Source organism: Gymnogyps californianus, chromosome 3 (assembly GCF_018139145.2).
Source record: "Gymnogyps californianus isolate 813 chromosome 3, ASM1813914v2, whole genome shotgun sequence".
NCBI classification, from domain to species: Eukaryota; Metazoa; Chordata; class Aves; order Accipitriformes; family Cathartidae; genus Gymnogyps; species Gymnogyps californianus.
Window position 1 is genome coordinate 72,311,624 of NC_059473.1, and position 530,054 is coordinate 72,841,677.

The 530,054-nt window shown below is 41.4% G+C and overlaps 5 protein-coding genes across 5 annotated transcripts; 1 reads left to right on the top strand and 4 right to left on the bottom strand.

Moving 5' to 3' along the window:
- Positions 1 to 563: 563 nt before the first annotated feature.
- On the top strand, positions 564 to 121,906 carry CEP85L (centrosomal protein 85 like). The gene is made up of 13 exons (XM_050895032.1): positions 564 to 612; positions 18,181 to 18,342; positions 50,857 to 51,623; positions 89,946 to 90,067; positions 103,625 to 103,742; positions 105,763 to 105,939; positions 110,534 to 110,686; positions 110,966 to 111,120; positions 112,741 to 112,858; positions 113,180 to 113,230; positions 118,890 to 118,997; positions 119,384 to 119,597; positions 120,981 to 121,906. Exons 1-13 carry the CDS (start codon positions 564 to 566, stop codon positions 121,142 to 121,144), a joined length of 2,358 nt encoding a protein of 785 aa, XP_050750989.1. The 3' UTR covers positions 121,145 to 121,906.
- On the bottom strand, positions 61,995 to 71,436 carry PLN (phospholamban). The gene is made up of 3 exons (XM_050895033.1): positions 71,357 to 71,436; positions 66,741 to 66,775; positions 61,995 to 64,087 (listed from the first exon to the last, which is right to left on the bottom strand). Exon 3 carries the CDS (start codon positions 63,962 to 63,964, stop codon positions 63,806 to 63,808), a length of 159 nt encoding a protein of 52 aa, XP_050750990.1. The 5' UTR covers positions 63,965 to 64,087; positions 66,741 to 66,775; positions 71,357 to 71,436; the 3' UTR covers positions 61,995 to 63,805.
- Positions 121,907 to 176,362: 54,456 nt separating the features above from the next.
- Positions 176,363 to 431,872, bottom strand: SLC35F1 (solute carrier family 35 member F1). Its single transcript, XM_050894071.1, has 8 exons — positions 431,670 to 431,872; positions 288,276 to 288,451; positions 232,337 to 232,464; positions 218,163 to 218,322; positions 212,681 to 212,837; positions 207,755 to 207,807; positions 202,375 to 202,529; positions 176,363 to 180,508 (listed from the first exon to the last, which is right to left on the bottom strand). Exons 1-8 carry the CDS (start codon positions 431,870 to 431,872, stop codon positions 180,284 to 180,286), a joined length of 1,257 nt encoding a protein of 418 aa, XP_050750028.1. The 3' UTR covers positions 176,363 to 180,283.
- A 61,477-nt stretch (positions 431,873 to 493,349) lies between these two features.
- On the bottom strand, positions 493,350 to 510,723 carry NUS1 (NUS1 dehydrodolichyl diphosphate synthase subunit). The gene is made up of 5 exons (XM_050894961.1): positions 510,192 to 510,723; positions 501,134 to 501,256; positions 498,527 to 498,679; positions 494,296 to 494,395; positions 493,350 to 493,582 (listed from the first exon to the last, which is right to left on the bottom strand). Exons 1-5 carry the CDS (start codon positions 510,592 to 510,594, stop codon positions 493,492 to 493,494), a joined length of 870 nt encoding a protein of 289 aa, XP_050750918.1. The 5' UTR covers positions 510,595 to 510,723; the 3' UTR covers positions 493,350 to 493,491.
- A 2,398-nt stretch (positions 510,724 to 513,121) lies between these two features.
- LOC127015168 (nephrocan-like) lies at positions 513,122 to 522,978 on the bottom strand. The gene is made up of 3 exons (XM_050894943.1): positions 522,793 to 522,978; positions 516,976 to 517,877; positions 513,122 to 513,725 (listed from the first exon to the last, which is right to left on the bottom strand). The coding sequence occupies exons 1-3, from the start codon at positions 522,976 to 522,978 to the stop codon at positions 513,278 to 513,280; spliced, it is 1,536 nt and encodes a 511-aa protein (XP_050750900.1). The 3' UTR covers positions 513,122 to 513,277.
- Between the last annotated feature and the right edge of the window lie 7,076 nt (positions 522,979 to 530,054).

Below are 530,054 nucleotides of genomic sequence, written 5' to 3' on the forward strand. Positions count from 1 at the left end.
TGCGGCCCCGGCGGGGCCCGAGCGGGGCGTGGGGGCACGGCCGGGGCGGCAGGGGCCGCGGCCTGCGGCCTGGGCCGGGCCGGGCCGGGCGGGGCGGACTCGCCCCTGGGCCCGGCGCTGCCTCGCCCCCCGCCCCGGCCCCCCGCGGCCGCTCGCCCCGCGCCCCCTCCCCGTGGGCCGGGTTATGTAAGCCGCTCGTCCCCGACCAGCAGCAGCAGCAGCATCTGCGCGGCTCCCGCCCCTATCTCCGCCCCGCTCCCAGCGCCGGAGAGGCAGGCGGCGGCGGCGGCGCAATAAAGCAAGTTTTGTCTCTTGCGAGGGGGTGGCGAGGTCCCACCGCCCTCAGCGGTCGCGGCCCGGCACCATGGCTGCGGCGCCCCTGGGGCAGGCAGCAGCCCCCGCCGCGGCGACAGCCCCCCGCTAACCTCCCTCGGCAGCGGGAGCGGCCGCCTCCGCCGGCCATCCGGGCCGCGGCCGTCCGCCGGGGCCGCCGGAGAGCGCGCAGCTCCGCGCCGCCGCTGCCGGAGAGCGGCGGCCCCCCCGGCCTGGCCCGGCGCGGCACCATGTGGGGCGGGCTGCACCCCCAGCTCGGCTTGCGCGGCTACAAGGCGGGTAAGGAGTCCCGCGGCCCCGCCGCCGCCTGCGCGTCCCGGCGGGGCGGGATGGGGTGGGGGGGAGGCGCAAGGGCCCCGCCGCGGTGGGGCAGCGGCGGTGGGGCGGGCGGGCGGCCGGGCCGCGCCGCTTCCCTACCCCGGCCCGGCTCGCTCTTAGGTCCCCACAGAAATGTCTGAGGAAGCAGCTTCCTCCCCGCCGCGGGCGGGAAGCGTTACGGCCCCCCCCGCCCGGCTCCGTGAGGGGGGACGTGGCGGTGGGGCCTCCCGGAGAGGGCGTCGGGCCGTCCGTCTGGGGGGCTCGGTGTTTACTTAGCTGGACCTTGCAGCGAATGATGAAAGTTGAGCTTAACCTACATAATCCGTTTCCTTGTTTTGGGTTTCCCGCCCCCCCCCGTTTTGTTAGTGTACCCTTAGGCAGAAGCTGGAAGCGTGATTCCCTTTACGCTTTTCGTTTTAAGTTTAGATTGCAACAAATCGGTCGAGTCCTATTCCCCCCCCCCCCCCCCCTTTCTGTCTCTGGATGATTTAGAGCCTAGTTCCTGCAGGTTGGGAGGGATACGTTGAAAATTTACGCTTGGAGTTAGATTGTTACTGGGGAGACATCCTGTCTGTAAGCGACGGGCTAACTTTCCACCGTAAAGGCTGTCAAATCTGGCAGAGGAAAAAATGGTGGATTGATTGCAGAGCTGTACGAGCATTACTTCTGGGCAGGTAAGACTAGGTACCGACTCTTTTGGATGCCTTTTTCAGGATTTGAAAACATTACCAACTATATCACCTGCTTTACTCTGGCAGAGTTCCTGCAAATATTTTGTGATATTTTGACTTACTGAAGTGATTGATCACTGTGAAGGTCTGTGGTTTGGCTTTGCTGTTACAAGTGTTGGAATGATTTTTTTTTTCCTTCAGAAATTTGGATTCATGTTTTAATTTTGGGATTGCAAAATATGACTGCATAATGTGTATACAGTTAGTTGACATATTTAAATGGCAGGATTGTTTTGCTTTCGACTGACAGGGTTTTTCTTGCAAATACAAGAGCTGCTAAGACGTTCTCAGCAGCTGCCTGAATCTCTGCAAGTCATCTAATGTTCAGTCCCTATAATGTGAAAGAAGACATTGTTCCTTTTTTCTGTACTATTATTAATTTCTATGTATAACACGTTTGCCTTGTTGAAGTGTTGTGGTGGTTTGTTTTTTTTTTAATGCTTCCCGCAAAAGAATGGAGTTACATTATCTTTGTGCTACAGTTTGCAAAGATACTGGGTATTCTGAACACCAGGTGCAGAGATTTCAGTTAATTTGATGGAAACTGCAGGAATTTAGGGTGTTTCAGTTCTTGATTATTTGTGTTTGGGGCAGGAATATTAGAAGGTTATATCACAAGCGCGCACTGGTGCTAACCTCAGACCGTTACAAAGATTGTTGGTGTTCATTTTGCATTTGTTTCAGAAAACTTTGGATTGTGCCATTCATTACAGTGTCTTCCCTTTTTGTTTGGGGTCAAAGTGTTTTAGTACTGTGCTGAATTTGTCAGCCATTCTGATCAGTCAATTATTGGATGAATGTTTTACTTCTTGCTTGTTTGTCAGAATTGTCTTTAAGATTTGAGAACTAATTTTGTGTATTGCTTTTCTTTCCTCCCCCATCCCCTCCTTCCTTTAAATACTCAGGGTTAATATGAAGTTCAAAATGTACGTTTATGTCTAAGCAGTAGAAGTGTAAGGTAGCAAAACTTGTAGAAAAAAAATCTGTAATTTGAGATAAGATAGACTAACAGAAGGTGGTGGTTATTAGAAAGCGAGTAGATAAAGGTTTAACCTTGAGATATGATCCGTGCATTATAATTTCCAACGTAGTAGTCCCTTCATCAGTCTTACTTTGAAAGAGTCGAGAAGCTGTTTGGTGAGGTTCTTAATCCCTCTAAAGAAGAGGAAGTTAATTAGCTCCATGCAGGTATCTTAATGAAGCGATAATGGCTACTAAGATCCTGTGCTGTTATGTTATTGCCAGGTTAGATTTTTGGTTTTTTTGAGAAGGAAGCTGTCCATGGGAAAGGTATTTTGTCGCAGAACAGTAGTGTCCTACTAGGAAGCAGAAGTTTAAACATTTATTTTTCAAGCTGAAGGAATTTTTCTTTTGCCAAAATATGTTTAATTCTTTAATGGCAACTACTTGGTATGGATTCTGATTGTCTTTCAAATATTGATGTGGGAGCATAACAGTTAATGACTTGTTAATTCTTGTTAAGCTGTGTTTATTACTGAAAAGCATTCTATTTTTCTATTTTATTTATATTTTATATTTATATTTTTATTTCTGTTTTTCTATTTTATTTTTCTAGTTGTATTTTAGTTATTTATGGATATGGGTATTTAGAAGTCCTTTTTTTTTTTTAAATCTTACAATTCACTGACAAAGCTAGGTGCCTACTGAAGAGTGCTGTAACTATTTGCACAGGGGAATTATCAGATTTGAAGTAATAGATGCAAATTAATTCTGATTTTCTTAAAATGTAACAGGCAACGACACTTCTTGGGGAGTATTTAATTTGTGGCCTTCAGTTTTATTGCCTCATGTAATTTCCAAATTGGTTTTACTTTTCAGTTCAGTAGGAGTGCATTCTCTGGAAAAAAATGTGCCATCTTGTTTGCATGCTGCTGAGATTTTTTTTTTTAGGTAGGTGCTTCTTGTTTAACCAGTGGATTTAATGACCAAGTTTGCTGCCCATGCAAAATCAGTTCAGCTTCTTACAGTCTCAGTACCTGTCCTGAAAAATTAAATTGCTGTTTTTGGAATGTATATGATTGACTTACAGTCTTCAGTCTTCTTGCACACATTTAACTGTTTATGAAAACCTTGCAGCATAGCTTATACCTCTATAAAGACAGCAGTTACCCACTGTGCTGCAGGAATTTAAATAACTGCAATGAAGGACATACAGCATTTCAAGCCCTTTGCTTATTCATCTAGACCATCCTTTGAAATGCACAGTTGGTTAATAACTCTTTTAAGACTATGAAAGTGTTCATCTAGATGTGTTCTTCCTCTGGGGTGTGCAGTCATTCAGTTAGGCTATGTGTGTCCAACAGATGCCTGTGGAAAGTGAAACAAACACACTTTAAAATGAAATAACAAGTATTTATTACTTTCAGTAAATTGTACCACCTCTAGTCAAGCTTCTCTCCACTGTCCAGTATTACCAATAGTTGACCACTACTGAAATTTGGCTGGTAATAGCTGTTTAGGTGACAAAAGCAAGAAGTGGTGAAAACTAGAAGTAAGGTGCTCAAAAGGATGTGATTGTCGCTCCCTAAAAATAGTAGCCTGCATCCCTCTGCTCCTAGAGCCCTGGCAATGATGTGATCTATTTGTAAGACAAATCCCAGAAGTCACCCGTGTTCTCATACTTAACCCTTGTTGGCAGCGAGTGTGACACACGTGGGTCTGAAAGATTATTTAATGATGTCACAATCAAAGTGTCAGCAGCAATAAGGTCACAACACATTGTAAGGCCCTGTGCTGGTTTTGGTTGGCGTAGAGTTAATTTTTTTCATAGTAGCTAATACAGGGCTATGTTTTGGATTTGTGCTTGAAGCAGTGTTGATAATTCAGGGATGTTTTCGTTATTGCTGAGCAGTGCTTACACAGAGTCAAGGCCTTTTCTGCTCCTCACACCACCCCACCAGCAAGTAGGCTGGGGGTGCACAAGAAGTTGGGAGGGGACACAGCTGGGACAGCTGACCCCAGCTGACCAAAGGGATATTCCATACCATATAACGTCATGCTCAGCAATAAAAGCTGGAGGAAGAAGAAGGAAAGGGGGGACGTTCGGAGTGATGGCGTTTGTCTTCCCAAGTAACCGTTACGTGTGATGGAGCCCTGCTTTCCTGGAGATGGCTGAACACCTGCCTGCCGATGGGAAGTGGTGAATGAATTCCTTGTTTTGCTTTGCGTGTGTGCGTAGCTTTTGCTTTATCTCAACCCACGAGTTTTCTCACTTTTACCCTTCTGATTCTCTCCCCCCTCCCACCATGGGGGGAGTGAGCGAGTGGCTGTGTGGTGCTTAGTTGCTGGCTGGGGTTGAACCACGACAGGCCTGTGGGGCGCTCCCTCCTTGGGTTACCCGTGGACTTCACAGGCAGCTTCACAACACAGCCAGGGTGGGGCCGATGACACTCTTTTTCATCCTTTGGGGTGGAGGGGGGACAGAAATCCAGTGGTTTCGTTTCTGTAACAAGTTTTATTGGTCTGCTGTTGGAGGTCTGCAGCCGGGGATGTGACAGCTCTCGGGACATCTTGAGAGGGCAGGTTTATCTTTGCAGGCTAGGCAAGGCAATAAATGATGAGTTAGTGTTACCAAGGGTAGACTTCAAACTGTTGACCGGTTATGAGTGTATATATATTTGTTATGTATATGGTGTATTGTAAAGATCGATTACCTGGGCTTAAAAATGTAATGTTCCAGCTGCAAGACTGGCTTAGAATGGCCTTTGCTGTCTTTCACAGATTGCAATGACATGAAATGACATTCTGTGTTTGAGTGGCGGTGAACAGGAGTTATTTACTTCCCTTCAAAAACAATGCCTTTTTTTTCCTCCCTCCAGGCAACTCACTTTTATGGACATAGTATCCACTCTTTTAATGTGTACAAAACATAAGTGTCTTAACTGCTTAGCAAGAAAAGTGATAGATGTAAGGGTGTATTATATTGTTGGTCTTAGGGGTTAGCAATTGTTCTAATCTCTTGTATGTTAAACATTTACTGACTGAATATAGACTTGTGGTTTCAGTAATTCTGTGCTTTTAAAACTTTTTAATTAAAGGAAGTAGTAATCAGTTTAATGATTTTGAGAAGAATGATTTGATTTTAAACAGTTGCACAGAGTAAGTATATAGTAAAAAACAGCCTGAGCCATCATGTCTGCACTAGGGGATGGTGATGAAGGAAGTGCTAGTTAGGATAAGAGCACCTGTAGTTTCTCCAAAGAACGCCTAGGATTTATGTCCACCAAATATTGCTTGTTACAGTTGCAAATTATTTATGCTAAGATTTTAGCCAGGCAGTTAATACCTGTTAAAGAACCCATGCGTTTCAAAATGTGGAGAAGTTGCCAAATATAGTAACAATGCATGGTGGTAAGAATAGCTGAAAGCCTCCTAAATCGAATAGTTCTTGCATGACTTGAGGTTGTGGCCAGAGGTGATCATCTGCTGTTGTTGGAAGTAGAGCCTGTTTATTGTAGACAGGTTAGTTAAGGAAAAGAGGGATAGTATGACACTTGGTCAATATCAACTGCTCTGCCTTCTGTATGACTTGGATGCTTGTTTTTATTATATAACTTGACTGTGGTTTAATAGTTGGAGAGTTAAACTAATTGTCAGTTCCCATGCTGGTTGTTTTTTGGCTGAAAAAGTGCTGACTTGGTTGTAGTTGTCAGTAGTCTCTCAGATGCCCAAATATCTCTTGAAATTGTACACTGACAATAAAACAGTCTCATTGTGGTTGTGCTTAGCTTTAAAACATGTTCAGTGTATTTGCTATGTGATTCAAAAAGTGGCTTTCTTACTGACTTCTGTGGTGGGTTAACCTTGGCTGGCTGCCAAATGCCCACCCAGCTGCTTGCTTGTGCCCCCTCCTCAGCAAGACAGGAGAGAAAATAGGATGGAAAAGCTTGTGAGTTGAGATGAAGACAGGGAGATTGCTTACCGGTTACCATCACAGGCAAAAGAGGCTTGACCATGGGGTCAGGCCATGGCGGCTCCTCTGCACACTCCTTCCTCCTCATGCTGTTCCCCTGCTCCAGCCTGGTCTCCCTAGAGGCTGACAGGGAATCTCTGCTCAGGTGCCCAGAGCTACTGCTCCTCCTCCTCCTCCCCCCCTCCTCCTCTCACCTCTGGTCTCTCAGGGCTGTTTCTCACACTCTTTTTTCCCCCCTCACTCGTTGCTCACGGGCAGTGTTTTGCCCTTCCTTACACGCGCTTTCCCTGAGGTGCTGCCATCTTGGCTGAGGGGCTCAGCCGTGCCCTGCGGTGGGTGTGTTGGAGCTGGCCGTGTCCGGCACGGGGCAGCCCCGGCCTCTCCTCACAGAGGCGGCCCTGCAGCCCCACCCCAGCACCTGGGCACCTGCACCCAGTACAACTTCTGAAGAAGGAAGCCATAATGTTTTGAGTATTTGTTTTGGTAGACCTGGAATAATACTATATATAGCCCTGAAGTTTATTCCTGCCAACACTGGGGGAAGGTGTGGGAAGCTGTACTGAAGTATAATAAGGTTCTGGTTTCTGTCTTAGGCTCCCACATGGGAGTTTCTTGCTGTCTAGGGCAAGTTGAGGAGGTTCTAAACGTGGCACATGGGAGACTGCAGATCAGCTGCAGAGGCCCAGAGGTGGATGGCTGGAGAAGAGGAGGAGAACATGCAGCAGGGAATAACTTGTGTTAATATGCTTATAAGTGTGCTTAGGTTTGTGTTAGTCCTGACCTATCGTCCCTCATGTGCCCTGAAACTGCTGACCCCTGTGGAAGCGCCCCTGAAGACGCCAGCTTTCCCTGGGCACTGTTCTCTGCAGCATCCGGCTTGGTTGCCTGGGCTTGAACATCCTATCGATTGCACAGCTACGCTTAAGTGACCTATTTCTCCACAGCCAGCCATGCCGTAAGTGGCACTGCATCTTTCTCTCCTCGTTCCCCAGGGATCTTTGCTGTTTTTTGAGAATCGAATGGTCCCTCTGTAAAAGGAGGCATTAACACAAATAAAAGAAGGGCAAGTGTTGAGATTTTTTTTTTTTTTTTTTTTTTTATTTCTTTCAAGGTATGATAGTCCCTGAAATGTGGGAAGATGTGACAGGTAAACTCCTCCTTTTGTCTGAAGGGTTGTATGTGGGTGGATTGCAGGGCATGATTTCATTTTACAGCTAAGATAATCTAGTGGGTAGTTGCTCTTACCCTTCTGGGTGCCTCCGCTCGTGTATCCTTACTGCTTCCCATGTGCCCGGTCTAGCACTTGTTCAACCTTATGGCAAGCTAATTCAGGGAGCTGGACCAGGAGAATACTAAAGTTAAATACTGAAGAGGGGATTTACCGTTGCCTGACTCTGGTGTGAGACATTGCTGCAGGAAGCATCTATGCTGGTGTCAGGCGGGTGTGGAATACCTAGAGTCAAATGGGCCGGCTCTTCAATCAGCTGATGGATAGTGGGAAGATCTCCTAGCACAATCTTGCTTCACCACTGCTGATGACATCAGGAAGTACGTAGCTAATCCTCAGACTTACCATAAAGGCCAAGGAAGATTGAGAGGATCAGGAAAAAGTGACACTAATTCCACTGGACAGTGTAGCTTCCACCAATTAGTGGACTTGCATACAGGTTGAAATGGGTCCAGAATAATGGATAATGACTGGAGAGGTAGTAGGAGACTATCTCAGTCTTGCTGAGGAAGGGCAGTGCAAGTAGTGTCAAGGAAAAGTCATGCTGCCTCTTTATTGATTAAAATACCTGAAGTAGACTTTGGAAATGCAAGTAGAAAAGCAAATTATGCTTTTCAAACTTTCAACTTCCTAATATGTTAAGGGACCGGTGGTATAGTATTCAGACAAGAAACATTCTTGAATCGTCCTGGAGTCAGATCTGAGATTCCTTATAAGGTATCCTTATGTTTTTAATGTCTGCTTTACTCCTTTTGTAGCATAGTTTCCAGATGGTGTGGAAACCTGCAACTTTTTCAAATGTTTTAGAATAAATAAGACTTTTTTTCAAGTCTGTATTTCTTTAAAAGGTGGTATCTTCTCTCCTGAATGCCTACTCTACAGCAAAGCTATTTATGCCTTTTGGCAATTCTGAACCTTTGGAGATGTTCTTATAGTTGAGAATTAATGCTTTGTATAAACGTTCAGTGACTAGCACGGATTAAAGGCCTGATGGTTCTGTGAGTAATAAGAAAGCAAAGTGGGAGTATAGTGACCCAGCTAGAAGCACTAAAAGGCATTGAAAGTACCATTACGTAGAACTTTATCACTTTTGCTAGAGACTTTATGGAAAACAAAGCTAACAGTTGCGATCTTAACCTCTTTCTGTTCACTTTATCATCCGAAATATCAAACTGATTGAACAACGGCTTTTGTGTGGTTGGTAGAATTATTGTAATGTAAAGTTTGACAGCAAAAGTGATTGTAGTTGTGAAGATGGAAACACAAGAAGTACTAGTTTTGACTGGAAGCATCCTAGGTGGGGTTGATGGTGTACAGTGTGGAGGATTTTTTTTTTTTTTTAACTACCGTTCTTTCTTCTTAAATTCCAGAGTATTGTCCTTGCTTATATTGAATAGGTGTGAGTGGAAGCTGAGAAGCTGAACTTGGGGGAACGTTGTGCCTTGTGACATGAGCATTGGAAGTTTGTAAGGAAAGTCTCCTAATGACTTAAGTGAAGCCAGAATTTCATCCTTTTAACCCAAATGTAACAATGTGGGAACCCCCTTACATGATGTGCGTACTTCTGTTAGCATGCACTAAAACTATAGTCTGGAGGCTCGGTCTCTGGTACATTCATATTAAAGTAGATCCTGTTGCGTATATGATGCACATTAGACTACTTTGAAAAATGATGGAAAAAATTCTAGCATTGTTATACTTGAGCAAAATGTTTCAGTGAATTTTTTTTTCTTTTTGATCTCTTTCTTCACCATTTATTTTAGCATCAAGGATATCTTTAGATCTGATATCTGATTACAAGGAGAAGAGAAATTATGTTCTTTTTTGAAAAAAGTAAGAGTGCTAGACACCTTTATTTGATCCACTTTGGTAAGTGTGGGAACTGCTTAAAACCATTTAGTATTTTTTTTGACTCATTCTAGCAGCTGTGATTACTTCATTTTTCCCCATGCATAGAGGAGATTGAATTAACTCTTTAAACAGAAAGAGGGAGGACAAAGGTAATTCTGTAAGAAAAATGTTGGAATGACAAACAATTTGGAGAAAAACTTACCTGAACATGGTTTTGAATACCAATAAAGCTAAGCTGCAAGAAGGGCTGAAACGTAGATGATAATCTGTGATCATTAGCTTTTTTTTTTGATAGGAGAAGGATTCAGCTGATCACCTACAAGTGCACAGCTTTTTAACAGACTCTAGGAGCTGACTGCATATCCTGAGGGCTTGCTGCTAGAAGTTTATATTAACTTTAAGCAAAACTTAATGTGTTTATTTTCCTAGACGTTCCCCTCTTTATATTATAAGTGATAAACTTTCCAAGTTTAAAAGGTAGCCTTCTCCTCTGCAGTTACTATATGGAAGTGAATGGAAACTAAGAATATCATTTTGTGTTTCTATGGGGTGAATAGTGCATTGAGTCCAAAGACAAAGAGGCAAGCCAGCATAGCAGGCATGAGGTAATATATGTAGTCTGTGTGCCAAACGTGAAACAAGAAACATCTGCAGTTTGTATTTTGAAGTTCTGTTTTATGCAAATGCTCTATCTGGAAGCAGAAAACTCACAGGAGTGCCATCAACAGTTGGACTGAATTCCTGGTCTTGCTCCTGTCAGTGATGAAAGCGAACCTCTTTCTTTCCCGACAAGGGTAGGAATTTCATCACTGGGTTGGTATTAAGTAACTACAGCTAAATGTTGTCTGTATAAAAATTATAAAGTGTGTTACAAATTTGAGTTCTTGTTTTATATACTTTCTAGAATAGAAATCAGGGAGGCCGAGTCCATTATTACATACTGTGTCAGTCTAAGGATTTTGCTACCTTTTTAGCTAGCAGAATGCTGTGTTGAACACAGCTTTCTGCTAGTTGAACAGATTTTGTCCTCCACAGTGAAGCCAGCAGAGGTTCATGCCTATCTCGCTCCAGTTTAGAATCTGCCTTAACGTGCAATTTGGCGGTAGGGGTAAGCCTAGTTACTAGCTAGTTGCTGCTAGGTATCAGAAGTGTGCCTGCATGTTCCCACTCCCTCCTTGGCACTGTTTCTAGTCTGACCCCTTGGTGAGCCAGCTTAGGAAATCAAATTAGCAGATAACCTTTTTTGTAAGCTGGGACAGTTTGTTCCTGAACCACTTTCGGTGGGGTCTGAGTGGCAGGGCTTATGCTGGGGAAGCAAAAGTGAATATGTGGCTGGGAAAGGTGACCAGCCTTTGCGTAGCAGCTGACCACTAGATCCAATTAGCTCTAATGTCAAACAGCATTCTCAGCTCAAACCCATTTTAGCCAGCGGCATAAGCTAGCCAGCTGGAGTCTTTGATGGAAAGACAGAGCTGGGCACCTCTTACTTTCTATGGACTCTGGTGTGGGGGGGTTGATAGAGAGTGAGCTACCTGATTATGTCTTTAACTGCCATGGCAAGATTCTCTAAAGCTCATCTGTCAAATTGACATGTTTATTCCCCTTAGTTCCCGTTCTTTCTTCTAGCTTGCATTACTTCCCTGCATGAGAAACCTTGTAACTTGTTGTAAAGTGCTGTACACATTTGTAAAGTCATAAAAATTGTACCTTGTGCAAATTCCCACTGAAATGCTGTTTTGTATAGAAGACAAAGATTTTATAGCTATAATTATCTATGATAAGAGATTGTACATTTAGCCACTGGGGAGGAGAGGGAGGGAACAAAACTGGTTTAAGTTTTATTAAGGAATTCCAGAGGCAAAAGAAGCCGGAGGTTTGGCGACACAGTCTACTTAAAATTTAGCCCTCTTAAGAAATTGGAGCACAAGTTTATATTCCTTAAAATATGACCCCAGTCAGGTTCTTCTAACTGATACTGCCAGTCAAGTGCATGTTTACTTTGAGGACTGTATTTTGAGAATTTTTGTCTTTGGCTTTCTCTCTTTTACTTTCATTTTTCTCCTCTACTATTTTACTATGTTTTTCTCTCTCTAATAAGTGAATTGTTTTGCACATGAATAGTACAGAGGACAGGCATGGGCCTTTGTATGCCAGTCAGTATGTTATCAGGCTGTACAAGTAAAAATGCCAGTAAAAAGGTCTCTCTCTCAATATTCTTCTGCTTAAACTCTTGCATTCCTGTTTTTCTTTCCCTGCTTTCCTCTCTATCTGTACATTTTTATCTTTCTTCATACTTAGTATTGCCCTAATCAGTTTCCAACTGAGAAACTAGGAGAACTTAGTTAAATAGCTTGCAGGCTCTGTCAAGAAATCACACTGATAAAGGATATGAGTCCTCAGGATGAATCATACTTTAGCTATCTGACATTGTAAAGTGCTTTTGAGAAACTGAAATGTAAAAATTCAGTAGTTAGGGCTGTCATTTCATCCCACTTTGCCCTGCTCCTTTTTGCACTTAGATTAAGCTGTATCGTCCACCTGCTCTCAGCTGCATTCATGTGAGAAGAGGGACTAGGACCTTCTGGTACTTCAGTTCACGGCCAGCTGGTAGAGCCATGAGCTTCCACCACCTCCAGAGTGTTTGTGAAAAGGCTTCCTGAAACTGTCATCTGGCCACCTTCCCTGAAAGCATTAGAAACCCTCTCTTACCAGTGTACTGCTCATCTCAGAAGAGAAGCAGTTGCATAGTAGGCCTGGAACTTGTTTTGGACATTTGTATTAATAAAAGTTGCAATTTGTTTTGCAGAAGGATCATAGAGATGAAGTACACCTAGCAAATAATTGTCTAGGTGTCAGGGTTGGGATACCAGTTTTTTAACATTATTTTCAAGAGTATTTATTTGTCCATGTGAGTTTTATTTTTGCCTGTGTCTGCAAGGAACACTTACGTGCCTAGTTCTTTTTATTGTGTCAGGATATCAGATTGAATTAATCCAGTTTATCTTTTGCTTCACCTTTGATTGAAGGAGGCTGCTGTTGCACCATTCTGTCAGCTGATATACGTGTTAAAGTATGACATCTGCTCATGTCTACTTTTTGGAAAGGCTTTTTTTGCATTTTAAGTTCCCCTGCCCCCATTTCCTTTTCTCACTATTTGTTGTCTTTCCAGTAGCTGAAAAAAATAGAGTACTTATTGGCAAAGAATTGTTGTGCACGAAACATGTACCAAAGTGAGGGTTTTCGTTAATCTTTCAGCAGTAATGATCTTGCCGCTACGATGAGTAAACATAAATGTTTTCCAACTGAAGTAAGTTTATTCCTACAATACAGCAAACAGTTCACTGAGAGACCATTTGTGGGTTTGTTTGTAGACTCTTCCTTTTGAAGAGATGTGTGGTTACTTAGCCCTATGGGACGGGGAGAGAGTGCAAAAGAGAGGCGCTGAAACCTTGAAGGATTTGTTGGGGTAGGGGGAGAAGTTGCAACTAAGATAAGTTCAGCAATGTCAGAGGACTGTATGAATAGGTGTGGGGGAACTGGGTTGAAGGTGGCTTGACTTCTTTCAAAATACTATTGTATGATCTTCCAGCATAATTAGTAGGGTTTGGGGTAAAGTTGTTGATAGTGAGGGTGAACCGAATAACTTTGGCAGTGTGTTTGGGCAGAAGTGCTGACTCGCTTTCCTTGAAAGAGCTTCAGGCAGGCTTTGGTGCCATCGTGGTGTGAAATATTATTGTACAGCCTGGTCACATCCATGGTGACTAGAATGAGCTTAGCATAGTTGTCAGTTTTGATAGTACTGTAGTGAGATGTCCCCTTCAGAATCCTTTGACTGTATAAATTTACACTGGCTGTCACGGGTGATTCACTTCTGGTCACAATCTATGTCAAAGTCATGGTGTGGAATAGAAAAATCAGTATATTTCAGTTGGGATGTATCTGCTGTGAAACCCACTTAAGTCCTTTGCTGTTGCTTTCCATTCAGTGTCTAGGTAAAATAACAGTATTGTAGCTGTCACTTAAAATAATAGTTTTTACGTTCAAGCGTGTTAGAGGTATTTTAGGAACCAAATTTAAAGATGGTGGTGTCATTATTTTGTATATGTAGATCATGTGGGATCTGTGCATGCCACTGAAATTAGGAGTGGTAATGATCCAGAATTAACTAGGTACCTTCCTGCCAGCAGTAGCTGACACCACTCTGTAATACACAGAAGAAGATAGATGTTTTTGTGGAGTGAAATTTCAACAACTGTTCTCTTTTAGTAAATAATCTACTTCCTGCACTTTATATACTTAGTTGTTAACTGATCTGCTTTAAATGCCTGGGCTGGAAACACAGTAGTATGTCAATATATTTAACTGGCCAAATTCAAGGACGCAGTCAACTGTTTGTATAAACAAGGCTCCTTCTGAGATTTGTTTGGGATCTTGGATGTATTTTATTTGTCATGTTTGTTGTTGGAAATTATAGCCAGGTAGGATGACACTACTTTTCTTTCTCTTCTATTGAATCCTGTGAAAGGTAGGTTTTCCTGACCCAGTAAGGAATGATCACAGTCAGATGGTAATATACAATTTAGCAGCACAAATATCTATTAGAATTTTTGCTTGCTTTTCTTGCCCCACTCTGTATTTTGGGCAGATGGACACTAGCTGTTGATTGGCAGGCTTCAGATTAGAGCAGCAGGGTAAAGCAGGTGTGCTAGCTGAGCAGTGTGGGGACTCCTGTGTATCTTCTCCCCCTCTTACGCTTGGTTCTTTTAGTGTAGGCTGTTTGCTGCATGAAAGATCATATATTTATGGAGAGCTGTTGAAAAGGAGATGGGGAGTATAGAACAGGGTGGATAGCTATTAGTGATTCTTCAGGACTCGGCTCAGAAGGTCAATTTCAAATAGTGAAACTAATAAATGAATTTTTTAAATAATGGCTTGGACTACTGAGGTCTATAAGGTCTTATTTTATGGGTTACATTTCCTTATTGCAACTTGTGTAATTACCTTCCCTCAGCAATGGGGAGGGGGTCTGCTCTCTGGCACTTTGAATTGGGTACACATGACTTACTGTTGAGACTTCATTATTGAGTCTGTTTCTACTAGCTTGTTGCTTTTATTTGGCCATTTATGGGAGTGGCTTTAATTAGCTTTGAAAAGCTCTTTTTCATGTAGGCAGTTTATTTTTGTAATGGCCTTCTGTGGTGCAGAATCACCATTAGGTCAGCAAGGTAAAACAATGATGTGGATGTGCCATGAAAAAGTGTAGACTCCTGGAATATGTCATTAGCTATATTTAAAAAAAAATGCAGTACGTTTAACGTCAGGACTTCTGTGGGAGGCAAAGAGAAAGCGTTTCTTGAAGTGGTCATGTGCAGCCATGTTCTGTTGGCATGTCTAAAATAGGTTAAAAAGCACATACTGTTTACCTATTCAAGTTCTAAACCAGAGGCTGCTCCTGAACAGTAGAAGCCCAGTGAGTGAGAAAATGAGACTGTTCCAACCCATCCCAGCCCCCATCCATGCCTATGTGTACAGGATGGCTGTAAGGGAAAGGCATGATCCTAGTGGTGGCACTGTGGGCGCACTCCTGCTGCACACAGCCAGCTGCGCATTACGAGGGGTAGTGAGAGGGAGTGTCTGAGTGAAGAGACCCTTCTGGAGCCCAGAGCACCGTGCAGAGAGACTGGAGTATTTCCCTGGAGAGCCAGATGGGATCTGGCAGGCCTGTGCTGAGCCAAAGGTAATAAACTCATGTGCTGGCCTCATGCTGATCTGTGTGTAGCTATGGATGTGTAGCAGCACTTACCTCTTCAGGCCTACCAGCTCAAGAATCAGGCTTTGTGAGTTAACTTAGGAATGCTGAACTGCCCCTGGATGCAAAGGTGCTGCAGAAGGCGTTGCATTCATTTTGTGTTGTGCCAGCAAGTCCTCCTGGACCTGTGCTTCAGCACCACACTTAGGGCTTGGTGGGTCCCCAAGCTGTCTGTGTGTAGGTGTAAAATTGAGAATAGATTATAGTAGGGTGTTTTGTGATGCTTTTTATTGCCTCAACTTATAGTACCTATAGGGATCCTGATGGGGATGACTGACTGCCCCCTCTAGTATGTGAACCCTTTTTGCTGAGTCTAGTTGCACTGTATTGTTGCATCTTTTGGGATATATTGCAACAATATGTTTGGAACACGAGAGACTCTGATGAAATGTTAGGATAATCTTCTTTGCACGGAGGGCGCTTAAATGCTGGAACAGGCTGACCAGAGAGCTTGTGGAATCTGTGTCCCTGGAGGTGTTCAAGACTCAGCTGGATGGGGCCCTGAGCAGTCTGATCTAATTAGCCTTGCTTTGAGCTGGGGGTTAGAGTAGATGACCTCTGAATGTCCTTTCCTATCTAAGTTACTCTGGTTCTGTGGTATTTTTAGCTTTTATTCCTCAAAGTTACACCAAAATGAAAAGTATCTCTCCCTTTTGGGGGGCTGCGTATGGATGGTTACAGGTTCACATACTGAACACTTGTCTAACCAAGAGATCTAAAGAGTTTGACACTTAATGCTGTGTTGATTCAATTTGCAGTAGTGGTACCATTATCTGCTGCGTTTCTTTTAACGTTTGTTTAATGCCATAAAAGCTGAAGTGTCACCAAAGAGTTGTATTGTGGAGAACAGCATAATAAAGGGTAAATGAAACTAAATTTCTCTTCTATAAATGTATTTTAAATGTCTCCTAAATCAGAACTGGCTCTGACTTAATTAGCTGGGGCTCCCATAAGTCAACTTTACTCTTGCTGGAATAGCTAGATGCAGCTTGAGAACTATGAAGTGGAACTCTTGTGGAAAGTAGACCTATTTAGAGGGAGGGACGGAAAAATGATTGTTCCCAAAGCAGCCAGAGTGTTTAGTGAAAAATGTGCTGGATGGTAGGAGGGGAAGAAACGTCCCAGTTTCCCACTAGCTGTATGTGAAACTATCACGTTTCAGTACGTTAGATGCTGACACAGAGAGGATGGTATGAAGAATGACACCTGGAGTGGTATATGCTTAGGATCTTGGCTGGGACCTCCTTACAGGGTGCGACTGGTGAGCCACGAGCGATCGCGTTCATGTCTGGCTCCTCTGGTCTTCTGTTCTGCTGCCTTATCCTTGGACTTGAAAGCTACTCAATGGAATAATTAAGAGTTAAGAGACTTTTGGGGAGAAAAAGCAAAAAGTTTAAGGAAGAGAAGGAAATACGTTGCACAAGGTATGGCTAAAGTAGCATGAGAGGGAAGGAGAACTGAGTGATTCTGAAGACTGTGAGAAAACATAGGACAATGTGTTAAAGGGAAGAAGAGGCAGTAATCTCAAAGGAGAATGAAGTTGAGACAAATGAGATGTACAGGCATATCTAAGACCTCCAAGAACCTATTTACAGAAAGTAGACTGTCTTAGACGTCATGTTACAGTTAAATAATGCATCCAGTAAGGAAGCATGTACTGTATTCCTCAATTTACAAGTGGCTTAGCAAGCAGCTGTTATCACTCTGGCTAGTAGGTCTAGTGATTTGCCTGTTACATGGGGAGTATGTGTTTATTCTCATATATGTGGGGGTGGTTATATATACACACATATGTATTCATTTTTACATCCTTTTCTAAACTATTTAATTTAAAACAAGTACAGCTGGAAATAGCAATGATATGCAGATGTCACTGCAGAGGCAAATTGCTGTTACGACTTTGGATGGACACTGCTGAAAACGTTTAAATGACCTAAAAATAACCACATGTAGCATAAGAGACATTGTATGTGAACTGATACTTCTTCATGAGTCATTTCCTGCTGAAAGTGTTATGCAAAGCTAACTGCTAGAGGGGGTGTATGTATGTGATTATATATAAAATCAAGAGCAGGCTGTGCTTTTTTCCAAGGTTCTTTATGTGATTCTGCTGGTTTGGAGTGCAAACATGATGATCAGTATTCTGCCTATAGACAATGCTCAGATTTAGATCTTGGCTATTGGAAATTGTGATGGTCCTCTGGGTTGTACTCTGTGGTATATTTTCCCTTGAGACTGACTATAAAGTAGGCCACATATTCTCAAAAATTCTTTGAACAGAGAAACTGCTCTGAATTGTGCTTTAAATTTTAAGTATCTTAACGATTATTTAAATAAAAAAAAAACCAAAACAATCCACTAGATGGATAGATGTCTCACAAAGAGAGCTTGTGTGCAGCTACTATGTGCCTGCTTGAGTTGGTAGTCTATCTTTTGATAACTGAAAACTACTGATAACAGTGAAACATAATGAATTACTTTAGATATCAGTGTTAACGATTTCATTGCTGGCTTTATTTTATCACCTAGGTCATTTGGTTTATGCACAGTTGGAAATGACTGTGTTTCACTGCCAAATCTTCAGCTGGTTTCTGTCCTAAAATTTGTTCATCTCTCTGATCGTATTTAAACGCTTGCAATGCAAAATTCTGCTGTAAGTTGAGAATCAATTCGAGGATAGGAATCGTATGATAAATGCCTTGGTAAAGTTAGGGCAAGAACAGTTTAAGGGTCATGTTTTTAAATAGTAAAAATGTATTTACTGGAACTTTTTGGGAAGCTTCCACCTAGCAAACGGATTTAAAAAAAAAAACAAACCAAAAAACCCGAACAAAAAACCAACCCAAAACATTGGCACAGAGTCTGGCTCAAACCTGAACTATGAAACATAGGATTCAGTTTTCATCTTGACCGGTATTTTGTTTTTGACTTCTGTACTGTATCTGTAATGACAGACTTCTGGCTTCCTTCTTTATAGGCTCAGATTATTCCTCAGTGGGATGGTTACCTGGTACTGAATCCCTGTGGCAGTCCACAACCATTTCATCAAGCAGTCAAAGCAATCCTGTCAGAAGACACAGTATAGCTTCCGACAGCGGGGACACTGGGATTGGTACCTCCTGTTCTGATAGTGTGGAAGGTGAGTTGACACTGTTAAGTTTTGGATGTTTCTGAGAGGGAAACGATCCAAAATGTGTTAAAGGTATGTTTCCCAAAATAACGGTACTTTTCCAAAGCTGTTGAGCGCATGCAGTTCTTTGTTTTCCTGGCTGGACCAAGTAATTGTTTTGGTGAGGTTTAATTAATTTACTTCTGCATGAGTTGTGTGCATTAACTTGCATCTCTGCCACAAAGCTGGTACTTGTGTTAGATCTTTTGATAATTGCAGTTACAAGAAGTGCCAGATTTATAGAGAGAAGTAATATCCCATGCTACAGCACTTGATAAACAAGTGGTAAAAGCAGAAAAACTTTCAAGGGAGTTGATGAAAGGACAATGCTTTCTGGTATTTATTGTGTGTGTCAGCAAAGAAAGCTTACTCATTGAGGCTGGAAGGACAATGGGGCATGTTTTGTCATTTCTTTCTTCTGGTGGGAAATATGTTTACATTTTATTGCATGGCATTTGACACAGTCACAGATCTTTAAGGAGGTTGAACAGTATCTAAAGATTGTTAAAACTTTAGTTTGGACTAAATCATGATTACTCAAAGTTGATCTTATCAGGGAGGGGTTCAGCCTCTAAGGTAGCAGCATCTCCATAACATTGGCACCCTCCCTATGGAATGTGTCACTGGAATTAAGACTGGAAGAGAGAGACTAGGCAGTAATAAGACTTGAGATTTTCTTCTTGTACAGCCTTATTTCCCAGTAAGATTTTCAAGACTAAGGTAATGACAGTGGGACTGTGATATACTTTTCTCCAGCACCTTTCTATGCCTGGTAAATTTTTCAAAAGGGGTAGTTGAAATGAGGAAGAACAGGAAGAATTAGTAGAAATGAAGTAAGGAATGCTGAATCAGTGTAAGAGACAGAAGTCTCTATAGTGAGGCTGAGCATTCCTGAGGAGACATCAGAATGCCTCAGTTAAGTCTCAGGCCTCTTTGCACATGAGGAAATCCTTTCCACCCTTTTCCTGTCGCATTTGTCAGTCGGAAAGGAACTCCACAGGAGAGTCCTCATAGCTTGCTTTCTGCTTAATTTAATTTCTAAATCTTTATTGGCTTTGGCAAAATAAAGGTTTTACTCAAATACTCAAATTCTTGGGTGTAAAACTGAAATAGTAAATGGTTATTAATGCAGAAGCCTTATTGCTTTTTCTTTTTTTTAAGAGATGTAGGAGGAATAAAGCTCTCTCATGGTGTGTGTATATATATAGATTTACAATCAGACTCACCCAAGCGTTGCGCAATAGTATTTTAAGATGCAGCATCTGAATTAAAAACATGCTTTCCCCTCCCCCCCCTTTTGAGGGCTTCCCCATTTGAGGGGCGGGAGGAAGGAGAGGAAATGAAACAGCACCTCCTCATCAGATGTTCTCCTGGCTAAAGAGGAGAACAGAACAACTGTTCTTGGGGGCGGGGAGGGGGGAGAGGAGGGATGGCACACTGATACAATCACAAGTTTGATAGGCATTTGTTACCAGTTAACTAATAACTCTGTCCATTTGCATGCTTTTGATAGATCATTGTTACGAGCTGCTTTTGGGGTTTCTCAAAGTAAAATAGAGGGGAACAGTTGCAACAACAGCTAGTTCATGAAGTTTGTGCCTCTGGCAATGCTTGACAATGGTCAGTTCTACTGTATCCTTAATGTTGTTGATTTCCTGCCGCCTATGCAGTAGCATAAAAGAAAATGTTAAAGAAAAAAGGAGGGAAACCTAAATGTAAAATGAAAGTTAATGGAAGGAGCATATGACAGATTTGGAAATTGAATGCATATGTATATTTTTAGTGGAAAGTGCTGTTGCCTATGATACCTGGTTGTCTGCATCTCTCAAGCTGCCCCCTCCCCACATCCAGGAAAAGAAAAGAGTATCATTGTGATCTGTGGGACTGCCAGGCCAGACTGGTAATTGCAGGCTTGATGCTGGCCATCTGCTCTCAATGTGGTGCTTGGGAAGAAGCCCCTGGGGATTTTTCAGAGGGGAATTTTTTTCACAAGTCAGCAGATCATTACAATTTTTAACAGTGCTCAGAGAATGAAATGTGGCCTTGCTATTTCCTTTCTATTATGCCTACTAAAAATTAAAAACTTAATTTCAGAATTAACATTAACATCTGCTTTAATTCTGGAAGTTGCAGGTGAATTAATTTGTACAGATGTGTAGTTACTAGTAAATACGCTGGTGCAGGGAATGGAGCTCAGATGCATTTAAAATCTGTTTTTACTGGTTTTCCTGGCATCTTAAATGTTCCTTCAAATTCATCTTCTTACTCCTACTTCATTTCAGGAGCACTTGTTCTTTCTGAAAGTGCAGGGTTTAAAGAATAGTGCCGAGTAGCTCTTGTGTTTGGCTCAAACCTGTATGGTTTGGAGGGGAGATGGGTTTTGACAAAGACAAGAGGAGGAGAAGTCTTTTATGTTAAAATTTATTCAGTTGGCTGTCTGTATATTACGTTGTGCAAAGGTAGGAAAATTAGGAAATGAAATAACCAGTGGAGTTTCATTGTTGAAGTTGAGCAATGTTGATGTGCACTGGGGGAAGCTGAGGAGAGAAATTGAGAAACCATAAATGTGGGGATGTTAGTTTGGGTAGATTAGATCTCAAACTTTTAATTCAGAGTGCTCTTAATTTAAGGATAAAAAGGCATTTTATCTCTCTGTAAACTACAGTTAATGTGGTTGGGTTTTTGTTTGTTTCCTGTCAGTAAGTGATTCTGGATTCAGATCAGCTTTTGAGCGAGATAAAAATACTTACTGTATTTTGTATGGAGCAGGAGGAAAAGATTTTGATACGGTCTTTTCCAGGTTCTTTTCTTTTTAAACTTACCTCTACTTGGAAGTCAACTCTGTTGTTACTGTTTTCAACTTATCCTGTACAAGTCTGACTGAATAGTTTACTCATGGGCATTGATTGCAGCTAAGTCTTCAGAAAAATCTTGTATTCTGTTAAGAAATATGGTGGAAGTGAAATGTAGAGCCCTGTGAAACTGTTGAAAAGTTCCTGCATTTCTGGTAGAGTAGGAGGTTGTGTTCAGGATGAAGCGTGTGGAAGAAAAGGTTTTAGTTGGTGGCCAACAGCTGATCAACTGTCAGTGAAGACTATCTGAATGGGCTTGTTCTTTTTTCCTTCTCACTGGCAACTCTGAAATCGGCAGACGTAACACTTGTGGCTTATGCTTATAGGGACAAAAGATAGCTCCCAACATCAAACAGCCAACAGCTATGCTATGTGTAGATCCTTAGATTTAGGTTGTCTCTTGAACTTCAGACTTTGACCAAAAGATTGTTGTTACTATTTCAGAACTGAAGCTAAAAGAGGAAACACGGTTAAGGGGAGGTGGATGGCAGAAAAAAGCCTCTCTTGCAATGAAAAAGTGCAGGTATAAAGTTCTGAAAACTTTCAGTTACAGGATCTTGTGTCTTATCATTGTGCAACTCAGAAGTCTTTCAAATGGAAGCAGATTGTGGTAAACTTGTAAATTATGACTTCTCTAATTCTCTGTCTACATTAAATGCATGGTCTAGCTTAAAGTGCTTCTCTTACAATTTACAATGTCTATTAGGAAAAAGTCGTGGGATACTGTATGGAAATATGCAACACATTCATGAAGCACGATGCTTCCAGTTCTCCATCAGCAATAATAGCATTTATACTTAGAGTTTTTAATAACTGTTGTGACACCTGTGCCTGTCATCCCTCGGTCTCTGTATAACCATTCTTTCAGTGGCATTTATATAAGAAACATGAAGTCTATATTTTAAGCATTTTTGAGACTGTTTTAATTTGGGTTACCTAATTAGAGAATCAGGGTCTTATCAGAAATTAAATGGGCTGTACAGTCCAGCAGAACTCTTTCCCCTGTGCACATTCTGAGTTTTACCTTTTGGACAGGAGGGCTAAGAACTAGATATTGTGACAAGATACAGAGCCCATGGCTCTTGCAGGCCAAAACATTTTGTTCCATCAGATAAGCTTGCTGTGCAGTGGAAAATTCCTTATAAAGCAGATCTTTTTCCCTTACTATTAAATACAATTCTTGATTTTCCATTTCTGGTTGCAAATTAATAGGCATGAAAATTCATAGAATGTTGCTTTCCTGGAAGAGAGAGTTTGGATGCAGAGGATCAGAGTTACTACTTTTTTTTATTGGGGAGCTGATGTTCTGCTAGTTTAACTTTTTAAAAAAACTTCTTTTTTAACCCCAATTTAAAATGCTGTTCCATAGCTATATATAGAGGTTGCCTTTGGGAGATGATTTTTGTAAGTGGTGGTTCAGGGGATATTGTGGACTGGATGCAGCATGCTTGATGTATTGTCACTGCATTTTGTGTAGCTATGACTTCTCTGGAGCACTTAATTGGTAGAATAGGAACTTGGTTTAGTGTTATGAGACCCAGAGGAGTCTCTTGTCTCTTATTTTGAACTGAATATGTTACCTTTTTAATGGATTAAAAAAATCTAATTAGTTCAATTTAATTGTAGTGTTTCTTGGTGCGGCAGGGAACATGGTACAGCCAGCTCCAAAGTTATTTGATTTTGCTATTTCAAGCACTTTTCTTCCAGCAGGTCCCAAGCATGGTATCCTAATACTCGTTTTTTTCTTTTTGCTGAAGGAAAAAAAGAAAAGTTAATAAATACAGCTACTGAATATAGTGAAAGGCAGAACTGAATTTCAGGGGACAGAATCTAATTATGAGTATCTTGGGGGGGTGGTTCTTTAGTTTAGCGTGTTGCTAAAGATAATGGGATTGAGAATGCGTACAGGTCAAATACTAGTTTGTGCTATCAGTTTTGATGTCAGGAAGGTGCAATAGCACAAGGATCCTAGATCTTGAGAGCTGGCAGTGTACTTTGTGCTCATTGTGTACTGTGCTCTGTAATTTTGGAAGGTGATGGATTTTCAGAGAAGTCTCTGAACTTAATTGCGTTGAGGTTAATTTCTATGCCTTTGGATCCTGGCAAGTATTGGCATAAGTTTGGTGAAGTAGCTTGATTATTTGGAGGGTAGAAAGTAATTATGTTCAAGGCATTCTTCCTTGGTTTCCTTCCTCCCTGCTTGCCAAGTCTCAACGTTATGAAGCAGTGTCCTGCCCTCTGAGAGTCAGCCTTATTGTGCTACTTGGATATTATCTATCCTGACAATCAGAAATGTGCACTTCACTTAAGCCTGTATTAGACTCTGTTCCTTGTAGAAGAGGTACTGTCATCCCTTGCTAGAATGAAGTGTCTGTATATCTGAGGGGAATATAAATATTAATGCTCAGAGCTTGGCTGTTTATTTTCTGAGGTTTTTTTTGGTAGGATTTGAACAAAATTTAAACATGGGTTATTTCAGAATTCTAGTATCTATTTCCAGGATTTAATGGATAGGAAGAAATGATGCTAATAAATTTCCACTAAAATAAGATATGGAGAAGTTGCTTCAAATGACAGTAGCATACTCTGTGTATGAACCTGTGTACTCTGAATTTGAAATTGGCTTAAACTAAACTAAAGGCACTCACTAGTTCCACATGTGAATGTTCTGCAGAGAGAAATAGATGCTGCTTTAACTTCATACTTTACCTTCTTTTGTGATAGTTTCTCCGTAGAAACAAGCTCACAGTATGCACATGCTCAGTTTGCCTCACATAAAAAAATACTAGCAGGATTTTTCTCCAGCTAGTGGGAGCATTCTGCCCAATGAACTCGGTGAATTTTGCCTTCAACTAACATCAGTACTTGGTTTTTTAGAAAGATGACTTCTGTTTGTTCTAATCAGAAATAACTCAGTGAAAATAAATTGTGCTTACTTAGGATTTGGCAGCATACGCTTTGATACTGTGCAAAAAGTTATTTCTGTCATACATATTTTGGAAGCTACATCACTGAGTTATATCAGAATGAATGTGTTTAAGATGGTGTGGGGGGGGTTGTCCCCCGCTGGCAGGTGAGCCCCGCCACAGTCTCTCACTCGCCCTCCCCCATCCCTCTGGGGGAGAGGATCAGAAGAGCAAAAGCAAGGAAAAAAACCCAAACTTGTGGGTCAAGATAAAGGCAGTTTAATAAGTGAAAGAAAAAACCAAACACAAATGAAGTGATGCAAAAGCACCACCAGCAGACCAATGTCCAGCCAGTCTCCGAGCAACAAATACTTTGGAAAAAACTGCGCCCCAGTTTTGTTGCTGAGCATGGCATTATAGAGTATGGAATCCCTTTGGTATTTCAGGTCAGCTGTCCCAGCTATGTCCTTTCCCAACCTCTTCTGCACCCCCTCACTGGGGTGGCAGAGGCTTTGATGCTGTGAAAGCACTGTTCAGCAATAGCTAAGACACTGGTATGTTGTCAACACTGGTTTTGGTCACCAGTGTAAAACACAGCACCATAGGAGCTGCTGTGAAGAAGATTAACTCTGTCCCAGCCAAACCCAGTACAATTTCTGCCCCTTATTCGATATCATTTGCGTTGTGCTCAGGTGAAATCTTGGGGAGCTGTTTTTAATATATCCTGTAATCTGTATTTTTCGAGTGTGGTGGATATCTGGCATTCTGATGGGAAAACAAGGAGCATCATACAATGATCTTGTCTATATTTAGGTTAGTATCATGAGACCTGGGCATGCCAAGCATCACACATCTTTGCTGAGAGATTTCATGGAGGACTTTGCACTTTTCCTTGCTGCTGTTACATCAAAGAAAACTCTTTGGCCTGTGTTCATCAGCTCTGTAACTCGGGATCTCATGAAGCAAACAGGAGTGAGATCAGTTGCAGAGAACAACAAAAGAGAGGAATGTTTTGAGCCTTAAACTACCTTTGTATTAACGCTGGAAACATATTCTGTAACTACTCAATATTTAATGTACATATTCAATTAGCATTTGCAGCCTTATCTGAAAAAATCACAGGACTCCTTTTTAATCCTTTCCACTATAGACAAAGTAGTGCACTTAGTGATAGACTGTAGTGATTTGGAATGTAGGCAGTGAGTTGCTTATAGCCTCCTGCTGAGCAGGAAAAGACCTGTTGCTGCTGCCTGGAGTTCTAGCTCGGGACTTGACAGAGAAGACTGGTTGTATCCCCTGTAGAAAGGTTTGTAAATCCCTAGGTTTTAACAGTTTTACAACACTACCTATTTCTGGAGGGATTATGCTTTGCTCTTAGTCTTTGTTCAACAGACCTGTTTCTACCTTAATGTATGCACAGATAAAACTTTTTTTTTAATGTGAAGTCCAATTAGTGTGTTTAATGTCATCCTTTATTTTAGCTGTGATTTCAGTGTACTGATGATAAGGAATTTTTTGTAAAAAACCTTTGAAGTAGAATGTAAAAGCTCTCTGTCAGAGAACCTTTTTCAGGGCCTCGCTTGTGTTTCTGTGAGCTTCCGTGGTAAGTCAGATGACTTTTTACATTAGTTTTGGCAGTATAAAAGGCAGCAGTGAGAAAGAACAATGTGCAGAGAGACCTCTCTTACATGAAGCATAGTTACTCCATCTCACTTCCTTCTTCACTGACTTTCTTCAGGTTAGGGGAATTAAGTGTCTGTATGAGAAGTATGCAGCAAATGACAAGTCTGACTGGCTAGCCCAGGTTTTGGGTAGAATGAAACCGTTTGAATTGTGGGGACTGGTAAGGGGAAAAAAAGCCTGCAAGAATGCCTGCCTGTCTGCTCATGGGGGATTTGTTTGCATAATGTCACCTGAGTTGGTAACAGCTGGCCTGTTAATTTTCAGTCAGAAAAGGTGCAAGTTTATCGCTTTTGATATGTTAAATTCCTTGAATATGCAAGGCATATGCCTTATTCTTGGATAACTGTGACTATTTTGTTTTTAAAGCAATTATTATTGTCACTGTGCTTTTTTTATTTTCACCATCTTAAATGCTTCTTAATCAAATTTAGAAGGAAAATTGGTGTGGGTTTTTCCCAATGCAAACATGGTAAAAGAAATCTTTTTGAGTTTTTTCTTTTCTTCCTTTTTAAGGGCTGACAGATAAGATTCTGCTATGACAATGATTGCATTTGTGTCAGCTGCAGTCGTGGAAGTCTGCATTGTAGAAGTATAGTCAGCTACACAGAGGTCACTTCCTTGCCACTGAGAGGGAACAACCCCTCATTCTAGAAAGTGTCTTTTAAATGTGCACTTGGCAAATTCAGATGTATGAAAACTATGAATTGAGGTGATAATGGAGTTGATCCCTATTTTTTATGTTATATTGAGCTATCAACAGCTATCAGCAGTCTTTCGGTTAAAGAGTTTTTTTGCTTCCTTGCTGGTCCTTTGATTTTCTTAGGAATTGCATTAAAAAGTTATACACATATATTTATCATTCATTCAGACTGAAGAGATAACTAGGACATGTAATTTGAGATGAGCACAGGTTGGAATAAACCTAGAAAAACAAGGGCTATCTAGCTTAAAAGGATTTGTTAATCTATAAGAATAAACTTGATTTATTCTTTGTAATGAGTTCTTCCAGTTTTAGGTAATATTACAGTAATTAGAAGTTCTCCTAAATATTTTTTCTTTAAATGTAGATGCTAGTTTTTGTGAGTATTGTAGTCCTTAGAAAGTGTGGAGTAAACAATCTCATCTCCCTGCTGTATTGAAGAGGAAATTGCAGATGAAACTTGAGTCACCTATGTGCTGTGGTATTGAATACTTTCTCTGCTGTATGTTTTTGTGGTCCTTAGACACTTCTAAAGCTCCTGGAGCTGATGGTCATATTCTCACACCATCACATTGCATTCTCATGTTGCTTGTAAAGGTTGCCTCTCATTTATCTCCACAGTACCTAGAATCTATGACCCTTTTTCACAGCCTCATACTGAGTGCTACAATGTAATTTTACTGAAGTTTTGGAGACTTGAGGATTTGTGTTGTACTTTAGGTACACTTACTTACCTGTAATAGCTGATTTACCCCGGTTTACAATTCTTTTGTATTTTCAGCTAAAAATACAAATGTAAAAGTAGCATGTCATTAATTCATTGTAAATACAAGTATTTGAAGAAAATTGAACAATGACTGGGTGCTAAAGTGAATTCGTCGTTAACATTGGGTCTTAATGGAAGAAAAAAAGGCTTTCCAATGCAGCAGTGTATAAGCAAATTTCTTTGATAGCTCATAATTTTACTGTTCTTTATTCTTACCAGTAGCGAGGTTTTAGGGATGTGGTGAAAGAAGGTTCTTCACTCAAAAACCTACTTGTGTTTAAGAGGAATTGGTATGAAATGTATCAGGAGAGTGGAGGTGAGAACATCTCCCGTGTAGATACTCCTCCATTTGAAATTTAGCTTTATAGCTGTGTACAAAAGATAATATTGTAGATGCTATTTTAAAGTAACCTGGAAAAAGTCTATACATAGTCTGAAGAAAGTCTTGGTTGTACAAAACACAGGGACAAGTCTTTCTTGTCCAGTTTTTGCCAACACCATATGAACTATTTACTGCATTCATTTGGATGTGCCAGGCAGCACCAAGTGACCTGTTGTGAAGATGAGCAGTTGATATTTGGGTTGAGAGCTGCACTGAATTCGGAACTGGGCTGAAACAAACTTGTTGCTTAAGATTTGTTTTCTTGTGGCTCTGTTGTTAAGATCTAATATCAATAGTGTTGGTACTGCCAGGGGGAAAAAAAAAAAGTGGAGGCCCTGTGTTCCCTTCTGGCTGCAGTAAGGTCATTGAAATGTAGCCGTAAACAGCCTTTTGATTGCAGGGTGGGAGTTGGGACCCTTGTCCGTTTCTCCCTGTTTCATTTGAGAGAAACTCTTTTCACCTCTGTAACTTAATAAAAGAGCAAAAGGTATCATGCTACAGATAGGACATCTGAATATGCTGCGGTTTTAAGCCAACTGCTAAGAAAACCTTAGGATATGTTTCAACTTAAAAAGTACCTTTTTTTTTTTGCTTTGTGTCACGATGACTTGACAGTGATACTGAAAAAAGAATGTTTAAGCTTCAAAAGAATGGGTTTTAAAATGTGGGGGGTTTTAATATATGTTTATTTGTGTAATAAGTCTTGCCTGCTGCTCTTCGAACTCCTCAGTTTTCTGCCTGTGATGCTCTTTTTATTTCACTTAAAATTTGGCTTAAAGTTAGATCAGTTTTGTCTGGATATAGATCCTGAATTTGCTTTTGTCCAGAATGACATTTACGTACAAGGCAGAAGTTGAGCTTCATCCTGTGGATGGCAGAATATTGGCCCCTATGAGAGGAAACTTTTGTCTTGATTTGGCTTAGGTTCTGCGCCCCCCCCCCCCCCCCCCGTTGTTAGTGGTGGGGTTTTTTTATACAACCCCCAAGCAAAATCCACAGCTCTTTACTGTGAAATCCTCCAATGTTCCCCACCCCCACAGTGATAACAAGTCCTCTCGTGAAGTGACCACATGGAGGCTTTGTGAATATTTGCTGGTTTATTTTAGTACCCTCTATTGATAATAAACCTCTTAAAGTATGTTCTTGCCTCTTGACTACTTTGAAATTGTTGGAGGGAAAAAGCTTCCATTAAAGATGATTTTTTTCCACAGCAATTTTATGTTCTTGTATTGTAGTTATCCTGTGTAATTGGTTGAAAAGTTTATGCCTCATTCTGCTTATGAAAACAAATACAACTTATGTAATGAATAGCTTTTTAGTGAATATTCAAGCTTTTTCTGCAGAAAAACGCTTTGAGGGAACCCTGGTAGGAAATGTTAGTTGCCTAGATCTAAAGAGTAACTTCTGTGTATGTGTGTGTATTGTTTTAATAATGTCTATTAAACTAGCAAGATCAGGAAAAAAAAATTAAGGCATTTTATGTATATATGTAAGAATAAAATTATGTATGTTCTTAGAGGGAGAAGGATGATTGGCAAGAAAAAAATGCAATGTGTTTTATTCCCTCTACTGCAAAAACTTTCTCTCAGACAGCAGTCCTCTGTGCAGCTTTTTCTGAGTTTCTTCTAATAACAATGAAAACCAGAATGTTTTTCATAGAGATGTGTAGTGGGTTGACCCTGGCTGGATGCCAGGTGCCCACCAAAGCCGCTCTATCACTCCCCCTCCTCAGCTGGACAGGGGAGAGAAAGTAAAACGAAAGGCTCGTGGGTCGAGATAAGGACAGGGAGATCACTCACTAATTACCGTCACGGGCAAAACAGACTTGACTTGGGGAAAAATTAGTTTAATTTATTACTAGTCAAATCAGAGCAGGATAATGAGAAATAAAACCAAATCTTAAAAACACCTTCCCCCCACCCCTCCCTTCTTCCCAGGCTTAACTTTACTCCTGATTTTCTCTACCTCTTCCCCTGCCAAGCGGTGCAGGGGGACGGGGAATGGGGGTTTGGGTCAGTTCATCACATGTTGTTTCTGCCGCTCCTTCCTCCTCAGGGGGAGGACTCCTCACACTCTTCCCCTGCTCCAGCGTGGGGTCCCTCCCACGGGAGACAGTCCTCCACGAACTTCTCCAACGTGGGTCCTTCCCATGGGCTACAGTTCTTCATGAACTGCTCCAGCGTGGGTCCCATCCACAGGGTGCAGTCCTTCAGGAATGAACTGCTCCAGCGTGGGTCCCCTGCGGTGTCACAAGTCCTGCCAGCAAACCTGCTTCAGCGTGGGCTCCTCTCTCCATGGGTCCACGGGTCCGCAGGTCCTGCCAGGAGCCTGCTCCAGCACGGGCTTCCAACGGGGTCACAGTGTCCTTTGGGCATCCACCTGCTCTGGCGTGGGGTCCTCCAGGGGCTGCAGGTGGATATCTGCTCCACCGTGGACCTCCATGGGCTGCAGGGGGACAGCCTGCCTCACCATGGTCTTCACCATGGGCTGCAGGGGAATCTCTGCTCCGGTGCCTGGAGCACCTCCTCCCCCTCCTTCCTCACTGACCTTGGTGTCTGCAGAGTTGTTTCTCTCACATCTTCTCACTCCTCTCTCTCTGGCTGCAACTGTTACTCCCCTGTAACTTCTTTTCCCTTTCTTAAATCTGTTATCCCAGAGGCGCTACCACTGTTGCTGATGGGCTCGGCCTTGGCCAGCGGCGGGTCTGTCTTGGAACCCGCTGGCATTAACTTTATCGGACATAGGGGAAGCTTCTAGCAGCTTCTCACAGAAGCCACCCCTGTAGCCCCCCCACTACCAAAACCTTGCCACGCAAACCCAGTGCAAGATGGTATTTTAGTACATGGCTTGGTAAAGAGAATTGTAGATTGAGTTTGCATGGTTGTGGTTTTGTGGGGTGTTTTTTGTTTTTTGTTTTTTTAATCTCATGTTGAATCAATGTAGTTCTAAGAGAAATTAATTTGGTTTTGTAAACCAGGATGACAGTGTTATGATGGTGGAGGACTAGACCAAAGACTGTTAGTGGCCTGATTCTGTTGGACTAGTAGGAACCCAAGGGTTCTTGTAAAAGATATAGGAGTAACTTTTCTAATTTTAGGTTAATTTCTTCTTGTTTAGTGTATGTCTGGTATTCTTGTGGTGTTCAGGAATTGCGTCCTCTTCTGTGCACTGTTCTCTGTGCTGCTGTTCCTCCAGACACTTAATACTTGGAATAGAAAAAGTTACAACAGTAAAATATACTTTGTTAGTAATTTGTTACCTTTATGGATTACATAAATGTAAATTTGCATCTCCCTCCTTGTTAATTGTCTTTATAATATATTTCTTGTTCCTCAAGATGACTGGATGGATATTTATTTTATTTTTTTACTGTTGTGGCATTGAACAGAAAGTTTGTAAGGATGTTGCTAACAAATGCAATGGATTACAGAAGGCCTTTTCTTTCCCCATGAACTTACTGTCCTGGAAGAAATCACATTCCCGTTTTGAGATCACAGCATACTCTTTACAGTATGGCTCTGAAAAAGGGATGGAGGTGGAAAAAAATTTGCTTTCATCTTGCCTGATAATAATGTAGCTGTGACATGACAATCACCTCTTCAATGCCAGGTGTGTCATACATTTAATGCCTGTGACAAATTCTACCTGGGTGTAGGTTGGCTACTTGCAACTCACCTGATGCTTAATAATTTAAATGCCACAGTCTAGCTCATCTGAAAAGAAAATAGGAAGCAAATAGTTTGATTCAGACTTTTTTTTTTTTAAATGCAAAATTAATAAGGATTGTAGTCTCCTTGAGAAAGAATTTGCACTGGATATTTTCATGCTGTAGAATCATAGAGATGTGGTTTGGAAAAGACTACTGGAGGTCACTGTTTCCAGCTCTGTGCTCAGACCAGGACCATCACCAGCACAGACCAGGTCAGCCATGACTTTGGCTGATTCTTGAAAACCTTGACAGGTTCCTCAGCCTCTTTGGGTAACCTGTTCCAGTGCTGTAGGATGTTCTTGTGAAGAATTTTTCCCTAATGTCCAGCGTGAACCTACCAAGCCACAGTTTTTGATTGTTGGCCCTTATTTTGACTGCTACTACCAAGAAAAGTGTGACCAATAAATTTAACTATCTGCCATTTATGTATTTATGTTTTTGGGGAGGTGGGGTGGGTGGGTTGTGGGTTATGGTTTTTTCCTGGCCAAAACTGTGTACTGGCTCAGCATTATCTCCTGTAGCTTTTAGCAAGTCTAGCTATTATAAAACAGAGTTTAAATATATACATATATTTTTGATGTATCTTGCTTTGAAGAACAGTGCATGCGTCCCTGTGTTTGGGCTGCTCTTCTTAAGTATACACGATGATTTTATTCTTGATGTTGGTTAGTGAATCAAAAGACTGAACATCCTGTGCGTGTCACTTAAATTGTATGAACTATGATAAACTCTTAGTGGCACATCCTTTTCCATCAGGGGTTAGTCTGTCACTGTCAAAGGCTAAAATTATCTTGTATTTTCAAAAATAGAACGATCTTTCTAGGCTGATTTAAACAATGGCATTTTTTTGTATGAAGTAGCGGGAAGTTTTCAGTTTTCCCATTTATAAGTTTTAGTGTAGGAGCACGTAGAGATTCTGGACAGGATTACAGTTTATTGTTCTATCTTATATACAAATTCTGAAGAACAACATTTTTAACTGGGCGAGAGACGTTTTTGGAGTAAGTTTTTCCTTTAAGTGGTATGGTTAGAAGTACTCCTTTTTCTTCCTCACTGTCAGCCGTCTGTATGCAGGCATACTTTGCTGTTGACTGTGATGGCAAGGTTTTAATTCTAATCAGTTCAGCTTGAAAAGTGAATTAAAAATACATTCAGAGCGCATAGAAAGGGAGTTGAATTCACTGGGGCACCCATAATCATCAGTTGTGGTTCTCCTCACGTGTTAGAGAAATCTTAATAGCTAAAAGAAGTCTAGTTGAAAAAATTGTAGAGACTATTAAGAGTTCAAATGAGATGTGCTGGGTTTTTCTTTTTTTTTTTTTTTTTTTTTCTTTTTTTACTTTTGGCAGTAGTAAACTAAGAACTGGCAAGTTCATGGTGCAGGTATTTAGTAAAGGGAGCATGCAGATAAAAGATTTAGTATAGTATGATCTTTTTATTTAACTTTGTCTTTTAATGGGATTCTTAAAAGCAATAATTTTAAAATCAGCCTTTATTTATTACTGTGCCAAATGTGTGTGTAATGCACACTAGTGGTTTGTGTAGCTTATCTAAGTTTCATGAGCTAAAATTAACTTGAGTAGGTACTAAGCTGTGAATTGGGATGTTTAAATCTATATAACTTTAATGTATACGCAAGTCCTGTTGGTATAGAGTGTAGCTATTTTCCCTCTGGGAGGAGAACTAAAAAAAATTATCTTCAGAGTATAAAGATTCGCCCCCAAAATGTGGTTATTTTCATGCTTATGTGAATCTGATGTCCTAGATTGACGAAGGATCATTCTGGATTGGAACTGAATAGAAGGCCAGGCTATTTGCAGGTTTGATGGACATGGGGTCTTGGAAATCATGGCTTTTCTGTAAGTTTGTAAGTTACGCTGGAAAAGTTTGTTCTGTTGGGTGATACTGCTTGTGGAAGAAGAACTCTTTTGCCCTATCTAGACTAGGAGGAAAAAATACTCATGATAAAAAAAAATCCCTTGTGAAGAAAACAATAGCACTTTTTGTGGAGGTTGCTTAGATATCTGTTGTCTAATATAACTTCTAAAAAATCCTGAGTGAAGTGATTCATGGCTTCTGTAGAACTGGAAACGTGACACATGGTCTGAACTTGATCTTACGTTACTTTCTCTCTCCTTTCAACTCCCATCAGTGTCACCAGCTTCAGTATTCCTGGTCAGGTCTCATTACTGCCCCATCTTCTCTCTCCTAATGGGGTTGAGGGAGAAGAGGAGGAAAACAAATCTGACTTGAAGTAGTCCACAGGATAGGTATGCTTTCCACATTCAGACCTTTCCATGAAACCTCTCTCGCCTCTGCCAGGTATTCAAATGATCTTACTCCTTGATGCTGAGGAGACTATGGCAGAGGTCCTCAGTACAGGATGCTCAGCTGGATTAGCGTTACATACACAGCTGCTCCAGTTTGTTACTTTTGTATTCTTTCAGTGTCAGCTCTTTAAAAAAGAGGAAAGTGTGAAAGGTTGGTTCTGGCCAGACTTCCTGTTTTATGGTCTTTGTCGTAAATTCTGATGTTACTAATGGCTTAATTCTTGTAAAACTTGGGTCTTGAGAATCATCTTTTGGCTTAAAAAGAATAATATGTGATATAAATAAGAGAAGAAACAGATCTTGATTTATACTGATGGGATTTCTGCTTTTAGAAGATCTTTATGAGATGGTGCGGTAATACTTTTGCCCTTCTTTTCTTGCTGATTTTTTTTTTTCTCCTTGTTTTCCTTTGTAAAATGAGGTCTGGGAGAGTTGCATTGTTTTTCTACATGTTAAGTAAGTGATATGATCAAACTCTTGCAGGATACAAAGATGCAGTATATATGTAGACATAATGGATGAATAGCAAAAATAGCAGGTTTTGTGTTCACCTGTGAGTTTAACATTTTAATGGAAATTAAAATTTATTTAATCCTTAATGGAAATTGGGATGGAATATTTTGGAAGGAGATGAGGAATGTGAAAAATTCAGAAGCTCTTAAATAAGTACTTCTGAAGTTTTGGAATGAAATGGGAATTTGAGAGTAGGTAGGAATATTATGGATACATATGAATATTTACTTTAGTTAGTTCTGGCAGGTAGCATAGTCTAGTAGAATTAATAAAACATGTGACTTACTGCCAAGAGTTCATGTTTATATGGCTCTGGGAGTACTATACTCCCATGGGAGTAGTATACCCTTAATTTACTGTAAAAGTTGAAGAATATTAATTAGACTGTTGCTTACACGAGTGGGTATTATTCCAGCTGTTGGGAGGTAGGTGTGGGACTTGGAGAGCATGACATGTGTGATGGACTTCTGTGTTTCAGAAGTCATATACCAGACTTAGAGAAGCATGGATTTCCGCCCCCCCACCCCCCCCGAAACGTACTGATTTGTGAGGCTGGTTAAATCACTTAGTTTATCTTTTAAATGTGCTTATGTAGACAGTTCCATTAATATGCATTATATGAGAGTTTGTATGTGCATATATATGTACAACACAGTTACCATGCTTGTTTTTCTAACATCATTAATCTTTTTGGCCTGTAATAAGTGAGAATATAAATTAAAATCTAAAAATAAAGTGCAATACAGAAAGACAGGATAAAAAAATATTGGGGGTTTCTGTTAAGAAGCTGTTCTTGCATTCAGTGTTTGTAATTATGTTATTGATACAATTCTGTTTCCACTGCTCCATCATTTCAATATTGTAATTGTACCTAATCTGCCTACAAATGCTAGCCCAAGATGCGAAAGGGAATTTAGCAGTGGTTGATTATAAAAATATTTTATGGAATATGAAGCATGGTAGTTTTGATTTATCAAAAATCATTTGTGTCAACCTCTCTTCTAAAGCTGAAGTGCATTAATAACCTTCTACCACTTGAGTGGTGATGTGAAGATCTGTATGTAGCTTCTAAAATTGCTACCCTTTGCAGAGTTTCAGATTTCATCCTGGTAGCTTGGATGTGGGCTTAATGCCATTACAGTTTGCTATGTTAGGGATTTACTGGTACTATTAGGTAACACTGGAGAACAAATTAGATACTGCATTGCGCAAAATGGCTCTCTTGTGTTTCTCTGGGGTGAAAGATGACTTCAATTATTAACATCATTAGACAAACTTAATTTTTTTTTTTTTATTTAAATACTTGCTGTAAGTAGACAATTCAGACTCTCTGAGCTAGCGGTTATGGAACTGACTTTATTTCAGAGCCAGAGAGCAGGTCCTGGTAAGCTGTTTTCTCCGGTGCCAGCTTTTATGATCTACTTTGTTCCCTGCTTGTTTTGATTGATCAAAAAGTAAGATCTGAAATTGAGTCTAGCTTTTTAAGAGTTCTTTTTTTAATTTCTGGAACATGCTGTGCTAGTAATACCACAACTGAGGTGTTTCTTAATAGGTTGGAGAGTGAAGAAGAAACAGTTTTGTATTGTTTTGCGTGGGTCAAAGCACTGCTAGTGTGCTTGGATACCATAGTGATGAGTACTATAAATATCCAAATATATGAGCCAACAACTGGAAATAAATTTATAAACACTAAATTCTTTCCATTATCAAAGGCAGCAATTGAAACATTCTCTGCTCTCCCACCTCTGGCTCTGTACTCGTAACTGTGCATATCAGAAAACAAAATGGACATATAAACTCTCTGTCTTCTAATTTTCATGGGGTGCAGAGAGAAGTGATCACCAAAGTCTGAAGAAAAATGTAATTCTGATTGTTTGTGTTCAAGCTTGTTAGTTGTTTGTAAACAGTGAACCCCTCTTCTGTTTTAATATTGTCTAGGAGTTAGTACTCAGAAGACTGGGTAGCATCACAGGTAGCAGCACTTAAAATAACTCTGCAGTTCTTCTGTCATATGATATGCTTTGTGTAAACACGAAGGCTGTGCTCAGTACTGCTGGAGATTCAGAGGGTACTCAGGGAGGTGTGTTGGCATTGAATCAGCATCCCATTTAGGTGCTAGGTAAACCATGCTGTTGGGAATTGAGATGCTAAACTGATTTTTAGAATTATGGTGATCAAACCCCAAAACTTTACGAGGGAAGGATTGTGTGTGTGTGTCGTCTTTTTGTTTTGAATGCTTTAGCATGTTTTATCTTGAATGACTACAGCAATTATCTCAAATACGCAAGTTGGAGTTTGGTTACAGTTCTGTTCTCTACAGTGGATCAAGTCTTTTAATCTGAGCATTGTAGCAAGTGTTGTGTTTCATACCAGGGCGGATGGATTTGGTGGACCAAATGGTGCCTGACATATATATATAAGTTGGCAAAGGAACTTTTGGTCTTTTGGGATGAGAAACATTCTTTTAAAGCATTTATTGTAATTAATGACTTACATTTTCTTGCTCTTATGATTTAGTGGGATTTGTCACTTTCATTTAATTAGTGTGCTAATTCATAACATTTTCTAAATCATGGTAACGTCAGGGCACTAAACTCTATATTCTCTCTGGCATAGGCAGTGAGGGGAGAAACAATAACTTTTTTAGAAATTAATTGCTAGTGAAAGAATGGAGGAGTAATAAACTGCTGTTAATGTTTTTTGTTTGGTTGGTTTGGTTTGGTGGTTTTTTTTTGGGGGGGGTGTTGTTTTTTTTTTTTTTTTTTTTAAGAAATTATTTGCAAAGCTAAGTATTGTCATTAGGAAAAGCTGGGATAAAAGACTGTACTGGGCGTTATGCATTCTCTCCTAATTTGGTATCTGTTTGTTTAAGTGTGGGTTATAGTTAAAATCCGATCTTCCAGCCAGCCTTTTCAAAGGACGCAAATGGCCTTCAATTTTCAGAATGTTTCTAAAAAAAGTGATGTACAGGTTCGGATGAATAGTATATAGCTATCATTACTTTACAGACAGACTACTAGCAGGTAAAGAAACGATGGTAATGCTTACCATCTGCATATATATTCCAGGAAAACTTCAGAGTAATATTATTCAGATGGTAACATGCATGGGGTTTTTTGGTTTGTTTTTTTTTTTTCGTTTTTTTTTTTCTTTTTTTTCTCCAGCCTTTAAAATTATCTTTTGTGGCTTCTTTGATGGTGGACATATAAGGAAGTACAGTTCCCTTTTGGAGGGGAGGCTTGTTTTTTACAGTACAGATGTCCTCCTAAGAGTATGAGATTTAGTTCTAAATATAGCCTCTGAATTAACACTGCTAATTTTACCAATGTATTATTCACATTTGCTCAAACTATCAACTGTCCTCCAAAAAAAGCAAAATTAAGTCCTCAGAGTGTGTGTGGGGAAGGTGGAGGTCTTGGAGGGAGAGTTGTTTATGAGCATTACAGAAATGTGAATCCCTCTCCTTTGTTTTATGCTGCAGAGAAATTATGTATTAGAAATGGAACAACATTCAGTTATTATCAGTCTTAGTATCATGGCTTCACAGGTGTATCTGAAAAAAGAAAATATTAGAAGCCAGAGTCAAAATAGTGAAAGCCAGATGGTGCAGGAAAAAAGGTGCAGGAAAATAGAGGGTTTTCCACATCTGTTTATTATATTGTAGTCAGTTTTGTAGGATGGAATTCAGTAACTTTTCTGTAGCTTGCTGCTGTTGCTTTCAGAAATGTTTCTGTTAGTAATAGGAGTGTCAGATTCCTTTGGCAAGTATCAAGTTTTTAGTTTCTATAAGAAAATGCTGAGAATTCCAGGTGCGTCTTCTGCCTCTTTCCCCCCAGTTTATTCCTTCTTTTTGTTCTGCTTGAATTTGCAAAGTTTAAAATATGTGCATTATACAAGCGTAGCCAGTATTGCTCAGTGTAGACAGCAGCGGGTGGAAGCAGGTAAGGTTTGTGAAGTGACATCAGGCTAGTTGTTGTAACACTTTGCCTCCTATTCTTCATTTGAAGTGTAAAAAGTGACTACTTCTGTAGGATATAGAGCTATGCTCAAATCCAATTTAAGGTTGATCCTCTGTGACTTGAGCTGGGTTCCAGATCGTGACCTACTTGTGGAGTAAGACCTAAAGTGTCCAAGAAACTTTAACGGAAGGAGAGAGTCCTGTATAGTAAATGAAGGGTAGAGTAACACAGCTAAGAATTTAAAAGTTAGAAAACAGAGAGCTAGATTTAATTCTAAAATACTGTATTTTGCTCTTTTGTGTATGTATTTTATGGGTTTTTTAATGGGTGGGTTTTTGGTGTTGTGTTTTTTGGTGGTGGTTTTTTTTTTTTTTTAAATATCTTGCTTTTTCCCAAGTCTTGGTAAGTAATTACGTAGACCAAGACTGCTAGGTCCTCAGCAGACCCAGTCCAGTTGAATGTAAGCTACTGCTAACATATTATTCTGTTACCGTTTGGGCATCATCATCTGAAGGGCAGAGACTTCCCCAGTGAGCTAAATTACTCTTGAGGCAGCAGTTGAATTTTTGAGATTCCTGGGGGTGATTTCTGGCCCTTGGAAGGGATTACTGCTTGATGCAGGCGTTTCCAAAGTGTATTAAGTAAATTGCTTGTGGTACATTAACCACTTCAAGTGGTACGTAGCAATGGCAGTGCTGTGGCAAGCTGGCTGTGTTTGGTGACCTGGCCTGACCTTTGTCTGCAGCAGAAGGAAGGAGGAAGGGGATAGACAGAGACAGTCTTGCTATGAAGCAGAGTGAAAGCTCTCAAGCAGTGTCCTCCTGCCTCGCTGGACCCATGGCAGCCTCACTGCTGTGGCTGCTTACAGCACCTGCTTCTGCCTGTGAAAGGATTTCTTTTTCCGTCTGGGTGAAAGCTCATACACGTGTGCTCTTATTGTACAGAAGCCTGTGTGATACTTGGAAGGGTCACCCATTAAAGGGTTATCAAGTACTGGAACAGGCTGCCCAGGGAAGTGGTGGAGTCACCATCCCTGGGGATATTTAAGACGTGTAGACGTGGTGCTTAGGGGCATGGTTTAGTGGTAGACTTGGCAGTGTTAGGTTAATGGTTGGACTCTATCTTAAGAGTCTTTTCCAACCTAAATGATTTTATTCTATGACTATGAGTTTGGGCTGGGGCTCCCAAAGTGAGAATGCAGAGGTAAACTGGGAGGATGACTACTGTGTGTAAAGCTCAACGGGGGAAAATCAGTAGAGGAAATAGGGTTGGAGTATGAGACTGGGAGAGAAAATGGAGATGAAGGTACGTCTCCTCTTCCACACTTGCATAGCCTGGCGTAAAGCTGAAAGCTGCTGCTCCTGTTAAAGGAGCTATTCTTGGTGGGCTGTGAACCAAGGTAGGAGATCCACTGCTTAGTGGTGAGCAGAATGGGTACCAGATGAATCTAAATAAGATACTTTTAAGCTAAAGACCATCTTAGTAGGAGCAGGGATTAAACTTTCAGTAACGGATAATGATCTCAAAAACATAGCCAGGAACTCAGTCTCCTTGGAAGTTGAAAGTGGGATTTAACCTTCTAAAGTTACCTGACATTAAATTGTAGGCTCTGTTTCTGCCTGTACTTATGAATAAAATGTAAGAAGGGATTGATACACACCTTGGTCAACAACAAAGTTTTAACTGCATGGAATGATAGTGCTCTGTGGGAACCCTCAGGTTTTCCTCTGGTCCCTTGGGTTAGAGGAAATCTCTCCTCTTAACTCTCCTTGTGTGAGTCTCTCCTCACATGCACCTCCTTTTCCCTTCATGTCCTAGGTGACATGGTTTTGCTGCTGAAAGGCATCAGCCTAGCTAATTTGGCTGCTGGTGGAAATGGCACCTGGAGTAAGTTAGAGAGTTGGGATAATACAAATAAGTTTCCTTTGGAGCCTGAGAAAGTACAACGTCTGTCTGTCTTGGTATAGGAAAGTGGAGGGGTAGGTATGTTTCTGCTACTGGATGTTCTCTTACAGAGAACAAAAATACCTGGGATTTTACCCCTCTGGAGGGCAGGGGTGGATTTCTGTTCTGATGGGCCAAGTTACTCCAATTTTTTTGGAGTCATCCCTAGCTGGGGATGAAGAAGTAACACCAGCAAGAGGGAGTATTTGGTGGCTGTTGAAGTACATGGTATTTGTGACATGGGTGTCTTGCAGATTCAGAAAGGAAGGAGGACAGATATGTTGTGACATCCATAGGATTTTTTTTTTACCTTTAGCCATTACTTCTAATTAAGGTCCTAGGGGGATATTTGATTTCTGCATGTCTTCACTGTTAAGTGCTTGTTGTTGGAAAATGGAATTGGAAGCTGTAGATGGCCTTCATAAAAAGGCAAATGCAACTTAAGATCTAGACTTTTAAAAAAACAACCAATCAACCACAAAGGAAAAAAAAATCCCTGTGGCGGTATAAGTTTTCACTCATACTTTTATTTCAGCAAAATGAAGTTGCCTCATTACGTGACTGCTGTTCTGGAATATTGCTTTATCCTCTTATCGGGGGGGGGGAATAGAACCTGTTAATCTAAAAACCGTTCTACTTAGTTATATAACTATTTCTTAAAAATAGCTCCAGATTGCTGGAGAAGAAAGATAGTATGTATGGGGTACAAAATTTGTCTTTTGTTCAGTTTCTGCTCTTTTACATAGAGCAGAATCCACATTTTATACATAATATTTTTTACTATTTTGTGGTGGCCAGTTGCATGTTACTCACATGTGCTCATACAGCAGCTTATGTAGCACAGTTCTCTATCGGATACTGTATATGTATGGCAGTAATAATAGCACCAAAGCTGAATGCTGAAGAGCTGGTAAGCAGAGAGGTACACAAAGAGAAGGCATTGAGGATGAGGTATCTCTTTGTGTGTGTGGCAGTTTCTGCTGTGGAAGTTTAACTTCGAAAATGATTTTTCAGAGCATCCCTTATTATGTTGTGTTTCTAGAAATCACAATTATATTTGACTGTGGGTGTGTGATATCCTTGGGATAAGGAGGCAAAATACATAAATCAAAAGATTTATTGTATTCTGGTAAAATAAATTCATTCTTTTAAGACATACTTCTATCTTAACATGCTCAGTTTTCTCATCTAAAGAGATTTTATGTAAGTTAGGTTAGCCTTTGTAGATTAATTTTGCAGATGGCCATTGCAAGCTTGGATCAATAGCAGTTACAAATAACTTGTTTCCAGTGACTGATACGGAGTAAAAATTTGCTCTTGGGCTTACCTGCTGTTTACTTCAGCCTCTCTGATCAGATACAGTCTGGGAAATCTTTTCTGCTTCAATTAAATACCCCATAGTATTGTACTTGCCTCATGTGCTTTTAATGAATCTGTACTTTCACATTTCTGTAACATTGGCATCTGGAATAATTGAGTACTGTAAGGAAAACAGAATAGAGTCTTGCAGTAGTTGACTCTGCTGTAATTATTTTTCTCTGCTGAATAATCTTTTCCTGTCAAACATATTTCACCTGCTGCTTTTTGAACTGCGTGCTGCTTCGTTAAAGCTGTCCTTGTTGCACAGGACTGATACCTGACCATTTTGGAGTGGCAGCATCCCACCTCTATACAGTGCTACTCTTTTTTTACAGTCTCCTGTTAAATCATCTTCTGAATATGGGCTTCATGCTAATTTGACCCAGATCTGGCTCAAGAGTAGGAAGTTATTAAATTTGTTTGTCATGTTTGTCTTTTGGAGTTGTGGATTCCCCATCTGAAAATTATTAGCCTAGATATTGCTAGGCAAATTGTCACTTCACAGAAATATTAGTAGGCAGTACTATTTTGTATTAAATCTTAAAATATCAGCAGGATGGCTGTATTTGGTGTGTATGTGATATGTTGGGGGCTTAGGGGTTTTCTTCTCTTCTTTTTTTCTCTCTGCATGTATATACCTAGTGCCCGTTAAAGCCTCAGTTTTATCACAGCAAATCCCAGGAGTTTTACTGTACCACTCATGTTTGTATTTGTTTGTGGAGTTTGTATTTGTTTTCCCTATCAAAAACTGTTGCACTGGCTTGGTATAGTCTCCCTGAAGTCAACTGTTGCAAAGCACGAAGTGTTGTTAGAAGTTTTTTGTTAAGCTTTATTTGTTGAAATACGCTGTAAAGTTTTTATTATTTGAGACTTGTGATAATTGATATTGCCAAACAGCTAGTTTAAAGGAACATTTTTTTTTAAGCAGAATGTGGATCACTTGATATCTTCTTGCACAAAAAAAATCAGCTATATATTTCAGGGGGATGTGTATTAATTTTTAATGAGGGGTGGTTTGGATGACAGGTCGTTCTGCCAAATGTCTTTTAACTTCGGTTAAGGTTGAAAACTTTAACCTCAAACCTGACTGCAATGGAACATAGGAGAAAACTAACACTTTCTACTGAGCTTGTCTCTTTCCTGCGTAGTGGTTTTTAAACTGATAATGTATGATCTTCAAAAAAGCAAATGTATAATCTCCATTGTGTGCTTCATTTTGGCACTGATTCTGGTTTGATCACCCATGTGCAGTTCTGTGGGAAGATACTCAGATTGCCTCTTGTCATCTACCTTACGTGATGGAATTAGGAATTTTGGCTCTTGAAATGGCCACTGGAATACAGAGATTGATTTGTAGTGCTGAGGTGAGATCATATGAAGATGCTGTCCTTCCATGTGGTCCACTCTATCATTTAATTGCTTGTCCTTGTTGCTGGAATCTTAACAACTTCACTAATGTGGTTTTTGCCAAGTCTGCTATCTCGGAAGGTGTGGAAACCTGATGTTGGTGTACAGTGATGACTTCTCAAGTATGGGACAGCACTTTTTAAATAAATCAAAGCTGGAGAGTGTCTGCTGTGTCCTAATGAGAGTTGGTCAAAGGGCAGACTTCTGAAAGAGTATTTGAGTACCCTAACTACTGTAACTGAATACAGTTGAAGTAGTAACTTTTACAGGGTATGTTCCTTGTTAATACTGTTTTCTGGGGAAATAGGTAAATCTGAGTGAAGCAAGGCAACCTTTTATGTGGTAAGCTGAAAACAGGACTTAAATAGTGTGAAAATAGGGAAATACGAGTAATTTTCATTATGAGTAAATACTTTTCTTTTGCTCAATGAGAAGGTATACTTTTCTCTTGTTCACTGACAGTTTCTGTGTTAAGCTTTGTTAACCAAACTTTAGAACATACTTCTTTCCCACTCCCCCTTTTTTCATATTATTTGAAAGTTGAGAGTTATCCTCACTTCTTACACTAAGTAGGATTGTTGCTACCTTATCACCTCTCTGGCAAACAAGGGAGAAGGTGAGTTTGCCAGAGGGTTGTGGAAATGGGTGAGATTTCACAAGTGGAAAAAAGGAGAGTCATTAACTGTAGAGGAGGAGGATAATGAAGATGATACCAAATGGCCAGTTCATAAGTTAGATGGGGTATGTTAGGCAAGTGTCTGTTGAAGTGTTTTCATAGGTATGTAGTATTCCTTTTGTTTGTAAGGATGTCTGACAAGCTGTTTACCATTTGCTGGAACTCAATGTTGCCTCTGCATTTCCTTCCCTGGATAAGTGTCTATGCTACCCTGGTACTTCTGTGTACAGCTTTTACTCTTTTCAGCACTGCTTTCTGCTCTGTTTACTAAAAATCCTTTAAACTCCTTTTGTAGTGTTTTTTGATTTCTGTAGGTTGTAGGAGGCCTGTGAGGCTGACCTACCATTTATTCCTTCTTCCATCTCTCTACAGTAACATTGCTCAGGGGTAGTAGCTTTACCAGTATTTCATAACACATCTTACTCTGCGATGATGCTGTTTGAAGGGAAGTAATAAAAGCAACAAAATTGCTTCAGTTTTTGAAAATTCTGTCTCAGCTGCAACCTCTTAAGTTTGCATTTGTATTATTCAGGGTTGTACTGTTCATACTCTTTGTGAATTATGTAGATTTTAAATGACTTCAGCTTTTAAAACTAGCAAGTTTTTAGGTACAACTTGCATTCTTTTGGTATGCAACACAGTAGATTACAGCAAATTCTACAGGAATTAGTTTGAAATACAGTAGAACTGACTTGGAGTTTGCTATCCACTTCTTATGTAAAACAGTTCTGATCGATACTGCCAGTACAGTAACTGGTGATGGTGGAAGCCAGTGAACTTGCTTCTTTTTTCCAAATAACATTAATTGAACTTGCTTCTGAACACCACATGACTGTTTTTACTTTGAAGGCATAGATGTGACACAGGCAATTCAGTTTACTGGCAGGAAGTATTTTAGTATTTAATATTGTCTTATTTTAAATTAGTATTAAATTATATTTTGCCTCTAGTAAGTTTTTTGTTAGTTATTCTTTTGTTTTAGTTCCTTGGTGTTCAAACACAGCACTTTATAAACAAATAATGTTTAGGAATTGTATGAGGATTTTGGGCCCACTTTCTCATACAGAACTTGTTAAATGTCTGAACAGTTCTCTCCTGTGTCTGCAGCGCTTCCTTTTCTGGTACAGCTTTCTATGATGCGTGCTTGTATGTATTTATTCTTTGGAAGAGATTTATTTGCAGACATTTCCTCCATTCATTCACCTCCTATTTTGACATAGTAAACTTGAAGTAATATGAACAGGGCTTATAAAAAGAATGGTGAAGATTGTAGACAGTAAAAAAAAAAAAAAAACCACCCCAAAACAAACCAACCAAACCCAAACTGTTCCTGTGACTGCTACTGCACCCTGAAAAGGAATGCTTTTGCTTCCAGAGGCTGATGAGTCAGACTCTTCAGGGCTTTCTGCTAGGGCTGGCCTCCTGCCTGTCCATTTTGAAATTTCTCAGTTGGCTCACCTGATTATCTATGCTGCATTAAGGCTAGTCCAATTTGTAGGTAGGTAGGGGGGAACGCATGTGTAGCGTAAATACTGCTGTCATGGCGCATCATCCCACGGTTTTTGTTTTTTGACTGACTCCCAGGAGAGTTGGACATTTTTGTTGTTGAAAGCAGCTGTTTTGGAGAAGATTTCTGGGAGGCAGCCACATGCTTGCATGGTAGAGTGAAGACTCATGGCCTCTTCAGTAAGTCGTACGCTGGAATTGCTTGTGGCTTGTTGCTGGGGTCCATGCAGTTAAGAGTTACAGAACAGTTCAGAAAAGCATTCAGAAGAACTGACATCCTATTATGAATGTAACAACTTTTGTACGCTAACCTGTGGCCAGATTCAAGACTTTCAGTTTGTATAACAGAGGCTTCACTTCCCCCGTTTATCTTCTGCTCAGTTATTAAGAATAATTCAGTTTATTTTCTTGGATTGGGGTAATCTATGTCAATGTTTTGGGGGAGTGGGAGGGGAGGGCAGGAAGAGAAGGTCAGCTGTTCTTAATACTGGTGTTTTTCTCCATGGTCAGGGCTTTCTAATTATACCCTGGATAAAATATTGAAGTCCTTCACACAAGGAAGGTTCTCGGTTTTCAATGGCATTAGATATACATGCATCCCATAAACATATGCACCATATGCATTTTGGTTTTGATTAGTATTGGGTAACTGCATTAGCTGATTGCTCTGCTGTTGTTTGATACTATCTTATTGGGAGCAGTGAAGAAATTGTGACATACAAAAGTATATCTTGTAGATGGGGGTTTTTATAGCACTAGTTTCATTTTGCAGCTAAAGAAGTTGTTCAGGGTTACAGTGAACCTTCTCTGTCTCTTGTGCGTTACGACTGACTGTTGGGCAACAGATAAGGATTCGAAGTAGCTGAATGATGGTGGTGTGTATCTGGCCTGAGAAATGGCTTCAGAGATTTTCTTCTAGTTATGATAAACATAGTTGGCACTAGTGATTTAAAAAGCATAGTACAGGAAAATGTAAAGGAGTAGGAGGCGTTCATTAACTTTATATTGGAGGGTTTCTTTCTTCTCCCCCTTCTTCAGAAGAAAGTGTCTGCTGTGCTCTTGCCCTGTGATTAGGTTTTTATTAAGACCAAAATTGATTCTGTTACATTATTTTCTATGCCAGGTATGCAGTAATGAAATAGTTCAGAAGTGTAACACAAGATAGTAAGAAAGCCATAAGAAATGCTCTTCATTTTTTATTCCATCTGCTATTATGTGGTAGAAATCTTGTAGTGTGTTTTTAAAATATAACTTTTTCAATTCTCTTATTTATGTGGTTTGGGAAGTATTGGATTAGGTATTAAAATGTCATGCCTATTAGAAAAGTGCTCTAGGGAGCTTTGTGGTGGGCCCCAAAAAAAGTTATCAGGATAATTGAAAAGCAAAGTTTGACATATAATCTTGATGCTGTTCAAAGGAAAACCAGTAGCAACTAGCTGTATTTTTTTTTTTTCTCCTGTCTCTAAGTTTTCATTAATGAGGGCAGTCTTAAGCATTGAAAGACTCTGGAGACATATAAGCCATGCTTAAGAGTGTTTGTAATCTGCAAGCAAATGCTGGAAACGCAGGAAAGAGACAAGCTCAATGAAGTGAAAACTGAGTAATGCTGAGAAGAGAGCACTTTTAATTCTGAACTAGGCATTTGCTTACCCCTGACTGTATGGAAGGGAAAAATCTGCTGCTTGGATAAAGTAGTCTTTGGCAGGATTTGCCTGCTGAAGCTTATTCCCGTGACTGCAGAAGAAGTAATGTCTTTTAAGTTCCATGGTGCTTTCTGGATTCTCTCCTATTTTCAACGAAATTTCTGAATTTCATGCTTTTTGTGTTGTGAGGAGATGTTTCAGAATGCAGACTGGCACTCTTTCCAGCTGAGCCTGCAGTCAAGGCAGACTGAAGCAATATGCTCTAAGAAGAAGTGTGAATTTTCTCATATGTTTCAGTGAGCGTTAATGGGAAGACTAATTAGGACAACTTGAAGCCAAAATTGCTGTGTTTCACTTTGAGACAAATTATCAGAGACATTCATCAGCTGTAGTTGGATGTATGTGGCATTCCAAGTTTAAATCTACTTGAAGAGTTTAGAATCAGAAGTGAGGAAAAGAAGTTTAAATCTAACTCAGGGTTTAAATTTAGAGTAGAACAAGGAAAAATAAAAATGTGTCTCAGCTGAAACCAGGACAACCACATATGAATAACTCTGTACTGTAATAAAAACAGGTGAAGGAGATCGTATACTTCTAATTATTATTGGTTTTAATTCTAGTTTGAAGACTGTGTGTAGGTGACATTATGTCAGTATTTCAGACTGAAAATGCTATATTAAATACTACTATAATTTTTTTGGTATGGAACTGTATATAACTTTTACAGATAGGATTTCTTCTCTTACCTGTCTCTTGCAGATGTGACATTTCTACTCATAGAAGTCTGCATAGCCTAAAACATAGGTCCCCACAGTCAGTTCTTTTTGAATCCTAATATACTCTCATTTTCTTTTGGATATAAAAAAGCCTGTGGCTGCTTCCTTTGCAGGACTGACTTTGTGCTGTGTCAGATTTGGCTTCTGGTGAGGTACATTAAAAAAGTTAGTTTGCTTGAATGTTACAAAGGCAGCAGCCTCTGGCTAAGGAGTACCTGTATAAGAAGAGGTGCATTTCTTTCTACTGTGTGTTTTCCTCCCTACTCTCCCTAGGAGAGTACGAGGAGAGCAGGAGTCTCTCCCTGCTCTTCTGCTGCATGCTTCCAGAAAGCAGGACTCTAACCCTGTGCTTTCCATCTCATAATATATATGTTCGAGACTCCAGCTCCATCATGTCATATACCTCTTTCACCTTCTTGTCACCGCTTTGACGTCCTCAGCCAGAGATGACTGAGTGCCTTTATTTCTATTGCACAGCAGGGCTGGAAGTTGGCAGCCCCTGCTACACAGAGTAGCAAGATGTACCTGATCTGTAGTGGCTATCTATGCAAGCATCTACTGTGCTATGAGAGAAGACAGGAAGGCAGAGTCGAGAGAAGCTGATAGTGCACCTGGCACAGGGAGATTGGTTACATGTGGTGGGCATATCACAGTTTTGGGAACTTGTAGTGTTGCATATCACTGTCTCCGCTGCTGCAATAGCTGTGGGCACAAATGTGTTTGGTCAGAAGACCGTGATTCCTTCCACTTGAAATGGGTTGTGTGGCCTTCTGTCTTCCTCTTTAACATGTCTCACCTCTTGAGCAGTATCAAGACAGAGAAAACAGCAAAGGAAAATGTTTCTCTGCAGTATAGAATTTTTAAGGAAGAAGTGCAGGGAGGAGGGAAGGTCTTTCATCTTGCATGTAAAAAACAGTACCTCACATTTATTAGCAATATGATCTATCAGGTAATAAGCTGGTAGTATTCTACTCTCCATTTCACTTTCTCTAGTGTGAGTATCCTGTGCATATTTTATGGCCATCATCAGCACCCTATGAATAACTCTTAAACTGTTGGTCCATTTCAACCAGCTCTGACAGTTTTGTCAAGTCTTAAAGATAGCTATGTTCTGTAACTACTGTGAAAGTAGGCAGCTGGGTAGAGGCCAGAGACAATGTCGTGTGAGCTTACGCATTGAAACGGGAGGGTACATGGTGGGACAGTGACTCATTAGGAGGCAGGAAGGCTTCAGCAAGAATTTCCACCTTCTTAGGAGCTCTGGCTCCTTTTGGAGCTGAAAGACAAATATGTAATAAAGAGGTATCAATCAAGGAACTGTTCATTATTTTGTGGGCTATAATGCATTTTTCTCATGAGGAGTGTGGCTGTAGGGCTGTATTTTGTGTGGTGCTGCAGGTGCAAGGAGTGAGGAAGTCTGGTCCCAAATACGGAGGTGTATTCAAGTTGGGGGTAAGGATATCTTTATTTGGATACGTAGAAAAAGAAGTGCTGCCATTGTTAAAAGTTGTTGCACCACTGGAAGCTCTCTTCTTTTTCCTGTCTGTGGCATGGTATATTGAGTCAAATACATCATCTGAAAGTGTGCCCAATTAATGTGTTCTAGCTTTCACCCGATCACATTAACCTAGTGTAGCCATCAAACTGGGTATGCCAGTTGTACTTCCAGAGCAATTTTTTTTTTTCTTTGTCCCACTATGAACTCTTGTACCAGCTGACAAATCCCAAAGAAATAACTTCTCTCTGGGTTAGGATGTGAGAAATAAGAAGAGTGTATCTGTCTTGCTCTTGGCAAAAAGGACCCCAAAAGAATCTTTTAATTAGAGCAATTTTATTCTGTCTGTCCGCCATGAACATAACGAGCAATATGAGCTTGCTAAGGTGCAGCCATGTGACTTGGTGGGAGCTGATCCTCTGACGAGAGGATTAGGTGTTTATTTCTGTTTGTCCACAGCCTGTGATGCTAAGCACATGTCGCTGAGTGTGTGAGAGCTCTCAGCCAGTCCCCAGTAACCTCTCCTTTACCTCTCTCATCTTTGCTCTTCCGTCCCCTTCTGAATATCACCTCACTGATTTCTCTGTTCTTGATATTTCAGCTTGGGATAAATTTAATAAATTATGCTACACACAGTTTCTCTGTGGTATTGTATTTGGGTCTGTAAATAACACAAAACCTAAATGGAACATGAAATTTTTCAGAATCTTGTTTTTTAGCAAATCACCTGGGGAAGTGTTGTGGTTTAACCCCAGCCAGCAACTAAGCACCACACAGCTGCTCACTCACCCCCCACCCCCCTCGTGGGATGGGGGAGAGAATTGGAAGTGTAAAAGTGAGAAAACTTGTGGGTTGAGATAAAGACATTTTAATAATTGAAAATAAAATACTAATAATAACGATAAAAAATTGTAAGGAAAAAGAAAATAACAGAGAGAAATAAAAACCAAGAAAGACAAGTGATGCAAATGAAAACATTTGCTCGCCACCAACTGACCGATACCCAGCCAGTCCCCGAGCAGCGGCCCCCCGGCCAACCTTCCCCCTGGTGTTATCGCTGAGCGTGACATCATATGGTGTGGAATATCCCTTTGGTCAGTTGGGGTCAGCTGTCCCAGCTGTGTCCCCTCCCAACTTCTTGTGCACCCCCAGCCTACTCGCTGGTGGGGTGGTGTGAGAGGCAGAAAAGGCCTTGACTGTGTGTAAGCACTGCTCAGCAATAACTAAAACATCCCTGAATTATCAACACTGTTTCCAGCGCAAATCTAAAACATAGCCCCATATTAGCTACTATGAAGGAGATTTACTCTATCCCAGCCAAAACCAGCACAGGAAGCATGGTTTGAAATCAGTGAGATCCAAAAGGGCTGAATAGTTCTGTCCAAGAGGCCATCATTAAACTGGCTTGTCTCCAGCACTGTCATTTTACTAAGGGCATTTAGTGAATTGTTTTGCCTTTAGAAAAAGAGGAACCAGTCCTGGGGCTCCTGAATTGTGATACCTCTACTATTTGTAATACAGAAGCTACTTAATATTATGTGGGGTGGGGGAGAAATCCATCTTGCCACCTTAAAGCTGGGGAATGAATGCTGCCTTCTGCTCCCAGCCTGAGAACTGTATCTGGAGCTGCTGTTGCCACCGCTTAGTACAGTTCTCTTCTTGTAATGATGGCACCTGAGCAAAATAAATTTGAAAATCTCCCACTTTAATAGGTTTCCATTCTCATATTCTTGAATGGTTTAGAAGACACTGTTTTGTCAAGAAACCTGTTTCCTTCTATTTTTGCATTTCACCTTGAATTTGATGTTTTGTCCTCTGGGCACTGATGTTAATGAGTTCTGTATTGTACTTATTTACGTGATAAATTTCTCTTCCCAGATCATTCAACTTCAAGTGGTACATCCTCGTTTAAGCCCAGCCGATCACTGGTTTCTATTCCCACTGCCCATGTGATGCCGTCTAATGCCAGCTCTTCACTTTCCAAACACAGGGAAGCTTCCAAGTCTGATGGCTCAAAATGGAGTACAAGCTTTGTACGGTCAGGAGGAGGCAGAAATCAGGGTGCCCTGGACAATTCTCTTGACATGAAAGATGCAAGACCTGTAAGAAAATGGTCCTCCTTGTCTAAACTCAGCTCACCAAATACCTTCAGCCAAGATGGCAGTAGTCATTCAGTGGAGTCCAGGGCTAGTACAGATAAAGCTGCATCACCACAATTAAGGACAAATGGGCCAAGTTGTTTGCATGATAGCATGGAGTTGCTAAAAATTGATGACAAAGAAATGGGGAAAAAACGATGTTCTCTACTGGACTGCAAATACAAATTTGAAACGTGCAGCAAAGATGATTTTGTTTCAGATTCCTCAAGTAGGAGACATGCCTTAGACTTGACCTACAGTGCCTTACCTGAAAGCAAACCTACGGCAGCCAGTTGTGAAGCTTTCGGACAGAGATACGCAACTCTAGGACAACAGGCTGTGAGTGGAGCTCCCATACAGCCAGCAGTGAGGACTCAAATGTGGCTTAAAGAACAGTTACGTGCAAATCCCCTGGACTGCAGGACTGCTGAGGAGCCCTACTGCGTAGCTGCATGGCACGTGCAGCAGCTTGAAGATTTTAGAACAGGAGGTGAACAGCCTGTGCAGGTAAGGCTAAAGCTTGGTGTTTGCTGCCATCGTGTGGCATCATGTGTTATACCTGAGGTATAACATCAGGCAGTTTTTAATAAAGTAGGAAAGGGAACAGGTCCTCTTAACCAGGAGATGATGTTTTTAAACTTTGATTGAGGATGCTGCTGCTTGTTTCTCAGTATTACCCGAGTGCCAACAGGTTTTTTTTCTCGCATCTGCTTACACTTTACTCTGATTCATCGTGCCTGTCTGCACGAGACTAGCATCTCTTTTTCCGAAGCTGGACACAGTAAGAGGTTCATCAAATAACATTTTCAGTAGTTCTTAAGAGAGTCTTTGGTCACAGTGTCGTGGAGGAAATGTGAATGTATTTTGATCTGAACAGGTTTACAAAGAGGCTGCATTTATGCATTCAGCAAAATAAGAATGACTCCTGTGTACTGCAAGGATGAATATTCAGTATCGTTATGCCTAGCACTTAAACTGAATTCAGTTTGATATTACTGCTCACTTTTTAACTAATTAGAATCAAATAATAGTAGTCAACGATTCTGGATTATTTAAATAAAATAATATGTGGTTTTTATGTGTCATACCTGAAGTATTTTCATATAGAAAACATCAAGCATGTGGTTTTAAGAGACACATAACACTTTCTAACATCACAATTCAGAATCTTTGTTTCCATCTCCTCCCCTAATGGGAAAAGACAACTTGTGAAGGAAGGCAGTATTTAAAATCTAAATGTTCAGGTTTACCTGTGTAGGTAAACTTGGCTTGCCAAAAAAATCCCAAGCAGATTACAATATGTACATTTTCCTGGAAGGCATCTTAAGGTTAGGCTGGGATATTATCTGAGCAGAGAAAATCTAGCTGTGTGTGCAAATTACCTGCTTTTTCCAGCCTGAAGATGTATTAACTAATTTACAAAGAGTTGTGCTCAAATTTTATTGTTTCTTCCGTTGTATATGGAAGGAAAGACTGACAAATTTAGAGGTTCTCAAGATCCAATTTTGCTCTTAATGGTGATCTGTATTTGTATTTTTTTTTTTTTTAAAACTTAAAAAAACTAAAGCCAATTAATATGGCCAACTAATAGTAATCCTTAAGGGTGTCTAAAAACCTGACATTGTTCCAGGTAGGCACCCTTTACATTATCCTTAGTACTACAGAAACCCTTATCTTCCTCTAAGGTTTTTGAAGATTTCTATGTTGAGAAATTACCCAGGTAGAGAGCTGAGGCTGGTGGGGTCCTCTCGGAGCCAAACTGACAGAAACTGGCTCACTGCTGAGGCTGAGTTGGGGGCACTGCCAGCTGGGCTCCTGGCAGCTGGCAGCTACTGGTGGTGTCGAGGAGCACATGAGGGGTTTGGGAAGCAACAGCAGGGTACTGTGGAGGAGCTTAGGCCATCCATTCATTCAAGTCTTCCTGAACATCTGTGAGACATGTAGCTGGCTGTAGCCGTCAGCAGTGCTGTCTGGGACGTTTGCGTGCAGATTACTGTGCCTGGTGGTTCTCCTTTTGTATTTAAATACATATTCAGAGTAAGCTTTATTTACTTCTTTCCTTCATTTAGCTATATGTCTCTTCATCATCTTTTATGTACCTTTCACAACACTTTGTTTAGCGTGGATGTTTTAGAAACTTATTTTTGTTTGGGTCAAAACAACACCCAGCTTTTGTTTTTCACATCTCACAAGTGCTTTCTGACTCTGATTGTGATTAAATACAGTGTCTCCTTTTTGTATGAAGGCAAAGTTTCATGTCTGAAACAGATGGTTATTCAAAAACTTCCCTTCATGCAGGCATTGATGCCGAGCTGTGTTTCGAGGACAGAGCCAACAGGGGGAGCACAAGCATTAGTTATCTTCTTGGCTGAATTCATAAAATGGTGCTGCACATTTTCAGGTTTTTGAGATTGTAAGATTATAGCATGAAGTTTTGCCTAAAACTGTTTGTTTTTTCTTCTGTTATTTTTATATCTGTATCAGTATTGATATATATGTTATAGGATCCATCTAGCCCCTGGCTTAGGAAGCAATGATCCTATCTGGCTGTCTGGTTAGTCCTGGAAAACAGGGGGAATCTTTGAAGCTGTGACCTTTGCTCTGCTTACCCTGACTTCCCGCTTGATTGGGGGGGTGGGGGGCACAGGGAGTCTGACAGTAATTAAGGGCAAAAGGGGTGCAGAGGAGGTTCCTGGTGGACTTAGCAAGCACTTTCACTGGTATGATTTGGAGTTGTGTTGATGGGCCTTGAAATGCGATCTGTTACATTTCCTCAAGTGAGAAGATGTGGTTGTGAAATAGGACCCAGAGAAACAGAAAGTTAAAGCGTGTGCAAGAGCGGTGACCCTTTGGGCTCTAACAGGCATCCTCTGCTGGCCCTCCCTGCCTGCCCTGTCTTTCTGCCCAGAGGTTACAGCTGTAAGGAGGAGGGATGCCAGAAGAGATGAAGAAAGGAGAATGGTTCTTCCTGTCTTGACACATATTTTTTAAAGAAACCTCAGCATAATTGTGCTATGGGGTTTTTTTTCAAAGATCACCATATGTGCACCTGGGAACTGATATGCTATTATTTCTGAGAAACCAAGAAAACTTTAATCCTAAGTGGAATATATACCTAGGAAAGAGAGAGAGAGCAGAAAGCATAAGATTTTGCTAGAAGCAGCTGATGACTTATAAAATGGGAAAAAGCCACACCTCTATAGAAACGTCTTTATTTTTCTTTTCCTCTTAGTGAGGATTATTTTTGCTATCTTGCTTTTCATAAGTATGTATGCCGATGGAAATGCAATGGCTTTTACAGAACTGAAAAAATCACAGTTTATTGTCATTTTACTTTAAAACTACCATTGCCGTGACCAGAAAACAAAATGAACTTTGCTTTTAATTGACAATCTAGAGCAGCTTTGTGTATCTTTAAGGTAGGCTGGTGGAAGGAGAGACTGTAGAGGGCAACCGTCACTAATGAAGTAAGAATAGACTGCAACAATTTTCTGAGTTGATTTTGAGGACTGATGGTTCAGGAACAGCTGTTGGACTTCATAGTACAGTCTACAAATACATTTTTATGCCCTCACAGACTAGTGTAGACAGTTTACCCCACAAAACTCTGAATTAGAGTTTATTTTTATAAAATCAGACAAGCTTTGAATTTAATTTTACTATAAAGGATAATGTATTACAGCCCTTAAAAGCTGTTCTAAGGTTAATTACTCTCAAAATTAAGATTTTCTGCTTCCTTAATAGTCTGAATTTGACTGAACTCAGCATCTATGTGTTGGTTTTTTTGTTACACTTTGCTCCACAAATTAAAAAGTCTATAATGTGGCTTTTCCCTTCCAATTGTAAACCATGATTTTTAAAATAAAATATTTACTGTGTGTTATAAGGGAAGCTCAGAGTGTTGGGTAGAAGACCTATAGCTACATTGAGATTCTCTTTCAGGACATGGTCAGGTCAGGTTTGCAACTGCAGAAAAGATGCTGCGGATCAAGAGAGTGCCTCTTCAGAGAAGGTGCGTCGTTCAGCTGTGTACGTTTCGGAAATAAATCTCCAAGGAGGATCTACTCTATGGTTATTGTGTAACATCATGGAGTTGTATGTGAAAATTCTTTTCTCTAGCTAATGTGTACTATTTAATGTATGCTTTTTGAAGATAAATATTCTACGTGTTTCCAAGGAACAGATTTTAACAGTACTTCAATGAAAATAATTTCCATGCAGAATTTGTATTTTACCATACACTTAATTATTTTCAATGTACAGCTGACCTTTCAGCAGACATGACCATTGTAATACCTTGGGTTTTTTAACCCTCAGAGTAAGGAAATGGGTGATTAGGCCTGTGTTAAGGGAACAAATGCTTATAATAATGACAGCAGTTCCCATTTACTGGACTGGGAGGCCATACAAATCTGGATAAAAAGGCTGTATGTTTTCATGTAAAGGCATTTCTTAAAGCCTGATCCTATTATTTATCTTATTATCTGAGTGCATCTAGGTACATACTGTGTGCTAGTCCAGAAATTGGGTTTAAAATTAAAGCATGCCTTTAAAATTGTGGGAGATGATACAATAAGAAGGAAGGTTTCAGAAGGTAACATATCTACTTATTAGCTCTGTACAATGTTGTAGGCATCACAGGATGAATCTGTGTTTTTTCCAGTGTACGGGACATCTGTATGATTTCTTCATGGTGTGCTAACTTGTGTCAGAATATAGCAGAGGTAATAGATGGAAATTGCTTAAGTGCATCTTTTTACTTTAATGTATCTGGTTTAATGAGGAAAACACTGCCTTTTTCATACTATGTATGTAAAAGTTACTGGAAATTAAATTTTAATGCATTGAGAAATAGAGATACTACAACATTCTTCATTTCAAAGCAGAGAAGGAAGAAAGTAAACTGCATGCATACCTAAACATTGGTAAACAAAAGCTGTAAAACTTTAATTGAAAGAACAAGTTACAACGTTCTTCAAATAATATTGTTGCCACAGAAAACTTTATTCTTAAATGTCAACTCAAAGCTACTTTTTCTTATGATCCTGGCAGATCAGAAAACTAAAAAGGATTAATATCAACATTTTTCCTGGATCACATTTTGATGAAACCATACTTTTCAGCAAGATAAAACTTTTTAAAATGAAGAATTATCACCTTTAGTTAGTAGAGTGAACTCCTTCACTGTGAGCCACAATTCAGCTTTTATGTTCTGTTCCTTTTGCTGTGAAGTTGGTAGTCCAACAACTGGGATTCCGTTCGTTGTAGTGCATATGTGGGCTCAGTCTGGAGTAGGGCTCAGTCTAGAGTAAGCGCTAGCAGACGATGGGAAACCAAACTTGGACCATGCTTGATTGCAAAAAGAGACTTGGCATTGGTTAACTGATAACTTTGCCAATTTTATATGTCACATCAGGAAAATGCATGTTTCGGTTTCAGTAGCGTATTTCAACATTTGTTGAAGATTCTGTAGTTTTCATTGCTGGCTGAGAGGAGGCTGCTGGGGTTGTTTCTTGGGGTTGTTTCTACATGCTAATGGCAGCGTTTGTCATAGACTTCCTTTGTATGTAACTTTGGATCTGGAAGTATGTGATTGTTGGTGGCAGTAGACTCCTCTTTCTCCTCTTAGTAAAAAGCAATGTGCGATTTTCATTTTTTGTCAGGGCTAACTCATTTATTGAATTTTAGCTATTAAACTGTCACAGTGGTTTTCCTAAGATAGGGAAACTTTTGAATATACAGAAGAGCATATAGACAGTAAGGTTTGTACAGTCTCGAGCGGTGTATCAGTGAATAGCCATTTTGTTGGGAAAACCATTTTTATTCCTCTTTAGACTAGAGTGGGCTTCATATCCTTTTCTGTGGTTTTGGTGTGCTTCGAGCCATCTATGTCAAACATCAGCAGAAATCCTCCTAAATCATACATAACTACATAACTGTTAGAACATATATCCTTTGTATATAAATTTATAGATATTTTTAAAGAAGGAGGATAGTTCAAGATTATCAAAATAAGCGATAAAGTGCTTACACATGTAGCTGTGCAAAGTTTTCTGCTTTAAATGCAAACAGGCAGGAACTGATATTACTATATCAACATAAAAAAGCCATAGATACGTAGTTTGCAGAAGCTATTTTAAATGTTTATTGCACATATTTCAGAGCAGATGAGCGAAAAGCTTTCATTTTAACTACCCGTGCTGCCATAGCTAATGCTGCCTAAGCTTTGGAGCAGGTAGCATAGCATGCAACGTGGATGCTTATTAACGGTAGGACTCGCGTAAACTTTCTCTTTCTCTAGGCATACTGCCTTTTCCTGTGAAAAGTCTTTTTGTAGGTCCAATTTAGATGGGTCTGTTCCAGATAACTGAACCACTCCACAACAACAGTAATCATCTGGAAATCCTGAGTGTGAACATGAGTAGATCGGCTCTGTAATATACTCAGCACTTGTGCGAAGTGCTGGATCAACAGTATATGTGCCAAACCAGGGATGTGCTGTTGGCAATAGGAAGCTGGAAGCTGGGGCTTCCCCACCCAATGAGCAACATCTGCCTCTTTTGCATGTGTGCAAAAGACTGTTAACATGCATATGTATGGCATTAAGTCTACTGTACAATGCATATGTGTTGGTGCACTTTATTCCCACGAGAGATGCTAAGAGTAACCTGTGTGGCCCCAATGTAATCTATGAAATCTACTTCTGGCCACCTTCTTTCCCAGCATATCTCAGGTATGTAGAGCTACCTTCTGGGCAAATAATTCCAGCAGAAGAGAGCTCTTCTTGGACACTGTCCTTCCCAGGGACCTGTGGGGAAAGTACATCATCCTGTAAAGGGCCATAGAAGAAGGTCCTGTAAGAAGCTTGAGTTGCATGCTTAAAGTGAGGACAAGCTATGGACTGGATGATTGCACTGGCAGGTAACAAGTGGTATGTCAAATACGGTTTGAGGGCTCCCACGCTGCACACTTGACCGGTGCATAAGTGGTAAATCTGGCTTATTGAGGCTGTAGCACACTTCTTGTGTTTGTGCAGATGCACCTACTGCTCGTGTACATGTCAGTGTTAAGGGCTTCCTAGGCAGAGTTATGATAATCCTTATTAATGGTCATTCGTTTTTCAGTTGTTTTGACAGCTGCTTCTTTTGATACTGCTGGATAACACTAACGGCTTCTGGCTTTTAAGGTGTTGCTGTGAACCATAGGTGGTCAAAAAAGGTATAACTAATAATTATGTTTTCATATTTAAAATTAGCTTATCCCCATCTCAGCTGCTGCAAGCTGCTTTTCATGGATATTCTTGTTTCCATCTACAGCATCTGTGCTTTTGCTCTCCACAGGTAATTTGATACGTGCTGTCAACCCAATGTAGGTGTTTTGTTCTGCCTTCCTGCTGTATCTGTGTCATCTCCCATGAAGTACATGTTCTACGGAAATCCCATTTTAAAAATCTGATTTCTGCTGTCCGCTGTTGCAGAAATGATGTTCCTTGAAGGCTGCAGATCTTTTGTAGATCTTTAAATACAAGTCAGCTGTAGGAGTGAGAAAACTACAGTAACTGCTGACGCATACTTGGATTTCTTCATGTACTCAGCAAGGCTCTAGATGCTTTCTTTACTCAATGGCAGGTAGATAATTGTGCACAGCTTTTAGGATTGCTTTCTGATAAAATAGGTGTGTGAACACTTTCTCTAACTGTCAGATATTTCAGTCTCTGCAGTCTTTGCATATTCAGATAGGTTGAAGTGTCTACGTTATCATTGCAAGACCCGCAAAACAAGATTTGAGCAGGAAGCAGAGCCTCACAGAGGTTCACATCAGCTTCACAAGGATAAATGCGAGCACCAGAACCAAGACAATAAGCAGAAAATTGAGGAGCAGGTTGAGACCTCTGTTGTTAGAAAGATCCATAATGTGCATCAGTCTGCCCTCTTGTGCTTGCAGCAGACTCTTGATTGTAGCTTTGGGTTGCTCCTTCAGTAGTAAGCAATGTAGATTCACATGGATTTCATTGTGTCCTCGGCTGTCTACCTGTTTTTAGTTTCTGTCACTTAAGAAAAAAAAATGTTTGTTTACAATAACTAGATTCCCCCCCGCAAAGGCATGTGGATGCTCCTACAAGCCTTTTTTCCCAAATACCTTAAAAATAAAAAAAAAAAATTAAAGTTAATGATAGCTTTCATTTCACTACTGAAGAACTTCTGAAAAACTAATTAATGGAGAAAGGACTTGAATTTTATACAGTTTGGCTCTTTATTTTTTTAATGTGTATGGTACTTTTCAGGCCCATTTGATTTTCAAAAGAATGGCTGTTCTCAAGACTTACTCTGTTTCAGCAATAGACTGTTGAAAATTTACTTTTAAAAGATCTCTGTAGGTGCAAAAAAAAAAAAAAAGAGAAAGCTTTCTCATCTGGGCAAAACATATCTCTGTTAATAGGAGTATTTCCTACCCTTCTAGGGTTTGGCATTGTGCAGTGCAGTAGGTAGCGTTTTGCAGGCAGTGTGCAGTGTAGGATTCATTGCATCTTTGCAAATGCCTTATTAAGAATCTAGATTGGGCTGGCAGAGGATGCATCCTTAGTGCTTTTAATAGCACATACGCAATAGCTTATTTTAAGATAGTATTAATAACTTAGCAATTGTGTTTTATATGTAGAAATATATATAAATATGACAGAAACAAATAGGACCACTCAGCCCTAACAGTGAAATGTTGCCAAAACTTCCTTTTAATAACCAGCTAAGTTTTTAGGGAAGATCACAAGAGGGCAGTGTTTTATAGTTTTATATTTTATCAAAAAATGGAACTTTTGGCATTCTTTTATCTTAATATTTTTTTTTAACGGACTTATAAAGCAATCAGTTTGACTAAACTAACTGTTAGATATTACAATAAATATAGGGTCTTTTTAAAATAATTTAAATTGCCAGGGTTCTTACTGAGATGAGCATCAGTTTTTAAAGGAATCCTTATAAGTATGTTGTTCTGTTTTTAATCCTTGCAATGAACAAGAGGTGTTCACTCATCTCGTTCCATAACCAAAACAGATGTTTCCCCCCTCCCCCAGTTTTTAGCATCTAGGTCAAAGCTAAAAGGATTACATTTGTTATTAAATAAGAGATCTGTGGATCCTGTAGACCTTCACAAATATTTTCTAATTGTATTCTGACAGACACTATTAATAGCCATAAAAATACAAGTATCTGATCTGTAATCTATAGTATATTAGTATGCTTCCAGATGTGAACAAGAATACTCTCTAAATGAATGTGTTCATTACTTTGCTCTAATTTTGGCAGAGAGCATATAGGTAAAGTGAGTGTGTATGTCTGACATGAATATTGTTCTGTGTGTAGTTGTAGCAAAACTTACGTAGAAGTTCTTTATGCCAGAGGGGGAGAGGGAGGGGCAAATATTTTGTGCATGTTTTGTGAAAAATTTTGTTTAAGCTTATTTTACCTTATCTTTCCACTGAGTAGTTCAGTTCTGCTAGGAAGGGCAGTTGTTGCTAAATTGATGAAGAAAAGTTAATAAAGAAATGCAAGTACCTGCTGCCCTCTAAAGTGCCTTACTGACTAGTCTTGATCAGAGCAAAATTTCAATTCTGAAATGGGTCATGTCTTCACCTAGAGAAAAATGAGTAGATATATTAATTTTTGCTGAAGAGCTGGCTGAGGGGAGACATCTTTGAAACCAGCATATTCTTGTTGCTGGTTCAGCTCTTTCCCAGTGTAAAATTGCCATGGAGGTTTGTCATTTGTTGTTGTTTTTGGTTTGGTTTGGTTTGGTTTGGGGGAGGAAAAGTAATACTAGATTGTTGCCTGTTTAGCTGTCTTTATTCACTATCAGTGTGTAAGATGAACTTAGCAAAAAGAGTGGTGGAGTGGAACAGAGAATTGAAAACTTAATTCAAGCTACATGCTGTGTTTGGGATTTTTATTATGGCTCATAAAACTAGTGAACTCTTTGATTACACTTTCATAAAATTCATTAGGATTACTTATGTGCACTAGTTAGTGAGTGTAAATTAAGTATGTGTAAGTCATCTGGACATTGCAAAATAGGCAAGATTACTGTTGAAAACCAAAACAGAGTGAATAGAGGTATAAAGAATTAGAAAGCTGTGTGATGACTAGCTCTTTTTCACATAACTTTAATAAGTAGATGAAAGAATGGATGCTTATTTCTAAACGGAATTGTATTTAAGTATCTTATTTTATGCATTAATATATTTTCAAGCAGTCACTTTAATAAATAAAAATACAGATGTTAGTTTGAAAGCTCATATAAGTGTACAAATAAGATTGTACTATGTACAAAAGATTTTATTTTTTTAATCTCTGGGTTCAGTTGACATTTAGTGATATAGAAGATCGTAGCAGATTTTCTGATCAGCAGAATCCTAAGACACAAATGAACCATACAGTACATGCAATTTATCTGCATTGCTGTAAAATAACAGTAGGGCTTCCAGTTTATTTATACTTTGGTTTTGTTCTTGTTTATTTATGGTTTTTAAATAAATAATGGCTTTTCAGGTACATAAGAGGAAAGTGATGGATTTGTTTTTGGGGGGGGGGTATTTTTTTAGCAATGCTTTACTTTGACTTCTATAAATTACTGGCTTATGAAACCTATAATCCCAATGTGTCCTTAGAATGTATGTGTTGATACTTTACTCTTAACACCGTTTTTCTTCAGGAAGTTTTCAGTACTGTAAAACTGTTGCCTATTTCCAATTGCAGTCTCTTGAAACACCTCCAAAGCAAACTAAAACTGGAAACCCTATCCATCACAAAAATATAGATTTAAAAAGAGAAGAAAGTAATGTTAGATTTTTCTATTTCCTGCCCTCCCCCCCCCCCCCCCCCCCCCGAAGTGCACTGTGTTTGTGGCTTTTCTTGAGGAGAAGTATTAATAGGGAAAGTGCGCTTACTAAAAATCTCATGCATTTGTGAGAGTGGTCAGAATGCATGAAATGGAAACTGAGATTTACTTTGACAGTTCAAATCAGTAATATTCATATACTAACTTGCAAGTGGGGGTGTGCGTTGCCGATCTCATCAGTGCTTACCCTAATCCTTATACAGTAGCTAATTTCCTCTAGTGATTAACCTTATTTCAGAGGTCTGGTCTCAGCGTATCTATTTGCCAGATAAGAAGTGCATCACCACTGGACTTGCTTGCATTCCGTTGAATACAGAGTTTTTTTTTCCAAGATTTCTTCCCTTGCTGTTCAGCTGTTCATTGTCAACCTCTACTCATGGAATATTAAGTCTTAAAGGCAGAATACAGGATTAAAATAAACTTGATTTGAAAACTGTATAAAGTTTCTAGGAATTTAGCTTAATACCAGCAACACGTAGGAGGGTTGGAAATCTACTGCTCAGTCTTGTTACTGACAACTGCTGGAGTAGAAACTTCGTCTTTCATGTGTATAGACTGTAGTTTACATGTTTGAAAAGATATTTCTGCAATGCTTTCCCACCTATGCATAATTGTTTATGATTTATTTTCTTTTTTTATGTATCACTTATTTTAGGAAAATACTTGCTTGTTCTCTAACAGACATTTGCAGTTGAAGGTGGTGGTGTTACTTGTATTTCTATGATACACTTCAATCACAGCAGTAAGAGTGACCTAGACCTTTCTCTTTACCACATCAGATAAAAGCCACCTTGTGTGACATTGGCAAGTACCAAGTTTTCTGTAGTTTTAAACTAAGGCAATTATTACATAAATTACAGCAGGCCATAATAAACTTGTCTGAAGCCAAATATTAAGAACTCTGAGAATTATTTCTGAGTTGTGCCAATTGTCATGTCAGTTAAATGACTATAGAAAATTAAATCTTTGATACCAGTGTGGTAGTGTCAGTTTTTTCTGCAAAACATAGTGAAAAAACTTCCCAAATGTCACTTAGTTCTGTAAGGATGTATCTAGTGAAAAATACTGTAAATGAAGTTGCCTTTTTTTTTTTCCTAGTTAAAGGGGGGTGTGTGTGTGTGTGTGTATGTATATATATACACACACACACACACACAAGATCCCTTAAATAGAGAGAAAAGCGTAGGAAATAGTTTTTATTTCTGGGTTAGAAGAGATTTTTGGTTTATTCTCATATTCCCTTAAAAAAACCCACTAAAACAATTTGAATGCCTTCAGTTGATAATGCAGAGATGCAGCACCTTGAAGTAAGCAGAGCAGAAATTTTCCTAGGATGCATTGAGGGCTGTGTGCCTGTAGCTCTTCTTTGGGCAGACGCAGGCCAAATTTGGAACCCCTCCAAGGGCTTAAGGATTTTCAGAGAAATCTAAAAACAATCAGGCCCCCAAAAAGTGAAGTTGCTGCCTGTGTGATCTAGCTAAAACATTGAGGAACTTACCAACTCCATGAAGAGCCAGTACTTTACCCCATTCAGAAAAGGCATCTCTTGACCGAGACAGACAAATTAGGTCATGCACAGCTTTGTAACAACAGGCTCTAAACACTGTTCTGCACAGAAGAAGTGTGTTTTTAATACATGTAGCAGGTAGTAAGAGAATAGTGCGATGGTTGGCATACAGCTCTAGTCCAAGTGCTAGCCCCTCTCACAAGAGGATCCTTGCATTGGGAGTTGCGGGTGTAGGTCTCTCTTCCCTCTGGGGTCACTTTCCTAGCGGACAGTGCAGAGAAGTGCTGGAACTTCAGAGGAGCATCACAATGATACAGATCAGCAAGAGGCAAATTAAAATCAGGCAGAAATTCACAAAGAGCTCTTGGAGCCTTTGGCGTGCTTGTGGGTTGACCTCAATAGTTGAGGCTCTCCTCAGAGCAGAGCGGGTTATGTATTGAACCTTCTCCATGGCAACAAGAAAGCAGAGGGCACAAATCAGAGGTTTTAGGAGTGCAGGAAAGAAGAGAAGTTGTCAGGAACAGTGCAAAGTGCCTATTATCTTCTCTTTTTGTTTTAGACAGCCTTTGTGGAGCTGGGAAAGCAGGAAAGTGAAGAGTTAGAAACGCAGAAGTGTTTTGATGAGTGTAAATGGAGATCGTTTTAAAGTTCTAAAAAGCCTGAAGTAAATAGATTGCCTTTACAGTGTGTTTATTTTAAAACAGGATTTTTAAAATTTTGTTTTTCAAGTCTAGGTTTGTGCTGTATTGTGCTTGTCTTCCTGAAGGCTACCGAGTACATGCTTCTTAGCAGTGGTGAGGAATTGTAAAATGGAAATTGTGGATATGTGGGTTTTACCCAGATGATTGCTTTAGATCCTAATCTCTCTATCCTTTACAGTCTGTGAAAAGCCCATGGCTGATATCACTCCCACCCCCCACACTTTATTTGTTCAAGCACACATGAAAGCCTGATGATATGACTAGAGTCACAGACCTTTCAGCCAGGTATTTCAATCTGGGTATTACTGCTGGCTGTTACTGACCTGGGCAGATAATCTGATTTACCAGTACCTTATTCTGGAAGGGAGGAAAAGAAATCTTGTTGAAGCATTTCCATTCCAAGTAAAAATTCTTTATGGTGTGTAATTAAAAGCTAATGCATCACTGCTATAGGGAATTTTAGTAGTATATTTCTCAACAGACAAAATAGAGTAAGGACTAAATTTTTTTTCATACATGTAGGACAGCGTGTTACAAAATGTAGGTGCAAAGGCAGAGGACTGCTATAAGGATCAAAATAAATATAATTTCAAGTGTATTTCCCCCTTTTTAATGGCAGATGGAAGCACAGGGTGTCGGTTGTCTTAAAACTCCCAATAAGTAGTTGCAGTGTAAAACCCTCCTATACGAACCTTCTGTGGCAAGAGGCTGGCTTTGATATATACTTGCTTAGCTCATAGTGAGGTAGATTCTGTAGGTGCTATTGCAATGTGAAAACTTGGTTTTCAAGATGATGATGATATATGCATCTCTCAAACTTTGCTCCTACAGCTCTACTTGCTTGTAAATGTTTTATGAATTTATATCATGATCATATCTTTCACAGAAGGCCTCTCCTTGTCATCTCTTTTTTTGGGGGGGGGGGGGGGGGGGGCAGGGCGGCAATGAATGGAATTCCTATTTACTCATTTATGCCACATAAAGGAAAACCATTGCTTAGATACCTGCTGCCCAAATTACATGATGATTCTGACTGAATCAGAGATACTTTGTTGTCCATGAATTTGTCTTTAGATGTGGATAAAATGGAAAAACCTTAAAATGAAACAGAAGTGTCTTTCAGACTCTTTTAGTCCCTCCATGTTGGGCTGTAGAGTCAAATGGTACTGTATGAGCAGAATATGTGTGCTTCCAGTGCCAGTGGCAGTGCTGGTATTTAAAAAAGAGACTTTCAAAAGAAACCAGATTACACATGGATATTAAAATATCTTTAGAGGATTCCACGTGATGACATCTCCTCCTAAAATGGAACTGCAGATTTTGTTATGATGTTTTGAGCTATGGTTGATCTTAACTTTATTGTGAACAAAACACACACCAGGAACTTACTTTCATAGTGACTATAATTTTTCAGCTTTGTTTGACTTTATGCTGTACCTGTTTTCGTCTGTTTAAGCAGTTAAAGTGCTTGCCAAGTATATTCTGCTTAGCTCTTCGCTGGTCACTGTCTGCCCCAAGTGCAGTAAAAGCAAGGCATGCACAGGAATTCTCAAGTGATTTGGCTGAAGGCACGTTCGTTCTCCCAGCCCAGTACAGGCTGGGGTGCGTTAGGCTGTTTATCCCCTTCTAGACAGGGCACAGTAGATGAACCACTAATGGATATACGCTAGTACTGAAAAGTTTGTGTAACTAGCTTGTGTGACAGACACTGCACCGAGAACAGTATTTCCTGCGGATAACTTCATCACAACCTGTTATGTCATTTTTTTTTTAATGCAGGGTGTGTGCAACCTGTGGTCTTTGGGCTGTGTGTGACCTGCTACAGCAACATATCTGTCTTCTTCCTGGCTGCTGTTTTTCTTGAGGCCCTCAGAAGGACTGGAACAGCATGAGTTTTTACCTGTGTATATGCACAATAAGTCCATTTCTGTGTACTGCGTTAGATTTAACTGCACACATGCTAGCACCTGCATTGCTGTCTTGCTGCATATGTTTCACTTGCATGACTCGAGGGGCAAGGACCTGGGGCTTGGAAGTGCTTCCATAAAAAGTAATATTAGTTGGTTGGGCATCACAGATGCAAGGCCAACACACGTGAGGAGAGATGGCGAGATCTCTCTGGGAGGGGGAAAAGAATACTCTTCCCTTTGGAATGGGTGAGGAGTGTTGCGGAGGGAGCAGGCAATAGGTCAGAAGGCTCAGTCAAGCTGAGTTGGCATTAGCTGTTTGGACATACATGACCAGACAGGAGATACAAAAGGATCTTAAAAAAAGGAAGGTAGTGTAAGTTAAAATGTATACCTTTTACAGCTAGAAAATGGTGTAGAGAAGGGATGAGGAAAGGTCAAAATAGAGTAACTTGGTTTTCTTGATTTAAAAGCTCATATGGTTTTGGAAATTTTTGAAACACCTACATGTTTTACCTACTAAGCCTGTCTGTGGGAAGAAGTTTTCTCATAAGCAGAGGAAGCAAATTTCAACAAGTTTGTCTTCGCAAGTGCATGGCTTCAACTAATAAACACATACCTTGCTTGTTAATCCTCCATGGCTCTGTCACCCACCTAAAGTGTGCATAAAGAGAAACAGATTCAGTAACACAGCTGCATATGGGTGACTATCAAGGTCAAAATGCACAGCCAGAGAAATAATTACACTGAAATGAAGGCTGATCTTTGCCACAAATAGTAGCTGTTCTCTGCTGTTTAGTCCCCTGACTGTGTTTTAGGTCAATATTAAGAAGTATTATGCATGGACACACCACTTCTTGAAAGGAAAGTGCAGCAAAAGGGCAAACTATATTTGACTACTTTTTTTTTTTTTAAAGTCAAAAAGTGTTACTTGTGTGACGAGACAGAGTATTGCACAAGAGAAACTGCTGGCTGCATTGCTGTGCAGTTGTGTGTTTAATCCAGTGGTGTTAATGGATGTAAAAGGCTTGTCTTACGCACGATGCGAATCTGCAGGAAGAGGTCATGTGGCTGACCCTGTATGTTACTATGTAGGGGATCCCCGACACCTGGTGCCCTAGAATGAGTCACTGATCACAATTATTGCTTCCTTCTTCGCTGCCATGTGGCTGTTTTGCTGATTTGTATTAGGTTATTTTTATCTTTGTTCCTGGGTGTCCTTCACAATGAGAGGAGGTATGTGACCAAAGTGAAAACTGTGGGCCACACTCGTTCCTGGTGCAACTGCATTGACTCCGTTGAAGTCACACGGGATAAATTTGGCTCCTTTGGAAATGCCACAGCAATTTTAGACACAGCCTGTTTCCTGTCATATGTTTACTAAATGCAGCAGTGATATCAGTGGAATAGAAGAGGTTTGACGTATTTGATTTGTTGCTGTCCCATACGACCAAGTGAAGCCCTGAAAGGGCATTGTTAAAAAGTAATATTGCATAAGTCTGTTGCATAGATCTTTACAATGAGATGTCGCCAAAACCCAGTAATTCAGTTTCATCCATTGAAAATAAATGTCTTAATAACCATAAACATAGTGATGCAAAAAGTACCATCAAGTTATGTGATCCTTGGTCTAGTACGTGTTTAGATCTGTTACCAAAATTACCGGGCCTAAGAAATTCCTGTAGCTGTTTGTGTGAGCAGTACGATATTCCTCGGCAGGAAGAGGCATCCTCTGCATGTTCACAGGAGATTTAAAGATTTGTGTGTATAGTGCCAAAGCAAAGAAGAACCCTGCACACAGGACTGAATGCTGTGAGTTGAATTGAACCTGGAGCCCTTTGTCACCATTGTCTGTGGATTGTGTGGCCCCTAGAGGAGAAGACATTGCAGAGTTTTAAAGCTCTGCCTGTGCCCAGCAGCTGCAGTTGATGTGTAGGCATGCTTTTCATCTTCGCTGGCTGTCCTGTGTTAATGTATATATCTTATTCCAAGTTGTGTTGCTTTATTTTGAACCCTGCTGTAAAATACCTCCTCACTGGCAGTGTGGAGTCACTGCAGTTGAGACCTCCAAGTCTGAAAAATCTTTTTTTTTTTTTTTTTTTGTGTGTGAAGATGATGAAGGGTGAGAAGGGAGTGAAGAAGGAAGCAGTCAATACTGTGTCAATATCTTTCATGTGTTTGGGAGAGGACAGGGGAAGGCTTACACTTCAGATTCTTCTTTTTTTTTCCTCCCCCTTTTACTAATTCATCCCTCTTACAGTCTTCCTTTTGACTAGCTTTGATGTTCTCGGTGTTACAGAAGCAAGATTGCCAGTAAGAGCCTTTGCCTGTATTTCAAGTCCATGAGAATGTGAAAGGTGTAGATACCAAGAAATTACACTGATGAATAGTTGAACACACCAGGCTTGGCATTTTGGTTTTTGGAAGTTATCCACATACCTTGTGGATAACTGGGACTTTTATCTGTGTGCTGGTCTGTTAGAGTAGCCTGGGAGCTAATGCTTTGGGCTAGTTTTTAACTCTAGGTTAAATTCCCTGCAGCTGCTGCAGGACCATGCAGTGGGATCTTCGGCAGGTGCTTCAGCCTCCATACTCGTTGGTTCCCCTAATCAAAATAAGACATATAATAACCGTATACTTTTTCCCATCTGTTGGTATGATTTGCTGTTTACGTAGTAACTTTGTTTTAGGAAATGAACTCCTTCCTCCACTGCACGCACTGAATACCTAACACCTTGTTGTTTCAAGTTGAGTTTTAGGTTCTGGTGGTTCATATGTCACTACTTATTAATAGGAAATGGGATAAATGCAATTTGAACTGAAGTAAAAATTGAAGGTAGAAGTGGAAGGGGATGTTGCAAGTTGTGGTTTTAACCTTTTTAGCAGCTCGGGGGACAATGACATGGCATTGATTGAAAGAAGAATATAGCAGGTAAATTCAATTTCTGAGAAGTAACTTGATGCCAGGAAAGTCCTCTTAAGCCATGTATTAATCTCTAGAAAGCAAAAGCAATCTTCCAGTTTTAAAATGTCTTGTAATTTAGGGAACATAACATTACTTTCCTGTGGGATTTTTTGTTTCTCGAGCTGGGGTGCTTTTCTATTCCTAAATCAAATTCTTCTTAAAGCAAATAAAAAGCTGCTCTTGTAGCTGTGTAGGTGTATCCCATACATTTTTGTTTGCTGATGGTCTGAAAAAATCAGTGAAAATCACCTTTACACTATCTGATTACAAACTGATTTTAGTGAGTTCATATTGTACAATGAAGACACTATATTCCTAACCTCTTCAGAGGATGAGAAATAAATGCAACTTTTTAAAATAGGAATGTGGTATATACATAAATCTGAATCTCTCCAAATAGAAATAACATAGTTGTCTTGACAAATGAGTGGCAGAAAATTGTTATTTGCTGTAAGTTAAATGCAGTATTTCACATCTGATTTGTAACATTTATCGCCTGCTATGTAGCACATGCTTCTGTCATGACTGTCAGCTGTTGTTACTCAGGGTTTGCATGTCTGTGACATGGGATGTTATCAGTGTGAAATTTTTAGATTTAACTTAACAGCTGAGCCACATTGTCATCTACTTTAAATTACCTAACTGTGACAGGATAGAATTCAGATGAACGGGCATCCAACCTTCTGTAGCTATGGATGCATTCCAGTAAAGAGCTGCCTGCAGCAGTTAAGTTTCTATGTGTATGTTCAATCTGTGTGTGTATGCATAAACTCTGTTTTTAAAGGTGCGTGTATGCAGTGTTTGTGTTAGGAGAGAAAGATTCTCTGCATGGTAGAACAAACCCAAACTCCTCTCTTTACATAAAATGTATTTTCAAGTGACTTTAGCCTTGAAAAAAAATGTCTGTCTCTCAGAATCTTCTTGTTCATCGTAGGCATTGGTTTGAAGGCACTGGGAGGTCTGAAGTGCTCCTTTATGCCTAGTGAAAACAGCTTCTAGAGAACTTCATAACAGATTGTTTGCCTTAGGAGTAACAGGCTGTCCGGACACTTCCAGTACTTGTCTAGCCAAAACTGGCACAAGGCTGCTGAGCACAAAACCAAGCACCTGCATATATTTTTGCCTGACGCCTACCAGTCAGTAATAGGAAAAGGAATTCGGTGTGTCTGTTTGGTAACAGGGAAAACACACCTCACAAAATTAGGGTCTGTATTAAGTCCATCTTTTCTAAAACCAGAACCTTGAGTAGACATAAGTAGTAAGGCATGAATTGATGGAAGGGGGGAACATGATTGTAAGGAGGAGAAATTCCTTAGACACCTACATATTCATGAATCATATTCCTTTTAAAAATATTTTTATATCTAAATATTAAAATGTCCTTTATGTGACATGTTTCTGTTTGAGATGCACTCTTTTTTTTGTTTGCAGTCATTTTAAAGCTGGGGTTGTGTTTTGTTGTGCAGTGTGTACGCTCTTCCCTTAGTTGGAAGTAAATGGATTACTTTCTGCATTCGAAATTCAGTTCATGATATTATAAATCCTGGCTAAATTATTTATCTGTTATTAGAAGCATTCTAGGACAAGTTTGGCAGTTACAATGACCAGCAGGAGAAAATAAACCTTTAAAGGAATTCACAGCAAAAATGCTATATGAATTCTGTAGCTTGAACTGCAGTTTGAGTAACATGATATAATTTCAGTTCTAGTACTGCTTAAATTTTTAAATTAAGGGTACTTTTTCATCATACAGCAAAAAAAAAAGGTTTGTTCTCTCAATGTGTTAGATCAGAAAAATGCTTCTCTGAGTTAAATGGTGAAAGAGCTTTACCTTTGCTGGGCTGTGGATAGGCAGCTTTGGGGAAACAAAAGTGTCTCTACAAAACTTTAAGTGAATTACTCTCTTTGTGGATTTTGCATTAAAAAACAAAAAAACTAAATGTATTAAACTTAAAAGGAGAGACAAGGGTCTGAGGAAAGTGATGAAAGCTTCTCACCTTTTGGTGTAATGCTGCCTGTATAAATCATCTACCCAAGGACAGCTAGTGTCCCACTAGCATGTAGAAAAATCTCAGTTGCCTTTATTGTTGCTAAAATTTGTCCCCCACAGAATTATATTTTTGACTCAGAGCTGTAATGCCTACATGTCCATATTTTTGATAAACAATTATAACCAGCTGTTAATTTGAGTAGAGGAGTCTTTGTAGAAAACTACAGCTACAGCGCCTTGCTGTAAGAATTAAAAGCATAAAAGAAGAGAGGTTCCTTACCTCTGGTGTGACTGTTAGTGAAGCACAGAGGAGCCTGCTCAGGGCTGTGGGAAGCGTCTGTAGATCTCAGGCAACTTGTCCGAGTCTGTGACCAAGTTGTGGGAACAATTGAAGTAGGTTGAGGGGAAAAAATAACAAAACTTTCAGAGGCAGGACTCCCAGCGTCATTCAGCAGCTCACAAGTTGTGATTGGTCCCATTTCTGCCTTGTGACCCAGGCAGTCGCTCCTCTAAACTTGCTCACAGCAGTAATATATTAAACATGGGCAACATCTTTTCTCTTGTGAAGGGAACTGTGTGCCAGGGAGACTACCTGCGCAGCCACAGGATGAAGGAATCTGGGAAGCGGCACGTTTCAGTGGGGTAGCAAAGGGAGCTGCTTGCTTACACCCTGCCTCTTCTTAAACAAGAACTTAAATGGGAATTTGTTCAGGAGCTGTTTTGGATGTGTTACTTTGCTACAGCAATGTTTCTTCATCATAAAAAACCTGAATCTCTAGTGTGGGTGATCATATTTCATATGGATTTTTTAACTTGGAGTGATTTTTCTTTTGTACAAGGGGTTTCTTTAAACTACACTTTCGGTGTATATATAGTTTTGATAATTCTGTTACACAGCTGGTATTCAGTTTACAGTGTATGATGTGTGTTTTCCAATATCATCTTTCTTCTGACAATGCTTGAACTGAAGTAATTTTTCTGTATTTCAAGTCTCCTCCAACCTTTAAGTTAATTTGTGGGTTAGATGTTTTTTTTTTTTCCCAAATAAAATCTGGCATGTATACGTTCATCTCCGAAATTTATCATTCCTATATAATTTGAAGTATTTACCTTTCCTTTAAAACACACACCCACCCTTTTTCTCCCCCCTCCTCTTTTAGTGGCTGGAAACTGTCCAAGTGACTTTTGAGAACCTGTTCTGTTTGTTTGGATAGGAGTAGCAGCTGGATGCTACTTTGCAAGTTAACTTATGTATATTATCCTGTGTTGGGAAGTGACAAATGAGACCACAGTGCATATACGGAGTAGGTTTCGTGCATCTGGGAAGTGGAGGATTTACTGGATGTGAGAGGACTGAACTGTTGAGTGTGTGAGCATCCAGCATCAGGCTTCGTATGTGAATGCTACTGACAGCGTATGCCTCTTCCTGATTTGGAAATTGCAGGCAAAAATACAGAGGCTCAGCCTGACTTTGAACACTTACAGATCCAATTTTGACGATAATTGTTTAGCGTAGATTAGTGCTTGTCTTTAAGCAGGAAACCAGACATGTTGGGGTTTTTTTTTTTTTTAGTTTGTTTTTTTCATTCCCTATGAGCCATGCTGTGATACATGCTGCAAACCAGAGACAAAAAGACCTTGGAGGTGATGTACCACCTTGTTTCAAAATGAGCTCTGTTTTTGTTTTTGTAAATAAGGTTTAGCTCTTCTGCAAAATTGGTTATAACATAGTTGAAGTTAGCAACTCAGTTTTAATATAATAAATCTGCCTGCTTTCTGTCGCCCTTTAATATCAAACCTAGGAAATTTAGGGTCACATATTTCAGTTGAAAGTTAATTGAATATCTCCACAGTGAGGAGTGATAGTTCTTTGCCACTGCAAAGGGTTTCATAATTTACTTATAATGGCATTATTAACATTATAAATCTCTCACAGTCAAGCAAACTGTATTTGGCCTTTTAATGAGGGAAGTTTCATGTTTTTATTGCGTGCTGTCATCCAGCAAAAGTACTGCTATCATTGCATTGTTTGCTTTTTCTAAGATGTAATATGAAACTTGTACTATTGAAATTCACCTCTGTACTTTGTTATTAAAGTCCAACACCCAGCACTGCAGTAGCTGCAATGCCAGTTCCTCCCTTTTACCAAGTCACTGTAAAATGATCATATTATTTAGTTACTCTACCCCAAATTCTCAGCTTTTTCTGTTAGTGAATTGGACCTAGTCATCATTTTGGAGCTTTTTAGAAATGAGATGCCTTAAAAGAATGCTGGTTTTTTTCGTGAGCTGCTGACACAGTCATAGCTTGGTCTTCTTTTTAAAGAACGATACTTAAATGTGCAAGGTAAGGCATTAATAAAAATAGTAGCATCAGAAATATAATACATGCCTTCTGTAAATGTTTAACTTGGATAAGAAATTTTAACATTGAAAATACATTCATTAAATAACAATAACATGCACAAATTCAGACCACATGGATGTTGTAGATCTTGTATTGATGTTGTTTCTCTGACAACAAGCTTGTTTGGGTACCCTCTCTCCAACATTTTTCTCGTTCAGTTTAGTATCACTCCCTGGTGTAACTCATGGGGATTTTGGTGGGGTTCTGAGGCAGATGCCAAAGTGCTGCTCATGGGACATGTCAGTCTGACAGGTACAGACGGTATATATGAGCACATCGTTGTACTGTTTGGTTCACCCCTGGGTGAACGGGTCCAGACACTCACAGATATCACAAAGGAAAAGCTTTAAAAAAGGAATCTGTGTTGGAGGTTCTGGTCTGCTTTATTTTGTTCTGGGGAACAAAAATGTGCAGCTGTTGCTTGCTTGACCTTAAATGGAGATGGTCTGGGCTTTCTCCAGTGGGATTAGAAATCTGCCACCAGAGCATGTTTCTTCTCATAAATTTATTTAGAGATCCGGTTGATGTTTGGGATAATGTCCAAAAAGCGATGTGTTATACTTCAGCATACCAGCTCCTTTATTTAAATAATAATAATAGGACTTTTATTCACATTGGCAATAATTTCCTGGACTATTTTTACCTTTCATGTGCTAGTTTTTAAAATTCCAGCTGTAGACACTGGCCACCTGTATAATCTGTGTAAAGAGTTTGAGATGTCAGTATCTGGTCTGTTAATAATCCACAGCTCTTCATAGAAATGAACTGTAACCCAAGCCCAATTATTTATAATACACAAGTAGAGACATTCAGCAGTAAGTCTGAGTACTCAAGTTAGTGCATTATTTCATGGTGCTGCTGCAGTTTTCTCTCATACTGCAAGTGTACCTCTACGATATCACACTGCTAAGGTTCTTGTGTTGCATGCATTTGGTTTAAAAGTAACTAAAAGAGAAGGGAGAAGCGGGTGCTCCCACAGATGTGCACTGGTTTGTGTGTGTAGGTGGGACAGAACAGCAGATTATGGTGTTGAAGCTGAACACTAATGAGATCTTCCTTTTTGTAACCAGTATTTTTCTGGCCTGATTCTGAGATGCTTCCTGCAGCATGTGTAATTGCTTGTAGCCATCCAGGTATCAGCAAATGTGGCTTATGAGACACTTTTTGCTGATCTCTGCTAAGGGAAAGGACCCAGCTAATGTATCCTTCAGTTACATTTGTACTGCAGGTCTAATACAACCTAAAGGGAGATGGGAGTTTTTTCTTCCTTCTCAAAATACAGGAAAAGCAATATTTTCAGCTGATGTGAACAGCATTCCAGATTTACACCAGGTAAGGAGATAGCGTAATCAATTCCGAGATAGTAACTTTTTTTTATGCCTTTGAGTTTTCTTGCTTGAATTTGATAGATTTATGACCCGTATGTTTGTATGTTTTACCTGATGCCTCCTTTAATGCTTGTCACTCACATCTGGAATCTCAATGTTTTTTGGATGTATGTGGACGAAGTTGCCTTTCTGAGGCTGCAGATTTTCCTGCTTCTATAGTGAGACTTAGAGTCTCTGTTAGCATTATAGGAAACGGCTCTGCTGAGAAATCTAGGCTTTGCATCGTGTTTATTCTCCTCTGGGACAAGAAGTATTTACTTTTCCTAAGCATTGGACAGTCATTAAATTAGTTTGATCTTCACATTTTGTTCTTCATTATAAACAAGGTGAACTTTTGAAGGTGCAACTTGTGAAGCATACCATTGCAAAGTGATTAAAAAAACTGTACAAAATAAATTAATAGAAAACTGTACAACTTGGGCTGAAATGTTTCTCATTTTGGGAATGCTGAAGGCTCTGGCAGGACTAGTCATCTGATTTGTTACTAACCAAAGACATTTTCGGAAAGGTCAGCTTGAATGTTTTCATTTCAGTCGCTGTTACTGGTATGAACTTTTAACCATTAAAGTAGATCACAGGGCTCAGAAGTGTATAACGCCTGTTTATTGTCTTTGGTGCTTTGACCCAATGTTAGGAGAGAAGTAGGGGAACAAGAAATTTTGCCTGGCTCTTGCTCTTAAAACCCACAGTGGCCTTCCTCTTCCCATACCCCCACAGGGAGCACTTATTTCACTTGGAGGCAACACAGTTAGCACAGACTTGACCCGTGTAGCTTTTTTTATTTTGCAACAAAATATTGACAGCACAAAAAGCTGTGCTCTTTCAATACCTCATTGCTTTCATATCAATGAAGTGTACTTTTTTACTAGATTAATGAAGGTCAAATAATTGAATAGTAGCAGTTAATTGCAGTGGTGCAAAGTGTCTTCAAAATAGCAACGTGATACAGAATAGGAAGTTCGGTGATCTTCATTACAGTGGAAGGTTTTTTAATTTCTATGAAATGCCAGGGAGAACTGTATTTTGGTGTTTACTGGTGTCCTCAATTGGTTAAGCTGAACAATGTGCTTTAGGTGGTGTGCTGAGATCCTTATACCTAAGAAACTGTGTTGAGTGTCTTTGAGATAAACTGTTCTAGGAAGCACAGAGATTAGTTGTGTTATTTGACATGTTATGAGTGATGGATGAACAGCGGGACAAAGGCATATGAAGGAGAGATAAAGTTGGAAGACCATGTTCCAGTTGCCAAGTGGTGGTGCTGGATTATCTCCACTTAAACAGTAACTGCAGAATGGATGAGAAGTGATTGGGGTTTAGATTTAGCTGCTACCTATCTTCAGCTGAAGGTTGTCCTAACAGAAATGCATAAATATTGCCCAAATGATGAACGTGTTAGCAGCATTTAGAAGCTGAAGGATTCTCTCATGCAGAGTATTGCAGTGACCACCCTCATGTAGTGTGGAGGGGGAGCTTGTAGACCAGTGGCCTCAACATCTTGCCTCACTGGGATCTTCATTCAGATCAACATGGAGATCGTGTAGATCAGACACTAAAGAGTTTTCAGGCTAACTTTTAGTTGGTCCTGCTTTGAGATGTGCATATGGGAAATGTGAACCAGGAACACCTTTCTTTCTCTTGGTTGATGTTCCAGAATGGCATCTTTCTTTTTGTCGCTTATTTCTTCTGCCTGTTGCCCTGCCTTTTTTTTTCTTTTTTTTTTTTCCTTTCTTTCTTTCTTTCTTCTGTGAAGTGGCTATAAATAAGACTAGCACAGTTCCCATAGTGAATGTCAGCTATCTATCACTTCCTTTCTTTGTTACATGCAATTCATAGCTAAAACACTAAGGTAATTTTTTTTGCTTCATCAGAAATCACTGAAGTTTATTTAAATAGTAGGATGTCTTTTTCCTCTTCAGAAATGAAGTGCTGTTTCACAATTACATGTGCAGGAAAAAAATCCCTTATTTTAAAAATAAAATTTTGTTTCGCTCCTAGCACCCCAGAAAATTAAGATCCCAAACTATTGCTTGAGAATTTGAGGTACAAAACTTCGTATTTTTCTTTATTCTGTCGTAGAATGTGCCAAAATAAAAGTGTTGCTGTACTCCTCTGGTTCAGACCATCTCTGAGTAGCAAGAACAGATTTCCCACTCTTGCAAATATTTTCTGACTATGTATTTTGTTACAGGCAGTTGCTTCCTCATGGAAGTTCTGTTGTCACTCACTAGTGCATGGAAACTTTGTCATGTATAGTCTCACAGGTCCTTTTGGCCGTAGCTACCGGGCCACCAGAAGGAGAGCTTTTCTTCCTCCTTTTATGACTTTCTTCTTACAGAAGAAACTACTTGCTTTCCTCTTTTTGTGGTCTCTATTGAAAATTAATTGGTCCTGTGGTTTTGAAATATGGTCCTTTGTATCAGTTGGTTATATGAGTATTTGGTATAAAAATAGTATTGACATCTCTGTGAATTAGAAAATGAAAACAAAGGCAGTTCATTCTGAAACATGAACTTTGCCACCTTCTAGATGAGCCTCCTTCTGTGTTAAAACACAGTTGCTAAATTCATGTTATATTGGATTACTCAGTACTAGTTTTAAAAGAAGAGACTAAATGTATTTTTATAGTTTGGTTTTTTTCCTCGCAATAAACTGCAGCATTTACATTACATTTGAAACTTTTCAGACTGCAATAACTCCTGTGTAGATTAAGAAGTATACAGATGAAGGACATACTGTTTTACTTGATTAGTTTAATATATTAGCTACCGCTGTGAACAGAGTATGAGCATACTTGATGAGGAGAAGGGAAAGGAAAAAAGGGGACATTTCAGTGTAAAAAGGGTCTTCAAGTATACTTGTAGGGTTATTATAGCGGAAAAAAACACCTGCTTGAATATTCAGTATGACTTTTTCAGCGTGTAGGACTACAAAGGGAAATACGGAGGATCTCCTAAGTTCCCTACAGACCATCTGAGCTTCCTGGTGCTTCTTTCCACTTACGGAGGATTTTGCAGATTTCCGTTCATCTAAAATACCTTAGTAATGACAGTGCGGAAAGGTGAATTGAGAATTAGCAAGCCTTTTGAATTTAGCTAGTGGATAGAGTATAGCTTAATGGAAGTAGCAGTGGACTGGAATTTGGAAAATGATGATTTTGAATCTCATCTGCGTTACCAGATTTGTGCATGTTTGTTTCAATTTTTTTCAGAGACTGTAAGAAAGCTATTTTGAGCTTCAGTCACAGAGAAACTAGATAGAGGTGTACATACAGCTTTGAACTAGTTGTTATTGAACCAGCTTTTAGTTCTTTCCAAATGTTTGGTATTATTGATGCACTATTAGACAGTATACTAGGAGGGGTTGACTGCAGATGCCCCACTTCTAGCAAGAGTGGCTCATCACTACACTGGGAATCATTTTCCCCTCTCATTCTCTCAGTATTGGGCACAAAAGGGAGTCTCCAGCTGGAGCATCAGGAGACCTGCCTCTGTGTGTGACATTTTCTAGCATGATGAAAAATAGATTCAGATCCTGTCAAACAGAATATGCAGCTTCATCTCCACTTCGACTCCAAGGATGTTCTGGATGGATAAGACCTTGTTTTTCTTTTTAATTCAATCAAAAACTTCATTCAACACCTGTTGTTTTTTTTTCTTTAGGCAGGGATAGTCTCATTTTTGTCTGTTAAAACTAGTATTTTGCTTACAAAATGATTTCCACACTAGAGAATGTGCTGTGTTTTGGTGCTCTTTGGAGAGCCTTGGACAAGTTGTCTTTGCTGTTGTCTCAGTTTCCTTTCTGTAGAATGAGAATTATAAGGCTAGTTTCTTTTTAAGATACTTTGTGACCTACAAGTGACAAGTACTAATTGCTGGTATGGAAGTGATATTTATTTTTTACTGTGAACTTTTTCTACTATTTCTGCTTATATTAAGAAGGTGCTAGGGCTCCCCCCCAGTTTATCTCCTAAGGAAGGAAAACACCTTCACACACTGACACGGATGTTCAAATGCACCCTTACATCATACTGCTACTTTTGTTAGAGACAAGTGCCTTTCAAGTACCCCTCATAAACTCAAGTGGAAAAGGTTCATAATCTGGATTGAAGCCAAACAGTTTAAATATCTGTCACTTACTCCACACACAAATTGTGTGACTACGTTCCATGCTTGTGTGGTTCCCATTTTCAGATAGTCCAGTGTTAAACTGTCTGCATTTCTTCTGTTTGTCAGTGACACAGAAGTTTCAGGCCAGGATTTTCCAGTGTCTGACTTTAGACATTCCAGGACCTGATTTGTCAGAGGTGCAAAGCCTCTGTAATTCCCTTTGAAATTTAGAAAGTCACGCAGGTACATGGTGTCTTCCATGTGAGTTAAAAAAAGAAATTAAGGGTTTTTTTTTCAAAATTCTGGGGCAAGTGACTGAATAATTGTTGTTTACATAATGATATGTGATGTATGTGATGCTCTACAGGGATGGTGGTAGAATCCCTGCCTGAAGCAATGGAAATCTTTTCACAGTAGCTCCATGTGCTGTCCTGCTTGGTTTGCTGGGTGAAACACAGTTAGTTCCTTCAAGGGAGAATTCCTGCAGTGGGGGCAGAAAACATGAGTATGCCTCTGATTTTTCCATCTGCTGAAGTTTTACATTTATTGGTGACTACGTTGAAAATGAGTACTGTACTCATGTTGTGCAGAGCTCTGACATGCGTAGACCTTATTAACTCTGCCTGAGGCTGGTTTTGTTGAGAACTTGTTTTTGTCTTCCAGTCCCCAGTAAGGTGGCTTTACTAAATCCCCCACGTGCTGCTGTTCATAGAATATCCTTGTCTTTTTTCCTTGTCTTTTTTTAATCTGTGCCCATGGTAATGAGAGCTGGAGAAGAACAAAGGTGGGGGGATTTTGTTGGGGGGGGCAGTTCTTTGTTTCTGCTTACTATTTTGGTTTATCAGCCTAAAAGGGAGTTGAAAACAGTCTATTACCTAATCATTCCTTCCCCATGTGCTCTAAGTTGTAACTCGTACAGAAGTTGCATCTGCAAAACTTGAAATGCACAGGTTCCAGTAATTTGGCTAGACTCCATTCTTTTTGGAAGTGCCCATAAAGACCAGTTCTGGATTACCATTTTTAAATAAAGTGTGCTTTTGTGAGTTTGTGTGAATACTTGGGTTTGTTGTCATGTAAATATTTTGAACGTTTCTGCTTTATTTTTGTGGGAGTTTTTTCTTTTTTTTAACTTCAGTTAAGTCTGGTGAATATTACACTCATGGCTCATTTCTTTTGAAGTAACAAAAAGCTAAAACAAATGCAACGCAGAAGGAGAGAGGCTCAGTTTTCTGGTTCAGGGGCCAACACCCTTTGCAGAATGTAAAGATCTTCCATTTGAAAAATTGGGACCCTTGATAAAGAATTTGCAGAGCATCAGTTTTCCGCAAATGTGTACTCCTGCTTCATGTTACATTCAGAGTGACTTACTTCTCTTTCCATATGCTTGCATGTTTTCTTAAGAGAAACTGATGCTCTGTGCTTATTAGGTTCTTTTAAATTTTCTTCTCCAATTACTGCACAGCAAGTAGGTATTCTTTTTTTTTTTTTTCCTTTCTAATATTCACCCAAGTTGCACTCTCTTTTCATTATCCACTTGTTACAGAAGGGCTTCTGTCCATTTCTGTGCAAGACTGATGGCCAACTCTGCTCATCCTTGCAGAGTTTGTGCAGGCTGGCAAAAAATAGACGCCTTTTTGCTTGCTTTCTAGGTCACTTATTGCATCCACTCTTTTTTGGCCATGAGCAGGAGTAATAAGTAATGAATGAGCAATCAACACTAGCCCTTAGTAAACTGGTATTTGTAGATATTAGCAATGTGCATTTAACATAAAGGTTTTTATAAACGATCAGAACTTGGTTGAGGATGCCTGAGTGCAAATGACTGAGATATTTTACTTTTAGGGGTGCTTCCATTCGTGATTGATTTGCACCTTATCGTGTCTTCCAAACTATTTCTTTTTTCTAATCTATTTCTGTCTGTCTTGTACAGTTCATAGAATTTTGTAGTGAATAACATATGTCCTATATTTGTGCAGCACTTAAAACAATGGTCTTTTTGTGGGCTTTGAATAACTGTAGTCACTTTTTGGTCATGCTGCTTTCCAGGCCAGAATAGGAATCAAAAAAATCAATTTAACAGTGAAGCTTTCACGAAAAGCTTCAAGGAAAAAAAAAAAAGGTTGAAGTTGTTCTCCTTGTGGAAGCTCCCTTTCATCTCTAGATTTTTTTTTTTTTTTTTTTTTTTTTTTTAGTGAAGAACATTTGAATTTAAATGTAATGGGAAGATAAAATGAACACTTAATAAAACAAGTGCTTCTATACTTAGGAAAGACCCAGTTGTTATCAGTGGAAAATTCCAGGCACTGTTGCTTTTAACGTCATATTAAGTGGCACCTAGAAGTGTTTTGTGTTCATAACATTTGCCAGAATATAAATGGAAAGGATTTCTGACAAAAATAATATTGGTGTTGCATGGAGTATAAAGGAATGTTATAACAACACATAAAAGCAAGAGAAGTGTAATTGTTCATAGGAAGATAAGCAGAAGAGGGTATATAATCTAGCCTGCAGCTCTGGGAGTGCCAGTTTCACCCTTTAAGAACGTAGTAGCTTAAGGTGGCAGAGATGAGAAAGTCAGAGGACTGTTGAGTGGCTGTAGCCTCTTGTAATGAGACTGTCCTTGACTCATACAGTAACAACATGCATATGTAGGGATCTTGCAACGTCTTTTCAGAGTTAATATATTGACTTCTTAGTTTGTTGTTTGAGGCTTTTGCACAATACCATCGAGGATGCTAGAGGGAACGAAATCTTGCCAGTTAAGCGGTGGCCAGCATTCCGGTTCACTTCCCTTACTAATCCCCTGTTATATTCCTGTTTAATTCAGGAGCCCCTGCTGGATGCAGATTCTGAGCACATACAGATATTTCACACATACAGTCTCTGCCTGTAGGCTAGGACTGTGCTGCTGGTCCTGTGTGTGCTCTCATAATTCAGGTAACCAGCAAGGGCAGGACTGTTTCGAAAGATAAGAAAGTGCATCAGGTTTTTGTTTTTATTCTCTTATGCCACCTTCGTGTGGAAGTTCCTTTTCTTGAACTGATTGAATATCTAAACACCAGGTCTTGGCCAGTAACTTGACAGTGTCACAGCAACCGCGTAGTAGTATTTTTTTCAGAAGCTTAGAAAATACTCAGTCCACAAACTGATACTTTTGGAGGGTTTGGCACTGTCTGGAGTTGAGGTAATTCAGCTTGTGGTTGTGTGTTCATACTAATCCAGCACAAAGCTGTGCTACTGCAAGATGTGTTGTCTTGTATGCTGCTTTTCCACTTAACAGTGTGTGCCAGCGCTAGATTTCACATGGCCTTGTACAATGAATCTGATAGGAACCTGACCTGGATACAAATAACTTTCATGTGTATGGGATGGAGGGAGAGTGTAGGACTAGGGCTGTCAGGAGGGAGCTGAAAGGTATGGACGTTTGAAGTGGTGAGAAGGGGCAGGAGAACAAGTCCCCCTCCCTTCGATAGCAGTGTAAATTTATGCCATGTTTAAGTGACCGTGTGGTTGCTATCAAAACCCTGTAACTGTGCCATCAGTGGCAATTCTCTGCTTTTTGTAAATTTTTTTTTTCCTCTGTGGTGAATAGCATACCTGACCTTAGCATTTGTTTTCTCCCATCTCTTAGTAAATCCAAAACACAACACTATACCAGCTACTAGGAAGAAAATTAACTCTATCTCAGCCGAAACCAGGAGACCCAGCAACCATGTACTTGCTATACTTTGCTCTTAATTTATTTGTAAGCTGTTGTGGTAAGGGATCATGTCTTCCTCTCTTGCTGTGGTTACCAAACCTGACCTTGATAAAGTTCAGAAGCCTCAGCTGCAGTATAAACAATGCTGGGGAAGAAGTAAATGTACAAATAACAGTAACTTGTAGGACAGTCAAATTCCTCCCTGGCTTATGTGGGTCAAGTCCGTGAGGTCTCTAATAAGCGTGTAATGCCTTGTGTGCAATGGGCATTTCATTTGTGAAGGAGGCTTTGACAAACATTCTTGAAAAAAGTGTAATGGCTAGAGGGAGTGCTGCTTTTAGGAGGCATTTTAATGCTGTAACTATTTATTCTTTTCCTTTTTGAAAGCTTTCCACTTTCTAAAAGATATGCTGATAGTGGTGTTGTCTGTAAACAGTCAGCATTAGCATTTTAATTTTTTGTTGGAAAAGCTTTAAGAAGTCATACAACAGATGCAATAATGCAGTTCCATCTAACCGAAGAGAGGCACGTTGCCCCCCCCGCAGAACACAACAACTCATTATCGCAATTTTAAACACTTGCTGCCAAGAGGAGGAGGAGCGGGTTAGTGCAGTAGCAAAGGACTCCATGTGCTTGCTTTGTAAAGCCCTGTATGATATTGCAATGTCAAACTGAATGGGTCTGATTCTATAATGGCAAAAAAACCACATGAAAATAGCAGGGGGGCTGAGGGGTGGGAATTGTTCTTTTTTTTGTTGTATTGTTTAGCCAATTTTGAGACTCCAAATTACCAACACTAATTTAGACTGCTGCAAACTGGGATAACAATTAGTGCATCTGTCATGCTGGCTGCTTATTCTGTAGAAATCCTTTGTGTAGCATCCATGCAGTTCAGCTGTGGCTATATATTTTTAAGGTGAGCACTTTCTTAAATGAGTTTCGATCTTGTTTTTCAGTCTATGAGGCTGGACCCTAACTGTGATTCCCCTCTCAGCGCAGTGTAGTCAGTTCTGTCCTTAGTCACACATACTTGGTCCCAGCATAGTTTAACCCTAACACTGAGAAGTCCTGATGTGTCATCAGGTAAGGACTGGCTTGCCCTTTAGTTCCTAAACTTTATTCATTGTAGATCCTAAAATCTTAAAATCTGAATCTTCTTTCAGTTGTTTGTGAGATGGTTTTGCTATTTTTCTCCTCCTTTTTAGTTTGTTTGGGTTTTTTCGTTGATTCCCCCCCTCCTGATACTCTTATCCCAAATTGTCATATCTCAATTTTCATTCCGTCAACCTTGGTTTGTATGGACTCTCAGTCTAGGAAACAAAGTATTTGCTGGCTGATCTCATGTCTCGTCAGCCTTTGTGGTATTTAGCTCTTTGCTCATAAATCACTCTTTCCAAGCTTTTTAATCGTTACAGTTGCTCTTCTTTGAACACGTTCTACTATTTCAGTGACTTTCTGGTAGTAGGATGCCCAGAATCGAACATGTTCTTCCAGCAGCTGGGTTTATGCCAGAGCTATTTAAAGTCACTGTCTTATTCTTCCCCTCACCCCCTTTCTCTGTGACCTGATATATCATATGTGTATATATATATATATATAGGCAATCCAGACTTGCATTAAGCTGATTTTCAGACAGGTTAAGTTGTGAACTCTTATCACGTTTATTCTCCCTGTTAGTTGTGGTCCCTCTTATATTAATTACTTTGCAGGTTGCATGTCTGTATAAAGTATGTTTGGGAGTTTTTTCCAAGCCTTGTTGTTTGTTTTGGGTTTTGGGGGTTTTTTTTGTTTGTTTTTTTTTTTTTTTACACCACCCCCCCCCCCGCTGGATTTCACCACTTGCTGTTGGCAATGCTAACCTCTCTACGATACATCTGTATTTCTCAGTAACTCACAATTTGATGATGTTTCAATTTTGATTTTAATTACGTCCTCCTCCTCATTAAAAATTCCCCAAAGAACACCACGTGTACCATGGCTGAAATAAGGGTGCAAGGGCATGATTAGATGTTCTTTCCCCCATGACTGCTGGAGATTTGTGAAACTATAGCAAAGTGTGATACAGCCTAGATGTTGCTGCCAAGAATTGTAGTGATTATATCCTGCTGAGCAGAAACACTGTCTTCCCTAAATGGCAAAGATGGAGCAGAGTGGAGTGGTAAGTACAAGGTGGTGAAATACAGACACCCCAAGTCAGGATTTCTTGAATCAGTCCATAGCCTTGTTTTTACCCATCTGGGAATCTGTTATAATGCTTCTTTGTGGCTGTTCTTTCTAGTGTGTTTCAGCAAGGCACAGCCTCTTTCTATAGAAATGATTCCTTGCCTTGCTTTTAAAGTGATTTAAAATTAGGGGCTGATTCCATGGTTGCAGCCTCCTCTCGCTTTTCCTGCATGAGAGCCGCTAGCCTTGTGTTTTGCTGGCAAGAAGATGGCTGATCCTCTGGGATTGTCTGAATTAAGGGAGCTGTTGTGAGTTGAAACACTCGGCCTGATGTTAGGAAGAAATCTGGGTGGGGAGGAAGGGATGGGTAAATCCTTCTTTCCTTACCCAGGGCGGGGAGGAGTTCCAGAGCTCATCAGTGACCACTGCTCTGACTTTACAAATCTAATCCTTTTCCCATCACAGACGAGCAAAGCGTAAGAGGCATCTCTGTGATAATAGTGCATTTGGGCTTGCTGCTGCCACATCCACCTCTTCTTTCTCCCTCATTGCCCAGTGAGGTGGTAGGGCAAGTGCCGTGTCCCTGAGGCACAGCCCATGGGGACACTCATATTTGTTTCCTGCACTGTCAGTCAAGCAAAAGGAATCGTTTGTACTCTGCTGACATTGGTTGTGCCGATTCTTTGCCTTGGATTAGCTGTGGATGCAAGGAATTCTATTTCTCCTGAATAATGAATGCCTGTAAAATGCAGCGAGAGAAGAACAATACCTACAGAGGGGCGTTTATGATAGCGTAGGGCAGTGCAAGCAGTTGGCCAAAAGGGATCATTCACTTAGCATAACTTTTGGTGCTCTGCTAGCTGTTAGTAATGGGCTGTGAAAACTTTACAGTTGTAGTATAGACAGTGCTAAATTATTTAAACTGCAACTTTCAGGAAAAAAAACCCTTTAAAATCCATCGCTTTTTTTGAGATTAGCTATCATTTTGACATTTTTGGACGCCACCTTTACTTTGTGATACAGCATGTTACATGGAATGCTGTGCTACTCTGTGTGCTGAGACACTGAACCGCTTCAGGCGGAAACTACGAGCATGTTTGGAGAAGATAATTTTAATTAGCACAATTAAAACCCCAGCCATTATTGGCCTAAGTTATCCAAACATTGTTACCATCTAGTCCAGAGAAAAATTATTTTCCCACTGTTAAGAAACATGATGGAATCAGTCAGCAATGTGTGTTCCAGCAATAAATATTTGCATATAGGCTAGTACAGCAAAGATTCCCCCCGCCCCAGCAGCTAGTTGTGCCTCAGCAGTGACTTGAAGGCTTGCCAGGTCGTGAAAGTCAAGGCCAAGCCCTTGTCAAAAAACAAGCTAGTGAGGACCTTTGGACGCCACTGTGCAAAGGATACTGTTTTAACTGAACAGATGTTCTCAGTCCAAGGCTGATACTCTTGGAAGAGGTGCCAGGCGACAAAAATAGTTGTATTTTCTAGGGCAGATGGAAAAGAATGCTGTGTGTTTCAAGCTGGTATTTTGTTTTGTAGTTGTGGCGGATTCAAGTTGAGGACTTGGAGTTGTGGATGGCTTTCTGTATACGAGTCCTAAAAGTGTATGTTGCTCTCACTATTTGGTTTGGTGTCCTTAGGAGACAAAATACTCGAGTGTAAGTGGACCACCTGTGTGTTACCACACCATTCAAAGCAGCTAGAAAGCTGTTTGGAGTAGTCAACACCATGTGCTCATAAATGAGTCAAGTGTCTTGTTATTCTGGGCAGTGCTAAGAAGTATTTTTAGCATATTCTTTTTTTTTTTTTTTTAAATTGGCTGAAACATGGTATCAGAAACAGAAATATCTTTTGTTGTTTTCATCTGTTCAGAGTGACAAATTGAAGCACATTTATAATACAAACTAATGATTATTTGTTGTTATGTATGTATATACAGCATGCATATATACTCCATAAGATTAGATATATTCCAAAGCCAAAAGCATCTTGGTCAGTCAGCTAAGGAGGCCTTATATATTAGATTTTTTTTTAAAAAAACCCCGCTTTTGTTAGCATCTAATTGACTAAATATTACTCTGTTCCTAACTTGGCAAAACTCATTGCCTTGCTTTTCAGCAGCCTTAATATTTAATTGACTTCTTGTATAGTCACTTACTGTACCAAAGTTGAAGTGTTTCTTTCTAATTTTAGTGCAAACTATTAAGTTTGCAAAGGTGCTAGATTGAAGTAATGGGCTTGCTTTGAAGAATTTTGCTAGAGAAACCACTGGTGGCTTCCAAAAAGTTTTCAGTTAAGATAAGTTCATATTTAAAGAATTGTATTTAATCTCTTCATTTTTATGGTTCAGTCTTAAAGACAAAATTCACCTTGCTCAATAAATGGGTAGATTTGGCTTTATAAAGCCATATATTTCCTGTTTTATCATGTCATACTCTTGTGGGTTGTTTCTTTTGGGTAGAGATGGAATTTCTGTTTCTGAAAAGTAAGGATCTAATCCCAACTGCATTAAGGACTATTTCTTTCTCTTTTTTTGACTGTAGCGTAATGGTATTGACATGGATATAGAAAAGCATTCTTCAGCACTATAGTGGGAGGAGCAAAGGAAGAAATTTCATGACACAAAGTACAGTGATAGTTCCTAATGTGGTCACTTTACACTGCACAACATGGCATGTGTGACTAAGAGAGGCTTTCACTGAGATAGTTTTGTGCTGGTGCCTGTTAATTCAGCCAGTCATGTGGATAACTGTAATATAGAACAATATGTGACAAGCCTAAGGTATTCTGTAAGCACCAAAGATGACTTTGAAGTTACCTGGTCTGGACTGAACAACCCAGGCAAAATTAATTTTAGATTCATTGATCCTTAAAGACTCTGCACATGTATTACAGGAAGAATCATGACTTGTTATCTTTCCTAAGTTTTATTAGACTGCTGCCCAAACAAAAAAAAAAAAAAGCCAAGGTGATATCACGAATTTAGGAATTTTTTTAATGCTAATATTGATCACTGTGCATGAAAAATGAAGCAAGACAACGGTTAAATCAATCGCAAATGTTAACAAATGGGTGGTAGATCTTAATCCAGGCAGCGGTTAGCTTTGCCATTCCTTGCCTCCCAGTAGAGTACAGGGCCGTCTTTAACATAACTTCCTTGAACAAGCATAGGTTTCATGGACTGACTTACTAGAAATTGCAGATGTGACAAATTTTATTGCCACAAAACTTTCAAACCTAGAATATGCTTCAGTAAGCAGTTGTGTGCGACACTTTTTTTAGGCGCAACAATTGAGAGAATTTTCACATGTTTTCTGTGTTTTATATTGCTTGTGGGATGTAAATCGTGAATGAGCATGGGACAAGAAATATTAACCATAGTCATAAATCAGTGAACCATTTTAAGATAAAATTTGATTTTAATATTATTTCACATTTTACTTTTCCTCAAAAAGCACTGTTTATCCAGTCAATATGGCCTTTTCAATAAAGATACAATACTTGGTATTGTCCGGCAAGGAACATGGTCAACATTTTCAGTGTATCTTTGGCCAGAAATTGGCATGAAGTGTTTAATGTGTAGAATTGTTGATTTTTTTTTTTTTAAAGTAGTTCGTAACTAATTTTGCTATTGAAGCTATCCAGTTTGTTAAGCAAATGAAGTATTCCCTGAAGCAGATGAATTGGACTTGGGCGGGGAGAGGGGGGAGGGTGTGACAGTCTTGAAGGATTTTAGAACTAGTAAGTCTAGTCATCTTATATCTGGTTTTAAGTTATAAATTAAAAGAGGGAAAATGTGTTTCTGTCCATTTATCAATGGGCAAGGTAGAGATTGAACTGAACTAGACTGAATGGGAAAAAATACTTTTTCAACTTAAAGAAGAGACCACACCTGTCAGGATTTGGTTCCTGACTTCAGCACATCATGGTATGGGAATTTAGGCAATGAATTCTCTCCATTCAGTGTTATAATTCACAGTAAGGCTTTGACCAGAAGCATGGACTGCTTGACAATTGTTTACCTAATTTTAATTGTTGATGATATGTCTTGGTCTTAATACAGTTCATTGTAATTTCAAATGAAATTTAAAACATTTTAGAGCCATACAAGTAAAAATATCCTAAAATCTATTTAAACTTTTTTTTTAAAATTAGCCATATTTTCACTTTTTTTTCCTTCTGCTCTCTTCCAAAAACATAAAAAGGCAACATAGTCCAGGGTGCCTCCCAGATAATAAAAAGAGAAACCATTTTTTCAGTGATTAAAAAAACTGGTGGAAGATTAGATGATACTTCATGGCAGCTGATGCTGGGATCCCTCAGTCAGATTACAGAAGTTCTAACTTAAACCTTCCCTTATGTGAATTCCTGATACAAATATTTGTAATACTTATAATATTCTGAGTATAAAAATTTTCTTGATTAAACATCCCAGTTAGTTGTTTACTTTTCTTCCAAACCATGATGATGTTGGTTCATATTCAGTTCAACTGTCATCCTCAGTTTGTTGTCAGACACATAGCCTGGCTTTTGTGAAGATGAATGGAAAGCCTGAAACCTGTTACTTGTGAAACTTTTATTCTTGGTAATAGTTAAAATTTAACCAGAATTATATTCCCATGTTCTGTATTTTAAATGCACACACATCTAGGGGAATTTCTCTATATGCTAAAGTTACAGGTGGGAGTCGAACAAGTGAAAGGAATGGTAACTGTTATCTGCAGTTACCAGCAGGTCTAAAGCTGTCAAGCTATCTCGGTTGTAGTACTGTAAGAATTGCAGCAGGATATGAACATTTTGTGGTGTTTGTCTTAATTATGTACTTAAATTCTAAATGAGCTTTTCATCTCAAAATGCTTTCAGAGCTATGAATCTTTAGTAGAGAAATGATAAAATAAGTTTTGTGAGAGTGGACTGAAGTTTGTTTTAAGAAACCTGTTTATAAATCTGATTGTTTTATATAAAGCAAATCTGAATTAAACTGAAAAACAACTGTCAGGTTTCTGAAACAACAAACCACTTTGTAAATGCCCTAATATCTAGGATATTATTTAGCTTTACTGTTTTGGAGGCTTATTCTACAATTATTTTATGCAGGTTCCGACTGGAACATCTCGTCAAAGTTACCCAGCTACCAGCTATCAGGACTTCAGCAACTGGGAATCTCTAATGAAAATTAAAGAGGGGCTGCTAAGACAGAAAGAGATTGTGATCGATCGGTGAGTAACCTGCTCCTGCTGCATTGATTAGATTAGATGATGTAAAAGCTGTGATGTAGAAACTGACTTTCAGGAGAGCTGCTTACTCAGTAAAGTTGTTAGATTCCAGTCCAGCAAATATTTATGCACAAATATGTGGGAGCTAATCCTTGCTAGGAGAGAAGACTGGCTGCTGGCTAGAAGTCTTTTACAGAGTTGGAAGCTTAGTTAGAGGTTTAATGCCTCCGCAATGGAAAAGGGAGAGCGAGACCAACAGCCAGTTCTGCTGTCAGCTTCCCCATCTTAGCTTCGTACCAGTCTGGGGGTTTGTATCAGACACCTTTCTGCTTGTACAGGTCTTGGAAGTGACTTGCAAGATGAAAATTGGTAAACTGCATTGCCCTGATTTTCTTTTCCGTGACAAATACAGAAATGCAGTATATTTGAAGCTAGTTGATAAAGCTTTGAGAAATTGGCCTTTGCAGTAACATTCAGTGGTAAAATCCTATTCAAATGCTCATACAAATTTTTCAGATAGTAACATATTAAATCCAGGATCTGTATGTCAGTAAATACATCGCTTCTTATTAAAATTGCTATCAATCTGAAATGGGCCTTGGCAGCAACTCACTGCTGTTAAGTTTCTAGTATATCTGAAGTAATTTCTGGAGTTCTTGATGTCTGGATAACATGAAGCCTTAATGAGGAAAATGTGCTTTTAATAAAGGGCTTGAGCTTAATGAAGCTTACACTAAATTAGCAGATGTCATCAGGAGCTGCAGAGTTTGGATGTAGGACATTTAAGAAGGGCATTTTTATATTTCATATAATTATAATTTGGCTTAGTCTGTGCTTTAATAATAAACTCTTGGCTCGTGGCTGAAAGAGGCGTGGTTGTTCTGATCTTGAAGTAGTTGTGCCCTCTTACTGATACTTTGCTCCACAGCATGAGGAGAACTGTGTAAAGCAGGTGTGTGTTGATCACAGGAATGTCAGGCATCCACTATTAATGTTTTTATATTTCGTGTAGCAGTTCCTCTCTTTTAACGGGTGGAGATAGACAACTTAGTCATAATTTACTTTGGGACCAGGAGAATTACGCTTATGCAAGATCTGTTCCTTCCTCTGTTGCAACAGAGCAAGGAATTGTAGTGGTTTAAGGAGTTTGTCCCCTAGCAATCTGGCCAGTACCTCTGCTGGCATTGTAGTGATGAAAGTCGGCATCAGCTTCCCTGGTTTGACGTGGCATATTAGTGTGCGTTTACCTGCCTCTGCAGCAGGTAAATGGTACGCAGAGTTACAAACTGCAGCAGCTGAGGCATGGGCATACCATCCCACTCTGCCAGCTCTCCTACAGAGGTGGTGATCTCTCAAGGGGATAAGCAGTTAAAATGGAAACATCCTTAACTGTTGCTTAGATCTCCTCTGTCAGAACCTTTTGATCAGCTGCTCAAAGGCTGTCTAAATTACAGTGGTTTTTTTCAGGCTTGCTATATCAGTAGTAATGCTGTATAACCTGCAGCCCACCTCTTGGCCCAAGCTGTCAGCAGCATTTGTAAGTATGTTGCCCGTGATGGCTAGGGGCAGCCTTTGGTGCCTCTGCTGAGCATATCATCCTCTGCACTCCACATGAAGGCTTGTTATATGGTGGCAACTAAAAAGGCAGTTCATGTTATTCTTCTCACACTGGAAATGTGTTTACAGTCAAGGGTGAAGTTTCTGAAGTGACAGTTTGTAACCTAGTTGCCTGCTAATGTTACCTGATACTGTCCGTGTTGAGGAAGAAAAGCTATTTCTCGATATCCAATGGCAGTGTGCTGGTTCTTTTTTTGTACAAGTCATACTTTCCTGTGACTTTACGATAGTGAATACAGTTCTTTCTGGATTTCTGACCAGAAGTCGGTTGAGATGATTCCTTTTCATTCAGCTGAAAAGGCAAAATACACTCTGGGAGCTATTGAAGCGAGACAAAGACCATTTAGTGATGTTACAGTCATTTCCTTTAAGTAGACACTTGGTGTTACAGTTAGGCATGTTGTAAATTATAATAATGCAGTATAATAATACATCACAGAAAAGGCTCTTTTTTGAATATTGAGCCTCCATTTGGGCAAAATATTTGCCTTAAAAGTTGTTATTTTAAAATGAAATAAAATTATTTAAAATAGATGGTTTGTATTAATTAAAATTAGTACAAGGCGATGTTGCATATTTAGAAAGATTTTACAACTTTTTTTTTTTGAAGAGGTAGTGTTTTCTATGACAAATAAAAATATTTTTGGTTTCACTCATGGAGAAAATGGTACATAGCTGCTGTCCAAAATCCTAGAAATAGAACTCCATTATAAAGCACTGATGTTATATTTCTTACTAGATGGGGTATTAATAAGACATAAGTGTGAAAAATACTTTTCTTCAAGGCGCTAAGCGGCACTAATTGAAAATTTTATATTATCCATATTTAACACATGGGGACACAAGGCCTTGCACTGAGAGTCAACATGATGTTTGGGAGTAAACCTAAATCTTCCAGCTCCTGGTCTTCTTGAGCTTATTTTAAACTTCTCTTCAGAATTTGAATTTACTTGGGAATAGTGACCTAAAATGAATATATAAAGTTTGCTAAAGTGTGGTTAATTAGGATTCAAGATGGTGGTAGTTAAATTACAGAATTTATGCTTTCAGGAAGTGGAGGAGCGATTCTTTTGTTGACTGAGGTTTGGTAGTAGGTGTTTGCTGAGCAGGCCCTTTGTACCTGTGTTTCTCACGGAGTTTTAAAAGGTGTGGTCTCCTTAAGTCATGTCTCATGTTGAATTTACAAACTGGTAACTGGAGGATGCCAGCAAGACTTGTTCAATTCTGGGGCTACAGAAGCTTGGGAGAGATGGGTTAACCTCCTGCTGTCTGGAAGCTAGAGGAGCGGGGTAGCAGCTGGAGTGGTGCTCCAGAGCCTGCTGTTTGCTGCTGACAGGTACAAGGAACAGCTGAATGAAAAGCAGCACACCAGGAACACCCTTCTCTTGCCCTTGTCACCAGCCTCCCTTTCAACCACAGGGTCATTGCCCAGTTTTTTTAAGGTTAAACTGTTCTGTTGGGAATTGCAGTGGGGCCCCACTAATCCAGGAGGTGGAGGAGCTTAACATCACTTTGCGCCACACAGGTTGTTCTGCATAGCGGTGCTTAAATCTGTTGATAAGTAGAAAATGGAGGCTCTGTACTGGGCAGTATCCTTAGGTGGTTCTACCTTTTTTTAATAAAGGGAGGAGAGGCAGGAGAAGGAAAGAGAAACCTGCTGCCTGCTTCCCTTCTTTCCACACAATGATAAAAAGGCAACAAAAATCCAGCCCTTCTGGATTACGTTATTAAACTTCCTTGTTTTGCATTGGAAATCTAACAGTTTGGAATAGCTGCAAGCAAGTTTCAAATAGTTGTTAAAAATGATTCAAGGAATAATGCTTACAATGTAAATAATCATACTTGGATACTTTGGTGTGTCACTGGAAATTCAAAGCCGTGAATAGAATTTTTAAAAACCCAAACAGCCACTTGCATCTGTGAATAGAACAAGTGGCTTGATTTTTATTCTATACACTGTGTTAAACAGTGGATTTAGTAATAGATCAGTTAAAATTGATTTATGTAGTCTGTTCGGCATAACAAATGCATATTTTTAAGTATAAATGTACATAGTAGCATAAATGGGTGGGTTTAAAAGTGGTTTTGGTTTGCTTTTTAAAACTGCTCTAGGAGTCACTGCCAATTTAATGAATTAGAGCCTGAAAAAGGTTTTTGAGTCTGCTCTTAAAAAATGAGATGGAGACTGTACTTTGAGGAAGCAAAAAGGTGACATGAGGAGGGGAGCCTGGTGTGTGTGTGTGTGCACAGGATCACAATGGCACTTCTTAAAGGTGTGTGTCATGTTTTCTCCACATAAGAGCTATTGGTACAGGCTGTGAATAAGGACTTAAGGATCTTATCTGTGAGAGGAAATCTGCTGCTGTAACACTTATTACTAGAATGTCTGTCACCTACTGTACAAAATAATTGGATTATATCGTTGCCTTACTTCTTTGGTGGTTTAGTATGTAACACTACGTTATATGTAGCACCAGAGGGAGCCAACAGTGTTTGTATTGGTTTAGAAAATTATGGCATCACGTTTTAATTCTTTGTGTTGCTCCTTTGTTCAGTATGTTTACAACACTGAAATTACAGTGTTTGGTACAATTGCAAATGTCTCTTGAGACTGGCCAGCCGCTGTAGATGTCTCTAGTGTGGTCCTGGCACTGTTTGTTTGGCAGGGACTTCATATAGGGGGTATGTGAATAAATGCCAAATATCTGAACATATGACATAAGCTGCTGAGAGTAACACTGTGCATGCAGTGTTCTCTTCCAGACAGCTTAAGGGCATTTGAACAGATTTTTAAGGAAAGGTAGATGTAGAACTATAATTTTAGTGAATAGCTGTCATTCCTCAGAGCATAACAACATTTACATTCTTAAAACAGTTGCTAAATCATTAGCTTTCCATCCATAGCTGAATTATGCTTAGATGTTTTCATTGGGACAAGAGAATTAGATTTTCTTTGCCTTATGTCAAATTGTCCTGACTTCAGTAGTTGACATCAAACTGTATGTGCTCTGATAGTGCTCATGTTACTGTTAGTGTAAAGCTGTAATTCTCTTAATTTGGGATGGTCTGTTAAGATCTGCAGCATTAGCATATCCACTTGAGTGATAATTTGATGTCATTTGTGAGAAAGCTTTATGCCACCCCGTGTCTGAGTGCATGCATGTATAACTGGGAGTCTGGTGCACGGAGTAGGACTGTGAGGAACCTCCTCAGAGTGTCTTGCTGTCTAAAATATTCCTTGCTTGCAATAATAGCTTGAAAAAGATGCTTCCCCCCCCCCCCAATATCACCAATCACCCAGGTAACTTTGTGGTTGAGGCTTTTGTATCTTGGGCTGGTAAACTTTCAGGAAGATTTTGTTAGAGTAATTATTTTAGCAGTTTTAGAAGTTCACCTTTTCAGAGGTGAATACTAGTAATATCGATGAAATGGAATTTGTTAACATTAGTTTTCACATAATAGCCTAAATCTTGGCAATAATGAGAGGATATAGGGCTAGAAAGGACCTATCTAACCTATCTGCCAGGCCCTAAGGTGGACAAGCTGTAGTGGTGTCACTCCTGGTAGATGTCTATGCTATTGCTATCTTCAATAGCAGATGTTCTATAACCTTTCTGGGTTGGACAGTTTGGTGATTAATTAGCTGAAACATTAGAAAACTTTTCCTAATATGACTTAGTCTTTCCTCCTAGGTCATGTTTTCTAGACCTCTGGTAGCTTTTGTTATTCCTTGAGATCTCTCCACCTGATTAGTATGTCTTCCCTGAAGTGTCCAAACTGGCCAGTTGAGGCCTCCCTCTGGCTGAGCGCTTGTCTCTCTCGCAGGCTGTGCTTGTGTAGTGTTTGCTTTTTGCAGTACAATGTTGTGTAATTTTGGTCAGCTGCAATCCCAGATCCTTTTCTGTGGAACTGGTGCTGAGCCGTTTTCTATTCTGTAGATTTAAATATTTTTAGGAAGTTCTAGTATTTGGCAGAACTGAGAGCAGCAGGGGAGGTGCAAGGCTTGCTCTGTATTCGTCCTGTCAGGAGACTGCAGAAGTCAAAAACCTCCCACCGTGGGAAGGAGGGTGCAGTCCTCTGTCTGCGCAGACAGTCGTGTCTGTGTCCCCCTATGCCTCACATCCCCTTGACTAAGTAGCCCAGAGGGTTTGAGAAAGTAGACTACAGTTGCTGACTGTGCTCTTGCCTGCCTTGCTTCAGCACTAGTTAATCTCCTGTGGGTCAGGCTAGCATTTCAGACTTCTGTGCAATTCAGAAAACTCATTTAAAAAATAACAGTCTATCCAGAACAGAGATCACCACTTGACTCCCAGAGGTAGTGTTCCCATCTTCTCTTCAAGATGAGTTCTCCTGTGACTGGTGGAAAGGTAGTATTCACTTTGAACTGCAGGCTCTTAATTTCACCAAAACCCCCAGACTTTATTGCATAGGAAATTTGAGATCATCTTTTCTCATGAGCTTTGCTGATGTTGGGGTTCTTTGGCATTATCTTCCAAATTACGGAAAATGTATTCACATTGTTTTTAGGACTTTGTTTGCTACTGATCTTTATCCCTATCAGTACTCTGCACGTTTGGACTTGTGGTCCCAAGAGATCATGCCTTTAAAACAAAGGGATATAAAAACTAGTATCCAACTTCTTAAGCAACAAAACAAAGCAGCGTACCTCCAACTACAGTGTGGAATAAATTATATTTGTAATACAGAAGGATCCATATTATATTTTACTTTGCATCCCGATTCTGAGGAAATCTGCTCAGACATTTTCACCTAAAGCAACTCTTTCTCGTTAACTTACGACTTTTGAAGGTAAGCATCAATTGTCATTTGATTTGTTATGAAGTTACTAATGTCCCTTCCGTGGTGGAGGAAGGTCTGTTCTGAAGTCCTTGAAGTGTTGAAAGATACTGGACCTGTATCTTGACTTGTAGTGTGGGACTTAGATTTATGCTAATTGAAGTCTCTTAAAAGTTGAGGGGAGGAAGTGCTTCTCTGGCAGACATGGGTTTCTAAAGGCTCTTTCATGTTAGAGTGAGGGGTAAGATGGGTTTATGGAGAACAGATGAGTTGGTCCCAGGAAGAAAATATGGTTTCTTTCCAGATGAATGCATATATGAGTGTCTGTGTAAGTACATGTCCACAGTTCACTTGTCCTGTGTGAATATGAGAAAATGATGTGAATGTCAGTTATGTTGTACTGATGTTTTTGAGACATACAGAGAAACAATTTGTATATTAAGCAGTTTACTTATTAGTGCTTGTCTCTGAAGACAGTCCAAGCTTGTGCGTGTTGAGCTGAGTGCTGTTCTCTGCTATCTCACATCCTTTATGCTTGCTGACTTGAGCTTTCAAAGGGGATTGTTTGAGCTAAAGGATAGAACTACAAATGAATCAAAATCGAGATCTGTCTGTCCCGTCCGTCTGTCGTCCCCCCCCGATACTTTACTCTTATGGCTGTAACTTTCTTTTTTGCTCATTTAAATGGATCCAGTTAGTGTCAAGTGGCACCAATAGTTTTCCTCTGGATTCTACCCAGCTTCATAAGCAGTCACAGTCATCCAGGATGGGGGGAGCTTTGGCTGCCATTTCATGGGGCATAGCATGTTGTCTTCCCCATGTTTGTCTGCATAGAATAGTGACACAGGGAATATGTACCATCAGAAGCAGCCCCTTATGTCTGTGGGCAGAGACTGCAAATTTAGCAGACCCGTAACTGAAACGCACATGTGAAGCCTTTTTTGTTCATTCCCTAGCCTGCCTTTAAGTGTTTTCTGAGTCTGACCTTTAAATACAAATGTCCTAATGAGGTGATGCTCTTATCACTGAGGCCAGTATTTGGCCTGCCTTTCTCCCTTCACTGATGTGCAGAAGAACACTAACTCTCTTGATTGCACAGCAATGCCAGGGTGGGCCACAGCGGAGGTCCCTGTTCCAGCTGTGGCAGCTTGGCTGGGCGGTACCCACAGTGTGCCATGGAGGGGAAGGAGAGCCACAGCAGTGCTGCCTGAACTCTTGCCTCTCCTCCTCACCAGCTCTCCCTAGTCAGTCCCTCACCTTCAGCATCATCTCAGGGCCCCAGGTCCAGGGACCAGCCCCACAGTTTGCTCAGGGCCAGCATTGTTCATATTACCACAAGACTGTCCCTGTTTTTTTTACCCCACAGCTCCTTCAGCCCCAGTAACTTCTCACTCTACTCTGTCCCTTCCAGCCCCACAAGGGCCGGGGCTTCCTGGGGAGCATGAGGGGGTGGGCAGGGGGCCGTGATCCAGTGAGGTGCTGAGAGCTGATGTCCAGGGCACAGGAGAGATACCGACAGCCTCTCCCCAAATAGACGGGGCAGCACAGTGTTAATGCATTTTCTTCTTGTCATCTGCGTATGCCAACTGAAAGTGAGCTGCTTATTTACAGACCTGGCTTTAGGCAAGCTAGAAACAGTTATTTGATGTTAGGGCACACTAATGGTCATTACAAGAGAAAAGGATAGCTGGTGGGCTGTTTTGCTGTTTGCAAGGGCTTAAAAAGAGTGATTTTTTCCTTAGGTGCATAATTGGTTGAAAGTATTGTAGGATATACTTTTGTCCCCCATCCCCTTAGCATCAGAAAGATAGAAATTTGAGCCAGATTTAGTGAACCACCCTTCTTGTACGCTTGATGCTCAGAATTGACTTTCTCCCCAAACATAGTGGCATTCAGGATCAAGGGCTTTTGCTTTCTTCTACAGCAAAGGACATTGGCGGAGACCTGTCAGAATCATGCTGGCATATGTCACTTCATCAGTTTCAGTCCCTTGAGTGTGGGCTTTTAGCTTCCTGATGATTGATGTGCTTCAGTTTGATTTAAATTGTTGGGCTCAGCACAGGGGTTACTGTGTGGGAATGGAAGTATCTGTGGCAGGCAGGAAGTCAGATAAGGACAACTACTCTCCTTAAACGCCATAAAAATAATTACACAGAATCAACATCTTAGTCAGGTAGCCTAGTCTCTAGTGCCAGCGGTTCGTGTAGGGATAATAGTTGGTAATTCCAGGAAAGGCGAGAGAATGGTATGATCTGCAATGACAGGTTTTTAATTTTTCCTTCCTTACAAAGTATCATTGATCTGCAGTAGTGAAACACAACTGAAGCCTTGAAGTTTTGTTTACAAAAATAAAGAATGCTTGAGGAAATAGAAGAAAAGGGAACAAAAGATGTGCGCGTTTTACAAGACCTGGAAGTAAGCCAAAGTCATTACTTTGTGAAGATAGTAGGGTTTTCCGTAAATAATCTAGCTAGCATGTAAATAACTAACGTGGGAATTGGGACAAAAGAGGTGGTTATAGGGGACCATAGAGCATGTAGCCACCACTTGAGTCATGTATGTTGAACCTGTCACTTCAGCTGAGTTCCCTTGGAAAGAATATACCTGGGAGTAGCACAAGGAGGATTTGATCTCAGGATATTTATAAATTATGGCTGGAGGTTCAAAAAATGGGGTGAAAAGGCATAGTCCAGGGTATCAGTGAAATTTTTAGATGAAAAATAATAATGATTATAATAATAATTAAAACATAACAAGCAGGTTTCTTCTGAGAAAAAAAAGCCTTAAAATCATTATATCTGGAGAAAAATACAAGACAGTGTCTTCAGTGCAGAACTCTTCTGTGGGTAACTGCAATGGTCTTCTGTGTATCAGACAATCTTCTAGTTCAAAAGGAGTTTCAATTCTCTTTTTATCTGTTTGCTTCTGCATCACTACCCCCCATTCCTGGAGACTATATTACACCTTGAGGGACAGCTGGAAAGATTTGTGCCAGAAGTGTTTGTGAAAACAATGTTGTTAGTGTCGTGTTTGTATTAATCAATTGGATAGAAGAGTTAAAGTTCATACATCTTTTAATGACATTTTCTTCTGAAACAGCAATTTAAATAAGGAACACTTCTAAATGTCCCTCCCAAAAGGATGTCTTTCATTCCTGCCTTTTGTGACTTTTTAAAAAAAACAAACAAAAAACCAACAAACTTTTCTCCCCTCTGATTCTCTTTGGTTGATTGATGACTTTAGAGCAGGGTATTGCCTCCTTTTCTCTTCTCTTTAAGGCTGAGAGTAAGGGGAAGGGATGTGTCAAGACAGACACTTGAAGTGAAATAGAGTATTTTCCCTTTGGAATAAGGAGCTGAATGAAACCGTGTCAGAAGTCCCGTGACATTCACGTAATATGCCAATAACTCTTACTTTGCCATCAACATAGAATTGTAACACTCAGTCATGGGGAAAAAAAACCCAGGGAATTTGTGAAGGAGAGCAGTTTCCATGGTACCTAGGTACAGTATTTTCACTGAACCTGGTTGTGTGAGCTACAGTCTGGTTTCTGTAAACGTGAGTCTCAAGGGTGGGCTCCTGTCAGATTCCCTCATGCCTTGAGCTCAGGCCACAGCCTGCACCCACTTGTACGCAGATGGCTTCTGGAATCACAAAAGGCTGAGGAGCTCAATGTCTGGAGACTTCAGTCCTTTGTAAGACTGAGTAATTGGAAATTCCTGTGTTGAAAGTTACAGGAAAAGGAGTAGGTCAGAGTGATGCAGTGCAGCTGCGTAACTCCAGTGTCTATGGTGCAAAAAAAAAAAAAAAAAAGTTAATTTAATCTTTTTTTTTTTTTTTTTTTTTCCCAAACATCTTGAACCCTTGGGGAGACTCGATGGTGCTAGCACCTGATCAGAGAAAGGGAAGAGTGGAGCAGAGTTTGCCAACATTGGTCACAACGGTTAGAGAGGTTTGGTCTGCTCTAGTCTGGCCCTCTGCGAACTTGGAGGATATGCATGAGGTTATAATCATTGTATGTATAAACATACAAGGTGAGAGTAGCTTTGCTGTCTAGAAGGTAAAATCCCTCAGTTTCAAGATTATGTATATCTGGCTTTGGCCTAACCAGAGTGGCAGTTGCCATGTATCTGAGCAGAAACTTGAAAGCACCTAAATGCTGAAGGTTGGTTGGTTTGGTTTTTTTTTTGAAAGTGTTGGGATGATTGATTGGTAATAGGGAGGCTTCTGGGGACAGTGTTCCTCCCGTAATACGCAAGCTGTGTTTGTGAGAGCATTTGAACTTTCTACACTCCCTTTAAATAAAGCTCATGGCCTGTGGCTATGCAGCGGATTAATAGTAACAGCTGTGGGCTAACAGAGGATTAAAACTGTCTTAGCATATGAGAACATCAGTGATAAAATGCATCTGGTATGAAGTCTCCAAAGACTTATAGGATTCTATGTAAATAGTAAATATGTTTCCATGGTGTTTATCTTCTATTCTGCTTGTGACTGCTGGGCTGTTTTCAGAATTTTTGTTTCTGGGTGCTGTGAGGTTAATGATATTTTCAGAGAGGCAGTTATGCAAAGAAGTTGTGCAGGATCTACACAGCCTTAAAACATTTCTGCGGTGTGTTTTGTTGGCAAGGTTTTATAATGGTGGAGAGTTTCATGCTTTGCAGAGTGAAAAGAAGCAAGCTAGTTACACTCTGCTAGCACAGCTCTGTTTCATCACGGATTAATTTGTCTCACCTTTTTTCCTGCAGGGATTTGGTAGGGTAGGGAGAGGATTATGAAAGGAAATATGGTAATGTAGTTCAAACTACATTGGAAGTTCAAAAATATTTTAAAACATTTACTGCAGGCTGTAGTGTTTAGTTTAGGCTATTGAAGTCCTGCCTGTGAAGGAAGGCACTGCTAAGATACAATCAGCCACAAACAGAAAATCACGTAGTGCCTTCCAGGGGTAAGTGACAAATGGATAAATAATTTTAAAACACATGGGGCAAAGATATTTTAATAGATCTGTCTAGTAAGCAATAAGGTGATAAGAAATGAAAAATGACTTCTGTTTATAGGTTAAGACAACTCATACTAAATAATTTTGGTATCTGTGACCAAGCATGCACAGAAGTCATCAAGGCTTTATGTTTTCTCATATGATTATACTAGCTCTTGGGCTCATATAAGGTCTGTTACAAGTTAAGAGCATATTCTTTTACCTAGTCTTCAAATCTGCTTCTCCCAAAATCAGTTTGAAGCTTTTTGTTTGTAGTGCCATTGTACAGATGCCAACCAGAATTATACAAAGTCTTTCAGTGTTACGTACTCCTTTTATATTTGTACAAGCTTGTTCCATCTAGATAGTGGAATGGAAGAGGGAAGCCTCAAAATCACCTGTGATGATACAGAATATTTTAAGACTTGCTATGCAGTCACATAAATACATTCAGTTGCTCTGTTTTTATGAATTGCATTGAACGAATTGTTCTCAGGTACTACCAAATTACAACTTGTTTATACTGTGTATCCATTCATTGCTATTCTTTATAGGTATAAAAATAGGGAAACATAAAAAAGATGTTCTGTAGGCATGCATCATGTCTTCTGCAAAGTGTATAGCTTAAAAGTTTAACTTCTAATATATTAATTATTTTTGAAATATTAAATTCCTCTTGTAAACCAAATAATTGGGATGCAGTTGGCTGATGGCTAGCTAGGAGAATGCACGTGGCTAAAATATTCCCTTTAATTGGGTTTTCGTGTCTTATTTTTCCTCTTAAAATTTGCAGTTGGCATCTCTTCAACTAATACATCTTTTGTGTTAGTTTATAGATTGTATAATACATATTTTATATACTCATGCTAACACTTCTGAGATGCTCTTCCTAAACACAACCCTCCCCAAGTTTTAAAAAAGCAAACCAACTTTGATCTTTTCCTGTACTTCTGGAGGATTTGCTTTTCCAGTGTCTGCACAGGCAGGTCTTCTCCCTTGAAGTTAACCTGTGTTTGCCATTTATCTCCTCTTAAGATTGAGTTTAGTCATCTTGGTTCAGCATCATGGTTTCCACAAAAGCCAATCATACTGCATGCGTAGGGGTGAAGCTTTGAGAAACAATTTCATGCTTGCATGCAAATATATCCTAGTATGAAAAAGAAGGAAAAAGGGAAATGAAAGGAGTGTACAAAATTGGTTTTAAGTTTATTGAGAAGGTTGCTATGTGTGTTTCTGGTGGGTGCTGACAACTCCATTCTGGAGTCAGTTATTGAGGTGCCCATCACTCCATAGAGTACAGCAGACCTCACAGGGCTGTAATGTGGGCTGGGGCTGAGACCTGGCTCGTATTTGCCCTGCAGTCATGCTAGTTCAAATGCAGTCATGATTTAAACAGTGGTATAATTTGTGATATAATTATAAAGTGATATAATAGTGATACTGTTTCTGCTGTACACTGGCCAAGCGATTGGTGTAAGAGGTTAATTCTGGTTTAGTACGCAGTGCGGTATTTTACCCTAGGGGTAGGGTACATCTTATGTAAAGCAGTTGACTGAGAAAGTCTTGAGCAAAGCAAAAAGAAAGACCTTGCAGGAAAGCCATGGTGGCTATCTTATATAACGACTTTTTCTTCTTAAGTTCTTTCTGCTCCGCTTGATTTGTAAATCTCTTTAACCTGTGTCAAAAGTCAGCTCTGGCAAAGAGAGAGGGGCTGAGCAGGAGAAGTCAAAGTAAAATGAAGGTGCAAGTTTTGTTAGTTTTCATTCTGCTTTCTGTATACTTTTTCTTGCTTATGCTTCTGGCCCCAGGAGCAAATGACAACAGAAGCCTCCCTCAACCCCCACAAAATTGATAGAGTTTTCAAGTCGTATTTCTACAAGATTTGCTTATTATTGCCAATTGAGCATAGACCCTTTGGGGTATGCTTAAATGAAAGTTACATGGCAACTGTATTTTAATAGCTCATATCCTGATGAGATTCCACACCTAGTGGTAAACTAGACTCGTTGCAGTCTGGCTGTGGTGGGAAAAAGCCCACAGCTGATGTAGATCCAGGATAGTTGAATAGTATTATTACAGTATTCTTCAGTATAAGTCTTAAGATCTATGGTTTTTTAATCTCTGTTCCATTCCTTTTCTTTTCAAATAAAATCTGTGTATTACAGGCAAAAGCAGCAAATTAACAATTTACATCAGAAGATAAGGGAGAATGAATTACGAGCTCAACATGCAAGACTGAGCCATCTTGTGAACTGTGAAGAACCTTACCTGACTAATTTGCAGGTAGGATGGATATTATTCTTTCAGCAAAGCTTTCCATTGCCCAGTAATGGACACCTGAAAGTATGTTCACAATTTACTGCAGGCCAAAATGCAGAGCTTTTGTGATTATTGATGGCTGTGTAATTGTATAGCTGTAAATTGTGTAGAGGAGAATAGCCTCTAAGTGTTGTAGTTTACCTTATATTTGCAGAAATCTAAGTTACATTAACATTTTGTACATACTTGTTTTGAAATCTGATAAAAATGGGGTAAGAATGAGGGATTGTGACGCTGTAAGAATAAGAGTTTAACAGCGTGCATGTAGCACAGTTATACAGGGAGATACTAGGAGATAAAGTAGTTTGATAAGAGAGTATCTGAAAACAACGGATGGAAGGTTTTCTGAAGAGGAGAAGGAGGTACTGCCCAAAGGAGTGGTTAGATTATATCAGTAGACTAGATGGAAGAGATGTGAGAAGGTAGACTGGTGGAAGACCTTTGCACAAGACACCTGAAAAGGATATGGATTAGTACCCCTAGGGAACACTTAGTCTGAAAGGGAATGTGTGGTGGTATTTTAGGCATACCTGTCCTAATTTTTATCTAACTAGCACAAATATCAGAAAGTGTAAGGATGAGGTAGCATAGGCTAACCACGAAATGCAGATCAGTTTGAGGACTGTGGCTGCTACCCTGTTGTAGCACACAAATTCCATCTTCAGACCTTGGCATATCTAAAAGGCAATGCAGAAAGAGAATGTTAAAGGCAGATAGGCAGAGAAATAGCTTTTCTGTCCCCCTTTTATTACCTTATCTTTTTCTGTCGCAAACACTGCTCCAGGATCTCAGCTAGCATACTTCAGCATGACATTAATTATGTCCTTGGACATCAGGTGAGAATCTGGTTTGTGTGAGACAGGAGAGAAACTCAGGTGGAGCCTCGGTGTGAAGTTATGTATTCAGAAACTTTTTCAGACATCTAGGAACGTGGCTTTTGGTGCTTCCAGAAGTTCTTTTATAGGCTACTTTAAAATTCTGTCTAGATTAAGATTGGGGGGAGGGGGGGTATATTAATGCAGAAACTGAAGTTTTAGTGTACATATCTTAGTATACCATAATACACTTCAAATAAAGTAGCAGATGCATTCATCTTTCATAATTTAAAAAAGTTTATAATGTATTAGGATTTCTGCTTGATTTGTGTGCCTTCTATAAGGTGAACTTTGCAAATGCAAATCTCCCTTTAATGGAGGTTTTAATCTCTTTTAATGCTTTGCTGAAGGAATGTTACTAGTTAAAAATACTGTCTGTATAACTTCTTTAAAGATACCAATTTATGTTATTAAAAGAAGCTTGAAACTGAAAGTGTAATGGGAAGCATCTCCTTTTTCATCCCACATGCAGTTGATTTCCATTTTGTGCTTGTCTGTCTGTGGGCAGTGGAGGTAGAAGAGTAATATTGACCTGCATGAAATGGAAGGGGAGGAGGGTTTTGGTATACAGGACAGAAGGTAGGAGGCCTCCCTACAGATTGTAGCTGTAGTCTCAGGCTTGTCCCTGCACCATTCCGCACCTCAGGTGTGATAGCTCTGAGGTTTGACTAGTACTAATGTTCTACTTTAGAAGGATCTTGAGATTGGAGCATCTCTTACTTTAATATAGTCATAGCCATTTTATAGTGTTTTTCTTCCTAGGGGATGGTATGATAATGCAGTGGCAGTGATTTGTTTTGAAAACACTTTTTGTCTGGATTTTCAGGGGTTTCTTTTGGAAGAAAAGTCACACCTCTTCCATAAATCTGAGGGGGAAAGTGGCTCCACAATGTTCATTTGCATGTGTTGTGAATGTAAAGGTGTCCAGCTTCTTTATTTTTTTTGCTCCAGATTCCTGAAATATGTGCTGTTATTTTAATGTTTGAAAAATCAAACCCCACCCTTCCTGACAGTGGAAAAAAATGCAGGACTGTTTTCTGCTGTGCTGCTCAAGTATATGGTGGTCTGTGTGCGTTCATTTGTATGATTATTTTATTTCTTTTTGTAAGCAACCACAGTATGAGAGCACGCCACTGCAACCTCACGTTTCAGAAAGATCAACATCCCACCTTGAGGAGCTTGAGCGAAAGATTGCAGCAGCTGAGAATAAGGAATTACAACTCAGTGAATTTGTAAAACAAATTTCAAACAAATCTAGTGAGGAGAAAAAGAAGATGGAGGAGAAAGTAAGTGTCTTTCATGTTCTGAATTTCCTTTTGACACTGTTATAGCAGCATATATTTTGTTTGCTAGAAAGCAACTTAGTATGTGGGTTGCTGAGCTATTTTCAAAAGGTAGCTAAACTATCTGTGATAGAAAAATTGATAGATAGTGATTGTAGGTGTTGGCAATGGGTAAATCTGAACTTGTAGTGAATACATCCTAAAAAGCGATACTAGCTGAAATGGCAATCATGATGACGGTTTCAACCAGGTATCAGTTAAACATGCTTTGAAGAAAAGCTGCTCAGCTCTAAGAATTCATGTAGCTTGAAGTGTTTACTACAGTAAATAAAGTATCATTTAAAAACATAGAAAGAGTGTAAAAACGAAATCCCTATTTTTAGCATGGCTTGTAAATGCGGCCCTCATGCTTTGAGATGCACTTACCAGCCTGTATGTGCCTACTCAGCAGGAGTGATTCTCTTGAAGCTTTGCTAGGATGTGCGGAGTAGACTTCTGTCTGAGACAAGGAGGAGGCTTAGATGGCTGTGTTCTAGGAACTGTCTTGACAAGGCGTTTCTTTGGAGGCTGAAGCAATACCCAGGGGTAGTTTTGAATGTCCTGACAGCCTTCCTTTATTGGAAGCAGGAATGTGCTGTTGACCAAGTGGTTGCTAATTAATGTTTTAGGGTTACGTTGTCACTGTTTCCTTGTCTTCTCTGGTCACTGGGCCTTACTACTGGGCTTAGATTTATATTAATGCAGGTTCAAGGGGCAGGAGCAGTATGATACAGTGAAGTGGTAGGTGGGAAGACAAAGAAGAAAGCATAGTTCATCTCAAATTCTGCCTTACCATTTCCTATGAACCCTGCAGTATGCTTTTCGCTAAGGGTAACATTCAGGAAGGGCAGAAATTGTGTGCTGCTGCTTCCTCCTGTCTCAGCTTTTACTGCTTGTGTTCCTCACTGTGTAGGAACTGCTGCTGTAGGTGGTGGCAGTGGTGAGGACCTGTGCAGCAGTGCTTGTGTCAGTGGGATGGTTTTGTAGCTAGGAGCCTGATTCACTGCACAGTCCTGATTCACCCCTTAACACCCATCCATTCTGTGCACTGAACAAAAGGCTCTCAAGGAGAGAAGGGGCAGGGAGGGAGAGCATGTGTTTCTGTAATAAAATTAGTGCCCTTCTGTTTGAGGGAAGAGTGCGGATGGAGGAAGGAGCTGTACTGTGTTCCCACAGGGATGTGGCAGGCTGGGAACCCGAGCAGTAGGCTGGGTGCTGAGCCTGCGGACAGCTGTCTCTGGAGTTCCTCTGCTGTGCTCACAGGGAGATCAGCCCAGAGCCCAAAGGCTTGGTGTCCCAAGTCAGTGACTGATGTTAGGGGACAAAAATACAATTTCTGTACTGATAGAGGGATTTTTACCAATAGCTGTGCTAGGGTTATTTCTGAGTGAATGCCTGCCTCTTTGGAGAGGGTAAGTTTTTTCAGCCCAAAGCCAGGTTTGGCCAGGGAATGGGGAAAATGCTGTTAACATTCAGGTGAGCTTTGCTTCTAAGTGTATGCTGAAAGAACACATAGAAGTTCAGGTTAAGGTTGCTGGCATACATTTCTACTTCTCTGTCTGCCCCACTTTTGCAAATATTATTATCTTTTCCTACATTGGATTTTTTAACATACAATATTTAAATACAGCGTGCAGATGGTATGTTTTTGACAATAAGGGACAAGCTGTGACTGTTCGGTGTAGGTGGGAGGAAAGAAAACATAAGGAACACTCCCATTTCCTTGACCATCTTTTGTCAGTGGTGAGAAGTCTAGGAAGGTCTCCCTCATCACAATAAAAGGATGTATTGGAACTGGAACAGGTTCAGAGAAGGGCAACAAAGCAGATATCCATCAGAAAATCACAGGAGGAATGATTAAATCTTCACACTGGAAAAGAAGTGACTGAAAGGGAGTGTGATGGAGTCTGCAGAGCCACAAGCAGCCTGGAAGGGACAGAGGGCAGTCAGCTCCTCACTGCAGCTCCCATTGCAGGAGCAAGGGAACATCTAGCGAAGCTCTGGGAGCCAAGTACATGATCAGCAAAAGGAGCTGATTCCTCATGCCAGTTCTCTGTAGCACACCTGTATATGTCTCTCTGAAGGTTGTTGAGGATGCTAAGAGTATAGGTGGGCTCAAGGGAAAAAATGGGTGAGTTGATGGAAGTGCTGCTTTGTTCTAAATGCACAGAAATAACTGCCTCAGGAGAGCCCCTAAAGTGAAAGCAGCTGGAGGCTGGAAAAATGTGCTTTCCTTGTTCTTTTCCTACGGTAGACATCTGCTTATGGTGGCTGTTGGAGATGAGATATCAGGCTAGAAGGCCTCTTGTTCTGAAGTGCTGTGTCCCTTCTAATGTTAGGGTGGGTGTACTTGATGCTTTCCTTTTGAGAAACTGCAGGGCCAGAGATCAGAGGTGCTCTTTGTTCACTGCTGACATACCTGTCTTTGCCCCATGCAGACATACCAAGCAAGGGAGTATTTCTACCACCTTGTGAATAATTCTGGTGCCTGAAGAGAAGGATTTTTTTCCCCCTAAGCTCCATGTGTAGTCAAAGTAGGACTGAGGTGATTGAGAGCTCTTTAATTGGCACTGAAATTTCAGAAGCCTGAAAAAGCTTCCTTGTTGTGGCTGGCCAGTAGTTGTGGTAGCTCCTCACAGCTTCCTAGCTGAGGGAGCCTGTTAAGGTAGATACTGCAGTATTTTCCACCAGTGTCCATGTCACAAATGCCTAGGTTCTTCCTTTTTCTTATGCCAGGCATGAATGTGCCTCTTGGCATCTGCGGATTTTGCAGCCCTCACTTTAGTTCTGAGGCATTTCATCTGGAAATCGGACTGCAGGGCTGGAAATGCTTCAGTTCAGACACCTGTACCCTGCTGGCCGCTCATTCTCCCTCTGCTATGGGTAATTGTGAAGGACTCCTGTAAGGTACTGCTGATAGCTTGTAGTAGTGTTCTCCCCTATGATTTCTGTGGCCTTGCTTTTAATATTTAATTGCCAAGAGGCGAGAGCTTTCCTATTTTTTTCTGCCCCAACAAAGTCGTCAGCAGTGTGCGTATGGAGGAAATAAAAAAAAAAAACCCAAAACAAATCCAAAGCTTGTTTCCCCTCAGCAGAGTCAGCAAGAGTGAATGAATAAAAAAAACCCAAACCACTTTTTTTTTCATCTCAGGTGGCAGAAGGTTGAAAGAGTCCTTGGGGTGATGTTGGGGATTTAGAGGGGGTGGGAGGAATCCCAAGGCAAACACAGTAGCTATTAGAAGGAGAGAGGCTGCAGGAGAGGAAGTTCCCTATGGCATATATGCGTGACAAGAAGATTTGGAAACGGTGTAATCTTTGTCGCACAAGTACTGGAGTATTCTGACTGGTCAACTTGTCATCCTTAGTGGTATGTGAGACACAGAGTGAAGGGATTCACTTAGCTAACGGTCAGACTCCTGGCAATTCTTACTGTGCAATACTGGCTTACATGTGCGTATTTATATCACTGCCTTAAGGCTTGGCAGGGGGGAGGTATGTGGTTCTGAAGCACATATTATGGCAAAAGATCAAGGCTGAGTTGCAGCTTTGCCTTACTGAATGTGGAGTTTACTTGGGCTTTGTCTAATCAGAAAGATTTTAAAGCAGCGTGAAAGCTTTGTTCCGTTTTGAGGTCTTGATAAAATAAAAGATATAAAGATTTCCAGCCTTTTGGCAATCCTCAGTTTTGTGGCCCATATAGAAGGCTGTCTCTGGAAAAACTTTCCAGATATTACTGACTTAAGCTTTTCAGTAGGCTCTGTTACTGCGCTCTGACGTTGTGTCACGCATTCATTTCTCAGTGATATGGATGTCTGTAGCACTGAAATAAAAGTACGTTTAGCATTTACTCTAGTGACAAGTGTTTGTTATCTGTGAATTACTACACTGTAGTTCAAGCAGTAGACATACTGTTTTTCATTAAATTGGACTATGACTGGAAAATACTCTTTTTCTGCCTTCCTTCCTGCTTTTTTGACCTAGGTAATAAAGCAAAGTAAGTACCAGGAATGCAAGCAAAGATAACACAATATAAAAAAGCTTTTGCAGGCTTATGGACAATTAGGATGCCTGTAGAAAAGGTGTTTAAGAAAGCCACTATTCTGTTCTGATGTCCTCTGATGTAATTGTCAGACTGCATCAAAGTCAGGTTCTTGGCTCCAGTTCTTGTTGGGTTAAGTTCTTGGTCGCTGTGTTTTAAGTTGTTTTCCTAGGCCGGAGGAAGAGGACGGACTAAAATACTTCCTGATCATTTATTGCATATGAACATCTCCATTGGTGAAAAAATTAAGAATATTTTAACTGTTGAACTGTTCGTGTTTTCAGTTCACAAGGCACATGGAGTATTCTGGGCAGAGGTGAAGCAACTGTGGTTTGAGGTCACGTGTGGGTCTACGACTTGGAGCTGCTGGGAATAATCATTCTTTGGTTTTGTTTTCTGCACTAACCAATCCTTTCATGCAGCTGAGAGTACATTTCTTGAAGAGTGACCAGCCTCTGCTTCCAAAGCAGGTTTATTTTTCACTGTAATCATAAAACATGTACTCTTACTTTCTTCTAGCTTAAAACTAGAGACAGATATATTAATAGCCTGAAAAAGAAATGCCAGAAAGAGTCTGAGCAAAACAAAGAAAAACAAAGACGAATTGAAACCTTAGAAAAATATCTGGCTGACCTACCAACGCTGGATGATATAGAAGGGCAGACTAAACAGGTAAGGTAAAGGGAGTTTGTTTTACGCTCTAAAAATACAAGTAAGCTCCCTAATATCTGTTGTCAAATCTTTTACTGTTTCAGCATATATTTTTTTCCCCATCTGTTTAGGAAGAGAAATATTTCAGTGTTTTAGAAAGCACTGTAGCTATTAGGGATTCTCAAACTCAGATAAGTGAAATGGGCCTAAGATTATACAGAAGGTAACTGCAAGGCTGTGGCCTGCCGCAAGGCCTTCTGCTAATGTGGCATCGTGTCTGACTAATGTAACCTGTGTTAGCTGCAAATTCTAGAAGAGAAGAACAAGCAACTTCAAGAAACTATGGCTGAGTTAGAAAAGAAGCTTGGAGAGGCACGATCGCAGTGCAGAGAGAGAGAACTGCAACTGGTGTGTCAGAAGAAAAAAGAAAAAGAGCTGGTCACAACAGTACAGAGGTATGAACAGATGCTTGGGCTGTACCCTGAAACAGGTGTACCTTCCCACCTGATGTCAAGACCTAATGTTATTTGTGCTCTTAATCTATTACCGTGCTAATGATTTGTCATGGCATAAATATATTACTGTGCAGAATGACAGTGTAATGCAGTAGAAAATCCAACAAGATTTTTATTGGTGTCAAATGGCAAGTAATACCACCGAGAAGAGTCTGCCTAGGACACTCTTCACTATCTTTCTTTAAAGATGTGGGACACCGCTGCAATGGCATCATAGTCTGCTGCCAGACAGAGGATAGAATAAACATGTGTAGCAAAGGGGCATTGTATAGAAGCTGTCAGCACTCCTATTTGATAACTAATCCTGTCACGAGCTGTGGAAAAGCTCCCTGGGTATTGGCTGATGGGTTTATCAGGGAAGGGTCAAAGATTTAAATAAATTGTAGCTGTTTTTTACCTTTTCACTGAGGGTGGGGGTATTTATAGGGAGATTTAGCTGTAGCTAATCTGCTGTCATTGAACTTGCATAACTATGAAAAAACAAATGGGACAGATATCCATGAGAATATTCCAGATGAGACGTGGAGACATTGTTACGATGGTACATTTTAGATCAGGGGAGCTACTTAAAAACTTATTTCTAAAAAAAGGAGGAGGGGAAAGCAGAGGGGAATCACTTTCAGTAATTTATGTGGATGTTACTACAGTTCACTGTCCCTCCATTGGGCAAAGGTGCATGCCACAGGAGTCTGAAAGTGTTTCCATGATGAAAGGCAAGCTGGTTGGGACACCTTGCCAGCCAGATTGTTGACGCATTGTTTCCATCTTACCAATGAAAGGCCTTTTTCCTTCGTGCCCTCGTAATCTAGAGGGGGATCATTTTGTCTTTTCTGAAAGCCTACAAATAGTTGAGGTGGCCTCTGGTTTCTAAATTAGACAGCAAGATTAACACTAATAAAGTGTGTTTCCTTTCTGAGAGAAGGTGAGCAGGCAAAGGCTCTAGCTATGCCTAGGAGCTTGAGTTGAGCCTACAGAGGGTCTGAAGGTCATGCCCTCATGTGGGAGCAGCTGGCAGGAGTGGCTTTATGCTCCCCCTTACAAGTCACAGCAGGCATGAAGGATAGCCCACCAGTACTCGGTGCAACTCCGATTCTGGACTCTGCTTTGAGTTGTACGTGCCCCAGTGAGAGAGTCTGATTTTAAAGCTCCTGTAACTTTGAGAGGTTTGAAGACTCCTCTGATCTATGCTGGTGCTGGCTTTGCCTGCCGCAGTAGCACAGAGCAGCTGTGAACACCATAAAGCTTTTCTTTGTTCCTCTCTGCCCTCTCTCCCTACGCTGTACTGCTGGAGCTGCACCTTTTGGGAGATGCAGCACAGAATCGGAATAAAACCATTCCTGCATGAATCTGTTCTTGTCAGTGCCACAGTAACTTCAGTAGCTTAGGATTTTTGCATCATTCATCCACTGTTGGTTTGTTCATTCATAAGGCTGGATTCTGCTAGGTACGGTTTTACAGTTCTGGTTGGAAGATGGTGCAACTTTCTAATTTTTCACTAGAACACACAGGCCTTCTGGTTCCTGTCAGCGCACTTAATTTTTCTTTCATGTTGAATGGCAGTTTACAACAGAAAGTAGAAAAATGCCTGGAAGATGGTATTCGCCTTCCCATGTTGGACACAAAACAGCTTCAGAGTGAGAATGAATGTCTCAAAGAAAAGAATGAGAAAGCCAGTAAGGTTAGTCTGCAAATGATCTGTTGGTGGCATCTTTAACCTTGAGTCCTGCATTTCTTTATTTTTTTACTTTAGAAATAAATATCTCACTAAAGCATTACACATTTGTTGCTAATACAGATTTCTTTTCAATACCTGTTTGTTTCTGTTCAGTATGTTTATTTTGCATGAATTGCCTGTTCTATCAGAGTTAAACTCTCTATCTTGTCATTTACATTTTCAAAGATTCCATTTAAAACCTATGGCTACACACCTGTAAGCTGATTTTTAAAAAAGGATCTGAAGAGATTCAAGCCTTTTAAATTACACAATTTTATATTCTAGGTCATAGACAATCAACAAAATCAGATAGCTGGACTGATTTTAGACATGCAGGTAAGGAAGAGTGTATATTCTGTTGTTTATGAACTAAAAATGTACAGAGTAAAGATAACATTACTAAAGTTGAATTTCATCCTTTTATCCTCCCAAATAGGAGGCAAAGGTAGAAATGCCAAGAACTTAATCTTATGGCCTGTAGTTGACCTGTGTTCTCTTGCAGGCTCATAATGTATTCGTTATTGATGTTTGTATGGTTTAGCACTTTGCTGGTACCCATCATAAAGTGAAAAACTGTTGCTATGTAGCATCCTTATTCTGCTGGTCCAGCGGATGTCGTATCAGAACTGCCTGTTTCAAGTGTGAGGACTGCCTCTGTAAGTAACAGTGAAGGCTCCCATCCAACTTTGGGGTTCAGATGATCATCCAAAGTACAAAATGCGATACTGATTAGGAGCTTAACTGCTGAGATCCTTAGTAGACAGGTGCCTTTCTAAACCATACCACGTCACATTTCACATTGATTAAGCGAGTCCCTGTTCAACTGGTTTCTGACACGTCACTCACTTACATATCTTGCCTCTCTTGGCAGATCTTGGGCACCTAGCTTGGAGCCAAGGGTTTTTCAAGCCAGCAGAAGTTGTCAGCTAGGAGTCAGTTGCAGCTCTGTGGATCGGATTAACACATCAGGCTCCTGAGACTTGAAAGTTACTTAGTGACTAGTGTTTGTTGTGGAGAAAAGGAACCATTATACAGGTTATAGGGAAGAAGATATGACTTGCTCTAGAAAAAGCTGAGCATTTAAAAAAACAAACAAACATCTGTTTTCAGCAAATACTGAAGCCAAATTCAATAAACTCTAGTTTCTGCATTCTTCTTCTAGATTGGCATTTGTCTCCACAGTTTTTGCTTCCTTGCCCTCCAGAGAGACTGAAGTTAAAGGTTTGTCCCTTGAGAATGAAGAAGGTGCTTCTGCTTTGGCTCTGTGTACCTTAGGTTTGGAAGAACAACAAAATGGTAGTAAACAATCAGCTGAATGCCTGCTCCTTCCAAAGTGGAAGGGAGCATTATATGGAGCTAGAATCCAAATAATGAAGAGACACAAAACTGCTTCCATAACACTTGCTAAGACAACGTGCTTTCTTATTTCCACTTTGCATACTGGAGCCAAGTTTGCTTATTTGTAGCTGTTGAAAGTAAGTTGCCTTCCACCATTAAATTGCTTCCTTTCTCTACCATGCAGGTAAATAGCAGGCCTGATTTCTGTCAACAACTATATTTTTGCTTTCTTAAATTACAGTGTATTAAACACATCTGTAGAGAAGCGGTAGGGGAATTTAAGTTGCAACATAACATACGCCTGTTAATTGAAAACCAAAATCAATCATGTAAGCTTCTCTAGGTTTGAAGAAGACAAAATTTATCAAATTGAGATGTTTTCATGGAGCAGCCTGTTACATGCAAAAATTGTGACACAGGCAAATGTCGTTTCGGATATTTCATAATTGAAAAAAAAAGTTCAGATTGAACTCCATAACCTTTCTGAGATTCTCTGTCCCTCTTCATAGTTTAGTTAAGATTATTTACATATATACTATGTGTATATGTTGTGCTTATAAGAAATAGGCACAACTTGCCTAAATGTATTATCGCCAACCTAAATCTCTTCATATTTCCTAAACTTTCTGATCTTTTTCTCTGCATCACCTTTATCTTGAGACTAGTGATCTTTGTGCATGTTTATACAGACGGCTGTTTTGTGTGCTTAGTCTGAAGTGACTTTAGGGAGCTGAGACTGGGAAATGCTGAGTAGTTGTGGCAGTCTGTGAACAGAGTAGTGTTCTATTCTCCAGGACTTTCTCTTACTTTTCCTCTTTTGAGGTATTTTATATAAGGACAGAAAATAAGATTTGAAAATGGTGTTAGCCCTCAAATTACTTACAGACTACAGCAGCTTCTTTGTATCCTTGATTTCCCTGGCCTTCCACCTTTGTTCCCTGAGAAGCATTGAAAATTAGTTCATTAGAAACTGAAATCCCTTATCAGCACAGAGATACAATTTATCTTCAGCTCAGAAGATCTCATTTTATTCCCTGTCTTCTGTCATATTGTAAACTTATGCTTGAGAATGTATTTCTGTTCATTGTTTTTAACTTGGAAGCTGCGAACAAAGAAATTCTGTTTCAGACAGCAGTGTATGAAGCAGTACTAGTTCCTATTTGTTCATAATCGTGGTGGAATGATTTTGATCTTCCTTGTATGGTTTTGCTTGGTTGATTTGTTCTTCTGAGTGTGAGGGATTCAAATTCTGGTTGGTCTTGACAAGATGTCATGCTGCTTATATAGTACATCTTCAGAAAGAGAAAAATTATAGATGAGAGTGGTGTTTAAAAAAAATCTGTATTTACATGATTAATGTAGATATCACAAAACTAACGTTTTTTGGTACAAAAAAAGACAGTAAAAGTAAGTCAGATTGTAAGATGCCTGTGTTACCCAAAGTACATCTGTCAATCCTGTCAGTCACAATAAACCCAAACTGTGCCAAGCTGGGAGTAATGCCACCAAATTGTAACTTTGGAAAGCATATGGAAGAATTAAGAGTGAAGTGCAGAGGCCTCATAGCACTATGAGCAACTGGGAAATCATAGCACTGTGGGCTTAGCCAAGCTGGTAAGCACATGTGCTTTTTTTGAGCTTTAAGATTAGGGTAGCAGAGAATGATAGATGTTAGGTGTATCTTTTAGAAATAAACACTGATTTCCACTTCTAGTAGTTCCCATTAAACGGTGCAACTCATGAGCTGAACATGTGCGCATTATTTGGAATATTCTAGAAGTTGGTTTTGGAGTAATTTGCACGGTCATGTAAATTTAATGGCAGATGTAGTTCTGAAAATACACTGGGGGAGGTCATATTTCTGAACCTGTCCTCCCCACCACCTGCCCACCCTCAGGAAGGCTGCACAGTCAAACCTTTAATGTCTGGTGTTGGCACAAACATGAAACGTGTAAGCGGCAGTACTAATGTATGTGTTGTAACTGGGGCTCTGGGTGTCCCTGAACTTGCTCGTCATCAAAGACTATTAAAATTTGAAGATACTTGGAAGCTGGGAGGTTGTTTTGGGCACCTGCGTTGCCCTGTTCTCTTCCTTCCTAAGCATCTTCTGTTTGGCTGCTGCCGCAGACGGAGCTAGGGGGACCCTCAGTCTGACCCAATATGGCCATTTTTCTCAGTAGATAATATTTTTAAGAAACTACAGAAGACGATTCAACACCACTGCAGGTTCTGCTCATCTGCAGGCACGACAGAGGAAATGCCTGAAGCAGAGCTATTTCCTGCCCTCTCCCGGCCCAGGGTGTTTCCTTTGACGTGGGGCAGGGCCCTCTTTCTTCCTCCCCTTCCTCCCACTGGAGCGTGAAGCTGTGCTTTCTTGCACAGCTTATCTTTAGGATGCACGTTACTTCAGCACTTCCTTTTGAGGGGCATGGTGTGGGTGAACTGAGAAGCAGGTCAAGTGTGTGAAAATGGTTTTAAAAACAAGTAGTCATTTCTGGGTTCTGCCTGCTGATTCTTATTACTTACATGAAAATTAAGTGTGGGTTTTTTTAGTCCATATTAAGTGTGTAAATTTTAGCCCCATTGTTTTCCAGTTTTACAAAGGGTATGACAAAGTACTGGCTTTTCTCACTGCTTGTGCAGTGTTGAGCTGAACGCATTGGGAAATTTTGTCAAGGCTGCACACCTCCCGTGAGTGGCCAGGCCATTAAAAACTCTGCTCGGTGTCGGCCCTGCCTTGCCTCTCATTACTCCCTGCCTTCTCGTCAGCACTAATAATTCTTATAGCTGGCAAGTCAATTAAATGGCTTCTCGTCCACTCTGTAGGCCACATACATGGTAAAGGGCAGGCCTGTATATAGACATAGTCTCCTCTGTGCTACAATCCCCGAAACTGGTACCCTGAAAGTTCTGTTCTTCTGTCTTAGGAGCAACTCTCACAAGAGTAAATTTGGCTTATTTTCCAAAGCTAAATTGTCTCCCTAAGACCCCAAAACCAACATACCTTGACACAGTTTGCTGTGGTTCTAAGTGGGGAGCTTGGGGTTTTTTTTCTGTCTTTGAATAAGGTTGCAGAGTCGTAGTGCAGCAATTTAACCATATCTTTTTCTAGAGAGTGACTTTGATCTTTCTATGGCATTTTATTTAAGCTATCATATAGAATTCCCTGTGAGAGAGTTCTCTACTTTGGAAGAAGAATCTTTAGGATTGTTACTACAGAGATTCAAGAAAAACATTCTTCTGAGACAGTGTCTTTCCATAAATTGAGAGCCATTGGTTTGTGAAATGCTCCTTCTCCTCCCCCCATCATGGTCTCTGGTTCCACTCTGTAGAAGGTTACAATCAAAACTGTCAAGGCATGCACCGTTGGTAGCAGTGCTCCAGCTGTATTTTGAGCATGATGGGATCGGATTTGCATCTTATAATTGAAATTGGGCAACAAGTTTTACATATCAACGTGCTGAGCTAGGGATGGAGAGGACACTTTATATGCACTGTGCTAGCACAGCATTGGATTTGTGAGTAATACCATTAACGACAAAAGAGGATTTTTTTTTTCTTCATGAAAGCTGAAAAGATCTCTCTGTTTCAAAGCATCAGGAGTTTATATAATCACTGTTCATTGTTATTAGTATTCGGATAAGATGGTTTGAATATTCCTCTTTCTGAATTTTGCCAGATGACCTTGAAAGATGTATCTACAAATCTAAAAGCCAACTAGTGGAATAAATATCAGTGCTTTTAACAACAAAGATAGCTGTGGTCATGCTGAATTCACCCCAAAAAATCCACTTTGGAAATACCTCATGATTTCTCAGTTTCATCTCTGTCGGTGAAAACTGGGGAATTGACAGCAGCTGATTCCATGTTGCAGCAGTTGTTCATTTGTTGCTGCTTGTGACTGATGTGGAAGTCAGTCCTGGAAAGCTCCAATACTTAAGTACAACAGCATCCTAGAAATTTGCCGTTTACATTACTGAAAATAGTAATTATTGTATCTGTTAAAAATGACACTATAAACTACAAGTTACTCTTTTGCCTGCAGTTGTTGTTTTTTCAGCACAGTAGAGTTGTATAGACTGTTCTGTTTTATCTTGTGTGTGAATGGTTTTAGAGGTTGCTGCTCTGTATCGACTATGAAAGGCTTTCTTCTCAGCTGTATAGAAGGTGAGGTGAATTCTGTGTTATGAAAGGTTGTAGGAAGTCCTGCCGTAGTCTTCATGGAAAGTAGAGGCCAAAAAAAAATCTTCAGTTACAACTTGGAATTGCACAAATGAAGCTTAGTTGTCATCAATCAGCTGCTTATTTCAAGTGAAATTGTTTGGTTAGAGTAAACAATATTGCATGGTTATTTTAGACTTCATGCATTCCATATTGGAGTAAGGTTTTGCATACATACAGTCTTTTTGTTTCGAAACAGATACTGCTTATTGAAAGGGTTTCACTGATATTTGGCATAGCTGTGTTAGTGTGCAGAGAGCTGTTGGGGTCCAGCTGAATATTACCAGGTGGAACATGGTAGAAAATAAAAAATGAAGAATTAATACAAAAGCAATACATAACTGAAACTTTGAAATTTACTGAGGATGCATTTTTTGTCAGGCTAATATAAAGTATGAAAATTTAAAATCATTACCTTTGTTTTCATTCATTTTAGTCTATGCAAGAGAAGCTTTTGCAAGAAAAGCTGATAGTTCAGAAGATGACAAATGAGCTTGAAGAAAAAGAAAGGAATATAGAGCAGTTAAATAAAACTCTCTCTGAAGTAAGTAAAAACTCCAGTAACCCAACCCTTGACCACACCACTTGGGAAGAACCTTATAGAATGATTATGAGATCCCATGACAGGGCTTTATGAGCTTAATTACATACTTGACTGTGCTGGCTGCTGTGCAGACATGTAATAGATACCATCCCTACAAGAAGTGAGAACTTCAAGGGTGAAGGCTGCTAAGCAATGGTAACATGAAACAGACAGCCATGTAAAAGCTATCTATCTGCCATTCTTTGGAGGGGTACAGAAACATTGATTATATGTATGGAAATTAGTTATTTTTAATTACACTGTTTGTAGTTTGAAACAGGAAACTTTCTGCTACAGTGCATTCTACAGGCTAACTTTCCCCTTTTTCCCATTTACTTTTTACAAAGAACCAAAGACTGATGGAAGAGAATGCCTGCCTGAAGGAGCAGATGCGGCAGGTGGAGCAGTCCAGGCAGCCAGTGTCTGAGAAGATGCCTATAGCAGACCAGTTGTTCAAGGAAATGTCCCATTGCTTGTTTGACTTGAAAGCACTGTGCAGTATTCTTACCCAGAGAGCTCAGGGCAAGGAGCCTAACCTTTCCTTACTGCTGGGAATCAGATGTAAGTGACGTTGTCATTCCAATGCTTAATAGTGTTTTGACACAGAGGAATAACAGTTTAGCTAAGTGGTGCTTGAACTTGCCAGCTGGGCAGGCCAGTGTCCCCCTTGCTATGCAACTGGAACAGTTGTGTGTGAACTGTGCTCCTAGAGCTCTCTGGAAAAGCTGGGCTTTTAGTGCACCTGGGCTGCTAAATGTGTATGACTACACGGGTCCTTGCCAAGTCAGGAGAGCAGGTAGCTGGTTCTTCATATGGACCCAATCATGGATATGTTTCACCCCACTAGAAAAGAAAGGTATGTAGCCAGGTGTCCGTCCCTCCTGAGACACACTGCAGTCACCCTGAGGGTTAATGGATGTTTTTCTGCCAAATGTGTTCTACCCTATAAACTCATTATGAGGGAGGTGAGGTATAAGCAGGCCTGGTGTGGCTACATCACGTGGTTTTGTTTTAAAGCCCTTGGGGTCAAGCAGTAGGAATATACATCTGCTGTTTGAACATGTATATGTCTCGTTTGGGAGTGGGGGGTGGGAGTGTCTGTGTGTATTAGATAAGCCTAGTGTCAGGCAACTTCATCTCCAGTACTGTTAATGTCACATCTAGTCTTCAGCACTTACTAAGCTGTTAAACTTAACCAGGAAATGAGAAGCATGCCGTAAACCAGTCAGACAAAGCTTCAGCGTAGTGAGTTTGTGTTAGGTCTTTTCTTTTAACAAGCTTAATAAATAATTATTTTTTTTTTTTACCTGAATGTATCATATTCTGTTGTTTTCTGAATGTTAATTAGAATTAATCAGATAGACTGGTTGCTGAACTGGACCATCAGCAAGGTAGAAAGGTAAAAGTATAGTGTCGTGTGCAGCAAGAGCTACTACACGCCACACACTCATCTGCACTGTAACCCCCTGAAGTACTGGGGAGTGCAGCATATACCAGTCTCAAAGTCCGTGAGACCATCATCAGCCAGCAGGATGAATAGTGCAGCATATTTGTAGTAGGACTATCTCATCATCTTGCATGGCCTCATTTCCCAAGCCCTCCTATCCCTCTTTTCTGAGTGGCTAAAGAAACCTCCAAAACCTCTAGGAAATGGCTGTTCTACCCAGTTTTTTCCCTGCTGTTGGGATTCATCAGACTTTACCAAGTCTACATCTTGGTGCAAATAGAAAAGCCTGTCTTTCAGAGAAGCACTGATGGGCTCTGAATTGACTTTAGGTTCACATGGTACCACATTTTGTTGGCTCTTCGTCATACTACAGCGTGATTTGTCTTGATGTAATTAAATTACAGTGACCTACCCCTTATTTCAAAGGGGACTGACTAGTTGAAGTATTCACAGAGCACAGTTGCTAGAGCTTTAACCTTGGCTGTTGTTTTTTGTAGCGCTGAGCTGTTCAGCTGAAGAGAATGAAAATTACCACAGCACAGAAACCCTTTCGAAGAAGCTCTTGGACGTTTGTCAGTTACGAAAGGATATTGATGAATTAAGGACTATAATGTCAGACCGTTATGCTCAGGACATGGGGGACAATTGCATTACTCAATGACAACATTTCATCTAGTAGCAAATGACTTATTAAATGCTGCTGTGTCACAGGTCTTTGCATTTCTATTAAGGAGCCATATTGGAAGACTGCGAATAGCACCGCACGTGCATCTCTCTGAGGATTGTGCATATTTAGTCTCGGGAGTCTGATGGGGAGGGCAGAGTCATCATTTGAACAGAGTGGTACAAACTACAAGAAACCTTTTCTCCAAACTACTGAATGTAGGAACAAGCTGTGAAGAATGATTCAGTTGGATACTCTGTTTCCTTCATTGGGGCTCATTTTATTACTTCACCTAGTTTATGGAATCAGAGCATCAGAACAGCCATGCTGCTACTACTCTCAGTCCTTTCCTTCATCAAGGGTTTGTATGGCATTATCTGTGTTCTGAAATTAAAGCAAAGGGTCAAAGGACCTATAGCTGTATGTGGTGAAGTCACAGGCTTCTGCAACTGTGCTTCACTCTAGGAATTGCAATTGGAACAATCTTGGAGCACTACAAAAAGTAGTTGCTCTTCGAGTTGCCTAAAAAATTTGATATAGGAAAGATGTTATTTTTAGTAATGGATGTCTAGCTTGTTTACCCAGTGGCAGAAGAAAACCAAGTTTTAACTCCTTTATGCAAATTAAGTCCATAAAATATAGCGCTATGAAATTGTTTCAAGCACTCTCGCATTGCTGTAAGAAGTTTCAATAATATGAAGTCCGTGACAAACCCAGAGAAGCTGGAAGGCATGAAACTGCAGCATAGTACGTGGCTGTCAGCGGGGGACGGGGGGAAGGGGGAAGACTGTATTTTAGTGTTTGTACCATACTTATTTTTCCCTTAGGTCATCTCCGTTTTAAAATATGGCTGGTCTATATGCCATCCCTGAAGGCCTGGTGAGGTTGTGAACCACCTCAACCATTTTTTACCACAGCTACAAAACGGGTGTTTGGCACTTGGCAAAATCAGGGCTCAGAACAGAATGTTTCCACTTAGCAGTATTAAGTACTCGGTTATCTGAGGACTGCAAAATTTTCCACATTGTGTGGGAATTCTTGCTTTCTCCATTTATGTAGGAAGCAATTACATTAAAAAAATAAGATCGTGTTCCATAGTTTATTCAGTGAGTGTCACTTAGCAGTGCTGTTTCACTCTCGTGGGACAGATGACATATTAATGCTTCTAATTTCCTCGAACATTACTGCAAGTTAGCTGCACAGTTATGCATGGTGTAAAATCATATTTAACTGAAGGAAACAAAAACTTGCAAAGAGCAAAACCACTCTCAAATCACACTATTAAGAAAATATATGAGCATCAGTTACATATATGGTATTAAAGTTTCAGATGACTAAGGTGCAAGTCAGTCAGATGACCCATAGTGTGGATAACAGCAGAAATCTCTTAGAGAGCTTAGTGGTTAGAACCAAGTAAATTCTAGGGTAACATTTTTATGGCAAAAGTGTTAGTATCCTCAGTTTTCTGATTATATTTATGTTAATAGAAAAAAAAAAGGTATAGCAGTGTAGACTGGTTACCAGTTTTAACTTGGTGATGTTTTGCTTCCTGTTCGTTGTTAAACAGTTACTGTTAATGTTGTTTTTATAATTTAGTGATTTTTTTTTTTTTTTAGCTATATGGACTTATTTATTTGACAGTTTTTTCTATCCTGAACCCACACATGGACTAATTTGTGAAAAATAGCGTTGCTATTTATATTATTGCTACATGGTGTTTTCAGATAGATTAATCTGACTGGTTCAGCTCCTGTGAGCACTAAAAGAGTGTCTAGATGAAATCTCAAGTGAAATCGCCTAGTGTCTCTACTTAAAGGTAAAAAATGAGGCCATTTTATTGTAAATTTCATGTTCTTTCTGTAGGTTTGAAGGTGTACTTTTATACTGGTGCAAAGCTGAAAACAAGATCTTTGCACAAATGGGCTTGCACAGTTTCCTGTGCCTCTAACAGTATTGGCTTTTGTGACTAGGGCCTCGGCTCGTTCCTTTGGTGCAGTTCGTTGGTTTTGGCCCTGCAGTGAAGTAATAGTCTCCAGTTTATGGCATCTGTCTCGCTATCAACAATAGCATTTCAGATAATAAAATAGGTGTTTCCTCTCTCCCTAATACTTCTAAGTTGCACGTTATTATTTCCTCAGATGGAAACGTTGCACCTATAAAAAAATGACTAAGCAACACATTTTTCTAAATTTGGTGGAAATAACAAGGAGTTTAATAGCGCAATTGGAGAGGAGCAGGAGATTTTTTGAGTCACTTTGAACTATTAAGCTGGTCACTTGGCTGGTGTGCCTCCACTGTCCCTCCTGTTAAATGGTGATACTGTACTGCAGAGTTGAGATCAGTAATTTATATTTGCAAAGCACTTCAGGAGCTTTTAAGCTCTTCAAGTATTAGTTGAAAGTCCCTCAGGAAGGAGGTCCCATTTTATTTGTAATACTTTGATTGCAGTGCTGAAAACTTGCATTGTAATATTTTTATTACGGAACCTGTAATATTTATGTTGACTTAAAAGCACTTGATTTTAAAAAACCCTGAGTTTATCTGCCTCAGTCAAATTAAAGTAGGGAGGTAAATGATGGATGTATGAGCCAAAGATGCAGACTACCAATTGACTGTCTATAGTGATACAGTATTTTGCTTTGATTTCTTAAAATTTGGCCTGATATAGTAGTAGCAGTTACTATATATGCATCAGTTTACGGATGCCTCTAAATGGAATAAGCTTTGTCTAAGATATGCATGATTGTTTAATTGGTTAAAATGTAGTGTGTGTGGTCTCATTCAGCATATTTAATACAGAGTTGATTAATGAATGTTAACATTGGAATTGCTTAGATTTAGTCATGACAACTTTTTGCTGTAGCTATTAGACAATCTCAAGGGCTGAAAAACAACTGCTAATGAATGGATAGTGTACCGTTCTGGCTGTCAGCAAATTTGTACAGTAATTTTTTGTATCGTTTCAGATTGAATTTATACAATCCTTTAGAAGATACTTACAGTAACTACTGTATTAAGAATGTATTTTGAAAAAGACTTGGAAAGTAACTGTCTTCAGACAAGCTATAGATGATGCTATGTATTTACTATATAGAAGTAACGCAGCTCAGCTGTGTAAATGTGATTTAGGTTGCTAGCCTCAGCTGTGCAGCTTTGTAGTGTGATAGTTGTGTGAAATTGTGGAGATTGCTGTAACAACCCACTCGGGCTCTGGCATTCAAAACTGCTGGTGGCCGTGAAGTCGTTACAAGAGCTGAGATCTCGTCCTTTTCACTTCAAAAGGTTTCCTTCCTTCCTTTGCCCTCGCTGCTCGCCTTTTGTTTCAGACTTTTTTTTGGATGTTTTTCTTGCGGAGTAAGAGCACAAGGAAAGAAAGAAAGCAAACCCCTACCTCCACAACCTGCTGCCCTAGCACGGGCAGCAACGGCATGCTGCAGTCTCTCCACGTGGGCATAGTTTGCTCCAGTTTTCCTCATCCTTATCAATGATGTTACGCAGGTGGAGTTGGAGGTATAATTGGGCTCTTCTCATCGATGTGGTGATTCTGTCATGAGTGGGGAAAAGATCTTCTGAACTAATCTGCATTCTTAGACTGCAAACAAATCAATGGTTATTATCTAAAGGGATGATTTATTCCGGTAGCTCATTAGCAATATCAATTCCACAGCTGCATACCTTTGTGCCTTTTTTGCCTGAAGTAAGTGTATATTTCCCTTGAACTTTAGATAAGTTGTTAGGATGCTCATGACTGCACCTTCTTTTCCTCAAACCTGCCAATATTTTGTTTATCAGCTTTTGTAGTAAGAACTCTCGCATAATGTCTAGAAACAGAAGTACTTAAACTAGGTACTAGGTGTACACTTTGAATGTTAGGCTGGTCGTAGTATGCAGCTTTTTTGAATATGAAGCGTGAGCAGGAAACTCAAATCATAATGTGTTTATTTTGTGTATATTAATTACAGTATATTGTTAGTTCAGTGGGGAGGAGTGTCTGGAGCTATCTTTTAAAAGCACAGCTGACATATGTACTGGATCAGTCCCCGAAGGCTGGTAGTTTTGTAAATTGGGTTCAATTTTTGAACCGCTCAGAATACCTCATATGTAAATAGAGTTGTCATGACTTAATCACAATGTGTTCATTGTAAAAAAGTAAAGGAGCCACTGGCTGGCTCAGCTCTAGGCTTGTTGTTCTTGCCTCTTTTTTTGTAATTTTTTTTAAAGTAGGGTTTACAGCTAGAATTTTGAATGCCAAAGTTCTATTTATTAAATAATAATAAAAGTTTTCATTGTTAATGACTGGTATTTTTCCACTGGAATTTGTTTGTTGACGTTTGGGATTTGTATCCACAGAGCAAAAATAAATTTTGTTACAAAAGTGATTCCTTCATGGTTCTCATTTGTCCAATATCTGGCATGTGACAGAAGCGACCAAAGCTGGACTAAGGGCAGGAGACAAGAAAGGAATCGTGAAACATCTTCCCAGCATCCATCCCAGCTTCCCTTCAATGGTCTGTAGTTCTGCCAGAATACCAGCTGACTGAGCTCTCTTCCTGGCGTTAATTTTTTTTAAAAAATCAAGGCTTTGGTAGCAAAAATATTGTTTCAGTGTAGTGAAAGGATTTTAGAGCAGAGTTCCTTGTAAACTCCCTGATACTTTTTTAGGCAGGTGCTCCTGTTATCCATCTTGGATGCTGATTGACAAGATCACAGGTCGGACTTTTTAAAAGACTAAGTTGGCACAAAATAGTAGGCAGAAGTGTTATATAGCTAGTTTCAAAGTTGCTGAAAGATTCATCAGCTCTGGGACATGTGGTTGCCCCAAAGCTAGTCACACAGGGCAAAAAAGAAAATTGGATGGTGAAACAAAACCAGCAGTGGGTCTGGTACCAAGAAGAAAATCGGTGATCAGAAAAGACATGTGTTTTTAATTATTATTTTTCAGTTAGAAAGCACAAATGGATGGCTGGTCAGACTGAGCTGTAGTTAAGGCAGAAATCCCTGCTGCATGAAATACCACAGGTCAGTATAGTCCAACACAACCAAGCAACGTTGACTTCCCTTCCATGTCAAGTTAGTGCAGTCTGAGGAAAAGTCAAACGTTAAGGATTTTCATCAATGTAACAGGAGCTTTCACAAGTCCTGAGGGAAGTGGGGTCACCCAAAAATGGTTTCTTTTCTGACAGCTCCCTGTGAGACATCTTAGAGCCTGTTTGGAGCATCGAGTGCTGAATGAGCTTTGCGTGGTGTTCCCCTCTTCCCCCTTTATCCTGCATCGTGCAGGGCACAGAAGTTGACGCTACCTCTTCTTTTCAAAGGCACTGGGAAATTCACTTTAATTAGCTAATGCATTATATATGGTAGAGATCACTTGCTTTTCTCCAGCCTTGTGACTGAATGATGAATGATGGGCTTCTAACTGAATTAAAAACATTCTGTGCCCTGTGTAAATGTGTGTAAAGGGCTGCACAGATGCCAACTTTCCGTAAGATTTCTGAGGGTGACCTTTTGTGAACTGCTCGAAGTCAGGTTTAGGTTTCAAAGTATCATGATTAAAGCACTGCTAACAATAGTAGTGGTAGAAAATGTTCTGTTGCCTTTATGCCACAAACAAAATACAACTCCAAATGTGGATAAAAATGAAACCTTAAACAATAATGCTGCACGTAACACCGCAGCGTCTTGAATAAGGACAACTTGCAACAGCTAGATCCGCAGTAGATCACCTATATTATGTAAATTAAGCAATACTGCAGGATGTGCTAACGACACTGGATCATTTGTTTTGTAAATGAATGGGTTCGGTATACTAGGAGAATTACCAAGTGGCAAGGGAAAGCGTATACTATGAACAAAGATACTTAGTTACATTTTAGTATGTGCAGATTTCTCTTCCTATGTTGTGTGAGTTACTCCCCCTTTGGGGGTGGCTGCTGCTTTTCTCCTTCTTTTCTTGGTGTCGCAGGTCTGAATTTCATGGAGGTAAAGGCATGCTTCAAGTCATGGAGCTAAAGCCTGCTCAGCTTGTGGGGAACCTGATAGGTTCAGCTAATGCTTCGGGGCTCTTTGATGAGCAGTTTGGCAGCTCCCCCGAAGAATGCAACCCGTGGGTATTAATAGACCAGATAACTGATTTACTGGTCTGTGTACCTGTGAAAGCATTTGCCTGGAGGAAGGCAAAAGAAAACTGTTGTCAAGTTCTGGTTGAGAAAAATCCTATCTGTTGCTGAGAGAGTGAATTGTAACACTAAAGGTTGTGGTAAGAGTTTTCTGACTGAAAACTCCTCCTCGAGGGGGAACCCAATAGAATTTAGTATCAAAAAAGCTTGTCTCCCCTACATTAAAACCTGAGAATACAGGTAGTCCCTGACTGCCAGGGAGATGCCAAAAACCCCTCCCAGAACAAATGTGTTGTATTAAGCTTTGTGGTGGCCCCAGGTGCCAAACTGGCGGGTGTTTCAGAGCCCCGCTGCTGTCAGCCTGCGTCGGGGCGAGGGCCCAGCCATACCCTGGCCCAGCGCCGGGCTGGTTCCCCCCTGCCCCGGCTCCCAGGGCTGAGCTCTGCCTCGGGGGAGTCAGGAGCCGGCCCCTGGCCTCATGGACCCAAAACTGGTCACGGTGCTCCAGTGTGGCCTGAGCCAGAAGCCAGATTTTCCTGGTTTCTCAAGAAGCCGAGCTGCCCTGTCTGGCACCAGTGAGGTCCCACTCGTTAAGGATTTCAGTTAGCTGTGGCACAGGTGCTGCAGCCTGTTGCTTCAATCACAGAAAACATTAAACCTTACCCCTCCTATGTTAGCACATCGGGGAGGAGGCAGTGTGAAGCCAAATTAGCCTTGTACCTGTTCCCAGGACTGTTGTACTGAGCTGGCAGAGAAAAGTAGTTCAAAATGTCTGCATCTGTGACTGACCGCTTTCTCTGATGAGACAACAGTTCCTTATACTTATCAATTGTAATGATTTACTATTAGGGGAAAAAAATCTCTTTAATCACTACATTTGAATGGGTTAAAACATTTTTTTTTTTTTGCTATTGATTCCCTGATGACAAATTCATTGCCGATCTTTTTTTCATGGCTGGTATTTGTGATGCCTGTATTGTGGAGCAGGTGTATTACAGAAACCAGTTTTGCTGAGATCTTGAAGCTAATGCAGTAATTGAGCAAAGACTCATTACGCTCTCTGTAATCATATCCACTTTCATTAATTTACCAAATTGTTTTGCAGGACTCTGCAATCACTTTCAGAGTCTTTTTAAAGTTTGGTTTTGTATTTCTAACTTTAGGGATCAGGTGCGTTACATCTGGGCTTGGGGCTGGGGGAGGACAGGGAGGAAACACCTAGCTGTCTGCTTAGACGTGGCCATTCACAAGAGCAAGACAGCATGCCTTTCTAAAGGCAATTTGGATGACAGGACTTAATGGACTGATGCATTTTCTAACCTTCTGCTATTTTTGATCTCGTAATGGTTAAATCAGACGATGCCTAATTTATTGTCAGTTAACTCTGAGGGGAATCCAGCAACAGGGAGGGAGGGAGCTCTGATTGGAGTGAGTGATGATGCAAACTTGATGCGTCAAACAAAGATGATCCGTCTTCCCCCAATGCACAGACACTTGAGCTGTTCAAGAAGGTGGTCTTGTGTTGGTGCATTTGAGCCCGGTGTTTTAAGGTGGCCCAAAAGCAATGCCGGTGCCTGGGGCAAGCCCGGAGCTCTGGGGCAGCCATGCAGCAGGACAGGATGGGCCGCTGAAGACCCTCTGTCCCACTGCCAACAAATCCTAGCTGTGAGACAGCCTCTCGAGTCTGACACACCCTACTCATCCTTGAAAGCCCCCCTCGGGCACCACCCTGGTGGCCGTCACGCCTTGAGCACAACCACCCAAGTCTTCATTCAGTTCAGCCACTTGAAAGCTCCCACAGGATTTTCAAACCAAGCTTTTTCCTTTGCAAGCTCAGCTATGCCACGGCATGTTGATGGCCCTCACCCTCCTGTTAATCGAGGCAATTCCTTGTTGTCCTCTTTATGTCAGAGCCAGGGTGGCAGGACCTAGTTTCTGGACCCTTCTTTGGTCAGTAACTCTGTTATGATAAATATGATTTACTGGCAGGTTAAAGGCACAGAACGGCCACCTCCTGGAAAAATCATCCTTGAAGTCTAACAACAATGACCAGAAGATCATCAAACTTCAGTCATTTGCAGCCTAGCTTTTGCCCCCCTCATGGGAGCTCATCACTTTGGGGAGAGAAAATAAAGGTTACAGCTGGGAAGGAGCTGGTGCGGGTGTACACCCCCCTTGCAGGGAGCTCTGGTGAAGGAGAGAGTGCTGTGAAGGGATTTGATTGATGGTATAATCTGATCAGCCCCCAGACATGCTTCATTATACAAGCTGGTGACAATCAGATCATTAGTTACATTATCGCCTGCTGCCGTAGTGCCCGTGAAATAGCAAAGATAAGTATAGGATATTTTTAGTTTAAATTATGGTTCGAACATTTTAATTAAAAGCTGATTATAATCAATCTGTTTCTAACACCCTTTCCCTCACCCTCATTCATAAAAATTAATTACCGCCATGAAGAGCCAGTGAGTGAGTATATCCTGCTCCTGGCCAGTGGCAGCTTCAGAGCCCGGGTGGCCACGTGTGTGGATGTCGTGGTTTAACCCCAGGCAGCAGCCAAGCATGATGCAGCCACTCCCTCACCACATCCCCAATGGGATGGGGAGGAGAATCAGGAAAGAAGGTAAAACTCATGGGTTCAGACAAGAGCAGTTTAATAACCTAAGTAAAATGTAATACTAACAATAATAATAAAGAAATACAATAATAATAGTAATGAAAAGGAATATAACAAAAAAAAGAAGGGGGGGGAACTTAGTGATGCACAATGCAGTTGCTCACCACTTGCTGACCGATGCCCAAGCAGCGATCCGCCCCTCCCTGCCAACTCCCCCCAGTTTATATACTGGGCATGACGTTCTATGGTATGGAATACCCCTTTGGCTAGTTCGGGTCAGCTGCCCCGGCTATGCCCCCTCCCAGCTTCTTGCACACCTGCTTGCTGGCAGAGCATGGGAAACTGAAACATCCTTTAACTTAGGGTAAGCGCTACTTAGCAACAACTAAAACATCAGAGTGTTATCAACATTATTCTCACAGTAAATCCAAAACACAGCACTGTACCAGCTACTAAGAAGAGAATTAACTATCCCAGCTGAAACCAGGACAATGGAGCCAGCCCAAATGGTGTGCACAGGCACATCTAGTCCCACAGGGCAGGTTAACGACCTTCCTGGTGCTGGGTATGGCCCAGCATGGCGTGTGTTGCAAGTCATTTAAGCAAAAGTGATGGTCTGCTCAGACCCTGGTATCTCAGACATCCATTTGTGTCTTGGAGGTGAGAGGAGCTGAAAACACCTAGATTTTCACCAATTTAAAAAGAAAACTGTTTTCTCAAAGTGCTGGTATTTTCAAAAAGTCCAAAATCTTCCCCAAAGTGCTGCTGCAGTGGCTATGAAGGTCAGCACACAGACTACCCCAAATGGCTGAGAGAGCAGCTAACAGCGTGGGGATCCCAGGCAGCTTAAAACTAAGTATGTGCAGCCTGACTCCAAAATATATTGAGAATGTAAGAATAAATACAAAACTAATCCTTTTTTAAAAAAATTAACCCCAAGTCATTGGCTAAACTTTGCCTTGACCTTCTCAAGGCTCATCACTGATCCCAGCCTGTGTAAACAAAAGGAGACTTTGGCCTTAAAATACCTCATTTGGGAATTAAATTCTTTCTAGCAGCTCTGGAGTCCAAAGCAGAAATGCTTCCTTTGCCAAAGAGAAATCAGCGATTTTAACTGAGGGCTTTTCTTAATTGTCAAAAAAAAAAAGGGATGCTACTGTTATTTCCCCCTGGGAAGCGCACACGGTGTAGTGCATCCATCAGCAGGGCTGGAAAGCAGCTCCTGGTACGGGTTTGAAAGAAGGAAACGATTGCTGTCCTGCCAAAAGCAGCCTCGTGCCCTTGCTGCCATTTACAGATCCACGGGCTGGCATTTGGGCTATAGCGTGAAGGCATTTGAGAAGGTTATCTACTCCATCAGATTTCATTTTCTGTTTCAGGATGTTTGAAGCCAGTAGGGACCTTCGTCTGAAGCAGCTCTGATGCTGAGGGGTAAATACTCAACAGTAAGGTGGTTTCTCTCTACTTTTCAGGCTGCAGGAGGAAGGCACTAAACCCCCTGCTCATCCCACGAGTGCGCTGCTCCTGGCCCCGCTACGTGGGGGTCACTGTGCTGTGCTGGTTTGGGGAGAGCGAGGGGGACCCCGGGGAGCAGCGCTAACCTCCTGCCTGGGAAATAAGCCCTTCCCTTGTCGCTGGGGAACCTGGATTTGTTTCTCCAGAGACTGAGAGGGTGCAACCCCGTAACAGCTACTTCCCAGCAGGGCACCTTAATTAGGAGATTATAGACCATGGTAAAATGGGGGCAAAGCATCTTGCTGGAGGTCAGAGGCCACCACGAAGCTACTGAAGAAGAGTGAATTTCAGAGGAGGCATCCTGCCCATGACCTTCAGGAGTTTTGGAGGTATTTGAGCAAGCCAGCTAGCTGTGCCTAAAGGGATGTTTGACCGTGGGAGTGCAGGACAGTACTTCTGCTGCAAATCCTCCTCTTATCCAGGAGCCTCTCCAGGACCAGGTTGGTGTGGGATGAAGGCAGGAGGCACCCAGCGGTCTTAGTGTTTCCTGTGGCTCAGCTTAGGCATCTTTTTGCTCCATATAGCAGGAGGCACAAACCCTTCTGGTGGGTATCCAAGCTGGGATTGCAAATTCCCATGCCCAAAGCAAGGCAGTTAGGTATTGCTACACTCAGTGTGGACATATCTTTATGACTGAGTCCACTTGCTGGGTAATGGAAGAGTCAAAGCTGTCTGGGGTTGGGAATTAACAGCTGGTTTGAGTGTTGCAATTTTATGTACAGTTTTCTAAAGCCCCAGTAGATTTGTTTGTACAACACCGAATTGGTAACAAAACCCTCTACTATTTCCACAAATGAAACAAACTCACATTGTTTGTAACATACATTGCAAGTGGTGACTTTACAAAGCAAAAGAGTAAGTCAAAGACCTTGATCACGTAAAGTAAGAACATCTAGTTCAGGAAAGAAATTCAGGTCTTTTTTCTAAATAAGCAAAGAACTACACTGTTACAGGCTTACAGACAAATTAACCGACAATTGCAATAGGAGCCATAATTCATCAGTTTGTCCATGAGGATGATATAGGAGACAGTGCTGAAAGCCTTCCTAAAGTCAAGGTGATATCACCCATTGCTCTCCCCCTGTCCACCAAGCAAATCATTTTGTTGTAGAAGTCTATCAGGTTGGTCACGCATTATTTCCCCTTCATAAATCCACACTGACTCCTCCCAATCACTTTCTTGTCTTTAATATGTTCAGAAACTGTTTCCAGCATAACTTGCTCCATCACCTTCCCAGGGATCAAGGTGAGACTGACCAGCCTGTAGTTCCCTGCATCCCTCCTTCTTGCCCTTCTTGAAGATGCCAATGACATTTGCTTTCTCCCAGTCCTCAGGACCCTCTGCCACGACTGTCCAAAGATTATCGAGAGTGGCCTCGCAATGACATCAGGCAGCTCCCTCAACACTCATGGGTACATCCCATAGGGCCCAAGGATTTGTGCATGTCCAGCTTGTTCAAATGCCTAACCTGAGCCTCCTCTATGGCAGATAAATCTTTGTTGCTCCATGTTACAGTGAAGAGCTCCCAAACCTGGAAGATGAACTAATCTCTGCCAGGTACAGCTGCATTTACTGCTGCTGTTCACTTGTGTACACCTTCCATTCTCTCACAAGTAAGTCTTTCCCCAAGCTCTGAGGGTGGCAGACATTGCTCCAAAAATTTAGCTCACTCATTTAAATAAGTTAAAACTTCAATGCATTTTGCAGGTGATAATGCTAACATGATTTTTTCCATCTTTCAAACAACTTGACCCCCAAAAGTGAAGTAAAACACTCTGAAAGTTCACTGTTATTCAGAACTTAAGCATGTGTCAAGTAAAAAATCCACTGAATTCAACGAGCTGTGGAGGCTGGATGTGTCACCTCTGCACTTAGGACATATGCCTTTCCCTCCCCATTTTGCCAGCTGTCTGTTAGCTCTTCTGTGAGCTCCTCAATGCCGGAGCAAAGCCTTTCTGTACCTTTGCAGGAGATGCACCGTGTTGTGGGGATCTCCTGAAATGATTTGCAGCAACTACATTTCTCCAAGGAACTTTTTTCCTTCTTTTAAGAGACAGGAGTTGTGCTTAGCATATATGAGGCAACTTAACGAGAAAAACAAACCCCGGTGTCGTCTTCCATTGCTAAGCACCAATTCAATGTTGCTCACACTGAGAGCTGGCACTGCGGGGTGCTCACAGCACGCACTCCAGCCTGCTAGGTTGAATATACAGGAATAAGGTGAATTGTTGGTTCTCTACCTGTTGTGGTTTAACCCAAGGCAGCAGCTAAGCACCACGCAGCCGCTCCCTTGCTCCCCACCCCGCTCCCAGTGGGATGGGGAGGAGAATCGGGAACGAAGGTAGAACTCGTGGGTTGAGATAAGAACAGTTTAATAACTAAAGTAAAATATAATACTATCAATAATAATAATTAAATATAATAATAATAATAATAATAATAGTAATGAAAAGGAATATAACAAAAAAAAGAAAACAGAGGAGAAAAAAAAGGGAAAAAAACCGAACAGTGATGCACAATGCAATTGCTCACCACCCGCTGACTGATGCCAGAGCTGCGATCTGCCCCTCCCTGCCAACTCCCCCCAGTTTATATACTGGGCATGACGTTCTATGGTATGGAATACCCCTTTGGCTAGTTCAGGTCAGCTGCCCCGGCTATGCTCCCTCCCAGCTTCTTGTACACCTGCTTGCTGGCAGAGCATGGGAGACTGAAAAGTCCTTGGCTTAAGATAAGCACTACTTAGCAACAACTAAAACATCAGAGTGTTATCAACATCATTCTCACACTAAATCCAAACCACAGCACTGTACCAACTACTAAGAAGAAAATGAACTCTATCCCAGCTGAAACCGGGACACTACCCCAGCCTGGGGTAGAGTGATTAAGGAAGCAGTAAATCAAGTGCTCACTGCCACGCCATCTCACCATTGAGCACTTGTGGGCTCTTGCTAAAAAGAGCTGCATTACAGCGCTCGTCGTTGGGGCTTTCTTGCACTCAGAGAGGAAGAGTCCTTTACATCTGTAATTCTCACCGTTACGACTCAATTGCTGGTTATTAACATGTAAGCAAGGAGGCCAAATTCACAGTGGATCAGACACGGCAGATAACAAAGTCTGTGCTTTCCTGGAATTTATCCTCCCAGATTTCAGACACGAGAGCACATTTGATTGCTTGTCATGACCTTCTTACATGGGTCCTTTTGAAACATCACGTGATGGTTAGAAATCACACACACACAGAGCCCACTTTGCAGCTTGGTTCCTTACAGGACTTGCATTATTTGCATTTTGTTAGTGCTTAGCCTAACATTTCTCCCTGGTCATCTACAGTAGTCTGAGAGAAGTCCCTCACACTGTGTGGCAAGGAATGAGAAGTCTGGATGGACACGGAAACACAGAGCCAGGGGAGCACAGAGGATCTGGAGAGGTCCGTACAGGCTCCACGGCAGGAGAAAAGGGACGGGGAAAGGCCTTCACCCGGTGATAGATGGGTTGCACCAGAGGAGCGTGGCAAGCCGTCAAAGGTTAGGTCTGCCTTGGACATCTGGAGACAAACTGTTTGTGCGGCAATTCAGTCTCAACTCATTGAAATGGGGATAAAAGGAGGTTTCACAGACAGGCAGTCTGAAGCAGTAGTAGTGACATTTTCCGTGTCTTAGGTTTAGGGCTTCACACAGATGTCCAGAAAGAATTTCTAAAAATATCACAGCACCATAGTACTATTATTTATATGCACATTAATACAAAACACAACACGGTTTCTGTTTAATTAAAGCAAAAAAATCTATTACATAAACTGACCTTCTAATAAAAAGAAATTACTTAGCCCTGCACTTGCACGTTCTAAATCTGGCTTTTGAATGCTTTGAATTGTTTCAGTGTACAGAGTGAAGAATTTGTTTCTTCTTGATACACGCTAACCAAGAAGAGGTCAACCTTGCATCTGTGGCATGCCTGAAACATATTTCAGAGGCACCATGTCCTGGAAAACAGGCACAAAATGCCCAAATGTGGTGCTGCCTGTTCTGTTTGGGGTGTGCTGGACAGCTTTGGGCAAGTCGCTCCATCTCAGTGCCTGGGTGTATGTGTATGTCAAGTGGAGATTGCACAGGCTTCTTTGGAAAGCATCTTGACACCTCTGGATGAAAATTTCCACAAGAACTAAACAGGATCTCCACTAACCAGCATTCACACATAAGACTATGTATGTGAAATTAGATGCTAAAAAAATTAGCAGTTTTCAGTCTACCCACAAAACTGGGATACTATATCTGTCTTGAATCCCCTTCCACCCCATGGCAATCAGTAAACCAGGAAAACTGTCCTACTCCCAGAACTGAGATTAGTTGAGCTGCCCAAAACTAAATCCATTCCTCATACAATGGGGGGAAAAAACTCAGCCTTTAAAAAGTTTCCTAACTAGTACCCAAAGGGCCGAATTCAGCCAAAGAGTTATAATTTCATTTACATACAGCACGATTTCCCTGGATCCACAGGTACTACTGCAGGAAGACCTGAACTATTTTTCTTTCCTTCTTCTGTAGACCTAGCACAGAACGTAAGTTTTCTTTCATCATGTACCAGATCAACCTGTTAATCGTTGAATTCCCTGGGTTGGCTGGATTTCCCGCGTTCGGGTCTGCTGAACTGTGGTTTGGAGATTGTCACCCTGTGCTTGTGCCTTGCAGCGGAGTGTTGCTGCCTCCCGTGCTTGCAGAGGAATGGCCAAGAGAGCGGAAAAAGCTAGTGCATCGCTCAGGCATCTGGCTTTTTTGGGAAGCGGTCCCTTGGGAAGCGAGTGCCACGAGAGAGCATCATTCAACATCGCGGGGCTGCGTGGACCAGAGGTTTGCCTCCCGCCCGCCACAGGCAGCTGATGCCGCCTTCGCGGCTCTCCCTTTCGGTCCATCAGCCCCTGAATTTACAGAGCAGCAGCTCCCAGCACCCTGTCCTGGCTGGAACCCAGTGCTTTTCCTCCCCGTCCTGCAGTGCCGGTAGCCCCCTCCGGCACCTCCTGGTGCCAGTCGCCGCTAAGGCACAGACACGGGCGGTGAGCACCACCGCAGCAGTGGCTGCTGTTGCACACTGGCGTTACTCCATGATTTAATTCTCCTGATTGAAAGACCCCCGCTCATATGTTCAGCAGTCTGTCGGTGCTTCAGGCTGTGTATGTGCAATGTTAAATGGAAAATGAGCTAGAAGATATTATGAAAAACTTCAAAAGCTCAGGCACAGCTGTTTGATCCTTTGACAAACAGCGGACAGATCATGCTCTCTCATTTCCAACCAGGAGAAGGAACATCAGGATAACAGCAATAAAGTAGTTTCATAAGGAAGAGTCCTGGCCAAGCAAACAGAGATTTGCAGCACTGATGAGGACAAAACGTACAGAACAAAATGTACAGGATTAGTTTAGGTGGATAGATCGCGGGATCGTGACGATCACAAGCGGTGTATTTACAGTGCTCTTAATTTCCTTCAGATTAAAAAGAAAAAAAGCAGTTGACTTTGTCGCCTTGCTTCACACCTGAGTGCCAGCAGTGTGAGATCTTAGCCCCATTCCATGGAATCTTAACCCCTCTCCCTTGGGAGCAGAAGGCCTATCAGGAGGTCCTTCTACCTGCATATCTTACTCCATTTTAGGGACCAGTCTTTAGCTGTGGCAGATGAAGAATTCTCTCCCTGCTATAAGCGACATTTCCTACACTCCCCATGTAAATGGCTGCTGATGCACTTGAAGCAGCAAATGCTCCCACGCACCGGCGAGCCCTCACTGCACTGAAGCAGCATGCTCAATGGGTTTCTCCCCAGGTACGGGCAGGCGGCACTGTTCATCTTAGTCCAACAGCCTCAGTAAAAATATTCTTCAGCCGTGACTCAAAGATTTTCTATTACCACCTAGTAATGCTTTTCCCAAGTACTAACAACCCTCCTCTCACTCATCACCCTTGCAATACAAGGGAGCACAGCAAAGCCTGAGTGCACATCCAGTGTCTCACCTCCCGCAGATCCTCCATGGTTATACATCATGCCTGCACACCAGGCACTCGGTGTGAACATCAGCGTATTCACTGTCTTACCTCTACTGCCCTGCGGGAGCTAAGGGGAGAGGTGAAGGGATACTTGGCTCGGTTTGGCTTGAGCCAAAGAGTGGAAGGGAGCTGGGGGAGCTCTTGCTGCCCACACCTGGCACAGACAAACCGAAAGCAAGGGTCGAAGCAAATCCTGACTTAAATCCCTGTGCATCTTGCTCTCATGCACCTTCTTCTTGTCCCATCAATTGCTCTTCCACCCACTTGATGTTTTGCTAGCTAATGAATAACGTGTCTGGCCTTGCCCTAAGGCACATTCAACAGCACAACCCTTTCCAACTACAGTATGCAGAGGCAAAAGGTGGCACCGTCACGGTCCATTTTAGAAATATCCAAGTGTCTCTGGCTGAAAGCAACATAGGCTTCATTCATGTAATGGATTCTCCTTTACAGAGGGACAGCCTTGAGGAGCACAACTACAGAAAGGCTTGTTGGCTAATCTAGTGATGGACTGCATCTTCAGAATGGAGATTTTTATTTTTGAACGCTTTTGGTTCAGCATTCAGCGAAGGCACTCATCACTGGGCTGCCCAGTGAGGAGTCTGTCCTCACCACGGACTACACTTGTACCATTGCTTGTTAAAATGGTAAGGGCATGTGAATACTGACTGGGAAGAAGAAAACTTACTCTGCAAGTGAGATAGCAAGTTATTGCAAAAGAAAAACTGGAGAAATGACTATGAAATCTTTAAGACTCATGTTAATTTGTTAGTATGTAAGCGTCTGTAACTACCAAGATCATTATGAAGGGAAGAATGAAACAGGAAACTGTTGGTACCACCATTTGGATCAGTATTGCAAACAGTTTCTTTAAAGCAAAACAAACAAAAATTAGATGTTGGAGAAAACCGTCCAACAGCACAGCTAATAAAATACTGTATTGAATGCAAGAGGAAATAAAGTGAATTCAACTGAGGAATAAAGACTATCCACTCATGCCAAGAAAATCCTGTACAATGCAGCTCCCTCATTCAAAGTGCAGGCAGTATATGCCATCAAAGTCTTTCTAACAAGCAGATCCTATTCTTTCTCCAAAGGCAGAAAGGGAAAAGGCTAGAGAGGTTTCATCAAAAGCATCACTAACACAGAGATAACCCATTCAGTACATGTCAGGATTGCTCGTGCCTGGGTGCCTCACTACAGCTCAGGGAGAGCTTCAAAGCATAAGAGACCTTCCTGAGATGCCCCCTGTCATTCAGGGAGTCGTCACCTGTAAATGAGCACATTGTGGGAGAGGAAGGGAGATAAAGCAAAGGGAAAAGGAAACCAAAACACCCAACTCCAAGATAAACCTTGAAATTTAAAAGCCCAGATCGTGGATGTTATGAGTCTGGTGTTTTGAAAACCCTAAGAGACTAAGGCTAAATGTGTGAATGCGAGGATTCCCACAAGCAGTGTCTTTTTGAACACACAGCCCTCCTCTGACTGGGCAGAAAAAATCTTTGACCATTGGGCTGGCTGGAGGCGGCCACGAGCCTTTGGAGTAAGACCCTATTCCACTGCTCAGCGAAGTGTAATGAAGGAAGAACTTCAGAGCAGGAGCACAGTGAACCTGGGGCACCATCACCCAGGGGAGAGACCACAGCTCTCGCAGCTGGGATGCGGTAACTCTCACTGCGACCATCAGCCGTCATGCTGGCTCTCTCCAACTAGCCCGAATGTGAAAGTCCCTTTCTAAGATGACCTTTCTCTACTCATTGTGGTGCTTCCTATAAAAGATAGCTACAAAGAGCACTAAAGTGAACGGCAAGCAGTCTTCTTAAAAGGGACTTTCACACCAGGACATGTTTGAAAGCAGCGGTGATGCAACAAAGAGCTCCCTTGCCCTGCAGTTTTCCATCTCCCTCTCGCTCTCGGTGCGGATCTGTGCTGTCTGCCCAAGCTCTCGCCCTCTCACCGTGTTTCCCATCCTCATCTGAGCCAGGCCTCACGGAGGAAAGTGGAAATGCTCAGGATGGTTGCTAAACTAGCCTGGATACGACATGAGAAACCCAGACCAGTGCGTTCCCCACCGCACTATTTCCTGTGGTAGAAAGCTTTTTGGGAGGACTGGGGGGCTACGAGGAGCCCCCAGCCCCTCCTCGCCGGCTCCAAGCCTGTCACAGCCTGGGGCTGCTCTCCTTAACCCATGGAGAGGCTCTTCAGGTGCCTTTGCTTTCCTTAAAGAAAATTCACTATTCATGCACTGTGTTCCCTGTCTCCAATTACCTGCCGTGGCTCTCAGCAGTTATTCTAATGGCCGGTAGCAGTAAGTGTACTGCTATGTAAAAGAGGGACAAGGCTCAGCCTTTCTCGGCTCAGCTCCTGGCTTTATTCTCAAGCTCTGCTTCATACCATCAGCAGGGGTGACCCCTGAGCAGTGCAGGCGCGCTTGCAGCACAGCCCTGGGGAGCAGAGATGGATTTCTGGTCTCCTTTTAGTCGGCAGCACGGACATGGCTGTAGAGACATCTTTGGGAATAATAATAGTAATAAAAAAGATTCTTTCTGCAGCCTTCAAGCTTCATTTCTGCTCTGCAATTTTCCCTGAGTACTCAGCAAAACTGTTCGGATGCCTGGACTCTACAGTAAGAAAAAAGAGGGCTTGGATCACCATTTGTCTTGGATGAACATTTATCTTTATTAGTGATTTATCACCAGTCACTATTTAATCACCAACAACATTTACCCTAGCAATGGGCACATCAGCTACATTATTAATGTGGTAAGGAATTCGGTTCCTCCATTAGCTGTTCTGTTTCTCTTGCAAAGACAAGAAAAAAAGCGTTTAAAACCAGCCTTTGGTCCTAATTCATCTCCATAACAACAGCCGCAAACTTGTTTATCCTGACAGCAAACACGGGTGCAGCTGGCCAGCCTGCTCGGCCCTGCGCCGCTCCCAGGCTCCTGCTGGTGTCTGGCACCGGCCGGCGGAGAGGGAAGATGATACATAAATAAAGGCTCTGCATGATGACAGCACTCAAGGAAAACTGCCCCATTCCTTCTGGGAATTTCTCTTGGCTGGAGACCGGAGACACGAGAGGTTTACACATTTTACCAAAACTTAGGTTATCCTATAGAGGAGTATGGTCACATCTCAGTTCTCCATAAGGAAGTGCAGTAGCTTCTAGAGATCTTTGGCACCAACCACCATCCCTCCCACCCCCCGGCCCACCACCCTTTTTGCAGGGATGTTCAGAGACCCCTATTATTTAGCAGTACTGAAAAAATCCACATTTAATTGCAGTAGGCTATTTATAAACCCGCTCTTCCAAAGCAAAATGTGCAGGGAAGCAAACGAAAGGGGTCACCGCTTGTGCCTGGGAGAGTTCAACCTCCCTTCCATTAAACTTCTGAAGACAAAGATTTGGAAAGAAAGCCACACAGGCCTTGGGGGAACTTGGGAGGGCAGGAGCTGGGCATCCCACCTGGGGCTTGCGCAGCTTCCCCTCACGCTGCCCTGCTCCCCACTGCCCAGTTCCGTCTGTCCTGCCCATCCCTGGGCCGAAGGGCAGAGCCCATGTCCCTGTCACTCCTGACCTCACCACCGCTGCTCTCCAGGAGACACCGTACGCAGCTCTGGGAACACACTGCCTTTTTTTTTCCAGGAGGGATTGGGGAGAAGGGAACAGAAGCAGCTTCTCAGGAGTATGCATAGCACATACACGTTTGTATAGCGAGCACCGCTTCTCCCTCACTGAATTTTTGACCCCTCTGATGAGGCAGGGGATAAAGAAGGATGGTGAAGGGCAGAAAGGTGTTCTTCCCATGAGGCGGAGCACAGTGCTCTGCTCTCTCAGAAAAAAAAAAAAAAGAAATTCAACATTTGTGCAGGATGATGCAAATTTCTCTTTTAAAATATGCATGAAGCTTTAATCTTTTTCTTTCCCCTGACGTATCATTTGAATTCAGAGCAATGGAGGTGTCTATATCCTGACAGACACTCAGCCCATTTCATTCAAGGTATTCATAAAATATTTCACACACTAAGGATGGCTGTCACTACAAAGAGCAATTCCTACATAACCGTAGAAATTATTATGATAGCATTGACATTTATGTATTATTTCACAATATTCTTTTTTCTTGCCAGGGCAGAAGATGCTAAAAGAAAAAGAAGAGTAACATCAAACAGGAGTACAAATGACTTCACACTAAGTACCTAAACCTTCACCCTGTAAGTTACTGACAAAATATAATCTATTTGTTCTTCACATCCATGACGGACATTTCTGGTTTTAGTCACCACTTGAATAGTCCTGGAGGTAGAGATGGGGTTTGTGGTTGCCCATGTGCAGCAGCTGAGTGCAGAGAGGCAGCCGCCCTGATGCCGTCTCCCCTTCCGGACCTGGCAAACCTTGTCTCCTGGACCACACTCACAGCTCCTCCTGAGCTCATCTAATCACTGGTTTGCAAACTCACCAGAGGAACCAGAGTAATGATGGAGTCAAACCCACTTTGACTCCAGAGAAGTCAGAAGCCAAGTTTTCCAAGTCCTACGCAAGTGCCCTGGCACGTGCTTGTAGCTTGTTATGAGGGAAGAGGAAAGAGAGCAAAATGCATAAAGCCAAGCCCTTGCCTCCTTGCTATGGAGCTACTCTGAAGACAGTTTAATAGAGGTGCCCATTGTGAGGCCTTCAATCAGGCAACTGGTCGGATCTACTTCCGTGCCTAGGACAAGGTGAGCAGAAGACATCTGAGAAATCACGGCTTCAGATTAAGTTGGTTCATGGCACTCACTCCATCTATGGCCAGTGGAGAGAATTATGCCCCTAACATGAGGCTCTCCATCGCTCCTCATAGCTTCCAGGAACTCTTAAATTTCTCCATTACCTGGGCAGCATCCACATTTTTAAATCAGTGGAGAGAGGAGCTTTGAACTGGTAAGTGTATCTTGACAGGTCTAAGTCCAGCCCCTCTGGGCCCCACACCCCTGGTCAAAAAAGCCATCTAAACCCCATTAAATTTAAATCTGCTTGCCTCAGTGTAATTGAAATGCAAATCTCAGGAAAACATCTTGGCTAAACTAATGAGTTTCTCTTTCAATCATGCAACGATGCCATTCTTACAGAACAATTTGTTTGATACAAAGCACACAGGCTCTGGAGACCTCAAAATCTACCAGCACTTAAGCTTATGAATGATAAAATTGCCACATCAAAACATGAGAAATTAATTGCTACTAACAGCAGAACTTGTCTGATGTACTCGATTTAAATTGTACATCTTTCAGAATAACATGAATTGCTCATTTAATGGACTTTTACATGGGGCACAATTGTAGCAACACTTTAAGACCTCAAACATTTGCAAGAGCCTCAGAAAAAACACACCAGAGCTGAAACAATGTTTGGGACACCAGAGACTTGGTGAGATGGAGTAATTTTAAATGAACTTTTCAGTCTAAACAGAACCAGAAACAGCAAATTATTTTGTTTTTTAACTCATGATGCCAAAAAATTGAAGTGTCTGAATCGCTAAATATTGGCATTTCAAAGAGTTCACTGCAAACAAGAATAAAAAAATCTGGTATATGTAATACATTTACAAGTGTAATATGTTATGTATAAATATGTGTAAATACATGTATATGTACACACATATTGTGGTAATTATGCATGCACAATAATGTTTAATTAAAAAAAAGCAAACCAAACAACTTGTGACATGATTCAGAGATTCTTGGCAAAAAGTATAAAGAAAGATGCTTGAGTACCTATACAACAGCCATAGCCCATTTGGATGTTGGGTCATTCTGTATTATCTATGCGCTTATATCTAATAGCCTTTTTCTTGTTTTAAGGCCAGCACCTAAAATGCTCTTGAGTTTCTTCAATGCAAGTTCTTTGCACCTTATCTTATGAAGGACTGAACCACACTGATAGAAAAACTGACAACAAAGTCTCTAACCCAGTGTGGTTCATATCACTGCAGGCCTTGGAGTCCCCAGATAAGACTGCAGCTCCCCTCGGAAGTTGCTGTACACACCTAGCCAAGACAGCCCCCAAGGTGAAGAGCTAATAAACCAAAGAGACAAGATGATAGTAAACAACTGGGACGATGATGCAAGTATTCACCACATACAGGAAAGACAGAGGCTGAATTCCTTAGCTGTTGCTTAGTGCACACCTAGTGTGTTAACCACCGTGAAACTGTCTCCCCTGCCTAGCTGAAAAGAGTACTTGCGCTGACCGTCATTCAGGGCATTTCGTGAAGAGTACTGCCCAAATGGGAAATAATTTGCTGTCACACAGCGTTAGAGATGTAGGTGAAAAGGCACAACCCGTGCTGAGATTTGGAATGTTGCCTGGTGCCCATGAAAAGGACTTTGAAACTGAGGATGGAATCAGAAGAGGAAAAAACAACTGTTAAGTTATGCAGAAATCCTCAACTGAAAAATGCTAGGAACTACATTGTTCAATAACAGGCTATCAATTTTCAGTAAGGTATTAAAGCGCTCAAAACCACTGCAAATGTGTCCTGCAAGTGGGATGTCTACTTGATCTAATGCTCCACAGGCACTTCTTGTGAGGACAGGGATGGAGCAAACAGGCAACAGCAATCCCGACCTCCAGGAAGCAACCTGCCGCAGCCACAGAGAGCTTGTGGGTGGAACTGTTACAGTGCTAAAGAAATACTGAACGACACCAATGGAAATGCTGCCATAGACTTCCCAGCTAACACCACCTATGTTCGAAGAGAAACAGCACAGCTGTCAATCTCTGACTAACGAGATGTTCACATCTCACAGCAGAAGTATGGTGCCTTCTTCAAGTTCCACTTCAAAACTTCTGGGACTTTTTTTGACGTCTGAAAGGCAGGAAATAGATCAGGGCAAATTCACCTGTGGTGTAAGCCTATTTATTTCGCTCGATTTAGATTAGATATGAAATTGGTTCCTACTGGGATTTTAAATGATGATTAAATTTGAAATGTCACTATCAGGCTTCAGAAAAGTGAGAGTTCTGGCAGGCACATACGGCCCGTGGAAGTGGTGCTGAGCCACCTGGAGAGCAGCCATCCATCTTCCTGAAGGAAAATCATTAAATTCTGCGACCAGAAGCTTATCAAGTTACAGGACTTTTAACAGAGCAACCTTCTAGGTATCATACTTTGTCTCCCTGAGAGTGAGTGGCAGAAGTTGCCAAATTTCATTACGGCAGGGATAAGACAATTGGACCTTGTGTCCAACGAGCTGTAGCATCTGTACGATACCTATAACAACTGCTGCTCGAAGGAGCGCAGTAATTTCTCTCTTCAGTGCTGCAGCTGGCTGAGAAATTTGTGACACGGCTCCAGATGTTGGCAGACAGCTGTTCAGCAGCGCTCCAGGTGATATAAAATGTGCAGAGGTTCTTGTGGCTTGAACGTCTTCTGCTCTCATGTCAACCTTTGTCCAGTCTCAGCCAGGTGGCTCTTGCCGCCTCAGTGGTGTTCATCAGTGGCACAGGTGGGAAGGAAATACAGTTTTGACTTTATTTAGACAGTTGTTCAGCATGATCTGGACTGGAATAATCTTCTTTGCATTGTAAATGAGTCACTATTGGGGCGAGGAAAATACTAAGACCTAATGGCTGTCTCTCTGTACCCTCAACCTTGCCTGCAAACATGTTCTGCTTTAACAGCAAATTAAAACAATGATAATTTTAAAAAATTTGATAAAACTCCTACCTTTGCAGCCCTATTAAACCACTGCCCACCCTAAGCTTTTCTGGCAGGCAGTATTGGAAACTTGGTTTCAGCAACTCCTTTTCCAAAATCAAAATTAATGGCCGTTCTAGTGTCAGCAGACAGTTATGTTTCCCTCCCGCTGAAGATTAGAGGCACTTTGGTGTGAACACATTTCTCCCAGGTGATGGCATTGTGGATTTGCACTATGCTCCGTATTTCATTACAAGTGCCCAGTCTCACTTGCAGTGCAAAACAGGCGAGTGCTTAAGAGTGACCCACCTTGCCTTTTCTGTGAAGCTGAAGCGTGTGTTGCAGAGCAGCTTAACGTCCTGTGGATTCAGATCTAAGCTTACTCACAACTTGCTTGTGAGCGACAACAGAGATGTTTTTCTTTCCTGAATGCTATTTTAACCTTACTGAATGCTGATGAACAGCAGCTTGGGTGCTTCCTCTCCAAGTGCTGGGTTGCAGGTAATGAAATGTTTTGGAGGCACAACTGCCCCTAGAAGGCCCCCATTGCAAAATGAGTTGTCTGGGAAAGAGCATACAACGGGGAGATGGGAATCCTGGGGAGATGGCAGTAGAAGGAGAGACACTGCTGCAACAAAGTTTGGGTGAATAAGTTTTCAAAATGTATTTAGGGACTGACAAATGATAGGATCAATATTTGAACTAGAGGTTTTCAAAAAGTGCTTCGAAGTTGGTCCAGTGTTGGCCCTCATAAAAATGAGAGCTTTCTCTCCCATAGGAGAGAAGTTTGAGGTCAGTGCTTATTTCCTCTTGAAACAGTCCAGCACCGATGTCTGATACACTGAAGTAGTATTACTGCACTCTCTCAAAGAGAGTTACAAAAGTACATAAAAGCAGGGATAAATTTATATCTGGAGACATACGCAACTTTCCAAAGTGGCAAGGAGATCAGTGGAAGAGTTAAAATCAAAACCACAGACAAAAGGCAATACAATTCTATCTTATTTTGCTTAATTTAAAGGATTAGAATACAGACACTCACCCAAAGAGGAAATCTTGTTAAGAAAATAAGGTAGAAGGGGTAACTGCAAGAGTTAAATCTTTAGAGAGGCATTGAGACAATTTAGATTTGCCTCTTTGGGAGCACAGAGCAAATAATAAAAAATCACAAAATAATAGAAGAAAATCAGGAACATCGAAAGGAAATCAGCATGGCTATGTGCCAAGGTAAAAGATATTACTAAAAGCAAGAAAATATCCTTACAAACAAATAAAAAAAGCGTGGTGTCCTTCTAATGAGGATTGCAAACTCTGGCAGTACACAGGCCAAAAATGTGCAAGGAACAACTTGTAAAGTGTGTTAAAAAAAACCCACCAAAACTTTTTTGAAGTCATTAAAGTTAGCATCTAAAGGACATACAGATGATCCACATGTGATAGAATCGCCTAGAGAAACTAAACCATGGTCAAACACCTTAGTGAATCTCTTCATGTCTGCAATTATCATTAAGTAGCTTGAAAAAGTCCCAGTGCTAGACCTGTTCCCTCTTGTCCACCCCCCTTTTTTTAGAAGAAAACACAGAGGATCTCTCTCCAGATGCAAAATTGGCAGAAAGGTCTATGGAATAAGGGACAAAATGAAGGGGAGGTGAACAAGCAGCAAATGGACAGAACGAGCAGTAGTAAATGGCCAGGACCTAATTGCATTCGCTCTGGAGTTCTCAAGAAACTGAGATAAAATAGCTGAACTGCTGCCAGTGGGTGTGCACCCTCTCACCTGGCGTCAGAGGGAAGGGGAAGGTGGAAACGTGATGACAGTATTCCTAAGAGGTGCCAGGGAGGTCGGGCCACTGCAGACCAGGGATTCCCAACCGACGGGAAAAATGTTCAGTGCTGTAAAGAAGAGCACAGCTGAGCGCATGGGTCACTGCAGCAGTTTGGAGAAGACTCAGCCTGGATTTTGTAAAGGGAAGCTATGCTCATCTATTGTCACTCTTTCAAGAGAGTAACAGCCCAGACCTTCTTGTCCACATTCTTGTGCCAGCTCCCTGGTTTTCAAAGAGGCTTTCTCAAAGTCTCCAGAGCTTCTTAAGAGACCCTGGTGCCCCAGTGGTGAATGGAAATGGCCTCACACGGATTGACAGCTTGTTAGAGGATTGGAAACAGAGGGCCGAACTGAACAGATCATTTACAGAGTAGAGTGAGATCTCACACGAATCTGTGCTCCAGCTGATGCTATGCAACATATCCACACATGATCTGGTGAAAAAAAAAGCTAAAAAGTTTTTCTTCCAGTACTAATTTAATCAAGATATTAAAGGGGGTCGGGCAAAAGAAGAACTATAGAGGACTTTGTGATACTGAACAATTGTGTTATGAAACAGAAGATGAAGTGCAGCTTCCCACTAAAATCTCAGCTCAGTAGTAGTGACGAAGAGAAAAGAAAAAAGAAAAAAGAAAAGAAAAGAAAAGAAAAGAAAAGAAAAGAAAAGAAAAGAAAAGAAAAGAAAAGAAAAGAAAAGAAAAGAAAAGAAAAGAAGGAGAAGGAGAAGGAGAAGGAGAAGGAGAAGGAGAAGGAGAAGGAGAAGGAGAAGGAGTCATTTGGAACAAGATACAAACCCAAACATACAGCTGGGACCCTGGGTACATCTGTACCGAGTCCTGTAGGAAGTTCCCCTGTCTCAAAGATGGTAAAGGAAAAAAGGGTAAGTTTCTTAGGACAGTCAGATGTATGGAGCAGCTTTCAGATGAGGAATAGCTAAAGTCACTAAGACTCTTCAGTCTAACAAAAAAATACCCCCAAGCCCCACAAAACTGCTTTGTCTATAAAATTGCAAGTGTTGTAGAAGAAACAAGTAGGGATATTTCCCATCCTTTCCAACACAAGTAAATGGGGCATCAAGTGACACTAGTGAGTGTCAAGTTCAAAAACAAAACAAAGTGAAGAGGTTGATCCCCACACAGCATGGAGAAAAGATGATAAACTCCTTGTTGAATGACATTATGGATGCTAAAAAGCTTCTTTGGGCTCAAAAGAGCACCTGGAAAATTTGATTGAAGAAAAATCCATCACAACCTATTGTATACAAGTAACCACTCTGGCTCCAAGTTCCCCCATGGCATTTCTGCCTGTGGCTAAAAATGTGTTCTGGGAATTATTGCTCCTGGCTTACCTTGACCTTATCGTCTCTTCTAGGCATCTGCTGCTGAAGGCAGGAAACTTGGCTACGGGTGTCTTTGCTCTGGCCGAGAAAAGCCTTTCTTTTTCTCTGATTACTCTAGTCAACAGGAAACACAGTACAGACCTGTTCTAAGAAGAAAAATAGAGAAATGTGTAAGTGCAATTAAAGAAATCTTTTATCCAAGTGCAAGACAAAAGATCTCATTGCATCCGTGTATGAAACACCATGTAAGCAGTTTCTGTTTGCATTTTTAATCAGACCCATTTTCATCTTTCACTTTGGAGTCTCAAATCCATTACTAAATTTCAGATAGGATGCCAATCACTGGAACCAGGTACATGTGCTCTTTTTTTTCCAAAATGGGTCAGAAACAAGCACAAAGGAGGCTAGAAGATGAGGTGTATTAATTATTCCTTCCAGTGGCAACCTTATCCAGAAGATGTCACCAAAACACAAGTAGTGCTCAGAGTTCCTAGAACAAGGAATATAGATGGAAGGACTTAAGATGTAGAAGAACCACTGAAAAATCAAGAAGGATGTTGAAAGAACATCTCGAAATAAAAATTACTTTTTTTCAGGGAGAAGATTAAACCCTCATATCATCACAGCAAGAAGGTCAGTATATAGGTGAAATTATGTACAAACAGCAAGTGACGCAGACAAAATATCATGACGTTGTTTTGAGCGGAGACCGAACTCTTGTCAAAATTCTTTCCTTAAATTAAGAAAGCACATGCATAGCAACCAGGAACCTGATCCCTCTATTTTTCCACCACCACTGAGTCACTTTGCTATTTGTCTTCTCTGCTTTGTCCTTATTGATACCTTACTTCCACTGGGGACTTGCATATTAACAATCTGCTCCTATCTCAGCTTGTGTCTCTGTACTGTTAGGGAGTATATCCACACACATACTGAATCAATACCTAACTGCTGCATTACAGAGATCAGCTTCACATTTCAGAAGATCATGTTCACCAAGTCTTTTCCTTTTGCTCTTGCACTGTGAATTTTAAAGCACTGAAGATCATCTTTGTCTGACTGCAAACAAAAATTGAGCAAAGAAAGAACAAAGGGATCCATAACCCAAAGGAAAGCAAAATGCATCAAGTGCAGCAACTAAAAACATTAGTGCACACAAACTCAGAGCTACTCTGGTGGTACCTGTTGTGTGATAGCTGAGCCCAAGCCACAACAAAACCGAGGTGGTTAGTTAAGGTCAAATCAGTGCTTCTGAGAGTTTAGTCTAGCATGGCAGAAATGTTGCCACTGCTGCAGCCTCAAGCAGATCAGCAATCAGCAGCCGATATCTGACAGGTAAATATAATTTCACTTCTTTGTGACAGCTGAGCGCAGGTATGAGCCAGCATGGCTTGTGTTGACTAACACACTGTGGCTCGGAAGAGATGCTATTGCGGAACCAAGTTCAACATAAAGCGCACAGACCAGGACACCAGCCAGCAGAAATCGTCCTGAATCTTGAGCTTTGGGTTTAAGGGTTCTCTTGACCATCTCTGGTACCAGGAGATAAGCTCCATGCCATCACATTTATCCTTCTCTAAGAAGAAAACAAAACAAATCTACCTGGTAATGGTAAAATCCACAGATGCTTTAGGACTGACAACCTGTTGGGGTGTGTCACCATCTGAGTATCACTTTCCACAGACCTCCCTGATGAAGGTGTTCTAGGAGCAATAACGGTATGAATCACAGAGCTTTTAAACTCAATAGCCCTTTATTCAGATCTTGTTTGTACACATGACTGCCCAAACAGTTTACGCCATTTCGAGCATGAAGTTAAAAATAACATTTGCTCCAGTGGTATTTGCACTGTTATGGGAAAAGGTTTTGTAAAAGGTGCTCCTAGGAGATTGTGCATAATAGTTGCATAACATGAGAAATCATGTTCTTATAATGTCAATTGACAGGTTTAGCCTAATCTCTAGGAACCTTAGGCTGATGGAAAGTGTGTCCTTCTGATTCAGTATTAATCAGAACAATGGAATGAGGCCAGGTCTACAGTAAAAAGAAAAAAATGTTTCTGTTACCTTGAAATCTGAAGGTATTTCAGCGTGAAGTTCCAGTGTCCTGAAGCTAGCTGTGGTCTAGACAGATTTCGTTATATGCTTCTATATTTTATATATATATATACACACACAATTAGGAACAGTCCCTTTCCATAATTAGATTTTCAATCTACCCAATGCGATAAGCAAGTCTTCTGTAAAAAATAATATTACTTTAAAGTCTGGACATCTAGCACCTACTAAACAAGAAAGTTTTTCAGTTTCTAAAAATTCATAAAAAACAATTTAGCCAGTAATGAGGTGAAATGAGAACTCCTTTAAAAGCAGAATTTATTTGGGTTTCAAAAAATGAATAGCATGCTTCTTGGCTGAAGAAGTTCAAATTGCAGACAGAGTCCTTAAAAAATTCAATGCATGGAACCTAGCCTTGTTGCTTGTGTCTGAACAATCAAAGCACTGTTTTGTTTCAGATAAAGAGAAGCAGTTTCCTTGGCAATCTCTGAAAGTTAAAAAACACAGCAACAGCAAAAAAGGTTTAGCTGCTTAAAGTAGTAATAATAATGCTATTCTACTTCACTAGCATGTTGGATCCCAAGTCATGACTAACAGATGAAATCAGCATCTTAGACACCACGTAGTCCCAAGCTCCCCCACAGGGAAGAAACTCAGCAAGGAGAGAGGGTTAGGAAGTTAAAAGCAATCCCTGCAGAAGTCAGCTGGGCTATAAATGTAATTCTCCAGTGCTTGTGGTGAGGACCTGCCTGGTTCAGAGAGTCCTTTTCAGAAAGCTCTTCTGATTTGCCTCTCCCCATAGCAGGGGTTTGCTTTCTATTTTTCTGAGTGAGAATAAACAGAGGTGGAAGGAGTGGGGCAGGTTGTTGTTTTAGTGTAAGCTAGGACTGGTCATCAGGCCGAGTTACTGACAAAGATTCTTCTCTTTGTCACACATTAAGAAGACCATATAGCTTTGTATATGGGTAAGTTTACATCAAAATCTAATGCCTGATTAGACATAATTTGGGAGATCAGGCAATGTAAACAGGTATCCAGCCTTACTGGGTAGAACAAAATCAGAATTTCAGGCTCTGGGAAGCTCTGTTCACAGATCTACCAGGCAATAAATCATCGGAAATGCACAGGCTTTTTTATGACAGAAATCCTCGTCCATTCCATAAAACCATTTCTTGCTCTCTTTGTCATAGCCTGGAAGAGGATGCTTGCTAATAAACACAATTCTCATTAATGTGCTGCTGTTTGTGCAAAACCTTCCTGCTTTCACACAGACCTGGACAACCAGTGTGGTTAGGGAGTAAGATGTTGGGACCAACCGGAAGCAGCATGGTTATCAGCTGGGTAATCGACGAGATCTTTGCAATTTTCAAACTCAATAAGCTTTCAGTGTATACTTCTATGAGCAAAGATACTTACAGAGAAATGAAAACAAGTCAGGAGATGCTGAAATCCACTTTTTCCTCTTTTGTTATTTTGTGAGTAGATCCAGATCCTATTCTGTGTAGACACCACAGTTGGGCTTGCTGGTAGATCCCAAGAAGAGCATTTACCATCCGAACACACTTTTTTTGGGGAAAAAATTTTTCCAAATGCAACAGTGAGTAACCTGAGCTACTGTCAACTACATGCAATTGAAAAGTCACATTTTACTTCACATGCTGACCATTTAGTCTTCTGTATTTTCAGCCTGTGCTTAGCAGTATTCACAGGTTGTCATACATATTGCAATTAAAAAGAAGACATAGTTATGAGAAAACTACTAGTTCTTTACATCTACTTTTATCTTCTGTTCTGTGCTGTTGTCTATATTGGTAGAGAAAGCGACATTACATATTGCTCTTTTATCAGATTCCATCACACAGTACTTGCTGGTTTGGATTTCTTATATTCTAAGGAGCTACAGTCATGGAGTTTCTGTAGCTGGTGTACCCACAGTACTGATTACTTAAAAATGGGATGGAAAATGTAATTAAATAAGTATACCTGCAATTTAATTCAGAGCCCTCCTTCTTGAGGAGGTTACATTAAAGCTGACCTCAGTTTCCTCTGTGAATGTTTCACTGCAGGCAACAAAACAGAAGAGTTAGTTCAGAAGCTACACTACCGTGGTGATGGTGATCCACTGCCAAATTTGGCACTGGTGCCAGGGACAGAGATTCGAGCTGACACTAAGTTGTAAGGTCTTTTAAATTAACTTGGCATCAAACATCAAAAAGGTTTGTCATCACTTTCCTGTAATGCAAGTACAACAGCCTGGCAGACACAGTAAGGGCTGTGGTATTTTTCTCTCTCAGCCTGGTTTCTCAATGTTCATTTTTCAAACATACCTCCTTTATCTATGTTGCTCTGTTGGAGCTCTTGGAGGACGCAGAGATGGTTCCTGCCCAAAATACAGTGGGTACGAGGCTGGGTGAGCTTCCCCTCCTGGTCCTGGCTGTGCAATTGGCTTCCGTAGCTGAAACACTATACTAGTGATTAGAAATAGCAGACTTGAGGGTAATACGAGAAGAATCTGTGTTTTGCTGGTGAAGAACGTTGGCCAGGTCTGTGATGAGATGTGGCTCTGACAATCGCCACTCCGGCAGCAGTACTTCTAACTCCAAGCTTTTGTCGTTAGATCAGGAGTTCCTCAGGGGCAGGTAGGTATCTTCTGTTGAAGTTCAGAGGGGAAAAAAAATTCTGAACAGCACTGTAACTAATTAGAGGCTACTATTAGGGAAAATGGAAAAGAAGGTTAACTAGTTTCTGTGACCATTCAGATGCTTAAGGACTTGTTAATTAAGAGGCTGGATAACTCACAGGCTTAACCTGAAGTATATAGTTAAGTACATGACTGCATGAAAGCCTGTATTGTCAGCCACTCTGAGACACTGGGAACATCCTGGTATTTACAACTTTTTCTGGTACAGAATCCTGTCTACTAAAAACTAGTCTGAACCCTTAGTTTATTTTACAAGCAAGTCAATGAAGAAACTTAGATTTTAATAATTTTCTGTTAGCATGAATGTAGGATGGTTTTAAATAAATCACAGTAAGCAGGAACATACTAGACAACCTATACGCTTAGCCATCTCAACTTACACGTCTGTCTTGTTTTTTTTTTTTAAAAACCCCAACAAAGTAGAAATATGTAGGATCATTCCTTTTTATTTGGTAAATGACAGCATCATTTCATATTAAAAAAAAAAATCATGCTGATCGGCCACCCACACACTTTCTTGAAAGCTCTCCTAAATTGAATCAACATTTAGAAAGCACAGCAAGTACTGGCATTTAGGTAATATTGTAAAAACAGTCAAGCTGCGATAGCAAATATGTGTCCTTCCTTTGTACGTTAGCTTCCCTATGCACACACAATGTTATGAGATGCTGCTCAGCAATGCAAGAATATGATTTTCATGGGAATTTCACAATTAGAAATCACCTCTTCCTTTATGTCCATGAGCAATGCAGTTAAGCTCCCGCTCTCCGCAGCAGCAGCTATTCACAGAGCTGCTCCCTCATCCTGCCTCTGATTACATGGTTATGCTCCGAGCCTCGCATCTGCATCTCCCAATGCAAGAGGTTAGCCACAAGCTCCTGGCCATGATCGACTTCTTGGTCCTCCCACGCCTCAATTTGAACCGAATTGGATCCTGACATGCCTTGGGAACAGCTACAGCTATTGCTGCGCCATATCCCTACCTTATCCAAGGTTCATTGCTTTATCAGTGGTATGTATCCTCTGCTTCCAAGGAAAGACAAATTAAATAAGATAAAACTATTGTAAGATTTGCTTAACACCAAAACACACAGCTGCCATTTCATCCTTTTTCATATACAATGCAGCTGCATGAGAACAAGCTTGGGTTGGTTTTTTTGACTCAGTATTTCAGGGAAGAGTCACTGTGAACAGACAGTGGTGGTCTCCCATTCTGCTGCTCTGGCTCTGGCTATTATTTAAAGTTTATGTAGTGTTTACATTCTTCTACATTTATTTTGAATGTAGCTGTATTTTGAAACACATACACACACACAGACTCAAATTTTAGAACGATCTCTTTATTATAAAGAGGCTGGTCAGGTGCATTATTATCCTTTAAAAGAACACCAAGTCTTTAATGTTTACCCTCTTTATTGTCAGTCCCTCCTTAGCACCAGTCTGATCTTTTCCATTTGTTGGGATATTTGGGGGGGATTTGCCTTGAATTTTCAATAGAGCTGAAAGTTAGCAAGTTATCGTGATCTCGTTACTATTCCAGCTGAGCCCCTCCAAACCAGCATGGGTAACCCTCGCGAGATGCATTGCCCAGGAATGTGAGCTGGCTACCTGCTTCTGAAGCACCCCAAGGAGAGTGCAGTCTTCCCAGGAGGCCACCCCACAGCTGGCCCAAAACCCGAGCATTTTTGTAAATGGAAAACCTAACACATAAACCAGCATTAGCATACACAAGAAATATGTCAATCAACTTGAGTCTTCACCTACTTCCCATTTCAAAGCCGGGAAACATACATTAAAACAATGGACCTACTGCAATTGTTGGGGTTGTTGGCTTTCCACCGACGTCCTTGCAGGCCCCTCTGGAGCACATTGGCTCCTAAAGGAGGGCAACCAGCAGGCTTTTGAGTGTAGTGAACATTGCGTTCTAGGGCAGCAGAAGCTGAAAAAGTTTACAGTGTTCTCTTTCAGCTTGCATACTGCTGCTGTTGGTGTCAGAGTTGTGGGTGAGTGATCATCACAAGTCGTAATTCTGATTTCTTTGATCTGTATTGTCTGCCTGTGTAATCTTCACGGGCTACAAGAGACAGGCAAACGTGCTCTGCAAATGAGCAACTGTGACGCAACTTTTTTTTTTTTTATTCCTTCAGGGAATGCTGGGGCAAAGGGACCGGCATGGGGCAAGGTCTTTTTAGCCCCTCACACCACCGGGATGGAGGGGTAGCGCACCCTTGGCTGGCTGAGGCAGGAAGAAGACAAACCCGCCCGGTGCAGAGGCTGGGAGGAGAGTGCTTGGGACTGCAAGGCTTCCCAGGGTGCAGAAAGGGGCCTTTGCTCCGCACTCCCCAAGGGTGGCCGGCAGCTCTGGGTGAGGCCGTTCTTCCTCCTCGCCACCCAAAAAGGCACACGAAGGCTTACATGTCTTATAAACCACATCTTGTGAAAGTTAAGGAATGGCTGTGGCCACGGAGCATTCTCTCTTTAAATAGAGGTGATGATGCCTGCAGCAGGATGCTGGATCCTATCATCTGCACACAAGGCAACATCTACCCACTTATTAAGTGGCCCAACAGGTTTGATTTGCTTGGGCTAAGCAGGGACCATGCAATTCATTTCACTTGGAAGTGGAATTTAAAGCAGAGTTTAAAACTGCAGACCCAGAAAATTGATCTTAAAAAACCGCTCAACTCTGTGAAGAGCTCATAAACCTAAAATTAAAGCTTTAAAATAAATGCAAAAGCCATCATCTACTGCATTATGTTTCTCAGTTATACCAATTTAAAATTTTCACACTGAGATAATCTGAGTAGCCCAACTCTGTGTCAGTAATATCACCTACACTAACGCCCTGCAAGCACAGCAACAAACCCTCTCAGGTAGGAGGCCAGGTGCCAGCACCAGCTACTGAACTTGAAATCAATTTTTTCTCTCAAGTGTAATTTTAGTCTTGTACTCTATGAATATATCACTGTGTACAGGGACAGCTGTACACACATTTTACAGAGATAAGTAAGATGAAACCACTGACTTAATAAATCCGTTTTTTATAGATATACAGTACTTCTGTGCAGCTGTGTAACACAGAGCAGGACTGAAGCAAAGTAATGCAAAGCAGGAAGGAGTAAAGACAAGGAGATCTTTAAGATCCGTTACAGTTTCTTGCTCTGGAAAGAAAGCCCCATTTCTTTCCTGTGAGCTTTATTGTCTCAGTGAGGGATTGCTTTGAGGGTTTTCACCATTGTCGTCTCAAGGCGGTTGACTACAGGCTTTATTTCTCATTCTCCTCTCACCCATGCAAGCAAGCTGGTATTTGCATCCCCAGTTCTCCTTCTCCCATGTTACAAAGGTTTAGGTTTACCTGGTCTTTAAAGTGCCCCAAAATAAGCTGGACTTGGAATACCCTTTGCAGATTCCAAAAAAAGGAAAAAATACAGATGAACTACATTATCCTCTGAGTTAATAGATGTAATTAATTATTTACAGTACTGAATTATGGCATATAAATTCACTCACCAAATATTTACTTGGAATTGGAGGGGAAGAGAATAAGGAAGAAAAAAACATTTTCAGAATAAAGAGAGCTGACTGCAGAAGCCAGCAGTTAATACTCTGCTGGCAGCAGGCTGAGGTGTCTGCATTTATTCTAAAAACTAGCAAAACGTGAATAAGCAAGGTCTAATGTACCACTGAAGTAGTAGAAAATACCCTTTTGTAACCTTCTGCTTGTAGTCATATCATTAATAATATGAATACCTATTTTTTCACCCATATTAGACCACTTGAGCCTGACTCGAAATTCTTTAATGTCTGTCTTTCACCACAAGAGTTAGTTAATGGCTCCCTCTAACTCCAGGGTCGCACATCTCAGCACAGTTCAAGATCACGCTTTCAGCAGAGGTATCCCTCACAGGAGGCAGATCTGCTCGCCGCTGTGACCATTTGATGATTTTGGAACAAGCAGAGGCGTTGAGGCAGAAGTGCTGTGGTCGTCTTGCTCTAACAACGGCTTCGTTATCTGGCACGATGCCTGGCATCTTTTGATGCCTTGTTATCTTGTAAAAGCAGAACAGCTGCACACGTGGTACAGTTTTTCCAATGAACAAGTCACAAGACTCTCAGAGATATAACTGGCGAAAGGCTGTTGAAATGCTCTTAGAATTATGATGACAACTTATCAATGCTTGGAACAAAATCATCCTTTTACTGATTAATTCACAGGCTCTGGCAAGAGTGTTTGCTTGTGAAATCCCTTCTGCCTTTTTTTTTTTTCCTCCCTTATTTTCTATTGGTGATCTGTAAAAAGGGAATGTTAACGGCACAGCCATGGACTCTTCTGAATTTAGCTCCATTATCAGATAGCTTTCTTGGGAGACTAATAGATAAAAGCAAAACATGATTTTTCTCACCAAATAACAACTGCTTTGACATGCACAGTTTGAGAGATAGGCTGCCTGTGCATGTCATCATCTACAGACCTGTGATCTTTATACTACAGCTCTGTTGCCCACTGGGTAGCCAACTCTAAAATGTGGGCATCAGCCCACCTGTGACCATGCAGAAAAGGAAGCTCTTTAGGACTCTTCAGCTGAGTAGAGATTCCCTCGCATGAGAGCTGGTAATACAGAAGAGCTCCAGATGAAACTGCATCTGGCTTTTATCAGCAAGCAATAGTGAGAGCCTGTATTTCAACCAGTAGCCAGTAATTAAAGATCCCTTACTCAACTTACTCAACCTCAGGCAAAAATAAAGATCTGAACCCATGCTGCTTGTCAGCAGATATTCAGTTGATGGACTACAGCCTCTAAAAATTATGCTCTAAGAAAATAGAGATGATAAGCAGAGGAGACTCAATATTAGATAAATTTACACATGGAGAACTTTTCTATCTGACAGGCGGGAATCACACTCTCTGAGGACAAACAACTCCACATCTTTCCAAAATAAGCCGCAATACAGCTTCTTTCAAATAAAGGAATGACTCAGAGGGTGCCACTGTCACCACGTCTGGCTGCGAGTCCTTCAGAAGTCCCAGTGACACCCTCTCTCACTTTGAACACTGGATGACAAAAGCCAGAGCGATCTTCACACTTCAGGCTGCAGAACAGCAGGTGGTTTGCATTTGTATTTAATCCAAGTGGTACAACGGCAGGGTTTATATAACCTCGCACAGCTGATAATGACAAAGTCCCCTATGGTAAACCAAAAAAGCCCCAGAAGCCATCCCTCCCTGTCAAAACCCCATGATAGGGAGTCTGTGCAGAATAGCTCCTGCGCTAGAAAAGTCCTGTACCCTGAGACCTGGCCAGTGCCAAGGCTTGTTCTGTTTGCAAGCAAATCACTGAGAGAAGAGAAGGACACAATGACATGTTTCTGAGAAGGCAGATTAGAGACAGCACTAAATCAACATTTGCCTTGGCTGGAAGAGGAAGTGTGCCATAAAGACAAGTCTCCGAGTTTTGTCTGTGGCACTCCTACTTGTGTCCTGCAAGGGGAAGTCCCTCAGGCCAATACTATATGACGACACTATGGTTACCATTAGGTTACCAGAAGTTTCTTGTTTTCAGTAGTGCTTTTCTCTTCAGGTCCAGCTACAAGGCAGGGTGAGTGCTGGCAAGAGATCGTGGCATCTAGAGGGACTCTTATCTTCCTGAGGAAAGGAGCCCAGTACACATTTGTCAGCCTTTTGAAGTTACATTTCTAAATGGAGACAGGAAACATTTTGCACTGGGTGCACCAGGACAGGGGTGAACATTTCTCAGTGTTGAAACCTCTGCTTTACTCACTGCTCTGGTTACAACTTTTCATCTTTTACCCTATCTGAACCTGAAATCATCTACCGTCCCCGCTCACAGCAGACAGTTTATGCAACATCTTTCACAGTCTAGGCACTTAGTCCACAGAGAAAAAAACAGAGATGCTGGCATCCAGAGACAGCATACGCAGGTCATAAACCACAAAGCCCTCTGCTCTGTAACTGGTCACAAACTGGCTGTCATGTCCTGCATGTAATCTCTCTTGCTAAGCTCCCAATCCTTTTTGGTTTCCTCCCTTTTAGCAATTGACTTAATTTGTTATTTCAGTTACAAATACTGAACATTACATTTTAGTTTCTTTGCAGAAAACCCTGTGCTTACTGACCATTATTTATCATGGGTAAATTGTTTGCAGATGCCCAGTATTTGATTATGAAAGATTAAACAAACAGTATGGGAACAGCTTTAGGAATCCCAAATGCCAGTGCTAATGATGCATACAATCACGGCTTTATTATCAAAGAAAGCACATCAGTTTGAATTTTGAGTGCTGCACAGCCTCAATAGATTTTACATGTCACTAGCTTTCTGCTGGTGCCTCACAGTGGTTCAGGAAATAAGAGGGATACTTTTCTCCCCAGCAACACTTGCAAAAAATAATGTACTTGGTACTACTTCTCTTCCCTACTTAAAAATTCTCTGGTAATTACTAAATACTGGAAATATATTAGAAGTTTTTGAAAATTGCTACACCCCGCTAAAAAAATGTTGCTTGATGATACCATTCCCTAAATTTAAAGGGCTTCTTTGATTTCTAGATTCCCAGTAATCTTAAATAAAGCCAACACTTTTCTCCACATCTAAGCCAGGTCCCTAAAAGGCGAATAGCATTGTCACAAAAAAATTCTATCCATTCATAGATTAAAAAGCAAACAAGCAAACAACTCTCCCATCTCTAGGATGAGCGACAGTAATTTCTCCCCAGCTGGTTTGCTCATTATCTTCTCTGTCATCCACACCATATGGGAAGCTGAGCACAATCAGTGCTGCTTTTTGCTGAGTTATGCAGCAGGTGAGTCGCTTTGGAACGTGCTGACTCACTGCTCACCTTTCATTGGTTCCTTTGACATTTTGGCAAGGTGGATTTTATTGCAGTCCTCCAAAATAATACATATGGGGTGAAAGACTGAGTCGACAACTGTGGAAAGGGAGGTAGAGAAGTTGCACTTTCTTGACAGTGACAGAGCTTATAGGAAGATAAGCTATGCTGACTCAAATGGGGTCATTTATAGCTTTTTGTTTGTTTTGCTTTTTTTTTGGACCTTCCTCCTCCCAAATCTTCCTCATGCAGCCTTTGAAAAGGCTATGATAGAATGACACCACACTGGTAACAATTACAGAGTGTAAACAGATGTAGTGAGCTCTTTCATCTCAAAGCTGTTTCCAAGAAACTGAGGTACATATTGATTAAGATCATAAATTGCACACTCTCATTTGAACACTGACTGCACAGTCAAGAAAGCAAAGGAAGTACTTTATGTACTAAAGATCAATTTTGTTTGCTTGCACTGAACACTTTACCCCAAAAAACGTCTTGCCAGTATGAGTATGGTACTTAGGTTTTTAGTCCCACTAGATCAGCCATTGGCTTATTTCTAAAGAGAGATGGTCCGAAGAGTCTAAAATGAAGGGACTCAGGTGTGTAGCTGCAGAAGTAGCTCTACACATTGAAAAGATGCTCACTAGGTTCTAAGACGTTTTTCTTTTTGGCAATAATTAACGTCAAAGTGCAGGAGTTTTCCAACTTTGTAAAACTCAGACAAGAGTGATGTGGCATTACTAATATGGGAAGGCAAATATTGTAATAGCATATGAAATATGGTGAACATCATGCACATAATCTGAAAATCACAGCTCAGTGCTGACTTCTAATGAGGTTTTGCAATTGTGCCAGAAGAGGCTTCCCCAACAAGGGAGTGAAAATCTGAGCTGTATCACTTACTAATAAATACCACAACTGTTAGAGACAGCTTCTTCAAAATCTAATATTGTAATATATATTTTGACAGCAGTAATCTTGGGATAAACAACACTGAACATAATGTGATTAGCAGCTATAATTGCCATTTGATGTGAATGCAATAACCCTAACTCAAATCTAAATCAGAAAATGAGTAACTATGAAATTTTCAGCCAGTCAGCCCCAGAGATAAACAGAGAGTACCCATCTCTGTTGTGAAAACTGTCTGAGGCTCTTGAGACCGGCTCAGTTGAGCCCCAAGAAATACCACTTCCAATAAAGCCAATCTAAACACCTCGTATCAATTTAACTGTAAATTATAAAGGGTGCTTTTGTTAGCAGAATAGCAAAGAATTTTCCAAAGCCTCTGATTTTTTTATACTGCATAAGTTAGCATAGGAAGAACTGATTCTTGAGTAACAAATATGTTATTATTGCCAAACACCACTCTGGTGGGTTATTGACAGTGTGGTCTAATCAAAGAGATTTTCTTATCCTTTCTTTTCTTTCAATTTTTATTTTTGGTGTTTTTTCTTACATTGCTTTAAACACTCTAGGTAATGTGGCTTCTTCATCATGTTTTAGGAAACCATTCTAATTTGATAGGTAATAATTACAAATTTACCTGCAGGCTAAATGTTTTGATACTTAGTTTAATGCCAGTGATTTCAGAATATCTCCCCCCTCTGAGAGTCAAGCCTTTCAGACACTCAGGAAAACTCACAGCTATGGACAGATAGTGTTATTTTACCTACTTGTATAAAACCTTTTTTTTGCCCCAAACCAATCTTTCCACATTTCAGACATTCCTGACAGTCCCTCAAGACTTCTTACCCTTCCTGCAATTACTCAAATTTGCCAGAGCCAATTCTTTGGAAGTCAGAGATCAGAGCCTAGTCTTGGTGCAGCTGTACAGAAACTAGCCCTGGCTGAACTCTGCTTAATCACACAATGCAGCACACATCTGAGGAAGCTAAAAATCTTTCAGAAATTTTTTGTTTTGTTATTATTTTTTTATCAAGGTGAATTCTTCTCATGGAGAAGAACTTTTTTTCGCCTCCCCAGTTTTTCTCACAATCTGAAATTGAACAGCAAATTTTTACTCTCTGAAAAATGTAGTTGCTATTGTGGAGTGCAACTATATAAACCTCAAAACTGAAGAGTGTGTACTGGAAAAGAAGATAAAAGACAAACATAAGGAATGCACAAAAGGTTTCCAGTGGTCTTATATGCTTCATTATGCATGTAATATAAGATTGCAGGTAGCAGTTCAACCCTCAACTTAAGAGGTCCTGTGAGAGCATCAGCGAAAGACAGTTGATCAATTTTCCTGAATATGCACTGTAGAAAAGTGACACTAATGGCTATGACAAATTGTTATCTAAGGAGACTGTCAAAAACTCTAACTCAGGACCAAAGCCTTACAGAACCCTGCAATGTACTCTATACACATAGGATAAATTAATCTTTATTTAATAAAGTCAAGCAGACAGCTCCAGTAACACCTCATTCCTATGCATCAGTCACTGAACTTTTCAGCAAGCCACAAGTATCATTAATTAAAAGAAAATGAGCACAACCATTTAGCAAGAATTACTTTGAACAGTTCAGGTAACAGATGTGATGTCCTAGCTATTGCCACCGTTCCCAGAGCACACATCAGAGCCCTCTTGCTAACAGCGGTATGCATGTAGCTACAACTTCTGCCTTGTACGTTATGTTCAGCTCTTTGTCTTGCTTGCAAGGGCTCATTGTGCTGTGTTTTGGGGACCCCATTCCTCGTCATTGGGGACCTGTTGAAGTACAGTATGTGCAAACCGCAGCCAGAGGGGAATGCTGCATCCCAGACCTTACATCAGCGTGGGGTTAATGTATGGGTAGGGCATACCTGCAACCAAAGCACTTCTGACTCCCAGGTCAGGTGTAGCCTCCTTCCACCTTCCACCAGCTTCTTCCCTTCCATCTCTTTTTTCATAGCATGTATTTTTATTCTTACTTCTCTCCTCCTGTTGTTGTCTCTGCCCCTTCATAAACAGTTATGTGGTGTTTAAAGTTGTGGCGGTTTGACCCTGGCTGGATGCCAGGTGCCCACCAAAGCCGCTCTATCACTCCCCCTCCTCAACTGGACAGGGGGAGAAAATAAAACGAAAGGCTCGTAGGTCGAGATAAGGGCAGTTTAATAAAGCAAAAGCAAAGGTCGCGCGTGAAAGCAAAGGAAAACAAAAGATTTTATACTCTACTTCCCATCAGCAGGCCATGTTCGGCCGCTTCCTGGGAAGCAGGGCTTCAGTAGTGGTTGCTCCGGAAGACAAACGTAAATGAACAAATGCCCCCCACTTCCTCCTCCTCCCCCTAGCTTTTATACTGAGCAGACATCACATGGTATGGAATATCCCTTTGGTCAGTTTGGGTCAGCTGTCCTGGCTATGTCCCCTCCCAAGATCTTGCCCACCCCCAGCCTACTGGTGAGGGTGGGGGGCAATGTTGGAGAGACAGCCTTGATGCTGTGTGAGCACTGCTCAGCAGCAGCCAAAACACTGATGTGTTATCAACACCTTTCTAGCTACCAATACAGAGCACAGCACTATGAGGGCTGCTAGGGGGAAAATTAACTCCATCTCAGCCAGACCCAATACAAAAGTGTACATGTTTACCATGAGTCCATGTAGTGGGCTACTGCATATCCTTGCATGACTGAAGAGAAAGAGGGGAGATATATATACACATCCTCTTGTATAAAGAATATACTCCTTGCCTTATCCCATGAGAACCAAGATAAAAGTCAGATGCTAGACGTTGCATCGCATATAAATGCAAGAAGCCATATTTTCAAGAGCTCCTGTGTATGTCTGAGGTTCTCTTACATATTTAACGTTTAAATTCAGTTAGAAAAATCATTTTTGTTGACTCATATCTAAATGTCAATTGTCAGAAAGGCTCTAGCTACTTATTTCACTGAGAAATATTCTGCACCTAAGTATTTCAGTTTTCTATTGCATTTCTATTAAAAGCAGTCATATCTATAGGGCACTAAGGCGCTCATTCATGAACTTCTTAAGGAATAAATCCTCTGTTTGAGTAATTGCAAATGAAAAGTTAAATCCTGAAATTCAATTGCAGTCTGAGTTTTCACTGCAGGCCACAATGTTCTAATAACATCAGAAAAACTGAAAATCTACATAGCAATGTAATCTCCATGGAGAAAGGAAACTTCAGATTCAGCACAAGCGTTTCTCTCTTACAATTAAGCATATCTTGTTGGAATTTGTAATCCCCCATTGTAACCCTACGTTAACTATTTTGACAGAATGAGTAGTGTTTTCAAGCCATATAATTTTGACATCAAAACAAAAATATCCAACAACAAAAAAAAGAAAACAGATGAAAAGCCAGCATTTGATCCCATAGTGAAGAATGGTCCCATCACAGCTGCTGTGTGGTAATCAATTAGAAGTAAACACAGACAGACTCAGATTTAACCCTCACTTGCCTGCCATTAATCCACAGGTAGTTTGGAAATGTTTCAGGCTGAACAGCTAATGGACAGAAGTCTACAGAATGCTTTCATTAACCCACCACAGTGTCCTCAAACTACATGTTTTCCCAGTGTGAGGTAAGAAGATGAATAGATATTAAAGTAAGGGAAGTGAAAGCTGTTGTCAGTTCCTTTTGTAGCAGGAGCAGGAAAAGTGTTTTGGATGGAGAAACTGTGAGAAATTTATAATCTCAAATGCTGTTGTAGAAAATAGACAAACAATAACTGAACTATAGCAGCAGAACACATGGCAATTTCTCTGTGCTGGTTTTGGCCGGGATAGAGTTAATTTTCTTCATAGTAGCTAGTATGGGGCTATCTTTTGGATTCGTGCTGGAAACAGTGTTGATAATTCAGGGATGTTTTCGTTATTGCTGAGCAGTGCTTACACAGAGTCAAGGCCTTTTCTGCTCCTCACACCACCCCACCAGTGAGTAGGCTGGGGGTGCACAAGAAGTTGGGAGGGGACACAGATGGGACAGCTGACCCCAGCTGACCAAAGGGATATTCCATACCATATGATGTCATGCTCAGCATAGAAAGCTGGGGGAAGAAGAAGGAAGGGGGGGACGTTCTGAGTGATGGTATTTGTCTTCCCAAGTAACCGTTACGTGTGATGGAGCCCTGCTTTCCTGGAGATGGCTGAACACCTGCCTGCCGATGGGAAGTGGTGAATGAATTCCTTGTTTTGCTTTGCTTGCATGCACAGCTTTTTCTTCACCTATTAAACTGTCTTTATCTCAACCCACGAGTTGTCTCACTTTTACCCTTCCGATTTTCTCCCCCATCCTGCCAGGGGGGAGTGAGCGAGCGGCTGTGTGGTGCTTAGTTGCATGGCTGGGGTTAAACCACGACATTCTCTTTTTTCCACACCGCCCCTGCCCCCAAGCAGGTAGACCAAGCAGAAATAGTGAGTTCTGGGGAGAGAGGTAAACATAGAGAGATTACCTGGATTAATGACTTTTGTTTTAAAGTATTGGAGTCTAAAATAAAGAAGTTTTATTGCTGTTGGGATTAGAGTCCCATTCTTATATACAAGGACTCCAAAACCGGCAAAGATAATTGTAAGATATTTTTTCATTTGTAAGCCAAAACCCAGTCTAGTAGATAGGAGCAGAGAATGCTCTAAATTGATGAGATGAAGCAAAGGTGGAAGTGACTTGTGATGAAAGAGACCTTAACTGCCTATGCTTTTAATGTTTCATTCAATTTTTGGGCCTGTGTTAATAGCCAGAACTTCAGGTTTGCATTTTAGTACAAGACAAGGAGAAAAAAATCAGGCCTTAAAACTCATATAAACAAAATTCCTATAGATCTTGGAAGGTTTAGAACTAAGACACACAAGAATGAGGGCTTTAAACGGTCTTTTAATCACTGTTCTCCATATTTGCAGAACAATAATAAAAGTACTGGGGCTGAGGGAAAGACTGTATTGTCAACTTGCAAAAGGACAGCTTAAGAAAGTTGGGTTGGAGAGAGACCCAGTATACATCTTTTCTACCAAAAGCAGTGTTCAAATTATTTGATTACTCTGGAAAATAAGGTCAGAACCAGACTTATTTCATTGGAGGGAATGGGGAAGCAATGCTACACAGGACAGGACACCAGATAATGAACATCTCCCTCTTCCTCCACACATCAATGCCTATAGTATACATATCTCTTTGATGGCAAATACTTCACCTATTTGAAACAATATCAGCTTTGAAAGAGCCCAAAAGGCTCCTCCCAGGGAACCCACCCTCTGCTCAGCACTAAGACTATGGTCCTCTTCCCCAGGCAGACTCCTGAGGACTCAGCAGTGTTGAGAAACTACTTCATACACACAATCGCAGCTGACCTGCTGCCAAGGGATACTAATCACTTCATTTTCCAAATTAGCTATCTGCATAAAAACACAAGTGTCTCTCTGCTTTTATATTTCAGGAAAAAAAGTAGTTGCATTGCAAAATTATGAAATAGATGCTAGAATTATTTATGCTCAAGAAATAACTTCCAGCATTTTAAGTTTCTTGACTGTGGTGACTTGTTTCATGTTCATGTTGCCATCTTTAAATATTTTTTATAGGCCCTCGCAACAGGAGAAGTATAAGCCAGTCAGGCAAAAACCAAAGCAGAACTGAAAGCCTGTACATCTGGTTTATGTCCTGTCATATTAAATATTCATACAGCAGCAAAAGGCCAAATGACCAAAATAAACCATCATAATTGCAAAATTTAGCTCTACTTCACCATTCAGACTGTAGGTACAGAAATATTTCTAGCAGAAATACCAAGATTTGTCTGAATGTGTCTGCCTGTATGTGAGGGCACCAGAAGAAAATGAAGGGTTAAAACAATAGCATATAGCACTAGATAACCAAGTACCTGGGGGGACCGCAGTCAGACTCATAAACACAGAGGAATGTGTTGCCGTCAGGATGCAGTTCTTCTCATCTAGATGTAAACAAGACGATGGCAACAAGGCTACACCACATGTGCCATTCCCACCCCTGTCACCCAACCAGAAGTCAAGTTACAGCCAGAAAGATAATCAAAAAAAGGAAATAAAGGCAACGGGCAGCAACTGTGCCTAAGATTAACAGAAGACAAGATAAGCAAGGTTCAGAAGCGAAAGCTCTTCCTATGGTAACTGTTGAGTCTTCAGAGGCACATCAAGTCTCTCCAGAAATGAGTTTTCTCTCCTGAGAGATGTGTTGAGGACTTGGAAGCTGAAATCTTAGTTCTTGGTGTTGTTCACTACTGATCTTGGATGGCTTGTGAGTACCTGGGTCTGAATGAGTGCAATCCGTGAGACAGTGAGTGTGACTGGTGGCAGTTCTTTAAGGTATCACCTTCTCTTTCCGTAAGGTCTTTCTTACACAGACTTCTCTTACATTAATTTACTACAAGATTTCAGGTACTAGAAGATTGTTCTATTTGAAATGAAAGAAGTGACTAGCTTCCTTATACTAAGGAAACCTTTAAAAAGAACCCCAAAACAACATCTATGTGCCTGATGCCAGTTGAATACACAACGCTTCGGTGAGAAACAGTGAGGAGCCTCTGCTGCTGGAGACAGTTGTGCTAATTAGTTTTCTCCTTCCTTATCTGCAGCAGAAGCAAAAAAGAAGTGGAATTGATCTCTTAAGTGCTGTGCCCAAAGAACAACCTTTAAGGAGAAACTACTCTAATTAAACCAAGATGAGCAGCAGCATTTCTTCAGGACAAAACTGCACACCCATTGAGAGGAGCAGCAGCTTCAGGACTGCAGAGTTCACAGTAATTAAGAACAGAGATGAGCAGCTCCAGTGGGAATAGACTGAGCAAGGCTTAATCCACACTGTCACCCACAAAATGATGTCAGAGAGCCCAGCAGACAGTTTAGTCTGGACAGAGAAGGCTGATCTGAACTTGAGAGGAAGATTTGGGAGCCATTAGCATTCACCTGGCAGAAGGTATATGAACAAGTTTGCCCATGGATAAGACGTAGAAGGAAGACAGAAAGCAACCAAGGAATTAAATTCTCCAAGACTTAGAGGAGAGCTGGAGGGGGCACAGTTAAGAGCATTCAGAGGATAAGTTGTAAAGCTGAGAAGAGACAAACCAGAAGAATGACGAAGTTCTAGATCTCAGGGGAGCATGCAATTGCCAAAGAGACTTGCTGGATGATGTCAAGGTGATTGCCATTTAAGTGGGGAGAGAAAGTGCAGGATCAGAGATGTGTTCACAAAGATCTTCCCAAGGGCTGGGCAGGAGCCATCCTGAAGCTTCAGCAACATCTGGCAGCTGGGCAGAAGGCAAGGGGATTAGCTACTGCCCAGCCAGCATTTGCAGAACGCATCTCCAGAAAAGGTCAAAATTTGCAGCTGTCTGTTATCAAACAGCTTTCTGTAGAAGTTGTTCCATGTGTACAGATGCCTGAAGGCATCGTCAGGGGATGGAGATGGGAGGGTGGCATCCAAACCAAGGAAGCCCATTTAAAGAGAAACATCAGTTGACAGCTCAAGAGAGGAATATGTTTCAAGAATAATCTGTCTGTGCATATTTGCAGCAGTTCTCTTTTCTGCTTAAATGCAAAATCTATTAGTTTGCTCCTATTTTTAAATACAATACATAGAATACCACACATTCTTTGGAGAAACAGGTATAAATGTGGAAACCTCAGTAAGAGCAATTCAGCACTTATAGTGTTAGTTTTAAATATGACAGCATGTTTAAATTTTAAGACCTATGCCATATAAAACTGGGAAAAGGACAAATGTATTTCAAATACTTACTCCCTTTATCATTTTCATTTGTGTCCTTTAAGTGCTTTTAAAAGTGTAGGACTTCATATCCCAAGTACATTCCAAGCAGAGATGTAAATATACAGAAAAAAATGGATATTAAATCATGGCAGGTTAAATCATTAAATCATCCCAGTGGCAAGACCCAGAAACAAGACTCGGCTCCGCCATCACTCAGAATTAGCACTGATCACTTGCCTCAGTAAGAAGAAAGTATGGAGGCCAAATGGGCATGGTACAAGTGTCACCCACGAGATACATGGAGCAACAGTGTATATACAGCTCTGCTGTATACAAGCTCTTATATATAGCTCTGCAAACATAATAGAAGTATTCAGATCTAGTTATAAGTACCATGTTTCTCCATGTGACAAGTCCAAGTCTTAGACTTTATAAGAAACAAAGAAAATATTCTTTCTTTTGAAGCACTACTGGATAGCATAAGTATCCGCAGTATGCAAATGAGCATCACCTGCTACATCCTCAGCAGGCTGAAAATTATTTTTGCTTGTATCTAGGTAGTATAATACCAATAGTTGTATGTTAAATTGCTAAAGTGAAAATCACCTTTGCATATGCAAAGACCAGGTAACTGATTGCGTTCAGGTCACCAACTGTAAGTAAGTGAAAGGCCCCTACAGAAAGATTTGTTCTGTGGGGCTGTGGATAAATACCATTGCCTCAGAAGTATAGCAGCTCCCATGGAAGACGTACTTTCATCCCCAGCAGGTGCTATTGCAATCTGGGGACAGTTCTACGTAGACATCTTCCATTTGGGGATTACTCCTTCTGTACTCTTCAATGGATGGTGTGACCATCTGGTTCATTTGCTGTGCACCACACCTTTCATTTCATGGAAATCAGAATTTCCAAGCATTTTAGCTGTGTTATTTTTTCAAAATGCATTAGTGACAATTACAGATTGAAACAGTTCTTGGTTAGTGCTTACAAACTTCTGTTCAGTGTGCTCTCGTATGTCCTGCTTCACTTTTTTTCCTTTATTCTCTTTATCAAATCTGTGTATCAAAATGGACCCCTTAGGCTCTGCTATTAAAGACTCTGGCACATCACTAGGCCTAGGGAGGGGAAGAGCCCAGAGCTTTACTGCTTTATGAACCCACAGTTATAGAGCCAAAATCACACGAGAGGCCCACAGAGCCCCAACAGTTTTTCTCCCTTTATTTCTCTCCCCTCATCTTTTCTCCTTCCTGCAGAATGAGCAGTGAAAGAAGTGACACCTTTATTTTCTAGCTCTGTTGCAAGCCAAGTATGAGGCAAGCAGGAGAGGAAACATTGAACATCATAAGATCTGGGAGTTGCTTTTGTCCAGAAATGTTGATATAACAAGACTGAATTATTTTATAAGTCTTAAAATTCTTCCAAACAAAATATTTTGAAATAACCAACAGAAAGTGCCTGGCACTTCTCATTAGACTAAAGTGTCAGAAGCAAACTCCAGGCGCTCCTCTTACAGCGCCTCAAATACACTTACCAATTGCCATTCAGTTTGTGCAAAGAACAGTCAGAAGACAGCCAGTATCAACACTGTGAGATACAGAAAAACAAACTAGGGTGGGTTATTTTCCCTCTGCTCAGACATACTGACCATCTCTCATGTTCACAGAGATGACATCTCCCCAGAATACAAACATCGAACACAGCAACAATGTTCCCTTGTACATTGATACACGTTTTTAAATGTCAGTTTGGGATGGGGGCCATTGGTAGGAAAAAACCCTAAAAAGCAAGGCAACAAGAATACCTTGTCTGACAAGAAGGATAAAGTCCCTTTCTGCACTATTGTTCTTGTTTGAGGAATTTTTCTTCTATCTTGAATATCTGGGAAGGGTTGTTCGTTGGATTTGGCAGTGTTTTGTTTTAGGTACGCACACATCCAACATAAGCACCACAAGATACAGCTTCTAAGGAGGAGCCACCTACAAACGCAGCTCCTTTCTATTTCCACCGTGATTTCAGAGGGAGGTATGGGAGGTATGGAAATGTGAGCCCCCAGGCAAAGCGCTGCTGCGTGGGAAGGCAGGCAACACCAGAGTGCCATTAAAAGTCGATGGGAACAGCTAAGAGTAGAAGACCCTACTTTCTAGTGTTCGTGGAAGTCAACAGAAATGTCATTGTAGTGTGGAAGAGACCTGTTGCTTTATAAAATCAAGAGAAGTCAGAGATGGCTGCCTGCAGCAAAGTGCACATGCTCCTCTGGCAGGGGTGAGGGCAGAGCAGATTTCCCCCGCATCCACTGCTGATTGAGGGGAGAGGTAGAGCCTCAGATTTTGCAGCATTTGGGTAGCAGGCGGGGGGATGAACCCCTCTCCCACCTCTCTCCAGCCTCCTAAATATCCCCCCAGGCCATGGCCCCTCTGCCCCCAGCCTTTCTTTCCTTCACAGTTCTTGTTCCTTCTCTAACCCTTTTCCCAAGAGACTCCCTCTCTTCTCTGTGCCCATAATCACCACTTTCCTCTCTTCCCCACTGCCACGTCTTTACCTTTCACAACTGTGAGCCTTCTCCTTCACCATCACAGGGGGCTGCAGGAGTCTGGACCTGGCCTTGCAGACACCTTCTTGCCTGGAATGCTTACTGTGTGAGCGAGGTGCAGGACGGAATTTCATGTGACTGAAAGTCTCTTGGGTTGCCAAAGCCTTTTTTTTTGGCCTTTTTGTATCTGCATTTTGCTCATCAAATACTGATGTTGAAGAGGTCTCCTGGTGCCATGTGTGGGCAAAAAGCATGGCAAACTCATGAGGAAAATGCACAAGTAAAAATGGGGGTGCTATGGTATTTTTTTAATGAACATGTAGCCTATCCCTAATATTTCGTGATGCACACTCAGAGCAAAGTCCATCAGTATTCCCTTGTCATAATAAAATACCTGTGCTATAGCTGGCAGCGATGTTTCCCCTTCCACAGTAGTGGAGACAAGCCATTGCTAGTGCAGCTGCTGCAACTTTCTTTAGCTCAGCAGCTTAGAACAATAATTCCAGTTAAAGTAAACCTGTGGAAGGTGCCAGACCGCTGGCTCTGCTAAGCACAGCCCTATATCTAGCCACAAAATTTGAACTCAAGTAGCTGTAGCAACACAAGCTTTCTCATGCGGTCTTGAGCGTACATCCTTCCCTCCCACACCCAGAGGAAATAAAAAGAGCTCGGCTGGGTCTGTCTCTCTCATCCTCTCTCATGAATTGAGGTCTGCGGTAGAAGTGAAGATTTAGGTTCAGGGGCTGAGTATTCACAGTCCTGCTCCCAGCCTGTGATGACAAATGCCAGCTCAGCCACAGTTCATGTTTGCACCAAACGTAGCTCAAAGGAGTCATTTGTACAAGGAGAAAGAGAAGCTGTGAGCTATCATCACAGTTATACCTTGGATAAACCCTGCCCTTCCCCCCCCCCCCCTTTTCTTTTTTTTTTTAATGGAATTAAGCCTTTCCTTGGTGCAACCAGCTGTAGAGAGGCTAGAGAGGAAAACACGAGCTGCAGGAGAGAAGACTTGGGAAGAGGTAGCCAGTCTCTATGTATGTGAATGGATTGTCAATGCCATTTCTGTAAATAATTCAAGTAATTACAAGCTGGAGAGGCATTTTGCTTTTTATGTTTGTCTTTTCCATCAGGAAGGAATGACGTGGGTTATCGTCACTCGCTCAGACCAAATGTCACTTCACAGCCTGAAATAACATGACTTCTTTTGTTACTGACTTGTTAGAGCCAAGGACTTCAAGAATACCTGTAGCTCATCCTCCACCAGCCACCCCTCTTAATTTCAAAGTCAGAGACAGCTTTAACAAGCAAGTTTTCACCTTCACTGTAAGTCAAATGGCAGGCAAAAGCACGCTGTTTTTTCGAATCTCTTACGACTGTGGTTGCATACCATATTGGTGTAACATTGGCTGAATATCATATAGTAGAATTGGGGGGGGGGGGCATTTTAAATTTTTAAAAAATTTTTTTTAATATGTCCAGTTGCAATGGAGCAGGGCTGGAATCTGACATTCATACAGATACTGAAAAAAGCTCCTGTTCAAATATTCTGTGACCAGTTGCCCCCATGTTGAGGCCAGAAGCCCATTTGGCTGGACCACACAAGCAACAAAGCAGCAAGATGTTTTTCTGAGAGGTCAGCGAGCAGGCAGAGGACCCACACTACGGGGGCAGACTGGGAGGGAGAGGCAGGACAGCTAAGGGTCTTGAAGATGTGAATGAATTCATTTAGGTCAGGGATTCAGAAGGCAGTGTGACTAACTTAGAGCAAAAGGGCAGAGAAGATGAGCTTAGTAGTTGTCTTGGCCACGTGGAGATTGGTGGATGGTGAACTGGGAAAAAAGATTGTGAGACAAACTGGGTAACAGAGCACAGGTACTAGGGAGCTAGGTGCTACCCTCTTCTTTTCTTTCAATACATACCTGTTTCACTTTAAAACCCTGTTTCCTTTTGTTGTATGTTGTATTAAAGCTCAAGACTAAAACAAAGACTAAAATTTTGGGGTTTTCAAATACTTTGCTGGCCGGCGTGGCCCACTTGCACTGTAGCAGTACGCCCTGCTACAGGAGGCGGTGTGCTCCAAGGATGCAATGTCAAAGCAGGTCCTGCAGCGCTAATGTTCCTCATCAACTTGGTTATTAAATGATCTGCTGAATGGAGGCTGAAGCATGGAAGATCTGAACTGCAACAGTTTTAAATGAATAAAGTTGTCATCCTGTTTTGTGGGTACTCTTTTCTCTTTAATTAAAGTGTAGGCTCACAGAGGAAGTATGGGGACATAAAGACTTATGAAATCCACTCCAATGGCTGCATACATGTGTGACCTATTTAGCATCTGCAAATCTGTTTAATGCCAAGAACTACATTAGATAATTCAAGCCAAAGCTCACAGGGAGTCACATAATGAGACTCTTCAGATTGTTGTTGTGATTAGTCCACTCCCTTCCCCCTTCTCACTTAGGAAGTTCATTTAGGCAAGTAGTCGTTTTAAGAATATGCAAACACTGATTGCTAGTTTGCTATGGATCTGGCAAAAAGCCAGGCTTCTCTGATGCTGGCTACTATAGGCAGTGTGAAGTTAAATATGCACGACCTCACGTAACGTTGATCTGTGGGCTCGCAGGCGTTCTGCACCTGTAAAAATCCAAGCCTACCAACTATCAGAGTCACTATTGTGTATGCAAAGTGTCTCTAGTGTTGTAGTCGAATCACTTAGCATTTCAGTGCTCAATGATCATGTAAAGTCAGCACATGTTCATTATCTATCTCTGCTTTGGTAAGGTTTTGAATAAAAAAAGACCTTTATTTATCCATGGTAAATCCAATTCTTTGCACTTGACAAGCATGTACGTATTTCACGTGGGAAGGAGGGGAAGATTTTATACTGACAACTTTGCAGTTATGTTAAAATTAGATGAGTCCACTGCTATCAAGATGTCGGGAATAAAATGCAATAGTTAGTATAAATAATGTATTTGGCAGTAAGGAATTAATAATGCATTATTAAGATCAGGGTAGCACTAGGCAATTGCCTGAAGACGTTGTACATAATAAGGAGTCACAAAAAAGTCAACTATAGCTCAAGGTTATAAATCAGAATCTAAGTAAGTAGAATAAAATTTATAAATCCAATAAAATCAGCTTCACCTAGTCTCAATTTACAAAAATTAGTATAGTATATAGGATTGACAATATCTGTATTCTTAAAGAGATTCTGCAACATTAGACTATCCATAAAGGGGCAAATTCTGACCTTATGAATACTAGAGGAACTCAGTGCATCATTTTCAATTAAAAATGGAACTTCTAGGATAAGAAAAAAAGTGCCCCCAGATAATAGCAAATGTATGCTTTTACAACAGAAAGGACTGCACAGAGTGCCGACTTTTCATTTCGAGCCTCAAGATTTACTTTGAGCCAAGTTTTTTTTCCTCCGCCTGGTTGCTGTACAATACCAGTGGTAGCAGGGGCTCCTCCTTGCTGAGGGAAATGCCGGTGAGAGGCAGCGCAGCGGTTCCTCCCTGCACCCAGCGGAGCGACCTCATGGGTCCACGGGGTACCCGTGGTGTTTTCCAAGGCTGTGGAGGCTGCTCCGTGCCACCCAGCCAGCGATGTGGCCTGAAGAAACCCTGTGGGCCTTCTGCTGAAACTGAAATACCAACTGCAATGCAAGTTACAATGTCTGAGGGTTACAACTGGCTTTTTGTGGTCAATTTGTGGGTTTTTGTCTCCTGTTGGTGGCTCACAGCCAGTCTGCGACTAATCACCGATTAGTGACCCCAGCCCTATGGAATGAGCATCCTCCATATAGCAGAAATTTGTGTTAGTAAGAACCGGTCTATGGCTGCACAAGCAGAGGTGTTCCCTTTTGCAAAGGTTTGGCATATTTTTTGTCTTAAATTGTGGAGCAGACTTAACAAAACATCTTTTATAACTGTAAAAAGCAATGCTTCCTTATTTGTATGCCATAGCATATTGCTCTTAAGCATTCAGCTTTGGATTTGTAATATTTTTGAGAACTAGTTCTAAATAAACAAAAACAAAGGGAGACTGGTAGGTTTAAGCTGATTGAGTGTTCTTCAGTGTTGAAACATGTTTAAGCACAGAAAGATCCATTAATGCCTATTTATGATCTAGTTTTAGAGTAATTCCAAGCAATTACTATTCATATGACTCAAGTACCCAGGCTGAATTCTAGCCAGGCAATAAAAGGAGATTTTTGTAATGCCAGAGAGACTCTTGAGCAGATCTGGAGGAAAATACAAATCAACTGTTAGCATGGTACAGCCATGCACACTAACTCAGTTTCTGGAGCTCTTGATAACTTAGGAAACATTCACACTGGAAAATCAGACATAAACCAGCACATTGGTGCAGCACTGCTGGCTTTGTAATGTCTGGGGCTCCATGCAGTTACAGTGCAGGGAGAGGCTGGAAATGAGCTCATCAGTCTCCATTCCCTTTTTTACTCTCAGCAATGAAGTATGTGAGAAACACTGATGTGAAGTTTCCTGCGGAGACATCAGGCGAAAAGAGATGAACAGATGCATATGCTGGCACTCTCAGAGGTGAATACATGTTCACAAAATCCCTTGCTCTCACACACTCAGGATCTTCCTTTCCTTTCTTCCCATGTGGACTTTAAACGAGCCAAAGTCTTGTTTTCTTTCTTTCTTTCTTTGCCCAATTCTGCTCCTCCTGACACTCCCTTCCCCCCGATGTCTAATTTTTGTCTCCATCCTTTCTTGTCCTGTTTCAGGACTCTGCTGGGAATAGTGCTGCAGCGCAGGGCCGAGCAGCCGGGAGGGAGGGCTGGGCAAGGCAGCTGCAGACACTCAGTAACCTCTGCCAGATAAGCCCTTCAACATCATACACGTGCGTTGCCCCAGATTAATTCTAGATTGATTAATCATTTCTGGAAGCCAGTGGCGGAGTGCTTTTGTGTCCAAATGAGGGCAACGAATATCAAGATACCTGAGCTAGCCACAGGGGAATGGCAGGTTAAGACAGAAGGTGCACAGGAGACCCCTTATCCTTCTGGGGCAGCACCTGGGGGCCAGGCAAGATACCCGAGGGTGCCTAATGGCACCTATGCTTAGACACCTTGGAAGGAGTTGTAGGTTAACCACCTCACAAGGGGAAGAAGTCCTCAGCACAGCGAAAAATTATGCCCTGCAGTCAAGATTTACACTTCAGAAAAATCGTTTTATGCTAAGAAAGCAGAAAGGAAACAGGCAAGGAAACTAATAACCCTGCTTTCATAAAGCATTTATTTTTTTTATTTGAAAACATTATACAGGCATTACATTGCCACAGCCAGTCCATATAGGTGCATGCAAATATCAAAATGGAGAAAGGTTTGTTCAGCTTTTCAATGCAGGATTTGGGGTTGGGATTTTGTTTGCTTGGTTTTGGTTTTGGTTCGTATTTCCATCTGCGGTGTCAAGATTAGTGTGCTTTATTATGGCATTTAACAATAAAATCCTACCCATGGGGTAAAATTTATAATTCTAGCTAGCTCAAGAATACTAAATGGTTTTAAAAAAAAGGAAAGAAAACAATACTACACGCTTGTCAAAATGTTAATAGCACAAGTTAGCAATCTCTACACTATACATTGAAACTTCTTCTTATGACACAGTGGTGCAAAATTTTCAATTGCTTGGTCTATCGTTGTGTGTTTTGAAACTTTATAGCTGGAACAAAGACAAGGTCTGTCTCCCAGTGAAGGTTTTCATCCAGTAGCAGAAAATTACATCAGTCTTGCTAAGGGCTGCTCAGGGCCAGCAGTATAACAGAGTTTGTTTGTTCAGGCAAGGAGCTATACAGAGCTAGAGACGTCCTACGCAACACGGAGAGTAGCTGCCGGTTAGATAGCTGAACCTTTGCTGGTGCGTACCGAGGTCTCGAACTGCAGAAAACAAGCAGGTAGAAGTAATGTTTTCCTTTACTAGACCTCAGTTTTTCAGTCAACACAGTTACTTGTAAAGCTATACTACTGTTTTCCTTCGAGGTCCATCCAGCACTAGCACACTGGTGCTAATCCAAGTATCCACCTCGTTTAACGGGAGACACAGACAGTGAAGCAGCCCCACTTTGCACATCAAACTCCTCCTGTGCAAGTAACACAGGGGATGGTGGCTGGGTGCAGACTGCACACCGAAACATTCATAACTTACTTCCGTACAACAGAGCCTTTTAAAATAGCCTGTAAAAATTGCTTCAGATGGCACCTCTCAGCCACTTGTGGATCGCCAACCCTTGTAAGTAGAAACTCCCAGCCCAGTGACCTGGCCCGGAGATGCCTCCTGCCCAGCTGTTTCTGAGAAGACTCTAACAAACATCTACAAGTTAGTGTCAGAAAAATGAGGAGGGGGAGGCGGCAGGACTACAAACATTTGGCTTAAAAATAAATACTAACAATGAAATTAACCAAAACAATTATGCAAAAGGAAGGAATTGTAAACATGAAACAAACAAACACACACACACGCAATCCTCAAGGTTCTCAGACCAACACGGGGACTAACGTTCAGAGAAAGGTATTTAATTGGTATAAAAGGTAGCAAAAAAGACTGAGATGACAGGCGCCCGCCAGTGTGCCTCTGGGTACCTGAAGGAGCCGTGGTGGTTGTAACCAGAGCCCCTGCTCCTGGCGAATGTACGAAACCCACCTCAAGTTGAAGCTCTCCCAGGGCTTGACCCAAGGATGCTTGCTGGCCCCTGTGCATGAGGGCTTCACCCAACCATGTGCTTCCCACCTGGACTTCCACCCCACAGACCTTACCCTGAAGTATCAGGTAATCTTTCTTGTGTGGTTTTTAATTTTGTTTTCTTTGAATCCTGTAGGATTTAGACTTTCCTTAATATCCCCAGAATACGGACTCTGCTTCTCTATGGGAATTTTTTTTTTTTTTTTAAAATCCTCAATAGTTTAAGAAAAAAAGCTTGGAAACATGAATGCTAAACAGATTAAACAAACAGGAGGCAGGGAAAAAAATCATACATTTGTTACGAGTTTAAAACCAAGCCATCTTAACCAAAGCTTTTGGGCTGGTTTTTGGCATGGTTTGGCAATACTGCAGTCCCTTCCCTCAGCTGCAGCAGGATCGTGGCAGACAGCCTAAACATGGTGGGACAGAAATCGCCTCTTCTCCTCCTCCACGGCAAGAATAAGGTACAACATACTTCTGCTGTTCAATAGCATTTTGCCATTTGCCACTTCATATATATTATGCATACATACTTCTCCCAGTTTGCTTCAGGGAAGTCCCTTCTATATTAAAGCAGAACAGGACTATAAAAGATGAATGTTACCTCAGCAGAAATTCATCCTGCTTGGTTGAACTGTGTGGCCTTTCTAATCTCCAGAGTACAGATTGATTTTTTTTTTTCTTTTCTAAATAGAAATAGGTAAGTTGTATTTTTCAAACATGAAGCCCTACATTTTCGCTTGAGACAGACTTCTTCAGCAGAATAACATTCAAACAAAATTCATCTTCTATGCCCACAAGCAAAATATTCATCAACCCTGCTGTAAACTCCATTTTCAAATACAATGAATGTATACATACTTTTACAGCACTATTGTGCACTTCTTAAACTCCTTCCTTCTGAAGATCCTGAAGCATTTTAAAATAACTTGGTCCCATAGCACCCCTGTGAGGTAGGTAAAATATCATTATTCCCATATATACAGATTGGGAAACTCAGCCACACAGAAGGTAAGTCATGCCCAAGGATCACGCAGAGATGTGGCAGATCTGTGAAAAAAACCAAGCTCTCCTGGATCCCTCTCCTATCTGTTAGACATAAGATCATCTCTCCTTCCTTAATTTTAAATTAAAAATAGATGATGGATGTTGAAATAATGATTTCCTTTTATTGGGCTCTCAGAAGAGCAAACATACAGGCAGAGATGGATTTTTCATGGTGGTGACTAGGATTTCCCCCATTCTGATAAGGCTCCTGGAGCAGAATTACAGTTGTGGAGCACACCCTTACTATTTTCACATGTCCCCAGGAATGTAGGAAAACTGCTGAATTGTTCTGCTAGTTTTGTAGTTAATGAAAAATAATTGGCTGTACCCTGCCGGTATGAATGCCTTTGCGCTACTGCAGCAACACCAGCAGATGGTCCAGTCTTTCTGCTCATGAATTCCTCACTTAATCTTCCTGATTTTTACAATTTGTGGGTTTGGGGGAAAAACTGACACATTTCTAAATAGCTATTGTTAGAATAATGAACCACAGCAGACTAAGCAAACTGGAACAGCAGAAGGCGCCCTCGACGCACTGAGTATCTAAAATAAGTGCCCGGATCCACATGATATGTCATCTTACCATGGAGAGGTACAATACATAGGAAACTAGAAAATGCATTTTTCTTTTTACAGGTTAAAATTTAAAAAGTAAGAAATCTGTGTTAAGTCACGACTACAGAGGAACGAACTCCCTGTCACCTGATGCAGAACCTCAGCCGCTAGGAAATCTGCCATGGATCATAGAGAGGTCAATGCTTGAGTACTTCACTTCTGCAAATATAGAAAGGCTAAAATGCTTGCCTTATACCTATTCCTAGAATAGAGACGGATATTGTAAGTTGTCCCTTCTCTGGATTCATGGAACAGATTACCTAGAAAGGGCAACTAGATGGATAGCACAGATGAATTAATTGTCTTTCCCTCACAAAATCCAAGGTGCTAGCAAAAATGTGTCAGGGTGTTGCTACCATGAGTAACCCATCTATTTTGTGCAAACAAACAAATCTTAGAGAGAAATTAACAGTGACTGCACAAGTGTATTTGCTGTAAAAAGGTGGCTTTTCCACAACTGGTGTGGCTTAGGCATAATATCACTCAGTGGGTGCAAAAACACCCGTCTATGAATTTTTTTTGTAATTTCAGTGTATATATTGAATATCTTTCACAGGTAGTTAGACATTAACTGATTCATGGACAGCAGTTTGTATTGCAAACATGCTGCTCGTATCGTAAACAAGGGACCGGCATCTCCTTGCAATGAACACCCTGGAACAATTAATTTGTATTTTTATGAGCTTTCCTTATTTGCTACCTTCCAGCTCACCGGTGTAACTGCACCTGGTAAATACCTTTCTCTATGTACAATACAGAGATAATGGATATACGAGCTCCACTGAATCATCAGTAGGTGATCAACAGCCCTGGGTTTAAGCGACTCTAACGTGAGGCTCCTCTTCTGTCTCCTGCCCCAGGCTGGTGTATGTTACCGAAGGCTCCAGCTGGCCAGTGGCTGGCAGGTCTACAACAGGTCCTGAAGGGTTTCGAAACTGCTTGTACACGCGAGGATCCTGGGCTACATAGGTGGACGTGGAGGAGTAGAGCACCAGCCCAACAAGGATAGTGAAGAATGACAACAAGTAAAGTCCTGAAAACTAAGCAGAAATAAGAGTAGAGTCATTAGACACAGCATCGGTTATCCTGAGCTCATGCAGGCCCATAGACAGGGGTAGGCACAGATCCTTGTTTTGGCACGCACCGCACAGAACAAACCTCCTATCACTGGGATGTTGACTTTTTATGGGAGTGTCTCTTTGAAAGTTGATTTGCTCCCATCAACTCCCCTGTCTTCCATAACCAACAGCTAACCAGTGCCTTCCCATGGCCCAGGCATGTTAAGTATTGATCAGGTGGGACTTGGGAAAGCTGGGTTCTGGCCACAGATCCAAAGCTGATTTTGTCGTGCTTTTAGGCAAGCCAACTACTTCTCTGAGTCCAAGTTTCTCTAGCTCTGGCGTGGGGTACTATCATCTACAGTTGTCTGACAGGTAGTGGACAAATCTGAAGTTAATTACAGCTAAGCCACACGTCTGCGAAGTATAACATGCTGTTGGTAATATAAAAATATCATTAAATGAACATGTAAATAAGCATTTAAAACATATATACTTTAAAAAATACATATATTTTAATAAAGGCACTTCAAAAGCCCACCTGCAGCTTCTCTTGCCTGTAAACAGAAAGCAGATGGTAGAAGATTTAATGTGACTTTGGACAGGATGAACTTCAGCTGTGAAACATGCTCTGGGTTGACCTCAAGAGGTTTGAAAGTACTTATGGAGGGCAGTTAACTGAAAGCTCAAGTACACATATTTTGGCACACAGCTCCACTAGATCAGAGGTCAGCCTGAATTTTCTGACATAGCCAGACTCAGTGTGCCCGGCCTAAAAATACAACACAAATAACCTTTTTGGCAATACGTTAGTCCTTGCAGATAAAGGTAAAGGCAAAGGCAGGGTTTCAAAAGCACAGATCGTTGGATATTAGCTTTAGATACTGGGTTCCTCCTATGTGGGACACAAAAACGGCTTTAAGCCCATGTGACTTGTCTCCCGATCCTAGACTACAAGTTATTTCTTCTTGCATGCTGTGTGTGAGAAGCCATGAAGGACAAATTGCATAGCCAACTTGTTGGTGGGGATATAGAACTGATTTGTATTCAGTGGGACTTTAAAAAGTGCCTGTGTTCTGCAACTGTCAGGGATCCGCACTTGAACACCAACAACTAGCTGCAACTTGTTATTAGCTGCTTCATGAGGCACTTCACTATTTTCCATAAACGTGCCTGCAAGTCTGTTTTTTATCCTAACTGACCATGCTTTGATGGATGCCCAATCTGTTTCCTCTGGATCACTTTAGCATGGCACAAAATGGGTAGACTGGACTATATTATCTTGGAAGCTTTTTAGCAATTCTGCTTTTTACAGTTAAAGATATAATCATTGTGGAGAAAGCAAATTTTACTTAAGCTAACTTTGTAGCGATGTTAATTTGTTGCCTTTTAATAAACCTACAAAACCTGCATCCAACTTCCCGCCTGAGGAAGCATTTAGCTTTTTTACAGAATCTGCAGTATCTTTGAAAGCTCTGGACATATGACCCATGGTGATATATCTGTATGTGTTTTTGTTTCCCACAGCTAGTGTGCACATCTTAGAGGGAAAGGACCATAATGGGGAAAGTTTAAAGTGTGTCAGAAGGATTACAGGGTAGGAAGAGTTCTGCTTTTCATCAGCTGTTAATTGCTTTTCTCCAGGAATGTCACCAGGTCTTCACGTGTCATCTGGCAGTATGATTTGATGTAATCATCCAGCTGTCCCACCAGCCACAAAGACAGTGTCGAGCCTCACCCTGCATCTGCTGAAGGATTCCTCCCAAGTGACACAGCTCTGAAAGGACTGTTTAGGCTTAGATCTCCCCCATGTGGCAATCAAACCCAAGTCAATCATTTCAAAGCATTTTCCAATTGATTTTTTTTCCCCATTTTCAGTTCAATTTTGCTCTCAGCACTTTCCCCCCCACTTCCTCTCTGCATGTGAACTTGGGTACCACTTGGCAGCAGTGGACTTGACTAAGCTGAAACAAAACTCAGGAGCCAAATGCAGCTAGTTTCCCAAGCCAGGAACTAGTTCCCTAGTTTCCCACTATCCCTCCTTCCCACCTTATGCCTGAATTTCTCACCCTAGACAGCCAGCTGGCTTGCTCCACCGTATAACCAGAGTGCCAGCCAGATTTGTGATTGCCTTGTGTCCTGCTGTGAGGAATCTGTGGGGCTTCCAGCAGCTAAATGTGCCCTTTTTCTTGCTCTAGGAGCTGCCCAGCCAAAACCAATTCACTTTCGTTTTAGTTTGTGGCTCCAGCTCTACCATATCCCCCTCCTCCTGGCCCTACCTCTCATTCCTCTCCAGGGGCTTCCTGCCAGTGGGCTCTTTCGCTCGATAATATTCTCTCCATGGCAGTGTGTCCCCCAGGTGGCAGCTCTCCAGCCTGGGAGAAAGGGTTTGGATGAAGCTGGGGGAAATCTAAAGACAGGCCTATGAATCATTTGTCTTTGGTATCTATGCACAGCTAGTGCAAAGAGACCTGGATCCTGACAGCCCTATCACAATTCCATCTTTACTTTCCTTAGAAACAAGTTAAGGTTCAGGCTGAATTGTCTTCTGCAGCAGCTCTCTGCAGCACTGAAGTAGAAGGGTTGTTAGTAAGGTTAATATAGGAATATATATTGTAGGTACATGAGAAATCTCTGGCTTTTGTCAATACTCTGTCAGATTGACCCAAAGCCCCTTGAAATCAATGGGTATTTTCCTCCTATTAAAACGGCAGTGAATCCAGCAGTGTGATGGGAGGATGCAGACTTAGTTCATCAAATACAAAATTTGTTGTTCACTGTACTGTGTTCCTCAGACTCTAGCTGAAATCTTTGTATTTTATTGAAGATAGGTATTTCCAGGCGCACTCTACAGTTATGTCTACATGCAGGTTTTGGAGGTTTTTTTATCTCAACCTGCAAACCTCATCTGCTGAGATTCACTACTAATAGACAGCAAAAGAGACACATTCAAAACCAGCAGAAAGAGCTATTCGTAAGAAATGAAGTGAGAGAAGATCATTTTTCATTGCTACCCTCTACCAAACTGCAGTACCAAACTGCAGGCTCTCAGGAAGTGTGTAATTCCCCTCTTTGGCTAAGAAGCTACTTGAGAATGATATTGTGCTTCATTTTTCTGACTTAACTCTCACTTTCTACAGAAATATATTTCCTCTAAGAAAAACTATTTTAAAAATATCCAGATTTGTACGTCTCTCCAAATCCCACTTCCCTCCATGCTAAACAGGATAACTGTAAGCTGTTCAAAGAGTAAGACGGTCAGAAATTGTTTAGCTCAGATTAGCTAACGGGTGTCACACATCCTTGAGTAAGCAACCAAAAAAATAACTCATGTTTCTATATAATTAAATAATTTTACTACAGATTTTGTATCTACACATATAGGTACATATGTATATAAGCTTGCTTATCATGTAGTTTATTGAGAGACCAGAGCACTTTGTGATTAAATCAATGATCTAACACTCTCGAGTCCTGGGATTGATTTTCAGCCTATGAATTTCTTTTGTGAATCAAAATGATTTTAGATGACTCTCAGTTTCTTACGCATTTAAAAGAGACAGAAACACTTGGTTACTGAATAAAGATGGGTTTACACAATAAAAAAGGGAAATAGGGATATCATCCTCTGAGGAGAAGGCAGAGACCTCCTTTGCAGAGAAAAACTAAAAGTGTCTTAGTTACAATAACATTTCTGATTTCATCACTGACATGAAAGGCATCTGCCAAAACTTACTGAGTGGTCAAATCAAATAGTTACATCAGTCCTACAGATCTCACCACGGCTGCTCCGCTCTAACATCTAGGTGTCTATAAAAGCTTTCCCAACCGAAAGTATCCAATATGGAACACACAATGATATTTACAAACATTAAAAAATAAGGAAAATGTAAAAAACATGTCTTCTCTAGTCATTATTTAGTACCTGTGGTGAAAATAGCTTACACTAAACTACCATTAATTTTCAGCGTATAAAAAGCACATTTTAGGTGCCTGTCAATTTGAAGATAAAACATACAAAGCAAAACCTAGACAAATGTAACAAGATAACATGTGTAACAAGATTTGCTCAGTCTATCAAAAACTGCACTGATTCTGGGTGAGTGGATATTTCTGGTATTTATCTGAGAGACGTTCCTTAGGGACCCAGTACTTGAATGCATTTGCCCAGCCAGGCTTAGCAGAAGAGCTAATGGCATCTAATGGCTTAGCTGCAGGAGCGGGGGTCTCGCTCCTCGCTCCGATATGTGCTACTGCAGAACCCTGCCAGAAAACCACTGCAGCAGTAAGGTCTAGCTGACCACAGAAAATATATGGTGAAATCAGTCTGACTTTCTGTTATCCACACACAAAGTCTTTTACATTAAAAAAGAAGAGAACCCAAACATATCTGCAGTGTTTTGTTGTTGTTTTTTTTTAAATAAAATACCTTACAACAGTATTACATATGATTGTGGATGAAGTTTACAAAACTCATTTGAAATTTAGTTTATATACAGTATTTTTGTTCCACGTGAATCAAAACTACGCATTTTGGGAGTAAGTCAAGCATCACAAGATTTCTAAAATAAAGATGATGAACATAAAGGCATCTGAAAACTTAAGATTTTTAAAAATCCAGAATGGACTATTAAACCTTTCAAAATTTACTCGCCACTAGTTCTTATCCTCTACTTCTTATTATCTCTCCACGCAAAACTTGTCTTTCATATATCCTTAAACCATTATGGCTAAAACACTTCTACTGTTTCCACTTCAGATTCTTATGCTTTAAAGTAATCCACTTGAAAAGGCAGGTGCAAAAGAAACTTCTTGATGGGGAGCAAAGAGTGCATCTGATTTCATCATCTTGAATAGTGATAAGACAGTAACAGTAGAAGAAAAAAAGAGAAAAACTGCTCAGAAGGTAGTAAATTCCTGCCTGGGTCTGGAGAGAGCGAGTCATTCTTCAGTACACAGATCATGACTTTAGAAAGGAAAGCAGGAAGAAAGGGCATAGAAGAATCACTGTATCACAGCTAGGAAACTGCACTCACTGACTGACTGCTGCAGAGGGAATTTGCAGACAAGTAGTTCTGACTGTCACAGATGTCCACATCCACGTTACCACTGACACTAGGGCAAAACAATATCCATAGTGACAAAACGAGACAGATGTGAGTCTGCAGAAAAGCCCACACAGACAAAGAAACTCAATGATTTGCTAATTTTGGTTTTTCACTCAGCTATCATGATAATGATCATGACCATTATTACAATGGTTATGAAAATGCAAATTCTCTTTTACTCGGTCCATTGAACTGGAAATAGTCTGCAGGAGCAGACTATTGGAGCTGTGGCGCTCCAGTTCCACTTGTATTTCACAACAGCAGCTGTAGACTGAATCTCTTGGTAGGTAATATGAAGCCCAGCTCCTAGCCTATGGCAACCCAACTGTGCTTTTTAAGTCTTTAAAAGGAATTTTTTGTTATAGGACTAACTGAAAATTTAAAATTGTCATGTTTCACGTATTCAGTGATAAAGTATGAAATGGAGTAACTACCTTTCCCCCCACCTCTTCTAGAAATTCTCCACATTTTGACAAAAATTAATAAAGAAATCAGGTCTACTAATTAAAATTTTAAACCTCAGAGAGAAGTGATCTCAGAATTGCACCGATGAAGAGGGACAAAAATGTACGAATCACGTGGAATTCAGTTAGTCCCATACTTCTGCTGACGCTTTCCATGCTCTCCAGACAGGCAGTTCCCACCACTGCCTTATTCCAGTCAGTGGGTCTGTGCAGTCTGATGAACCCCTCTGTTTTCTGAAGTAATTCAGTTTGTAGCATACGCTGCACAGCCCATCAAAGCTAAGGCCAACAGAGGTTCCTGCACCGACTTATGTCTTTTCCCCCTGGGTAGTTTCACACATGAGTACCTCAGCGGGCTGAGCGAAGGGAGCTAAAACCAAATTTCTCTCATTATCTTTTATATAGCAAACAGACATTTCCACTCAGTTTGATGAACTGATTGAGAGTCTGAGCTCCTTTTCACACTGTTTTCTATTTTCACCTCCAATATAGCAAATTAAGTTCACTGTGACCAAGCACAGAAGTTGTGCTGTTGGACGCACACATTCTCCAGCCAGCAGCAGTACCAGCGAGGGTGAGGGCTCTGAGAGCTATGAATTCGCACAGTGCTTTCACTTGCATAGCTGGATATTACAGACATATGACTTTATTAATAGGAATGGGAGCCAGCATCCTAGTCATAGCTCATAGTGCTCTCTGGCAACTCCCTCAGCTCAGACCCATGAGGATCTGGCCAAATTTGTCTTAGGTCGGGACTGTGACTCACTCAAACTACTGCTGACTATTTTTGTCCCAGCCTGTGAGGAAGATGTCCCTTTGGGATTCAGGGTCTGCCCTGCTCTTTATCGGGAGAACGATCTGCTGGTTCAGTCTCAATTACTGCTGTCTACCTTCAGGGGTGAGAGATAAAGACCCGACCTTTGGCTGATCACCGATCCCAGGTGGGAGTTATGGGCAGAATATTTCCTAGGAATACGTAGACATCTTTCCAAACTGACTGCAGAGCTAAGCTCTAGGCAGGTGATGATACATCTTTGACATCAACAGAAATTGGGGCAGCCACCAACAGTGAAACACATTATTTTGTAAAACCCAAATGGCACCAAACACCAGAAGGGCTGCTGTGAGTTTTCCAGACTGCGTTCAAACAGATAAAACTCATCCACCTGAACCTTTATATGTCCTGCCTGATCTCTCAGATCTTTAATCTAGGGATCCCTAAAGGGACCCAAACCACTGAGATATGGTTTAGCATGCCTTCTCAGCTCTCCAACTGCAGAAGCTTGAATGCCTGAGCAGAAGGGCTGTTCCTCTCGCTGCAAAGGGTACCGAGGGGTGCTGGACAGCTTCAGTAACGATGATAACTTCTGGGCAGCGAGTCTGTCCACTACCAGCAGGATTGCGTTATCGTCACACTTTAATGACCTCCAGCTGTTTCCAAGGCAAACTGTGAGGATATAGTCTTGATGATTTAAGGTCCTATCCTGCCCCCTGAACTCCGCTGGGATGCAAAGTGAAATTTGTAGGTAGTTCTTCCACATCTTTTTTCTTTTCTTTCCTGTCCGTTGGCAGTCACATAAGAAGTTTTTCACTGGATGAAGGAAGCTTGAGCTGCAGGCCTGTCTCAACACATCATTGTTGCTCATGCCAGCCAGAACCCAAAGCAAGAAGCAATCTGGCTTGCTTCAACAACAGTGAAAACCTGACATCGGCCTCATTGCCATTTGGCGAAAACAAAGAAGCCAAAGGAAGTTTTGCCTCTGCCATTTCATGCGTGAGAGAAAGGCCATACTCCTCAATTCCTGCTGCCTGCTTGCATCCTCAATGTGCTCTAACTCAGATGAAATGCTGCCTGTTACTACGGCTTATACTGAATCGCAAATGTTGCATAGAAATTGTGATGTGAAGTAATAATATGACACATTTTCTGTATTTTCCAGTTGATTCTCAAAGATCCTGTTCTAGTGCTTGCATGTTTTACTGTAGGTAAAACATAGTGGTCCAGGCCTTCTGTCATATAGCAGTGCCCTCTTTTTTGGTCCTTGCATGGTATTTGCTGGTGGGCACAGTTTAACTGGTAAGACAGTGGTGAGTGGGAAAGTTCTAAGCTCTTAGATGCTGAGGTTATCTATACGGGAGAAAAATGAGGAGGGGGTTACCGGAAAACTGTCGCCACAAATTCTGATAAAATTTGGGAAACTTCATAGTTTTCCTGGAATTCATTGGTGGAATAAACAAATTTACAGAGACAACTGAGAGCATTCGGAGAAAAATCTCTGAGACTGATGTAGGCAGCTGTAAGGCAAATACTGGTTTTGCACAAATCTGCATGATTTCATGCTTCTCAAATGGTATCATTAGAAAAATTTTGTAATAGGCTGTCCTTTCTAAATAAGTCTCTGTTAGGGCAAAATGTGTGTGTGAAACGGCTTATCTTCCTTTCCTGGGTGCCAGGAGAGATGGGAATGCTGCTTTCTTTTCTGTTTCCCTTTGTTGCCTCTGCCATCAGATGTGCAGAAAAAATGAGCCTGTGTTCAGTACCCCTGTGGTATCAGCAGTCTGTCTAATTAAAAAATGCAAGGTAGAACGAGTCCTGCAATCTGTTTTAATCTTATCTTATCTACATAGGAAAGAGATTTTTATGTGAAGTTAAAACACTTACATTACACTGCTCTAATTTCCTGTTAGCATCCTTACTGTAGGATAAGGAGGCTTCATTTCTGGTTATTTTATATCAATCACTTGGCAAGACAGTGGTAAAGCAGTTATCCTTTTAAATGTACTTAATACAAAAAGGAGGAGCACAACAGAAACACTTATAAAAATAAAAACAATTTCCCCTCCCCACTTTTACCTTTCAATATTCATTGCTGGTTTGCTCTATCAGCTGTCACTTGCCATGTGTCTTTCTGGTTTTGTGTGTAAGTATTTAATATAGTACCAGCTGTCTGCTGTACTTGATTCTCTATTACTGTATATGAGGCTAATTGTGTTCAGTGTGTTCAAAACCAAGGTTACAATAATTGATTCATCTTGGATCCTTTGTTTATATTTTCCTGCTGAATCTAACAATATATTCCTGCAGTAATGCTCTCCTAGAACGGCGTTCTTTTCTCTCAGCCATACAAACAGGGAGCACTCCTACCCTGAGAAACAAGGAATATGCAGCTGCAGTTACCCTTACCACGAGTGACTATGTAAGCTGTCTGGAGGGAGCGTGATACGGCTGTTTCGCATCAGGGTTCTCCACGGTCTGGCGCGTTTGCTGCAGGCAATGTGAGGCCAAACTTCAGGAGCTCCAAGAGCTCTCAACCGAGTCAACTCACAAGACAGGCGCACAAGGGAATCAGAACGGAGAGCACGTCCTAAGCCGTCGAATCCAACCCCCCATTACTGCGTACAGTCAGACCACATATTCCACCTGGCAAATATGCCCTGTCCTTCTGCAAGCATTATTAGGGTTTTTGTCTACTCCCCCCTAATCTATTTCTGTTCTGGAACCTCCCTGCTACGATAGCCAAAAAATTCCTCTAATTTCTATTCCAAATTTATGCATTCTCTGTTTCCACTCATATGTTCTTATGTCTTTAGCTCAAATAATTCTCCTTTCCTCCCTGCGAATTTATAGATTAATTTATATATGTTGAGGTACCATAGTCCCTCCCAGTCCATCAGAAATCAAAGCTATGCTACATACAACAAAGATTTTTTAGGATTTGCACATTCAGTACATTGTTAGTGGACACACGCTTACTCTGTCAAGGCTTTGGAGCAGATAAGGGAAGAAGCTCTGTTTGGCCCTCTTGAGCTGACCAAAAAACTCTGTAGCTACAGCTAGCAAAGTGCTGTCCTGAGACGGTAAGTTGTCCTGTCCTATGGCATTAGCACTTCTCCATCAGTACGAGAAATACCTAGACTGACCCATTTGGAAACAGCTTTGTCACAACTGTGCTCACATTCCTCCCATCTGTTGCCACAGACATTACCTCGCATTTTGTGCTTCACAGCATTTCTCGATGTCATCCTGTTCTTGTTGCCTGATTATTTTAATCCTTCTTCCTACTGAGGGTGCCAAAGCTATTACTACAGTCAGTACACAATACTGGTCTTCAGACCAACTCTTTGGGACCTCCATCAGTGAGCTGCTTCTAGCAAGCTGTTTCTCTCTCAGCACGTTGCCTTGTCCTTTATCCTCATTAGTCAGTTTCTTACCTAGCTTCCAGTCTTTACAGTGCTAATCCTGTTCCTTAGCTTAACTGATAATTTCCTACGCTGCATCATACAAAAGCCTTACAGATTAGATCTACCATTTGACTTTTGTCTACAAAAATCTGTTAAATTATCAGACAGACATCAGATTTAGATTGGATGATTTACCTTTTGTGAACCAGGTTGCATTTTATAGAATTTTCCATTTATCTCCATGTCCCTAATTATTCCTCCCTGGTGTCTACTTCTGATTTTAGTTTATGGTCTACTTCATATACAATTCTTCCAATAGTCTATGTACCCAAGCTTGAAAGTACTCAGATTATTGTGTTCTGTTTCTAATTCTGACATAGCAATTTCCATTTCTATTAATTATTGTGCATTGTCTTCATATTTAACTCGTCCTTACTGAATGTGACAGAAGGTCCTGATTTCATTTAGGTGCCAAACTAAAGGTTGTTTAATTTTGGCCTCTGTTGTCTTTGCATAGTGAAACTATTTCTTCTCTTCATATACAAGAAGAACTTTTTGCTGTTTGTTTCACTTTCTTCTTCATTGCCAAGCTTGGTTTATCTTTTACAGCAATTAGACTTCTCTTCTTTTTCACCTGCACAGTATCAGTTTTCTTTTGTGATTATTCTTTGTTTTCTCTCTATTTATTTCTAACAAGTTTTTTAAAAGGATGGTTTGTCCAGTTGCATCTAGAGGTCTCCCCTACAAGTTCTGCTCTTGTCCTTAAGATACAAAATCCAGATTACTTTAAGTCAAAGCTATTTCAAATCTCCTTCAGACCGATTTGAGCCTTTTAAACACCTGAAAGAGCAGATACTCTTGCTCGCTAAACTTAACACATGCAGGTGGTGGGAATAACTCCAGAAGTTTACTCCAGTTAATTAAGTTGCTTAGCAGCAGTGCTGATGACAAGCTTCTATCCCATATCATGGGTTTGAAAGCTTCCAGTTTAGTGGGAAGGTGGAGTTTAGACAAAAAGCAGATGCTTTTGAGGACTTTCTAGCAGTTATTAAAATACCGTACTGCTTAGATTGAAAACATGTAGATGTGACGTCTTCTGACTGATGTTTTGTCTGCCTGTTGACCCGTTCCTTCATTTTGATAGGAATAGAAAGTAATTTGTAATTTGGATGCTTTAACCCTGTATGTCTGTAGCATTCATTGATTTGGCTGGTAGGAGGCACAACTGGAGTAAGCACTTTAATCCAGTTAGTTAATCAAAACAGATAAATTAATTCATTTCCAATTTTACATATGTTTCTTCCCGGCAGCTCATTGACCATGTGGATGGCCAGGCATAATTGTTAACACACTTCCTAAATATTCTACCTTCTTTTCTGGTCACTTCTGTAAACAAGGACTTACTCAATTCCGTAAGAAATCTCCAAATTTATAATGCAGCTATTGCATTTAACCCTTACTATTTGCTTTCAAAGGTGATTCTGTCTACATCTCTGGGGAACTTCTAGCCTTTGTTTCCATATGCTAAGGTGGAAATAGCATTCAATTTGAAGAATCATAATTTGAAAATCTTTGTAGATTTTCAGTAACTGAACTTTATTTAAACTTTTGAATGCAGCTGCTGCTTTGCTAATTCATGACTTTTTTTTTGGCTGTCTCTTCTGGGTTGCAAATTATTGCTGAGGTATGTAACTCGACACATTCATTGTACTGCCTTGTCTTCAAAAGTATGCTTGACTTGGGAAATGCTGAGGTTTTCATTTAAAATTTTTTTTCCACAAATAATTATGAAAGTAAGCCTCTTGGTCTTTGTTTTCATATTCATTGAGTATCATTTAGAAAAAGTATGTTGTCGGTAAGATCCAGCTCTTTAAATAGGATGTCTTTGTTATGTTTTTCTGTCTGTACTTTTTCTTGTAATAACGAAAAAGGCAGTATTTGTTACAATATTTTTTGCTTTCTGCAGTTCATTCAAACCATTTTCTTGTTCTCTGTTGTTATGCATTTGTATTGCTCCACTCCCCCTAATTTCCTTTTTCAGTCCATGGTCACCAGCACCTTTAAAACCCGTACGGTTTTGTTGAAAATTTATCATTCAAGAGTTAATTATTTCCAATAACAGGAAGATTTACGCTAATATGTCGACACTTTCTTATTGGATAGGAATTATAAGCACTTCACCTTTACCTTCCACATGATTCTCCACTACTTCTTCCAAAACACTATTTATTTCCTTCAGAGTGTAAGAATTAAACTTCATAATGTATCTGTAGTATATTTAAGAGATCTCTGAACAACTTTTTCCTTATATTGAAACACAAAACTAGTTCAAACAAGGTAATGTGAGATGACTGTTATTTGTCTCCAAGTGCTCAAAGCCCATTGTTACAATACTTGGCTTTTTGCCTTTCTTTAAGTTAATAATATCCAATTATTAACTCCAAATGAAAATGATTGATGGATGGAGGCCTTATGCTAAACGTAAGGATACCGTTGCATGTTCCACCAGTACAATGCTGTTGCCTCCCTTTGGCTGCTATAGTGCTCGTGTGTCTGGAGCGTTGTTGAGCCTGGGGGCAGAGGTGGGGACAGAAGAGACTAGTGGAATCGCCTCTTCGGACTGCAGACAGCAGTGGCTTCAAATTACATACAAAATGAAACAGCATCCTGAATTACACCCCCCACCCCCAATTCCCTAACCATTTCTCACTAGTTCCATAAACACTGCTCCCCCTTATCTACCCCTGCTCAGAAAGCAGTGAAGACTTGACGAAGCTGGACTCAGCATTCTGCAAGGTGTTGAAAATTCAGGTCCCATGACAGTGATGTGAATTACCTTCTTCAAGTAGTCAAAGTATATTCCTGTTTATTTATCCATGTTCAACTCATTCTCCGAAGACAATTCTTTGTTCAAGACACTTAAGAAACAGTATTTTATAATAACTGAAAGGAATACCGACCCTCGGCATAACATCGTTTGTACAGAGAAATGTCAATGGTGGAAACTTACAATCCTATGGTTCCTCTTCATTTTGTACAAAAAATTGGAGGAAATTAATAGGTTCTATGCTAGGACTTAAAACCTTTGTTCATGATTTTGTTTGAAAAATAACAACTTCTCACTGTAAGGTAAGTAAACCACTTTCCCAGTGCCTTGTAGGTCAGAGCACTTAAGTGGTTCATTGCAAGCAAGTCTGACCATCAATTTAAGTAGATTACGCAGGCAGATATACTGTCTCTTTTCTTTCTCTGGGGACTGTCTGTGAACAGGCTGATTTTACACATTTGTTTACTACAGTCAACATTTACATTCTTTTTTCATTTCATGTATTCTTTTGAGTAGTCAATATTCATTAGACAATTTGCTATCCAATATGACCAAAGGCAGAACTCAGTCACAGAGTGGTGCTTTTTTCTCCCCTGACTGGTTGGATTGTCAGTATAAACTATTTCTTACTTCAGTCTGAAATTGGTTCTATTTAGTGATTACATGAGTTTCAACGGGCCTCAAACACCTTTTATACAAATGAAAATTTACTTGCGTACCTACTTTATGCACATATTTAAAAAGACTGTAAATGTGTCAAATTGAAAAGCTCTTTTGAAATAGCAAACAGATCTTTTAACATTTTAACACTTAAGCTATGCAGGAAGATGTGATACTGAGACATAAACAGACTTGATTCAAAAGTTACACACAGTAAAAAGGGGGGAGAAATGGAGAAAGAAAAGAAATATGTGACCATCTAATCATTGATACAAAAACCCCAAAACACAGAACAGTGCTGTTGTCAGTAAACCCTGTTAACCAGGCATTCACTGAGAATATTAAGAAATCTAAATTACGTAGTTAAGAGAATATAAACCCATGCATAGGTAGGTAGATCAACTTTTGGCTGTTCTCTTGCTATAATTATGAATTCGTTCCTGGCTAGGAAACCAAACTGTTGTTCTGTAATTAAAGAAAAGAAAAAAATTCCTAAACTGAGGTGTAAAATAGAAACTGAAGCTCTTTCAAGAACAGAAATCCTGCATTTGCTTCTCTTATGAAACACCTAAAGCTGTTGTTTCTAAAACAAAGTATGCTGCCTGGAAACTCTGGCAAATGCTGACTGCAGCTGCCAGGATTATCTCCATGGCAGATGCCTGGAAGCCTTAAAAGCTCCTTCTTGGGGTTCTGGGCTGCCTAATGCAGAACTGAGATTTGTTCTCTGGCTTCCAGAATCCATGAGCCGTGTAACTCGTGTTTTCTTGTGCCTGAGATCTTCCAGTCCTAGAATATCTGGCTGAAAACATTGGAAAATGTGTGCCACTGCAACCTGTTAGATGAGTGGGCAAAACAACAGTCAGGGGCTGAGAAATGCCAGCTTGTGTTTCCTTGGGAGCATACTGAAAACAGGACGTTTTCACTTAGCATTTCTGTTTTCGTAATTAGGCATTTCCAACAAAAATGTATTTTGCTAGAACACTCCTAATCAGTTCTGTTGTGAACAGTCTTTTAAAATGAGACCAAAAAAAAATATCCCAAGCTAAAAGCCCTGAAAACAACCTACAAAACTTGACATTTATGATGAGCTAGTGTCTGAAAAAATATAATTGAAATTGAAGCTTCCATCGTAACTTCTGCAATACGAATGCCACATCTTTTACGCTCTTTTTGACGGCTCTGAAACAGTGAGTATCCATGTTTCACTATTCATGCTTTGCAACTAATGAATCTATTGCAAGATAACACTGTGGAAGGAAGAGATATCCTTTTAACAATGCAGTATTTTCACAAAGCTGCCATATCAGTGCTGTGTTGTTAAAAATCCACTGTCAGACTGTGCAACATCTTGGTGGGAGTAATTTCATTCTCCAGCTTCTACTCTTTTTTGTCATTTTACTTCACAGCTTTTTTATTGTACAGCATCCTGCACCCTCAGACAAAGGTTAAGCAGATGTGGGCCCTTTCTGTCACAGGAATATACATTCAAGTGTGACCAAAGACACACCTAATTCCTTTCCACCTCAAGGTAGCTCTTCAAATATAGGCGCCTAACTGTTTTCTAATTGATTATAATTTGGAGGAGAAAATTCAAATAAATAAATAAATAAATTTAAAGACATGTGAAAAAGAGGCTTTTAAAATGCCACTTAGATTAAAGGCATGCAGACAGTACAGCTTCATGGGAACAGAGTTGTTGAGAGGGAGTCCCACTGTAAGAAATTTAGCACCCTGGAAAAGAAAGGGAAACACGCACGTAGGTTTCTGCACATTACCAGTGGTATAAAGAATTAACTAGTAATATGATTTATCCTCATTATTATCAAAGACTTAGAAGCCTTCACCAAGATAAAGGCCCTGTGAGATTAAATTCCATTCAAACAGAGAGTTTATGGGTCAAGCAGCTTGCATATCCAATTTCATCAGGAAAATACCCTAAAGCATATGACTTAGGAAGTAATAATGTAAAAAATAGTTGTTTAGCCTGCACTGCCTGCTCTACTAGAAATAATGATGCACCACTGACAACACCACTGTCAAAGTTTAAAATACGTAGGTGTCAGTCCCCTAATAAGTGCAAGCAAAGAAAAGGATCTTACTGACTTCAGCTTATGCTTGCAGGTAAGTTAAAAAAAAAAAGTGAGAATATCATTTGAAGTATTTTCTCAGCTTGGTCAGATGGTTGGGAAAAGTCTCTCAGGTGTTTATGGATGGCTGCCAAGTAAAAATCAAACTAATAAACAAACAATCCTCCCCCAAACCAAACCAATTCTACCTCCTGCTCCCAAACCACAGACATCATATCCATTCTTCACTAACAAAAAAAAGGACTGTCTGAAGCATATAGAGTCACAATAAGGCACGGTCTTTATCTCCACAGTCATGAAACTGTGAATTTTTTTAAAAATGATCCCTTCAGTGGCAGACTCTCCTAATTTAGGAAAATGAACTGAAGTCCACTGAAGCCAGCACAAAAGCTCGTACTGGCTTCAGTGATTTGGATCACGATGGTAAAGTACATGCTTTTAATGGAGGCTCCTAATTCTTCTCCTTTGTTTCCAGTAAGGGCCAAATTTTCATCTCAGTGAAGCCTACGTAAATTCCTAATTCATGGGCATTGCTTAGGATCTGTGCTGGAACCTATTGCCCCCAACTTGTACCCTCTCTTCTCCATTATGTTAAAACCCAGTCTCCTTCATGGCTTGTTTCTTGATGTAATGGGAAGGCTGTCATCTGCTCCCTTCTATTGGAGGGACTCTGCTGTTAGAATTAGCATTGAAAAGTCATTTTTAGAAGCATCAGTGAGTATCCGCAAGTGAGGTTTCAGCTAGCATAATTTCCGTTTTCTGGTGCTGAAAGGTTTTGAGTATTATGTTTATCTGTGTAGCCAACTCCTTTGTCACAGATACTCTCCATGATTCTAAATCAAGATATATGACTTCCATGATTTATTATGAAATACATGCATTTTCTTCATTTGGAAATTGCTACTATATACAGAAATTCTGAATTTTTATAGCTGCATCTTGGATAAAATAATGAATGAATTTGCCAAGGCAGAATATAATTGATTGTGCTTGGCTTGCTAGGTAATGATATAATATAGCGTGACTCGACCTGCTGGTGCAGAACACAATCAGTATGCATGCTCTAGCTGGTGGAAAACATAAAATAAACTGCTTAGATTATTTAGTGAGAACCCAATTTGCTTAGAATGACTAAAGCACAACATACGGCTTGCAAATGAAAAGTATGAACATTAAAAATTCACATAAAAATAAAGCTAAGGCTGAGACTAAAATGTAAAAAAGAACACCTCCTAAGCAAAAAACAACTGAAAAGTTCCAACCTCGTACATCTGGAGAGCTGGCCCTGAATTTCCTAGCACCAGTGGTGTCAGTGTATCCATGACAAAGAACGGCTATCGCAGTCTCTGACAGGGCAAGGACAGTCCTGTTACTCAGAACATTAAATTTCCTCCATGCTATGCCTAGACATCCCTCTACACAGCGTATTGCACATTGGTATCGCATCTTTCTGTCTCATTCCAAAGCTGTTTACCATCATGTCTATACACAGAAAGCATGGGTGAAACCCAACCAGCAAAGCAGCCCCTCGGCTCTGCTGCGCAGGCTCGTTCCCCACACCGGGGGGGCACTGTGCACTCCTCCTGCCTACGTGGGGTGGGAAAGAGCTGTACGCAGGCTGGCTTTAGTACTCCTGGGAACACTGAAGTTCACAGAAACCAAGAAATCAAGGCAAAGCTCAAACCAAAAGATGAGTTTGAAAGACAAGAGGTGAAGATGAATGTGATAGTACAGGATAACATAATCATCATCATCATCATCATCATCACCATCATCTGTTAAGTTTTCGGATTCTGATGGCCTTTGTTTTTCAAAGCGGGAGATAATTTAATTGTGCTTAAGAAGAAGGTGAAATGAGAACAGATAGCTAGGCAAGTTTTGAACATCAAAATTGTATAAAATATATCAATATGGTGGGAATTTAAAAAAAGGATTGAAGATACGGAGTTGTATAATTAAATGCTATGGCAGTGGCCAATATTCAGCCACCAAAGAGGCCAGACACATTTCCCCACTCACTGGAATATTTGGAATCAATTATTGATTACAGAAGAACTAAAAAAAGAGAGCTTTGGTTTGGGGGATGCAGATATTTTTAAGAATGATGCACTACAATCTAGTCATCTATCTCAAATTGAAAGTCATAAATCACTACATTTTAATACAATAACACCTTGAACAATTAACATCTTGAATTACAAGTATATCACCAGAGCTGTGTCCAGTCAACATATTTCTAGCTTCCACGGGAACCGTTGCTACGAAGATATCTGCATATGGGGTAAGAATATAAATGCAGCTGTTTATAAACTCACTGTTCTGCATGTCATGATGTTGCAAGTCTGTATTATAAAAAAATGAAATGCTAAAGAATCAAAACACTTCAAATGCAATCTTCTCCTTAGTTTGGTTTCAGAGGCTCTAAAGCCCAGTTAAACTAATTTCCTGCATTTTCCATGGATTTTCATAGATTTACTGCTATGGGTGCAATAAACCTGTCTGGTGATAAAAGCAGCAGCACAGGGAAAAATCATAACTGTTTCTTGAAAGCCTCATAAAATTATATTCTGCAAGGGGCACTAAACCACTCAGTTGATCCTAATTCAGCATAAAATCATTTGCTTCCCAGTGAAGTGGGGCTGTGCCCATTGGCCAGTGCAGCAATAAGCAGAAGGAGCTGCATATCTGAAGGAGATGTACAGCTGGGCTGGGAACAAAACAGCTTTTTAGAAGCTAGAAGACAAGCAAGTGTACACAGTCTTAGGAGGGGAATTAATTTAGATCATTTAATGTTAACATATTCAACTTCATTATTGAGTGCAAGTCGCACATTTCACAGTTCTACTTCCTCATATAAAATGATACTTGATAGTAAACCAGAAAGAAAAGGAGGAGGTGATCTGACTAAGGATAAAAACATGGTAACTAAAGAAGTAACCAGATAACTAAGTGGGCTTTTAAATTGAGACGATCTCTGAATATAGCCTCTCTTTTCAAATTTCTTCTGCAACGTAAGTTTGAATGGTATGAAAGGAGACACTGACAGCCCGGGAAGTTGATACTACATTCCAGGTAAAGGCCCTTCCACAAAGTCCTGACAAAGATCTTCTCTTTATCAGCACTTTAGCTGGGAAGAACAAAGGAGAGACACACATGAGTTATATGGATTGCAGGATAAGTACAAACCACAAAGGAAAAGCAGTGATGAAAAATGTAAATACAGTCTTACTATCTATGGGGTAACAGGCTTCCTGGAGAAATGGAGAGACAAAAGCATTGCACCAGGTGCTGGAGGGACCTTTCCTGCTTCTCGAGTTGAAGGGATTATCTCAGGAAGGATGAAATCCAACCAGATGGGGTCCAGAGAAGGGCTTGCTCTGATTAGTGAACTAGGGGCTGAGAGAGGATATGACTGCTCTCTATTGATGTACCAATGGAGTAAAATGCTGAGGAGACAGGAGTATTCTTCATGCTAAGGGATACTCTTGGCAGAAAGATGAGTGGACCAAAACCAGCCACAAGTAAATTTATGCTGGAAATAAGGTTTGTAACTGTTGGAGTAGTGATGTTCTGAAACAGTCTCCCAACGAGAGCAGTGGAGGTAAAAAACCTGAACAGGCTGAAGTAAGAGTTTGATAAGAGTTTATGAAGAAGACTGCACGATACAGTTAACCGTAGGAGAATGAGATTTTCAGTTTTCTAATCAGATGAGTAAGGGGCAGAGGGGACCACCAACAACTTCAGAGGTGGAACTCAACCAGTTTATCAGGACAGATGATGAGACCTTGCTTTCAACCAGAAAACCTTCCAGCTCTGAGCCTTCTCTTCTTGACCACAGGTCTTAAAGGGAGGCCAAGGTGCCACTGTGGTCGAGAGCTGACATGCACTTACTGTAGAAAGACAGGGTGCCAATGAGGTTGAAAATTCTGCCTTCCTGGCTTTGCTAATGTACCCAACAATCAGACACAGGGAAGAACTGAAACCTTTTATGCACCTTCTGCCTTTCAAGTGCCTGAAGTTCAAGGTTTGCGTTTGCAAAATTGCCTTTTTTGTTAGGTTTGAGCAATGCTGAGCTTAAAGCTGTCCAACCCTTGCTGCCTTTTGAGTCTCTCCCTCTAACAGAGTTTGATTTTGCTAGACCACCACCACCACCATTTAATTTTCAGAATTAAATTTGTCTGTCTTTTACTGTGTAATATAGCCATTTTTCCCAGAAACAGTGGACTAACAGCACTAAACCTATTTTGTTATGGGTATCAAATTGTATTGGGTTTGCGTGGCAAGGTTTTGGTAGTGGGGGGGCTACAGGGGTGGCTTCTGTGAGAAGCTGCTAGAAGCTTCCCCTGTGTCCGATAGAGCCAATGCCAGCCGGCTCCAAGACGGACCTGCCGCTGGCCAAGGCCCATCAGTGACGGTGGTTGCGCCTCTGTGACAGCATATTTAATAAAAGGAAAAAAAGTTACTGCGCAGCAGCAATTGCAGTTGGAGAGAGAAGTGAGACTATGTGAGAGAAACAACTCTGCAGACACCAAGGTCAGTGAAGAAGGAGGGGGAGGAGGTGGTCCAGGCACCGGAGCAGAGATTCCCCTGCAGCCCATGGTGAAGACCATGGTGAGGCAGGCTGTCCCCCTGCAGCCCATGGAGGTCCATGGTGGAGCAGATATCCACCTGCAGCCCGTGGAGGACCCCACACCGGAGCAGGTGGATGCACCTGAAGAAGACTGTGACCCTGTGGGAAGGCCGCGCTGCAGCAGGCTCCTGGCAGGACCTGTGGACCCATGGAGAGAGAGGAGTCCATGCTGGAGCAGGTTTATGGCAGGACTTGTGATCCCAGGGTGGACCCACGCTGGAGCAGTCTGTTCCTGAAGGACTGCACCCTGTGGAAAGGACCCACGCCAGAGCAGTTCATGAAGAACTGCAGCCCGTGGGAAGGACTCACGTTGGAGAAGTTCGTGGAGGACTGCCACCCGTGGGAGGGACCCCACGCTGGAGCAGGAGAAGAGTGTGAGGAGTCCTCCCCCTGAGGAGGAAGGAGCGGTAGAAACAACGTGTGATGAACTGACTGCAACCCCCATTCCCCGTCCCCCTGTGCCGCTGGGGGGAAGGAGGTAGAGAACTCGGGAGTAAAGTTGAGCCCAGGAAGAAGGGAGGGGTGGGGGGAAGGTGTTTTAAGATTTAGGGTTTTATTTCTCATTATCCTGCTCTGATTTGATTGGTAATAAATTAAGTTAATTTTCCCTAAGTCAAGTCTATTTTGCCCAAGACGGTAACTGCTGAGTGATCTCCCTGTCCTTATCTCAACCCATGAGCCTGCTGTTATATTTTCTCTCCCCTGTCCAGCTGAGGAAGGGAGGATAGAGTGGCTTTGGTGGGCACCTGGCGTCCAGCCAGGGTCAACTCACCACACAAATAATACTATTAACAGGAGACAACAATTTTGAGCTAATACCTAATGTCAAACACTTTGGATTTGAAGTGTGGGGCAGAAAGAACGAGGAATCAAATCACCATGAGACAGACCTGTGAAGCAGCAGACAACCTCTACATTGTGATCTCAGTCAAATTTTTGTTTCTGTACTTGCTTTTCTTCTGTCTGCAAAATTCTTAAAGCCATAAAACCAAAATAAAAGGCAATAGCGAAAAACAATTTTGTGTTGGACTCTGAAGCTTTGAACTTTCACTGTCTAGTTTAGATTCATTCAGGTACCATTAGTATCACAAAATCTGATTTGAGTTGGTTAGCTACTCAGAATTTTAAGGCTTTCATTTACCTAACACTTCTCTGGGCCACCATTTTAGCTATCAAGTAACCTCCCCCTTATGAATAAATGATGGTACAAAGCAATCGCCTCCAGCACCCTGATGCTACTTTCATATGATGGACACTGGGGGGGATACTTGTGAATAATGAAATGCCGTTCCTTGTAATTGGAGATCAAATGTGTGCCTGTACAACACAATGTTTTAAATATTAGAGGACCTGAGAGGCAGAGTTTAATTTCAACACAAATCTGCTGCACATTTTGGCATTTACACTAACATGCAAGCCATTGGTTTGGCTGACAAGAAAGGTGTAATTCATGGACAATTACGAGTTATAAATTCAGAATCAGCATGAATGAAACAACCTTGTTCCCGGGCAAAAAAATTCTATGGGATTTTTGGAAGAGTCCTTCCCTTCATGCTGCCACCCTGGGTCTGGTCACAGCAGTTGAAAGTTACCTCCAACAAGTAAAATGAAATTAGTGATACAGTTGCTGATGAACAGGTAGTGAAATCTTAAAACTCGTAACAACAAGACCAAATGATCTCTCTTTAAAAACTGGAAATCGTAAAATAAAATTGGTTTTGGTGTGGGAAGCCTGAAGGCTTATAAAAAAATAAGGCTTTTATAAAAAAATCTGCACTTTTACTGTGTAGATCTAACAAAGCTTGGAGGCTTCTTTTGTTTCATTGTTCTGCATTGATGTTTCTTCAGGCATACTGCTATTACCCAAATACATCTCTCATTTCCACATACCTTGTAGTGGAAGAGGAATAATCCACAGAAGAGGCTGTACAGGTCAGCCGTGAGTAGGGAGAGGTTGACGGCGGTAGCACTGGTTTTCTTTATGACCACTGGCATAAAGCTGTAGAGGCCAAACATACAGGCGCTAAAGCCAACATACAACAAGCCTGCAGAAGAGAAATAAGAAGCAAAGTGACCTTTCATAGCCTGCAGAAATTACTCGTGTTGGGAGGAAGAAGGCTGTGTTTTTAGAAAAGAATGCATAATGCTTTTTCAGAGAAACATGGATTCAAATTATTAAGATACACATAGAGAGAGAGAGAGAGACTAAGAACATAATTCTAAATACGTAGGAAAATCAGTGAAAACCATATCAGCAGTGGACACGAGGTCCTTTCCCTGTGGTCTCCATAATAGCAGTGCTGTTTTAAATCGGTGTCTTATACTACTAGTGAATGCCTCGTGTCCAACATAGATTTGGATGAAATGATGCATTCGGACACATCAAATCTAGTCTCTTAAGGAGCTGAATGTCCCCAACACCAACTGAGTTCAGCTGAGTTTTTTCTGGAAATAGATCAAAAAAATGAATGCAAAAGTATTTGCAGAGGAGTTAATGAGCCAATGGATGAATGCATGAGGACAGCACCCAAGTGACAGAGGTCCTAGTCCTATTTTGCCACCAAACCTGACAAATCACTTAACAGCTTTGCATCTCTGTTCCTCTACTCCTTTTTGTCTGCCTTCCTTAATAAAGCTTTCCGGAGCTGAGACTCTTTCTTGCTACATGTTTACAGAGTGCCTCACACAAATTAGATTGTTAGACACTAATATAATAAAAATACATTACAGTAAAAATCTGATTTAATTTAAAAACCTAAATAACTTACTGGGAAAAAATTCATTGCTTCAGTTATTACTTGATAAATCCCAAGGCAAATTAATCAATATGAAGTTAAAAAACCAGCAAACACTTCACTCATCTGCTCTCATGCAAATGATATTTCTTAGGCTGCCGTAAGCTGCAGAATTCCCAGCTGATATGTGCATGAGCCTAAATTTAGACTCATGCCAGATCGTCAGAGCATGTTGTTATTGACTAAAAGTTGCAGAAAATCTGATTGCCAAAGTCCTGAAAGGGATTAGAAGGGGGGAAAAAAAAGCCCATATGATTCGTATCTGCTTGCGGATCCACTTAGTTAAAAACTCTTTAGAAAAAAGCTATCTATCTAAAGGACAAAATCAGCCATGATAGTTTGAGTCCTGTAGAAGCATCTGAACTGAAGCGTACATTCATCTGAAACAAATATAGCAGTCACAAAATGTCAGTGTCTGTATATCAATTGTTATGGCATGATAATGAATTTGAATTTATATTCAGAATATAGATAATCATGGTACAAACCGCTTTTATTAACAGGTAGCAAATTTTTAAGGTGTGCATTGTATATGTGTAACAACAGAATCAGTCTTAGGCAGTGCTTGAAAGAGTTGCTTTATGCAAACTCTGCAACTCTTCTGTAGTAGGCAAATGATTGCATCAAATGGAGCGTAGTTTTGATCAATAAGAAATTTTTTGCATACATGAGCATTAAGTCAGCTTTTCTTCCAGGCTTAAATCAAGAACAGGTCAGGTGCAAAAGCCATTCTGGACCCAAAGTCAGCATTCTCAAAGTAGAGTCTGCAAATTACCAGCTGGTCCACCAAGCCCCTGCTAGTCAGTCTGGATTTAACACACATATTCAGGTGCTTTGCTGGGTTATGCTCTTAACTAACAGTATAATTTTATGGTACTGCCTTGATGTTCACATTCTTTGGCAGCCAACTACATGCACTTCACAGGCTGCTTTTCCAAAGGGCTTTTCAGTTCCAGTAGAAAATTGCTTAAACTGTAGCTGTCCTATCAGAGGTGAATATAAAGTGGCATTTCATTTACATCTTAAAAGTACATGTAATATGCACCAGCTGGATAGCATTTAGTGGTGACAAAAAGCAAACTGGCAATAACATCATATGATTTTCAGATATTTCTTCTTAGAGGGCCAGTTTTCAGACTAAAAATATGTTTTAAGTCAAAGGCTTGGAGCCTCAGCTTCTTTGGGTACCCTTGCAGTGCAAATGCTGGGACCTGCGTCTAACCAGGCACTGAGTCACCAGCACCAACCCCCTGTAGCAGGCACTGGAAGGAAGCAACCTGGTAAGTTAGGAGGTGCTTTTGTAATAATCTGCTGATGAGCTGGTCTGTGTTAAACCCTGAGAAGCTCATCATTCATAACTGTCTGCTTTCAGATGTGCTGGCATTGTCCTGAACTGAAGGCTTAATGTGCATGAAGGCAGCTGTGGGTGGGATTCATTACACCTCGCTCTGGACACATACTGAGGGTTGGTGGTCAACGAAGAGATTGGGAAATTTTAGGGTGCAGATTGTTCAATGTCTTTTAGACACCAGCTTTAGCATAGTATGATTTGTGTGATGCCTGTTTATTGTTGCTGATGATAAAGGGAGTCTATTTATCTAAATCAGATGTCCACATCCCAGGTATCTAAGTTGGTGGAAGGAATCTCATCTTGTCGTCAGTGTTCACCCTGATGGGTAAGGTCACCAGTTTTGCCTGGCTGGGTGTGAGTGCCTCCTAAGTGTCTGAACTGGGCACTTAGGATCATAGGATCGTGGGGTGATTCAGGCTGGAAGGGAGCTCAGAGGTCTCTAGTCCAAACCCTGCTCAAACCAGGCACAGCTGTGAGATCAGACCAAGTTGCTCAGGACTTTTCCCAGCCTGGTCTTGAAATCTCTGAGGATGAAGACTACGCAACCTCTCTGGGCAACCTGCTCCACTGCCTGCCTGTCCTCAGTGTGAATAAGATTTTCTTTTTATCCAGTGATGAAATGAATCTCTCATTTCGGCTTCTGACTGTTGTCTCTCATCCTCCTGCCATGCACCACTGTGAAGACCTTGGCTCTGTCCTTTTGGTAACCTCCTTGCAGGTAACTCCTCGAAGCCTTCTCTTCTGCAGGCTGAACAAGCCCCAATCCCTCAGTTATTTCCCCACTTCTCTTAAGACTAGGCATCTTCACACAGATGGGCAGGATCTGCCCCCAGGTAGAGCCCCTTGAGCATGCTGGTTGAATGTGGCATGTTTTAGCCTTCATGTTTTTACTCCAAAAGCTATCGTTTCATTGGGATGAAATGGAATCGGTTATGATTTTTCACACTGTCTTCTTGGAATAAAGACCATTCAGAAATACTCAAACCACCTGTAACAAAGGACACTTCCTTGGAGATTCAAACTGGCTTTTCTCTTAAATAAAACTGATGTTAGTTTACTTGTTATTATTTCATCTATCACTCTACAAAACATGTCATGGTCTCATATGAAACCACTCAGTCAGAACAGTATAATCATTCTCCTTTCAGTCCGGTTGTCAGCAAGTATTAATACTTAAACCTTCAAGGATTCAAACAGAGCTACACTGATTTATACTAAGTGTGAAAATGATGCTATGTATCAGGGGAATTTCCAAAATTAAAACCAGGAGGGCCACAGCCTGTTTTAAACACGATAGACATAACAGATTGGCTTTAGATCTTTATATTCAAAAATCATTTGCATTTTACATCAGTTGAAAGGTAGCTCATCCATTCTTAATAGCACAATTATGGCAGATGGCAACAGGCCACCTTGAGTTATTTATTGGGTTGCCTGCTGTGACTTTATCACTACCATTCAGAAGGCTGATGATTTAACTCTGCTGGACTGCAGGTTTGAGTCTGTCGCAGTGGATAACTATTCAGGACAAGGCTGTGAACACCCTGACATAGATTTGTCAATCACTACTTGACAACCTTGTATCACTGCCAATGCAATGGAAAGCACACTGAGTGCAGTGGAAGCCAGGGAAGAGCACAGAACTACACATAATTGTCACCATTTAATCCGTGTTCAACTACACTGCATTTCCAATTATTGCTCTAACAAAACAAATACATATCTCTCATGCTCTTGCTAAGATGATCTCCTCCTTATTACGCGTAGGGACTCTTCAGAATTAGTGACTTTCAATGACATTTTAATGGCATCACAGATCAAGTAAGACTTTATTTTAATAGCACATATCACTGATATTGAGTTACAACAGAAATCCCATGGAAGTATATATGACATTTACACGGATAGTAGATTAATTCACTATGACCACTGCTAGTTCCATCAGTACCAGATTAATTATGTCCCTGAGCTCCTTATCACGAAGTATAAACAAACACTGATGCAATTATGCTAATTATCTCAGATTAAAGAAGGCCAATACACTTATAGTACGCAGTTGAGTGTGTTTCTCCATGGATACTTTAAATTGATTTGTCATTTAGTTTTACAGCTCAACCATCAAATCTCCAAGACTTCTAGGTGCAGTGTTTTGTGAAGGATGCACTGTTTTTATTAAGGTTTATGATGATGAGAGGAAATTGTGAACTAAGTTTAAAGAAAACAACAGTGTACTCCATAACTTGTATCCCCTATCCTCAGGGATTCCCCACATAATGAGTTGCCTTTGCACACTTCTGAGCTGTCATTTTGATGTTCATTCTGAAACTAGGTAACAAGCTGTTGTTAATGGATTGCCACAGCTTGAGTCCCCTGCCAAGTATATCAGCTCTATACTATTAGTATTCTTTTATTTCTTCTATTGTCATAAATAGCAAAAGAGTGATTATAGGGACTCTCCTAAATGTTGATTTGCTTTTAAAGCAAATAATTTGTTGGACTAATTAGAAGGGAGTCTTACATCGTAAACTCAGCTTCCAAACCGAAACGGGAAAATGCAATCCACTGCATAGCAGAACACCGTAAGAGCTTCATTGTGCACTATGCTACCTAAACTTGTCTAAAAGACACATCTGCTATATTCCACCAAGACTACTTGGAAAGCAATTAACCATTTGCATACAGAAATGCTCCCCTTGGAAATGAGTTTATGAGGCTATAATACACACTGCAAGTACTTTTTTAGGTTTTTTGCTAGGTTCCATTTTCTTTCTTTGGCATTCATTGAAAAGGTTTGGCTCTTAATGACTACCTCATTTATTTGTCCCAGTGTTGCACTGAATCTTAGAACTGGAACCCTATTATTGTTTTACTTCACGGCTGTCGGAATAATTATCCTATGGCATTCATATGCTTAACCTAATGGTGCAAGGAAGGCAGAATAAGGCAATGGGAGAACAGATCATTTAAGAAAGGTTATGAGGCATGTGGTTCAACCTTTGGCAGTAACTGGTGGAAAAGTCACAAACATTGGCTCCTGTGAAACTTTGTGCCTGCCTCCCCAAACATTGGTTGTCTCCATGCCTCCTTCAGCAACTGTCTTCAATGAGGTAAAATGTTTTCTTACCTATTTGCCAATCCCAGGGAACTTTCAACAGCTCTTTGTGTTCCATGATTGCACTATAAGAGAAGAGAAGGCAAAATTTGATGGAAGAGAACAGAAGTTAAATTACTTCCACTCATTCAATTCAAATGCTGGACAAAACAACATAAATAACCTTATAACAAAAAATCTCTGTAGGAACCAAATGCAATCAGACTTTACTAATCCACTCTGGCATTATGCCTGTGCCCTTGTATTTGAAAGATCTTCAGGGCAGTAATCAGACGTGATAGCATACAATTTCCACTGGTTTATTTCCAGTCCTCTATATACCTGCCCAAAGTGCTTATCCCCCTATATGTTCAATCCTCTTGTACTTTTCTGACTTAATATTCTGAAAGCTTTTGAACTTTAATGATTAATAATGTATCTAGTTATTCACCTTTCAGAGCAGCTCTGCAGTGTCAAATAAATAAATATCACAGGCTGGCTTTGGGGAGAGTACTGTGATTTGTTACACACTGAGACAGATCAAATAGTCACAGCAATGAAAGTCAGGAAACAAAGCAAAGGATGGGCCATGCTGCAAAAGTTCACTTTCAACATCTTATAAGTCTTGCGTTGTACATTAACATCAAAATCCCAGATCCAGAAAATTCTAAGGTGGCAACAAGTCAGCTCTTCCCAATCGAGGCAAACAGACCCTTGGAGATTAGGTATCTCACAAACTAGGTCTTCACTCAGCTAACCGCTTTCTCTGATCTGTGATTTCCAGATAACTCCTGCTGTGCAGAAATCTGCATGCTAGTCTGGATGCTATTTTAAACAAGTATAAAACATGGAATTACATAGATTGAAAAACAAAGTACCTAGTACAAAAGGTGGTATGTGGAAGACCAAGTCTAATCGTAAAACTACAGGAACTCAGTGCCTTCCAGATTAATTTGGTCTAGTGAGTAGCATCCTGGAAATTCTAATTTGCTTGCTGCTGATGTGTGGCAAATCTAATACTGTGTACAGAATAATAAGATTATTTTGTCTGCAAAATAACTAAATTATAAGTGTCTTTGCATGCATAAGGCATATGTCTCTTTTATCAGCAATTCCTGAAGAATATCATGAAAACAAACTGCAATGTCTCTTGTTCTGGCAAACAAATTTTGATATAACTTCAGTGTAGGAACATTGCTTTCATACTATTGCCTATCTGATACAAAAGAAGTATAAAACAATATACTATGGTCTGTGATTCATTATGATCTGTGAAACAAAGAGGAGTAAGAGCAACTTTGCCAGAAGTTGCCGTTTAGTGATGCCAGATTCACTGAAGAATTGGGACCACAATGACCTTTGAAAGGTTGTGGTGATTGGAGGAGGTCCCTGATGACTGAAAAGAGACAAATGCAACATCCAGTTTCAAAAAGAGCAAAAACTATAGCCTGGCCAGGCTTACGCTAACCTCTGGGAAGATTATGGAGCAAATCTTCCCAGAAGCCATTTGCAGGAAATGAATAAGACGTGATCGGAAACAGCCAGCACAGACTTCTCAAGAGCAAACCATACCTGACCAAACTGACTGCCTGCTAAGATGAGACGGCTGGCTCAGTAAATAAAGGAAAAGGAATGGATGAGAGGATGAGGTGTAATCTACCTTGACTTTAGCAAAGCTTCCAACATGATTTCCCGAAAGATCCTTAGAGACTGAAGAGCTATGGACTGGATAGGTGAACTACCTACAATGTAGTCTGAAGAAAAGGGCCAAGAGAAACCTCATGAAGTTCAAGAAAAGCAAATATGAACTCCTGCACCTGGGGTGGAATAACCCTATGCAACAGTACAGGCTGGGAGCTAACTGGATAGAAAGCTGCTTTTTAGAAATAAACCTTGGAGTCCTGGTGGACATCAACCTGAACATGAGTCAGCAATGTGTCCTTGGAGCAGAGGAGGCCAACAGCATCCTGGGCTGTGTTAGTAAGAGTCTGGTCAGCAAATTGAAAGACATGATTTGTGAGACAGCAGCTGGAGTACTGTATCCTATTTTGGGCTGCCCAGAATAAGACAGACATTGACAAATTGGAAGGAGTACAGTGGAGCTCCGTCACAATGGTCAGGCAGCTGGAGCACATGATATAAGAGGAGATGCTGAAACAGCAGGGTTTCTTCAGTGTGAAGAAGAGAAGGTTAAGCCGGGGGGAAGGAGGATGGGACAGTAAATCTGCTGTCTTAACTACCTAATGGGTAGTTACAGAAAAGATAGAATCAGACTTTTCTTGGAGGTGCACAACAAAAGGATGAATGACAATGGACACAAGTTGCAATGTGGGAAACTCTGATTAGATATAAGGAAAAAAAATATTGGTCAAACACTGGAACAGGTTGCCCAGTAGGACTGGCATTTCAACTCCTGGAGATATTAAGAAGTCAACTATACAAGTTCCTAAGCAACCTGATGTAACTTTGAAGTTAGTTTTGAGTTGCTTTGAGTAGGAGCTTGAACCAGATGACCTTCAGGGGTCCATTACAAAGCAGGTTATTCTATGATTATGTGCTTCCATCAGACAGCATCATCTCCATTTGCTGGGTAGTTGCTACATCCCCAACTCTTGTCAACTAATTTCTTCTCTTGTTTTGATATACAGTTCCTCCCTACTTTAATCACATTCAACCCATTAAACTTCTCTTTCCACCATGTCCGGGTAGTTAGCCAACTCTTTCCTTTACTTCACTGTTTGCCCTGACACCTTAGCCCTTCATTTGCTGTCCAACAGGCATTATCTAGGTTTATTTTATGTTACAGTCTAATATTAAGCACTCTTGCTAAACTGTTCTAGAAAACAACAGCCTACTTCTTGAAAGTCGTTTTGGAGACACAGCCCTGTACTAGAGCTGAAGCATGAACTAACATGAGTCACCCACACTTATGTAGATATTTGTAAATACACATGGAATAGAAGGCAAATGCCACAGCTTTTTGCTACTATATTATTTTGAGATCAGTGCATGTCAATAAAGGGGACATTCACTGTGGGTACTGTTTTGTCTTTCCTACATTCAGCATAGTCCTACACACTTTTCAATATTGTCCCTTCTTCAGAATTGTACTGCTCCCTGTAAATCCTATGAACATGAGACTTACACCTCCAGTGGTATTAGCACACATGTTCCCCATCCTCAATCACTTTGTGGATGCCAACCAAACTTTGACCAGTGCTGTGTCTAGCATGCTGGGAAATGGCCCTGTTTCTGAGACATTCCTTCCCCAGACTACTTCAGTTTACAGGACCTAAAGGTCCTATATTGCACCAAAGTGGCCAGTAAAGTTTCAAAGAAAGAGTCTGCAATTGTAACATGTGGAGCGGGTTTCTCTTTGAAACAATTGGTATATTTAGTTAGATTAAACCTCTGTGAACACTTAACTACGTGATGTCTGCTCTTCATCACAGGTAAAGGTAAGAAAATGCTGAATTGCTTCATGGAACCAAGCAGCAGAAACATTACTGGCCTCTCTCGATATGCAAGATTTTGCTGCCTTGTTAAAAAAGTACATACAAGAGCGAAGCGTAGTCGGGTCTCCACGAAGTGCCACAAAAGCACTAGCAGCAAAAAGCTGCAGAGCCTGGTGGAGAAAAGCCTTCTGGCAAGAACTTTTGGGCCAAAGGCTGACTAGAAAAACCTTAGGGCTTTCAGCAAAGAAATTATTTCTTATTGTTTCCTTCCAGTTGTGTCCTCTGTATACAAAGATGCCTTGTTCCAGCACCAGCTTCTTCTCCCCAGCAAAACAACTCACAGACCCTGAATTGTGACTAACTGCTTGGGTCAAGAGTGGGTAATGGCACTATAATTAAATTCAGAAATACAAGACATGTACATGACAGTTTACACACACAGAGCAAGACAAGGGCACTGCTTTGATGCCCTCAGAATCAGTTAGTACCTACCTATCATGAACACTGCAGGTAACAAAAATGCTTTAGCCAAAGATACTAGGCATATTTACGTGGTCTTGAATTCTATATTTTTAAAAAAGGAACTGCTTGTACGGCAGCCAGTTAATATAAATAATCTTAAGTCATGCGTTCAGATCCCACATAAATATAATAAGCTTTCTGGCTAAAGAAATAGAACTAATTAAGTGGGAACTGAGGGGTCATTGTTTTGATCAGTCTCTGTTCTTAGAAGCTGAATAGCTCAGATGTGCAGGGAAGCAACTTGGTTTTGACTAATCAAAAGTTATTCCGTGTGACAAGCACCAGTGACAGATCTGCATAAAATGGGGCAATCTTGCATGGTGACTTTTACTACACTTCCATCAGTCACAGTATTACAACACTGGAAGCTACCTTCCAACTCTTAGGCTTGCAGGTGAGATGCTCATTAGGTACATGTGGATATAGACAGGACTCAGTAGTTCCTGAAATCCATGCGACAATCACCTGAGTACTAAATATTTTGAAGTGAAAAGGCCAGTTTCTTAAAGGCTTCTTCATTATTTCCGCCATATCATAATGTAGTTACATAGAACGAGTCAATCAGTAAAATACCTTCTGACTGGACATGTTTTCTACCTGTTTAGAAATCTGAGTGACTTTTTAAAAGTATGAAACAGAACCAGAGAGAGTTGTAGATTTTGTTATTCACAGATCAGACCAACACGTGAAGCATCCACTTGTCTTCCAGCAACAAGATGGCAGGATTTCTTTCTTTCTACTCGTCTTTCCCCATGTGACTACTCAAGGACACCAGTCCTTAACTTAGAGTACTTAGGTACAAATTTGTGTTATTATCCAAATCCACCAACCTGAAATATGAACACCAATGCAAATTCCAGAATTAGAAGACACCTACTCTCCACAGGAAATGGCTACCTTCGAAGAGAGGGTTAGAGTACCTCAATGGAGGCCACAGCTGCACTTATTTGAATGACCTAGGGGCTCAAACCTGCTCACTTACAGCTGAATTCCACTGAAGAAGGAGCCAAAGAGTCCGATCATGCCCAGGAATTCCACTCGACTCAGGTTTCGGACGATATACTCCTCACAAACGTTCGAGATGCCATATAGCGTTGCTCCGCCCAGTACTAAGAGATCCCCTATCAGTTTATTTTCACCTGGGAATAAACAGGGGAAAAATCAGAATGTCTCAAAACAATCACCTTTGTCTAGAACCTTTGCAAGTTCTTCCCCACAGATTTGAATCCTCAGTCACTAAGTGGTCCATATCTGGGTTAATAACCTGAACGCAAATGTTCTGTCATTTTAACAGTTTTCATTCAATACCCCAGCAAAATCTAGCAGAGGCAAAGGGAGAGCATTATCCTTGCTGTAGATAAGAGAATCTGAAAAAATCTGAAAAATTAGTAAAAAAAATATAGAAAACAAGTGGCACTCTTCAGTGACTAATCCTTTTTATTATTACTTTTTTTGCAGATAGAATGTGACTCAGCTATATAGAGCAGTTTGCATCTCATCTTGAAATCTAACCAGTCTAAAACATGTCCAGTATTTAGATGTGAAACCAACTGAAAAATTCCGTGTACCTGTGAAATGAGTGAAGAAATCATTACAACTCCAATACTGACCTCATTCTCACATGAAGCTGTTTGACAAGAAAGAGAGGAGGAAGGAAGGGGTGCAGACAGGGTGACGATAATGATAGATTTTTAAAAGAGGTTCAATTAACATAGCAGTACGTAATGCATACCAAGATGTATTTTCAGTACCTCCAGGTATATATAATTACAAAAACATTGTATTATCAAAGACCGTTTGAAATCTTTTTAAGTCTCGGAGGCTTTTATTATTGTGGGGTGGGGAGGGCTGCAGGGAGATCTGATCAAGGTCAAGTTCCAGCTTGAAAACTGAGGCCCTGGCTCTGCAAACTGATGCATGTGATTCCCTGTGCACATATGGCTTGTTAAATGATTTCTACAAGAGCTACAGCTTCACAAAGCTGTCAGACATTGCTGCAGAACAATATTCCGAAAGGCTGGATATAATGGAATTTCCTTTGAAAAGGTTCAGTAGAAATGCTGAAGTACTCGACTGTTGGAGTTTTTTTGAAAGAAACCCTGTTTTCTTTTAAAATACTTCTTGATTTATTTTTTGAGCTCCTGCCTTTTAAAGTTTTATTATTATTGTAAAATACACAGTGCAGTAAATAAAAATGGAAGCCAAACATTCTGATTGGTTAAAAATTATCTTTTCAACATTTTTCTTTATGCAGTTCTTTTAAGCCTTCAGTTTTCATTCCAAACTACAGTGCTGAGATTTCCAGTGAGAAGAAATTTATGAAAATAAGAACAGTCATAAGAGGATAGACCAAGGGTTCATTTATCTAGCATCCTGTCTCCAACATTGTCTATAAGCACCAGAAAGGTTTAAGTTGTTTAGAGACATATAGGAATTGGTAAAGTTTAAAGTACTCACAGTAATACTCTCTTAGTCTCCAACATTTTTCAGCTCAGAGGAGATGTGGCTTCTCTGTGTTTAGCAAACATTACTAGATTTCTCTTTCATGTACTCATCCAGTCTCTCACTGAATTTCTGTTTTGCATGTACCTTGCCTGATAGTATGTTTATATTTGACCATTTATCTTTTTAAGATTTGGTACTTATTTTCCTTTTAGCCTTCTTTTGCAATCAGCCACGGAAGATGCCCTTAATTTAAAATAAGCATCCGCACTTTACAAAACCTCTTCATACCCCTGATGCATTTGATGTTCCACAGTGGCTCCAATCATCCCTCACTGAGCTCACTCATTTGGTATTTATTACAGCTACTCACTGACACTTCGGGGAAGTACTGCTGAAAAAACTTTTGACCTTAGAGCTTGGCTGTGCTGAACTGCTGAGACAAAAATATCATCCTTTTGCATCTGTGAAGCAAAGACAGCTCAGATGCTGAGCATTTTCATAGAGATGGCACGGCCTCAAGGACCACACTGCAATGGCTCTCCCCAAAGCACACTGATGCTCGGAGAGTGTGAGCCTCAACCTTCAGGACATTCCCAGAAGAGGAAGCCAAGATCTGGTCAGAGTACGGGTCTGTCCAGCCCAGGACCCTCCTCTGGCACTGGGCAGCACAGGGCGGCTGAGGAAAGCATAAAGAAATAGGGAAGCACAGAGGGATTTTTATCAGCCAGTTCTCAGTAGATTAGGGATCTTCTGAGATGGAAGTTGCATTAGACCATCAAACTTAATAGATCTTAAGGGATTCTTCATTAATTTGTGTAAAGTCTGTATATTTTTGGTCTACTATTAAGAAGTACTTCATGTTTTAACTTTTAAGCCTGATAACTCAAAATTATATTGGGCATCCCATAATTTTCTGATTGTGAGAAATATTTAAGAATCACTCTGTATTGACCCTCTCCACACCACTGAAGACTTCATGTACCTTTATCGTATTCTGTCTCTTTCTTGCCTTTTCTGAGAGATGAAAAGTCCCAGTCTGCCTACAGTCTCTTCATCCTGAAGCCATTTTATGCCCTTGAACAGCTTTCTCACCCTTCTCCATTGCTTCTATAGGTTTATTTTCTGGTAATTTCTTTTTGAGATGCAGTGACTAGAGTAATACTTGGTACTCAAGAGGTCAGTGCATCAAAACTTTATATACTGGCATAAAAATGTTTTATACTATATTTTTTGTTTCTTTCCTAATAATTCCTAGCATCCTGGTTGTCAAATGCCTTTTCTTTGCTTCCTCAAGAGGCTGACTTTGGAACTTTCCCCCAAGACTAACATATCCTAATAGACATATTTTCATGGATGTAAAATCCACATACATCTACTGGTTTCATTGCTAAGGAAATATATATCAACCGACTAGAGGCATTCTAAAGACTTTTAGGTTAATACAATTGCACTTGACCAATTTAATGGCGTAGGTCATTCTTCTGAAGAAACATAAGGCATAGCTTCGCAAAATACGCTTTGCATTAATCATTGTTAGCATATTTAATGTTCTCTGGAAGCCGAAGTCATACAGTCCAGAGAGGAGTTAATGTTTTGGGGACTAATTATAGCACTATAGTGTAACATAAATCATTTAAATATGAACTATGTTCTGACACGATTGCTTTTCACGCTCTCACTAGGCTACTTTGCCACGTTTTTACCTTAACCCCCAGCATTAAGAGGTGTTTCTCTTCGCTTTTGGTTGTAATTACTGATGATCATAATATCTAAAAATCAGTCTCAATGTGTCCTGTCTTAGACTAAACATACTCTCTTATTATTAGGACTGAAGTGACTGGTTTTCAGAGACTGTGGTAAGCTAAAGCTGTGAAGTGCTTTGAAAAATCTGGATGAAACACTTAGAGCTCTGTGTGTCAGACCCCTGTGTATTACAGGAGCACACGTACCAAGGTACGCCAGGGGTATTAGTTCAAGAAAGTGTTATTTTAAGGTATACTTGGCATGTAGGGTGATAGAGCACAAAGTACTTGATAGTAATTGCTTTTCCCATTGAGTAATGTGCAAAACGTCAGTCAGGATACAATAAAAAGAGGTAAACAACCATGTATTTATTGAAAGTTGAGAGCATGCCTGCACATTATCCCTAATCCCTGCAGATAGTTTGGAAAATACCTGTTAATCTCTCAGTGATGCATTTTAAATTCATGTTTCCTTACTGTAAGAGTTGGCAGGCTAGATTGCTGTATGCAGTAGGTGCCTAGCAGAGCCTTATGGCACTTCTAATACAGTAAATAGCACGGTCAACAGGGGCACACAGGTGTCAACAGATCTTGTCCCTTAAAATATAGGATAAACAGAGGAGTTTACTGAGGACTACTACAGCATCATCGCTTTTGGTGTATTCCTTTCTTTTGTTTGCCCAGTCCCAGGAAATATCCTATAAATGGTGTGGAACCCCTTAATGAAGAGTTTCCATAATGTTTTTCTTTTGCTGCCAATACTTCTTTCTATTTGTAGATTTTTAATATATAGTTTTACCCTTTCAGATAAATTAAACCAGCTGATCTATTTTACTCTGTTAAAGACAACATCATTAACACCATTTTGCCACTTAAAAAAAAAAGCTGCAGTCTCTCTGTGTAGCAATAAGCATGGACACAGTTTTTCATGTGTAGGTCCAAATTAAAAGGCAATAATGCACGTTAACACATTTTTCTGGACAAATTTACCTAACAGCTATACCTGTGCTTTAGTAATGAATATGGCAAATAATATCTAATTATTGCAGCTGGATGGCAAAGTGTCAGTGTTCTTCAATCTGTTCCTTGTCTGCTGAGGTCCATTGCACCACACGCTCCTGCTGATCCACAACTCACCCACCCTAGCATGTCACTCTCTAGATTACTGGGACACAGGATGTTTCCTCTGGAACCTGGGGTTGAAATCCCAATCCCTCTGAAATCAGTCATTCGCAATGCAGCTTTGGCTGGCTGATTTCATAGTACAGAGCATATTCTTTCCTTTTTAGCTGGGGCAGGGCTATTTCTGGAGGAGACCAATGAACTAAAAGTCTCCTTTTAGGATAAAGGACAGGGATAAAAGAGGGCAGGGAGAGATGGTGAGTGCTGTCACAAACTCCCTTGTTTTATTTAGTAGCATCCTGGCAAATGCAGTTCTTACAGCACTTGCATTTGTACTCAGAAAGCTGAGTCAAGAATTTTAAATCCCAGTGTATTATGCTCAGCTCACAATTCAGTGCTTTTAATTAAGAATGAAAACTGTGCCTAATTGACAATTTTTGAAAAGAATTTCCAGCCTTCCCACATCATTTGGGTTGGCACTAGAGAAATCAATGTGACAGAGGAAGTTGATCGATGAAATCTAACTCTGTCTAGTCTGCATTAATAGCTACACACACATTATTCATACGATGCCGCACATAAAAAAGAACATTTTACACACAAGAAGGTTCTTTTCAACAATGACGCAGGCAAATCCCAAACCTTTACTCTGAGACTGTGTGTAAAACCCAATTGGTCCAGTTAGTATGTAGGTTTGGTGTCTTCTAGCATCTACCCAGCGACCCCGCCTCCATACAAAAAAGGAGCAAAGTTGAGAAGTAAGAGTACACAGTGGACGTGAGAGGTGCTTATGACTCAAAGATGTAGCCAATTTGGAAAGGAAGCAACTGAGGTTTGCAGTCAAACAATTAAGCCAAACCAGAATGAAACTACACGTATTTAGCTTGTCCCTCCAGCCTGCACAGAGGGTGAGCCGCGTTGCAGACACAGGGCCCATGAAGTCCATTTGCAGCAGTGCTGACTTCTAAGTCTCAACCCATTTTAGTTCTCTGTCCCTTCTGACAAAGGAGCAACTTTGAATGGTGCAGTGCTTTGGATCCATGAAGGCACAGGGTTTCTTGCCAACTTCCCCTTTTTTTGTCCCTATCTGACATGTTCTGGTCAATGGTTTCTCTGAACAGAACTTGGTCATACAACCCATCCATCCTTACTCACCCGCTCCTTGCTGTCTCCCAACGAGGACATCTGCTCCTGCCATGCAGCCCATGCCCAGAATGCAGACCACGATCCCAATGAAATGTACTGCCTTGTATCGTACCAGTAAGAAGAACCAGGAGAGCAGTATCACCACTGGGATGACAAAACAGTCTAGGAGCTGTCAAGAAAGAGAGGAAAAATCAACAAATCAACCTGCTAACACTTTGCCCTAAAATACTAGGATAGATTCCAGCAGAGGGGAACAGGGTTATTTAGTTAGTAATAGCACTTTCTACCAGACAGAAAGTGTATTCAAGTGGTTATGTCATCCATCAGACAGAGGATAAGACTATTCTGTTCATGACTATTCCATGAATTCAGGAGAGCTGTTGCTCTACGGTAACACCCAAAAGCACTGCCTCGCTCTTGGACTCAGATGCATATTTCAAATCCATGGGAAGGAAACCTGGGCCAAAAGAGAGCCACACCACTCCATCTGGTCCTCACCTCTGGTGATTATCGGACAAAGACTGAAGGCAGTTTTCCTGCAGTCTAGACATATGCTTTAATTCAGTCATTTCAGGTCCAATTAGCAGGAATGTTCATAACGCACAAATTGACCAGATTTATTAAATCTGGCCATATAAATCAAGGGGTTTCTGCATGCAGAATACTTATGAAAAATCTGCCCCCTGTGGAGACTGTTAACTCCTTGAAAATCCAGCCCCATATGCCTCTGAAGGAAAAAAAACACCAAAAAACCACCTTGCCTGCAGTGCCAGAAATTCAGTCTTCTTGCCAATAGACCCTGGGTAAGAGCTTTCTCAAAGAAGTGTTATGAAACACAATCTTTAATTGTTTTTTTCAGAGACACCCAGCAATAAACCCAGAGAACTCGTGATAAAGAAGAAATGCACCAAATGTTTGTGAGAAGTCCTTGAGATTTTCAAATTAAAATATATTTTAGAAACTACCAGTACATCACCAGGAAACAAAAATCCTGGGTAAGAAACACCCAAAGAAACTTGACTTTAATCCCACTTCCTAAAAGGATACAGACAATTAAGAGTTGTGATTCTGTGGACTAACAATGGGATTTAACAAATCGTGCAGGGTACACTACTGTTCGATGCCAACTGATATAGCAGGAACCAGAGCTATATGATTGCATCTTCTTCCTAATGAAAATGTCTGGAACAACCAAAGGACAAGACTGTGTCCATAGTTCTGGAAAACTACTCCAGATGTTGTTACCTTGATTTTAGATGATCTAATCTGGTTTTTCTTCCCTTTGGGCCTATTACCTGCTGCTTGCTCTCTCAGTGTGATTTACCACTAAGCACACTAAGTATTATCAAATAATGATCACATCCCTTTTAACTTCTTTGTCTGTCCATGCGTTATCTGAAGAGAAAAAGATTTTTGGATGATTTCAAGAATTTCAGTGCTTAGAAAATTATTCTTTACATGTGAGATACCTATGTAATAAATATTAAATTTGGGGGATCAGCAAAAATATAAAAGCCAATTTTTGGACTAAGGATAATTTCCCTGAAACTTTGTTTGAAAAACAAGAGTGTGCAGTGGAAACCCATCCATTTCGAAGATTCTCCAGTCAGTGAATGGCAAAAGCCTTCAGAAGAGAACTGGTTCAGCAGCGGGACCACGCTGCTCTCGGGAGGCTCAAGCAGTCCCAAAGAACTGCAGAACAGATGAGGGAAATTACAAATGGGAAAGGTCTGTGCTAAAAGCAGGTTTGCATTTAAAATGAGAGCTAATCATCTAAAAGGCATGGCCAGGCCTCTTTACAGTGAAAACTTCCTCCAGCAGTCCTCAAAATGCCGTCCTTCACAGACCAAACACAAAAAGGCACAAGGTCTGAAAGAACTGCAACAAGCTCCTTCGTCCGCATAGGGGATCTGCTCTGCCTCTGAAGAGCCTGTAACATGCACAGCGTATAACACAGCTAACACTCAGTAACTAGTCCTTGCAAAAACATGCATATACAAGACACCACATTGTCCTGGTTTTGGCTAGGATAGAGTTAATTTTCTTCCTAGTAGCTGGTATAGTGCTGTGTTTTGGATTTAGTAGGAAAATAATGGTGATAACACACTGATGTTTTACTTGTTGCTAAGTAGTGTTTATACTAAGTCAAGGATTTGTCAGCTTCTCATGCCCAGCCAGCAAGAAGGCTGGAGGGGCTCAAGAAGCTGGGAGGGGACACAGCCAGGACAGCTGACTCAAACTGGCCAAAGGGCTATTCCATACCATATGACATCATGCCCAGTATATAAACTGGGTGGAGTTGGCTGGGAGGGGCGGATCGCTGCTCGGGAACTAACTGGGCATCGGTCAGCAAGTGGTGAGCAATTGCATTGTGCATCATTTGTTTTGTATATTTTAATTCTTTTAGTATTATTATTGTATTATTATTATTATCATTATTATTATCATTATCTTTCCTTCCTTTCTGTCCTATTAAACTGTCTTTATGTCGACCCACGAGGTTTTTTTTTTTTAATTCTCTCCCCCATCCCACTGGGTGGGGGGAGTGAGCGAGCGGCTGCGTGGTGCTTAGTTGCTGGCTGGGGTTAAACCACGACACACATACACAAGAACAACTTCAGAAGTCGCACTGCTGGGAGCAGCCGGCTCCTGGGGCACGAAGGGGTGGTGGCAGGACTACCGGGTGTACACATTAAATCCTGGCACGTGGTGCAGGAGAGGTGGCACACAGCCTTCTCCTGTCACTAGAAGGAGGGACGGGGCCCACCTAGCCAGCACAGATGGTCACTGCTGCATGGATAACATCCACTGCACATTTCTCATGCGCTGTGGATTTCTGCACTTCGCCAACGCAGCCCTAGCACGTACCAGCAATAGGTGGCACATCTGAGGGAAGCTCACTCTTCAGTGTAACCTATGGGATGTGGACACAGCTCAACACCTCCCCTCTCAGTCCACAGCTCAGGTCATCATGCCTCTAAATGCTGGACGTGTGTTCTTCATTAGCTGCGCTAGCACACAGTGCACCCATCATCTCTGTTGAAGACAGAGGGAAGGTGGTACCAAACCGCAGGGAGGCTGTTACTCCTTACAGTGCTCATAGCTATCCCTGAAGGTGTGAATGCCTCTATCCCATTCCCTCCCAGTGCAGCTTTGAACAGGTGAGCTTAACTCACAGTTTTCTGACCTCCTCACAGTTGTCCACTGCTTAAAGCATGGCTACAAGATGGAGGCTCTTTCTTCACCAGGAGCCACATGGAGAAGACAAGGGGCAACGGGTACAAGTTGCACTGGGAGAGGTTTCATCTCAATATAAGAAAGAAATTTTTTACGCTGGGAACAATCACTGGAACAATCTCCCCAGGGATGTGGTAGAGTCCCCATCACTGGAGGTTTTCAAGATGTGATTGGACAGGGTGCTAAATAATCTCATCTAGGCTCCCTTTCCCACAAAATGTTGGACCAGATGATCTTTGGAGGTCCCTTCCAAGCTGGACTGTTCTATGAGTCTAACTTAACTGGTAGTTGGCGTCAAAACAAGGCGGAGGAGAAGCTCACATGGGCAGACACCTGTATCATGTTGGAGAAAGCAATCAAAATCTGTCACCAGTAAGAGCCACTTTTACCTGGCTCAGTGCACATGGCTTCCCTTCCATGCTGTCCTCCTGGAGTCACCAGTAACCAGTAGGTTATACCAACTCAATTAACTTTGCACTGGAGAAGAGGAGAAGAAGCACCCTTACACTTAACTTAGAGCTGGATGTGAGTAAAATAGAACCAGCCAGAGGTATTGCACAGTCTGCCATGGCTCTCCTCAGGCAAGCACCTAAGGTTTGAGCACCCTCTTCCCCATACATACACATACACATTACCACCTCAGAGACGACTGTGCCCAAGACAGAGCAGAAAGCCTTATGCAACAGTTAAGCACAGAGGTGTTTTAAGAAACCACTTATTAAGACAGTAAGCGTCTGCAAGCATCTTACCAGTTCTTTTCCATGCAAAGGTGAGTAAGTGAATCTCAGCCATCACTGGACCAGCTACTTGATTTTGCAAAGTCAGGAGCTCCGGTCACTCACGCAAACAGCGGTTAAGAATAGATTTAAGAATATGAAGATGTCACCTTTCAGCCACTAACTACCATCTCTCAAGAGACAGAGAGTGACTCAGTGGATATTTTCAACCCCTAACATCTGGAACCCCTTGCCCACCTTTACACACAGGACATGACACTGCATATTCTTTGTGGTACAGGAGCTCTGATGAGGGTTGCTTTACTTACTCCGGGCTAAGCACACAAAAAGAACATTTTCTTGTGAATATGAAATATATTAGGGTCCTAGTGTGATAGAGGAAGATTTTAAAAATTCCTCTCATTCCATACATATTTAAACATACCTATGCTTTCAAGTATGTGAAGATGTGTCTTTTAAGCACTAACACGAAGGGATGCCTGAACAGAACCTGTTACAAACAAACAACGCTGGCAGCAGCTGGAAAACGCCCCCTTGGGGTTGATAGTCCAAGGTCTAATCCACAAACTGCTATTTGGAATACTGCAGCATCAATAGATATAAACATTAAATGTAGGTAATGTTCACTGACATTATATAGTTCTTAAATTGTGCTTAGTTTATACCTATAATTAAACAATGGGGTAGATGGAAATAAGTTAGGTTACTACAATGTAAGCAATAAGATAAACTAGTGTATATTGCTTAACTGTTTTTCAGGTATTGCTTTACATTTCATTTCTCCAGGAGTAAATTCGCTCTGCGTTTCTCTTTTCCTCAGATAAACCTGTCTAGTAGAAGAAAAAATGCACATATATTCTACAGACGAAAGATGTGAGATTGTGGATTACCTGATCTGCAATAGCGCTTTCTTGTTTATTTTTTCCTTTTTTTTCTTTCTTTTGTTTGTTATTAGTTATTTCAGCTATTAAGAAAAAAACCCATTATACCTAATTGTAATTTTTCTGACTATAAAGCTTTTACACTAACAAAGATAAATTACGCTTAGCTTGAATTTCATTTAAAGTACATAAAGGTCAGTTGTTTACCAGTATTTCCCTAAGAATCATCTTCGATATTTTCCTTCTTTTTAACTGCTTACTCAAAAGGTACTGCCTATACCCTGTCATTATGTTAAATTAACAAGTGACCTGATTTTAATCAACATTCCTGTTAATCACAGAAGTTATCAGATCTCACTAAACTAAAAGAAAACATATTTCCTATTTTGCCATGGGAAGATAATAAAACTGATAGGAGTGTGTGGTGCAGACCACATTCTTTGATGATGCTGTGTTTGTCTGTGGTTTTCTTCAGTCACAGCTCTGAATTAGGCTTCTTTAGAAGGCAGGATACAAAAATATATAATCCATTGATATACCGTCCTACAGAAATTCCTTTCTATTATAAAAATGCTGTGTTGTCGTAGAGATTGAAGATTATTTGACTCTAAAAGATACTACACTGCATCTAAGTCTGTTGATGATACACAATGTTGAAATGTATTTCCTCTGATTACTTGTTTGTTAAATTACATTGACTTTATTATACTTATGAATCATAGACAAATACTCTCTTGCTAACAGTAAATATCCAGTCTCTGATCTCACAAATTCAGCATGTGTTTGCACTTCTATAGCAAGAATGTACTGTTAGTCAATAGAAAGGAGAGCTAGCAAACTTTAGAAGAAAGGTCTGTAATACAGAGCATGAACTGCTGATCTGCAGCGATATCAAAAAGAAAAAAGCTGGTCAGCAAACTCCCTATGGGAACAGCTGAGCTGAATCTCCCTTTTTAAACATTCATTGGATTTTTTCCCCCCAGTTATAAGCCCTTTTTCTCACATTAGGGGTTTCTCATTAGTGCTGCCCTCCAGCAAATCATGCGGAGAATCAGCTGCACCCTCTACTCAGCCTACTCTCCAGAGCAGAGGGATCAGTAAAATCAGTGTCGTGTCCGTCAAACATTGTCTGGTCAAGTACATGTGATGGCTACTGAATTTCAGCATACGACCTGGTAAGTTTAATACAACAGCAAGTGCTACATCCAGTAAGAGACACACCTTCTGACGTTTGCTTTGTTTTGTCAAAGGAAGAAAGGGTTTGCTGCCTGTTCCAGGGCTCTTGCTATTCCAGTTTTCACGCTACCTTCACAATACCACACACACTTGATTCAACTGTACAAAAGCAGCCGAGATGTGAACCCTCACAGAGCTGGCTGCCAGCTACCAGGGGAACTGCGTGGCAATCACGGTACCCTGCAACCAAAACCTTCTGCAGGGAAGGTGTGGATGCTGGCAGCATTTCTGACAGGGTTATTTCAAGAAATTCAAATAAAAAAGGAGCATTGTTTTTACCTTTCGTGTTTCTATTTGCTGTCTCATCACAACTTAATCACGTTCTTGCATGGTTTTTATATAATCACGGAATTAATTTAAAAACTATAAATTTTTTCATCCAGCCAAAATGTAGGGTACTCCGGGTAGGGCGATCGGTGAAAGAATCAGTCAGTGATGTCATTAAAAAAAAAAAAAAAAAAAAAAAAAGTAAAAATGTTTAATTTCCATGATATGGAAGAAACAAAAGCCAGAAGACTGCTCCCAGTCTGAAGTCTCTTTAAATCAGTATTTTGCCCACAAGATCTCTAATTTTTTTCTTCGGGCCACATGACCAACGCTTCTATAACGGTTCCCATCAGTTCCTTTAATCTGTTCCCAGGATTTTCTCTTTTTCCCTGCGGACAGAGAAACTCCCTCAAAACTTTCACTAGTTAAAGACCTTCACCTACATCTGACTTGCACGCACCAACACCCAAGATGAGGATTATCACAGCTCCAGCTTTCTGTGTACATAGAAGGAATTCAGCAACTTCTCGAAGTTATGTTAAATGAAAGGTGGTGGTCACATCCGACCCACAGTTCCTCTGCTCTTGACTCTCTACACATGAACACGCTTTACTACCAACATGAGTAATCACACCTTGACTCTTTTTAAAAAAAAACCCTTAGGACACACCTCTTCATCCTTTCCTCTCATTACATGCACTTCAGCTGTGCTTATGCAAGATCTGCTCAAATACCAGGAAGAGTTACCAACAAACTGACCACTGAAATGGCCTTTCCTTTAATTGCCTTCCTCCTCTGATTTTACATACCACTGTCAGAAAAAGATCATTCTAAGACAGCAGACAGCTCTGCCAGCAGTCACGTGTTTCTGCAGAAAAAAACTATTTTCTGTTTTGCTTCTCTTTAAGTAAGATGACTTGATATGGGCTTTGAAGACCATTTTCTCAAGCTTACTTACTAGAAACTTCTCCATGTCACCAGCTGCTGTAGGGCTATGCAGGGGATTAGATCCTGGCCTAGGAAAAATCATGGATGTCTCCCGTAGAAAAACCTCTGCTTTTGCATTTCACCTGCAAGAATATGCAAAATGGGCACAGAATGCCAAAATCGCTGCTGTTGTAATGGGTACAGCTCCACTGACTTCAATGAGATTTTGCATATTTATGTTAGTAAAAAGTTTGGCTCAGGGTACATTTTGCCGTTAGAGGCAAGAGTTCTGGATATTGAGAGCTCAGTTGACTCCAAAACCATGTACAGAGACTGAGGATACTGTAGGGGCTGGTTTGCAAACCACAGGTATGTAGCACAGTTAAAAGACAGAACAGCAACTAGAAGCGTGATAATAAACCAGATGCAAGACACACCCCACAGACTCTCACAGTATAAATGTATGGTATGCAACACTTCTGCCCAATGCTGATCTGCAAACCTTATTAACATTGCAGTATTCCCTCACTGCCCTGAAGCAAAACAGGGCAGTATGGTCAATCTTACACGCATAGGATGGGGGGAGGAAGGGAAGGAGTGGAATTTATCTCTGTTTTTGAGATATTTCACATTAGCAGGCACTGGACAAAGTGGATCAACAATTTCAATATTGCACATCCCCTGCTCCTCACCTCCCAGATTTGCTTCAAAATTATCTCAAACCTTCTGCCTCAATGTACATTGAGTCCATAGGGACCAAGAACAAAGCAAAGCCTATTGCCATCCAGCACTCCTATAATAAGCACTTACTGCTGACTCCTTTCCTTTTCTGGTGGCAGTTGTTGAGGTATGAAAACTGCCAGAGGTAATTGGAAGTATGATGTACTGCTGAGCCTCACAGTGATCTAAGAGTAGCTGAGAACATCAGCATCGTAGTTTTATTGTCTGTCTCCTGGTGTCTATAAATCCCAGCTTTTATTACCTTTGTTTTCATCATGCCAATCAAAGGCTTGATTGCCCAAGGAATAAATTACCAGATAAATCACTATTTGGAAACATAGCTTTCTCTTTGACAGTACCTTATTTCTTGTGACATTGTATGCATATTCTATAGTACCACTATGCAAGGCGTTGCAGAAATAGTCCAGATTTCTATGTGATGTCGTAACACAGAAAAAGGGTAACATTAGCTCTAGAGAGTGCAACACAACAGTGTAATATGCAGGTGGACAGAACAATGTATTGCAGAAAGGAGAGCTAATTAATGTGGGGACAACAACCGAGAAGGGAGAGGGCACTCTGCCTTATAACGCAGCTTGGTATGATGAGAAAGCACTTACCTGGCAGCAAAGGTTACAAGTGTTAGTATCATAACAGGCTTAGTGGAAGACATTATGGACTTGGTAGGATATACGTGTGCGGTACACTGTAAATGCAGTACAGGGAAGTTGAAGTCAAAACATAGTTTCAAACAAATTAAATATCTAGATCTAAATAACTGCAAGAACTTCAGAATCTTTTAATTCCCTCTGGGGGAACTAATTTTATCTGCTGTGTAAAAGGTGTCTCTAACAGTAGTTAAAACACCCTTTTTGAATAATTAAACCTTCCACAGGGCTACACCAGTTTTAAAAACCATTAGGATAAATATGGAAAGCATTACCACAGGCAGTCCTGAAAGTTAAGTGAATAGTTTTTTAAAAAAGTCCATGGGATCGGATGCTAGTGTACATGGCAGTGTTTAATACACTTTCTGCAGCTGCTACAGCTGACATGCAAGAAGGCTGCAAATTCTAGTGCAAGTTAGACTAATGCATCAAAGAGAAACTAAAGATCATTTTGCAAGTTTTTGGCCATCTGGGAATCAGGACACATGCGTCTGAGAGCATTAAGAGTGACTGATCTCTGGCACTTCTGGCACTTCTTGAAATACTTGGTTTTGGATATCAAATTGATCCATCGATGAACTACTGTGCCTTTTACCTGGTGTACACTCAACTTTTAAATGTACCCTCTAGCGAACAGTCTTCACTTACTAGCCTGAGCATTTTCATGGCTGTGGGAAGCTCGAGTTTCAAACCACTCAGCTAAGACAGAGTTAACTCAAGCCCTTTCCGTGGGCTGCTGTTTTAACAGCTATGACTTTGCGTAAAAGGTGGCTCTATGCTTGCAATTTGGAAAGTACTCCAGGCTTTCTGTAAGCACTTGAGGCATGCTAAGATCACATCAAGCAAATTGAGTTCCTCGGGGTACTTTGATGTAGGAATACTTAGCTTTTGAATTTTAAAACGGAGGCAGGTATTTAGGCATCTGTCTCCATCAATACAGAAGCACTCTGGGCATGCAAAGAACCAGAACTTAAAGCTACCAAAGAAGGAGCAACCTGAGAGGTTCAAACACACGTTTTCATGTGCCAAGATTGTGCTCTGAGCAGCAGGTTAGTACACATAGACCAGGGGATGTTAGATGTCTATGACATTTTAGATATGTAGACAATTAGGTGTTTTCTTGGATTGTTCTATTAAATCTAGTTGCCCCTGGATTGCACTGCAGGTACCTAAAGGGTACCTTGCATTTTATCCTTAGCAATTGACTTACACCTTGATGTCTCAAACATAAACAGTGAATTGGTTTTCAATCTAATTTTTTTTTATGTCATCTAGTTTATAAGGGAGGTCTTTTAGTTGTTGGGGTTTTTTTTAAAGGAAAAATTATGTGTTTCTAGGCTTCACAGTACTTTGTTTTCATCTTATGATAGAGCTGAGTGCCACATTCTCAGACAGTAATTACAGAGTACCTGAGGATTTGAAATAATCAGAAGCACGTCCAAAAGTAAAGGTCAGGCACCATATTCATCTCTGGTTTATGCCTGTGTGTCCTCATTCACTGTGGTTCTGAAGGCATCCAGTGAAAGATGTATAGGAAGGTTTATTAGAAAAAAATTCTGTTTTCCCAGACCAAAACCAAAAGGGAATTTTAACGGAAAGTATAGGAAAGACTTGGGTGTGAAACAGTGGGGAAAAGTACGGCACCATTTTCAGTCTTTTCCTGGAACCATGATGAGATAATGTCAATTGCAAAAAAAGATGGAGTTTAAACTAGAAACTTTGACAGTCCTAAGAGTTTAAAGCTACTTGGCAAACAAAGCTCTTGAGTGCTTGGAGTTTTTTGGTGAAAGCAGAACTGCAAATCAATTGCAATAAAGGTATATTTTTACAGTTAAACTTTGGCTTTTTGCTGGGAGCAGCTTAATGTTTTTTGCCTAAAAGCACCACAAGCCCAGTACACTCGCATGTTAGTTTTGCATGACGGAGCAGAGATATCATGTGGGAAAAAAGTATATGCTGTAAAACTGATTTCCTACTGAAATGGTCCATGTACCACCTCTATAAAAATACTGCAAGATTTGTCATTTACTGAAATGACAATTTCAAAAACTCTTATATTCTCCCCATCAAAAAAGCCTTGGTGTAAAGCCTGTTGAGAATAAAATCCCCCGGAACTGACTTGAGGGGCTCGATTCTCAGTCAATGTATATATCAGCATAGCTCCCACAGCCTTCAGTCAAAGCCATGCTGATTTGTGGTAAGTAGCAACGGTTTCTCAGGTCTCAGTTCTGAAAGGATTTGAACACTTCTTGCTATGTGCCAGTGAGAATTTATGGCCTCACAGGTAGTGCTCTTGCAGGATCAGGCCTTTCAGAAGATGCTCTTCAGAGAGTGGTCCTGTTTGCTTCTTCAGAAATCAGATTCTTGGAAAAGCTTGCTTTTTTTCATCTTTTACTTTCCATTTCTTCAGTCTTCATTTCATACCATTACGCACTTTGACCAATGCTGTTTCAGGCTGAATAATCCCTTGAGCTTCTTCTGTTTCATCTTTAAATGAAATAGGGTGTTGTTTGGCTACATTTCATAAAATGTGCCATTTGATTCAACATCTTAATGCGTTACCTCATACTCGTCCCATTCTCACCATATCTTTGGGCTTGTCTGCACTTAGAAGCTCATTCAAACTAAGGCATGAAGTGAATTTAAAATGCAACAGGTATCCCCAGTTACTCCACGTGTATCCAAGCAATCCAGGACAACTATGGGAAAAGGAGACACTGCATTCATTCCACTCCTGGAAAAAAGCTTGACGGCATTTGAGCTTCTACCTCTTCTTTCTTTCAAGCTACATGGGAAAAAAAGACCTGAACTCTGTTGTAATCTTCATGTGGAAGAGGTGTAAAATGCACATGATACTGTCTGTGCCCTATGACAGTTCTCCTGTTCCACCCTTCCTCTCTCGCTCAGTCTAAAAAGAGACTGTGGCTCATTTCAGCTAATTCCCTGCCGAGACACAGGCAATGCCCGTGAACTCTCCTGCCGGCTCCCCCTCACACTGTAGTTTTTGATCTCTTACACTAAAGGCTGTGCTCATTGCAGAAGAGCAGGAGGGTTTGCATCTTCTGTTTCATGGGTCTGGCCAGACGAACCTCTTGATACGTGCTTGTTGGTGGCTGTGGGAGATGGGATTTAATGGCCCGGATCGTCTTGCTCAGTCCGCTATTCCTACTTGCTATGAGTGAACACACAAAAGAAGCAATTCAGCTTTTGCCTTTCTCTTTGAGGCTTTTAGTAGCTATAAAATCAGACAGTGTGAGGTTTACGTGGATTTATGCTTTACTCTATACTGAATAATCTGATTTGGAAAAGTGTTAAAAGCAACATTACATTGTCTGGGCACATTTCAAAGAATTCTCAAACCACGAATCTCATGGTAGAGGCATTTGTGAATATTTAGCATAGATCTCACATTCAGATTCCTTGAATTCATAGTTTTCTTCTATTTTTGCTTCTTATTCAGCTAAACAAGCTCAGTATTTTCCAACACCACTTTTCAACATGGAAGAGATATATTCCTAATCAGCTTTGATTCTGCAGAACATTAACTGATGCTCCTCTATTTTACTGGCTTTAATGCAAACTTCAGGCAAAGAAGGTGTAAAATACACTGAACACTATCTAGTGCTGCCCAGTTATTTAGAGATAATGTAAAAAGGGAGTAAGTTTGGTTTAGAACAAGTAGCAATGAAGTATGCAATGATTTCCCAAAACAGACAATTTCCAGACTCTTAAAAATGTTTCCATTATTCACTTCTCCACTTAAATGGGAAGAAGCCTGATTCTTTTGTGTTTGTATTTAAAATATACATGTTGGATCTTTGGAGAAATCATTACCCTAGCTTTTGTTCACTGCACGTATAATTTTTTAACGCAGAATACACCTCTTGATAGCTGCAGTTAAGCTGTTATATAACATAACACATCTAACTGCATGCATTAAAGAAAGACTTCACCATAACTACATTCATTTTACTTAATGACAACTTTTGCACTCTGATCTAATTATGGAATCCTAAAAATCCTGTATTGGGTTTGCGTGGCAAGGTTTTGGTAGCGGGGGGGCTACAGGGGTGGCTTCTGTAAGAAGCTTCCCCTATGTCCGACAGAGCCAATGCCAGCTGGCTCCAAGATGGACCCGCCGCTGGCCAAGGCCGAGCCCATCAGCGACAGTGGTAGCGCCTCTGTGATAGCATATTTAAGAAGGGGGGAAAAAGCCAAACAAACAGCAACTGCAGCCGGGAGAGAGGAGTGAGAAGATGTGAGAGAAACAACTCTGCAGACACCAAGGTCAGTGAAGAAGGAGGGGGAGGAGGTGCTCCAGGCACCGGAGCAGAGATTCCCCTGCAGCCATGGAGGTTAACAATGAAGCAGATATCCACCTGCAGCCCATGGAGGACCCCACGCCAGAGCAGGTGGATGCCTGAAGGAGGCTGTGACCCCGTGGGAAGCCCGTGCTGGAGCAGGCTCCTGGCAGGACCTGTGGACCCATGGAGAGAGAGGAGCCCACGCTGAAGCAGGTTTGCTGGCAGGACTTGTGACCCCGCGGGGGACCCACGCTGGAGCAGTTCATTCCTGAAGGACTGCACCCTGTGGAAGGGACCCATGCTGGAGCAGTTCATGAAGAACTGCAGCCCATGGGAAGGGCTCACATTGGAGAATTTTGTGGAGGACTGCCACCCGTGGGAGGGACCCCACACTGGAGCAGGGGAAGAGTGTGAGGAGTCCTTGCCCTGAGGAGGAAGGAGCGGCAGAAACAACGTGTGATGAACTGACCCAAACCCCCATTCCCCGTCCCCCTGTGCCACTGCCAGGCAGGAAGTAGAGAACTCGGGAGTGAAGTTGAGCCCAGGAAGAAGGGAGGGGTGGGGGGAAGGTGTTTTTAAGATTTGGTTTTATTTCTCATTATCCTGCTCTGATTTGACTGGTAATAAATTAAACTAAGTTTTCCCCAAGTTGAGTCTGTTTTGCCTGTGACGGTAATTAGTGAATGATCTCTCCCTGTCCTTATCTCGACCCACGAGCCTTTCATTACATTTTCTCTCTCCTGCCCAACTGAGGAGGGGGAGTGATAGAGCAGCTTTGGTGGGCATCTGGCGTTCAGCCAGGGTCAACCCACCACACAACTTTTGCACCCAGATCTAATTATGGAATCCTAAAAGAAGTGCTTGTATTTTTTCCAAGTACAATATAAAGTGAGAAAAACATTTCAGCCCATCTGAAAATATTTCCTTAAAGGACCAAATTAAGTAGCTAATGCCAAAAATGTGATTATGAATGCTTAGCACAGGAAAACAAAATGAATGTACAAAGTTTTTGTACAGTTTGGAAAATACTGAGTAATAAAAACGGTCCAGTATGAAAAAACGTGTCTTATGAGACAGCATTAAAAAGTACACAGAAGACACAGGCAGCAACTGGCTATTAGTGCACTGAAGCCAATGGACACTGCACCATTGACCCCACTGGGCCTATTATCTTACCTCAAAAAGGAAGATCCTTTGAGTCCTTACCTGTACGCTAGTAAGAGTGGTGTATTGATAAGCTTTGACTACCAGGTAATTGGCTTCTATATCTATTATCCCCAGGATCATGTACTTCCACCATCTCCTTTTCAAAATTGCCAACAAGTTTTCTTCTCCTGTGGTAATAAACAAGAAGAATTATGTAAAAGACTTAGGTTTACATGCACAAAATACCTGCCTGTCAAGAGAAATTATCTAGAAGGTCTCTTGCATTTACAATATGCAGTTGAAAAGTACCATATATAAAGAGGTACTACAAGGAGGTGAAAACTAACACACCCTATTTGTCTCACAGATATTAAAACAGCCAGCTTGGCAAAGTAATATGTGAGGTCAGATTGTCGCTTCACTTTAGATGTAAACAACGCTGGGAAAAACAAGTGCAGCTTGGGCAGACTGTAAATGTGTTCTTAGTTTTACTTCTATATATACACATATATATACACATATAAAATGCTAAAGAATAGAGCGTTTATGACACACATTTATACTTTCCATACATACTGATAAATGTTGTATCACACATGACGCAAGAGGGTTTTGTCAGAGTGGGAGATTACCAGTATTTGCAAATATGATGGAGCATTAGAGCAGGGGAGTAACAGCATCACCTGTGGGCAGATTACAGATCCTGTCCCAAGGATGGTTATTACGATCCTAGAGGTTCAAAATATCAGACTTGGTTAGAGAAAGGCTGCACTGAGACAAACAGATTTTGCATGACAGGTTGCTCTGCTCCCAGGATCGATTTCTGAAGTAGGCAAGTTCGCTGCCTTCTACGGGAGCCCTGTCAATCACCCAGTATTTAATTTCTACCACGTGAAGACTGGCAGTACAATACGGCCTGCAGATCAAACCCACAACTTTCAAAAGGTCAAAGCATTCCTCATGCTAGGCTAGGGATTATTATTGTTCTCCGTTCAAAAGAAACCAGCTCATTAGTGAGGGTGGGCAAACCTGTTACTTATTTGCATTACAGTAAGCTCCAGACATGATGGGATCCCACTGTGAAAGGGGCTGGACATACCGACTGTGCCTGAACACAGTATGACTGGAGGTCTTTAAGAGTCTGTAGCGTAAACAGGGATCTAAATAGGGTTGACCTGTACTGCCAAAGTACTATAAATGGAATCTGAACTGTCTTGAAAGTTTAAAAAAACCCCCCACTATTCTGAGATTTGTTCATGTTGCTGCAGCCTTTCTAAGTGCCTGTGATCATCAAAATGAGTAGTGGAAAATACAGAAGAAAAGGAACATTATTGTCAATTGCCACCAAAACTTGCTCAGGCTTCCCAATTCTCCCTCATCATTTTCCTTTATTACAAGTGTGTTTGCTCTCTGGTTCAAATAGACCTGGTGACATGTGGGCTGCCATACCATCAAAAACGGCAGGCTCTCTATAGCACAGGAGTATCTCAGATATTATAAGATGCAATCTCAGAAAACCGGATAATTACTTCAGCACTTGATTCAGAAATCTTAGACATTGAATCTTGGCCCCACTGAATGACTTGAATGGGTATTTACCTGAACAAAGCATCTGAATCATTTGACGTTTGTTCATTAACAGATGCTCACATACACACTTCCAGTGGGATATTATTAGGCAATAACTTAATTATTTGTTACAGTGGTAATGACACTGAGTGCAAAATTGTAAATGCGAAAAAGCTTTCCTTCCTTCCCTCCTCTTTTTCTCTTTCTTTCTCTTTCTCTCCGTAAGCAGCAGAGAAATAGCAGAAACAAGGTGGTGAGTCAGCTAATTATTTAAGATCCTAAATAAGGAGTCAGTGCATTCAACCATACCACACTTCCCTGTTACCACCGACTCACAGGAGAACTCATGAAAAAGAAAATCCCACCCTTCAGACATGAATTATGACTACATTTATGTATTTGTTATGATGATTTGAGCATGCAGAAAGAGGAATATTTTAGATCTTATTTTTTAATACATTTAGGGAGGCATTTTCAAAAAAGCATTTGAGATTAGATGTCCTAATTCCTACTAAAATCAGTGTAAAACATGCAGATAGATCCTTTCCAGGTACTGAAACTGTATCTCTAATTTTTATGCTGCCCAGATAATACCTTTAAAACACCAGCTGGAAAACATCAATGCAATGGAATGGCATGGTTAACATTACAGAGTGATTTTTCATTTTATTTGTAAAAGGAAAGTTTAAAAATCAAAGACATCAAACTGCAGTCTCTATTCGAACAGTGAAAATCCCACCTGAATCTGTTTTTGTTGTCATAGGATCTTGGTGGTACCTACAGAGCAGAAAGAAGCAACAGGCTCAAGAACTGCACCGGTATTTTGTTGGCTGAGCAAGGACTATGGACACACCTCAAGGACTCTTTCGGTGCCTTTGGTTTGCCAGCTTCAATTTCCAACCACAGATCACTGTACTGCTCAGATGTGGCCAAATAAGTTAGCTTTAAAAATTAATGTATGGCCATGACTTCTGGCTAATGGGTAAAGTCAGAGTTACCAGAGATGGAAATTAAATCTTCTACAACTTTAACTGACACACACAGTTCTCTCTTTTGCTTTCTCAATCCTTTCTTTGCTAATGACAGAAATAAGAAAAATATTTGGCAAGTGGTATTTTACCTTTGATATACAGCTCTGAGATATTCGAAACTGCAAAAGATCAGCTTCAGCTGAGAAGGCTGGGCAGAGCACAAAGCAACACTGAAATGAATTTATGCAAGCACTGCACAGCTCTGATGAACATTGGTTTAGCTTCACAGCAAGTGTCTTTTGTCTTGCCCAGTGGAAAGCAGAGAGATGTACAGGCGTTCAGCATTACAGAAATAAAATAGAGAATTTGTTCCTGGAAAAAAAATCCTGTGCAGGAGCTGCATCTTTCTCTGTGGAACATACTTAGTCTTTGCTTCCACTCAGTTGCTGCATCTCCTGTTACTTACTGTGTAAGAAAGGTCTGGCTTCTGACCAGAGTCCCTCTGCCCACATTATTATTACTGTTTATCATTAACATATCAGTTGCATAGATCTACAAGCATTAGCAAAACTGATGGATCCCATTTGAGGGTGTATCTGAGCAAAAAGCAATGCATGGTTAACATTGTTAATCTGGGGACTGTTATTTGTTTACCGCTCTCTATTTCTTTGGCATTGTCATCACAATTCATAGAAGGGAATGAATCACTCCTAAAGTGGGAGACTTTCTGCAGAGAAGAGCAGGAGAAAGATGATGATCATCTGCAGTAAGTGTCAGTCCAATGCTATGGACAAATCAAGGAAGAGGCAGGCGGAGTCCTGGTTTTGACCTGGGGCTGAAATAAAGCCACCATATTCAAATGTCACACTTTTGCAAGAGTAACCCAGTAGAAGGCAACAGTGGAAGACAGCCTGGAGAAGGCGTGGGCTGCCAGCAGGACAGGACCTCTGGACAGCAATCACAGATGGCATCCTCAGTGAATTCAGACAACAAGGAGAAGGGAAATGGGAGTTAGGGAGATAAGTGGGAAGTCTTGACTTAACTTGGGAAGACTAAAATGAGAAGCAGAGGGAAGCAAGAGGTTCATTCAAAAGTCTACAACCTGAATAGAAATAAACATCACCTTTGCATAAAAACAAGGTGGCGAAAAAATATCACACAATTAAAAATAAAACAAAAAGAGACAATCTGGGTTTTTTTTATTTCCCTTGATGACAACTCAAAGCATATTATTTATTCAGCTCTTTTGAGTTGTAAGCATTGTAGGCCAGAAGGACCAAATGTAGATGCCTACACCTGAACTAGCTGGTAAGGCATTTTTAAAGCTTTTTTCACCTAACATATTCCAGATGAATTGTTTAGGATGAGATAACCAGTGTTTTGAAAATAAACATCTCTCCCACTGAATGTAAAGGGAAGAGAGATTATGTCAGATTGTGTGTTTTTGTTATTATCTCAATAGCACTGTGACTAAGGCTTCCAGTCAGTCATATAAACAAATACTAAACCATAAAGTGTGCAGGTTAGCTTAAAGGCAACATTTCCAGTGAGCCAAAGCACATACTGATGTCGGTAAACATGCATTTATGTGAGTGCGCAGAGTAATGCCGTGTTCAGACACTGCCGTCTTTTGATGGAGATCCCCTTTCAAAAAACAAACCCCTAACTTCTGTCAACACTCAAGCTTTTGAAAATGTAAGCCTTCATATTCAGTCTAATCCAAATGTAATGTAGATTTAAAAGCAAATTGCATATTAAGAATGTTTTAAGATTCAGAAGTCTAACATACTGTTAACACAGAGAAATACAAACCCCCTCTCTTTGCCCTTTCTAGAAGGATAGGTTTAGGTTTTACATTTTTTACTGATTTTGCAGTGAGACACACACTTGACAGTTATATATACAGAGGAGCTCTCAGTGTTTGGAAAAAAACTACAGCTTTGCCTCTGCTCACTCAAACTAAAAATCAACAAATAAGCTGCTTTTTAGATGAGATAATTTTACATCATATAATAAGGATTTACCCCTGGGGGGTTACAAAATTAAAAATAAATTAGAGAGAAAATTAAAAGAGACTTTAGCTGTGCAGTGTCTACCAAAAATACATATATACATGTGCAAAACCCTTTTCACATTCAGCTACACAGCCGCAGAGGTACAATAAAAAGAACCAACAGCCATTAAGACAGCAAATGCCCAATTATTTGTGTATGGGCTTGGGACACAGGTAGAATAACAGCACTGCTAGACCAGAAAATAAGCATATTGGTTCTCTTTCATCCGCTGCAGTCTCTCTCTTTTAATTCAGACGACAACTTGCTATTTAGATCAAGATCATCAAAGGAGCTGTGCTCTCCTTCTGCTCTACAGAGCTCAGCAGAAGAGATCTAAATGTATGCAGGAGACTTGCAAGGGGGAAGCAGCATGGAGAGGGAAGGCTGTCAGGCACGCTGGTCCTCCCCTGCCTCTAACAGGAGTGCCAGAGTCAACTGCTACATGGTAAAGAAGCAAAAGTCTCACAGAGGATGAAGATTATACCAGAATTTACTTATTATCACTTTCTTTGAAAAAGAATCTCAGTTACAAAGCACAATTAAAGGATAATTGCTTCTTTTGCATTTTCACCCATTATAGTGAGTCTTGCAGATACAGACCTTCACCAATACCATCGCTGCTTCTCTACAGACTTTGTAGTCATCCAGCCCTGCCGCAGGACCAGGGGAAGGAGGCAGCCAAATGGAGTAATACTGTGTAGGGGTAACAGAGATCTTCTCTGTATTACTACGCCAAGAGGCTCCCAGACCTGAACAATAAAACCTTGCTTGTCTCCTGCTTGGCCAAGTTGCTGGTTCAGGGGACTTAAAGCCTGTTGTAGAAGGCTTTCAGCTCTCCACGAAGCTCAAAAGAACTGTCCCTCTTCTGTGTGACTTTAAATCCTCTGACTCAAAACGGTTCTTATTTCCTCATATCTGTTTGTATTACTGATGACTACTTTATGGTAATACTGTTGCCTAAAGGCAAAACACCACCACTGCTTAATTATTTATGTAATAATGTTCTCTTCCAGGAGTGCTCCTCTAGTCTGGCTTCACAAAACGCCTGAATATACTCTGTTCACCTTATGGATGACTGCTTATAGGCTGCACTGCTTTTGTCCTATACCATGTTTTCAGTAAGCCTTTTGGGAGACTAGATAACCTCAGCTCCTTTTGCCTCCACAGAACATCTGATCTTATCCAACCTGATCTTATCCAGAGCTCCCTTCTGCTTCCTCTCCCGCAGTGGGAAAACTGCGTAACCCACAGACCTGCTGCTGGTGTAACAGCCCTGAGTCACTGCTGCAAGCAGCTCCCGTGCTCTCCAGCTGCTGGCCACACGTTCCTGCTGCTTGCCCTGTGCCAGCACTGGTGCTTGTGGGACTGCACGGTAAGCCAGGGCACAGAACTGCCTGGAAACAAAGATTTTGGGTTTTCAGATCGATTTTCAGACTGTGTCCTGAGCAGTCTGTGACCACATTAATGTTAGTCCTGTGGGAAGTGAGAACCAAGTAACAGCGGACCCAGGCAAGGGACAACTACCCCCTTCTCTGACACAGGCTGAATCGTGCATGCGTCCTATCTGTCACAGGGCGACAGCAGTCATTGAACAAACCCAGCAGCCATCAGCACCACCCTTGCTGTGCATGTGCATTGTACAATGAGGCTGCAGGTCTTCCTGCCGTGTGTGTTGAAGCAAACCTGCAACGGGTGGTGCTGCTGGGGTAGAACACAGTCACAGGACACGAGCTGGCGTACATGCCTCACTGGAGGTGAGCTATGTCATGGCAATGTGTTTTTACCTTCTTAGGAAGTACATCTTATTTACCAGCCACAATCAACAGGATTTTTCAGTTTTGAAGGGGTTCTATTTATTTTTGTTGTCTGTTTCAAGTCTGTAGTGTTTGAACGTCTACCTATCATACTAACATTTATTTGGCTGGCACTTTGGCAAAAGGTACTTTATATAACCTTTGATCTCCAGATTATCATAGGAGTAACACAAACTGAAGGTAAGGTTTGTACCCCTTCTGTCTGCTACTTTTGTCATTTTGAGCCTCCTCCTTTCTATAATATGCTTAGCCTATTAACATGCCATAACATAGTTTTCCAGTTACTAAATTACAAGCTCATCTGAAGTATTTAGACTTGTTATTTCCTTTTAGAGATTTTGCAGGTCAGTCTGGTTCGACCCTGGATGTAAATCGTAATAGCTGAAGTTAGATCTAGGAATTTGAACATGCATTTTCATAAAAGGTGAAAGGATTAATTTCTGGTGCCTTGATTTTGATCCAGCCTAAGCTCTGTGGTTAGATCTGATAATCTTCAGATGTCTTATTTCATGAGATTACTGGTCATACAATTTACTTTTAAGAGTAAATTACAACTAAAACTGCAACAATAAAGTAGTTGGTGATTTTGCTGATGCCTCAGTTTCTCTCTACCTGCCCGCCCACGAGATTACACACAGTTTTTCCCCTGGTGGCAGACACAATGCTGTATGTTACTGCCATGGGTTACTGCAAGAAACAGACCATGTCAAGAAACGTGTAAGACCTGACGAAAGCTCTGAACAGTGCACTGTTTCAAAAGCCAGACCTCTAAACTCCCAGCCCTTTAAAATAGGCTAAAAAAAAGATAAAAAAACACTGTGATGTTTCTAGCACACAAATTTTTCATTTAAGTTGTTTTATCTCCCAGCCTAAACTTAGGTAAGCTCCTTTCCTGAAATGGCAGACTGTGTCCTGGGAGAAGCACTTGCACCTCTGTAACGCACAGGGACATGAGCACACTGAGAAGCCGGAGCCTTCCCTCAAACCTGAGATTTGATTATGTCCTTATGTCTTCATGCATAAAATTTTCAAAATTGATTTCTGATCTACAGTACTCTCAGATTTAAGTTACCTCTGAGCTAACACTGCAGTCTGCCGGCTTTTGGGGTTAAACCTGGCTCACTCTCACACAGAACTGCTTCAAAACAGGCAGTTGGACTAGATGATCGTTGTAGGTCCCTTCCAACTGAAAGAGTCTAGTCTATTCTATTCGAAAACAATCCTATTCCTTTACTGTATAAGCTCTGCAGTCAGGCCCTTTTCTCATTGTTTATCCTATTTTATCTAGTATGAGGCTACTTACAGCACTGCAAAGAAAGATTTTCAGAAGAAAAAAAATCTCATTTTCAAATTTACCAGAGTGTTAGTGAAATTAAAGAAATCTGTATATATCTCTGTATATCATTTATAAACGTGTAATTTGCAAGAATAATTTATCCTCCTGGATAATCTTGGGCATGTTAATCACATTCACAAGACTTACTTAAAGTAAAATAATTTTAAAAGAAATAATGTTCATTGTTTAAGGCAGAGGAATCAGTTAAGGTGCATGAGTGTTCTTTTTTTTTTTTTTCCCCCCTTTCATCAACCCATTACAAAAAGTTGGTCCAGCCACCTACCCACTCTGTGACATTTTTTCCCCCAGCAGACAGATATGAATAATGAATTATCTACTTATTATTTGTGGTTCCTATAAAGTTTATTCCCCAAAGCATGAGATTTGCCTGAGAGAGTAAAAAAAAAAAAAAAGACACAATGCAAATTGTCATTACTATTAACCACCCATAGATCAAGCAGATCCAACTGAAGTTGAATTTCTAGCCTTCTCTTTAGAAGACAGTAAGAGAATAAGGAAGTCAAGGAGTGTGTATCTTTCTCTGTTCTCCATCAATAACGTTTGAACACACTGATCCAATTTAAATCTAATCTGACACAGATAGAGTGCAAAGATATTAGTTCCTACAGGATTATTGTGAATAGGTAACTGAGCAGAAGAGAGAAAACCTAACATCGCCACCACTAAGTATAGGCTTGGAGGTAAACTCACGACTTACTACACACCAGACTCTGGACTCTGCATCTTCTTAGGCACCAGCTCATTCAACACAAGACATAAATCCCTAAGAGATCAGGCGATGCTGGTTCTGGGGTTCACCAAACTACTACCTAGTAGCAGGTACTGGCATGAAATACGAGCAAGGACTGTATACAACACGTGGTAAGCATCAAGGAGAACCTGCTTTTTACAGGCTATGAAACCTAAAGATATCTGTTAAGAAAGAAGTCTGTCTGCTGATGACTACTAAGAGGATAGTACTATTAAGAGGAAAAAGGCTATTGGTGAATAACTGAAAATGGGAGTGTTGTCTTCTGTGGTCTGAACACTAAGGGCACATACGCACTCCAACACTGTGACAATTCTTGTTAGTTTAGCAACAACTAAACTAACATTTAAAAGGGCATTTTAAAGTAGAATAAGATGGGAAGCTGATGCTAAAGAAGCACTGCTGGTAGAATTAAAACTTCACCTGGAGTCAATAGTGTTAACAGAAAAGATATAAAATCCTAATACCCAGCACTATTTCATGTCATTGCCCAGGGCCAAGGGGAGAACTGAAGAGTTCAGAATACATTAGGGCTGGCTGGCTCAAGATAAATATGGCTTTACAGATGCTCCATGATCTCTAGAGGTATTTCAGTATTCTTCTGTGTTAAAAGGCTGCAAACGTGCACTCGGTCCTCTTGGAGTATCTATTTGCAGTAGCAGCTGTGGGAAAAGCTAGCAGAGTTACTCCCCTTCTGGGACTTTCCTCACACCACTGTTGGTGAACTGGAATAAGGTTTGCTAAACTTCCAAATTAAATATTAAATATTATCCCTGGAGCGATATAGAAGCTTTGGGAATGTATCACCCTCATGGGTTATAGTAAAAGCCTCACATCAGAAAAACCACAGATGATTCAAGAAACGCCACTAATTACACATGAAGCAGAAAATGTAGGAGCTGCCACTTGGTTAAAGCAATTGTGGGGCCGGTCCAGGACACTTCGTGTCTCCAAGGTGACCAGCAGCAGAGGCTCAAAAGAAACATGCAAGACACACCAACCCATTGTGGCTCCTTCATTGTTGGCCACAGCATGAGCACCTTGTTTCATGCATGGCAGTAATTCCAAAAGGCATGAGTAAACCCAGTTAAGAATAGAGAAAATGGAGGCATGAGCACATAGAAATATGTGAAACACAACGGCTTCAAATAACACGCAGAGCTGGTGCATTCAATAATTTGCCTATTTCATGATACTTTCAGGAGTCACACACACCAGAAACCTAAATGTTGCGTCTACAATGTTCAAAAGTATTTAACCCCCCATGTTTATATCCTTTGCAGCATGACTACTGATGTGTGTTACTAAAAGCATAAAACAGCACTGAACCATGCTAATTAATTGGCATAAGGCATCACAAAGCTACTGTGTCAACTAGACATTTATAGGCAATTCTGCTGAAGAAACTGGCTATTCATTATCACATAATCCTGAATGAGTTACCCAGAATGACCATTAAGATTAGAAATCAGGCCAGATATTTTTTTAGACGACTAGTTGTTTGGAGCAGGTGATATTTTGTTGCATACCTGTTGTGTACCTAAAGCAATAGGGTCTCAATATTACCTTTGGAAATCTAGCAATATTAGTATCAGATAAACAAATCAGCATTATACATCCATGTATCAACATAAAGGAGTAAGCAATCTGGGAGACAAACAGGAACGATGGAGAGCAGCCCTTCATCCTGGGTAGTCATGGGGCATGCACTTCTTTCCTCCTGAGCTGGCAGAACCGGGCTAGAAAAACTTTGCAATGGTGTCAGGTCTGTAGCATTTCTGACAAGAAAAATACAAATTTTCCATGATTCAAACTCTGTAACAAGACAACTTACAGGTTTATGAAGCACCTCTAGCACGTGTATAGTCAGAGTAGTACATTTTCGTGTATATTTTGCCAGGTTTCACAAGCACAGTTGTCAGGACTAGCACGTAAGTGCAGTCATACCCAGAAAGGTGGAGAGCTGTGCAAGCTGATGCAATACAGTTCAGACATTGTTTTGCTCTAGATAGAACATTAAACGTTAATTAAATGCTCACTGTGTATCAGCTTAGCTTCAGTAAATTGGTGAAAGCAGCTTTGTAGCAGGGACTGAACCTCACCTGGTCTTGTTTTTGAGCAAAGTAATGACTGGCACATAAAGCAATAACCAAGATCTACAAAGGAAATTTTTTGTCCCTGCCTACTGTAGTCTTAAGCTAGTCTATGAAGTCTGAAAAATACAGAATCTAATTATTGTAGCTGTGCAACTGAAATAATGAGGAGATTGAGAGTGGGACCGATAAGCAGTTAGATGCTATGCTAGCAAGCTGGAAGTCTGCAGTCCTCCAAAAGTCTGGCAAAAGTTACCTGCAGCGGGATGTACAAACTGAGAGATACTCAGTCAGTGCTATTATAACCCGAATTATGCATCTAGTGCTACTGATGACTGGAGATTGTGCACATGCTTAAGGTATCAAAAAATTAATTGACTGAAGAGAACGTGTATTATCTTTCCATGGTAGAAGGTGATAGCCAATAAAAGTATGATAGAGAAATCCAGGATCTCATCAAATACGTACAACAGTGTTGTAGTTTAGATCCTCAGGTATCATGTAGCAGGACAGCTAAGGCCACTGTGCTGCTGCTTAATCAATGAAAGACTAGTATTACACTTGCTACTTGCTATACTACCATAATAAGAGAAACTCCAGTAATCTATCCAGTATGAAACTGAATTGTGCATCTTGGAAAAGCTAAGTGTGGTTTTAGGAAAAGCTGGTACTAGGGACAGAATCTGGAGCCAGCACATAAGCAGGTGCTTCCCAGAACGGTGGTTCGGTGTCCACTGGCGTCCAATCCCAGGACAGCTGGGAGTCCTGGGAGGGCAAAAAGAGATCAGTGGGGGAGACAGCTGCTGGAAGAAGCAGCCAATACTCCCATTTTGGCTTCAGGATAAATGCAAGTAGATCACAATAGTGTATTAAGATCCCTCCTGAAATAATCAGCACTCAGTGCTTGTCATCTCTGAAACTCAGTCACTTTCTGTAAACTCTCCTGTAATGTGTGGTACTGCATCATATGGTGCTCAGCAGGGTGCACTGAAAGTTAAAGGTCTTCCACTCCTCCTCACCAAGAATTCAAGAGAACGTGTGTCTGAAAACACTGCTGAGAGGTACGCAAACTTGACACAGCAGCTGTGAGGAGTAACTGCTTCTCTCTTGATCCCAGCTGATTGCCACAAAGCCTAAAAAATCTCCAGCAATAAAAAAAGCAGTGATACTCGCAATGAGCAACCTTATTATAGAAAAGCATTTCCTTTACATGAATCCTGATTTATAAGCAAATTGCTGAATACCTCACTAGCGTTTCTTACCATGTTGCCTGGGCTTTAACAGTAATTGACACAGTAGCCTTTCTGCAACATTGAGAAATAACACCTAATTAGAAATATGCCCGAGTCCTTTTTTAGGAGAGGAAATACTAACGTGTTAGGAAGATATTCTGGCTGATAACTGCAACAGGAAGTTCTATAATGTGAAACTGCAGGGTTAGAGTAAGAGGAACTTGCATCACGTGCAATTAACATCCAAGCAGAAATTCCATCAACTGATGAGGTATCCAACCATTAATGCGTGAATTACAACCATGTATTACAACTACAGGATGTCCCCTTACACATCCAGCTGGTTAGTTACCCCAACAAAACCTGTACCATCTTGCCATCTATCATTTTGTTCAGGAGCACATCTTCCTATGCTTACAAGCTTGCATAGCTGACTCAGACACTACTGATATTCTTTGACAATTTCATAAATCCAGTGGTGAAAAAGTCATCATTTTTCTCCCTTTCCCCCATTCCACAGTTGAAGCCCAGGGGCAGTTCAGTCATGCAACAACTGTTCAGCACATGAAAGAAGGGAGTCAATGCACCTTCCCAGCACAAGCTGTTGATAAAAGCGACAGAGCACTGAGGGCTGCAAAGCACAGAGAGCGAGCATTTTTGACATTTTATATATGAGTGTTGTACTGATGCATCCAATGCTGAGCAATGCATCAGCACAGTGCTTCAAGAAGAGGAAACCATCCCAAAAGTAGGGGTCACCTTACCAATCCCATCTCTGAAAACTCATCAGCACAGGCAGAATGAAGGTATATCACACAAGATCAGGCAGTCAGAAAGCCTGAGCAGGCTGTCTGACACTCTCAGAGAAGAGATGTTACCTCAGTTTCAGTGTGGAAGACTCAAACTTCATCATAAAGGCCATGATGGACAAGTATGAAATCTTGTTTGCCAGCAACAGTAAAATAGCCCCAGACTGTGAGAGAAGTAGAATAATAAGCTTTCAGGAAATGCAGTTAATATAATAATTCCCATAGAACACTGGGTGGCATCTAGCATCAAGAAAACCTTCTTGTTGTGAAGAAAAACTGGATGGAATTTTTTTATGGAAGACAATTCACAGGTAATGAACCTGCATGTGAACTTGATGGGAAAAGGAGGTAGTAGCTGCCACTGATCCCTGAACTACAGAAGGGAAAGCTGAGGGTTCTGTAACCCCATCAAACAAGAATGAAGGCACCACTGAACCACCCATAACTGTTCCCATTCTTTGATACTTAAATACACATTCATAATTTTTTAAAGTTATTACCTTGATTTTCTGCAGCCTTGTGCCCAGTGAGTGCAACCTGGGTGAGGATGAGTTACACCTGCTTTGTCCAGTGTGGTAATGGCTCCATGAAGCACACAACAGCAGAGAGTCAGGGCTCTCTGTGATGCAGAAGCAGCAGTGGGTGTCTCCAGCTTACGTCCTCTAGAGCAGATCTATAAATTGTGAAATGTATTCCTGCTGCGAAGGCTCAGCCCTTTCAGCCAACTTTGCCACCAACAGTAAGACAAGCTATGTAACATGAGCACAGGTTTCAGGTGAAATTTATGCAGGGCAGCCCAGGTGAATTAGATCCTTTGGGATGTTCACACAGTTGTGGGTTTCTAGCTGCAAGCACCAGGCTGAGCTCTTCTAGTGAGAAACTCCCAAGAGGCAATTAATATTTGATGGCATAACATTCAGCATGCCAGACAGATGGCAAAGGAAGAGGAAGAGAATGAAGGTAGCACTTGGACATAACTATGCTGCTTGGACACATGCATTCACCTGTTAAAACCATACATGCAGTACCTGCATAGGAGGGGGTGCTTATCTACTTTGCTAGCAGTGACATTAGGTAGAAGAAGTAGAAGAAGTAGAAACACCCTATAAATATCTGTGAGCTATCATGATTTATAGGCTGATTACGAGAGCTCTACCAATCCCCAAGCAAGTATTGTAGCTGACTATAGCCACAAGTGCACCAGTAGGAGTTCAAAAAGCCCTTTTTTTTATTTTGTTTTCCTGCTCTCCATTTCTTTCTCTCGCTCTCAAGATTTTCATGGAAAACCAGACAGCCTTTCTATAGTCTTATGGAATGGATCAATTTATCATTATGCTCTTTATCATCTTCCATGTGTATGCAATAACACACATATCTTCAGTAATTTCAGCCTGGCAATACTCAACATTTGCATAAAAGATCTTTGCTACTCCTAAGTGAGCTAGAAGACAACTCCAATGGGATGATTTAGGCCTGTTTATGGGGTTAACAACAATTTGTTTTGGTTTTAGGCATATAGATTTAGCTTTGTTTTCTAGATAGGAATAAGTAACAAGCCATTTTTAGTTCAAAAAAATGGGAACCATCAGCGCTGTCTCGTGTTGTGACAGCAAAAGACTACAGAGCTCTCCTGACAACCTCTCTTTCTATTTTTCGGTCTCTCCTTACGCCTTGCTCTATTTAATGTTGCTGAAGAGGAATGCATAATATTTGGGCATAAAAATACAAAAATCCTCCTTTAGGAGATTATGTTACTTTGGATAGAATAGGTCAGTATAGTTCATCTACAGGAGGGCCATGGTATTATATGATTACATATCTCACCTTTACACTTGTATTCAACACACCCATTACAGATATCGTCCTGGAAAAATAGCTTTAAACAAACAAACAAACTGCTCCAATATGTTGGCCCAGGAAAGCATACCCTAACAGGCAAGCAAGCTGAACATAAATGTGTACCTCACAACCATACCCACTCAGATTTATGCCCTGGAACGTACACGCCACACAAATGACACCATATGCAGATATTTTCTTGTACACTAGTTTGGTCAAGATCCTGAACTACATAGGCTCATCTACTGCCAAATTCTGAGTTTCTTAAATGCATAAGAGCCATAATAACTATTCAGCTCTGCTGTGATCTGTTTTATACAACTCCTCTAAAGAATTCCTGCTTCAAAATAAATGACCGCATTTATAATTGCTTACCAGTTTACATAATTTGCAGATAGGGAAGGCTGAAAAAATCTTCCTGGGATTCAGACTTCTGCATCAATTTCAGGAGTCAAGAAGCAATAAAACCAGCTTAGGCAAAATGAACATTTTTAATGAAAATTGAACAGTATCTCCAGTGAGGAGAAAATGTAAAAATGTTTGCATTAGAATGCTCATATGTTTGTCTTACAAGTTTGAGATTTCATTTTGATTTTTAGTTAATTAATTTTTCATGTTTTTATTATTTACATGCTTTTTAATAATTTCATAGAAGGTCAGGAGAAGCAATGTGAACTGATGGACTCATGGTCTGATACTTGTGATATATAACCTATCAATATAATAGTTGAAATACTTAGTATTTTTATCACATGTTCTTTTTTTATATTAATAAAGCATAGAATAAATGGAGACACTTTGATGTTGAAAAGAAGATAAACTTCCCTTAAGAGGTACCAAAATAAACTAAAATGAAATAAAATAATATTGCAACTAATCATTAGTCACGATGTATGGACTATATTCTGAGATGTGGCTTTACGCTCTCAGCTCTTGCTTCAAACCTTCTGCCTTACAGCGTGCAGAAAGGAAGAGGAAAGGGCTAAGGCGGATGGCTTCACCCGGGCAGGAAGGATATAATTCACAACATTATTTTTTATCATCTTACTCTGTGATATCATATATATCTTTACCTATTGCAAGTATAGTGTTAGGTAAAGAATTAAGACTAAATATTGGAAAGGACCTCTTTTGAAAGAGGGTTTCATACCAACAGGCCTTTAACAGCTCTTGCAATCAGAGTATTTTGTGAGCCGGAAACACACATGCAGATGTTTCCAAGTGTTGGTTTGACTTGCATTCTGGAAAATTCCAGCATTCAAATGCAAAATATCCCCCAATATAATTATGCTCTCTCCCTCTTTTTCCCGTTCACCTCGCATACTACTGTCCCCCCTTGTACTTTTTTCCCTACATGCCCACTGCAGCTTTACCTTTGCTTTTCCAACCTACTTTGCTGAATTCAAATACGAATGTATCCTATATTCACATGCCTGCCCTTGTGGTCAGCCTGAAGAAATTCAGGCTAGCACCTTCCACCATGCCACCATTTGACTCTGTTCAGCAAGCGGCACCAGCCTCGAGCCAGACATTTTACCTTCCGTGTCAGGAGCTGGCACATGGCTTTATGGTCACACTCACAAACCCGGCAGATTTACCTGCCTCCAACAGAAAAGAGCAGGGCCAGCTGCGTCCAGCTTCTACAAGAAAAGCAGAATCTCCCCTTGCTTCTGAAAGGGAAAAGCAGCCGCTGAGCTTCTCGTTCAAGGGACTAAACACAATGAATACCTCCTGGCCTAGTGCACACCATATATGCACATAGTTTCATGCAAATATTTATTTTCCTCCTAGTCCCCTCTAAAATAATTTCAGATCGGATTGCTTTGTCCTCCAACAGAAGATAGCAGGAATTACGCTGAACACTACTTGGTGTTAACAGTAACTACGGATTACGCCCCACATGATGTGATTACTCATTTGATCCTCTACACGCTATAAATGTACACGCACAAACAAGAGCAATATGGGCACAGTTACCCAAAGAAAACAAGCAAAACCTGTTTCAATTTCAGTACTTCTGTAATTCTAACTCTCAGCTATTGGATTTGAATCGTCTAGTTTGTGCTTTTGTCTTTTCCTCTCAAGACTCGCTATAACAGAGCTGTCTCTTCTCTTGGCCGGTGCTCATCTGAGTAGCTGCAGTTGGGAGACAGGAAGGAGCGACTGTGTACGGACCTCTGTGTGCATGCACGTATGGGTTAGCACAAGCATACTTCTGGTGAAGAAGCTCTTCACACACATAATGCTGACGGTGTCATTTGGTCCTTTTCTGTCCTCCTGCAACAACACTCATTCCTGCAAGACATGTCGGTGCAGCCCAGAAGAAGCAGAGGAGTGCAGCAACAGACCATACTCCATACCCTTTACTCCTCCAGGGCTCTTCCAGCTGCTGCTCCCTCCTGTATCCCTCTTTCATCCCCTCTCTGCCATGCAGCTCTCCTCTGACACTTGACAACAATCCAGGGCCCCTTCCAAAAATCAATTAAAAAAATAAATTTTTCCAGCCAGCAGGGGTCAAATGACTTAGCTACTCACAATATCCTTAGCACCCAGAGTGCCACAAAGGCTCTGGCTAACTCTGTCACCCCTATCTTCCTCACCAATGCTGCTGCTCTTGAAAGATAGAGGAAGATACTCTCAGCCCAAGCAATAAACTCAACATAAAAATTAGGATTTTGGTATGTCATTTTAAGAGCTACTTTACAGGTACATGTGTTTACACTCACCCCCCTGCAAAATACCAGTAGGTGCTTAAAGAGCAAGATACAGGACTGGACAATATCCCTTCTATTGCAAGCCTGCCTCTCCCTTGGCTGTAGAAGAGAAAATGTAAGCTGAAAAAGAAACTGCAAGACTAAGGAGTTGCAGCTGGGACTGGAGTCAGGAGCATCAAGGGGGGGGAAAGTTCCTGCATAACCACGGGAGTACCCAAACGCTAACCCAGCATGCCTTCAGTATTTTTATTCTTCATGTCTCTACTTCAGTAAAAAATAGTGGGTTTTCCTTTTCCCTTAATCACTGTTTCATGCTGTAGCATGAAAACCTGGCAACCTGGGGTTTCACACATAAACTTTATTTAGATGGGAGTGAAAGGAGGCGAAGGATAGCGCCTGTGATCTGAAAGGTGACTGGAGTGGTAATTATACAGAGAGAATTGAAGAACTACATTTTAAACACTGCAGCATATTTATACCACTACCTTCAGATGAACCACACTATAACTTCATCATATTAAGTGAAGGCAAGCTTTCCTATCTAACTATTCCTGTTTTGCAATCGTGCTTTTCTTGAGGCCAGTCTGAACATGAGGAAAACAAGCAGGGGGGAGCCCCAATTCCCAGGCTTACGGTCTAAAAAGTAAAAATTGCTTGTTATATAGGTCTGAGAAATCCCGATTGGGAAAACGCATGTAATGAAACTTCCTGCCAGGTGAATTTCTCAGGTCATCTGTCTTACAAATATTTGAAAAAACATATTGCAATTTTCCCTTTGCCATGGTTTGGTGTCTCCTCGTGCAACAGCTGTCCCTGCGGAAATCTGTCCACCCTGGCTTTCCAGCAGTGGCTGCCTGAAAAGGCCATCAACCCGAAGCATTTCACTCGCCTAGGGTTTGAAAAGCTTGTCTGCGATTTCCTGCAATAGGTGGAGCTTCTGATACCAGGTTGTCAGCCTAGTGCGTACTCTGACAAGGGTTTCCTCTGCAAGACTCTGCTGCCTGTCTGCTGGAGACACCTCTCCTGTTGACTCCCCCACCCACGCCTTCCCTGATTTCATTAATGACATCTCAAAAAATGCCCTTTTCTCATATGCATGTTTAATTCCTCCTCCTTAGACAAGCAAGGCAGCTCACAAGCGCTCACGCTGGCATCCCCTGAGCTCGTTTCTCATCCACCTCCATGTCTAGCACTCCAACATAAGGCAGAGGTTGAGAAAGGGAACAAGTGCCTTCCCAAATATTGCTATGCCTGCTTTATAGTTTTACCTTTAATGTACCTCCTTGACCATCAGCCTGAGCATCAAGGTGCAATTTGAATGAACTGTTGTCATTTAGATACGAGCTGCCACTACAGCTTAGCTGCTCTTTAGAGGGACACAGTCAGCTCTAACTACAAGAGTCATGTTTAAGGAAGGAAAAAATTGTGATGAGTGTGTTAGCTTCCCTTAATAACATCTTTCAAAAACTGCAGTGATACTGCTCTAAAAAAACTTTTGTACTTCAAATTCTCATCAACTCTATCACTACTAAGAGCATTAGCCAAAGTTTGAGCAGTTCATCATCTCTGTTATATTCATTTACATGCTATTGGGCTTGACACTGGATAATAAGGGCTTATCCAGCAATACTTCACTTTTTGATCTGGTAAATTTACTATAGGCCTTATTCTTTAAAGATATTCTCTTTTTTTTTGCCACCAATTGCCTTTTTTCTTGTCGCTCACAGCAGCACTGATTTTTGAATGTAAAATAGTTATGGAAACATTGATCTTTGTTATTAGACTTCCTGCTCCAGTTGCCTTGACCAAAAACTCCCTCTCCAATAATGAAAGGACCTTCTGTTTCCTTCAGAGGTGGTGTGAAAACTATTGTACATAGGCACCATTTACTGGATCACAGACATCAATCATATTTCTAGTGTTTGGTCTATTATCACCTAACAAAGACAGACAACTGGCAGTTGGACCGGAAAAGATCCCACTTTCATGGGTCATGTTTTCCCGCTGGGATTCACACCCATGTATGGTCCAATTCAGCAGCATGACCTCACCATGACACATGGGTCCCCTCTGAAAAATGTTCATCTGAACCCTTAGAACCGTTTGTGATCGGCTTGTTGTTTACCAGCTGCCTGTATTAGGCAGGTGGGCTCATGCTGTGAGCATCACCAGTGTTCGTGGGTACTAAAGGCAGTTGTTTAGGCTCTGTAAATTAATTAAAAGGACAACATTGTTTTAGGCATATGGCTGGCATTCATTTCTCCCCTCAAGATAAATAACCTAGTAACTACACAGAAGACTGTTAACAGCTTCCCTTTGTGTTTTACAGAAAACAAACTTATTTTAACATTACTGTAATCATTGTAAAACCTTTGTATAAAATGCACACCAGTATATTTAATAAAGATTGAGTGAAAGGCAACAGGCCATTTATCTAGCTAAATCTGCAAAATTAAAGTGCTAGCTTGTACTGAATAAATATATACAGAAACACTGAGCCTGGGCAGGGGTATTAATTATTTTTACTGCTATTAGTCTGTAGTGCCATTTGTGCGACCAAGAAGTGAGTTCTGGCCTTCTGCAGGGCACTGTACTAAATTATCTGATTTTTAAGACCACGGCAATGTCACTAATGTCTGCTCCCCATCTTTCAAGAATGTGAGCTCTCGCAAACAGCTGCATTGATTGGGAAGGAGCGGAGCACAGCTGCCAGGCATGTGTGCTGGGCAGGAAAGCGGGCAGTGGCGTGAGACTGGGATTCAACAGAGTGCTTGGCCACGAAGACAAACGTATGATCAGTCAAGTATGTGGCTAAGAAGAAGCCACATATTTTCAAGGATCATCAGCACTATTTTACCCATGAATGGCTGGAAGATAAAGTTTAATTAGGTACATATACAAGCAACCATGACAGTTATCATCTCTATACTACAACTTTTTTGCACTTAAAGCACATTTTGCAATGCAGCTAAGGATTTTTTAACCGAGTAACTTCCCAATGCCCTTAACATCACTAAGAGGAATACCAAGACTAATGGCAGCTAAAAAACACACTTTAAATTCATCCAGGCATAAGTGGGCCTTTCTTCAGAGGCTTCCATATGCTGAAGCATTCAACACAGGGGATGTTGCCCGTGACAGTAAAGGTGCATGCTCTTTTTCAGTATGCTATGTGCAAGACTGTGCAAATATGGATTAACAGCAAGTTGTGATAATTTACCATTTATTTGTTACTGCATTCACAAAAATATTGCTCCTGTTTCCCTGAGATGCTCTGATGTATGCTGTGCTGCACCTGGGTAGTAGCTTACAAAGTAATTTTACTGGTGCCTGGCAGACTAACTCAGGGCAAAGGCAGAAATCAAGAGATTACCTTTTTCTGTTGCCCTGATATGGCTCCATATGTGTCCTGGATTAAAATGTATAGCACACATATGATGTTGTTGTACATGGATAAATATGGACGGAGTGATCATAACCCTAGCATAGGACTGACGGTCCCTCACCTTAGTGTTCTTAAACTGACACTCGTACCACAGAGATGTGCGGGGGGGAAGTAGGCTTTCAAGGCACCTTCATCCTCTTTCCCCGCAGGTATGTTTGAAGGAAACAGGAAAGTGATCCCACATTGGTTACATGCTAGAATATAAAACTGAATGGGGGAGAAAATGATCTAGTCTTTATGCTTGCCTTTCCTTTTACAACTAAGAATTAAAAATAAATTTAGATTATTTCACATTCGGAACTGTAATGCTAAAAAAAAAAGGCAAGCAAATTGCACCTGCTAGGTCAAGCTTCCCATCCCCCATGCCAGAAAATCACCAACCCAAATGTCACTTGTCTGTGTTGGTTCTCACAGAAGGCAAACCGTATGTTACATTCCCAGTGTCCATACATTTCTGCAGCTTCCAAATAGCTGACTCCCCTGAACTGCGTTTGGCCAGATTTTGGTTCTCTGCCAGTGCCGAAAGGCAGAGGGTAGGAGATGTCCTGCTGCTACTCTCCTTTCATTTAGAAAATGGAGAGGTTGTCTGGCTGCCAACCTGTCAGTGCAAATAAGTCCCCTCTGCAGACCTTATCAGATGAATCCCAGTGTGAAAACTTTTTACATATGAATTGCTTTGCAAGGAATGCTCGACTCTTTTCAGAACAAATAAGGAAAAGAACAAAATAAAGGAAATGAAAAAGTAAAGAACGTGCACTGAAAGGTCACTTCAAAGGAACAAAAGTCCACACGGCTTCTTTCTCCTGTTCTCTTTCTTTCTTCACAGTTGGCTCCCCAGCATCTACATGCTGCTCCCCTAACTGCAGCAGGCTTAGTCACCACAAGCCTCATCAGTGTACGATTAATTACTCCTGTTAATCAAAGCTGAAAGGCTGAAGGAACTAGAGTGCCCGGCAGATTCGTAATGGAATGTTGCGCTCTTATCAGTGCCAGAAGTCCACTGACAGCCTAGGTGAGCAAAGACAAGAACAGCCCATAGCTACCAGATTTGCAGCAGTCTAGGCAGAATGGCTAGTTGAAGGAAGTGTCAGTCTGTAGGAGAAGTAACACTTATCCTGGAAAATCACCAGCACTGTAAATGGTAGCCAGGACTGTTGGTTATATTAAATCAACATTGTCAGTTACATTATTAAACATTAATCTAAGATACAAAAAACAGAGTTCTGGCTGTGCCAGAGACAGCCAGTGTAATCATATGCAAATCACTCCATTTCAGTTCCTCTCAAATTCCCATCTGTAAAACAGATAATATTTGCAACCGTCCACCTTTTGCAAGCTTGTCTCTTGGTCGCCTCTCACGTTACGTATGTATAGCCTCCCGGAGGCTGGCACCTCTAGAAACCACTGTAATGTTACAGATGAAGAGACACAGCACGGAAAGGTCACACAGCTTGCGCTGAAGCTCTAGGGTCTCACCAGCTCTTGCTCGTTGCAAAGGGGGAACAGCTTGGGCTAGAAGAGTGAAAGGATAGATTGGAGTGCTTTAGATAAACTTTTTGTCTTAAAATCAGCTGACTCTGAAAAGCACTGTGCTCAGCTGCTGAAAAGAGCTGTTAAGACAGCCACCGAATTGTTATCGGTTCTCTCTGAGGATTCATAGAGCTGAGGGAATGCAATGCAAAGACGGGTGACGGTGACACAAATTTGTCAAAAACAAACCATGTAGGACCAAGCTTATTTCTGTCGCAGGGAAAGAAGTGTTAGGGGCAAGGGAGAGGCACCAGGTGTCACATTTACAGATCTCAGCGAGGCTCCTGGCAGTGTCACTGTGCCACCTCTGGCCTCTTCCAGCACCTGCTTTTGGCACTGCTGCGGGGAGGGGGCCAGGGAAGCCAGGGGAGAAGGGGAAGGGGCGACAGCCCACGCTACACTCCCACCCAGCACGGCACACCCAGCTTCACTCACTATGCGTTTCCTGGCTTCTTCGTTTATCTTTGATGAATGCAGGCCTTCAAATAGATACTCTAGGTACACAATCCAGTAAAACTACTCGCAGTAGTTGAATCAGAGCACCTTGAAGCAAGATCGGGCCATTTGATAATGAAACTCAACTGTTACAAATATAGACCCTGTAATTAAATTTCTGACTGCGTTACCCAGCCTTTGTCAGAATGCAGTCATTCTGATTAAGAGTTAAGTGAACCAAACGGTTGAGAACTGACAGGTAATTCAATACCTCGAAAGGGACTGGCGCACCTACCCTGAACACCTGCATGAAGAGAACAGTTAATGCTGCTGAGCTCCATCAGATGGTTTGTCTCTTGTTAGAGAAGTCAACTTGAAATAATAGTGGGTCAAAATTAGTGAAAGCACATGTAAACATTTCCTCCACGTGAACAGAATGGAGTTTGAAAAGGGCTAAGAAAGGAAAGAAGAGGTAACAATTTGATGTTAAAAACAAGCATGACAAAAAAATGAGGAAAGGAGAAACCTCAGGAACAATTAACACAAACAATTAACAGGAAAGAGGGCAGGCCTCAACTGAGGTTGTAGCTAAATTTATGCTTGATATTCTGACCTGGGGACAGGCATGTATGAAAGAACATAGATGACAAGTGGGATTAAAACATACAGAAATACCAGCTCAGCACATGCATCCTATTTCTGCCAACAGTACTTTAAGCACTCCAGAATACTACTGAAGCCTAAACTCCTGACTAAAGTTAAGCGCATGCTTAAATGCCTTGCTGAATTGAGATGAGCTGATGAAATGTGATCCCAGAACACAGTTACTGAAGGACAGAGTGTGTTCCGTTTGTGTAGCGGTGGAGGGGCTACCGGGGTGGCTCCTCTGAGAAGCTGCTAGAAGCTTCCCTGGCTCCAACCCGGACCCGCCTCTGGCCAAGGCCGAGCCAATCAGCAACGGTGGTAGCGCCTCTGTGACAGCATATTTAAGAAGGGGGGGAAACTCCTGAGGTGTTGTGAGAGTAAGATGCAGGAAGAGGAGCAGCAGCAAGAGCAACAGCAGCTGCTACAGTAAAGAGAGCAGGAGAGGAAGAAGATGGCAGAAGAAGAGGAGCTCCAGTGAGGAGAGGAGTGGGATGTGAGAGAAACAGCCATGCACACACCGAGGTCAGTGAAGAAGGGGAGGGAGGAGGTGCACCGGAGCAGAGATTCCCCTGCAGCCCATGGAAGGTTAACGGCAGAGCAGAGATTCCCCTGCAGCCCATGGAGGGTTAACGGCAGAGCAGAGATTCCCCTGCAGCCCGTGGAGGACCCCACGGTGGAGCAGGTGGCTGGGCCCAGAAGAGGCTGCGACTCTGTAGTAGAGCCCATGCTGGAGCAGTTTGCAGAGGGCTGCAGTGTGTGGAAAGGGACTTGAGTTGGAGGAACTCATGGAGGGTGGCCCCCGTGAGAGGGACCCCGCGCTGAAGCAGAGGAAGAGTGTGAGGAGTCCTCTCCCTGTGGAAGGAGCGGCAGAGACAATGTGAGACGAACTGACCGTAACCCCCATTCCCGCCCCTTGCACCGCTGCGGGGGAGGAGGTAGAGGTATCGGGAGCAAAGCTGAGCCCAGGAAGAAGGGAGGGGTGGAGGGAAGGTGTGTTTTTAAGATATGGTTCTATTTCTCATCATTCTACTCTGATTTGGTTGTTAACAAATTAAACTGGTTTATTTTTCCTCAAAATCGAGTTTGTTTTGCCTGTGACCATAAGTGGTGAGTGATCCCTCCCTGTCCTTGTCTCGACCCACGAGCCTTTTTTTGCTGTATTTCCTCCTCCCTATCCCGCTGGGGGGGAGGAGTGACCAAGCGGCTGCGTGGTGCGTTGTTGCCGGCTGGGCTTAAACCACGACACAGGGAAACTTTAAGTCTAGGTAGTCATAGAGAACTCTTCTTCTTTATGCTCTTGACAGATTCTTGTACTGTGTTCGTTTTTGTCTTCCTAAGTACAATTCTGTGATAATAAAATAAAAAGCAGGAGCACACTCAGACTCTGGGATTGCTCCCTTTCACTCAGTGAAAAACCCCTGCATGTCAGTCTTGCAGGTGCCAGTAATTCACATCACTCCTCCCGGATGGGTGGTAAGCCAGGTGAAGTGACACTGGCTCAGCAGGTGGCCACCGGGTGAGGTAGTGTCCAGCACTGATTGCAGTGTGGCATCCTGTCCTGAGCTGTTTGACAGCTCAGCAGTACCACAGCATCAGTGCTCAGACTGAGAGTCCAGTTTCCTTGGAGGGCAGACGTGGATTTTCTTGTGCATCTCTAAAGAGCTTACTGTGTAGCAAGTAATAATAACAGATCTAAGTAATAACAGGAGATTGCTAATACTGAATATGAGGCTGTTGAGTTTCACACCTGATTGCAGTCTCTCACCTATACTGAACTCAAACATTAAGCCAGATTTTAGCACTATTACAACTTTGAAACACAAACTAGAAGGTACTGTGTATGGAACAACCAGGCTGACAAGTTACTGTGTAGGGAGCAAAGTCTCTGATTGCTACACAAAAAATCAACTTCCCTTTAAACTCAACAGCAGGTAAGTGATTTGTGTTCCATCTAATTTGTTTTGTTTCTCAGAACGTACTGCCATTTTGTATTTTTCTATTTAATCTTCATTCGCCTTTCAAGGCTGGCTTATTTCTTCTTGGTGGTTTATGCTAATTTGTTACACTGTATTTGACTTGGGTAATAGTTTAATGAATTCTTTAAGAGGCTAGTGATTGACACAGATCATAAGGCAGTAGGGAGATTAGCTTTCTGCGGAAGCCATACGCTCACACCGACTTACCCAATGGTGGGGAAACTGCCCAAGCAGAGTCAAGCTTGGATAGCGATGGATAGCAGTAACACTACAATAATGCCTGCTGATGGTGATAATTTCAGTTCTCTGGGAAAGGAGCCTATGCTTTCCAGGATTTTGTGATCTCACGGTGCATTCTTAGCTATAAGTTATTAAGAAGTTTTAGAGAAAGAAAACATGACTAAAGGGACACTGTTATTGGGTTACTGTTACTTTCTTTACTATGGGCAGCCCTGCCCATTAAAGTAGAGACTTGATGCTGAACAGAAACAAGCAAGCTGATGTCTCTTGTACTATAATTGCCAGCATGGCATCCACTGGGACCTCATAAATCTGTATGTAAGAGATATAAATCCTAAAAGAAAGACTAGTTTTCATTACATCTCTCCTAACATGATAATTTCAATGGCTAATTATTTGCTAATAAGAATTTATGTTACTTCTTTCAGCCAAGACTCTCACAAACACGTGTGGCAAGCTTTGTACGTGTTACTATGTCTCATCTGCAGGCCAGGATGGGTAAGAACAGAGCTTTCAGAAGTAGCTATTGATGTGAGATGCTAAAGCACTCAAATAAGAGCATGAATACTTGCAGGTCAAAGAAAAAATTTTGGCCACCAATACAAGTAGTTGGAAAAAAAAAAAAGGCCTGAGTGCAGGATCTGAACTTCAACTGGAAAGTCTCAGTGATTAAATGACTCCACAACAGACAGGGTCAAACTGTTCCTAGTCCCCCTCTGAGGGAGAATGAACTTACCTTCTTTGGGAGGCCTCTACAAAGGACTCATGGGACATGCAGGACTGATCTCACCTCAGGGACAGACAGCAGGAATGAGAAGGGCTGTGGTGTTGCCTACATTGATGTGAGGCTATGGGTCTGGTCTTCCAATGCGTGGGGGACCACTAACTGGGAAAACACTTGTGACACTGTCCTTGTAGGAGGGTGACTCCCAGTGCAGAGGCTGTGCCATAAGGATACATCACCCTTCAGTAAATAGCACCTTAACCTGCCACTGCCCAAACAGGGCCACTTGCATTGCTGTCCTCCCCTGCTGTCACTTGGGCTGAGGCAAGAGTCTCACCACTTCTGGGACGTGACAGCAGCAAAGCAAAGGAGAAGACATCTGTTTTCTTTTGTGAGGTACTGGCTAGAGAGGAAGAGAGCAGTGAGCACCAGCTGAAACACCTTCACATCAAGACATCAGCTAGCAGCCAGCCTGCTCCAGCTCTGGTTTTGTGACTGGACCTCCCCACAGTTGCTCCATCTGTACTTGTTTGACTGCCCATTTGGCTAATCCCAGCATTGCTGCCTAGACTTGCTGCCTGTTGGCGAGGCTCCAGAGCGCTGTGTTGGCAAAGCACCAGCTTAAAGGGATTTTATTGAATTCAATGGGATTACAATACATGTAGCAGCAAAGAGGAACTCAGCACCAGTCTTATTTGTACCTTTTACTGTATTTATTTTTTTCAGTTTGTCTTGGTCCTACCTGTAGCTGTAACTATTTAGATACATTTACAAATGCTGGTCCAGACTTTCAGCCAGCCCTTTAAGACCTAAAGAGCTATTCCAACCTAACAAAATCCTCCTTTCTCTATAGAAAATGATAACCTATCTGCTCACCTGACAATAGCGACACCATAAGCCATTGTAATTGAAGTGCAGGAGCAAGCCTGACACAGAGATGGGCTTTTTTGCTGCTCTCTATCAAGACAAAAGACAGAACCAGTGGCTGGTTTTGCAGCTAAGGACTAATGTAATTTCTCAACAGGTTCTGTTGTTCTGTTCAGCGCTATGTTTTCTTAACCTGTATTAAATTGTTCAACAGACCGACTTCTTTTAATGGTGTCTGCCAGCTAACTGCTACCCAGACCAAACTTCCCCTAGCAGACCATGTCTATACTCTGTGTGAGTATTTAATCAGTTCCCCAGCCCATAATGACAACATATCATCAGTTCTGGTACCCAAAATCTGGTAAGTTTCTGAAATTAGAGAAACCTTATAAATATCCTGCATTAAACATAAGTGGTGAGATCCCGAAAATATTGTGCAGTTTTTCCCTCCACCATCTCCTTGTTATTCCCAACCTGGAATGCTATGAAAAGCGATAGCCAAGTCAGTCTCCTGTAGGACTGCAGTCTTTAATTGGGAATGGGACCGATTTCATTCATAGCTGTTCTCGGAGGAGAGAAAGCCCCAATTCAACTCTTGCTTCTCCCTGAGTGAGCCACAAAGAGAAGGGAGCCAGGCTAAACAACAATAGCTTCAATCAGCCACACATGCTGATTTTTTTTTGCTGCACAGCCAGAAGAGGAGAGGTCTGATTGGCATTCAGACTTTGCAGCATCTCACTGTGGGAGAGAGGTCTTCTGCAGTCATTACTCTCCTATGGTGCTTGTTATTGACAGCACTTTCGACTGACTCTGGCAGAGAATAAAAGTATCCCTCTCAGTAATATCATTCACTTGCCCTGCTTGCTGTTCCCCCTCTCTGTGCCTCATCCAGAGCACATGTGTGGCTGACAGTGAACACGGTGACCTCCTCTGAATATGCATAAATGCTAAGGATCGCCTTTTTTTTGCTCTGCTGCCATGGCTGACTGAAGCAATAGCTTAGCCAGTGTTTTGCTTATGAAAGAATGCACTAGTTTGCAACTGTTAGTCCACAGATGGTCAACTCCTGAGTCTGGCATCCAGAACTTGTATTTAGTCTCATGAGTAATTTAGAAAGCATATAGTTAAAACTGATGAGACATTGATGTTCAAATAACGTGCACCTGCTTTTATTTTTTTACAACAATTTGGGAGATATATCAATGTGCTGAGCATGGATTTAAGGGATGAGAAAATTAATGTTACCAAATGATTTTTTAGAATTTCACACTCTAGCGCTTGGCAGTCAGAGTTTGCAAGACTGAACTGTACTAGATCACAGAATCATAGAATGGTTTGGTTGGAAAGGACCTTAAAGATCATCTCGTTCCAAACTCTCTGCCATGGGCAGGGACACCTTCCACTACATCAGGTTGCTCAAAGCCCCATCCAACCTGGCCTTGAACACTTTCAGGGAAGGGGCATCCACAACCTCTCTGGGCAACCTGTTCCAGTTCCTCACCACCCTCACAGTAAAGAATTTCTTCCCAATATCTAATCTAAATCTACCCTCTCTCAGTTTAAAGCCATTACCCCTTGTTCTATCACTACATGCCCTTGTAAAAAGTCCCTCTCTGGCTTTCTTGTAGGCCCCCTTTAGGTACTGGAAGGCTGCTATAAGGTCTCCCCGGAGCCTTCTCTTCTCCAGGCTGAACAACCCCAACTCTCTCAGCCTGTCTACACAGGGGAGGCGCTCCAGCCCTCGGATCATCTTTGTGGCCCTCCTCTGGACTCAACTCCAACAGGTCCGTGTCCTTCTTATGTTGGGGGCCCCAGAGCTGAATGCAGTACTCCACGTGGGGTTTCACGAGTGAGGAGGTGTAAACACAGATTAAAGAACAGGCTTTATTCCCACTGGAGCTATGTAGATTCAACACTACTGAACTTCTGTAGGTTATACGCATGAAAAAGGGGGATTCATCATCTCCATTCCTTTAAAATCACAATGGGAGCTCCTTGCAATGATAAGAGTAAACATAATTAACTTTTGCTCATAATTTTTGAGTACATTGGTCTTTAGTTGCTTTCTGCTTTTTAGCACTTATGATCTTATCTTAAAGCATTTTCTTTATCCATGAAAAGTTAAAGGCTCACTTTTTAGTTTTAACAGAAATAGGCATGTTATTTAGACTTTAAGACCAGAATTTTGAAAATAAACATGAAAGTATTAAAATACCAGAAGAAACAGTATTGCAGAATATGGAGATAGGTCTGCTGAGGCTTATTTGCTCTTCTGCTAGTGATTGCTGGCAGGAAGACAAACAAAATGGACAGTGCCATTGTCTGATGAGTGCATTTACACAGGATTTGCTTCAAGGACCTTATAAAACAGAAATAAGATTTCAATTAATCACAGACAAAATTTTAAGAAATCAGTAAGTGAAGTATCTGAGAATGTCACTGTACATTCATGCTCTGCCTTCCTTGCGGAGCTCAAATCATTCTTAATTCATCTTTATATTGCCCTCCTCCCCCTTCTGTCGGAGAAATTCCTACATTCTTATATTCATTTAATTTGTCCTTGTATTCCTACTAGTAAGCTCACGCTGTCTGCTGGCCACTGACTTCTTGGCTGTTCTAGCTGGAATAATGCTTCCAGACGACTGTAATCGCCAGTGCCATCGACAGAGCTGCAACAACTTCACCCTTCTTGGGCCTGTGATGTTGATTGCTTGCAACAGGTCTCCTGTAAATACCACCAAACACCGCATTCTCAGCCAATACAAACCATTGTAGCTGAGTAGGGTAAGTGTTGATTTATACTAGTTAATTTATACCTGTTCTGAAGTCCTAAACACAAATCCTCCTGTAAGCAGCCAGAATAATAACAAAATTTTCCTCTGCAGAATCTTAAAAAAAAAAAAAAAAAAAAAAAAAGGTTTCCATTATAGCTTGTTTGTCATTACTGTTGAATCAAAACCTTGGAGCTTTTGTAATGAGAAGGTAGTTTAACAGAATCAAACACAAGAATATCACAGCCCACAGCAGGGATGAAGGATCAGAAATCATCTCTGGTCAGTATTACTGCTAATAACAGGCCCATGTCCTAAAGAAATGAAAATAGTTGGCTGCCCAGTAAAAGAAAGCAAATGAAGCAAGCAGATGGAGAAAGGGAGGAAAAGAGGGAAAAAAAAGGAGTATTTGTAAGGGCTTGTGTCAGGAAATGGAGGTAAGGAATTGATCAGCACTGAGATTTTTGGAGAGCTTTTAGCAAACCTGCTACTATCCCACAATTAGATAAGGGAAGAAACCCAACCGACACCCCCCCCCCCCCCCAACTTTGCTTGTTCTACTAACAGTTCAATGAGAGAGGAGTCACTGGCACAGCTTTGTTCTCCAGAAAGAAGTGAGGATCTGGTTCTGCAACTGTGACCCCAGGAGACACTTGTCCTCTCAGAGTCAGCATTGCAAGGTCCAGATTAGATGCCTGAAGCATTAGCCATCGCTTCTGAAAGACTTGGGAGCTTGGAAAAAAGAAAAAACCAAACCCCTAATAAAAATAAATTAAAAGTAACAGACAAAATCTTCACAGATAGGAGTGTTCGTTACCAATGCTAAAAGTAATTTAATAGGGAATTCAGTACGTATTCTGCTGTAACCATTACACCGCCTTAGAAATCTATGTGGCACAGCAGTCGTAGCATTTCTTCTGCTTTGTGGCAAACAAAGAAAAAAAGTGTTAGTGCTGAGTTCTGTAAATAATACTTGAGAAGTAATAAGAAATTAAATAATTTCTTATTTTATGCTTTAGTCCATTGTTAAGTATGTAAACCAACGGCGTGCGATGTCATATCATACATGGCTGCACAGCATGTGACTTGAAAGAACCTGCTTGCAATTTATATTTATGTAAAAATGATATATTACAATGCAAAAAGTTTAGAAAACAATTATTTTGCTATGACACTGCACTCTGAAGTGTCTAATTTTCGCTATGTTGATGTATCTCGATTTACATAAGGTAATGAACAGTTTTTTTTTAAATGCGTGAGCAACGTTAGCAAGCAAAAAAGGATTTTGTATTGAAGACAATTTCAAATTTCAGGAAAATTTTTTAAGGGTATTTGGGATTGAAGAAAACATTATTTAAAGTGTTTTGATTGTTAATTTGATCAAGCATTTTAAAATACAATTAAACTTTTTTTAAATTAAAGCCTTTCACATTTAAGAAACAAGAGTTTCATTCTGAAAATGTTGAAATTCTTGGACTTTTAAAGAATTACAGTGTGAAACGTTTGAGAAAAATGACAAATTCCTAAAACTTTTCACTACTGCCTATTTTCTTTGTAAAACACTGCATACACAAAACCATCCCTTAGTTTTACTTACAGTATTTGATATTTCCCTCAACGTACAGTTTCTGGCATCAATTAATTTTGCTTCTATTGGAACTTCCATTAAAACCTGAACCCAAGCACTCACTTCATACAGCAAAACTGAAAATATGGCTTACATGTTTTCTAAAAGTTAAAACCTGCCATCAGCCAAAAGGCAGCCAAAATGTATTATTCTTAGAATTCAGGGGTTTTTCGTTTGTTTGATTTTTTTTTTTTTTTTTTTTTTTTTAAGGTCAGTTGCATGGTATTTGAGAAGTTAAGGCTGACAAATCTGGTACTATAAGCACAACAGAAATATAAATCCTGTTTCCCCAGGCAATAAATAAGAGTTACTGCATAAATTCATTATACCCTGAAGTTTGTAAGAGAAACAGAAATAAGTGTTGCCTTCCTAGAAGTCATGACCTTTGGGAGCAATGGGAATGATCACTATTGTATCAATAAACTTTCTGTATAGTAAGAACTTTTTCAGGGGGAATAAACTCTATTCAAACCCAAATACCTTTGAACTGAGACAAAGCTAAAGTCCAGAGTTTGTTCTTCAATTCACATTTTAATTAAAGAACTCAATGAAATATAGAGAAGTGAAAAACAATTTGTATGTATATAAATAAAATCTGAAATGTAATCTAACAAACAATACAAACCAACCAGATCTATAAAATACTTCTTCTCATACAGCTGCAAAAGCAATTTTGGTTTTCACCAGAAGGAGATGAAGGAGCTGCTATTTAAGGCAACACCTGCTTATATCTTCAAGTGCAATTTTTCATTTGAATTGTTTCTAGTCACAGCTGATTGTATTCAAGCACACAGAAGTAAATTAAACAGGTGTACAGAAGTAATTCAGCCTCCAAAAATCAGTATGTGCAAATTGTTCTTGTAATTAGTGTTAACTTCAAAAAAAAAAAAAAAGGTTGGCTGAAGGTGATTTTTAAATCAAGGGTCAAGACTATTTGTTGCCCAGTGAAAAAACAATCCTTATAGGAAAACTCTGATCACTTCTACGATGAACATGACTGAGCCAAAACTGAGTAATCTCTGTCGACAGAGCAGCTACAGAAACCCAGTATCAATAAATGATCAACATAGCTTTTAATGAGAATGTTAAAAAACAAACAAACAGATGTAAAGCCTTTTTTTTTCTTACCTAAAGGGGACAGTTTTCTCTGCTGAACAGGTGATTAATGGACCTGCCACTTGAAGGTGAAGGCTGCATTTTGGTTAAGGATATGTGAAACCAGGCCTGGTCACAGCCTTGGGACTGTCTTTCCTGCTTCCACACTGCAGGATCCTGCTCACACATATATCAAATAGAAGATGAAGCTTCTTCCTGATAAGAATAACCTTAGCTGATCCCAGACTTCATGCGGGAAGAAAAGTGCAAGCAACAGGAAAGATACAGCAATACTGAATTTGACATGGGACAGCTTATCCTGCAAGGAAGGCATCTTCTTCCTGTCCTCCTATGCTGGGAACCAGCAGATGTAGCTGCAAAGTTCTGGGAAACTCTCTTAATGTGAAAGCTTCTGGATTCAAACCTGTACTGCCTTAATGGACACTATTTTGCTTGTGTGGTGGTATGTGCTTTGTAACTCAGGATATGAAGAACTATATTGTGCATGATTTTTCTTATATAATAACATTATATAAATTTGCACTGCACTAACATGGAAGTCAAAGTGTTTCACACCATTATTTGAATAGGCTGCTTCTTTGTATTTCAGACATACTTGCATTCCCTGTCTGTTAGGTTATAACATATTAATTTCTTTTTGAATAGGACATTTCCAGTTGCTCGGTCAAACAAGCATTTTTGACATCTATTGCAAAAAGAAATGCACTTACTTTTTTAAATTTTAGTATTTATCTGTTAGATAAGCAACATTTCATAGATGTCTATGATCTAAATTTTAAATAGGGATAGCAAATTTTATTGCTTTAGTCTCAGAGAGCTTTAACTGGTGGGACAGCTGTAAGTGGAAACCCATCCACAGAACCTTATGCCTAGTTGAGCTAAGGATGTCCAATGATCCACTACACAGACAAACAGAAAATGCTTTTTTCTCTGTGCTCATAAAAATTCATAGTATATTTACAACCGAACACCAAAAAGAAGCTGCCAAACTGCAAACCATTAATAATCCTAAAGGAAAGTTTCAGAATATTCTTTGCGATGCAAATACGCATGAACTATAAGTCAACAGTAACTGTCTTTTGGAGTCTGTCCCTTCCTGTTTGTAGCCATATCACATCTGGTTCAATTACAGCAATTGCTTTCATAGAACACCTGTCTGAGAAACAGAGCTGGTTTTAATAAGCATTTTGTCTTGGAAAATTTAAATGGGCTGCTCTGTTTTGCTCTTCATTTCATCTCCTCGCCTCCACTACTTTTTATCTCTCAGCTTAGAGTAACCGCACCACATAACAAGCTCATGGAGAGAGCTCACTGTCTCTTTCTCAACCACAATTTGTTGACTTTTGTATTGGACTGCACAAGGGAACTCCCCCAGAAGTGCCTAAAAACAACTAGGGTATTGGCTGTATCGGGAGGTCCTGAGGACTTACAAGATATCTTAGCACGAGGTCAATTTATGGATGCTTAAATTGTAATGAACCAGAAACTGTAGAGAAAAATAAACAATTTAAAAATATTTAAGCTTTTGGAGCATGCTTCAAAATGTGAAAATTTCTATCGTTTTTTCCAAGCAGCAGAGTACTCTGTGATCTAAGAACAGGCTTGTTTCTCAAGAAATGCTAAAAATTGCTTTAAAATTAAATGATCCCATGTAAAAGCCAAAAAGCAGGACTATATTAAGCTTGAAAACAGCAGGGGACTTAACCCTCCATTCAGCACAGAACCAATACTCCATAAGAGCTAGGAAACTCTAGGTAATAGAGATGAAGGCCAAAATTTGATCTTTAGACAAGCTGTCAAACAAAATCTCATTAAATCCACAAGCACTGAAAGCAGTGAAAGAGCTTGAACAGTAGACATCACGGCAGAGGAAGAAATGGTACTAACCGCAAACATCCAGGAAATGCACTGCAGTGAAAAGTTCAACTTTCCCTTACAAGTTCAGCTGTGATAATACTGATCATGATGTGTTCAGAAGACTAGTAGCATCATGGACAAATACATTTATCTTTTGAAACTGGCTTTCTAATTTTTTTGATGCAAGTAGCAAATCATGACTGAAGAGATGATGTTCTTAAGAAACATGTACTAGTAGTTTCAAATATCCAAACAAAATTAAACAAGATTGGGAAGTGCTGAAAGGCCCTCAAGAATAGAGGAGTGTTATGAAAGCTTTTATGCAACTAAGCAATAACCTCGAAAGTCAGAAATCTAAAAGATAGTGACTATGTTCTTTGATATTAATATTTATCACAACCTTGTGCAAAATACTGTAAAGATGGTGCTACTAAATAGAAATTGAATTCTCACACAGATCTGTATTTATTCTGGGAGACTTAGAAGCAGTCCTGAGGGGGCTATGTTGGAAACTGCTAAACAAAGAGCCAAAGATGAAAGTCAACTGCTTGTTTCTTCAGACAGTCCCTGCGTCCTAACTTTCCTTGAATAAAAGTTTCAAGAAAGTTCTCATTGTTGAAATTTCCAGTGAACTAGTTAGAAGAACTGGGCTGTTAGTGGCGAATATGGCTTTAGCTCAAAAGGATTAAACAAAGAAAAATACTAGAAATTGCCCAGATTTTGAGAGTCTCCTCAGTGTGGGTAAATTAAATTTACTGCCTCAACATGAGTTTTGTGCTTAAAGCTGTCTCACCTTGAGCTGTGGAGAAGAGCAGAAAAGACCCTGGGTGCTTAGGGAAGCTCGATGGGAGCTGACTTTGGCTGTTTTATTTCCACCCCTCAACTAAAAGTGACCTCAGAGTGGACCAGCCTGTAGATACAGCCAGCAGCCAGCCAGCTCCCAGGGAGCAGGGGAGCCTCCTTCCCTCAGCCCCTCCTGGGGTGAGACAGCTCTTGTCCCCTGGGATAGGGATGCAGAAAGCAGCCTCTGAAACTGCGGCTCGGCCCTGCCCTTATGGGGCTCGTACAAAAGGGGGGGCGGCTATCGCCTGAACTGCAGCGGGGGACGCTATCAGGGTTGGTGTAACAGATTGGGTCATTTTCTGTCTCTCACCTTTCGCCTTGTTTAAAACATGCCTTTAATTTCCTTTCAAATTGAGTCATCAGTAGTGACTTCTTTTTCCTCCCTAAAGTATTTAGATTATTAATGTGGGAAGAATGCCCAAGACTGATAACGCAGTCATTCCAGGCCACTTAATTAAATTTAATTTTATTCTGGTTGGATGATAAGTATTGACCAATTTGCTTGCAGTTAGCTCCTGGCCTATTTCACTCCTTTCAAATGCCTGCTCACTAGCACAGTGAATCTTCTTTTGGCTATTAATACTACAAGGAAATACCCCATTTTGGTTTTGTGAACACCCTGTTCTCACCAGAGTTAAACAACAGAATTGATGTTGGACCAGCTGACTTGCAGTAGAGGTCCAGAAACAGCAGGAAACATGATGAGATGGTGGTGTAGGCCAACTGGGCAGGATGCTAGAAACGTGGAGTGACGCACAACAGGAGCAGCCATCCAGACTCCTCTCCACAGGGCACAGAAGCAACCTAGAAACACGTTGCAAAGTGGACTATGCTTTCCTTAACTGTGGAACATTTCTGCTTTCTACTCACCAAGATACTGTAAATGACAAACAAGTTGCATCTTTTCTTCCTCAAACTATTGTCCTCATCATAAACTAATACTAATTCTTTAAAACAGCACAAACCACAAGGCAATAAGGAGCTGATTTGAATAATCTCCTATTGAGAACACCATAACACTGTAAGAAGCAGCATACCTTTGATTTGCAGAAACAGTCCCCAAACTCTTTGAATCCAGTTCTTTCTTGCTATTTATTGCCTAATTTACACCTAATTTTCTGTATTAGCACAGAAGTCACAGAAGTCAGCAGAGTCAGATTAGAGAAAGTGAGAAGAACAGGAGTTTTAATGACCTTGTTTTCCATTAGAGAACCCTCTAAGGAGAGTATGGAAATAAGTACCCACAGGAGAGGAAAGCTGTAGGATCCCCTACTTTTGTTCACAAAAAGCACTCACTAGAGAGGCTAAAATGCTTGGATTTATACAGTGCCCTTAAGCATTATTACGTATTATCATTTATGTGATTACAAGCTGTGTTCACAGCAATAAAATAAGGCTAAGCTTGGGTAGTATTAATAGCCCAACTAATTACACTGCTATAAAAGGTTTATGGGTGGTATAAATTTCAATATTACTACTACCATGCCATGACTCTGCCTTTGTCTAAAGGAAGGTGTTACAAAGCCAATCTCCATGTGCTCTACTTTTGCTCTAATTCATAAACAATTAGTGAAGACAATAGGATATAGGAACATTCCCACCTGGCTGTAGGGCCAACTTAAGTCATGTCTAATTCTGCAGCTACAGTAGGCAAGCATTATCACTCTGGATTCCTGTCTGAAGTTGGAAAAGACCAAAAGGTTTTTTTCTCATTTCTACGGTCATTTAAAATTCCAGCAGCGTTCCTTCAGCTGTGTCCAACCTTGTCAGACATCAAGAGCAATCTGAGATATTCAACTGGAAAATTAAAAACTCTCTAATCTTTTACTTTGTGAATTTGTTCTTATTAATAAAGAGACATGACTCTACTATTATCTAGACTCGGAAATGGCAGAAGATCCATTTAGGCAGAATACACGCCAGCTTAATGATATTGCTTTGTGGAATACTTCACAGGTTCTAGGTCATATTATAGATAAATTCAGAAATCTCAGAATGATGCTATTTGGTTTTAGCAAATATCAAGATGCTTTTAGCTCTTTGAGTAAAAGAAGGCGGGAGAAGGCAAAATATCATGGAAGTGAACCTCAAAGTTTATATATGGTGTAAGAAAGGATCTAAATTTGTTCAACATTGTTCTACCACTTTCCATATCAAAAGAGACCTGTAAAAAATGGATAGTTGCTCTTGCATTCAGTAGGGGAAGCAATCTTCCAACAAGCTAGCTATAGTTGCCAGCAGGGCATTTGAACCAAGCGGAAAGTGTAAAATGGAAACACAGGAGTGCCTCTTGATCAGGTGGCTTTTCTTCCACGTTACCGCGACAACTGAGCTTTCTAATATGATGGATTTAACAAGGCAACTGGGAACAGCAGGGAAGGAGGGGCTGCTTACTTACTGGAGCCAGAAGACGAAAGGCAGTCTGCCAAGGCCAGACAGAAAAATATTGATGGTGATCATCCAGAATCAGGAAATGAGGATTCATCTGTTACTGGAAGGAACACATTGCCACATACTGTTGCTGAGTGGGAGGGTGAGATGGTAAAGTCATTACAGCTGGTTTTAGAAACGAACAACTGGGGCCATTGCTGGGGCATCGAGCCACTGAAGACTGAAAGGGATCTTTTAAATTGGATTGGAAGTGCATGTCATCCACTGCATAGCTGCATCTGCATTACCCTTTGCAAGACTAAGGCTGCAAGACCTGTAAGGGCTCCTGATACTGGATTCCAGCTGGAGTGCTGGGCAACCCGTAGTAGTCATGTAGGAAAATGTGACTACTTCAGTATGTTCCTAAGAGGTTGTTCTACAAGGTAGCCGTCAAAAGCGGCAAAGAGCATCTTGTCCTCCTTCATATTCTGTACTTGACACCAGTAGGCTTTCTTCCTTTAACAAGCGGAGGGAGCAGATAGCCACTGTAACAGTATATAAGGAGGCTGTGTGCTTTTGGTGGCATGGGACTCCTCTGCACTCAGTGAAGGCTGTACAGTCCATTATACTTCTAAAAGCTGGGATCAGGGGGCAAACTGCTATGCATTGGGCATAATACTAGCAGCACTGTTCATTATAATCTTTTCTCTGGTTTGTCACTACTTTCTTTTCCTCTGGCCAAGAAAAGCACTGGCAAATGTAGCCTCTTAAGAGCAGCAAACTTCTGAACCTATCAATCAGGCATGTACTGTTCTCAGTACAGCCAACCACAAGCATTCAAAAATTTCTTTGAATGAGCTATCTCATTCAAAATTTGAGAGAGAGCTTTGAGAATCACATTATGCCGAACATACTAAACTTGAGATTAAAAAGAATTTGAGATTCCATGTTTGAACGCTTTTCTTTGCAACCATGTAAGAAACATACTTCTTACAAAACTCAGAGGAGATATTCTCAGTTGACAAAACTAAATGAGCATTTTAAAGAAAAAAACAGACACATATTAACATGAATCTCTTTAAATTACAAAAGTTGGCAGCGCTATTCTGTACAAAGCACAATCTTTGGCAGTTCGCTTCACTGCCTCTGCTGATTTTCTTTCCTGTCCACAGGAGAGAAACAAGAATAAGATTATATTTTAAACAACTTGTTCAGTGTTATACACTGAATCAAAGCTAGAAATAGAATTTTGACACTTTAAATGTGTTGTGTAATATATTTGAACATATGGGGTCTAAAATAAAATAGCTTTTAAAGGCACTCAGCTACCACAGTAATGGATGGATGGACAGATAGATAATCTGTGTGCTTTTGATGTGATTTACTGCCTTCCAGGAACCTGTGCTCTACGGCATTGAAACTACAAATTCCCTAAGACTCTGTGCTTGACTGAACTCTAACCACAAGGGGCATACCTTTCAAACATAACTTCATTGGTTTTATTTCCATGGCAGCAGCTATGAAAAGGTTATCCCGCTCAGACTAACTGCACCAATTTCATTTGTGATGAAATGTTTAATCATCAAATCTCTATAAGTTACTATTTTTATTTACTATAACTCAGAAAGATAGAGATGCAAATTTGTCTGTGTTACTAGAGCACATAGCTCAAAAGCTGATCAGAATCTTCTGTGTTAATAAAATGCCTGACTTCAAAATAGTCTATGTTTTCTCAAAATTAATCTATATGAAAAATTCTCATTACAGGTTAAATATAAATCAAATCCTTGTGCAATTTTAATTCAAATTCTGTCTGTATTTTAGATATGGATGTAATCCATTATTGATATAGTGAAAATGCAGCTCTGTAACAGAGAAAACATCTCGTTCTAAAACGCAGGTTCTTTTCCTTTTTCTCTTGCTCTATACTACATACCCCTCCTCTATACTATGATTCTTTTAGACAAAGGCCCTGAGAAATGACCTCAGAATTTGGTCTTACTGTATCATTTCTTTTGATAACAGCGTGCCTTGTACAACCCGCTATTGCTGCTCTGATGTTCATTTCATTTCTCCTCCTAAAAATAGTAAACAAGTTGCATCCATATGAAACTGTATTAGAATAAAAATTGTTCTTGACATGTTAACATGGAGCAGGTGGAAAAGAAGCTAACACCTGACTCAGAATCAAATACATCATTTGAGGATAGTTTCAAAGATGTGATCAGTTGAGAAGCATTTTCCATCTATAGGCAATATTTGGAATAAATTACAAAAATGCTTATAGGATAAGGCAGGGAACCAGGGAGTGGAGCCTAACACTACCAAAAGGACTCAGTAAAAAAGGAAATCAGAACATCAGAAACGAGAAGAGAAACAAAGCTTTGGATGGCACTGATAGTAGTGGACAAGCAGCATAAAAATAATTTTAGTATGATGGGGAAAAACGGAATCAGCAGGGAATTCCTCTGATCACAGATGCAACACAAGGCGCTCAAATTAAGCAGAGGATGAGAACTGCTGTTCTCCAGGCATGCTGACTCACTCAGCTTTCTGCAAGCCTACTTCAGTATTTTGGTCTCAGCTCCCACTGCTCATTACAGCTTTGTTTGCTTCATTTACATGTCTGTCTGTCTGTTCAGGCAAACCCTTCACAGATTTCTTTGTATGTGATCTCCAAAATTGCCCAGAAGGCTACATGAAGATCATATTGTATTTCTGTTCTGAACTTAAAATAGTAAATCACTTTCTGCTGCATTTCGCTTTTTGCCCGATCCATCCAAATCCTAAACCTAAATTCCATGTTCAAACTCATGGCCATGTCTATTTCAGCCTTAATTTCATTTTGTCTTTTCAACTGGAACTGGACAAGGTCAAAAGACAATTTTTCTCTGTGCAATTGTTCCCTGAGGGAGTCAAGGAGTTAGAAAGGGGTGCCATCAACTCTTGTCCTTAAACTGAGCTACTGCCAAAAAACCCCCACAAATTTGCAGTTTGGATAGAGATGGTCTGCTTCGTAATAATATAAAAACCAAACCTGACTGTCCAAACAGCCAGCCACCATGTAACCGTCTGGAGACTGTGCCATCAGCAAATTCAGACATCCAGAGCATAAGGTATCACAGCCTGTGCCTGGTTGTTGGGTCTGACAAAGGTAAATCACAGACACATCATGGAATCAGATTTCTACTTCCACAGCCATTTCACCACTGGAGAGTGGCAGTTCACAGCATTTACAAGAGGTGATCACCGAGCAATGTCACTTTGTAGCTCTGGTGCCATTCTGAGTTGGGAAAACTGAGATCAGTTCTCCAGGAAACGTCCTTGAGGAACTATTCCACTTAAGTGCTGCTGTCTGCAATCTCTTTCCGCAGCAGTTCCCTTACAGAGTCCTTTTGTCAACCAAACCAGCAAAAACAGAGTTCCAGCAGTGATATTTCATATCCTCTTCGCAGTGACACACAGCTAATTGAGTATCACTTTCCCATGCTGGGAACACTTGACCACTAGAGGGGAAGAATGACCTAGGCAGGTCTCGGGGAGGGACTTGGGACAGTACTGGTGGAAACACTCCTGTGTTTTCTTTACTCAGAAGAAAATGCTGACCACAATCTGTGGGATGCCTGTTTTGTGACTGTACAACTCGGCCACCGATGCCTGCCACACACCTATCAGCCTGGTGCTTAGGGCATAGCGAATGGCCCAATACAACAAAAATAATCCTCTTGTTAAGGATGCTCCTGTGGTGCAAGGGCAGCTTCCAGAGCAAATATTTGCGTTTCCTGAGCTTTCCCACCTTGCTGATGTCTGACAACTTTCCTAAGAACTCCTTCTCTGACCATGTCTCCCTGAAGCCTCACCAAACTCAGTTTCTTATGTTCATATTTTCCTTACCTACTAGATGGTACCCTCCTTTGAGAGAAAGTACTGTTTGTGCTTGGCCAAAGATTCACAGAAATATAAATCACCTAATCGAACCCCTTGCAAGATGATTTCTTGTATCTGTATATTATCTCTAGAAGATATTTTTCCAATACTAGTTCTTAAAACTAGTTGGTGATTACTGATGCGGTGGTTCAATTGGGTTGCACAATGTTCTCTGCAAGTTTAACTGAGGAGGTCTTTTTACTTTTTATGATCATATAATTATCGCTAGGCGATATAATTTTGGAAGAAAGTGAAAAAACACCTTTCTCACAATCATTTAAAGCTCTGAAATACTTATTATCAGTGTATCTATTAAAATACTTATTGTCCTTGCTTTGAAGTTAGCAATGTTAACAGGTAATAAAAATAATTTGTAATGAAGAAATTAGTTTACTAAATTCCTTGAAAGGGAATGGTTTATTCCTGAATGCCACTTTGCAGCTAAACTGTTGATATGGGACATGATTTTCAGTTGAAAATCACTATCAATAATTTGCTCAAAACTCTTCACTAAAGATATAAATTTTGGCTTCTACAACTAATTAGTTCCAACCTAACAAATTTTAACAAATTTAAACAAAGTTGTGAGACTGCAAAAGGCAATGACAAACATCAGTGCTATTGATCCTGTCACCTGCTACTTCTTAATTCTACAGCTTTTCAGACCTGCCAATAATCTCTCTCTCAATACCCAGGTTTTCATGAAAAATTCTGCTTCTTTTCAGTGTTGCTTACATCTATAACCAATAATCTGTCAAGTCCATTAAATACTATTCAGTACACAACAGATTAAATCCATAAAACATATTAAACAGAGCTCATGAAAGTACAAAATAAAAGCAACAGTGGGAAATACTAATACTATAATAGAAATTTTTTTTGAAGAAATATACTCAAGCAGATTATCTCTCAATATTATCATTAACAGAAGATAGACTGTTCCCTCACCAATGTAGGATTAGTGGAAATTATGGAAATAAACACAAGCCTCATCAAACCCATGAGAAGAAATGCCTCTGCAATGAATATGACAGAGACAGCTAACAATGAATTTCCATTTTTATTCCACTGTTCAAAATATTAAGAAATAAGGAGATGACATTTCGTCACATTGCTGACAAAATATGAAATATATTAACAAAGACTAAAAAATGGAGTCTTTTGTGCAAATTGAGAAGGAAAGTTGATAGAACCTGACAATTTGCACTAAGCAGCTTCCAATTAGGAATGAGTTGCTGCTGTAGTATCAGGAGGGTTTGTAACAGAAATTGAAGGCAATTGTGAAACTTTTAGGAAGAAACATCCTGTTTCAATTTGAAAGATGTGATTTTCTTTCTTGTGTCAGTTGGCTTGTGTTTATTAGACTGTTTAACTTGGAATTTCAGGTGCATATACTTATAAACATCTATTTAAATGCTTGTTGTGTACATTTGCTTAGAAATAACTATTGATACAAAGCTGTCTGTGCTTTTCTATACAAGTTCATTGACACAGCACCTCTACATTTTAGACCCCCCTCCTTTTTCAGTGGAGAGGGCTATCACTGTCTTTACTGCTTGACAAATGAAACAAGCACCTTGCGTTTAAATCAAGATTGTTTCTACATCTAGATGATTATAAAGAAAAATTAATCAGCTGTAAAGATTACATGTCTTTACGCAGCTTTAGGCATGGATACAATCCTTATAGACAGAGACACTGAAATACAACCTATGTATAAAATGAGTCAGCCCCGCTAGAAATGTTTCTATCGTCAAGGCATATGCAAACATATACAACAAGAAGTAGTTGTGTATACATGTCCAAACTTCTGTATTGCCTTCTATCTTACATTTATCTCAATGGGCTGCATTATGAAAAGCAGTGGGTGAGTGTGATCTCTATTTTGAAAAAGGATCCTATTCAGCAGTCATCATATTATTGGAAAAAATACTATCGTAAATACCACAGGCATTTGTCTTCTTAAAGGCAGGTTGTTCTGAGATATGACTTGAATTCTCTCACCTTGAAACAACAACACATTTCTTTTGTGCAGTGTGCCATATCCTTTAAAGAAAAAAGAACCCTACTTTCTTTTTTATCAGTTTTATTTCGCTCCATACTTCAGAGAAATATTCTGATAAAGACAGACTATTTTATATTTTCTAAGCAAATAAGAATAGAAGAAACAAACATATTCAAAATCCTCACTAAATTAAAAGTGACCAGATTCCCACATTTCTAATACCCCATTCACCAGAGAAAAAGCAGGTGGTTTTGAGTGTGCAGATCTCAGACTATCACACACTGCAGATCCAGAAGCATTCCCAAGTATTATCCATGCAATTTCAGTGTTACAGCTGCAGTGCGGGGAGAAAAGTTGAGAAAAGTTTGAGAGTCTTGCTTCCGCTCAGTAACTTCCAGTGATTACTACTTTCCCTATACATCCTCAATAGGGCACTTTGCCATAGAGAGAGGCAGAGTCTGCCGCAGGAAAAGGAAAACACCAGTGGGAAGAGGAACATGTCACTTGGGACGTGACAGTGATATATACCAACCACATTATCATCTAAACAGGAACTAAAATACCAGGGCATACACTTCTTGGTACAATGTGCTTGTCCCTTGACACGATTTCTCCACCTTCCCCACCTGATATGCTGTGGTTCCTCATGTACCAACATTCAGGAATGCACTGGGGCAGGACCGTTTCCAGCCTCTGCTTAAAAAGATGTTTCTCACTCAGACTTCTGACTGTGAAGCTGCCTCTGTAACTTCATCTCCTGCCAGCCTGCTGCCGCCTCAGCTAGCTGGTTTTCTTAGAAAGCACTCAACCCAATGATTTCAACCCAGTGACTGCTGGCTGCCTGGCTCAATGGCCGAATCCATTCAGACCTCTTATCTCCAGCTTTAGTGGGGACCAGTTCCCAACAAGCATTTCTACAATATCAGGTTTGGCTCAGTGATGAGGGCATCAGAAATTCACTGGAGTCCTTCAAAAGTTCTTGCTGCTCTCTTCAGCTTTGGAATACAGTCTTAACACAAAAGTCTTAACACAAGACATCTTTTGTCTTAACACAAAATTTAACCCATGGTTTCAGCATGCTGTTGCAAAAGACTCCATAGGATCCTTCATCAGTGTCCATGCATTCAGGAATTCACCTTGGGGCATGCTTGGGAACAGCTCACTGGCAACTTGGTTCACATGGAAAGCATGGTTATTGGCAAGCTTCTGTCCCCTTTATGGCATTTCACCTCTTTGAACTGTTGTAAAAGCTGTGAGTGGGCATGAGATGTTCCTGGTTACACCATGGCCTGTTTCTTATCATACGCCTGTCCGAATAAGCATGAAGCCTAGCTCAGGAACCTGAAGTTCACTGGGATCTTGAGATGATAAGCAATATAAAACAATGCTAAAAATAAATTCTTCTGATAATACATAGGGGGTTTTGGATATGTGTGTATATATATGTGTGTGTATGTATATAATTATATGTGTGTGCATGGTAGAATTCTTAGGATCACTCCATGAGGGCAAACCACTACAGGTCCTTTAAAATGGAGCCAAACCTCTTACATGCCAAACACAGGAAATAAGGGCACTAACTAGTTGTTCCTCTTGTACAGCAAGTGGCTGAAATCTTAATAGGACACTCAAGAACATGTTCAAACAAAAGATTTCAAATAGCAATGAAAACAAACATATATATCATAATTTATGGTCATGAACATGCAACTCCTTCACTTATATCATCAATGGTGCAAATCAGTGCAGATCCATTTTATTAAAGCAGTGACAGTCCGCCTCTACCCTGGGGTATTAAAACCTCCTTTAGAATTAAACAAAACAAAACCATGTATCAGATCGCAGACAGATAATCAGAGAAGCATGGAAAAATGATATTGCATAAATATTCCAGTAGCTGCACAGAAGCAAGTTCATGAACATTTAATTCAGAAAAGGTACAGATGCATAATTTTCCTTTGAAACCTCATTTGCTATATTTCTGTAACAGTTACAAAAATATCCCTGTGAATTGACGTCACTGTCATATAACTGAAAACTAAAGGGTAAGCGCTCCTCTGAGACATGCACAAGGTCTCTCCGTCCCCTGTGTATTTGGAGCGCTCACTACTTCTGTTAGCAAAGCTCCCGCCTTCCCTCAAAGATGCCTCCTCCCATCAGGGAAATGTGTGCAAGAAATGGAGGAGGCTGCTAGATGGCATATATTGTCCTTCTCCTTTCCTCTTTAATGCTAAATCAGGAAAGATAATGTAGGGAGAGGTTCTAACAGAGCTGGTTGCTAATGACCCTGAACTGCTCTACTCAGTAGCGACCTGGGTCTAAAGCATCCTCAGGGTTTGTGAAGCAAAGTGGCAGCCAAAGGGAGACCTAAGCCAAGAGGTGAGTCCCCAGGTCCCTGAATTCTGAGCATCTTCCAGAAGCGACTCGGTGCTCCCGTGTGTGCTCAGCAGCTTATGAGCAGAAGGGAAAGCATACAGCACAACTGCAGCTTTTATATTGAGTGCTAAATTTGTAAAAAATTTTTCAAATGAAGCTGCAATTATTATTATAGCACTATCATCCAGAAATGCAACAGGAGTTCAAAGTAACCATATGCCAATGGCTAACAGCTCAGTCAAATATAAAGGAAAAGACATGCTTACAAAACGGTGGAAAAACTTATAGGATAGTTGTATATTTTTGCCTGAAAGATGTCTTTAGTTGTAACAATAATTATATGGATTACACTGGTAATAATGGAGATGAAGGAAGAGGAGATTACTGCTTGTGTTATGGCTTGGTATTGTGAGCCAGAAGAATAAGTTGAAAATAGAGCTTTTTCCCACTAACATAACTTTTTATTCCCTTGATTCATGTTGTCTCATAGTCCTTATTTTAGAAAAGGCAGTTTAGTTACATTAAGTTTTATAGTTGTGGCTGTGAGTTACCTGAAGCATCACATACACTCTTTGCTCTTTCCTCTGGCCCAGTACCATCTTGTTAACAGAAGCTAATGAAATCAGAAAAAGAAAATGGAGAGGTGGGCTATTTCCCATGTAAGAGAAATATACTGCACTTCCAAACCTTCAGAAAGGATGTGATCTTCATAGGGACTTTGCTGCAAGTCTTCTGTACAGTTTACAACTGGGCTCTGCAAAATGGGATGCTGCTGAGTCTTTGATTTAATGAAAACTTAGGAAGGCAATCCAATTCACTGCAGGGACCGCTTTTGTCTTTCATTATGATTCTTTTTTAATGAGAAAGACGATCGCAAGGATAAACTCTATTCCTCTGAATTTTTACACTAATTACATACAAAGCACCATTCTGGCAGAGCGGGACTTATCTCCTTCAGGCAATACAGTTATCATCTTGTAACCACACTTCAAATCTCCCGTATGAACGCTGGAGCTACGTGTGCTGAATATGGATCCTGCTACCCTGGCTAGCTGCTTGAATTGATGAATGTTTAAATATTCAATAAATCACAGGCAAATACTGATACTGCATGAAGTGGCAGAGACAACCCTTGCATTCTGCTTACAGCTGTAGGATCAAGGGTATGCTATTTTATCAGAACCATTAACTTTCCTCATTGTGGTGGGAAGGGATGGTTGGTTTTGTAAACAGCACTTGAGATGTTTATGTATCAAGAAGAGTCAGACCCATATGCTAACACTAGAAAGGATAGTTATCCCTTAATTCTACAGAAAATCAACTGTTGGTGATTCAGCTCACACCCTTAAGAGACAATTTATTATTTGACATACTGTAAGGCAATCTGGGCTAGATAGGGAGCTGCTTTACCCTCAAATAAAATTACCAAGAACCACATTCACCCCTGCGCAATACTCTGATACCGTGGACCAAATTTCAAAGCTCGGTATGTGCTTACTGCCATGGTATCTGAGCACTTCCAGGACCGTACCATGCAATGCCTGGCCTTCCACATGCTCAAAAGCCTTGATTCTTTTACCTACAACATCTGTGCCCCTATCTGAATCTGTGGTACAAATACAAATACATGTAACCACAGCTGCAGAGATGGGGATGCAAATCAAGCAGCAAGATGCATGAGTGTTCAAACTGCACTTCCTCAGAGCTTCCTTGAGCCTGCACACTCATCCTTCTAGTGACGAGGTTTATCTTCTCAAACAGGTACTCACAGAGTTGTGTTCAGACTAGCACCATGTCTGAAAGGCTGGCATGGCTCCTGGAAAAATGTGCAAGGAGGGAGCTTCACAGGCTCAGCAACAAAATATAAATCCCGATCCAAACATAAATGCAAGTATGTTGCAGGTTTGCCCCAAGTCTCAGATTTAGGTACTGGAATCACCGAGAAAAGCATCACAGTATAAAACGCCACACTGTGATCATTTTTTGTTTCTGCTAAATTCCACTAGCTACCTGCGATGCTGCAGCTGTGCGCTGAATAACTGCATCGCCTCCCATTTTATTGCATCTGTAGTTTCTATTTATGGACTTACTGGCATGGAATGGGCACATCTGGCTAAATGTTCCAAAACTGTATGTACATTTACCTCCAGGGTAAAACTGTCTTATTCTCAAGTAGTATATTCAGTACAGACATTGCCTCACAGCGATGATGCAGTGTCTTGATGCAAACATGGTCCATCACCCAGGACTTCAGCCAGCCTAGAGCTTGGCATCCCTTTTATGCTCACTGCACTTAGTGCCTGTAAGGTTTGCTCTCATAAAATACGCACCAGTCTTTGAACCATGGTGCAAATCTGAATGCTGTTTCTAGAAGAAACTGGTTGAGGGCATAAACCTGGCAGCCAGAAACATGACCCGGGCTGAACTTCCTGAACTGAGAGTGACCTGAGCATCTGTGCGTTGAACTGCCTGATTTGAATCCTCCAGGGACTTTGTTGCAAGGAGAGGTACCCCTAGTTCACATGCAATTGTAGTACAAATTCACTTCTCGGTGTGGACGAGACCTCCCGTTTCCTCATTTAGGTCAAGAGGATGGTAAGAGATCTCCCTTTTTTTGCCCTCTTGTCTGCATCAGCAGGCACAGGAAAAATGGGGTGCTCTTGTCCTTTTGTTCGATGCCCTCTTGCAGCTTCTTTTGGTTTTGATGGCACAAAGGATACTTCTTTGAGCAGCAAAGCTATTTTGAAAGCAACCTAGTAAAACCAGAGGCATCTCTGGACTGAATGAGCTGCATCAGGGATCACAAGATACTACTACAGAGAATGCTACAGCATGGATGCTTGATTAGGCCTGGCCTTTATTGCTTTGGGGTCATCATGAGTGTATTAGTGTTTGCATCATTAAACCATGACACACAGTGTTCATGCTTAACTGCTGCCACCTGCACCCTAAAGGAACAGTATTTTCCAATTTTCAATTTGTATGTGCCGTGGGATGTACATGATTTATTCCAATGATAGGAGGCAAGAGGACAGACTGTGCTGCTTTGGTCAGGATTAACAGAAGGCCACATATTTTGTACCACGGGATGCGTGCTGTGGGTTCGGGCAGCAGATGCCTAACCTAACAATCAGGAGCACAGAACTGAGAAATAAAAACACTAGAAAGAAAAGGCTGAGGTTTCTTTTGTGCCTTTACCTGCCAACACATTTTCACTATGTTTGGGGCCAGGATTCCTCTCTGTAAGTGTTTATTTGTACCTTGCTAAACAGCTGGCAAAGCAAAACGCACCTGATGAAAATGAAAATTGGATAAGCCCTGAGATGCCCTGAGATGCCTGGTCCCTTGTATGGGTGGAAAGGAGCGGCAGGGCCAAAGCAGAAAGCGTCTGACTGCTGGCTAGTGTAACAAGGACAGCTGACAATGAAAAACCCCGAGGACTAAAAAAACCACCCAACCTCTCCACTAGGAACAGCAAAACCAAACAAAGCAAAAGACAGAAAGGTCAAGTCTATTGGTTTTAACCCTGCATTCGTATCATCAATGTGTTCTATCATTTTTTACCCTGTCTTCCTATCAGCTATGTGGAATAAATCATACTCTGTTGAAATTGCATCTGTTTCTGTATTATGGCTAAGAATGCGAGAAAACTTAATTGGACTGGGAAGGGAAATTCTGTGGTTTTGGGAAACTGTCATAAAGAAGAGGATCCCAAGGTTCTGTATGGAAACTATACATACCGGAAAAGTTTAACACCTCACTGAATTGTAACCACCTACAGAGTACAGTAATATTTTACTCATAATATTTTACTATTTAAAATAATAGTAATATTTACTTATAATAGTTTGCTATTTAAGCAGCATTCAGCATTTTACAGCAGGAAATTTTTAAAACTTAATTGAAAGTAGAGGGAAAATTCAAACACAAACACAATGAGTATGTAAATGGGACTGAACAGGAATCTGGCTCTAGTCGTACTGGTTTTTTCTAGCTAGCTTGCTGTGGTGTCCATGATGTGACAGGCAAATCCCGAACACGTTAACACGTCATAATTCTTGCTTCTGTGAGCATGCTATCCAAAACAGAAAATTGCATGTTACGAAAAAGATCCCTGCAATTTGAAGTGCCTGTAAATAGCCAGCATTCTAGTTTCATTTCTCCTGAAGTACAGAATTCCCTCTGAATATGAAAAGGGCTCTTCAAAGCCCAGACAAAAGGACTGTTTGGCTGACCATTTTCATAATAAACATATCCCACACAGTTTGGCATCCCTAATTAGAAGCCCAGAGTAATTAGGAGAAAGTGCACTGCAGACTGCAAAGCGCAGCACAGCAGGGAGACTCTGCAGTGCTGCTATGAGAATACCAAAGACCTGAAGGTCATTATTTTTCACTGGTCCCAAGCCATGCTCGCTGCCGTGTTTCATTTTTACAACCCAGGGTTAGCCTGGCCCCTTGCAGCAGGAGGGACAGGAGGAGCTGGGCCAGCTTGACGTGCCTTCCCTCATGCTTCAAGGGGAATGGTGCTGCTCTTTGCGACGTCTGCCATGCAGTTTGCAGGCCAGCGTGTGGGCTGGGTAGCCCACATCGCCCACATTGCCTCTCATCGCCTTGAGGGACCGAGGACCACTTCTGTTGCAGGCAGAGAGGACCATAAAGCTGCTTGGCTGCAGCTTGTGCAGGTTTTGTTCGACACTGGAAGGATAACCGAGCTCTTTGTTCCACAGCAGAGGCATGAGCGTACTTAGGAAACCGAACAATGATGAAATGCATCTTTTCTAATCAAAATCACTCCCTGTCATCCTCAGTGCACAGCAAGTCCCATATTTCTGAAGGCTTCTTGTTGAAAATGCTGGTGGGATCGATGCCTTTCCAGAAGACATTTCATCTCAATGGTACAACACATATTGTCCGAAGTATATTATATCTAATATAGTTTGATCAGTTTAAATCACGTACTCTCTGTTTCCCAGGCATGTTCATGGGCAGTCGACAAAAAAAGGTGTTAATATTGAAGAAATTCTGGTACGTCTACCTAAGTTTAGTGCCTAATACTGGCTTTGTGTTAACATCGCTAGTGGAATGAAATTGAGTAAAAAAAAAGAGACATTTACCCTTTCTATCATTCAATAAATAGCTGACAAGCACTGCAGTAAAACAGAGCAACTCCTATATAGTGCTCTACCTTCCTTCAAGTAGCCTATTTCAGTCAATTTTGGGGAAGTAGGAAGGATGTTGGGAAGGGGGTTCATGTATCTAAACGGAGATACATATTTGAATAGCAGATAAATCAGGAATTTACATATGACTGAGATACTAATGTCATAAACCAATCCTAGATAGAAATGCATAAAAAATGATATTTCAGTAACAGGCCTGCAATCCTTAATAGTCTCACAGGACTCTCTAGCTGACTCAGGGGCACAGATCACATCTGATTATATGTCAAATCTAAGACATTACAGTTACTCTAGGGAAAATCGTATTTCCATTGACATATGCTATAACCTCATCACTTAGCGTAGAAGCAGAATTCATCCAGACATACACAGATTCATAAAACCTTTTCTGAACTAGCAAATTATTGCCAGCCCTCAGTAATGGTGGGCTGAAAATACTTGGAAACTTGTTGCGCTAAAATTAAAGGAACAGCTTGCAATGTGGAGCCCTACTCGCTGTGCCCTTAAGGCTTTATGGTTCCCTTCTGTTCAAAAGACATCTCTACTGCTCCCTCATTTCTTGTTTTCCAGAATAACAAAAAAATAGCAGTTTCATATTTTTTCTTTTTTTAATGATGTCTAGTAGATGTGTTGTTTTCATTTGTAGCATATGTGAGGTGGCTTTTAGAAGTAATTTATTTTTGGTAGCAAGCTGCTGATGCTTGCACCCCTGTTGACTGTTAGTAATTAACACCTTCTGGTCCACTATGGACAATTTCCCACTTATTGCTTTTTAAGGTGTTAAACTAATCTCCACCAGCTCTACGTCCCATAGCTCCATTTCACTGATAGGAGGCTTTTCTTCCTGATAGCTAAGGCTTTTCTTTTCCTCAATTAATAATAACACACAACCCAAAGGAGTATCTGGAAGTGTCCTGGCAAGATTTTGTTAAGCAGAATCCTCTGCCGACGAGGGGACTGAGCTGAGATAATACGTGTTAAAACCTTCTTCTCAACTCAGAGGTGTTACCATGGACAAATACAGGTTTTGGCTGTGAAAACAACAAGCATGAGAGGAAGTTACCTCAAGAGAAAGAACTGAGGAGGTCCTTATTACCCATTAAATCTTTGGCATATCAGCCAGATAAAACGTAATGACATTCATTGCCTTATAATACTGTGTTAGTGACATTTATTTTATAGCATTGTTCTCGTACAAAGAAAGCTCCTAAAGAATTATATTCAGACCTCAGCAGTGGTTCATAAATGAGCATTGGACTGGAAGCTCTAATTTGTGGGTGAGTGGCTACTTATTTGTGGGTATTTGTGGGTAAGTGGCTACTGGCATCTACGCATGCCTGAGCGTGTGCATTCCTAACTGTGAAGAACCTCTGCACTCACCTTTTCAGGGAAATAATACGTTCAACTTAAATCTACATGTAACAAAAAAAATTAAAATTAGCATTAAAATATCCAGAATAAAAGACAGAGTTTTCTAGATATCAGATTCATCATTTAACAGAAACTTTAGAGTTCAACTGATAGAAAAGGGGGTTGGATTTTGCATCAGAAAAATCCCAGTTTGGCCAAATTCTTTCCCTTTTCATGACCACTACCTGAGTAGTATCCACGTTTTAAGGCTTATATGAAAATCTCACAAGAACAGATCTCCTTTAACACTTCTGTCTGCTTATTTCTGGTCATGAGAACAAAATTGCAATAATGATGAAAAGGCTTACTCATATGGACTTTACTGCTTAAAACTGTTGAGTCCACTTTTACTGCCTTCAAACCAGTTCCCCATCTAGAGCTACAGGACAGGCTTTTCCTTCTTTTTTTCTTTTTTTTTTCTTTTTTTTTTTTTTTTAACATGAGAATGAAGCTTAAAAGTACTCAGAGATTCTGGCACCTGCAGGACTTGTGCACCTCCTACACTGTCTGATCACATGTGGATTCATTGCAAGGTGGTAGTCCTAATTTTTGCACCCACTAAAGGGCTGTTATAAAATTACTTTGGAAAAAATCATCTTGATCCACAATATAAAAATGTAGTGGAAGCTGCTGGTGCCCATGGACTAACTTTAGCTGCTGGAAGCTGGGCATTCACTGCAGAAGGCTTTAGTCAGAAGAGCTCAGGAATCAGGAGCTTTAATCATCTGCTAATGATTATTTTCAGAGACCAGTGCAAATTCTACCTTTTCAGTATCACTCAGAGAGCTTATATGGGGTGACAAGATGAACAGCGAGGGAAGGCTAAGTCAAAGGGGATCCACAGTAAATCAAAATTTGGAAGAAGCCTCTAAAGAAAGAGGAGTTCCTTATGTCTCAGGAAATTACAGTTTTCAGTCCTACAGTGAATTAAGGGGTTTTTTGGCCACCTCAAGGGACGCCTCCTTAGCCAGTACATTTCTGAAAAAAACCCAGAGATTAAGAAAGCAAGCAAAGAAAAAGACAAAGGGATGCAGTTATTTTTGACTACCAGCCAACTTCTGATGGTTTGATTTCTGAAAGAGAAAGAGGATAATTTAAAGAATCTTAAATCTTGCATAGAGAGTAGGAGAACCGCACTTGAAAAAAACGCCTTCTGATGTTCCCTGCACTCAGAACAGAATCATCCCATATAAAATTAATATCATTATTATGTGATATCCATCTGTTAACAAAGCCAAACGATTAGAGCTGCTAGAAAAACTGCCTTAGTGGAACAAACACAGATAATGAATTTGAATAAATACACAAGCAAAAAGACAATGTCAGGCTCAATCACTTGCCAATATCAGATGCCGAGTAAATGAGCTGACTGCATAGTGCTATACCATCCAGCAGGAATGTTATGCTGAGTGCCTGGATCGTTGCTTTCATTGCTTCTATAGCCAATTTCGTTCTGGATTTTTTTGGACCAAACCATCTTTCTTTTTTTGACAGCTCCTTTTCCAGACTATTCCATTGGTACCTTTTATGTTGTGCTCTGGTTGTTCATATGGTCCGTATTCAACCACAGGCCTGTTCAAACACATTCCTCAATCCTCCTCACTTGTCCAGAAGTATTTTTCACATATCCCTAACACTTTCCCCATTCGCTTCCCAAATCTATCTTACTGGCGTAACAGATAGCTCTGACAAACTCTCTTTAGTCCACCACTATATTTTTAAACAGAGCCACAAAATCATTTATAAAAAAAAAGTACAATTTTAATATATATTTTTATATATGTAAAACAGAGTGCTTGACAGCATTTTTGAAATGTCAATATATACCAGGTGTCAAACATTAGTCTAAATAAACCTCTGTAATGCCCAGCAGTATGCTGGCCCATATATCCTCTCACAAGCTAGCATTTTCAAAAAAGTAAAATCTATTTAAAAGTCATAGGGACTTGGCTTCCACAGTATCTAAATCAGTCCTGAGAAGGACAGTTCTGGGACAGAACTTGTGAACATCTAGGCAATCCTACACTCAGAAGAATTATTTTTAAACACAGTTCTCCAGAAAGATGCTACTAATACACGTTTTAAACCTTTTGCAGGGCAAAGGGTAGGGGTGATGTTTCCCCCTACACAAACTGACAGCGAAACACTGCCTGAGCAATCTCTCCTTATATAGCAGCTGACATTTCCTCCGCAGATTGGCCTTCATTGCTTCTGAAAAATGTCAATGGAGACCAAGGTTTATAGAACTTAAGTTGTAATACATTTAAGCACTTTGTGCTGGAGCACAGCGGTATATTTTTGACTGTTCATTTTTTGCATGGAAATGAAATCCTTGCTGTTTTGGAACACTTTACAGTATTATATCACAAGATGTACTATGAGTGAAGAACTTAAGCTTCAGGGTTTTTCCCAAATCATTAAAAGATGTAACATCAAAGAACGATCCAAAAATATTTGTTCCTGTAAGAAAACGTGAACCTTTCTATGCTGATAAATGTACCACAGCCTAATACATTTTGTAGTTCTTTTCCTCCATAGACCCCTTCCCTCCTTATGTCAGGAGCGCCAAGTCAGGAAAGCACATGATATTTTTGCTCTTTTATTTTGCTTCTAATCCACATGTTCTGCGAAGGTGAATAAATAAAATGATTACAAAAAAAGAGTGGGTGAGAAACGTACTCAAATGCATTCACCTCCCACACCTTATCAAGACATGAAATCTCAAAGAAGGGAGAGATGGGCAGGAAAGGCACAACCCCCCCTATATTATATATAGACTGCCCAACAGAGGATCATTTGATACACAGTACCAAAGCGTACTATAATGCATTTCTCACTTCGGAGGTCAGATTGGTTACACAGGCCCTGCTACAAAGCAGTGGCAGGGCCGTAAGGCTGCTCTGCCCACACAGCACCCCAGAGAGACAGCATCCTGAATTCCCTCCCTTCATCTCCTACTTCCCAGTGGCTAAAAATTGGCTGCTATTTTTTTCTAACAATAGGTGAACTATTGAACTGTCGTGATCAGCAACTAGAACTAGCAAGCTCTTCTTTGCTTGCATCTGAGCTCTCCTTAGCCTACATAAGATGTAAAGCATACTAATGTTTCCCAGCAAGGCATGCAGTCAAATCCAAAACAAACCCTGAGTATGCAGTTGTGGTGCCAGAGAGGCAGGTGTAAGAGGAGCATTCCCATAAGAACAGTTAGGAAGTCAAAAGTACTGATGTTTCTTTTTGCTTTTAGGTAGCACCACTATCCTCAACCTCTACTAATTCATTCTTTGTTAATGAAGATTTGTTGGGTTTTTTTCAGTTCATCCAATATGTATTACTAGGTAATGTAAATATGTAACAAATGTTAATGGGATATGTGTCTAAATCACATTGCTTGTTGTTCTGCAAAAGCCTTTATCCTCGCTGTTTTCTACAAAACAGTTTCAGAGAGGCACTTACCTTGTCTGACAGCTAGTGTTGTTGTGTAGACCAAGAATAGAAGGATATAATTGAGGAAGCTCTGAAAAACAGGTGTGTTGGCATGGAAATCTTCTGACAAATACTTGCTCGTGAGACCAATGCCACAGATAAGGAGGGAGAGTACCTGGCCAAGCGCCACAGACAGCAAGAGATCCCTAAAAGGAACGAGAAAAACACAGACATAAAACACTCAGCCTCCTCACCAAGGTGGAAATGCTCATCCTCCTCCAGGAATCATGTTCAACAGTGCTAAGACATGGGAAGAAACACAATGCTTCAGTCAATGAGGGATCTGCTGGGTGTAGCCGACATAACGTTTCCATTATTTCTGCTCTTATCACGGGCTTAAACATTGCCCAAACACACTAGCTTTTATTCACATATTCACAAACAACAGCAGATGGTACATCTCTACCATTTAATTTCGCATTTCACATTTCACAAAGGATAAATGATAGTTTAAATCAACCAAAATACAGCGCTGCTTCCTTCGAGCATCTTCCCTAACAGAAAGACCGAGGAGTATCATTCAGACAGAGTGGAAATCACAGCTCTTCCAGGACTTAGGAGCCACAGAGAAAAAGCAGAGAAAGGATTTTATCGTGTTTCACCATCAACATGAATTTATGGTATAACTTCCTTCCCCTCATTTCATTTCCATTTCATCATATAAACTATTCTTTCCATCTACCGTGCAAATATATGTATCTTTTCTTTCACCTTTGTCACCGCTTACTTCCTCTTCTGTTTGGCAGGAGCGGGAGGTTCCACTTTTTCCCTTCCCGTCTCCTTCTGGTTCTTAAAAATGTATTTTCTGGTTTGGCTTCTTGCTTTAATCTGTTTTTCTTGACTTCGACCTCCAGTCTCCTCTGCATTCCCCTATTACAACATTCCCCATTCTCTCTCCCCACAGGTCTCCGATAGTTGCTCCTTTTGTGCATGTTCTGCGTCTTCCTACAGTCTTCTCCTCTTTACTCAAGAAACCGCTATACCTGAAAGCCCCTTTCCCTTCCAGCTATCTTTCTCTCTTTTACTTTTCTCGCAGAATTTATTATCTAACCTCACAGCCCAATTCAGTCCAAACAATCCTCCTTTTCCAGTTTTTGTCACAGGATCTCCTATGCCCACAGCACAGGAATATATGTATTTTTAAATTACCCTTAAAAGGTTTCCCAGGTTCCCCATGTGTCAGTACTTTCATACTGACCAGGCCTGCTCCACAGCTACACCTTCCCATGCAGAAGCATGAAATGCAAAAGTGTTGGCCTGGAAGAGGAGCAAGCACAATGACTGCAAGGGAGAGCGAAAGGACATCCAAAGGGGACAACTAGTCCAAGCCCTGCCGGCTGCTGCTGTCGCTGTCACCAGCCCCCAGAAAAGAGGGGCTGTAGGTCCCTGGGGGAACCCATGAAGGAGAGCGGAAGGCGGGAGAGGAGCACGCCCTGCAATGTCTCATTAGAGCCTGGTACAAGGAAAGGGGATTAGGCAATCCTAAGGGAGTAGAGGAAGGAGGGCAGCACTCTGCTCAGCTGTAACAATATTTCATGTGTGTTCTCCTCTGCCAGATGGTTAAAAAAAACTCCCTCAAGGCTGCTTTGCTTTCCCTGACAGATTTCCCTGACCTCGGCTGTGCGTATTCGGCAGCGATGAGCATCTGTGCTCCCGCAACAACTTTCCTGGTAAACTCAAGTGTCAAATTTGTTTCCCTTTTTCTCATAAACAATCCTCCCACTAATGTGTCTCGGTGTCAGTCATGGCGTGATTCAACCAAACAGACGCTGGAAAGCACAGGAGGCTGGGTAGTTATGTTCAGCTAACATACCTCGCTGACAAACAGCCTGACACAGATAGTAAGAGAACAAACTTTATTGTGCTAAACCCTGTGTTTTGACGGAAGACTGCTGGATAAGTGGCAAGTAAGACTCCACAACTGCTGCCTCCACTTTCACATTACTCACTTCACTGTGAAACATAACCATGGGAAACAAACATACTCCACGGAGATGACATCTGAGACTATGATGCGAATGCTGCCAAAACTATGGATCCTCAGTTCCTGCCGTGACCTGCTATGCTGTTGACGTGGAATAGGAAATTTGAATAGTGACCGCAATTTAAATCCACATATTAATCTTGTAAACTTGTTTACAGTTCTTCATTTAGTTGGGTAGCGTTTCCTACGTCCTTCTCCTGCAATGAAGTTTCACACAGGGCTATCCTCTGGCCTACTGCAGTTTTTGTAGTTTTATTTCTTAGTAAATTAAATGTTTGCAAATCTGTATTTCTAAATGTGTTGCCTGCTTTACACAGGATGCAGGTGGTTATTAGCTGTTCTCTGTATCTCAGCTATGCCCATGAGCAAATGTTGTATTACATCCATTGTGGGACTGCATCTGTTCTGGAAAGAAGCATCTTGGATCCTACTTAGATTTACAGAAAGCTAAATATATCCTCACTCATGAAATGATTTTCCCAATAATATATTCCTTGCTCCATATGGCAGCTACCTGTTGGACATCACTGATAATTACATTTTTTCAGACCAGTGGGAAGTTTGATGAGGTCTTATAAAAGGCATCACTTTTTTATCTCAGCTCTCTATATTCAGGTGTGTCACCAGGCCTAACCAGGCAGTACTGACCTCTGTATTAAAAGTCCAACCAACAAAAATGAAAAACACCAGGTAATTTTTCAAGGCTGTATATGATAACTATAGCCCTCTTTGGAGTACATTTTGATTCTGTCATTGCCATTTTGCAATTTATAAAACAGACATATTTTTTTCATAGTTGATTCTTTGGCAAGTCATTCAACCACATCTACAAGTGGCAGTTTTCCTAAAGAGTTCAAGCAGCTGTCTACAGCCATATATATATGAGCCTGTCCTCAGCTTCTATATTTTACATTTCATAAACATACAAACAAGAAGGTAGTTCAAGGTAATTCAAATTTTATGGTCTTCTTCCTCAGAAGTCATTTAGAATAGCTTTCTGTGTCTTCTATCAATTACAAAATACGTCAAAAATTTTATTCATGGTTGTATTACTGAAGTCGTCAATGAAAACAAATGGTAATTAGGAGTTCAGTAAAAACAGACATGGGCAAGAATCAAGATTATGAACCTAAACACCTCCAAGTCTGTAGACAAAGGTTGGATGTGGCTCAGAGTATAATCTCTGTAGCCTGAAATAGCCGTTAAGTAAAAATTGTCTTTTGGATAACAACAGAATGTAAAAAATGCAGAAAACTACTTTGTGGAAGACCAGTGCAAGTAGTACTGTCAATGCCACCGGCTTTCAAAAGACTGACTGCATAAATGATATTGAATACGTACTGCTTGTCTCTGATTTTTGCACACATTTCGTATTTTAAATTATGTAAGAAAACTCATTCTGAAATCAAGCTGTTGTGTTCGTCTTCCAGTCAGAACTTAGTTAAACATTTCACAGATGATGTATGACATAGAAAGATACATCTCTCCTTTTAGTCTTACCTCGTCAGTGCAAAGAGTAGCATAAGTTAGATGTTTAAGCAGAACTAATTCAAACGTCCATGAAGTGCTCAGACTTCAAGCAAAGATGATCCATTTTATACAGTATAGTTATTCCTAAGACTGTTAATGCCCACATTAAACTGTCCTGCCATACCTAAAGATATGTTCACGACAGACATGAATGACACATAGCGGCACAGATGATTCGGTATGCTCCCCTTCTCTCATTGGTGTCGGTTGCAACAGACACTAACCGCTATCATGGAAAACAGGTGAAATGAATAAATAAGAGAAACCAAAGCACAAGATCAATAAAATACTGATTTTTGCCTTGGGTGAATGGAAGAGAACAACTCGTCTCTCTCCAAGCAGAAAAGTAGAAACAAATCTTGAATTCTTTGTTTTAATTAGTGACAATGTCAGCAGCAACAAAGAATAATAAATGTTTGGATAACCCTAATAACCAATGTAAGATGCCTGAATTGTACAGAAAACGCCTGATAGCATTATCTGTATTTCATTTTTCCTGACAGTAATGATCTAATAATACAAGAGTCTTAGCTCCTGAGCCTTTAATACCTGGATAAGAATAATGACATATCCATTCTTTTTTAAGAAGAAGCAGTAAGCAAACATTGAAAAGAAGCTTTCAATGGCTGTGGAAAACCTACTACTTCCTTTAGACAGAGCAAAAAGCAACTAACTCACTGCTATCATCTCCAGGACTCATTAGTATCTTTCCTAAATATCATAATACTGTTGAAATATGCAACATGGCTCCTACCTGCAACACTTTCCCTGTTGGTCTTCATACCCTCCACCACTTCAAGACTGGCACAAAGAATGATTTCTTCCCTAAGCCTTTGGTCTATCATGCTGGCTTCAGTAGTACATTCATTCACTGAGGAAGCAACATTCATTCATATCTTGAAGAAAAGCTGTATGGTTTGAGGGCCTTCAAACAGAACACCAAAAAGAGTCTCACTACAAAAAACTTTATAAAAGTGAGGTTTTCTGCCTTTCAGAGTCCAATGTCTCTTTAGTTGAGTGCTATTTATTTCTGTACTTCTATTTAAATCAAAATAAAGCAATTCCTCAAAAATCCCATTTTCCCTCACTAAGATCAACAGCGTGTTCTCAAGCCAAGTTAAAACATGGGAAGATCTTCAGCTTGTCTCGAACTTTGATGTCATGAACGCATAGAATCATAAAACCGTTTAGGTTGGAAAAGACCTTTAAGATCATCAGGTCCAACTGTTAACCTAGCACTGCCAAGTCCACCACTAAACCATGTCCCTAAGCACCACATCTACACATCTTTTAAATACCTCCAGGGATGGTGACTCAACCACTTCCCTGGGCAGCCTGTTCCAATGCTTGATAACCCTTTCGGTGAAGAAATTTTTCCTAATATCCAATCTAAACCTCCCCTGGCTCAACTTATGGCCATTTCCTCTCATCTTATCGATAGTCATTGACTAATACAGAGCAAATAGAAGACATTCTTCTCCTGTAAACCACCAATTTAAGGCCTGCTCCTTGAATTTTTTTGCTTGAATTAAAATCCTGCATTGGAACCAATCAAATTCATTTCACTGTAGCCACGCTTGCTAGTTAATCTGTCCAACACTTCTTACTGAGTCAGATGGGTATTTTGAAGTAAGAACTAGGTCAGAATTACTCCTAAACCTCCAGGTGTCACACTGCTAGGCATCTATCATGGGTTTTTCATGATATCCTAACAGAAATTAAACAATACTTCTTTATCGCCTCTTTAGAAGTGGAGCCAGAAGACAAAGCCTCTTCTTCGCATTGGGAGCCATTTAATTCTGTTTAAATGCCTGAGCTGGTAGCTGCTGTGCATCATTTTTACTTGTTCCTCCAGGCATGTGGAAATTTCTGTCACTTGAGTTTGTCCTTGTTTATCAGCCATGATAATGCCATAAACTTCTGAAGGCAGACATTCTCATATTAAAGAACTCTGAAGCTAGTGTTTGGTTCCTAGCACATACACACTGGTATGATATAAAGTACTAAACAGCTATCCTCAGGTTCTCCTGTAATTATTTTTCATAAAGTTAAAACATTCAGCTTTGACTTTTCATTTCCATGTCCTCCCCAGAACATTAAACCACCATTCACAACACAAAATCAATGCAGTGCAACATTCAGAAGTGGCCACACAATCACAGCCGCTGTATGCTGGAGAATCAGTGACGTGCAGAGGGTGGCCAAGTGATTTAAACATTCAGGCCTGTTTTATTCTGACACTAAATCCTATTTTAAAGCACTCTCCACGTCAGTTTTCTTTTAACTTAATTGCTTTCCCTCCTCTCTTTTCTACTTTATTTGGCCTCTTTCCACTGATAGGTCCCCACTGCATCAGTTAACGAGTACCTCAGAGGGTAAAGAACAGAGGCTACCGCTACTTTTAATCTCTAGCATGAGATGTGTTAATCCTTCAGCATGCCACAGGCTCCAGCAGATGAGAGATTAGCAGTCTGTTTCCTGAGCTGAGATTTCACTAGAGTAACACATCTGTAAAGGCTGCTCCATAGCACTGTTAGAGCAGGCCTGCAGGCAGGACCATGCTTTCTCCGTGATGGTAATGACTGCTATATAAAGTTATCACTCCAAATGTTCCAAGCGTGTATTTAAAAAAAGAAAAAACAGATACACTTCATTTAAAGACTGATTACTGCTATGCCATAGCAAAGTTGATGATGTCTGTCACAGCACTGTGATTCTGCCAAGCTTCTTCACTTGAGTGCATTTTAGTGTGTTTCTATAAAAGCGCAAGGAAAAATAAAACAAGGTCTTAAAAACTTTACTTTGACTCAAAGTGAGCTGAAGTTACGCCCCTCTAAGGATCCAACCAAATTTATTTAAATGCTTAAAGGTGGATGTAGAATCTTATCTTAAACACTTATCCCACCTACAGAAATGTTGACACACATTACCGTAGCAAAAGCAGGAATGGCACACATGTCAAAACCTCAAATACCAACCCCTTGATGGTTCCACTGCATGAGTAGCTGCTTCCACTGCAGCCGAGTTCCTAAGTTCCCACACCACCCCGCATTTGAATGGCTGCTTAATGAGGACACGGACATTACTTGCGTATTTTGCTGTTTGCACTGAACACACACACAGGCAGCTTGTGAAAGAATAAATTAACAAGATTTGGTAAAACTTTTTTTCAAGACAATCAATTGAGCTCTCATTGAAAGCTACAGCTACAGATTTTCTCATAGGTCTTAAGCATATGAAGCCTCCTATTAGTCCTGCATTGCTCTGACATCGATTGCATCTAGAGAACATGGTCCTACACCAATTTTGCATGGAAACTTATCTTTTCTTATTTTCCCATTATTCTGACATGTCTGTTACATAGGGGAGAAATTCTACAAGTTGGCACATGCAACCCTTCCCTCCTCTCTGCCTCTCTCAATAAGGTAAGGATTGCAGCAAGTATCTTCAATTAATGCATCAAAGCTGCTGCACCCTGCTTTAGAGCAATTTACAGAAGTAGTCACAATATTCTATAATAAAATGTTCATAGCACTAAAGAGCAACCAAGTTCCCCCACATATACACTGATAATAACACCACTGGCACATGTACCACATTTATTCTATTAGTCAACTACTCCCATAGTGTACATTCTCCACAATCATTCTAGATGATGTCTCAAGAAAATACAATGGTCTTGAAGGTTTAAACACAAGATTTTTTAAATATTTCCGGGAAGGAAGAACAAACCAACCTAAAGTATTTTCAGAATATAAGCATCAAGCCATCGTTGAACAGTGAAATACCAAAGCCTGAATCCCAGCTAAACTCATATACTGCATTAGAATATGAATAACTCTAATATTAACCTACAAATCAGAGTGAAACCCATGCAAACCAAGCCTATCCATCACTTAATTCCTACTTAGTCACTTTGAAATCTTCAGTTGCACTTAAACAACGTATAGGCTTTGTACTGGATCTTGGCACAAAGCATGAATTTTCTACACGGTGAGTTACAGAGTACCTCAAGCTCCCACTGATGCTCAAAAGAAATGAAGATTCTCTGCAGTATCTTGAGAGGGTTAGCTCTTTATTTTCCAAACATGAACACTTTAGTCTCCTTACGAGAAGACAGCACTGTGGACTCCACGCATCTCAAATCTGCAGGCTGGTCTGAAAAGCTCCAGGCCTTGACACCCTAGGCCTATTTTTTGAAGAAAAGCCAGCAGAGGAGTAAAACACTACCCAAGAGTTCCTCATCTGTTTTCTGCTCTGTATCCCAACTAAGCTAAAAAAGACTTTTTTTTTTTTTTAACCAAGGCTTTGAGCCCTTCCAGGTGGGCCAGAAGTACAAAATTAATTCCTTCTCACTGTGGTTAAAAGTCTTTGTGCCTTAAGCTGGGGAGAGGAGGGGAGCTCCATGCCTTCTTGGTCACCCTCTCTTGCCACCTCCCCAGCTCACCACCGCCTCCTTATTTGCACTGCGGATCTAGACCAAACCTGACAGATATTCCCTCAGTGGAGCGAAGCTCTGTATTGCACGGTATCGGCTGTATCTGCATGTTCCCAGTTACCCATGACATCTCTGTAACAAGTCACTGACTTGGATGGGCCCCAAGGGAAGTGGGGTTGTTTTTTCCTTCAGGGGCCCCAGGGAGAAGGCTGTGGGGACAGCAAGGCCTGGGCAAGCAGAGGAGAGTCACCGCGCAAAGCTGAGGGTTGCAGCTCACGCAGCTTCCCAGGGATGGCCGTGAAGAGCAGGGAAGGGACAGTCAGACCTGGCAACACAGCTGGTGCTTCCCAAGAGCTGGAGAAGCCCCGGCAGCCACTGCCTGGACTGGAAGGACACACTGGGCAAGGGGAGAGCTGCGCGTGTTTCTTATCCTTCACCTTTTGGCTTTCCTAGTTGCTTTGAATTTTTTCCATTTAAAGCGTTAAGGTACTAATTTCTATTCAAATACAACTGGGCTTGAATTTAAGAGCCTTTTGGGGAGCTCACTAAAATTGAAGGTCTACGAACATCTGCCTCAAAGCTGTGGCTGACTCAGGCTCTGCTGCTTTTAAGTGACAGCTTGAGGGACCAGCACAGATTGCTGGCTTCAAATGAAAACAAAGCAGAATCATATTTAGCAAGTCTTGGGAGTCTCTGGAGCAGTTTCTTAATATGAGATCTTACCTAATGAATTTCCCAACTCTTGTATATTGCCAATTACAGCAATTCTTGAAAATGGATTTCATTTATGATAAGCTTTTACCCCAACTTCACACACACACACACACGCTCATAAATATGTTTGCTTTACAATTATTTAATAACAAAGGAACTGGAATTTTTTTAAGACTATTCTTACACAGATAAAACTTATCCGTGCATTTAACATTTAGCAATATACTGCTGAGACAATCTGCTGCACTAAGTGCAAAGAAGGCACTTTTTAAAAATTTTTTAATAAGAAATACATTAAAAAATAGCAAAGGAAAGTGTGGTGACAAAATTTCCATGCTATTATGTTGATGGAGTCCAGTGGTAAATCATTACAGGCAAACTGCAGGCAGGGGGGTGTGTTGGTGCAACTTGTTGATAGACAGCTTCATCCTACCAGTGAGCCAACAAAGAAAAAAAAGCAAGTTTATCCTAAAAACACGCCTAAGTTTTGAAACAGCCAGCTGCCTGCCAGTCAGCAATTTCCTAGTGCTTTTTCAGCTACGAATCACAGGACTTGGAGCACCACAGGCTTTTTCTCTTTAAGAATGAAGGTCTCTCCATATACAGTTCTTGGCAACTTCCCGGTCTAGGGAGCACGGGATAGACTGAAAATATTCCAATCTTTCTTATGGAATGAAAAATATAATTATAAATGACCATGCGATAAAAGAATTGTATTTCAGGTTATTTTGACCAAATAAACTGACTGAAGCTAGCTGCAGCCCATAAATTTTTATAAATTGTCACTGTCTACCCAAGTATGACTAGAGAAATAAAGACTCCTAGATGTAAAGATTTGATCTAGATTGGAATAATAAATGACAGAATTAACTTTCCACACGAGAGTTTACAAAACCAGTTACAAACACTAATTGAGGAATACCGTACTTTTAAACAAGTAACTCTTCTTCCATAATTTTCCAGAAATTAATTCAAAAAGTGAGATTTCCAGTCTTAGAAATAGAATAAGGCACTCAAGTATGGATTAAGAGTGAGCTGTAATTTCTCAGGCTAGAAATCCACATGGCAGTCATTGGGCTGCTGATCACCGTTATTTTTATAATTCAAGAATAAAGCACACAAATAGATGTCTTTTTATGAGATAGATATTTGTTCTTACTCTGTTCCAAATGCACCAGTTTGAGCTTTCAGCTGTTGAAAGAAAATGGGACATGGAAGGACTGACAGCTCTCTGTCTTGTGGAGAAAACAAAGTTCTCTGTCAAATTTCATTAGTTCATCTCACTTACAGTGGTTTTTATGCCTGAGGCTCAGGACATTATAACTACAGTGACGAATATCTTTAGATAATACGAGAAACAGTTTTAAAAGTTTCAGTTCAGTTAAGATCATCATTAGCTCCCAGTTTTCTCAGAGGAGCTGAGAGCTTACAGTAATAGACCTAGATGATTCCCAGCATCAAGAAAAATAGCTCACTAGTGTCCTAAGAAGTACAACATCACTTCTGATTGCTCTCTTGCCATTACTGTACAGTGCTAATACAGTTTAAACTGATGAGGGTTTATGGACTAAGTCTTACAGCTATTGAGAGACAGTTGATAAAGAAGGAGGTGAGAAGCATTATAGCTCCTGCTATACCCCTGCCACTGATAAGCCAATCTTGATTGAACGCTCTGATGGAAAACAAGTTTAAATGACTCAAGATTCCTCAAGTGATAGATGCTACTGTAACTTAATTCAGTGTTGTCAGAAACAAGAAGCATGGGCTTGGAAAATTAGGTAGAGTTGCTAGAAAATGGTATGTATGTGAGTCAGTATGATGGTATGATGGATGATTTCAGATTTTTCCTGATGCTCCTGAAAATTGCAAAAGTTGTTCCTGAATTTCTGTCCTTGTAAAAGGCGTAACTCTAAGCGTATGCACTTCTGAGTACTGGCTGTGCATCCACAATTAGGCACCTAAAGCAATTATAGTTTATTTGTTCCTACAATAAAATTAGAGGTTAAAAAAGAGACAGATAGGAATATTGAAAGTGCAAAGGTGCATCTGTGAAGACCATGGCTGGCTTTTCGAGAACTAAAACTACTAGTTCAATTATTACAAGATGTAGAATTTTTTCTTTTTTTTTTTATTTCAGCACATCTGCAAAATGCAGATATTAAATAACAATGACTTCATTCTAGAGACCATTTAATATCTAATGTAAAAGTTTAATTTAAAAATCAAATTGATCTGCCTGAATTTTGCAAAATCTTTTGCTTGGCTAAAACTAACTATAAATAATGCTTCAGAACACAACTATTACTTTTTTTTTTTGCAACTTTTCTGGAAATTATCATTGATATTTTCAATAACATTGAAACACAGAAGAACTGAAAAATCCCTGAAAACGTGGGCCACGTTTTCTCCCCAGGTAGGCATGTGCAATTCCGATAAATTTGAATCTTCTTTACAGTAGGTTCAACTATCGTCTACATACTTAAAATATGTAAAAGAAACCTTGAGAAAAATGTCCTTAAATTGGCCCCTGCATATTGGCCCCTTAATTACACCCCTGGTACAGAAAGACAAAGGATACCCACATTAGCATTTCACCAAGGATGGCACTAAGCCGCTGCACACTTTCCCAAATCTCCAGCTACTTCAAAGGAGAGATGCTCATGTGCCTGTGGCTCACTCTGACTTCAGCTCCTCAAGGCTCTGACCTTCTTTCACTGTTTCCCACGTGTGGGTTAGTATTGCTGGTGCCTCGTTCTGCAGCCCCTCAAGCAGGAGTAATGCTCAAAGTTGCTTGCTCATGGATATTATCACAAATGCAAGGACATTAAAATTTTATGCATTTTTTTTCCCAACAGTTTTTTAATGCACGGAGGCCAGGATTTTCCCCTTTTGGATGAGTGTCTTTCTCTACCCTCTTATTGCCTGTGAAGCCTGCATACTTAGTTTCATGGTGGCACAACGTCATTAAGGAGGAACAGAAAACACCCCCATCAGATCTGCCTCTAAGCTGGTGGTTAATACACCACAGGAGGCAAAATATGAGAGTTCAGCTCCTCAGAAGGAGACCACTGAAGCCACTTAGACAAACAATTTAAGGGTTCGGCTGTTCCACAGAGCTGGGTACCACCTTCTGGAAGAAAGTTTGTGCTCCAGCTCCAGAGGAACTTCAGAGGCACAGCTGCACAGTGAATTCCTGGTTTAGGTAGGTAACTACCCCAGGGCTGCAGCAATGAGGGATTTCAGTAGGCTACACCCTTCCTGGTGATTTTGAGTCTGGACTGATTTTGAGTGCCCTGCTTAAAGGACTTGAAAGGTGTTGAGTTTTGTTCTAAGTCTGCTACTGGTCCTTTCTAAAAACAAGGTCCCTCTAAGGCGTTTCAAGTTGGGTGCCCAGAACTGATGCAGTGATAACCCATAGTTGCTTTCACAGGTCCTCTCTGCCTTTCTACTTCTGCGATACCACAGGTCTGCAGGAAAGGAAGCACTCGGTGAAAGGGGCCACTACAAAGCCAGCCTCCTCAAAGGGACATGGAGTGCAGGTACTTCTCCCTCTCCTTGCTTTTGCCTTTGCTGTTTGCCCACTACACAGCAGTGATGGCCATTACTCAGCCAAAACTACATGGGAGGTCCAAACTTCTGCATCTGCATTTACATTTCTATTCCATATAATTCAAAAAGAAAAAAGATATTTTGAGCGGAAATTACAACTGGAGAGAATTCACCTCCTGCTAAATGAGAAGTCCAGCTATCTGCAACACAAAGTTTTTCATTTTTAGGTATGAGTGCAATGGTTCTGGCTAACTGCTTTACCCTTAGGCTCCAAGATAAATCTCCCCCTTCCTCTCTTCCTTTCAATTCGGTGAAACAGCATGACTGCCTCTGTCAACACTGTAAATTTACTACAGACCTGACACACAGTGATGGAACAGGCTCAGCTGAAAAAACATAAGGGCACTGATCTCATTTTTGCTGGTTTTCTTAGAGTTTAAAATTGCAAGGTGTTTGAAATAAAAAACAAACGTGAGTAATCTGGGAAGGTGTCAGCTGCGGATTTTTAGAGGGTCAGGACTGAGAAATTCCTGGCCTACAGGATCCTGCTGTGGTGCCAAATGTACGACCAAAGCCACCAATGACCTAAAAGATGAGAATGATGACTCAAAGCAAAATGAAACCTGTGAAGAAAGGGGAGCTGTAAGGTCCTCTTGCAGGGGATAAACCGGTCTGACATTCTGACAGACCATTCATTTGCCTACGCTCCCTGCCTCCCAGGTTGCTTTACTGCAATTTCTTCACAATATTAGCATCTGTATTTTGGATATGCAAGAAAAGAAAAGAAAACTCAATCATGTACAATAGATATTCTTAGTGGGATTTGGTTATATTTTTGCCTTCCCAGCACTGAACCGGCGATGAGCGGGCTGTAACCAGGCCACTGAGGGTCTCCGCAGCGTGTGTGGCCGATACGCCATCTCCTTCCCACACACAGGGCGATGGCAGGCCAAAATGCACTCCTGAACCAGGAGAACATGGATCAGAATCGATGTCCAGCTGCAGTAAATGAGATCAGCCTCATGAAGCTTTCCCAGTTTATGCTGGGAAGTTAATCAGCACCACACAACTCTCCTGATGGTGGCAGGTACAGAGGAGGCATAGCTCTGTTCTTCCCCTTATCCTTCAGGTGTGCCAACCTCCCCATCCCCGGCACTGGGAAATGGCACTCCTGTATTATCCCCTGGGTTGCTCTACATGTAGCGCTTCAGCGGCGGCACTCATACTGGTTCATCCTCACGCGCGCGGATCAGAGAGCAGCCTGCACAAGCTGAAACTGCCCTCTGAAGAAGCCCGTCTCCTGTGAAGGCAGCCATCGAGGATGCCATTCCAGCTCAGGCATCTCTCCAAAATGATGGCTTCTCAAAAATGGAATAAAGAGTCCGCTGGGGCGCAGGGAGGCTTCCTCACAGACCAACTGCTTTTCTTCAGCAGAGGATCTTTCGCCTCCCAGCCACATACAAGCGTGGTCACAACCTTCAGCTGGCAAGTTTATTTTATTTCCCCTCCCAGCACCATTTAGATCTGTGCTTGGAGCGAAGAGAGCACAGGGTCAGTCTGACAGCTGAAATGAAAAGTGTGAGGAAGAATCAGGGATTAAATCATTTTCTGTACATGCATGACATTTAGACGCTCCATTCTAAAGCTTTACACAGCTACTGTTACAAAAATACATGCATAAACCCACCGTTAGCATTAAAAAGAAGAGGAAGAATTTCTGTGTTATTCAATAGCATTTGCTCTCCCAAAATCACCCCTCTGAAAGGCATCTAAGACTGTAGTTACAACCGAAGGATGAAATCCCAGCCTTAGCTCTATGTTTCTTTGCCTTTCGGAACTGAAGTTAGCCATTAAATAGGATTTCACTGTAACAATATGCATTTCATTTCCCATTGATTTTTTTTTTCTAGTAAGAAATAAGAGAAACGGAGAAAAGGCAGAAATTCTCCCGTAAGCCGCATGAATGAATCAAATGACATACCCATCATATACAGCACACGCGCTGGGTTAAGGGATTATATTCATGCACACCATACTGCGACACAATTGTAGGTACCTTACACATTGCTTTTGAGCAACATGCACTGGTTAATTTATGTGTGGAAGGCATTATCTGACAAGGGCCATATGGGGCTGTAAAGCACCTAAATACTTTGTAGATGTAAAAAAATAAATTAGCTTTTCCTTTCCTTCCTTAGTTTACTTACGGATTAGACTAAAATTTAACTCAATTGTAATTAAATTACTCTGTATAAGTCAAATGCTTTTGTTTATAAAGCCCAGTTTGAATACACGGATCTGAGTTAAGCAGGTGAAGCTGATCTGGGAGCTCCCACGGCCGGTGACCTGAGGCCGAGACAGGACTCACTGTGACTTGGGAGCGTGCTTTCCTAAGGCCACTGCACTCATCCCTCAGTTCCCTACACAGAAATTTGGCCGCGGGTCAAAACATCCCGGTGGCCTGCCCAAGCACGAGCAGGGAAATTCAGAACAAGACTGAAAAGTTGTTGAGACTTGTGAAATATAATGAATATGATTTACCCAACAGGACGTCATTCTGCTTTTTCAGATTCTTTATAAAGAAGATTTATTTTCCTGGGAAGACAGATGGAAACGACATCATAGAAGACTGTTTGCAGCTGCAAAAACATCTTTTCCCACAAACACCAAATTTGGCATGACAATGGCCCTTCAAATGTTCAGCTTTACATGAAATCAATGACGAGGATTTTTTTTCATTGTGATTATTTTCCTATTGCTCCCTAAATCTGATCACTAGGCCAGGTGCGTGGACAGACATCAGAGGGCTTCACAGGGGAAATTATCTGAACTAAACAGTGGCAGTCAATGAGAAAGTTTTGATATCAATGGTCATCAAATCATGCCACATTGCTGTTACAGCTTCCTTACGGCATGCATCTTACTAGGCAAAGGTAGGTAGTATATGGCCCTTCAAACAGAAGAGCAATCTGAGAACCAGATACTATTTTTTGCTAGTTTTCCGTTTACGCTGTTGGGAAGTATCACACTTCACCTGTGTGTACTGTACAACTATGTGAGGTACAGAATATCATCAGTATCATATTAAGGTGTACATATAAATATTTTCATGCTCAACTGATATGATTATGTATATGCAGGCATACTTGAGAGATATCATGGGACCAGATGAGAGAGATTAATCTTGTAATTAATTGTGTGCTTGAATTTAATTTATATGCTTTTATTATTTAGTACCTGTGTCAACCACTTAATTTGCCTGCAAATCATTTTCTTATATAATATTAATGAAACATGCTATACTGAAATTCATCAAACTATGGAAATTAGAGATTAGGAAGACTCATCATATCATCAATTTATCCTCTTCTAGTTTAAAATAGTTCAAGAGCTGTGGCTTCAGAAACCACTCCTTCAAGAAGCGTATTTCAGTTCAAGAAAGAGCATTTGTGGCAGAACAGACAATGCTTTTTCATAGTCAGAGATCAGAATTAAAAATCCGATTTACACTGTGGAACAAACTACTTACGGGAGTCTAAACTTCATTTCTTTCTTCAAACAAGACTTTGAGAAGGAAGAAATAATAACAATAGTAACATTCATTTCAACACAAACCTTGCTCAAAGGTCAATGTTTTTACAGCTCTGTACATATGACATTCTGAGCAAATGAAGATCATGAGATTTACACAATAATAAACCTACAAATTTGTCTGCATAACCTGCTCAAAGCAATTAATGCCCAAACATGGAGATGGGACTGCTTGGGGTGCTGAGGGGCTGCTAACTGAGAGATCAAATCAATGAGAAACATCAAAGTAATCACTTGTTTAATCTTTGCTAAATTGCTTTCTTAATCTTTGGGTTAGTCTAATGAATGTTTAGGGCACTCTTGGACTACTCAGTTGGGAGGGTGCACTGCTGTATTTCAGGAGTGTCTGGAAGCGAGAATGGCTGGTCACTGGTACTGTTGTGAGAAGGGGAAGAAATTGCTAAGATGAGAACAACCTGTCTACAAGGTCCTTGGGGGTCATACTGGGTCTGGCTGGGATAAACTACCTTTATCTCCACCCATGAATTTTTCATCTTACTTTCTCCCCTTGTCCTGCTGAAGAGGGGAAGGGAGAGAGCAGCTTGGTGGGCACCTGGCAGCCAGACAAGGTCAACCACCACAGGGGTGGAGGAGATCTTGTTGCGTATGGATGTGGGGGAACACTAGCAAGCCTCACACAACCACAGGAGCAAAGAAGTTTCACCTTGAGACACTTCTGCCCTCCCTCTGCCTGTGCCCAACACTGGGAACTTGGAAGGGGGAGCAGCAACCATGCTGAGGCCATGTTGCCTGCTGTGCTTGTGTCATAGCAGTGTCAAGCAGTTAAAAAAAAAAGCAACCCTGCATCTTCTGACCCTCTGGCAAGCATCTGTTAGGCTTTCTACTGTGTCTGATTATTTTTGCAAGGCCAGACAGAAGAACCACTCCAGTAGTCCAGCCTGGCTTGTGGGATGGAAATTATGGTCCTTGGTCCAAAGATCTTACCCTTGCAGTGGGGATCAGGAAAAGCAGGCAGAGGTCTTTAACTGTGGGATTTTTTCATCAAGGTCTATTCCCAGTTCTACCACAGACCTACCACGGATATCTTCAGCTCTCCCTGCCTCAATTTACTCTCCAGTAATGACTGTTGTGTCTGTTCAGGTCATAAAATCTCAGAGAAAGGACTCGCTTATATATTAAATCAGCACCTATCAGGAAGCCTTCCTTTATGTAGGAAGCAGAATAGGAACTGAGAGGTGACACAAAAATAGAGTTTCCACAAGAAAACCCAGTGGAAGGTGCCCACTAGTGCTGGTGGTTCCACCCCTCCTAACTCCTTGTGGGCAAGACCTTCTCATCCCTCAAAGAAAAGTGTATTATATTGTCTCTTTGTAACTGTGGTTTACTTTTCACAGTTTTCTTGGAAAAGCTAAAGCCTTAAACTTTCCTTGTTTCCATTTTCAGTGAACTGTTTGTTGTGTGACGGCTTTTGGTTCTTTGTAACAAAAATGCTTTCATTGCCCAGTTATATTGATTTCCAGTTTCCTGAAGCTTTGTGCTTTCCTTCTTTTAAGGTTTCACTGACACAGCTTAGGCTGAGTCTCACAATCCCATTCTCTCCTGCTCCTGACTGAAGAAACAGTTCTGAAGAAACTGGATGAAACTCATCAGGCGTTCAAAAATGATGTCTGTTCAGCTCAAGCCTCCTATTTTGTCTATTCTTTTCATCTCTTCCATCTTCCTCCTGGCATTTCAGGACAGGAATTGAATGCAATTCAGAATGTGTGTTTTAGAAGCAAACCTCTACCTTGGTGAACTTGTTCTGCAGACAATTGGCCTGTTGCGACAGGACAAGGGGTAATGGTTTTAAACTAAAAGAGGGTAGATTTAAACTAGATATAAGGAAGAAATTTTTTACGATGAGGGTGGTGAAACACTGGAACAGGTTGCCCAGAGAGGTGGTAGATGCCCCATCCCTGGAAACATTCAAGGGCAGGTCGGATGGGGCTCTGAGCAACCTGATCTAGTTGAAGATGTCCCTGCTCATTGCAGGGGGATGGCACTAGATCACCTTTAAAGATCCCTTCTGACCCAAACTATTCTATGATTCTATTCTATGATATAATTATGACAGTTACAATTGTGATCTATACACATGGGGTTTTATAGGTAATTTTTTTTTAGAAATAGACAGGTACTGCGGTCAGAATGTAACTCGCAATTTGCATTGACAAAATTCAATGATGGCATGTGCAGTCTCACTAGAGGTGAACCTGTTGCTATGTCTCTATTTCTTACTTCATCAGTTGAAAAATGACACAGAGAAAACCAGATTCTTTAAAGTGAAATCTGAGTCACGCTTGAAAGCCTCAGCAGCCAAACATTTTTCTTGTCATTGAGAATTCCCTGGAGAAAATGGCAACGCAGATTGCCAGGGTAAGTGCTTTTTTGTTTCATGATCAAGCAAACAAACATCAGGCTTAATTTCATACCCAAATTACACAAGGTTCACAATTTGAGAAGAAACTCCCAGAGAAGAAACTTCTTCGTACATCAGTTAACTCCACATTTAGTACCAAGAAGTAACATTTCCATATTTTCATATCTCAGTAGGTTTTCACTGATTACCTGCTAGTGAGTCCTCTCAAACTCTCCTCCTGCACTTACTATCTCAGAACTTTCAACGTTCAATGTAATATTTAATCCTAAGATCACTTTTGAGAAGAGTAAACCATCACAGCATAGATGTAGACAAGACAGAATGCAACCTCCAAATTATTCTTAAATTATTTTTTCAAAATTCCCATCTGTCGCTTCCTTAATAAGTCTAGTATTTGCCTGTTTGAATTCCTTCATTTTTTCCAACAAAATTCTTTTGATCCCAATTCTAGCATTCAGGCAGCTTCACATCAAACAGCTAACCCGAGCAGTACAGGGTATTTAGAAAAATACACAGCTTGATACTTTTCATGCCATGATATTAAAAATAAAATGGAAACAATCTATTCATACAATCTAACCCTGGGTATAACACAGCAAAACACTCTACAGAGCAACTCCAGGATCGAAATCAGCACTTCTTGCACAAAGCCTCTTTCAGAAAGACATCCAGTTTTTTTTGACTTCAGGGCATGGGAACCCATCAAATTCCTAATTAAGTTGTTTGAAGAAATGCTTATTTGAACCTTATTTCTAGGTTGAATTTTTGTAGTTTCAACTTTCTACCACCAGGTCATATTATGGTTTTCGTCAGCTATCTATTATACGAAAAGAAGTTAAAACAGGAAAAAGAAAAAATCTAGCTATAAACTTCAAGTTTAGCTGAAAAATTGGAAATATAGCTCAAAATACATTGAAGGAAAATCAGTTTCTCAGAATAGCTTTGTGAGGGACCAGCAGGTGGCTGACCGGGTAACCAATTGTGCCCGGCGCGACCTGGCATCCTTGCTAAGCTGCCTCTGGTTGGGAAGCTACCACAGAATACTTTTTTGCAAACAAAGGTTTTTCCTGTGAAGCTGTCTGTTACAGTTACAGCTAACATGTATGAAAAGAAAACTAAAATGAATACAATTACTGCAGGTACTTATTCTAACCTTTTTTTTTTTTTTTTTTTTTGCATTTGACTAGTTGGAGCTGTGTGTAAGTTCCAACAAAAGAACATAGATATAATAAGCTAAAATGTCAGCAGGGATCCACATGACTATTTAGTTTGACCTCCAGCAACACAGGCTGTGAGACCTCTCAATTAATTCCTGTTTGAGTCAGAGTACATATTTTATGAAGGCATCCAATATTGTCCTAAAAATGTCCAACAATGGAGAGACTTGACAAGTTGCTTGAGAGATTAATTACCTAACTATTAAAAATCTGTGTCTGTTATTTCTAGGAGGAATTTGTCTAGCATCAGCTTTCACTCTACTACTGCTTCCTGATGCTCTATTACCAATTTCTGCTTAACATATACAAAACTCTACCAAGTCACCCTCTAGTCTTATTTTTGTTTAATTAAACAGGCTGAGTTTCTTCAGCCTTTCACTATAAAGCATTCTTCCTTTTAGCACTCTTGTGGCTCTTCTCTTAAACTTCTCTAGTTTATCACCATTCTTCAATCTTGAACAACAGAATGGGACACAGTGTCCCAAAACCAGTCACACCATAACCAAGAAGTGTGCTAATGTAGTCTCCCTCCTCAATATTCCCTTGTTCACATATAAAAAAATCTCATTATCCCTTTTGCAGCACACACTTATAGTAGGAGGTCATACCCTGCTAATTCCACACGCAATGCCTCAACTCTTTCTGTTACTGCTTCCTAGGATAAAGCCAATGATCCTATCAGCATGGCCCACAGTATTTATTCCTATATATAGTTCTTTTACTTGGCCTCACACAAACTCCTACTGCTTTCTTGCATTTTGTCCACAGCAATCAGGGCAGACCACTCAGTACAGCAACTTGTTAACTATTATCATCCCCTTTAACTTTGCATCATCTGCAAATTTTATGTGGAATGATTTTCTCATTTCTTCCACATCCACTGATAATAATGTAAAATAGCGTGCAATTCATCATCCTGTTTGTTCAAGAAACACATTTAGGTTTAGAAACTGTCACCAAACCAGTTTTAAAACCATTTAATGTGTGTACGGTGTCAATTTTGGATCATTCTACTTTCGTAATCAAAAAGTTGTGTAATACCAAGTTGAAAAGACTGAGAACAGTTGAAATACACAACTTCAAGACTGTCCCTGAACTAGCAACCGCCTCAAAAAAGGCACAAAGCTATTTTGACAAAAGGTATTCACCATAAACCCACATTGATTAGAACTAATTATTTTAACCTTTCCTTAATATTTGATTAATCAGATCCCAGGTCTGCTGCAATTGCAGATCAATGGCAAGATGACAGGACAATGAATATTTGGATCACCTGTTCGGCCTTTAATAGATCAGTACCACACTAGCTTATTTCCTCTTCTCTGGAATCTCCCCACTGCAAACCAGCATTAGGAGCACAGAGCGCTCCTCTGGATGCAGATTGCATTAGCTTGCTCATTTACAAGCATCCAGCTTCGGTTTTATATCTTCCTTAATTACTGCTGGAACAGAAAGTATTTCATCGTTGCCATACAATACACCACCTGGATTTTTCTCAGAATCCTTCTACTTTTCTGATTTCTCTCTTGAAACAAAATGAACAAACAACTCCCCCCTTCCCTGCAGGACACCACGATCCCTAACCCCCAAGCAAAGCAAAATCAGTTTTCCTCCTGCTTCCTGCCTCTCCTCCCCTCACATCCTTTCTACAGTCCTCAGCTTTTGCTGCACATAAATTCCCATCTGCTTTCCTTTTCTTTCATTGGTTATACATTTTAAGTCTTTTTGTTGATTTTTTAATGTAGTCATGAAAGCACAATTGACTGGAAGGTAGAATATTTTGGGTGTTCTTTTAAGAAATGCTATGAAACGCTTTGCAGAAAAACTAAAAAGAGGTACCCAAAGAAGACCAGAGAAATATTGAGAGAATGTTTGCACTCAGAGAAATCCATTCAAATGCAAGTAATACTGAGACCGGTGGCATTTCTCAGCTCCATTAGATATCAGGAAACTTTCAACGCCTAGAAAACTTCACTGTAGTTCAAATCAAATTTAGTTTCACTGTTATCCATCTGTCCTGATCTTTCACTATATGGACTGAATATTGTTTTCCAAAACACAATTTGCATAGGGATGAATACTTTGCTATGCTGATCAGCGGGGACTGTGCTTCTATAGCTCAGATTTTGAAGTTTTTCAAGATAGGGAAGAGTAACACTTTTTTAATAATTCCCCACAGCAGGTAAAGAACGTTATAACTGTGAGAAAGCTTATTAGAGTTACATAAGCCTAATTGATCTGTCCTGGTAATAAAAGACTCATTTTCTTTTGGCAAACCAGAGGTTTTGCACCTGAACATGCAAGAAGTCTATGCTTCTTTAAATCTATTACCAATGAAAAAAAACATCTTTGCACAAAGGACCAGCATAATTAATTTAAAAATACTGTTTGAGCCATCAGAGGAGGACTTAAAAGGAAATTAATTGCTGTTAAGTCTTTGTGAGGCTCTTCATGCCATAGAATGAAATCTTAGTTTCCCTGAAATCAATAAGAGAAATCAATACTGACTATTGAACAACAGGTTTTTAGCTCCTTATTATGGCCTATATTGCCCTTTGAATTTCATTGTAACAACAGCTGGATTAAAATTAAAATAATTCTCCCTATTGCTTCACTGAAATAACAGTTGTATTGTTCTTTAGTGATCCAAGGGAATAAACCTTACCTCCACTATTAAAAGGGCTGGCACTTTATCAAACAAAAATGTGTGTTGATTCTGGTTTACTTTTCCTGTAAAAATAATGGCTTATACTTTGATCTTTGAGAAAGAGTGTGTAGTGAAAACGAGAGCATAGTTTATAAATTTTTACTGAGAAAGCCACAGAATCATAGAAATGTTGATTCAAAGGGATCTCTGGAGGTCTAGTCCAACCTCCAGCTCACAACAGTACTATCACCACCAGCAGATCAGATCAGCCTTGGCTTTACTTATCCTAGACTTAAAAACCTCCGTGGATGGAGATCCCATAACTTCTCTGGATAACCTGTTCCTGTACTACAGTACCCTCCTGGCAAAGAAGTGTTGCCTAATGTCCAGTCCAAACCTGACAAGCCACAACTTGTCCGACTGCTGCTTTTCATGTTGAAGCTTGAGTGATTCAATGTACTAGAACTAAATACATTGCCTGATGTCACGGGACGCTGCTTGCCATACCCTCCTATATAAGCCAATGAGAATTAAAAACCACTCAGGCTGTTAGCAGAAAGTGCTTGGTTTCTCAGTGGCTTTTTCCATAAAAGCCTTCTCATGATTCAGCGGTACGTATTTAGCATGAATAATGCAAAGGCCTATTAGTCCATATTTCCACAACAGCTAGGTCAAAGCACTACATTCCCCAGTCAATGCAAGTCAAGGCTGCACTATGGGTAAGAAGCAGGGCTGGGCTCCATGTTTGTTCTAAAATGGCTCAAAAGACTGACAGCTGTTTTCTTTCATTCAAATTTCTATGAATAATATCAATTTCTTCAACTGCAAGGCACAATGTTACAGATGCGTCATCTTTTGAAACACAGGTATGCGTTGTTCATAGTTCGAAACACAATTTATATCCCACTTGCCTTACTCATGCAAATAAAGGCTCTTGATGTAAGTGAATAAGTATGGCCCTATACATGCCTTATTCTCTACTTTCATCGCTCTTAGTTCAGCTTGCTGGCATGCACTAAAGGAAAGAAATAGTATGCCAAGATGTGGAAACCCATAATCTTGATAAAGAGGATGTTGTTCAGCTTCTATGGGAAGTTTAGCTGATGGAAAGAGAAAAGAAAAAAGCTTCTTTATTCCCTTTTTTTTTTTTTTTTTTAAGAACTGTGCCTGCTACAAGGGTATACAAGGCTAGCAGTAAATGGTGAAAAAAATAGCAAGGAAATGAACCAAAGGGCGCCCATGCAAGTCTTATAATGCTATCATTTAGAATGTAATTAGAATTATTTCTATTCCTGATTTCAGCAGTCCCAGGAAGCAAATTTCCCCTCCTAACACTGTCAGCTTTTTGAAAGGCTACATATACATACAAAGAATTTGTCACTGCAGCCTGGGTTGATAGGCCTTCCTCAGCCATTACTTCCTGCTATATTTTGTCCTCCATTTGTAAGAAGCATGCTTCTTCAGTCAGCCCTGAGCTGAACAAAGATAACGAAAAGAGATACGCTTGCAGGGCAACTTTAACAAACGTAAATCTTTATTTATCCTAGGAAAGGGTGTTGAAAATGAAGGCAAAAACATTATGAAAGGGTATTAAAATGAATGTGATGAAATGGGGACTCAACTCAATCATCCGTGCCTCATCACTTTCGGTAAAAATCTCCAGCACTAGGGGAGGATGAAGCCTGAATGAGCATATCCCTGTCCTGTCGGGTTATCTGCTCCAATCCCTTTTTCAATTCAGGAACTTTATCCTCCACTTCATGAACATCATCGTGAAAGGGGCCACGACCCACATTTTCTAAAGACAAGCAACGCATTCCTGCCTTTCTTTATCCTCTTGACATTGGGTCTATCTCTAAAAGCAAACATGAAGTGACTTGGCAGACATAGTGGAAAAGACAATTGATTAACCATGTCCTCGATGAATTATCAGCAGCAGTGAGTGAAACCCACCTGCATGTACAAAGTCTATAACCCAGTTGGACTTTTGAAGTGTGATTTGAATGGTGCCTAGGCTTTCTGACTTTGTTTAGCTTTTCAGATGGATGCTCTAGTCCACCTTAGAAAAAGTGAATAGACTTTTGAGGAAATCACCAGTTGGCAACTTGTGAGAATTAGCAAATGAAACCGAAACACTCCCTGCACGATGTGAATCCTACGCAGCCATAAAGCCCTCTCCTTTTGGGGAGCAACAATAGCTCTTTGTGTGGAATGCAGCAATAGTTCAGTGAGCAAAACTATGAATTTTCCTTTTGCTCTTGGTGAAAGGTAATGATTTTACTGGATGAATACGCCTTTGACATTCTAATGTTTAAGAGAAGGAAGTATTTGCATATAGTGTTGCCCCCTCCCCGTTTTCTCCCTGGTTGATGCTAAGCTCTGGCGTCCCCCTCCTCAGGCAATTCTCAGCTCCTCAGGCAATTCTCAGCACCCTTCTCTTGCCTCACCAGTCAGTTTCCCCATGTTGTGATCTGCTCATCAAAGCACGGCTTTCTGGTCTGAAAAGGGAATCTTTCCACTTAGGAAAAAGGATGGTAATTACGTTAAATGAATGTTAACTTCTTGCTAATGAATGCATTACATCTCTCCTAAACATTTCTGGAAAAAGAAGCAACCAAAGAAACAAAAAATACTTCATTTACCAGAAGTATTAATTACAAGTAATTAGAAAAAGTGACTCATTTTTGAAGTATACAAGATTCCTAAAAGGAAATACAAAGGATTCAGCAAAAGCTGAATAGATGTATCTGTACCAAGTGGATAATACTGTATAAAAATACAATATTACATACATAAAGGTTTTAATTTTGAAGGAAAAAAAATCCAGTCTTGACTTTTAAATTTCCAGTGATAGTAATCTACAACTGCCATAAACTGTATCAGTATCTGATTGTTTTCACTGTTCAAAAGATGTGTCCAAGATCTAGTTTGCATTTACCTTCATTCACCTGCTCTTGGATCTTGTCCACCCTTGCTAGACCAAAGATTTCCCCACCATTTATTTCCTGCTGTCTAGGCCTCTACTTACAGATAGCCCCTAGGCAGGTTATCATCTTTTCTTTCTATGGCTTCTCCCTTCCAGCATATATCAGGTACAATAGCGAATTGAGAAAAAATCTTCTTCCTTTTTTTTCCCCTTTCAATGCTATTGCAAGCTCCCACAGAATTTTAGTAACATCTTGTCGTGGTTTAACCCCAGCCGGCAGCTAAGCACCACACAGCCGCTCGGTCACTCCCCCCCCACCCCTGGGATGGGGGAGAGAATCAGGAAAAAAAACAACTCGTGAGTTGAGATAAAGACAGTTTAATAGGACAGAAAGGAATGAAAAACAATGATAATGATAATAATAATATGACAATAGTAATACTAAAAGAATTAAACTATACAAAGCAAGTGGTGCACAATGCAATTGCTCACCACTCATTGACCGATGCCCAGTTACTTCCCGAGCCGCGATCCGCCCCTCCCAGCCAGCTCCCCCAGTTTATATACTGGGCATGATGTCATATGGTATGGAATAGCTCTTTGGCCAGTTTGGGCCAGCTGTCCTGGCGGTGTCCCCTCCCAGCTTCTTGTGCCCCTCCAGCCTTCTTGCTGGCTGGCCATGAGAAGCTGAAAAATCCTTGACTTAGTATAAACACTACTTAGCTACAACTAAAAACATCAGCATGTTATCAACATTATTTTCCTACTAAATCCAAAACACAGCACTATACCAGCTACTAGGAAGAAAATTAACTCTGTCCTAGCCGAAACCAGGACACATCTCCTACATTTAGACTACGAATTTCCACAGTTGTGGTCTAGGCAAAAATTAAACTGAACAGATCGAATTCATCAAATCTCTCCCTTTAATATTTTCCAGTCTTTCTTTTGGGTCTTTTCTGAGTCACCTTCACCGTACCGAAAGCCTGGCTGAGCTGTGGCCCAGCTCCCCACGGGTGGATGTGGCTCTGGGACTCACAGCCTGGCCTGCCATTTTGGCTTTTCTGAAATCCCTGTTTCACCGACATCCCCACATGCCCCAGGAAGCTCCAGGTCTCCCCATCCCCTAACGGCATTCGACCAGCATACACACCTCTTCTCCTTTTTTTACTGCCAGATCACCCTATTACTAAGGCCCACATAACTTCCCAGTTTGCAAGTATAACATATTTTAATCCACTGAAACACAAAATACTTTCAGCAACAGCAGATGGAAACATACGTAGGTATTAATCACTTCACCTTATTAAAATCCATTCACATTAACCATCTCTAACGTGAAACCTCGCAGCTATTGAACAGCACTGGGGAGCACTACAAAACCAGAGAGGAGAGAAAACGTCCGGCTACGAACGTTTTGGGAACTATAGGGGGAATTCAGCTAGCAAGGCTGCAACGAGGGACGGGACGTTCCTGCCTGCCTCAGCCCCTGTGTCTTCTTCTGCGACACAGGAGGAGTTGGTGTAACTCCCCAAAGGTGGCACCAAGGCACCCCTACTGATGCATACCAATGGATCTTTAATGGCTGTTCTCAATTTATTGAATCTTCAATGCCAGTATGTATAGCATAACCAGAGAGCACGAGCAAAGCTGTCAGGCTACTTTAATCTTTGCTGCATGTTAGTTTTCTTGATGCCCACCAAACAATAACAGTTTATGTTCTAATATTGCTGTACTTCAATTTCTATGTACAGGAGAGAAAAACAAATGAGGAGACTGGGGGAAAATTGCATTTACAAAACAGATTTGATAAACTCAATTATTTTATTATAATACACTGTTGCAGCATAATTTTGCCTTGGATGTGACACCAAATAAAATATCACTGCCTGGCATTGCAAAGGGGAAGTAGGAGAGCCTTTTATTGGCTCTGCAATTCCTTAGGGCTTTATTCACTGCGTGAAGAACCTGCTTTAAAATGGGATCGCTCTCTTCCTCAGAGGTCCTGGTGGGAACAGTAAATCTCTTTTACAGAAATGCAAGATGAATTCCCAGAAGTGTTAGAGACAGCTCAGAAAATGCAGCAGGATATGGTAGCATATCTATTTTTTAAGTTCTTAAAATATACATACAACAAAACACTACACAGCAATTCATTGTACATTCATACGCATACACTTAAAAATGGAAAAGAAACGTGGAAAACAGTGAATAATGTGAAATGCAAAAAGGAGGGAAATGCAAAAATCTGTGGAATCTTTTCTATCATTGATGGTTAGTTTAACCTCACCATTTATCTCAACAGAAATTTTTTGTATTTTAAATCAAGTATGTGCTTCCAAACCATGTTATATTTAAATGCATGAGAGCCAGATTCAGTCAGGTTACTGACAGCGTTGCCGTGCCTGGCACTGTGACTTCCATTTGGAAACGTTTATTCCATCATGACTGCTCAGAGAGAATGGAAAGGCATTATCTGACATAAAGAAAGATATCTACATTTGATCCTCAATAAATTTGAAGGAATAGGGTTTCTCTTCATGGTTTATTGCCTTTATCTGGGAGGTTGGTTTTCCTACACACAGTTTTATTTGTTCAGCAGTTTAGGATGAAAAAAAAATGTTAAACCATCCCTAGAGAAAGGTGCACACAGTCCCTGAAAGGCTTCTCCTGTCATAGGCTCTGCCCCAGAGGAGGAATGAAGCCTGCAGGTTGAAGATTTGCTTTTGAGTCTTACTGCATACAGCAACTCTGCTTTGATAATTTACCAGTATCAGACTGCATGCTTTCAAATAGTTTCCAAAACCCACATGTACTGGATGAGTGACCACAAAAGAGTTTATTAATAGACTTGGCTGTCAATGCTCCCATCTTCCTACAAGCATCCCCTACGTGTTGCACAGGGACACTGTTTTGAGAAGATCACACAAACATCCCTGGGTTTTTGTCAGCTAAAACACCAGTAGTTCCCTACTTGTTTCCACCTTTTTACCCCTCAGCTTACCTGCCTTCCCCACTATCAGTTACTGTCAGCTTGGCTGCTTTGAAGTTCTGTACTCAAAGCCCTGGAGACATGAACAAATATTTGTATGTGCTATCAATAAAATCCAATTCTGCTTTTTTGACCATTATTTATCAAGTTCTCTCCCTTACGCTAATGTAATCTCTCTGCTAATGTTGTTGTGGGGGTTTTTCCCAATCTTTTACAATCTCTGGATTTGTTTGGTCATGTCTCTCTGCTTGATACCAAATATAATATATGTGTGTGTGTGTATTTATATATGTATATATGTACACTAATTATAAATCCAATTTATTTTCCCATGTTTTGCAGTCCAAATCTCATTATTTAAAAGACCAACATGAATCTCTATTCACACTGGGACCAGAAAAGAAAAAACCAAACAACTAAATATAGAAGAAAAAATAACTCTTAGCTGAAATATGCCAATAGACCAAACTATGGTTTGAAAATTTCACTTTAAAAATTAGAACTATTTGTAGAAAAAAAATGCTATTAATTTCATACTCTGGAGAAAATGATTCTGATACATGTTATGTGTAGTTCATACATTGAAAAAATGTTGCTCTTCTCTAGGGCACCTTCAGGGCAGTTCAGGGATGGATTTCAACGGACAGCAAGGGTGCACTCATGTTGGCGGCTAGCACAGCTCCTAAAGAGCTGGCTTTTTTTTTCACAATTTATAAACCGTAACACTGTAGGCCATGTTGTTAGGCTTCATGTGTAAGCGATCCACTCCATTAGGTACATTATCTCAACTTGAACCAACTTGAAAATTATAGTTTCTTACTTTTGTTGACATAGTAATTGGCCTTGAGAGGCATCATTTATACCCTGAGCACAGAAAAGATGAACGTAATGATACTTCTTTCATGCTCTGCAAACGTGTGTGCGCTCTGAAGGACTCACAGGTGGCTCTGGACCTCAGCAAGTGCACGTTTCCTGCAGTCACCATTTTATTTGAAAGAAATGAAGTCCATGTCGAATTCCCTATTTGTTAAGAAGGACAATCTTCGGGTCGCTGGTGTCAGCCATTCCTGTTTAAAATGGAAAGGCTTGAACAAAATCAGAGATTTTTTCTTCTGTAGGAAGGGAGCACAACTTCCCTGGTGACCTGTCCTATTGGCAAGTGTTGAAACTCTGCATTAAGCCGTGGAGGCTCTGCTTTCGCAGTGGGGCAGACGTTGCTCATTAGCTCTGCCCTGGGCACTAACAAAGCAGGAGTAATTCCCTCAGCAGGGCAGTCAGGGCAGCTGAGGGTCTTGGGAGAAATCCTTCGGGTTAGAAAGTTTAAGGTGATAGTGTATGCAGTAAGGATGCTGTAGGGCCTCCAAATCGGGTCTAAGGAATGATATTTGTATGTCTAATAAGCAGGTTGAGTCAAAACTGAATGCTCTTATTCAAAGTACTCAAGTCCTAGTCCACTTCCCACTCAGCTCACATGAAGTTGGCCACCCACCTCCTCGTTCATCTTCAAAACTCTCCAGGCAACCTGAGTTCTGCATTTAGGTAATCCCTAATTTACTAGTTGCCCACCTGCAATTTGAAAAGTTAAAGGTTAGAGCATGCATCTATGATGTGACAGACTGGAGCATGATCCCTCATCAGCTTTGATCCACCTTCATTCCTGGACACGGGCTTCTACTATGCCATGTTGAGGCTGGGGCATGATGCAGCAATTGAAGGCACACATATGGAAAACTACAAGCAAGAGAGCTTACAGAGTGATAGGAGGTTAGGGTATTCCTTTGGGTACATTAAAATTTCAGTCATATGTGGGGTTGTGGGATTTCTAAGCTATATTTGAGATTCCTTTTAATGTGATCATTATAACCCTTCCTCTCCACAGGTGGCATTGCATGTACTGCACTTTTCTTACGAAAAATAAATCTTTTTTTCTCCTTCTTTTTAAATACGTATCTCAACCTGACACATATTCCAGGAAATGGAACTGCCTTTTTATTATCCAGCCTCCAAAACAATGTGTTTTCTCCTTTCTCCTGTTAAGGAAACTTGGAAATGAAGACTTAAGCGATGATATGGAAGAATAACATACCAGAAGAACGAGTAGCAAGAGATGTTAAATTTTGTCTTGTATAGTTGGTATATTACAAAATAAATCCTATTTGTACATCCAGACCACTATACTTAGCTATGTAAAAAAATCTGCAGTTTGAAATATACTTGACAGGCAAGAAGTAAGATTTAACTTTAGAAATCTAGTATTCTGACAGCTGTGCATAGTAGCCTCATTTAACTCACTTTTTAATTGTAATTTTGAAGTTTCTGCCCTTTATTTTGTCTGCGAGTGGCCAGCTTGCTTTAGAAGAAGCTGAGCACCAACCTTATTCTTTTCTCTAGCCCTTTATCTATCTAAATCAAGAATTAATTCTACGTCCACTCTGCTACTTCTTTTGGCTGATTCATAACTGATATAATTAAGCAGTAAGACATGGCAGAAGTATACCCGTGGGTATCAGTATCATACCACAAACGGCAGGATAAGATATTAAATTTTAACCATCCAAGAAGTGCTGCAATTGTCCAGAGATATTGTTTGAATTTCCTGTGCTATTATTGAGAAGAGGAATCTACCAGACACTGAAAAAATTAGGAAGACTGGAAGGTTTGCGTCGTATACCTTCACAACGGGTAGAGATGACTGGGTCAACACTTTTGGAGGAGGTGATGGGTGGCCTGCTTTTCAGTTGGGCCCAGCTTAGCCTTTCAGAAATTGCTGCAGAAATCCTCTGCTTGCACCTTCTCTGAGAAGCCCACTAGAAAGTCTCAGATTGGGCAGATGAGACTGAAGGCATCCACAACTGTCAATAATCAAGTTTTAAATTCCGACCAAATATTTCAGCTAAAGCATTAACGATGGGAAGTAAACAGCTTCACAGGACAGAGTGCTTTGGTTAATCTTTCCTTAGAGTTTCACCCCAGTCTTCCCACATTGCCCATAACAGTGGTGGTGCAGTTTCAACACTAGACAACGCTACGGATGCTATGGGCACAGCATCCCGGCTCGCAGCAAATGGACCAGTTTACTCATCCCTGAATTATTTTCAACTGTGTAAAGAAGGGTAGCTGGGCTTGGATCCACTTTTGGCAAAGGCAAACTAAAGACGGTGGGAGGCATGTCAGTGCCGAACAGGAGCTCCACACACACCTGTGTACTGCCAGGCATGTATTTCTGTGGGCTATTGCTACGTGGCAGTGCTGCTCTGGGAGGGAGGAGGTATGGCTGCAGGCCTGGGGCACCAAGGGTCCCCGCAGGTGGGCAGGCAGGCTTGTGTGTGGAGGAGCAGGAGCATTCCTGCCTGTAGTGGGTCTCTGGGCAATAACACAACTTTAGGAAAAGGGAATCAGGTGAGAAAACTTCATTTTGGCCAACTGACAGTACAGCGAGCCCAGAGTGGTTTTGCTTAAGAAAGGGAAGAGGTGGGTGGGCAGAAGGGGCCTGGGATGTATGTCCTGACCTCTGTTATTTGTGAGAGAGCAGATACCGGTCTCAGTCCATAAGCTGCTCTCATTTTCAGAGCACAATCATTGAGCAACCCTAAAACACGCCACTGCACAAGTAACCACAGAGAGCAGGCACTTGTCACTGGCCATTTATTTTCCAACTGAAAAAACAGCAACAACAGGAAAGCACAGTCACTAAGTCTTCTCAGACCAAAATTTTATCACGTTTGTTCTCATACAAAACCTTGGCTCCTCTCCACTGCTTCAGTTTCTCCTGAAAGCAGCTATTTTTCAGAAATTCCTCCCTACTTCCAGTTTAGCATTACATCTGCCTTTTAAACACACCTATTGTTAAATTTCCAAAGCACAAACTCTCCGAGGTCCTGAAATTCATGGCCAATACACATCGCCACTATTCAGAAAGAGCTTTAAAAAAAAGCCCGCTGTATTTATTTCCATGGTTGTGTTATACAGGTGTGCAATGAAAAGGGACCCACTTTCTTCCCCCACCTGGCGGTCTCCTACTGCATCTACGGCAGCTCTGGCACTTCCAACCTGACAGCCTCATCTACTCACCGAAACGGTTGGATTTTCTCACCGCATCCCCCAAAGAAAATCTTGCAGTAGCACAGAAGATGTCACTTGTTAACATCAAGATAATATATCCTGATTATGAGCCAGATTGTACTCAGGCATTCAGACTAGCCAGAAGAAAAGGAAAAAAAACGCACCCAAGAGACGTTCCTTTTCAGGATCTCACAGCCAAAGCAAGCTACAGCAGTCAACATTACAGAAATGTCTGGTTTGGAGAGCTGGCATGTAGGCAGACATGGGGAAGGGCCCTGACTTCTAACGAAACAAAGTAAATAAACAACAAATACCACTTAACATTATGAGAAGCATAATTTTTATAGTATGGGAAAAACATTGTACGTTCATTAGAATTTAGAAAGCAAAACCCATTTTTTCAAATACAATAGGAGTTGGCCAAATATACTTGAATGTGGACCACCAAACTGGTCATTTGCAGCATGTGGACTAAAACCAGTCTAATCAAATAGCTACAGACTGAAGGAAACCATGAGTAGCTGTAGGCAAACTAAAGTTTGTTTCAGTTGAATCCTGAAAAACCACTTCCCATCCTTCCATATTACATATGAGTTGACAGTATATACATGCCAAAATACATGCCATGCATGATACTTTTTATTTGGTAATTTGGGCTTCTCCCAGCACGTAAAGTAGAGCTAGTAAGGGAAAAGAAAGAAGGAAGAAAGGCAGCCTCTATTGTTTCCAATCATCCAACATCCTCAACAGGGTTAACAAGAGAGAAAAAGGAAAGGAAAACTGGGGGAAAAGAAGAATAGGAAAAAGCCTTACAAAGGTGTTGTGGTGCCCTCCCACTATTTTAGCAAGGACGCAAACAGTTCTGCTTGCAGCAGTAGCACAGCCCCACTGATGGACAACAGCCCTACCTATGAGCCACCGAGCTACAGACCCTAAGTTAATTGATTACACTATATCAGTACCCAACAGAAGAGAGGCTATCATGTACAGTGTAGAAAATCCAGTAGTCACTGACTGACAAAAACCAGCAGGGATACAACGCCTAGCAAGAGGACAAAGAAGTAAAGACGAACTAGGAAGGTAACACCCTGTGCTTCTGAAAGAGTATTAGTCCTAACTGACTGGACACATTGGTCCTGAGAATCACAGCAGGCTGTCAACGGACACACTAAAAGCCATGACATTTGTAGTTGTATTGCCCTTGGCAGGTGCCATCAGTCAAGTAAACAACAATGGAGACAAAGAAACCATAGGCCACAGCACAGCTATTGGGTGGTTACGATGGGCACTGGCATATCACTAGCAGAACTCCTCTTGTGCCACCGCATGTTACGACTCTGTGGTTTCCTCACTGTGATACACCAGCTGAACCTTGCTTTCGAGGGCATACGGCAAACAATATGCATTGCTGGCATAATGAACAGGAGAAGAACTTGCATGAACGGTGCCTCTGCCCTGCCTTATCGTCCTACCCAAACAATGAGTCAAGCTGCTGTCCTGTTTTCTCTCACAGCAACATTTCATGGTAGGTCCTAAGGGTCAGCTGAGTCCATTCTGGTGATGCCTCCTGTTCTTAATTCAATCTGGTCCACATAATACCTGCAGCAAATTTGTGACTAGACTCTTTACTTCATTTCTGGTGCTTTTATGTTGCTCTGATGGCAACCAGGAACCACCTTGGCTGCACATCTCAGTTGGAGCACTCCTTAAGAACAGACAAGCTCTCTGCCCAGTGCTACTCTGCTGGCTCTTGACCTCTGCCTCTGCCCCATCAGTGTCAATACACTCTGTTCAAAACCACTGGCTCTCCACCCCTTATATATTGTTTTCACATGGCTGTAACTTCATTGATGCTGAAAGACTTCCTCGAAGTTTTCATAAACAAAAGTTAGGGGACAATCATATCAGTTACGGACCAAATTATGCAGAACATAAATGGCATTACTTATCCAACAATAGTGGAGAAGCATCAGATTATGCTAACAGAGAATTTAGTTCTCCATATGAAGTTATTTCATAACTGCAATCTAGCATCTGTCCAGGTTTTAGTAGGCTTTGATTTGGACTGTCTTTGCATTGTATAAATGGACAGGACTGTCCAAAGTCTGCAGTCTCCTTACAGTTCAAATCCTAATTTTCCAGATACAGAAGATTAATTTCACAGGAGTCAAAGAAATGTTCTTTCTAAGCACTTTTGTCTCACACTTTTTCTTTTTTCAGGGACTATTCAAACAGCCATTTCATCTACCCTAATATCTACAATGCCTTTACAAAAGGAAGAGGAGGACTAGGAAAAGAGATTAAAATAGCCAAGTAAGAAGGCATTACAAAGCAAACCTAGAAGGCATTACCTACAAACCTAGGCAATGCACATTTGAGAAGACAATGTAAGATACTTGCATTTTTAATGCCCAAGTGGAGGTCTTCTCCCACCCCTCCTCTCAGACTCCCCTGCCATGTGGCCTCTCCTGTTAGGGACCGTTTCCACAGCTCAGTGGGCACCTTCCACTTCTGCTCTGTCTGGGCTTTACCCTGCTGGTGCAGTGCACACTGTAGCCATATCTTACATCTGCCATTCCCAGATTTGCTAATGGATGGAATAAAAAATGACCACAATTGGATCGCTTTCTTGCTGAAATGATGAATAGGTTATTATTTAATTAAGAACAGCGCATTATTTTTTTAATGATGAAAACTTACTTAATCTTGCTCTGTAATAGAGAACATGTCTGTGTTAGACACAAGAACTGGAAAGGAGGTCCTGAATGTGTGAAGTAATCAGTGCTTACACCCAGAGGCAGCATGAAAAGTCTTGCACACAACGAATTTAGCATTCAGCACCACTTAATTGTCTCATCCTAGCTAACTGCAGTCAAAAGCAATGTATGGGCAGCTGCAGATGCTTCAAGTGCAGGCTCCAAATGATAGCGGTAACTACGAAGGGGAGTTGTGCAGGCTCTGAAAACAATGTGTCCAAGAGCTAACTGATAACTCTGAGTTCTTCTTGCAGAGCTGTGGCTATTTTTCTGCCTGAGAAATTAATGGATTTTACTTGTGATCTCAAGCAGAGCTTTAAAAAAACAAGCTTTGATTCACAGAGTGTCTTTTAAAATTTGTTTCTACCAGATACTCATTTCAGCTGTGCAGCTAGTATCATCAAATAACTTTCCATTTCATAAATAAACACTTATAGAGTTGCTATTGCAAAATCCAATCTGATGATAGCCAAAGGGATTATAAGGACCTCAAAAGAAATCCATCGTGTAACATAAAATCTTTTTTTTTTAAATAACCATTAATACAAAGACAAAGAAACAGAATAAACTGGGTCTGATCTTCTCTGCTTCCAGAAACAAAGCATGCCTTCGAGTACATCTTACCCAGCTTGTATGAAGAGACACTTCCCCAAAGCACTGCGTCCCCCTTTCATCTAGAGGAAACTCTCCTATGGATCATCCAGATCAGATGAATGAGATGTGTACAGACAGGAGAAACAGATGTGGGTAATCGTCTTTAGAGCATTCTCTGTCTTGAGACAATAGATTCTTAACTAGATATTGCAGCCTGAGGAAATAACTGTTTTAAAGCAATATTCAGTTTAGGCTCCATTCTTTTACTCCTGTCAGAAAGGAAGGCAGGCCATGTACATCAGGGTGGTCGAAAAATGGGTTTGTAGGAACAGTGTGAAAGGGCCAAAGATGTTTAGTAGCTTGGTAGATAAAGCGGTATTGTGAAAGCTAAGAGACATTTGGTCAAGTCTCATCATAGAGAGTAAAGAATGAATTCTCAATACTTCAGCTATTTCCTGCCCACCAAACAAGGACAGAAGGGAGATACCATCTCTGGCAGTTTACTGAACCTAAGCTTCAGTGCATTTAATTTCTAAAATAAAACTATCTAATGAATTATTCCAACAGAATTAATGAACCGTTTTGTAACAACTGAAACGGAATTTTTGACAAACTTATTATTCCCTTCCTCTTCAGTGTTAGGCAGCTCTGATTTGCATGCTTAAGGATCTCAGGTCTCCAGAGCCAGAATCAACGGGATTTGAAGGCTTCATCCAATACCTACAAGCTGTGCATATGTGCTAATACACAGGAAAGGAAAAGGAATAAGGATGTGGTTGATTATCCATGCTGCTAGGAGGGAACTTTGACTCCCACTTCTTTAGGGCAAAATCCAAGAGTTTCCAGTATTTCCATAAGAGGATTTGCTTGACTCATTGTCATTAATGAGAGATCATTTGGCAACTGAAGCTTTCTAGGGTCAATCCTGCTCAGACCACTACAATGGAAGGATTATCATTGACTTCACTAAGAGTAGAATTAAGTCTTCTGTTGATATAAACATATTTATTCTATGGTAAACCTTTTTCTTTCAAATTTCTATGTTTATCTAGAACATACAGATAAATATTTTTATATATGAAAAACCTTCCAATAAAAAAAACCCCATAAGTTCTTGGTATTAGTAAGATATGATCTGTACTTGGTTTGCTATGAAAATACCACGACGTAGTATACACATATGTATGTATATGTGTGTGCACATGTATGCATTTATATTTCACACATTTTTGCTGCTGAAAATGAGTATACAAGGTTCCTATGCAAATACGCACACCGTGATACCCATCAGGATTACTTCATCATGCAAGAACCAAACCAGCAAATGGAAACAGACTTTCATTTGTGATTCCTCAGATTTCTTATTTGCATCACCATCCTTTTTGGTCTTCCCTAAGTTGAGAATGCTGACCCAGCTCCTTTCCTTTGCCATTTTACATGCTGATTTGGTTCCTCATATGTGAGGAACAAAAAGAGTGTGGCATTGCACTGGATTTTGAGTCCAGACTCAGGCCAGACCCTGTGACATGTCTGGCACCCAGAGCGTTTCATTTCAAGGAGGGACAAAGATAAGCACGTGCTGCTGCTGTGACTGAGATTCTGGGTGCCCAGACACTTACCCCCTGTCAGTCAAAACACCTACGACTCCTCTGGCCTGTCAGCAGCTCTCACCACCAGGAACACTGACAATACCCCCTCTCTTCTATAAATGCCTGAACTAGATTATCCTTTTCTTTTTTTTTTTTTTTTTAATGCAGAACCCTGCATTTGGATGACTGAGTGCTCACAAGTAAAAGCACAGCAGCAGCTTGTGGTGCTCTGAGCTGCCCTAAAACTTGTGGTCCCCTGCTCCACTCTGGAGAGCAGAGAAGGAGAAGAAGAAACAGGCTCCCAACCCCAGAGCTTCCCAAAAAGGCAGCTTGCGGTCCTTCCTCGGTGACACCCAGCTCAGCTGGAGGGTCGCTGGACATCTGTAATTCTTCTCGCTGTGCACTAGATGCCACTGCGCAGACTGTTTTTAGCAGCCAAACAGCCATTGCCTTTTCTCAGGCAGCCACGCTCTACCTATTAGAGGTCCCTCATTACCACTGGCTTGGAAGTTCAACACGCTTAGCCTAGCAAAGCTCCCATCAGCTAGAACAGGACTATCATTGTTTTACAGATGGGAAACTGGGGTAGAGAAACTACAGCATGATTTTGCCGTGGGTTGGGTATGGCAAGGCTGACAGAGCATGGACTTCAGCAGCAGTCACCTGCATTCACCACCAGACTAAAGTCCCATCGAGCAGACTTCCTGGCTCTCTCCCCCTGCCACTGTTGAAGCCAGATACAGATAGGAGATCAACCTGGAGGCAGAGTGGAGAGGATGGGGAATAACAGGCACAGTAGTAGCAACAACAGCAATGTGACCAGCTAATTGCAAATAAATTCAACACTGCACGGAGGTTCCCATGGCCAACCTCAGTTTCTCAACCTCCTATTGCCTGCTCAAGCTCCTAGGCATCTCCTCAGGAACCACCTCCACAGGTCTCCCAGCCAGGCACCCTTTTCCCTCTGGGTACATCTCCACGTTCCTTCAACAGCAAAACTTTCTGGTGATGAGGAAGGAGAGGCAGCAGGGGAGATTTCCTAGACAGGCTAAAGAATCTTCATCACTCAAGGTTTTCAAGAGTGGGTTAAAGGCAGCAGAAGAAGGTGTCCCCAGATTGTGACACTCCCTCCATTTCAAAGCAGCTGTATGGCCTGGGATAAGGAGGAGCTGCTACTGCTGCTAGTGGTTCCACAAGGCAGATGAGGCATTGGGAACTTCTGCAGTACACGATCTCTTCCAGCCTTACTTTTCTTTGATTCTGGGAACAGATATACAGACTGGGGAGGAACATCAGTTCCTCCTCCTCATCGCAGATTTCCTGACAGGACACTGTCTGACCCAGACACGGCAGCTTCTCACAGACGCCATACAGCAATCCCAGACACCTTCCAGCACACCCTCCCCTCCGGTCTGCCCCGTTGGACTCTTTCACATGAACCTACCCCAGAAAGACATGATAAGCCTTGTGCATCTCCTTGTCCTATGCTTGACACAGCCAGTGGTGTGGAGCATGTTCACCACTAGCTAAAGGTTGTGTGACATCTTATTTATAATCTGTAACGTAGCTCACTGGAAACAGCTGTTTACAGCTGTGAGTGACAGGGTGCCACCGGTACTTCGAGGGCTGGTACCATTCCCTCCATCTGCTGCAGCAAGAGTGCGTGAGCCCTGGCTGAAGGGGCCAGCTTTAAAAACGCTAAGCCCTGCCTTCTACTTTCCACCTCCCAGCACAATCTAAGCTCTTGGTTTGGGGACAGGCCAGAAAACATGTCTGTGCGTTAACTCGGTGCCAAGAAAAACAGCAGCACCCCAGCATCAGCCGCAAGCATTTGCACACCTGTGCGGGTTTTTTATGTTCGCTCTGCCAAGTGAGCTCATTCGCAAATTCTGTTTCTACAGCAGATTTTACTGGCTTTCAGGAGCCAAGCAAATAAAATTAAGGACTCTCTGACAGAAGCAGGTTTCATCCCTAGGCTAAGCTGTACAAAATAGGAGACAACCGCAGAGTCTAAATTGAGGTCTTTCTTGAGGTCTAAATCAATTAACCACAAGGTCTGTCAGAGTTAAAGCTATGTTGCAAAAGATTCAGCTACAATAAATACTTGTGCCAGCCCTTTGTTTCCCAAACAGTGAGTTTTTAAAACGTACTTCTGTGGCCATGGTAATTTTCAGTTCTGGTTTTTTGATTTCTGCTCGCCAGCTGAAAAGTCTTCATTTTTTTGTTGTGTGAATTTTAAAGTTTACCCTCGCTTGGGCAGCCACTGGCTAGGTCTCCACAGGGGAAAGAAGGCCAGTCCCAGAGGTTGCGGAGGCTGAGGGCACAGCGTCACGCAGCCGTCCATGTTAGTCCGGACCTGGGCAGCCGCACCACCCAGGGCTGTGCTGCAGGCAGGCGATCAAGTCTCCCTGCTAATCAGACCCTGTATGGTGGCCTCTCCTCACGTTGCCCATAGCGCTTCTTCGATCTGGTGTAATCAAGTTGCTCCCCGCCGCTGCACTGCCCTTGCCGCTGCATTTCCTCTCAGAGCCTGCACATAACTTCCACCCGTGGGGACCCCACGAGCTTCCCCTTCCCTCCTGAGCCCACCGGAGCCAGCAGTCGTGTGCCGGAGCCAAGAAGCTGGCTGTGTCGGGGCACAGGCTTGGCCAGCCCAGCAGCGAGGAGAGCCACGGCAGGCGTAGCCGCAGGCAGCACAGGATCGTCACTTCCAGCCCACACTGGCCTGGGGCTGTGCAACAACTTCCATTAGCGGTATATATCCAAAGCCTCCACGTTGTCACAACAGGGTTTACATTTGCACTCTGGAATAACTACCATGTAATTGGTAATTTTTTTCTGATGATTATTAAAGCTTTTACCTGAGCGTTATTTGTTTATTTTATGGATTAGCATATTTTGTGTAGCTGGTGTCAAGTATTTCTGTTGCAGGTTTATCAGCTATCGCTTGCTGCCAGCTGAATAATTCTGTAAATGAGATTTGTATAAACTCTCGCATGTAGATAAATCTACACACAAAAGTGTCACTCTATGAAAGCTATCTCTTGCTCAGTAGGCAAACCGTGTGTGCACACCCACCTGACATTCAGGCCATAAGCAGCTCTTGCTGCTGAACAGTGGCTTGTGTAAAATACAAAGCTGCCTGTGGGAATGCACGTAGTATTTTTTAAATCTATAGAAGAAAGAAGGCAAAGGAAACTGGGAATGCTTGTAGGCAAATATTCTTAAATAAAACAAAGTAATAGACAGAGTAGCTACTAGAACAATACTTCTAACACCAAGCATCCAAATTATGAGTTATACCACCCAAAACCAGGGTTACGAGCTCAGTAGGTCATTGCTTTAAGCCCTCTTGTAAAATCTTTAATTCCAACCACACAAAAAAGGATGAGTCCAGACCTCAGAATATTATATTTGCTTTTTAAAAATAAGAAAATTAAGAAAAATCTGTCAGGTTCATAGTTAGTTTTCCAAGTTTTCTTGAAAATATGGATGTAGACATTTTCATTTTTTAAAATGAAAGCTAAGATCTCCTTTAAATCCTAGTATTCCAGGAGCTAGGGCTTAAAAAAAAAAAAAAACCAACGTACCCAATAAACATTAACAAACCTATAAATAAAATATCAAGCATTAGCAGACCATGGACCACAAGGTTTTTCCCTTTTTCTTTTTTCCAGCAGAGCTGACTGGTTCATCTTCATCAGGCCTCGGGTTCTTCACAGTAACACCATGCAAAGCTTAAGTGACCTTCATCGCCATTTGCGAGGCAGTTGCTTGAAAGGAAAAAAGGAGGGTGGAAGGCAGACAGAAATGTAATTGCGATGGTGCTCATCTGGATGACTTCTGGGACCTGCAGACAGTGAGCAAATTTACCTGCCAGCTCTGGAGCACGCTACGCAACACTGCTGGGTCTCAACAGAACATCAACTAAGCCCGTCCGAGTCTGTAAGTCTGCAAACTAACCCAAAAAAAGAGAAACTAAAATCTTAAGGACTCACAGCTAGGAGGATTTTCTTCCATAAGACAGTCTTAGGGTGTTTATTAAAAAAAAGAAGAATGTACGTATTCCACCCGTAGTTTGAAAAAAGGCATCAGTTTGACAATATAATGGTATTTTCTCTCTTTGCTCTGTGAGAGCTCAGCAATTACCTTTGCTTCCTTGACACACCAAATAAACGGCATGATCAATTAGAGACTGACTCAATTACAAAGAATGAGTGAAATGTGATTTCAGATACTACATTGATCCTTTTGTCCTCCGTTAATTTTTGGAGGTTTACAATTTCTTCAACCTTGTAAAAAAAAGCTACACAAACTAAAGGAAGAAACGGCTGACTATACAGAGGAAAAAATGAAAGTAATAATACATAGCGAGCGTAACTCACCTCCCTACAAAAAGATACCATAAATACCTCTCCCAAAATATGGAAAGTTATAAACTGCAGAACATGTTCTACTTACATGTATGGGTATGGAGTGATTGCTTTCCTGTCTGATATTAAACTTTTTATTTTCATGCCGTTGGACAAATTGAAAAGCTATCTGTTACAGCAAGTTTCTAAAATAAGTAAATTTATTACATTGACTCAAGAGATGAGGCAAGCAGTAGCATACTAACTCATCTGATTTACGATGCTCCAAAAATATGCAACTAACATCTGCCAATAATTCAGACAAATCCTGGTAGAGGCTGGAGAGAGATGTAAGAGACTTGCTACTGTCTGTCATGGCAGATGTCCCACTAATACATGCTGTTCACTTTTCTCTGTCTCTATCCTCTTTTTTTTAAAGAAGTTTTCTTTACAAAATCTAGACTAAACCAAAATTTACTCTGGGTTCTACACCAAATATTCCGGTATCCATATCATGTGTGGGCACAATTACTATTTCTTTAAATAAATGAGAGAATATTATTACAAATTATCAAGAAAAAGAAAACATTCTTCAGTTAATAACAGAACAAGAACTGTTGTGTATCAAGTCACCAATACATGCTGGGTCTATGGTATAATCATAGATCCTCAAGACGGTACCTTCAATATCAGCCAGTATTTATTGTTATTAAATCCAAGTGAATGACTAAAGTTAAGTCCATGTTTAAGTGTTCTGCTGAGCAGGAAAGAGCTAACAAATGAGGAGTCTTCAGAATACCCAATTAACACAAAAGTTGTTGCTAAGTTATAAAATTTTTGCTAATCAGATAAACAGCTTACAGATGTAGCAGAGATAAGTGTAATAGTTTACACTCATGTATAATGAATGTGCTAATGCTTAGTACACTTTTAAAGAGTAGTCCATGCATACCCAATATAGCTGTTAAATCATTAAAGTATGTATATATTATAGAAAAAAATACTGAAGGTGGAGATGGGATGTTCTTTATGATGATGTAGTCCAGTTTCTCTACTGCCTCTCCTATTTCAACACACAACTAACGCAGTTAGTGAGAAACTGCAGTTGGTCAACAGGAAGCATATTTATTCCCCAGAAAATGGCAAGATCTAGAAATTTTGGAAGAAATGTTGAAATCTCAGAATTTTCACACAGCAAATAATTGCAAAATATTCAGTTCTGAACCCACAGAAGTGTTTCATATGGATGTGTTTCAGTATTTATTTTATAAAAAAATACTGTGATATAATTTATCACAACATTACAGCTTACATGTGCTGACTGAATCTCAAGAAATGATCAAGTAATTTATTTCCACAAATCTAAATATCATTGTTATATTTCTACAAAACGTTTTAGTAAGCTTGAATAGGGATTTTCTGTTGGTAGACCCCTCTGTGAGCTGGTTTGGAGGCAGCTGCAGATCGCACCAGGCTGGCTCACATGGCCCAGGGGCAGCACAATGCCAGCATATGCGAACCTGAAGTTTCCTGACCATAATAGAGTGTCCCCAGACAAATGCACATGAGCAAAGGTTTTAAGAAATTCTGTAACAGCCTGCTTGAAAACAAGCACTACCAAACAAAAACCACTCTCATCTTATACTCCTAGAGCTCAAAAATCGATTTAATCCAAAACTTCCAGTGGCAGTATATCAGTGCTGCTCTGAATATCCCAGACATAATTCAGAGTGCCTTTTGTAATGTAACCAGCTCTTACAGAAGTTTTACTCTGTGTTTTACTGCATGGCAATGCTTTTAGTCAATGTATTTTATCCACAAGTGCTGGCAACAGCAGATCAGCCCCATTTGAAAAAAATTCTGCAAAGACCGAGTGGTAGACTTTGTATAAACCTTCGGTTGCAGGCTGTAATGCATTTTAAGCATGCAAATGATTAGGAGCCCAGGCAAAACTGAAGAGCCTCCCACCTTCTTCTCAATCACCATTTCAACCACAGAGCAAGCACCAGCATATGCTCCAAGCACTTCCATGGTATTTCAAACCTGGCTCAGCTTCTAACAGCTCAATTACGACCAGAAAAGCCATTATCAATCCATCAGAAGAAATACCAGCATGGACTTTGATAGCTCCCTCCAACGGGTACCTGGTTTATTGTACTTTGGCTTCCTCACATTTTGTAGTCCGGCAAGGGCACGGAGGTTACCATGCACAATGCATAGGGATATGCAGGTTTGGAATCACCTTCTAATATTTGCATTTACATTCTGCAACGTAAATACCAGCCCCAGCACAAGTGAGACTCAGAAGAGAAGCACAGTCCTCTCAGGTGAGACATCTACGGTAGCCAGGTCACAGGGCAATGTATTTCTTCTTTGCAGAAGAATTTTTGAGCGAGACCAATTTTCCAAGCTACAACCTGCAATGCCCGCAGTTTCAACAAGACTTCCAAACTACTGCAACAACAGCTTTGACAATTCTAGCACTTGCTGTAATTTTAGTCACTGATTGATCCATTTAGAGTCTAGACTTACTTCTCTAAGGACTGGCTGTACTATGGTCTTCTCTCTTTTAATATCCTTATAGATGTCTCTTGCTTTTTTTTCTGTCACTAGTTAAGTGAACACACCTGAAGAATAAGCCTTCTAAGCTGCTGACCCTGAAGAGGGTTTTTGCATAACCATTTCACTTAAAAGAAGGAGAAAGACTGACAACCTAAAAAACAACCCTACCAAATAAAAAACCTGACACCTGATGACATCAGTGAAATCCAACTGAGTGCTTTAAAATTCCCAGACGTCATCTGTCAGTGCTCTTTTGAACTCAGGTCAACATAGATGTGGATCTCTGCCTGTTTTACTTGCATGGGTCAAAAAGGAACTAGAAGCCACCTTTTTAAATGATCTACCAAGACTTATATAGGAGAACATTCAGTCAGAAAAAAAAAAAATCAATTAAATTCCATCAAAAACAATATACATTGTAGAACAAAGTTATTTTCACTTCTGCCCCGTGAAATGCAATGCAGCTATTTTCTTCTGGCTAAGGATGCTGTTGTGTAAAGAAGAAATGCATATCTGTATATAGGCCCCAGTTCACCACAATATTCAAGTACATACCTAGATTATAATATTACATTAGAAAAATCTCCTAATTAGACTTTAGAGGTTTCATGCAACCAACCAAATATACAAATTAATATATATTATAAATTTACATACGCAGACACAAACTTACATACTCTATTAGTCGGTGTTTTCTTGTTGGTGCTATTTGCACACCTAATTATGGCATTAGTCATCTTAACATTTTCATTACTCTTTCTAATGCATACTGGGCTGCAGTCATCTAAGTCATACAGCTCCTATAGGAAAAATGTGGTTTATGGGACCACTGTCTCCAGTGTACAGTTTAATAATGTTAAAAAGATACCAACATAAAATTAATGACTAAATTTTTCATGAAGGGAGCATTACATTTCCACTTAATGGGGGTTTAAGCAGTTATTTCTCTATTATTACTATATTGCTGAAACTAACGTTCAGTAGCCCATTGTATGATCCGATGGAGAATCCAAATTACTATTGGCGCTAATGATAAATATCCTTAGAGAGTAAATATCTTCTGAATGCTGTGCCAGTTCTAATCTGACTGTCTTTCAGCCAGTGTAATGAAATCTCTTCTGGTGGTGTTTGAAAGAAAATGATTAAATAAGACTTCAGTTACTTTTCTGTGTCAAAGGGAATATTTTCAGGCTCTGTAATTTCAACTCACTACAAAGTGGAAGCTTTCTAACTGGCGCTGGGCTTCAACGTCAACATACCTGGCATCAAAAACCCAGCACATTTACCCTGGTGCAACTGCACAAGCAGTCAAGAGCAGTGTGCTGCAGTGAACGACGTCTGGCTTCGCTGCGGTACTCCTTCCTACTAAAGGGCAGAGCAATCTGTTCTCAGCACAATACAGAAAAGCCAGAAGGATCCAAGTAAGAAAACAGTGTTTCCACTTCTTCTGAAATACACATGGCAAATGTTTTACATTTCTTCTGCATTTCATCTGATGAATTTGAAGGTATTTTAGATAACCATGTTGCCTATGTTCTATCATACATAATCCAACAGTGAGTATTTGTTATATAAAGGGAGGACATTTTTCTCTTCTTTTCTTTCTCCTCCCTCTCATTCCCTTCCATACAGTGTAAGAAGAGCTGGCCCAACAGCCTGAGGAAACAAGTCTTGCATGTCCCAAGAGGAGGCACAGCTTGGAGAGCATGTGCACAAGCTTCCCCACACAGTCACACCAGGGTGCTTCTGCTCTGGCGGGATGCAGACACCCCCTTTTTACCTCCTCAGCCTTTACCATGAAAGCAGGTTCCAACCTCCTTAGCCACTTCAGTTCCAGTTATTCCACACATCCCTACCTACCTTATTTGTACTGCTCATTCCTGTATGTCTAAAATCTACCCTTTTTTTTCCCCCACTGCTCACATAGCATCTGCTCCCATTTAGCCCTTTTTCTTTCCAAACGAGATTTCTCTGACCTTATGGCCTTTCTAATGCTCACATCTTGCCTGTATTATTCACAAAAATATATTTTCTCCATAGACATCTTACTTGCCTTTTGCTTTGCTCACATTACCTCCTCTTTCTTCACCATTCACACTCCTTATCTTAAAATACTCTCCTTAAAATATTAAATACATCTTCTGAACACTCTTTTTTCCACCAAGGTTCTTTTGCTCCCTGCCAGCCGGAGAGGGATGCTGTCTTACGCCTTTGTTCTGCACATTTCCGCAGCTGCAGTCAGTGTCTCTAGAGCTGCATAAGTTGCTTTAAGCCGCTATCTGTTTTCTCCTAGAATTGCCCAACCTCCACCTCCCCTAATGACCGCAAAGCCTAGATGACCGGCACATCAATCATCCTGCTCTAGCTTCTCACTTGCACACACACCCTTCAGAAAGAAAAAGTTTCCTTTCATTAACTGGGATAATAGTTTCTGCCACAAACACTTCACTATCCAGATCTCCACCGCCTTGCCTCCGTGGTACCTGCCTTGGTTGATCCCCAGTGCACATCAAACAGGGTTTGGTTTAGTGTTCTGGTTGAGGACACGGGTAAGAAATGATGCAACCACCATAGGTAAGGGGCAGACACCTGCAGCCAGGGTTGCGGAGGAGCAGGCACCCCTCCTCAGGGAGAAGGGAAAGCCAGGCAATGGGAGTTTCTCAAACTGGCTACATCCCCCAAAAAATCAGAACAGGGAACTGCCGCCTAAGTCACCAGCTCAGTTTTCCATGTAATTTCTGATACTGTACAATACTGGTGTTTGCCCATGAGGCCAGTGTTGTGAAGCAGAGCTAGTGAAACCAGCTGGTTTCAAATAACTATAGCTGCCGAAGCTCACCAAAAATCTGAAGCTGAACTAATTTTGATTTGAAAATGACCCCTTCCTCTTCTAAACTGAATGCAGCAATTCAGCACAGCAGGCCACGACCATGGCACAGCACAAATCTAAGCTGGGATGTCACTTCTTTACTGACAATTTTTTTAGCTAATGCCATTTAAACCTAAATTTATACTTGGTAAAATATAAGTATTCACAAATTCAACTTAGAAGGATGTGGAAAACTAACCTGATACTTAACCTGCTTCTGATAAGCTAAAATATTGGCTCAGGGCAGTAAATGGATGACAATCCGTCAGGCATGACATAAAGGCAAAAAACTGGACAGAGAAACTATGGGAAATGGTTTCTTGGCTTGCACACACATTTATAAAGGCCTAGTAGAAGGAAAAAATGCAGGAAAAAGCTATTCCTACACATGAATTCGCAAAGATTTACCACCTAGTTTACCACCAACATACCATGCCTATGATTCCCCACTTACATTTGTAAACAGCCCAAATGTTTTTCATGACAACATGACAAATATTTCCTCCAAATTTGCATTCTGTGTATGATGACTTAAAGATGCTTTTGAACAGAGTGACACCTCCTACTCTTTTTGTTCAATATTTGCTTTTATATGACTCGTTTTAATGCATCACATTTCCCCACATTGATATTTACAATTTTCCCATCACTGACTTAATCACAATATTTTATTTCAACGGTTTGGCCCAACCTAACATTGTCTGGGATCCAGTCTTGCAAGAATACAGAAAACCTTTACCCATATTGCTCATTCTTTTTCAAATGGGCATAGCCGTACCCATTAATAGTTACCCATTCATAAAAGGGTTTATATATTCGCATCATTAATAACAAAACAGAAAGTTTTTATTGAATAAAATGTGCTGATTTTTGATCAAAGTGCCGGAGTTAACACCAGTGCCCTTTAATTGGCACAAGAGACACACACCATCACCATGTTCTGGGAAAGTTGGCTTAAGAAGCAAAAAAGTCTTTTCCCTCCAGTTTAAACTGGACTCTTTCCACTGACTTGGCTGTACTGGGCTAGACTGTACAGCTCCCCAGAGGCTGGAAAAGAGTGAAGAAAGGAGGTGTCTATCATGCCTGACATGTACAGTTAGAAATCTGAGGAGGAAAATGGGCAGTGACGTTGTACTGAGTGTACAGCTCCGTTCAACAGATGGGTTGTAGTCTTGCTTCATATTTTTCACTTTTTAAAATTAACATTTTTATATCAGAATTTAAGAGAATCTCCAAGGCACTAGAGAAATTAACCATTGTTCATTTTTTTTATTAAGTTATAAAAAGGAAATAAAAAGATCTTTGTGGCCAATTCAGCAAAGGGTCCCCTGAGCTATTCCTTTGTCTAGTGGATCATTTGCTTTGTGTAGGATTCTTCTTCACAGCATGGAGCACGCAGCCCAGATCCCCTTTAATTCTTCTTGACTAAACCCTAAGTCAGCCCTTGCTCTGTGACAGAGCCATAGGAAGTATAAATCATTGCAGAAAACAAGTGATAATTGTCTGGCAGCTTAGTTACTGGTGTAGGTGTCAAGTTGCAACCCACTCCCCAAACATCCCTCTGCCACTTGCCATAACCACGCATTGCTACAATAAAATCAAAGACTTTTAAGTCCCATCAGAGCACTTGGAAAGCTGACAAGCCATGAGAGACTGCCTGCAAACTTTACGGGGTCCATGGGACAAACAGCAACTGTAAGATGATAGTTACAATATCTATAAGGAATAAGGATGAGAATTTCCTCTGTAAACCAGATATGCGCACCACCAGCCTGGTCTGAGCTCTGATCTAAGGGTCAGGCTTCTGAGAATGGTTTAGGACCACAACACAGTTCTCCCACTGAGAGAGAAGATGAGAGAAAGAACGAACTGCAGTGACCGATGCTCCCACACTATCTATCGTAACGCTACTTAGGTGCTGAGGGTGTAAGGACTTAGGTAAAGCTGGACAAAAAAGTCTCTGGACTTCTGACAAATTCATGCCCATGGATGCTGGAAACAGCTTAGCTATGGACCTTAAATCAAGCAAAATGAGAAAGCCAAAAATGAATGGAAAACAGAGATGACACCTCTTCTTTCCTGTTGAGGCAGAGCAGGCCCCCAGTCATGTCACTCTATTCATGGCAAGACTGTCTTCAGCGGGAAGTAACCAGAAGATCCTCAAGGGGGTCTACTGACAGTATGAAACAAAGATTGGAGGAGCTCTGAATTAAAAAAAAAAAAATTAAAAAAAAAGTGCCCCCAGAACCCTAACTTTCAGTCAGGAGTCCCACATATGTTCAGGATATTGGAGACAATTCAAAACATTTCCTACATTATTTCCCATCACTCCTTGTAAACACTTCTCATCCCATCCTCAGAACAGTGCAATAGGAAGCCAGCACAGCCATGTCACCTGACAGACCGAAAAATACTTTCTGCCAAATCAGTCAGCAGCAGCCCCGATGAGATGACTTTTTCTCCATCGTATACCATAACAATCTCTGCTCCCAAAAGTTCAGACAGCAACTGCAAATTTTCTTTGCCACGCATCCTAGTAAGCCTCCACCAGCAATGACTGTCTGATCAGAAAGGGTACCACTATTAATCAGAACAAAAGTGTATCAGGCCAACTGACAGCAAGGCAGGAAGAAAGAGCAACGTCCCAACCATGAAATAATACAGCAACAAATTTTATGTGTGGTTTCATTTGTTAAAGTCCTTTTGCCCGCTGACATTTAGACCTTTTTCTCTAGTTTAATTTCTTATAACATGAGAATATGTCTTTAAATTTCAAGGTCAAGTGGAATGTGGTCTATATATATTCTTCGTGCTGGGTTCAACTTGTAAAATTTCTCTACTGTGGATGCAATTACATCAATACAGGTTATCCCCTTTTTTGTATGCTAAAGTAAAAAAAACACTTTTGTAGTGGTGTAGCTGAACTCACATAAGGCAACAAAAAAATTTTATCATATCCATACTATACATTATTGTCATGAACTTAATTTTGTAATCACAATGCAAATGAATAAATTGTAACCTTTTTTTAAAACCAGAACCACTTACGTGGTTAGACAAAACCTCTCAAAGCAATTAACTGGAATCAGGAAATAACTGGATTATTAGCTTGAAAAAATACTTCCAAACACAATTATTTTGTACAATAACTTCTCTCCCCTAGTTATTAGAAAGATCGGAAAGGGAGGAGCGAGGCTAACGCTGTTTCTGGATGTGACTAATCTCCTATACCTCACAGCTGAGGAAAAAATGAGCTGCAGAGAAGCAACCTGGAAGAAAATGAATCCTTAGGCTTCCTATTTCTGAGGGGCAAATAAAGCCAAATCTCCTCTCAGGGGTAAAGTCTGCTGGGCTCTGACATATTTCCACTCAAGGCCAACTGGCTAACGCCCCAGGAACAGCTGCCTCCTCCTCTGCACCCGCATCCCTGCACACACATGGGGCCGGCACGGGCCATCGCTCCCAGCACCTCTCCTCTGCAGCTCCACAGGCAGACCACGCTGGCTGCACAGCTACAACTCTGCAGTGGGAACACAGGCTTTGACCTTACATTTGTAAAGCATATAAAAAGCTTGACAGTATACTCAAGCAAGAGGAAAACCTTTAAACTTCGTCACACTCTAGGCGAGGTGCTTTAAGGGTACCTGGTGTACCTCTGTAAATAGATTCACCGCTGCCTGAGTGCCTCCTGCCTAGACAGGAGTTATCATGAGATGCCTTTAAGACAGAGCAGCTCAAACACAGCTGAGTAACAGCTTAGGTATTTAACTACAAAATGGGGAACAGCTACAAAAAAGGAAAACCAGCAAAAGTCATAATTGAGATCAACCTGAAACTCAGATGCTATGCGGTGGCTGTGCAGATTTCTTTCTTGGGGCTTGTCTCTCTAGGGAACTAATCTCAGCACATACTCCATCTTTCCAACTGTAAACTCGGAGAGCTGACCACTTCCCGTGGCCTCCATTTATCAGTTACATCCTACTTTTTGGAGTGCTCAGTCTGAGGAACCTTCCAAGCATATCTGGGTCTCTGACTTTTCTCTTGCTCCTATTCAACTCGTCAATATGAGCGTATACTGTCATCCTCTGCTAGACAAAATGCCAGGGAAGCATCATCTGACTTGACCAAAACAAAACCACTTGGAAACTCTTTTGGATGCAAATGATTCCCTTTTAACTTGCTTTCCTGCCTGTGAGCCTTGGTTTCACCCAACAACTGTCTTTCCCATGCAATGCAAATATGTCACTTGAGGCTCATCTGGAAGCTGTAACCAGCTCCACTCAAAGCCATTCTTGCACAAATGAGTTATAGTTAATCCCATCACTGTACAAAATGTATGCCTTAGTAACCACTTAGGCACATCTTATAGACACACACACTGCTTATTAACTGCACTGTTTTCAGTTTGTCCCTAGGATTGCAGAAATTCAAAATGTGACACAAACATGGATCTGAGACTGGGGCTACAGGGACGGAGCAAAACCCTCCCTCCACGCACAGACAGGGTTAGGGGAGTCAGCACTAGTTTCAATGCTTTTCCCAAAACACTAAAAAGAGAAATATTCCAAGACAGTTTCGTCTTCTTTCTCTCTAAAGGTCCCCTTCTTATGTCTTTTCATAAAACCAAAGGAAATCCTGATGCAATGCTAGAGCCCTTACTGGGTACCAAACACAACTTACAATCCTGGGGAAGTTTCTCCCAAGTTTTGCTTTTTTGCAAATAATATCTTTTGGGGATTTTATTTGTGCACGCCCTCATACTGAAGTCTTTTTGCTGTAGAGATATTCCTGTTCACTCTTTGGGGATTTTTTTTTAAATCTCAAGTTAATTGACTGCCAATTAACTGAAGCTATTTAGCATCTTTGAGAAAGTAAGTCAGAACTCTCCCCAAACATTTGTAACGGGCTACAAATATTTGTAGTCTGGCTTAATCTGATCCGTAAGGTAAACTAGAAATGTTTGTAGTATACGTTTTAAGATTGCACTAATTCATGGTTGACAGAGAGGTTTTCACTTTCTGGAGAAGCTCAGCATCGAGTTGGGTTGCCCTTTGGCTTTTTATACTGTCTTTTTTTGTAAAAACACCAGTAACAACTTCCGAAGTTCCAGCTCTCGGGCCTACACCTACATAGCTTCCTCTAAATAACCTTTTCATTTAAAAAGTGCTGGAATTTACTATACCCATATCTACCCAAAGATAATTTTGAGGATCTTAAATACTAAAATAAAAAAATAATATTGTGCACCTGAGTAGTGCAAGATATAGGGAGTATTTTTAGGAGTACCCATAAAACAGAATACGTCATGCATATAAGCAACCACAGAAGTATTTTGTAATTTGTGTTATTTGATTATATGCAACTTGTAGTAACTGATTTTGAAACCCCATCCCAATACTCTCTACAATTTAATAATGTCAAAGCAGGAACATATGCAATCTCCTCTTTCACTAGAATGTCATTAGCATTTATACTCATTCAGTCTACGTGTATGTTTGTTTACTTGATTGGAGAGAGGCATCATGTATATTGCGGCAATTAACTTTTATCATGTTACAGGCTAGAATTGCAAGAAATTCTTTCTCCATCCTGACACGAACAGACTTTTTTGTCAAGAAAGTAATCTAAAAGGGTTCATACCAATTTTTTGTTTTCTTTTTTAATCAATCAGAAGTCTACCTCTTCAACTATAGCTAATGTATAAAGTAACTTTTTCAAGTTGAGAAGCATAACCGCCTTCTTGAATGCAGTAACTGGACAGAAGAATAGCCAGTAAAAGTTAAATCTGATTTCTTTAAGTGGGTGGGATCCGTCTTATCTTTATAACATCTAAATATAGTAATTTAAAACTTCAGTAGCTAGTTTAAGATTGCTGTTTAAGTGCTTTCTCTCTCTACAGACACACATGTATATCCCTATCCACAGAAAGTAGTTGATGAGATGTATCACAAACCAAGTAGAAAAGGATTTTCAGAGAAAAGGTATTTACTCAGCTTTGCGTATAATGGTTTCCCTGAATCTCCAGACTCTGATGTACGATTTGATAAAATGAGGATTACTTGCAGTGACTGGCAAAGTAGAAATAAACAAATGTCTAGCTTTACACTAAAGCTCACCAAAATGCAGCTATATTTAATTCAGTGTTTGGGTTGACCTACTGTTGCTTTGAGCTGGTGGAGTGACAGAAACACATCATACTTTGAATGATTACACCAACCTGCTTAATGGCTATAATCGAAGCATCTACACTCCCAAATGTTTTGGTTTTTTAAATTTCCTATGAATTTTAGCCTTATGCTATTACTGATACACTTTTATCTGGAATGATCAGAGGATATGTTTGAAACATGCAAACTATTGGCAAAACATCCATTTCAAGCCCAATTAGTCTTCCCAACAAGAGACTGCACATTTTCCCCCATATTTCATTTACTGTAGTCACCTGACAATCAAATCATACAGCTCTTCAGGGCTGTTTAAGATTTACATTAATATGTAGCTTATAAATGTGTTGTCCATTTTAGCCAATAATATCTTAGAGAAATGACTTTTCAGAGTCTGGAATATTTTCTTGCTAGCCCATCCGATTGACCTAACTCATACCCAAACTTCTCACTTTCTGACAATCCAGGCTTTCTTTAGACACAAATGTTAGCAAAGCCTTGGAGTTCTGTAAAAAAGCATATGAAATTGTTTTCCCATGTGTTCCTGCAAATCCGTTCTTCTGTCTAAAGCCTTCTTTGCTCCAGACAGTAGCAAAGCCCTGTAAGTGAACTAGGTGTATCTCAGTGTATAAAGTGAGAGCAGAGTCTGCAATCATCTCCCTAATTGCTTATAAAAACCTTTATATCACAATTCTGCCATAATATGGGTCCGTAAGAAGTGCAAAGGTAAAGCTGTTTCCAACTGCAGGGAAAACATCGCTAGTAGCTTCTGCTACAGCCCACAGAAGTTCCTGCTGTAACTAAAAAATATTAACATCCCTTCCAAGGAACCTACTAACACCTCCTTAAACTAGTGGTAAAATTCAGATGAAAAATTTTCTGGTCCTGGAGTTTTATCATTGTTCACAGTTAGCATAGCTTCGAAGAATTTGCCTTCCATAATTTATCATAAAGATTTTGTCAATATTTGCAAATCTCCCACACTGAGATATGTTTGAGTAACTTCTGGTGGGATATCTGAAATACACAGGTTTTTATCATGACCAGGAAAAACTAGTGAATGTGTCTGTGTGACAGACATACCTGCGTTGATAAATACATACTATTACATTCAATTCAACAGAATCTCTGAATAAAATTGATATATAGGTTAAAAAAAAGGCATGCCTGTAACATGCTATTATTCTGCTAATTTCAGGAACTCAGATAAAAATTGTCCATTAATACAATAAACAACAAAGCCAAGTTTCCGTTTGTAATGGTTAGTTTTGCTTCTAATAATTACAAGCGACTACCATCTGAATATTTTAAATTTCCTAAATAAGGATTTTTTGAAAAGATAATATAGGAACTCAAACAAGAAGGAGAATGCTATGGTCTATTTGCTTTTGTAAAAACCATCTGTTTGCAGATGTTTAGGATTATCGGTATAACTTTTGTTATGATCAGGAACGAAGTAAGTCAGTAGTTAAAAATTAATTCTTGACTTTATTTACTAACCCACTAAACAAATACAAGGAAACATCTACAGCTGACACATGTTGCAGATCTGCTCCACAAGAAGTGATTTACAGCAAAATCTGTGTGACCCATGTGACCAATGTGTCGGCCCATCATCAGTTCTGTGCTACTGCTCCTCTTGCCTTCCACCTATCCAAACCCCACAGCATTGCAACCTTTGGAAATAAGCTCTAAGCATCGGGTCAGACATCCTCTGGTGCAGTATTCAACTGCCACGCTGTAGGGTTTTTGGTGCACAGACATGTGCATCACTATCCTATAGTGGCTGTCCTTGTAGATCAGAAAGCAGGGGACACAGAGAGGGTTATTAACGGGGTTGCACAGGTAGACCCACATACCTACTCTTCACTCCTCATCCACACACACACATATCCTGGAGTTCAGCACAGAAGGGGTTATTTTGACAAACTGCAAGGCTCTGGTGATCAATGTGGAAGGTTCACTAATATTAGTATGGGATAGTCTGAGAACAACCATAAAGCCAAGCTTTTTACAATGTCTGGACTATTTTCTTCCATGGAAAATTTCCATGGTGGTATTGACAGTCATGTTTTCTTGCCTCTGCTTTCTTCTTATTTCTTAGACAAGAAGATGGTGAGTTACAGCCCCAGCAGCTGAAGAATGCTGGTGGAATGTGCTTTTAACACACTGAAAGATAGATGGAGAAATGGGATGCCAAGGCTGATGATAAATATCCACCTCTTACAACAAAATAACTGCTTGTTGTAATGTGTATGACCTTTATGAGACCCACAGAGAGAACCTCAGAGATGGATGGTAGGAAGAAACAGGCAGACTAAGGTGTTTAATACCTGTTGCACAGGGGTTTTTTTAATCCTACAATCCATACCGGAAGACTTAGGCTATGCGGTTTGGGGCCGTGGCTTTGATGAAGACTATGCTGTGACAATCTCCAGTGTTTTCCGGATAACACCTGCACATTCTTTGACAGGTCAACAAGATCCAGGAATTCATAATCAAGTTCTTCCCTGTTGGCACCACAGATGGTAATGACAGCAGTGGCAGGACCTTCTACCAACATGCAGTCACACCTACCGTAGGAGCTGTGGACCCTGAAAGCACACATGGGGGTCCTGTGCCTACTCCTTACACCGTTAATGCTAACGAAGCTTTTTGGGTCTGCAGAAAGGAAAGCTGGCAGAACGTACAGCAGAGAAGTTTGCTTCAAGCTACTCCAGTATCTGGAAAGGCCACAGCAGTCTCAGTCACGAGTTGTAAAGAAAATATAGATGTGTCATTTTTTTTAAGTGAGAACATCTGGAGATGTCCAATATAATTAACTTTTTCCTGGTGATGAAGCACAAGGTTAAGTGGCTTAACAGCTGATGTGAGCAATTTGTGCAACCCATAAGAACTGAGCATCCAAATGCAATAAACAACAGGATGGGGAAGGGCTTCTTAAATGCCTCCATGAAACAATTAAGATATAAAAGACACATTTAAGAAGCGATTCTTTCTAACCAGGCCAAGTTAAGCAATGACAGGAACCAGGTTGAAGAAAAAAAAAAACCAGAAGTACTAATTTGTTTCTGATAATTGAAAAACATTAATTGCCTCTGATTTCTGTACAAGTAAAACCTGACGTTTTCCCTGAAGCAGAGGGAACCTCTGCGAGGCAGAAATTCACAAATCCCAGGTAGGTCCTGTCCGATCTCAGTGTAACTAGCCAGCTGTGAACACCGTTCCCATAACCCGGCCACAACTCCTGACCTCTCCAAGGGCAGCAGCGGGGGGTCCCAGTGGTGTTAAGGCTCGCCGAATCTGGCACCCGATAGAGGGGAGGCTGCCGAAGATCCGTGTCCCCACACCCAGGCAGAAGCCAGGCTGAGCATGTATTCCCAATAGGGCACTGGTGCACATATTCACACATCATATAGATACATATGTGTGCAGTCACACACATCAACTCAGATCGCGAATACAGTACTGACGCAAAGACAAACAGCATTTACAGCCTGGCCAGACACGAGCACTAACCAGCCACTTGTTTACATGTGACCAGCCCCTTTTATATCCTTTTCCTCTAGTTTTCCATGCTGGTTCCTCATCCAGCCCCTCCCTTTCCCCACCTTTGGCACTTTTCCCAAGCATCCCACAGTAAGTTTTGTGCAACCCTCAAGTGCTCTTCCCCCAGAATGAGCCCATACCTCCCGGCAGCGACCCCCAGCCCATAGGTGATCTCAGGACAGGCTCTCCCGCTGACTCTCGGTGGTGGGTGTCACCCCAGCAGCCAGCACACAAGCAAGGACGTGACATCCACCCAGAATAAGTCACCGAAGCAGAGGACAAACAGAAAGTGGGAAGGATGGATGAGCCACGCAGCCAGGAAGGTATGGAAGAGCCAGCAGATGCACAACAGCTTTGTCAGGAATGGGATGCGTCACAGTTGCTGTGGATGAGCAACTCCTGTTTCCCAAAACAGGCCCAACAAATCCACGTTTGTGGACACAGAAAGAGGAAACACAACACAAAATAACTTGAGGAAACCCGCAACAAATTTTGAGTGCACATGAGCTCTTGGTTCAAATGAACTAAACCCATTTAAAAAAAAGCAGTTCATGAAAACAAAAACACAGCTCCAACCAAAACATACAACAGGTTACACAATCTATTCCCCTAAAAAAAAATAAACAGAAGGGCTGTCAGTATGTCTAAGCTATCAGCAGCTTCCCTTCATTAAAACTAATTGCTACGCATTAGCGATTCCAATTGACACATAGATGATGGAGCCTCCAGCCAGTCTGGAGCAGAGGCGGATTCCACGCACCTACTTACACTCCCCTTTGAAATGGAAAAACTGGTTGCTTATATCAGCCTTCCCCTGTACAAGCTAGGCCAACTCCATACTGGTGGCAAATAAGTATAAATTCTATACGTACTTTGAATTTTAAGAAGCAAACATCCTTCACCAACGCTTGGCCAATGGAGCAACTGGAGATGTTTTAACAGCTGCTGGTTGACAGTTCACAAATTGATTGGGTAAGTAGATGAGAGAGCACTTCTTTCTGATTTTGCAAGTATGGGGCAGGTTTGTAGACTATGCACACTGCATGTACAGACAATAAATTTACCTTCGAAATAGTATTAATGATCTTATGTTAAAAAAATTTATCAAGGCTCAACCAGCACTAGTGAACATACAGTGAAGAACTGCTCATCTTAAAATTTTGATTCTGCTCCTTTGTGCATCTGGAGAGTATTAGTTCAGGAAATTATTCCAGCATGTGCCTAAATCCCTCTGAAGTGAAAAGAATATAAGTGCAAGCTGAAAGTTAAGTGAATACTTATGCAGCCTTCCTAGACAAGGGAGTGCAACTGGAGCCACAATCTTTAACTGTATGACCCTATATTCCTCCAGTGTTATGACATTTCTTACAGGCTGATAAGCATCTTTTTGTCACGTGTACTCTTTGGCTGGAGTCAAGCATAATTCATGAAAGTAATCTCATCCCACAGAAAATTTTACTTCCAGGTCCTTCTATAAATCAGTGAAAAATAAAGTGTTACTGCAGGTTGGTTGCACACATAGCCTGCTTTGGCTCACACCCCCTGAATTATCACACTTTACAGACAGGGCTCTAAGACCCATCTATCAGCCCCTCTGAACTGGGAACTTCTGCTGTCAAAAGACCTGCGGGTGCCCCACTCCCGAGAGAAATGTCAACCGGATCTACACACTGCAACAGGTTGTGTGATACCAGCCCTCCTTCCAGGGGATCATGAACGCCTGCAGTCATTTTTCTGCAATCTACCTTTTTTCACACTAGTTTTTGATCACTGCTGTCTCACCAACAGCATGTATCACTTCTGGCCTCTGTTTTAGAAAGCTGATTTCCATTCTCTTTCACCTCAACCTCTTAACATCTCAGAAACGATCTTGCTCAGAAGAACAATATCCTGCAAGACCTGCATACCTGTATGGATGTATATATATACACACACATTTATATAACTCAAAAGAAAATTGTACGAGAACCAAAAGATACCACTCAAATGGATCAATGCTATTCTTGTATCTGCCTTTTGCACAGAGAGCTGATTAATTTCTATTTGTGGAATCAAGGCAACTGGCTGCTTAACAAAGAAACTCAGTATATTAAGAAGCGAGGAAACAGCACAAGCAGTCCTTGAACCTGGCCTGCTGCTGTGGCCAGCTGAAAAAGATGGAGGGGTGTTTCTAGGTCTACCCTCATGGCCACCAAGATACATCCCACTGTTACGCAGATTGGAGGCAGCACAAGCAACTCTGGGATTTCCAAGCATGGTAGGGCTCTCAGGCCAGCAGGAACAGGGACGCTTTCCCAGGCTGACATACTGACCACTGGTGGGTTCACAAGAACAAATAGTTTTCTTGAGCATCTGACCTAATCTTTGCTTCTCTGGCTGAAGCTATGCAAAAAGCAAACAAAGAAAACAAAGAAAGATGGAAATAGCATGTGCCCTGCCACCATTCATCTTACTCAGGGACTACTATCAGGCTTAACTAATAAGCATCATCAACTCCAAACATTAACTTCTGCATCTTTCGGCAAAAGCTTTCAACCCCTCATAAAATGGGGGCAGACTACAGGTTACTGGTGAAGAATCCTTCCCCCTGGGCACCCCCCTCTCACCTCCAGGCAGGTCTTGGACCAGTCCCAAGAGCAGGACTAGTTTGGGGCTGCTCTTTTCTTATGCCGCAGTCATGCATGAATAGGGGCCAGATACAAAGGCGGCATTGTATCAGCTTTGTTGGGGAAGTTGTAGCCTCTCTTTCTTCCTCCAAGTTTTCCTCCCGACACAGGCAGCTCGCTGCAGCTGCACAGGAACGCCGTGTTATGGCACTGAGTATTTTAAAAGTTCCAAAAATAATTCCTGTGAGGAGTGAGAAATTGTGTTTGAATCCCGACAGGCTGAAGCTGGATGGAGGACAAGTAGATCAGAGACAGAGCAGTCATGACAATACTATGCTATTGAAAATCGGAGGACCTAGACAAGGTAGAGTATCTGCAGTCTGGGGGAGAATAAGGCATTTTTTTCTCTCCTACACAGAGGTAAAAATACCTGCACCCAAAACACACCGGACAAGTGCCAACTTTTTGATGAAGTCCTCAAAGCCTGTTGATAAACAGGCTCGAGGATGAAGAGCGCTGCTGTTAAGTGAAAATGAAAGGCAATCAGCCCATCAGAGAGGCAGACCCAAGGCATTTCATATAAGCATCCCAAAAGGCATCTACTCAAGATTTAGAGATTACGCTTGAAAAATTTTGAAAAATATGCCTCGCACTTGAGCAGGTAATTGCAGAGCTGCAGACCACACTGTAAAGAGCTGCTGGGCTTAGACCCCCATTGCTGTTTCGAAAGGTTGGACGCAGATTCGGTAATGTTGACAGTGACTTTCCTTGAATTGCAAGTTCTGGAGTTCAGCCTCCCATTATATTTTCATTGCAGTGAAATTAAATCAAAACTGATCAAACGATAGCTGAGGATTACAGTCTATTTTAAGAGGCTGTTCTTTCACTTTGAGCTAAAATGAAACATTGCCAAGGGCTGACAGAAAAATAGCAAAGGAGGAACATGATTAAAAAAGAAAGCATTATTACAAAGACAAATGGCACATTTTGTATATCCGGCTATTAAAGATACTTACAGACCTTATAAAAATAATGCACCAAGCTACTGCAAAGGTGTTTTGGAGCAGGTGTATGGGATTACAAAAAGGCACTGGGGCTGTTAAAGGGGGGAAACCCTTCTCCTCTAGGCAAGGGAAATTACAGAAAGGCTTTATGCCATGCACTGCTGCCAATCCATCAGGGCAGAGAGAGAAACAACCCCAAACGGCAGCTCTCACCGAGGTGTCAGGGGCAACATGTCTTCACGCTTCACTCCCCCTCTTAATTCTCGCTGGCGTGACCCATATGCTGAGCCTCCGTTCTGTGCTACACACACACCGTCTCCAGTCCCCCCGCACCAGGCAGGAGGTGAACAAAAGCCAGAGCTGGTCCAGGGGGCTGGAAACGTCTCTCTCTTGGGGCAAAAAGTAAGAAGCAGAAGCACCTTGCTTTACTTCCCTGCTTTTTGAAGGGTTGCAAGAGTTAAAAATTATGTTAAAAAGAACACGGGATTTTCCACTAATGCTTTAAGAAAGTTCATTAACACCTTGAATGGCAACCCTGCTCATGGTATTTTCTTTGGGTAACAAATCCCAACAGCATTAAAGTATGGTTTGACCTTGTTTTTTTCTGGTTGCTGGTGCACTGAAACATGAAAATCAAGGTGCCATTTAGGTTGGGTAATAGGCCCCGCTGAAAATCGTGAAAACAGGCTTTCAGGAGGCAATTTTGCTGAGTAAGCCCAGAGTGTTTCTGACGGGGTGTGCAGGTGGCACCGCCGATCTGCCCCTGGGGAGAGGGGGACACCCAGGCAGGCAGGCAGGCAGCGATGCCTTAGCACCCGGCGCAGACGGATGGCAGAGAGCAGAGCTGGAAACCGCTGCACCACAATCCAGCACAGTTGTACCGTAGCCAACATCGCATCACTTACTAAGATAAAGAAAACCTATTTAGCTGACATTTGCTTTGTGTGCCATTAAGCCAGACTCTGCCTTTGCCTGCACTCACCCAGTTGGCATGTATGTTAATGCACAAAAGGGTACAGACAGGCGCCCACGCTGGGGCAGCCTTTCCCGGGGTTTCAAAAGGAGCTGGGCCTGGTACCACCACCCCAGGTCCTGCTTTATTCCAACTGTAAATGGCTTTTGCTGCATGCCCAACTGGCGCGTCCTTTAAAGTTGCAACAGGGGGGTGGGATGTGGGGTGTTTGCTTTCCTAAGTGAATTAAGCAGTTCTGAAGAAGCCAAATTTGCAATTCTGAGAACCAGACTTGTGTTTAACTGCAGCCCAGACAAGGGGAGCGGGAGGAAAGCAGCCTTTCCCACACCTTCTCCCGGCATGGTTTGACACCAGCCGGAGGCACTGTGCCGGCCAAGGTGAATGCTGCTCCTGCCAACCCAGGCGGGAGCTCAGAGCTCAGCGCTAGCCGTGACGATGCTTTTTGTCATTTATACAGCTGTCCTGGAGCAACTGGGCTGCTGTCACCTACTCACTCGCCACCAGACATTTAACAGCTGCCTAATAACAACCATCTTTGCTCATTACTGGTTTAAACCAGGAATTCGGAGGAGAAGGACAGATTGAATTACTACCTCCCTGAACTAGACTGCTTTCACCTAATATTGTTAAAGCCTTATGTGAAATAATACAGGATGAATTGTGAACCTCGTTATTGGTTTCTGGGTAGACAGCTTTAAATGCTAATCATAGCTAATTAAATTACTTAACTTCATTTGCCTCTGTCAATGGGCCATGTGATAGGATGACTTTGGAAGACAGTGCTCTTGGAGGCTGTGGCTCTTATATTTTACACCGGGGCAATGTTAATCACCAGAAAATGCAATTACCACATTATTGCTAAATCCATATGTATGAAATAAAATGAACTCCAGCAACGGGAAGACATGAAATATCCAACTTCTTGAATAATGACAAGAACTGCTATTTAACCTCCTCTGAACACCCTCAGCTCTTGGTCGGTAAGGCTCACAGCACAAGAGGAGCGTGTTTATGACCAAACTAATATTTATAATACTTATTAAAAGTCTACCACTTATCTCCACATCCCAGAGAAGTATCCAGTCGAACATTTGCTGTCGCCATCTCAAAATTTCAAAAGGTCCATGCCAAGAACAAACACTGGCATGGAAACTCCTCAGGAAGACTTCTCACACTCTGCCTCATCACACAAAGTATTTTTCACATCTCCGCTCTACATCTGGAGAAGCTGAGGCAGAGACATGAAATCGTTTCTCCCTAGCTATTGATAGAAAGGCTATTCGACTCTAGAGAGACTCATGAGATCTTGGGCCCTATTCTTCTTGCACCTTTCTCCCACATAACACTGCTATCTTTCTGCTGATCAACACCATGTTCAAAGCCTGAAGGCCCACCTCTACAGCTGCACCCTTTGGCTGCTTTGATCTTTTCTATGCTAGCAAGCCTGTCATTTGAACTACAACAGTGCAGTTAAAGCATCACCACCACTCCATATTTATATTAGTATGAAAACGCTTCTGGATGATTAATCTGTTGAAGAAGTGAGGAATAGCAGTCCTGCACAGATCACTGGTCAAAAAGCATAATTTTGAAAGCACTAAGTGACTGGCCACTGAAATTTATCACTCAATTTCCATCTCTGGGAACAGCATACTAAAGAAAACTCCTTCCCATTGCAGCCTAGCACATTGGCTACACCAGTTACAACAGCACAACATATTATTTACGTGAGGGAGGTTCGGTCCCTCTGTCTTTGCTGGGGTCATCAGCGTTCCCCTAAGACTGCCTGCTCTAATCACTTATTTTTAACATCAGCATTTGTTCACACCTCTCCCTTTTCCCAAATGGGGCATTTTTCATGTAGTGGTTGTTTATTCAGTTCTCCTCTCAGCTTCTCCTACCCACTGCTGAGCCTGGCTTCAGCTGGTCTTGCAGTTCCTTTTTCATTCGGTCTGTCCTGTATCCACTGCAATAACTCTCATCTGCACTACAATCTCATATACCCACTATAGCCACACATCCGTTAAACAACTGTTCGTGATGTGAAACACCGAGGTCTCAAGCTCTGCAAATGATGAGATTAGCACTTGGGCCTTCCCATGCTAACAGCAGGATTTGTGATGCTCTGACTCCATCAGCTTAAGAAAGGAACTTAGAAACCTCCCGCTCCTCCCTCCTGATGATGCAACTTCCCCAGCCAAAGCCAGCATCTAATTACAATCGTACGTTACATGGCAGCCAGGAAAGAGAGTGCACGCATCCGGATTAATGCAGGAGACAAAAGCAGAATTAATTGCTTTAAGAATGAGAAAACTTGTGCCGAAAGCAAGACTCGGTGAATTCGATGGTAGCGACACCTGCCACTGGCACAGCCCAGGACTCTCACCAGTCGCTGCACGGCAGCGGGGCTGTGCCATAGCCTGCTTGTACTTGAAAGTACTTGGAACTTGCACTATATGAAATTCTTTAACACCGGTCTCACTAGTATTGATATTTTCTACATCCACAAACACCAACATATTGTCCCCTCTGCCTTCTTCATCTTCAAGTGCATTACTTCTGCAGACAGTAGCTCGAATATGCAGAGACCGGCTAGTACAAATAACTGCAGTGTGCCTTAATACTCTATGACACATTTTTGAGTGTCTTTTAATACTTTCATAGTAAAACAAAAAGTTAATTTCATGAACACCTTCTTCATCTGGTCCCCATAACCACATTGGCAGCTGCACTGAAGCCCCAGGAAGAAGAACAGCATCAGGAAGTGGGACGTGTATTACTTCAGGCTGGCAGGGACATTTCTATTCAAAGAGTATGCAAACACGCTCCTTCTAAAGACAACATATATATACACATCTCCGGCTTTCCCTTTGGGCCATTTTAGGAGGGCATGCAATTTTCACAATACATTTCCCACGGAGAGAAGCAGGCAAAACATTGGAGTGTTATTACTTTGTGATATCCTACTAGCCAAGAAGATTGTGAAAAAACCTCTTTCTGACAATGTGTCACCATGAGGCACTTTTAATCAAGAGCGAACTGACGAAAACGTTCAGCCTGGATTAAAAACTGCTCTTTTGCCTTAAATATGCAATCAATCAAAGCGACACAATTACCTGGCCTGAATTAAAACACTCGGTGATTTGTAGCTCAAACGCAGACAACTCCGGAAATACAATTATCCCTTTAATATTCAGAACCAAAGCAAAATGCTTCTGAACGCTTAATAAATCTTCAGATGGAAAATTTAACATTCAGTAACATGTTATATTGGTTTTGCTCCCAGTTTTATAAGTACCAATTTGTCTCTTCAAAAAGAAAGGCAAGACTGACAGCATTTCTTAATTGAGTCAGCAGCTTTGCCAAAACACTCCACACCACTTCTTAACATGGGGCGGGGGGGGGGAGGGGGGACGGACCTGCTTCAAACAGAAACAGTTGTGCCAGGCAGACTTTGAACGTACAGTCTGCACTGAAAAGGCCAAGGAGAAATCCCAAGGTCCTCACGATCGGTTGAGGACTGAGTAAAGACTTGGAGGTCTGGTGCTATTTCGTTTGCATACAGGGATATTGTCCAGAGCAGAGTAAGGCGACTTGGGTTGTTTTTCAGTGGTATTATCCCATGAAGTTGCAGAAGAGTTCCATGCATTATGGTAATATTGAGATATACACTAATTGTTTAAAATGCTGTATATAGCTTTTTTCCTCCATCATTTCTTGTTGTTATGAATTACAAAAAACAATAGTCATTGTTGCAAATAGTTGTAATTAGGGTAAAAAGACGCATTCTTGCTTTCACTGCGTAATTAATCAGATGTTCTTTCTCTGTCAACTAGAAATGAAAACATGATCATGCAGACTACTAATAAGCATTAATAAAGAGATTAACTGTACTTAAATCACTAAGCTCAATATAAATGTTAACTTCAGTTACATGCCACGGACCGTACATCACTGTCACAGGAAGACAACCAGTTTACAAGCTGCAGATTAGAGAATAATGAACCAAACATTATTGTGATCAGATACAGTCCTCAGCCAGAACACAGTGGTTTTATATCAGAAATGGAGTTTTAACTGAGAGCATTTGAGTAAGTTCATTTTCAAATTTGTAAAATTAAAATTGTAACATTTGACTGTAGCAGCAACACAAAGATGTCTCTGCTTGTACAGCAAGATTGTGCTTCTGAAAGAATAACAATCCCATACGATGAGACATCAAAGTGAATTTGTCACATTTTAAGATCATCTTTAGAGAGAAATCTTAGCAGGAGGGGCTTTGTTCACCAGGGAGTACTCCTCCATCATCATGTTATGCCTCTAATGAGTGCACACAAATTCTCAAGTGGTGGCAGCCAGGCAAACCAAAAGGGAAAAAAAGAGCATGACACACCTGTATCTCACATTTGTACCACACCATTTCTGATTAAAAGCCAAAACTTCTTTTAAACAGCTGCCAGTTCTACCGAGTGAGAAAGGGGGAAAGAGTCTTGGCTGCGGATGAAAGTGAATCAACTCCACCCATCGGTCCCAGGGAGCTGGGGGGTATCTGTTTCATCCTGAAGGGATCAAACAGGACACGAGGCTGCCTTTGCACAGCAGCAATGCTACGACATTATTTGCATCACGGTGCTGCAGCTGAAGTTACTGGGGGGAAAAACTGGCTCACTACTAGAATGTAATTCAAACCACTAAGTTGTAAGGAGATTTACCAAATGCAAAACATTTGACAATAACCCAAGTTAGCAGCAAGGATGAGGGGAAGGGGAACCCCAGAACATTCACAGATCTTTCTCTGTGGGTCTACAAACCCTCTGAATTTCCACCAATAACGGTATGATCGACATATCTTCCCTTAGATGGATAATAGGTCATTTAGCACGTACCACATAGAAGCAAAGTTCCACTGGACAATGTTCCCTCCCATTTCGCAAACCAAAATATGACTTTGGATTTCAGTTTAGCTTTGTAATTCATAATTTAGCTGAGCTGTAGAAAGGATAGGATACATCCATCAAACCTTAACTGCCTAAGTATTTTTGCTATGTTAAAATAACATTCAGCATGTAAAAAGCTAAATTAGTAACCTTTGTAAAGGTATATTCTATTTAATAAGATATTTTGTAATCCAGTGCTCTTGCACATATATACTTATATAGAGTAATAATCCTTTCCTTTCCAAATCTATTCCAGAATTACAACCATGTAACCATAATCTTTTAATTAATGGATTCTCTAGGATGAAAAAGAAAATTGGGTGGCAGGTATAAATGCAGAGATAGTAGGTACCCAAGTTACTCAAGTGCTAAATAAAAAAAAACCAAACAGGAGATAAGAAGAGAGAAACCAGGGCTATGAACGGGAGGGAAAAGGTGATTTTGTTTCTGTGAGAGGCACTACTGTGACCAGTGCTGGAATGCTGTGCATCCTTCTGCTACATATCTTCTCCAAAGACACAGAAAACATGGAAAAGGCTGTATAAAAAAAGGCCAGTAGAAAGACTACAGATCTTCGAAAATACCTCATTGTGAAAGTATAATTGGTTTAGTTTAAAAAACCTGATTACAGTCAATAAATACCTTTATAAAGAGAGACTCTTGCCTGGCAAAAATATTCTTTAATTAAGTTGAGAAAGCGCGGAGAAAAGCTAGAGAAATTGATACTGGAAAGAAGGTGCAAAACCTAGCTGCTGGGGCAAACAGCTGAGAAGAGTGGTACAGTTTCTGTCTGTGCTGTCTTCAAGCCAAAGCTGGGCATCCTTCTGGAAGGTATGCCTGACTCCAAATCAAATTTGGGCTATCACAAAGAGAAAACCCAGCAAAGTGTAATAGTTTGTCATTGCGTGAGTTTACATCTTATAGCCCTTCTGGGCTGAGCACCTCTTCATCTGAGAAGCAGACACCATGGAAGTGCCTCCCTGAATACCGTCAGTGCTGACACTGGCAGCAGAGTGGCCTCCTTTAGCCTCGCATTTCCCATCAGCAAAAGCCTAGAGCAGCTGAGATCCAGTTAAATGAATTAATCAGGTGAAGAGAAACCCAACAGTGGCTCTGTAACTTTTCAAAGGCTTTTCAAGTGAAAACATCACTTTTCAGTGGCTATGGTAAGTCTTTGCTACATCGTCTTTTAGGGTCAAAACAGAAAAGATAACAGTTAATGACACAAATTCTTTGTAACAACCAGACCAAAAGCATCTAAATCCTACTCTTGGACAAATTCAGAGATTAAAAATTTATCTCAAATACAGGCATCCTTCACATGTTCTGTATCTTTTTATTCTTTCATGGGTATATATTATCAAAGCTAGTCATAATACGGAAAACATTTCCATGCAACTTTTTACAAATACTAAAGCAAATTTCACTCTGAACATCTGCATACTTTTATTCAAAATTGTTCAGAATTTTTCTTTAAATAGCCTTCCTCTTATGGTTTTCAGAGGGTTTTTTATACTACAACCACTATTTATAATTGTAAGAATTTCTGTGGATAAGGAGGAACCTGAAAGTCTTAATCAGATTTCGGGCAAGGTAGTTGCTGTTCTGCATCAAAGACATTACAGTCTTATCACTGCTGCTATAATTGCCTTCGCTCCTTTTTGTTCTGCTCTCTACTCTAATAGCTCTATGCTTCATTGACCTTCCCTTATTTTCATAAACTGTACCAACCATTTCCCTTTATTTGCTCCTCTATTGCTACATTAAAACAATTCAAGAAGATTAACTAGTGAAGCACAGGCTGCCTTTGCAGAAGTCACGCTATTTTGACCTCATCTTATCATGATTTTCCAGCTGCTTGATAGCAGTATTTTTTTTTTCTTTTTCAGTTTAATCAGTTTGCCAGGTACTGAGATAGGGCGTATTGCTTTGTAATACCCTGGATCACCTTCAGTACCTATAAAGAATACAAACACCAGTGTGCTCTTTGCCAGTGCTCCAATACATATTGTTTTAATCAGAAATGACACAATTTTACTAGTCAGCAGGAATACTCCCAAAGTATATTTTGCCAAATCTGGTGCACAGGCAACGCTGCTGCTGCTTCTTGTGTCCGTAGCAAATGGTACATCAACAGCTATTGCTACAGTGCGGGAAGACAGCACAGAGGAACCAAGGCTGGACCCGACAGAGCACCCAAAACAGAGGCTGGAGCCTTGGCAGCGGAGCACAACTCCGCCTTGGGTGGGCAGCGCTGCTGATGCCCCTGCGGTGCCCGGCACCTGCCTGCGGCTGCCTGCGCTGTGCTGTACGGAAGCCCGCGGGCATTAGCCGGGGTACTGCTTCATGATGCTGCTCTGAATGGTCTGGAGAGTTAAAGAAGTTGTTGCTATCGTGTTTCATAGTGCACTTTCCTCTAAAACTGAGCCAGGAGTACGAGCTGCACATAATGATGCAGGAGTCTTTGGACAGTGGACCATGGAAACATTAGCATCTTATAAAAACGTAGGAGGAAAAGTCCTATACTGCTTGTCATTTTTAGAAGCTTCTAAAAATAAGCTGTGTGTGTTGCTGAGTTGGAGGTCTACAGAAAGAAGAGCCCGCCTGTTACTCACAAGTGAGCCTGCCAGACAGCACCCCATGGCGTCTGCTCAGCACTACCTGCAAAAGGCCACACGGCAAACATGTCTGAGCAACGAATACTTGCTAAGTTTGTAAGGGCTTGCCAAGAAAGTTAAAGGCATCTGTAAAAAAAACATCTTACTATTCTTTTCAACATTAAAAAAATCACAGATAAAGCATGGCAGGTTAAACTAAACATTTATCCAAAGCCATTTTCTTTTCCAGTTTGGTGAGGAAATAAAATATTATTCTGCAGCTGCCCTGAAATATTTTTTTTCCAGTTGGGTAAGCTAACTCACAAAAGAAGAAATTATTCATAGATTATTACTTTAAAAAATCTTGTGTATGTGTGTGTGATATGCTTGCCAAGTTTCAAGTCTGTAGTCCAGACCCTAGAATTTCAAGAATTTTTAATAACTGTAAAATAATTTTTTTTTCTAAATCTAAATCAGATATAGCTGAACGGCTTTCGTAGAAGTACAGCAAGCAAGTATTCCTCTCCCGAGAACTCCCTCTTACCCCCAGAATTAGGTCCTGCAGACATAGGCAATCAGATGGGAATACTTCAGCCCACCCGGACAAAAGCTACAGCCTAGTAGTTAAAACCAACCTAAAATAAGATCTTAAAATTGAAACCATTAGGTAGTATCAATTAGAATTATCATGAACCGTGACATGTAAAAAAACCCTCAAAACCTCATATGAGAGCAGTGGTTTCAGTGGAGTGGTACTGAATTACGTGAGCCTGCAATCTGCCCCCAATGCGTAGAGCAACTGTAAGGTATCTATCACCTCACAAACCTGTCACACAGTATTTCTGCAGCTGTTAGAGACTGGCATACTAGCCAATCATCCAAAGACTATTAGAAGGGCATGGCAGAAATATTTCTGAAAGTGATAACAGCATATATTGAGCAGCTCTTCTTAAAGTTATCAAGTTAATCCTTTTTTTATTCCCAAAATGCCAAAGAATCTAAACCAACAGATAAACATTCTTTCAGGGCACATTCATAGATGCAAGCTATACAGGCTATGCAAAGAAGAATAAACAAATTAATAAGGTTAACTTTTCATTTGTTTTCTAGTCATCCTTTTAAAGATGGTGTGCTGGTTTTGGCTGGGGTAGAGTTAATTTTCTTCATAGTAGCTAATACAGGGCTATGTTTTGGATTTGTGCTGAAACAGTGTTCATAATTCAGGGATGTTTTCGTTATTGCTGAGCAGTGCTTACACAGAGTCAAGGCCTTTTCCGCTCCTCACACCACCCCACCAGCGAGTAGGCTGGGGGTGCACAAGAAGTTGGGAGGGGACACAGCTGGGACAGCTGACCCCAACTGACCAAAGGGATATTCCATACCATATGACGTCATGCTCAGCATATAAAGCTGGGGGAAGAATAAGGAAAGGGGGGACGTTCAGAGTTATGGAATTGTGTCTTCCCAAGTAACCATTACGAGTGATGGAGCCCTGCTTTCCTGGAGATGGCTGAACACCTGCCTGCCGATGGGAAGTGGTGAATGAATTCCTTGTTTTGCTTTGCTTGTGTGCACAGCTTTTGCTTCACCTATTAAACTGTCTTTATCTCAACCCATGAGTTTTCTCACTTTTACCCTTCTAATTCTCTCCCCCATCCGACCACAGGGGGAGTGAGCGAGTGGCTGTGTGGTGCTTAGTTGCTGGCTGGGGTTAAACCACAACAGATGCTCAAATTTATTCTTCCTTCATTTGTTCTTTTATAAGACTCCAGAGGATGATGCTGACCTTCTGAGAGATGCGTCATAGCTGGGTTGTTAACACTCTTCTTCATTAAATGTGTGTAATGCCTGACTGATTTTAGTAATGTGATATGTACATCTAGATACACAACAGCTCAGTAAAATCAAATGATGAACAAATGCAAATTTACATGGTCAGGTGTCTAATATGAAAATGCATTTGTTAACTGGACTCCATAATTTGCTAATAGCATGCAGTCATTAATGATACAATCACAGGAAAAAATAGGCATACTAATTCATTAGGTAATAGTCTGTAAAATAATTAGCTGCTTCATAGCATTTTAAATGAATGCACTCAAACTCCTTCAAAACCTACCAAACAAAAAAACCCAAACCAGAATCTTCCTGTGCCTAAGAGTATGTATGTAGCCACAGCTTTATTTAATTCAGGCAATGAAGTGATACATATTTATACCATTAGAAAAATATACCAAATATCTTCCTTGCTAACCTCTTAAGACAATTGAGAAGTCTCATTTTGAAAAGCGTGGTGTCTCTCATAGACACATTTTTCACCCACCACTCTGGACCATTAGTAAGCTGCAAGGTTAACTGATGCAACCGCAGCTATACATACCTGAGAAGAACCTGGTGACAAAATGCTCAGCTGTGCTGATTTGAGCCTACAATTTACACATCAAGTTTAAAGTAGCCGTACCAATAACAGGGTTACAGGTTATGCCTATAAGCCTGTTTAGATGCCGGCCTACCTTGGAAAACCCTCCTTCCCGTAGTGTCTGGCTGTAAGAGACCTAAAGCCTCACCACACATCTACAACAAAGCAAGGTGCAGAGCAGAGCAAGATCAGTCACTGATATTAATTCTCCAAAAGAGGCACTAATGAGAAGAGTGATCAGGTCACTGGGGCATTATACCCTCTCCCTGTGGCTCTTTTAATCAATCTAATGGAAATACAGTATGAACAATTTCAGGATGCACATTCTTTCCAAGGCGGCGCTTGGAAAGCTGATGTAATTTTATGTCTTTGTAATTACAGTATCTGCACTGCAGACTGATAAAAGTTTACAACATCAAGTGTGGAACAAAAGTGAACCTTGTGATTTATGTTCTCATCTGAGTACCAGAAATTATGCAAGCACATCATTATTTCTCTACATTGGAGAAATACATGTCAGGGTGCAGGGGGGGAGAAATCAAGAGATCTTTGGAGTGGGAGTGCACACCAACCATCAGAGCCCTTCTACTGGAAGGGGAGAAACAAATTTCCTAATGGATCCACTTTATTTGAGTAGTAGTATCTGGAACACTGAGGACGAGTGAGAGAGAGAGAGAGAGATCAAAATCTCAATCCTACACCTTGGATTTGTCCTCTGTGACTTATGCTCACATCTCAGAAGACTGCACTTTGAAAACTTTCTTTGCCATTGCTTATATGAAAACTACTACAAAGTCACTGTGTTCAAGAGACAGGTGTTTATTCTCATAACTTGTTTTTACTGCAAATGTTCTTGTTCTGTGCAGAGAACACATGGCTTGTTTTTGTAGAGCTCAAGCTAATTTCTTACATATGTTAAGAATCTACTCTAAGGCAGGAACACTTTCAGGTGAGGTGGGCTATATGGGAAAGATGACAAAAGTCTCATGATACTGCAGACTGTTTCAAGTATTAGTTTTTAAAGCACTGGCGTACTCCAGGCACTCTTCTGTTGTGCACTGGGAAAGTACAGGTATTCATCAAAACACAGCAGGAGTCAGTTCTAAAGCCAGGTACCTGACATTTAATCCCGCCAATAAAATGCTGCTGGTGCACAGTTTTTAGGGCAGCCGGGTTAGCTGATAAAGAGCCTTTTTCATCCTCTGCTGTCTGTAATTACTGCATCCCTGTCAGGAACAAGCAGCGCAGACCCTGTCCTACACAGGCGGCAGTGCAAATAGTAAAGGGTAAATTTAGTAAAGAATACCCAGTTTAAAAGCAATCACCTACATTAGAGAAGCTATAAGGAAAACAGTTTATTGCTACAGATCAACAAGCATTATCACACTTACTTAAGTGCAAATCTTCATCGCCAGTAATTCAAATCTTTAGCAAAGCAGTTGCTTAATAGCATCTTCTAGCAGAAACAGAAAAGGGAAATAGAAGGCAGAAAACAACACACAAACACAGAGTCTGGCTCTGCAGACGCGGTGCGCGAGGAGGCTTCTGGCTCTGCTTCCAGAGACCTCCACCACACAGCTTCTCCCACACTTCTGCAGCGTACAAGGCTGGCTGCAGAACTGAGCTTCATAGAGCTAAGACAGAGAGCAACAGCCTCCAGAGGTTCTAAAATGAAAGATAAAATGAATATCGAAAACAAAAAGGAAAAAAGAAAAATACATCATTGAAGAACTTTGGTCAATCTTTTACAGCCCCACTCTCTAAACACAAAATAGACAAAATTGGTCTACTGCAGCCTAGAGAAACCAAGTGTAGAATAAACATCTCCGTGAAACTGCAATTTCGGTATTTTTGTGCCACTGAATACAGGAGCTTTCAAGGACATAATGAAGTGAAAGCACTCAACTTAGCCAGTATTATTGCTCTTCGCAAGAGGGACCCAGAAATCTGCTTTTGACCTATACAGGAGCATGAGCCACTTCTGTAGCACAATAAGGGCATGCAAAGTCTGGGTCAACAGGGTGACACTGTGGTGAATTTGTTAATGTCAGACAGGACACTAATTCAGATACAAAACAACACTCTCGAGAACGTTTAGAACATTTAGAAATTTTAGAAGCATTTGAAAGCTTTTTACTCATACCTTCAAAAATATCAGAATCAATTGTCAGGCTTTCAGTTGGGCTACCTGGTCACTTGCTAATGGGTCACCCTAAGATCTTAACATGAGAGCTCCAGGAACTCAGGAAAAACTAGTCTAAAGCATCATAAAACACCAGAATGCACTGTCTTGCATAGCAGACAGAAATTTATGGCACAGGAAAATGGGAAACATATGCCAGCAGTAAAAATTTGGTAGGCAAAAAGATCTAGTTTATCAGCAAATTAACCAGTGGCTGTTCACTCTCTTGTGCATCCTTTTAACGGAATATAATGAAAACCCGTCATCCTATGCCCAGGGCAGGTAGCCCCACCCGCAAGGCTCACTAACACCATCTTCCATCTTCTTTCCTACCACCCCCAAGCAAGTTTGAACTCTTGGGTCAGTAAGGTGTTATTGGTTTGAGTCTTGCAAGATGTGGACAACCAGCTGTGGTAGAAGAGCTGTGCAGACAGTCAGTATTTCTCCCAGTCCTGAGAAAATCAGTTTACTAATAAACTTTGCTTATGGTCTCTGAAAATTCATTTTAAAAGCACCTGAATTCTCATTTAGTCAAAGGAGCCAGATGTATTGAGATCCTGAGATCTAATGCAGTTCTGCAGTCTGCAGACAGCTGAAGAGTCTGCTGGTGGACTCCAGTGGAGACATGAATGTATCATCCACAATTTTCATGGAAACATAAATCACAGCTTCACCAATTTTAAATTCAAGGAAGACTGGGGAGTGGAAGAGGGAAGAAGGTGACCTGAGAAGGAAGGCAGGCAAACAAACAAATGAACATTTTAAACCTTATAGAGAGCATGTCTTCAAGTATCCTCACATCACATGAAAATTCTTGCTTCAATGCCCATGTATTAGTTTCATGAAGATTTGTCCTGACTTCTAGCTACCTTCTTGGGTAGCAATCTGAACAGCGATCCCTGTGTAGGTTTTACATCAAAGGACTACACTGAAATATTTTTTCCTCCAGTTGACAACATGGGTGGTGAGAACAGTAGCAAGGCTCTGTATGTATCAGTAATTTGATTCCCGAGGAGCCATCTATCCATCACACACCTATTTGGCTGAACCCCCCCAACAAATGAGCTGCATTAATCCATTTCTATGACACCTCAAGCTGAACAGCTCAGCACGGGCTCCGACACAGCGCCAGTTGTCTTTGCCAACTTCCATCACATTTGGCATTTTATGGATGCTTCTCTGAAAGTAATCAGTCAAAAAAATTTGATAAATAGGTAAGGAGTCTCAATACAGTAATCAGGACAAAAAAAATTCAGATAAGTTGTACTTGCGGCCTTCAAGAAGATGTAGCTTCTCAAAAAAGTTATTTTAAGTGCCTAGCCAGTGGGATTCAGGAGTTAATAAGGCCATGCAGTATCTGCCACCAGCAGAGTACACACTTTTATGCAAAGAAAAATTGGTACTGTCTTAGAATGCAATATATGAAAACATTACTTGGTAATGTACGAGTCCTGAGAATGAGAAGGCAAAGGGAGAAATTTGTTGCCTGGAGGAGGCCAAAACTGGAACTGCTCTGCTGCTTAGAGTGAGAATGACAAATCTCACGACAAGGATGAGCAGCATCATTTGCTTTAGCACTATACTGTTCTTAACCGGAAAAATAATTCTGCATCAGGTTCACTAATAGAAAGAATATGTTGCAAAGACATTATTCAAGTCTTTTACATGCTTATCTATTTCTAGCTCAGTCTACAGGAAACACTGTTATGAAGATGACAAATTACAAAAAAAAATTCAAAACTTAGGAAGGAGCAACATTATGAGTTGGATACCAACCCTACGCAACCTTAACAGTGGATGTTGACTGATCCTGAGTGCTTCACCATGGAAACTTGACATTTTCTTGATATAGGAAAGATTTTCATTGCACTTTTTTTTATTACTTTAAGATAGTAACAGAAATATACACACTATATAAAATAAAGTGTTTGAGAAAGTCTTAGCAGGATCAGAACCTTGATTTCTTTTTACTCTGTTTTTTTTTAAATCACTACACCACTTGCCCTATTTCATAGACAGAAAGATAATTTATATGCAAATAGTCAAGAACACACTCCTAAGTTATCACTGGAGTTCCTCCATGATGATCCATCAGTTTTAGCACATAATCTCTGTTTCCATCACGGCTTTCCTGCACATTCCAGCAGCTTGGCTGATTTTGTCAGGCATGTGACAGAAACTGCATTTATACACATTTTTATGTAAAGCAATTTCTGAATGTTTACCAATGTAAAGTTTGAGGAATGCAAGTGTCCTACAACTTAATAGGTAACAGTCCCACCATCTCTGTCCACCCAGACAAAAGTGTGAATTCAAAATTATTTCTTCTGATGTACCGTGAGAATGGAAGTTTTCTGTTCCAGTGGGTTTATCGCTAATCTTTGTCTCCTTCAATTTCATCAGAACGATTAGAATAAAATGCAAGTTGGACTTTTGCTATTACTTTCAGTAGGCATGACATTTACAAAGCAATTTCCATTAGGTGCTCCTACTCATGTATTGGTAATCTCAAAAAGAAATCTGTTTGAGATTTAAAATTTCCATGGTTGGTTTCTGCTCAGAGTTGTATTCTTCATTCGAAAATTTGGAGAGAAAAACCGTACAGTTAAGAGGTGGGTTTTTTCCCAAGCCTTTAATACTTGCTAAAGAAAACATAACTGTATTTTCAAACTGTAAATCTTCTGACTTCTGAAGCTTGGCATGCTGAGGCTTTCTCCTCAAAGCCAAATCTGTTAATCTTGCTACAGGCTTGTGTGACTGAATGAGAAATAGGAAGCGTCCAGACATATCCCCTGGTCACCACACCCTGAGTCTTGCATGGCCTCTACACGCTGTTGCCAGCACCACCCTACAACATCGGGTCATGGATCCATCCTCTGGACCCGCCATGGAAAAAGAGAAATGACCGCATCAAAGACCAGCAACTCCACATGATAGTTCAGTCAAACCATCTGAAATGATCTGATTACTGCCCTAACGATTCAGGATGATGTAAAGAGCCAAGTCACAGTAAGCGTTTCACATCCTTCAAATGCTTGGATCATTATACAGTAGTTTGAGAACTTATATCAGGGATAAACAGGCAAGTTAATTAAAAAGGAGTGAGGCTGTATGTTATTTCTTTTTCCAATATTCTACTCATCAAATACAGTATTGACAACACTTGGGGTTTTTTTACTGATTAGGAGTTAAACAGAAAAGGAAGTGTTAATATAATCTCACTAAACTTTTAAACAAGTGTTCTACTAGCAATATTAATTCAGCCTTATAGTGTATATTTAATATTTTTCATCTTGCTTTTCTCATTGATTATACAGCTTAATATCATACTACATTTTACGCCATTTAACAAATACTGTAAAATATGCAGTACGTACAGTGAGACAATGTTAAAACTCTTGCTGGAACTTTTACTTTCTGATGTTTGGGGATCTGCCTTTTCGCCTCAGTGTTACGTTAACAGTTTAATATCACTACTGCTTTGAGGCTGAGCAGGTCCAGCTCCAGCAGCTGTTTCTTGTAGAAACAGCCAATTTCTGACCATCGACCAACACTGGGCATTCCTGAGCCCTTAGAGTGAATGCTCAGCCACCAGCAGAATAGAGCTTCAGCCCGGATCTGTGAAGATTTATGCATCTAAATTTAACCGTATGTCTTCTTGCACTGGCACTATTCTCGTATAGGTAAGCATATACGAGATCAAGACCAAGGAAAGGTAACCTCAGTTTTGAGGAAAATCAAGAGCTGACACCAGTGTTAATTATTTTTGTTAAGATTTTTTCCAGTGAATGACAAAGTAAGCAATGTTTTCATCAAAATCCTTAACAGAGTCATGTGGGAACCAATTAATCTATGATCTATGATTTGCTTTTTATTTCCAATATACTCATGAAATTGATTTAAGAATCCAGTTAAAAACTAATCCTTTGCAAACATGCCACGGCAATAGTTTGCAATCAAAGAGTACGTCAAGCATTAAATGAGGGCTATATGAAGCAGATGCATCAATTTTAAAATAAGGATAAACTAAAGGAGAATACAGTAGTGTTAGGACAGCATGAAATGCAAGTTATCTGTATTGAAAATACAGTATATAAACTATTTTTCTGGGATTGCACAAGAAAAAAAAGAAAGCAAATTTACTGCATATAAGTGGCTAATGAAAAACAAAATCAAGCTTATTTCAGATAGTGGATTCAATTTTTATTGTCACCTGGCGCCCAGCCTACTGAAGATGTGTCATTTTATTTCAAAGCCTGAGCTATTGAAGAAGCAGATGGAACAGGCACAAACCATTCCCAGCCCCTTCTGTCTATGACGGGTAGGCTGCGCTGGTTTATGGACGGCTGCACACGGTTTCACAACTTCTACAGATGCTGCTGTTATTACTTTTTGCAAAATACTGATCTGCTAACAGCAGTGACTGCACCCTACTGGGTTGGTCCAAAGTTCACTGTAGACCATGAGAGCCTTTCCATCTTTTGATTCAAGCTCCCTGAAACACCAGATACTAAAAGTAGGAAAGGTTTGTTACATAGTATGGCTTGGCATTCTCTCTGGTACAATTATACACCCAGGTATACAGTTATAAGCTTTATAATGAGACGTTTGATTTCTTGATACCCAGAAGCAATTTTGGAAGTAACACGGCTCCTGTTTTGGAGGGGGGGGGGAGAAGGAACAGCCACCAAAACGCAAAGAATGAGAGAAACATCATAGAAGTTGAAGACTTTGCAGAAAACCTTACAATTGGCAATGCTGCCCATTAGAGTGTAAAAAGAGCAACTCCTCCTCAGATATCTATTAGATCCTGTCCAACAATCAGATCCTAACAGAGCAGTCCGTATCCCAAAAATGAAATGAGGAGAGTGATAGTATGACCAAAAAGGCGTAAGAGTTCATGAAAAGTGCTCAGTATTTGACACAGGCTGTCTGGCAGGAAAAAGGAGCCTCACCACTGTCGCAAGGGCAGCAAATCCTTTGCTGAAAAAAGCCCCGTATAAAGGAGTCAGAATCCTGGGAAAGCCATTGCTGCTAGCAGAAGAGCAAAACCAGGAGCCGTCATTCCTTGAGGGTTTCCAACAGACATATGGACTTGCATTTGCTCACTCATATTGTGAATCTTAGTTGAATATGCAGATTGAGTGTCTACAGATTTTTATGAAAGGCCATCATTTTGAGCCTAGGAATAAACAATCTGGGCTCTTTTCCAGTAGATTTGAATTCTTTATTTTTTGTAAGGAGAGCCTCCTTCGGGGGAAGTCAGTCTTGGCCACAATACCCACTGGCAAACCTTCTTAGAGGAGTTTGTGCCAAGCTGATCAACTTTATCCGCAGCAGCTCCAGGTAATTTACTAGAGAAAATTAGATTTTTCTGGAACTATATTTAACATTTTCACTTGCTAGAAACCATCCAGCATTGAGTGGAGGTTAATGAAAACCAACTCTAAACTTCAATACAACTTGTGGATAGCTATAAAAAGTGCAACCACTCTCACCTGTGACTGAATCTCTTCTCTTTTAACATGGAAAGCTTCCTATGGCCTAAAGCAGATAATCCATCCCGATGAACAGAGGAGAGACTCAAGTCACGGTGTTTAAAAACAGGACTTTTCTTTCATTTCATGTGAAGTGTTTTGGATTGACAGCCTTGCCACCAGCCACACCACAACACTTCCTAACGAGCAGCCAGCCCTGCGAAGCGCTGCTTTCATGGGTGTTCAGTGCTATCAGCAGGGGTGGTGGCTGGAATCAAACTCCCATGATTTAAATTGATATCTGCTTCTAAATTGCAATTTGCAGATCCATATGTTGTAATTCATTGAAAGCTTGCTAAGATATTATCAATGTTAATGGACCTTGAAGTGGCACACAGTAACAGATCTAAGTGTTGTGTGAGACCCAATTATCCTCTAACACATGAGGGCAGGTAACTACTTGTAAGCCTGCCCTTCACCTATGCATCCTTCTTCACTATGCTGATAAAAGTACTTGGTAATAAAGCTTCTGGAAACCTGCATGTTGCTTTAAGTCCCATTACTGGAAACAAATTTATTTTATTTTCAAAATCTGCATAATCTTGTGTTTTCTTTTCATTCTTTCCAGTATTTGAGAAGTACTTGACACTACAAGCTCTTAGTAATTTTGAAAGACTACTCAGAAATGGTACTGTATCATACATTTCAGTGGCATTAATTTGAACAATTTTACCAGTAGCACAGTAAAATGCTTGAAAGCAAAGAAGATTTTTTTTTTTTTTTAGTTTAGACTTGTCCTCTTTTCTGTTTCTGACAAAACCACAATCTGATCAACTGTTGTTTTAATTCTTTCATTTTGGTTCCCCTCCCCCCCCCATAATTGCTGATGCTCTCTGATTTTGCCTACGAAAGTATGTTGTTAGCTTTCTGTACTGAGAATAGTTGGATGAAGAACACCTTTATTAAAAAGAGACACTATATGTTCCTTCAGTGAAAGTAGGAGAAATCAAACAACCTTCCATAAAAACCAATAGAGAACAGCATTAACATTACTGATACTTTGAAAAAACTTGAGGAATGGTAGGGAAAAAAAAAAAAAAATGTATAAAGAAGGCCTGAACATTAGAACAAAACAAAGAAAAAAGTTTTCTTTTTCCTTTGCCTGCCACTTTACAATATCTGTATCACTAAGAGTATTAAGGGTCTTATGATGGATTCCAGGAATCTTGCACATAAGCAAGATACTCCAATATACAGAAAATAGAGAAATCATTTAATGTATCCTTAGGAAAATGTGGAAAGTGACTGTGAGCCAAGGGATTTTGGGGGGAGAGATACGCTATCCCCTTTTTGCCAACACATTAACCGTATGAAAACATCTACGTAAATTGTGGTCATCTTTCCAATAAATGGATAGAAGACAGACATCACTGGGTCGAAGAGTATAAATCAGCTTTAAACAGTCTAGGTTGTAAAACTGAAAAGCCAAAGCCTTACCATCATGCCTCCCCAAAGCAACATTAGTTCATTGTTCCCATCTTCATTTGCTCGCTCCATAGGCTGGCTCTCACTTTCCAGATTTCTCATTTTCACCACTTCACGAGCAACGTCTATAAACGCGTACCAAAATCAATCTGAAGAAAAACCTTGAGTAGCTGTGTTTACCAAACTCCTTCAGCCCAAGTGAGAGACCAAATGATGGCTTTGAAACTCCAGGACGCAAAGGGAAAGGGAGGAGGGCTGAGCTAGGTGGCACTGCATTTAGGGAGCACGGGTGAGTCTACCCAGTGACAACACAGCGACTTCTTCGAAGGTACGGGGTCACCTTCCCACCCTTGTGCAGTATGTGGTGTGCGGGAGAAGCCTGGCTGTATGAACTGCAAAGCTCACATGTGGCAAAAATACTTCCAAAACTGACAGAAAGAAGAAAAAAGATTTTACATTTTCTTACCTCAGATTCGGTGATTTCCAGAACTAAATAATGAAAATGAAATAGAAAGAGGATATCTTAAAAGATTGATTTGCCACTAATGTCTTTATTTTGTTTTGGAAGCAAAAAGACACAAGGATCTCCAAAAAGTTTTTGAGTTCAGCTATAAAGTGACCTTCTGAAATTCATTGATGTTCAGTTTTATCCAGGTTCCTGAATTACCTCCAAAATTTTAAAGTTATACTCAGAAGGCAGAAAAGATAGTATCAGTTTCAATAATTCCTCTTTTCTTCAGTTTCATCATAAACAAACAGGACACTTCAGCCTTTATGTGGAATGGGAAGATCCTAATAAAAATATTTCATTTTCATTGCATCCCAGTAGACACAACTATTTAGAGAATCAAGTTTAACTTGTACTTTATAAAGTGCTAACTTTTATGTAAGTATTTGAGGATCAGCATGCATAGCACGATCATGTAATAGGTGTCAGTTCAAGCAGGAGACATTTGCTAAATGACAGAACCAAGAACAGAAGCTGGATCTTGGCTCCTCCATCCTAACAAACATCCCTAACCATCAAGTTACAGAAGCAGCCTCTCCTGCGGGCCGCTGGGTGGCCCTGCTCTTGTAAGGGACTATCAAGTGGTCAGGCTACACTCCAGTAAAATAGATCTGGGCTCCCTCAGGCTGAAAACCACCCAGAAGCTTCTCCCTCTGAGCTTTCTGGATCATCGTCTTATTACCTTAACACCTGAATCCATGGCAGTCGAGTCTGAGTTGCTGCAGCTGCTGTTCCACATCACATCCTACTTGGCTGAGGGAAGCCAACACGCCTTTCTAATAGCTGCAGGAAAATAAGGCTGTATCCTGGATGGTTGGTTTTGCCTAATGTAGGATTGCTGCCTACTGAAGGACTGTTAGGAGCAGAGTGACATTGCTATGTGACACAATACCTACCCGTCACTTTTCATTTAAAGAAAGCGATTAGACAGAAATTTCATACACCCACAAGCTGCTTCCAAACTCATTAAAATTCTACAAATGCTCTTTTGCCTAATTCTAGCATGTTTTACTCTATTGTTCATGAGCATCAATGTTCATTTTAAATGTTCAATTAATTGGAAGTCCAAGCAATCATCAAGGAAACTGTAATCTTGATTTATGCATTGTGGGAGTCACCAGTTTTCATTTTCACTTCAGCTCTTGATTTAGTGACAAAATAGGCATCTTTCTGCAGGAAATGGAATAAAACAAAATAAATCTTTGTTAAAAATGACAAAACTCCAAATCCTGTAGCTTAGCATACTGCAATAAAATGAGGTGATTTTAATGGCAGAAAATTTACAAAAAAAAAAACCACAAAACCACAACAAACCAAAAAAGCAAACTCCATAGAAGCAGAGCAAAATCTGAGAAAAATGTTTTTGATCTGCACCATAAGATTAAAAATCCACAACGAACCTAACTGCCACAGCAATCGTACGCACCAAACTGATGTATCACTCCAGGCAAAGGAGGACAAGTACCGCTATTTAAGCACACACAGCTGAATGCCAAAGGCCCGTATTTAAACAGTGCCTAGTGGGCTTCCTTCTTCCCCTGGGGTATTTATCAGGGGTGCTTCAGCATATTATGCAGTGTCCCTTTCCACTATCCAACCCTGTTGGAAAACGGCAAACGACAACCAGTGCTGTTTGCACATTCAAAGGAGTGCAACCTCGAACCACCACGCTCCAGATCAGCGTTGTTGCTTACGTGAAAGCCTACCAAATCTGACTCAGCCTTAAGGGCAGCCTTAGACATAGGGTAAGTACAAAACTGCCTTCATTAAATAAGACATCTCCAGAATAGTGCCTTGCCTACCTCTGCCTTCTTATTAGTTGCCTTTCCTTAAATTTCTCTTTTCAAGCTGCAGTTCCTGCTGCGAGTGCAAATACATCCAATATAATGGTACCTTTAGATGAGGGATGTTACAGAGTCCTAGGTGCCCTTTGCTACAGCATCTTGCTTGAGGTACTGCTGTAGACAACCCTAAAGATTCAGAGACTTGTTTAAACTAGTCCCAATTGCACAAAGTAACATTACGGCTCATGTAAGGATTAAACAGAACAGAAATCAGTTCAGCAGGGATCTAAAATGCTCACAGTTTTGGAGCTTTCCATGCAAAGACAAGTGTAACACAGGCACTGAACACACACTGGGGAGGAGGAAAGGACCCCCTTGGATGGCAAGGGCAGGACTCGCACAGCTGCAAACCTGGCAGTAACACTAGTATGAAGCCAAAGTAACTGCACACAGAGCAATCATACCAATCTGGAGTTGGGCCAGCAAAGTAAACTAAACCTTCCTGCCTCCCGAAACTTCAAGGGAGTGGGGGAGCACTACTGCAACCTTGGCTGGCTCTCCTAAAAACATAAGCAGCAGCCTCCAGGCATCCAGCAATGTGCAGGCAGCAGCGTGGGCACCAGCCAAACCAGCCCGAGAGCGAGGAGCCCCTGCCTGGACAGAGGGCGGAGTGTGAGGGACCACTTCTAGTCCTCCCCTCCACCACTAACTCATCTTGGAAGTGAGAGCAAAGGGCATGCAGGATACGGATAGCACAGTTGGAGAGGTTCACCTAACAGGTTTTGAAGATTTCCATTTCAGTGAACATCTCCAGCCTTTTTTTTTCTTTTTCTTTTTTTTTTTTTTAAATCTGTCACGACAACACTAAATCATCCTTGAGAATCTTTTGCCTTATGATCTCCACAAATTATTTTTAACACTTATCTACAAAAGTGAAATGATTCCTTCATCTCTATTTGCATAGACTTTTAAAGTGATAAATCCTTTCTTGACAGGCCTTCAATGCGCAATAAAAGAAAAGAGAGTCAGACTTAGGTAGTAGCTATTACTCTTTCCTAAAGCATTTGTGTCTTTCTTAGGAAAAACTCATGCCAAGAAAGGGATCTGAGGGGGAACAACAGGGAAACCCAAAACATACAAAAACGTTTCTGATGCTTTTTTCAGTTGTTGGAAAACCACGGGGATAGCACAAGATCCAATTAGCCACTCTAAGATCCCAGCTTTATTTCCCTGGCTTCTGAGAACATTTGGCTAAGTTTTTACAGATTTTCCTGCAGGAGGCAAATCTTTCATATGGATATTGGACTGCTTATATCCCCACTGAGCTTGCCAAACCAATATAGCAAAGCATTGCAAGGTTAAATATGCTCTGCTTGGCTGAGCTGCGTTCCTATTAGACAGATAGTAAAAAGAGAAAAACTAAGCGGAATAAAATGAGAACGTATACCAACATGCTAACAGTAGTCAGCAGATGGATTAGCTTCACAAGGCAGGACTAGTGTACCACGCTGGCAAAGATGAAACATCTTGTTCTCCAGCCTTGAAAATACCTTTCAAGATGACATGACAGGAACTGTAATGTTAACTGTTCTTTTATATATGTGTATATATACACACAGGAAATGCCAAAGGAACGGGGCTCTATAGATGACCTGAAAACATTTCCAAATGCTGTGCAGGAAAGCAGCCTAAATACAAAACAAAAAATGGGGAACTAAGGAATAACTAAATGAGGCAGCAACAGAGGAAAAGAAGGAAGAGAAAAAGTAGAAGAAAAAGTCCCTCATTCCCTCAGCCTTAAAAAACCATGTCTTCTCTCCAGCCTTTTAACATATTTGTATTTACTTCAAAATTATATATTTTGTATAAAAAACTAGCTGTCTGCATCCGCACCACATAGATACACATCAAGTCAAACAAACAGGGCTTGGTTCACTACAACTGGCTGAAAACCCACAGACTGATCATTCACAATAATTGATTCACAGTGACTACAATCTTTGTAACAAACATAGGAGGATATTCAGAAATGCTGACTTTAGCCTCCTAAACCTGATTTTCCAAGGTTTTCTTCAGTAAATGGAGAGAGGGAGAAGGTCTTCCAGAGGTGATTCAGAGCAAAACCTTAACTCAAGGTGTGATTTCAGCTTCTACTCCATCCAGCCCAAGCGGAGGCTGCAGCCGAAAGGGGCGACTCCACTCCTTCCTCTTGTCCTCCTCCCTCCCCCTGGACCCGGCACTCACGCAGCCGTGGAACAACTCAGACCCACCAGCTCATCCAGCTGAACGCTACACAACAAGAGGGAAAGTAGGGGTTTTCTCTCAGACAGTTGCTTGCTCCAGAACACTCTGTAGTACACAATTGCTAGATTTACAGTCTTTTACCTAATAAAAGATTTTTCTGTTAACTTTTTTTTTTTTTTTAAAGAAAATGTCAAAGGCAGACAATTACTTGTTCTGAAGTGGGAGACTTCAAAACGAATCTTCTCCCACAGTTTTGGTTTTCTGTGAATCAGCATTTTCTGACAGGAGAAATCCTTGCTGGAAAATTCCTGACCAAATCCATTGCAGTTGTGCAGCCACACAGTTAATTGCTGCATGAATACTTCATCTGAACCGCAGCACCCTATTTGTTTCATAGTTTCTTCACTCACATGCTGAGACGTTTGATAATTTATTGCTTAGGCAAAACCCTATTGACTTATGAGTACGGATTAAGTGGTATTTCAGCATCCTTAGTTGCCAAGGTTATTGTTGTCTTTGCTCTCAGAACTGAAGAGCAGTTGAAGCACTCTCTCCATCCCCCTAACCCACCCAAAACAAATCTTGCCAAATGAATGAAACGCATCAGTGATCCATGGATAAGCGCATGTTTCTCTGGGGCAGAATCACCTCTTCAGTGCTCCTTGCCCCAGTATGAACCAATCTAATTTTAATTAAGTGCTGGTGTCATGAGGCAGCAGAACTTAGTCAAGCAATGAAGTGGAGAAAATTAGTTGTATTAACAACTAATGTACACATGAGCTACAAGTAGTCCTGCACAAACTAGAACCGAAAGGGCACTGGGGCAGAAACAACAATGTTGATGCCTGACCTGGCATATTTAAACAAAGAAGAGAACTACTTTACTGATCCCCACGTGCTATTATTATTGCATTACAAAAGTAGAGAAAAGCAAGAAAAAAATTGCATGAGGTAGAAAACCAGTGCCTCAAAGGGCCTTTGTGTGTACAAAGCCTTAAAAACTTCTATTAAGGTCACACAATCAATATAAAAGTATTGACAGCACAGTCTTGGCAGTTTTATGCTCTTTGGGCTCTCATTGAGCGATACCACAGTCTAAGTTAACTTTTCCGTCACTGGCTCTTTCATACTTAAGATTGTGTGTGCAAAAATACTTTCCTGTATTTAAAAAAATCCTAGACACTATCTACTATCTTATACATTGCCTTGGTTTTTATCATAAATTACAGAACATGCTGAGATGTTCTGCAACATTAGTGCACAACACAGAAATGGCAAGGCTCAGCAGGTCAAGTTGAGAGCTGATCTGATACTAGCAACTAAGGTATCTATACATCTCCCGTTTCATATGGGTGGAACTTCCTGGAATTTAGCATTTTACAAAAGTGCCTAGAAACTCTACTATTGGAATAATCTCTCACCATAAAATGCACGGTACGCACAATCAACTTTTGCATATCTAATGCAGCATTTTTTGCTGCTCTGCTCTACCATGCCTAACTGTTGCTTTCACCAAAGGAAAACACATGAGAAAAACAGCACATTGTGCTCTTCTGCTGCCCGGGGAATGCCTGAAAACAGAGCAGCAGCCCTCCTCGTTCATTAAGCATGTGTTCTGCATGCATGGAGAGGAAAGTTAGCCATCAGATAAGGTTGATGAGGCACAGAGAATGCACAGAACGTGGCATCTTCTATACACCACACATGCAGCATCAGACCAAGGATGCAGCACTCCAAAGAAAAACAGGAAGGAGGGTTTCAGCAATAAAAGCAACTAACATAAGTATGTCCGTTGAGTAGCTCTCTCCCAGCAACTCTGCTTAACTGCTCAATATTGTTGTCTAATCTTCTCCATGATTGGTGCTTAAAACTGTCCTAGCATCACTTACACTACTGTAATTAGGACCTCTTTTTCAAGATATCATTTCTGCTCCTTCAGACTCAGTCAGATCCACTTAGATCTACTTAGTTACATGTAACTTATGCCACTTCATCCCTCAGCTCTGAATTCAGCACAGTAACTTATCTACTTCTGCATTTAAATTGTGCTTGGCCTTCAATTTTGCAGTGCAAGTAGCCACTTGTTCCTTGCTGTGGCTCACATGTATCTCATTTCTTCTTAGACTACAACAGCTTCAGCAAAACAACGTAAAAAGGCTTGATTTCAAGCACTTCAGTCAATGAGTACCTTCTACAGAAGAGCACTAAAATAACACCACTGGGCTAAAATAACACCACTTTCACATTAGGACTAACACAAAAGCCTACTGTTGATGAACGATAGAAATGTAATTAGTATGAGTTCACAGTGTCGCTTAAGTCGCTATTATTTAGAAGAGCCCTCTATACTTGCAGTTAGGCTTGTGACACGCTCTGAATTTGAGAATGGGTAGTCACCGAAGGAGGAGCACCCCAGAAGAGCTCACAGGCATCGTATGAAATCAGGGGGATTTCCTTAGTTGATAACACACCAGGCCCTACTGCTGCTAAGAGATCTGGCAGCCAGCAAGCTATGTTTATCACCTGAAGCTTTGTAGCACGCTGGGAAGTGGAGGGGGAGGAGTGCTCTAAAAGAAGAGCACTGCAATTTTTACACGGCTGTTGAAGAGGTATCGCTACATTGCCAGGCATCACAAGTATGGGCAGATACCACGACAGGTGTCAAATTCTTTCCATATCACCTGAGAAGAAGAGCAGGAGCACATCTCTGGAAGAGATATGAAGACCAGCAAGACCGCACCATTTCATGGTTTTGTGGTTATTGTGGTGATAGCCATGGTTGTTAACAATCTTTCCAACAGTTTTAATTAAAGGTGATAATTATACAATCTTCAGAAAAGTTCCTGAGGTAAAGCCTGATGATAACCCACAAAGATTCTCCATCCAGAGTTAATAAAAGGTAGGAAAAATAAAGAATAGCCTCCAGAGTAAGCAAAAGCATATTCCAGAAATTAGTGATGTAGCCAGACTCATGATAGCACTTCATTAGCCACGCACCTTTGCTAACACAAACACAAATCATAACTCAAAGTTGCCATTAAAATTGAGGAAAATACTGGATATCTTTTATGTCTTTGCTGCGATTTCTCTGCTTCTGAACCTATGTTGTCATATTCAAAATGTGCCCCATCTTTCCAATGCAGTGCTTCTGAACCTTCAATGACTCTGCCTTTGATTTTTTTTTCAAATCTAGACTGGAATATTACAGGCCTCTTGGTATAAGGAACGTTGCTTTGATTTTTATCTTAATGGTTACATTTTTCTGGCACATCAGCCTAGTTCTCTTTACTAATCACTCTGCTTCTAATTTACATCATAGCATACATACACTAAAATAAACTCATGACCGTAATCAGAAATTTTGGGGGCGTTAGTCCTTACAAAGCAGCATATAGAATAAAAACTTCTGTTCCCTGAAGAACGTGAGTCTGGCAATTCCAGCACTATTTTGAATGCTTTATTTCTTTGTTCTTCAGGGAGTTCATTTTCTATTCTCTTGAGACCTTGTACATCCCCCCCCCCCCCCCCAAAAAAAGTCTTCCCAATACCCTTCTAATTTTACGCTATTTCTTTTAGGTTTTTAATGACCTTTGATCCTATTACTTATGCAATGTTCACATTTTATTCTGGTGGGATATACAGCGTAAGAAATGTTTCTGCACTCCCCCTGCTTCCCCCAAAGAAAGGATTCTGCATGGTGAAAAGGGAGGACAATCTTGTGGAAGACACTAGGGGTAGCACCCGCCGGACCTTCCTCTGTTTGCTATCTACATCAGATCATGAGGGAAAAGGTTTGGGGTGATGGGCTGTTAGAGCAATGAGTAGTACATGTCTTTTTTTTATTAGACCTTGCTGCCTGACTTTCCAAACGCCTTCTTAAGGATCTTGGACAAAAGAAAGTTATGTGCCAAAGAGATGATGGACCAAGAGAATGGGCATCTTAATGGAACAGGGAAGGCAACATGAAATACTACTGAACCAGAGAGAGAAAAGAGTATGCTTACCAGATTACTAGCTTTTGAAATCCTACCAGATCTCACTATTTGTAAATCTCCAAGCTACAATGATAGTGGTTTGGGTTTTGTTTGGATTTTTTTTTTTTTTTTTAAAATAAGTTAAACTGTAAATTAACCAAATAAATGATACAAAATCTCCAGTTATCACAGCATTAATAATAGCTCGAACAGAGCAGTCATTATGTTCTGGTCCTTCCCATTCTGTTAGATGAGTGGGCACTGCAAACAGAGGAACAACATATCAGGAAGGCACAGCGAGTTCTCCCAGGATTTCACTGACCACACACCAAAATCCCAGGATGGGGATGTAAAGTTCTGCGGTGCAGAAAACCTGGAGGCAATGCTAGTTTGAATTAAACTGACATATTTTAGACATTTATGCAAGCATAAACTGAAAACAGTTTGGGGATTTCAAAAACAGGTCTGCACTTCTTTACTTGTGATGATAAATTTAGTATGAATTATTTTCTTAGCACCCTGAAAGCTCAAATTGTTGATAGGGGAGGTGGTCCCCTGGGAAATAGCATGCAAAAGGGTAATTATATGACATTTCACCCAATATGACCTTGAGATTCAGAAGCCATGAATTGGTTTAACACTGCCCTGTTCAACATTTTTTAAAAAGTTTTTTCTGGTATGGCATATATGGAAAAATTGGCACCTGGACAAGCATCAAAGTCTCCCAAATTGGGGATTAGAGTGAGCTCATCCCATCATGGTAAGAACTAGTCTTTGTTCTCAGTGTGACATCTTGCATTAATAGGAGATCATTTTCTCACAATCACTGCCATTCATCTGGAGTGCAACAGGGTCTGCATCGAACAACTCCTCATTGAATTGCAGAAAACAGGGAAATAACTGCCGAGTTTTCCTGGTTACGCTATCGATATTTAAGTGCCATTCTCTGTGGGGACATAACAGCTTAACTCTAAAGAGGCTGTGACCTATTTCCATGATTACTGCTGCACTAATGAACAAATGGTTTCTAAAAGGACATAACTGCACCACAAAAGTTTGGAGAAAGATGGATGCTCCCAAGAGAACAGGCTGGGTTAGATAAAATATGTAACTCTGGCATTAGTTACTTTAATTCTGTACTGAACAACAAAATAAAATGTTTGTGTACACATCCACAAACAAATACTTTCACACTGATTCTGTGTTTTAGCTCTGAATCCTCTTGACTTTGAAGGTATTCTCACAGTATCTTAGGTTTGGAGGAGATGGAAGGGTGACGATCTGAAAACACATATATTGTCCACATGTCCAGCTCTACCAAGGCTGTAGAGAGTGATAAAAGAAGTCCATACTAATGTAAAACATTTCCTTTTCACATGACAGTGTCTTCAGTGCTGTGTCTGTTTCACTAAGGAAAGCTTAAATCACAGACAAAAAAAAAAAAAAAAATCTCATTTTCATTGAGAATCTGCCTTTTCACCCTATTTGGCATCAGGGGTGGCAGGACTAAAAGGTCAGCAAGATCATGGAAGCCCATGAATGAATTTAAAATAGCACTTGAGCTCATTGAGGCTCCAAGACCTTTACTTTACACGAAACAACCATCCCAGTTGCTTTATTCATGAAAGCACAGTTATGTGATGCAATTCTCCATCCCTAAGAAATCATATTCAGTCTCATCACTGTGGATTGCATTTAAACAGTACTAGGTGGGAATCCAGCTCAGTCATCTACATGAAAAGCCACTGTCTCTTTCGAGACCATACATATGTAAAAACTCACAGATTACTAGAAAGTTTGCAGGTTTAACTTGAGGGAAAAGAGGTCTCTGTGCTTCTAACCACTGACTGGGCTAAACTTAACACAGAAGCACAACGGACAAGACTCTCTGCTACATGAAAGATTTGCTCAAAACAGAAGTGATTCTACCTCAGTACGTGAGAGAGATCAGATCTGCTCAACAGGGTCCTTAATGATCATCTGCCAGGTGAATGGCACAAAAGTGCAACCAAGTCCAGCTGTGCCCTTCCTAGGGAGGGGAACACATGATTTTTAAGAAGCTCATTACATCAGTTTCTTTCCTTTTCCTGTAACTGGCACATAGATTTCCAAAGCAATTTACATCCACAAAAGATTAAAGGAAAAGACACTAACTGTTTTAAAATATGACAAAGAAGAATTTCACCTCTCTGACTTCAGCCCTGCAGAAGCTAAGCATCTCATCTAAGATTTGCATCTGGGCTTGTTCTATAGTTCATGGATAAGACAGGCACCTCCAGAGGGTTATTCATCTTATTTGTCTTGCACAGCTGTCTCCACCACCGCAGAGGAACATCCTGGTTCCTCATGGATCTCCTCTGTTTTGACCAGATAGACTACCTGGCACTTCGAAAGCCCTTCCTGGGGAAAGTGATGTTAAAATTGGTGTGTTCCCCAAGATGCTATGGTTCTGTTGAATCAGTACTTTCCAAAGAAAAAGCAGTTTGTGAAAACATAAACCAGCTCTCCTCACTTAGGCTTTTCTTGCCAGGGAACTAAATCAGCAAACCTCTACAAATAGCTTTGTCAAGTAAAACAATTTTAAAAGGGTGTTAACAGTTCAGAGACAATTCCCTCTAGTCACACGTTTCAACCACCAGTCTGCATCCATTGCTGGTATTTTCTGCATCCCAAACAAAGAAGTCTTGCTCAAAAAGCAGCCACAACCTCTTTCCAAAGTGGCCTGCAATAATTCACAGCCTGTGGATTAATACACTTATCACAGGTTATTCTGCACTGCTGACCTAAATGCTCCTCGGGTCATTTACTGGCTAAGAAGGAACAGGGTTTGGAAGCAAGCCCTTAGCAACTTTCTCTCTTGATGGTAATGGACTAGTTTCAAAGAAAAATGAAGAATACGCAACTTCTGTGTTAATCAGTGGAGATCTGTAGATGGTAAGCCCTGGAACAGGTTGTCCAAAGAGGCTGTGGATTCTCCACTCTTGCAGAGTTTTTGATCCAAACTGCACAAGGCTATGAGCAACCTGCTACAGCTTTGAAGTTAGTCTGACTTTGAGCAAAAGATTGGACTAGAGACTGTCAGAGGTCCCTTTCTACATAATATTTCAATGATCCTATAAGCTCTTCCAAAATCAAGTTGTATTTTTCGATACACATTCTCCAATTTGAGTTTGTCACTGGTGGATGAAGCAGCCAATGTTAAAACAGTTAACTTAATCAAGTACTTATTTATTTGCCTTCACCTCCATTTACATTTAAAATCTTCTTTCATTGCGGGGGGGGGGGGGGGGGGGGGGGGGGGGGGCGAGTATAAAAAAGACCTTATAATATATGAGAATCAGGAACATTCAATTTTGGTTTTAACCCACAGAACTTCATGAATATGCAACAGAATTTATTTCTTCAAGCTTTACTGTTTGAGAAGAGTATAGCATATTTAACTCAAGGATAGCAAGCTAACATAAGGAAATATACATCTCTATCAATACTGAATTACATATAATTTGTCACAAAAGAGACTCCATATGTGTGGATTTATTGATAACTGCCTTGAGCAATTATACCAAGCATAGGGACATTCAACACTGCCATCATTATATCCCGCCTAGTCTCCTGAAAATAATTCCCAAGTTACATGTGACTTCTGGCATACTTTTCCCTAGCTTTGACCCCTAAATAACACAGAAATTGCACAAAGATTGTAAGTGCCCTTAAATCCGTTATACATGAGTAATTACAAGACTTCAACTGATGACGATTACTCTTGTGTTATTCTCAAACTATATTTTATTAAATACTTGAAACACAACAAATAACAGTTGTTCTTTTAAGCTAAATCCAAAACCAGGGCTTGTGAGTCATGGCTCAGTGATGTTAGATACATTACACCAGTTCTTTTAAAGATACTGTGAAATCTCTCAATTGTTAGTGTTTTATCTTATCTATGCCAACTCAAACTTGGTGCCATGAAGCATCCTCCAGGCTAGGCTGAGTAAGAACCTTTATTTCGTCTTCTTTTTGTCTGTCTTTATAATAAAAGGAGTGATCCATTCTTAAAAATCAGACTTTTTAATCTAATTATTTTTTACTGCAGTGCTCTAGTTAACTGGTAATATCCTTCATCTCTACTGCAATTTTCTGTGGCACACTATTATCTAAAGTTTATATTATTCTTTCTGAGAAATGTATGTATACTGTAAATTCTTTGAGATAGGTCTGTTTTGTCTGTGTTTGTGCTATGAAGCCCTGATTTTTCTGGACCCTCTAGGTGCTATGGTAACACAAAAGTTAAATAATGTTCCAAATGTTCCACCCTGGTCACACTGAAGCCGACAGTTTTCAGCAAAGATTCTGGAAGGCTTCAAGAGTTCTGATTTGGAGTAAGTCTGTTCAGAATTGTATATGATCTCACCTTTTTGTGCTCTTTTTCTGCAATCAAGATATAGAGCATGTATGTGCATAGGCTTTTTAACATAGAATAAGTCAATGCAGCTGAGCAGTTTAAGCTTCCCTCCGGCTATTTAAGTAGCCAAAAATCAACAGCCAGACATTGTTCTTGGCTGCTCTTTTGGGCTCCCAGATTCTGGGATGTTTTCTTGCTAAATGTCAGACAAGCGAGAGGCAACTACACATGAACTATTTTAAGACACCTTTTAAATTCAGTGGCGACAGAGAAGTACTTTTAAGGAACAATTCAGTAAATCCTCTTTTTTTTCCTTCCTCATTTTGCATGAAATGCATTGATCCCACAGGTGTCTTCTCTGCACTGACTATATGGAATAGTCCACACGTGAGCTCAGATGTAGGTGTCTACCTCCACGCTGATGACTTCTGCTAGTCTTAAACCATGTGTTACCCCTCCCCCATCAGACTTTTCTAATATAACAAGTGTTTCTCAGCTCACAAAGGTGATGAAATAAAACCTTCAAAGAGTGGCTGGAACACAGAGAAGTTTTGGCTGATTTCACAGTATACTGGTGTAGAAGAGTACAATTTTCCATAGTTATTGATACTTATTCCCATGCTGCCTGAACTTGCAATTGATTGCTCTTTCTAGAAATCATCTGCCACACAGAAGGAAAACAAAAGAACTTCAAATCATAAATCGTTTGACAACACCAATGCCTTAATCTCATGAAATGGTAATCTCTTAAGCATTTTTCTGACCCAGTTTTCCTATTTCTGTTGTGAATTACCAGGCTGCAGACAACCTTTGTGACCCTGGACTCAGCATAAAGGGATAATGCCTAAAGGTTCCCAAGTGACTCGTGGCTCTGGGTGTGTCCTGGTTTTGGCTGGGACAGAGTTAACTTTCTTTTTAGTAGCTGGTACAGTGCTGTGTTTTGGATTTAGTGTGAGAATGATGTTGATAACACTCCGATGTTTTAGTTGTTGCTAAGTAGCGCTTATCTTAAGCCAAGGACTTTTTAGTTTCCCATGCTCTGCCAGCAAGCAGGTGTACAAGAAGCTGGGAGGGAGCGTGGCCAGGGCAGCTGACCCGAACTAGCCAAAGGGGTATTCCATACCATGGAACGTCATGCCCAGTATATAAACAGGGGGGAGTTGGCCGCGAGGCGCGGATCGCGGCTCGGGAACTAACTGGGCATCGGTCAGCGGGTGGTGAGCAACTGCATTGTGCATCACTGGTTCCCCCCCGCCTTCCTTTTTTGGTTGCATTCCTTTTCATTACTATTATTATTATATTTCATTATTACTATTGTTAGTATTATATTTTACTTTAGTTATTAAACTGTTCTTATCTCAACCCACGAGTTTTACTTTTTTTTTTTTCCCTTTGCTTTCCTCCTCCTCACCCCACTGGGAGGGGGAGGGGAGGGGGAAATGGCTGCGTGGTGCTGAGTTGCTGACTGGGGTTAAACCATGACAGGGTGTCAGTCTTGAGATATGGGAACTGGGACAGACTTTAATGAATCGTAAAAACTGATGCATCTGAAATCACTGCTCTTTTCTGAAATCCTAGGCCATAGCCAGCTTAGCTGCTTGGCACATTTGCACACCAAATGTTCCTCAGTGTACCAAACTGAAAGTTATCTTGATTTCATTCCTGTCTCATTGCACTCCATTTTACATTTGTGCACTGTACTACAGCAGTGCAGCGCAGCTAATGGACCACTATAGCCAAAAAGTGACTCTCACTGCTTCCTTTGACCAAAACCTTGCTCTCATAACACCACCACTCATTGTTGGTTTGCTCCAAATCCATCCATGGAGTTTGAAAAAGGTTACAGCCACTTTCAGCGCAGCACACAAACATAAATTAAACAAGTTACCTATGTGTTCAAAATCCTACAATAACAAGACCCTTTATGATAGAGAAATCCTCCCCTTCCATATCAGATTTAACAGCCTAGTGCAACTAAGGATAAAACAAACAACGTAGCAAGAAGAAAATAATTTCCACCTTTCTTTAGCTCTTATCACAGCGCCGAGGGTTGTCCTATTCATCCCTGCCTCAAGGGCAGCTCTGTAAGAGCAGAAAGACGCCTTTCCCTTGTCCTTTCTGGGCCTAGTCCCCTGAGACACTGACTTCAATAAGAGCTATTGGTACTCAGCAGGAATGGGCTTTTGTTAATAAGCGGTGGAGAAATACAATCCTAAATCTAGTAACTGTGCTGCTAACTAAGTGAAGGCATTAGCACGCTGATTCAATATATCCAGAGGAGCTGCATTTAAAGCGCCAGTCTGCTGGGACCTCCTGCCTTCTCCAAAACCCCACCTTTGATCCTAATCTACCTTCTTAGCTGCTTCTCATATTCCTTCTTCCCATTATTTGTAAGGTAAATTCAATAGTGAAAAGCTACGTTTCACTCCTCCCATTTCATCTGCTGTTCCCAGCAACGTCACAGCTGTCCCTTTTACTGGTTTTGCTCTCATTGAAGTCTCCAGCAATTCCTTCAAGTTCGAGGCTTCGACTTAGTCTCCATCTCCCTTGGCCCATTTATGGCTTTCAACACTTCACATTCAACACAATATCCTGATTCACACCATCTACTCTCCTCCTGCTACTTCAGTGCCAGGGTCTCGTCTAATGATTCTTGCTACCCTTCTCTATAAAGCACCATGACTTCTCCGTTGCTTCCTCTGTTTCCTTCTTTATCCCCATTAAGTCTGGGATGAATGGTATCTGTTTCATTTATTTGATTTCCTGTGGGAGTACGTTATAAGGCTGTTCTGTGCAAGTGGGATGCAGAAAGGGAGGATGTCTGCCTGCCTGCTACCAGCTACAGCACGCTGCAGGGGGTGGAAGTCACTAGTGGGAGAGGGAACCTGTTCCTTCCCCAAAAGCAATGGGCCGTGCTAACCTAGGGAAAACCTTCCAGACCACAGGACAGGCAAAAGTAAGAGACACAGAGGAAGGAAGGAGGAAGCCAGGTGAGCATCAGAGGTCATGTCAAGACAGAGGTTTTCCCTAGAGCAGCGAGGAACTCTGTGGAAGCTATTCAAACCAGGAAGTCACCAAAATGAAAAACTTGGACCCTGCAAGGACAGAGGGAGCAGGATTTGTTTTCTTGTCCTTCTATTTTAATCTTTTCCTATTCAGAAGTCATCGTGTTAACAGAGTTAACTGCACCCTGGTCACTTTTGACATCCCTCAGTCAGTATGCAGGAAACCTTCTCCATGGTCTCACTCTCTTGGATCCACCACACTGCAGCTGTATCCAAACATTGCCCTATTTCTCTCTGGAAGATTAATTTCTATCCATCAAGTCCCTCTTCCACTAATTTCAGTGATCACTACTCTCTTCTCAACTTCAAATCAATTATTAAGATCCTCTTCAACCATGTATAAATTAAAATATTACACACACGGCAATGTAAACCTATCCATCTCGACCCTTCCCACTCTGTATGTTGCTCTGTAGAAGAGAAGTTGTACAGGGAGTAAGACACTCCCACTTACGTGTCTACGCATAGGTGTCCACAGAGTGTCTACACTACCATTATAATCGATGCAGACCTCGTCAATACAATCAGTGGAGCCTAGAGAGTGATTCAACTCATGTTTAAGTCAACATCTAGGGTACAATCCACTTGTCATAAACATAGGACATAGACAAGTCACTAGCTGTCTAGTGTCATATTCACTAGAATACCCATCCTAGCTCCCAGCTGCCTGTCCAAAAGGGCATGGACCAGGTCTCCTGCAAGCCTGTATGGCACCTACCTGCCCATGAAGATGTCCCAGATTCTCTAGCGTGTCTCAAATACTACTATACATCTATGTTTAGGCAATGGAATTAAGCCCATACTGGTAAATAGCTGAACCACTGCTCTCTGGGCTTTACTGACCATACTGACTGGAAGCTTAGGCACCCAGTACACACCATAACACTCAATGTAGGTGTCTTCACCTCAACCCGAGTCATACCTGCTGTGTCCTCCAGGATGCACTGGCAGCGCTTAGTGCTTCGTGGCTGTCACAGGAATTCAGCAAGTAATAACAGCAAAGAACATTTACCCTTCTTTCATTTCACTATGCAAACATTTACCTGTTAATCTAAAAATCAAGATGGATATTTTCTTAAGTATCTATCCTGTACCTTGCTCATTAGATGAACAGGATGTGGGGTTTTGCCCTCAGTGGTAGCAAACTTCTGAAGCTTCCTGTAGAAAAGGAGAAATTCTTGCAAATCCAGTGTGATAAGTCACTTACCTTTCTTTGCATGAATGGATTGATTATGTGCAGATGTTCGGTGCACTTCTACAAGTTTTTACGGAAGAACAAGTCACATCATTATTGTGTTATTTGACCAGAAATGAAGCATGGACTAATACCATTCGGTGGGGGGTGGGGATTTTAAAAAATAAAAAAAAATTTTAAAAATCCCTGTGTTTTTGAGTTAGAACCTTAGGCAAATCTAAAAGATACATGCAAAATGAGCAGGAATATACCTGGAGATGCTAGATGAATCCTGTGATGAATAACAATTCATCAGAAAATAAGAAACTGAATTTTTCATTACACTGCTGTCTCTATAATATTCTTTAATCTGCTTCAGCAATTTTACTACAACATCCAGAAAATCACTTTAAACTGTACTCCGATAGACCCTCTCCAAGACAAAGAAAAAAAATGAGCACAAACTATTTCATTATAGCAAGCAAGGAAGCTGAGCATCCGTGGCAATCTTCTAATTCCATTTATGCCTTGGATTAAAAAAGTGACTCATGTGAGTACTTACACTAGCAACGACAGAAAAAAAAAGCTAATTATAAATTGTATCTATCTCAATACTTTTGTCAAGTTATATGACAGAATGTTCCTTATTTTTCAAATCTTATGGCAGCAGAGTACAAAAATCCTCTTTCAGATACTACTGACATCCATGTAAGTTAGACAAAACAGTAACTCAGAAGCATCCCCATGTACTAGCAAGGAACCAGACCACCACCATAAGTTTTCCAACTTCTTCAACAACAGACGTGGTCTAAATAGAAAAACGTTATTTGGGGCCAAAAATACCTCAAACACTGCAAAAGTGGTGCTACAGCAAGGTAGGTGATGAAGAAAATACTGATTAGGCCTAATCAGTAAGTTTTTTGTTAGGAGGGACACACATCAGGGAAAGCAGCAGCACTTTTTCCCTACTGTCAGGGCACAGCGGGGGCTGGGGTCTCCCCTGGGGCCAGGAACAGTGGGAGCCCCCCCCAGGGCAGGGCTACTACTTGAAACTTTCCTTGATTACTCTATGATACTAATCCTGTTGAAATACACCGTTTCTAAATGACAGCGAGTAGGAAATGCTTTTTCTGCTAACAATCCGACTGAACTTGGCAAAACTGAAAACTCCAGTCAACAGCATATACAAAGTAAAAATGATTATTTTTTTTTTTTAACATTAGTAAGGGTATAATGCCATGTTATCACAACTGGTACAGAGTTAACATGTTGTGTGCATCCTACATCTGATGCTTAGGTGCCTCAGCAAAAGACAAAGAACATAAACAGAAAAATACTCCATTACAGATGTTCAAACCTGAAACTCTCAGGGTTTGCAGTAGGGCATTTTGGTTTGCAATTTTTCTATTGTTTGCCTATTTTGGCATGCGATTCACTGTAGGACTCTATAAAAGCAGGCGTGGTGATACTGCAGAACAGGATAAGGACAGGTGTTAAGTGGACATCCTTCAACTACAGCACAGGGCAAAGAACCAGCAAATTTATCCCCAAATCTATGTACACTGTACATAGTGAGCTAGCCCTACCTACTTTCTGGCCACCCTGGCATTGTAAAAGATTTGCAGTAGATGTTCACTCTAGTGATTACCTCTCGATTGCATGCAACAGGTACACTGCCTATCTACCCAAATACTCCAGCTAACCTATGCTCAACCTAGGAAAGCACTAAAACTGTGGTTCCATTGAAGGCAATAGATCCAGTAACATTGTTTAAAATTAAGATGATGCTTAGAGGGCTTTTGGGTTCCTTCCTATTAGAGCTTCCTATCATCAGCTAAAAAAACCCTCAAACAACTGCTAAATCAAAGCATCCAATGTAAACAAAATTCTACTACACAGTATTTTGTTTCCATAGCACAAGTCACAGCTGAAAAAGATACTAATTACAGCACTAGTGCAGCTGTATTAATTACAGCTGCATTAATTAGAGCAAATTTATGTAATTTAACTAGGTTGGCACTTAAAAGTGCTTGTTCAATTACGATACATTTCAGACCTTTGTCCATCTCTCCTCAACAAGTTGGTGAACTTTTAAGTTAGTGCTGTGGGGGTTACACAGGTACCCATTCAAAGGAGGTGATGTTTCATAAATGTTGTGTCTTCAGCTGCCCTTGTGTTATCAAGGGAGCTAATAAAATTGGCTAGCAGGCAGAGCTCAGCCTGCTCGAGGTACTGCCTGCTACAGCCCTCAGATCCTAGGATTTTGTGTCTCGTTTTGGGCCTGCCCTGACAAGTGTCAGTCTACAACTTTCTGCATCGCTAAAAAAACCTTTTAAACTCAAAGTGATAATTTCAACAACAACCAAAAAAAACCCCCACAGTTTGTCTTTACAGGCTACATGAAACAGGGTAGGAGAACAAGAAAACTTCTGGGTCAAGATTTCTCAAATCCTGAGGACATTGCTGAGTTTTTAATCAGCCCATGCTCTTACTAAAAAAAGCCCAACACTGCAACAATGGAGACATTTCCTATGCAAGGATGGGGTAAAGGAAAAGTGAGCAGGAGCCAGATCTCAGGACTTAGCTCTTTATGTGCAGTCAGTGCCTTTGAGATTTTTACGTTCCAGTACATTCGTGCCTCAGCTGAGGTTCTTGCCAGCCCAGACACTTTCACTCTAAGTTTAACAGTATTGAGTATTTAAAGACTTGCAAGTCTACCCCACATAAAAGGAAGAAAAACTGAAGAATAATCAGTAGGATGAAGCTTTTGCCTCCAATATTGCCATTCCACTGAAAGGAAGAGACAGATAGTCCATATCATATTGCATTTGTACCACAGCGTTACTGTTGGGACACCACAGTCCCATGATCAAACAGACTGTGCAGGAAATGGAAGGGGTGGAGGAGAACGACCACAAGAGAAAAGTTGGGGAAAACATGAGGATGCTGTACAGCAGAACAGCATGTCTTTACTTGAAGTTGGGATGCCGACTAATAGCATGACTGCCAGATGTTAGTTCTGAGTTAGCAAGCAGTAATAGGCTCCTCTTAGCAACTTGAGACTTAGGTATATACTTGAAGCATTTAAGGTCTAGTAATGCTCTATATTAATACGGGAATGCAAATAATATGTTCATAAATATCATTAAAAATTTTAAAACCTCTGAATATCTAAACAGACATGAATCACAACATACTCAATCATCCCGTTTCTTTAAGATTGGTGTTTTACACAGGTGTATATTCTCAGATGAATTTTTACCTAGACTACAATGACCCAAAAGACACAAAATTGTGAAGACACACTTGTTTTTAAATGGCACGTAGCCATAATAATCTAACCAGATTTTTGCAGGTTGTGATGACTAATTAAATAAGTGTCACTGTCTACAGGAACATATGTTAACAGAAACTCTGTGCATGAGCATATACGTGTGCATATGCTAGTGTGATACCCAAATTCAATTAACAGGTCTCTACTAAAAATACGTCTATACAACAAGAGAAAGCTAAGTAAAAATACAATCTCAGGCTTGACTGAAGAGGCAGGGAAGAGGCTGAAGCTGTGGAAATGGAATGAAAACACAGAAAATTATTTTAACTCCAAGTAAATAAATCTTCAGACCAGGAAAAACTCACTAATAAATACTGTTACTGATATCACTAGAGACAAACTTTGCTTAACAAAATGACATAAATGTAGAAAACTATGCTGTGCTCAAGATACATACTGGCCTGAGAGGAAATATTGGTTGTAGTGAAGTTGGAGACATAAATTGCCTGCACGTGGCACACAGCCTACATGCACATCGATTACCCTCCTATACAAAATCCATAAATGCATTCCTTGCACGTCAGCGAAAATGCACATCACAGGACATTTATAACAGCATAAGGGATTCAGACAATCATTTACATACATCTCAATAGGAATGAGGTACCCTACTCCCTTACATTAATGTTTATTGTTGTAAGTGGTTTTAATCAGTGGACAACTTAATAACATAGACATCTGTCTACTGTAGCCCTGATTGTCAGCATTAACTACCACACAATATTCTACAGATGATATGCTGTCTGAGCCACAGAGAGCAGCTGTTAACCACTGACGTGGCAATGAAGCAGCAGATATGGATATACCACCTGCTGGTCAGCTCCATCTTAAATATAGGTACAAGTAAAACTGTCATTATCTCCTGAACAGTGACCCAGAGATAACAGTCATCTATGCTGTCCAATAGCTTAACATTGCTTTAGATTTGAGTTGCATTATACTTAAGGGAAGATAAGAATAAAAACTGCCTATCCCGATATATATAAAAAGTAATTATGAGTTTAGACTATTGTTACCCACGTAAGTTACATGAAAACACAGTATCAGGCTCCTGCTACCAAAGCCCACTTCTGGCACCTTCTGAACTGGCAGCACAAGCCACTTGCTTTTTCCATGTTGTAAGTCACAGTCAACTATCCAAGAAGGCTTCAGGTCACTCCATTGTGTCTACAGCCACAGAAAACTTCAGCTATTATAATGCTCTCCCCCTAATGAAACCTAAATGTTGCACTCTCACTCCTTAAAGCAGTAATTGGGGCAAAATTTTATTGGCAGGAATCAGCTCAGGGATAACAAAGCCTGTGCAAAGAAGTATAGCGATTAACGCTTGTCAATCATAATATAAATTGGAGGCCCACAGCTCCAAGAGTAAAAATGGTCCAGGTTACCTGTTTGTGATGCACAGCTGGCTAGGTGATTTATCTTCTAAGATCAAAACAATACACTGACTTTTGGTTTTGTTATAACGATTAAGTCTTCATCATTCAACATCCTGAACTAGTTCCAGTCTCGCACTAATCCTGCCCATTCCCTTGCATGTTACTTTAACGGCCACCTTCTTTTTTCTTACTCTTACCTTCTGTTGCTGTTTTTCCTGGATTTTATGAAGGTCTTGACAGCTGAAGGCTGTGACATCAATGGTCAACATCAAAACTTCAGCTCCATAACACTTGGTTTGTCTCCAGCTATCTTTCTCTTTCCCAGACACTTAGCAATCTCTACCGGTAACTCAAACTGAAACTTCTGCCCAGAAGAGATTAAAAGAACAAAGGGGGCTTCAAAATCCTTAGCTGGGAAGTAGGAACAATCTTAGTGTTAAATTTCACATGCATTCCTCTATGAAAAAACACTCAAATGGTGTTATGGTGGAGATAGCTTTTCTGCATCATAAAGAAACAAATCTTTGCAAAACAAACACTATAAACTCAAAGCCAGGTAAAAGTTTGTGTTGTTATGCTGCTTCTGTTTGTTGTCAGGACATATCAGGGCCTGAACCCAAGTCTATTATGCTGAATGATGCCTGACACCGCAGAGACTGAAGTATGACATTACATGGTGCAAGTAAAAGGGGTAGTTTCAACCTAGTGGCACCGTCAATGCGTGCTGCATTTCCAAAATACACCTAAGTTACATACACAGGCCTAATGAAATTAAATCCCAAAGCAGAGACTGAGAACTGCTGCTCATGAGCAGTCTCCCAAACCAGAAGCTGATTTCAACAAACTTCTGCAAGTAGCTGATCAAAAACTGCCCCTAGTAAAACAAGAGCAAATGCAGGGAAAAGATCAGGCTGGCTCTGGTCAGGAAAGGGGTGAGGTCAGGTTGCTGTGGGTAAGGAGGGATTGCTTAAGGAGATTTGGAGAAGACAAAAAGAGGCATCTCTCAGATAACTGGGTGACCTGAGTAACCATCACAGCACTTGGATTCTTGTTGTAAAAAACTATTTCTGACCAACTGGAGTTCGATCACAACACAAAACCAGTCAGGGTTTCCATCTCATATCCATATCTCGTTGACTAGCTATGGACACATTTTCATTTATTTATTTGATTATCTGTGTCACTGATAGCTGTTTATTGATATAGAAAAAGGAACTGAATATTAGCACATGCTCTCTCTCCCCTACAGAAGCGAGAAGAATCCTGCACTCAGTCCACTCCCTCAGACACCCAGCAACCACGGCACGAAATTACGGGTCAGTACGATGGAATGTGCAAAAACTCTTTATATTGTTGTCACTGGTGAGACTCCAGAGAAATTTAATCTCAGGCAGTCTAAAGAACAGAGAACCAGAGACAGTCAACTAGCAAACAATTTCCTATCAGCATCAGTGCTGTTAGTGCCTTGCATCCCAAACATTTATTACAGGGCAGAAAAGGAAAAACTAATGGATTCGGATTCTTTTACTTCTGTAAATAGCACTAGTTAAATGAAAATAGAAGAAAGGATTTAAAGGGCAGCGTTCTCCTTTTTTGTTTTCAGTATAAATGCCAGCGATTCATTAAAGAATATGTGCAGGGAACCAGAGATGAAGCATTCCTACAATGGGAGTAAGTGAACAGGAGCTAAGGTCTAGTGATTATGTAGGACAAGGAGCCCTTTCACCTTTCCATTTTATGGCCCACTTTATGGCTTTGGCATTACATGGGATACTGCTAAAAGGAAAAGAGAAGTGGTTATAACTACTGCTTACTTAAACAACCCAAGTTACCAATATAATACTCAAGCTCTTATTTTCTCTCTGCTTATTATCCTGTTGTGACTAAAACTCTCCTATTCTGAATTCACACCGGGGTGTTTACATGGAGCTTTATATAGCACAAATCAAGCCACTACATATTGCACAGACTTTCAAACAATACTAAGAGATTGCTTTATTTGTAGCTGCAGTAGAAAGCTTTAGTGCTTGGCAATTTAGTGGAGTATCTGATCTGCAATAATTATTTTGGAATACTGTCACTTTTCTGAAATCAATCCCCCTGTTATTAATTAATATCCAAAACTCTAACTGTGCTTTCCTTACAGAGTAATGAAAGACTCTACAAAGGATTTTTCTTCTGGAATAATTATATCACATTATTTGTTCTGGAATAACTATTTCAGTAAGTTTCTGATTGATGACAAACTCCTTTGCTACAACAGTGACTGGAGCTCCCCAGGAAAGATTTATTTTTTTTTTTTTTTTTGCATTCAGTGTTTAGTTTTTCAGCAGTTATGATTTTTAAGTGAACTGTAGCTTCAACTGAAAGAATAGATAGGACAGAGTACTGAAACTTTCTAGCCACAGAAGTGCTGCCCTGAAGCACAAGTGGCATCAAAACCTTCTTCCCCAGTGACTGGCCAAAACTCTCCTAAAAAGAGCACTAAGGGCCATTTCTGTTGGGTGAAGGTATCTCCGACTTTCTAACCTTTTAATTCATGCCTCAAAGTCTCAACATCAGATTCTACGTTACATCAGGCAAGACGAGCCAGCCCGTGTTGCCTCACTAGCAGCTAGCCAAACCAATTCACCGCACATGAGGTACTCTTTAAAAAAATTTCAATTTTACTATTTAATTTACCTATACCATTTACTATGGTATAGCTAACAAACTTTGAAACATCTCCTCCATATTTAAAGACCTTGGTGCCATGCAGGAAGGTAAGAAGGATACTGAACACAGGACTCTTCTCTGAAAGCACCCAACAAAGCAAGGAACTCCTCAGAGAGGTCAGAGACGAAATATATGGCACTCTCCTGGTGCAAGTCTTACTGGGAGGCTCTTCTTTGTCATCAACACTCCAGAGACTGCCGTCAATTGTCATGACAACAGCATCACCACAGAACATACTGATTACACTCCATTTTATATTGTTACATGCTTAAATAAGATTAAAAAAAAAATAGCCCTATACAGTGTAACAGCATAACTGATGAGGCCAAATAAACCGCATACAGCCAGAGATGCATCACTGATAGACTATGAACATCGAAGTAATAGATATCAGAAGAGAAAACCCTTCCTTTGGTGGTTCAGACATACCTTTCAACCTCATTTCAGTAGATGACATCAACTTCATTGTCCAAGCTGTTGTTTCACACTGCACTTGATGTCTGACAATTTCATTGTTGAAAGTTATACACATGAAAAATACAGAACTGTAAAACTACTGTTATTAAAAGTTATTATTACTGAAGGCATGATGCCACAATATGTTGATTTTCATGTATGAAAATTTTATTTTGCATGTCCACATTTCGGAGGTTTGCTAGACATAGCCAAGCCCAAATCAGGGGCTGAGAGGCACAGCTATAGAAAGAAATAAAGATGAATCCAAGGATCCATGCTCTGTGATACAAAGTACAAGAGCAGCTCAGAATAAAGTGATCTAGTTGAAGATGTCCCTGCTCATTGCAGGGGGGTTGGACTAGATGACCTTTAAAGGTCTCCTCCAACCCAAACCATTCTATGATTCTATGAAAATGCAAGCTCATATACGGGTAGTTCTGTTATTTAGATGGGGATTAAATACATTAATTTCCAACCTTCCAGAACTTTATGACCCACACAAATGAACATATCCTGACTTAAGATGTCAAAACTCAGCTGAGAAATCTCTTTGAGACATAAGAAAGTTAGAAACTTTGGGAGGTTATCTTTTCTTCTTTTCCCTCGCGGGTACTAATATTTTTCAGAAAAGAGAAATTCACGCTGAAAGATTGTTTCTCTGCAAGAACATGACCTTTGAATACAGAGTGAAATTACCAAAGGCAGAAAAGGCATCAAGGTGCCTGACTCTCAGTGAAAGTCAACAGGAAGCGAGTGCCAGATTGTCATTTATGTTTTATTCTAATGAGAAGCAAGAACTTAATTATAGGTCGTCATGGAGCACCCTCAACCTTCAAACTGACTTCAGTGAGGGCAGGAGGAGACCATCCTGATCAGCCTTTTAAGTTACAACTGCCATCCCCAAAACAAAAAAATAAATAGCAGAAGTGTCATGTACAGTGCAAACTAATGACTTTCATAGGAAAATTAATTATTGTGACCCCAATCAGTAACAACGGTCACCTGATCGGAGGAACTCTGCCCTCCCCAAACCAACTGAGCACATGAATAGTAAATTAAATTCTTGCTGCTGCAATGTGCAAGCACTCTCCCACTCACTAGATACCATGCTACACCCGAGTGCCTGCAGTAAGTACCACTGTGAGAGTACCAAAGCCCTATATTCACAGGAAAAAGCATATTACTGAACTTGGTTTTCAACACTCACTGTCTCTCCCTGCAAGAAAGCAAGCAAAAGTGGTCAACATCAGACCTTTGTCACTCTCTTTTCTTTTTTCTGACATGCTATGAGCAAACCACAATGCCTAAGTTCTTGCACTAACACAGAGCCGGCAGTGCCAGCTCTCAACTCCAGTCAATAGGCAGGCAGGCTACTCTAAAGTCCCCGCACCAACTAATTTGAGATGCATGAGCTCCTGGCACCAAAATAATTATTTCCTCAGAGGTTCTTATTGTCTCCAGCACGCCATGAATTCTGTTCAAGTTCAATGTCAATTTATCACTCTACATTACTGGCGGCAGCTGACATCATGGGTGCAATTGTTAAAGAAAAGAGAAATTATTTCTGCCCTCGTACATTTAGATTCCCTTCCCCCCCAAATAAGCACAGTGAAGGGAAAAAGCTTTGAGCAATGTGAAATCACAGAATGCCTCTTTCTATAAAAGCATTGCACTTGTCCAGCAAACCTCTCTACCACTGCTGAATAATATTAGGTACCAGAGAGACCTGAAAGGGAATAGAGAGAGGAAGTATGACCTGCAAAAAGGTAGTATTTTTAGAGTACAATGTAGTTTTTTTCCCCTCTAATATGCAACACTTTCTTTGGGCTCGATACAGTGGGGTGCTGAGCGTGCCGGCCCCTCTCTAGCAAAGCATGGCAGTATGTGCTACTTATTAAGCACAGCCAGCCTGGCACAAAATAGAGTGCTCTACTGAGGGGAGACCAAAGTGCCAGCACTTCACAGGCTGGAGCCCACCAGCCTCTGTATCATGATCCTCATACACTGCATGATATATATATTTGCAAGCAAAATTATGTGGGTTTTTGGTTGTTGGTTTTTTTTTTTTTTTAAGTGGGGTAGCAAGTTGGCTTAAAACTAATGAGATCCCCCCCCCAAAAAACAAGGGACTGTTTACACAGGGTGTGTTACTCTGTGTTGGTACAGAAGTGTTTTACCTTCATCTACATCAATCTTCAACTCAGAGTTAAAAAGCAACTCAAAAAGCCACCGTTTCAACTGCAAAACACAACACTGTGAGAACAGGACTCATTTCAAAAAACCATTCTGAAAGTTAGTATTACTATACATTTTCCCAAAGGAATTAAGCAACTTTTAAGTAAAAAAGATGAAATGAGTATTAGACAGGTGCTTCTTCATAGAGTCCAAAAATTCTGTACCTGCCCTTGAAATCTTGCAACCTGTTTGACGATATGGAAATCTTTCAAAATGGTGTAAGCACACCCTGGCAATGCACGAGATGAAGGGGGGTTAAAAGTGACAAGACTGAATTTTAACCACTAAAAGGTAAAATAACAACATCTATTTAATTCAGTGTGCTAAAACCTGCAGTGTGTGTAGCACAACCCCACCAGCAAGCAGCTACAGCCCAGCTGGTGGTACCAACTCTTCTCACTGGTGCCTGGTGGCAGGACAAGAGGCAGCGGGCACCTACTGAAACACATGAAACAACTGAAGATAAGAAAACTTTTTTACTGCAAGAGTGGTCAAACACTCAAATAGGTTGCCCAGAGAGGTTTTGGAGACCTGATAGTATAACAGGCTTACATGCCTACTCACAGTATTATTAAAATTTGATCAAAGGATAAAAAGTTTTCTCATTATCTTTCAACACCGGATAACGTCATGAATAGCACACAAATTCCCTTCCGTTAGGAAATTAACCTCCATGGTTTCAGAAACTTCAAAGATGCTTCGTTATTGATTGCCTAAGCTAACTTTCCATGGCTTGAAGGCATTTTTTCCTTTTTTTTTTTTGTTCACTCCAGTCAGATTCTTAAGCAGCAGCTTAGTCTGTAAGCAGCAAGTTTTAATAGCCTAACAGATGTCCACCCCGACTCTGTATTTAGCATTACTAGCTAAAATGCTAAATCCATAAGCATTTGAATGCTTGCCACTTTGAATCCTGTACGACTCATCCTTCAAGGCAGCCTCTGACACCCCAAACTGCCGAAACACTCCTCTGCCATCCTGCAATTCCCTCGTTTGCTGCCTGTTTTCCAGCTTCTGATACTGGGACCAGGTAGGAGAGGCGGCAGCAGCAGCAAAACTGTAGCAGAGTATCCTGACGTGGTCCTGAGCAAGTCCTTCTGCTTACTGATGGGGCAGGGGATTTGCAGGACATGATTATATGGTCAGAAGCTCTACTGTAGTAGAAAGGGGAAGCAAACTCAATGTTTACAGATCACTCAGTCTGGCAACTGAGATGTGCTTCACATGCAACCCTAACAGTGTCCTCCCTACATGAGTGTTTGCATTTAATCATTTAGATTTCCAATAACAAACTGCAAACCCAGAATTGTCCTCACTGGGCATCCTGCTATGCTGTTAAGGTTCACTGGCACAGTGGGAACTTACTGATTTGCCATTTGGGTTAATGAAGTAACTGAAATTAGTGATAGGTTGTCATTCTCGTGGTGGACCAGCACTGGAAAGAGAAAGTCCTGTCTGCCATGAGATTTCAAGTTACTTGGAAGCTCAGCAGCGGTGAGATCCAGGAAAAACCATGTCCTCTTCCAGACCTGGACAACAGTACTGCCGTAGCAATGTATCCTGTCCACACCCAGCAAGGGTAACTCCTTCTGTACTCTTACCTTTGCCCTGTGCCCAGTCCCCATCTCCTCCTACCTGCTGTTGGATCTCTGTCCTTTCCCACTCCCCCCCATCTCTCTGATTTCTCATTTTCATACAATCTTTCCAACAAATTATCACCCCTGAGCAGCATAGTCCGTTTCAGTCTTGCCCTCATCCCCCAAAGAACCAGTTTCTTCTGGTCTTCTAGATCATGTCCTCTCTATATCTGAACTGGGAAACCTCTCCCTCTACACAGCCTAAGTCCACAGTGAGTCCTAACGGAGGTTGCAGAAGAAAGACAGGTCCTCTGTCCTCCGTTCAGATGCATAAATCTAGCCCTAAGACAGCCCACGTAAGCCAGAGCTGTAACCACTGAGTGACTCCATGTCAGCCCACAACTGGAGCACATCCAGTATAAACATAACATATTCTCAGCAGAGTCTTTTTGGGTTAACTGCAATTTCTCAACGCCATGTAATTACGCCAAATCCCTAACTGTGAGAGATTGACAGACGGCACACACTGCACCTCTTCCCTTGGAGTTCAGGGTTTATATTCAAACTCTGGAGGTAACATTGGTTTTAAACAAAAACAAAAAAAGGGCGGGGGGGGGAAATCACTAGAATTTCTTAAGGCAAACAACATCCCCTTTCTCTGGTCATATTTTCAGAAATTGTAAATTTTGGCTTAAGCTTAGAAAATAAAATCAACTGGAAATATCCACTGTGCACCCTACCAAATACGCCAGCACGGGGAGGGCAGGCTCACCCCAGGGCAGCAATGAGCATCAGAAGACAGCATGTCAAAGGGGGACAGTGCCAGGTTCCCATCACCGGCAGAGGTGTCTGCCCCACCAACACCACACCTCCAGAGTCACTCCAGTGTACCTGCGGCCTCTCCCTGTCACGCAGCCCCAGCTTGGTGGAAGGTCTGCCTGCTAAAAATAACCTTTACCTTCTCATTTTTTCCTCGTCATACTCTGCGCTAGTTACAGCAAACACAGCTTGAGATGAAGGAGCGGAGCTGAGTTCAAACAGTACAGGCATTCACTGGAAGAGTGTGGTGGGGAGCTGAAGGACAGCCTTAAGGTCCGGGATTCTTATGCAAATGTGGTGGCAACATGAAAGATTTATCTGCATTTCTAGAAGTAAATGGATCGTCCCTTATTATGACGGGGTTGCTGCGTACTCCTCAAACCCAGACATGTAGGATTTTGCTTTGCTATAGAATAGCAAATTCATCCCTTTGTTGTGTTTCTTTTCAGTAGTTACAGAATTAGCCATTGGTAGTACGACATATCAGAAACAAGCAACAAAATGAAATATAGCCAAAACCAAAATACATATATGCTGTTGTAGTACTTATTCTTGAAGTAGTTAATAACGCCATTTCTCAGGTTACATGAAGAAACTGGGAAATATCCCATTCCCCACCAAATCAAGGCCTTTGCCGTATCAATTTAGTTTAGTCATAGCCATGCCTAAGATTTGCAGAGATAACCACATAACAAGGCAAATTTATGTCACAGAGAAGTTAATTTGCAGTTACATGTTACATTATGGAAGAATTTTACTTTGCAGATGAAAATGAAATTACAAATACATCAGCACTCTGAGACTGCGAGTCAGCAAGACCTTATGAAAGAAAAGCAAAGACAAGTCAAGTCAAGCCTTCAGACTGTTTGAGAACTAGCTGCTTTCTGAAGAATAAACTGTACCTCTACTACATACAGGAGAAAAAAAAAGACAAAGATATTGACCACTTGAAAAAGTTTATTTGAAAACTTGAGGCTTGATCTAATGTAGGACTGTTCTTACTGTTTTTAAAGCCAAGGCAATGCAAAGGTTGGTCTGTAAAAACATGACTCTACTGCAGAGACAAGCAGCTAAAATCAGATCTCCATTGAATACTGACTTTTATGTCTCTCTCTCCATATGTATACACTGCATTTCTCCAGCTTTTTCATCCAAATCAGGCTATAAAATACAGGAATAAAAAGTAAAATATAGGATATACAATAAATTCTCATAACTGCAAGATGCAAGATGTATAAATATGTACTCCTGCAAAATCTATTGCTTCTCCTTCTCACCACAGCCTTTGACAGAAAGCTGACATGCATTTGAAATATGCATCGATGAAACATTTTGGTAGTAAAAGAAAAGGTCAAACCAAAGGAAACACTATGGGAACACATACTTAATATACTATTTTAACCCAGAGGTGAAAATGATGTGAAAGGTTCACAAGCGACTTGTATCAATGTAAATCAGCTTTGCATTGTGGTTTGTGCAACCCTTTAGTGTGTATTTAGGGGGAAAAAAAACAATTATTTTTACCAGATATTCCCTAAAGCACAGTTTAAGACAGTTCTGAGATTAAAGAAACTGAAGTCTTTTCATATGCTATTGACAGGTTTGGTTTTCTTTAAAATGTATAGGAAAAACCTCCAGCTGCATGGATGCCTTGCTGGCTGGAAATACAAGCATTCTTCTAAGCTGGATTGTGAGACAGCTGCCTACACCTATTTCTAACACTCACGTCTAAGATAAAATGCAAATACAAAATCTCCTGATTACTTATAATCGTTAAAGAAACCATATAATTTTGGGCTTCAGTAGTCTATTGGCTCGGAGTCCTGGCCAAAATCCAGCTTCAGTAATTACTTTGAGATGCAGCCTGTTGCCCTTAAGCTGCATTCAGCAATATTAACTTGTTTTCATTTTCCTCCCTACAGTTACAGAGAAAATGGTGTAAATTTTGTGTGTGTGTGAGCATGCTCAAAAGAGAACTTCAGTGAAGTTCTACATGTATATGGAGAGACTGTCCTCCAGAAACCCTCCCATCAAATCCATAAATTACCAACAATAAAATCCTGAGTAACCCCACTTCATATCAGTGATTAAAAGTATAATCAGTCTTCCTTAATATGACAGAGGAGCACAGGCTGGGATACAGCTCTAGCTGCTGCTGGTGGCCTCTGAATGCTCCCAGATGGACAGGGATTATATTTGTCATCCAGATAAATGAAAAAATAAATCATTTTTCTCACCTGCAGTGATATAAGCTACATGCTTCAAATGCAGAACGTGTAGTTTAGAATACCTCTGTGTAAATGCACTGCAGTTATGGGAAATTTGCATCATGAAAGATGCAAAAGAAAGACTGATTGTTCATTGTTTTTTGTTTAGAAATTATTATTATTCTTAAGATGGCTTGGTTTTGGTAAAGCAAAGAGAGGCACGTGTAGGAGTTTGAGAGTAATAAGATTATGAGAAATTCATTAATTGAAAGGAGAGAAGCGTGAAAGCAAGCATGAAGATGTGAGTTGTCCAAGAAGCACACTAGAAAGGACCAGAGAACCTAGGGAGAGGTAGAAAGCCAGGCACAAAGGTAGGAACAGAGCACGCAGAAAGCAGATCAAGACCAGGAGTTCACAAGACAGCCAAAAGGTACAACATTTGAAAGAAAATCAGAGACTGAACATGATGCCCCACATTGCCTCCACCCTACCACTGAGCAGGGAGGACTCCCAGGGAAGGTTCTCCTCACTGATGGCTGGACAAGCTTCTCTCTCAGCAGGTGAGTTTCTCTCTGACAAATTAAGAACCTAAGTGACTGATTCAGTCTTATTTATTAGCACCCTGACAAAAGGACGTCCAGCACTTGCAACTTGTCCTGGTTGGACCCTGGGTGCAGAATCGCTTCTTCCTACGCTGCAGTCACTGTTGGAAGAGGAAATCACACTGCACCTGATCCAAACCCCACTGAAGCTAAGGAAAAGACTGCTGCTGATCCCCATGGCGTTATGATCACAATGAACAATCTGAGAAGCACAAGAAAAACAAGATACCAACTCAGACCCTGCCCCGGGCTCCTATCCAGGCAATGGGACCTGCGCCCCTTCCCAGCTGCCTGCCCCGCAGCACCGACTGTGCCACCCCTGCCAGTCTCTTCAGTCACTCCTGAAGTTGAGAGCTTTAAACTCTTACCTTGCAGAAAAAAATAAGACATGTAAAAGCCCTTTTAAATTCATCTTGCTTTGAAAGAGAACTGCAGGGCATTTTATAATTAGCTACTAACCCAGGGAGCCAACTCTGCTGTATAGCTAGGCAAACAGATTTTTTATGAAAAGGCCAACTATTCGGAAAAGGTATCAACTAGAATAAATCACCATTCCCCATTGGTGCAGGCTGATTATCCCGATGCCTCAGGATTTGTAGCAGCCTGAAGACCTGCATTAGCTACAGACCAAGCAACCTCAGCGCCCAGTAACTTTAATGCTAAGTAACAGCATTCAGCATTATTTCAGCCACAGCAAAGCACGGCTTTGGAGAACTCACAGGACAAAGGAGTAGTGGGAGGATACTGGATAGACAAAGAAACATCCCGTTCATAAAGGTTTTTAGCAATACTGTATTTATTACTGATAGCTACTGCAATATGGTAAACGCTTCCTGCACACATGGTCCTTGCTTAAAAAGCTCAAAGTCTATCTTCTCTAGTACAAAACACAAAATTAAACATAGGAAGAAACAACGAGGGGAAGACACAATTGTCCTTTCATATTACAACTGGTTTTGACGAGGTCATCTATTGCATTTTAATAGCATCAAAACCACAGCAAATCCCTTCTACCACTAAAAATTCCACAGAGATATACTTTTGGTTGTATAATATTTCTTAGAAGTATTATTTGCCTTTTATTCCTCTGTCAGCACGCATATCACTTCATCAGCCTCCCTCCGATTTCCTTTCCCTCTGGAAGAGAGCACTTCCTGTCTTGCCCTAGAAAATATGAAACCTTTGGAACAGAAAAGCTCATTTTTCTGCTTCATCAGATGCTGCTGCTGTTCAAACTCATCTCAAGAAATACTGCCTGTGTTCGTGGTCTGCACGCTCTCTCATTTTCCCATGCCAAGAAATCAGCTATAAATGCCAGAGACAGAATTTCTTCCTGCTTCTGTCCAGTTCACGTGAAAGTCAGCTGGAAACTACCACTACGGTTGTTGTGGAAAATCACGTAGAAAGCAGTAAAAAAAGGGTGATGCCAACTTCAGTAAAAAGAATCTCTGTTCTCCTATGTAGCCCTTCTTTTTTTTTTTTAAATCTCGAAGAAAAAAAGCAGCTGTAGCAAAGTTATTTTAAATTGCAAGTATAAATCAGATTCAGAATCCAATATAACCCACAGCTCATCTGTGTCTAACATCAGAGGCTCTGGCCACTCAGTTATTTTACTGCTTTTCACTATGGATGCTGCCCACAACAGTTTCGCAGGTGCTCACCCACTGGTTTGCTCTATCTGTACCAGTGCACACCTGCTCACATCTCAGCGTCAAACTCTGGCTCCCATTATAGGTACTGGGCACCGACAGCTCTCCTGAACAGCACTGGAGGTGATATTTTGTTTGCAGGAATTGGACTGAAGCCTGGCAGCACGTGACTCCCTAACTTTGACCCACCTGTTGATTCACAAGTGCCAAAAATAAAAGACATGAAGAGCGGGGGGGGCGGGGGGGAGTTCAAAGCCACACCTGGTTGCCACTTGGACAGACGAGCCTGGAGAAGGCACTTCAGAACATGTGCACATGGAGTGCAGATGGAAGCAGCAGCCAGTTTCATCTTGTAAAACCCCCTCGGGGGAATGCTGATCCCCAAAATGATACACTGGATTATTTAGGCTTGCTTTGTGATCTTTACAGTACTCAAAACTTGCATGCAGGCACACAGAGATATGTTTAGTCATTTACTGAGTACATCCAGGTGTCTGTAGTTCACTAGTTACTCCCTTCAGAGAAAAGTCTTTCTAATATACGACAACTTTCTTTTCAGTAAACTTTACATCATATGATCAGTGGACAAGGGCCAACAAGTGGGCCGAGTTACAGTCCTTCTCGAAAATCACAACTTTCTACTTAAGATACTTAGACAACATAGAAATGGTCTGATCTGTTATGCCTCTTTCCTCAAAACATGCAACAAGGACCCCATATTAGAGAAGCAGCCAAACCAAGGGAATGTTCCAAAGCTGTTGGTATCAGTAAACCTCTTTGGAGGCTAAATAGTATTCAATATTGATAAAGATAGAAGCTGCTGCTTTAAATATTCTGGTGGGTATGATAACAACTGTATTTTACAGGACCATTGTGCAAAATTTTAAACAAGGCTTTAAACTTGTTCACTAAATTTAATGTTTGGGGTTTTTAGCAGTTGTTGGTTGGCTGGGGGGGGGGGGGGGGGGGGGAGGGCCTCTAAGTCAAAGGTTAAAGAAATCCCATTTGTAAAACTGGAAAACTGGTATTGGGACCTAAAGAGAGTCCACAGAACTCAAGATTTCTCTAGACGTAAAAAGATAACTATTCCCAGCCCTGAAACACATCTCAGGTTTTGCACAGAAGGTCTCAAAATTTTTTCTTTAGCTATCAACATTTGCAGCCACTACAGTGTTAGAGAGAAGGAGACCCCTCCTCCCCTCTACTGACCGACAAAATTAATTTGATCAACCTGACTTATCGATTGCATGTTTTATATTCTTCAGAGATTGTGCATATTGTTTTTTCTTGTAGGGACATAAAACTATTAGAAAATCTTTCGCTAAATGCATTTGGTGAGATAACAAACCCTTATTAGAATTAGCTATGTTATTGCAGCTAAAGACAAGGGAGGTCCTTCCTTTCCAAAATTTATAGTTTTATAATTGAGCATGTCAATTAAGATTTAACCAAGATTTAGCAGGCAGTAGCTGAAGGTAATTACTGCAAAGTCACTGAGGTAAAGATATGTGCCTTTATTTTCTAGAAGCTGAATTAATTTTATCTAGCCATTTTGTAGAGCAACCATCTTCTTTATACAACTTCGCTGCTTATTTGCAAGATACTAGACCTTACATTAGCAGGCCAGAGGATGGTACTGTCACACTATGGAAAATTTTATCTTCTTCATTGTTAAAAAAAAACTACCTTTTATTTGTCCATGGGAAATCTGAATGTATTTTCCTATTCCGATTCTGATGCTGACATTTACGGTACAATTCCAAGTTAGATTTCCCAAACTCAGGTCTTGTTCCTGAGGACAGGAGCATATTTACAGAGCTCTGAAACTCTTGGTAGGAGATGCATTTCTGAGGGTTCTAGATGACGCTCACAAAACACATTAAAGGCTTGATCCTTAAAAGTGACCCATGCTCTGCCTGAACTAAATGGGGTTTGAGAACGTGAAACATTTCCTAGGAAGACGACTGCATCTCAATGGTTATATGCCAGGCATCTATCAAACAACACAATATCAACATGATGGTATCAAATGGTGATGATACATTAATATCATGTTAACAAAGACAATTTGAGATATGGTATCTATATGTTACGATGGGCTATACATGTTCAGTACTACCTCTTCCCAATGTCAACAATTATTTTAACAGTGGAAAGCAAAAGCAGGAGGAAGACGACACTTTCCTCGTGCTCTGCTGGGTGGCTCCGTGGCAGAGTTACATTATCAAAGTAGCAGATATATCTGTGTCTTATTAGAGGAACACTTGAAGTCTGACATGTTGCCAAACACAAGATGTATTATAGGACATCTGTATGTGATTTGTGTTGGTTTTTTTTTAGAAGCATAACACTCGGCCAAATTAGAGCAGGTTTTCATAAAGCAAGTACATGGTGTCCCTCAGCCTCCACACCTACTCAGTGTTAAGGTCTCACTGAAAGCTCTGCTGATATGAAGCCTTCATTAAAGTTACAAGAATTATTAAATGACATAAGTCTAGTACTCACTGCTGCTTCTCCACAACACAGACACTTACCTAAAATTACTCAAAATTGATAGAAGTTAAAGCTGAAGGAACACATTACGTATTAGCAACAAGGATTAGGTTTGACAGCTTTCCACAACCATTCACTCATCAGTGTAAATGCTGCAGAACTGCCCTGGTGTTATCCAGACGAGGATCTTTCCAATGCTGTCTCCAAGTATGAGGCAAAACATGGGATTATTTTTGCAACTGTTCAGAGTGGGAAGATTGTATTAGCTGTACAACAGCCCAGTATTATCACGCAGCACGGCAGCATGAAATATAGCAGAAGTACAGGGGCTGAGAGAAGGAAATCGATGGGTATTTAAAACACCATTTAGTTGATTTACCTATAGCATGAAGCACTGTCATTTAAAAATCTCTCATGGAGATGTCTCTTCTCCAAATAAATGTCTGTACTGCGGAGATTATTTACTAAAAGGCTTTTAAATGTTGCCATTAAAAGCAACACATTAAAATCAATTAAAAGGTTTTCTAAAAACACCCATCTTCTCTCTCGTTTCCTATGCTCTTGTCAGTGTCATTCCACCCTTTCATACTCCTACTAAAGCAAACAAGGTGCTTTTCCCCCGATTCAAATAGCACAGAAGAGACCATATTCTAGCCATTACATGACATCGGAAACCTTGTTCTAAGCGCTGCTCAAATGTTCCCAGATAGGTTTACATGCTTTCATTTAACTTCAGTGCTCTTTTGCATAACATAGGTTTACCTTGTGTATGTGTTGGGGAGAAGGTAGACTGAGTCTCGATCAGGTAGTGTTTGTCAAGGATTTTCAATTCCCTCAAAAAGACAAAGAGCAATCTATTAATATTAATTTAGGAGTGGAATCCATCCCACCTAACTTAAGCCATCAAAGACTACCTGTCAGGTCACTTCTCAGTCTTCCATGAAGAGGAAGGAAAGGCACATTTGGAGGACAATGACCCATTTTAAAACAGGACAAGATATACTCTGGGAGGGCCCATTTTCTTCCACTGAGCACAGAGGGAACTTGTATTACCAAAGGCCCAGTCTAGAGACGGCCAACATCAGGCAAAACAAACCTTAATTACATTACGATTAATAAACCATTCTTTATACATGGGTTCACTATCAAATTTAACCCTATGTCCATGAAACCTGGCAACACTTTATGATCATCTAGGAGCAAAAATTGCAGAAGTAGCACAAATCATTTAGGAGTCTAAACTCCATTTTGCAAAAGGCATAGTGCTGCTTAAGCTCTCACACAGAGAATACAGAAGGGTACTGTCGTGGTTTAACCCCAGTCAGGAACTCAGCACCACGCAGCCGCTTCCCCCTCCCCCTCCCAGTGGGGTGAGGAGGAGGAAAGCAAAGGAAAAAAAAAAGTAAAACTCATGGGTTGAGATAAGAACAGTTTAATAACTAAAGTCAAATATAATACTAACAATAGTAATAATGAAATATAATAATAATAGTAATGAAAAGGAATACAACAAAAAAGGGGGGGGGGGGGGAGGAAAAAACCAGTGATGCGCAATGCAATTGCTCACCACCCACTGACCAATGCCCAGTTAGTTCCCGAACCGCAATCCGTGCCTCCCGGCCAACTCCCCCCTGTTTATATACTGGGCATGACATTCCATGGTATGGAATATCCCTTTGGCTAGTTCAGGTCAGCTGCCCCGGCTATGCTCCCTCCCAGCTTGCTGGCAGAGCACGGGAGACTGAAAAGTCCTTGGCTTAAGATAAGCGCTACTTCGCAACAACTAAAACATCAGAGTGTTATCAACATCATTCTCACACTAAATCCAAAACACAGCACTGTACCAGCTACTAAGAAGAAAATTAACTCTATCCCAGCCGAATCCAGGACAGGTGCAAAAGTGGGATCTGTGACTTCCCCACTGGCCAGATGTAGTTTCTTAAATTTTAGAAATGCACATATATTTATTAAAATATGTATCCAAACTCAGAGCTTAAAAGAATAAATAAATAAATCACACTGGCAATTTATCAGTGAAAATTATTCACTTTTTAGCACTTTCCAACTTGCAGAAATAACTTGGGCTCCCGGGTGTGACAAGCCTGCTTCAGGTAGCAGAGCCTGCTTAGGTGAAAAACACAACATTCACACCAAGAAAGGACAGCTAGCTGATGGCTGCATCATGGCTGGCATCTTGAGACAGCCAAAAAGCGAGCTTAAGTTTCCCCTCCTCTCTTCCCTTCTCTGCCTTTTTTTAGTTTGGCTAAGCTTTGGGGAACTGAAGTTTTCCTCCTCTCTTCCAGCATGAGGATGCTCTAAGCAGCAGCTCTATATCTACAACAACAGAAAAACAACTACAAGGAAAACTTCTCAAGTCTCTATCCATAAGTATCAGGAGGCTGAAGGTCAAACAAAGCATCATGATTTCAGGTACTATAGCAGAGAAAAAAACAAAAAGAAAGGGAAGGAAAAAAGAAGGTGCAAGCTCTGCATTATTTTTATGCTTAGCCCAGGAAAAAGAAGCAGCCAGAGAATTCTCGAAGGAACAAAATTTAAAATTCATTTTAAATCACAAACTAATTTAACAGTTGTAAATCTCAGAAAATCATTATATGCTCAGAGTTTGCGTGGTAATTTGAAAGACATGCCATTTCCCATTCATAGCCAAGCAGTTGGATTATCACTTTAGAAGAAAAATTCCACTCATTCACAGCCTCGGAGCACGACTGGGGCTTCCATAAGAAATAATAATTAGAGCAGGGAGAATGCTACCTCAAGCCAGTGCTACTCCGCTAACTCAATGGAATTTCACCCATTTATTCTAGATGTGATATTTGCTCTCAGGCCAGTAGGCAGAGAAATATGTACCCCACACTCAGTTTATTTATTGTTTGGCTACCAGGAGACAGCCGTTGTTTCACATCTGTGTTTGGGGGGGGGGGGGGGGGGGGGGGGGGGGGGGGGGGGGGGGGGGGGGGGGGGGGGGGGGGAACAAACAACCCACCACTTTTTTTTTTTTTTTCCTTTGTTTGGCTTTTTATCTTTCAAAGCAGCCTACAAAGTGCTGTTTCACCTCCTCATGCAGCAGGTCTCAGCTATGTTGCTGCTTCCAAATGCTCACAGTTCTATGGAAAAGTCACCCGGGGTCCAAGTTCATGCAACGTTTTGTGGCAATACGTTATTTTAACACAAGAGATTTAAAACCTCAGAGCGGGTCCCAAGAAGCAACTTCCCAGCAGCTCGGATTAAGTGACAGAGGGCTCGGGCGGCAGAATTTGGCAGTGGCCAGCCTGTTGCGGAGGCCTGGATGCACTTGCACAAAGGCATCATCATTCTTTCAGGCTTGGGTTTTATCAATGAACTGAGCGGATTCCAGGCGCTGTTCCCCCGTTGCCTAGCGGAGGAACACTCATTGAGGCTTTAATCACAGTTTAGGTGCCACAAAGGAGGGGACCAGAAGACTGCACCGCACAAAGCGGTCCAGCAACACATCAAAGAAGCAGGAGCTATAGCTGTGCCCACTCTCATGTACGCTCTCCCACCCAGCAGCAGCCGCCAAGAAGGACGATGCTGCTCTCCTCCCTGTCATGGGAAATTCCCCGTAGGGGGAGACCAGCCGGGGATGCTGCTCTGATCCCCAGCACTGCTTGGAGGGGAAGGGCACGGGGGGCTCTGCAGGGGGACAACCAGAGCCCGTGGCTCAGGGTCTCATACCTGCCCATGCACAGGGAAGATGCCAGTGACAAGTTATACCCCAGCACCAAAGGGAAACAATTAGAAAATGGCATAGTGGTATAACAAGCCTCAGGTCTGAATGCAAATCCGTCATCCCTTTCTTTAATAACGCTGAAATTGCAGCTTTGACAAAGAGCTCAAAAAAGAAAAAAAAAAAAAAAATCACAGAAATCAGAGATACAAAGGATGTTTTGGATCATTCGCGCCTTCCTCTTCCTCCAATCAGCAGAGAACGATTTCCTCCACGTGGATTTGGAAGGGCTTTCTGTGATTTAGTTTGGATGATATCTTTTTCCATGAAAGATTAGTCCACATTCAAATAGATATCTCCATCGAGTCCTGTTTTCTATTATACAGCTTTTGTATCTGTCCCATTAGTCCCAATTATGTCTTTTTTGAGATGTCCCAAATATTTTCTGTGCTGTAGCAGAACGTAAGTAAGACTTTCAGATTTTGTCCCTTAAAAATAAAAACGAGTAGCACATACAGGTTAGCTAGGACATGTTCTTTCACATCCTTCAGCCTTCCTACCCCAAAATGAATATAACCTCTTTTCGAAGAGCACATTGCAAGACAACACAGAGCTAGGACTCAACAGAAGACAATGGTTTCACAAAAAGTTCTAGCAAAGACAGCAAGGAGAAAGTTTGATTAAAAACTAGGGAGCTTTTTGGGGCTAAATCAATCTTTGACATACTGGAGCGTGCAGATCTCCTTTAATGCATTTTGGGGCTAATTTTTATCCTAAATCAGACAGCAAAATTCAACTCAACACATTGAGAAGTAATATTTTATTTAGGAAGTTAATAAATCTTGTGTTAAGCTTATTACTATAGCCCAGCATGAACAGGCAGGTTTTGTATTGAAGTTTTTCATGAGTATGCCACGCCACCCTACACATACACCAAAACACTTGACAATTATACTCTTTCTGATTTCTTTACCTTCTTCAGACACCACACAAGATGCAATTGTCAATTTTTCCTACTTCTGTAGGGCCAAACTCTACAAGCTTCTAACACACACTCCACACTGGTCTTTATTTTCTATATGCTGAAAACAATCTTTTTCAAATATTTAAGACTGAAACTTCACGTTCATTAACTGCAGTTAACATCAGCTTGTCAGCAGTTGTCTCTCTGTCCAAGTAACACTGTTTGCTGTAGATTTCTGTACCCCAAAATGTGAATCTCAGTCTTTTTCATTTGTCTGGGCTTATGAATGCATATATTAGGATATCATATCATGGCCAGACCACTGCATTTGTAGATGGCTATTCTGCCTCTGACAGGGGAGAAATTTGTGTTCTATCGCTTAAGCAGTAAAGATACCGGTGCCTCAGAGACACAGAACTGAGATACGGAACAGAAGTTTCCACAAGTTAAGGAGGATGTGGACATGCTGCCACGGGTGTGGATGTGCTGCAAAGTAGGCAAAGAAATGTACTTGCAGACACATTTGGATCTGAGGCTGGACAAAAACCTTCTGCTCAGGTTTGTTATTACTGTTTCCAGGTCAACCTTAATACTTGTAGAGATTTTACATCCTATGTTCATAATATACTTTACTAACTCTCAATTTTACCTCTGTTAAGAGGGTACAGTCTATTTAAAACTATGTCAGAGGCCATTCTTATTGTGACAAGCGATTCCAATGGTAAGAAAACCGAAGAAAGGCAATGAAGCTGTCAGCAGAAGGGCTTTTCCCATTTTTGGGGTTGAAGCATGTGCATTTATGTGGTCAGTTAAATCAGTGAAGTATTTCAGATGCAGTCCTAGAATACCTACCCAGCTGAGCTCAATATTAATTTTAAAAGTCATAACAGTCAAGGGATAATTGTATATAATCAGGCCATGCAAGTAAATGAGGAGGCAGCTTATTTACAGAGACTATTCTGTTGGCAAGAAAGCAAGCATTACCAAAATGAAACTAATAGAGAACTCAGTGCCGATATTATACATAATTCAACAGCGTCCCAATTACATTGTCCTTTTATGTTTTCTTGAGCTGCAACGAGAGATGGAAGAGACTCTTCCATATCTGTGCCATGGCCTTTATAGCCTCTTACTCTCCTTCACCGTGGCTACTCCTCTCCCTTGCCAGCCTGTATTTACAATACAAATTAGAAGCATTTATAAATGCCTTTCCTGTTTTTTCATCAAACATTCCAAGTCTCCTGATGTAGGGCTGGTGTTTGCATCCAAGGGGGAAAACCAGAAGCAAACCAGGGAAATGCCTTGCTTGAGAGGCAGGGACTGCATGTCAGAACGTGGGTTAAAACTAGAGAGACTTTGTTCTATGTTCATACCACCACATTGTAATTATCCCACTACAGCATTAATCTTGGCAGCCAGAAGTAACATAACAAGGATATACATGAAATTAGTTAAAACTGCTCTTCGACTAGAGGGGATGCTGTGCCTCACGTGATTTTCTCTGCAGCTGCAAGGTCCATAGCCCCGAGAGCACGACACCAGAACAGCAACTCAAAGCCCTGCACGTGGTGATGGTGAAGCTGCTGCAACAAAGGCATCATTTCCAATCCAACGGTTGTTGTCACATTGAACAATCTCAACCACAGAAATCAAATCTTAATGTAAGTTTGTATTTATTTTTAATCAGACATGTTGCTTTTGTGAGACATACTAAACAGATTAAAGCCATAGGAAAACAGACCCAGCTCACTTCCGCTCCTCAAAGCCCCTTCAAGCCCGCACATGTTTAAGTAGAGCCAAATACCTCCAACGAGAGCCCACAGAAGTCAGGGGAGAGGATGCAGGCTAGCAACTCCTGCCAGCAGGCACCAAAAAGCAGCTGTGCTATTTCAGTCTCAAAACCCTGAACTACTTCCCCCAAGAGATCTGAGCATCTGACCCTTGCCCAAGAATATCTCCTTCTGTGGGAAGGAGAAGAAGAGGCAGCCAAGCTGGGGAGAAGAAAGAAGGGGAAGCTGCAGGTGAGGGGGTGAAGGGAACAGCAGCCACACAGGGAACAGAGGAAAAGGGACAACTGACTAGTGCTTCACAAAAACAAAGCACTAAAAGGACAAAAATAAAATTGTTTCTCAGCAGCGGCCCCAGGGCAGGAAGAGCAGGCACAACGCTGCAGGGCTTGGTGCAAAAGCCGTCCCATATGAGCAGTGCAGGGCCATGGCCAGCAGCAGCTCCCGCCATGCACCACAGTGGCTCCTGCCAGCCGTCTGATGGCCCAGAGGTGGTGAGGACCCAGGGCTTTTAGTGGGGGAAACTCAGGTATGGACCACTCGACACGTGAGACTGAGGTCTCTCTTCCCACCCCACCAGCTGCACTGTTCTCCACCATCCCTGGTGCAGCTCAGCTTTGGCAGGTGGGAGAATGTGGGAGCAAGTGGCTGCCAGCTCACTGACACCATACCAGAGTACTGCTTTATTTTACAATACCAGTGGATTTTCCCCTCTCTATCGTACGTCTTTCTAAAAATAGGACAGGGATCTGTCAGCTCTACCACATTCAACCACCAAGCCCCTCACAAAGTAGCTTACTTGTATAAGACATGTGAGTGAGGTCTTCCTCCCCAGATATATTGATTTGGAGGAGGTCACACACTAACACCAGGCCCTGCTGGCTGCACTGCTGCGAAAGCTGCTGGGAGTTACCAGGCTGGAGAGGACAGGATGGTATCTGCCACTCTCAAACAAGAGAGTTTCTTCTTTGCCTCTGCTGGCAATGCAAGAAGCTGTTATATATCATTCTGCTGGGCCTCAAGATATTGTAACTGAAGAGAGCAGTCTCAAGTTTTCTGCTGTCACATTAGGATATCTCCTCCTGGCCTCCACCAGCCTCTCTGTACAGTCCCACTGGGACCTGGGGGAGTTCCACATAAGAAAAGCCCTGAGAACCTGGCCCACTGTTTCCACAGAGGGGAGTCCTGGCACTGCAACAGATGGAGAAAGATGAAAGGAAGCTTTCAGGACTTCTGCAAGAATACAGGATGACTGCTGAATATTATGCACTGCACAACACCAGAACCTGTATAATCACACTGACATATTCAAGACAAGCACTGCTCACGTATGCAGGGCTGCCTGGAATATTTTCAGTGAAGCAAAAATACCATCATAGTATTATATTGCATTAAAGAAAAAAAAAAGAAAACTTTCCATTGGGGAAAAAAAAAAATTACCGGCTTCAAAGTTTCTTGGGAAGAACGAGGCAAGAGGCTACAGTCTGGTAGTTCTGGCAACAGTATGGATGTGAGCATACCCAAGTTCAAATCCTTGTTCTGCCGGATCATCAGAATCATCCTGGATGAAGAGCCGCTACAAGTATGGCAGGAACTGAAACTCGCTCTCTCCCCCATACCCTGCGAGCCCCCTTGATCCAGATGCCAAGAGGGTGCTCTGACTGTCAAAGGCAAGACAAGGCCGGAGGATGTTACCTTCTCTGACTAGTACCTCCAGGACTATTAGCAGGGAGAACAGGTACTACCCGGAAACACCATCTGCCTCAGGGCCTTTCACAAGCTTCTGCTGACCAGGAACAATGCAGACCTGGGAAAGGGATTTCCACAGGCTCTGTGAAAAGAAAGGAAGGAAGAGAGGAGAATGCTTTTTATTTAACTGGTTCTTATTCGTCCACACAGGAAAGCTGATCCTGGGGGATACAAACTGAATAAACAAGACCTTAGCCTGCAGTCCTTGAACAGCAATCTTGCACGCTTTCAGTTGAAAACTCTTTGATAAGGGCGAGAGGTAATGGCTGCAAAGCCATACACTGTGGATTGGGTCCATTTTGATTACTTCTCCTCTAGCTGCTCCAGCTTGACCAATCCTGAAAGATGATAGTGATTTGCCATACGTAAGATGAAACAGTACTATTTCTTCAGCCATAGTTCAATTATCAACAGTAGTACCTGATGCTTCTCAAGTACTGAAATATCAAAAATAGAGCAAGCCAATATTATGTTCCTATAGTCCTGTAAATTCTATATTCTTGTGTCTGTGACTAGCGGGGTTAAACTAATCACCCAAAACCAGGATAGCATGTACTGAGTATGCACAGCTATTAACATTACTGATAATCAAAGTTACCTAATCTATTTTATCATCTTTGACTCCGATCTGGCATACCAAAGAATGCTAACATCTTACTGACTATCTCCAGTAAAAGTAACTGCAAGTTTCCATGCACATATGTTGTGTATTGAATGTGTATGTATCAGGGTGACATTCATTAAAAAAAAAAAAAAAAAGACTGTGTTGACTCGTACCCATCCCTTTGTTAAAGGCTAAGAGAGAATATTGTGCATTTGATAACTTATCCCTTTAAACTTGTTTCCCTTTATGGGGTTTGGTTTTGGTGGGGTTTTTTTTCTGAGAAGCAATATTAAAGGTAACAGAGACTTTAATGCCTCCAAGGAAGAAAAAAAACTTCTCAAAAAAACTTCTCAAACTTCTGGACAGATTTTCCAACCATTCTAATAATGTACTGAGGAAATTAAGACTGCCTTTCAAATGAATGGGGCTTTAACCTACAGGAAGACTTTTAAGAAGAATTTGTGTTCACCACTGTTCAGGTTTCTGGAATAATGACGTAGTAAACATCTCCTATTTCTCTCCCATTACCTATGCAAATAGACAAATACAGAGTACAGTCTTGCTGTAGCTGGTTTTCATTTCCATCATGGTTACATAAATTGAAACAGCACAGTAATTCCCAGTTGTTCTTTTTAAGGCACAAAGAAAAGCCAAAGACACACACATTAATTCTCTGGTGTAAACCTTCCAATAATAAAAAAAAATAATCCATGCGCACCTCTCAAAGACTATGCTTGTTACGTTTCCCAGGCATGAACGATCTGCTAGTCACGTGAAGACTACGTGCACAGAGCTGGACACCACCACATCCCCATCTATTTTGCAGTTGTTCTTCACAAAAGTTCCCCGTGTCTCAGCAAGCCCAGGAAGGTGAAAGCCAGTCCAACAGCATATACCAAGTTATTCTGCCTTCTTTCACGAGTAGGGAAAAAAAATCCTCTCCATCCCACTTTTTGGGGTAAAATCAAATAGAAAGGTGCCTAAGGAGCAGCTTTAACTAGTGTTCCGGGCAATTTACAGGGATTTGTAGTCGACACCAGCCCTTAAAAGCGGTGATTAATTGCTATGGCAACCAGGGCATCACACCACACGCACTTGGGCTGGGATACAGGGACTGCAGTGTGCCCTCTTACCCACACACGCATCTCAAAAGGGTGACGGGCTCCTCAAGGGGCTGCATTGTTTGGGCGCAATTAATCCTTTATAATAGGCCCTCTTCACTGGGGATGGGGGACTCTGCCCATACTCCTCCTCCTTTTACAGGAAATCTCGCAACTATGGTGCTGCTGTGGCTTTGGAGGGAGGCTGCATGTAGGGGGAGAAAGAGGAAAGGGGAAGTGTTGGACACGCAAAGAAAACAAAACTGGGGGTACCACCTATTTTGGGATCCAGGTAGGAATTCAGCTTCAGAACCGATGCACCATTTTTTCCCGCACTGCTATTGTATTTTCTGCACTCATACTATAGGTCTTTCATACAAAAGAGATGTCCCACCTCTTTCAGTACATCACCATCACTGCATTTATAAAAAAAAAAACAGTGTGTTTATACTATACCCACACGTGCAAGCTAGTTCATTGCAAGCCACATGGCAATCTCTGCCTACATGAAATCAGAGTAGAGCCATAATAATAAGGAACACCCAGAAGGCAAAGAAATAGGTCCTTCCTCCCTCCATGACAATTTATTTCTATGCCACAGAAGCATACTTAGACACAGAGAGACAAAGTGAGATGGAGATTTTTGTTGTGCTGCATCTCTCCACTCCCAACAACTGGGATTCAAACACCGGCAGACTTTACCTGGAAGCTTCTTCCTTGGCTTCCTGCTCACTCATTTTGCTGTACGTTGCCCTGTGGCACTGTTGGGGGTTTTGTTGGGTTTTTTTCTTTAAAAATCAACAGAGCCTGTAATCCTACTATTAGAGACCTTCCCAGTCTGAACATGATAGCTCAACTAGCTCATGGGACATGTGGGATTATTGGTGGGGTTCCCCCCCCCCCAATCAATTAGATACCAGCCTGGATTGTACTTACTTACAAGCTGTTAAAGCTTTAACTGAGAGCAGGAATGTGACAATACTAACAGTTTAAGCTTCCCCAAAACAAGACCAGCCCCAGCAAACAATCTGAGTTGGTGTTGGACAGTAATCCGAGGGATAGAGGGGAACCACGAACCAGAGGAATTCCTCCATTAGAGCATAAGCCAAAAAGAAAGGAAAATATCACAGCTGTCCCATGACCAAACTTGCTTTCAGTACTATCATAAAAAAAATACTGATGTTAACACCCAGACCTGTAAACAATGACACATTTAGTTCCTCATATGGACAGAAACAAACCCTCTGACCCAAATCACAAGAGTGAAACCTCCTAAAATTCCACTTCAGGGATCAGAAAGTGGTCATCTACCACCACTCATAAAAACAACTTGCCAAGAAACTCAAGCACAAGCTCATATTTGTGAAAAGCTGGATACGCTGCAATGCTCTCCCCGCCCCGCCCCCCCTTTTTTTTTTAAAGAGAAAGTCACAACCTAAAGAGGGTTTAGGCCCTGATCTGGAATTTCTATTATCACTTCCATCTTTTTTCAATAGGATCACAATGAAGAACTGAACAATGGGAGATGTTCTCTGTCTGGATTTGTTAATCCCTTTTTTCTCTCCAGGCACAGCTTACAGCCACACTGTTTTATGCTTATTGTCTTCTGCAATACCCATTTTCCTCCCTACCTCTGTCTGTCTATGCTTTTGGTGCTCTAAATGCAACAGCTTTACCTGCTGCAGGAGAGGAGAGGGTGTTGTGAAGCAACACATCAGAACTGTACAGCACCTCTCCACAACAGTACTGGCAAGGGAGAATATAACAGCATGCTAGGAGGATACAGGATCGATTTGGGAAGTAGGACTGACAAAGAAATGCTCCCAGAAAACTGTCTTTCTATGTCAGTACAATCTGCCTACCCAAAAGGATCCCTAGTGTGACCACTCCTGAGGTGATCAAATTGGTGGATGTTTTGCTCTTAAGAAATTCTTTCAGTAACTGAAGCCATGGGATTGCCGATCAGAGCGCTCCCTCAAAGGCATGGCTTTTGGGAAAGCAAGTGCACGGCCGCTGGCTCTAGGGAGAAACAGAAGAGAAAGAGAGGCCAGGGAGTGGCAACAGGCCTCCAAGATCACATCAGCCAAATAAAAACAGCTATTCACAGTGCACCGTATAGGAGAAGGCTGTAATACAGTGCATGCCGTCACAGAAAATGGGACGAACCAGTTCAGTGGCCACTGATCAATTGTTATTTTTCTAATCAGCAGCAGCAGGGAAGTTACTGCACACCTTGCCAGAGAGGCAGAAGTGAGTCATGAAGCCCACAGGGGCACTGCCACACACTAGATATACAATGATTTTAGACCTGCTGAACGTGCACCTCTTTTAGTTACTGTGAAAAAACAGTATCAGGAATAAGGCTCCCATTCCATCTTCTAGCAACATGGAAACATATAGCATACTCATATTAAGGTATTGCACAAATGCCCATCCTCACTGAACTCAGCCCTGCCTAAAAATAAATAAACAGAAGGTGTAACAAGGAGGACTGTTGTCTGTTTAGGGCTGCATCACACCTCCACCATCACCTCCAACAGCACATCACACAGCAAGTGCTTACAGGCCTAACAGCACATACTTTTCCACCAGCTCCATCCAGACTCATACTAGCAGATGTTAGGCCACCTTCTTTTTCCTCTCTGGGTTCAATCACATCACTTCCCCCCTATTTGAGTGAGGAATTGGCTACAGCTGACTGTTTACCAACTGTGGATAGTTGGTCTCACCTGGGGTCATCATCACTCTTCTCAGGAATATCAGCACTAGGGTTTGTAACAAGGGAGAAGGCAGGACAGCATAGGCAGCAGGAAGCTAAGGACCCTGGTTACAAGCAGTTAGCTCAGGCATGGTATTACAATACCGATGAGCCAAATAAAAGGCTTGTGACTATAGAAAGAGATACTTTCCCTTCCTTCTTTCCAGTTTCTTTTACCTCCAATCCCTGTTTTCCCCATCTCCTCTGCCCCTGCTCCTCCCTGTTCCCTGCTCACAGGCTCCTTCCTTTCATCAGTCCAGGCACTAGTCTAATCAAAAGTCAGCTAAAGACCTAGTAACAACAACCACCACCTTTTTCAGCCAGGTTCATTCTTTGCTGTTTTAGTGAGATGACTGTGAGATGTGACAGGAACCAGATCTGGCTTACCAAAAGCAGGAGGAGCAATTTGGCCAGGAGCAGGGAAGAGACAGAAGTGAGACCTCCTTTTGGCAGTTCGTGAAACTGTGAGTTAAAACCAAACTCATTCCTCAGCCTTAGCTCACGTTTATCTTACTCAGTTCTGTGAAATGGCTGAGAGGGTGAATCTTCGCATCAGGTAACTCACCACCCTCTCCTAACAACTTCTAGATATTAATTCAGGAGTGGCTGATTAGGAAATGGTTTCCTCCCCTTCCGTCCCCTCCCCCCCACCTTTTTTTTTTTTTTATAGTTTCCTATTAAACCAAATCAATACGTGTGTGTGCATGTGCATTGTTCACATAGTGCCATATATTCACATCGTAAGTATCCCAAATAATAGTGTCAAGACGCAAATCTCAGAAATTAGTCCAGGCTCATCTCTAGCACGTCTTTAGCTCCTTCCCCCTTGTTAGCAGTTTCACACACAGCGTGGTGAGCTTCAGCCAGGTTCAGCTCTTCACCAAATGATCCCTCTTATGCTGCCATACGCACGTCTCCAATGAGATCAGCGTAACATGGCTTAGGAGGCAGGAAAGAAGGTTAGCCCACTAACACACCTTCAAACCCCTGTGATGGCAACATCTTCTGTGTTTGAGTAACACGGTTTGTGGCATCACCTCCAGTGTCGGGAGAGCTTCAGCAGCCCCAGCTCCGCTTTCTCTCCAGACACTTGTTCTCACCCTGTACCAGCCTCTTCACCGTGCTAGTCCATGTGTTTGTAGCCACATGATAAACTACACTGGAGAGAAGATCCATCTGGAAATACAAACCAACAACAACAGCAACTTTTTTCCATTTTTTTTCCCATCTGGATCAAGCCACCAACCTGGTTCTCCATGCCACCGTGCAAACAGCTCCACCAGCACAACAAAGGGGGAAGAAGCTGGGGGGACAAGAATAAGAACGAGCAGCTGGGAGTGGAGCAAGGAGCTCTTCTGCCACCTGCCAGAGCTCCCCTCTGCAGTCCCAGCCTCATCCGACAGTGGTTTCAGTGCCAGACCACTGCAGGTGCTCTCGGGAAACCTCCCCTTGTATTCTGACAGTAGGTACCGCAGGAAGGTTAGATGCCTTTGAAAAGACGCCACCCCCTTGTCTCCCAAAGCCTACATGTACTGCGCACATTAGTAATTTTGTTTCTTGGCAAATGTTTGCCCATAAAGTTTCAGAGAAGCAGTACAGTAACTGCAGACCAGATGCTTCTGAGTACTACACTGTATTTTATAGCACCGTATAGCATTTTACAAGCATTAACTAATCAACAACTCTTCCAGGTAGTTAAGTTTAATTATCCCCATTTTACAGGCGCTGAACCAGACCCAGGGAGGTTGAGAGATTTGCCCAAGGCCGAAAAACCAATTGGTGTCCAATCCTGGACTGTAAATCAGGAGCTACTGTGTGTAACTTCTTCCCAAGTCCTTCAAAGCACAGTATTTCCCCTCATCTGCTGCTGCAATATAAGCTTCTCCTGAAAACATAACAGGCAAAAGCCCACCCCTCCCTGCCCTTCATTGCAAGGGGTTGGTCGAGCTGCTTTTTGTCCACCAGCTCTCCTGTAACTTTTAGTCAAGTACAGTTAGGATGACACAAAGCAGCACACTGGCTTTTGTCCCAAATCCCATGACTGAATCAGGCAGGCAGTATTCACAGGGCATCTCCCCATCTTTCTAACTCTGATGCCTACTTCTGCATCATACTTATATATGATGGTTTTAGGGGTGTTTTTTTTCCCCGCAGTTTGCCTTTATCACCTGGTCTTTTTGTGCATGCTGTTTTTTGTTTATCAGGCTTGAGCTTTTAATACTCAGCAACTGCAGTGGTGCACAAGCAGCAGCTACAGTAGCAACAGTTAAGTACAGACCAAAAAGTGGTGAGATGAACAGTATACTGAGTGGATACAGCAACTTTTACTGGAAAACAACAAAGAAAGGCTGGCTGGAGAAGAGTTAATTTTAAGGAGCGTCACCTTACAGACTACTGGATGAAACATTATCTCTGTGCGCTTGCAGCTGCTGGAGATTTCTCCACAGAAACGTTTGGTGAGCTGCTTTGGATTGGATTTAAAGGCTGGGCTGAGGTCAACCGGTCTCTGCAATTCTCTTCCTGAGAGTTACAGAACATTTCTGGTCCATCCAAAGGAAGGAAGGATGGTACCTCCAAGCTCCACTGGTGCTGCGACGGGAACAGAAATGCCGGTGTTAGGACTGCCCGATGACTGATCTCTCCCTACCATCAGTGCTGTCTACCCGTCTTGAACTGGCAGCGTGGGCAGAGGCGACCAAATAGCTTTCTTCCCCCGTACTTGCTCTGGCCCCCACCTCCCTCACTTCCCACCACAAGCCTTCAGCAGGTCCCGTCTGATGCTCACGCTCTGAAAGCAAGCGAACAAGCCCCACATCAGTTACCCATTTCGGCTGGTCTTTGCTACCGCTCCTCAGTCAAACACCACTGCTTCTGAAACATAAACGCACGCATGGCCACTGCTTGAAGAAAAACATGCAAATATACTACATTTGGCAGGCAACTTAGTTGTAAGTTACGTTTGTACCTTTGTTCCCTCTCCCACTTTGGGCCTGCCATGCAGAACGGCAGCCAAAATGTGTCTCAAAGATTAGGTCTGGTCTCAGAGCCCTAATCTTGCAAATACCTAAGTTGCCGACTAGTCCCAATGACTAGAGTATGGTCATGAGTCGTTTGATGCTTGATGCATGGCATTTTCCTCAAACAGAGCCCACATACATGGAAAAAAAAAACATTAAAGGACAAAGAAGAAAGACAAATTTAAAATTGTCGGAGTCTATGCTTCAAAATAAACTGCAGCTAAATACTCTCAAGTGTAACAGTATTTTGGATGTTAGTAAGACCATTCATAAATGAGAAAAGAAATTGGTATTGATTCTACGGGCTCATGTCTCAATACATCCATAGGTTGTAAAAGTGTAGGAATAAATCTAATAAATTAATCTAGCTGAGTAATAATAAGTTCCATTAACACGGTAATACCTACCAAATCAATATGTATGAACAATTTCAGACATCAAATTTAACAGAAATTCTTATACGAGTTAGAATGTGCTAGAATTTACTTATTTATAACAGGACATTATATTCAGGTAACTTGCAGTTCATCCTAAAAGATCTCACATGCTTACACACACACAGAGTCCTTTCTTCAAGTGAATTATTAGGGCATTATTTAGTGTCTTAAACTCAAGTAACCTCTTTCGAGCAGGAGAAACTCTGAATCCCAGAGATTTCGTTTGGTTAATATAGATGCAACGTAACTCTTCCACTTCTGGCAATGCTCCAACCACCGTATGGCACTGCGTCTCACCCTGACCACTCTGCCTCACTCCTTGAGTGCATTTCTGCTACTGAACAGTTGTTCTGATAAGATGTCACCTTTTTGTTTAAATGAGAGAAAACCTGGAATTTTCCTTTTCAATGCCAGTAAGCAGTGCCTTCATACATGTACGACAACCATCACACCATCTTGCCCCTGTGCTTCTAGATTAAGTCCTCCAAATGTCCTGGACTCTACTGAATCTCTTCAAAGACATGATTCGCCCACCCCTGCCACAAACTGGACCTGAAAAAACACTGAAGTATACTGTCAAAAAAATGCTGGTGAGTGCTAAATCAAAGCAAAGCAGCTTTGGTAGAAGAACCTCAAGAGGAGGCAACAGAGCAAGGGCTCCAGGGCTACGCACAGGTGTTGTCCGCTCTGGGATGAGCCAGACCACACTTCTGCAAATGGTGATCTCTCAATTCCAGCAAAACAGTCGTTTTTCTACAACGCATCCCCCTCGGCACACCAGGCACCCAACAGCGGGGGTCAGGTATCCAAAATCTGACTGGAAATTACCTGTGCATATCAGGTAGGTCACACAGGAAAAGGAGACACTTCAGTCTGATCATTACATATATTTGGGTGCTGGCTTTTTCCCCATGACATTAGATGAAGCTTGGAAACTTTTTCTGCCTGACAGTACTTAATCCTCATACCCAGCCTGATGAAAATTGTATCTACAATATTAAAGTTTTATTTCCTTCAAGTATCAAATCCCATACCCATTAAAATATTTTCCAGTTCCTTGCTCAACTCTTCCCAACCTACTTGCTATTTGCTGTCCTTCCTCACTTTCAATCTACCCAGGACAGTCCCTACAGACCTCAATACACTGGCAGCAGGGAGTTAAAAAACCATAATCAAAAGCATTTCATGTCTGTAGCAGCAGCAGAGAGAGAAAAGGAAAGGAGCAACAGGAAAGAAACACTTGCTCAGTTTCATTACGGTGCTCAGCTTCTAGTAAGAAGAGATTTCAGAAGGTAAATGACCCAAATCAGGCTGCAGAAGCCACTGAAAACACAGAGCTATTTAAACTCCATAAAATATCTGGGCTGAGAATAGTCACAAGGTAATTCATTTAATTTTATTAAGTATTTTCCAGCATTTGTCTCATCATCATAGGGGGAAAAAAAGCAAAGAAAGATCCACACAGAAGAGTATTGCACCCTGGGATAGCCACAGAGGCACCTGGGTAGACAAAGATCCAAACCTTGGTAAAAACCAGAAAGCGTAGGATAGGGTACAGCTTATGCCTTACTCTGCTTGGAGCATTAGGCCCCTACCTGTCAGTGACTCACTTCAGGCCTCCTCTTGAAGAGTTAGACATCTACCTCCTCTCTTCAAAAAAAGGCAGAGAGAAGTCCCCCCGCTTCTCCCTTGGTAGCCACCGCTCTCGCTCAGCCCATCGCCCTTAAACTCCCCCTTCCGCTGAAAGGGTCTGAGCTAGCAGCCCCAAGGCTACATGAAGGATCAGGATTTTAGTTATTAGGCTGGAGAGATCCAGGAGTGGAGCTGTGGAGCTCTCTTCCTCTTCGATGAGGTTGACAAAGAGGTATCAGAGCAGGAACTAACTCTGGTATCTCCCTCCCACGCTGCCGGTGGCTTCCTCTCCAGTTCACCAAACAGGGGGAAACATTTAGTCCCCTCTTAACTCATTTTCCATTTCTACCAAATGGAAACCAGAAAAGGTCAGGTCACATGAAAACACTTGCCAGATGAGAAAAGTAATGAGAATGAATGTGGCACAGAAGACAGCACCATTTTAAAATCAATGCAGCCCAATAAAAGACAGTGAAACAGGGTTCTGGACACACGTGTGACAGTTTCTTTGACAAATGAACACCAGAGAGGGCTAAGTAAACTAATGGCCATCACTATAAATGTTTCAGATTTTGTTTTTGTTCCGTCATCAGCTAATACTGGCTTACAGGTTGCAATTAACACTAGGGCTTGGGAGGTAATAATTATGGTCTTGCTACTGGACATAAATTACCTCATTTATCTGCATTAGAGATGCAGCAATCTGTTTCAAGCATAGTGTGCTTTCATAAATGAACACCTTGAAGCCTGAAATGCCTTGGGAGATGTGCTGGGCAAAAAAAGCATCTCCTAGTTCCAAACTTTTAATTTTCAAAACTTGTCCCACTTTGCATTAGGACAAAACCATGACCTTTTGAGGTTCTTCATCCCAAGAGAAGCTCACAGTCCATGTGTTCACAGCAGCCCTCAGGGATGCATCAAAGCAGAGTTAAACCTGGTCTCCTACATAAGTACTCCCATCACCAGCTTACCATGAAGTCTTACTCGCTCTCCATCCAAAAAAATCTAGTCTGGACATAAGAAACCTTGCTGAGCATGCAGTCTTGAGAAAATCCAATCCTACTTGCAAAGGTTTTGACTCATCTACATTTTCTGAGAGGAAAAGGAGTTATAGCAAAAGAGAAGATTCGCTATCTGGCTCCCAAGTTCCTACGCGCCGCCACAGGTCAGACCTATCTGAAGGTGGAGCATGGCCTCCCGCATCCCTACGGGAGAAGGCACTGTAAGGAAGCAGCTGACCACCACACCAAGGGGAAACTGAAATGAAGCACCACAATGACTGTATCGGCTACAAACAGAAGGCTGGCTTAGTAAGCGTCACTATTTTTTACAGTGGCACCTACATGGCGTCATTTGTGGACAAAACTTTCTGGTGAGATCAAGGATTTCCACCCTGTCTAGGAAATTATTTGGCTAGTACCATGTACCGTGGCACATCCCAAAAAGCAGGCACGCTCCCTGCAGAAGTACGGCACAGTATTGCCGCATAGATGCTCCCACTGACCATGGCTGGGCTGTGGGGATGCTCCCTCCTCCGTCTCTTGCTGTTTAGTTCCAGCCGTATCGAGGAGAATGTGATGCATGGGAGTCAAACCTGCTACCTCAATCATTTGGTGTCTCTGAGAAAAATGACGGAGAGTGAATATGTATTGAAGAAATGCTTTCTTAAATCACAAGAGAAACCAAGTCAGAGAAAGCTGAAAGACAAGCTTCAAAACTGGCGTGTTTTCAGTAAAAATCCCAGAGAGACAGATGACAGACATAAATAAGCAAAGACAGGTAGATTAGGCGGTTCACAACATGAATTTCACAACCACCAATACTTACACACTTTACAGTCATAGCAATTTATGAGTCCCCATACAGCTGTTCTTGCAACAGGTGATTTCGGCTGAGTTTGAGCTCAGCTCACAAGCCTTTGAGCATGAGCTTTCTGTTGTTGTTGGGTTTGGGGGGCAATTTTTTGTAGTTTTTTTAAGTCGAGCTTCTTCAGCAAGTTCTTTTTCCTAAGCTTTCCTGGTAATTAGCCCTAATCAGTATTCAAGTGCTGATCTGTAAGGCTATCTGCTGACTTAAAGGAAGGGAACACCTCACTAATAGCCCCAGTGTTTCCCTCTGCCTGCAGAAACAACCGTGATAAGGACAGAGGCTCCAGCCATCTCCAAAGAGACAGAGCCACAAAGAGCCCTTCTGATCACTGCTGGCATCTGGCCTTCCCCTCATTAGCACATTAAAGCTGCTCTGTCCATCCCATAAGAGCCACTCTGTCCATTCCTCCAGCTTTCTCTATGGAGCCATTTACAGTGCTGCTCCTTTGAAACCCCCCTAGTTCAAGAGGCAGTAACCCCTTCCCAAAGCCCACGGCACAGCCAGTGTCAAAAATTCCCACTTACAGACAGGCACCCAGTAAATACCGGCCTTCTGAATGTCATAGGTAGACAGGAGACACCCACATATTTTGCCTTGCCAAACTGCCCCTCCTAGGAAAAGTCTTTTCCCAATCAGTGTGTGGGCTGTCGGGTTTAGATTACAGTGCACTTACCGTATCAAATCACTCCAAACAATTCCTGGGTCAGAATAGGACTGGCAAGCCTTCTATCTCCTAAGGTGCAAATTCTCAGGAGCAAAAGCGAGGCAAGGGGGACAAAGCTTTCTGGCACTGACTCCGAAAACTGTTAGGAAACCACGCTCAGACACTTTGAAACCATACTTGGACAGACTTCCAGTACCTGCTACAGCAGCAACATGGAAGCTTTATGTAGCTCATCTTCACTCCTAAATCAAAGCATTTTAAGTGTACTATGGCATGCCAATAAGTGTGCATTCACTGAAATAAGTTGTTTGGATGGGAAGGGAAAGAGCATCTTTTTCTCCTGTTTTACAGGTATTTCCCTTATGCACCCAAATTACTGGGAACGTAGCTAATTCGCAGAGGTCACTTGCTTTCAAAATGGCGATTACAAGTAAACTAATGAGCAAAGGAAACAGTGGACAATTTTTCATCAGTTGATTTCTACATCCTCTGCCAGGATGCTTTCCTACAGGCAGATATGACCTTCCCACTTCCCCGACCAAAAAGAATAATACTAACACGTACAAGAAAACCAACCTAGTTGCTTTATCTACGCTCTGAACTCATTTTCTTTGACTTACTTCAGAATGGTACAAATATTTTTACTTAAAAGGAGAGCTACAGCTATCAGAATTTGGCTCAGACTCATTCTTCTACAGTCACTGTTATTCTGGGTGGACTTTGAGAAGCTATTTGTACTTTTTAAGAATAAAAATCCCAAAGGAAGCCAGTCCTTTTGTTTTGAAGAAGAAAGCGAAGCAACTGAAGGTTATGAATAGTCACTCTTTTTTTGGATTCCAAATACGCTATGTTTGATCCTTCACTTGCTTTTTATTAAGGAAAAATGCCATAAATTATTTGGTTTGTTTGCCTCTCTGATCAGTCAACTGAAAGACGTTATTGCTTTGGGGCAATGAAATACATTGCCTCAATTTCATTATTATTCAGTTTCAGATTCTTTTTAGTACATAAACTCCCTCTGTCTGATTTACTATGTGGACATGTGTTACTAGAAAAAAAAATCATTGGGTTATAGCTTTTGATACTTGCAGTGTCATTTAAACAGCTCTCATCTCTGAAGAGTTAGTAGCCTTGACACACGGTTCAAGTTCAAAGTTAGTCAGCTAATGGGCCAAATTCTTCCTCAACTCCATTATCAGGGATGACTTGGGCCTGTAACATACTAAAAAGGCAAAAGTTTTACTCAGACTGTACCCAAACAGCTGGGCTTTCTGACAAAAAGAATCCAAATTGCTCTTCTTCATATAATTTTGTTCAACAAATCACTGCCTAGCTTAATGAATTATACTTATTAGCAACATTATTTTTCTTCCTTTTCCTAAGAAAGGTCGTGGTAATTAGACCATACACTGGCTTTATCCACAAGGCTAAAATTTATCTGATAAAGTCAATAAGTGAGCAACGAAGTAGAGAGAGACTCACACTGCTCCAGAGAAAGCTTTCGCATTTCACTAGTGCAGAGAACATAACTACAAAGCTATTTAAAAGATGGCATGGGACTGAGTGCCTGAAATTACTCTTACTCCATTTTCTGATATCAAGTTGAATATGCCTCTAATACTCTGATATGATTTTTAGGAAATTTCTGAAAAATACAAAGTGCCACTTAGCAACAGAGAGCAAGAAAAAGCACATGAAGACATCCTTGAAACAGCAAGGTAAGGCACGGCTAGATTTTATAGCAAGTATTCCTTAAGAAAGTACTAAAAGATAGAATTGGGTAAACCCAGAAAAACCTATGTGCCACCCAGCTTTCTAAAAAAGTCCTCATCAAGGAAAGCAATACAATAGCAGGGCCTTAGATGTTAATTTGGAGACCTGAGTTCATTGACGTGGCTATGGTATTTTTTTGTTTCCCAGAATAATGTCATTTACTTAGGTAAAATAACTTTGTCATAGTATCTAAAGATATTGACTCATTTTCCTTGCAGAAACTTCATTTTCCCTCCTTGTCGTGGTGCCTAAGACTACAGAGATAATGTCCATGTACAAGCAGGTCATTTGTTGGCTCTCATTTAGATAAATAATTTGCAAGAATCCCCCAAAGAGATCATTTGGCAACTTGCTCCCCCTGTGTTTCAGCAATGTTTATTCTCTGCCCAGTTCCTCTGAAGAGGTGACAACCAGCCTTCCAGTTCAAAAGGCTTCAGGGCCCACAGGCAACGTTTGGCAGGTGATTCTCTGCTCGTGACCCTTCAGGTCACCCAGGGAGTGCAAAGAAGGGAGACAAGCCACCCTTCTGCGCTGGGATACAGCCAGACAGAGCGAGTTCAGACCCACCAACAGGTCTCTCGGACATACGCAGGTGCCAGGGTGGAGGCATGGAGAACCGCAGAACTCCAAACCACATGATTTTCTCCTTTTTTTCTTGCTTCCCACTATAGGTGGGAGGCAATGCAGAGCAGGTGAGTCACTGCTTATTAAGTGGTCTTCTACAAGCAGACAGAGTTGGTGGAGTCCAATTTTGGCTTCGCAGAGGCTGTGGGGAAGCAAGCAAGCAATCGAGCAGCCAACATTATTCTTTCTCTCCCCTGCAATATAGCAGGGCAGGGTCAGCCAGGGATACCTGCTCAGCAAATGTCACAAGGAAGGTACAAGGCTGGGCCCTGCAGCTGGAATTCATGGACCACGGGTGTGAGTCACAGGCCCAGGAACGTATTTGCAGTATGTAATCACCACGACATTTCCCCTTAATGCAACGGCAATTCAAAGTCATCCTCTCTGGATGTCAAGGATAAGGGGAAGCTTGTTCCTGTTGCAGCAGGTCCTGTTCACCATCACTGGCAGCTCAGAATTTATATCCAAACTATTCCAGTAAATCCTACAATTTCATTGAGCATCTCCAGTCCTCCATGATTCTGACTCCTCAGTTTTGTGTTTTACTTGGTTTTCTGTTATGGCCAACTTTTTCACAGAGTACAGTGTTTGCTGTGATCACTGAAATAGTTTTTTTACAGTCAACCAGCTCTGCTTTCAGTATGTTCTCTCTCAAACATGCTGGGGGGGTCATTCCAGTGTTTCTCTATTACCTTGGGATCTATTGAGTGAACAGGGAGGAGAGGTTGGAAGGTGAAGTTAAAATAAGTTTCCATAGCTTGTAAAGCAATTTTAAGAGGAGCCTTCGAAGGCAATTCAGGAATCACCAAGTGCCTGGGTGACCAAACTACTACATATAAAGTGAGAGAGAAATGATGCTTAGTTTCTGCCAGTGTCTGTCCCCATTCTCCCGCTGTCTTATTTCCTCCCTGACCATACCAGAGTCTGTCCCCTCCCTGGGGACAGACTTTTTAGCAGGGCCTGTTGCGATAGTACAAGGGATAATGGTTTTAAACTAAAAGAGGGTAGATTCAGACTAGATCTAATGAAGAAATTTTTTACGATGAGGGTGGTGAAACACTGGAACAGGTTGCCCAGAGACGCTGTAGATGCCCCATCTCTGGAAACATTCAAGGTCAGGTTGGATGGGGCTTTGAGCAACCTGGTCTAGTGGAAGGTGTCCCTGCTCATCGCAGCGGGGGTTGGACTGGATGACCTTTAAAGGTCCCTTCCAACCCAAACCATTCTATGATTCTATGATTCTATCAGCTTCAAGCAGGTTTCTGGCAACCCCAGCTGTTGTCAACCTTTTTATTTTGTTCATCTGCCCGAGGAGCCCCCACTTTGTCTAGCAGAAAACAGAAGCACATGAGCTCAACTCAATGAGTCATTCAGGAACCTTTCACAAATGGGTCTCAAGCAAATGGTGCACACAAAGTACAGACAGCACGGAGAAAATGCTACCCTTTTCCAGTAGAAAACCATTAACTGAAGAAGCCAACGCTTGGTTTGTTCTGGGCTCCTACTTCTTTAGGGATATGGCATACATATTTCTTCCTTTCCTTACACATCTGCATGATAATGTTTCCGTAGAAGACAAAAACATAAACATTGTGTCAGGATTCATTTCACTGTGTCAGGATTCATTTCACTGTATCAACAGAAATATTGCATGAAAGCCATGATGTTACAAGGGCTGAGTCATCAGTTCCCATGTAAAGTTGAAGGAAACCTAACTCAGGCAAAATTTCCCTTGATACAGACTTTGGGATGGGCTAAGGATTCTCTTAAACAAAGAAAAGGCTGCCTTAAAACACCACAGTAACAAGTCTTCTCCCTCTCCATAAATCACATAAATTTGGAAAAATTTGACTCTCGTTTCATGTTTGAGGAGGAGAAAAGAACATGTTCATGAAAAAGTGACTGGGCTCCTGTTCGTTAGAGTGCTCCTCTGGGCGATGGGAGATCTCGTTTCTAGATTCAAGTTTGTGAATCAGAACAGAGATTTGAACTTTGGTCACCAGAGCCAATTTCTATCCTTTTCCCCCTTCAAAAAAAATCCAGATATTCTCATTTCAATCATATGTATATAACAATAAATATTGATTTGACTCTTTATCTATGGCTTATATATGCATAAGCATGGTAACTGCTTGAACTATATGAATTAATTCAACACCTCCTAGCCATGAAGACTGTGGTCAATTTGATGGCTCCCCAAAGGTCACTATTACCACGCTTGAACAGGAGTATCTATTGCTTCTGTATCTGATCCCCTCACCACATCTTCATACGTCTCTTGCTGTCCCTGAGAAAACTTCTTTTCTCTAGCGTCTTGTTTCAGGACTGACACACACCTCAGGATGACCAAGCAGAAGGAGAGCAGGATTTTGCAAGCACAGGACACCTAAGATGACACAGACCGTTGGGTTGAGGAATTGAGTGAATTTTACTATAGTGAGAGTTGCAAATGCGCATGTACAAGAAAAAGTGAAATTGAGTTTGAGCTGAAGCAGCTCTTACTTGTTTCAACTTCTTTTCAATCCTTCTCATGCTCAAATAACAAAGGATAAATATTTCTTCCCTTACTGATGCTTTTGAGGATCCTCCCAGAATGGTAACAGTTAATTAACTGCATATAATAGCAATAATCTGTGAGCAATCAAATACCTCCAGGTATTTGTAACAAAGATAGTAACAATGATAATTTCCTAATGTTTAAAAGCTTGAAAGAGTCAACGACCTTCATCTTCAAAACTAGTATATCCAGATGGAAAAGCTGTTTTTCTTAGTACCTCATCCATATTACACATATTCGAAACTAAAGCAAGGACTATGAGGCCAACACTGGTACGCACCGTCCCATCGCTGCTCATAACGCTGCAATTGCTCTATTTAGCACGTAAAAGTCATTAGGCAGAAGTGATGGCTTCAGCCGGCTTTTTAGACAGGAGCTCAGGGGCTCCTTCTGGACAAATGCAACCACTTAGGCTCTGGATAGACTCTCTTTTGTAGTAAAAACCTCAGCCCTAATCAAACGCAGTGCAGAAGAAACAACTGCCAAAGAGGAGAGCGTAAAGGATTTAAGTAAGATGGTTCCAGTGTTTTCTTGTGCGTTCGGTGAAATAATTTACCCCGAGTACCCTGCAGCTTTCCTCTCTTCGCGTTGACGATTCTGAGCCACACGCACAGGCGAACCGACCAGCTAGCGTCTCGCCAGCATCCCGCTCCTGAAGCCAGAGCATGCTTCTCCCTGACCACGCGAGCTGGTCGGACACCGGGCAAAAACCCCACACGGGGCCGGCCACCCGGTACCCCGGAGCATCAGGCCCCGCCCGGCCGCTGCTGCGGACCCCCGCCGGGACGGGGACGGGGGGGGCCACCCCTTCCCCGCCGCCCCTCTCTGCCGGCGCCCGCGCTCCAACTTCCCCGGCGGCGCCTCCGCCACCGGCCGGGCTGCGGCAGCGGGGACGTCGGCTCCCTCCTCCCCGCCGCCCCCCGCGTGTCCGCGACGGCCCAGGAAAGCCGAAGGAGGCGGGAGGTGCGGGGGCCCCACTGTGGAGGTGTGCCTGCGGCCAGGGCAGGTGCGACCGGCATCGGCATCGGCACCGGCCCCGGCGGGGAGGGAGCGGGCCGGGGTCGCGCCTCACGCCGCCGCCTCGGAGGCAACAATGGGCTGGGGGAGGCTCCGCGCCGCCGCCCCCTGCCCGCGGCATCCGCGGGGAAAGGCGCTGCCAGCCCAGCCCAGCCCAGCCCAGCCGAGCCGCCGCCGCCCAGCCGGAGCCTTTGCGCCCCCCCCCCGCACCACCCCGCCGAGGGGGCCGGGCCGGGGCTCCCCCGACGGCCGCCCCCGGGACCTGCGCGCCCCAGGGCGAGCGGCGGCGGGGCGGGGAGCCGCGCCGTGCCGTGCCGCCGGAGCCCCGGTGCATCCCCTGGCCTCACCTGTTCAGCACTTTCCTGATCCTCTGGCGCACGCTGGAGGAGGGCGCGGAGATGCCGCTCCTGCCGCCGCCGCTGCCGCCCTCCGCCGGCAGGTTCTCGATGGTGGCCACGACATGGCTGGGCTGCGGCGGGTGGTGCGGCGGCGGCGGCGGCTGCGGCGGCGGGGGGTGGCGGTGGTGGCGGTGGCGCTCGGGGGAGAGCATCGCGGCGGGGCTGCGCCTCAGCGGAGAGCGGGGCGCATCCCGGCGGGAGGGCGGCGGGCGCTGCTGCCGCCGGCGCTGGCTCCCTCGGCTTCCGGGCAGCGCCAGACCCTCGCCCGCTCCTCCCTCACTGGGCTGCCATGCAGCGAGGGGCGGGCTGCCGCCGCCGCCGCCGCCAGCGAGTGCCGCTCACGGTCGACGAAGTGGCAGCAGTTGGGCGACCCTCCTCCTCCTCCCCACACCCCCAGCGCCCAGCCGGTGCCTCCCCCGGCGGAGCCGCCGCCGCTGCGCCGCCTCGATCCCCTTTGTTCCCCGCTCGCCGCCGCCCCGCGCACCCCCAGCGCACGGCTGCCGCCGCGGCCCGGCCCGGCCCGGCCCGGCCCGTCACGGCGCGGCGGCGGCGGCGGAGCCCCCTCGGAGCCCTGTGTGGTGGCGACCGCCCCTGCGCGCCGCGATGCCGCCGGCCGAGAGCGGCGGAGGCCGCCAGGGGGCGCCGGCGCCGGCGGCAGCGCCCCCGCTCCCCCCCCCCTCCCCCCGCCCCCGCTGCCGCCGCGGGCGCCCCGCGGGGCGTTCGGAGCCGGGCGGGATTCGCGGGCGCACCCGGGGGGGGGGGATGGGAAGTGTGTGTGTCCCTCCCCGCGGGCTGGTGCCGCCGTCCCGCCCCGCCCGCTGAGCTCCGCGCTTGGGGGGGGCGAGGGGGGACCCGGGCCAGCGGGCTGCCCGGCTGGGCGCTTGCTTACCCTCAAACTTCACCCCCCCATTAAATACCCATGGGTTTTCTTTCGGGGTGGTTAGTTGCCTTTTTGGGGTGGTTGTGTTTGCCGGTCAATTGGCTCTCGCCTACAGCTAGGCAACGCGGCAGCTCCTGCGCTGGCCGGTGCGGTGTGATCACCGAGGAACTACCGTACGTTTGCCCTCTGAAACGTGGCGTGGCCTGTCTCGCCTTCAGTGAATTGGAAGAAGTGCAAATAAAAACCGCCTCTGAACAACACCCTTGCTCTTACGCTTCCAGAGAGGCGCGTAAGGGACTGCGGGAGGGATGGCAGCCGCCGTGAAGTTCAGAGCTCCATACATTTTTCATAGGGACGGTGCACTTCAAGTTCATGCCTGGGCGAGGCTTGTTACAGACTATTGTGTTAGTCGCTTTCAAATACAGGGAGTCTCTCTGAAAAGAAATGGAATGAACGTGGTTTTAATATTTCTTATTCTAACGAGTAAGGTATTTCATTTTAAAAATTGAATTAGGCTCAGAGGAGGTAAAATGTACACATACCTTTTAAGTCAATCGTGTCTCTCTGAAATGTATTACCTGATAATTTTGCGAAGTCCTGTAAGTGAAATAAATTTGAAATTTCACCTTTTCCATTCTATTGTTCCCCCTACTTGTTTTTGTCAAAGATTCTTTCCCTATATTCCTGTTTGTGTGAACCTTACACAAAGCCGTGAAGGTGAGAGGAACATTTGTAAAAAGCAGGGAAATGTGGTTATAAAGCTGTGGAGCGTCCCCCAGGGAAATCAGATAGATTTAATACTCGAAATTACTTTTGATTTTTTTTTTTTAAATGACTGGATTTCAGGTTAGTAATGTCTGTTTATAGAAGCCATTCCTTTTGCCAATATTAATTTTTAACATGTCGGCTTACTCCGAGTACCTCAGCAGCCTCAGCCTAACAGGTCTTCAGACGAGATCCAGTGGAGCATGTTGCTCTACCAGAGGAATGCTTTTGAAGATGGGGCTCACTCACTCGAAATCCTCTAAAGTTCATTCTCCGTTCTGGGCAAAAAGCCAGCCGTTTTCAGTGCGAGCCGAACCTCAGTTGAATCGGATTATGCTACTAAGAGATTCTCCTCTCTCCTATTCCCCCCATGGCAACCACATGTTTCCGTAAGTGGAGAGAAGATGAGGTTCCTGGCAGCTCTTGGAGGTGGAAGGGACAGAGCCTCCAAAGCCTGAGTGTCTGCAGCCGGGGCGGTACGAGGTTAGCTGCAGGGCTGGCTGCCCCGGGGCAGCCATCGCCACTGTGTGCCGTCACCGTGCGGGTCCAGCTGTGGCACCCCCAACTCACACGCTCATCTCTCTCCCGTGTACCTCTAGCACCGATCTGGTAACGTTTCCCTGCCCTGCGTTAAATGTGCTGTTTCTCCAAACTGCGGCTGGATGGCAACTGCAAATATTCTGGAAAGACTCTCTGTGCCGGTATGAGAGGGTTTAGATAAGAGATGTGTTTGCTTCTGGGTGCTCAGTGGCCTTTTCAGACTAATCCGACAGCTGAGTGGATCAGAACAATAGTGTTTGTTTAACTTTATTCCTACTGATTAAACCAAATGAATGCATACCTGAAGTCCGATTTGGGATCCGCTGACAAACAGGGGGGCTGTAGGAAGCTCCTGTCCTCAGGACAGCCCCTGTATTTGGCAGCCCCCTTTTTACCGATGGGGAGGGAAACTGTAGGTCCGTGCAGACAGCCCTGCTGCCATCGTGATGAATGGATTTCTTGTGCCCAATAAAATTGTTTCCAATTGCTTTTCAGTTTGACTCACTATCATACCACTCATGTAGCATTACGCCATCCCATAGGTTTGTGCGTTTAATGTTACAGTTTTCTCATGCTGTTTTTCTTCCATGATTAGACAAAATTACTGGGAGGAACAATTATACTGGATGTATTCTGTTTAGTAATGTCAGCAGATTGACTGCATCATACAATCAGTAGTGACTGATTGAGAACAGCATTTTTTAACGTTTTAATAATTACTCAAGATGCTGTTCATGTGGCTAAATATCCCTTGCAGTCTGAGCACTCTTGGCCTGATTTCAAACACAGTGCTAAGCATGTTCAGCTCCCTTGTAGCTGTTTCTCAGTGTGTTGACATTCAGCTATGGCACGTCAGGCATCTTCATTAATGTAACACCCAACTGGATTAATTTTACTGAAAGATAAGAATAGAATTTATATAATTGTGAAAAAGTATTTTTTGTTGAGTATTTCATCCCCCTGATTAACAGGTGAACACACATGTCCAATGAATGACTCCTCTGTGGTTTACACTGAAGAAGTGTTTTGCCTTCTGGCACGAAGTCCATTTTTAAGTCTAGGTTTTCCCAAATTATCATGTGAGCTGAGCTGACTCAGCCTTTTTGGTCACCAATGTCCTCCATAAATAAAACGAAAACACCTCTCCGTGATCACCTGAGTTCACAGGGAACCGAGTCCTTTTTACTTTTGAGTTTCCGTCGATAAAAACGCACAAATACGTTGCAACAGCAGCTGCACCAACTTGTTAACGCACTGCCCGGGGGCCTGGCTCAAGCCTAAATCCTAATGCCTGAAGCCCAATCCTTAAGCTAAGTGAGGAAGTCCTCTCCTGGGGGTCTGACCTTGTAGCTGTGCTCTGACCCCACTCAAGACCTGGCAGGACTTGCAGCAGGACCAGAGGCTAACCGGTAACTAGGGGGACAACACAGCACCAGTAAAACTTATAACCAGGGGAGTAGCGTCAACAGAAGAGAAATTTTTATAAAGACGTGCACATCCATCTCCAAGTAGGTTGAATGCCCGATGTGGGGACTTGGGGTCTCACCTCAGCTTAGCCAAATTTTAGAGAGTCTCAGTCTTTCCTATTCCAGCTGAGTCTTCTGGAATTGCTGAAATTGCTCTTCTGCAGTACTGTCGGCATCCTTTGGTCCCCAGCTGATGAACAGCTCCAAGAAAAGAAACACAAATTCCAGTGGTTGCAGCGCTCGCCTAAGATGCGGAACAGCTGTGAGTGTTGTTTTCCCAAGGCTGTTTGGCTTGTCATGGGGATGCAGTCAGGCAATCAGCCTGCTCCATCACATTTTTTCAGCGGTGGGAAAACTGAGGTACTGAAGCAGCTCTGGCCAAGACTGGACATGGTCTGTCACTTCTCAAGCAAGCACCAGGGCTACCAAGAGGATGAGTCATGATCTCTTTTTTCATCTGTTGGAATGACTATTCTATATTTGCGGTTTGGTTTATATCAAAATTATACTTTGATTTATTAATATTTAAATGTTAATATTTGATATAACATTTTATTTATAGTAAATCTTTTTATTTGATATAAACATTGCTTGATTATTACTAATAAATCAAATATTAAATTTGTATTTGATTTTATACCTGGAATGAAATAGTTGCAGCTGGAGGGAATGAGAAGACCTTTTGTTAGCGCACACTACTGCAACACCACATGGGTCAATGTTAGCTCAGAGCCGAGATTCATCCCGCTTGTTCCTCCATGGTGTTCCAGCGAGGAGGTATTCGTGCATCTGGCGAGCTTGAGTTGAGCGCTGTCCTGAAGCTGTAGTGCTTCTGCCTAGCTTATTTAAAAGTAGCCCAGGTATCTTTACACACAGTGCTGCATAGGGCACTGGCGACAGCCTTTGTTATGGTGCTTTTGGGGGACAAGCAACGGCCACAGAGGCAAAGTGTTGGTTTGCACAAAAGCCCTTTACTCAAAATCCTTCCAAGCCTCTTCTCAGGCAAGTTTCTATTACAAGAGCCCAACTACGCCAGCCACCTGCCAAAACCTGAGAAAGACTCAGAGAAGTGACAAGTTTCCAACACATAAGGCTGACTATGAGAAAAAGAAGCAAGGGTAGAGCACAGCGGCACAACCTTCATGTTATTCCTCAGCCTCCATGTGCCAGTGTCGTGTTTTGGCACCATCGTTGCCATCCACCAGGTTGTTACAGATAATCAGGGCCTCACAAGTCAACTTCTCAGGAGATAAGAAGTCAGCAGTTCTGAATCTGAGCGTAGCATGTTTATTCATACACGCTAGTGGATGAACAGCTGTGGAAAGGCAACATAGCTGTGGGGAATCTCAGCACACAGCCCACGTACAGTTCCTAGACAGCAACTCTGCATCTAACAAAACAAGAGGAGAAGAGCACGGAGGCACACAGACAGAGCTGCTCCTCCCGCTGGCTCCTCACTCCCTTGCGGCACAAGCAAGGCGAGACACCCCACCTGCATCACACAAGGGATGAGGAAGGTTGTGGGTAACGATGCCTATTTTTCACATCCACCATAACGATATTTTATATTTCTCATTAGTTGCAGGAGAGAATATACCAACTGACTGTAATAATTTTCGCTCTTGTAGGGGAATATTTACACACACACACAGAGACAGGGAGAATTACATTGCAATACCATTGGAGTCTGAGACCAAGCAGCTGAGTCAATATAAAAAAGATAGATTATACAATACAGAAAAGGTAAAATTAAATAGAATTTATTCGTTTCCATCACCTTGGGTGAGCAACAAAGGCACAATAAAAAATACAACAAATAATCTGCGAAAGCCTTAGCTTACAATAGTACAAGGTTCACAAGCAGTTCAGAAACGGGACACCTGGGATAGCTCAGTTTCTCTGGAGGAGGACAGGGAAAGCTCCTTTCTCACATGTGATTGCCTCTTCTTCAAGATTTCACTTGCTTCACTGCTGCAGCTATCGTTTCAGCAGAGTTTGTAGTAGCCATGCAGTCATCGGTAGCTTTTAGATGGTTGCAGGCATTTACCTACTTGTCCTTTTCCTAATTTGCATAAAAATAAATTAATCCTGCAGAGGTTAATTAAGAAGTGTATTAACTTTCCTGCTTTGCTTGTAGCATAGGTCACTCACAGACTCAAAACCTCAGATTGGAAAGAAAGCTGAATCTCAAAAGAAAGCAACAACAGCTCGTCAGCTCAGAAAGCTGCAGGGAGGCAGACTGTTATTTCCCTCGTTGATATTCAGTACCGAAAAAGCAAGTGGGAAGAAGTTCCTAATCTGCTAGCAAAAGAGAAATGAACTTACAATAGTAGTGTGATGCTATTTCTGCACAGCCCAATAGCATTTTCAATCTACTTGTTCTTTTCAATAAACCACATTACAATTACTTTTATTTGTTTTATTGCACGGTTCCTCTCCTTCCTCATTACATAATTGAATGTTAGCCTACAGTACGCCCTGATTTAAGTGTCTCTACTTGTCCAGAAATAACAAGTTTTTTAAATAATCCTGTTCTTCTATGAAACAACAATAACCCTTTTCAACCTGTTACTGTTCAGCAATCAGAAAACATGATACACAGATGTGAAAAATCAAACCAATTCCTTTTGAGATTGAAGAAACAAGTCTTGAGAAGTCCTTTTCAGAAGGAATATGACAATCTAATATTGCTTTCTTTCTTTACTTATCTGTACTTTTTACAAAAAAACTCAATCTTGCAGACTTTGTTCACTCGTGCATCATCCCTAGCTCTCATGCCCGCACTTGGGAAACCCTTTGCCTGCCATGTGAAAGGGGTGCTCCTCTGGCTGACGCCTTGGAAAGGCCAGGCTGCAAAGGAGAGCTCTTCTCTGCCTGGGGGACTCAGGTAGCAGGTCTGAGGCACGCTTTGACCCACCACTTGGGAAACATTTTTGGGGCCGACACAGTAGATGTAGCCATTCTATGTCTAGGAGCGTCTGTTTCTCTGCCTTAGGAATGAACCTTGCCCATGTCCCTCCTGCATGCAGAGCTATCCACATGTCTAGGCACCTTATGGTGAATTAGGAGTCCTAGTCCGAGGATAAATAGAGACTGACTCCCTAAAATGGGAGGGAGACACACTTCACAGCAAGGGTGGTTGGTTAGTCCATTTGCGAGCCAGATAATCAACAATCTGACGAGGAGAGAACTGAGTTTACAAGAGTGAAGTTGCCCTTGGACTAAGGGCCATTTCACTGCTTCAGTTTCATCACGCAATTTCCATACAGAGATAACTCAGTGAAATATAGAGGCCTGTGATGTATAAGAGGTCATATAAGGTGATCTTGATGTCCTCCTGGCCATGCACTCTCTGAGTAAGCGGCGTCCAAGCAAACACTCGAGGTGAGAGGATGGAGACATACTGCCAGACTCCCAGGCAAAGCGACACAGCAATTTTGCTGGACAAGAATTACATTTGGAAAAAGGATTTCGACATCTAAAGAAATTCACCTCGGGAGAAGAACGAGAGTGCATTTTGTCAGGGAGAAAAGCTATTAGATGGACTGTGGAGGAATTAAAGGGGCTTCCCAAACAGCAAATGTGCTAACCTCTAGAGAAAAACAACCATACATATTGTATGCCTTGGTGTTATTATAATACATTTCATTGACAGACTTTTGTCCTAGTTAATAACACTTCACTTTCAGAGGCCTCTGGGTTTCTAATTACTGCTGTCATAGCTCCCAGAGGAAACAAAATGGCAGGGCTGAAGCCTAAATCAAACCTGCTGGAGATGCGAGCAAGACCCCAGGGACTGCAAGCCCAGCCCCAACCAAGGGCGAGAGCGGCGTGGGTCCTCCCCAGGGCCACGGGGAGAGGCGTCCGGCTGCGGGCAGGCTGCAGGAGGCAGGAGCAGAAGGGTCGTGCTTTCAAGCAGTAGTCATGACAGTGCTGGCAGGTTTAACTTTTCCCTCTTCATTTCACCTGCGCGGTCTGGCCATTTGAAATGGTACTGCTGTGACCACATCTGCGTCTTCGCTGCCACTGCCTGCCCTTCATGCCTAATTCAAACTTCTCGTGTCTTCACTCTCTGGCCTTGCGTACATCTAGTCCTACCTGCCTTGGCTCCTGCTGCACAGAGCCGCCTTCTCAGAGCTGATCCATACATCTGTGACATCACAGCAAAGTTTTAATTAATTCTACAGGGGGAGGAAGACGACTGACCTGTGCACTGCCTTTCCTTCAGCTTTTTTTGGTACCGTATCTGGATCAGCTATATTGAAGGCAGAGTAGGCTGTTGGAAGCAAAAACAGCTATAATTTCTAACTTCCTGAGGCTGCCTAGGACTGTCAGGATCTTCGTTACGCCTTGAGGCTGCCCTAGAGTCTGGGATATACAGGAAAAAACATGCTCTTTTCCTAGTATGATGATGCTCTAAAGACACCAAATCACAGCATCTTTAGGGTACAAGCTGCAACAAGAACTGCCAGGTGCTTTATTAATTCCATCAAGCAGTGGCACAGACTGCCCAGGATGGAAAGTCTCTGTCCTTGGAAGTTTTCAAGACCCAGCTGGAAAAAGCACTGAGGGATCTGGTCTCACCTCTTGGCTCACCCTGCCATGAGTAGGAGGCTGCACCAGGGAATTCCTGAGCCCTCTTCCGAGGAGAGTTATCCTACAGTCCTACAAATTATGATTTTAGTTGTGCTGAGTTATGTTTCAACAGTATATGCATGTGTAACTGTGGGGTCAGAAAACTCCAGAAGGGGAAATAGCTGGGAAGAGTAACCTTTTCACTATTTTTTGCTTTGTTAGGACAAAGTTACAGAAAATGCAAAAGAATGAGGATCTGCAAAGTGACTTATTCCCACATGGCATTCTACAAGAGTGAAAATAAAATGAATGTAAATAAAGCAACAACAAAGTGCTTGACCAATGCAAATTCTTGATTAGTCAAATTTATTGATAGAAGTAGTAGAGATTCAGCTCTCTTGCCATATTCCTTGCTGGACTGGAGAGACGAGCACCTCTTGGGATTATTGCCTCAGTCAAGATTCAAAATGTATATGACTGACTGGCAATTTAGGGTATCCATCAATAGAGGTACCAGCTAATAAAACCAGAGAAAAATCAGAATACTTCCTTCAGGAGCAACACTGTTTGGGGATATTTATTATTGTTTTCCAGTGATTCCTTGTGTCTGGTACATTTTTGTGAAATGTCTTAATCTTTTAAAAATAAAGACTGATCTCCAGATACTAACAAGTTCTCCTTGTCAAAGTGTAAAGTGCCTTTCCATGTCATCTTTTCTCGTGTGTCACTCTGTTTTGCAGGACTTGTTGGCAAGATAGAACTGTAATTCTGCAAGTAAGTGAGAGGAGGGATTGTTGCTGAGCCAAGTCCAAAGGCTAGCATTCTGAAGGAATTAAAAATAAAGACAAAATACATAGCTTTTTGGGGCAACAAAATCACACCTGCTAGTCACACTTTGCAAATAGGTCAACTTTTGGGGTGATTAATGGAAGTTTTCATCAGGTTCAAGGCTTTATTCAATTGTTATTTATTATTTTAGTTCTGAATTACTGAAATAGCAGCAGCAGACATGATTAACAGGATGACTCATGCTTAGAAAGGTATCACCTAATGAGGTCATTATGTCAGCATCATTAGTGGTGTTCAAGATAAAGATGGATACATGGAAAGTGGAATTATTTCAGTGGTTAATCCTGCTTGATTCCAGAGGTTAGATTTGATGATCAGAGAAGTCATGTCCCACAGTACCCTCTACAGTAAGTTTTACAGTCTAAGAATATGCTAATGGTTAATAAAGGATTCTCTGAATGAACACTGAATTTCAAAAAGAGATATGGAAACCAGAGTCTGTGGGCAAAAGCATTGGACCAAATTCAGCTCTTTTTGCTGACTGGGATGCTAGCTCCTTTTGACTTGTTCCTTTTAACTTGTTCTCAGACGTTTTCAACTAGCTCCCAGGCTAAACAACAGATGCAGGACTTAGGCAGAAATTTTACCTGGTTCCAGACTTTTGCTGCAGGTGCATAAACTGCTCTGGCAAACACAGGTTTTCTTCTTATTTCTACGCACATTTGTACCTAACTGCAGAGCTGGAGCCCTGCCCTGCTCTGCACTTAGGACAAAGAGCGGAGGAACAGGATGAAGAATGTGCTTGTCCTGATGTACAAGCAACCAGGATTTGCTCCTTACTACACTGGGATTAATGAACATGCCCATCATATTCTGGAGAGTATTTAACTGCCATGCCAACTGAAGCAAGAGCTATCCTCAGTGATAAGAACTACTTAGCAGATAGATATAATGCCTGTGTTGAGGTAAAAGCAAGTAAATCCCACCATAATGTGCTCCTGTACATACTGTGAAATCCTTCTCAAAGAAGCAGGGCCTGGGTAACAGAGTTTAAATCCAGTTGAGATGACTGGGACTGCTTTTCAGCTTTCTCTGACTCAGTAACCCAGCACAGGAGTACTGGAGACAAAGTACCAGAAGGGTGCTGGACATGCAAAACATTTCACAGCTGGACTTGAAGGCTGACTTGTACCCATTAAGATGTATTGCCTGACAGCTAATCCTGTAAACTACTGCCTACTGTCATAAGAAAAGCTTGCCAGATACTGCCGGTCCTTCTGCTTGCTGAGTCCTCCCTTTCCTTGGACAAGCACAGACTGCATTTGCAGATTCAGATTCATCTCTCAACTTATCCAAAGAATTTATCAGAAAGAAAAATGGGCAGCAAAGCTAATGTTCCTGCAGGGCAAGTGTCCTTTCAAAGTCTATGAAATGGACAAAGACGTTTCAAATTTTACATCAAAGACTCAGTAAAGAGTGGAGATCTGTGATACAAAACCAGGGCCCACCCTGTGCTTGAGACCCTCTGCAATTATTTGGGAGCTTTTGAAATTACAAGGAAGAGCAGAGGGGTTCATGCAAGAAGCAGCCTCAGTACTGTGGTCTAGGAGCAAACAAACCCTGAGTCCCCTGCAGTATGGCATCTGCCATTCGGTGAGTGTCAGCTGTTTAGTGCTTTGCAGGTAAAAAGAGAGCTGATTCTTCTGTTCTCCAAAATACCGTAAATGGTCAATGCAATAGCTGCGCATGGGATACTTATTTACTCCAGATTAGGATCTTCTGGGTCTTAGAAAGCTGAATATCCAAGACATGCCACATGACAAGACAGCAACTTGTGCATTCACGCTGAGTTCATGGCAAACAGCGTACAAAAGCTGTACTGAAAGCAATTTGAGGAATACTGTCATAATTGATTATGGTATTTCCACCTGCTGGACCAACTGCTGGACTAGGAGGCCCTGTGGGTGACATTCATCCCTGTATGAGTGGATGAGCACAAGAGACTATATACTCCAGTCATTTTACTTAAACTAAAAATATTTTGCAAGTAAAATAAAAGCTATGTGTCATGCCTTCCCAAGGGCCTGGATTTCAGACAAAGCAAGACACTGTCTTCTTGCTTTGTAGACTACTTCGAGGCTGCAGTACTCAAAGGAAGTGTTTACACCGAGTAGCTGGACATGAGCTCTGGAGCTGTGTTCGATGGTAATGCAGCAGTAATCTGTGCACAGAAAAAGGTAGAAATCTTGGCAGGCCCCTTACCAGCTGTAAGGTTATGTCACACTTCAGTGTAAGCAGCTGCAGCAGCTTTCTGAAAGGTCTGGAGGGTTTAAGAGCTACACTACAGCAACAAAACATACCCAGAAAATGTCAGTGTGACAATTTTGTAGGCTTTCAGCATGAAACGCGGAGACCCCCTGAGCATGCTCTGGAAGCCCAACCATGTTTGTTTTACAAGCCCTACCACGTGCCTGAAGGTCATCACCACTGACGTTTCTGACACATGGAGCTCTTCAAGAGTCTCTCATGGTGTTTTGGGATGCTTCTGCAGCAGATGAAAAGGCTTCTCCAGCACAGGGAATGTGTACAGTAAAAATTAATGATGAGAAATGACAGCTAAATGGGCAGTGCTTGTGAGATAGAAAATACAGGATTATAACCATCGTTGCTGCTCTCAAATTTTCCTACTCCCCAAACCCTGCCCGACTCTGCCTGTTTTGCCTGTTTCTACTACCTACGTGCTGCCATCTTTCCCTTGTTCCACCATTTCATGTGCTCTTTGCAGCACACAACATGGTATCAACAAGCTCCATTTTGCTCCAGCAAAGGAAGAAAACCTAAGGTTTGACTTTCTTCCCTTGCCTTGTGACTTTGCCGGTATTAGATGAGTGCACTGGTTAAAAAATAATCATGATTGGCATTCATGGCAGGAGCAGAACTGATGCAAGATAGATCAATATGAACATGGGTTAAACCAGCTTCAGTACATCTATCATAGTAATTTACATAAGTTTAAATCAATTTAATTAAACTGACTCTCTTTTCTGGTAGAGACAAGGCTTTATAGTGTGCCAAATTTAATCCATTGACTGGATTAAAAAAATAAAAAAGGAGTGGCTGGTGACTTTCAAGTTCAAGATGATGAGTGACTGGTAGCGTCATGGAGAAGGAGCCATATGAAGATAGCTGGATGTGCTCTTGAAAGAAGAAAATGAATCAGAATGAAGAAATCTCCCTTACAGTGCAGTGGTATGTAGTAAGCATGATTACTCTGTATTGTTAGCCCTGTGCATTATCGATACCTCTGTAACCCTTGCCTCTGGCGGACGGTCACCTCTGAGGAAAGCAAAAAGCCTTGCCTGTCGTCAGAGAGAGCATAACTGATCATTGCATATTCTTAGCTGGCCACTTTTACAAAGTAAAAGTTGTTGGTTTAAATCACTTTCCCCTTTAAACCGCTTGTTTTTAGGGCAAGTCTTGCCCTTGGGGAAGGTGGAATAATACAGCATAAGAGTTTTACTTAAAAAATTATATCAGTTTGGGCACCTGGACAGTTAGCTCAGCTCAGATGATTAGTGGGAATTTCCTAAGTTGTAGTTAGAGTCTTCTAAACTCTCTAGGCCAGCCTAGACTTTGCTGTCTATCTGCGATACTTCCAAGTAGACTGTCATTTACAAATTTCTGTATCATAGGATATTTTGAGACACACCAAAATGTCCACCAGAGATCTCTGGCTGAAATGCTCATAGAAGAAAACGGTAGGCCATGAAGCCCTGCCCTTCCCAAGGAGAATGTTTTGCTTATGGCTGGGACCAATGTTGTTTTTACCAAGCCCAGTTTTGTAGAGCTCATTGGTTACAATAAGTCAAAGAGCAACTTTACGTGAGAACTCTTCGTCATCCTCTCTTTCTATTCCACAGATGGCCTCCAAGGAAACATCATTTTCAAGCCCCTCCATTACAGTGAAGACGACTTATTGTCATGTCATTATTGCTGGCAGTCCATACGCCTGCACTGTGACCACTCTGTGGCTCACATCAGACATTGAGGTGATGTTACTACCTTAGAATTTTCCCCTGTAGAAATGTTGGGGATTTTATGTACAGACCACATAACGATGCAAACATATTTGCTCTATTATTCCCCAGCTCCCAAAAGAACATCTCATTCTTCTGTAGTGCATGGTCCACTTTCACAGCACATATAATTTGTATAACCGGGCTGGAATATGTTACGTAGATGTGGCTTTCTGTTGCTTGCCTTCCCTTCCTTCCCCACCCCAAAACCGTGTGGGAATTTTAGGTGCCTTGATGACTGATGTTTCTTTTAAAACAAACTATTAAAGATTGTATACATGCAGTTTCTCATTCTGAGTGACACTTAATTAACTTTCACCAGGCTCTGATTTCCCAGAAAAACAAACTATTCCAAACTCAATAATAACAAGCCCTAAAAAAATTTAAAAGTCAGGTTTTTCTGTCTAAGATCGTGTAAGATTTCACTTCAGCGCACAAATGTTCTCACACAACTACTTCTGTTCTTCTAATCTCTGAAACTCAGGGGTGGCTGATTTTATTTGGTCCACTTATTCCTGTCTGGTTTCTGACTCTGCTTTTTTCTCCAGAGTCTGCCTGATGTCTAAGGAGCAAATCATGGCAATTAGCTCCTGTCTTGTTTAGCCAATTGCTACACTAACACTATGAGCAACAGCAAAAGAAACAAGATGGGAGTTTGAGCAACAACAATGCGAAATGTTTGGTAAAACAGGCATAAAAGGAAAAAGACAGGACTAGGAAATCATCAGTGTTGCACTTGTATCGCATCCTTCCTACCATGTTTAATAATTCTTTCTCCTAATCACAGAACTGACCGTCACAGCGCTTCCTCTTGCCTGCTATCTTGTACCCCACAAATAAGTACATTTTTTTAGTGTTAGACTCCTGAACTACTGGCCACTACTATTGCAATAGTAGTGTGATACTTTTCTCCATCCTCTTCTAGCAAGCATTTTTGTTGTGTCCTATTTGCTTCTCTTGTCCTTCTTGGCAATGTGCAGTTTAGGATAAAATGGTTTTTTCTGTCATAGCAAAGTCACATGTAATTGCTGCCAGCTTGAGTTTTATGTGGTATGCATTTCAAGTTTTACCAAGCTTTGCCTTGACTGGTAAAAAAGGAAAGGTTCCCATTGAGTGTTTTCCATTACCAAGAAATAATCTTCAAACATGTTTGGAGCTCTCTTATAGTAATTTGCTGCCCAGCTGTAGTAGTCCATCAAAAAGTTAGGGTTTTAGACCTGACAGAAGACTAACAGCAAGCTACATGTGTGGGCATCACCCCTTATAGCAAGGATGTTACTGAGACTTTAATCCATTCCTTCACACCCAGCTGGGCATAAGAAATAATGAGTTTGAGTTTAGAGAGCACCATCTCTTGCACCAGTCTGGATAGCTATGGCACAGGCTTAAATATTAGGGCTCTTGACAATAGCTAAGAAAATACAGCTGGAGCGTGGTTCAGTCCAGCTGGGCTCCAAAAGTTTGGACTGGTAAATTCAACCCCAAATCTGGGTATCCTGCACCAGTAAGCTCAATTTCATTGAAAATTTTGTTTTCAAAGGAGGGAAGGGCTGTTAAAAGTTGGACCCTGATTTTGTGGCTTTATGAGAAAAGGTCTATGGTCGAAGTACCAGCCCAAGGCGTTGATGGCCTCCCCTCCTCTTCCCTAGCACCCCGTCTCTTCCTACTGCTCCGCTCAAACAAATGAGCAGAGAACGTGATGAAGGAATCAACAGAGCTTCTCTAGGAGTGTTTTTAGTAGGTCATTTTTAAGCCGGGCCAGCTCCACGCTGGGTTTGCCTGAAGGTCTGGTGCGCGAGGGGAGCTGGGCAAGCAGCAGTGAGTGGGGCAGCAGCCCCTTAGCGCTGCTGATAGTGCTGCTGTTGGAGTCTTCATGTCATGAAACCACGGCTGATGAAAGGGCTGCCAAAGGGCTGGGTGCCATCAGACTCCGAAGGCACAGAGAGAGCCTGCTGTGATCCCCCATCACTTGTGGTTTTCAAATTTCTGCTTATTCGGTTGACCTAGAGCAGCACTAAATTAAATACTTGACTATTAAGGTCAATTAAGTGACCTCATTTGCAGAAGTGTAGCTCCTACTGGTGTCACATTCAGGGTTAGAAGCCAAATTTCTGGAGTTACTTTCCTAACGCATGGGGCCAGATTTGTCTTCTTGCAGAGTGACACTCGGCAGAAAGGGGCTTTGTGGCTGCTTCAGGAAAACCTTGCCTACTGCCTGATGTTCGAGTACGGAGATTATCTCTGCTTCCTCACCTGTAAAAAGATAATTACACTGCCCAATTTCTAAAGAGCCTTTGTGTCTCCAGATAAAATATACTACAGAGAGGCACTACATGAATTATTCAGGCTAAATTAAATTAATGAAGACTGTGGAAATTCGGTTGCTTTTGTTTCTTTTTTTTCTGCGCTAGGTTCAGATCCTGCAGCGGCTTTTGTGGTCTCAAAATATGCTGAAAGCAGAGCACTGCCAGCTCACAGCTCTGCTGCAAATATTTTCTTCATTGTCTGTGTCGTGGTTTAACCCCAGCCGGCAACGAAGCACCACGCAGCCGCTTGCTCACTCCCCCACTCCCCGGAAAAAAAACCCCGAAAACTCGTGGGCTGAGATAAAGACAGTTTAATAGGACAGAAAAGAAGAAAAATAATAATAATAATAATAATAATAATAAAATGACAGTAATAATACTAAAAGAATTAGACTATACAAAGCAAGTGATGCGCAATGCAATTGCTCACCACTCGCTGACCGATGCCCAGTTAGTTCCCGAGCAGCAATCCGCCCTCCCAGCCAACTCCCCCCAGTTTATATACTGGGCGTGACATCATATGGTATGGAATATTCCTTTGGCCAGCTTGGGTCAGCTGTGCTGGCTGTGTCCCCTCCCAACTTCTTGTGCCCCTCCAGCCTTCTTGCTGGCTGGGGATGAGAAGCTGAAAAATCCTTGACTTAGTGTAAGGACACTACTTAGCAACAACTAAAAACATCAGTGTGTTATCAACATTATTCTCATACCAAATCCAAAATATAAGACTATACCAGCTACTAGGAAGAAAATTAACTCTATCCCAGCTGAAACCAGGACAGTCTGAAAATACATTAATTTAATTATTGACGAGCCCATTTATGAGAGAGCTATTGAAGCATGACCAGCTCACCACAGTGTTTTCTCTAACCATAGGCTGCCACACGGAGTGAAGAATGAAAAGTCAATGCAATCTCTGTGAGACAGCAAGATGGATTTATGAGGAATTACAGTCTGGTTTATAAGGAAAAAATGATCACTTGGTCAACAATGCAGGATTATAAGGACAGTTCTTGCACCGTCCAGGAAGGACCTAGACAGAACATGTACAATGTCACTCGAGGACTCCTTAAATCCTTTGCAACAGTGCTTTTGGGTTAGCTGTGCTACTGTCCCTGCTCTGGGCCTCTCTAAGCAGCCCCTCTCCCTTCCTCTCTCCCCAACATGCCAGGAGATGCCTCCTGGGTGAAATTCTGCAATTCTCACCCCAGAATTTGGGATGTGGGGCTGTCAACACTGGAACACATAAAGGTCTCCTTCTGGCAGCCTGCAACAGCTGCTTAACTGAAATAAAAATATGATTTATTTTGCCAAAAAGTTGCACAGCTCTTAGTAGAGTGGATTTAAGAGAGGTGCCTTACACATTATGTTTGTACTCGTACTTAACTTTCCTTGCTGGAGCTTAGGCAGACCTGGCATTTTTCCCCAGTATGGAGAACTGGAAGCTGTCTATCATGCTTGCAGCCTGGTTCCTCTGATTAATTTATATTTTTTTTAACATATCTTTAGCCTGTCAGCTTTTCCCGGCTCACATAATCCCCTGCCCTTTCCTGGAATCTCGGAGGTGTTAAGGGCTCCTTTGAAAGCAGGCTTGGCTACTGGAAGAGTCTCCCAGCCTGGCTGTGTAGAGCCAGACATTGTTATCCTCACTCCTTTGAAGCTGCGTACCTGAGCCTGGCTTAACCGGGTCATTATTTTACTTTTCCTTGCTCAGATCTGTAACAAGCCCTTTATCGCTTGCTTTCAATTAACTCTACGAATTCAGGCAAGCAGCAATAGGAAATGTGGGGAGGGGGCAGGAGGAGCTATATACCATTAATCAAAGGGTCATGCAGGTGTTTTCCCAGTTTGCCCCACTTTGTTACCATAGGCTTCCACGTCATCCTGAAAACAGGGATTCTTGCATAGAGCCTATAACAAGCAACCTGTCGCCGCTGGGCTTCTGTTTATTTTAATTAACAAAGGGCTAACTTCTGGCTGGCATGCAGCGGAGCGGAAAGGCAGGAGGAGACCAGGCTTGGCCGTGTCACCCCCTTCCTGCTGCTTCGGTGAGGCTGGGCTGAGCCCTGGTGCCAGGCGGCCCCTGTGAGCCCCCAAACTGTGCCCAGGGCTGTGGACACAGCTGGGACATGGGCCCTGTCCCAGGGAAGGGCAAGGGTTTCATAATTCGTCGGGAAGTATCTACCTACCTATCAGCCAAGCCAGCAAGTTTATTTTTCCAGAGGCAGATCTCAGACCCAGACGCACACGGCGCTGCTGGAAGGGGCCGAGGGAGGGAGGGAAGGAGGGAAGAGAGGGCAGCAGCTGCTCGAGGTGAAGTTTTGGCAGCCGCCAAGAGCATCCACTGCTTCTGCGCATCCACCGGCACAAAGATGGAGCTGAGTGCAGCCTACCTAAACCCTGAAGGGGAAGGATGAGGTTCAGGGAGACCCAGCTATCCGTTTTCGGTGCCTTCTCCCCTTCCTTTTCTGGGTGCAGGTGTGCTTCAGGTTAAAAGCAACCGTGGTTTGGTGTAACTTTACCAAACCACTGGAAACAGGCAGACTGCCAGGGGAAGACTGTCTTGTAGAGCCCAGCTCAGGTAGGACTGCTGCCTTTCCACGGCAGAGTAATGCAGGGCTGTGACCCAGGGGTGGTGGGAGCATGGGCTGCACCGTGAAGAGGAGTCGTGCCTTGCACTGCAAAGGGCTTCACGGCGTCTCCCCACGGGAGACAACTTCTGTGTCCGAGGCCAGGCTGTGGCCTGACTCACAGCATTTGATGCCAGCTGCTGACTACGAGGGTGCAAGGGCTATGGTGTGGCTCTCTAGCTGCTGAACGGCTGCAGGGGAATTTTGTAGTAGGGTGCAATTAGAAAGCATGTGTTTTTCCTTTGCTCTGGTCCATGGTGGACGTCTCTGAACCCGCCCAGCACCTCAGCCACATGTAGCAAGCCGGAACATATGGGCATTACATTTTTGGAACGTAGTGGGTTGACCCTGGCCGGATGCCAGGTGCCCACCAAAGCCGCTCTATCACTCCCCCTCCTCAGCTGGACAGGGGGAGAAAATAAAACGAAAGGCTCATGGGTCGAGATAAGGACAGGGAGATCACTCACCAATTACCATCACGGGCAAAACAGACTCGACTTAGGGAAAAATTAGTTTAATTTATTGCTAGTCAAATTAGAGCAGGATAATGAGAAATAAAACCAAATCTTAAAACACCTTCCCCCCACCCCTCCCTTCTTCCCAGGCTTAACTTTACTCCTTAATTTCTCTACTACCTCCCCCCCCCCCGAGCGGCGCAGGGGGACGGGGAAGGGGGTTTGGGTCAGTTCATCACACGTTGTTTCTGCCGCTCCTTCCTCCTCAGGGGGAGGACTCCTCACACTCTTCCCCTGCTCCAGCGTGGGGTCCCTTCCACGGGAGACAGTCCTTCACGAACTTCTCCAACGTGGGTCCTTCCCACGGGCTACAGTTCTTCACGAACTGCTCCAGCATGGGTCCCATCCACAGGGTGCAGTCCTTCAGGAGCAGACTGCTCCAGCATGGGTCCCCCGCGGGGTCACAAGTCCTGCCAGCAAACCTGCTTCAGCGTGGGCTCCTCTCTCCACGGGGCCACGGGTCCGTAGGTCCTGCCAGGAGCCTGCTCCAGCGCGGGCTTCCCACGGGGTCACAGCGTCCTTCGGGCATCCACCTGCTCCGGCGTGGGGTCCTCCACGGGCTGCAGGTGGATATCTGCTCCACCGTGGACCTCCATGGGCTGCAGGGGGACAGCCTGCCTCACCATGGTCTTCACCACAGGCTGCAGGGAAATCTCTCTCTCTGCTCCGGCGCCTGGAGCACCTCCTCCCCCTCCTTCTCCACTGACCTTGGTGTCTGCGGAGTTGTTTCTCTCACATCTTCTCACTCCGCTCTCTCTCGCTGCAACTGCAACTCCCCTGTAACTTTTTTTGCTTTTCTTAAATATGTTATCACAGAGGCGCTACCACTGTTGCTGATGGGCTCGGCCTTGGCCAGCGGCGGGTCCGTCCTGGAACCCGCTAGCATTAACTTTATCAGACATAGAGGAAGCTTCTAGCAGCTTCTCACAGAAGCCACCCCTATAGCCCCCCCCGCTACCAAAACCTTGCCACGCAAACCCAATACATGGAAACACCATGATTTTTTTTTTAATTTGACAAAAATAAATCCCAGCCATTAGGAATGTGTCTAGAAAATCCATTTGATATTTCAGTTTTTTGAGGTGAAATATGAACAAAATGGTGAGCACATATGGATGTTCTTGGTTAGCTCTCTGGTGAGCTAAGGGTGTTTTTTACTCTTCTTGTTTCCCATGCAGTGAGTACAACGGAGTACGTGAGTTCCCCACTCTCATTATCTGATTGCCTCCAAAAATAGGTTCCTGCATATTTCATCCACCAGAAAACTTTGAGAGAGAGAAAAGATCTACTTTTCTTTTTTTTTCTGCCAGTTGTGCCTGAAGCCATGCAGCACTCTGAGCAACTACTGAGCAGCTTTCATACTTTCTCCTGCTTCGCAACGAGTCAGCTACATAGATGTCAGGGCCCTGAGGGCAGCCACGGGCCTTATTGCTCCTGCCCAGCCTCTGCTGGGGCCGCCTGAGGCCAGGACCTCCATTTCAGCCCAGCCTGGGGCTGTCAGTCCCTGCCCCAGTGATGCCGCATCAGTGCTGTTTTTATGTTGGGACCCCTTGGTTGTATGTTGCAGGCTTGTCTCTGGTCCTGTCTCCAGCTCCCTCTCCTTTAGCTCCTGACAGGAGCCCCTGGATGGTCCCTGGCCCTGGTTCTTCGCTTTCCATCTCAGGGGCTGTTGATGGACCTTGTTATAGCCATTTTCTCTGCCCACCATGGCCAGACCCTGTGGGACGGCACTCACCAGTTAGGGCATGGCCTGCGCTGGGGTCACCCTCAGGTTCCAGCTCATCCCCCTTTGGGAACAGCTGTCCCTCACCGAAAAGCAGTGGAAACCAGCTCTGACAATACAAGTGTGGAAAAATGATGGTAACGAACCACCTTCATCTTGTGGTATTTCTGTGTGCAAGCAGTCAGCACCATTACTGGCTCTGTGCTAAGTGATCAGAAAACATCTCCTACAGCCTGGGTCATGTGCATTGTGGTGACTTTGCACAAGAGCAGGAGGGAAGGGATGGAGCTCAAACTCCAAGGTGTTCCTGTTATAGAGCTATCTAAAAGTCTTTAGAACAGCCATTTAACTATCTGTAATTTTAGCTATATAGCTTACTAATTACCTGTCTTGTGATAATGCCTGGTTCTTACAGCAAATAAAAGGCTAACAAATCCACTCTTCTCAAGCCTTTCCTCATTTGGCGCATGCTCCGTCCCCCTGACCTACCCAGAAGATCATCTCCAGTTTGTCGATCTCTCTCTTGTACAGTGAGACAAAGCTAGTGCTCCAGCCGTGGGCTTGCAAGTGCCCAGCCATGGGGAGAAACTGCTCCCCTTGGCCTGTGGTTGCCTTCTGGCTAGCATAGCCCAGCTGCCAAACGAGCCCAGGTCAGCCACGCTCACCGAGATGCTCATGTTTCCTCTTCCCGTTCACCTCCTCTCCTCTGAACTCTCTCCAATTGATCTCATCTTTCCTAAGGTTGCTTAAAAATAACAACAATGCCCACCTGGCGAGCAGGTATGTCATGAGACTCCCGCACAAGCCATCACTTGGTGGATGCTGGGGGGACAGGGACAAGCCTGTGAAGGCTGGAGTTACCTGCACGTGAAGTAAATTGTTTGTCTCTCTGTGTGAGCTGATCACAAAATGGACACAAAGCTCAGAAACAGCTTGCAGAATACAAACAAGATAGTCGTAATGATGACTGATCTTGTGACAAGTCACCTTGTTAATTCTCATTTTTCACAAGTATAGAAATGCTGACATTTCTAGCTTTTCTTTAAAAAAATTGTTGCATACCTTATGAACAGGAGAGCTGAAGCCAGACCTTCATACCCTTCTTACATTTTATTATTTGTCAAAATAACTTTTGGTAGAAGCAAGACTATGACAGAACACAGATTTTTATAAATATTGCCTAAACTGCACCCTTAACTTTCTCTCCTTTCCTTCATCCTCCTTTCTATTTCTTACTCTCTTCCTTTCATCATTTTCATTTCCTTCTGACTCTTTTTTTTATTTCTCAAAGTCACTGGTCCTTCTCCTGGTTAATTTAAGCTCCTGAAATAGCTATGAAAAAGCTTTTTTTCCCAAAGAAAAAATAAAATGCTGACATCAGAAAATTAATCTCTTCTAAGAACACCACTACTAGTATTTTGTGTTCAGCAATAAAAGACTGACAACAGGCAAAAAGAAGTTAATTTTTAAAAAGTTATTAATAGAAGTAAGGTTTTAAAAAAAACTTATTAAAAAATAAAATTTATATATAAACATATATATAAGAACAGGTAACTGCAAAATATCTACTAACTCTAATGGGGAAACAGATATCTGGAGTATCAGATTCTCAGTCTAGTTCTTCCTTCTCTTTATGTGAGTTAATTTTTTTCTTCAAAAAGAATTTATCGAGCACGAAGCAGATATTCAATTTGTCTTTGCCCACAGTTTTCCCCACTGATATTGAGTCAGGGAATACCCAGAGGAACAAATTCAAATTATGAGGTGAAATCTGGGAAAACAGAGAGAGCGAGCAATTATGAGTGAAATATTAGAACTTCAGTTTTATGTTTGCAAAATGCTGTCTTTTCCAAGTTTTACTCTGAGGGTGTGATCCACGTGACTTAACCATAGCCATGTAGGGCTGTCTGAGGTGCTGTAGAGTGTCACACCAGTCTCCAGCTGCTGGTCCAGGCTGTGTGGCAAGTTTTGTGCCATGGCTTTCAGCCTTGCACAGACGTTTTGTGTACCTGAAACGGCATGAGTTCACTCTGTTCAGGCACTTGAATTGCTCCCTTAGTCTTGATATTGCAAAAATGTCAGTGGCAGGCACACAGAAGTCCCCATATCAAGGCACTGGTAAAGACCAAGAAGCTTGCAGGCTTGTGTCTCTCACCTTACTTTCCATATAGGCAAATTATTTCAATAGTGTCATGAAGTGCAAAAGGAGATGGATGCGTTATGGAGTTGAAGCATCGTGAAAGGCAGTCCCAGAGACTGCACACAGCCAAGAACAGATCCCAGCCTCAGCCCAGTGCCCCTCTGAAGAAGAGGAAGGTCACACTGTTCCTGCGGTAGTGTGAGCCATGGCAACCTGTCGAACACTACAGAAGATCCCAGAGAAGCAGGTCAACACAACAAGGAAATGCAACTCTGATGTCTTGTTTATCTGCTAGGGGGTGAGAAAAGATGCTGCTGCTGGTTGCAAATGAAAATGTGTTTTAGTACAACAGTACTCTCTGGAGGGTTTATTGTATTCACCCACCATTATTGGTTAGCTATGTGTCCTGGCATATATCGTGTGTGCTTCAGAAAGCTCAGATTCTCGACATTTCCCACATTCCTAACAGATAAAACTATCTGATCCCCCATGGGACAGTTGGATTTGCAGTGCTATTCAGCGGTCACAAGTATTCCTGCTCGGCATTTCATGTAGTACTGAGGGGATGAGCTACCACAATTAAATGAAAGAAAATGTTAGCACGTATTAAGAAACCAAGGGAAGATGGGGCTTTCTTGCAGGATGCTCATCTGCTTGATTTTGAAATCCCACAACTTCAAAGAGACTGAGTAGGAATGACAAACTGGAAATATCCTTTCCTACAAAAGGAAGGGACATACGTATATTTCATAAGCCATTAGAATCCAAATTGTGAATGCCATCAGAAGCAAAGGATGTGCAGTCTTTTAATTACAGATTAAGTTTACTGACACAACACTCTTACCCGGGAATATTTATGTGAGCGACAGAGATTAATGCCGTCTTTAACAACCTAACTTACTGGATGCCAGTTTTTGCTATAATCCGCCCAGCAGCTGTGTGTCCAAAGGTGTGCTTGCCTCACGTGGCTGCTTGCTGGACAAGTAGCTCAGGAGTGGAAAGAAAGAAGAGGAGAAGGTGAATTTTCAAGGGATCTGCTCAAGAATGAATTTATCCATGATGCTAAACCCCACAGTAATCTGTCCTGTCCCCAGTGTGCCTTTACTTGGTTGAAGTCCAGGCGGTACATGGAGCCCAATTAAGCCAGCAGATGACTCTTCCCCTACCAAGTTCACCACCCTTGGTTTAGGCTGTTGTTTTCTTCAAGCTGCCTTTTTCAGTAGAGGGGACTAGAGCATCCACTATCAGAAAAAAACCACAACCCACTCCCTCTGCAAGTATCACACAAAGAAATAGCAAACAAAATCCAGAGGCTTCGTTTGTCCCAGGATCCACTTTTTAATCCCCGTTAAAAGAAATAAATCTCAGCCAGGAAGCAGCTCCAGCCCCCATCCCACTGCTGGCCCACCTGCAAGGGCTGAGCTGGGGCAGGGCAAGGGACAGGGAGGGAGTCTTGGAGAGGGGCACGAGCTGCTTTAAGGTGCGAGAGGGGCACGAGCTGCTTTAAGGGGCATTGCCATTGCAAGAAGTACATACATAGAAGCAGGCGTCTGCGAGGGACAAGACCTCAGTGAGGCTAACGGAGCATGGCCACAGGTGAAAAGATGTTACGGAGACTGGTTTTGCCCCGCTTACACTCCAGCAAACTTCCTTTTCCTTCCTTCTATCTAACTTCGTTTGCAAGTCATTAAAGCTTGCTTGGCAGCTGTTTGTGAGGGGGACGGAGGGCTCCTGGCACTTGAAGTGCAACTGTGCATCCTGCATAGGGGAGGGCTCGGCAGTGAAGGCAGCACGCCTTTCACATCGCAGCACAGAAACAGAGGCAGCAGAAATTCATTTTACACTGAAGAAGAAATTCTGGGTACCAGGAACTTCAGCTTTACTTCGGCCAAAATTGTTTCTGTAGTTTGTCGACTCACTTCCATACCGTGGGATTCACAGTAATAGTAGTGCCTGGGGCTGCTAGTGATGCAAATCTTCCAATGCTAGAAGTTGCCTCCCAGGATAGAAAACTAGTATTTCTTCTGTTCAAAACACTATGTGACCTCTTTTAATAGTTTTGTTTCCTTTGCCTTCGCCTTCTCTGAGTCCCTACAACACATGATGGTAAACAAAGGCACCGGTTTCCTTATAACAAGGCATTGTGCTGACAATATATTGCATTTATCTTCATGCTTCACTGGGGTGCTTTGGGGGATGTGCAGCCTCCTCTGTACTGCGCTTTCTTTCTTTTCTTTTAACGTGGTTTTGGAATTATCAGTGTCCCTGGGGTGTCTGTTACTCCTCTTGCACTCTTTTTCTTCACTTTAGATTGCACAACTTTCTTTTTTCTTCTTTTCCTTTTTTTTTTTTTTTTGCATTTGCCTCTTGAGAAGGTAGAAAAATCAATGGATTTGTGAAGCATGAGGTCCTTTTTTGAAAAGTTTGGCAACGTGAATATGACATAAGTGAAATAATTACTTTCTGAAGTCAAATTGGCTCAATTCTGGCTGATTACTTTTTTGAAGCTACGTTTTAATACAACTCTGATCAGATCAACCATTTTCCATAGCTAGTATTTTTGGCCTGTGTGTTATTTTAAGCTTATCATTACCATGGGACTTGAATTCATTTGGAACTCATTAATAATCAGTATAATTCCTTTTCATTAGAAATTTCTTATTGGAATAACCGCTTGCGATGTAAAATACAATTCCCATGAAGTGACCATCTTTGTAGATATACAGCTGGTGACGATGGATTAATACGTAACTTTATATTAAACTAATATTCCCCAAAATAATAAAAAGCCTTAATATATTCCATACATAGTTAATAGAAGATGAGAAGGATGAAAGGTACAAGTGGAAATAGTATCGTTTTCTTGGTTATCAGAATTCCCCTTTTTTGGTGTGGTACACTAGAGGGATTTTATGTTACATATATATGCATCTTTCTCTGCACAATGTGTTTTTCTGCCACGTATAATGGAACTCACAATGAGAAACACCAACACAGCCAATGAAGACAGAGTCCTTCCCAACATTAACACAGTGGCTGGCAGTTCATCATGTCTGAAGAGAAGATTTTAGAAATCAAAGATATTTGAAAGCCTGTGAAAGAGAGGGTTAAGAAAAAAAGAGCACTTTCTTCTTGGAGCATGGACTGCAATCTTCTCTGTTTTTCTCTAAACTTTCACTGAGCAAACATATCTATATCTGGACCCTCTTCACAAGTTACAGTTTTTGTAGAAATACTTGTACGCAGGCTAACAAAGCCGAGCACAAGTATTCATGCTGCTCTCAAGGGGTGTCAGTATGTCACATTTACCTGAACAATGATAGACTGTAGAGGGGGAAGAGATTTTAAGTAGCTTTGAAAGAACATGGAACAATTCCCTTGTTTTGTATCTCTTCCATGTGTGTAACTACTCCATCATGTGATGACAGAAAACAAACACAATAGTTCTGGCTAAATTTGGTGAGATGATTGAGATTTAAGGAAGAGCCTTTTCTATAGCCACACTTCTGCTGATAACTTTTGAATTCTTTTCTGGAAGACAAGGAGAAAAAGAGTAGTCAGCCAAAGCTGGGTCTGGAAGCAGATCCCCATATTGGAAGGAGGGGGAGGACAGGGACAAGGGCATGTCCCATGAGCAATTCATTGCCTGTTTTGCTGTCCAGCTTGATCCTACTTCAAAGGTGGCAAGCGTCTTTGGGAAAAAGTTTCTTTCAAATGTGTGCAATCACCGGTAGCATTTCTGTTGCAACAGATCCGGCCATTTTCTCAAGAAGCTCATGACTGCCTCTAATAGTGTTTGATGACTCCGCTTTCAGATTACTTCTATCCTTCCTTCTACCTCCGTGGCTGAATGGAATAGGAGGCTGCCATTAAGCCATTCATATGGGCTTTAAATTTCGGCATGATCCACGGGAAAAATATTTCCCGCTGCACCAATGGCTGTACTGAAGCAGCAATGGCTCTGTGCCAGGCAAAGGACTGCACCTCATCTGCCCAAATGTAATGTGGACAATTCTCTGCAAACTGGTCGTCTAAACCCCTCTTTGGCCCATGGCCACAAGTCTTCTCTTTCTAAAGTGGGCATTTCTACAGAGTTCGCTTCTAAAAACTGCCACCCTGGAAGTGCCAGTTTCTTTCTATGCACCACGGTGGAAACCTAGCTGGCACCTTGGGTGGGGGCAGCTGCCCTGTGGGAAACACTGCCAGGAGAATTCCGTCCCACCCCCGGTGACAGTGCCCTGGGACCTCCCTTCAGTTTTCAGCATGAGACGAAGCTCCTGATAAAGCAAAGAGTTTTCTTAGACTCTTTCACAGCTCAGATGCACTGTGAGGAGAGAGACCTTCATCCTTCTAATGAGCAAATGTGTTTAGAGTAAATGCACTCCTTGAAGGGCGTTAATGCTTTCATCACCACTGGCTAATGAGCCTGAACTTGCACCTTGTACTAGATACTAATCAGATTCCTCTTTCAGTACCCTCTAACACAGTGCAATTCGGTCTGCCAGCTGGCAGTGATGCTATTTAAAAATAACCGCACATGGGTGTTCTTATTCAATATTTCTGTCGCAGGAGTTGGTAAAGGTCTGGTCCCAGGCAAGACTGGGACCCATTTTAATATGCATTGCATTCTTAATTTCTTTTAAGGTTATTATTAACTTATTCCATTTACAAAATCAAATAATAAGCCTTTTAATTGAAGAGTAACTGTTTCTTGTATAATGTAATTTGATATTTTTTCCCTCAAAATTTCAAATTACCTTGGTCCTGGGTTTTTTTGTAATCATTTGCATAATCTACAGCACTTTCAGGACTTTCTTACTTTGCATAAATCAATTTAGCTTCTTGTTCACCTCATCACTTTCAAGGGGATTCTTTTCTGCTTTACTGGACTTAAATTAATCCTCTGGAGGAAGCAGTGTCACGACACGGCCAGCATCAAAATCTGCATAATGAAAGCAATTTTTTCCATTTAAATTGGCACTCAAGAATATCACTGCTCATTAGCAGACTTTAGATCTTTTATTTCATTTTAAGTGAGAAAGACAAGCATTCTTTCACTAATACGAGTTTCTTGCATAAGAATTTATTCAGAGACCTTTAAATTTATTGCAGTGCAAGTTAGGTGCCTAAATACCTTTAAAAAACAAGTCTATGATGTGATTTGTAGAGTATTAACATTGCTAGCAAGACCATCAAAATTGCCATGCTTGATCAGACTGGTGATCTGTCTCGTTTGGTTTCTCTCTGGGGTCAAAACTGATCTGAGAAGATGGTTGAATAATGGATGGATGTGGAATCACTTATAACGAAAGGGAAATTTCTTCCTAATTCCAGACGCTCAGCAGATGCTTTTGCTGGTGGTGATCTTAGATGAGGCTTAATACCAAGTCTGTACTGAAACTTGTACCTGAGAAGAGTGCTCAGTATAACAGAAGGAGAGCTTCAGGAAAAAAGCTCTTAGGCTGGAAGGGGATGAGATGCAAAATGTGTGTTGCTTGTCTCTTGGGTACTGGTACACAGCTGCAAAGCTGCTACATCTGTTTCACGAGAAGTCTCCAGGGCTATTTAGCCTTCCAGGGTAGATGCCCTCACACTTTCCTGCAGTCTGGAGGCTTTATCATTAATAATTCTGTGTTTATCTCTCACAGTTTCAAAAGAAATATCTGTCTGTGGGGAGGAAGAGCACTTCTTGCCCTTGGTCCTGTAACACAGCTGCAGGATGGTGCAGCTTGAGCTCCTCCTGTGTGTAGCCTTGGTCAAGCTCAAGAGCCAGAGGCTGCCCACTGTTGGCTTGTCTCTATGGCCTCGCTTCAGGCTCCGATATACCTGTCGTGCATGACACAACTAAGGCCTCCCCAGACAATGCTACTAATTTAATGATCCCAGGCAATCTGCGGTCCACACTGACCTTTTCCATTCTGTTCTGTCACATTTCCTCACAAAATACATGTTTTACTGGTTTTGGTCCAGTTGTCAAAAATAACATTCTCTTTCTTTGTAAGATGAAGATTATTTTCTTGACTTTGCTTTCAACTCACTGTTTCCATTTGAATATTTTAGGGGATCAAGTAGCAATGATATCTGCTTGCCTTTTGTTAAGTTTCCTGAGTTATGAATGAGAAGTTGCTTTTGTCTGCTAAATATGATGATAAAGAACATTTAAACACTCAGAAGAAAGTGTTGATGCACCTACTTCTTCTGCATAAATGTGTATTTTCCAGTCATTGACTATTTCTTTGTCATTGCTACAATGTAGAAGGAACGCAATAGAATAAACTGAACACAGGGAGCGTCTGATAAGAAAATATACGTTTCAGAAACAGCATCGAAGGTTATATTGGTAACATTTGTGAAAGACTTTTTTTAAATTACTTTCCTAGTTAGTATGTATTATTCCAAAATACATCCCTTTGATTTTAGAAATTGTCAGAGGAAATGAATAATTTTACCACAATTGTTAAATGTCTTGTTTGTCTTACATATTCAGTGCCAAATAAAAAAATCTGTTTATGCAAAACTTATTTATGCTAAGTCTTGAAAAAGGTTTACATGCTAGAAAAGTGGAAGACATGGTGATCTTTTTTATTGCAAGGCGCGTTAAAAACAAAGCTTCTGTCTGACATATTTCAAGGTACACATTTTTGTTTCATCTTCCATCAGTCTTCCCCTAATTCCCTGATCTGCTGCAAAATAAACATAGGAGCAAAGTAAGTGCATTTGACCTTAGATCAGCATTATTTTCTAATTTATTTATTTATCTAACATTTTTCAAATGAGTTACCTTGGCTGGTCAGATGTATAACTGAATAGAATTAATCCTTCTTGGAAAATGTATCCTAATTATCCCAATATCTTTTGAGAGCTGTATTTATGAAGGCACTCACATTTTCTGCACTCATGGATGAGATGCCTGGAGCTGGGGTGAGAGGAGAAGAGCAGGGATAGTGATAGTCCATCATTTGGACAGTGGCAGGGTGGAGAGGGGGAAGCTGAGTTTGGTTCCTTCACCCTGTGTTGTTTCAGAGCTGATGTTGTAGTTACTGGATAAAATGGTTAGTGCATGTAAAGGCATGGTGTGACTTGGAGCTAAATCTTCCATTTCCTTGGTGACTATGCCAAACCCTTGGCAAGATGGGAGTAGCCATGCTATTGAAAGACAGGGACCTTGCTCAGCTCTTTGGATAAATGTCGGTAAAGCATCCATACACTGCATAGAGCTGACCTGTGGATAGAGGCACCTGCCAGAGAGAGGCAGGATTTTGGATACAGCCTTGTGGTCAGCATTTTCTCTCTGTCAGCCTTGAGTGTCCTCCTGCTGACAGTATTATCACTAGGTGCTCCCTGTTCTGGCTGCTGTTTCCTTAGTCCCTAACCCTCTCCAAGCCCTGCACAACAGGGAGCACAGGGCTGGCGGTTCCCCTTCATGTCTGCACTTGAAAACATTGAATTTCACTGCCTGAGAATAAAGAATTTGCCTTCTACCAGCTCTTAGGTTTTCAGCCAAAAGAAAATAATTTGACCATTTTATGCCATTGTGAAGAGCAGATCCTTGGACCATGGGAGTGCAAGAAGGACAGTATACTGCAAACCAGTAAAAAAGTCTTCTGCAAAAAAGTTATGGGCCTAGTAGAGCTGGAGCTCCTACAGTCAGGATGGAAACTCCTCTATCTCCCTGAGGGCAGCTGATCATAGTATTTGGAAGCCGGAAAAAGATCCTGCTACAGAGCGGTCAACTATGGCAGACCCTAATATTGCTTTTTTTCCTTCTATTTGTTTTAGGTTTTCAAATAAATACAGAAAGCATGCTCTTCATCCCAGGAGCTTTCACTCTAATGGGCTGTTAATGAGCTATCAATTACTTATGCAAAAGGAAATACACACATATGCACACATTACTATTCCTTAGCTGAAGGTTTGCTGTGTTTAAATGTGGGGGCTATAGCCTCCTCACCTGGGTCACTGGCCCTACATACATCTTCGTCTGCATTCACTCTGTTACAAGGTCTAGCATGTAACACTTCAAGCAAGATTGTATATCTGAGGTTCGTGGACTCATGCTCTAATCTCACGCAACATTGGCAATTCCCCGGGTAAGTTGATATGTAGCACTTCTCTGCTATAGAGCAGTCGCAGTGTATTAATCAATCCTCAAGCCCTCTTGTGAAGCACACTAGCTGTTAATCTTATTTCTAGAGGCACCGTCTCCTTCTTGGCTGTGGATTCTTGAATTACAATGGCTAAAAAGCATTTCTGTCCATTCACAAGGGGACCAGAAGCTAAACTTTCTTCCACCCAGCCTTTGTCATCCACACAGCGAGGACTGATCATTGTCATGAGCTTGACCTCGTAATGAAATCGGTGACCTTGAAGGTGGCACAGGCAATACAAATCCTCTTGTTCACCCCAAGTTTAGAAGCCTTTTGCCTGACTGCTTTGATCAGGTTCCTCATGAATGAGGAGCCCTCAGCAAGACCTGCCTGAACCACTTAAGTCGTTCCCTCCCATATCGCGCAGAGGAAGCATTTGTGTGGCCCAGGAGTATTATGACACAGATTGCTAAGGTCAGTGCTCGGGCTGCTATGGATCCTTTTCTTTCCTCAGGGTCCCCTCCTACATTTCCCTGCATTTTCCACTCCTTATTAAGCCTGTAGTTGCCGCTGGGGTAGCCTCCAGCCCGGGGACCAACAGCATCCTACCACCCGTCGCCTTCCCTGCCCCATCTCCTTTACTGCCACCTGCCAGAGCTCCCCATGCCCAGGCTGCCTGAGCAGAGCAGCACGTAGAGGTGCTGGTAGTGGGAGTAAAAAACAAACAGAAAGTGTAAAACAGTATAGAAGGGAAATTTTTATTTAAAAAATGCATTGTTTTTTCCTGCTTGTGTGTGTGTGTGTGTGACTAGACCATGTCAAACAAGCTTAACATCCTGGAATTAGCCAGGCTGCTAAGGGTTAAGGCATTTATGAACTTGTTAAGGATGGAAACATTATGCACTGTTCACAATGTTTAATTTTAACTGCCACACTAGAGAGAATCTTTGATTACATTATCAGTTTATTCTCATTGAATGTTAGTTGTTGTATCTTTTTTTTTTTACAGTGCTATTTCTGTGTTAGAAAAGATATTTCTCCTAATTGATGGGAAATCGCAGATTTTAATTAGTCAACCTTTTCATGCAGAGGATTCCAGCTGCTGAAATCTGGGGCCAGTATAGGGTTAAATGTCAGTCTAAAAGATTAATGACTTAACTGAAAACATTTTATCACAGATACAGAAAATAAATCCTGTTCCCAGAGAGCCACAAACTGTGTGTGCCATTGAGGAAGGGAACTGCACAAACCAATAACAACTGATTGCTCCTGCACCGGCAAATGGCAGCGATAAGACAAAAATCATTATAAGGGTCAAAGTCGCTGAGCTCCTTGGCCAACGCTGATGCTGCGGGGCTGAAATATGAGGCACGCTTCCTACCCGGGGGTGACTTTCTCCAGAGATGCTCAGAGCCTGTGCCCTCAGCTGGCTTTCTCAGCACAGGAAAGCAGGGATATGTGCTTTCATGCTGGGTTTATGTGAGTGAGAATACCCCGTGCTGCTGCAGCAAGAAAACGGGTGCTGGTTTTTATCCAGAGTTTAAAGCTCTAGTTTGGATTCTCAGAGGCTGCTGCCAGGATGGACATGATGTGGACTTTGAGCTTCAGAGCCCCAGCCAGACACACACTGAGGGACCAAACGTATCAAATTTACAACAGCTCTGAATTAATCTTTTTTTTTTTTTAATTTCCAATTTCTCCTCCTTCCTTAAAAGTAAAAAAAAAAAATCCCACCACCCCACCTTTCCCCACACGCTTTCCCCTTCCTTGTATCATTCAACACATAGCTGGCTGTGACTATAACAAGACGCAGCAAACGATGCTGAAACAGCATCCGGAGAACATGCAGGAGCAAAATGGACAGAAATCTCTCCTGGAGCACAAACATTTAGCAATTATGAGAAAAGCGCATTGAATATTACATACACGTTTGGCCGCATGTCTTTTAAGGCTTGCTTACCCACAGATAAGGAAATTAATCTGATGTTTAGATTAGGTTCGTGTCTACACACTGTAAGTACGGATTTAGTGGCTTTTGGGCCAGAAACGAAATCAAAGATGCTCAAAACCACAACCTTTAAAATGTTCTCTCTTTTCCACGACTAAATCCTCAAGTTGTTAATTGTTAAACAGGCAAAACTTTGTCTCGATAAGGACAAAAAAATATTGCTACTTCACCCACAGAAAAATTTATCTTGGCTGAGTGGGTGACTCCTCTGAAACTGCTGTCTCACTGTGAACATTGACCTGCTCAGGGAAAAAAGTGTATAAAAATAAGTCCTTCAGGTCAAGAACTGCATCATCTTACATTACACTTTCATTTTTCAATGCAAGACTGTTCTGTAATTTTGCAAAAGCAGCCCTCAGTAGTAGGAGCCATCTTTATTCTAGCAGGCTGAGAGGCATAAAAAGTCCTGATCCTCAAGGACAGCCCTGTACACCAGTACCACGGACATACACAGAACCCCTACCTACTTCAAAAATATTAGGCTGCAAAAACCAGGCACTGAAAAGAAGAGACAATGTGGTAGTTGTTTGGACAACTTTAGTTCAGTCCACTTGCATAACTGTGTTACAGCACAACCTTACACAACCTTTCTCCCTTGGTCCCCTGCACTGTGAAGTGCATGGGAGAAGGTGAGGCACTCATTGAGCAGATGGTCAATATTTTATTTTATTTCCTTTTTTCTCCAGTTTGTAGCCCCAGGCCTTGTCTACTGCAGACTTTTCAAACCAGCTCTGAATAAAGATGTGTCTATTTACTCCTGGCCTTTTCTTTAGCCTTCATCATCATTACTTCTGCCTGCTTCAGACACTGGTTTATTTTCACCGCCTTGTAGATACTGCCTCCTTTGGTGGGTGGAGGATTGAGGCATTGAGAGATGAAGGTCAGGGTGGTGTGTGCCTGACTGAGGCAGCTGGACCTACTTTCCCTTGAGCAGTGCACACAAGAGTAGGTTAGCTGTTCAGGACATTGCTCCTGTCTACTTCAGCTGCAGGTATTATCATATCTACAACGGAGGGGAAAAGAAAAAAAAGAGCTCCAGGATGATCCCATAGAAAAAGGGGAATGTCAAATTTGTGACAGTAGGCTTAAGTGACAGGACTTCGCAGTGATGAAGAAAAATAATCGAAAGATGATTCAAGAATAGCCAGAGTCCAGCTGGTCCTGTGGCACTATGGAGAGCCTGTAACAAAAGCTCTGCCAGGCGTCAGCTGCCGTTGTGCACCGGGGAGCGCCAGGCTGGGGCACGTCAGAGGAATTTAACCTGTCCCAATGCAGTGCACGGTTTTTGCTTCCCAAGAACAAAGCCTATGTGAGAAGGCTTGCCCCACCACGCAGCCCAGCACGGCTGCCTGTTCCTGTCACAGCTGGAGGGTCTCCTCAGCCAGGCCCCACCAACGGGAGATCCGCACTGCAACGGGTGAAGGGGCAGCATTGCCCTGTGTGGGGAGGGGTCCCGCTGGGACAGCCTTGGATCCCAGTTCTCCTGTACTCTTTCCCTGAAGTAATAAGCTGTAAGAAGGAATCTTCTTTTTATAGAAAGTGACACAAAGGAGCTACACAAGTTCTTTGGTTCTGCCTTTGCATACCGAAATATACAACTTACTTTCTGATACTGTATGATCTTCAGTTACCATACAAAAATAAATTATCTGCAGGAGAATGAGGGCAAGCTGAAAACTTATTTATCACCCAACCATTATAATGTGGTTGATGATCAAACAACCTGTGAAGCTGAGATAATTTTCTTCATCTTCAAGTAGCCACTGGAAAGCCTCATTACATGCCTGAAGTTGCATTGCTTAGCAACAACATTTCAGAAATTCAAGTTATCAGCGTGATCACTAATAAGATGGTAAGCTGCAAAAGAATCCTGAATAAACTAGATGCATTTGCATTTCAAAATAAATGAGAGTAAATGTCAGATTGTGTTTTGGAGCATATGAACTCTTCTTAGCATAGATATATTGCATTTACTCAAGCATTTGTACGATGGAGACAAATCTGAAATGTTTTTAAAATTTTTTAAATACAGCATGTCTGTGAGCTCCAGATATTTTACTACTCTTGGACTGTTAACTTTAGCTAAAGAAGTCTGCTATCAGAAAAACATGCTGTCAAAGTATGGCACACACAAGAACAACTAGAAGTGGTATTTTCCATGGCAGAACATGACTATGAACAGGATGAAGATACAATTAGCATGCTGCAATGCACAGGATCCATTTGAAGGACCATTTGGTTTATTCAACCATAGTTTGGGAACACTTTTTTAAACTTTACAAAGACTTGGAGAAGAAATTTGTTAAACATCATATGAAAAACCTTCATGGCCTCTGTGTAAAAATGTGGACAGTTAAGAGTGGCATGGTTCACAAAACCAAAGTCTGGGACTTTTCTGTAGCCCTGGATTTCTGGTGAAATGTCCAGAAAAGAGAGCCATGGGAATGCTCGGTGAAAGTAAAGTGAATGATAGCCCAAGCCTATCGGTGACATGTTGCCTTTCTCACCTGGTCATAATATTGAGCTGATCAGCAATCAAGAAAAAAAGTACCTGTGAGCAACCACAAAGCAGCTGGTTTGAACTTGTCCTCGTTTTGTCTCCAGAGAGACAATTCAAGAGAATCGATCTTGAAATGTTTCCTTCACTCATTCACTCACAGGAATAGCATTTAGGGGAAAAACCCCACTTATTCCTGTTCCCTCTACAGGCAAGCCTCACTTACCTTGAAGGCAGAGAAGAGACATTGTCTTACCTACCTACTGGTAGCCAGTAGGCGCCTTCTCTAGCCAGCATGTGTATGGATATTCAGGCATTTCCAAAAGATGCCACATCCCAGCTGTGCAAAACCTCCTCTTTGGCTGCAGAGGAAGCCTCCTGGCCAGCTTTGACTCATCGCTTCAAAATGCACTCACTGAACTAGAGGAGATGAATTTTTTTCCTAAGAACACCACTGAGGACAAGCGAAGCCAAGCACAGCAGTGACGGCTCTGAGAGCAGGATGCACAGGAATGACCTTAGAAGAGCAATAAGGATGCGAGGGGAAGCATGCAGAAAGGAAGAGTGGCCGGGGTGAAGGTTACCCATGAACCTCACCCAGCCCACCACAGCAGGACCTTTCAGGGCACCTTCTTTCTCGTAGATCCCCTTGCTTTATGTAGCACCCAGGACCCAGGATGGCAGTATTCCCATGAACAACAGTTGAAACTCTCAGCTTTATTTAGTAAACACTGATCTTAATTCATATTAGGCCTGAATTACTAGTTTATTCACTGTGGTTCATCTCAATGATTTTGCAAGTTATGTTTCCAGAGCACTTTTGAGGTGCAAGGAAAAAGAGCTGGATAGTCAGGTTTTACTGTTGGGAGACTGATGCACAGAGACATTAATTGGGGTGCTCAGTCTGAGAGGTCTAAAAGGTGACTTCTCCGAGCTCTCGGCAATATGTACCGCTCTCCCACGTCCAGAGCATGGCTCATCTCCACTATGTTGGCAGCCATGAATTCTCAGCACTTCTCAGTCAAGCACCAGGGTCTCAAGCGTAGCAGTTGGGGATTATCTGTGAAAAGTTTGTCTTCAGAGTCTTGCCTTTACTTAATTGGACGTGTCAGATAAGCTTAGCAAAAGACAAGGCTACTGACCCTACCTAGACCACAAGTTCCCTTTTGCACCCCTGATGGAGAGATCTTATTCCTTTAGCAGTGTTAAGATCTGTACTTGTACAGCCCATATTTTTACAATTCTACCCAAGATGAGTTAGATATTTCCTTCTCAACTTCCTCCCAAGAAAAGAACAAGACTCATCCTTCAGGCTTTCTTTTAGTATTAGTTGTCAGCAAATAAAGACAAATTCCAAGCCAAGTTTTCTCTAGTCTAGAGGTCATTCAGTGGGAGAGCTCTTTTCCCTGCAAGGGAAGAACATGAATCCAAATGACAGGCAAACATATCTGAAGGAGAGAAAAAGAGCTTGGCCTTGCAAAAGAGACAGAGGTAAGGCTGTTTGGATACTTCAAGAATATGAAGATGCATAGTTTAAATGCCACGCTTCTTTCAAAGAATGTTTTCAGAACACTTTTTGTAAAGTACAGAATTACTGTTTTGCTGTAGTATTCAGGTCTTTTCCAACCTAAAGACCTAGCCTGAAGTTATTTCATCCTGCAAGCAGATATTATTTTAATTTTACATTTTTAAGGAAAAAAGTAAATAAACGTGAAGTGGTATTTCCCCTTAGTTCAAAGCCTGATGTTGGAAATGGTTTGGAAAATGCTATAATTTTAAATACTGTGAAACCTTTTGTATTTTGACACCCACACACAGCTCTTCTGGCCTACAAAATAAGGTAAGAATGGAAAATAACTCATTCTAAACTTCAGTCATGTTTAATGCTGAAAATAAAACATGTAGACAACCTTATAATTCTTATAAATAATGATTCTACAGTCCAGAGCAATAAATGTGAAAACTATGGTTTATGATAATGTATTCTGCAGTGACAGTAGAAAAATAGGTCATCATTTTGAAAAGGAGAGAAGCTATCTATCATGTTGAACACACTAACAGGAAATTTGAAGTAGTTTCAGAGGCAGTTAGTCCAAGATACTGTTCTTCTGACCCCCGTGTCCCCGAGCACAGCTCGTGAATGAACAGCTTGTTGTGTTCACTGTTCAGGAAGGGTTACTACATGTGCCCACCCCAAGGCTTGTCATATTTTGTGTTAGGAATCTATCTATCTATCTATCTCTCTGTATCGCAGAATATTGATCTGGATGCCATTAACCAAACCACACGACTTTTACTGAAAAAAAAAGAAGGGAAAAAAAAAAAAGAAATGAAAGAAAGGTGTTTAAAGAACAGAAGTTACTATCGTTTGCTACATGAAAGGCATGGTTAACTACAAGCTCCTGCAGGTACAAGCTACCACAGAGCAATCCATCATGTTTTATCTTTACCCAGTTAAACACAGTTGCCCCAATAGTTCTAATTAGCCAATTTTTCAGGCAGATAATTAACGCTTTGGTGGCTGGACTACAACCAAAATCTGTGGATTACAGGGAAAAGTATGTTCAACATGTACCTGTCCATTAGCACTAGGTGAAGATGGTCAAGTCTCTGGCAGAATTTGGTTTTACCTTTGTCTACAAGTGACCTCAGCGATACGTTTATCTCTGCAGGTGCAGGGTGTGGAGGGAGGCTCAGTTCCACACAACTAGGGCAGGGTGCTGAGCCTGTGCTTTAATAAATATTTGACACAAATCCTTTTCCAGCCAAACAAAGGCAAAGGTTCCTTCATTTAATTGGTTTTCCAAACTGTCAGTGTCTGATTCATTTTAGTCTGATGCTTTAATTTTTCTGTGATAATTGATTTATATGTCTTATGTACTTTATCATTAAGTTACAAAAGAGGAATTCACCAAATCCCATTTTATTATGCTTTTGTTCTACTTTTTTTCCCTTCCACACTCTCTAAAGCAGCTGCTTTTCAGCAGGGAAAAACCTGCTCAGACTTTTTCGTGCTTTCAGCCTTGTTTATCTTTACCCAGTGTTCCTGAAAGTGCACTGCTTATTCAGTGTCTCAGGAATAGTCTGCTTCTGCAGACTGATCTCTGCATAAACTCACAGTAATTGGCCTCCAACAGCCAATTTAACAAGTTTGGTGAAAGTCTTGCATCTGAACACTAATTTTGGAATAAAAAGGTTAATGGCGAAGTCAACTAAGAGCCATTCGTTACAAAAGTAAGTAAACTGATTTGTCTTTAGTTGCCTTTGCATCAAATAGATGCCTATAAAAGGTCCAATAATAAATGTGTATCATAAAAATAGTTCTAGAAACACTGAAAAGGACATTTCTGACCAGGAAAGAAGAGCCTCTGCTCACCAGCAGTGGATATCTAAAGGTTGGTTGTCTCAGTCAATATTCTGGGCTTTCTTTGTATGCAGCCGTAAGCAAAGAGCACTTCCAGAGGGCTATTCACTGTCCTAGTCTCAGACATTTTTTTCTCTGTAGCAGCAGTGTCTGCACTCCTCTTTGCAATGAAATAACTGTCATCTTTTTCATTCACCCCATTAGCTACTTCTGTATAAAGATATATATTAAGAGCCCAACAGTATTCTTGCAAAGCTGACCTGGCAGGAATTTCTAGTGAAAAATTTTATAGAGGTAATATTGCTGAAAAGAGAGGTCCATCACACAGTGGAATTGTGGCGTGCCTGAGTCACAGTCTTGGTTACCCCTTCGTACTTGTAGACAGCCACTGGGTTTGATACAGAAAAATTAATTCCTGGATTTTTTGTTTAACTGTTTCATTTGACAGTGGTTGGAATAAAAAGCTAAATACAATCTAACTAAGGTCTCTTGAGGTGGCAGGTTCCAAACAAACAAAACATGCCCAGTTTTTTGTGCATATTGGGGTTTTTCCCTCATAGAAAGGTTTGGACTTGACTTAGTGTAATGCATGCAACACTTAGCAAAAAAGGGCCTTCAGAGAGAGAGGCTTCAGGTTTCAGTTGTCAGAATTATGATGAGGCCTGTTTTCATTTAATTCAGCTTCTGAATGGAGGAGCTGGTGAGTCCTCAAAGTACAGGCTTATATACATATATGTTTAGATTTTGTATATATTCAAAAACATATAACAAAGAGTTATTTACATGCCTAAAGTGAGAGAGGGAAGGAGGGAAAAAAAGGGTCTCCAGCATAAAGTGCAATTTTGAGTGTTTTCTACACAAACAGCACTAAATGATCAGAATCATCTCTCTTGTTCCATTCATTAAAGAGGCCTCTTCTTCATCTAATTCCTTAAATATATGCGTGGCTTGGCTCACCTTGGACTTAATTCTAGGCATCTACCTCTGAAGTGTCCTAGTAAAAGTGGGAAAGAAGCCCTCAACTCTCATGAACCCAGACCACCACTCAAAGGTTTTCCAGCAAGAGCTGGTAAGCAGACCCTCCCCAGCATGCCAATTCACAGAGGCAGACCCTTCAGATGTCCTTGCCATCAGCCTGTCTCCTTATGAACCCCAAAGTATTGTCTGAAAAGGCTCCAAGGAGGAAAACCAGCAGGTGCACTGGTCTTTTATAATGGGAAAACCCAAAGGAGGAAGGAGTGGGAGGAAAAAAATCCTTGAGGGCAGACTTGTCAGAGACCTCTGTGTTCTCCCAGTCTAGCAGTGGGAAGGAAACAGGATTGAAGTAAGTCTGGGAATTTCCTAGCCCCAGGCAGTAACAGCAGCCAATTCGGCATTATGGTTTTATATATATATAGTATTTTTCACAGCTGCAAAATAAACGCTGGGAGATTTCAAATTTCTTAGTATCTGGCCTTCAGATATTCTCTAGCAGCAGAATTCACTCCAACTTTCATTAGCTCAGCTTTACTCTGATCTATTTAAAAGTTAAGCTAAAGAAATTTCTCTTTAACAATATACATAATATATGGATGCCATAACAGTATCTTAAAAATAAGTATTTACTGCCTCGCATCAACATCGTCTCAGTTAGGTTGGGATGTGTATGTTTAAGTATGGAACCGGGCAGCTGAGACGTGATATAAAAATCTGACTGGGTTCGGAGGAAGTTGTTATCAATGCCAAAAGAGCTTAAGAGAGAATTACCTCATATTTTTCTTTCAAAAACTATCCTGGAAGACTCTATGGTGGACCTGAACATGACTGCTAAAGAGAGCAAGCTGCTAATAATTTTCATTTCAACTGTTTTCTCATGGCTATCTTGTGGTCTGACTAATAAGACCCCCAGGGATTTTGGTGTTACTGCATGGATTTCCCACACAATATATGGTATGGGTTTGATTTTCTTCAGAGTGCAGATGGCTTTAGTTGTTAATCTCTGCAAATTCCCACTGACCTCTTGTACGTGCACGATTCTCTCCTTAAGAGTTGGTTCAATCTGCCTCCTCTGTCATTTCTCTTGCAGCAACTGGAAGATGTTTTAAGCCATTCTGGAAATAGACTTCTGGTGGTGGGCTCAGTCCCAAGAAAATAAGAATCTCCTCCTTGTTTCCCTGTGTTTTTCCCAGGGAAGGCAGTTTTCTGGCCAGTGAGAAAAATAAGGGGGGGGGGGGGGGGGGTGTAGGGCACAAAAATACTTCAGAAAATATCATTTAATGTTCTAGTTCCGACTTCAGCAGTCGGTATCCTCTTGTTTTGCACCTTATTCTGTTTCTCTCTCAAACTCTACTCTTTCATTTATAATTGAGTCATCACTCCATATTACTTAAGAGTAAAATGCACTGTTTCTGCATCATTCCTAGACACATTTTGGGGGGGCAGTGCTTCCTTTTCTCCTTACAAGGTATTTTAAGCCTTTTGCTACAAAATTATGATTCAGGTAGCTCCCCAGGAGCAATGTCTGTCCTCCCGTGTTCCCCAGGCAGACAATCCTTTTTACTATTTCACATGGGAGACTCTTGAGCTCCATCTTCTGGAAAATCTGGGACAAACGTGCTTTTCCGAGCTGGTTCCCGGGAAAGCTGGGCGGGTTTGGGGCCGTGGCCAGCGTAACCTGGCAGAGCACCGCAGGGCAGATGTGCTCGGGCTGCCACCCAAGGCAACCCGCCCCCTTGCACCCCCTTTTCCCACGTTCTCGAAGGAGAACCAAAGCTTCTGCAAGGCATTTGGAAAATACAGGTACAGCTCCAAGGCAGGTACCGCCCAAGAGATAGCTTGGGCGAAAAGCCCTTGTGGTTATTTTGATACCGACAGTGGCATCACGGGTGGGTGGAAATGGCCTCGCAGACCCATTGCTCTGAGTTTGAACACTGGCACGAGCAGGTTTCCCCAAGCCAAATTTGCGCACACATAAATATTTTTAATTGCATTTTTTCAGCCTGTTGGATGTTTTCTGTGCTTTGCCTTCACTGAGATGTAGGTGATTTAAGTATGCCTGGCCAGTGCTGACAGGCTGTTTCTCTTTGTTACAGGAGAGGCTGAAACAACACTTCAGATTATACTCTTACCTTGATCTCCCTTACTCAGCAACCCAACTTTTTGTGCTGATTTCAAAACCGCACCATCAATCGTAAGAAAGAGCTTCCCTTAGTTTCTTCTGGACCACTTCTCCCAGGCGAGAGTGAATGCAGCCTCCCTTCACTCCTGCCCTGAAATACTGCGCAGCCAAGCAATGCAGGCTGAAATTCTGGCACTCACTTTGCCAGGCTCCACCACAAGAAGTCCTGGTTGCTACAGTCTGCTTCCTCAGGGACCACAGCGCCAGCAACCCTAAGCCAGAGGGAAGGAGGGGGAAGGTGATCTCTAGGGAATCCTGAAGGTGCTTTGGTGCCAGTTGGTTCCTAAAAATTGGTTTTGCTGATATTCTATCCCAGAGAGGGACATTGAAACAGGACTGTCCTCCTCACGTATGCAAGGGCCAGCACACACTGAGGTAGGGAGTCAGAGATTCTCAGGCATCTGAGCATTTTTGCTCCATGGCACTGTGTGTTTAGGGGTCCCTTGCCCCATGTGCACTCCACGGGGCCACAGCTGAAGTACCGCATGGGAGCACAGCAGCTGCAGTGCAGGCAACACTGGGCCTGACGGGGAGCAAGAAGAACCAGGAGACTTGTAGAAAACTTCTTGTGGTGTAGACAGCAATACGCTCAGTCCTCCCCTTGGGACATGCTTGGAGGAATGCAGTTTCATGACTATAGTAGTGCTCAGAAGCACCAAAACCTGAAACAGGCACATCAAAAAGAGATGGTTACTGCCCAGAAAAGTTTAATATCTTAGTACAGGAGGAAAGCTGGATATAATATGGGCATGCATAAGTGGAGACATGTTATGTCCTTACTAGGCTAAGCAGGGTTGTTTGGGGCCATTTAAGAAAAGGCAAATTTTTATTTTAAATATTTGACTTTCATAGGGACTGGGTGGGAGCAGAGTGGAATTTAATGCCATTAAAAGAAATATCGATCCAAAATGCCATTGAATCCAAGAAAACTTTAGGTTACTTTGAAGTTCATGTAATCCAATCTCCTGCTCAAACCAGAGCCAACTTCAAAGCTACATAGGGGTCCCAAGGTTGCCTGGGACCTTGTCCAGTGAAGTGTCGCAAATCTCCAGGGTTGGAGAGGCCGCATCCCGCCTGGGCCCTGGTTCCAGCACGTGATCCTCTCACTGAAACATCTGTTTTCCTGTTTTTCCCATGTATGAGTGGAAAGTCCCTTGCTATAGCTTGTGACTGTTATCTCTGGTCCTGTCACCGCACATGTCTGAGAAGTCTGTCTCTGTCTTCTCCATGGCCCACTATTAATTTATTACTTAATTTCAGAAAGCACTCTTCATTCAGAGGAAAGAAGTGGAGAAGCTGTAGTAGCTAGGATGACAACTGCACCGTCAACTTGAAATGTTTTGTTTTCTTTGTCTAATTCTGAAAAAAAAAAAGGAAAAAAAAACCAAAGCAAAGCAGTGCTTTCACTGCCTGAATGTCAACAACAATAAAATTTAAGCTTATCATCAGCCTCAGATTAATTCAGTGCTTTCACTCTCAACAACACCATTACAATATTATTTTGAAAATAACTCCACTCCCACTCACCAACCTGAGGGGACTAACACTCTTCTGATACAGAGTGCTGACATTTGATCTGGGACTAGAAAATCCTCTTACGTTGCCATGACTTGAACCCTTCATGAACACACATGACTTGCAGGAGAAATCAGGGTGCCAGTGGAACCCCCTGGTTAGAATGCATTTAATTTAGAATAGGTGCCCACTGTATTTACATTGGGGATGTTATTCTGATTCAATGTGATCAAGTTGTCTTATGGCAAATATTTGCAGAAACAGAAGTTAAATATCTGGTGTTAACATCTGAAGGCTAAAATGAAGGGAGGCTATGTTGAAAAGAGTTCATTGATTGCATGCATGCAAAAATCCTGTGCTGAACAAGTGCTGGATGCCTGCAAAAGATTTAACCCATTTGGACAAATAATCTCTGCATTGCAAACACCACAAGATTTTCCACTCAAAGAAGGGAAGGAAAAGAAAAAAGGGAAGCGAGCCTTTACAAATACCATCATACTTTGAGGTTACTGCCACGAAGCTATTGAAAGCTCTAGGCCCTAACAAGACAGGAAAAATCAAGTTCATCTGAGACCTGAGACACAAAACACATTCTCTCTTTTTGATTAACAAAATGCAAGGAGTAGATTTTCCTTACTCCCAATTTTTGAGAACTTTCCCCCAAATTAGGAGCAGCTAAGCTGGTCAAGATTCATACAAACTCGTCTTGGTCCCCCAAGGTATTCCTCTAACACTCCCCTTCCCACAGGACAAGCTGCGACTGCAGCATGCCCGGGCAGGGGAGTGTGGCTTGGCGCTGGAGAAGCAGCGGTGTGTCCTTTCTGGACCTGCTAGAATGATGGGTCTTGTGTCCTGTTTTGCTCTGTTTTGTCTTTTGGACTCTCAGTGTTCACGAAGTGTATGTGTGTAGCCCCAGCATAGAGTATGAATGACCTGTAAGCACAGCCGTGCCATAGATGTTGTTAACAAAATGTCTTATGTTCCCAGCACCCTTAGGGCTATGGGATAAGCGAAGGCCTGGACAAAACATTGCTTAAAGGAAATGATGTGAGTCCTCTTCCCCTTTCTCTAAGATACCCACCAGAGGGTGCAGTCCTTGGCCCTACACGTGGCTGCACAGCAAGATCAGACTCCTGTATTAAAATAATAGCAGGCTCCCAAATAAAAGTTTTCTTTTTCCTTCTCAAAGGCACACTGTTGCTCAAGAGCTTGGGGAATGCCAACAGATTTAGAGGTGTGTGGGAGTAGCACCGAGGAGGGTGGCCAGTGGTGGGTGAAAGGGAGAGGAAGAAAAGCACTGTGGCCCTGGGGTGAGGTGGGATGGGAGCAACGGGGCCAGGGGCTGGCAAACCTAGGAAGAGGGAGATTGTCTTCTGCAGCCTGCCCTGAGGGAACCGCAGCTCCCCGTGTTCCCCACCCGCAGCGGGATGGCCTCAGGCGGAGGGAGGGCTGGGGAGGGCCTGCTCAGGGCTCTTCTGGGGGATCGCCTTTCTCCTACAGTAACTCCGGGATCCTGTAATGAAAACTGGAGGGGCTCTCGCTGCTCCTTGTTGTCTTTCCCCTGCCATCCATAGTCTGCAAAGTAATTTGGGCCCTGCCCGCTCTCCCTGCGCAGAAGCCAAGATGAAAGCCGTAGACAAAAGCGCTGCCAGTGTCGTCCTTCCCACAACAGTTTCCTCTCTCCTGCTAAAAATGCAGTGCCTGCTGAGGGTTCAGGCATCATCACCCAATGCTTCCCTCCTCACCACACTTCACGCAGCATTTCAGATGTGTCAGGCGGGAAATGTGCTGTTTGCTGTAGTAAAGCAGCTAGGAATACAGATTTTTCTAGGCCTTTGAGGTGGTTTTAATTAATTTCCATTAACTGGGAAGCCTTCCCACAGCAGAGGCAGGATCACTTCCCTTGCGGACACGGAGGTTTTCTGCCCGTGTGGCCTCGCACGCTTCTGAACGCAAGCATTTTTGCAAGGAAAGGTGAAGAACACGTTTACTTTTCCCCACAGCATAAATCCACCAGTGATTGCTTTTCCAGAAGCAAATAGACCCAAAGGAAGAGAGATTTTTAAAACTTAAAAAGTTGGAAAGGAAGGCTCCTTGCCTTTTCAGTTCCAGTGCACAGAAATATTCCCCATCGGTGATGAATGAGGTCCACAGGAGGTTTCAGCCGGTGGCTTGGGTTAAATTTCTACACCCAGATCTTAGCTGGTGTAAACCACTCCTGCTTAATCTAGAGCCAGAAGTCTGGAGGGTCAGGAACAATGAAAATAAAACATCTAGGCAGGGATTAATTATTTCTTATAAGGAAGACCACAAACATATATTGCTTTCTCTCCCCACATCCCATTTTTTTGAGAATAAGTTCAAGAAAAAAATGAAAAAATTGCAATGTAAAAGCAACCTCCTTTTTGCATCATTTGCAGCTTGGCTGGCTTGGAAGTGCCCAGGGAAGTGCACCACAGTGGTGATCCCATCCCCTAATGCATGCATGTGTTTCCTTCAGCAATTCCTCTATGTGCAAGTTGTTGTTAAGTCTTCCTGGCTTTACAGCACTGTTTCTAAAAGGCAGTCTTTTGCCTTCTCGTCTCTTTCAATGTCTGTCTGTCTTTGTTTGCTTTAGCTATATAATTCTTCTCCTTTCTGCTTTGCTAGTTTTTGCAGTAAATTAAAGTAGCGTGCATGATTTCCATTACATATATAATTTCAAACATATAATTTTTAATCAATTTTGTATATCCTAAGTACATTTGAAAAGCAGCATGCCTCGCTTGAAATCCCATTTTTGTGACATTCAGAAGCAACACCAGCAGTTTCAGCTACAGCCCTTTTAATTACTTTTTCTTTGATTAGACAAATTTATTTCCCAGAGTTATGTGTTTGCACAAAAATACAAAATACAGAAAGATCCTATATCAACGAAATGACACTGGTTTTGCAAATTACCCTGACTGCAAATTTTTATCACTTGAACATCTGTCAGAGCTGTACTTCCTAGAAACATTTATACTAAGTTTTTGCTTAATGCAGATGGAAGGTGAGGAAGGGAGCTTAGAGGCAGAATTATACAGCATAAGAAATACAATCTAATCAAGTGTCTAAGGTACATGGATATTAATTTTGTCTGCTGCTCTTTCCTAAATAATGCTCAAGGCTTCCTGTGTTTTTTTAAGTTTCCTTCCTCTGTTGCCTCAATTCAAGAGGTTCAAGTGGAAAGAGATGCTGATAAATTTCTGAACATAATTTCAAACAGAGCTAATATCAATATTTATTTTTTTCAGTGGAGCCCAGATAACAGCTGTGGTGGTGCAGGCCTCTCCCCCCCACCCCCCCCCGGCTTTCTAAACTCCTGATGGAGCTTAGATGAGGCTAGATCCAATCTTAGTCCGAGACTTGGTCAACGATTTATGTCTAATGGAATTAATATAAGGGTAAGAAAAACCTCCTGTTGAGTCACGAGGTTCAGAATGGGCCCCCTTGCTTTCTATACTCCTTCTCAGAGAGGAGTCTAGGTGTGGCTGAATCCAAACTTAGTCTCAGACTCGGACAACGTTTTATGCCTGATTGATAGAAGGGATACAAAGGGCAAGGAAAGCCTCCCGACAAATTGATGTAGTAACTCAACAGGAGGTTTTCCTTACCCTTTATATTAATTCCATTAGACATAAACCATTAACCAAGTCTGAGACTAAGTCTGGATCCAGCCTCACCTAGACTCCTCTCTGAGGAGTTTAGAAAGCAAGGGAGTCCACTCTGAACCTTGTGACTCAACAGGAGGGTCTCCCTTACCCTTTTGCATCTCTGGTCTCTGTGTGAATCATTCTAACTCAATTTTAACTTGATTTTCCTTTGTATGTTTCTTCCATGTAGTAAGTAATAGAATGAACCTTGCCATCAGACTTTGTTAAGTCACACTTTTACAAATTCACGTTAAAATCACCTTTTGCTAATATCTTTGATGGTGATTCTTTAAGTGAACTAAATCACTCGTTTGCGACAACAGCCAAACCCAATATTACTTTTTATATGAAAAATTCCACACCTTATCAAAATTCGAGAAGGTGTGTGCACGCCTGCAAACGTGTGTGCCATCCCAAATGATCCAGCTGTTATCCAGCTGACATTCATCTCTTGCGCGAACTTTAACTCCAGTCCCTATGGTCAAAATAACAAATGGCTAACGAGCTTTCATCCCATGTTGGAAATGCAATGTGCTCTCAACAAACATCTTTGAAAAGAAGGCATTAACCAAATGTTTAGTCACTGAGGATAGGATTGTCCTAATTGAATAAAATACTCAAAAAGCCTTCAGGATGTTACCAACTCTGCAAGCTACAGCTTGAGATACTCTTCTGGCTCTTGAGGGGCAGAGTATGTCAGCACCATATGCCAGGTCTTTCAAGACAAATGTTTAATAGGCTTAAGGAGATTTCAAGGTTTGCTATAATAAGAACTTGAGAATGGCCCTACTGGGTCAAATCCAACATCTTCCAGTATGTTGGCTCTGGCAGCGGCCTGCAGCAGGTGACCAGAGAAGAGCATAAGGCCTGGGTGGCAGTATATGGTACTCTCCCAGCCTCTGCTTGTATTCAGCCCCTGAGTTAGAGATGTTTTCTTTGCATTTAACAGATCTCAATGGATTTTTCTTCTGTGATTTTCCTTCTTCAAACTCCTATAGATGTTTGGCATTGTCAGTTCTCTCTCTGCCATACCTGCTCTAGCGACAGGTTTGTAACGCACAGCCTGCGCCGCCTGGGCCGGTATGGGTATTTCTGAGAGGGTACAGAGACAAAACAGCCGCTCCTATGGGAACAGCTTCCAAACAGTCACCTGCAGGACAATTCCGAGCATCAGAAAGGCAGACTGGTGTAGCAAAATCACTACCAACTAGGTGGAAATGCACTAGAAAAGATATCCTAGGAATAACTTGTGGTTTTGTTCAGAAGCTGAAGGCACATTTTAAATTTCACAATGACCTTAGGCTGGGTAAGGAAGACCAAGTCCGTGAACGGCCAAGCTGAGGCACAGCAAGGTCAACAGAATTGCTTCTCTCTGTATGACTCAGAGGCAAAACTGGACTAGGAAACCGGTGTACTCTAACCACAGCACGCATGCCCAGCTAGGGGACAAGGCATGCCTGTAAAAGCAAAGGGTATCTTCTATTGGCATCTAAGTGCCAATAGGTTTTTCTTCCGAAAGCATGCTTTTGAAAGCTGAAAGCCACTTTAGGCGAGAAGGAGTTTTTCCGGCATGGAGTGGGAGCACGTGGCCAGTTTCCGCAGCTTCCTTTTTCTGTAGGAAGAGTAGTCCAGAATTTCTGACTCCGCATTTACAATAGGGATACACCAAAACAAGAGTCTCCATCCTCCTTTATGCCTACAGCAGCTCTTTGATTTTATCATAGCGTTGATTTATAATGTTAGAAATTCTGCTGTTAAAACCAGGAATATCGGATCTTTCCCAAGCTTCCTTATAGACCCAGCGTATTCTCCACAGATTTGAAATCTACTACACTTACGGATTTTTTTCTTTTTCCCCTATATTTTACTATTGCAACCCTTCGTTGACCAAAACAGGGAATCTGCAGATTCCCTGCTCAGGTGCACTTGGCTGAGTACTAAATTGTAGGAGCTGTAGTAGCAGTATCCAAAGCTGGCAGCTCCTTGGAGAAGGAAAGTTGCCCAAAGCACCCTGATGCTTGTGGTTTCGGGTTTGCTGTTGGTCTGGGCAGTGTAAAGGTACTGAGGTAAGGACAGCCAAGGCTCTACACAAAATTCTGAAAAGTGGTCAGTAATGTTGACTATCCCGAAAGGCGTGAGCTTCTGGAAGAAGGTGCTCAGCGCTTTTTAAAAAATCGTATTTATTTCAGGCGGGGTCCCTGAGAGCAGGAGTAGGTCTTCACAGTTCATTTTTGCAAGTGAGGGTTTTTTGGATGCCAGCTCAGCATTGTGCTGAATGTAAAAAATAGTATTATGCACTAGTCATGGAAAAAACTGGCCTTTTAGGGTTTTTTTCCACTTTATTAATTTATGGGCGGTGGGGTGGGTGGGTGGGGGTGTACTAAACCTGCAGCTTCTGTATCACCAGAAAATTTTCGTTCTTTTGTTATTTAAATTTCTGACTTATCTCCAAACTTAACACCTTGCTATAAGCATCACAATTGTTTGTTGATAAAAAAAATGTTAATGAGCAATTTGCTTTGAACCTGCTCCTTCTTTTTTTCTTTTTAATATCACTAACTTTCATTTTTTGCATGCTTGCAGATTCTGCAGCATAGGATGTCCTCCTGTTGTCCTTGTTTCTAATGTTAAAAAACCTCTTCCATCCCTTTGCAAGCGACTTTCTTCTATCAGCCTGCAAACAACAAAAGAGGCTTTAAAGATAAAAGGAAGAGGAAGCCAGATTCTCTTTTTAACAGTCTAGGGACTGGACACTATCCCCTAGAACAGTGGAGTTTGACTGCAAAAGCCTAGAGATGATTGAATTAAGCTCACACATGTAATGTCTTGTTCCCACAGGACAGCCCCAGGTGGACTTTCAGCACCGGTCTGTTCCTAAAAAGATATATAAAAAACCCCCCAAACATGATCTGGAATCAATATGATATTATTCTTTCCTTTTCTTGCTTTCCGCTTTGCTGCTTTCAGCCTGACAATACCGTAACCTTCGGAGTCACCTCTGCAGAGATCCCGCTCCCTCTGGAGCAGCAGTGGATGCTCTGCAGCCGTTTGCATCTTTCCTAAGGTCAGATAACAAAAGTCTCACATCTAAACATTTGTATCTTCTGGTTTATGCTTTTTCTGGCTGAACATGGAATCTGCAGAATCTTGTGCATTAAAAAATGATACAGATTTATACCGGAGATTTTAATTTTGAATGCTCCTTTTTTCTCAGCATACTATGACTCAATTTGTTTGAAACAGCCTTCCTAGATTTTCCTCTTTTTAGAGGGGTGCTGGTGCCCCCTATGTTCACATTAACTCCTTCAACATTAGCACTTCTTTCTTCACAAATGTGCTTTCTTAGCAAGCTGGGGTTTTGCTTAGCACATGATGTACTCTAACATATCAAAGCAAATATTCAAAGCAATTTTCCAAAAAAAAAGAACCCAAAACGCCTTACACAACAATTTACTCTTTGACTCTTTAGACGTGATCTTCTTAGACTGATAATCTAACTTATTAAAGTAGAAAATGTTATTACACTGTTTAGGAATATTGCAATTCTGTATCAATAAAACTGCAGCCTTCTCTTCACCTGGAGAACTAGGCTAGGCCACTGAAAATAAACATATATTTTTGGAAAGTATTGTTCTAAACACATCAAAGCAGCAGTATTTATTCAGTATTTGTATACAGCGGAAATTGAAGGTGCAGGATGATACGATCATGCTGCAGTTTTCATTTCCTGCATGAAAATAAACTGTGTACTACAGATTAGAGAGATCAGACAACATTTAATAGATTCCCAATTCAAGAGGTGTAATGATCAAGATAAGCTGACATGATGTCCTGAAGAATAAGATTCTGAATGAATTAAGGTCAGAATAATGTTATGATAGGTCGCTCGTGGGCCTGTTGTCAGATAATATGTTCTGGCCATTGAGATTTGAGTTACCTGAGCCATCTTTATTACAACCGTAATAAAAATGAGTAAGAGTAGGTTATGTCTCCCCTTCACTGACTAAATGTCCAAGCTGATGCTATCTGGTGGTGGATGTCTTACTGTAAAAGACCTGGTGACCTGTATCTTCTAGTTGTTAGTTGTTTGCAAAACAGTAATCGAAGGTGGAATTGATTCTTCCACATTGGTCAGCAAAATGCTAGGGACTTGAAGAAGAGATGTTCTCCTCAGGTCGAAGCAAGAGCTGATCTTTTGGGACACAGTAATGCCGGGGCTACCCATGCAGGTTTCCCAAATATGCCCTCTTTTTTCTTCTGGATACTTTGTCTAAGCAGAATTGGGGCACTTTCCACAATCTGTCTGTTTTTTCTGGACCAATGACCTCCTCCCTAGAGCTACTGCACCGTAATTCAAACCAGGCGCTGTCCCTAGGCAATAGAAATGGGTGTGATGCTTCCATGAAACATCACAAAGGCTTACTGTGCTTGTGTCTGCAGCGTGTGTTAAGCCTCAGGCTTGCAGCCAGGGTTCCATTTCTGGTCCATGCAGAAACCATGCCCAGAGAGCACAGGCAGTAGCTCCGGTACTTCCTGGGAACACGGGGCTGGTTGCTCCCCCAGGCACACGTTGTGCTTTGAGAGATGCCAGGTAGGAAGGTGGCGGCCCAAGGCCATCAAGCAGTTTACGCTGCCCTGTTAGTGCTGTGGAGTGTGAGGAAATGGGACTGCAGCTGCAAAAGCATGACAACTCTTTTTTATATTTCTACAAAAATATATCTAATAAAATACACTTACAGGTATTGATACCGAAGGAGATTCTGTTCTTAAGATGGTGAAAAACACAAACAAGTAACAAGACAAGTTTTGTTACAAGCGGACCCATTTCTATTCATTGTACCAAGGCTTGGGATCAGATGTGCAACATCTTTATGTGCCTAAAGATGCAGGAGGCTGTTGCTGAAAGCAATAGGAACCAACACCAAGGTGATCTGAAATTGTGATTAGGATGGGCACAGCTACACTGGCAAGCTCCTAAAAACTGGAAAAGATGGATAAACCTGGCCCTCACACCAGAAACAACAACACAGTGAGCAGTAGGGGTTGTGATGGCTCAGACGGATTTTGGCAGTGTTTGAAGTGGGTGAGCTTTGCCTAAATAGCATTTATGCCTTCCTAAGAACTGTTTTAGCTCTATACTGCAGGGGAAAAAAATCTCCTGGCATAGCCAAAACATGGAGTTGTACTACATTTCCAGGGCTTTTTAAAATGCTATAATGAAATCAACTCATGATATCATGTAAAGAATGGCCTGTGATAAATCAATACAGAAAAACAGCCTGTCTGGTTTTTGGGAGCTCTGCACATTTTGAAGCATGGCACATCCTCAGAACTGGCTATTTGCCTCGCATGTTGGGGGAGGATCTGTGCTCAGCCTGCTTCATGTCCTCTCTTAGCAGAGGCTTGGCTTTTTCAGCTGGGGGGCCAAAACCTGACCTGCCACACATTGCCAGAGGGCAGCCAGAGAGCACAGCTCCACGGATGTGCTCTGGTGATGCTGCAGATGAGCTGTAGTGAGGAGCTAGCGAGGAGGGGGCGCAGGTACAGGGCTGGGTGCTCCCGTTGCTCCTGCTGGGTCTGTGCTGCAAAGAGGGCTGAGGAAGGCAGCAGGGTGATGAGTGTGGTGAGGCTGAGCAGCCCTGCTCTGCCCTCAGCCACGGTGTCATGTCCGTCCAAACTGTGCTTAGCATCACCTCCAAATGCCAGCATCTGAGACACAACGTACAACTCTGTCCTGAAGCCAGGGCAGCTCTCCCACAGCCCCCCCCCCCCATTTCTCTTTTACCTCCTTAATACACTATGAGAAAGAGTTAACGTTATGAATAAAATGTAAGAGATCCTGAGACTTGGATGCTCTCTTTTTCCTGATATTTAGCTTTCAGTAGTTTAACAAAAACACAGCTGTTACTGTAATGCATTGGTGCCTTGCCGAGGGCTGCAAACACCTCATATAAGGAGCTTTCTAAAAGCTTGCACTTATTTTTCAGAGCTGATAGTTCCTTTCTTGTGAAGATAGCCTCATATATAACTCTTTGCCCTCGTACGTCACCCCTGCCCTCTCAGTTTACAGTACAGCAGGGCAAATAGCAAGTGCTGGGAAGCGGGGTAGAGTGCCTTAAGAGCTGAAAGCAGTCCTTTTGGATTATGACTGGGATTGCAACTTTGCTGTCCACTGCCTCAGATATTTACAATTACTTTTGGCAAGGCTTTAGCAGCTGTTTCACTGATTATCTAGACAATTAATTTACTTCTAAGTCTATACATAGGACAACCTAACAACTGTGAGGAGCTTGGTGTGCGAAGTGACTTCCACCTCCCTGGTCCCCTAGAAAACCAGCACTTTCACAGACACTAAAAAGAGCAGAAATTAAGAGCAAGCTTATTTCAGGTTTGTGGTCGCTAACACAATGCCAGCAGAGGTGTGGTCAAGGTCTCTGGATGTACATGCCAAATTCTCATACAGAAAGCTGCTGTCTCTTGTACCTGCAGGTCTCTACAACCTTCTCCACAAGCTGCACAAGCTTGTATGCAACACAAACAACAGTTGCAACAGTTGTTCCCATCTCTGCACATGCCTTGTGAAGGCAAAAGACCCTGTAAACAGTCTCACCTGCAGTAACAATCACAGGTCTTGCTTCTGCTGTAGGAAAGATGGATTATATTTGACCTGGTCACAATAAAAACGTAGGATAAACTGGGTAAACGCAACCCATAAGATAAGGGAGAGCAGGAAGCAATAAATCTCAGCAGTACTAAACTGATATGTTGCACAACCATTGTGGTATTAATCAGATCGTTTTGCACATATACAATGTGTACAATGCAGCTGAGCTGGTGTCAGTATAAGAAGTTTTATCTTTTTACTCCCATTCCTATGCACTTTTAAATTCATACCAGAGATGATGCATAAATAGAAATTTAATTTTCTTTCCTCTTTCCATTGAAAAGAACCCCTCCCCCAAAAATCTCATCTTCCAGCATTGCTGTCACCTCCCACACATTTCACATATTTTAAAGATTCACTATGAATAAAACCACACACTGACTTTCAAAGTAAGCCAGCTTTTAATTTATCTGGCGGGGGGGGGGGAAATGCTCCTTAATGAGGATAGACTTCTTGATTCGGAGATTGAGAACTTGAAAGCCTTACTAGCGAGGGCTGCAGCTGCGGTACCACAGGCTGCTGCTAGGAGCCTGCTGCATGGAGCGAAGCGTCCCCCCATGCCTCTGCCTGCACGGGGGACCCTGCAGGACGAGGGGGCCTCCAAGGAAAGAAGCTGGTCCTCAGCACGTTCTCTTGTCAAGTGGGTTTGAGTCATGCAGGAGCAGAAGGGACGTGCAGGGCCAGGTGGAGGCTTCCCACCCACGCAGGAGAAGTGGGGTTTTGCAGAGGTGAGGACGAGGCAACAGGCGGTTGTGGGGAGGGGGGCTGTGGCTGGAAGACATGGCGTAGCCATAAAGGGCTCCTTGATGCTGCATTGGCAGGCACCACCCTCACCTCAGCCTTCCCCCTGAGGTGGACCAGCCAGGCTATGCCCAGCTTCTTCCTGGGCACAAGCAGTTGGAGAACTAAGTCAACACAACCTTCAGAGGAGTGTCTGGAATTCCTCTGAGCTGGAGGAGGCTGCAGGCTTTCAGGGCAGAGATTGCCATAGCCAGCCAGCTAAATAAAACATGGTCAGAAGCAGCTACACGGAGAGAATTGCAAGACAGTGATCATCATCAGACATGCTCTTTTATGCCTCCAGAATATACTTATACGGAGAGGCTCATGCAGACTGAACAGGGCTTCAGTAATGAAGCCAAGGGGTAGGAAATGGTCTTGGCATTGCTAGAGAGCGTGGGGGAAAGTCCTGCCAGTCCTGCACCACCATCCCTGGTGCCGAAGCAATGGGTGGGGTGATGAGCTGAGCCCACCCCGCAGCTGAAGTGCAGCACGCACAGCGTTCGCCAGCAAGCTACTGAGACAGGCTGCATGGGTTGTTGGTTGATATGTGAGGGAAATTACAGATGTTTTGATCAGTTAAAACTGCTTTAAAATATATGAGCTACTCATAAAATTTGCAAGTTGAGTCTATGAAAGTCCAGGCTTCTGCTCTAAAAGATACAGGGGACCAGCAGCCGCTTCTGTCCAAATGAGAGGGGTTTCTGCCAGGGCCTTCTCCAGGGCAGCTCCCCAGACCTCCACCCTTCCTCTCAAACCCCAGAAGTGTGTGACAGTCTTGATCTGACAGTGTCCACGGCAAAACACTCGGCCTCGTCTCTGAAACCTTCCTGAGTTTTCTTTCACACCTGAAAGCTGCCAGTTCAGGGTGCTGAATTACAGCAGCCCAGCTCTGCAAGTGAGACTTTGCAGGGACGGAGTGCTTGGAAAAGGACCGAGAAAAGCTGAACCCCAGGTTGGACTAGGTGATCTCCAGCCACCCTCCTCCTCCTGAGCAACATTTTCCTGCAATTCTGTAATTCTCATCACCATCTTACTCTGCTTTCTTTCAACGCCACCTCACTACCAAGAATTGGGGCCAGCACAGTACTTAATTCTGTGTAAGGTATTGTTATTTCCATAATGCCAATATGTCCTCCTGGGATGCTGATTCCAACAGCGTGACGGATCCATCGTCAGAGAAAAAGGAGATTTTATTTGGATTTCAACTTTAAATATTGTAAATTGCAGAACAACTTGTGGCATCAGTTTAACAAAAACGTCATTGCACTGCCAGATTGAGAGAGAGGGCCCCTTTGAAATGACATTTTCAGACACCTTTGTGCTCGCAAAAAAATATTAGGCACCTTGCCAACAAAGTGGCAACTTCTGCAGAACTATAGAATACAAAGTCTAATGGGAAGCTTTTAACTTTGATAGCTTACTCGGAAAGAAATTTTCTATTAAAATTACAACAAACACCTGCAGCCAAGGAGTAAGACAAATGTTTTGTTTCCGTTTATCAGCTACTGGGCTTCTAATGTTTACAATGTGAACTATATTACAAAACTGTTGTACTAGTCATGTTTAGTTCAATTAAACATTTCCCTAAAAATATGTTTTCTATATGATCAATCCGTTAGGGTCTTCTGCTGTGGGGGTTTTTTGGCGGGGGAGGCAGTATTTTTGCAGGCCAGGGAGATATGTGTAGAAAACAACAGTACTGAAAACTGACTGGCTGCACACGGTTGGAGAAAAAATGCTGTATTAAAGCAGCAAGGCTTGTCAGGGAGATGAAAGAGCCCTGGCTTGTGTTCGTATTCAGCCAGTTAGATAGTACAGCAAAAACCTCAAGGCGAAGGGTTTCATTAAACATTCATTTGTGAAGTGCTTCAAAGTTAAGGTTGAGGCATGCTTCTGTATAATACATAATATTATTCATCATCTAAAAAAGTTGCTTTGGATGCAATTAAGGAATAATCCTATGGCTCTCAGCAGTGATTCAACAGAATTCAGGAGGTCTTGCATCATTTAACACAGACAAACATACAGCAGAGGAAGGGCTTGCAAGTCTCTCCCTTTTAATTTGGCAGATCTGAGGAAGAGAAGTTGCGTAGGGGTTTAAAGCATGGCCTTTGATTCATTTGCTTTAGCATTTCAAGCTTATCAAAGTAGCTTAGCTCCTAGAAGACAGCCAGAAGTTGTTTACAGTCATTCATGGTGTGGTGAAAATTGGACAAATGGTAACCTTCACAGCAAGACTAGTTGGAAAGTTTCGCATAGGATGGGCTGCAATTCATCCTTATTCTCCAGTTCCTTCCTCGCTCCTGAGCCGAAGCTGCTGCTGTTGCATTAAGTGCTCGGGAGCAGCAACGAGAACCTCTTTCCAAGAAAGTGCCCAGTGAGCAGAGCACGGCGGAGGGCTGCGAACCCGGAGAGGACAGCAGCGTGGAAGCCAGCACGCCGAAGCAGAGCGCCTGTCCCCGTGTCCCCAGCGCTCCTCCTGCCAAAGGTGCTGGCTGGGCGGCACAGTCCCGGCTGGCAACGCGGGGCAAAGCTTACCTGCAAGGCAGCTGGTACATCGGGATCAGCAGACGGGGGCTAAAACTACCTGCACATACCCTTTGGTTTTTACAGGTATACCTACCTTTCAGTGCCAATGAATAAACACGGTTAATAGTGCAACATTAATTCAACTGTAAAAAACTGTAAAAAAATGTTTAATCTATGCTTAAAAACATCTTCATTTTTTTTAAACACTTGGGACTATTCAGGGCAGTTATGTTTTCACACACAAGCTGAATTCATGAAATACACAGGAAATCCAACCAGCAGGTTATTTTTTCTTGTCATTTTTGTGAAGTGCTTTAGAAAGCACTTACATATATAAGTGTGTAAGAATATACTTTCTTCTAAAAAGAATGACCTTTACTTTACATTCTGCTTACTTACCAGTCTTCACTCAATGCAGCATGCTATGCTGTACAGTTGCTCAATACATGTTCATAAGAAGTCCTAAAATCACTATAATTTCAAGAACTGCTTTGTAGGCTTATTTCCTGTAACAGCTGTATTATTGACCATGTCCCCAAATTCCCTGCTGCAAAGCAACTATTTCAGAATCTCATCTAGTTCCTCTACTAGACATCAACTACTGTGCACCACTGGAAGGGAAAAAAGCAGAGGAAAGATATAGAAACTTGAATCATTTGTTGAGAGTAGTAGCTACCGTGAATGGGGGCTCTCATGCTGGGGTAAGTGAAGATGAATTTTCCACCATACAGACAGCTCTAATATTCTTTGGTATTGAAATTATAAATTAACTGCAGCGAGCCACCATCACTAACTCTATTAAAAACCAGCTGAGGTAGGAGAGCCCAGCAGCACCATACCTAACACTGCTCCAGAGCCAGCTCCGGTTTGGAAACTACTATTAACCTTTACAGGCAGGTTGTATCTGCGCAAGTAATAACTCAAAATGCACCAGAGGCACCCAAACAGCTTTTCAAGAGCCAGCTTAATGCTGGCAAGCGTGAAGCTAGGTGTAAGCCGATTTGGTGAAAAGCCATACAAGTTCCTCTGCATTCACTGTCCACTGAGTTGCATGGTAACAAATTTTTGGTATCATCTAGGGTATACCAGAGAGTTACCTTCAATAACATGGCAGTTTTCTTACCAGGAGCTTGCATATCTAAGGAAAGAGTGCCAGCAGCACTGGGTAAGGAAAGAAGGAAGGAAGGAAAACCTGAAGGATGTGATAACAGACAACACAGAAGAATCTCTATCACAAAATAACTGAGCAAAGAATAGTTTTTCTGTCAACAGTTGGGATTTTGAGACCCAAGTGTTAATTTGCAAGCTTACTGAAAACTCGCCACTGTCTGTGCCCAGCACGCTCTTTCACTGTTGCGAGTGGAGTGCCAACCGGTCGCAATAGCGCTCCACCACCTATCGCTTTCCTCTAGATTAAAGCGTATGCAGTTAAAGTGAGCATGGAAGTGCCATACGCTGAACTCTAGCCACAGCAGACTGTTCGCCATAAACCCCCTTCTCTGTAAAATAACTTGTCTGCCCCTTGAGTTTTCCATTTCACAGCGCAGCTGAGGTTGGAAGGCACCTTTGGAGATGATCTAGTCCAACACCCATCCCACCCACCCCCGTGCATCCAGTCAGGTTTTGAAGGAGGCTTCACAACCTCTCTGGGCAACCTGCTCCACTGTCTGACCACCCTCACAGGAAAAGGTTTTTCTGATGTTTAAATGGATTCTCCTGTGTTTCAGTTTGTGCTCATTGCCTCTCAGCCTGCCACTAAGCACCACCAAGAGGAGTCTGGCTGGTTTTACTCCCCCTCCATCATATATTTATAAACATTGGTAAGATCCCTCCTGACCCTTCTCCAGGCTGAGCAGTCCTGGCTCTCGCAGCCTCTCCTTGTACAACAGATGCTCCGCTCCTTAATCATCATGGCCTTTTGCTGGACTAGCTCCAGTAAGTTCATGTCTCTCTTGTACCAAGGAAGTCCAGAACTGGACCCAGCACTCCAGATGTCTCACCAGATCCGAGCAGAAAGGATCATCTCCCTTGACCTCCTAGCAACACTCTTCCTAACACAACCTGGGAGACTGCTGGCCTTCATTGTAGGCTGGCTCATGGTCAGCTTCTTACCCACCACGTCCCCCAATGCTTTTTCAAAACTTGCCTGAACACTAGCTCCCTCTCTCAAAAGAGGTCATGCTCAGCACCCAGGCATCACTCAGATGATCACATCATCTCCAAACAAGAGAGCTGGCAGGAGGCCCAGCCCAGCTCATGGTTCAGGACTGACTCAGCAGCAGGGAGAGTAAGCAAGCTTTTCAGTGGCCAGGAACAAGTTTAGCAAGTTCCCAGGACTATCAAAGAGGTATTTTTACGGTAAATACTTTACTATAAAAGCTTTCGTTAAGAGCTTCTAAGAAGTTGGAAGTGGGAGATAAAAAAACTTGTCCAGTTCTTACAGTACAGAAAGCAATTGAAGAAGAGCGCAAAAGAGCATGCCATTTGAAGTTCTCTACTTTCCCAGAGCGATGCAGCAATATGAGTAAGGCTACATCTCCCCAGTCAAACCTGCAAAAGTATTCATGTATCACCATAGCCTGTAGAAAGATTATAGTCTTTTATTGATTTCTTGTTTTACAGATTCAGATTTAACTTTCAATAATAAAGTTCAATAAATTGATTCCCTAATCATAAAAACTTGTTTTACACATTATGTACAGGTACCCAGAGACTACAGCCATACAGCATGTCACAGCTATACCACAGACCTTCACACAGAACAAGCCAGGGAAAGGCGCTAACTGCAATGACATACATTCAGAGATCAAGTTGTGGATATGCACAGTGCATTTGGCACAGCTCACTGAAGATTGCCCACACAGGGACAGTAAAATAATCCCAACTAAGTGATAACGTGGATTAGTTCAACTACATTAATTCCAGGAGGAACACTTAATTCACAATTAAACTAGCCATCAGAAGAGATTTGATTAAGTCGACCCAAATACAGCTGAACTAATCATTTTAGTTTCATTAAGCATCCCTCTATAGACAAATCCTAGACCTTGAGATCTGTCTCCAATATAAAACAAGTCTTTTTAGTTGAGATATGCAGAAGTTTGAGGACTGAGGGGAGCTCAGGTATTAGAAGTATTCTTTGGCAGTTTGATACAAATATAAAAAATAGATTACTTTTGAGGACTAAACTAAGCTTTTCCCATTTTGTATCTTTACTGCCAGCACCAGAACTGCTTCAGTGACACAATAACGCTTACATATGGTAACTTAAACACAACCCCACATTTTAAGGAAACAAAATCCTTATTACAGCTAAACTTCAATACTCAAGATACCCTCCCAACAGGCTACCTGCTCCCCACATAGAATTTAAACGTAACATTCAGTGAGAAAACTTTCCTATGGCAAAGACAGAACCTAGGAAACATTGCACAACTGTTCATCTTCTCTGCAATACAGTAACTGGCAAACATCAGAGACCAGTCTGCAAAAGGCAGCCAACTGTACTCTGACCATTCCAGCTCATATGGAATGTTATTTGATGTCAAAACCATTAGTTAATTGATTAAACATCCCTTTCTCTTTTATGAGATAAAGTAGACCACAGCTCTCTCCTGTAACTGCAGTCTGATCTTAGTATGGCAAAAACCTGCAGCTAAGAGTTTATGCAATCTGCTTTGTAACATTACATCAAGCTACAACAGTTAAAATACAGTTTCACAAAGCAGCAGACATTCATTTAAAATCTGGCAATTCCCTTTTAAAAGCAGTTGCTTTCCCTTCTAGTGACATGCCTTTCCTGAAGCAGATACAGCCAGACTCATTTTGAAGAGGGGCTAAAAAAAAAAAAAAGACACACTTCCAGAATGAAGTGTCCAACAGTTCCACAGCCTGCAGGGCACAAGGCTGCAATATTAATGTTTGTCTCCAGTAATACAGCTCTAAAGATATTGCTTTGTCCAAATGCTGCTATAAAGACTTTCAATTTCAAATTACTTCCAAAAATAGGAATGTAACTTGAATAGGGCATTCCACAATGAAGACCATTTAGCTAACATATCCATTTAGTTATCTCAGTTTTGAGATACTGTAGTGCAGCTTCACTTCATCTTCTTTCTGGTCAGCTGCAGACTCCCATTCAAACTTCTCATGCGCAGTTCAGAACAAACCTAACAAAAGGCTTACGCAGACTCCCCTGCTGGGTAGGCGAGCACAAGCAGCAAGCCACATTAGCCATGGAAGCGGACCTAGTCCATTTTCAGATTTTTCAGCAAGTGATGCCAGAGCCTTAGCCAGCTTGTCACCTTAAGTGAGAATTTTATGGGGAAAATAGGTATACAAACAATACATAGTACTGTTTATGCTTATTCCCTATGGAAAACTGACCTGACGCTAAGAGAAGTTTCACTCAGAGCTGTAGGAATACTTTGATTTTACCTCTTTTAAAAAAAAAAAAAAAAGAGAGGATGGATAGTGCTGTACAGACTGCCTAACCCACTTACCATAGAAGCTTCCATTCCTTGTTACGGAATCTTCTCAGTATTTCTAGAACTTGAAACCTACTGCTGGCTTAGTTGTCACAGCCAAGTAGCAGCCTCTATTCTCAGTTAACAGAACTGACCCCTCTGGAATTCACATATTATATAGTAAATATATCTGAAGATAAACCAGGTGATTAGCTCTGAAATGCCTGACCATGAAGAATTAAAATGAAACAAGCTCACATGAGAGTTCTTCTTTGGATGTAAGGACTTTCAGGGCATGGAACTCCTATTTGTGTTGTCCTGTAGATTTCATAAGACTTAATTCTTGCATGTTCTTTTGGTCACTTGGACATGAAAGTGAGGGTAAGTCAGCTTTGAACAGCTTTGCTTGCAATAACTGTCTTTTTCATAAAGGAAATCTGTGAATTTCCCCCTCCCCATAGATTCTCACGCATTCACACAGACTCTCTAGAAAGGTAAGACACTTTATTGAATTTGTTGATAAATTAAGAAAGGACTATGAACCAGACTTATGGGTCACAGGTGCTTGTAAACAGACATCAATTCCTTCCCACAGAAAGCCTGACTCCATGTGCTCAGCCAGAAGTCACTTTCCCCAGCGCTGCTCACAGGCTGCATAGTGATGGAGGGCAGAGAAAAATTCTTCATAGCTGATGTTCAGGTGGGAAGGCAAAGAACTGAGAAAGCAAGATAGAAAAGTTAAAATAAGTTTTTCTAAACACCGCACAATTCATATGGCCAGTCAGGAATATCACTACTTAAAGCAAGCTATTGTTGTGAAGTTGTTCTCAACAGTGTTATTGTCACTCAACTCTAATAACTGAACTAGCTGTTAATATCTCATCACCCTCTAAATGAAAGCCCACCCATTAGAGCACATAGGGCACTTCAAATTAGTGAGAAACTTGGAGAAGCACAGGTCTGCCCAGACATTTAAGTACCCTATAAATGCTCTCAGATTTAAGAAATACAGCAACTCTAGTCAGTTCACTTATTGCCAAAATTGGAAAGTAATCCAGAGGCATGATCATCTTACATTATCCTATTTCCCTTATATCCTTAGTTTCCCTGTTAGAAACCTGTAAGCCACTCAAAATCCACATAAGGATCACCAACGGAACTGGGATTGGACCACTGAGACTAGATGGTGACAGAAGTTGTTCCTTAAACCTGAAGAGTAAAGCCTGCTGTTGCCTAATTGTGGCTGAAGGAGCAACAATAAATGTTTGACAGGTTTCATTTAACAGTTTAAATACCCTCAAATCAATCTCCAGACACCTTTGTTCAGACAGATCTCCTCTTACGGCTATTTCCATAAGGTAAGTCACATAAAGACTTGTTTAGTTAGATACTATTCCAACCTGTTTCATGGTATTTATAGGCAACTCACATGATTTCTGTCAGTCTGATGTGCCACGGAAGGAATCCTAGTGTGCTGTCCACAGGACCAAACTTCAAGACTAAATCAGGATCAGGAAATCCATTTGTACCTATAAGAACAAGTTAAATTAGCTTCCATTAAATTCACCAGAAGATTTGTTTTAATTCTAAACCCTAAGGCATCTGCTTTTTCATTAAATGCATTTTTTCTAATGAAGTGAAGCTCCTGAGGACAAGTTAACAATTAAAAGCCCAAGAAGACAGACTGGTCTTGCATCGCCTGAGCAAAAGCTTAAGCAGCCACTGCAGGCCCAACTGGACTGTTATTTTTATGTCAGGTAGTTTTCAAAGACTTGGTAAGGAAGTGATAGGAACAGTTACATTGTTTTGAGTAACAGCAAACCTTAACACTGCTGTTTCATCTTGCTTGTTCTAGTTTTGTCTTGGCAAACTTGATTTTAGTAGTGTAGAACATGCTGTACCCTGATCCATACCTACTACAGTCTTAACTCAACTATGTGGAGTTGCGGTCAAGTAGAGTAAGAGGACTACTAACACAAAAAAATTAAGGAGGTTCCACTGAAGAAGAACAACTTGATATCACAGACCATCAAGAAAACAAGTTGTAAAAAAATACCTTGTCAGATGAATTGTCTCTCTCAGCATGGAGCTAGACAGACAATTTTTAAAACAACTTTTACTATGAAATTTCAGACAAACTGGTGCAGGTGACATCTTTCTGATTAGAGGAGTAAGAACAGGGCAATATTTTTTTTTTTCCTGTTACTATGTGGACAGCATGACCCATCCCAGGGCAGGGCTAGATAACACTGAAGGACTTCACTAGGTGCCCACACTTTTACTACCCATACCTTAAAACCCCAGCCACTGTCATTCCACTAGTGAGAGCATCCTACTGGTCTTCCAGGGTTGAAGACAATCAGTGGCCAAACGACACTGTCTCCCTTCCATACACTTCTGTCATGCCTCAGCTACTCCAGGCTAAAATTGACAGATAGGCAATAAGCTTAGAATGAACAGTCTTAGTCCAGCTTTCCCTGCTAATTCTAGGAAGCTGATGAGGGCAACATGTGAAAACAAGTATAGTACCCCAAGGGGACCCAAGAAAGTAAGCTGTTCTTTATGCACCTACCTAGCTCATCTGAAAAGCCTTCCAGCAGTCATAACCCTACTTTGCTATAATGCTGCAATTAGTCATGATTATTGCGTGCTACTTCTTCTTACCCCTTCCATTATCCACTAATTCTACAAGTTAACTGCAAGAGTGCTTACATTGAATAATGCCTGCCTTTAGCAGATGAAGTTTAATACTGCCTATTTGCTCTGAACTTCAGATGTTATTTCTCAATTCTTTTCTCACTTGTTTAAAAAAAAAAAACAAAAAACAACACCCAAACCGCTCAAGAGCCTTTTACAAGTCTAAGTTTAGTTGTGGAGGAACTTAACTTTGGGAATAAAAGAACAGGAAACTAAGGTCCTATCAGATTTTGCTCCGCCCAGGTTTTGAAACCGAAGCTGGAGATTTCAAAAATTTCACATCCTCCCTCTCCCCTGATTCATCACAATAGTAATCCTTTTACCAGAGGTAAAGAAGCTATTTTCCCAAGCATGTGCATTTCTTAGGAAGGATGAAGTATTCAGATATGAGTGCCTTGTGCCACAGTCCAAACCTTATCTCAAAGTTAAGAAAAAAATATAAAGCAAAAGCCACTTATGTGTTCAGAAGCTGGCATGTTAGTATGAAAGAGCTTTGCAGGGAAGCAGCGAATACTTAGAAGTGGGGACTCTGGAGGAAGTGGACAGCTTTACTCATCAGCTGATTCAGTAGCTGAGTACTCCTCAGCTGGCCAGTTCAGCGGCAGGATCTTCAACACTGCAATGGCTTTTCAAACAGGAAAAGACCTTCAGAGAGCCCAGTTAATGCTAATATTTCCTTCTGGTTCCTATCTGAAGGAAAATGAAAATGTACACTGTAGTATTACTGTCAGAACAGCCTATTCAAAACAGTACTGTGCTTTCCACTCTGCATCCATTTCTCTACCTAAATGTATCAACACCACAGATACTTTACATGTGGAAGCTCCCTCGGAGCTACTAGAATTACAGCACTCTTCAAGTTTAGCACACACAAGACAGAAGGATTTGGGAGCAGACTGAAAAAAAAAAAAGAGGCCAAAAGACTTGGACGCTCAAGGGACAGGAATCTGGCAACATCCCTTCTAGGTCAGGAGTTCTGTCAGGGGAACATGAAGGAATTTGTAGAGCTGACAGCACTACCCTTCTCTTCTCCATGTGGATTTTATAGGGCAACTTGAACAGCCTTAATTGATAGTCATGTTCTTTACTGGGAAGGCAGACAGCAAGTAGAGACAATATTATAATGCAGCTGGCACCTACTTTTCTGAAAACAAGCTGGTTAGCTGAGGCATTGCTCAGAAGAAAGTACTCTCACAGTGAAGAAAACTCAAGCTGTAAGAATTAGAGCATGACTGGATTAAGAACCAGAAAAGCCATATGACAAGCTAGAACCATACCATTTTAGGACTAGACTTCAATAACTGCATCCTAAATATGAACAGAAAGTTAAAAGACTACATTATCAGGTATTTAAATCAAAATCTGAAAAACCAGAAACTTAGAAGTCACCATGAACACAAACCCTAAAAATATAGCTACTCAAGTATTGCTTTTCAGAACTCACTCTCAACTTAGATCAGTAACTCACAGATGTTTACATTCAATACCTTTCCATTAAGGATGCACAGAAACTAAATTTGCCTACAACTAAAATGAGTGGTTTCATAAGCTGCTGCTAAATAAGTCATGAAAGAATAGTTCTTCACCTCCAACTGTCCTAAATATTAAAACCAAGCAAATTAATAAGCAGGACTAGTTATAGATACTATCCTTAGTCATTAGCCACCTAGATTAAGCAGCCTGTTTTCAAAGCTTACGGTTTTGACAGATTAAAAGTCTAGGAGACTTCTCTTTCTGTGCTCAGCCAGCATGCATTACTTGAACAATAAATCTGCTCAAATAAGACTGGACTTAATACTTTTAACATATCCAGACACTTAAATGCATGGACAGAAGATCACAAACAAGTGTTTGAGAAGCTCCGGTTAAACATCACTGGCCAAAATACATACATGGGTATCAATTGTCACCAGTTCTTCATGAAATGAGTGACTGTTTTAAAGAAGCAATTATTCATTTCCTTAAATTGCCTTTGGGGTATAACAGGACAGATGTCTAAGTTACTTCTTCAGGTGCCTTATTTAATACATTTAATAAGTCCATTACAGTGAGAAGCCATCATGCAGCATGCTGACAACAGGGACAGAATTCAGTTTGAAATTAAGATTAAAGTGCCCACACTGCCACGGCAGTCAGTCTGCAGAGCAATTCAGCTGACCACCCATTTGAAAAAAATCACTCTCTAAAGTCCAGTTAATGGAAGTCACAATAATGTGCCTGCAGACATCAAAGTTGAAGTGTGCAATCTGAAACCTTAACCCTGCCAAGCTAATTACAGCTGCAATTAACATGCATGGATCACCTAGGAAAGCTGAGCAACTATTACAGCTCCATAGCATCACTGGGGAAGTGGAGGCTTGTTCTAAACTACTTCTCCCAGATGTGAGATTAGGGCAGCCCTGCCCTTTTCATAGCTATTGCATGTAGTCATGCACCTCAGTGCAGAGTCAGTAATCTGCATGAACTAGTAATGAAGGTAACTAGTGTGGGTTATACAGCAGCAAAAGATCAGCAAGTGCTCTATCATTTGCACTCAGGGTGGTAGTTAGGCAGCAGTAACAGCTTTAATTGCTGTAACTAGATCTGGAAAAGACTGTGCCCACACCCAGGTTTGCAGCATGCTAATTTGCAAGAAGTTAACCTAAGTTATAATAGTCTAGTTTCAGGTGATCCCAGCAGTACTTTTTTCACAAAGCTCATTGCAGAACATCCCACAGATGTTGTAAACTCTGTAAAGCTGAGACTCTCCAATTAGACCCAAAGCTCAAGGTTTCCTTTTTTAAAGAAAAAGCTCAAAGGAAGTAAACCAGTAAGAAATTTTTAGCAGAAGCTTGAAAGCAATCGACATAACTTACCCTAAGCATCAAGATGCATACATTCTAAGCAATAAATATACTAGAAACCAAATCAGCTATGAATCAAGTACCCTTTCCCCTCCTCCCCACAGATCATGTCATACTTACTACTTAATAAGTTGTCTAACACATTCACATCCAGGTCTGTGTGTGTTCTTTGCTGCTGTGCTACCAACTGACAAAAGTTCCGAGCAGCTTTTATTATGTCTGCTTTTCCATCTTCCGGAGACAGCACCTTCAATGTAGATTGGCAATTTAAAACTGCAAGTACAAAACACAGTTTAAAAGCAACAGAAATATAGTTGTTTTGAATGCGCTTTAGATATTCACAGGATATGACTGAAAGTAACTTGTAGTTTACTTCATACATTATACAACTAGTAATAGCTATACCTCATCCATCTCTTACAGAAGCGGGTAAGAGTTTTCTGGATTTGCTGTATTATTAAAACGCAAGTTTAAGGCAACTATTTTGAAGAGTCTTGTGAAAAGTGGTTTAATTAACATCAGTCTTGAAATGTAGAGTCTTCCAGGGAATTTGCATTGGTTGTTACACTGTCAGGCAAAGCAGTGAGAGGAAGGTGCCTAGATAGTAACTTGGGGGGTGGTAAGCAATGCAGAAAGACTTGCAGCTCAGGGAAAAGAAAAAAGATCTAATTCCTACCCTGAAAGACGAAGGTGTTTTAACAACTACTGTGGACATTCATGTGACACAATGATTAAGCTGGGGCCTCCCTGAATATGATCACAGAATCTTTCAGCAGCACTTCAAAACTGATGCAAGAGTTACCATATTGATCTGAGACTGCTACAGAGAAGTTAGGAACCAGATAATAGTACCAGTGTTCACCCATTGATCTGTAATTATGCCTGTGACTTAAGAGGACATATCACAACAATCCTATTGTCTACACTGTTGTGAGGTAACAGTCTTCCCACACTACATGACTTGCATCATTGTCAGTTCTGATAAGGTACTTAAGAGGTAAACTTACTAAGGAAGCCAAAGGCTACAGAGAGTGTACTAAATCCAGCTTGAAGTAACTGGGTTAAATACTAGTGTGTGGACACATTAGACTTATACAGAACTTATGACAGTTATAACCAGATACTTAAAAATAGCATTTCTTAAAACTGCAGAACGTGACTGCAAAGGGCCACAGAATAGTCAGAAGACTCATAAGAACACCTACAAAACCTTAGTCTATCCAAAGCCACCACAAGAAAAATAATTGTTCCTTGATATTGTTTGATTTGTCATATGTCCTATGTGAAAGAATATTTCTCTAACAGTATTCATAAGTGTAAGACGTCATTTTGCTTCTCAGTAGTAGTGAAAAATTGCAGTTTAATATTATAAACTGGATAGATGTCAGCTTGTTCAGTTCAAAGTATGAAGTGTCTGATCTGGCTGTGGAGCCTTCTAAGTAAGAATGAAAAATTCTAAAGAGAACAGAAAACACCTCTGCTTTTCATAGTCTCCAGCACAAAAGGTTCCTGAGACTTAAATGTACCCTTTCAGTCAGCAAGTCTAAGCAGTCTTTCAGTAGTTCATTTGGTCTGGATGTAAATATCCCAATTTAGGTAAGTGCAGCTAAGTATGCTAGAATTTAAGACATTAACAGCCTGTCTACCCCGTTTTCTGCTGGTTATTTCAACCTTCACAGGAATAAAGAGAAACAATATGAAACTTGGGTGTTTCCATGTAAATGCTAGCACCTTAGCTTAAGTTGCTTATAAGGCAAGTTCACGCTAAAACATTGGACTTTATACTGGAAAACTGGCACAAAGGATCTCGTCATCCTATCAGCTCTTGTAGGGGAAGCAAAACTCAGTCAGCAGCATCTTAAATGCAGCTAAATATACTACAGCTTATGAAGTGTAGTCTTTTCTCAAGTCTTTGAACTATGTAATATGATTGTCTTAAAACATAAGGGTCATTTGGTTTTTTTTATTTTGAGACCTATTTAAATATTATGAGTTGTAGTTAGGAGAGCTGTAAGTATCAGCCTATCCCTCTAAGGCAAAGGTCTGCTTTAGTAAGTACATGCTTGTGATTTACTACATTTTGAACAGACTTCTAGCGTTTGTGTTAGTCAGCATACCTAAATGAATACTTACAGCAGACAGTATTGAATAAGGAACATTAACCTTGAAACAGATTCCTGTTTTCCACTCCTACTACATGCAAAAGCTGCTATCACAGATTTTTAACTTACACCCTTTACCTTCCTGGTGTCATTATACATTGCCGTGACAACCAGCAGTTTTGCTCTTTCCCTTTTTCCTCCCCACTTTGAGGTATAAGCTTGGAAAGATGAAAATGCACGCATTGTTAACTTGTCATCAGATCCCTTACACTTACTCCAGTGCTTTTTTAACTCAGCAAGAGAATTCATCCCACTGAAACAGTGGGGAGTTGAGCTACACTGATGCATTAAAGGGGTCATGGCACAAGTCAGGCTAAAGGGAATATCAGACTATCCAGTAATGATCACTATGGGAAGGAGAGAGCAACACTTCACTATTAGTTAAGAACAAATAAGCACAATGAAAGTTTAATACTAGCCCAGGAAGGTTGCACATGTTTTGATAATCAATGCTTAATGAAGGAAAATGTCACTGTACACAGGAATGTGTTTAAGTAAAAACAGAGTTATGATTTATATACAGCTATTTAGAGTCATACCAATCCCCCCTCGCAATTCATCTTACCTTGATCAGCTTTGTCTTGATTTGCAAATTCCACGGTGTACTTGGAGCAATCTAGTCCTAAGAGTTCTTGCTGCTGTTTTAAAATTTCGTCCATCAATCTTGAATTATTCCTCTTGAAAATACCTTTAAAAAAGGTTACATATCAGCCAACTCCTATAAAGAGTGCTACAAAATGAATCTGACACTAGGCAGGAAGAAAAGAGAATCAGGTAGTCAGTACTGGTTTCAAACTGGAGTTCACAAGTACGATAAGAATCCAAAGCAAATGCTACTGCACATGACTAATTTCAGTGACCTTGGAAAGACAACTCATGTGCTTTTGTTCCTCTTTCACTCAGCCTGGTTTAAGTACCAAGCTGCAATTGCATAAGGGATAGTTTAAGACTTACTTCATTGTCCTTAGTATGCTAGCAATAGTTTGAGATAGCAATACCTTACCAGCACAGGACCACCAAGTCAGATTAACACCAAGTTTCTTTAATGCCCGTGCTGCTGTAGATTTGCAGCTTAAGTCTGCTACCACTTACTGCCACACCACTAAGGCTGCAGGCTAACAAAGCAAGTCACCACAAAGCAAGAGCCAGAAAACTAAATCAGCGTATCAGGCCACAGTAACTGTCCACTCTTATGCCATGGCCAATGCCATGGATTTCCTAATAACAGGATTTCACAAGCTGTATATTCCAAGGAGTTAATGCAGTCCCCAAGGCCTTTTTGTACTTACTTGTTTATGGTAGACACATTTTGAGTGCAAGAGATTACAAAAACTTGCTTAACCAAACATACTTGTGTTCCTGTTCTAAAAAATTCTAGCTCAAGAGACACAACACAACTATTTCTAATTAAAAGCCACAGTAAAAAGTAAGTATTACAGTTTAAATATTTACAATGCAAAAGTATGGCTAGGCATATTTACTTAGGAACTGATAACGCTTTTATCCCATTGTATTCAGGGGTTGTTCCTAAGAGCCTAAGTTTCATTCAGAAATCTTATGTCAAGCACTTCTGTTGACCAGTCTAAAAATGCCCACACAATAATCTTACAAGAAACACTGAACTTACAAGCCTGATCATAAAATTGTATACGATTCATCACCTCGACCTGATTCTAGGATTAGAAACTGCTACAAACAGCAGTTTCCATATCAGTAGTGATCAAACAGTGTATAAGCATTGGGTTAAGACCATAACACATTAGGAGTTAGTTTGCAACATGAAGTGATACAATGCATTTATTTAATATGCTATCCTTCAGGCCTAGTGAGTTTTTTTTTTATACAGGCTTCATTAGAGATTTTAATAGGTGGTAAAGCATCTGGTTTTCCTCCCATCCTGGATATTTCCTGCAAAAAAATTATTTACTTCTTACACAAGTGTTAGTGATGCTTCTAACTGATTTCACATGTTGACAGACAAGCAAATCTCAGTAAGGCAGCAACCTTGATAGAAGAAAAGTGCTAGAATACTTTCACTAAGTCTAAACTAAAGTTAAATTGTTACACTTTGTGCTCCTGCTTACTAGTGTATATTCATACCTATTAGAAACTGAGAATGCTGCTTTGAATAATACTGTTTGATACAACTCTTGCCTGGATAAGTCTGTTTTGTGCTAGAGTTAGCACTGATTGTCTTCCTTACACTTAAGGTCAGCAGCAGTGCAGCTACTGCAATTGCTAATCCCACACCGTCTTCAAGTAAGATCTGTACAAGGTTGCATGCACCTCCCCTCTAAGAGTCACTTGACTTCCATCCACTTTTCAAGATAACAAAAAACCCCCTATGTTCAATATTCAGAAAAAGAGTTGGCACAATTAGGAAATGCTCCCCATCTGGGAAACAGACAGCTTCTCTCTTCTTCCCCCTCCCCACCCAACACTACTGTTTATCAATTCTTTTCTCATTAAAAAGTTGTTGCCTATTCCTGTCAAAGACTGGAAGAACAGATTTAAGAATCCGCACTCCAGCTCTAAAGTAAATAAAGACATTGAGGATAACAGGCAGGAGAACAGACTAAGGTGCTTACTGCTCAGTAAAAAGGGACATCAGATAAAGGACTTGGTCCAGCTCTGAAGTAAAGGTCCTTAATACACACAGTGGATACTGAAGATATGCTAGATGTGTTCTTGAGATTTATCTGAGTATCACCAGCACTTCCCTTCTGCTCTCCTCATTTATCTCACCCACCTCCTTAGTTGTTCAAACCTGGGTCCTGTGTTGCTCCTGGAATAGCAGTTTAACATAAACTGGAAGCTACTGTAGTTGTCCTGTATAGTTGTAGTATGTCTTTCTCGGAAAGACCTCCACACCTAAATTCCAACTGATCCACCAACCTTGACACACCTGCAGTTTTCCTGCAGAGAAGATCCTGAAGCACATCAGAAGGTAGTAAACATCCAAACTAACTGAAATCTTCGTTTAAAACCATTAGCATTTGGGAACTTTACTCCTTCAGTGTTTTGTCTCTCACTCAGTACGCAAGAGGCTTTTCCTTACAAATGCATATGATGGCAAATACAGTCCTGCCAGAAGCAACGTACATGGGCCAAATTCACATTTGACTTTAAAAATTATTTTACATGGTTACGGCTCAGACATACACTCCCTTCCCTTACAGTATCTCAATAACATATTTGTCTACAAGGTTCATTTTTTAAAACATTCAAAATATATCCAAGTTAGTTCTGGAAGATGCTGTTGCTAATTTATCATGTATAAATATAGTAAACAAGAGTGCATGAGTAGACCAACTCACTAACAGAATTCAAGTGTTCCCAGGTAGCGAGACTTAAGTCTTGATTTAATGCTACCTCACAATTTTGTTCACAGTCTTCCACGTAAGTTGAAGGCAAGTCCATATAATTTTAACATTATAGAAAGTTAATGTTTGACAAGATGTCTAATAAAGTTTAGCAATACAACAGCTGTTTGCTGTTAAGTGGGGAAAATTTCAGCCCTACTACTGTTTCTAATATGGAACACAAACATGAAATTGTCACCATTATTTCTCATTAGAAACAATTTTTGGTTTTGAAAAGCAGAAACAGTTTTGTTCACTCAGAACTCTGGAGTCTTTGCAAGCTGGTGCAAATATGTGTATCCCAGCAAATGAAGTGTTTTAAGAATTATGCATATTTAAGCACCATAATTCCCAAAGCAAGAGAGTATAAAACTTCAGTTTATTTGTTTTTTTTTTAAACTACTGAGAACTTGTGAGCCGTTTCCAGGGATAATTCTTGTTTTTACAACACAAGCTGCAAATCTGCTATTGATCATTAGTTCCCATTAGAGCTGAGGCAAACCAGAAGTGTTTTAGCTTCCTGCAGTAGTCCTCCCATTACACAGGTCTTTTCCAGGACACATGCCTTTTGCTCAGTTTTACAATAGTTACAAGCCATGCCCCTTTGCAGTCAACTGTGGTGTTGCAGCATTTTAGGGTTAGAGACTGACAAATGCAGTTTGTAATTAAGAGGCTGCGAGTTCAGCAGAAGCAAGGCTAAAAAGTGACAGGAATTGCGAACTGGAGAGGAACAACTGGCACAGAGAAACACCAGTGGTGTCAACCATTTGTCCGTCTGGCTAGACTACCACACCCACCACCTGTTAGTGCCTTGGTAGCATCTCAAAGTTCAACATTCTCACCTGCCCTGCTTTTTAACGCAGCAGAATCTGATAAAACACGGAATAAGACTCAGCTCTTCCTTACAAGGGAACTCTTTAACCAAAGTTAAGCCTAGGAAAGAATACACTTCCACAGGATTTCAGTTATTTGCTTTTTCTCAACTCCCTTCCAGAGCCAACAAGGGAAAAGTCATAAGGTAACAAGTCTGTTTAAAGCATCAAAGTATTAACAGTTTGAGAAACATCAAATCATAACCCAATTCAAATAATGTACATGCAAGAAACTTTTAACACATGAACAACTTCTGCCTACATCCTTGTGTGGATCATGCTGGTTGACAATGGAGGAAAGCAGAGTTTGAGTCATTACACTGGACCTCGCAGGATATGGAGAGCTAGAAAAATGTATTAGGCTTGTCTATTCCAACAGCCTAGAAAAAAACCATAATCCAAGTTTGAAAGTGGCTGAAGTCACTTAAGTTTCACCCACATTAAAGCCACTTAAACTAGCACTAACCAAATAAGAAGAATTCAAGTTAGAACTTATAACCTCGTAGGTGACCATTCCTCCCACATTTCTTCTTGGAGGGACATTCTGTACCAGGAGAACAAGAGCTCATCAGCAAGGAGATAAGAGATACTACTTTCATATTACCCATGCCTATAAAGAGATTACCTTCTACAGATTAGCATCAGCCCTTTTAATAAACATGGTCTGAGGACTCCTCCCAACTCAACACCAAAACGCAACTGTTGAACGTGAAGTTTCACATGGGTGAAGACCCACAGCAGATGCCACGCGATACTGGTATCTCACAAAAGTGTTCCGGTGACACAAAACCACAACATATTTATCTCCCCCAGTGAACACATTGAACACCCAGAAAGTTTTATGGATTGATCGGATCAGCTAAACTACCAAGTAATTTGGAAGAGACTAAAAGCCTACATTTGGGGCTAATGAAATAATTTCTTTACTGCAGTACTCTATCCTTTCAAAGAATTTCTAAGAGAAAATTGGTGAGAAGCAAAGCAGTTGACTGGAAAGCTAAACCCAGGATGAAGAAACCCAAGTTCTCAATACAGTCATACTATGGGCTTTAAGAAATCTTCAACCTGAAGCATCTATTCAGGAGCCCAAAGTACTGAAATGCCAAGATTCAGCAAGCTCCCAAAAAGCACTCTAGACTTGTCCCAAACTATTTCAGGAAAGCTTCACTGATGGACAGAAGTAACACTCAAGCAAGTTCTCTTGAGTGGCAAAGTAACTTTAAGAGAAGAAAGTTAAAGTATATAACACTGGTCAAAGGCTTCTGCTCCCCAGAAGATATTTTAACTGCTACTATATAATTGCATAATCACTGCCTTGTGACTGTGAGAAGGCTGCATTATTTCCTCAGAGATGAGGTGTCGACCAGCATGGCTGGATTTCTACCAAGAAATAGGATTGGCAATACAGAAGTCAGAAATAAATCCTTGATCAAAACCCTAAAATTTTAGTCAATCTGGATTTAATAACCAAGGTGCACACAGTTGCATTAAGTTTATTATGGCTTTGTTCTGCTGCATATCAATGATAATTAGGAGAATGAAAAGGGCCCCTAAACACAAGAGGCAGTAAAAGCATGCCATCTTAGGCCTCCAAGCCTGTGGGGGCAGAGAGGGAAATCTCAGCTTTGAGCACTGCAACCCATAGCACCATATATTTATTACAGTACAAGACAGTTACTTACATTATGGTCCTTTTGCATTCTGCAAAGACCTTTTTACCCCAGTCTTCTGGCATACTGATCTTCATGGATTCAGAGAAGACAGCCAAGTACCTGATCACATTCCGTATTATCCAATACATTTGTAACATACTAGGTTCTGTAATTGCCCATGAGAATCAGCACAACTCCAGCCAAGTTGCCCTTACAGTTACTGGTGCGGCTGCTGTAACACACTAGTGTCAACTGGGATGCAGCTACTTATTTTGACAGCAAAGAATACAAAAACCACCTTCTATTTAGTCATTTTGTTAAAAATACAGAAATTCACTACTATAAATAAACAAACAGCTTATCTGGCACTTCTTTAAAGAACTTCATGCTTCCCTCTCTTCCTATAGAAGGGGCAATTAAGGACACATTTTTAATTTAAGCCTTCTACAGAAAACTGACACAGTATTTCTTCCAGAAAACACAACCATGGAACACCACTCTTGTCATCAAAGTTTCCTGTTGCAATGAGAAGAATCTCAGTACTACAAATATGCAATGACAGAAAAGGAAACAAATTAAAGTATACCTCACCACATCTAACAGATTCAGAGCACTTGTCATTGTGTTTCCTTCTTCACCACAGCCAGCATCAGTGGAGACAACATATCTTTGATAAGTCAATAGTTGGCACAATTGTATGAGCACAGAACCTTACTGAAAGAGCTCAGCAGACCAAAAGTAAGTCTCACCACCTGAGAAGATGAAACAAGTGCACAGCATAATTAAGGCTCACCCTCTGCTACTGATAAGAGCAAGATGTATGTGACTTTAGTCACCTTCACTATACTCTATACTAGTGTTACTGCTGAGGGTTCCAGACATCACCACTATTCAGAACAGGACTTAGCAATAACTGCAAAACTGCAACATCCTACTTAACGACAAGTCTATCTGGAAATGCTGTATGCTCAATCCAGACACCATAAGGAGCTTAGCACCAAACGAAAGGCAACATATCTGTTGTTACCAGAAGTAAGCATATACTCAAGCCATATGAATGACTACTCGCTTTCTGAAACCAGTTTAAAAGGCTCAGCTGACAAGATGCTGTGCAAAAAGCAGTTGTGGCTGCTATCCCAGAAAACCCATTGAACACCCATGAAGAACATGCATGTGTAATGGCAGGCTATTGTCATCAACTCTGAAAGTTTGGCAAAAGCCATCAATTTAAAACATTTCAGTTGCTCTGCATTGTCTTGCCTTCTTCAATCATGTTTCAACAAACTGGAATTCAAGCTGGCAATTAAACCAGCATATTCTGGTATCAAAGGACTAACAGAAGAATGAACTACTAAAAAGCATTATGTCTTGATACTAAAGTCATGAGATCATATCTGTATTTTCAGAGGTATTAACAAAACCTCTTAACATGCAACTTTAGCATGAATGTAACAATACATGGAAACAGCAGCAAATAATCTCCAAGATACCTTTTTTTCTGAACTGCTAACAAAGACAATTGTTCTGCAAGGTTATTTCAGCTACACTGCTCTTCAGAGGACATAACCTTGTCATTTCTGGTCGTCACATTTACAGTCTTGTAATAGTCAGTCTTAGATCTGACTGGATCTTAACACGTGTGCTGGAGAAGCAGAAGTAGCTTCTCCACAATGAAGGTGTCAGACACTACAACAGCGCTGGCTCCTCCCTGTCAGACAGGATCTCAGCGACAGTGGCTACCTAAGCGTTGGCCGGTGCCTTCTCCCTCCTCAGTGTTGAATGGTTGCACAGTGAGCACGCTGAAAACCAAGACCACCAAGAAACATGACTCTCAGCTGGATCTGTTCCTCAATTCAGTTCTCATACATATAACTTGTGCAGCACAATGCAGGGATCTAAAAAGGAATTATGCATACATACATAACACATTAGGCAATACCACAGACAGCTTATTTGAGGCTTGACAGAAATTAGAGATCCTGTACAATAAAATGTCTCTCTTCAGGCTATGAGGGAAACTCTCACTCTTATTTGGTACTAATGTTTGCTCTGCAGCATTTAACCTGCTTGAATGCTTTCCAAGTTGAGAGCAAAAAATATCAACACATAAATGGCTTTTCAGAAGGTGCTGACTGTTTTCTGTGTCCTTGAGATGTTATGCAAATATTTTATACCATTCCTTGACTTTCAAATGAGGAAGTATTCTCCCACTTAAACACAACATAACCAAGTTCCACAACAGCCCTGAACAGATGGCCAGTTTAAACTGCTAAGTGACTGGTATTAAGCCGTTTCTTAAAGGAATCTCAGAGAATTTAGTGAAAGTCAAGCCATTTGAGTCTTGTATCACATATGAAGGACCAAACATGAAACAGAAGTATTAATGGCAGTGTTTTTTTAAAAAAAAAGAAGTCACAAATGCCTACACTCGGGGAAAGGCCTGCATACCTCTGATGCTTTTACAATTGACAACAATAGATTCTACCTACTTACATGGGATGCACTGTTGAGTTTTTCCTGAAAGAACACTAGAAGACAACTATTACAGACTGTACCTCTAACCTGGCATAAATCTACAAAGTTAATCTAATTTGCATGACATCTCTAGACAGCCATCAGAAGTGGCTTGAAACAACAGCTAAATACTGGTCTCCTACAGTCTCACCATTGACAGCAAGAGCACAGGGATAGTCAGCATGAAGCTTTCTCCTCTGGAGAGGACAGAAACAGGACATAGTCCATCTCGTGTATTATTAAGCCTTCTGAGTTGACAGCTTGTCTAGTCTCAGAGATCATCTCTCAACAGCTAGGTAGAAAGCTTCACCTAAGAATATCTTTAACATGGCTGGTTTCATCTCCTCAGTAGGAAAGGACAGATATGAGGAAAACAGATTTGTTCCATGATTATTCCACAGAATGTTAAATCCAAACTCTGAGCTTATCTTTAAGATACTCAGTGATGTGGAATCAATGTATCTGCAAGAGCAAGAGTTCAACAGTATTACATCTGAGACCCAGTAATGAATAAAATCACATAGGAGATATGAAAGAACACCAAAGTTTTCACAAGCACTGCCTCAGAGTTAACTCAGACGTCAAGTAGCACCAGTCCTTATACCAAACGCAGACCATGTAATTTAATTTTACAATACAGACAGCACACAGTACACACGTTTGTGTTTAACTAGCCTTCCACTCTGTCTCTTCACATTTATGAAAATAAATGGCTACTCTCATTCATCCACTTCTGGAAGTTCAGACACAGTTCATAAACAGAGCTCGTAAGAGCAGGTAGCCTAAAGCTCTTCTCTGCTAACAGCCCGTACCCTACACGGTCATGGCTCCCAGCTGCCAGCAGCTCCTGTCAGCCCAGGGCTGGGGACAAGGCTCTAGAAAGGCCTCACCACCTGCTCCCCCCAGTGAGCGGGCAGGATCGGGTCACCCCGACACAGGAGCTAGGGCAGGAGGGTTCTCGGGGCACTCCCCAGGCTTACCAGGGCCAGGAGCTCTGCAGAGGCCAAGCAGCGCCAGGGGACGGGAAAGGACAAGCCGACAGCGAGGCCGGCACCCGGCTCGGGAAGACCCCGGGAGAGGGAGGCCCCCTGGCTCCACGCCGGTGGCGCAGCGGGCCCAGGCGGCGCCTGCCTGCCTGCCAGGAGGCGCTCCCCAGGGCGGCCACCGCCCGGGCCGGGACTCGGGGCACCTCGGCGGTACTACCTCCCCCCCGCCCCGCTCACCATTATGGTCGTAGACGCTGACATAGGAGATGCCCACCGCCATGCACCACACCACCAGGCTGGCCATGTCCGCGTAGCTCGGCTCCTCCTCGGTCACCACCAGCCCCATGTGCACCGGCAGCTTCTGCAGGGCCCGCCCGTCCGAGCGCCACCGCTGCCGGCCCTGCGCCGCGCCCCCGGGCCGCCGCCGCGCCACGCCGGCCTTGCGGAAGGCGAAGGCGCCGGCGGCGGGCGCCAGGAGGGCGCAGGAGGCGGCGGCGGAGGCGGCGCGGCGCCAGAGCCAGGCGCGGGGCCCGGCGGCGGCGCGGCCGCGCAGGCAGGCGAGCAGCGCGCGCTGCAGGCAGAGCAGGGCGCGCAGCAGGGCGTGCAGCGCGCGCCACGCCAGCCCGCCCGCCCCGCTCATGGGGGGCGCGCGGCGCGGGGCGGCGGCGGCGCCGCCGACCGACAGGAGCGCGCGGGGCAGCGGCGCGGGACCCGCGGGGGGGAGGGGCAGGGGGTGCCTCAGCCGCAGCGCGCCGCCTGCCTCGCCGCCGCCATCCCCTCACTGAGTCCGCGTCCCCCGCCCGGCAACCGCCGCCAGCGCGGCCATCTTCCTGCCGGCCCGCCTGATCTTTCACCTCTCACCCCGCCACATGCAAGGCGCCCGTTGGCCGCCAGGCAGGCGAACGTCACTTCCGTCCGCCGAGAGCGAATGACGTGGCCCTGAGGGAAGGGACAGGGCGGGGCGAGGAGGGGAGGGGAGGCGAGGCTGGGAACGGCCCGGGGTGGGGCGGGGTGCGGCCCCGCCCCTCGGGAGTGGGCGGGGCCTCGGGGCGGGGCCGCGCCCTCTGACGGCCGTTGCTGGTGGCGACCCGGCCTGTCGCTGGGGGCGGGCGGCGAGGGGTGGCAGCGGGAGGCAGGGATGTGGCGTGCGAGCGGAGCCTGCCCGGTCTCTGCTGAGCCTGGAGCCTCCCAGCTCTTCCTCGGGCCGGGCGGCAAGGCTGCCCAACCGTCCGGCTGTTTCAGGGGCTCATCTTAAGACCCTCCCTGTGGCCAGCCCCGTGCCTTGGTCTTCTTGGCGCCCGTGGCGCCTCGTTCGCGCTGGCGTTTGAAACGGGGGGGGGGGGAGGGAAATCTGAACGCCACAGAGGCAGGCGGGCCTCAGGGGCGTCTTTATCAAACGGTATGTTTCACCGTCAAAGCACGGTGTAAGTACTCGCTAGGCGGTTCTGCAGCGCGGGCGGGGGAAATGGGGGTAGCGTGGCCCCCGGAAAGCCGCTGAGCGTGCCCCTGCGGCGGCCAAGACAGCGAGGCCTCAGAGGTGTGCACCCTGTTTTGCAGCGTCCCACCAAACCTGCGGTTCCCAGGTTTTTGCTGCCTTGGCTTGTAACGGCCCACAGATCCGAAGATACAAATCCCACTGCAGGCAAAAGAGAGAGCAAGAGCTAGCAACGTAGCCCTGTGCCGTCAGACAGATGGGTGGGCTGAGATGGCACAGGGAGATACTTAAAGTGCTCTATTAAAAGAATCTGCCAGTATAAAATTGAATGAAAAAATCTGTATCACGAAAATATTTTTCTTGCTCAGAAAATAACTACTTCCCAGACTGCTAATACAGACCAACATTAGCCAGGAAAAATAACACAGTCAAACCGCGAGGAAGGCTTGTGCTGTTCCATAAATATCTAAATCTTTAGCTACCAAAAATTTGGGTGGCTGATGATATGTTAAAAAGTTAAAATGTAAAGAAAAATGAACTTAGGTCTTTCTATTCCAGTTGTATAGCTTAATGTGTCGGGTGCCTAAGAAACCTAAGTGTCAATTGCATTTGCATAGGCGACATAATCAAATATAGCTGCACTCTGACACCTGACAAAACAGCCTCTGTGAATGTGAGTGATTAGTCAGTTACTGCATGCCAACAGAAGATAAAGAATAATAGAAACTGTTTGCTTTGAAAAGCAATTTGCTGGTGTTATTATCCCTGAGTTATCAGCTGAGATTTATGAACTGCCAGGAAACCCCTTAGATTACTGTTTGTAAGTCACTGGTTTTAGTGGTCTCAGTAATCCAGTTTTGTTTAGTTTTCAAGCACTTTAGGAACTGCTTGATAAAATTTGTACATACATCAGAGTTGATGCATATACCATTAAGTCCTTTTTTTTGCGTGCAAAAGTCTGGAAGGTTCCTGCCAGTGAAGGGGGGCACTTGCAGCGTGTACTCCCACATGAAGTACACCTAACCCAAAAGTATACACACAGCATCTTGAGCTATGTTGTAGTCAATTAGCTATTCAGCTGCCAAAATAAACTCTTCCAAAAACTTTGTCTCACTTGACCTTATCCTAATATTTGCCAGAGGTAGAGATCCATTTCCTGAGCATCTCCCTTCTGTTTACAACAACAGAATCGGGCCAAGTTGACCCCAGTGTTTTCATTCCTCACTGTTAATTAACTTTGGAACTAGTATTAAATCTCATTAATCAGGACACTGATTCTTCCGTTTTTTGCATTTGCTGTGATGAAGATGAGCCTTCTGTGTTTTGCCGGGAGCTCAGCTAATTTAGCCTAATGTCATTTAAAATAGTCTAAAATAAATAAAAGAGGCAAACATTTCAGGAAAACTGAAATTCATTTCTCAAAAGCAAGAATCTCTGAACAATCCTGAGAAATTGCCCACATCAGACTCTCCATCTCAAACTGCAGACCTGTGAGTTTAAATGTGTCGAATGCCAGACTCCTAGTAATAGTATCTTGCGGTATTGCAGGATTTTATTTATGGGGTTTTTATGCTACTATAAGAATGTTCTACTATAAAAAGGTCCATACAGAGTTACAGACTGCTTTTCTAAGAGATAGTAATTGTATTCTTACTTCCCTCAAACTACCTAGTACTAATGGCATAGAAAACCAATTTATTTTCTTTACAATTTTCAGTTTACAATGGCATCCTTACTATAGCCCTTCTGTCACCAGCTATTACCTCTTATAGTACAAATTAAAGAGGAAAAGTTAATGGCAGACCAGCAGGCTGGTTGTCAGTAGAGACGCTGGTGGTAGTGGGCAGCTCTCGACAACTTTAAGGTTCACCATAGATTAATCATGGGGTTAATCCAATTCATAATCATAGTAATCATCATCTGTGTTTACTCCAATGCTGGAGGCCTCATTGGGTTTCATTTTCTTTCTGTCCTCTTTGCCTCTTTCTATGGAAGACAGATTATCTTCACATTGCTGCAGAATCTTTTTGGAAGACATCCAACTTTCTCCTCGGCTTTCTGCTGGCGCCGCGCACTGCCCTCCCCTGACATCCGTTCCTTTGGCCACCAGCGCTCTTCTGGTTCTGAGAAGGTCACAGGTGCAGTTCCAAGGGTTTCCATCTAAATACAGATGACGAAGACGAGGTAAATACTCTAAGACTTTGCGATCCAAGGCAGATATCTTGTTATTCCGTAAATTTAAAACCTGAAGCTGTTTCAAGTCCTTCAGCTCTTGTTCTCCAACATCCTCTATGTCATTTCCCTTTAGATCCAATCTAGCAAGGGTGTCTGGAAGCCTGAATAAATATAAAACAACACAAAGGTGTTATGTTTATCATATTGATTCTGTTTGTGTATTTGGTGGTGGGTATTTGCCCAGGCACAACTGACATATTAAAATAAAACTAACAAAAAATGCAATCTTTGCAAAAAAGATGCAGTCCTGAAGTGTTCATGTCTTTTTTTTTTTTTAAGTTATAGGAATACTGTCTATGCACACTTGAACTGTTTTCCCTAATTATTGCAGTTCTGACCTGTACTGACTGTGTTTGTGCAACTGAATTAAACAGCAGTCCTACTGTGCTGTCCTATGAAGAAAGTTGTATGTTCAGTTGAGTGTCAAGCTTAAAAATGCATTTTGTACTCTTCAATGCCATAAGTATGCCAAAGACCAAATTATAGCACCATGAAAGATCAAAAGTTTAGAGAAGCATGGCAACACTGCTCCTTCAAGTACTTCTATATATGATTTGTTTAAAAGTTTTTTAGTTCATACAGAACTAGAATTTTACTTCCCTTTTGTTGTCCTGCTCCCATCAGATTCAAACATTAGCCATCACAGAAGTAGTCCATCTGATGATACCCTGTTTAAGAAATCAGCAACAGGGAAAATAGAAGTGCTTTTTGATGGTCTTTCTAAATAGTACTTTAGAGAATTAGAACTGGTTACATTTAAAAGAAAAAAAAAGCTGATAATCTCTGGATATGATACTAGACTGGTCAGTATCATTCTTATTTTCATACTTCTTACAAATTTGTGTGATAAGTTTGTTTTATTTCAAAAGTCTTGCTCATTTATGATCGTCTATTTTCTTTCTGCTGTAGTTAGTGACAAGCGCTTAACAGAGAAGCCAGTTAATTGGCATGGAATATTTTTAATAAAATTAATTTGAAAGTACCTTAAAAATCATTTTACTATAGTTTATGCAAGGTGATGAAATTAAGAGTCATGGTTAGAGATTTTAAGGAAAATTATTCACTGAAACTCTCAGGGAAATCATAAATAATACTACCAAGAGCTATTTAGAATAGAACAGCAGTATACCACAACCAGTAAAGGTTGATGTGATAGTTTATCTCAATATAATGATATGAGATACCTTTGAAAATTACTAAGAGGGTATATTGTGACCCTCACAGGGTGTTTTTTGTGAAGCTGAGTTTGACCTCTTTTAGGCTGAAAGGTGGTTGCCATATTTGTGTAAATCTCACACCTTCAGTGGGACTATTTCAAGAGTAGGGCAGTTCTGTATTGTGCTGTATTTCCTGGGGGAGATGAGAATTTCACGTGTTGATATGGTGAGTCGCTCCACAAAATGTGATCTTACCAAATGCTTGCGACTGCAGTAAATCTGTTTTGAAACCTAACCACAGGCAATGATTGTAGTTGCCCAATATGACACTGTAATGTCAGAATGGTACTCTGGGGTAAAACCCTAGTGCCACTGATGTCAAAGGCAGTAGGATATCACCCAAGATGTTTATCCAGACTAATTACAGTCTAAAGCCTGACCAGCAAGTCCTTAAACCTGTGAAGAGTCTTATTGTACTAATGTTCGATTTAGGCTTTATGGCTGTATTGTTTGACTTCAGGCTGTGTTCATCTTGAGAAAATAATGGCACTGGAGTACATGATGAGTGATCCTGCTGCTGGCAGAGAAGCTGTGCTCACTCGGGAGCTGACCGTGTCAGCCATACTGTGCTGCTGCCGCTCCAGGGAGTATCATCAGACTCTTCCCTGCTTTCTCACCACTCCCTGCAAGATTTTATGGAGTATAGGCTCTTCTCTACAAGTCCTGAAGATACTTGGACTTGTGGATTATTTTCTTCTCAGAAAAAAACAAAAGAAGCTTTCTTTTGCCTCATTCCTGCCGAATAACTGCTAAGAGCCATTAACTATGGCACATTAACTATATTTTTTAACCTTTGACACTGGTGACTGAATTCTCAGATAACTGTCAGAAGTAATACTTTTATTTCTGTATATCCATGCGTACCTGGTGATCATCAGACAATTAAGTACATAAATTTTACATCTTGTCATTTTTTCCCCTCTTTTATGTTTACAGCCTCCCCTTGAAATCTGTATTCATTGTTGAGTTGAAAATAGAAGTCCCCAATATCTCCTTAAAAGCTGTACTGTTTAAAGGCTAATAGAGAACTCCTTCCTGTTAATTCTCTTGACTATGAAGGTTGTAAAATAAGATGGATTAGACAATACTAAAGTAACTAGAAAGCATTAAACATTCCTGTCAAGCTAGACTGAAATCAAATATTTATACACCACTAAATCACTTTCTGATTATAAAGCTGCTGCCAAATAGATTCAAATGCTAAAGGACCTGATGCTAAACAAATTGAAATTTTACTGCATTATTTATTTGGGCTAGTTAAACCTGTCCAGAAGCCATAAAAATAAAATCTAATAGTGCAGTTGTGTTAAAGTTGATGTTAATGGAATTACTCTGCTATTTTTATGCCATCTTATTGCACAGCTTTTTGAAATAATAAAATTACCGCTTTATATCAGACCAGCCTCCATTTGGCTTAATATGCCATCTCTGATAATAGCCAGGACCAACACTCAGATGAATGCAAGAGAACCTGTAAGCAGGGCATTAATGAACACAGTCCGCCCAAGGGATGTGTCTTCTGTGCTCCTTTGGCTGGAATTTTGCTTATAGCCTGAAGCTGGAGAGCTTATATGCATTCCAAATACTTTGTAATGTGTGAATTTAATGAATTTGGGAATGCTAATATCCACTGAAAAGCACATTCTTTTTGACCAGACTCAGCTCCTGAAATCTTAATATTTTAACAATAATAAACTCAGTGTGGGTTGGTAGAAACATCAGCTTTAAAATTGCTGTCTTTCCTTTTTATTGAATGCTCTATTAATTTTGTATTATGGGGGAAGATAAATGTAAGCAGCAGTATAACTTCTCTGTAATAATTCTGTTATATTCTCCTAGCAGGTTCCTCTTATTTGTGTGCTAATTAAACAAAGTAGTCTCACTGACAGGGAGAAATGTGAAATGAGTAGACTCACTGGGGGCCACAGATATAATGAAAACAGCTCTACTTCTATGCTGAGACTGCTAATAAGAGTGCTAATTAGTGCCAGTTATGGCAATGGGTTTATGGTATGGATAGACTGCTACCATGACTGGGTCTGAATACAAATTTTTTTCCAGTTTGGCCCTCATTCTCATAATGTAAGGAAGGAGAGATGACACCTGGGAACCAGCTGTCCTCAGATTCACTTGCCTCAGCGGAATAGAAATGAGGAGATTCTGTTCCAGCGCCAGATTCGAAAGCTGCACACACTGCTGAAGAGCTCCTGCCTCAAACATGCTAACAGCATTGTTGTCCAGAAACAAGTGCTTGAGGTCTTGTAGTCCTTGGAAGTCCTGCGCTGTCACCCTTTGAATCAGGTTATTGCTGCAGTCAAGTTTCTGCAGTCTGCTGGGCAGCCTGAGTGGCATAGTGTGGAGCTGGTTCTTGGAGAGCTCCAGTGTTGTTAAGTTAGGAAGAAGCTGGGCACCATCTATTGATGTTAGCTGATTTTCTGAGAGGAAGAACTCAGACAGGTTTTCTAGGTGTTTCATGTCTCGAAGTCTTATTGTCTTAAGTTGATTTTTCTCTAATTTTAGTGACAGCAGGGATTTAGGTAGGTCAAGAGGCACTTTTGTCAGAAAGTTGCCACTTAAACTGAGAAAGTGTAGATTTTGGAAAGATGCAAAGAAGTTGGTTGGGAACGAGTTCAGTTTATTATCAGCCATGCTCAGATACTTCAGACTAGGAAGCTTAAGTGGTGCAGACACAGATTCCATGTTGTTGCCATCCAGCATCAGGCTCTGTAAATTGCAAAGGGAAGAAAATGCACTCGGAGGCAGAGTCGCAATCAAGTTGTTCCGAATATCAAGCACCCTTAGTTTCATCAAACCTTCAAAGTCAGACGCATGCAGAGTGTTGATGGAGTTATCAGTGAGTTTTAAAATTTCAAGGCCAGATGGGAGGAAGGTGGGTATTTGCTTTAGCTGATTTTTGTAGAGTTCCAGGGTCCTCAAGGTGCTCAGAGCTTTGAAAGTGTTGTTTTCTATTGATTCTGTGCCACTGCATGACAGGACCAGCTCTTCAAGGGCTGACATTCTCCTGAAGTCAGTGATCTTAAAGAGAAAAAAATAATTCATGTGATAGTAGACCATCTATTTATAGATCTCCTCACTGGTTAGTTCTTCTGGATGCTCTGACAATTGCTAGTATATATTGAGAAACTATATATTTAGAGTGAGAAACTAAGAGAAATGGTAATGATAGAGGTGTTACTATAGGTACCTGCGGTTTGCCAGTATTTACTTACATTTCTAGAATTTTGTTGTTTAAGTCCATATTGTGCCTGGTTTTGAGCAAACACACATGTTTGAAGAAGGAATATTCCTTTTATTTCTGCCTGGTGGATAGCCTATATAAAATGGAGAGCTAGTATCACCAGTGGCAGAAATCTTTGCAGAGAGTAGATGTTCACTGTGCTCAACGGAGCTTGCTGGAGCAGTTTTGAGTTCATCATACAGCCATTTACATATATCAGCAGTATCATCACTGCAGCATGTATTCCCCAGAGGAAGTACACATGGATATCATCACTTCTCCCTACTATAAAGTTTTGGCAGGAAACTAAAATCCGACGCTTGTATTTCTTCTCTCCCCCCACTATCTCTCCTTTTCTTTAAAGTAAAAACCTTACATATTAAGATGACCAAACCAAAAGTGTCAGATCAGCTTGGTCTGAAAATCACCTCTGTGGAACCAATTGCTTTCACCAGAACTTAGTTTTTGTTAGTTGGTAATAAAACAGATGCTTTGCAGTGGTAAATGGAACTTAGATGTTGACTGTGACGATAGTATACAGAGGCATACTAATTGTTTCATTATTTTTCTGCTCTGTTGGAACCTGCTTGTTTACAAAGCCTGCCATGTTGTGTCTCAAGTTAAGAAGCAAACTTAAGTGAATCTGGCAGTTTCCTCTAAGCCGAGATACAAGGAAGCATGCAATGAGTATGAACCTGGCAGTTCTCCGAGCACACCAGTTGCTTAAACAGTATTTCTCTGAAATTATCAGAGATGCTGCCCATTGACCTAGGTGCTTGATTTTTAAAAATTCATTTATACGGGTATCACAGAAAGCTCAGAGCAAGATGAGCAGGTGTTCTGCATGGGAGAGGTGGGAAGGAGTGTCCTCATCCATTTTCCCTTCCCATGTCCAATAAACATCTCACTACAGGTCTCAGGAGTACCACATCAGTAAGAGATGTTAAACTAACGCTATAGTCTTCATGCCATATCCCCCAGGGCTTAGTAACTAGCAGCACATTTTACTCTCACTGAGAGAAGCTATAAAGCATGTTCTACAGCACAACCCCTCATCCCAGTCAGGAATCTACATGAAAGGCAGTACAAGTCCTTTTGCAGCCCAGGTACTGGGTAGTAATTTTGTTCTACGATCCTGATTGAATACATCTGGCTTTCATACTTGTGTATGTGAAATCAGCTGATAAAGGTGACTGTTAAAAGATTCCTTCCAGCTTCATTTATCCAACTCTTGCATGTTTTTGGGTTGTATCTCTTTACCTTAGCTACAAACTCTGCATTTTAACTTCTGTTAAAATTAGAGCCCACAGAGCTGTGAAAGAGGAGTCAGATTTCATTTTGCTTTGGTATACTTAGTTATCACTACCTTCTGATTACATTTATTCTGTCTTGAAAAGTCATTTCCGAGCCTTGCAAGATTTAATGCAGTTAGTGAGAAAGTATAGATATGGAACCTCTATTGATGCAGGTTTCTCCATCAATTACATTTAAGTTCAATGAGGCAACGTACCTCCAGAAAAAACCTGATATTCTCAACAGTAAATAACAAAGTTGTCCATTTTCTCTTTTTTCTATAAATGCAGTTTTGTAATATATATATATATTGCTATATAGCAATTACAGAATTCCATGTCCAGTTTTGGTCATGATTAGGAGGCTAATCTTGTAAAGCTTTATCATGAGAAGTCCCATAGGAATGAATTGTGTTGCTCAAGAGCAGAGAAGCATAGTCATATGTAAGTGATAAAACAGTCTTAAGGAAATTGAAACATATGTGAACCTTCGTAAGTTCAACACGTTTTCTGCTATAAGTTCAAAAGCAGTATTTCCTGCTTTTCCTCCGTTGATTGCTGTATGTCTCTAAGAGGCTTAATTTTCATCTTATTAAGTGACAGAGAGCTATGTGAAGGTCAATGTACAGACATTCATTCTGTAATGATATTAGGCTTCTTAATGTGGATTATTATAATTTCTATTTTCCACCTATTTGGTATGCTTTGCTAGGCTTCGTGACCATGGTGTTTTGAGACTTAAACATGTATCCATGCTGTTGCAAACCACCCAGTCTTTGTAATATGAATCAAGACATATTTGAAAGCCTATCAATCAGCTCTCTTTTTGCTATGAAGTGATGTTTTATTCTCTAATTGGACTGTCTGTAAAGTGATACTAGCATAGTTTTACATTTTAAAAAGTAGATCTCCTGAAAATGGATCTAAGATACTGTTATTTTAATGGAAACATTTTAATCATTCTGTCATTTTTTTAATGACTTTTTTTTTGCTCTTAGATTTTTGTGAACTGGAATTTGTTATAAGCAGTTTCTTAAACCAGTCCCCCATTGTGGGGGCCAGATAAACAATTTTCTTTTAGCAGATAAAACCCCACGTATTAATATAGTTAGAAATAAACTAAATCTTAAAGTGAGAGTAAACAGGTTATAGTTGGTCTTCAAATCAAGGAGGAGGCAGAAATTATTGAAAAAAGATGCTAAAATTAATCTAGTTTTGTTATTATGAAGTCTGTTTATAACAAACCCCAGTCTGTAAAAATACCAAAGGCAAAAATCCCAGCCACTGTTTTCAATGATGATCAACCCTGTCAGAACAAATACAAAGTTGATCTGGGTAAAAAAGATCTACTTCTTTTCTTGTTTTTCTTCAATACATACTGTATTTAGCATACAAACATATCTTATTTTCTTTTTAATTTCTTTACGATTTTAATAATAACCAATGCAAAGTAATGTTCAAAAGTAATTGGTGCTCAGTTTGAAACAATATTTGTTTATTCTTCTGAGGCAGCTAATTGCCAAACCATAGTATATGTGAATGCTTACATATAAAAGCCTCTTGGAGGTCAGCTGTGGGAAGTCTAGGCTTCCATTCAACTTGTTTTTGAAAATAAGTTATTTTCTCTAAGAATAGGTAAATGAAGGAATTTAAAAAACACCCCCACCCCCCCCAAAATCCCCAAACCCCCACAGAGTTCTTTTAGCACTTCCAGACATGTATTTTACAAGCAGAAATCAAAACCTGTTTCTACAAGCACAATTTATGATGTCAAGACCTCAGAAGCATAATTTGTTGCATGGAAAGAAAAGTGAAAAATATATTCACAGACCCAGTCTAATCTTAAGGAAGGAATCTACATAACTACAGGCAGATAGCATGAAAGGACTTATATCCTTTCAGTGCAAAGTCAGTAGTAGAAGTAAGGCATACTGATTGCTCAGTTGAATTAATGTATAAAGTGAAAAAATCTCTCCTTAGATGGTTTCATGCACCATTTGTTCTGAACAGTCATAAAACATTTATTCCACTACTCTATTCACACTTATATCCAACATTTAAATGCTTTATAACACCTGTCTTTTGCTCTAGTCAGAACCTAAGGCCACTTCACTAGTAACTGAGGAGTAGCTGACAGGTGTGGGCAAGTAGCCTAAGAAAGGAAAAATGGCTCATCTTCCTTATCTTGGAAAGAAAATAATCAGGGTTTTTTTGCACAGAAAATGTATTTCCTAATAAAGAATTCATTTGACAGATCTTTTGTTTAACTAGAGCACATCAATATAGCTAAATCACACCAATGAACTTTGACGCTTGTAGGTATGGGAGCTAAAACAAGAAAACCAGAGATATTAGTAGTGGCTAAAAGAGAAGTAAACCCCTTCTCAGAGTTAATTGTAAAATTACTGACTATTTCTCAGTAGGCAACAGATGCTGCTCTAAGCTGCCTTCTAGCCTATTTCATTCAATCCTGAGCGCAAAATCAAAGATGCATTTCAGAGCAGTTAGTTAAATTCTTTGTAAGAGGACAAGCATACTTACGAGAAAATCTATCTCTTTTGAATCAAACATTTCTTATTATTTGTAGTAAATTGATACACAGAAAGCATGTATAATACAGGTGGTTGTATTTCACTTGTGTCTATCTACAGAGGTTGAATTTATTAAACAAATATATTTCAGGGTAGGAAACAGAGAAGCACCGTTCCAGAGTGCAGTGCAAAATGAGCATAAACTGATCATGCCTTTAATAATGTGATCCAGTGATGCCTCAAGAAACCCAGAAAAAACTTTTTAAATAACACAAATAGCTGGCAGCTTCAGTTAGAAGGTGCTATTGTTTATATGGGTTATTAGACAGGCCCAGCATTGCTTTTAGAAACATCTCATGCTCTCCCTTAGACTCTAACTTACTCCCTCTACCATTTCTAATAGCAGTTGTACCTGACAGTTGCAACTCCAGAGGGGGAAAAGAACTTTAATTTCATTCATTAGGGAAACAATTCTAGCTACGTAAAACCTTTCCATTTACTGTGAAAAAGTATTATATTGTATCAAAAGTAGCAAAAGCTTTTAACAAGTTAAAAAATTACTCTGGAAGTCAATGTTTATTTGACCATATAAAAAACAAGTCAACATTTGGCTCCTAGTTGTAAATTACTATTTTTTGAGTTGCATACAGAATATCATTGTGGCAGCATGAACTGGTGCTCAGAGACTGCAGGATAATGAAAACACTATAGGAATATATTTACATATCCTTAAAAAGTAAGTAAAAATAAAACCAGATCTGGCAGCATTTCATCAGTTTTTAGAACATGGAATAAGATTCTCCCTTCACTTGAAAGCCACCACCATCTGGGAAGCCCAGCTTTCAGTTACAGCACACTACAAAAAGTATTTTTACTGGATTTTTTCCTACCTGGAGTTGTTTAATTTTGCTGTGACTGATGTAGAGTCTCCTGGTGGTGAAAGGAATCTCTCTGGGGATCTCCGTAGCTCTGTAGCATTGCACTGACTGGGCAGGGTCACAGCTGCATCTTCTTGGGCAAGTGGTACTTAGACCACTGTGAAAAGAAAAGAAGACTAAAAGGTAAGATAAATACATCTTCCAAAACAGGAGCTCTGAAATTGTCTCAGCAACATACAGCTTGAATTAAGCACCAAAGTCCTTTTATACCATGAAATCTGATAAAAGGATATTATGACTGTGTATTTTATCCCAGTGAAAAAACAGCAAAAACAATACCGTAATTTGCCTAGGTTAAAATGTTGGCAGACATTACAAAGAGTGAGAAAATTAAACAGTGATAAGGTGCCTTTACATTTGTAGGTATGCGAAATTAGTGTTATTTATTACCTGACATCTAATCTGCAAACATCCATATTATCTCCAGTTTCCTAGTTTTGTTAAATGTGACACCACAGAATTAGTGGAGAAAAGATAAAGAGCTGTTTTATAGTGCGGCTGTAAAACCTTTGTATCTTCTGTGACCCAGTATTAGAAACAGTGAAAATACAACTACAGCCAACACCGAAGCTTTTTTACTCTTCCTCTTGCATTATTCAGACCCCCCCAAAACGCCAAAACTCAGACAGCTATTATTTTAAAGCTAAAACATTCTGTCCACTTTCTGAATATCTGTGGTACAGCTGAGTGCTGCTGGTTGGTACACATTTTTTAAAGACTGGACAAAAACCTAAGTTACCTGTGTCTGTGTAATTCCCATAAATCAAAGTTTAATTATTCTTGTATTTGAAAATTACAGATGTGAAATGCTTCAAAGCATTTAGTATAAATCAAGTGGTAGATGATCAATAAGACCTATTTACCCATGACAGATGGAGATCACTAAGGTTCCCCTCAGAGTTTTCTCTCTACTTGTTAGTGCTTCTCTCACATATCTACTAGCTGTGCCAGCTAGAGATGTAAAGTTTTAAAGGCTTACAGTTTGGCTTGTGATTATTTTAGGAACTTTCTATGCATTGTTTTATCCTTTGTACTCAGCAGTTTACAACGTACAAAGCAGTGTACTTCAGAAACGTTTGTATCTTACCATACTGATCTGCTTTGCACCGTTACCTGCTTCCTTGCATTGTCTCTGTCATATCTTCAGTAGTAGCAATCCTATTCTTCGAATGCAGAACTAGGCCAGTTATTTTTCCAAGCAGAAGATGATGTCAAGTTGATTTGACAAATGGATAATTGAACTGGGGACAGTCCTTGATGGGAATGCCTATTGGATGCAGCTGGGTTTACACTGGACAATTGCCATATTCCCTCCTGGAGATCCTTCTGTCTCCTTAATCCCCTACGCTGCGAGTACAGAACTGCAACCCAGCATCTGCTAAACCAAACAGCAAGAGCAGAAACCTTTTCCTAAAGCAGCCTGTCAAATTGGCATGTGTAACAAGCTATGCAGAAAAATCCTGCCTGACTTAATGCCATAGTGATCAATTGAGCAAAAATGAGTGGGTGAGCAGCATTAGCAATGGTGCTTTAAAACAAATATTTTAACGTATCTTGATCTAGGGTTTGATACCTGGTTTGTGGCTTTGCTTTTTTTTTTGTCCTAAAAGAGTCAAAGTACCCAGACAAAAGTGTAAAACCTTTCTCCATACTGACAGCTCCTTGTGGTATATTTCAGCACACCCTGGAACAGTCTTTGATCCCATCTTTTCACTGACTTCAGTTTAAATGCTGAGGTCACTAAGACAATACCGCTCAGGATCTTAGGTAGGAATTTTTGTTCCTCAAAAATGTCATCAAAAAGCAACTGCTTTTTGCTGAAGGAGTGTCAAAAGAAATGCAGATCAAACCCTATGGTTTGCAGTTTAGAACTCTAGACTACTGCAGAGTCAGTCTGAGAATTCCTTTAAGTAAGAACCCTATATTGCATCCTTCCCTATTTTGTAAATTGTAAGTCATTCAGCTGATGTTAGAATTCACAGCTGTAGTTATAAGGTAACGCCACAGTAAGGTGCAATATTCTTGGCTCTTTGCATTTTTGAGTAATATCTATATCCTTGGTCTTTTCAAACTAATGAAAGGAAACTTTATTGGTTTAATAGTTCATTTACGTGATATTAACAACAATGATTTAATCAAGAATTATATTATGTATCCATTTATTTCTGATATATGTCTGCTTTCAGCAGCTAGGTAAAGTGATAGCTATGAAAGATGATCCTATTAAATCTATTCTGTACAAATTCTGACACGCGTCCACCAGAGCCGATGCCTTTGCTTTTGCACAAAACTATGACCTGTGGGTTTTTTATTGATTCTAGGAGACCTGATGGCAACAGAACTGACAAAGAGTCACAGGACTGTACGAGCGTAAGCCTAGCGGGAAGATGCGAGCTACGGAAAAAAAAAAAGGTGAATAAACATTCCAGGATCTCCGTTGTGGAAGCAGCACTGCTGGCCCATGAGCTGCACAGCTTCGCAGGGGGATGTTAAGAAAGTCAATCACTGGTGGCCATTTCCTGCCAGCAGTTTTTATGCCAACTCTCCACACCTTTCCATGGGGATTCCTGTGTGGGACTAAGGCATGATACTCCCCTCCGTCATGTCTCTGTCAGAAAGAATGAACGATAGCACCCGTAGCCTGCCCGCATGAGAAGTTCCAGGGACATTCTACATGGTGTGTGCTTTAACCAAAGGTAAACACTTCAGATCAAAACCTGCTAAACCCCAAGTCCATGTCGGACTCTTTTGTGTTGTTGGCATTTAATATGGACATTGGTTATAGAGTATCATGGTAAAGTAGTAAAATATATTGGACAAATTTGCATAAAACATAAGCTTGAGTTGATGGAAGTTAGGAGATCTTTCAGGATTGCTGCTTTTGTTTCAGATCTGAAGAAAGGCTCATGAAGGACTGTAAAGTTTGGGGTTTTTTTCCCAAATATATCAGTTAGTCTAATAAAAATATCTTTTTGTACAAGCCGTGCCTCACGCAAGATTTCAGCATCTACAGTACTGGTGTTTGGGCCTTTTCTTTCTTCACCAAAGTCAGAGGTTTGACAAAAGCACATATATGTATGTCAAGACGTAATTTTTTAACCCAAGATTACATTTAGAAAACCACATAAAAGTAAGATGACGTTAAAATTAGAAGAATGAATCTGCAAAACTCTAGTTATGGAGCGTTTAGAAATGTCTGAGTTAAGACAGCCCATAAAACCTGAAGGTGGTAATGTACATGATGGCACAGACAGCACAAGGGAAGATGCAGTCTTACCACAAAAGACATGCAGAAGCTGAGCTCTTACAGTCGGGGTGTCCCTTTTCTATGGAAAGGAGAAACTGCAGGAAAAGACCAGCTTAGGGCCTGCAGAGGGCATGGGTAGGAGCTTGGTCCCTGAGGGATGTCACAAGCACAAGCAGTTTGGCAACTAGGAGCTGCTAAGTGATGGCGTATGCTCTAAAGAATCCTTGGCATATTTAACTGCCATATGCTATCAAGTGCCTGCCACTGAGTACATGTGAATTTATAATTATTTTTTGCTGGAGTTTTTTTAACTTGGATTTGGACCAGTTTTTCATAGGGACAACAAATGGCATTTGTCTGCTGCAAAGATTACCTCCAATCAAGCACTTCTCTCCAGAGTGGATCGGGCTGCTAAGAGAAACCATCATAACACTGTTTTTAAAAACATTATGCTTCCCGTAATCATCTGTTGAAATAATCTGAACTGCTTTACAGAAATGTTTCTTAAACAAAGAGCCTCAGAGGGTTACGCTGAATCAAGAATGTCAACCTAGATGCATTCTAGGCAAATTAATGATACCTAATTAATATAAAGATTATAAATTTATCAAAAGTGATTTTGTGTTTTATTCCTGCAAAATAAAACTGCAAGTAGAGTTTCACAAAAACAATCAGAGGCCTGTCTGAAAATGATGTCTCAGTCTTCTTCATAAGACAAGAATTTTGTGGAAATATTTTTAATCCGCTTTCATAGTATGTGGAGAATGCACTTTCTAACTCCAGGCAAGGTCATCTTCATACACTGGAAACAGCTGCTGGATGACTTAAAGCAGATTTTTCCTCCACACAATAAGGTAGGTTTCCTTTTCTTCCTCCATGCTGGCTACATAGAGGAGATTAAAGTGATAACTCCTTAGGAATTTCTCACATTTCTCCTGTCCATGGCACGTTTGCATTCCAGAGGAACTAGCACTGTGAAACTTGTTGAAAGGAATGAAACTTTGTTAAACAAAAATTCACATATCGAGGAGTTTTAGTCATTGCCAGTTTTATGATAGTACTGAGGGATGCTAGCCACAATCAGATGCATCTGGGGCAGGCACCCCACAAACAACAAATAAGCAGCACCCACGTGGAGGAGGTCAGTTTAAATAATTTCATACACATATGCCACTAATGCTGCTGCAATTGGCCTTCAAAGTGGTGTTGCTAATGGCATCCACTTGATGGAGAACTGTTCTTCATTAATAACTGAGCCACAGAGAGCACTGCCCATGAAACCACAGATTATGGTATGGTATAATGACAGTTTTCTAGTAATGATACTGCAAGTTAGTCCCAAAAGGAATGAAAAGGGGGAAATAAAGAGGGCAGATATGATGGCTGAATCCATTCTCAACCTAGAATTTAAACACACAGGTCTTTTGTATATGAACATTTATGTAAGATCTGTAATTAACCTATGTGAGACCGTGCCTCACGGAGTAGCACCTAAAGTAAAGTGGCAGGGATGGATCATCCAATCGATACTGGAACCACGACAATTCTGTTTCTAGGGTTTTGCACACACAGAAGTGGTTCAGGTCAGTAGTTAACAACCATGACCTGTAAGGGCTTTTTCAGAGTCCTGTATGAAGCAAGCTAGTTCTGGCCCTTCCATGTCCTGTGGGTGTCTTTAGCCTTTAAGAGCAGCCTGCTAGTGTCTGCGCATCCAACGGAACCAGAATGGAGCTTAAACTGTAAAAACTGTGTGAGGCACAGTTTCAACAAGATGAGGACTCTGAAACAGCAGTTTTCTAAATTATACCCACTGTGTGCATAAAAAGAGAGTTTCATTCTTCCACGCTATAAAAGCTGAACATTTTTGGCATGTGTTTTATTCATTTTAAAAAATAAAACAAAACTTCAGAATGAAAAGAGTTAAGCATAAGTGTATACATAGAAATAAGCATGGGAATAAGAACACAATAAGCACTGTAAAAAAGAAAAGCTGGTCCGAAGAAGTGATTTGTGGAAGTCGTCTTGTGTAAAAAGAGACCAATAAGGAGTGAACGTTCCCTCAAAATAGTAGTGAGTGAATTGCTGCACCCATGGACTCACTGCATGGACTGTAAAATGCAGCCAACTATGAACTCTCTAGGCCTGCAAGGCAGGAATCACCTAAAACGTAAAAAACTAAGAAGTCTGGGGTTTGTTAGCAGAAATTTTCTGTAATGACAACTGAAAATGTTATGTCGCTTTAAGTATCAGTGCGGATGGGTAACTTCCTCCTCTCTAACGTGCTTCAGAAAGGCACATTCTAATCATCTAGTCTAACTCCATTTTTAGAACACAAAAATCTTGCTTTATCATCTCAATTCTCTCCCATACTTTGATACTGCAAGATATTCTTTGTTTTCTCTCCGTTTCTCCTTTGGTGTCCCCGCTTGTGACTGTACAACCACCCACGCAATCAAACCAGTCAAGATGCTTCAGCACTAACCACACAGAAGATGGCCTTGACATGCGCACGTGCTGCAGCCTGGCACGCACAGCTGGGCAGCTGCAATTACAGAAGTTTCCGAGTGAACTGACCCTCATGTGCAAACACATGTGTTTATATTGTAAATTCTTTGTGCAGAGGCTAGGTCTAACCAAAGGTTTGTAGAATATCTCACACAACACTTTCCCAGTCTTGGCATGGACACTAGATACCAAATATACAGCAGTGGAGATGTCGATCAAAGTATTGGGGTTTTTTTTCTTTTTGATTTGGGTATTACTTTGCTTTGTTTTGTATAAAAATGTGTCCTCCTCATGCTTAAGGTCATTTACTCTTTGAGCACAAAGTAAGTTTTCAGATAATTTATCAGGTACTCCAGTAATCAGTCAAGGTATGTAGGTTTAAATTTATAAAGTATTGTTTGTACTCAAATGTACTTAATAGCAGTGTAACACAGACACCTCACATTCTCTATACCTTGTCTAAAATAATTGAAATTATGTGCATAAATTATATGTGAAGAAATTAGGTGGTGATTAGCTTCACCAGCTCTACCACATCATAGATAAGGTCAAATGAGCAGATCAGGAAACTTTCAGTGAAGTCCTTTTGACATTAAAAGTATTCAGAGAATTTAAATTCTTCTTGATGTATAACTTGCTGCAACTATTTGATTGTTAGAAATGTCTCTTGGGTGTAGAAAGGATTCTTACTGCTAGACCAGTTGACTCAAACTACCGCTGTTTTTTAAATATTCTTCAATTATTTTGTTGATGTTATCAGGGTAGGTTATACTACAGTTTACTTTAAATCGATTTAATCTAATTGAAGGTCAAAACTACTAACTTTTCTTAGGTTCAATTCCATAATTACTGCACAGCTTGCTTACAGAACACAGTTACGGTTGTCTGGGGGCTTTTGGCAGGCATTTCAAGAGTAACTGGAATTGATCAGAATTTTCTAGGGGACCTACAAGTATAGTTTTGAGATAATTAAATTATTCATGTGTTTACCCTTATCTCAGTGATATCTGCTTTTAATTTCAACCCCTTTTGTACACAGTATTTCTGGTGAGAAATATAAATAGTACCTAATGATAACTACATTTACTAAGATTTAGTGCCACAACCGCAGATTTTCTTAATAATATATAGCATTCCTTCTCATTTATCCATAGTCCAGCAAGGATTAGACAGATATTATGCTGCAGGTAGGCTTCTGAAAGAATTGTATTTGAGAAGCTAATCTTTGAGGGAAATAAGCAGAGACAAAACCTTGTTTGACTTGTGAAATGTAGGACATGCAAAACAAAGGTAGCACTGATAAGGGATGAAAGAATTAAAATTAATGACCACAAAACTCTGATACCACTGTAGATAAAGACAATTTAAGACAGAGCTGGACCAACCCCTAAGCTAATGGGAAAGGACACTAAAAAACTAAGAGTATGTGATTCTTTAAAAAGAAGCAGTCATACATAAATTA

Coding starts and splice junctions, on each gene's coding strand:
- PLN (XM_050895033.1), bottom strand. CDS start 63,964: ATGGAGAAGGTTCAATACATAACCCGCTCTGCTCTGAGGAGAGCCTCA.
- SLC35F1 (XM_050894071.1), bottom strand. CDS start 431,872: ATGCTCTCCCCCGAGCGCCACCGCCACCACCGCCACCCCCCGCCGCCG. Junction 212,838..218,162: donor TGGGAGACAGCAAGGAGCGG/GTGAGTAAGGAT, acceptor GTTTATTCCCAG/GTGAAAATAAACTGATAGGG. Junction 180,509..202,374: donor TATTCCTCTTCCACTACAAG/GTATGTGGAAAT, acceptor ATTTCTGCTTAG/TTTTCAGGACTTTACTTGTT.
- LOC127015168 (XM_050894943.1), bottom strand. CDS start 522,978: ATGTATTTATCTTACCTTTTAGTCTTCTTTTCTTTTCACAGTGGTCTA. Junction 517,878..522,792: donor GCAAAATTAAACAACTCCAG/GTAGGAAAAAAT, acceptor TTTCTCTTTAAG/ATCACTGACTTCAGGAGAAT. Junction 513,726..516,975: donor CTCATTTCTATTCCGCTGAG/GCAAGTGAATCT, acceptor ATATTTATTCAG/GCTTCCAGACACCCTTGCTA.
- NUS1 (XM_050894961.1), bottom strand. CDS start 510,594: ATGAGCGGGGCGGGCGGGCTGGCGTGGCGCGCGCTGCACGCCCTGCTG. Junction 498,680..501,133: donor TCAAGACAAAGCTGATCAAG/GTAAGATGAATT, acceptor TTGTACTTGCAG/TTTTAAATTGCCAATCTACA. Junction 494,396..498,526: donor GTTAGACAACTTATTAAGTA/GTAAGTATGACA, acceptor TTGTTCTTATAG/GTACAAATGGATTTCCTGAT.
- CEP85L (XM_050895032.1), top strand. CDS start 564: ATGTGGGGCGGGCTGCACCCCCAGCTCGGCTTGCGCGGCTACAAGGCG. Junction 110,687..110,965: donor TAGAAGGGCAGACTAAACAG/GTAAGGTAAAGG, acceptor AACCTGTGTTAG/CTGCAAATTCTAGAAGAGAA. Junction 119,598..120,980: donor CTTACTGCTGGGAATCAGAT/GTAAGTGACGTT, acceptor TGTTTTTTGTAG/CGCTGAGCTGTTCAGCTGAA.